Genomic DNA, 534,713 nt, shown 5'->3' with positions numbered 1-534,713 from the left:
TCGATATGGGCGACTGGTACTGCATCAAACTGAAGATATCTTATAAATATCTATACTGTACACTTTTAAAAACACTTGAAACTAACGGGTAGCCGAGCTCCATGAAATTGTTCCAGGTCTGTTTTAGCACCATGATGATCCCCATCTGCATGCACAGGTCAATGAGACAGCCACTGGGGTGGCACTGCAGCAACAGAGAGAGAGAGAGAGAAAGAGAGAGAGAGAGAGAGAGAGGATCAAATCAAACTGTAGCCCTTGGTAATAATTGTACTTTTAAAATGCAAGCAAAATTGAATGTCTCAGTTGAAACGCTGTCAGGTTTTGTAAGTATTACCCACAGTGACTCAAATTCAGCTCGATTTTGTTCAGGCCCTGCACGCCCACACACGTGTTTTTCCATTACTCCGGCTGGTTAGACCTTTAGTTCGGTTCAGCTTGTACACAGTCCTGATGTCTTGTCTACACGTATGAGGATATTTTTGAAAATGGACATTTAAAAGAAAATCTGCCTAAAACGACCTTTTGTTTAAAAACTGTCTCCGTACACACGAGAATGCGATCAATGATTCCAAATGCCGGGCGAGTAGGTGAAGATAAAGTCTACATCAAAGATGCATTAAATACCAAAGAGGAACACCGTGAGCATGCATAGTGAGGAGAAATAATAGTAGCTAATAATTTATTTAGAGTCCTTTGACACCTTTCTGGCACATGGACAAGCAGTGCTAGTAAGACCTAAACAAACTGGGAGTCCAGCATTGTTGCTGTTGATTCAGGCACGTGATCATTACACAAAGCAACAGTGGGCATGTGCAGAGAGTAGAGGTTTTCCAAAAATATCCATACACATGTGGACAAGGCCTGAGGTCTAATCAGGCAACATAAGTGAAAACAGCTATGGGGGCGACCTATGGATGTGGAACAGAACTGGTAATAGCGTTGGCCTTCAATGGAGTGGCTGTGTGTAGAGTGGGAGAATACTGTAAATCAACAACACACTCAAAAGTCAAGTGCTTTTGTGCACAGTGACTACCTGAGTATATGTAAGTATGTCACTTTTCCACACACTACATACTCAAACCCTGCTTAGAATCACTTTGTAGTCTGCAGTTAGGACACTACAGCTCAGTAAAAAGTCTGCTGACGTACTGGTTGTCATTTCCATTGTTTTATATTCCACTGCAGGGCTGCACATTAACTGTTCTGCACACAGCACTGGTTTTACATGGTTGAGTGTTTTGTAGCGCAGGCCACAAAACTGTAGTACAAGCAGGACATTAATGTTGCACAAAGGGCACCATCCAACCCTTAAGAAACATTTTCAGACAAACGTTTTCTTTGTTTGACACAACACATGACACATGAATCTGTAAAGTGGTTTTGTTCTCTTATTACTGACTCAGCAAAATGAGATCATGCGAACCAGTTTACAGTATCTGCTGTCAGAAATACATGTCTGGCATTTGTGACAAAACAAAGAAAATTCGACAAGTTAGAATGATTTTAATTGTGGATAGACCAGTTTTTTCAAAGCATGTGCGACATATTACTCGCGCTGTAGAGCTCTGAACTGGTAGATTTTTAAGAGTACGTTATCTTGTGTTTGATTCAGAGTTTATTTTGCAATCCAGAAACTTTTGTTTTTATTCCTGTTGCAATTTCTTCCCTCCAACATTATTTTCCAGCCTTATGCTGTACAGCATTACATGGCCATCAAAGGGTGACTGAGGCCGCACTTGCACTGTACATGTCACATTACAGAGGATGTTCCCTATCCATTTCAGCAGCCATGGGAACAAGTGGGAGCACATTAGCTCAGCACCTAAAAGTGCCAGCTCAGGCCTTTTATCCCCTTAGACCACTTCATTGTGTGTGTTATTTCCCTGCATGTTCCCATAAGTATAGCTGCCAGCAATGCTTATTGCTGGTAGGGCTTAAATGTCTTGTGGTTGGGCACATAGTAATAGCTTAGCGTCTAATTTAGAAACACTTAGATCCATAATGCTTTTCTGTTACTCCCCCATGGGAAAGCAGAGTAATGACTTACTTCCTCCAGTTTCCAGCGATTGATGAGGCGTAGATATGCACCAGGCCGGCCTGTAAATCTGTCAAGCAAAAAACAATCATTTTTAAAGTGAACTACATCAGGTAGCAGCTTTGACATCATTCAACATCAGCAGACTTTGCGCTGCTCATAGAGGTGTGTTTAGTCACATTACACTACATTACAAACCAAAAGCCCTGTTGAAAAATGGAGATACGGTGTGATAAAAAATGAAAAACACATCTATCCAGATCAGCTTCTGACTAGACTTCATGCTCATGGTTGTAAATGTTTTGGACTTGGGTGTTAAGAAGTGATCTTCTCTAGATTTTTAAAATCAACCGTATTGAGAGATTACACTTGAGTGGTTTACCCACTGTAAGCACTGAGAAAACTGGGTCCATTGCAGAGGTGGTGTGTCCATTTAGAATGTGGCATCTGTCTCTATCCTATGACATCAGCTCAGTTTTGTGACTGAAATTTCATTTTTAAGCACATCATGTGGCACAGTGGCCTACAGCTACTTCAAGAGTCAATGTCACATTTCTCTCATGGTACTAAAAATTATGGTATCATTATATATAACATGTATCACTGCTATACCTAAAGCCTCCAGCGTGGCTGTGGGTAGCCTGCAGAAGTGATTTTAATGTGCCATATTTCTCCTGATGGCCTTGTGATCTTTCTGACGAACGACAGAACTGTTTCCTGCTTGCTACACTGTATCACTTCTGCGTGAAAACAGATCATTTCTGTAGTAGCACCTTGTTCTACACGACATCCTCACCTTCCCAAAAAGAAGGCGATGTAAAAAGTTGAACTGTTGAGATTGACAAACTGAAAAAGGAACATCTTGAGGGTAAAGCTGTTCTCCCACTCTGACTCTGTCCTCGGCTGTTCTGTGGAGGCGCAGACAGAAACGAGGAATGGTGAGGTAACTGCAAGCTTATGGATGAAAAAGAGCTGGATCACAGTCACCTGACCCCAATACTGTATGCTCAGTGGTGAGCCAACGTCAATGCACAGTAGCAATTAAATCTGCATTAAAAACACCTTTTTGGCCTCAAGAATATTAGATCTGCTGGTGAAGTCAACTTACCTAAGTTAGTGAGAAGAAGAGCAACTTTTTCATAGAGCTACAAAAAAAAAAAACAATGTTGGAGGAGTTGAATTGATTGTAGAAGTATCATCGCTTAACAAAAGCCTATAAAAAGCATAAATTTAGTCTTTACATGTACAAATGGCAAAAACATTTTGTCTTGTTGTGTCTTAGTTGTTATCATGAACACTGAATGCAACTTTCCATGAACCACTTCATCTCTGCACCGCTGTTTCGATGGGCGGCAGACACTCACCACGTTGAGGAGCATGATGATGCAGAAGTTGATGCAGACTGCCGTTCCCGTGGTCGCCACCTGAGAGTTGTTCCTGATGAGAGCCCAGCCGAAGGCGGCAAAGGTGCTGACGGTGATCACGCGGTAAATGACGATGCCAAACACGGCGGCAATCACCACCAGGATCTGTGACAGGCGAAAGTACTATTACTAACAATAACAAGTAGAAACTTCACATCGCGCTCTATGCTAACAAAATAAACCACATGACAGATTACTAATAAAAAGGAAGTAACAAGACTGATGGGTAAATACAAAGACGAGAGCACCTGCTCTTCACCCCAGACACTCACCATGAAGAAGATCCCGGATGCTGAGACGATGAGGCGACTGTACTTGTCAGTGAAGGCCTGGTAAGGCTCAGGCTTTCCAGATATGGGGTTCATCCTCTCCTTCTTGGAGTATTTGGCCTCAAACTGGGGACGTATTTCGTCCTGAAAGACAAAGGACAGGACATGAGAAGAATCTAGCGTTTCTCAATTAGGCTATTGGGTACTTCTACACATACAGACAGTGTGGAAGAAATTATGTATTCCACTTGCGCAAGTGTGAAAGAAAATTTAAAAGGGAAAGTAGATACCCCGGCACCATGCAAAACCTTTAAATTATACAACTGCATGGCCAAAATACTGTGAGTATTAAGTGTGCAATTAGCCTACCATATTTTATTTCTGTGTACAATTACTGTATTGAGGTGCAGACCAAGAACTTCCCCAACCACTGACTGACAACAAACCCATATAATACTAACATTTTTGGTCTAAACACCCGTGATGTACTGTATTTGCATTAATATAATTATTTTTTCCTGAATGGTGATGATTTTTGGTTACATGCTTTTTTGGGTTTAGCATCCAACGAAGCATGTTGGGGCTGACAACGTTGTCACTGACACCATTTGCTTATAACCAAGTGATTTTGTGCAGTTAGCCACTTTTATGCCTGGATAGAGTCAGAGCGTTTGCCATCTCTGTCTTGTCTTCTGTTCTGTACAAAGCAGACTCTGACTCTGAGTCACTTTCACGCCCACAAACAGCAAAAGAACATGTCTAGCAGTTTGAGTGTGATTGACGGACAAGGCTTGGAGGCTGATATGCAAGACAGGCAAGAACACTGCAAACCCACCCAAATAGCTGACAAAACGTAGTGTTAAAATTGTACATTGTCAGTGAGTCATTAACCAATTTGAGGCAGACTCCCTTAATGCAGGCTTTCAGTGAAACAACCTTACCATTTTAAATATATGCCTGCAGACTCGCAACTGAAAAAAGGCACAAGTAGGTAAAAAATTCTCAGGGCCAGAGCTGCTGTGAGGGCAGAAATACTGTCACAGTCTGAGTTGAATTTTCTTTGAGCAAAGCCAAAGAGCAAGAAAGTTAGATAATGCAAAGTGCAAAACGGCAAAGAAAAAACTTTAAATAGGAATATTAATGGCCACAAGTTTGTCTTTTCACTCTCTAAAATCCTGCCATTCATCATATCTGAAAGGGAGCAGATTATCTACAGATACAGAAATGACCACACAGAGCAAGTGCCTCACCTCCTCTTCCTCCCAGTCAATGAGGTCCCAGTCGTATGCGAGGACAGCTCTACGCCTTTTCCAGAACTCCAAGAAGACCGTTGCTGAAAGACATGAATGAAACAGCATCAGATGTTTGCATATCACCAAAGGTTTAATACTATATTAAATATCTGGTCAGACTTTCAGGTTAGAACCTGTTCCTCCTACATCTCCTGCCACATCTCCACCCTCCAGAGGGTTCTGGCCTATGTCTCTGGCTTCCAGAGGGGTTCCGTCTGAGTCGCCGGCCTCCATCATAGAGGTCCTGCCTTCACTGTTAGTTGCCGCCTGCTCAGCTTTCAGGCAGTCCTCCAGAGCAACCCTCCTGTCTGGCCTCCCTGTCCAGCCTCCTGGTCACCCTCTATACCTGCTCCACCTTTCACTTCTGTGCCAGGGTTTCCACCTGAGATCTCTGGCTCCGCCTCTGTTCTGCCCCCAGCCTTACCCCTGCTTCCACTCCCTCGCCTGTTAAAGCCTGCAGCTCTGCTCATCAAGCTCCCCTGGACACCACTCAGTCTCCTCAGTCTCTGTGCCATTTCATGCACTTTGCTCTGGCCCCTTCCTCCCATCCCTTCATCTTGTCTGCCCTGCTTCCATGCTTCGAACCCCAGCTCAGCCCACCAACTCTCCACGGCTCCACGGTTCATATTCCCATCCTGTTTACTCATTTTTAAATATCTCAAATATCATACCAGTCTCTGTGTGTCTGTGTGTCAATTGGGTTCACCAGTCACAACACTCTTAAAGAATATATGACTTATCAGAAAGCAGCAAAGGAGGCAAGACCAGCACATTTTTTAAACATAATACCCAAAAATACCCATGACCTTATTTAAGGTAATCAACTGTGTTCTCAATTGACCAGCTAGCAGAGATCCTGAGCCTGGTAATGACTGGACAATACTAAAATACTGCTAATTTTATTGGGAATATAGACAGCATCCGGTCCTCACGCATGACTCCTGGTGACTGGTGCAGAATGTTGGTGTCTGAATTTTAACAGGTAGCAAGAAGTATGAACACGTCTTCTGTGTTCGTTGACTTGTAGTGGCTGCCTGTTATGTTCCATGTTGACGTTAAAATTCTACTGATCACTTTTAAATCAAGGAGTTATTGACCGCCATGTGCCTAGATGCAGCTCTGCTGGCCGCTCCTCAACCAAACATGACTGGGCCTTTGCTGTTAGAGTCCCCAGACTCTGCCTACATCATTACCATCTTTTCAATTCCTTCTTAAAACTTTCTTTTACAGGACATTTATGGATATTTAATATGCTGCTGGGTTTTATCATCTAGCCATTTCTTTTTTTTTTTTGAGTTCATGTATAGAGGTTCACCCTTAAATATCTGGATGCAGCTAAATGTCAGTGAGCTACCCTTTTGCATCTTTTGGTTTATGGAGTTGTGGCTCTGACAATAGCGCCACCAGCTTTGAGGAACCAAAAAAATCCAGTCTCATGTCAAAACGTCAACACTCTAATCTGAATTACTAGTTATATAATTCTGTTTTTAAGAGCCCGGTACTTGTCCCACGTGATTGGCTCAGTCCTGAGTGACAAGCGAAAGAAGTGGAAACAGATTGTTTGATGCCAAGATAATCAAACTGTGTTGAAATTGGGAAAGCAAAGCAAAGTGACACTGAAGTGTTTTTGAACTGCCATTTACAATGAATAATCACATTCACTATCATAACCACATGGAGGTCACTCCCAGACACAGTGTTCAGCCATGGAGGGTAGAACAAAGTCCTGTGTATAGCTTACTTATTGCACCAGCCTCTCCACTGAACACTGAATCAGTATTTCTGTAGAGGATCCACTCACTGGTTGGAAGCGTTCATACTAAGAATTTTAAACAAATGTAGTGTATTTTCTCTCTCGTGACCACATCCCTGTTGACTGTAGAGTAACATGTTTTGAATGTGGAGGCTCAGCTGGTGGAGAAGGGCACTGCTTCCCATGTGAAGCCAGCAGGGGAGCACACTTCTGAGGAACCTTAATGAAGGGATTTGAGCCGATTCTTCGCTGCAGTTGAACCCAAAAATATATTCATTTGGACAGCAGCAGCAGCAGCAGCATCCGACACCGAGAAGCAGTGACTTTAAGGTCAGTGCGCGACTCTAACTTCTGTTAGACTTCTCTTTAAACTGGATAGAAACTGGAATATTTTACAGTGTTTGCAGACATCAGACTGTTCTCTGGCAGGTCTGTGCAGCTGTGAAAACAGCTTCATCCTCCACATTACTCCTCAGAGAGTTTAACAGTCTTCACAGGTACCCTGTGCAAAAGTTTAACATCAGTCCGACATGTTTTTAGCCACATGTATTAGTTTATGTGATGATCTGTACTTATGTAATGCCTTATGTGTGTTATATTTTACTGTACGCACTTATTTGAACAAACTCAGATCTTTCTCAGGTTTTTTATGCACCCATACAGATTTTCTTTTATCCTTTTCATGTCCTTGGTCTTAAAGGTCTTTCAGTCGTTTTCTATAGCTTTTACAGTCATTATCCGACGTTAATTCAAATACAGGTCCTTTCAACCTTACATCTCAAAGGCTGCATGACAACATGTTTGCATTGTGCTCAGAGCTCTGTAACTTATTAAAGGTTGTTAAAGTTAGTTCGGACATGAGATAAGAGAGAAACTCAGATAAATAAAGTCAGCAATTGGACTTTTAACTCTAGAATAATCATTTAATATCACACTGATGTTATTAAATGGTCTATAAAACAGCATCTCACTAAAATCTTGTAATACCTTGAATGTTTTTCCACTTTTTTCACCACACACAACAAATAATTTGTCACTTAAAAAGTGGTTTTAAAGTTTAAAACACACTGCAAAGCTCTATCAACACTTGAAGTCTTAAATAATGTATATACATGAAGGAAATGTTGCTCTCATCACTTGAAGAAGTAAAGGCAGAAAATAATCAAATCTACCATTATCGACACGTTCTGAAACATTCGTTTTCACTGGCTCACTGCTGTTTTCCCCCTTTTCACATGGCCTTGTTTCTCAACATTAGCCTCTTTTCTGTGTTTTTAGACGGTAAATCATTCATTTTACTTCAGTGTTTCAGTTGACCAGTTCATTTATTCGTCAGTTACCACCAGCTACAGACCACCATCTGTGGAGCTGTATTTGAGTCTTGCTTGCCCTGTGCAGGTTCCAGTTAGTTGTGGCTGAGAAACAAGATGGCAGATGGCAGTTTGTTGTCGTGTTGCTGGTTTAATTTGCTGATTTTTTTTGATTCTTCAGCTTGAAGTTGTTCAGCTCCCAATTTTTGTTTCATTAATGTTGCTCACAAATGGCACCTTTTTGTGTGGAATCTCAAATTCATCAAACCCAAACAAAACATAAAACAGATATGATCCTTTTATGCAGAAGACAACTTAAATCTTTAATAGAAGCTGATGCCTCTGCTTGGCTGCACAGGAGACGCTCCTGGATCTGACTGATGGGATTTCTCCAGAACCAAAACCTGACTCTGGGTTTCTCTCAGCCAGAGGTCACCCACTGGGAGTCAGCACCGCACCTATCATCAGCTGGTACTGTAAGATTTCCAATCAAAGTCCCACCAGTAAAACCAGCTTTAAAATATCAAGGATCTAGTCTGTCAGAATGATATGATTCTTCTCAAACAAATCTTTGTCAAACCTAATCTTTATATCTAATTTAACCTTTTTCCTCTATTTTGCCTTGACTTAATATTTGTCCTAATATATCTGCAAGTCACCATAAAACATTTATATGTGTGAAACCGATAGAGTTTCCACTGCGATAGGGACATTGTCTGAATATGTCTGAGAGTTTGAATTATTAACACACACTAATGCAACAGGAGCTGCACTGCTTTCATTAGCAGGCATATGGCAGTGTGAGCGCTGCAGCACTGCCTGTCTATGAATTAAATCATTTTATCATCTCCTCACTTTTGATGTATGTATTCTAAATTTTGGCTACATTACATTTAAACTCCCATAAAGGTTTCAAGGTATCTGATGGCAGCTTAAAAGCACAAATTCCTTTAGTTTAAATACAAATGTCCTTGCAGTGTTTGTGCCTGGCTACAAAAGCTAAGCTACAAAACCACAGCCAATCTCATACCCGCCCTCTCCTCTTTACCCTCAACAGTTAACAACACCATAATCACGCTGGGCGTGTTGACCTTTGCCCTCCAGCTGTGTTTGGCTCTGTTCGTCATGCTGAGATGCTGGAAATTTGACAACAGAGTACAAGAGGCTCTCAAAAACCCAGAAACTGTTAACAAACTCATTGGTGAGCATTTGGTTTGCTGACATAGTTTCCAGTAGTTTGTACAGGATAGAAAAGCTGTATTTTATAAGAATATTGTGCTGTGTATCTTTTTCTTCAGTGGTGATTGATGGTTAATTTTCCTTTCTTTTGCATTCCTCAGGTCCCTCATCCTTCCACCTAAACATTTATAAACCGACCATCGATCAGCTATGTGACGATGATAGTGCTGCTGCTTCATCACCTGCTGTGTCTACAGCAGCTGAACAACATGAACCCATCTCAAACTCTCTGTTTGCACCGTCCATACCCTGGGACCTCGTTCAGTCCTGACAGGCTGATTTTTAACAATGAACAACCTGTATGCAATGCTATAATTTGTATCTATTTTTAACTGTAGCAATAATAGTTCTGTTCTTAGAGATTTTTTAAAACATTTTTCAATAATAAAAAATTTAATTAAAACTGCGCTGATCAATATTATATATGAACCCAATTCAACAAATAACCTCAGTGCATTTTAGTGTCTTTCAGCTCAGTGCAACTCTAATGTTCAGTTAGGTTCAGTCTCACCGCTCTCATCAGCGTCACTTCCAACAGCAGAAGACAACTGTTTTCAGTAATACAGCTCTAGTAAACACACTGTGAGCACCACACAGCAGACAAAGTTAGCCATTAGCTTTCCCTTAGCAGCAGGTGGAGACCAAAACAGAGCTAAAAGGAGAGAGAACAGTGGACATGCAGTCACCAGGCGGACAGAAACATGGCTCCAAATAAATGCCATTTGCTCTGTGTTTGCTGGGAGTGTAAATAGGCAACACATTAGCTATATGAACTTAAAGTATATCAAAAGTGTATTCTGGAATGAGCAACATTTGTGCTGACCTGAACTGTTCAACTTACCCCAAACAGCCATGAATACAGCAAAGAAAACAGTCGCCCCATTGTCGAAGAGATGGGTGACCTGAGAGGAAGAAAGGAACACTGAAGTTCACAGTTTAGATTTATCTTCAACAAATGCAGTTTAGCTTCAATCCTTGACCACCAGGTTTCTGAAAAAGACACATTATGGCCCCAGAGCTGGCCTACATTCACTGTTAATCTGCATATTCTCCATGAGTACAATAACAAAGTGCACAACAGCTGTCAGGAACATTTTGTCCCTTGCGGTGGTGACAATACCTTGGCATAGATGCAGCTGTCTGACAGTCTCAGGTAGGGGCAGTACTGGTCACAGATGGGGCACATGATGATGTCAGTGGCCTGGCAGATTTCTTTACTGGAGAAAAAGATTTAGGCCATCAAGCTCTGGTAAAGTTGGCATTGTAATGTCCAGCAACAGTGAGTGCCTTAAGTTAACATATAAAAATAAAAAATTGATGCAAATTTGAGCTTTCTGAAACAAAAAGTGTGTGTGAACATGTGTGTGTTGTAAAGACAGCAGATTTGTACTTACACGTTAATCCCGCACTGTTAGCTTACAATGGACAATTTCACATTCGGCTGCCTAATACCAAATTAGCTTAGTGTGAGAAAAGTGACTTGACTTTTCCAATGCACAGAGTGTCTGATCTGTACTTCTTAAGCTGGGGTTAATAACATTGGAGAAAGCAGCCAAATGAAGCTAGATTTTGAAAGCATGCAACTCAAAATCCTAAGCCTTAACTCAGTCTTTCAGTCTGAATCAGCTACCCAGCCTGACAGTTAGTGCTTTCTGCTGTGGGGCTTTGCTGTGCTGCTGGGTTAGCTGCTGAACCAGTCTGCTGGGGGTGTGTGATGGAGGACAGGTGCCAAGCTAGCATGTTGTGTTGGGAAAATTTGGCTGCACTGTCTCTGCCATTCGTGTGCCCCTGGCTCATTGTAGCTTTAGTAACATATATGCCCAGCCTTGTGCAGTGAGTGCACACAGGCAGGCGGGTAGACAGGCATGTAGGCCATCTAATCATTTCATTCAGGCCAGTGGAAATGATTGGATGGCCTACAGCTGACAGCTGCTGGATGGCCTTTTCTCTATCAGAGCATTTGATTTATTGAATGACTGCTGGGGTATAAAGACAACTTCAACAACTACAATAAGTAGTTTCTATGCTTCTTACCCACTCTGGCTTTAAGTTTGTGCAGCACAAACAACAATTGGAAGCAGATAAGGTTTGTTCTTCCAGAGAAACTGAGTTTTTTGTTTTTTTTTAAAAAAGCTTCAAATGCAATACAACTCTCTAGAGACACTTATTTTGCATCATAAAAAAGACGAGGTGTGTTTACCTGACCTGGCAGTGCTCCAGAGTGAAGACGCCGTACAGGAATACAAAGAGGCCAACCAGAGCGGCAGGAAACAGCATCCCCGTGTACCAGCCGAGCCAGGCGAAGTACAGACCAATCTTCTCCCCAAAATACCTCCTGAAACAGCAGAGCACAAGAGCAGCAAGTGTGAGGCATTCTTTGAGGGATAAAAATAAACTGTATTTGGTAAAACAACAGATTTATATCCTTGTGTCTTACGACAGTTTCAAGAAAAGTGGTGGACAGTTGCAGCCTGTTGCATCAAACTATTTCAAGTCAGTTTTTCCACTGTGTTGGGATAAAGCAACTAAATCTAAATGAAGGTAATGTAATATTATCCAATTACTACCTGTGATGATGTTTTTGATTTTAAATGTGACATTGAAGCACCTTTAAATGTCTGAATGTAGTTACCTGATGAGGTCCAGCGGTTGGTATTTATACCAAACCCCCCACCAGGCCCAACACTCATACAGCAGGTGCCGGTGGTTCTCTGCTCCGTGTGTTCGGATGGAGTTTTTGCTGTGGTATCTACCCTATTAAAGTCAAGGCACACACACACACACACACACACACACACACACACACACACACACACACACACACACAGACAGGGAGAAACATCATCCATGCATGTGTTGCTGTAGTATCAGTACATGGAATCCATGACCACAGAAAGCAGGTGAGAGAATTTATTAAATGAGTGGCTTTCGGCCAAAGATCAGCCAAATTACCTCATGGAGAGGGAAAGCTGCCTCATATGAAGTATTGCTCAAAAGACGATTAAGCCCTGGAATCAAAAACAGAGAATCATGAAAGAAAGCTGTCTGTCAAACGTTTCAACATTTTCAAAAGGTTTGAATTAAAAATTGTCACCGTAAGCACAACAGCATGCCTTGTAGACATTTGTAAAACCTTTTGTATCCTGTTGCATTATGACTTAACTGTTGTCCTTTTTCCCGATGGAAATTTGAGAAAACTAGCGAGCTGTGCTAAATGGATAATCACGACCCCAAACCATGAGAAGTAACGTGAGGAGCTATGTTAAATTCAACGCTATAGCCGTTAAAATCATGGATAAAGGTTTAAGGGTTGTTTGCTTTGTGAACTTGCACAGATAGACAGAGAGGGTTATTAAACGATCCAAAAGGATAAGACAAAATCAGACTTCTGCACTAACTGCAAAACTTATAGGTTTAGTGGGACACAGAGAGACTTTAAAATCCAGTGATGTGCAAGCAATGAATGTATTTCTTCCACTTACTTTCTGCACCTCTTCCCAAGTTAGCACCATGTCCTTTGATTTCAAATATTTCTACAGTAGAATTTGTCATAACACCCACGGAACAACTCACCCATCTTATTTTTACCCTCTTCATATTTGACCCGCTGGAGGATATGGTGCACGATGCGACTTCTGGTGGCATTGTTGAAAAAAGTGTCTCGATTGTGGATGATGAAACTGCAGTGAAACGAAGCAGTTATTATAAATCTGCCTGGATGGTTTGCATGTGTGTAAGCCTAACTGTGGGTGCGTGCGTGTCGTGTGTCAGTTTGTTTGAGACAGGCAACAGAGAGAGTATAAAGTGGCCAAAACTAGTACTAAAAAGAGAAAATGAAAAATGAACCAGGCATCACCACAAGATAAACTTCAAGTCATTTCTCTGGTTTTTAAAGGGCAGTTCAGTAAAAACTCACTGATGAATCCTTGATCGACTGAATGGGGCGGTAAAGCTCTCGTTCTCCTCCAGGTCTGGCAGAGTGTCATTGTCGAACTTCATGGGCTTGCGGGGAAGCCACCCACGAAATTTATTGATGCGCTTCTCCATCCTGCAAGTGAAGTTTCTATTAAAGCTGCCAGAGCAGAGTTTCGCTTTGTCAGCCAATCTGATGCTGCGTCTTTGACTGAACACTCACCTGCTCATGAACTTGTGCCGTCGATGCATGAAAAATATTTTCCTCCTGCAAAATGTATGGTATTGGGAATAATTAACTTAGTACTTAGTGCAGTTCTGTAATGAAGCAGATAATACAAATGAACGGTACTACAACCCTGATTCCAAAAAAGTTGCGACACTGCGCAAAACATGAATTAAATATCGAATGCAATGATGCACAAATTGTTTTCAACATATGTTCAACTTCATGTTCTGAAAATAAAATTCCCTCCCATTCTTGCTTGATAGACAACAAATTTGCTCAGCAGTCCGGGGTCTCATCTTGGAACACTAACCTCACATCCATCCCATCCATCTCATATTTTGTGCTTCATAACATAACACATTTTCAGTGGGAGACAGGTCTGGACCACCAGCAGGCCAGTCCAGTACCTGCAGTCTTTTACCACACTAAGCAAGGACATCCTGGGAAAAGACGTCATCTGTATGTATCTTTCATCATTAATGTTGCCTTCGCAGATGTGCAAGATAATCATGCTGTGGGCACTAACACACACCCCCCCATACACACCCCCATACCATCACAGATGCTGGCTTTTGAACTACAATCACGATACTGTTACCAATGAACCAAGCAGGTGTCTTTTGCTGGTCCTGTCCCAACTTTGTGAAACGCGTTGCTGGCATCAAATTCAGAATAAGCATATATTTACAACAATCAATGAAACTAATGAGGTAAAACATTAACGATTTTACACAGTGGCCCAACTTTTTTGGAATCGGGGTTGTGCTACTACTGATGCTGCCACACCAGCAATGCACCAATAAAAGCAGTGAAGAAGAAAGCTACAAGCTTGAAACTTGAACGTAAACAATCTCAAAGCATCAGCTTTGCAGATGCTTTATGAGGAAGGACATGCATTTAACACATTGTTTAGACCTTTGGTGGGACACACTGAATGTAAACATAACTTTTGTTTGTTTACAAGAAACTCCAGAGGGCACCTTTAAGTTTATTTTCCCTTTATAAGATATTTTCAGGAGTGTAAACCTGTCTCACCTAAACGGCATGCGAATGTTCATGAGCTCTGCATAGCGACAGAGAACATCCCATGGTGCATGAAGCTTCAGAAAAATGACGTCACTGTTTGTCACAGAGGCCTGGGAAGAAAACAAAGACATGACAGTTTCATCTCAGCAAGAAAATAAGATAAGAGTTGAAAGAGGGAGGACTACAAAATATCATCTCAGTTCAGGCAGCAGCATCTCACATCTTTCAGCATCAATATGTTTGTGAGGTTCAGCTGTTTTCCTCACCTGTACCGCCTTACAAAGTCTGAGTCAGTCTAAAGGTACATGAATCAGGAGCTAACTGGAAAGAGGCCTAAAAATAGCAAGATGACTCCATGCAAGAAACACACACAAGTGGGCTGTTGAAGGAGACAAGAATCATTGTCTCCCCCTGCATGTTCTATATAATGATGACCTTGATGCCACCGCATCGGCAGAACACACACACACACACACACACACACACACACACACACACACACACACACACACACACACACACACACACACACACACACAAATCACAAACATCCACACTTTCCACTCTTCCAAGGAAGACTTTTTGCTAAATAAGAAGCAGCAGGGGAGAAAATTGCCATCAGCAGATTTGTTTTGACTCTATGAGTGGTGGCTCACCAATGAATGCCACAACAGCACTCAGCTTTCAGACCTTGTAAGACTGGGCACAAAGGCTCAGAGCATTTTAAAATTCAGCAATCTGGCCAGTGAGATTACATGAATTATAGGACTAGGCATTAAATTGCTTCTTCACACAAATTGGTATTGATGTCGCTCATGTTGCACACTATGAATGCAGCTGCAGGTTTGCCAAAGTAATCACAACAAGGCTAATTTTCTGTCAGCACAGGAACCGACGAAGCTTCTTGTGGACTTGCAATCATCGGTTTTCAAAGAAGTGGCTATTTTTGCTTGGCAACTCCAACAGAAGGTGAAAATCCCTCTCCCTCCACAGAGATGGAGACCTAATGTGATCATAACAGCCATTCCTCAGGTGAAGTTGTGTGATTATAGCTTCTGCCCTGCTGAGGTGCCCTTGAGTGAGACACCTAATCCCTATCAGCTGAGGGAGTACTGCTCTGTGGCTAAACCTGACCTCAGGCCTCTCTTAAGTGAAGGGCAAGAAAAGACACTAATTGATTCATTGATTGAGAAACACCAACCAAGTTGCTGTGCATCTCCTGGATATGTCTGCATCTGTCTGCTAACACATTTGCTTCATCAACTTGGTAAAAATGGGTCATAAAATGTATTAATACAAGTTTAACTGCTCATATCTGGAACTGAATATATGGCCAGATTTAGCTGGACCCTCAACATTATGAAATAAATGACGAGTGTAACTGTTCTTTACCTCCTTTTCCATCTGTAAGCCCTCTGCACGGACGTTCCGCTCAAATATCTCCCTCTTTTCTGACTGCGAACTGGACTTCCTGTAAACCAGGATGTAGTCAATCCGGCTCTTTCCATCGCTGAAGCAAAGGCCACAGGACTTACCCCTCCCCTGACAACAGACAGAAAGACAGACACCAGAGAGAGAATCAGGAAAGAAGTGTAACTGGCCACTGAGAGGGGGAGTCTGACTTGTCATCCATCGGTTATCATGGATTAATGAACCCAGCTGTTACCTTTACACACACCATTCTATAAACAACTCCTGTCCAAAAACTGGCTTATATCTTGAGCTGAAATGAACGGAGCAGAAATGTAGTTCCATCACTGACCTCTGGGAGGCCACCATCGGACTTTGTGTTGTCATCAAGAATGCTGCTGTGAGTACCCGCATTCAGCAAGGTGGAGTTGTCGTCTCTGGACGGACTGCTGATGCCGTCTGACCTTTCATTCTCAAGCAGCACATTAACATCCTTTACACCTGGAGGGAAGATGAGCAGAGTGTATAAATAATATTAGAGCAGAGTACAGTGAATGCTAGTCACCAGTCTAGCACCAGCTGAATGAATATTTACACATACAACAGACATAAAGCAAGATTAGCATTTTAATTTGTGTTTCTGGCCAACTGATGAACTCAAGTCAAGTTTTACCTCCTTTAGCTCTATTTTGGTCTCAGCCAAGCTCTAAGACAAATATCTGTCTCTTTAGCTGCTTAATGATTCACTTTGTTCACCACCTAGTCAGCAGGCAAGAGACCGAAACGCAGTGTGAAAGTGGCATGCCATAAAAAGCAAAATAATTTACTGAAAGTAACTAATTCTCTCTCTCTGTCCCTCTCTCTGGTAGTTGAGGGGAGCACCAGAGTTAGCTATGCACATTATATAACTGGTTTGTAAGTCACACATAGTGTTATTCACATTTATCAGCATGGAGATTCTCCACAAGTGAGAGCTATTAGCTGTCAAGTATCTTTTGCTTGCACTCATTAGAGAGGAAGCAAAGGACCAGCTGCACAAGTGTGGGTTTACTGTTATTACTTGTATATAAAGGCTGATAACAGTATGTGTTTGCTGCCACTTTCTGAATTTAAGGAATTATCTTCCTCAACTTCCCTAATACAGAGGATGACCAGCTAACAGACCTGGAAGTTGTGTGAGATGAGAGAGAAGTGCTGCTGCTCACTGTGGTAACATTGGTTGTAGGGGTCACAGATTTGTAATCTAAGCACAAATATTCCACAACTTTATGTATTGTAATCATCGCTATCAGCGCAACCACATCCAGCACAACACTGCTGAACTGAATAGCTTCCATGCTAGAACAAGGATACCCCTTTGATTACCTCACCTTGAACATTTCAACCATCCAAATACTGCAGCCAAGTTTATTGTGTCTACAGCTCAAGAGGTTCAGTGTACTATTGGTGCGTTCACATTACCCACTGCACTGTTACAAACAAATTTGAACAGATTAAGGTGTAAGAAGTGTGGAGAAATTTCAATCTCTGATGGTGCTGGGTCTCACCGAGGGGAGGCACATCGTCTTGAGTGCTGGAGTCTTGGGCTTCAACCGAGGATTCCTCCATCATGTCGGCCTTCCCACAGGATGAGAAGGTGAGAGGTCTGTGCGCTGCCTGGCAGCCTGAGGCAGAGGGCTGCAGCGGCACTCTGCGTCGGAGGGGGCTCTGCCACTGGGGCTCAGACCCATGTAGAAATAAACTCACACCTATAGGACACAGAGAACTTCTTTAGTCTCTCCTTGTCTGTGTGTGTGTGTGTCTAGACTGGGCGGTTCCCTGCAATTATGGCCCCTGCACTGATCAGCCACCACAGCTGCAGCCAATCCCAGATCTCCTCACCAGTCTTTGCCAGATTGTTGTGGTCACTCGCCTGGTAACACATCTCAGCCACTTTGCTCACCCTTATGCTTTGTAATGAGCTTTAGTGTTTGCCTTGTTTTTTTGAGTGACTAAGTCTGCTTTCCATATGTCTCAAGGATCATCACCTTGTGTCTCAAACCTGCAGCGTCTGCCCGTCTACTACCTGAAGAACCTGCTGACTCACTTCACCTGCCTGCTCTTTTCTGGATCTATAAAGAACTTCTCCAATTGGTCATTATCCATTATTGTGACAATAAATCCTTTTAGTGCTCAAACCTTCATTGCCTGTGCTCTGCACTCGGAGTTCAGCCATTTAGAAGCCTTCCTAACTTATGTAACTCTCTGTTACACTTATTGTCCCATCTGCAATGCATTTCTTGCTCATAGTGAAGACACAGAAGACAGAAAAGAGATTAGGATCAAGGATCAGACAGGACCTGACAGTGAAAAAGACCTCGCTGTGACTAATGTCAGCCAAGTATTGACTGTGTATTTACTCTTGATCAGACAACCTATCAACCACCACTGATATATTAAGGTAATTTTAGTCTCTGCATAAGTTCATTGTGATTAAGCTGTAAAAATTACTTTCTAACCTCTTTTGCACTCAAACGCAAACTGGCAACTACTCTGAGCAGACCATTAGTTAATCAGGGGACCTGTCGCCTTACAAGATTTGTTCTTTAAAGAAACAACTTCCAATATAGAAGAAGAAGAAGCAGAATTTAAGAATTAGAGGACTAGAATTCACCCACACATGGAAAGAGTCACATATTCATACCGATATAAGTATTAGACCATTATTAAACCCAAACTATTTTCACAGACACTATAATAACTGTTGGTTTTAATTGAAGGCCACTTCGACAGTTTAAACCTATACTAACTGATGTTTTTGGCCAATGTGGGGAAGCGTAACTAGATGTAAACACAACTTATAAAATATAAAACATATAAAATATATCTTATTACCTTGTAAAATTTGCAAATGGTGGCTTATTTCCATATCCAGGACACACAGAGCAACACTGATTTGAAGTTATGAGTCCAGTGTTCAATCTCCTCTAAAATACTTCATCATGCCGACCAGCTAGTGATTAACTTTGTCTATCTGTCCAGCAAGAAACAGCAGACAGACAGGGGGTGTAACAGAGTCCACCAAAAACAGCTGAATGCTGATGAGAGCTGTGAGAGTCAACCAAAACAAATCAGCGAAATACGCTAAAAAACTCTGTGTTCGTCACTACGAGCAACACCCTTCAGTTTTCACATCGTTATTTCACACATTGTTCATACAAAAATATTAGAGTGCGTTGAAAGAAAAAAATAACTTTTTCCTGGGTTGTTGCTATAGTAAAGAAAATGTACAAAAGGTAGAATGAAAAAAGAAGCAACAATATAGAGAATGAGATAATCTGAGAAAGAAAGATGTGTGAAAGTCAAAGAATGATGACCCACCAAAAAAAGACACCGAAAATGAGAGCTCACTAACTTTTATCTCTGTAATGAGGATTAACCTTGAAAGACCTTGAAAACACAGAAACCCTCCATGGAGACACACACACACACACACACACACACACACACACACACACACACACACACACACACACACACACTAATTGGGTCTATTTGTCAACCAGACTGTGTCCTTTGGGGAAAAGAAATTATTCAAAGCTTCGCAAAACAGCTTAAATCAACTCTATCTAAATAGGTCTGTATCTCTTACTTTCAGTTCTCTGGAGGGCGGGAAGACTCCAGTGGAGGTGGGTGGCTGTCTTAGAGGTCTGCATGCTGAATTTTCCTTTTGCGACATGAAAGGTGACTCAGCTAAAAATTTTCTGCTGAGCCGTAGTACCGGGGACAGAGATAGAGGCTGGGGAAGCATCTCGGCTCTTAATCAGCCGTTGATGCTTTGGAACATTGGAGCCTGTGGATGCAGCTAATAGAAACACGATAAATTTCTTCCCGGTGAAAAATCAGTACTCAGCGTCCTCGTCCTTTACTCAGAGTGGCGGCAAGCATTGCACCACGCTTAGGTATTCAAACAAGAGCCGCAGAGGGCGGAGAGGGCAGGCTGCCAAAACAATCCCATGAATCTGGACTTATCAAGAGATTAAGTTGATAACATCCACTTAAGAAACAGACCCTGGTGACTACAGACCTGAAGCAAGAAACTTATTCAGGGTGTTATTTTGCACTTCTTACACACATTTGAAACAACTATGGGGAATCAATAGCACTAGCTTGTGAAATTCACCTCTCCATATTCAATACACCGTTTCCTCAGCACCCACAGCACCCCAACGCTGCTCTCATTAAACTCAGAGAGAATTGCTTACTATAAATATTGGCTCTCAGAGGACCGACACACTACGTTTTAGCCTACATCACGCTGCTGTGTCGAGACCGGGGCAAGTCAAACAATGTATCCATCAAAGTTTAACAGCCCTATGGTATCTGTAACCCAAGCCACAACCGAGGTCACATGGTACTGAAGCTCACAGGCTGAAGTGTAACAGACTGTTCTCAGATCTCAGTTACATACGTTTCATTAGCTATTTGTTCAGGGATTGTCTTTTTGCCCCCATCCCCTCTCCTTCTTTACTCCGAGATAAAATTAAAAGATGAGCTAGTCACTACAAATGTAGCAACAACTTACAAGCCGTAGATAGAGAGTCCTTCAAATTGGATTTACAAGTGGGATCTATTGAATGAGCTCTGGTGATGTTAGCTCACTGAAACTCTGACATTCCAAGTTGCTTATGTCTGAAATCTTCAAAATGGCAGTGAGACCATTTGCCAGCACATTATCAAACATTTATGGGCACTACAGGCAGTGTTATTATCCTCTGGATCATTTACCTTTCATCATTTTTTGTTAAAAAGCTGTGAAAGTAACATTTGCCAAGATAAAGAAGGACTCCCCCTGATATATAAAATCTATACAGCACGCTTTCTTTGTGCCAACACGGAGCCTGTCCTGAAAACAAAAAGGGAAAATACACAAAAAAGCAAACTTCTTTCTTTCTTTCTTTCTTTCTTTCTTTCTTTGGGGCAGAGGATAACACACAAGAACCACACAATCGATCAACAGGCATGGATCAACATTAGAATTCATAGTGAATTCATAATTCATATAACAATTATAATATGATTATAATATAATTCATAATTCGACACATTTTGAGGTATCGGATCTGTGCCTCCTGAGAAGATCTGTATCTGATCTTAGAAATTATGAATCACTTTGCTGATTTAAATCATTCCTTTCCGTTCGGTTTATAAATTTGAAGCCTGTGGCTACAATACGTGATTCATTTATTCACTCTTTTATTGCAGTTCAGAAAGACCATCAGAGTAGTGAGTCTTCTCTCATAAAATGATCGAGCTGACCACTTTATGTCAGTATCAGTAGCCTGATTTCCCTTTCAGCTACAGTATATCATATAAAAAATTTAAACTCATCGACTCAGTAGTCTGGAATCAGCACCTCCAGTATATGGGGCAAGTAGCTCATAAAAATGTATGTGTGCAGAAGCAAGTAGGCTATGCCTTTTCTTTCAATGCGTCAGATACATCTAATATCTGATCCTGTTCATCTCCTGTTTAGGTTGCAGCTGGTGTTTCTGCCTCCTCAGTCAACAAAAGCTGATTGCAAATCTCCAGCACATCATCGAGTGTGGGATCAGGCAGTGTTAGGTCACTTTAGTACCTACATATGTTGTTAATGTTAGCTACATTTGGTATATTGGCTGTTTGGGGCGAATAAACATGGACTGCACAATTGGTCCAATGTGCATGAATGAAATGGGGTGAAACTTTGCTTACGTCTGAACAGGCCTTTAGACATTAATCCTGATGATGTCATCAAAGTTAACTTGGAGATTTTAGAGCTTTAGCCATACCAGTGACTCTAAGTTGGGACATCTTAACCTCTGTTGCACCAATTTTCACAATTTTTAAAAATGTTCTTCTCACAAGGACCCGACTTTAAGTGTGACACTAAATTACTGGAGCACGCATTGCTTCCCTGAAATTGTCAAGAGCAATTATACATTGATTTAGGACAAAAATTGGCAATGCTTGCAATTGCAATCTAAACAACATCAAATTATGTCGAATGTACTGTTAATTACTGAGAAGAGTAAGAGAACAAACCAGAAACCTGTCTGTATACTCAATACTTAATAGAAATGATTGCTATTTTGGGCATGAACTCACTTTTTGTCCAGTTTATCGTGAATATAGAGTGTGCCAAACGTTTTCACAAGGTTTAGTAGATGCAGAATTGTTGTCTGTGGTTTGGCTATAAAGAAAAGCACATTATCAGCATATAGCGAGGTGTTAGGGTTGGCCTTCTCTAATAATGGAGTTACCTCAGTGTATTGCTTTATACTTGTGGAAAGTGGGCTATTGCAATTAAACAAGGGGGCCTGGTTTTGAGATTAAAGCTATTTTACCTTTGTAAAATGTTGGCGGGAGCTCTGACTGGGGGACAGAATGATTCATGGAATCATGGAAAGGCTAAGTATTGCCTGGAACACTTTATAAAATTCTGTGCTGAAACCATCAGTTCCCACACACTTATTATCAGGCAGTTGGGTGATTACCTCATTTATCTCCTTTGCCTTCAAATAAATCACTGGCCTCCTCATTAGGAAGATTTATGCTTGTTAAAAATGAGTGTAAACTTTATGCCCTTTTACTGGATTGTTCAAACCTCGTGCACTCCAACTGCGCAATCCTACTGAGCCGTCTCTTTGTGCTGGTCTTGTATCATTCATCTTATTAACTATGTCACATGCAGCAGTCTCTGACATCCAATAACATTTCGGTGTTGTTATCCTTTCCCCTTTGCTCTTGCCCTCCCTCATCGCTCATCCAACAAGGACGAAAACAATAAATCAGGCACGTTCTTGTTGATCCTCTCACCCCCCATGCAACGTCATATTGCATGCTGGTCCAACCAAAATGTAGGCTAAGCCCCGCTCTTCCCCATTATTCCAAGGAATGATTGACTTACTTTTACTTTTATATGTGACAATAGTGTCTCTTACTTAAAGCTTACTTCTTAACCCTTAAAGCTTTTGTGAATCCAATATCAACTTTACCTTCCTTGATGATGTTATGAAAGATCCAATTATTGTCCAACACACCTGTTGTCCACTGCCCTGGACAGGTACCTTTCAGCTGACTCTGGTGCCTTCTGTATTCATCATCATAGGCTTGGAGAAGTTATTCTTCCCTAGCAGTGACAAAAGCTGTGGGCCTTTCTCTGTTTTTTCTGAAATGCCAATAATCCAGATATTGTTCGGTCTGGATCAGGCCTCCACATTGCATGTCCTCTCTCAGAGTCTTCTGTACTCTGAAGCTAGCTCAGAGCAGTGTGCCTCTAAGCTAGCGATTCGGCTCTTTGGTTTGCTCAGCATCACTGCTACAGTAACTTTTTTTTATAACTTAAACTGACTCAAGCTGAAGTACGTGAGTCAATTCAAAGATTTGATGATAAAATTGTTTGTAGGGTTGAGTACCCAGAAAAACCAGTCACTCAGTGATTACAAGAAACGGAACAACATATTCTCTTCTGAAGCACCTCAAACACTGGCAGACAAAAACAGGCAAGCAAGAATGGGAACAGGTCAGAGTCATGTAGTGCCCCCGGTAATGCAGTTTATTTAGGAATCACCCAGAGAACCTGACATGGAAAGGGCACAAAGAGTAGTGTCAGCTTGTGAGAAGTCCTGGTGCACAAGAAAAAGTCCCACCATAGAGTAAAATGTAGTAGTGCTGGTGCTGCGTACCTCATTCATTTTATCCCTTTTAGCTTGAGACAAAAAGATCCTCAGCTAAAAAGCAAAACAAATAACTACATGGTTCTTCGCATAACACAACCCAACCTGGAGATGACAGCTCGTACTGACAGGAGAATAAAAGATTGCAGGGGGCAAGAGAAGAAGAATGAGAGGTGGGCATGTGCGATGTGTTGCCAAGGGATCAGCTGGCAGTTGCTTGTGAGGAGTAATCATTCATTTCATCTGGATGCACCCATCACGCCTCAGGGTGGACGGGGGTTGCATGTTCCCTCTAATGGGAAGTAGTGGGGATTATGCGCCTGCCAACCTGCTACTGGTCCCTGGACCGCACGGCTGCAGCACATACACGCTTACACACAAACGCGCACTCCTCACAGAGGCATGACCCATTTCTGTGTATTACAAGTGGTGCATCATGGAGGATGAAGAAGTAGAGTGTATGAAAAAATGTACATTTACAATCAAGAGAAGGGGGAACAGCTCAGAGAGAAAATGAGAGCGTGTGTGAAGGTCAAATGCTTGCATGGCCACAGGGAACTGCGTGAAAAAGGTGAAGCAGCGTAAAGAGGACTGTGAGTAGGACACAGGTAACACATGAGAGAGAGCACTGCAGCAAAAAAACATCCACTCTGGAGAACAAGCTGCCTTTGCTTCAAGACAACTTGACAACACTCACCGTGTGAAGGTGGAGAGAGGCAGAGAGGCTGCTTCACCCCTCAGAGGTAAAGAGAGGGAGGGGGGGCTTCCCAGCAGCCGCAGCAGACGCCAAAACAGCCAGAAGACTCTTCCCCATACACACACACATGAACACACGCCGCGGTCACCCCTCCTCCCCCCCCAGCCCCAGCGTGCAAATGACCTCGCTGAGGAAAACAAACACGACGCCCCACGAGGGAAACCAGCATCCCCACTTTTTACTCCTTACTCCTCATCACTGCATCTGTCGATCCAACATAGCTATGCACACAAGCACTCACGCATCTGTCTGTCTGTCTGTCTGTCTGTCTGTCTGTCTGTCTGTCTGTCTGTCTGTCTGTCTGTCTGTCTGTCATAGCGTAGATGCCAAGACCAGGCAGCAGAGCTCAAAAAAGCTGTCAAAGATCTTCTCTGGAGACAAAAAAACACAAGCATGAGCAGGATGTTTACAGTGAGAGAAGAGGCGAGAGAGAGAGAGGGAGAGAGAGGAGGTGCGTGCCACTCTTCAGCATTCTTAATCAGCCTCCCCTGACAGCCAATCAGAGGTCAAGCTGCTCTGGCAGTAGCCAATCGGAAAAAAGGGCTGGCTGTGTCAGTGTTGCTGCCGACCGAAACAATGACAGTTGGCACTAATGGCTGTGTCAGTGTGATCCTCTGATGGAGACTCAAGGGCACACACACACACACACACACACACACACACACACACACACACACACACACACTCAAATCTACCATAAAACAATAGCAAAATCCCCAAATATAAGTTGAAAGATTTATTGGCTTGTTCGAGCAAAACGATGCCAAATGACATTCTGCAGGTTTTACAACAGCGTGGCTTCACAGTAAAAGACCCTGGACTGTGTTAAATGAAAAAGGATGTAACACAGGGGTTGATGCACCTTGTCGTTTGAACTTTAAATATAACATCTTTGTACTTAGGTCAAAAGGAATTAGTAAATTTGCACTCTGAATTTAATTTCCATCTTACCGAGCATCTCATTTTGGAATCAGGCTGGTATAAAAAGCCACTGATAGCAACTCAGCCACAGGACGACACCTCCAGACTGTTTGAACACTTATGTACACTACACATTATTTCTGCTACTGGCACCACTGACAATATGAGGCACTTTGACCAGTTGGAGATGTTCTGAAAAGTATTTTACTCACTTAAATGTCAGTCTGCTGCTCCAGTAAAATGAGGGTCTGAATTGTACTGAACTTGACGTACTTGTGCTGCTGTCGCAGAGCGTCTCCTGACTGGCACTGAAGGTGGGCAGCGGGCTGATGGACAGCGACGCCGGGCAGGACACCGGCTCAAGATGTTCGCTGATAGGCGGGACGGCGGAGGCCTCAGAGTGAACGCAGTCCGGACTGGGGAGATTTTGGCTCGGGAAAGGACTCTTCCAGTGGGAGAACCCAATGGCCACTTGACCCCCGAGGTCAAACCCTGCCAAAAATGAGAATCCAGAAAGAAAAAATATATTTACAACTTTAACATGGAGTTTTTTTCTTTTTTCTTTTCCTTTTTTTTTTGTCTTTATTAGGCACAAAATACTCAAAATGCTCTTTGCAATGCTGGTAGACAGGTGAACTGTTAACAGTCATACCTATCACAGCAATCTCCTCAGCAATGTTGCCCTCTAGTGGTGGAAGATGTCAAGATCATTTAAACATCAAATAACTTTTGTCAGGCATTACCCAGCATTTTATTTAGAGCTGCAAGCAAAGTGTATATTGACAGCAGGAGGCGCTCAACAACTGACCAACTGTCCTGTCACTCATGTTGCAACTTCTACAAAATAATCATAATCATATTTTGGATGACAACACATACAGACTACAAAGGAAAAGCATATTCTTAACTACAATCATGTTTTTGTTCCAATGTTTCTGATTCAGACTTTCACTCCCACAGGGAAAAGTACAAAAACAGTAGATCTGATACCACAGACTGGAAGATGTATCAAATCAAATACACATTATAAAGTTTATAATACAGTCAGTTATACAGAAACAAAGAGCAACACATATTGTTTTAATTTCATTCAATCTTCACCTAATCAGGCATCAGTCTCTGAGATTATGTTCTATTATTCTGATTGTTTTAATTGATTTATATTAAAATGATTCCTGGAAAACAGCCAGTTTTCAAGCAGAGGTTTGGCTCAGTTACGATGGGGAGCACTTACTCGATATCAGGGAATTAAGTTCCTCAGCATTCTTCTGATATAAGAAGAGAGAGCTGCTTCCCCTCTCTGCTGCTCTCTGCTTCATGAGGACCCCCACAGACTGCTGAACCAGCTCGGCTCGCCTCCGGCCTTCGATTTTGTCTTCAGCCGGATTCTCTCTCAGTTTCACGAGGCCTCTGAGACTGGGGCTGGCAGGTGTCTGAGCTCAGTGTCTCTGGCAGCCTCAACATGGCCGTAAATTTTGTTTTTCTTCTTCCAAACAAATGAGGGTTAACTGATGGTAATCACCGCTTTCTTTCAGTGGTTTTTCAACATGGTGCTTGCTGGTAATTATTCCACTGACAACTTAGGTTTTGCATGTTTCAGTTCATTTCGACCATGTACAATCAGCTCCACCGTCCTCGTGTTTGCCTGCTGATGACGGCCACGTGAGGCAGCTGAAAGCTCCAGAAAATGTCGAGTATGGTGTACCTAGATTTTTGAGCACAGGTCGATCTTTGTCTTTCTTGGTCACAGCTTTGTTCTCTGGTTCTGTTGGGTCACACACATTTTTAATACTTGAGAATGCTGCATGAGTGAATTTCTTTCAGCATCCACTCGAAGTGAATCCATTTTTTAGCATCTTTTAAATAATTAGTAAAGCCAACAGTATAAAGCAACTAAAATAAAAAAGGCCCTGAGACTTAATTAACATTAGTCTACTTTTAATTAGATCAAATGCAGTACTCTAATGAATTAAAAAAGTACTTCTCAGTCTGGGGTTCACGGTCTGCCAATGGCCTCTTCTTCACTAAACGTGAGGTCGGTTGTTACTGTGATTGTCACTGGAGTGCCATGAGCAGCTAACTTTATTCCTTTTCCTTCATGAGAAATCAGCTGCACATTGTCCACATTTCTGCACAACTATGAACTATTCATGCACATTCATAATGAGGTAGAGGTAATAAAATTTGCTTTGCTTCCTTTTTCCTAATATACATTTTATTCTCAACACAGGCAGAGGAACAAATTCTAATGTCATTGCTTTAGTGAAACAAATAAAAGTTGATACATATTAAAATATCTTGAGCATGAACACAGAGCATCAGAAATGTGTAAGTATGAATGTGGTGCAACGGTAAACTAGTTTTTATAGATCCTTGTCAATCGATGTTTTTAACAAATGAACAAACATATTAAATATTGAAGGCACAGAAGTACTGCACTTTATATATTAAATATTCAAAATAATTTGAAACTATTTTCCATACTGTTAGCTTGTTTAGCTAAACCCAATTAAGGTCAAGTTTAGTTAAATATTTGCTTTTCCACTCACCCTAAATTTTCAATGCTTTTAAATAAATAATGACTTTTTGTGAAATTCACTTTCATGCTGAGAGTTATATGATGAGGTCGATACCACTCTGTGTGCTTTAGGTTTGGCACAAGAGCTAAGAGGCAGTTAGCCGAGCAGTTTGTCATTTTACTGTGCATTTCTCCTCACGTTCAGATTAAACAAACAAGACGTAGCATGTTTATTAGCAAGCTTTAGAAATGCTGATTATAACAACACCATAAAAAAGAAATACTAATATGTATTCACAACACGGTCAGTGATTATTGACTGTATACATTATCTGAATGCAGCACAGTCTGTTCTTCTTGTGCTGACTTCCCACACACTGTCGTTATGTAACGCACCAGGAACAGGTAGGACTAGGGAACAGTCTCAGCCCCCGACCTCCTGGTTTCCGGTGAAACACGAAGCCCAGCAGATTTCAAAGGTACATCAGCAGTGAACAAACACAGCCCGATCAATAGCGGAGTAGTGGAACGCCTGGCAGGCTCCTCACACAGCACATTCAGCTGGAGGATATATTCTGAGGAGGGGGGACAAAGTGAATCCAAGCTATGTATCCTCAGATCAGCTGTTTTACAGCCTCAAAATCTCTAAAAGAATAAAGGGGTTTTCACATGATGGAGCGCGACCACGTTAGGCTGGGCATCCCTGAAATAATGTTCGTGTTTAAGTCAGCACCTGCAACAACTAGAACACAGAGAAAGTTCTTATTTTCCCTGAGGGGAATTGGTCTTGTACAACACCTTTTGGCAAGATCTGACTGCTGCTTGGGAATCCTAAAAAAGGGGATATTGTTTAGAGTGGGAAGGTTTTTAAACAAAATAATCAAGAAGCATTGTACGACAGCAATATTTTACATACTTTAAAGGATCAGTGTGTCAGATTTAGGGGAATCTATTGGCAGAAATGTAATATAATATTCATGTTGCATCACAATGTTTCTACAGAATGGAGAAACACTGGCTCCAGAGCGCACAGAGTTTCGCAAGTTCTCTTACGCTCTTGGAAAGAGAGGGGTGAGGTGAAGGGTATTCAGTTGGTTATAATGTGCAATCTCACCTTTAGATGCCACTAAATCACACACACTGGATCTTTAATTTAATCTTTAGTAACTTATATACTCATTTTTTGATGTCCAGGTTATTTTTTTTTTGGCTCATTTCTTTGACAGATGTATTGGTGTGTTTACAATGTCAATGGGGTGAAATTCATTGGAAATTTGTTCTTTACATTGTGGTTTACTAAACCTGACACTGCGTCCAAGATCACATGTACATTACATCTAAAACAGGCATGTCCAAACTGTTCCACAAAGGTCCGTGTGGCTGCAGGTTTTTCCTCCAACCAATCAAAAGGATGCAGTCTGACCAATCAGCTGTCTGAAGACTGAGCTCAGCTAATGAAATGAGTCAAGTCTGGTGTGCTGCTGCTTGGTTGGAAAGAAAACCTTCAGCCCCTCGGCCCTTTTAAAATGAGTTTGACATGCCTGATCTAAAATCTGCATAAATGCGAGTGGTTTGATAAAACCGGCCTGGCAACACAAGCAAACAATCCCATGATTGTCATCATCATTGAATTGTTGTTAAATCCTGGTGGTACACAGAAATGCAGGAAATTTAAGTACAATATAACAAATACAATTTGTTCAGGACAAAGTATTCAGGAGAAAGTAACACAATTCAAAATGGCCATTAACTGACAGTGGCTTTTCCTTTTCAAACAACATTAAGAACTGCATTGAGGCAACAATCCTCAACATCCCATGAAAGTCACCTGAAAAGGCAGGAGGGGCGGAGGTGGTAATCTACACCTGGCATGTATCCGAACGACCTCCAAAACTCATGGTGCGCGCAGCCTTTTCGGACATAGTGTGTTCTAAGCAATCTCTATGTCGCAGTCATCAGAAAAAAGTGCCCACGTGGCTCTCTGAGGAGAGTGAGGCCTAGATATGTAGCACTACTTCCTGACACCCTCAGAGGTAAGAAAACAAACGCAGGTGCAGGTATCTGGGCCACACGCTGCACTATGCAATGAGCAGTTTGAGCTGAGTGTGAGAAAGAGCTGCAGTGGAAGTACTTCAGGTGGATGGAGGGCTGGTGCTGGTGCTGGTGAGGTGGGAAAAGAAATTTAGAGTGTTAATTGTTGTTATGCTTCTAAGTCCAAGTGTGTTTTAACACTGAATGTGCTTCAGCAACCTAGCAGCAGTAGTGCTGCACAGAAGCACCTGAACAATGGAGCAAGTGGAGCAAATGCACTGTTGATTTTATTATTTGGGATGTGGCAGAGGGTAAAGGTATATAAACACAATTAACCAATCTTTTGGTTACTTAAAATTACTTAAAATCGGACAGCTAACCAACTGGCCATTTATAATTTACCCACATTTTATTTTACTACTGCATCCTCTGTGTGATTTTGTGCAAAGACTCTTACAGAGTAACTTTCACTTAACTTCAACCAAGTGACAAATGGGGACAACAATTTTTGAAATCTATCCAGTATTGAGCTGCAGCCGGCAGCCGTGAGGAAGGCCACAATCTAATCCCTCTAAGCAATTGTGCACTGTCAACAGTCTAAGTGCCTGACAACATTATGAAAAGCCTCCCTATAGAGCAGTGTTCCTCAATTCCGGTCCTCAGGCCCCCCTGCCCTGCACGTTTTAGACGTTTCCTGCTCCAACACACCTGATTCAGATGAGTTATCAGGCCACTGCAGTGCTTGATGACGAGCTGATCATTTGAATCAGGTGTGGTGGAGGAGGGAAACATCTAAAACATGCAGGGCAGTGAGGCCTGAGGATCGGAATTGAAAAACACTGCTATAGAGATAGATCATTTTGCTATGGTATGCTTCCAGTGAAGTAATTTGTATGACGTGTCATTTGAACGCGTTTGCAGACAGCTGTGTTTATACCTGTTCCAAATGGCTCTACTTAAATGAGAGCGGGGTAAGACGTGGGGGTAAAAGTGCCCATTTTTCAACAGTACAGCATTGTACTACTTTGTTCATGTGACAAGTGAAAGAAGTAGTTGTGTGAAGAATGAAACAATAGTATGCATACTGTCTCACCCTCAGCCAATCATTCCATGAAGTGGGCATGATTGGTGGACTGTTTCCAAAGGTTACAAATTGGTCTGACACAGTCGTCAATTCTAATGGTGGAGAGGAGGGTTTCAGACACAATCCGACAAGCACTGACCTCTTTAGCCTCAATTAGGAAAAGCAAGAGCAATGTCAATCCTCTGCAACATGGACTCATTGTTACTCCCCGTCTGACTTGGACAAGAATATTCTTCACAAAATGTGCTGTTTTAAAAGAGTTCTAAAGCACACCCTCTGGTTCATATATTTTCAGAAGAAAGAAGCTTTAGGTGGTAATAAAACTGACAATGAATTTGAGCATGTTCATAGCTTTCAAAATTCATCATCTCTGATGCCAAAACATCAAATATATTAGACAAAAAACATATGACATAAATTGAGGTCTGAGTTTGTGAATGTGTATAGCAGTGATCAGTCAGTGCTGTAGACGTTGCAGCACATTTGATTGTTTCACCCTTCACTGAATCCCTGCCTCAGTGTGAAGATTAGCTCTGTCTATCAGCTGCACTCGTGCAGTAAATTCCTACAACAATGAAGGAGGGTGGAATAAATGGAAGATTATCATCGATTAGGACTTTTAAGAACCTACAGTGATGCTGACTAGTATTTTCCTCTCAAACAAAGGCCAGGGCTTTTAAATCACAGGCAGCACACTAAGTCTTTTTTATGTCAGCGTGCGGGGCAAGACTATAGATCTTTTTCTTTGTAAAACCAAGAGGGTGAGTCTCAACGGTCCAAAGCTCTCCCTCAGCACTTCCTTAGTTTTTTTTATTTAGCACAGAGCGAAGAGAGGAACACCTGCATGCAGCAGCAGCATAGCCTGAGCTGAATCCAAAGTCTTAACTGTCACTGCATCCAGCTTACAGCCTCTCCCACTAACCAGGCTGTAATTTTCATCAAAAAAATGTCAAAAAAGCAAGGTCTGAATATCGTAAATGGCAGGAGGTTGCAGTTTTGTGATGGACAGGAAAATTAATTCAGACAGCTTTGTCAACAGCACACTATTTCCTGTCAACAACCCCTAACATGCAAACAGCGTTCGATGTCAGGGGAAATCTTTTCAGTCCCCCTACATTCAAAAATGGTTTTTTTTTCTTGCTCTGACAGTTAAATGTTTGAGCTTCACTGTGCAGAATGATGCATGTGCAGAGTTTGACACCAGAACTCTATTTTCATATTCATCTCCCGAAGGTGCAAAGTGTCTCTGTGCTCAGTGGAAATCTAATTTCAAGAAGCGAGCCTACAGTATGAGCATGATTTGTGACATCGCAAATAGATTGGAAGCCAACCCTGAAGCCTCCAGTGCACGAACACTGAGAACTGACTTTACAGAGAAGCTGGATTACTCTTGTGTCCAGCAGTTCAGCTTTGGAAATGAAAAATAATCACGTATTCATACAACCCCAAAGAGAATATGATGATTTGCAAAACCTTGAAACCCCATATTTTACTGAAAATAGCACAAAGATAATAATGTTGAAACTTCATTGTTTTTGAAAATTAGATCCGGATTTAGAATTTGATGTCAGCAACACCATTCAAAAAGACAGGACAGGGGCAACAAAAGATTGGAAAAGCTGTGAAACGCTGAAAGAAAACAGCTGGTGGTAGATCTCACAGCTGGCAACAGGTGAATAACATGACTGGGTATAAAAAGAGCCTCCCAGAGAGGCTGAGGCTCCGTTTACACTTAGGGAAAACGCATACGTTTTCATGCGGTTTGGCCTCTCGTTTACACGCAAACAGAGTTTTTTTCACAGAAAATGATCATTTTTAAAAACTCCGGCCGGTTCCGAAACATTCACAAGGTTCGTAAAATACTTGACGTCATGTGAGCGACCTATGTTTACACTAGCGCCCATAGGTTTGGCATAGTTATGATGCGCTCGATGGCGTATTTATCCCGGTTCATGTAAACAACAACATTTTTGAAAATTATGTTGTGTGCACGATGTTATTTTTGAAAACAGAGGGGCCAAAATATCCGTTTTCCAAAATACCCTGCTACGTGTAAACGTAGCCTAAGTGTGCTTAAATTTGGGGTTTCAGTGTTCTGCAAATCATCATCATGTTCCAACAGTTCTGGAAACAAGGTTGTACAGTCAATTCAGTTTTTAATGAGAAAGAAGGAGCAGATGATATTTTAAGGATTTTAACAAGATAAGTGAACTTTTTTTTGTGGAAAAACCTTACCAGACATCATATCAGTATTTTATATACATCTTAAATCTAACATGTCTACCTCTAGTAATACAATTCCACTATATGTATGTGTTTTGTGTCATGAGTTCCCCTAACACGTACACTATGATATCAGTGTATTAGCATATACAATACACATTTTTCTTAGTAGAGTTAAGAGTACTCCACCACTTTAGCACTGCACTCCAGTAAGACTGTCGCACACACAATGGACATTTAAAAAAAAAAATTAAAACTAATCCAGTAGAACCAGAGAAGCTGCTTTTTTGTCCCAACACATTCCCCTTCTTTGTCAACACCTGATGTCTATGTTGCCCACAATGCCCCCTAATTCATTAAAATCTTGCTTCAGAGTGCTACTAATTGTCAAAGGCTCCACAGGATGCCTTCAGTAATAACTGCTTCGTAATAACTGAATGAATCTGACTTTCCTCTTGAAACTCTAGCACCAGTGTTATTTTGACGCTGAAATATTGCAATGGTGCTGCAAGTCACTGCAAATAAACACAGCACAACACACAGCAACTGTACATATTTAGGCAATGATCCTTAAATCATTTCACCAGCACTATAATGGTCTGAACTGGACTTTCTTGATTGATCGAGCTGATCAAGGCGTGTTTGTCTCTTTTCCTGTGTGCTGACAGGCACTCAAAGATCAATGACTTTATATAAACTTTGTTCAATTGATATGGCCTAAAAAGCTGTCCCTGCTGAATGCATGCACGTTCTGCTTTCACACAAACAGATGGAGCAGGGAAACCACAACGTTTTACTCATACTGAGCTGCAATGGTAAGATATTTATTTGTGTCAATTATTGAACACAAACACATGTTCAAAAGAAAGTAAATACTAGTAAAATAAATAGCAAATAATATTACAATACACATCTTTACTTCTTTACTTAAGAGGTAGGTACAAAGTGTGACTGTCTACATTTAAGACAACAGCAAAATACACAAAGCATTTCTCTTCCATAAAGACGTCTTGAGCAAAATGCACTTACCAATGGTGATCTGACTGACGCAGCTGTAGAAGGTTCCTGAAGAGACATTGTAGCTGCTACTGCTGGGCTCACGGTCTGTGACAGATGGAGAGATCACACATAAAACACAGTGTGGTATCAGGTGGACTATTCTATCCAAAGAAACTTACAGTGCAACAAAGATGTGGACTTTTAGCACAGGCTAACAGGAATAGTTTTACTTACTGTTACCAGCTATTGCTTTTCTACTGGATGTGTAAGGCAAAAAAGTTTCTATGTAGTCATGCAGCCTATAGTCCTAAAGGTGTCCACTAAGCTGCTAAGCCGAGTGCTGTTCCTGGCGGCTTGAGAAAAGCAGTGTTACTGCCCTGCTCCACACACCGAGCTACAAAAGGGGAAAAATTCCTCGACCTTGAAAGACTTAAGGGAATAAAATCCATAAGTCGGACAGCTTTAGTGCCTAAGTCTACCAATTTACAGTATATGGAGAGGGAATGAAATCATCCACTGTGAAGGAAATTCATAACACTGGCAGTACGAATGAGCCATTCACCCTGAAAGAGTTACAGGAAGAAAACCCTCCTCTAACAATGACTGTGTCCAGGGAGTGATGCCTCAAACCCAGCAAGAGAGTGTTTGTTGATCTGCGTGCATCCTTGTCTGCACATCTGCAGTGCAGCCTTTACAACCCATAATCCTGTAATGGGTTATAATGTAACAATTTAGATGCACATAGCAGGTATTAATTGCAACAGCCAAAATTACATGCGTGCAAAATTATTATCACTTGGGTTCCATGGTAAAATAATAAAATAAGGCCTGATCTGGGAGTGAAGCTTATCAAGAGACAGACGTTAAAACACTAATCTGTCCCAGCAGAGGAAAAGACTGTCTGACACTGCAGTCACTGTTTGAAGGTACCACCTAACATCTGTGCAGCAGACTGAAGACAACATTTAACAACAGATGACATTTTTTTTAAAGTAGTATCCAGGAGTGAAATGGAGCTCAGCCAAAGTTCAGTCAGGTAGACTTTCTCCTTGCGCATACACTCTGTGTACAAGTCACCCTGCCCAGTTTCTCTAAGTTCAACAAACTCATCTATGTCCTCATCCAATCACAACACGACACACTCACGTCTAGCCAATCATCTGTAAGCTGTCAAACTTTAAATACCTCCTCTCCCTGTTATTCAGCCTCTCGTTAGCACCTTGATGTGCATGTGACACACCCACACTCCATCACCACCTCAACTGTGGATGCCTGACCACCTCCAACCAAACGCTCCAATCAGAAGTTTCCCTCTCATGAAGTCGTTCTAACCTCCAGCTCCATTCTCTTCACCACTGCCAGTGTTTATACTGCGGTGGAAGTTTCCTACATATTGGCAGCACCTAATCCATAGGGCTGCATCCCATAGTGATGTGCTTCCTGCTGGGGTCTAAGCACCAAAGTCTAATTCCCATATTCACACTAAATGTAATCTTACCTCAAAATTTGTCATTCTTTCTGTTCTTCCTATACGTCTCTCCCAATTGAAACAATCTTTTATCACTGTATAAACACCACAGGTTGATAGACACACTGTTGATCTGTTGATTCAGATGTTGTATTATGGGGAAGGGACAAAATGCAGGACCGCATAATGTAAATCATTAAATTTTAGGTTGAAGACTTGGGTTAAGGTTAGGGTCAGGGTTAGGGTTAGGCAAGTAGGGGTTATAGTTATGGTAAGTCTCCAGGAAATGAATGTAAGTATATGTAATATATGCTAAATGTATATACACACACACATACACACACACACAGAGCGCGTGCGCACGCACACACACACATGCACATGTGTGTTGTCTGTGCATGTACATTTACCATATATGGACATACAGAATGGCTTTGATGTCACTTTCTGTTCTACAGTCACGTCACTACCTCAGCAGAGACAGACTGAAGATTTACTTTATTGACCTTTGACCAGAGAACTACTCATTTCTAAGTGCTTCCAAAGGAACTGATACTGATTTTGTTTTTGTACGTCCCATAAAATGGGAGAGTTGAAGAGCAGCAATATGGAGTTGCCTCCGTTCACATCAGAGGCTTTCCAGGAGGAGGCCAGGCATCTCGATTTTCTAACAATTCAGTGAGTAAAGTTGAATTTATCAGACAAAACCTGCTGCAGCAGTAATGAATACACACACACACGCACACACATATATGCATATATACATGTATAAATTGTTAAATGTTTGTTTTGCTCACTCATTTCTAATCTTTTCTTCCAGGCAATGGATGTTACTGGCTCACGGCACATTTGATAATGACACAGCCGACGTGCTGGCCGACATGTGTCATGGCATTATAGACCAGGCCTGCAGCATTGTATTGGGTCATGTTGAACCGCAGGTTTACAGCTGGATGTATTCCATGAAGGGTGAAACACTACAGACGGAGCAGAACTATTGTAGAGTGACACCTGAGGATATTCAAGCCAGCCTGGGAAATTCACTTCACAGCCTTTTTCAAGAAATAATGGATGCCCCTCATGAGGCATCTGACATCTATGAAGGGCTGCTGGAGCTGGTTGCTGAAGAGGTGGCCAAGAAAGTGAACTACAAACTGGCTATTATCACGTGGGAGTCCACTTGTATCCCTGAATTGCTGAAATCTGTTGAGATTGAAACATCGTATCATCGAACTAAGCACATGGTTTACCTGCTCACCATGATATTATGTGAGTGCCTGAAAAGGCATGAGTCCTCTGAAGAAGTATATCCGGTCAGTACTTCATCCCAGGCGACCGATCCATACCATCTGTCCGAGGACGAGGACTCCAGAACAGAGAGCATCGAAAGCTCTCAGAGTTCAGACCTCCCCAGTACCAAAGAGGAGTCCTTGCACAGACAGGAGACCTTTCTTGCGGACTTCCTTAGTCAGCTGTTGGACCACATTGCCCACTCCACCAAGATGTCGATGCAGGACTTGGACTTTGAAGGAATTTTGAAAAGTCTGAGGAGGACTATGGGAGAAGTAAACTGCCCTTTCCCACAGACGTGTGGAACCCTCCACCACACCATCTTTAAGAATGTTTGTCAGGAGTTTGGATCCGCACAGCTGCTGCAGACTGCCATCATGTCTGACCATTTAGTGTTCGTGGAGGCAGTTGCCAGGGAATTAAAATCACAGCTGCGGAGGCTTTGCGGAAGAAAAAGCAAAAAAGTTACCCCGGCCTGTGAGGCTGACACATCAGTGTCCCACAGTGAAGTCGTCGAGCAGGGGAATGCCATCATCAGGATGTTCTCTGCTGTGGCCCGGACTGTGAAGAGGCCTTTCTGCTCCTGCATCAACGTTTGATCACAGTATCTCCTTTCATTTCACAGTCATTCTTTCTCTTCTTCTTTCTTTATTTCTTCACATTCACCTTGAATAACAATCACTGCTTTTCTCTTTCTTTTTCAAGATGAATGCCCTCTTTAAAAATGTGTAGTTTTGATTGAATCTTTGCCTTTTCTTTGTGGAGTTTGCACATTCTCCACATGCTGGTTTTCTCCAGGTGCCCTGGTTTCCTCCCGCATTGCAAATGCAGAATTTTCCAAACTGTATTTAAAAAAACTTTTTTCGCCATCTCTGCAATGACCAACAGCGATGTACTGTAACTTAAGACAATACATGCAAATAATCAAAACGCATGCAAATTAATTCATTACCTTCATCAATTTGAAAACAAATGTGCTGCAAAAGCACAAAAAATAATCACAACAGATATAAAAGTTGTCAAGTGACGATGAAATCTGCTGCCATCAGTGCATCAGTAGCGATTAAATAAAATTCAAATTAAATGAAAAATAAACAAAAAACTGAAGTTGCTTTTATATTGATGTCATGATCTAAATTAGGGCAGCATGGTAGCGCAGCAGGTAATGCGTGTGCCTCACAGCAAGAAGGTCGCCGGTTCGATCCCCGGGTCGGGCCTTTCTGTGTGAAGTTTGCATGTTCTTCCCGTGCATGCGTGGGTTCTCTCCGGGCACTCTGGCTTCCTCCCACAGACCAAAAACATGCTCATTAGGTTAACTGGTGACTCTCAATTGTCCTTAGGTGTGAGTGTGAGCGTGAATGGTTGTCTGTCCTTGTATGTTGCCCTGCAATCGACTGGCGACCGGTCCAGGGTGTACCCCGCCTTTCGCCCGTCGACAGCTGGGATAGGCTCCAGCAACTCCGAAAGGGATACTCAGTATAGAAAATGAATGAATGAATGAATCCAAATGACACCTGAGAGACAATATTAAATAAAAAACAATGTCTTGTAAAAGACATTGTAGAATGTACAGTTGTCATTTAAGAAGGCTTAGTCGCGTTATTTTCATGAAAGAGAAAGTCACAGCCTGAAGGAAACATGTAAGTTATTGTACAAACTGGGCCAAGAGACTCCGACAGAGTCAGTATGGAACTCATAATGTAAATCCACGGAACCACCGAGCATCTGATGGTACTTTATTAAAACAACAAGGACCTCTGGCACCACAGAAAGGTATGCCTCAATAATACAGCTGTGTCTGAAGTTGTGTTTGTTCAGCCAGAGCTGCTGTTTACTCTGCTCTCACCCTGCATGTGTTTTTGGATGTTCCTGTTCAGGTGCTGTATTTGCTTCAGCTGATTCAGTCCTCTCCAAACCTGCCATGACTTGGCTCAATTTGCTGGAAACACTGAATTGATGCAACAGTGTGAGGAAACAATAACTGAGGGTGGAGACTAAAGAACAACGGATTAACACAGTTAACAGAGAGAAGCAGAGGATTAGAAAGGCCAATAAATAATCAGTGTCAAGGCTTTTCGGTATCTTCATCTGCTGCTGGGTGGTCCTTACCTCCATGTTCAGGTCAAAGATCATACGTGTACAGACATTTACAGGCCTGGAATAAAGTCATTATTAGGACAAGGCCACTTTGGCCTTTGACAAATACTAATCTATTGGGGCACTGTGGCCAGTGAATGATAATTCGATAATATGAAGACAAAACATTATACAATAACAATCTGGAGTCAGTGTACTGACAGTAAACTGTGGAGTTTATTAAACAGTAACCTCAATGTTTCACTTTTCCGAAAAATGCTGGCAGATCAATTCTTTAAAATGTGAACTCATTATATTAATTGTTAGTGTGAGACTTTAATGATAACAAAGACTGCACATGGGCTAACAAGTCAGTCTGACCCTACGTTTACACGCAGCAGGGTATTTTGGAAAACGGATATTTTAGCCCCTCCGCTTCCAAAAATAACATCGTGCACACAACATCGTTTCCAAAATGTTGCCGTTTATATGAACCTGGATAAATACGCCGTTGAACACCATCATAACTATGCCAAACCTATGAGCGCAAGTGTAAACATAGGTCGCTCACATGACGTTAAGTATTTTCAGTCGTTGATCTTGAGGTTGTCAAACTGTCAGTGTCCTCCCCGTGTGGACTGCACAACACTTCCCAGTCAGTGGTGCCAAAGCAGTCCCCCAGTGCCATACTGGACTCCTCTGACCATCTTCTCACATACCTTATGGTTGGTGGTTGTTTATTCACCAAAAGTATGTATGCAGGGAGCAGATGAACCAGGTTGTGAACCGAACGGCCAAGCATGGGAGGGGTGAACCACTGTGAGCATCCTTAGTGTTTGCATACAGTAAGTCCAGTGTTCTGTTGTCTCTGGTGTGGCATTTAACATACTGGGTGAAGGTGGGGAGAGTGGAGGGCAGGGAAGCAGCACTGAAGTCTCCAGACATGGTTGCAATGTCTGCAGCTGTGAAACCACAGTGTGTAGGAGCTTGCATGCTGCTGCTGCATCAGCTGATGGGGGGATATACACCGTTATCGCGATGATATGCGTGAACTCTCTCAGGAGATAATATAGCCCAATACTAACAGCTAGCAGCTCAGTGTCTCTTCTTTTATGCTGATATGCCCTGGGTTACACCATCTGTTGTTCGCAAACATCATTATGTCACCACCTTTCCTCTTCCCGCTCTCAGTCGCTCTCCTGTCCGCTCTCAGAAGTTGAAAATTGTCTAATGTAACATGCGAGTCCCGCGTGAGCTCATTCAAACAAGTCTCTGTGAAGCTCCAAGTACTCTCTCTGCAGTCTGATTAGCGCTGTTAGCTCTTCCATCATATAAGAGAGAGATCTCATGTTCCCCATAATAACAGATGGTTTGGATGGTTGGCACCATCTTTTCTTCTCACAGCACTTCGCCTCAACTCTGCGTCCCCTCCTCCTTCTCCTTATCTCCTCCGATCTTTCCACTGGGAGTATGTTTGTATTGCACAGTGCTATCAGCTGTTCCCGTGTGTAAACAATGGATCCGTGGCTGAATGGATCACCCGGTGTTGTTTAAAGTAATCCAAGAAAGAGTAAAAAGCAAATCCCTAGTCTCAGCAGTTGTACTTGCATATGTATGCACAAGCCACCACGACTAGTGATGGAAGATGCACATGAAAGACACAAAAACAAACTACGACAAAGAAAAATGGCTGGAGCTGCTGTAACTAGCTGCCACTCATTGGGCACCATCTTGAGATGGATGCACCCGTATTTTACTCAGAAAACTTTTTGAAACAGTTCGCCTCTCATTCTTCACATCATTACTTATTACTATTGCAACATTGGTTTTGGCTTTGGTGCCCTCCATTTTGGCTTCATGCCTCAATACATTTGCATCTGTCAAAGGCAAAAGTGGTCTTGCCCTATAAATGACTTAACTCCAGGCTTGAGGTCACCATTAAAAATACAGGTTTTACAGGCTCCCTCCGCACACAGGACAACATCTGAATGAGAAGGTCTTTTTCTTTGGCACAGTTCAACACTGAGATCGGTGTATAAAAGGACAGTTGGCATAGCAAAACCTCTCCAAAGCATCCTTAATGTATGCTAAATTTGGCCTCTTTCACGTTTCTCTACAACTTTTCATCTACTCCAGATTAAACTGTTGATAAAAATAACTTGTAATGTGATCAAGTTTTTCACAAACCTCAATACTGATGTTCACGTACTTCACCATAATTGTTTGCAGAATGCAGGCTGCTTTCCTTTCAGCACCTTCAAAACTCATGTGTGCAATCGGCACATATGACACAGCAGCGGCATCTTTCATTATTACTGAAATATTCTTAGGCGGCATGAGGAGTTAATAGAAATGGCCATTCAATGCTTCCTACTATTTTCTTGTTTGTTTTTTACAGTGATGAAATTACATCACAGTATCATCAAAATAAAATGGATACCCTACTCAAAACATGATTCTCCCGCTTTTCACTACATTAACAAGGTAAGGCAACACATCTTCGGAAAGAAAAGGTCATCAAAAATGGAATTGCTCCAAATAGGAGGTATAGGCCTACATGTGTTCTGGGAGGAGTAACCTGATCATGTAGGTTAATTCGTCAATGTAACATAATTTAGTGCAGTCAACAAATATTCCAAATTCTAATTTATGTTCATATTGTTAAGAAATCCGTACATTCGATTGTGAAAATTATTATTCGAATGTGGAAAAAGAAGCATCACTGCCATGGTGGCTGCACTGACAGTAATGCATGACAATAACATGTGTAACGTCCGCTTTCAGTCCGCGATGCATGTGACGTGGCAAATCACTGCCATTCTGGACAATGAGAGCATTTCCACCAGGCGGGCAGCATTCCCTTTCAGAAGCATCCCAGAAGAAGTCTATTTTTGACAGACGATGCCTCAATGTGCACAGTGCATGTCCAAGCATGGATGTCATGGACATGCACTCAGTGGAAATCCCAGGTTACCTCTAATTTCCATGGGGGGCATAACATCCATGTTCTGTCTGCAACCCATATGATAGAGCTGATCGCTGCCATTCTAGTCAATGAGTGCAATTCCAGAGGGCATGTAGCGTCTCTGTTTCAGAAGCGTCCCAGAAGCTTATCTACGCTCTGCTCCACAGACACGCTGAGTCAACTTTTTATGGATAACATGCCAATGTGAACAGAGCAGAACAGATCAGAGTAAGTCAAACACAGGAAGGGTGATCAGAATCCAGTATTTTTTCAAAATAAAATACCCTGTGCCAACTGCCAATCTTACACCAGCAATCAACACAAATAAAACAGATAAAAAAGAAATCATTGAACTATGATGCCTACTTATGGTAGAAGCACAAAAATCAAGGGAAACTGACCAAATAAACACGATCTGAGCAAGTCAACAAAGCTCAGCTGGCAAAACGCTCTGCTTCTGAACTGCGACCAGTGGAGAAAGAAAGAACTTTGAAGTTTTTGTCATAAACCTATAGACTATTTTACTTACAACATTAATTCTTTACATTTTCTTTACATTTAAGCGTTCGTCTTGAGTTCTCCCAAGCAGTTCCTTGAGGCACAACACTCTCATTTCAGCCCACACTCATGAGTGAAACTAGGGTAACTGGCAACATAAACTAAGAATGCCATAATATGAGTCACACATATAATGAAAGCATAATATATCATATGAAAGTTAATGTCATTGTGTGTATTCCCCTGACCGCTTTTTCGCTTTTTCTAGTCCCACATACTGCATAGGATGCCTTTACCTGCGGATCCGGAGGAGAGGCGAGTCGCGATTGCGCGGCGAGGACTGCGCGGACTTCCCGGACAAACCCGCGCCACCTCGTCTTGACACTGCAAACATATGACCTGGTTCTCCTGGTTTTCTCCGACCTGTCTGCAGCCCATATGCTCGCCGCCAGCCTGTATCTTCACACCTTTGCTTATCTGACGGACCAGTCGCATGTCTGTCCCTGCCTCATGCTCCAGCATCCTCGTCACCGGCGGCGGTCACACCTATTACGCATGGCTTCGGCGTGTGAAGGCAACAACTTCTCCTGCACCTAAAGCATCCTCAACTCCACCCACTGCACTTGGATTCAAGCCCTGTTTAAAGAAGCCTGCTCCTCGGACCAGCTCACCTCCGCTCCATCGTGTCAGCCTCGCCGCTCGGCTCGTGTGCGGTTGATGTTGCAGTCTTTACGCACGACTGCAGGCGTGGCCGTTTCACGTGGTTGATGAGGTCAGTGTTAAGGTCCTGTAGGAATATTCGTGGTACCGAGATAAAATAATGTTCCTGTTAAGTACCACAGGGACTCTCTAAAGTCCCAAAAGGATTATTACCAGTCATACCAGTTTAATGAAAACGACACAAATTAGTTTTGAGTTGGTACAAGTTTGCCAGAAGACCTCAGAGAAAGATTAATTACACGCAGGGGTGGAAGTAATGAAAAACATTTACTGTCACTACTGTAACAAAGAAGAAGGTGCTGGTGTGTGCGCGCCTGCAGGAAGGCATTGCTCCAGAGAAGGTGACTCTGGAAAACACACATGCTGTAAGTGGAGACGTTCACTGGCCAACAGTCACGGCCGGGCCAATAGCAGTTCACAAACAATGCACAACAATGCAACAACGTTAAGGGGGACTTCGTTGTGGCTTATGGATGACCTTAGTATGATTGTATAGGCTATCAGCATAGTTTTAAAAAAGCTGCACGTACCTTGATGGTACCAAGTGACCCAAATCAAACACACACAGTGTTTTATGATCAACAGGCGCGAGCTGGGTCTGACTTTCTGACTGTGTGTACACAGTAACAGGAATATTTCTGTAATATAGCCCACTATTTAAAATGCACTTACCCAATGTAATTAGTTTTTAAGTATATTCTTTTTTTCTTACTGCATGTAAAGTGGCTCTTTAGAATTTTGGAAATAAGTTACAATTCAGATTTCATTAGTTCTAATCTCATAAATGTTTTAAAAAAAAGATCAATCATCATTTTCAGCATCTTGCACCCACGAGAAGTTATTCCCTGTTTGTTGGTTTTGGCATTTCTTTTGTTAGAACAATCAAAAGCACAACAAAAGTCTGGTATGTTCTACTATTTAAAACAGTCTTGAAGCAAAGTGGCAGCAGCAGACACATAGGCCATCTCTGTCTGATATTATGTATGGAAAGTGCATTATATCTGTGGTTGTCATCTGAAGAACTGTTATGTTTTATAGACAGAAATGTTCAGGTGCAGTTGTTATGTGGGGCACTTTTGGTAGATTACCAAGAAGACTTAAGTATTGCTTTTAGAACTTGTCTGCCATATGTTGAATAGTTAAATCACTTCTTTTCATATCTGTTTTAACTGCATTTATTGTTGATGTACAATCAGGAGTCTGCACAGGGTGTCTTATTTTGAAGTTATTTTTGAAGATTGACGTGCTGCCGGGATACATCTGCTCTGTGCAGATTGAGGTGTCATCTGTTAAAAATAGGCTTGCTGCACATTGCAATTCACTTATGGGATGCATGTAAAGCCTAGACAGAATGCATCTGCTGGAACTGGCACATTGTCTAGAATGGCAGCGATCAGGTCCATCGGATGCATTGTTGAAGCAAAGTGGGCAGAACGAACCCGCAAGAATTCAGGGTTAGTTCATTAAATCATGAATGTAGCCTAACTGTTCATTTAAAACAATTGAAAATTGTAGGCTAATTAGTCCTGTAAGGAATTTACTCATCCAATTTTCACATCCTGTTTTAAAACAACCTGTGAATTATCAACATACTAAATGAACATGAACAAATCCAATGAATGACAGCTCCTAGGTGTCCTTTTTGGTTCCAGAAGAGCCTCTTTGTGAAGGCCAAAAAAACATAGAAGGTCAACATGCCACCTTATGTTGCCTTGCAAGTTCTGGGACCAGTGCATTTTTTAATCCACACCCTGGTCATGTTAGTCATCTTGGACCAATCAAAATGACTCTTTCATGTAGCAACAGTGCAATAGCATGTTCGGTCAGTGGCTGCAAATATTTAAAAAGCCCAAGTTCTAATGCTTGATTGCTTATTTATGATGTCCCAATCTACCTGGCTTCACACACCACAAGCTGACATTAGCTAACAGACAGCGCAGCATTGCCTCAGCATTTCTCCTGAACCAACTTCAATGAGTAAACACAGATTTCATAAATTAAATCTTTTGTGTCCTGGATTTTATTGTTAGGCATTAGTATGCAGCCGCGCTTAGCTTGTTTCTTTAAATATAAAATGTTAAATGTAAAACATTCAGATAAGAGGAACGGATTCTGTGATCTCAGTGAGAATCACCGGTGTGTAATGCGGCGAAATGGCTAGCAAAGTGTTATTCTGACACAAATGCTGCTCTGTTATTCAATATTTGCTATACAGAAATACTTTGCATGAAGGTGCATGAGAAAAAAAATGCTGTGTGTAGAAGAAGTGTAAAATCAGAGTTTATTGTGAATTTGTCAGGCATCACGACAGTCCCTTACTAATTTCAGGCAAATAAAATTGATGCACCAACTGATTCCTTACTGGAATGTCTACCAGGAAAGGCAGGGAAACATGGTAAAGTGCAAGTCAAATTAAAACAAGTAAAAGATAAAGTACTGACTCCAAAAACAGTGTACAGTCTCTGGCTTCCAGCCTTGGCTCTGCATTACTGAGAGAGCGTTTGAGGAAGGAAACACTTCATTTGAGGAAGTCCCTTTGGCTCAAGGGAAATAGCCCAGATCTGTCGAGTAATAACTCAGCTACTGCAGATATCCACAATGTTCCACATTTACAAGCAGGGTGTAGACCAGACTCAGCAGAAGAAAGTCCGCTCTGCTGCCTGCTAATCAACCATCTTTAGTGTGTTCAGCTTTGAATAATATTACATCTAAACCTGCCATCTTTTCGGTTTTTGGAGGGTTAATGTGTGAGAGAGGTTTTAGTAAACTCTCTAATCACCTGGGAACCAGTGCAGCAAAAGGCGTTCTTTCCATTGCCAATGTCTGTACACATCAGCACACAGGCATTTATTTTAAAAAATCAATAATTTCACTGTTACTAGAGCATTTGTCACAATCCCTGATGCAGCTGGTCACAGATTAAGAACAAAAAAGGCATCAAAAAGTCAAGATCAATGGTGTGACAATGGAACAAAGAAAGGAGCCAAAGCAGCAGCTGCAGCAGAGAAGAAGCTGTCGGTGTGTCTGCAGCTGCAGGAGGGCAGAGCTCCAGAGAGGAGTCACTCGCTCAGCTGACTTTCTGGAAACATGCACAGCAGGGATGCACCCAGACCTGACTGAGCAGTTTATCAATTGTGCAAAAATACACAACAACGCAAGAAAATGAAGGATGACATCATTATAGGGTATGGTCAAGCTTAGTGTTATTGTGCCTCAGCATACTTTAAAAACATATCTACAAATTATCAACTTAATTAATCACTGATTTAATGCACCTCCCGGTGAGCATGCTGAGTGACCCAGATCAAGCACACCCACGATGATGATGAATAATAGGTGGATTCTGGGTGTGAGTCTGTGAAGTACAGTGTGTCAAAACAGTGCAGTCTCCGGCCTGGTAGCTTACCAGGTAGAGCATGTGGCTGGTTTAAAGGCCGAGTCCTCACTGCAGTAGCCTGAGTTCAATTCCTGCATGTCACCCCCTTGCTCCTACCTGTCTGTCTGTTGTTTGTCACTTTGGAAATAAAGCAGATATGAAAAAAGTCTCTCCTTTGCTAAAATATGTGTGTTTGTAGCTCCAGTTTCCAGTACATTGTTTATACATGTCTGTGTTGTCAGCTTCAATGATGCTTTATTCTACTGTTGATCCTTGATCCAGTTTCATTTATGTGACATAATGCTTGTTGCCCCCGCTGTGGTGTCATTTTTGCTGAATTGCCTTGTGTGCTTTATTCTAGTAAGGCCACACTGAGGACAGCGCACATAAAGTTGGACATTAAACAAACAAAAAAAAAAGATAGGATTTATTGCATGGTTTTAGTTTGGGGGCTGCACGGTGGCGCAGCAGGTAGTGCGCGTGCCTCACAGCAAGAAGGTTGCCGGTTCGACCCCCGGGTCAGGCGGGGCCTTTCTGTGTGAAGCTTGCATGTTCTTCCTGTGCATGCGTGGGTTCTCTCCGGGTACTCCAGCTTCCTCCCACAGACCAAAAACATGCTCATTAGGTTAATTGATGACTCTAAATTGTCCGTAGGTGGGATAGGCCCCAGCGTAGCTGGGATAGGCCCCAGCCCCCCGCAACCCCGAAAGGGATAGGCGGTATAGATAATGGATGGATGGATGGTTTTAGTTTGCACTAGATTGTACAAGTGTATCTAATATTCAAAATTTTAGTATCTTACTCATAGACTTTATGATTCCAATATCTTGAAAGTTAATGTTTCAAAGCTTATAAGCCTAAATTCATTCAAACCTAAAATTCAGCCCTCTGGCTTCACCTTTGCATCAAAGAGTTTTACCATGTATATTAACCACATTCCTGCTGGCAACATATGAAAGCAAATAAAGATTTGTAAAAAGATTTGAAAAGTATAAGCAACTGAATCTCTACTTGTTTTACTTCATTTCCCCCAAAATAAGGAGCTACGCAACTGCTTATGTGATCTTATGTTATGGTAGCAGTATTCAGCCTTCTATCTGTATGTACCACTGTATCATTATGCAATGCACACTTCCCACTTGCTTTTGGAAAGTTAGGGCCTTAGAACAGGTTAATATAAAGACCATTTTCATATTATTTTTAATTGCTTTTATTAGCAGATAGCAGGTATACTAGCCACGGCATCATGATTTCCTACAGACAGCCAGGTTTCTGCAGTCATGCAGCTGGTGACGATGAGGTTGGATGACATTTTCCTTAATCAGCTGCTGAAAATAGTCCAATAAATGCACAATGTACTCTCAAAGAGCTAATACCAAAAATACAGTATTGGACTCTGGCAATTACTTCCAATATGTGTAGGAAGCACTAGGTGGCACCACAGTTTAACAATTCAACACCTCGCCTGCCACCAGTCACCTGTCTGGAGACTCCACTGTCAGTCATTGGTTCGATCACTGCCAGGTAGCTGATCCTCAGGAGTTTGTAGCAACAGTTTTGATTTTGTCCACACTGCAGCCTTAGCTTTAATATGATATAATATAATATGAATCTTGAAATGCAGAAAAACCCTCTAACTGTGAAACTGTACAAATGTACAAACAGCGTCTAAACCAAAGTGAAACAGCAAAAGCAAATAAACAAAAAATATGGAATATGCAATACGTGTTCAAATGTGACACCTGTGTGACAAGAAGCCAATATAAAGGTAAGTGTGGGTTAGGTCCTCTCACTCAGACTTGATCATCATCCTGGTGGCCTTGACAGAGTAAGGAGCACCTGTTTTCCAGGTTTGCCAGTGGAGGCCTGAAGCCCAACCGATGTTGTCATCAGCAGGATGCCATGCGCCATTCAGACTGGCAGAGCCGCAGCGGCTGTACCACCAACCGCCGCTGTCTGACATGGTGCATGAAGTTTCAACAATGTCACCAAAGATGCACGGGCAGTCGTCATTGTCACGGTCAACGGTGCTGAAGCCGAAGCCGTTCTGGTCAATGCCTGGATAGGCACCGCGAATGGCATCACCTTTGGACAAAGTTGGAAACAAGTGATACCGTGATGCAAGATTGTGATCATTCATTTTCAAAGATCCTCTTGTTTTACATTTGACATAAAAACATTAAAAACAAGCTGCTGGATTGCTTCATGCCACAAAACAGATAGAGCATGCTGTTATTTTAGAGAAAACCTTTGAATTTGTGCTGACAGCAGAGGTGGAAGGGAAAAATCATTGTGACTGAAGAAGTAAAGATCTTCAAATGGAAGCTACATATTTCATGGGAAATGTCTGAAGAGCTATTAGCACTAACAGTATTACTGACAAGAGTAACAAGCCACCTATTAATGTAAGATAAGTAGTTCCCAGTTATTTTGATGATGATTTAAAACAAATCTGCACTTGAGCAGCTTTGATTTACATTGATTAGTACAAAAAACAGTGGAAAGGGAGCACAAGCAATGCAAAAAGCATAAGGGAAAAGGGAGACTGTGGAGAAGAGCTAAAAAAAAGCAGGCATTAGAAAAGAATTACCTGCATTTCCTTTGTATGTTCCGACATGCAGCTTGAAAGCTGCTTTCTCACTGCTCAGTCTAAAGTCTTGGTACTGGGCGAAAGCAGTGCCTCCTTCATGGTCCCACAGGTCGACTCTCATGGTCCACTTCTGGGTCTTGTTCTTGGTCAGATAGTAAACCTTCTTCAGACCGAGCCAGTGGTCCTCTGTGGGAATCAACAAAGGATTTACATTTTTCTGGCCAATTAACAGAAATAAATAAATAAAATTCTTCAGCATGTAGCTGTTTGTTTAGGTTTCACACTCTGAACACAACCGGCTTGACATTCTCTTTCATAAAAGCAAGTCACAACCTGCACAACTGTGAACAAGTGCTTACGTGTCAGGTCTCCAAAACCATTTTTATATGCTGCCCAGGTCCTGTTGAAGGGAACTTCTCCTCCAGTGCGTCTCTGAAACACCATCCAGCCTCCATCTGGTCGCATCTCACAGTAGACCTGAGCAGGTAGTCCAGTAAATATATGTTAAGAAGACCAGCTGCAGGGCTTTTCATACACAACCTTAAGACTGAGACATGTCTTCATGTCTTTGGAATTACATTCTAAATAAACAAGTGACATGCATGCTCAATGTTTTTTGTTCAAACATAACAGAAAAGTGCTGCACTTTAAGTTTAAGTAGCATAAGCTTGGGGTGGGTCACCGAGTGAACATTCAGCCAAAGCAAGAATCAGCTTGTCCAGGTTTAAGGTCTGTTATGGTACCATGAATGGGGTCTTGACTCCAGGAGGATGGATTATATAGACCCCACTGGATGCTTGTGGTGAGAGAGCCTTGATCTGTGTGCAGTCTGTGCCTGAGGTTTGCATGCAAGAGAAAACAAGAAGATGACTGACATATAGTGCCAAAGTTTGTACATTACATGAAACTGTAAGAATATCATAAGCATTAATAGAATTCATCGTACCTTGAGAATAAATTACTGCTGTCTGTTGTTCCTAGCAATACCACAGACACAGTTTTAAAATGAGACTTGATATAGTGTACATGAAATCAAATATATAGACATTACACATTGTTCTTGTAAGAGACATATTAAAGAAAAGGTTTATATAGTTTTCATTGTTACCATCTGTTCTGTGCAGCTCAGCAGAAATGCCAAGGTGAGTCCCAAATACCCAACCAGATTCTTCATTTTGTCCTGATTTTCAGAGTTTACAAGTGATCTGTTAGTTTTCATATGTAATATAAATGCATTTAAAAAAACCTTTTCTAAAGAAATGGAGTCTTTTAATCCACACTAAACAGTGTTCACTACAATGAAAGATAAATGGAAACTGCAGGTTACAGCTCTTCTTCCAAGGTGACATGCTTACAAATGGAAGATTTCTAGACTAAAGGCTAAAATACTTCCATTAAAAGCCAATAATGTATTTTTCCCACTTACCTGCATGTTGGATGAACCTTATATCTGCTCAAATTCCAAAGCAGTCACCACACCTTTCCCCACTGACCGAACTAACACACTGCCTTCAGGTTAACTTTATATACCGTCACTGCAGACCGAACAACACACCCAGTCATCTGACTTCCCATATTCCTCTGAAGTAACTTGCTTGTTTTACAAAATAAGTCACACCACTTTCACAACTATGACATTTTTACACTGCTATGCTTAAATAATCCATCAGTGTTTATAGTGTTTCTCAGTGTTTTATTTCCCTCTGGCTGCACCTCTTAAAGCAAACAACATTCCAACTTTGACTCAAAGACACTGTTTATCAAAACCTGATACAGTACATTTTTTACTCACATAGCGGAATAGCTTTCCATCTGCTTGACATTTTGGCAGCAGATTTGCACAGATACTTATGATGTGCAAATGATAAAGACTTTGGTGATGCCCTGACGTTTTCGCGCCATATTGAGGTTGACATGTGTAGTTTTGAGTGAAATATCTTGACAAGTATTGAGTAAGTTGCCATAAAATCTGGCATAGTCATTTGTGTTTCACATCGGCCTCAGTTGAGCCCTAATTATCATACGCTAACCTGTTAAACTATGATCACATGATAACATGAAAGTTCACAGCTGAAACCTTTTAAATAATTTTTTTGTTGTTGTTGTGTACATGTCTTCATTTATTGAAACTTAAAACTTAATTAAACAGCTTGAGTGAAATTCTGAGTTCTTGGTTTTTTCATTAACTGAATATAATGCCATTTAACAAATGCCAACATTCTAACATGTCCTGAGCGCAAAGTGTAACTATACCTGAGTACAGCCTTCACAGAGCTGCTAGCTTGGCTGCACCGTGGTAAGATGTTTGCCTCTTCATTGGCAGCATTTAATTAAATAGTCACTGTGTTTTCATTTAGTTCTTTTTGGTCAGGTTGGAAGATTACATGTGGCACAACATTTTGCTGTCAGAAACCGTGACAATTATGAATTTCCTTTTTTTCCAGTTCATCACATATTTTTCACCAGCATTGCTGCCACCCTCTGACAGCCAAAAACCCCAATTTTCTTAAATTAAACTCAATTCAATTACAATTACAATGAGTCATTGACAGATGCTTTTATCCAAAGCAACATACATATGAATTCACACACCGATGGTGCAGCATCGGGGGCAGCTTTGGGGTTCAGTATCTTGCCCAAGGTTACTTCGGCATGCGGTCTGCCGAGGCCAGGGAATGAACCACCAACCTCCTGAGCTACAGCCGCCCTGTAATTCATTCCGCATTAGCTGACAGAGACATGAGTTCTTGGAAATCCTCCACTTTACAAATAGTTACAGAGCAGTCATCCTCCTCCATCCCAAACCCAGGGTACAGGGCCTCTGTGAAGGTGCTATAGAAAGTGTGAAGGTGAGTGAGGGTCCCAGAGGAGACGCTGTAGAAGGACAGGGTGCCACCTGGCCAGTCCAGGTAGACCGCAACCCTGTGAGAGCCAGATGGAGGTGCTGGTATTTCCACATTCTGGTGGTCGTGCTGAGCGCTGTAGTGATCCTCAGAGCAGTACAGACTCCACGACTGGTCTGTGGAGCCAAACCCACAGAGGTGAGAGCTCGCCCTCCGGCGGATCCCCCTCACAGCCACGGCGATATCCACCCAGCGTCCACGCCACTCCACCTCCCAGTAGTGGCGTTGGGTGAGCCTTTGTTGACACAGCACCTGGGAGACACTCTCAAACCTGTCGGGGTGATCTGGGTACTGCTGTCGCTCTCTGACCCACGTCACCTGCTTTCCACTGTCGTACAGAAAGAGAGACTTGGCAGCTGTGTTTGTGTCCAACGTCAGTGTACACGCGTCTGTAGAAGACACACATATGACACAGATATTTCACTGTTCATATCAAGATCACACTTGATATAGACGTGCACATGTTATTAACATATTCACTGTTTATTAGTGATTCTAAAACATTTAGAAAAGCCCTACTTTGGGGGTTAAGGGGCTAGGGTTAGTAAGGGTTGGGATTAGGTTATTAAGATCGCAATTCATGTACTACTGCTTCTTCAGTTACTACCAATAAGTAGTAATTAGAAGGTTATTGAGGGAAAACTCTTCGTTAATGGCCGAGGAGTTGTAGAATATGGCCATGCAGAATAAGTCATTAATAAATGCTTTATAATAACTACTAAACAGCCAATATGCTCCTAACATGCATGCTAATAATTGACAAATTATATGTAATTTAGTACCAGTTAAGAACATGCCTGTATGTTAGGATCAGTGGCCTGCCCTTCCCTTTTTCCCAGTGTGCTGGCTCCCTTTTTTCTCTTTGTCTGTGTGGGTGTGTTCTGCAGGTGACAGGTGGCAGATGTGGCACTTGCTTTGCTTATTCATCTCCTGGCCTCACCTGATGCTAGTCACCAATCAAGACTCAAATGATTATAGTATTAATATTTAAGCTCTCCCTCCAGCATTCATCAAATCATCCGTGATGCGACGTGGTAACCTTCTATCAATGTCTCTGAACGAGCTTTGCCTTGCTTGCTGCTTGCCCGCTAATAAGCAACAAGTTAACGGTGAACATGTGTACCTTAGTCTAAAATGTTACCCTTAATAATCATGGAGTCCAAGGCCTTATTAACCCAATACTAGACCTCAGAGCAAAAATGAATTGGGTGCGACACATTGAGATGTGAGATTCCCCTCGCATGCTGTACTGGTCAAAGGGGACATTGGCAGCAGCCAGGGAAGAGCTTCAGGAGTCCATCTGTTAGGGCCCGTGCAGTTTGGTCAGCACCCAACTGAATCAATCCACAGAAGTTTGAAGTAAGTGTCCATTGTTGGACACAGACACGATGTAAACAATCTCCCGCTCACTTTTTATGATGTCCTCTGATCCATCAAAGAACAGCCCCCAAACATTCAATGGACTGCAACTTTGTTCTTAACTCCCCACTGAGACTTGTTCCCCCTTCACATGAAAGATATGCAGCTGCAACGTTCACTCCTAACTGCTTCAATAAAGCAAAATTCTCACATAGGAGGACGTGTGTGTTTAGCCTTATGAAATGTTAGCCATTTAGCCAGCGTGTGACTGGAAATTTCAGCTTGTGTAGCTTGTTTGTTAGCATTGGCGTGTGCCACATTCAATTGCTCCTTACTCTTTTCATGTTTATCAAATAATGGGTGCTTCTGTGAGCCTATACAGTAGAAAATGCACCTGTTTTGTCTGTTTGATTTAGATGGGAACATCAAATCTTGCACCACATTTCAGTGTGTTCATTGTTAGGGTCACGCCATGGCACATCTTGGAGCCAAAGTAGTTGCTTAATGCCTTTTGTTTTTTGGACATCTCTCAAAGGTTACTTCATTGGGTCAATTGTGTTGACAAGAAACGCATCTAGATGAGAAACGTGTATCGATGACCGTTGACAGGAGCTGCCTGGTACACAAAGGTATGTTTTGAAACAACTGACGTTATGCATTTCTGATTTTGGTAATGCATCTAACTTATTCCCACTTAAGAACTTCCCTGTATGTTAGGATCAGTGGCCTGCCCTTCCCTTTTTTCCTTTGTATGGGTGTGGGTGTGTTCTGCAGGTGACAGGTAGCAGATCTGCCCCACCCACTGGTCATCTCCTGACCTCACCTGATCCTAATCACCAATCAAGACTCACCTGATTCAACAGCATTTGAGCTATCCCTTCAGTATTAGTCAAATAATCCATTATGCAACATGGTAACCTTCTATTCAAGCCTCTGATTGAGTTCTGCCTTGCTTGCCTACCTGCTTATCCCTGCGTGTTTTGTGTCTGCCTATGGTTGTTCATCCACCACCTGCTCCACAGGATCAGCTGATTGTCGTCAATACCCTGTCTGGATTCCCTACCTGCCTGCCCACTCAACAATCAAGTTCTTTGTTGGATTGTCTGTTATAATCTGTTGCACAATTTCTCAAACTGATCATTAAAGATGATTGTTCACCACCTCTCTAACTGTCTCTGTGACTGAGTGCTGCATTTGAGTCCTAGTACTAGAAAGACATGACACCTGTGTTTATACAGTATGCACATATTCAAGACTGAATGCTGAAAGAAAGGAATTTAAAAATATAATACAGATACATTATTTTTAATATTAGCAATCATTTGTTCAAAGAGTCTAGTCGCTGAAATTCTTTTTGGCAGGCGTAAAGTTGTGACATTGCAGGCACAGAGCCTGATCCTAAGCCTTCTGCTTCCAAAAGCTTTTGTGTATCTTCAGATTGTTGCTGTTTTGTTAAAATGAAAGCGAATGAAAACAGTAGAAGAGAAATTACAGTCACTTACAGTTTTTCAGTGTTGATTTCAAGTAGCATTCTGCATTATTGTCCACACTGCAGACAAGAGAGTATATATACAAAAATAATCATTAACGGATACATTATGATGTTTTATAATACTTTATATCTTTTGCAACCATGTAATATATACTATAAAGGGAAATTAAAATGTCCACCTTAACAAAGCATGGTGTGGTGTAACTACTACTACTAAGGACACTAAATCATTAAATGTGCCAGACTGTCTTACCGTAAGTCTTCCAGTTGACAGAGTGGGTCGTTCCAGTGACGAGAGATCAGCTTCACTCCAGAGTCCTGCAGGTAGTTGTAGCTGAGGTCCAGCTGCCTCAGGTGAGAAGGATTGGAGCTCAGTGCTGAATCCAAATAAGTGCAGCCTTTCTGAGTGACTCCACAGAACGACAGCCTGTGTAAAGGCAGGGTATTCACATTTCATTCAAAACACATTTGTCTTTTTGTGTTATGTAGACATATTTAATAAAAAAAATCTTCCAAAAGTCATACTGAACTTCTCAAACCCTTACTTGTTACTTTTCAACTTTTCTACCTTAAATTAATATGTGTTTCTGTCTTTATTGTGCAGAAATTATTTGTATTTTTGTATAATTATGACTTTATTTATAAAGATTGTTACTTTGAACATAGAGCCATCTTACCTCAACATCTCCAGTTTACAGTCCGGACTTGCCAGTCCAGCAGAGAGCAGCTTCACTTCTAAGTCCTGCAGGTCGTTCCCGCTCAGATCAAGCTCCTTCAGGTGAGAGGTGTTAGAGCTGAGGACTGAGGCCAAATCAGCACAGCATTTCTGGAGATTACACTCATTTAACCTGCAGGTGAGGATGTGTTTTGTTCCAGTCAGTTATATGCTATATCAAATGGTACTCAACAAAGTTTAAAATGACCTTATTTTTGTTAGTGTTCTAGAGAAAATATCACAGCCTATTACTTCTAAACAAATTGAAAGTGCATGTAGAACTCATTACATTGATAGAAGAATCTATTATTTGTTGTGTCGATTGAAACTGTGTGACCCAACCTGAGCGTTTCTAGTTTACAGTGTGGGCTTCTCAGTCCATCACACAGCAGGTGTATATCTGGACCCTGCAGCTTGTTTCCACTCAGGTCCAGCTCTCTGAGGCTGGCAAAGTCCGAGCTGAGAGCTGAGCCAATGTGACTGCAGCATTTCTGTGTAAGGCCGCACCAGCTGAGCCTGACAGATGGAAGAAAATTTCAAATGAAGGTACAGCACACTGCATGTGACATAGTGACGATAAACACATGACCAGTTCTTGCTAAAAGACTTTTTTAGCACTGCTTTGTTCTTCTTTAACTCATACCATAACTCATATCAGTCTCTTTGCTGGTATGCGCGTCATGGTTTTTTCAGAGCTTTTTAGTTAAATACAGCTGCATCTGGAGATGAGGCTGAAGAAAGCAACTAAACCAACGAACTGAAAGAGTTAGATGATAATTCTTTTTGGTTTGTCCCTGTGATCAATCCCTTTCACATTTCGTCAGTTTATTTTCTTCATTGTTAATATAAAGATACAAATGGTGCAGTTGCATCAAATAATATTCTTTATATTAATAATCCATCAAATGACCAATTGTAATTTGAAAGGTTTGCCCTTAGTGACAATCTCACAGAGAATTTTTAGCCTTTTTTAACAGATTACTTTGATTTTATGATCTGCACAGTTATTGTTGGTTAAGTTTTGCCATTCACATCAGTCATTTTTGCAACAGTTAGCTGTTTTTACAAACAAGCTCTGATATGCACAACATACTGTACATTTTACCTAGCAAGCACTGACTGACAGACAGACAAATTTAGCAGCTAGCAAAAGAATGAAGATAGTCATCTGGCAAAGCTAAAGGTTAGAGTAAGGTAAGCAGTTTTATCAGGAGATGTGAAGATAAAAAAAAAAAAAAAAAAAAAAGGTAAAAAAAGCTGAAAGTCGAGTAAATATTAAGGTTTATTAGGTGACCAGAGACTCAACTCCAGTGGAATTTTAATGTTGCTTTATATCTGTGTCAGTTGGCTTGTTTTAGAATTCCTCTGCCCCTAGTGGTCAATATTTAATTAATTCACCTTTAAACAAGTATTCTAATATAAAAGAAACCATGAAATCAGGGCTCACCATCAAATGAAAATGTCATGTGTGAGATCCCTAACACACTGAAGGGACCATGACAAAATACTTTGCCTGTCAGAACACTGTCAGACCCTATACTTTAACAGGGTGACTAGGACAACCACAGTCAAGATCTTAATTTCAGAGGCTTACACTGACCTTAGCCTTTCCAGTCTACAGTGTGGACTACTCAGTGCAGCAGTAAGCAGGGATACACCAGAATCCTTCAGGCTGTTGTTGCTCAGGTCAAGAGTTTTCAGGTGAGATGTGCCTGAACTCAAAACTGTAGCCAAACTGGCACAGCAGCTCTCTTTGAGCTTGCACTGATTCAACCTGTAAAAGAGTATTCACCAAAAAACAACAGGGCTGTTTTCTTCAAAATATCAACTGTAATTAAATTCAAGTCACTTGGTTTAAGTTTCTCCACAAGAACAAGGTCTAACCTCACTGTTTCCAGTTTGCAGTGGTGGCTGCACAGTCCCACACACAGAGCCTTCAATCCTGCTTCCTGCAAGTCATTAGCACTCAGGTCCAATTCTTTGAGTTGGGTAGACTCTGTGCTGAGAGCAGCGGCCAGTGCTTCACAGCAATCTCCTTTCAGTTTACACTTATGTAACCTAAGAAAAAGAAGAAATAGAAGAATAGAATAGACAGTGATTTTATTGCCCTTAACTGAAATAGCAAGCGGATTCTGTGTAATTCAATAGCCATAATGAAAGCAAACAGCAGCAAACCACAACATGTAGTGGCTTGCACTGAATCATTACAGACCTTAAACTCTTTAGTTTGCAATGTGAACTCCCAAATCCAACAGAAAGCAATTTCACCCCTGAATCCCTCAGGCCGTTGTCACTCAGGTCCAGCTCTGTCAGGCGAGAAGAGGTTGAGCTCAGTGCAGAGGCTAACACTTCACAGCAGTTCTCAGTCAGGTTGCAGTGATTTAGCCTGGAAAAATAATAAATAACAGATTTCTGTTGATAAGAACGTGTTCAGGTCAGAGTCATAAAATAGCTGCAATGTTAAACTGATATTTCATTTGTCGGCAGCCTAGAGAGCAACTAAAACCAACATACAAGAGGAATACTGTTATCATGTGGGTAAACTCACAGGGCTCGTGTAGAGGAAGAAATGACAGTCAGCAGTTTCTCTACCCCTTCTTCTGATCTTATGTACTTCTTCAAATCAAACTCCTCCCCTGTTGCCTCTGTTGTCATCAGTTCAAATGTGAGAGCTGACCACTGGACTGGAGATAGGTTTTTGGCCACAAGCTTCCCAGAGCTCATAAAACTCTGAACCTCTTGCACCAAAGACTCCTCTTTTAGCTCACTCAGGCAGTGGAACAGATTGATCTTGGTCTCTGGTTCCTCTTTGATCTTTTCTTTGATAAACTGGATAGTTCTTGCCACATCCTCCTCTCCCTCTGCTTCCAAATGCAGTATTCTACCCAGGAGCTCCTGGTTCGACTTCAGCGACAGTCCCAGGAGAAAGCGAAGGAAGAGGTCCCAGTGGCCATCTTTACTCTCCAAGGCTTTTTCAATGGCAGTCTTGTGAAAACTGAACACACACTTGGGCAGCCATCTTGTAGATATCCTTTTCAGATATCCAAGAAGAACATTTTCCTTTCTTTGCATGTAGGCATGATGGACATACACAGCAGCCAGGAACTCCTGGATGGTTAAATGTACAAAGCTAAAAACTTCCCTCCTCCTTCTGCCCTCCATCATGAAGACCTCTGTGCAAACTCCTGAGTAGACAGTTGCCTCTTGAACATTCATGCCACACTCTTTCAAGTCAGCCTCGTAGAAGATCAGTTTGCCTTTCTCCAGTTGACGGAACGCCAGCTCTGCTAGCTTCAAAACAACATTGTTGCTCTCTATGGGGTAGTGCCCTTCTATCATCCGGTCTGTCTGGCAGAGGAGGAGATATGCATACATCTCAGTCAGGGTGTTGGGCATGCCTCCTGTCAAATTGCTCCGTAACATTTTCTTCATTACGGTGACTGTGATCCAGCAAAAAACTGGTATCTGACACATGATATAGAGGCTTCTTGAGGACTTCACATGGTTGATGACACTCATGGCAAGGTTATCATCATGCAAACGCCTCTTAAAGTATTCCTCCCTCTGTTCATTAGCAAATCCCCTGACCTCCGTCCACTGGTGGATGTGCTTTCGAGGGATCCGGCCAGCTGCTGCGGGTCTGGATGTGATCCAAATGAGGCCGTTGCCAAGTAGATCTCCTGTGATGAGGTTCGTGATCAGGACATCGAGCGAGGCCGGCTCCGTCTCATCTCTCAAGACCTTGTTGTGCTTGAAGTTCAAGGGGAGCAGGGTCTCGTCTAGGCCGTCAAAGATGAAGAGGACTTTGCATCCTGTTCCCAGCGTCTCAAGGGGTTTCATCTCAGGGAAGAACTGATGGAGCAGCTGCATCAGGCTGTAGTCCTTCTCACCTATATTGGGATTCAGTTCACGGAAAGGAAGTGGGAAGAGGAAAATGATGTCCTGATTCTCCTCTCCTTCTGCCCAGCTCAGGGTAAACTTCTGTGCACAGACAGTTTTACCCACTCCAGGTATACCTTGAGTGAGCACAGTTCGGATTCGCTTCTCTTGGTTTGGCTTGGGTTTGAAAATGTCACTAGCTTTAATGGAGGTTTCATCTGTCAATACATGGCTGGACCTCTGCTGTCTGACCTCATGCTCTTCATTGAAGCCTCCCCAGGCTCCTTCGATCACATGCAGCTCGGTGTAGATTTTGTTCAGGTAGATGGTATCTCCCTCATCTGCATTCCCCTCATAAATGTTTTGGCACTTTTCCTTCAGGGTAGATTTCAGTTTTTCTTGGATTGCATGGTGGTCAATTTCTGTTCAGAGAATATATAGAAAAACCTTCATTTCATTTCCATTTTGTACAGTTCAACCCTTAATCATGTGTCTGTATATGAATATATTGGTTTGAACTTGTCAACATGATTGTGTGTGTGAGTATCTTTTTATCTTCCTACCTTTGCCCACCTGATTGCTTAAACCTGATAATGAAACAAAGAGAAAAGATAACTGTAAAATGGCCACCCTTTTCTGTCTTACGAATGAAATAGTAAACTTTTGTATTTTAAACATGTTTTACCTTCATCATACTTCTTCTTTAGTGTTTCAGCCCACAATTTGAGTTTCATCCTCATCAGTATATCCACAGTGACCATGACAGCGTCGTCATATCCGTAAGTGTGCACCAAAAGATCCACAGTGCCCAGCCTGTCCACCCCATTGACCCGAGACTTTGGAATATGAGGGACTCCCTCGATGACTTTACTATGAAGGAACCACTGGAAAGTCCTCAGATCTTTATCAACCAGCTCTTCCAACGTGGCAAAGAGCAGCTCTGGGACAGAAGCCATACTTGTTCTCTGAGCTGCTCATGTGATCAACCAGTCCTGTCCTTCTGCGTGCATCCTCTGGCTGAGGCAGAGTTCAAATGAAGCAGCAGTTTCAGTTTTGAGTTGATATAAACTTGCGTGGCTGCCGTCAAATACCTCCTTCCTTCCTTCCTTCTGAGCTCACTGAGGATTTACTGGCATGCAGTTGGCATCAAGAGCACTGTCAGCGAACTCCCTTGTTTTACAATAAATGCACTGCGCCTGCCTCTCTTCTCAGCTTTTGATAAGTGTACATTTGTTTACATACCATACATGGTGAAACCAGTTGAACCAGTCCAATCAAGTGGGTGATAGGGGGGTATAGGGGAAGTTATGAAAAACTAAAAAGTGAGGTAAAACAACTGCGTGATTGAGAGAAGAGACAACTATACAGTTCGCTATACAACATGGTTTCACTTTATGTCACATCCACAGACAAGTTCTTGTTTTGGTAACCCAATAAACTAAAATAGAAAGAATGGCAATTTCTTCCCACAATGAGATGCAGAAGTATGATACTGCAGGACCTTTTGCAAATATGTTTAATGGGCTAGTATAGATATGCTGTAACAGGCTATTGTACAGTGTTTGTAATAAGTTGGCACAGCTCAGTGTTTACAGTCAGCAGTGCAAAGTCAATAGATACCGATGCACATGTACTTCCTTAAAACTTCCTTGAAGTGGTTTCATAGATAAGAAGAAGAATCATGAGAGAATAAGAAAGGCAGCTAACTAGCACTGTGGTTACAACAATAGCAGCCAATAAAATGTCTACAATAAAAGTACATGATCAATGCAATACAGTGGGCATTTCAATTCAAACAATCCACTCTATGTTCATATGTCAACTCGAGTGACATAATATTAAGTGGCATAATTATCTACTTCAATTAAAAGCTTGCAGTTAATACATTAACAATCATGACTGTTAGATAAGAACAGATCTCTGATGGATGAATGATTTTATATTTCTCTACAACAGGGATCAGTGACTAGGTTCAGCCGTGGCCCAGTTTTTTTCAATACTGTTCCTCAAGGGGGGTGGGGGCCACTGAATGAATTCAGTGGGTACTTTTTTAATTTCTATGAAATGGTTTATACTATTTGATTGTGTTCGTCAGCTGGTAAGTTCGTACAGTCTGGTGCAGGACGATGTTACAACGACCTAGTTATTAAGATTTACATGAGAATTATCTTTTACATAGTTACCTACAGTAGATTGGTGAAAAATCATGCAACAGTTTTGATGCTATGGAGATGAAAACTTTTGTCAGGAGCTAAATATTTTTGGACCCAGTTCAGGCCATGGACCACTATTTGCTTGTACCACTGCTCTATAACATAAAATGTTTAGGACAAAATAAGATGAAGACTGGAAAAAACAGAGTTTAACACTCAGCTAATCCATCTTATCATTGCTGTCTGGGTATGGTTTGATCACATTTGATTGACAATTGTCTGTCTAAACAACCACAAAATTCATGGCTTCACCTTTTCCTAGGTCCTGGCCATTTCAAATTGATGAGACAAGCACAAACAACACATCACAGTTTGTTAACACAACACATGATCTTTTATTTCAAACTTTCAGAAACTGTCAGAAACAAAATGCCAACAAACATGAAACATTATTAAAATTAATGTCAGTGTGTTCCTGGTGTTTCAGACCCAGACAGGTCATTAGGTGACTGGTCATCTGAGCCATCATACTTCATCAGCATTTACTGCTTGCATGTACTTAATAGCATAATTAGTTTATTTGTACTCAAATTTTGACTACGATGCTATCACTGCAATAAAAGCATTGTGATCACACAAACATTGATATATGACCATACCGATGAACACTGGAACACGCTGGGTTTCATGACAACCTCCCTTCAGGAAGCAGGAGAGAAAGTGAGGCAGGAGTGGGGAGGAGCACCAGTAGAAGTAGTAACAATACCGGCTCCTTGAATCTAGTTTGCTCTGAAGCCAGGCCTATGTGCTCCCCCCAGTGGATTCAGACCTCTCTCCTTTACTGTCTGGGAGGCTCTATGAGGATCAGGTGATACAAATTGTTTGTGCCCAGGCAGGAGGTTTCCTGTCATAGAGGACAGTCACTTCATCATTAGGTCCATTCAAAGCTTCCAGCCCAGTGGAATCAGAGTATGGCTTCTGCAGAACTTTGAGGACCCTGTTGACCTGCAGGACAAGATATAGATAAGATGACTATTATTAATCTTTGAGGCAAAAAATAAGATTTATATCATAAACAAACAAAAACAACATAACTCTTCACAAACTCCATTGAGACAATTCAGCCCATTGCTTAACAACAACAAAGAGTTTACCAACTTCTGTGCATCAGCACCACTGATGGCTGTTTGTCTCCACCTAGTGACCGACTCGGATTCATTGACTTACTGTATATTCACAACTTGGTTTGCTCTCTGACAGCAAACTAACAAGAATGCAACAAAATGAAAAGTCAAATGTCAAATTATAGTGTTGTAGATGCTATGAAAACTGAGCATGATAAACTCACAGCTACTCTCAAAAACCAGTCTTTCCAAATGTCCTGGAGGAAACCCTGAGATCAATACAGGAGCTCTGTGTTGCCTTTTAGACCACCTTTACTGGATCTAGATGGCCCAGTGGAGTTTCTGACAAAGACAGAAAAAACTGCTATAGCTCTGCTGACCTCAGAGAAGTCTCCCTTTTCTGCTGCCTGAATTGCATTCTGGGCGATGTAGTTTCTTAGGATGACACGGGGGTTGGTGCTGTTCATCACTCCGAGCCTCTCCTTTTTGATGAGAGACAAGTCACCTGTGTCATCGCACTCCCCGGCCAAACGCCTCCTGGTATTTTAGAACATAGAAGTTGTTTTAAAGAAACAGGAAATTTTGATTTGGAAATCTAATACACATTAATTTCTGAAAATCTAATCTATCTATCTAATGTATGCACATATAACATATGATGTGTATGTACAGTATGTGTATGTGTTGTATAAATAGAAATATATCTGAGGGGAACTGCAGTCCCACTTCTCCCTCACCTGTATCGACTAACCCAGCGTATCCAGTCATCACGCTGCTTTTTCTGAAGCTCATCCTGATCTGTCCCGAGCAGCTCCTTTAACCGTCCCATCCGTTCCAGCTGCTGGGACACGCCTGGTGTGTTTGCCACCACCCCAAACATGACTGGGTTGGTTTGTGCCATGGACAGAATCATTGCCAACTCTCTGTAAATAAAGATAATGCTCGAGGTAGGTGAGGAAAATCCTTGATGCGGACCACAAATTCACTGTAGCTCTAGCCTTACGGGATGTTACATGTAAAGCTGTGCGACTGCTGCTGTTTCAACATAAATTTTACCAAATGCTACAAAACACACATTAACTTACATATTGTCTTGGAAAGCTTTTTCCCCAAAATGCTAGCATACAAAAGGAAGAACAAATTAGACGGCAAAGGAGATTTGGTCATTTGAAAACAGATCTCTGCTCAGCAAAGATGCTATGCACATTCATTAGGAGTATATGGTGGGGCAGCTGGAGACTTTGTTCTTACTACAGCTGCTCTGTAAAGAAACACATCTCCAAAAACCACCATACACTCCCTCACCGGTCCTCCATAGTTGGCTTATTAGCCACCTTTAGCTCCTCAATAGAGGCACACTGCTCCAGGATGAGGTCCACTACTGGCTCCACTGTGGCCCTCTCACAGTGGCCCTCAGTCTCTTCAGGCCAGGGGACACGACTCAGCAGACGGAAGGTGTTGGTGAAATCTGCGCCTGGAAAGACATTATGTTACAGCAATATGACAAGACTGCAACAATTTCTTTTCTGACAACTTTCTCCCACAGTCCTCTGTACCAGTGTCGTGCATGAGGCGCAGCAGGTCTGATATGAGCTCGCTGTCCTCTGCCTCTTCTTTTCTCACAAGGCCCAGCTTTTTCCTCATGATAGACAGGTAGAAGGCTTCGTACGTGGGCGTGAATTCATCCAGGACAGCCCCTGCCTGAGCTGCATCCAGCTCAGAGCCCAACGCCTCCGCCAGGCGAGCCAGGTTCCAGCGGCACACAGATGGCTGGGCTTGGTAAGAGTAGCGTCCTCTTCTGTCCGAGGCGTTGCAAACGAAATCTGGATCAAATCTGACACACCGGTGGGAGAGTTTTCATATAGAAGAAGATACATCATGGCATCTTTCTTCTAGTGACAGATTGTGACACCAGCTTCCACTTTCAGGAGCCTACCTGTCCATGAAACCAAAGGGGCCATAATCCAGAGTCAGACCCAAGATGCTCATGTTGTCTGTGTTCAGGACGCCATGACAAAAGCCAACACACTGCCACTGGGCCACTAGCTTAGCGGTTCGCATCATCACCTGGGGAAAATAGCCAAATTTCATGATCAAAGTGCAAAAAATCCAGCATGACATGGATAAATCTAAAGGGAGACCTTAACCATTTCTCATTTTTGGGACTGAGCTCATGGCTGTATGACACTTACCTCTCTGAAAAAAGCCATATTCCTGTCTTTCCGGTTGCTATAAGTCTGCTGGATGCAAGGATAAAAAGTCTCAATGACATAATCCAGCAGATGGGCGCGAATGTCATGCCGCCCTGCACTGGGCCCCTGCAGGCCTGAGAAATCATCGCAGCCCAGAAATATCTCAAAAGATCCAAATCTAAAACAAAAGCAAGGGGGACTTCAGAGATAGCACGCTGAGCAACATTTTGTTATGCTGATAAAAGTCTGAAAACACTTTTGATATTTCCTGCCTAATGAAGGAAGGGGCGAGACGCAGGACGACTGAGCAGCGCTCGGGAACACGTCTGCCACTGTTGAGTGGATCTCTGCTGACATAGAGGTCAGAGGTCACGAGGGAGGCTGCACGGGTGCTGGGTATCCCCAAGGCAGCCATGGCCTCGCTGCACAGGAACTCTCTGATGCTGGAGCGAAGCACCTTCCTGCCATCGCCGTCTCTGAGGAAATTGCAAAGGTTTGGTTTTCACCTCTGACAAACATGACATGCAGCCACTTTCCTCTGATGGGAAATAGCTCTTTTTTAAATGAATTCATCAAACCTACACAAGGTGAAACATAACCTACCACAAGACAAAGACATATTATTATTATTATTATCATGCTATTTCTTCTGATGTGGGGCATTCCAATTCATTACATGTGATTTCACAACACTATTATTTCTTTGACTGCCACATGTGGCCCCAAATCCACCAATGACTATCCACTCCAAATTGGAGATTGTGATTGTTATTGTGAAATGAAGAGACTGGTGAGATGTACTGCACCAACTGTCTCAACTATTCATTCTACGATGTGTGTTTAAGAGACCAAATCATCTGGTTCCACTGAGCACACAGTTGTTGAGCTGTTAAGCAGCTCTCATTGGGTTACTGCATCCACGTGCCTCTGGAGAGCAAGGCTTATGAAAGAGTGGCTGTGTCACCTGCTGAGTCACTCTTATTCTCATCACGGGTCAGTAACTGGTCCCTGAGTGTGATAAACTGCTCCAAATCTGTCGTCCTAAAAAGTCAGTATGAATGCTGAACTGTCAGCACACATCAAAAATTACCTGGAGTAAGGTGTGACTCCTGCGCCTTTCACCTGAATCTCCCATCGCCCGTGGGTGCCAGACTCAACCTCCCCTAAGTACATCGCCGCTCCATCTCCCAGCTGGCCCGCAAACAGGCCAAACTGGTGCCCGCAGTAACAGTGAGCCGCCGGCTCTGAGCCCGGCAGCTGCCTGGAGCCGCTCAAATACTCCGGGGCCAAAGGATTACACAGCACGTCCTGGACGGTCAGGTCGAGCAGGGCCAGCGCTGACTGGGACAGAGCCACGAAGATCGGGCGTACCACAGGCTGGAGAGCCCGAATTCGTGAGAAACACGCAGCTGGGACCGTCCTGGAGCCGGGCTCATCGGAGTCATCCACCGGCAGCTTTTTTAGGGCGGTATTGTTGAAAGGTAAGCGCTCCAGAGCCGTGGACGCGCACTGAGAGGACTCCATTAAGACTGAGGTTTAATACGGTCCACTCCGTCATAATCAGGGCTGTGTGGTGGCGCTTTGTAATGCGTGCAATGTGCAGGGACATGGAACAGTCCAAGAGCTGTAACAAGTGGAAAAGCTGGGAATGAAATAGAAGAACACATACAGTCCGTAAATCAAAAAACACATACAAAACTACACCTCAAGACTTACAAACTTAAAAAAAAAAAGAAAAAAAAGAAAAGAAAGATCATAAAACATAAATAAACTGTATGGAACTTTAGAAAAAGCAAGTCAAAATCACAAAAGACGACATCAAACACACCTGAGAAAGTACTTCTCTATATTTGCTTTGAAGCAATTAAAAATGTTTCAGTCTTTAGCGGTGCAGGGCAAAGAATGTCCAGCAGGTGGCGGAAACAAATTCATCAGCCGGAAAATAAAAGGGCAAAATGGAGAAGAAGAAACCTCTAACAACAAATCAGTTCCAGCACGTAATATAACTGCTTGTTTTGGTTATGTATACATTTAATTGAAGTCGTTCTCTTATTTAGAGGAGACTTTTATTAGTTTTAGTTGGATTGCTCCATAAGCCCCTTCTTTATCATCCTGCAGCTATTGGTTAAGGCTAGTTAACTGTGGCTGGGCTGCTAGTTATCTGGCTAACAGCAGTTAGCACACATCGAATGAAATCCTCAACACCAATGTGAGAAGATGGACTCGGGTGTCTTCACAGCCCTTTCCAACGGTTTGTTTGCTTTGAAAAGACGAATCATTATGATAACATTTGTGGGAAAACTTCGAGTTAGCGATGGTCCAGCTAAAGTCGACTTTTATCAGTGCTTCTACAACCAAGTTAGCTTGGAAAGCTACCTTATTTGCGTATCCTCTGATAGAAAGTTACATGGACATGCGTTATTATGAGTCGTTAATCATAGCTCACTGGGTTTGAGCAACACTGTTGCTATTGAACATGCAGTTGGTGTTTCTCGTAAGGTTGCATTCAAAACACATCGCTGTTCATCGCTGTTTTCATGTTGTGAATAAGTAACGCTATGCATTATTTTATTAAAACCAGAATACTTGGATGGATTTTTAATTACCTTATTGTGTAATTGAAACAAATAAAAACAAATTCACCACGCTAGTCCCAGAAAATAACAGCATGTAGTTGTGAATAACAGCCCCAGTTTGACATCATCAATGTTCTGATGATTAACATGACATGTTGTTTTGTCTTGTGTGTGCAGACTGCATATCAGACTAGTTGAATTAGTTTACTGGACAGATAGGTCGGCTGCATTCCTTTTCCATCTGAGTACTCTTCTATTTTTCAGGTGACCCCTTACCTCTGGCATCGCTGCGCCTCCTCGTCCCACCTCTCCAGCTTATATCAGCCTCCATGTGGCAGGTTCTGAAACAACAAGATGTCATGAACTACTGGAAAGTAGCAGAGTATGTCTCTTTGGTGATGGACATGGTCCCAGAGCTGCTAATGCACAAGCACGGGATGCAGCTTAATCTGGGATTAAGAGCCAGGGTGGGTACCGGTGGAGGACACTGGGCATTCAAAGCTAATGTAACATTTCATTTTTTAAGATGGAAGCAACGATAGAAGGTTAAAGACATCTAATGATACGTGAGCTGAATTGCGAGTATCTTCATACAATGTTTGGTCTTTCTCATCATCAGTATATTCTCGAGTTGTGCCGAGTTGAACAGCTCCTGGAACCGGATCTCATCTTGTCTCATCTGGAGAAAATTAAACCGCGACATCCCAACCTGGTATGTGTAAGTGCCTTCAGAGTACATTGGTTGATTTTATTTCCCACACCAATTTGAAAAGTCCAGTCATTTCCACAGCTTTTCTGCATCTTCCATCACTGTGTGTTTTCTGTAAATCTTCACTATTACTGGCTGGCCAACAAACTTATCATAAGTCATGGAATTTTTGTGCTTATATTGCAGATGAAGGAATCAGGAGAGGACGTCGTGGTTCACTTTCTTGAGTTGATCCACACTCTGCTCAAAGATCCAGAGGAGAGACGAGACTTTTTCTTGGTGAGGCAGTTTCGACGACTCTTCTGTTGAGTCGAATTCAACTTTAAATGTTACTTGCCATTATAAGTTATAGTTTCTGTCAAGCTCGGTTCTTTCAGTTGTGCACATTCAGTTGACTGTGGAATTTCGCAGGTTGCGCAAAGTGTTCGGAAACATGTGGCAAAAAGTCAAAGACAACATCGTAGTATTTTTAAGTAACTGCAAAAATAGCAGAGACCTGACTTAAGTTTTGTATTTGTGATGCAGTGAAATTCTTTTTTCACAGTCTCTTTTTGTGTTTCACAGGAAGTCTTCCCCGCTGAGTATGGCCCTCAGTATGACAATGATTTGCAGATGCTGTTTTCGGAGTTCCTCTTTCGGCTGGCACAGCTCTTACCAGTACCTGACCTTGAGCAGGTGAGAGGTGTCATTTTATTCACATTTTGTTTCTCACCATGGAAGAATTACTCCTGTATTTTTTATATACATCTACAGTGATACTGCTGAATTCTGTGAACGAGGGAAAAACTTTGCATTACAGCCAGACAACAGCTGCGATTTGATGGTACAGGATGCCGCTCTTGTTCGAGTGGTCATTCTCGTCATGTGCCATGTGCTGGTCGAACAGCAACAAATAGCATATGATAGTAAAACAAGAGTGACACACACCACTGGTGTGCCAGTGGACAGTATTTGCTTGTGAAATAGGAATGATAAGCAATTTCTAAGTTGCACACATCATGGGAATATCATAATTATGGAATTGGTATGTGACAGTGAAAATCGGTGACATAGTGCCAGTAGAACAGCAGCAACATGCGAAAAACCAACAGTGACGTAGTCCACAGACTCAACATGACCTCACGTGTGGCTTACAGCCAGTCATTCTTGTATCTCTGCTTCGTTCCAGCCACAGGCTTGCTATGACATCACTAAAGACAGACCAGCAGAGTGCATGTCGCACAGCCAAGTGAAAGGTTAATTATTCAGTGACAGCACAGTCTAAAACTTAGGCCTCAGACCTCTCTGCACAGTTTATACATGACATCAAACAGCAGTGTATGCGTCCTGTATAACCACACCAATAATCCCACCAGCGGTTAATGACAAAACCAAAGTAGAACATAATGGCCTCTTGTTCAGTGACATTTGGTATCAGCTCACTGTTAATCAAATGCACATGTAACAGTTCATAAAGGGTCAGGAATCAGCAGCACTTTAAGAGCCATCCACGCATCCATCCATCCATTTTCTATGCCGCTTATCCCTTTCGGGGGCACGGGGGGGCTGGAGCCTATCCCAGCTGTCAACGGGCGAGAGGCGGGGTACACCCTGGACCGGTCGCCAGTCGATCACAGGGATGATGAGGCAACATATATACACAAACAACCGTTTACGCTCACACTCACACCTAAGGGCAATTAAGAGTCACCTAAAAAGTAACCTAATGAGCATGTTTTTGGTCTGTGGGAGGAGTACCCAGAGAGAACCCACGCATGCACGGGAAGAACATGCAAACTTCACACAGAAAGGCCCGGGAATCGAACCGGCGACCTTCTTGCTGTGAGGCACGGGCACTACCTGCTGCGCCACTGTGCAACCCCAAGAGCCATCCAATTGTTTGAAACAAACTGAAAAATACTAAAACTGGAGTGAGCGGTACCTTCACTGATCTCACTCACGTCCTATGTTAACATGTGGTACCAATTTATTTAACCTTTATTTAGACAGGTAATGTCACTGAGACATACAGTCTCATTCTCAAGAGAGACCTGATAAAACTTGGTGGCCACAGATCATCAGGCCATGGTCAATGAACCCTGGTGCAAAATGCGGCCAGGTGCAGTAGGACATCCTGGTATTTTTGGCATACTCTATTTGACACACAATGTATTGGGACATCCTAATACTTTTCTGATACAACAAATAGTATGGGTATTGGAAAGCAGCACTAGTCTCAGTTTTGCCTTTGCTGTAATTCAAATAAAGTAAAACAGGCATGTCATTGAACATTATTGGCTAGTAATATGTCTTACAGGTGTTTAATCTGCAAATCTGATGTCTTATTTGTTGAAGCTGAAATGTTTTGTGTTTTCATGTATGTCCCACAGACTGTTTCCTGGCTTGGAGCTGAATGCTCAGTGTTGGAGGAATGTGTGCATTCAGTCTCTGAGCCTGCAGACCTGAAACATTTGCTCCAGCACCACAGACACCTTGGGCATTTAGAGCAGCATGGTAAGTCATTTCCAATAACCGCATCTATTGCCTTTCATTGTTGACATGAACTTATGCCTCATTCTTTCCTTCTTTGTGCAGTTCCACCTACAAGCATGGGCGACAGCATCCACTCCTCCCTCTCTGCAGTGTCCCCCGGCAGAGTGACAAAACCTACAGAACAACCCAACCAGTCAGATCTGCCAGGCCTCAGCCATGACACACACACTGTGTCATTTGTGGATGACGTGGCAGTTGAAATCATCACGGTGACGGATTACGCAGAGGTTGAATTAGGCACGAGCACCGACATCGAGGTGGTGACGGGAGAAAACTGCTTTGGAGGAGCAGACACCAACACAGTGGCTGAAGATTCACTGATAATGCTTCCCCATGAGACAACCAGGGAAGGAGAAGTCGAACCAGGAGACGAAGCAACACAGGAAAAAGATGCAAGTGGTCCGACAGACATCATCCTTCCAGAGGCTAACAAGGACGACGTAGCGTCCTCCCAACAGATAATCTCAGTGGGACCTCATGACTGTCCAGACTGTGCGAAGAAATTTAAGTTTGCTTCCTCACTAATCGCCCACAGAGTCATCCACACCGGTGAACGCCCCCACCGGTGCAATGACTGTGGTCGCTGCTTCTCTTTCAGGCAGTCCCTCGACAGGCACAAACACACGCACAAAACCGGACGCAAATACAACTGCGCTGTCTGCGGGGAGACCTTTCACTCTTTGTCAGCCCGCACAGAGCACAAGCAGACGCACATGGAAGACGGTGTTTACGCCTGTCATCAGTGCAACCAGACATTCAACTGGGAGATGGCACTCGCAAGGCACCTGAAAAGTCACACTGACGATCACAACGCGCACGAGCCTACAGAGAGCCGTGAAGAAGGCCGGGAGGTGGTTGGAGGTGATGAAGGTGTCAGCGAGGCCACCGCTGCACCTGCTGAACCTGACAGCCGGGCGCGGGCGGAGGGTAACGGTGATCTGGAGAACGCAGAGGTTCAGAGCAGTGAGCGTCCCGCCGCTGAGCCCGAAGGCACGGCGTCTGAACTTGACAGCAGAGTCATTTCCCTGGTGAAGGTCCGCACGAGTGGGCGCAAACGCAAGCCGACCATGAAGATCCAGGTGATAAATTTACAGAAGAGCATGACCACTAAAAGAAGGAAGGAGATCACTGAGATGAACCCCGCAGAGCTGAAGCCTCTGCCTTTCAGTTGGTAAAGCCATCAGTCCTCATTAACACAAGTACAATGTTTGTTCTGTTCAGTTGGATGTATGGTGGCTGTGGTGGGACATCAGGCAGATAGAGCGCCTCATGTTTATTTTTCCTTTCTCTCTAACAGCGCAGAGCACTCTTATGGGTCATCCATGGTGTCGTCAAAGGACGGTGATGAGAGTGAGTGTTCATTTTCTTGCCATGATTACACAACCAGAGAGGTGTGAGAGTTTACAAGAGCACTACATTACATTGAAGAAAGCAGATGGAATTTTCCTTAAAAACAGAAAATGACTGTAAACACGTTTATTTCTGCTGTAAAGTTGGACATTTTGATATGGGCGTATGGGGAAAGCACATAATTAGTTTGCTTAGCACAATGTTGATTTCTTGCTCCACTCTCTAATGACTTTTGCTTTTCCATCAGGTTCTGTAACAGACGGCTCGTCGGCTGCTTTCTCCTGCCCTAAATGCTCCTTCCACCACTCCGAAGAAGCCCAGGTCCAGCAGCACATTAACAAAGTCCACTCTGTTGAGGCTGAGGATGACAAGCTGTCCCTTCAGCCCCACGCAGATGAAGAGGGACGTTTTACTTGTCCAGAATGTGAGAAGAGCTTCAAGTTCCAGTCCTTACTGAAAGCCCATCAGCGCATCCACACTGGTGAGCAGCCCTTCCTGTGTTCCCAGTGCGGGCGGCGGTTCTCCTTCAAACAGTCACTGGAGAGGCACAAGCTGACACACAAGTCTGGCCGCAAGTACGAGTGCCTGATCTGCGGGGAGTTCTTCAAGTCTCTGGTGGCTCAGAGGGAGCACAAGAGCACCCACATGGAGAACGGGGAGTACCTGTGTTCGGAGTGCGGTCGGGCGTTTGCCTGGAAGTCGGCGCTGGTAAGACACTTAAAGACCCACGGTGAGGATTCAGACAAGGTGGAGCGCTCTTATAAATGCCCTCGCTGTGACCTGTGCTTCAGCTGTGCCAGCTACCTCAACAGGCACCTCCAGACTCATCAAGAAGAAAGAGTGCACACCTGCAACTGTGGAAAGAGCTTCGCCTACCGGGCAGCTCTCACTGCCCATCAGCGCATCCATCAAAAGGAACGGCCGCATATTTGTGCGCAGTGTGGGAAAGGATTCCTCTACAAGGGCGGTTTGCTGAGCCACATGAAGATCCACTCCGAGGAAATGCCCTTTATGTGTTCCTTCTGCGGAAAGAGCTTCAAGAGGGAGCGCAACATGAAGAAGCACGAGCGCTGCCACACCAGGGAAAACGTTTTCAGCTGCTCGCAGTGCGACAAGAGTTTCGTCTATAAGGCGACGCTGATCAGACACGAGCTGACTCATTCAGGCGAGAGGCCGTACCTCTGCTCCGACTGCGGGAAGGGCTTCTTCTCCCACGCCGAGCTTCTGAAACATGAGCGTTTCCACACGGGCCATAAGCCCTTCCAGTGCCCCCACTGCGGCAAGAAGTTCACTCAGTCTTGCTACCTGACCATCCACCTGCGCTACCACACCGGAGTCCGGCCGTACTCCTGCACAGAGTGTGACAAGAGCTTCCTCAGTGCCAACCGCCTGAAAAGACACCAGCGAACACACTCGGGGGAAAAGCCCTATCTGTGTGTAGAATGTGGGAAAGGATTCAGGCAGTCATACAATCTGAAAATGCATCAACGAACACATATCATGAAGTTAATGTAGTGATGTGCCAGGTTATAGATTAGACTGGAACAAAAGGTAATGTAGATTTATTGCGACTTTATTTCCTATGCAATGTTCATCTAGTGTAGAAACTTCTAGCAAGAACTGGTTCATGTTGAATGTCCTACTGAATGCATTTGATGTACAGGTTGTGGTTCGATTAAAGCACACTGGGCCTTGAAAAGAATGTGTTTTTTAGCTCTTGGCTCAATAGCTTCAAATAATCAACAAGAGGTTTTACATAAAGTCAGGCTTTATTGTGAGCATCTTTCAGGACAGAAAATGTAACACTAGTTTGGAAAAGAGGCTTAACATTTTAGTGCTAGAACAAGTTGCTTTTTTTTTTCTTTTTTTTTTAATAACAGCAGTGTTTTCGTCTCAAACAGGAACACAAAAATATGACTGCAGGTTGTTTGGCATGAAGGCTTGTGTGTCAGCAGTAGTACAGACAGGAGCCACGCTGTGACACAGTTCTGCAGCCAGTCACGGGTCGTTGTTGAAAATCAGCTTAGACATCTTTGAATATTTAGTGTTGCTTCTTAACAGAATGTATGTGTACATCACTGGGTTTACAGACAAACTTCGGTTACATGAACGGGACAAGTGGGCGTAATGAATTGTCTTGTGGATAAAAACTGAAAACGATTGACTAGACAGCTAAACTACTGCTGAACCTAGTGAAAGAGTGAGATCGGGCAGCTTATCACCCCTGTGAAAGGTCAGTGTGAGATTGCCCTGCCCAAGCAGGCAGAGCCTCACTAACAGGACACGCGGGCGGGCATGATAGTTTCAGCCAAGTTGGAAGTACTGAGAAAACAGCGGAGGCTTTGCGAGGCAGCCGCCCTGCTGGCTGGGCTGAGCTACACGGCTATGTGCAGAGTGATGGGGCAGTGGTCGCTTCCCATCACCTTGTTGCGGATCTTGCTGTCGCACAGGCCTGGCAGCAGACTGGACGACAGCAAAAAGTAATCCAGCCTCCAGCCCACGTTCTTTTCGCGGCAGTTCATCATGTAGGTCCAGAAGGAGTAGGCGTTGGTCTGCTTGGGGTAGAGCTCGCGGAAGCTGTCGACGAAGCCCGCCTCCAGCAGCTGGGTGAAGCCCTCGCGCTCCTCGGGGGTGAAGCCTGCGCTTTTCTTGTTCCCCTTCGGGTTCTTCAGGTCGATCTCCTGATGCGCCACGTTCAGGTCGCCGCACAGCACCACGGGCTTCTGCATGTCCAGCTCGCTCAGGTATGACCGGAAGTCGACGTCCCAGGTTTTGCGGTAATCCAGGCGCACAAGGCCTCTGCTGGCGTTTGGCACATAAGCGGTCACCAGGAAGAAGCTGGGGAACTCGGCAGTGATGACGCGGCCCTCCTTGTCATGTTCTTCTTTGCCTGGAGTATTGGCAGAGGAAGTTCAGTTATATCAGTTCAATATCTTGAACTATTCCTGCAACCGCATTAAACGTGTAGATGAGTGTACTTGTAAATTTAAACTCAGATATTTAAATTTGAGCACACTTTTTTGTGCAATTTCCAAACGTTTGATGCATTCAAAGCTGCACTTTGCAAACTTATTCTATGAAATTACATCCAAGAATCTAAACTTATGAACCCCCCACTCACCAATGCCATAGGTGACTTTGATGGGTTCAGTCTTGCAGAGCATGGCTACACCACTGTAACCCTCCTTCTCATTTGACCCGGCCCAGAACTTGTGAGGGTACTCGGGCATTGAGGTGATTTCAGAAGGGAGAGCTTTCTCTGAACACTTTGTCTCCTGCAGGCACAGAACATCCGGAGCCTCTTCGCGCACCCACTGCAAGACAAACAGCAACAATTAAAACCACCCTCAAAACTGAACTTTGACAGATTTAAGTTGCTTCAGTTTCACTGCAAACTCACATCCAGGCCCTTCTTTTTCACCCAGGCCCTCAGCCCGTCCACGTTCCAGGAGGTGATCTTCATGTTGGCATCGCGTCCATCTTTGCTCATCATTTTGTCAGGAGGATCTTCGTACAGAATTGGGGCCTCCGGCTCTTTAGGCTTCTTTGCTTTCTTTGCAGAAGCTGTGAGGTGAAAGAAACATGCGTCATGAAAGTTTCACCCGTCTTAGTTTGGAAGATGAGCTCAGAAGTTGTTTGATATGTAGAGAACTGTGTTTTTGCGTGCTGCAGTACCAGAGCCTGTGTCGTTTTCCCCATCTGCGGCCGCCTCCTCTGTCTTCTTGCCTCTCTTCATACTTGAACTCACTCTGGCTGGAAACACAGCTCGCAGACACACAACACGCACACACAACAACACACGCGCCGCTGGAAGAGCAGAAGAGGAATCAATCAAATTTCAGTCACCTGTCACAGGAAATGGACAGCATCTGCTGTTTCTCATTTTATGTCACCGTAAATATGATTCAGTTTTTTCTTTGTACTGTTGGTCAGACAAAAGCTATGTGAAAATGTCACCTTTGGCTCTGGGAACTCATGACTGGCTTATTTTTACTATTTATATTCAGATTTAATATTTCAGAGTTTCAGACAATCCAAGAGTGATCAATCTGAGCAACAATATTTACTTCACATGAACACAGACAGTAACAGAGACAATATTAAGGACCTATTCATTTAAGTTACTGAAGACCTGTGATGTAGATATGGAAGGAGCCTGAAGACTACTATTAATAATACCGATATTTATGTGTAGTAACCCAAATATCGGCAGATATTTTTTATTTGAACACTTGGTATTGGCAATGCTGTAATTTTGTCCCTGTATGTTCAACAATACTAACTTGAGTATCTTGTACTGACACAAACTTGTAGCATCACATTGTTGCTTATCAGCGCTCGTATCGGCCAATCGAATATCGGCCGAAGGACGACAGTTCCCTCCTTCTCAAAAACAAGTGCAGCTCTGAGTACCTGTGTGTCCTCGTTTTACACAATACCACCGTTTCACGCGTACGTATGTATTTGAAGGATGAAATAAAATCTGTGACAAACAGGAAGCGACGCTAAGCGTTTTTGATCTCCATCGTCGCTGTGGAGGAGTATAACGGTACAGTGGGGCACACTACATGTAAATTAAGAATGTATTCGTGACCCACTGAATGTTAACTTAACATCATTCATGTAGGTGACAAAAGACCAACAACAGCACAAACTATTTGGTCATTTTTGCGTGTTACACAACACCAGGATTTATGGCAAGCTAGGCTAACGCTAGCTTCTCCACTGTGACAAAGAGCACGGAGCCAGCAGCAGACGGCCTGCACCGAGAATGAATGGAGTAACCAGCCAGCTACTAATTAGCTTTCCACAGAACCGATTTGGTTGATCAATAAATGCAAATGTTAAATAACGGTAGCTTCACTCAACCAGAAAGACAGTTTAAAAAAAGGAGATGCAAATTATCTTACTTGCACTTCCACAGCAGGATGTTAAGATCACTCCGTGCTGCTTCAGTCACTCCCCCAAAACACACTCACACATAGAGCAGAGCAAAGATTTGTGGGCACGTGCTCGCTGTACATGGCGACTGCCTCAATGTTTGCCTGATTAAAAATCAATAACAACAACAAAAAAAACCTCCGCATTTTTATTATTTATTTTGTAAACTGGCAGAAATAACATGTACTCGCTGTTGTAACGCATATTACATTAATCTGACATGCTGCTGACGTAAAAACATAATTAATACAAATTTTTTTGGTAAGGCCAACTGTACAGCAGTCAGTGTTTGGGACCCCGAGCTTCATGGAGCAGTTGGGCTGCAGAAGTTAGCTGAGGCGGAACAATTATTGGCTTTAAAGTTTCACTGGCACGAATTTGGATTAATGTAAACTACCTAAGGGAAGTAAAAAGGTATGTGTAAATAGTCTGTAATCCAAGAGAGCGTCAATTTAAGCAATTTAAGCAATACAGCATGCTGTCGCTGCTATGCTAGCAGCGACAGCATGCTGTATTTTTGTTTTCTTATTTATCTGTTCTCTGTATGCGTTAATAATGTAGTGTCTCCTTACGTGTCGCATTTTCCCTCTGTTTTAAATGTTAACGTGCAGTTTACAATTACAATTATTGTTACAAATGTGATATACATATCTCCAAAATCCCATGAAATCGACACGCCCATCCTCTCACTCATCTATGGAAGCCCATTTCTGCCCAAATGTTCAGAAGTTATAAGTAAAACCGAAATGGAAATGCAATTAAGCAATATTGGTTTAAAATTACGATATGCTAAGTCAAACTTACGAAATAATAAGTTAAACTTTTCACTCACACAGTTGAAGGTGGTGTGTTAAAATTTTTATAACTCAAGCCTTCATTTCACTTAATGCATATCAACAGCATCTTTCATTTGCCTGTCCTGCTCAAAATGCAGCTGAAATACCCTAGAAGACGTAATCAGGGTAGTTTTAAAGACTTTGAAATGCTCCCTCCGGAGCAAAAGAAGACATTTCAGGTTTCTACTTAGTCCTCACTGCACATTGCTTTTCTCTTTGCTTTCTCTCTTTCTTTCTTTAAGCTGCCATGACTGTAGTAATTGGATTTGAGGGCAGTGCCAATAAGATCGGCATAGGAATCATCAGGGATGGTGAAGTGCTTTCCAACCCCAGACGGACCTACATTACCCCTCCTGGTCAAGGCAAGCCACATTTCTCTAAAGCACTAATATCCCCTTCACTTAAGTTTAACAATCTTGCATGTGAAGTTGACAACATGTTATTTTACCCATCAGGGTTCATGCCAAGTGACACTGCCAGGCACCACCGTGCTGTCATACTGACTGTCCTCAAGGAGGCGCTGGAGCAAGCAGGGCTGAAGCCTGCAGACATCGACTGTGTGGCATACACCAAAGGTAACATCCAAAAGATCCTGGCTTTTCACGTTGGTTTACAAAGTGCAGATAAAATGAAAATGAGTGCTCCTAATACCCCCAATATTTGTGATAAAATGTGACCTCTCTGAAGTAAAGATAGAAAGAGGAACTTTAGAGTTATAGTTCAAACATTTCTCTGTTGTTTGGCAGCATGACATATGCATATGTGTTTAACCACTGTACAGTTACATCACAATTCTAGATATCATATTATACTATACACATTCTTTAAATTCAAACTTCATATCTTGACCAGAACTCAAAAAACAATTAGGAGTTTCAACAGTGCTTACCCTCATGACATTAGCTTGTACCCAGGCCATAACCTTTATTATTTCATGTCATTTTGTATTTTAAGTGCAAGTTTATTTGATAGAGATGCAGCTTAGCAATCATGTGATTATCCATAAAACCCTTTATATTCATCAGTGCCTTTAAGGCAACATCAAACTGACAGACGGATGCAATGTTGTCTCTCAAACAACAGTATAATGTCTTTTTATCACTCCAATGTGATAAACAGTCTCTCTTTAACCCTTGTTTTTCTTCTTCTTCTCTTTCAGGTCCTGGTATGGGTGCTCCCTTGGTGACGGTGGCTCTGGTGGCTCGTACAGTCGCACAGCTTTGGGGGAAGCCGCTCCTCGGTGTCAACCACTGCATTGGACACATTGAGATGGGCCGACTCATCACAAAAGCCGCGAACCCCACCGTGCTTTATGTCAGTGGAGGGAACACACAGGTTGGTGGCCTCAGTATTTCCTTTGGCACAGAGCTTCTGGACAGCACTTCCTGTTCATCAGCTGTCTGTGAAACAGTGTTGACAGAGCTGTAACATACACTGAGTTATAAGCTGATGTGGTACAAATGTAACAGTTGGACTCTTGTCGTCCTGTGCAGGTTATTGCATACTCAGAGCGGCGGTACAGAATATTTGGGGAGACCATCGACATCGCGGTCGGCAACTGTTTGGACAGGTTTGCTCGAGTTCTAAAGGTGTGTGCCGTTATGGTCCTCATTAGAGCGACTGTTCGCCTTTCACTGGATGTGATCGATGTGTGTGAAAACTTGTGTGGATCTGTTTCTCCACTCAGATTTCCAATGACCCCAGTCCAGGCTACAACATTGAGCAGATGGCCAAAAAGTGAGTGGAAGCTTCACTGGACTGCTGTGGAACGTGTTGTGTACTTCATGTTTGTTTTACGACTGATATTTTGACACTGCTTCGCTCATGTCCGTGCTGTCAGAGGGAGTCACTATGTGGAGCTGCCGTATACAGTTAAAGGAATGGACGTCTCATTTTCTGGGATTTTATCCTACATTGAGGTGAGTGGAACTATTTTTCTACAATAAGTGCTTTCATCTAAATAATGAAATTGCTAAAACTGACATTCAAGGCTACAGTTTGATGTCTGTGACTTCATTACTCTCTTGAGTCATGGACCCAATGGTTATTCTCTCTTTTCTCTTCCACAGGAAGTCTCTCATAAGATGCTGAGCTCTGGTCAGTGTGCAGCAGAGGACCTGTGTTTCTCCCTGCAGGTACTAACACTATCAGTCTGCTCATAGAGTCCTGCCTTACATGCTGGATCTGTGTAGCTCAGCTAGTTAAGATCAGTAAAAACAATGTTAATTTTGGAATAAATCAATTTATCATTTTAAAATGTCAAAAAATAGCATATCTTCATTTCTTTCGTTTCTCTTATTGTGGCCGACCAAGAGTCTAAAACCCAAAGATATTCAGTTTGCTGTCTTCTATGACAAAGAAGAGGATCAGTCAACGAATCAGCCAGCTGTTGCAGGTGTGATTACGATGTAATGTGCCCAGCACTGACACCTCCCTCCTTGCAGGAGACCCTGTTCTCCATGTTGGTGGAGATCACAGAGAGGGCCATGGCTCACTGCGGCTCTCAAGAGGTCCTCATTGTCGGCGGCGTTGGCTGTAAGTGAATGGAAACATTCTGTGGTATGTTTTGCTCTTGTGGGTCATGTTGGTTTGTGTAGTTTTCATCATCCAGAGCCCAAATGTCCAGATATCTTCCAGTAGCTACAATAGTACAGTTACAGTGTCACAGAAATGAAATGGATTGAAATCAGAGTTAGTCTATAGGCTGCTTCGTTTAAAGGACGAGGTTAGATATATTTTTTGTTGTGTTAAAGGGCAGGTGGGAGAAAATGTCCAAGAATTTACATTATTCAAATGGCAAAAAACACTTAATAAAATAACAGACATTTCATAACATAGAAAAAATATGTTTTTAGATTTACTTTTGGTGAAATGAAATGCTCCTGTTAAGCTGAACTGCTCTTGGCTCTTGTTTTCCTTCTCTTCGTGAGACTAAAAAGCATCAGAGCCACAATGAACCAGCGTTATTCTGCTGCTTGTTTGTGAACTTCACTTCCTTTCATAACTAGACTATGTGAACTAGTCTCCGTTAGGAATCATCAAACCAAAAAGAAGGCTTGTCTGAGTCCGTCCTGTAGAGACATGACCTCATGTCTCCTCTGCAGGTAACCTGCGTCTGCAGGAGATGATGGGGGTGATGTGTGAGGAGAGAGGAGCCAAGCTGTTTGCCACAGATGAACGGTAAACCAGTCGCTCTACACTTACTTTCATTGACATTAAAATGACAAGAGAGTCTGCTTCAGACTCAGAGCACAAACATAAATCAATCAGGACAGTGACACCCACCCCACCCTCCAATACACTTTCCTTAGGGTGGGTGTCCCATGATGGTATTTGAGAGACTTTTCCAGTTTGACAAGAGTACAGTTCTTTGTGGAAACACTTATTTCCACGCATGCTATGTTTTAGAAATTCATTATAATCAACAGCTTTTATTGTTGTTAAAGCTGAAGTATCGTTGGATGTTAACGTAGCATAAAGAGCATCACAGCATGCATTGTAAAACAGCAGGAACGTGTGAGTGAGCAGTAAATGGGCTGAACAGAAAAGTCAATTCACATGTGAGAAGCGTCAATAGAAACATTTGCAGTTCCTCAAACAGCCTGTCAGGAATATTGTGTTCCAGGTTCAGATAACACAGTGTTCATTTTGTACCGCAGATTCTGCATAGACAACGGAGCAATGATCGCTCAAGCTGGCTGGGAGATGTTCAGGTCCGGTCAGGTGACGGAGCTGGAGGACTCGTGGATTACACAAAGGTACGTTCACATCACCGTAAAGATTTTACTCTTAATCATCAAAGGTTGGGACCTTGGTATATAGAGATGTTCCCAGGATGTAGGAGAAGTTGAATATTGCTTCCTTGCTGTGCTGTCATACCTTGTTATGTGTCCATGTTGACATGAACATTTTCCTGTTGTAGGTACAGAACAGATGAGGTGGAGGTGACGTGGAGAGACTGACTGATGGACTGAGCAACGTCTTGGTGCTACAGATGCTGCTGCAGCAGGTCTGTTATGGTAGCTGGTTTAAAACTTCTGAAGACCTCTGAATTGACTCTGGAAAAATGAAATATTTTGCCTTTTCCTGCTCAGTTTAAAGCTGCATAAGCTAACTTCAGTCTTTAGCCACTGAAAATGCAGTAGCAGTGAGAGGTATATTCAGATTTCAGAGAATTGTGCTACCTGCTGAGTGAATTGTGGACTCCTACACAACATCATCTGGACAGTAATGGAAAGAAAATTTGGACAAGCTAAGCAATTCACAGTGAGATCAGCTGTCAGGTTGAACCACTGCTGATACTGAGCAACTTTTGTTTTTCTCTATTTCTACATTTAAGCTCTATTTAGTGCAGCGGTTCCCTCCATTACCAACAGTTTACTGGTGTCAGTTGAGAGAATCTGACCTGAAAATAAACAGAGATGGAACTTGTAGAGTTTATTCATTTTTATTAAGCAATACTGTTCACTTACATTCCTCCTCTTTCTCCAGTGTAAATTTTTTTATTCAATAAATTTTCTTTTCAAAATTCAACATACTGAACACGGTGATATCCCTTACGGAGTAACATTCAACCAATTAGGGAACCAAATAAAAAAAAAAAAAAAAGGAACACAGCATTAAGATCTGACAGGGGTCATGGGTGAACTCCACTGTGCCTTTGACTACACCCCTCTGTAAACTGAAGACACAGATACACACGTCCTCTGCATACATTAACCATAAAACTCAAGCAGGAACAAGACAGACATTCTTCTGTTTCTGATGGAGACGGGGGAAATAAATCACTCTGGTGAAGAAAAGATTGGACACAACAGACTTTTTTTTTTTAACAAAGTGCTTGATTGACCTCATCGATGAAGCAGCAGCCTCATGACTCAGAGAGCAACGGACTTCAGAGGCTGAAAGGTACACTATGCAGGAATTGTTGCCTGTAAACAACATTTAACTTGGCCCCTCCTTGGCTCAACAGCACCATGAGCTCACTGGAAGCTACTGCTGCTGCAAACTCAGAACCAATCCTGTATTATCTGACAGCAATTTAGCATCTGGGGGCAACAGCCAGTGTTGCAGGGGTTACGGAGTAGCCAGCAGATATCCAGATAACATCAGGGCCACAGCTTCCTCTTCCGTGCCGGCCATTGTTTACAGTCTGATAAGCAACTTGACATTTTGGCAAATCTCCGTAAACAGATAACCTCATATGAACGCAGTTACATTTTAGAAAAAGCTAAACCGTCGTCAGATGAAGGCCAATGGGTTCTGAGATTGCATTTCAGCCACTACGGTCTGCTTCTTTTGCTCTCCACATCTACTGTTCAGCGGAATGCAACCAAAGCCAGCTCAAGTGACTGGTCAATACTACTAAAATAGGATCTCTTGCCCAAAGATTCTGCATTTGAATCCTTTTGGGTGAGTCTACACTTTTGAAGAAAATCCTGCATAGTATGCCCTTAAGGTCAACACGGCAGCCTTCACCTCTGCCTCTTCCAGCCCAAGAGCCACTGAGGTGTCAGCCTTAATAAGCACCTTATTAACATGCAGCGATGTGAGCCAACGAACCACAGGCTGCCCGCTGAGTCATTCTGCTTGTGTTTTCTCTGTTTTAGTAATGATTGATCCTAATTTACAGAGGACACAAAAATGTTTGATAAAACTGCAGCTTTCAAAGGGGGGAATTTAAATTACAGCTCATCAGAGGTTGTTAAAAAGAAGGAAAGAAAAAAAAAGACCAGCTCTACACATACAAGCTAAAAATGGTCATGAGAGGCGATGAAAACAGATCTGATTAATTAAGGCAGGCTTTCTGTAAGGCGTTAAAAAAGTCCATTGCTGTAAGATCTCAAAGAAGTTAGTCCAAAGTGTCTCAGTGTGGCTTTGCGTGAAGACATCATCCTGAGTGCAGTGTGTGAACGGGACTCAAAAATGTGTCCATCTTTACTTTAATGTGCATGTAGGTGTGTGTTGTGTGTGTTTACATATGCTTTGGGTTTCTCACACTGCTAGGCTGGGTGCTCCTGGGTGTCTTTATACCAGACAACCTTTTTTGGAACTGCAAAACAAGAAAAGAACAAAACAGGGTCAAACATACAGAACAATATGTGTCAGAGATCAATAAGCTGATTAGTATTGAACAAGTAAACAACCTAAACTTAACGCGAAAGGACTCTCTGGACTCATTTGACAGAGCACAAGTCTTCAGTACATAATGCAGGGAGTGACAGTGCAACAACTAACCAAAGTCGTTTCAAAAATAGACATAACCACAAACTATTGTCATAACATGTTAACACTTCTCAGGAGCTGAAGCCTATTTCACAACATTCAGTACCCACCTTTTTTCTGTTTGTTACAGATAGCATTCCATTCTGAGGAAAGAGAAAAAAAGACACCGTTAGAGGCAATGTGCTGACATCACAATTTTCAAGAAAACAGAAACAATCAGGGCACACGGTCAACAAGGTTTCTCACAGCCCTCACCTCTACTGTGATAGTTCAAAGCCTCCACTAGATGGCGACAACTTAGCAGCAGCTTCCCGTTGCTTTCGTCCACCTCTGGGCGTATAGTGGGGGTGATGGAGGTAGCAACTGGAATAGGCGTTTCTTCGGGAAGCTGGACTGTGAGACCTGTGTCCAGCTCTAGGTCTGCTGGCTGTTCGGCGTCTGTGGGCTGAGGGGGGAGGGCGTTCACAGTGGGGCGAGTGCCAGAGCCCTCTGTGACAGGCCTCGCCTCGCTGATGAAACTGAGACCCCACTGGTTCTGTAGCAGCACGCCGATGGCGGGGCGGTCCTCCTCCAGCGCTCCACTTGCTGCTCCCGCCTTCACCTTGGAGGCGTAGCTAACGGCGGGCTGCAGCTTTGCGGGGCTGTCCTGCACTGGGAAGGCAGGTGGGGGCTTGAGCAGCGACAGACTGTCCTCCACCCACCTCTCCTTTTGGTTAGCCTTTTGTGGCCGCTCGCTTACTCGGCTGACCCCCTTCTGACTTTCCCTGCGGAGGCTGCGGCCTTTGTGCTGCTTGCGTTCTTTTTCCCTGCGGAAGCTGAAGGGATGCGTGTAACCGGGTCCGATCAGGTCGCCTTCAGGTGAAAGCTGTCGGGGCTGTTGGTCACCTCCAGAGATGCAGCCTCCACCCCCGCCTCCACAGTTGCCCGAGCCAGGAGACAGGCGGCGATTGCGAATGTGTGGCTCAGAGTTGGTGGCTGAAACAAGGACTGCTGGGTCACACAGGGTATCAGACTCACACACGGTGTTGTTGGCTTCCCATGTACCTGAAAGAGAGGTGTTGACATGTCGCTCAAATATCTGTTGTCAGATGCTGTTTGAATGCATTCATATCTATGCATCATATATCATATGAAACAGAATATTAACACTTGGGCTAAGCCTTAAGATACCCTCTTTAACTGTAAAAATCACATCACTGTCCTGCTCTGATTTAACAACAATCTTGTGTTAGTATGTCTGTTAGTGATTGATGAGCACACTGTGTCCAAACTAGGGACGCACACTGCCATTTGAAAACTGATGGTTATCATACCATGGACATTTACTTTTTTATAATATTGAATTCTAACATGTTACTAGTAATATATTTCAAGTTTCTATCAAATTTCATGTCTGTCAGAATATAAATTAAATCAAACAAAAGCCTTGTTTTCATTCCTTTAAATGTCATTAAAAATCAATAATAAAAATTGTGAAATACTGGGATATTTTCTGAGACAGTGGAGGCACACTACTACCTTCTATCAGAAAGCTTTGATGTGCTTCTTCCAAGCATGCACACGTCACAAAAAAATCATGGTAAGCAACAAATTTCCATTTTTCACGAGGCAAATGAATATATTTGTAAAGAAAGCAAGGCATACGAGTGGAGTTTGAATGTCAGCAGCCCACTTCTTGAACACAGGGTCTCGACAGATCAGTTTAGAAAGCATAGATTCACTGCAGTAAAGTTAGTTCTTGAGTTGGACATATGACAGAAATTCACTCTGGATCCAGCGGCAGGCTGTCCAGTTTCACCCAGTGTTGGCAACAAGTGGATGGTCAGCTCATCTCCAAGCCCAAGCTCTTAGCCACAGGGGTTTCAGCAGCACACCTATTTTACTAATGTGTAATCATTTTACTAAATATTTGAATAGAAAATAACTGCAGTTTTTTAATAGCTTCCTTGCCATGTGAGCCAGTAACTCCAATTGTACTAACACACTGGACACACCTCTTTTTTGTAGCTTCCTTATCATGTGACCCACCTGTTGTATCTGTTCATTGGTCACACTGGAAAGCTCTTCTCCTTCAACATTCTTATCCTCACGTTTGTCCTTTTCTTTTTCTGTTCTCAAGTTGTTACGTAAAAAGTGATATCGTGATTTTTTTTTTTTACTTTAACGCGCGCACACACCCTCTAAAGGTGTACACATGCATGCCGCACACGCTCTCCAGCCTTTGCCTCCTTTGTCTCACAAATTCCCGGAAAAAGGCCTGATTGGTTCATAAAGGATCTTTGCACTTGGCTGTGCCATATCAGCAAACATCAGGGGTGTATGACACATTTTCATCTGACTTCACTGTGCCAGTTGAGTTTGGGCAGAGTAACAGTTGCCTGTATTGCTGCCAAGTTGTGCAGAACAGAACAAGATGACTTGATGCTAAATGAAGAGAAGGGAACAGTTGGAGCAAAGCATCTCTGTTCTGCTGACAAAGAAAAATGATAAAATAGCCCGCAGAAATTGTCCAGTGAGTGTGTTGACTGTTGTAACACTGAAATAATTGGATGAATAATCAATCAATAGACAATTGCCACCATATCAACTTAATCAGTGTACTCATTCATTGAGCAAAAATGCCAAATCAATATTTAGCCTGAGCTTCTCAAAAGTGATAATCTGCTAATTTCCTCATATTCAAGTCATTGTAAATTTAGTATGTTTTGAATGTGTTCTGATTTGTTGATGACAAAATAGGAGACGTGAAAATTTCACTTTAGGCTCCCAAAACGTCACACTGCTTGACTGTTTGACATGTCTTAATCAAACAATAGTAACATATAAGTCTATATTTAGCTTACATTCATATGTACAGAAAATGTATAATTACTGGCTGTGACAGCTTTCAATACTCGTCACTATACATCTCACTGTTGCTAATCGTGTATCAATGTCATACAACAATCGGTGTGTCATTTAGTCACACTTGATGCCTCATTGTGTCAAAAGAATGGTTGGCTGACTAATTACTGGCGGGACAGTTAACTTACATTAGTTCCAGTTGAGCCATTTTTGTCCACATGGCACACGTCTGATAGATCTAGACATTACTGCTCATTGCCTCTAAAAGGGCACGTCTACTAGAAATACTTCCCTGGTGATAATAAGGATGAAACTTATAACAGGTGCTTTGTAGGCCGAACTTGACTGGTCGCTCGGGTTGGGGCGAAACACTCCATATGATTAAGAATAAATGCACATACCCGGCCTCAATGGCGTGCCCGCTCCTAAGCGCCACATTTTAAAAAAACTGATGAGGTAACGTTACTTTTTCAGTCCAGGCAGTCCGTGTCGACCACCGTGGTCGAAATTTCGAAAAACTAGCTAACTCTACAGACTCAGGCTATAAAGAGCAACTTGGCTGCTTTATTGACGTCTCTTCGGACATAACAACAAGCTGTGATTCATGTATGCGGTGTTGGCAGCTAACAAGACAGCAAAAAAGCTACGAGCCAGCACCGGTGTTAGCAAACTTTGATTAGCAGCGTCATGTTGCGGCGAAATAAACTCGACGGTTTTATCCATCTGCCGTTACAACATTGCCAATTTAATTCAACAATGACTCAAAAACAAGAGCTGTCGTAGAGGTAGTTGTTTATATTTTTAAACATATCCGAAATCAAGAGCTAACTAGCACGTTAGCCGAAGTCAAAGTTTCGTAATCCCCATTCATAGCGGCGAGCAGGCTATCGACACCGCTAGCATAGTTGCTAACACCGTCGGCAAGACAACAAAATAACACCACTGAAAGTGAAGAATTTCCGTCCGGTAAGTCAAAAAGTTGTACAAACTTACCTGTTTTGATATGCATGTCTTTTCGTTCAATGTGTCGCGGAAGCTAAACCGTTTAGTAACTTTTGTTTACAACGTTAAGATAACGACGGCTCGCTGGATGAGTCTTATGCAGCCACCCGGAAGCCCCACGAGAATGTGGGTGGAACAGGAAGTCCCTGTAGATAAGGGGTCCGGCGGGAAACTGGGGGGGAAATTTTATTATTCAACCTTTATTACGTTCGCGATAACCCACGTGATAACCACAATATTAGAGATCTCTTCGGTTGAAATCATTTTTTGCTTTAAAAGGCAGATTTTTGTTAAAGAGTCAAAAGGTAACACTATAAATACAACCATAATATTGTTACCATTAATGTAAAACAATTTCACAAACATCGAGACATTCGAACGAGTCTTAATATCTACATACAGGTACTGTACAGCAAATATTGTGTCTGTTCTTACACAGAGATGGGACAACCTCATTAAGGGCCTGTTAAGGTAACATTAATGTTACGTAACAATAAGAAATGCAAGCAAATTAATTTGGGAATGCTTGTTTAGGAAAGTAAATAACGCTCTACAAAATAAATAAATACCCCCCCCCCCCCCCCCCCCCAAAAAAAATCTAAATAAATAAAATAAAATAAAATAAAATAAAATAAAATAAAATAAAATAAAATAAAATAAAATAAAATAAAAATAAATAAATAAATCTGTTCTCTTTGAATTCAATGAATTAAAGTGGTTCCATACCTGTGTCAGGACCCCAGGGGGGACGAGATAATGAACAGAATAGGCACATAATAGTGCCACATAAACTGTAATAAGAGGCCTCCGCAAAACATTTACAGGGACGATTCAAAGCTTGGCACACTATGTGAACAAATGTGGTTCGTTTTGATCATTTTTGCTCATTATTGACTTCTAAAATATATGCTGGAAAATATCAAACTGCTCACTGCATCACTGTTTGTACTACATACCGTTTCTTTGTCCCACATTCACAAACTATTTATATGATGGATCCCACCAGCAACCATTAGATAATGCAATTTGATAACACAAAAGATCAGACCAGTCATCATGGAGCTATAGAGATGCTGATGTGTTCATCAGTTTTGAGTGGATTACACACATCCGGCTCTTAAACTCATTCCTCTCATTGTTTTCTTAAACATAAGGTCTCACATGGCAACCTCTAATAAGGTCAGATGAAGGCCTGGAATCAGTCACACAATGGAGAGGAAGCATGGAAAGCATGACAAGTTATCCACTGATTAATGAGCTGCTAACAATCTCAATAAAAGATATAATAAAAGCCCATCTTGGGTATCTGAGCAGTCCTGCTTCAGTCCCACAGGTTGATCTGTGGCACCATCTCTGGCCTTCTCTCCCTCTTTCACAGATCTTTGTGACCAATCTCCGCTCTGCATTTTATTCACTCACCTTTTCATAGCTTTATGTCTGATCGTTAGTATTTGGCTTCAGTCGTGTGCCTCTTCCTGCGGTCGGACCCCCATCAGGTCGAAAATTAAATCTGAGGTGCCCTCAAGCAATTCTGAGTGCACAAAGTTACAGCCAGTTTCTCATCAACTGGATAATTTTGGATCATTTTCATAATAATAATAATAATAATAATAATAATAATAATAATAATAATAATGCCTTCATGAAGGGTCACAAGTCAAAACGGCTGGGAAACTGACTAAGAGAACTTCATTACTCTGGTTGTAGAAAATGAATGGATAGATTAACATTTTCCATTACACACCTATTAGCTATAGAGGAAAATCCATCTTTGAAAAGACCCTCTGAGCACTTCCACAGTAGCACTGAACAGACCCTTAGTTCGTGCATGTGTGCATCTCTCCCAATGACATCTAGTTCTTGTCCAATGGAGGTGAACACACTTACTGTACTTGACTTTAAACAAAAGCATCTGCTAGACAAATTTATTCTGATGTATCTGTTTGAGTCATATCTTAATTATATTTTTAAGCAGTCATGATGCGAAACAGAAAAAAAAAATCAATTAATTAAAGAGGTTTTTTAAAATTTTTAAATACATATCAATAATCATGATCTTCTAAAAAGTCCCTCCTTATCTGTAAACTCAAAGACTAAATGATTCCACGACGACACTCTTGTCCACGTGTGTGCGCATGTGTCTCTTCAGCCTTGTCGACGTAGAGAAGCTCTTCTTACAGAACAGGCAGCTGTGTGGCTTCTCTCCGGTGTGCGTCCGGACGTGCATGTTGAGGTCGGAGGAGCACCTGAACCTCCTCTCGCAGTAGGAGCAGGGATAAGGCCTTTCTCCTGTGTGGATGCGTTTGTGGAGGAGGAGCTCACCAGAGGTGAGGAAGGTCTTCCCGCACTGTGAGCACTGGTGGGGTCGCTCCCCTGTGTGAGTCAGGTTATGCCGGACAAGCGAGGTCGACTTGGCGAACCTCTTCCCACACTGGGTGCATGCAAATGGACGCTCTCCTGTGTGCGTATTGAGGTGCTCGCTCTGAGCTCGCTTGGTTTTAAAGCTCTTGGGGCACTGCGGGCAGCTGAACGGCCTAAAGTTACTGTGGCTGCGCTGATGCCTCACCAGCTCTCCATGTGTGAGGAAGCTCTTCTCGCAGGTGGTGCAGAGGTACGGCCTCTCGCCTGTGTGGATTCGCTCGTGGCGTGTGAGGCTGGCCAGCTGGGTGAAGCTCTTCTCGCAGTAGGAGCACTGGAATGGCCGCTGGCCGTTGTGAGTCAGCAGGTGCCTGTTCAGGATCTGGAGCTGCGTGAAGCTCTTCCCACACTCTGCGCATGGGTACGGACGCTCCCTGGTGTGGATCTGCCGGTGCTTATTGAGAAGCCACACGTGTGTGAAGTTTTTCCCACACTCACACGCAAACGGCCGCTCACCGGTGTGTTTCATCTGGTGTCTCTTGAGGTCCGACGCCCGGCTGTAGATCTTCTCACACAGAGAGCATTTGTACTGACGCCTCACCACATGCCTCTGCCTGTGCCTCAGCCTCTCCAGGATGCTACCAAAGCTCTCGCCACATTTCTGGCATTTGTACTGACCGCCCTCTTTCTCTGATGTATCCTCTGCTACTACAACCTCTGTCGTCAGGTCGAGGGGGGGGTTGCAAGCCTGACCGCAGGCGGTCCGATCGAAATGCAGCTTGAGCAAGCCCATCTGTGTGAACCGTTTGCCACACTGGGAGCAGAGGAAGGGTCGCTCTCCGGTGTGAATGCGCTGATGCCTGGTCAGATCCCAGGAGTTCTTGAAGCTCTTCTTACATTCCTCGCAGGTGTATGGGCGCTCACCCGTGTGCGTCCGCTGGTGACGGGTCACGTCTGAGGCACGAGTGAATGTTTTGCCACACTCCTGGCACATGTGAGGGTCAGGCCTGTCGTGGATGGGGAAAGGCTTTGGGAACTCAGGACGCGGGGCCTTCTTCCTGGGGGCCTCAGTCGTCTCTGCGGCCCTCTGCAGTTTGCTGTACTGCTCAGGGTGACTGTGCTCAATGTGCTGCAGCAGGTAGGACTCCTGCATGTGGAAGAATGGACACTCAGAGCAGGCAAAGACCTGGGTGGACATCTCCACAGTGGTACCTATGCAAAACACAGAAAACATAAGGAGCTGTTCTATGTTTCCCTCAAATACAGGTGACGAGTTCAGATACCTGGTTGAGACTGTGGTTTAGTAGTCTATGTGCCTTCTTCTCCCATACGACCACAATAAGCAGGCTACGTTTGAAAACATGTCACTTTCATAAAGATCTCCATCCACACACACGCATACAAAAAAACCCACTAATTGTCTTCACTGAACACTCAACTGAACTTCAACAGACAGATATTGCTGAGATGTCTTTGTCCATGACTTAAGCTCATTGTGAAACAGTCCCATCTGTCAATACAAGGACACACAGAGGGAACATTTCCCGTCGAGTCTGCTCACATGAAATGACAGAGATGTTTGATAGGTTGGACAGGGGCAACACAGCTGGAAAACAGCAGTGAGTGAGAAGAACCAGTTCAATCAGAGCGTGGAGAGCAGCTTGTTGTTGTTGACTTTGTAGCTTTAATCGTTTAACTGAATATTTATACAGAAAACCTTCACAAAACTGCGACAATATTTGACGTCTCTCTGTTCTGAACAGAAGAAGACCTTTAAAGTCTTCTTATGCTGGCTGACATGTAGCAAAGTTTACGCTCATGTGCCTTCAACAGCTTCACATTTACTAACTGGTCTATTTTTACTGGTCTAATGATTTGGCCCCGATTGAAGTCGATGTGGGAAAGGGGCTGAAGTCATGGCCAATGCACTTTGTTTACCTTGTTTTCCAAGGTGCTCGAGGCATTTATGGTGTTGCAGGAGAGACCTCAGGTCATCGGGACTGGAGAGTGCTTGCAAGCAGTCCCTCAGTACAGAGGGGGCAGAGGTCAGCCATGAGACAGCCTGTTTATGGACAAATGCAAACATGTCAGCAAGAATGAGGCGCTTCTTATCCAAAGTGATCACATGTTCAGTTCAGAGTTAAATGTGACAAAGACAGATCTTATTTCACATTGCTCACATAATATTTCATCCATCATGACTCTTACTTACAATACAGCGACAACTGCTGCTATTCCTAAAAATCAGTTTTTTACGTCTTAGTCCACCCAATACTTTGGAAACATGTTTCAAGTAGCAGCTGCTGCAATGGGATGTCATCTCCTACCTGACTGAGGTCTGGTACTGGCAAGAGTTTCTCCAGTTTAGACAGAAACTCCCACACAAGCAGCTGCATGTCGGTGTCGTAGCTGAGACCATATTCTGTTGGAAAAACCTCCTGAGAAGCACAAAGGACACAGTTATTCAACAATCCAATTCTAAAAAAAATACAATTAGATGCACAAAAAGACTGTTTGGACTGACAGTTGGGTTACATGAAGCTGTCTTGCCTGGTAAAAATGCTGCCTCTCTGCTGGGTCTTTCAGCAGCGTTTGGATGAGCTCAACAAAAATGGCCTCCTCTGCATCCACCTCTGCATCTCCACTCTGAAAGACACTATCACTGTTACTGGGACCATCTCCAAACAACAGAAGCATATCAGTGCTCCGTCTGACCTGATTTTTTGTTTTGAGGGGGGGACGATTGTAGGTAAATGTGAAAATATGACTCCCACTTACCCCTGTGTATCCTGGTGGGCGGATTCGTTCCAGGTGAGGCTGTATACACAAAGCGTTGGCTGTTTCCTCATTTCTGCACAACTCAAGAAGAATCTGAAGAGAAAGATGTAGAAAGAAGAGCCAACATATCCACGAGGCATGACATTATTGTACAACTATGAACATTTTTTGGAACTTGGCCTCATATGAACCCCCTGACTCACTTTCGCTCTCAGTCGAAGGAGCAGCTTGCCTCGCTGCTTTGGACTGAGCAGGTCTGGAACTGTTGCCGTCACCAGCGTCACAAACTCGTCGAGCTTTTCATACTCAAGGACCTCTCTCCGCTGAGCCACCTGCCACATTGCTGCAGAGAGCAGCCGCAGAGGAGGGATCAGCAGCCTCAAGGAAGACAGGGGCAGGAATATACCTGCAAACATGGACACACAAACAAGTGTCCTCTGGTTACTTGCTAGTGTAACACTGCTTTGATTTGCAACAGAGCAAAAGCAAATATATGATACAAGTAACATTTACTGGTATGCAAGTTCTGGTGTGAATATTCATATCAACACCTTAGTTTAAATATGTTTTCAATATTAGTTTGATGAACCTCCTGCATCAGGACCTCACAGTGCATGTACTGGAGTGTTGTTAGGAAAATGTATTACAGTCAAAACATACAGATTACATAACAAACAGCACAGATAAGGTGTTAGCTGAAAGCTGTTGTTTTGCTGAAGATGCTAAAGCTAAAGCAGGTTCATAGCACAGTTCTCAGACATGTATTATCTCAGGTTAAACACCTCAGATGTATTATCTCACTTTCAATAATAATGCTGCCACACTAGCTTTGCTTTATCTTGCAAGTTACAACAAGTGTTGAAACTGTCGTGAAACTCCTACAATACATAACAACTTTTCTTAATTATTTATCTCATCTGTCACTTGCATATTTTGCAAGTTTAGCTTAGTTAGCTACTGTTCACAAGCATGCAGTAGGAAAATGGGCTTTCAAGAGACTGTTTTACAGCTCGTCCCATTCACAAAGTAAACTTAATCCTTTCATTTAGTCAAGAACAATGCACAAGTTCTTATATACAGTCAATGCTGCCATAACTCCACGTTTTACTGTGTTTAAATGAGTTAGCTACAAGCACTGCTGTTAGCTTGGGCTACGAGCTAACGACATTTTGCAACAGAGAGAACTTTAGCTAGTTGGCTGTGAGCTGCGACAAAATTATTAAACACTGCAATAAAACGGACCGGTGTTTTCCACTTGGTAAGAACCGCCCGTCGTTTCCATGATTCAGACAATGAAAAGTCACTTTTAAGTCACTTAAACTACCATAATGTTGCAAGCTATTTGTTATTAGCTCCTCCAAAGCGGAAACACGTGTAGTACAATGTTTCAAAATAAAAGCTGATACTATATAGAGCGCAAAGATTCGGTATTGGTTTGAAAAAGTCAAAAAGGAAATGCAAACTATTTTTTAAAGGTTTATTACATAAAAAGGTATTTAAGAAATAATAAATAAAGTATAGCATTGGCTAATCCCTCTGGACGGCAACATAGAATGTGACATTCATAAAGCATAGCCATTCAGAATTGATCAGGTGAACAGTGTATTGAGTTAATTTCATTTCAAATACTTAATTGCTATTAATTTCTGTAAGTGGGTAGGAATTTGTTGAGCTCCCTCAAAACAAGAACAATGAGACCCCATATCATCCAGTCTGGATGGTAGAACTGGATGAAATGCTGAGCTGTAATCAAAAAACAGAACCCTCTCACAAGGGACTCAAGGGCAGCACTGGATGGCTGACTGCAGAGCAGGCATGGGATCATCACGGATCACAAGAGTTGCTATAATGCACATTTACCTTAAATAAAATGGCACGTTTCTCTTGGCTGAACACTTGGAAACATTTGGGATAATGTAACTACACAATTGGACAAAATATGTAACATAGGTCTAATTATTTGGATACATTTTAATGTTACAATTTTCATTAGGTTTTATAAACAAATAGAGATCATCCTTTGGAAAAAGTCATTATTTGCAGTAATCTCCATGTGCAAGCTTTCGAAAGTTTAGTGTGCTGGAATGATACTGCTCGTCACATTGTTCTTCATACTGTGCAAGTAAAATCTTGTTTGTCTGCTGTCGTCACACCACGCCCATACAGGATCATCAGACGGCTTAATGGGACAAAACAATCCACTCTTCTCCTCAGGGCTTATTTTTTGAGCAGCATAACAAGCAGATTTCAGACATAAAACTAAACCACTTAAAGGTAAGAATGCTATTCAAATGATCTTTGTTATCTGTGGTTATTATATTCAAAACAATCAGCAGGTCTGCTCCACTCTGTAACATTTGCATTGATAACACTGGGAATGTTTTCTTAAAGGCTTTAAGGTTGGTACATTTTACAAGTCCTTAGGACACCATGGCCACTTTTCATTAGAAATACTTAAAATTAATCTCTTCTTGATCTCTTGTGTGAAGTGAATCCATCCATGCAGACAGGAGATTGAGGGAAGGTGCTCTGTGGTTCAAATCTCTGACATTGAAGGGGGACATAACATGTTCCAGGGACCAAGCAGAGGACACTTGGGATGTGACACCCAATGATGTGATGTTCAATTCAGTCAAAGCTGGTTAGTGCTCCTGACAGCAGGTCAGGACCAGCGCTCCATGTCTTCATCCTCCAGAATCCAGTGGACCACCCTTTAAGAAGAGTAACCACATTTAAGACAAACACTACATGAAGACAAAGGAAAAACAACCCGCAACGAATCCACAGACAAGAGCCAATTAAGGGAAGCTTACTGGAAACTTTCCACGACACACTGAATTACAACTTAGCTAAATGATTAGTAGATGACTTTATTAGTGGGAGGACTGATAAGATATTGGCAACCATCTAAGTAATACCTATTAATATGAAATCAAGGTGTTTGCGTTTACACTGTAATTACCTCTGTGGTGACCTCTGCTGTCACTTCTATCTACAGCTAATATTTGAACAATCAACCCGACAAAAAGAGCTACACAGGTTAGAGATTGGGGTGAGTGCTGAAGGAATTTCAGCTTTTGGGCTTCACCTGAAATATGATGTTGTTAACGACACACCTACAAGTGACATTTCAACTGCGTTTAGTAATCAATCACGTACGACACCGGTTTAGCTCAGAAGTTTAGCAACTTCCGTAGCCGCCCTCTGAGGAACGTTAGCTACAAACTTTTGAAATGTTTTACCTTTTTACGGGACTATAAAATACATGACGAGGAAAAAAACGATGTCAAAGACCACGAACACCCAAAAGTCAAACCAGTAGGAGTGTTTGGGTAAAGACAGCGAATCTCCTTTGCATTTATTCATTTTCAGGTCCTCCTCTGACTCCGTCACGGGAGTCGTTCCTGACCCCATCTTGGCTTGAAATACAGCCGCAAGCTTCCCGGAAGAGAACGCTCAACATGTCAAGCTGTCCTTCAAAATAAAACCCGTCCGTCGCTAGGTTTCTATAATGTTCATATCTTGTGATTATACTTTATTTCGTTAAAGGCAGGACGTTTGACACTTTCAGTTGCAGTGAAATCCACCCAGTCTTAAATTCTGTGAGAATATGTCATAACCTTTTTCGATTCCTTTGTATTTTTGTTTTAAACACTAGGTGTCACAAAGACATCACCAAAAGATTTTTGCCCTATTGGCTCTGGCAATCACTGCCTCACTATCTAATGCTGCCTTATCTTACATCAGTTCAATGCAGTTGTGGTCATGTATATGCAAGTAATTTTCTACAGTAAGTTTTCTACACAAAAAATACTTAGCTCACATTACATGATTGCCTACACTTTACATTGCTTTGAAGATCATTGGGACATTCACATTAAAAAAATCTTTTTGACCACAGCTGCTTCCTTGTCTACTTAAGGTAATAATGACAAACTATTGTTAAGTGCACTTCCTAATAACATATTTAATCTGATGATTTAATGCTGGCAGCTCCACTGTTTGACCTAACATCAGCTTCTTTCTCACAGGCCAAGTCCACATTCATTGCTCTCAAGGTGAAGAATAAGTTCAAGTAAGAGAACTGAAATTAAGTCATTTCAGTGTTTCCTTCAACCCTTACAAATATTAAACGCTTGCTTATATATTCAGACTCAGGTTGTTGTTTTGATGACTACCTTTACCTTTACTTGGCTACTTGTTAGAAAGTAATAGTTTGCCTTTTCCCTCCACACCACAAGGGACCCCCCCCCCCCCACACACACACACAGATTTAAGACAAAAATGTGCATGCTGTTTGCTCGTGTGACACCAAATACCATTTATTAGGGCTTTACAAAGACTACAAAATCCTCCAGATGAGTTAAATCACTGTCTCTGTCTATTTACATGATATGTTACATACAAATGTACAAAATATAAAACATTTAAGGACAAATGTTTCACCCAAAAAGAAGAAAACTTTCTCTCAAACCAGAGTAAATGCTATGGTTTTCAACTGAGATGTAACTGCAAAGTGTTAAGTGGAAAAAAGAAATTACCAGCTGATCATCAAGACTATGGTGTACACTGTTAACGGTGTCAAAGCTCTGCAAGCTCGGGAACTAATGGCCTACAACGGGAGTGTAGAGGAGCTGAGAGGGTGGATTGTTGGAGATATAAGCTCAGGTTTGATATATGGGTGTAACTGTAGGTAAGGAGCAACCCGTTACAATGGTAACCAGACCCTTATCATGCAACTGCACATCCTTGCAGACACAAGGCTGACCGAGTTGGCCAGATGTGCGACCAATCAGAGGCTTGGCTGCAGAGACACCTGTGAAGCTGAACACAGGTAGGATTGTAGAGGATAGGATTGTCCTGAGGTTGTGACAACATGACTTCTTGGTCTCTGGTGGGCTTTGACTGACCAGTAGCACCTGTTGGTTGTTGGTAAATGTATACAGTACGGTGTCAGGTCAGCTTCGGTGCCTCGGACAGCTGGCAAGCCTAACGTGGCGGTAAGCTTGGGTTAAAGTGTCCAGAGAGGAAGTGCTTCTAAGGAACCACAGGCATTCCTAAAGACGGAGAGGATCCAGAGAATATTATGGCAGCACGGGGGAATACCAGAAAGTGCCTATTTTTTGTTCTCAGTCTGTGATTTTAGTGACTTAAAAAACAGTTTCTTACTGTACACCGTATGCCTCCTGCATAGGCAAAACATCCAATCACCACAAGACACACACCTGTTTCTGACAGCGTGTTGAGTTTTTGCATTTCTTTTTTTTTCTCTCTGTTTTGAAAGTACAATAATTTACTCAGCGGGTTAAGCATATTGTAACATCAACAGGGCAGAATGCATCTTTGATTCACTGTGCATGACTTAAGTATTTACAACCCACCCCCACCTCAAAGTGTGCAAAACCAACCCACTCGTTAAACAAAGAGAGGACAATCAGAATTCAAAATGGCTTCCGTCCAATACACGCATACATAATGATAAAGGTCTCTTCTCAATGCATCCCCTTTAAAAAGCTTCAAAACGCGCTCGTCAGGCTAGAAAACCCAAAACAGTTTGGTTGTGCTCCTGTCAGTTCAAGTGAGCCCAGCTCAACTGGGCAAAAAACTACAACTAAAAAATAGCCCACCCCTTTTTAAATGTTTTACAATATTGGTCAGTTTTAAATTCAAATACAGCATCAACTCTTTTATACATTAACTGTCAGAAACAAGAAAGGGCGGTTTGGAGGAAGAGGGACAAAAAACAAAAGAGGCTGTTTTTCCGACTACAAGCAGCTTCTCTGATGTAGCAGGAAGCAGATCATCATCATCCGCCATCAACATGTCTTCTTCTCACTATAGCCAATGGGAGCACAGGATGCCTCCCAAACTTTTGCACATTTAAGGCAGTGAGAAAGCACCAGTATCATTGTTCCCTTATTCAGCTCGTGGGCTGATCTGGTTAACTTGCATTTGAAAGTACTTTGGATTCTTTTTTGGTACCCCACGGATCCCACATGGGTGCAGATGCTGAACAAGACTATCAAATGTCGGCTTGCATCATTCAGTATTACTGATATTTTGTCGATTGATCAAACAGTGTCGTAGCTCTGGTTTTTGTCTCTTGGAGTGAAGGCCTTCCTGTTTTTCTTTCTCAAGCCACTAGCTTGATTCTCCGTGCAGGTTAACCCAAATGTCACAGGAATTCAGCTATTTCCAGCTAACCGTTAGTGAATCCCTCCTCCTGTGCCTGTCAAGCTTTGCATTGTCACATCTGTGCGGTAGCAGTAACAGCAAATCTACCAGGCAGAATTCCTAGTCATTTTTGAACAAATAGGTTCTTCATTTCAGACAGAGCTTAATAAAAACAGGCCTCTAATTTGTAGCTGATGGGTGTCAGAATTATCAGATGAAATGACAACTGTTGCTGATGGATTTTATCAGCTGTAGCTACCTAGCTTATTAAGCTAACATTTAGCTCCATGAGTTAGTTGGAAATGCTGTCTCTGGTTTCCTGCTGCTTCATTTTAATATGATAATCTTGTCAGTGAGTCTTAAATATGTTCTTGATGGCAACATACATGATACAGTGCTGAAATACTGAGGCTAAAGCTGCATGTCGCAGGCAAACAATCAGCACCCTCGCCATGTGATGCTCCATATATAAGATATGGAAATAAAGAGAGAGCACTGTTCTTGTACTGTAGTGTAGAATATGTTAGTCCTTCTGTTGTAAGGATGAAAACAGAAATGAAACTGTGATCAGACTGATATATAATTCTAACATAACTCTGGCTGCTTAGCTAACATTAACATTAGCTAACGTTAGACATTATTTTACCTATTCCTGACACTTTTGCCCATGTTTTTGGTTATGGAAAGGCTAAAGAAGCCACTGCCCTCAAAGCTCTTTAAATACTGAGTATCTCTTAAACTTTCTGCTTTCAGATGTGGAGACATCCAAAACTTGACAGATGCGGTGAACCAAGTTAGAGTTACTAATGACTGGATAACCGCTGGAGGGTCAACGGTCAACTGATGCAGTTCTGTGATGACCCACAGGGGGCGCCTCCTGCTGTTCTCATGGTGCATCCTAAGCTAAAGAGTGACAACAGGCTGTGGAGTGTGGAAGGCCAAGAACAACTTAATCTAAGTTTACAACCATGGTCAGCTGTGGGTGTATGGCTGTGTTAGTGTGTGTGTACATTTGGCAGTAAATCAAAGGGAAACGTTGGCACTTGTCCATTTTTTCTTCACAGTAGCAATGTGGCTGAATGACACACAGACAATGCGCTTTCGTTGTGCTTGTTGTTGGCATGCAGGGCAGCGAGGAGCGGCTTGGCAGTGCCTGACACTGAGGAGGCTCAGAGCAGGAGACCAGCACCACGGGGGCTCAACTGACGACTTAGGAGGAGGGTTGTGAGCCGTGTGTGTGTTATGAAAAGGTAATTCTTGTGATCCTAGTTGGGCTGTAGAGGCTTTGCAAATGTCTCTCATTTGGTGCCATCATGGAGGTGCAGAGTTGTCCTTATATTCAGAAAAGGCAAAGACACCCAAATAAGGTGATATAGTGGTAAACAATGAGACGAAAATGTGCCCCTTAGCCCAACACTCTAAAATAGGAACTAGTGAGGATCCAGTTCAGTTAAACAGCTGGTTGTGGACTTTGTACCAAAGCACAAAATCAACCCGATGGATCTGTGGTGAATCTGATTTATGTGTTAAGAAAATCTGTTTACAGCCAGTTTTCTAAAAGCTGAGAGCCTCAATTTTGACCACCAGAGGGCGTTGCATCACCTGAAAACACCTCAGTATTTTCCTCTTACTACCCTCCCTCAATAGGTGGGGTCAGCGATCCCAGCGTGGTATAAGTAGTGCCTTGCTCAAGGACACTTTGACAGGCTGGATTGTTGGTCACATGGGGGCTTGACCCAATTAAAGCCTCTGATTAAAGTTGTCCTCCTGCTGCCTGTGTTTAAGTGCATTTGCATGCGTGTGTGTGTGTGTGTGTGTGTGTGTGTGTGTGTGTGTGAGAAGCACCTCTGTAAACAAGGAAAGACATAAACAATAGAACCTTGCCACTAACTGTAAACATCTGAGGATATATCCGGGATTTAAAAAAAAGAAAAATCCAGTTGTGTCATGTCAAACTCTTGGCTTTCTCTTTTTCCCGACGCTTTGTGGGACTCACGCCCGACGTTAAAATAACGGAGTGATCTGTGGCTCATCATGGCTGAGCACAAATGTGATTTGCTCCTTGAAAATCATCTTCAGAGGAACAACTGTCCCTTGTCAGACACGTCCCACCTCCACATATATGAAAAGTTGTATTCTAAAATGTTATACATCCACTAAAAAATGACTGGCTGACCTTATTATATAATGTGTTTAAAATATAATCGATCCAACTTGTATGACTGTTTATCATTCTGACCGCTGAGGACCAAGTTGGCTACTGCTCTTTAAAACATTTGATTTAATATTGCACCATTCTGATGTAAAAAATATGTGTTTTCTTTCAAATGGTGCGTATACCATTTTGGATAATAAAACTTTTCATATATCATACATCTGTGCATTATAGGGGCGTCTGCTAGCGGCCGAGGTTCAAAGGCTCCCAGGCGTTCTGAGGGTTTGGCGTCTCCCTGCGCAGCTCTCGGTCTCATAGCGCCGACTCCAGCGAAGAGTCCAGCTGGTCGTCATGGTGACTGGTGCTGTCACTGTCGCAGCTCTGCGTGCTGGAGTAGTTAGCTGCCTCCTGCAGTCGTAGCAGCATGTTCATCTGGAAATGCGGCACACAAACACATCACTAACAGAGACTGTGGGTAGTAAACAGAAGACATGCAGTATAAACATCAGATAATAAATGTCCAGATGTACTTTAGCTGTTAAAGGTGTCACTGCATCTGTTACTCACATTTTTGTTTGGTTTTATTAGTAGTTAGCAGTACTTTAGAAGGAGCACTTTAAATTGTCATTGTGTCAAATTGTCCTCTACAAATGAACTTGAGGTTATCCCAAATGCTACTGAAATGCTTAATAGCAATTAGCTGCATTCTTTGCGACACGCTGGTCACATTTTGCACATTTGCACTCTTATATAATTGAAATTGGTATGAATTTCCATCTCCCTGTTCGAGTTGTGATTTATTGTTAATGCTGCCGTTGATATGTTTCTCCTGTAGTCCCTCTGTGGACCCCTTGCTGCATAAAAAAGTTCCCCTAGTGGGACAATAAAGATGTCTGTGAGCATTGAAATGTGTCATAATAAAAGATAAAAGCCAGAGATAAAACTGAGATGTAATATTAAAGGAATAAATAAAATGGAAATAAAAATAACTAAGAAGGTGTCAGCAGTGTCCACAGATTTCCTGTAGTTGTAAGCCTGCAGCAAAGAGCAACCAACAAACCCTGACGAGGAGCCCTCAGAGACCTACTGGTGATATTGGGCACCAACAGAGAAGGGCAGGAATATTACCAGCCTACCATTATTAACAGCATTCAGGCAGTTATGTAAAGCAGACTATTTAATTTAGCATTCTTGAATGTCATCAGCACAGCAGTGATCAGATATACTTTTAAACACAAAACAGCTCTGAATGCAGTTACATCAATTAAGCATAATGTTTTTAACCTTTTGGTGTAATTTCTCTTTTCTGGTGTAAAACTTTCGAGTGGAAGGAAGTTCACCTTTTCTCTCTTTACACACATAAACTCCATAAACCCTTGTGTTTTGCTGTTCCTCATAGCTCTCGCTCTGACCTTCCTTCCTGCTCATATAAGCGAAAAAACACACAGCGAGCAGATCAACCACCATATCTAAAGCACCGATTACGATCATAAAAATATGTGAGTGTAATGACTCACAGACAGCGTCTTTATACTTAACGTGATAGAAAGCACTTTTAAAACCTTGTGCTAAATCACCACAATAAAACTGCAGAACTTTTCATCCCTGCAACAGAGCTAATGGTCTAAATAATGCAGAGGTGCTGCTGCATCTGGCGCATCGCAAGTGTTTCGAAAATGTGGCTTGGCACACCTGCGCTCAAACTGGTCTCGCCTGGACGGACATGGACACGCACACACACATACATGCATGCACACACACACTTGCTAAATCACGCCGGTTGTTTTTGGATGACTACCCTTTAATTGCTGTTGGACCGCAATAACCCACCAAATGGAGAATTCTCTCTCTTCTCTTCTCTTCTCTTCTCTTCTCTTCTCTTCTCTTCTCTTCTCTTCTCTTCTCTTCTCTTCTCTTCTCTTCTCTTCTCTTCTCTTCTCTTCTCTTCTCTGTCTCTCTCCCCCACCCCTGAACAGTTCATCCTCCTCTGTGTGTGTGTGTGTGTGTGTGTGTGTGTGTGTGTGCAGCTTGTATTCAGGAGCCAATACCACCTAACTACTTTACTAGCTTATCTTTTAATCTTTTTTTTTTTTTTTTTTCTTACTTGAGAAACAGCCAAGGTGACATTCACGCATGGTTTTTTGGAAACAAGCATCCATGAATTGAACAACTTTATGAGTGTGCACCATGTACTGTGTATGGATATATATCTGATTTATTGGATGAATGCTTTGGATCACAGTTCACATGTGGAGGACAGCATCGCATGTTCACCACTATGACTCCTTCATTTCTTACAGTGGGGGCTATTTTACTTAGCCTTTAAGTCCTTCCATATTTTGCTATGTTGTTATTTGTCTTAAATGCTATGGACTAGAATTGTTGTGTGTATGTCTCCCTCACCAGTGGGTCACCCTCGGTGTCACTCTGAGACACCTGCTTGGACGAGGCTCCCTCCTTGGATGAGCTGTAGCCGTCGTATCCCACGTCCTCCGGCCTCAGTTGAAGCAGTGACTGTCCGTCCTGCTGTAGAGAGGCGGCGTTCCATGGATACGTGTCGTTCACCCACTTGGACGGATCCTCCCACGCTGCTCTTTTGCCGTATAGCTGCAGGTGTGTCAAAGAGGGAAAGGAGGTGTGAATGATGGGGAGGGACAGACACAATAACCATCAGTATGTGTTCCAAGCTCCTCTGCTATATACATATATAATATTAAATAAATTCACATACAGTATGTGCATGTTATGACATGCCAGAGAATTAGACGAGGTGAAATAAAAATCAGTGTGGTGATTATCATTATCCTCTCAGTTTCATTACTCGTTTCATATCATTTTACCAGCTGTGCTGGTCGCAGTGCTGCATGAAGAAAATGTAAAAGTAAAAAGTCCCATTCAGTATTATATTATATTATATTATATTATATTATATTATATTATATTATATTATATTATATTATATTATATTATATTACATGTTCATTATTACTGATGCATTTACATGTAAGCAATATTGTGATGTGGTCAAGGTGGAGCTAATTTTATCAGCATTACATACTAGTTCAATCTGGAACCATGCATTATAATTTATGATGAAGAAAAGAAATGATCAAATGATTTTAATTTAAAACCGTAATCTGACAAGTAACTAGTAACTACAGCTGTAAAATAAATATAGTGGAGTAAAAAGAACAATGTTTCTTTGTGAAATGTAGTGGAGTAGAAGTACAAAGCAGTATGTCAGGATGTACCTGAAGCCCTTCTCTGACAGCCTCCAGCAGGTAGGGCACCAGGGAGTAGTTCCACAGGTCGGTGAACCAAACCCGAGAGCCTTCTACATCCATGGGACAGGACAGGAAGAGACGGGGGCCTGAAAAGAGCCCACATGATGAGTATTTGTTGGATTAAAGATGGAGGTCCAAAGACACGTAGAAGACTCAAGACGTGTTGCAAAACAGCATCAAACAGGGTTACTACACTCACTTCATTCACTGATAATAAAAGACTCAACAGACACCATAAAGCCTTTGGTATGGTGTGTGTGTGTGTGTGTGTGTGTGTGTGTGTGTGTGTGTGTGTGTGTGTGTGTGTGTGTGTGTGTGTGTGTGTGTGTGTGTGTGCCTGAGACTGACCTATGGTGACATCAGAGGAGCTGTGTGCCTCCAGGAAGCCGTTGAGGTGCTGCCAGGTCTTGGGGATCCAGTCAATGATCTTAATCAGGTCATTGCTGCGCATGTTCTTATTGATCTCCGTCTCGATCAGCTTCCGCCGCAGGAAACGGCCCAGGAAGCCTTTGACTGGCTCGGTGTGGTTGGTGCACAGCACCCACCTGCAAGAGGACACTTGGTCAATGGTGAAACAGACAGAGGAGCGAATAAATCAGCTCGACATTAAAGCAGATTTCTCATCAAAACAGCTCACATTAGAGCTGATGAGAGATTTTCAGTCATTTCTGCCATCAGAATAATGTGTTTTGGGCTTATTTCACTTAACTTTAATAGATTCGAATTAAATGAATGTCTGGCCCATGATGAGCTTTCCCTCATGACTTTTTATTTGCCAAACCATCAGCTAGTCAAACACGCCAAGCAGAAACGATCCTCACTCAGAACATGCATTATAGTCAATTCATTTTCATTTAACGAGGCTAATTATCCAAGAGATGTAATTACCGCCCTCCCTGTGGAAGAATGCCTTTAGTTTACAATCTGTGAGAAATAACATGTCGACGCAGCATTCACATTAAGACATTATCTGACAGGTGAGAGGATGCAAATCAAACCGGTCATTCAACATTTGTACAGAAAAAATATATTACCACAATATCAGTACTTTCAACGCCCAACACCGCTACATGTTCAGAGACATTTCTGCGTAAATTAAGGATGTGGTTATGGTGTGTGTCACAGACCTAAAGTTGTGGTGTAGCTCGAGGTTCGGAGAGGAGGACACTCCCTGGTTCATGGTCCCAATAACATAAGGGCTGGATGGAGACAAATACAACATCATGATTCACAGTCACAGCCGAGCTGCTGCACTAAAATGCTGATCTGCAAACTGCTGCATTGTGTTGCTGTGAAGCCAGTACGCTTTTCCAGGTGCATCATTTTGAAAAAAGTGATATTTTGACATTATAGTTATTTCAGGTTGGATTTTATAGATTTTTAACACAGTGCGTTCCTGACTCACCATTTGTGGTACTTGCAGTTGAGGAAGCCGTTGAATATGTCGCTGAGGGAGCCAATATGGTGGAGATTGTCCAGGATGACCACAGTGGGGAGCTCTGTGTCCGTCTCCTCAGAGTTACACTGCTCTGCCAGGTTGGACAGATACTGACGCAGGTCCTGGGGCAGAAGGCATGAGTGGCTTTTCATTTAGATGCAATATTCTGAATGTAAAGGGCCTGAGGTGGAGGTTTGATACAAATAGTTTACAGGAAGCAATATGATCTGAATTTTATTTCAGTTGTGTGACTCTGAGGCTTTTCTGTGGACAAACCTGTACTACAGAAAACTACAACTGGGTAAAATTACAATGCCTATGGCTGCTCTACATGAAAAAACATCCACTGGTGACGCATGTCACATTCTGGAGCTCATTATTTAAATGCTGGCATATTTTTCTGGTGCTGAAGGATGGTGAAACACAGCAGAGGGAAAAGTCAGGTTGTAGAATCCAAGAGCTGCAACTCTGTCCCAGCTCTCAGTAATCACACAGGGAGAGATGCATGCATGGGAGAGGAGGCAGAGAGAGCAATTTGGTGGATGTAATGAACCATTTCCATGATTTAAGAAAATAAATACTGACATCTCTACATGCACACATCATGAGGTTCTCCTCTCACAATCCCAGAGTGCCGCGTCTGAATCCCTCTTCCTACCTTGCTGGAATTCTGGTCAACGTTGAAGCTGGCCACGTTGTGCTCCGTCACCTCCTGCCCCATCTGGGAAATGATGTACTCCGCCAGCTTGGCGGCCAGGAAGGATTTGCCGGTGCCGCTGGGTCCTGAGAGGATGATACGGCGATGCTCCATCAACAGATTGAGGTATCGCTGGATGATGGGCTTCGGAATCAGCGTGTCAAACACCAGGCTGTCGATACTGTTCTCCTTCACACCTGCGAAGAGGAATGCAGGTTGACACAAGGAAGCAATGCATTTAAATACATTTCACTCAAGTTAATATATAGTTCATCCCAACCTGGATTCTACCTCAGCTGTAATCCTGAAATAGAAACTCCATGTTTCCTTGCTGCCATACCTTTGAGGTTGACCTTGATGACGTTGTTGTCGCCCACCAGGTAGCCGCAGGGCAGCAGCTCAGGCACTTCGGAGGCGTGCGAGCGAACCACCTCACCCATTCTGTAGCAGACAATGCTGTCTGAGCTGAGACCCAGGCTGGTCAGAGGGTCCACCCGAAACACATACTCCTGCAGGGGGACAGAGGAAAATGAAGAACTGCACTACTGCTGAAATAGAGGCTGTGGTTGTTGTTGTCCAACAAATCTCCAAACTGAAAGCGGAGCTCGTTGTGAGTGTTTGTGAATCTTAAACAATATGTCAGACATAAGTGGTTCGATTTCATGTGAAAGCAAAGTCCTTTCCACAAAAAACCCAAGCTAACTGATGGTGTAAACTTAAAACAAACTCTGCTGTTTAACAGATGATAACTGAACTGAACCTATGAGCAACGCTCTGTTTACCTTGAAGAGGCGTCGGATAACTCCATCCAGGACATCCCACTTGGTTTTCCCACTCACACCTATCGACCCAATCAGGTACTCCTGGCTTTGTGTGCCCTGAAGTTGTTAGACAGGTGCATTAAAAGAATAGTAGTCAGAATAAATAAATAGTATTTCAGTGGAAGCAACTGGAAGTTAAGAGAAATAACGTGACATCGTCGTCCACTAACCTTGGTGGTATTTGGCCCACTGGTGATAGTGACCACTATTCTCACATTCCGGCCCTCCTTGCGCAGATTGCCCTCGTAGCTGTCATCAAGCAGAATATCTGAAAACAAAACTTTCTCTTAGGAAACACAAGCAACTTTAATCTCTCAGAGCTTTGATTCATTAAAAACAAGCTCTCGCTCTGCCCGCTGGCAAATTATAGCTGGAAATGGACAAACAGACTCCCAAGTAAAAGATAGCTAATGGGTTTCTTTCATGTGATAATGACTTTTACATTTAATCAATGTTTTTCTAGTGAGTGCTCAGAATCATAATGAAGGACTGTGTCAGGAAGTGAAATGGAAGTAAAATCTAGCGGAGAGAGACAAAGAATTTTCAGAACAATAAGTCGAGATGGAAAATCATAACAGAAAGAGATTGATTAGCTGAGACGCTGCTATCATGACATCAATGGGACAAAAATCACAGAGTAACCAAGAGAAGAGACTTATGATTGTCATCAACCTGACACTGACACTAATATCACCTGACAGCAGCATGAAACCATGTATTTAAACCACTGAGCACAAATCAGACACCCAGGGTTTCTGAATATGAGTGACGAGTGGAAATAGTTGTGTAATCAATTGTTAATATAAAAATATTGATCATAGCAGCTTCAGCTATTTGAGACAACTACGAGCATAGAGAGCAAAATAAGAAAACACTCCAAAGCGGCAGCAAATAGAGCTCAGTCTGATGTGTCTGCAGCGGGTTCTGCTTTGCACCACCTTTAACCTTTGACAAGCACACCAGTGACAACTCCATCAAGTCTCTCCTCATTCTCTTTTTCCCAGATTCCATTTTGCAGAGGGAAGGGGGTACTCTGCATTCGACTGGCTTCCCTTAGCTAAGGGCTCTGCTTTGGGGTGATAACGGCCCTTTGGCCCTCTCGTCTTCCCACGCGTCACTGCTCTCGGCTCATCCCTCCGTCAATTAACGAGGGCCCGAGCCCTCGGAGAGAGCTGCGCCTTCTATGTTAATTACAGGACAAGGGAGAGGGACAAAACTCTTTCACTTCTCAAATGGAGCAGGCCGGCGGAGATTTCCAGCAAGCTCGTGTGTGTGTGTGTGTGTGTGTGTGTGTGTGTGTGTGTGTGTGTGTGTGTGTGTGTGTGTGTGTGTGTGTGTGTGTGTGTGTGTGTGTGGCAGGCTCCTGCTGTGTTGTGAGCCCCCGCAGCAGAGAGAGCAGCTATTTCATGATTTCAGGCGGCTCCTCTGGATCATTTCTCTCCACAAACACAATTCTCTCACATTCATTGAGGCAAGTATGAGAGAGCTAATCCAACTTGATGCCACAGGAAAAGAAAAAAAAAACAAAAAACTTGCTCTGAGAGTTGCTGCAGACCATAAAATGTGTCCTATGGCTTAACTAGACTTAAGAACATGGCATTTACAATGCCACTCTCGGAGGTTTAATTCTTATTAGATGAATGCACCTGCCTACGGTTTTGAAAGAAAAAAAGTTTGCCAGTGAAAGCATTCTGAGGAGTACAGTATTATTTTCAGTCTGCCAAGACATAAAGTCCATTTCACTCACACACTCGACGCTTCAGATCAACGCTGACGCTCAACTGACCTGACATGATGGTGTCAGTGATGTTGAGGTTATTGAGCGACAGCCCCAAGGACTGACGCGAGGAGGACGAGGACGTGCTGGAGGTCTCGGAGGGTGGCCGGGCCGTCTTGATGGGCGTGGCCGTCGGTGTGGCGTTGCCGCTGGACTTGAGACGATCGTTCTCCGCTTTCAGGGTCTCAATCTCATTCTGTTTGTTGAGAGGAGAATGAAAATGAGACAAAATCTAACAGAAACTGCATCCAGGACAAAGTAATAGTGTCCTCACAGCAGACAGTCATTCTCCTGCATTTAGGCTGGCCACTGGCCAATTCACTGTGACTGTGAATTAGTGTTATTGGAATTATGGGCTGTAAGCGGCTTTTTGATCTTCAAGGCTCTCTTTGTATTGAAGGGTAAGTCTCAGATAAGGAGCCTTACATGATCCCCAGATCTGAGAGGAGACTATAGGCTTCTACAGACAAGGCAATCCACATCTACAAAGACCCACTTAACTGAGACATTCATGGTGACGTCCTTTGAATGCGGTCTTCTTTTAAGAACGTGAAATGACGCAGCACCTCTGAACATTAGACTTTGAACTGATGGGTGGCGTCTCATTGCAATACATCAAGAGGAATTATATAAATAAAATCAAATTCATGTATTTGCAGAGAGGAAACTTCACTTTGTGTCTTTTTATTCAGCTTCATGGGCAAATAAACAATTTCATTCCACCTCCATTGATTTGAAAATGGAGAGACTCACAAGTCATTTATTCATTGCCAGCTTCACAGGTGATGCAGCTCGCTGGTTCACTGTGCTTTGTGACAGCTGAAAAGGTAGCTGGCTGTCACAGAATCCTATTTTCTCCATTTTTTTTGGTCTTTTTTTCCCTTGTATTACTCTTCCAAAAATGTAAGGAACAGTTTGACATCTTGGGAAACATGCTCACTACCTTTCTTGCTGACAGTTAGATGAGAAGACTGAAACTACCATCAAGTCTGAATGGAGTCAGCAGCTGGTTACCTTACTTTAGCGTAAACACTGAAAAGAGGGGGAAACAGCCAGCCTGGCTTTGCACAAAGGCAACAAAATCTACCTACTCACTACTGAGTCACACTAATTAACACATTATATCTTAGCAGAAGTGAAAAAACTACAGTTCAGGGGGTTGTGTGCTGGAGTTCCTCTGGCTCTTAGAGCGTATGGGGCTGTGAGATTTTCCTCACCACCTGAAGAGAATGAAGGAACAACAGAAACAATATCAAGAACTACAATTTAACAGCTTAACTGCAACAGTGTTGGGTGCAAACAGTATGAGAGGCTCTGTGTTAGTTTCAGCTAGTTTGCCTTCAGCCCTTCTGGTGCCCCCCAGTGCCGTGTCAGCCATCCACTAAATGCATTTAGTTACCTTCCTAACTGGTAGCTGTCATGCTCCAGTGCCTTCAGGGGAAAACACACCATCTTAGTCCAATTAAATTGGACAGACAGAGCAAAGTTGAGCCCATATGAAGCACAACCAAAAGTGTGTCCTTCTTCACAAGACTGATGGCAAGATATAAACGAGTTCTTCACCACCATGATCTCCTGACAACTGGGCAACTCTGCGAGCTGCTCCAGTCTGACCTGTGTGCAACGTTAAAAGGTGCCCAAGCCAGAGAGTGTGGTCTCACCTGCATGCGGTTCATGGCCTCTCGGATCTGATCCAAGTGGTGGGCGGAGCTTAGTGCCTCCAGGCGGATGTCCGTCAACTTGAGCTCCTTCTCTCTCAGCTCGTTCTTCAGCTGGAGGACGATTTCAGCCTCGGCTTCGGTGCATTCGCACAGCCTGCAACCGGGATTACACACAGGGAGGAGGAGGAGGAGGGGAGGGGGTCATCTCGAGGGTTATACCAAACACACACAATCTAGAGAGAAAAAACACACACTTAAAGGGAACAAGAGAGCTGAAGTTCAGTGGGAAGCAGGAGTCAGTGGTGAAAACTGCGAAGGCAGTTACAACATGGAGGTGAATGAGGAAGTGCGACATTTGGGACAGCGAATCCTTCCCGTTCACAATTCTCCAACATTTTTTCTGCAGAGCAATCTGATGACATGTTGCAGTTATGGTTCCCACAATGCTTTGCTAGCACAATGAACAACCAGTAGAACAACTACAGTATCAAAGTTGTAGTTATATTGAAGGCCTCCTTCAGTGTGGGACATACAGTGAGTGCTGTGGTTGCATTCATGATTCAGTTATTTTCATAATAAACAGGCAGAGATCTAACATAACAACTAGAGTTAGATGCAATGCTATTTCGCTAATTCAAAGACACAACAAAAATCTCTCACACTTGTGAAGTTCACTGTGTGAAATTCAAAAACTGACACGTCCACATGCTCTGCCCCTTTACTTAGTCTCCTGCTGCTTTTCATGAACTGGGCACATCAGAGGTCCTGGTCCAGGCAGTGAACCAGAGAGATCATCACCTCCAACATGCCGAGGTGTTCGTAGCATTGAGATGCAGAGGAAAGTCACACCAACACACCCCACTGCACACACACTCCCTGGGAGCATGCCACACAGAGCCTGTTACCGAGATCTGTGCTTGTAGACCACGTGACCGTTTTGCTTTTTCTTTGGCGTCCAAATGGGGGAGGACTTTCTATCGCAAACGCACTTGCTACAGCGGGTGGAGAGACGTTAAAGAGAAGGATGAGCAGAGAGGCCGGAAAAGAGGCGAAAGAACGGTGAGGTGAGGATTGAGAGACATTTGAGAAATCGAAACAAAAACATCAGAGTGGAAAGAATTTAGACTGAGAGAGGACAGAGGAGCTGCTGACTGTATCACCTGTGTGTATATGGAGAGTGAAGAGTGGATGCACATGTGAAAACTCACTCTGTGGTGGAGGGAGAAGAGCGCAGCGTGGCGATGCTGCCCTGCCTGTTGTCGTGCTGCAGTTTTGGTGAGGACGGCAGCGAGTCGGTCATCTCCTCCATCTCGTCGTGGGCCGACTGGGATTTAGTTTTCTTCTTGCTGAACGCCTGCTTGAAGGAGCTGCGCAACTGCAAGACAGATAATACAAATACACACGGGGCGGAGGCGTCAGTATCGCCACCCACCAACCACGACAGTCACAACATGTCAGTTCCTAAGAGGTAAGTTCTGGTGACATCACATCCTGCCAGATCAGGAAGTCACGCTGTCCTGTTTCCAAGCAATGGTCACTGTCTGGTTTAGGGAAAGAGGGAGGCAAAAGGCAAGGCTGTAAGTAGAGATGGAAATGAAAGACAGAAAGGGGGGCAGGCTTTTTAATGACTCTAAAAATTAGGGCTGAACAAGCAATCAAAATAAAAAAAAAGGGGGGGGGGTTGCTGTATCCATGCCGACGTTTCCAGAAAAGGGGAAGAAGAGGTTGCTCTGAGAGGGGAAGAAGGAGCAATAACGAATAAGCGAGCGGATGAGGGGAGGATGGGGAACAACCACAGCACACACAGAAGTCACTCTGGGAGCCACTGACCTGAGCCGGGATGGAATCAGCCACCTGAAGATGCAGAACACACCCAGCGTTAAGCGACACAGCACACACACACTCCTGCTCACTTGATGAGCGATTATAGCTAAATGCTGCTAACGCGTCTGATACAGTTATTGCTGTTGCACCGATGATGATAATGAAGATTGCTGTTGTGACTAAGATCAGAACACCCTAATCATCGATTTATCTCCACTGATAACTGTCTGATAGGGATCTTCACAGTCATGTTTAGCTCCAGATTATTGACACTCTATGACACGGGTGACTGTGACAGGGAGGTACATTATGATTGGTTGAAAGCGATGAGACGTCTTAAAGCTGCACTGATCAGTCTTACATGGCGGCTGCTCTGAAAGGTGGGTAAAAACTGAAAACTTGACAATGATGGCACAGATGTAAGCATGTAGTACAAGACGTTGTATGAAATCAACAGGACTCCAAACATAATGAACAGAACACACAAACAGAATGGACTCAGGTTTAAGTAAACAAAACATTTTACAATGCCGTCCAGTGCATTCTGGGAAAGGCTCCAACCTTTCCATTTACCCTGAACAGGCTAAGCAGCTATAGATAATAAATGTATGGGTGGAGTTTAGAACATATATCATTCTGACAGATTTCCACATATGTGACTAGCGTTGGTGCTAAAGGTTGAGCCTTCAATAGACAGTCCTCACAGTATAACACTGCATGATGTTTCCTCAGGTTTGCACTTATGAGTATATGCTGAATAATGCAACATTTTATAAGTCTCTGTGGGGACATTTCTGCCACTTCCCACAGTCCATATCCTGCCCGGGCTGCTTTAGCAGGTCAGATGTTTGCTGGCACACAGCCCCAGCCCGACTCTGCCTCTTCATTATTCCATCCTTCCGGTGACACTCTGTTATCATGATCTGCTGCTTTTCTGCTCACTATTTATCAGGAACCTCAGTCCAGGTCTATCCGTGTCTCCACCCATGTGTTTATCAAGGCAGAATTTATGCAAATGAATAATTAATTGCTGCTTAAATAAGGGATTGATTTGTATTCATGAGCCTGACTTGACTTTTTTTGGGGTCCCACTTAATGTAGCAGGCTAGGATGTCACTCTCTGTGGCGAACTTTTGGGCTGCATGCATTTGATTTCAAGGGCAGGCGTTTTGCATTGCAGCAGAGACTGAAAACTGGCTCTGGCTCCTCACTCTTTGGCTGAGAAGGAACTTCTAATATGTCATCTGTCTGGCTCAGGGGGCTGCAGCAAATAACAGCTCTCCAGCCAGGGACACTGAGCCGCTATTGCAGAGTGAAGCAAAGAACAGTGAAATCAGAGAGAAGGGCAGGGGGAGAAGAGAGAGCTCTGTGGTTGTGTATTGCATTTTTAGATAATTTGGCTGTTTTGCTTTGATTTGTGGGTATTTGTGGACACAGTCCTCAGTCGAAAGGGAAATAAGAGATCTGTACTGCATAACACAAATGTGCATGGCTTGACTGTAATCCCAGAGCAGGTGCAAGTACATCTTGGACACTTAAGCAAATTGGGTCATCAAAGAAACTAGAAGAAGTTCCAATAAACTTGTTGTAATATTTGGAGAAATAAAGATGTATCCCACGTCTTTTTAGAGCTTCAAACTTGACTAAACCCAGCGGAGAAGCCGAGGGATTAAAAGCACTTCTCAAGAGTACGTTGACAGCAGATGTTGATAGAAATGAGAGTGTTTCTCTTTTGCCCAGCCCACTTGACACAGAGATTCAACCACCACTTCTCTAACCTCTGGGCAGCTGATGCCCTGTTTTCAAGCTGAATGTCAGTATCCATGATGTTCGTGGCCACTCTGCTGCTTTCCAACCTAATTTACATGCTGTTGTGTATGAAATTTAAAGCGTGTTTTCAACAATAATTGCAGGATTGTTGACTCCTCTTCTTGACCCTCTGTTTGCCCTAACCACTGTATGCTACCTCAGCCACTCAGCTGACACCGTCTCAGCACTGCAGCCTAGCAACGGAGATATGATGGCAGGCTGTGATGCCATTAAAGACATGAATTAGATTTTAGAATTGTGCTGATGACCTGTGGGAATCCCAACATGCTCTGCCTTCAACCTCGAATGTGTCCAAACACAAAAACACTTTTAAAGTAAGAAAGCAAGTGGTGACTTGATCACAAGCTGGTTTGAAATTGGACCAACCAATTGTTCACAGACGCTTAGACAGCCGCGCAAACACCCACTTTAACACCAGTTTCACACAGGATGAGAGAAGGAAGACGAATGGAAGCACAAGTGAGAGCAATAAAAACCAGTTCGCCATTTGAGGTAAAACTGATCCCACTTCTTTTGATTTGGAGGTTGTGATCACATAAAGAGTTGCCGCAACCGAACTCCTGAGCCCTCCTGAGCTCATGGTTAGGCGAAGCTGTATGCAGGTGAGTACAGATTATTCAATGCGTTTACATTTTAGGCATTTCGCTGATATTGAAGCCCTTTCAGTGGGTGCAAAAGTATAATAAGCTTTATTTCATAGATCCATGAAAATGCCGTCATTCATGTAAAGACGACATTTAATCTTTTAATGCAGGCATATGGAGTATATCTGAAGCCACTGAATAATTCATATGTTTCTGAATTAGTCAGAGTCCTTTGAATCCACCTCCTAAACAATGACAAGAAAACTAAGTGTAAAATATAAGGCTTCTGATGTCTACTGCGGCTGAATGGAAAGGTCTGAGATGAAGATACTTGAGCTGCATAATCTGCAGGAACACTTTGAAATTGTTCAGTTATTTACAGCGTTTTTGTATTTGTGGGAGGGATTTGCAGATTGCCTTTTAGAGTTTGTGGCATTTCGTGCAGAAGAACAGTTGAGCAGTTCACATCCGGGAGGTTTATTTTTGCTCCGTTTTTGGACTCAAACTTTCTTTGCAGCTTCTGTCTCACTGTGCTGGCAGTTTCTTTAGTTTTGCCACCTACCCAGCTCTTCTTCTTCTTCTTTTTGTCTTCAGCGTCCTTGCCAAGACTGCCCATGCTGGAGTGACTGGCTGCGCTGTTGATGCTGGACATACTTTCGGACGAGTGCTGCCGTCTAATCCGCAGGTCTACAAATGACAGACAAAACGTAGATGAGAGATGAAATGTACCAAAATGGGTTGGCTGGTTTAACTTAATCTTTAAAGTTATAATCAGATGTTGAGTAGCTACAGTGTAAGAAATACAGTGCAGCTGCACTTATATTAATACAGAAGTAACCCAAAAACACCTGCAACCGTGAACTGATTTCATGTTGCACACACACACAGTTTTCCACACACATTTTAGATGAATGAATGAACTATATGAACTATACAGAGACATAATTAAAGACTATAAATACATCAGAATGGCTTTTGCTGATTCAAAAGCCATTCTGATGCTGAATACATTTTAAAAATGAATGCTTCAGTAACACTGGGGTCAGCTTGGCTTGAATAAGCAGCTATGATTAATCAGCCTTTCCAAAACTGACCTATACAACACAAACACTTCAAGTATTAGGGATTCAATTCCCCCTGGGACCAATCAGGCTAAAAATGGCCCCGCTGTTTCCAACACATTTGAGGCCTCCTCAGAACATCAGATGATTTGAATTTGATCCAGCATCCCCAGCTGGTCTCTTCATTACCTTTGTGCAGGTGGTCAGGGCCATTGAGCGCCACCTGGATGGCTGTCTGGGCGTCTGTGTTCTGGGTCTTCAGTGTTTCTATCGTCTCCCTCAGCTCAACCAACTCAGACTCCTGGGGGGAGACACGGTTTTTAAACAAGGATGATGCACCAAAAACTGCTCTTCCTTTGGCCGAACATGCGGAATCAACACAAGAGCTGCGTCACTGGAAACAAACTGTTAAATCTGGCACTGGCATGGCTTTTAGTGGAAGGAGATCAGAGACAAAAATAAAGGGAGGGGGTTTTTTTTGAAGAAGATAGGAGTCTCCCAGTGGGTTTGCCCCAACCCCAGCACCACCTGCTTAGAATAAAAAGCTCCACTCTGTTGGACCAACACGATCAGATAGAGAGAGTCTCCTATTCTGCCTTGCCCGAAAAACCACTAAGGGCTGCAGATAGGGTTTCTACTTTAATTAAAAGTTGGGACGGCCTTGTTTAACAAAGACATCCCACCAGATCCCAGTCTGCTTTAATTTATAGAGGATTAAAAATCTGCCAAGGCTTGTCAGCATTTTGTGCATGTGTGTGGATGTGCGAACAGAGGGAGGTATTCATAATGTGTGGTAGGGATATATCTTTGAACATATTGCTGCTGTGGTGTGATCAGTGCCTCCATACCGTTCAAGCTGTTTCAAAACCTCCTGTCGGTAAAAAAGTCGACTTCTAAGAAAATATAGGAAAAGAGACCTAAGAGTAGTTAAATGCTGGAGGATTTCTGGAGAATACTGTGGTTTGAAATGGGATTTTGGGCATAAGATCGATGGTATATGCTGAATCATTGCATGTCCATGCAGGGCTGGGCAATTTTACTTGCATGTAAAGTAAAAAGACTTGTAGTTTAAGCAAGTCATACAACTTTGGTTAAGGTTTAGAGTAAAGTTAGAAAAACATTCTGGCAACGACTAAAGCTAATGAGAAAAACTGTGTGTGAAAATGGAAACTTCAGTAGAAAATCTTTCACGAGTCAAGAACTGGAATTTGAAGATAGAAAATAGCCATTATAATCCGCAACTGCTGACCTCCACATTGTTACTTTCCACTGCGCTATTACAGTGTCAAGCCGCTGCCTGTTCCTAATCATTTCTCCTCCCTGTAATACCTTGGCCACGGAGCTCATATGCAGCATATTTCAAATCCAGGACTATGCTCTTGTACCTTTTGTTCAGCAGTCATGGTGAGGCTCTGCAGACGGCAGGTCATGTTACTCAGGCTCTTCTCGAAGGCTGCCACCAGGTGAGCCTGCAGACGGACAGAGACACAAATAAAATATTGCTTTATTCTCGTACAAATATGAAAACTAGAAAAACTTAACATCTCAAAACTGACTCCATGATGACTTTGGACTTGCTTAATGAAAATACAGAAATCAATATTCAGGTTGAATGTTTTGAAAAAAGGTCCTCTCTTGAAGAAAAGGCCTCTGCAAAGAATTAATGAGCTGGACTGCTTTTTGGTGACGATAGCTTTGAAGTTTTCTCGTGAGCCAAAGACGACTGAGGACCAAACAAGGCTGTGGAAAGTTTGTGTGCCTGCAAGTCTGATGTCAAAGAAGCAACAAATTAATGAATAAGCTGTCAATTCCTGAAGAGGTTCCCCATACCCGATAAAGACATGCTGCTGGGATATCCAGCTTAAAATAAATAGATAAAAAAAAAACAAAAAGCAAGCAGCCCGTCACTTTGAGTCACTCTCAGATTTCAAGGACAAGTTCACATCGAGCATGTTCAAAATGCTTTATCTGAACAGGGAATTTGTTAAAAGCGTTTTCTATTACTTCGCTGTCTTGTCTTTGCTGTGGATTTACCACCACACATTTGAGCGTGCTCCAAAAACGTCTTGCTTGACTAACACCGCCGTGAAAACACTCCGCACTGAAAGAAAGGAGCGGATATCACAGTGGCACACAGATCAAGACGGGCCGCCCTCCCTGACTTCATCTGCCACCTGAGCACACGGAGGCGACACGCTGAAGGATGGCAAATGTTTGGCGACGTCACGCCATCTGCTCCGCTGAACCTGTATGTGCGTCTGGATGTGTATCTGGATTTATTTGTGCATGTGTTTTTGAATGCATGTTTATGTCTGAATGTCTGGTGAAGCCTTATGTTCGTGGTTGTGTGTCCTTGTGCAAACCTGAATCGGTAAAATCTGTGCATGTGTGTGTGCTGCCAGCTCATCCTCCCCTTCTTAGCTAGAGACCCTGAGACACCTGTCAGGCCTGGTGTATCACAGAGAGGTGGGCAGCATGCCCAGACAGATCAGACAATCTCTGCTTAACATACAAACACACATTCAAACACACACATACACGCATTTGCATCATTATACTGTACTTTTGAGAACTTTCATTTACTAAATTTAACAGCATTTGTCCCCAAATGTGCTGTCTAGGTTTGGTCAAAATGAGAAAAATCCTCATCTTTCTATCCTCTGAGGACTTTATAGGACCTCGCAGATCTAGAAACACCCACCCACACACAGTAGCACCCTGTGCTGCCTCTTCTGCTCTGTGTCCCTGGCTGAATCAGCAAAGGTCTTGACCTTTAGAAATGCCAACTGTTCCAACCCAACTCTCCAGCTCCACATCTCTTTCCAACTCCACCTGTGAGCTCCGACTCAACACCCCTCTGCCCACCTGTCCGCCCTGTAGGAGGTGCTGATCAGACTCTAACACATCCCAAGGCTGACCCATCTGTCCTGCTGCTGGGTCCCGGCCCAGGCGGCCACGCTTAGCCCCCGAACCCCAGTTTTTCTGACCATCGTCCCGATCCTGGGGTGTAGGGTAGAGGTTGACGGTGGGCCAAACCAGCGAACTGGTGAAGAAGTCATCTGCGTTCAAGCTGTCAGAATCCACTGGTGAAAACATGGAAGACATCTCAAAGGGCTTGTGTGCCGGTGGATGACAGACAACGCACAACCATGACTACAGTTGCGTAAGCCTGCGTCCACTGCTGGGCTACACTGTTTAAATGCTCTAGGCGAAGGGGAGGGGACGGAATTAGGAAGGGAAGAGGATGGCGATGAGGAATATAGCCAAAACGAGGGAGGGAGGAAGAGAAGAATAAGAAGAACAGGGGGGGGTAGGGAGGGCTGAGCTGAAAGGGCGAGGCAGCAAGGTCAGTGTGACACAGTGAAGGGTGAGTAGAAAGAGGAGGGGGGCTGAGAGGGGAGGAGGGGAGCCTCTGTGAACTCTTAAACCCGATTTAATGTCAGTCCAGGCAGGAAAATGTATCCCCTTCACAGACTGGAAAAAAAAAACACTGACTGCGACAATATTTCACCAGTTCGGCAGCATTTGTTCCTCTTAATGCCTTTGACAGGATGTTGGTTTTACTAATGCTGAAACTAAACTGAAAACAAACATGCAGGAAATCAAACTGACGTCCGGTGAGTGCATTTAATCCAACATGACAGAGCAGCAGCAAATACGTTTCGAACGTGACAGTCATTTTCTGTGAGAGCATGCAGAGGGTGCTGAACATGTCTATAATACTTTAAGATCCAAATTCAATTGAGAAAGATAATAATAATTACGTATGCAGTGGCACAGCAAATGAGAGAGATCAAGATCAGATGACCTCAATCACTGAAGAATTTCCTCTGTGGCTCTGATGAAAATTCCGGAGATGAAATGGAAACGCATTCAGCCATCCTAAATTAAACACTTGGGACTATTCAGCACATCTTTCCCCCATAAAGCGCCCTCCCTCTCTAACCTTTAAATATACATTCTGACATCACCATGACTTCAACTTTGGTGAGTTTCATCGTTAACTTGAAGGATGTCGCTCTGTGGGTTGAGAGATTTTTTGACATTTGCACGTTCGAAACCTTTTCTGAAACCACAAGATAAGGTCAAAGATGCATTAAGTCGAATTTTTAGTACACACACCATTACATCCACGTATTAAAGAATAAATGGCAAAGAAATTAGCGTTACATAATATCTCATTAAGAGAGAGGTCTTCAAACTACAGCTCTCTTCCTGAGGAGTTGACATTTTGAAAATACCAGTTTTTCTCTGTGTTGGCAATAACAGCCTCACTTTGAGTGTTAAAGACAGAGCATTTAAAAGTACGTGTGCTTTCAAAGTGCATGTCTACATTCAATTGCATGGTTTAGCCAAACATCTACCAAAGTTCCTGCACAGATGCTTGTATTCCTACATGAGTTCAGGTTGAAATGATGCAGAAACGTCACGGTGAATGTCTAGTGTTGGACCGTGGGTGGAGAACATATGACACACTCCCCACTGGGAAGATAACAAGAAGCTTACAGCGCCAGCAACCCACCACGTACCATGCCGATACGGTGCAATGCAGCTCAAATGCAACAGACTTGTTATTCTTGTTTCTTATTTCCAAGCCTCCCCACGTCCTACCCACCGTCGACCCACTACTCACATGTGCTTTCCAGTTCCCCTGAGTGGGAGCTGGAAAGCACATATGGGTTTCTTCTGTGCACGTGTTTGCATATGGCTTGGCACACTATGAGACTGGTAGCCTTTTCCACTGCTGTTTTGATGTTCAGTGACCCTGTTACAAGCCAGTTGATAACAACAAATATGGTGAGACACTGGTCTTCTGAGACTGTGTCTTCTAGTTCTTTTTAAGTGACAAAAAAAAAAAAAAAAATAGCTATAGCTATGGCAGTTTAAGTTGTGAAACATAAAATGTGGGTGCGCATGACCCACTCCAGCTGAGAGGCAGCTAATGGATTTAATGGTGGACTAACAGAGTTGACACCAGCAACTGTGGTTTGTGCCTCTTTTAGTTCAAGACTCTAAATAGAGTTTTTCAACACTAAATTCATTTCACAGTGCTGTTGTACCACACTGGGGGCCGGGGTGGGGGAGTGGGGTGGGGTTGGGGTGGGGGAGCTAAATTATAGAACTTAGCCATGAAATTCGTTGTGGAATGTGCTGATCAAGCACAAACTGCTGGACTCATGATGGTGCATTTTTTCCAAAAATGCAGTAATACTCCCAAACACCTACCAGATTTTGCTGAATAAAATCGATGGAGTATTGAATGGAGAAATATTCCACTGAAACTGCACTGGAAATGCAAAGCTCCATGTGAAACTCACCGTCAAGTAATTTCACGTGTCAGAAACAAACCAAGAGTCGTTGGACTGCCTGCGTAACTGTTCCACAGAGTCACGTCTTCATCTTCCACTCAAGTTTTCCTGCAGTTTAGCCTTCACTTTCAGCTACGCACAACTTTGTGATCAAAGTGTTGGACCGAAGCAAAGACCCCGTCTGCCTCCACGCTCGATCAGGCACTTGGCATTGAGGATGGGGGGGGGGCTGAGCCGAGTCACACGCTGGAGTTTGTCGATCTATCTGCATCTCAGCACAAAGACAGCTCCGTCTGCGGGTTGGAGGTCTCTGTATCTCACTCTGCTTCACCCACGCATGACGCACTTGAGTCTAGATTCACTTATCCTCATCTCCCTGATCCCTTTCTACACCCGTCTACCTCCATTTGATTCTCCCTGCTTGGTTGAATTCGGGAGAGTCTCCTGTTCTCGCTGAAACCCCACCGGCTGAGACAAAAGCAAAGAGACAATCCTCTCTGTACTGTAGACACACAAACACGCAGAAGAAAACATCCCATCGAAGGAAAAGCGCACAAAAACACACACGGCAATAAAATCAAACAAGCAAAAGCCTAAACGCACACACGGTGGCTTCAAACACGGTGAAAAGGAATTAGTGGGCGTCTCAAAGATTTTTCTTCCTTCCAGAGCTTCGATAGGCAACACTTCCCATAAAACCTCTCTGACAGCAGGTTATCATGCAAATGAGCCGGCTGTTTTTTTGACGGCGTCGTCTGAAGTAAACAAACTCACATTGGCAGCCAGCTGAGACGTCAGGGTCGCCACCTTCTCCTGAGAGGCGTCCAGCTCCCGACGCAGCTTTCTGATTTGCTGTTTGGGGAAGAAAGTACAGAAGAGAGTTAACGCACTGTGATAAACAGAAAGAAAAATACTGAGGCGTTGAACTTTCAACTCCCATGTTGATAACTTTGATGTAAAAACTGTGTAGTTACATGGTACTACTGTGTAAAAAGACAGTGGGGTGAAGTGTGAACACAAAGTGTGGGGGATTACCGTGGAATTTTGGACTGTTTGGCCCTTGATTGAAAAGAGAAGAGTAAAAATTAACACTATGTTGCATGCCTCCATCAAACAGCATGTACTGATGTGGCTGGAGAGAAAGAGGTTATCACAAGCCACAGCACTGGTTTTCTCATGGTCAGACTTTGAGCAGCAGAGCCAGAGGTAGAGGTAAGTATTCCTCACCTGGGTCAAACAGTATCTGCAAATACCTGATAAGTACTAGATGTGTCGGTTTAACTGACACAAGTACAAGAAAGTACGGCCAATCACGAGAAAGGATTTGGTTTCTTGGTTTGTTCCAACAGCAGAATGTTTCAGATGTATGTTAATGTCAGTTTTTGGATACAATCCATGTGACAAAAAGCATGTTTCCCTCTTGTTTTTAAGACTCTTCATTGACAGTTTTGACATTTTCTGGGATTTAGATTTTTACTATTTAGAATTCCACTCAAATCCTATTCATGATTTCATTCGATTGTTGTTCTTCATCATCCATGCCAACGCTGCTTAGGAAAGTTGCTGCTGTGCCAACATAACAACACATGTCTCAAGCAAATGATGACAAATTCAAGTCATGTATAGGTCACCTGTCTCAGGATCTGAAAGCGGAAAGCATCAAATATGAGTCAGTTTTGAAGGAAAAAAGAACCAGAATTGGGTCACTTGTGGTGCTGCACAGTGCCTCTGGTCTGTGATTGTCAGTTTGCACTGTGTGAGCTGTCTCAAACTGCTAAACTCCACCCATCTGGCAGGGTTCAAACACCACAGTGTATTTGCTATTACTGTCTGATCCAAGCTTGAGCTTAAACCACAAATAAACAAGGACAGAAAAAAAGGGAAAAGGCAACAGAAATCAGAAAATCAAACGGTAAATCTGGTAAATCAAAGAAGAATCAGTGACAAACGGAACAGGATTGTTGAACAAAGCCAAACAAAAAGGGCAGGGCATGCATTACATATGTACAGTGTAGTTTAAGTTTTAAGAATGAGTAAATGATATAAGCTATGGCAGGTTGTGTGGTTATTTAGGATTAAGATGAAGTAAATGCAAAAGACCTACTGATCATAATAAAGCAATGCAACATGGGGTTAATCTGCTTGACATCATTTTTCCACCACTTTTCTGGAATTCATGTGCATTTTTGGCTCAAAACGATCAATAACAGGGCAGATTTAGCTGAGTGAATATCACTGTTTGCGCTTTGATTGACAGAGACAGACTTTCTGAATAGAGACACACAAACATAAAGACACACACACACAGAAAAACAGCCAGCAGTCACCTCAGGGGCAGCAAAGCGTGCATGTGGCATGGAGGTCGTCAGAATAAAAGCAGGTAACTGAAGCTAAATAACAAAGGCATTTTTTTTCCTTCCTCTCAGCTACTTTTAAAGTACTCATGAGCAAGGCACTTAACATCAGTGACAGTGCAATACTGCATCTCCACTGAGCAGCTTCAAGGTGTAAATGTCTCTAACTGTATGAATGTGAAGCAGGAAGGTGGTAAAGGGAAGCAGACATGCAGACAGATGGAATACAACCCGCTCTTACCTCCGAGTGAGCTTTCTCCTCCGTCTGTAAGGAAGAAGCATACATAATTAAAGAAAGAGCTACTGGCTCTGTGTGTGTCTTTTAGAAATGAAGTAGAATATACAGCATGGGAAGCATTTTAATGTCAATGAAGAGAAGCGATGATTTGGCCCTCTCATCTACAAAGAGAATTAAACCAAGTTTTAATTAAAACAAGATTCAAGCGACAGGAAAATATCACTGCCACTGAAGTGGATAAAATCCGCAGAAAAGAAAATGGGAAATGGTTTTGATAATCACAAAACAAACAAATTCATTTGACCTGAGGGAAAACTTTGCAAACTATCTCCTTCCTCCAGAGCCTTTCCTCTGCAACTTGCAAGTGCAATTGGAAACAGGTGGAAGTGGGTGGTAATCGATCTTTCTCCCTAAAACTAATCTGCTGCCTCACTGAAGGTGAAGATTGGAGCGTCGCCTGTGCTATTAGAAACCCAACACTTGTCCAGAGCTTTATCTGCCAAAGTTACGCAGGAATTATGCAGCGATGGAGAGTTAGATTCTGGTTCTGAGGAAACAGAAGGGACAAGGCAGATATATTGGAAGAGAGTGTGTGTGACATTTAATGTCACTCTGCATCACTGGGCAGAGCTGAAGGCTTTGATTTAACTCTGTGCTGTCTCATTAAAAAAATCTGCATGATTTCAGCCTTAAAATTACTCTTTTGCTGGTTAGATTAGCAATTTAAACCGGGTTTCAAAGCATTTGAGGATGCTGTTTGGTGCTGTAACAAAATCCTGCATTAACTGACTTTTTTGGCCACAATATTTATTTTCTTCACTTTTCAGAGAGGTGAAAATAGATACCTGCTCTGTCTGGAAACAACACTGATGTGACTGTGAGGCTCAACCACAACATTAAAGTTGCAGGTTGGAAAATAAGCTGAAAAGGGTTAAAACACTGCAGAGAGATGATTGGAACAACTTATCATTCTCTGTCTGTCGCATTACACGTAGCGATCTGATACATGTTTAATATAAGAATAGCGATTGGAGCAGCTTTAATGAGTTTGCGCCATGATTTTCTAGTACTGCCACTGTCTGAAGAGCTCAAAATAAATAAAAAATAAAAATACATTTGGAAGAAAGTTGGTAAATCCAGGAAGAAAGGTTGACCAACTACTTACCGCTGAATACAGGGAAGACGTGCTGGAGACCAGAGACAATGAAGAACCGTGGACTGTAAGCAGATATGGACAGGAATGAGGTTTAGAAAAATACTTCAATGTAAAAGGTTACGCTCCAGATCAAATGAATATATTCTCTAATGAATCCGGCCATGATCAAGTCATTTCAATTGCTTTCTTATTTATTCTTGATTACCCAGCTGACTGATTAGCGCTTGACAGCTATGGTAGCTCATTCACATGATATGAGCTGTGAACATTAAAAGAAGCCAGTGAAAAAAAAAACAGGATTTGGCCATTAAAAAGCTGACCTCTGTGTGGATGCAATCACTGTCTCTTACATCACCCTCGAAAAGATCAGAACGGAGCGAGCCATCAGCCACAGTATGAACGCACAGTGAGAGCCCATTAAATCTGGTATGAGAGTACTTGATGAGTGTGGGACCGAAAATGACTTCAAATGGCTTCTTAGCAGGGAGGTCATTTTAGGAAGACAGTTCAACGAGTGTGTCTCACAGTGTCTCCTACCTTCGTCAGTGCTGTCCCTGAAGGAGCCGGAGCGGCTGATGGCACGTGGCCGGTCCTCCAGGGAGGTTGCGCTGCCACCCAGTGGGTGACCCTCTCCGTACAGGTCAAAGGAGTCCTGGGCAGGGATGCTGTTGGAGCGGCTCATGCTGCTGCTGCCTGGTGGCAAGTTATACTGGCTGATGTTAGTGGGGCTCACTGCGCAGAGGGAAAAAAAACACCAAGATCAGTGCTATCTAAAGCCACGAAGAAGACAAAAACTGTAGAGAAAAGGTGATCACTTCTGAATTATCATAACATCAGAGAGACAGCACTACTTTAAAAAACACGCATATATAATACGGATAATAAAAGAGTTACATATTAATATTCCCAGCAGAATTTTAATGGATAGTAAACATTAAAACAGAAAGTTTGCCTTGTTGGATCAAGCTGACTTAGAAAATTTGCTGAACTCTGTTTTATTCTAAAATGCAAAATAGCTCATTTGTGAACACTGCACATGTGCGAGAAGTCAGTAAAAAAGGTCTGTCAGGGCTGCAGGTTTGGACCGTTTGGTTTTTGTTATCCCTATTGTTTTCTTTCCGTCTGTGATATTTGAATTCAGAATAACTATACGTATCAGAGATCTCAGAAGCATTCTGGATGATGAACATGTTGCTCATGGCTGATGGCCAGTTTTCTAGGCTTTATCTAAGACTCTTGGCTGTGAAAAATGATATCATCTTAACACTGCCAAGGAAAATTACTGAAAGCAAATACAAACACTGGATATTCACTACCTATGTACATACTATAACTCAGCTATATATTCCAGATGTGCTATAATTAGAATGTATTCCTCCAGACTTACGCAGGTTGGAGTAGTGGTATTTTCCACTGGTGGTGCAGGAAGCTCCAGGAGGAGACAGTGGGGACTGGCTACCTGTGTCCTGAAGGCCCCCTGTTGAATGGGACCTCAACCACTCCTTCCCTTCCTCATGGGACGCCTGGCGGGAGGACGGAGGGTACCTGAACACCACGAAAACACAGTAAACCTCAGGGCAAAGAGAGACACATTTGGAAGAAGTGAAGTTCTTTGATGATGAGTGCAGAGCTACTAATCCATCAATGTGAGCGAATGGTAAAAACCATGCAGCCCCTCCACACAGATGTTCACATGCATGCATCTGCACACATACACTCATATACTGCATACACGCACTGCTTTGGCTCAAAGCTGCCAAGCACACTGACACTGCCGTTCATCTCCTCTCTCTCCAGTTCTGAAGTGGCTCAGCAACAGAAGGCCCCCTTATCGCAGGCATGACAATCGGCCATATTTAATCCTCTGAGGATGATAATTGAGTTTGCACTCATCCCTTTTCAGCGCCATCTTCCTTCTAACGCCCCCATTACTACGCTTGTCACATCTGACCCTGCTCTAGTCCCCCATGCCTGTGCTTCGTATTCTCTCCACCAGGCATTGGGTGTCTAAGAGCATGTTGACGGGTGTGACACAGCAGCAGTCCTTCCCCACTAGAGCTGAAATGGAAGCAACTGAAAAAAATCCAAAGGGTCAGTGTGTGACTCAGTGTACTTAGTGCTTGCAAAATGCCTTTAAGCCGGACAACCATGCTTATTTACATGACTAAAGGGGGCAATTATTAGTCTTGTAGGAGATCTAAAGATCAGGCAAAAATGCTGTCTGGTTTAAGATGTGAACAAACAGTCAGAAGAAAACACTGTACCAAACTTCACATCCAACAGGCATAAAGTGTGGTATAAGATCAGATGCTTTAAAGCTCAACAAAGTGTGAGCACCATATGCCAATGAAATGAAAGAATGGCTTGAAACCAGCATGCCCCCTCCAACCCCTCTGCAGCAGTACTGTATAATTGGCTGGAGAGGTTGTTCCCTGCAGAGGTTGTGCCACTGTGATGAATGGGTTCTGGTATTTTTGTCTCAGTCCCCTTAGTCCCAGCTAAATTCAAAGTATCCATTCTACTTCTCCCCTTCTGCTAACAGAGCATATGTTACGAGGCGGTTTAGTCCATTTTGGGAGCAGAGGAAGAACTGCTTTGTCATGGCGGCTGTGTTTGCCGCATTTCTAGCCGTGCTCGAGATGAGAATCTGATAAGGATGCACAAAGAGTAGCAGACATTCAGACAGACAAATTCCTGCCTGACCATCTGAGGCATTTACTGCATTTCAATTTCTTGCCTAATTTAAAGAGTCACAATCTAATCTGACTTCAGGACGTGTGGCTGAAAAACCTGAGGCACGAGGAAGCTATCATCACTTCTGAGCCTCAGCATTTTGTGGAGGTAAAAAATTAAAAACCTGTGACTTCACCGGGGTTTGGGAAGACACCTCAGGTTAAGTCTTCTCTGCGTAATGCATTCTGCAAAACATTTTAATCCACAGATAGTCCAATTTGTGCAGATATTTGGTTATGCAGTATGAATGCAGCATGAGATACTCACAACATTTGACAATCTACAGATCAGTGGTTCCCAAGCTTTCCTGTCATATGAACTCAAGGCCCCATTCATCAAACACTAAGATATTTTAACTGTTTTTCCAACACTTAAAGCTAACAAATTTAGCTGTTTATACAATACATTTAGTTATATGTTGTTCCACATATCCTCAAGCAACTTGCAGAGATGCCCTTTGGGGTACGGGGACCCCTGGTTGGGAATCACTGGTGCAGATTGTGCCACACCATGCCACACATGCAACAACATGGAGAGTATACTTGATATCAGATGAATTATTTTCGTGCATTTGTACACTCATGATGTATGTGAGTGAGTGGGATGAAAGCAGCTGAGAATGGGATCTGGCTGCAGATGTGCTGTACCTCAGTCCCTTTTTGGGAAGCGTGTTTCTGTCAAGAGGCATGCTGTTAAAACACAGAGGATGAGTGAATTAGATGACCACCAGGAAACATTTGTTGTTGTGATACATGAGAAAAAGACTTTGGTCACATTTTACAAACTTGACTTTTGACACACACACACACACAAAGACATACACAATGGAGAAAACGACGACATTACTAATGCATCGCAGTACAACAGACAACAAATACAAAACACAGGCAATATTTAAATCAATTGTTTCATTTTTGAGACATACAGCTGAACTAGTAAGGGGAAATAAACTGGTGCCCTGTTTATTCTATATTCTGTGATGTATTGCATGCACAGTGTGTGGACAAAACAATGGAAACACCCTGATAAAGACGTCTCATGGGAATGAGTGTCTGAAATGATTTGAATTTATTGTGGTACTTTTTCTGGCATGACCCTGGACCCACAACTAATACTGTGTTAATGGTGATCCCAGAAGCACTAAGACTAGTACAAAGACTACCAGTGGAAAGGTTCAAGGGTTTGACTGGAAAACTATTTGTTATGAGCTGTATGTGGTGATATAATATGAGGAAACTGCCATTATGACTGCTTCATGCAGGTCCTGACCCAAATGAACTATGTAAATACACTAAGTACTGAATTTTTATTGCTTTTCTCAAAACCTCACAAGAAAAAGAAACCAAAGCTGTGAGCTGTATGAGTGATATTTTTCTCATTATCATTATCATTCTTTTTCCTGGACTTCCTTTGCATTGTATTTCTATATCTTGGGGTAGAGAGATATACTCTTTGTCTGTTCTCAAATGAAACAATGAATACGATTCAGCCCAATCGTATTCCCTGTTACTCACCCCTCAGACAGGGTGGACTTGACACTGCCGGTTCGTGTGACCTTGGGCCCGTGGTGGCCTAGTGGCAGATCAATGGACTCAGAGCTGGTGTGCAGACTGGTCATGCTTTGGCAGCTCAGTGTGTCCTTGCTGCCAGCTGACGAGCTACAGGCAGGCCAGGGCCGAGCGTTGGAGGGCAGGGAGAGGCCAGAGGCCGGGCTGGAGGCTGGGGAGTCAGTGCACAGGTCTGGGGTTTTACCGTACAGTGGGCTGCTGCCACCGCTCAGGCCGCCGGCGCTGCCCAGGCTCCCTGTGCCAGAGGAGGGCGAGTCCAGACTGGCCTGCCTCGCCAGCGTGCCGTGGGGGCTGCCCAGTATTGAGGGGCACTTGCCAGAGTCGGGCGTGCCCGGAGAGCTGGCCTTGCTGCTGGCTTTGGTGCCAAACAATCTGGGGGTAGAGAGGTGGGTGCAGTCATTTAGAAATGCTCAAATGAGCATCTGCAACCATACAGGAAAATGAAGGATTTTGGTATGCTTTGGGGTTTAGAAAGTGGGTTACATTGAGGTTATCTGATGTATATTACATATGAAATTCTACCACTGCATTGCTCACACGCATCAAGAAACTCAAGGATCAGTGCAGGAGAGTGAAAAGCAGTTACTAAAACATCCCCAATGTCTTCAGTGTAACACCAACTCTAAACTACAGATAAAAGACTGAGCACACTTCCCAACACATTTATCCCTCGCAGCAAACTTCACCTCATTTCAGCTGTGAATCCTCAGTAATTTACATCGACACATCTGCTTTCACAGCTTTGCCCGTTTCAACCTTGTGCCTTTAAATAACCTAATCCGTTAGGCCATTCAACTCTGTGCGCCTCCCACATATGCTCAGACAGCCTGCTACTCATATTGCGCCTGGCCCAGTCTGTCATCGCAACCACATAAAGCATATAGGTGACACTCCCTTGAGGAAAAAAAAAAGAAAAAGCTTGAGGACATGCAGATGAAATGCGTCGGCTTGACGGATCGGATGGGGCGGATGTTTGGACACGCCTGTCGAACGCATGCTTCTAATGAGTCGGGGATTGGCATGCCGAGAAACTCCTGTCTCCTGTCTGTTCTGATCAAGGCTGCTACGCTGGATTTGCCTGACCTGAATGAAAAGCCATCAGACCTTCATCTTGGGGGTAAAGATATGTCTCATCTGCAGTGACTTATCATCTACACCAGGGAACAATCTATGTAATGGCACCCCTCGGCTGTGCTGCTGAGTAAACTCACTCAATCAATTTTCCTATGAAGGCACTGAAATATGATTTATTAAGTGTCTTATATTCATTTTGTGCATCCAAATATATCTAAAATTGATAGAGATGTCAGGGTATTTTTTCTTGCCATGGTGAGACTTGGTGAGACTACAGATGACATCTTCAACAAACGGCCCTATGCGTTACAGGAGTCTGAGGAACAGCCTGCGTCAGGAAAACATCACAGAGCAGCACAGACATCAGTTCATCATAATGATTGAAAACACCCTTAAAATCAGAACAGATGTGTCGATGATATTGTCTGAATGTTCATGAAATAAGACCTAAACTTTGACCACACCTAAAGGCATGCCTGCTGGACTGTAAAAACACGTCGGTTACTGCTATCGAGGAGCTGGAACAGTATGTGATGAAATGCTTGATTTCACGTAGAAACACACACGGTGAAGGACAAAGACAGAGCAACAGTTGCAGGCATGTTCTGTGTGTCTGACCTGCGGAATGTTGGAGAAGCAATGTCAGGGTACTTGGAGCCCGGCTGCCTGAGGCCTGATTGGCCTGTTGAACTGGAGGTGGGGCTGGACTTGGGGGAGGTGGATAGTCCTGCTCCTGCATCCTGGTCTGACACCGCCACTTTCTCCTTGTCTGTCTGGTTAATGGTGATGGGGCTGGAGCGGTCTGAACCCATTTTCCCATCCCTGCGTTTGGCACCCGCTTGCGTCGCCGCCCCTCCAGCTGACTTGCCACTGACGTTTGAGTCGATGCTGCTGGAGCTGGAGCGATGCCCGCTGCGCCCTGCTGCCACCCCACTGGAGGATTTGGCCGGTCTGGGTAGAGAGCGGTACTGTAGGGTCACTTTGGAGCCACTGCAGCTGAGTAGAATGCCATCATCCTGGGGCTGTGAGCCATCCAGGCTGGTCTTACGCACACCACCGATGCCTGTGCCTTTGCCAAGGGCAGCTGAGGATTTGGGCGCCTTGCCCAGGGTGGCTGAGCCGCTGGTGAGCGTTGCACCACTGGAGGTGATTAGGGCACCGGTGGGACCAGGGATCTTCTTGTATCCAAAAGAACCAGTGGTTGGTGGGCGTGCAATGCCAGAGGGAGGTTTCTTACCTTCGTCTCCACTACTCTTGCCAGCATCTGAGGGTGAGCGCTGGATGCCAGCCGAACTCTTAGAAGGCACCTTGCCCTTCTCTGAGGCCTTAGCATCATCAGTTTTGCCTGTCAATTTGCATAAACACTTGTTAGCACGAATACAAAAACATTTCCCTCAGCAGAATCTTGGCTTAGCACTTGTTTTTATCACCTGTGGAGCCACAGAGCAGAAAAGCCAAATTAGTGTACATTTTGGCCAACAGCCAGGCGCACTGAAATCAATACTTATACACAACAAAGCTGCTGAACTTGCTGAGTGGACAAAAAATTCAAAAGCAAGTGCGAAGTCTCTAAGTACAGGTATCAGGGAAAAGAAAAGTCAATCCATCAGTTTTCAGGCTGCACCTCATATCTCCATTAAAAAGGTAACAGTGGCTGTTCACAGAGCTGGTCAAAATGCACTCTAATATACTATTTTAAAGAGTCAGTGCTTCTGTTATTCATGAGAACATAAAGAGTTCACATACGTTTATCTAAAAGGAAGTTTTAGACAAATTAAACACCTGGAGGTTTGGACATTAGGACATAAAGCACAGTCTTTCATCACCACTGGTGACTGTAAAAGAAAATTGGATCTTTAGAAGTTTTGTTTTATCGTTAATCCAATTCTGATACGCTTTCATCACAATTAAAGCACACATGAATGGTGCAATATTTAATTTATTAAAGCTCACATACAATAAAAAACTTTGCATATTTTGTTTCACTACCTGTATCATGATGTCAGAAACATATGTTTAAAGTGCTTCTTTGCATATGTGCGCCTTTTTCCAACCTTCAGTGTGTCAACTCTTCTTCACTGATGCATCTTGTTTCGATCGGTTACATTTTGGGGGCAACCCAATTGACCCCTCCTCACACTGAGTGTACTCCTGTATTTAATTTCTACCAATTATGCTGCTTCAAGATTAAAAAAATCTGTTGCATCACCTACCTGGTGTTTTGAGGGCAGCAGAGGTACCCTTGGACCTGGGTGGCGTGATGCCCACCTGGGCAGTCATGCCCCTCCTCCAAGAGCCTGTCTGGGACATTTGGGCCAGGGCAGCGGCCTTCTGACCGGCCTCCTCGTACTGGCCCTGGGCTTGAGAAGAAGAGGATGATGAGGAAGGCTTCCAGCGGGAGGAGCCGCTGCTGGGGTCCATGCTTGCGTCCAGCTCCTCCTCAACCTTCTTCAGGTCCTCGGCTCCGGCCCAGCTGCTGCTCACCTCCTGCTCTGCATGCTTGGACCTGCTTCCTCTCTGGGACTGGAGGGTGGTGGTGGTAGTGTGTCAAAGAAAGCACGGAAAGATATTAATAGATGGTACAACAGTGAAATCTGCATATGTCTTATATGTATGTGTCCTTGAACGCACCAGTGGGGGAATTTAAAAACTAGTTGTCATGTTGACAGTAAAAGAGAAATATTCATAGTCTGAAATGTGCTAAACCTCCAATATGATCGTTTAAGAAACATTATTGAAATGCTCACAGCCGCCACAGAGATTTAAGTTCATGCACAAACAGAGCAGCGGGGTGTCTCTGCGTGTGTGATGTCGTAGCTATCTTTGGAATCACCCATGTCCAGAGATCCTCTTTTGGGACGCATACAAAGACACCCACACAAACACACACAAAGCAGTGATAACTAGCCTACCTTGACAGATGGCCAGTCTCCCTAGCAACACCAGAGTCTCTTAAGAGCCCAGTCTGTTGAGTATTTCATGAGGGGCCAAGGATACTTGGCAGAAAACAGTGAAAGCCTGTGAGATGAGCTGAGCAGTGGCCTTCAGTCTGCAGTTAATTCCCTCAGCTGTGATTTCAGAGCTCACATACAGACTGGCCTTGATTTCATGCTAAAACAACATGCTTGTAGCTTAGCATTTGAAAAACACATTTAGTCAGATCAGGCAGTTAATCTTTTTTTCCCCATCTTCAAGTGCACAATTATTTTCTTAGTGATCAGCTTCTGTACTTGCTTGTATTTTCACTTTCCTTTTCATGCTCTGTGTTTAAGTGTTCCTGTGTTGAACTTTAATGAAGTTGAGGGACTCACGAGAGAGAGATAAAAAAAGAAATTGGCCAAGAAGATGACTTTATTCCCCCGTATGGGTCAAGCTACAAAAACACTACCTACATACATTTCCCATTGGGCAACTCAATAGCATCTTTCATTAATCCCTCCCTGCAATAAACCCATTTCTTGTTTGTAATGCAGGCTCAAGAGTCTCAAACCCAAACTGAGATGACTCTGTTGAGATCTTCAACAAACTTTAGAAAGCTCCCTCTTGAGCCAAACAAGACATTATACAAATATTTTCACAAGCAGAGCAAAGCTCCTCTCAGAGAGTAAACGCAACCTCATGTGTGAAATCAGTGGAGTGCCTTTGAATAAACTAAATATGATAGAAAATAAGTTCCAGCTTGGAAGGTAATCACTGTACAACCGGTACTGATTAACTCCACCTGCAAGCTGCTGTGGAGAAACCAAAAATCCCAGCTGACCCCGGGGGTGTCATCAGATCCCAGGTGCTGAGGAAGCTACTAAATGCTCGGTGTTTGAGTCCTTACCTGTGCTCCCTTGCTTTTGCGTGATGAGCTGACAGCAGAGTAGGCGGGTGTATTCAGATCATCAGTGCTGATGTTGTCTAATGTGTCGCTCAGGCCGCTGCTCACCGAGCTGCTGTCATCCCAACTAAACGAGGAGAAGAACAGAGAAGGAAGAGCGGAGGTTGGTCATGTCCACTTTTGATTTGTAGCTTTCTCTTCCGAGTCGTAAAAGTAGCAGTGGTAATAATTCGAACAGGAACAGTAGCCGTATTCTCCCGACCTTTCACAGCAGTGATCTGTGCTTTACTAACAAGCACCCTGTCTGCACCCATCTGTCATCATCATCTTCATGCTCTAATTAAAACTTTATTCCACATGTCACTGACTGATTGCGGAGAAACTGAGCTGGAGTGACGCACATGTATAATTTTCCCCGTCTCCGATCACCAGCTCGGCTAGCAGACTTGCAGATCATTTGTAATTGCCAAATTTGTCTCTTCAAACAGCTGTGCTTCTTTTCAGGGCCCCAATTGACTTGTGGGTATTTGAGTTCTTTTTTTTTTTTGAGGAGGAAAAAAAACCAAAAAAAAAGGCTCGGGCTCATTAATCGTTAAGCTTCTCATTAACTCTGTGTGTGGAGGAATAAAAGGATCTTCATTAGAACGCCATTATTTAGCTTTTGTGGAAGGCTGACAGACACCGAGAGCCCCCTAAAGGAGGAGCGTGTGGATCGAACAGCGGCCATTTCCACACACACGCTGTTTAATTACAACAGAATTACCACTCTGAGAACTCCTGCAATACGTTTCTGTAATCTGCAAACCCATTTTCAGCTATCAGACACAATAAATTACCTTCAACAGTAATATATTCGCTCTTCTCTTTCATTGTCCTTCCTCTCCCTCACACACACACACACACACACACACACACACACACACACACACACACACACACACACACACACGACATGACAGTGAACCAGCACTGCAGCTGTGACAACTCACATACAAATGTACAGTACATACACACACAGAGTGCTCACAGATAGTAATTGGTTTCCATGCCAACATGTCAAGTCTCATCTGTATGTCTTTGCCTTTTGGTCCGCATGTGTGTGCGTGCGTGTGTGAGAGAGCGAGAGAAAGGCCCCACCCCTAATTTGCATGACAAATCTGACCAAACATCTAGAGTTTCAATTAATTCTGGAAGGAAAAATGAGGAGAGAGGTGCCAATCAATACTAACAAAGTGACACAACCACACGCTGTGATCGGCATCGCACTGATGGATAACAAAGAGTTTTATACAAACAGCAGACAGATCCTACAGGGCTTTGATGTGACGTTTCAGTCTGACTGATCCCAAACACACCCTGCATTTGAAACGATTCTTTAACATAAGAATCTGAAACAACTTCCAGAAGCTAATTACACTTTCCTTTCAGCAAGTCAATTCAGGCGCACCATCTATAATTCATGGCAGACAAGGATGAAACCCGAAGGCAGGCTGAAAATGAGAGAATAATGAGTCATTTTTTAAAAGGCTCACTAAGGAGGAAGGGAGGGAAATGTGGGCGAGCTGGAGATGAGCGGACGTGTACAGGAGCTGTCTGCGGAAGATAATGGCGTTATTGATTTTCTTAAGTTTGCTCAAAAAAAATCGATAACCATAAGAGTTGTTATGCTTTAAACATACATGCCATTCATAAGCTATGCTTCATCATTTTATTAAATGGAGTGTTAACAGTCATGAATATGAAAAAAAAAAACCTTTTAACATGAAACAAACTGTCATAAGTGGTCTGTCTCTGTGGAGGTGTAAAGAGCTGCTGCAAGAGTCTACAAGCAAAAGTTAAGAGATATTCACCTGACAACTGTAAAATGAATGTAGTGCAGAGTAGACACCTTGCAACCCAGTTATCCACTGGTGCAGTGCAAAATTGATTTGCTCTTTGACAGATTTAAAATGAGCAGCATTTATCTTCTTGGCCAAAATCGGACCGACTCAAACTGCAGGCCTTGTTTTAAGATGCTGTATCATAGCTGTCTATAATAGGTTCAAATTATGCTGAATTTTAGGCTGAGGAAATAAAAACATCCCATTTCTCAGAGAAAAAGGCTTTTGTGTGGTCATGTGGCTGAAAAGAGGAAGGGAAAAGAGTGAAAACCATAAAAAAGAAAAGAATGGGAAAGGAAAACAGGTAATGGGTCTCTATGTGATTGAACATCATAAGTAGTCCCTCCTTAATCTGTCATTTCGAAATTTTCCTTCATTTCAAAGCCATTATTGGAAAAGCGCCCCAGAGATGGATGTTTGAAGCACGGAGTAGCTTGTCAAACAAAAAATAAATGGCATCCTCGCTGTCAATCTGAGCTTTGCCATCATGTATCTTCAGCTTTACTGCAGTCCTTCAATAAGAAAAGAGGCTGCTGTTGAGCCCAACGAGTGGAGCTCTGATATCAAACAGGAGGCGAGCAGAGTGTTGGAGGGAGTGTCTTTCTGTGCACATGAGGCTTTTGCAAACAAAGCCTGTGGAAATCGATGGCTTTGAAACATGTTTCCCTTCAATCATTTCCTCTCATCTGCACTTAAGTCTGTCTTTGCAGGAACCGTGGCTTTGATTTGAGCTGCATCATCTGACAGCAGCTGACTGATCCTGCCTCATTCTGAGAAGACAACAAGAAATTTGAGGAATATATCTGAGTGTCGAGGCTGAATGTACGCTTCGTGCTGAGCAGGGTCGTTCAGTTTTGGCGGTGACAGGTGCTGCCGGGTCACCTTGACAATGTGATTTAAAGTTAGCCCTCTGTTCAGCTTTACTTGCCTCAGAAGTGAAAGGGGAGTCGCAGTGCACTCTGCAGCTTCCTCTGAGACCAGCCCTCAGTGCATGACAGAAAACAGGGGCAGATGGAGCCAAATTCAATGCTCGCAACAAAATGAATGTTGAGAGTGACTTGGCTGCACTCAAAAACATAGGTTTTGCCTGCAAAACATCCAGAAAACCTCATGTAGAATGATATTTATTTGGTGCAAAAATATTGTTTCAAAGAGCCTAAAAGACATGAAAAAGATTGAGACGAAGAGAGGAAATTTGGAGAGATCAAAGACACAGATGGTCTTTTACGAGTGCTGATTGCTCCTTATGGCTAATTGCACATCTCAAATATCATTAAAAGCTTCTTTTAAAGTGAGAAAAGCATCACTTTTTCCACATCACTATTAATTTCCTCCAAACTGAGACAAATTGGACTTGATAAGATGAAGTGCTGCACATTTACTTGGATAATACAAAGGACGGAGGACGGTGAGACAGCAGTGAGAGGATGGTTAGGCGTGGAGTCTATCATCACAATATGAGAAAGCAGAGGCAGATGGCTCTGAAGAAGCTCAGTGACTTCCAATTCTTATCTAAACATGAGCATAATCTTGTGCAGTTTCCAGTGACGGCGACATATCGCTCTTTCCTCCAAGGGTGGTCTCGCTAACACAATATTGAAAATCTTCTTTCTGGAGAATTAGTCTGAACTGTGGGTAATATGATTAAAACTATTCTTGGGTAATTCTCACTAAATTAACATAATGAGTCACAGTGAATAGCTCTCGGAGTCATAATTACAAAGTAAAGATGCCCTTTGGTTTTTGCATTCACTTCTGGAAATCTAAGTATTTAAGCAAAATCACACTGATAAACAAACTGTTAGTACGCAAACAAAGGACAGATTATCATGAAGATCAATTTTTTCTGCGATAGACATATTCATTTTAATTCCCTCTCCATTTAGTAGTTCATTGTTAGCGGTGGGGTCTGCTCTGCTGTAAACGTGCACAAGGGATTCACAGGAAAACTATGCAGCGTGTAATCCAGCATCACTGTTGGTAATTTTATCTCATATTCACTCTCCTGCAGCCGCGTCAGAGCCATCTGATACTGCGAATACAAACCAAATGCTTCCGACTGATGCTAGTTCATATCAGACAGGTGGCTTTTATTGAAACATTCACAGGAAATGCAACATATTTGACTGAGGATGGAAGTTTACTGTGACCTGCTGGAAAAAAAGATGATAGTCTGACTTTGAAACAAGTGTTTGCTGCCCTGAAAACTCTGTTGCCTGTAGTAGTAAACCACGTGTGTTCCCATTAATAACCACAAGTACTGCAAAATCAACCAGGACTGAAAGAGTAGGGATTATTTTAGAGTTTTGGAGCATTCTACAGGTAAACAGGTTGAGCGGTAACAGGTGATAGTATCATGATTGGGTATGAAAGGGGCATCCTGGAGAGGCTCAGTTGCTCAGTTATATAAAGGATGTTACTACACGGGCTCCTTAACACTTCATAAACCTGCTGTCTGTAAACACAATTTGTTTGTAAATGATGGTATGGTTTTTATTTATGATTTACAGTGTTCCAACTTCACTGGATTGGGGTTATAGATTATTGCCACCAGCAGCTCCCTTTTCCAAAGTATAGGGAGTATCTTGAAACTCCAATTCCAAACTGGAGTGGGCTCAGAAAGTATTTCTAAAAGCCTCCACACACGGTGAGGTAATGGTTGAGTCATTTATATTGATCTGCATCCCCAAAAACTCTGCAGATAAGGCAGGGAAAACCTTGATTATTGCACCTCCAAGAGGAGCTGCTCAGTGAACAGTAATAGACGATGTTTTGTCTGTATGAATGGGGAGCTGGGGACTGGACTACTGAAGAACAGCATCTGTGCTCTGCGGGTTTTCCAGGGATAAAGGGTTGATAAAACAAAAAGAAAACAAAAATACTTCGACTGCATCTCCTGAGAGCCCACCTGACGGGCTGAATATTTCATCAGGCTGGATCAGCTCCGATGGGTCTGACAGAACAGAACTGTGGCTAACCAAGCTCCTCCCCTCAGACCTGCACACTCTTTCACATGCACGTCACCGCTCCTCCTGCTGCGGGGGGGGGCCGAATCCTTAAAAATGGCACAGCCGAACTCAATAACCCTACAGCGAGGGCGGGTGAGCCGGACTTTTGTGTCATAACTTCTTAAATTAACAATGAGCAACAATGTACAGAGCAGAATGCTCGAGAGGAGACTGCTGCGGAGGATATTGGCTTCTCTCCCATGTTTCATAAGGAGGAAATGGGCAGATGGCGCGAAGCAAGTCATAGTCTCCCCCTCAAAATCCATCAGAAAACACACTGTATTTCCCTTGTGATGGATCTGTTCAGTGGACAAACACAACTGCGATGCCTCAGACTGAAATGCCCTACATAGTGCAAGCGTTCATCAGTTAGCGTGTAGCAGGGGCAGCGTGGAATTGTATGATAAATAGTGCGATCAAAGGTATGACCTGTTTTTCAAAACCCTGGACCTGTTGGAGAAATCACTCCTCTTCTTTGTGGGATGCTGCCAAAGTGCCTTTAGCAAGGCATCCAAAAGGCAAGCAAAGCAAAAATAGCGCTGCTCCCTGGCCATAGGCAGCTACCAGGTGGGAAGATACCCCTCCACTGCAGAAAAGAGCAAATTAAATGAGAATGGAAATGGACATCTATCCTTCCAAATGTGTTTATTTCTTTGTGGAAATCCTTGATTTTTGCCTGCTGCCTTGCAGCATTTAGCTGCTCTCATGCTATGAATGCAATGCTGTGGCTTCAACCAACCATGCAAACGTTATCTCATGCAGTATTCAATACACTGGCTCTTGTTCCTTTCAGAGGAGAAAATGCCATTAGCAGCACGGACAAAGGATAACAGCGGTGATTACACTATATCATAGAAATAAATGAGCTTTTGATGAGTGGATTGATTAATATTTGGGGTAATTGAGTTGAAGTCAGTGAAGGTGGGATGTCTACAGATGAGAAAGGCAATGCAACGCTTACTCAGAGGACCTCTTACATAACAAAAGAGAGGAAAAAAAGAATGGCATTGAAACAGACTGGGACCGATTTGGATTCATGAATGGCTTGTGTCTCACACTGAAACAAGAATATCTAGCATTATTCTGAATATCTTAACTCCAACTAAAGGAACAATTCACGAAACAGTTGGCTGCCTTATAAAGACCATTAAAACCCACTGGTTAAATGCAAACTATATTGGCAACAAGATCAAAATTCAGGAAAGACATTGCTCTCATCTGACAGCAAATTAAAGTAACCAACTCTTTGTAGAGTGAAGAGAGAGGCTTAGCTGCTGCCTGATTGACAGTCAATGGGAGGTTGAATGGTGGACAGAAACGTTAGAAAAACCTCTGAACTAAAGCCCACACCAGTCTAATGAAAGTCAACTCAAATCCCTTCATTTTCACGTCATTATTTCTTTCCTAAAAGATGCTTTTATTTCTCTACAAGTATTTCTTGACCTGTTCACTGGGCAGCTTAGTACCTCCATTCATTTTCTATGGCCCTTAATCAATCGTTGAGTCTACAATGACTTTGCCTCACACACAAATAACACCACAGATGGTCAGACAATGTCCAAAACTTAAGTAAAGGCTTGTAAGTTGGTAAAAATACAAAAAGGCATCTAACAAATCACAAAGTCCAAACTTTCATGATATGTCACTGTTCTTTTCGTGTTTTCTGGATGCTTGCTTAAGGTGCCCAATAAATCACTAACTCATACTGACACACAGCAAGCTTAAGTGCTCAGAGAAGACAACAGAAAAGGCAACAAAGATGTCCTTTTCCAGACACCATGACGACTATCTGTCGCACACCAAACTTTGAAATGCACTGTTCCTCTCTCCTACACTGTATATACACACACATATAGAGCAGGGCTCTGCAATGTAAATGGAAAGCACTGATCCTTATTTGTCTGTACTGTAATCCGAGTTAATGCCACTGAGCTTTTGCAATTACACATGAGAAAACACCAAGACATCCTCGCAAATGACGTTCCTCTTCTTCTCCTGCTTTTTTGTCGGCTGCCAGGGCTGGCACTGGGCTCACCCTCTCCTTGACTCTGATGGAGAGCACAAAGAGACGACCTATCAGAGCAAACTCGACAGCCTGACTCAACTCCAACACACGGCGCAAAGCAGCATCAATCAGCTGTTTACGGGTTCCACGCAGAAGTTGTGTGTGGAGAATAGTTTGTAGCGTAGCTGTCAACTCACCTCTTGTGGGATGGACGCTGCCTGTTGTGCTGTCACAGAAGTGCTTTGCTTTGGTCTGTTTCCCTACCACGCCTGCTACCACAGGAGGAAAAACCCCACCTGGCAGAGAAGCTAGTGCAGAAGCTGTGAGAGACGACTGGGAGTCCAGAGAGGAAATGGGACGAGAGACAAAGGAAGAGAAGACTACCTCACTCTTCCACTTTCACCCCCTGCTGCTGCTGCTGCTGCCGCTGCTGGCTCCCCCTCCCCTCTGTTCGCCTCCCCTCCCCTCCTTGCCAGGATGGGCCTGTCAGCCCTTGGAGAGGCAATCAGACATGCCGTCAGCAGCGGGCTACCAGGGGTTAATTAAAGGAGGATGACAATGCAGAATCGAGCCAAATCAAGGAGGAAGCTGGACGAGAGCCGACTGTGCCTTGTCTTTGCCGAATGCCTCTGACTGGAAGTGATCTCATGCATAATACGTGAGACGCTCAGAGAAGCCGTCCATACACGCCCCGTGTTGGGACATTATTCATGACACTCAAGCACTGCAGCAAGAAGTAAAAGGTTGGGGCTGTTGGAGTTGTTTTAATTATCTTTATTTCTCCAGGGAGACTGACTAGCTGTCCAGTGTCACACCTTTGTTTGCTGAGGACAGTGAATGCCACACGGATATCCAGAAATCTCTTCAAAGAACAACAAACACTGCTTCTTCCTTTCCTTTCAATTATCTGTTCGCTGCTCACGCTAACCACCTGGTTCTTTTTAATCCAATCAAACTTTTGGCTCTGGAGTGACTGCGACTCAGGAGGTAGAGCGGGACATCCATTAAACCCAAGGTTGAACCCAGCCTCTCCTGTCTGTGTTTCAAAGTGTCCTTGAGCAAGACAGTGAAGCCAGAGTTGGCTCACAGTGTGCGAGTGTGAATGAGAGGCCGACTGTAAAGCGCTTTGCCCGTTAAGGTAAACAAAAAAACACAAAATGAATTAAATCTTTCTACCATGACGCTGGAAATGTCATTTTTTTTTCTCAGTGTAAAGCCAAAATAAACTAGATACAGGTTGAATCACTACTGTGGCATGAGACAGGGTGATAGAGAAGAGCAAAGCAGGCGTTTGCTGAAATAAAAAAGAACTATTTCAAGGTGTTGTGTCACAGGAGGAGAAAACTCTTTTTCTGCATGCTGAAGAAAAAAAGTAATCGGACTCGTCACTGACTGTGGAATCCAATTCAGCTCGGCACAACTCAATTAAAGAAAGGAACGGAGCGACCTTGGAGGGACGGCCTGCAAATGTGTCTGCTGCCGAGCACTGAGAGACAGCCGGATGTCAGCGCCGCCTGGCTGCGCTGCTAAAGACGTCCAGGCTCCCTACTGCAATGCAGTCGAAGACGACAACAAAATCTTTAGCTGTTCGGCAGCGAGGGCTTTCCAGCAAGCTAATGCAACCCGCCGGGGGTTTGTTCAAGTCTGTGGCAAACTGCTGGTAAATGTGCAAACAAACAGCCCACATAAGTGCTCACAACCCACCGCCAGACCATCCGCCAACCTCGTCCTCCTCCTGTGACCTGAAAGGAGACATCAGGACAAACAAATACACTGTACTGCACACAGCATGTGAGGAACAGACAACACTTCTTCACTTAATGTCTATCAAATCAAATTATTAAAATACATGAATTGGAAATAAGGCAATTAGAATTCAGTGGGATTAATGGCTTCAGAGAAAATAGCAAAAATGTACCGTTCCAGCTTCTCAAACATGAATATCAGGCTGTTTTCCTACTCTTCTCTTGTAAATTGAGCATCTCCGGCCGGACAAAACAAGCAACTTGAGCACGTGATCTTGGGTTGTTGGAAAATGAGGGAAAAACATGGGAAAACTGTCCAAACCCAACCGAGCAACATCTACTGCTCTGGCACAGGACATCCTTTTTTCTTTCTAGGATCATGACATCACCACTTGATTGACAGCAGCAGCACAGTCTGAATCCCACCAGTGAGTCCACAATCAATGAGCTCTCGTCATCTGTGTCTGCATATCTGTCCTGACACGTGACACCTGACACCTAAACAAAGGACCTATCAAGGCTTTTACCTCTTTTATTGGATCTTTTAGGCATTAACAACTGGAAGACAAATGAGGTTCTGAGGTTAGAAACAGATTTATGTGTGGAAATGGATTCTGTTGACATCTTCCTGGGGCCATTACAGGTCTTTGTTTCCTGATCAACAAAGAGAAACACAAACAATTATACTGTATGTTCTGTGCAGAGTCATAAATGTTCAACTGCCTTAATTACGCCATAACACTCGTCATTTAACAAGATTACGTTCTCATAATCCACAACAGAGTCAGCCTCCATGGCAGTAAAGTGAATTAGCAATGATAGGAGCTTTGTCGATTCTTATCTTCACAAACTCATTAGGCCTGTCAGATGATGAATGGAGTCGTAATCTCAGAAATATTCAACCCAATGAATTGATGTAGTCCCCCAAAGTCTATTTATCCTAAAATCTATTCTGCGTCAGCACTGTATGCAGACACTGTTGAACGCATCCTGCCTCGATCTATCAGCAGAACTGGAGACAAATCTTTCATGAACACTCTTATCTACAGTCACACTACTACCATAATACAAAACTGTAGTGTCCCCACAGCCAAGACCAGCTCAAGGCACCTCTGCCGGGTGGAAATAATCCAAAAATATGCCAGTAATAATTTCAAATGCTCCATTTGTTTTCAAAGTTATGAACAGAATGAGAACAAGCTGCTCTAACTAACATTAAAGGGATACAACAAGAGCTAAATATGCTTTCTTTTTTTATCACAACGCAAAAAAAAAAAAAAACCTATCCAGCCTTTTAAATGAATTCCCAATCCAAGTAAACTCTCAGGGGCACACGCTCTGCATCAACACTCAAATAAGCTGCAGCTTTCCCTCTGTAAACACTCGGCCTTTTAACTAGACAAACTTATTCGATTAAAAGTTTGGAATCACCAGAATACCAAGATAGATTGGAACCAGGGCGGTTAATGGAGGGAATCGTTCTCAGTCGTTTCTAATTCAGCGCTACATCACAGCGCTGTGAGGATCTGTTCTGTTCTTGTTTGCCTCTGACATGACATCACATTACTTCTACACTTCTGTATCTTTGTGGTCCAACAGCTTGATGCATTTAGGGAGCGCACAATAATCCTCCCACTAAAGACACATAATGTCTTTAAATCTCATAGCAGCCTTACAGAGTCACCTTACACCTCACCCCATACGACCCTTAAATCTTAAAGCAAGAATAAACATGACCCCCATATGGACATTAATTCACACGGGGTGTCGAACATTCCTCATGTGTGACCTATTCGACACATGCATTATGCACAAGGGAAGGATATAAACGTCTTATTCCCCTCTTATGTCACCTTTTGTGTCACTTCAGTATGAGTCATCATTGTGGCGTTGCTGTTTCCCATAAATCACACACAGTCAGACCCGACTCCTCTGAATGGCCGGGCCAATTTGCATGAACGAAAGATACAATGCATGTGAGATAGAGACAAGAAACATGGAGACAGAGAAGGGAACAACATGCAATAAAGATTCCTGACTGCATCCTGAACTTCTCTCTCTCTCTCTCTCTCTCTCTCTCTCTCTCTCTCTCTCTCTCTCTCTCTCTCTCTCTCTCTCTCTCTCTCAGCGCTGTCCATGGTTCTGAAAGAGACCTTGCATCTGGGAGTGCATGTCGAAAATATTATTACTGGAAGATAACAAGTTTGCTGAAATATTGATAGGGAGAATTCTATCCTCCCAGAATACTGGTAGGGACATGTCCTTACCGTCCATATGCAAACCGTCCCAGCAGGACAGTCTTCAATTTTTCTCTCACTAAATTTCATGTTAACCATGTTAGTTAACTGGTTTAGTTGTGATGGACAGTCAGACATCTGTTGCCATACACGTCAGGCCTCAGCGTCATCTGTTGTAATTCTGATTTATTTTTATTGGATCAAGGGAACTTTAATGTTTAAACTCCACTGCATAACATGACATTTTTATGCTTTGCTTCCATCTCTTATTAACGGTAAAGCGAGTTGTACTGACTCAGTTCTGTTATGTTATTTCAAGATTTTCGGGGGAGGGTGTTGCAGTTTTATTTTAAGCCAAATGGTGGGCCAAAGAGGATATTTATGACACTGGGGAGGAGTGCTTTTTTTAAAACTGAAACATAAGCTTTAGCCACCCTCCCCAGCCTAGCAACTTGTGTACAGTCCCTTAACTCACATAAAAAAAAGAGTGCTGGTATTGAGGCTGAAATGACCCCCGGGAAGTGATGTAGAACTTGAGCATATGGGACCTGTCATGAATCAGAGAGGAAGAAAGGCAGGTCTGACCTCATCCAGCGTCACCCCTTGAGCCTCGTCACCCTTGGGTCCAACCTGATCAGTGCAGGTGGATAGATCATCTACTGGGACATCTCCAGTGTGCCTGCTGCCATCTGTATGTGCACGTGTGTGTCTGTCGCTATGTTTCTGCAGTCATCACTAGCTGGAAGATGAACCTCGTGGCACCTTCAATCGAGCTGAATATCTTCAATATCTTAATATTTTGAATTGTTATTCAAGAGCGGCTGCTGCTTCCTCACGAAGAATTCACAAAGCGGTTCATTAGTCTCTCCTATGTTGTTTCAACACATCAGTATTCTAATACACATATGGACATTTATGTGTTAGTATGGTGAATAACAACACAGAATTTCAGTGTCAGGAAAAGATGCTTTACTTTCTTGCAGAGAGTTAAATGAGAAGATGGATACACAGACTGGAAAGAAGGGGACACAGGTAGCCCGGCTCTGTCAGCAGACAAGAAAACTCACCTAGCAGCACCTCTGAAACGCACTGATGCATAAGTGCTAAATTGAAATGGGAAGAATTTGCATTGGACTCCATTGGAGCTGCTACAGAAGCTCATTTCATTTCTGGCTTACACCAAAAGATATAATGAAGAGGCTGAAGGATTTCTAAAATATGGCGCAATTTACATGCAGCTGTTGCGATAATATCACAAAATGAATGCGGTTATAATCCTCCACTGACGCACTGAGGGCCACTGTCTTTCACCTGTCAGCCTCAGCAGATGCAGAACCTGCCCCTGACAGACAGAGCTGTGGTTCACAGTCAGAGGGGCATATGGCCCAAAGATCATCATGTTGAGAGAGAGCTGAAAGGTGCCTGAACAGAATATACTAACAGAGCACAAAGCGAAACGTTAATACAGAAAAAAATAAATAAAAATCAGGACACAGTCAACAAGCGTGATGTACATGAACATACAGTATGGAAGCTGAAATGTTGGTGAGTTTGTTCAAAAAAGGACTTTAGGGGAGCAATTTCAGTGTGCACAAACAAACCAAAACAGGATATTTTCACAAAGTGAAACTGAGGCTGTGTTAATATATTAGCCCATCTACACCAACCAAGGGAATGGCAGCCTAGAGCCTGCCCATAATGCCCGGTCTGAAAGCTCATACTTAACCAGTGAAACAACACCTGTGGACATCTGAGTCTTAGAGGGGAAAATCTAATTTTGTTCATTTGAGTGTGGATACCTTGGGCAGTGGGACAAGGTTTGTTCAAAACTCACATTCAGAAAAACAAAGTTGAGCAGGATGTCTTCTTATTTCATCACTGCCCATTCTGTAACTACTTGACTTCGCTTATGAATTCAGCGAGTACAGTAATTAATGAGGCTATAAAGCTTCCCCTGGAGGAAATTAAGAGAAATATTCAGATTAGTGATAAATAGAGAATAGCATCCAGGATGGAGGACACGGTTGAATCGGTGCCAGAGGATAAGAATGGAGGAAAACTCAGCTTCCACAAAAATGGAAACTTTTCCATGAGCTTCTCTGAATGAATAGAAATCTAATTAGCACGTGTTTGTGTGGGCCACACTTTTTTGAGAGGAAATCTATCTGCATGCAAGCACCTGCACGAGTGAGGACACACACGTTTACGTGAACACACACACAAAAGAGCCAGACACAGCTGGGTACTCAAATCGACAATGAAACATCCCCCCAATTACCATCACAGTTTGCTAAGTTTAGTCTGTGTGCCTCTTCATTAAGGTGGAGAGACTGAAAAAGACAAACGTCTGAGAGACAGAAAGAGAGACGGATAAATGCCAGAAAACTTCACAAAGCTAGAAAGCAGAAACGTCGAGGCGCTGCAGTTGCAGGTGCGACGTGAGAGAGGATATTTTCTTCCTAAGTGGCGCCCCTGGCAGAGATGAACTACACAGAAACTTATATAACGACTGACTTTGTCATTGATGGCAAAAACCTTCTCCTCCAAATCTCCTCGCTGCTTACGGCAGCACTGACGAGCCGTGCAGCTTCACCACGACTGTCACTGCTCTGCAGAGTGACAGCCGGGATCCTGCTGCTGGGGAACACACACACACGCAGAAATCCTCACACACGTGTGCACACACACACACAAAATGTAGCCCTGGACAAGCACACAAACAAGCTCTCTTTTTGTCGAGCGTGGACCACAACACAACACAACACAACACAACACAACACAACACAACACAACACAACGCACGCTCACGCACACGCACACAAACTCATCTCCAATCCCCCAAAGCTTCAGATAACAAAAAAACGCAGAGCCAGCTGCCATCGTCCAGCCCTCAGACAAGAGGGTGAGCGAGAGGGAGAGAGAGAGAGCGTTACACACACACACACACACACACACACACACACACACACACACACACACACACACACACACACACACACACACACACACACACACACACACACACACACACACAAGACACCAGGATGCTAAAAGCGAGGTCCTGTTACTTATTCATGTCTCTGCTGAGAACGGGAAGCCCGTCGGTGTCAAAACACTCTCCTTCGGCGTCTTTTCTTGACAGTAAAGACACGAGCATGCACTCATCTATGTTGCATGACAGGAGGGTATTTTTAGAGAGGGTCTATTAGCCGAGGCTGAATTCACCATTGTTTTCAAAATGGGCTGATCAGAGGAGGGATCTGAGCTTTCGTTGTTCAGGTGCTCTGGGGCAGATGATCAGTTTCAGGAACTTCTTTTGTATTCTCAGCACAAAGAAAAAACACTGACACTGACACTGTGTACTGTACTAAGCTTGTCACGCTTACTTTCATCAACACTGGTGGTAAAAAGCACAGGCTCTGTCCCCACAGTGATGAAGAAGGTACTCACATCTATCTTGACTTCTCATCTTTGTCCCCCACCTTCCAAGCAGACCGCCTCCAGACAAATAATGCATCACTTCCTGCACATCACAACACTTTCCCAAGTTACCTGGACGCCCACACAGCTGATCTGATCAAGAAATGGAGATTAGTGGTATCTAACACCACCTATAGTCACATCAAGTGCACATCACATGTAAGGTTTAGCACGGCGAACATAAGCCCACACTGTTCTCGCCCCAGATGGTCTCAGTCACCTGCTGGGCACCAGTTTTCGATCTGATGAGTCATTTACATGAATCTCCTCTGGGGCTGTGTTGGTTTGGGGTAAAGCTGCCATGGGTAGCAGCCAGGGGAGTTGTTACGGACAGAGAAAAGCGTGAAGCATAATGAGCCTCATGGGAGCTTAGTCTATGTACACAGAGCGACTCCTGCTTTCTGCCTTCCAAGAACTCTCTACCGAAGCCACTGTGGTGGGAGAAGAGGGGGAGGAGGGGTGTGTACTTTTGCTCGTGGGTCTTTATGCTTGACTGAGGCGGTGCATTGCAAAGTGTGTGTATGGCTGCATGTGTGTACTTTCTCAATTATTGCTCTGAAAATCCAAGAGGTGGATAAGAAGAGAAGGAAATAATTACCTTTACCGATAAACACCCCCCAATAATGACAAACAATTTGTTCCAAACTACGCCTCATATCCACCCCAAAACAGCTGAAACCTGCTGCTCTGTTCTAGCAATTTCAACCTCAATATACAGCGACACTATGTCCGGTCGCCAGAAGCTAAACAGCAAAGTAAACTTTCTGAAAACTTGAAAAACTTCAGTGACCACAACAGTTACGAAAAGGATGCTATATACTAGGTGTAAACAGTAACAGCCATTGTAAATGTTTCTGTTTAGAAGAAGAAGAAGAAGAAGAAGAAGAAGAAGAAGAAGAAGAAGAAGAAGAAGAAGAAGAAGAAGACAACCTTTATTAGTCACATTAACACACAACATGCAGAGTTGCATGTTGTGAATTTCTTCTCAGCATTTGACCCATCCTTGGTCCGTCCTTCCTCTGCGGCGGACCAGGAGCGGTGGGCTGCCAGCCGACCGGCGCCCGGGGACCCAACTGTCTGTTGTCACCATTGGTCAGGTGGTGATCTTGCATGTTTTTAGTGGGGGTTATTCAGGAGGAAACCCCAGGTGAACATGGGGTGAACATGCAAACTCCACACAGAAAGGCCCCTTTCCTCGAGCAGCAGGCACTGAAGGCACGGTGGAAGACACGCCACCAGCGCCCACAGCGGGAATCAAACCGGGACCTTCTAGCTGTGAGGCGACAGTGTTGCCACTATGCCACCTATGTATTTGCCCCTGCTCTTCTTGTTTTCATTTGTAAGCACTATTGCACTCTTGCTGCAGCCAATAAAAAAATGCAGAAAATACTCGACATCAGTGCCAAAAGTTTGATTTTGGTTTTTTAAGAGATTCTTTGGGGATTTTTCTTAGAAGTTCAACAATCATAAAGGCAAACATGTTGGAAACATACAGCAGCGAAGACCGAGCACTGTGCCCCTCCACGTTAAGAAGCTGCAGCTTCAGGTCTGCACTGCGCTGACATTTCATGCCGCAGAAGTTTTTTGAATTGTGATACTCTTGGGTGAATTTTCCCAGTAAAAAGTCCTTTGCTGTTCAATTCTTCCATGGCGTGTAGCCAGGTTTGTGCTTTGTGGTTGAAGTTTACGTCATGCTTTTTTCTTGATTAAAAATGTCTGACTCAGGAAGGAAATTTGCATTTAAATGAGGCATTTGATCATGAGTGCAACAAAAACATTAACCGCAACTTTTATCAGAAAATTACAAATACCACCAACTGAAGATACACTACACCAGCCTATTCAAGGGGGGGGCTTTTGTCCTACTGCACTATTCCTTGTATTCCTCCAACATTTTCTCTTAGATAAAGAAGACAAAATAAAGCAGAAATTGAGCAGACATGCAAGAAAGAATATGACTATGATGCAACTGAAAATGGCCACTACCTGTTCTGGTTAGTTTACAGTGACATGAAAGACATGGCTGACATCAGGGCAGGAGACACTAAACATTCTAGTTTTGACTTACCGACAATCTAAGAAGAAAAAAAATGCTTGGCTGGCATTTGTCTTTCCTTGAATGCCAGCATGTGCATCTGAGGAGATGAAAAGTTCCTCAAAGTCAGCGAACAGATTGTTTGAACTTGGGCAATATCCGCTATTCATTTCACTTAAAGCCAGGAGGGTTATGTGGAAAAGAAGACGAAGGCTTTGGGATGAAGAAGGAGCCAATCATGGAAGGCACATCCTGTCCTACGGAGGGGGCTAAAGCCAGGCAGAGGTGTGAAGCCCGATGAGCAATCGCTTCGGAAATGAATTTCCCCCCTGAGCTTTGTTGTATGTCAGCGGGAAGTGACAGCTCGGCTTCTGACAATCACACATGTCAGAGGGAGGCAGGGGGAAGCATTAAAGTTACGTGCACTTTTGTGTGTGTGTGTGTGTACATTCACATAGTTTTGAAAAGGGAAATGGAGGAAGGAAGGAATACAAGGTTCCAGAGTTCAGATTCTGATCCAATCGGGAGTAGTTTCTTGCCTGCAGGCATCTTAAGGGGAAGCAGCCATCAATATTTCCTCATCACCCCAGAGGCCCAAAGCGCTAACACAGACTTTATCTGAGAAAAGCTGCAATTTTTTGGATTTATGTCAAGGCAAGGTGAGAGACACTTTCGGCAAAATATTCAAATGCGGAGATAAAACACATGCGGGGTGAAGCTAAGACTCGGCAAATGGAAGAGGCAGTTCACAGGGTTCATATTTATTCTTATCCTATCCATGCCTTTGCCTCAGTGTCAAAATCTGACAGGCAGATCCGTGTGAGACTGACAGGGGCAGGTTAATCACCTGCTCTGAACCTCCGGTCAGGTCTAGCGTGATTTGATGCTCGGCCGATCACAGATATGATCGGACGCGCGCCCTGGCTGACTGGCTCGACTGACTGCTGTGACGCATGTGCTTTGAGAAGGAGCACGTAACCCAGACAAATCAGGATCGCTCGGGCTATGAAACAATTGGATTATACGTCTTAGACGGGGAGCAAAAACAAAGACGGGAAGAAAAACATCACCAGCGCGTCTGCGAGTTAGATTTACCCTCTTTAAATTTGCACATTCAACACACTTGCTTTTCCTTGCACCAAGACCTTAAGCTGAAGTCCCACCACGTAACAATCTTAAAATCTAACAACATAATGCGCCTTGATATTATTTCGAGTTATTATAATTTGCCGAGTGCTGCTGGGTTGGCTTAGAGTGTCTTTAACAGCACTTTACTGATCTAAAGCACGATAACAAAAGCCAACTAATTCTAGAGAGCCGTATCTGATTGCTTTTCAAGCCTCCCACTCCTCTAAACACTCTCACTCATTAAAGTCTTGGCAGAAGTTGAAGTTGCGACACTGGGAAATGTCACTGCATCAGTTGATTCCCAGCAGCCTCTCTGAGGGCCTGTCATCACAATCTTAGCTTGACAGCTTTAAATCGATAGCACGCCTCTCCTTTCCACCTCAGTTAGTCTTGGATGTCCCTGCAGTGGGGGCTGCCCTCTGAAGGACATCAACTTATTTCCTACTTTCTACTTAAGGCTTTTTATTTCTTTTTTTTTTTATTTTTTTTATGAGCAAATGAAACGTGTTTGGTGTGACGCAGATACTGTGTGTTTGCTCCATATCATCTTTCACAGGCTGAAAGCTACTTACATCTTTTCAGGACTGAATCATCTCCCCTCATAACCTTGTATCTTCAACTGGAAAAAAAAATACAACTCTGAATTCTTTTCTTATCTCCTATTTCTTCCTCTTACACCATGTGAATAAAGTCAAGCACTCTGGTGCTGACCCCAGTTCACCTTATGATTAGTTCTGTGCCAACATCAGTTGCATAAAAGCCACTTTTATAGAGATTAGTGGATATTCACAAAATCCTCTATGCAAGTGTAGGGACAAAATTTTCTGAGGGTGGCAATATAACAGTGTGCATGTCCTTATTACAAAAAAACAGGATGTACAGATGTAGATTTTTTTCCTTATTAGCATACCAAGTGTACCAGTTTGTTTAGATGAATCGCTAATGCTACTTGTCCTTGCTTGCATGCCACGACGTTCATGACACGATGAAAGCTTTCCCGAGCAGCTGTATCAACTCAATTCAGCTGACCCAGAGAGGATCTGCCTGTGGTAGCCTCAGAGTTGACACAACCTTTCTGCCATTCTCACCACAGCGCACCACTTTCCTCACGCACGTGCATCACCGGCGTGTCTGCTGGATTTGCCCTTGCAAGCATCCACCTGGCGTCCGCTAAAAGCCCAATTTGGATATTTAAAAATGTGCTTTCATGCATCCAGTGTGTCCTTGCATGAATATCAAAACTGCAGAACCTCAATGAGACGTGAGTATACCACACCCATATCAAACACATGTCAGTGAAGCAAGCAGCGCTGTATGATTGACAGGCTCCATCCTTACCTGTCTATGTCGCCCTGCACTTCTTTGCTCCCTCTCTGGGATGTTTCTCGAGAAGAAGCCACGTCTGAGGCTCTGCCCGCATTCCGTGCATACAGATGGAGGCCGCCGTCTGTAAGGTATCTGTGAGAGGAGAATCAATTAGAGGTGGTAGTTCAGTTTGGCATGCAGTATGCAGTGTTGAATCCATCACAGGCTGAAGCATATGGTCTCCTGTTGTGAAACATATGAGTATCAAGGATGGAGACAAAATAATAAGTATGCGTTACTTCTGAATTATTAGAAACTTCAAGACTTCTCACCACTCCTGGCACTAAAGTTGTGAACACTGCTTTCATCATTATGCTCAAACCATGTACACGGCTGTGACTGTTCTGCATGAGACTGCATGGGCAAGTGGGATGCCACAGGTTGAGGAGTATAAGGAGATGATTGCTGCTGGAACAGACTGGCTGCATAAGAGGAAGCTATTATTCCTGGAAACGGGACATGATGTTGTTCTTGTGTGGTCTCTGTGGCAACATGTGCAGCAGATGCAGTGACTGGATGATGTAAAACATGCAGCATATGTAATGAGCTCTGTCTCAATAGTTGGGTAAGATGCAACCTTATAAGCAAACCACACTAAACTGACAATTATGTTCAAGCTGCTAATTGAATTAGGTGTCTGCATGTTGGTTGGGTGACAAAGATTGCTGTAAGGGAAGCAGGATGGAACATGCCAAAACCTAAAGCAGCAGAGAGTGATGGAGGTAATGTCGAGGGACAGCTACCAAACAACAAAGTGCCTGGGTCGCAGTGACCTGAGGGCGATTAAGGGACAGGTGGTGTACAAAAGAGTGTCCCAATGACACCATTGTGCTCTCTAAAACTGGAAACAGGTTTTGACATGTAAGTGATCTTTTAGTCATACACAGAGCCTTCACCCACCACCCTGATCTGACAGGAGATCAAGTTTGTTGTTACTTGGTTTGCTTGTATTCTGTATAGATGCAAAAAAAAAAAAAACCTTTGTGGAGTGAAGGTCCTCAATCTCATCTGTGTTTTGTGAGTCTACGCTCCTGTTTCGTCCTCATGGTGAGGTGGATTGTGCCTCACAATACATAATTCAATTGTAACAAAGCCTTAAAAAAGCATCTGAGGAGAAGAAAAATCCACAATTTTGTGAACTCTCCAAAAAGGTACACATTTAAATGGGTTTGCAGATCTGTGTATGTGGCAGGGAGTAAGTGGTGGGATTTAAAGCCACTGCCAGAAAGCTATCAGACACGGCTGATAGGACATGGAGATCATTAGTGTTGAGCTAATTAAGCTCAGAATTCAGCTAATCACCTATCCCTCCCGACATGTTGTTACATTTGCTGTTCTGACATGTCTTTAATCCTATGGATGCTTTCCTCCATCACTCCTCCCTCAACTTCCCCTCATCGGCTTCGCTTTGCCTCCAGAAACCCTTTTTGGGAAATCTTAAGTGCATCAAGGCCAAGTGGGAGTGTGTGCTCGTGTGTGTAGACGGTGTTTTGAACACGCCCTTGCTCAAGGCATTTACTGCTATTGAACGAATGAAGGTCAGACGCCCACACACACGTTGTCGTGACAGCATGTGGGAGACACTGACTTATCTTTATCATTCAGGTCATCTGTCAGTGTATTGAGGTACCTTCAAGGTTAACGAAAATGTATCATTTGATCCTTCACGACACGACAAACCTATGATAGCCTCGGCGGCATCAGCAAGCTATTTGTATTAATGAACACAGAAAAATGGGTAACGCCTTGGTGGCTGTGAATACACAGGGAGTTTTTGGACTAAACCCAGTGTGCATTGTGACACTGAAAGGAAATATGTCACTTGTATTCATGATCCTTCAAAAAACAAATGACCTTTACAGTATTATTTTAAGTAATATAAATGATGTAGCAGGCCAATTATATTAAAGCTGATGTCTTCTGCTTCAGACAGTAAAGTTCACATGTCTCACAAAATGTCATGAACACAGCAGGTTTAAAAATGTGTAAGTAATGCATTCAACGTGTAAAAATAACTTCACAGCTTGGTATGATGATGCTAAATGTTTGTTTAGATTTACATTCTCTTCAATGCTATTCCTCTGAATGGCAGTTGGTGGCAGTAATGTGCCGAGAAACGTAACAATTCGACAACACAGAAGAAGAATGCTAGCAAGAAAATATGCATTTAAATAAGGCACAATTTAGATTTGTTCGGCCTCAAGAATACGCAAAATGCATTTTGGTGAGTAACAGCAAATGTAAACATGAATTTTTGTTTATTTAAAAGAAAACTTCACAGACAACCTTTAACACAAGGAGAAACTTTCAGGTATGATCAGCTGAGAAACACGATGCCTTGAGTTCTCATCTGGTCAGTTATATATGTGAATATGCCAGTAATCAATATGGTCAAATTATTGATTAGGACTTTAAAACAGGAACTCTGTATTAGTCAGTGCATCAGAGGAAGCTAACATGCTTAGCACTAGTAATCCTACCCGCTGAGGATCTCATCCATCCGGCTGTTCTTTCCTAGGATGTCCCCATCACTCATGTACCCTGCCACCTCCATCTGCTTCCCTCTTTCCAGCCCTCCTCCTCCCTTCTCCCCCTGCTCCGCCCCCCTCGCCCCTGCTGCTGCTGCTCGCCTCAGGGGGGCGCTGTGCACAAACCTGGAGGGGTCCGAGTGCCCAGTGTAGCGCCCTGTGGTGGTGCCAGCGCTTGTCGTGCTCGCCCTGGGCGCAGCGTAGCTGCTGGGCATTGAGGGGGCGTCGCCTGCCTGAAGACGCGGGGTTTGTGATTGGCCCAGACGCCAGGCCATGGGGGAGGAACGTGTGGTGAGGGCTGGTAGGCTCCGCCCATTGACCTCAGTGGTTACTGTGGTGTCGAAGGTTGTTTCTAATGTACTGTGGAGACAGAGGCATAGAGAGAGAAACAAGCGAATTAATCCTGACTCCCTGATACAGTGAAAACTGATAATTATCAATGTAATACTTTCTGACAGTGGCAAACCCTTCTTAAAGACTGTGTGTAGAGGGTCTTGGGAAAAGTGCCTCTAATGGACAAAAGACATCTTATCCTGTGCACTCCTGTGCGAAGGGTAAACCATTCAGGTGAAAGGATCAACCACATTTTAAGTAGAGAGCTGTCTGCATGAGTTGAGCGCCACTCCCTTCAAAATGACACACAACATTGTTATGGGTGCGTTTGTGTGTGCGTGTGACCTCTCTAAAGTGCTCTTTCTTCCAACTGTGTTAACTTGTGAAGATGAGGATATATGCCAGACCATCAGACCATCAGACCACCAGTATATCACATGGAGAGAGAGAGAGAGAGAGAGAGAGAGAGAGAGAGAGAGAGAGAGAGAGTTTTGAAATGCCACAGAATGTAAAATCTATCATGTCAAAGGCAGGTTTGACAATTGAATTAATTAATTTTAATTATATTTCAAGGAAGCAATACAAAAGCTACGCTGTGACTGATCAAGATCACACAATTTTTAGACAAGACTATTACAAACAGGTTTTCCAAATTGTTACATCACCAAGAGCAAATAAACAGTAGGATGAAAATGCATCCAGAGAAAGAGAGATCTTTGTGTGAAAGAGAGAGAAACGTGTGAGTGTGAGAATAAGTGAAATGCTAGCAAATAAAAGCAGCCAAGACAAGGAACGAAACCTGACGGAGGGAGACAAAGAGGACTGACTCACTGTCCTGACGATCCTCCATTAGCCCTGCAACAGCCACCGCAGCCTGTTTTTTCCTCTAAAGCTGTCAATGATCTGAACATGTCAGCTACTGTGCAACAACAAACTCTCACCTTTCAAAGGAGGCCTCGCCAGATTACTTTCTGCAAAACCTAATTGATTTTTTCAAATTAGCGACAGCATGATAGAGGTGTGAGTGAGTCAACAGGACACAAAGTAATATCCCCATGGCCACTCACACACCAAGCCCTTCAACTCGCTGTGTAGCAGCAGTGCTACCTAGCTTGAGCTCTCTCTGCTGGGAAAAAGAGTGCACTGCATTCACATGATGAGAGATGGAACAAACCTGCCATAGAGCCGCAAAGCTGCTCCGATCTGTTTCTTTAAGGATAAGTGCACTCTAGTCACAAATATCCCTGCGTAAACAAATAATGGTGGGTTGCATTATATATTGCCATGAAAACAAGACCAACACATATGGCAAAAGTGTGAACAGGATTAAGGCTTTACATGTGGCTGCTGGCACAGATAGTGACGCTGTAATAAACTGGCTATCTGGCTAAGGATATCACGTAAAGACACTCTGCCGCTGCCACATTTGCAGATGCAGTTAGTACAAAAAGCACGCAGTTTAGTTCATGTTTGCTGCAAAACTGCTGCAACATTGCTTTTGAAGAATTCTGCTTAGTTAAAACAATAATTTTAAGGGGAAAATGTATCTGGAGCTGAAGAGAGGGACAGCAGACGGATAAATGGGATGAGACACCCATTTGGTTTCCTGCCTCTGTATGCTGGCCTTTATTAGGAGACAAAAGCAGTGACATCTTAAAGCAGCGCCTCTCACATAGCAGTGAGAGAGGTGTGAGATCAGCTCTGTGTGTGTGTGTGTGTGTGTGTGTGTGTGTGTGTGTGTGTGTGTGTGTGTGTGTGTGTGATGAGTGAGAAAGGGCAGAACGCTGCACCCCTGTGATGCCAAGTGCCAACATCAGAGGGGCAGTGACGCCAGCCATATTCACAACACATCTGTATCAACACCTCCTGAGATGATCACACGCACACACACAGACGCCAAGTGCCAAGAAGCCAAATAAAACAAACAAATAAACAAACAAACAAACAACCCCCCCCCAGCTATTTATCTAACAAGCGATCACAGCCAAATATGGAAATACAGAAATCTATTTGCCACGGTATAGAAATCTAAATCATTTAACCGTTCGTACACAATGTAGCTCGCTAAATCAGCTTATCTTTATCTCCATGCAGCAGAGAGAAAAGACAGATAAACGGAGGGAGACTGTGTGTGTAGGTGTCGAGATAAATGAGCATACAGACCGAAGGATAGGGCTGAGCAGCAAGTACAGTACAGGAAAGGTGCTCAGATCTAACCTAACCTACCACATACGAACACACAGGCGATTTGAACACCAACATATCGCTGTCAAATTAACTGTGATCCATATAATTATCCCAAATCATTAGGTAGCCTCATAAGGGTCATTATTTCGCAAAATTATGAGCACTTTTCCCATAAACCCGGCTGCTTCTTGAGGATCTGGTACAAACAGAACCGAAACCAACAGAAATCCCAACAGAGGGAAACTATCTTGTGTTTAGCCAAGAGCTGAGCAGGAGAAGAATCCATGCTGACGGCAGGAGATTGGTTATTGCTGAGCAATGATAAATATAAATACACTGGAACTCTCTCTCTCGTTGTTGCTAATGAAGTCTGAGAGTTGTACAGATGATTGTAATTTTCGTGGAGGTTCATTCACTGATCTCGGTAAAGATGGAATTCAGCAGCACCACTTCAAAGGTTCTTAAAAGAAGGCTCTACACATTTAACTATTGCTGCTCAAGTCACCATCATCTCTTTATGGGATCTATATAACATACACTCAGCTATATATTCTCTTTGAGCAGGAAACTGAGACTTCTGGCACTGTAAGAATCATTATTGTGCATCATGACTGACAGGTGTACTGTTGGATGACTGTAATTATCACTTCTGCAGTGTTGACGCATTGCATTGTGGGGCTGTTTGCAGAGGTACATGCTATACGCTACACAGTGCACTACATGTACTGATGTACATGATTAGAGAGTGATTTTTCGGTGTATTAGTTTATATATGAATAATATATTATAAATGAATTTTAATCATTGAAAACTCAATTTTCCTTGTTTGGTTGAAGTCAACATTAACATCTATCATCTATCATCTATCATCTATCATTTTGTTAGCTGGAAATTGCAAATATCCAATGAGTTACAGGTTATCAGCTGTAGTTAGCCAACTGGTTTCATTTTTCACATTATTAAAATTTTTAAATTGTGCAAAAAATAAACATTGCAATTAAAACTATATTGAGATTGAGCTGGAGGCATGTACATACAAAGTAAAATCAAGAGAACTAACAGAGATAGGATTACTCTACAAGTGACAAGTATTATTGCTACGTAAGGCATTTACAGCTATCATCAGCAGGTGCCTTATTGTATAACCTTTATGTTAAATATATACAATTTGTAACTCAGTAACCCTAATAATGTTTGCTGGGTTACACAGTTACTGCTCTCCCGTGTTTGATGGAGGAAAGTCCTGGTATGTGATCTAACATTGCCCTGAACTGTCACTACCTTGTTCTGTGTACATGTGTCTATGTGCATCTGTGTGTATATGCTGGGCACTGTGCATGTGTGTGTGAGTGCGCAGCAGTGAGGCTGCCATTGGTACCGGCAGATGTTAAACCCCAGTAGGTTGAGAGCAATTCAGAGTAATTGCTCGCCACCATCACAGCGCAGATCTTCAATCTGCACCCTGAGAAAGCGTCCCCGCCCCGCTGCCAGCACAACCATCTTTCACACACATGCACAAACACTCCAGTCAGAACAGCCAAGTCACTTTCCATCTTCCATCAAAGGCTGAAAACTCATCTTGTCAAGAAGTGCCTCGTATTACCTTCCTCCAGCTGAATCACGTCACTCCTCCGCTCATTGTGACTGCTCTCACAAGAACACTGTCAGGGCCTGAAAAGCGTCTACGGCTTTGACCCTTCATTACTCTTAAGAACTTGTCATCTTGGCACTTTTGGATCTTTGCCTTTTCACTCCTACTGTACGGTGTTGAATTGTCAGTTAAATGAAATTAAAAAAAGAAAAGGGTTCTGTCTCGCTTCAAAATCCTGCACATGCACGCAAATAGGACCAACGGCTATCTCCACGCTTTCAAAGCAATGAATAATTTAGCCGGCCCAATTCTCTCTGTGTTCCAAATGTAAACACAAAATAAACAAACCCGGCCGGGTGAAGCTATTATGTTCAAAATGTCATCTGGCGGTTGCTGAATCCCCAAGAGCCTAGACAGGAATCCCTCAGGCCTCAGCAGACAGGGAGTCAAGAGTGGGGGAGATTTCCCTTTTCCGTTAGCTGTGGCAGGGTTTGTCCTTGAACATCACAGCATTTCTTCACACGTGGACCTGTTTCGTTTCCCTTCAAATGTCAATCAATACAACTCTTCATTGTCTGGATAAAGAAAAAACAGGGGAGGGAAATTAAATGATTCTGATCAATACAGATTGTGTGTGGAGGACCCAACACATTTGGATCTCTGAGGGATGTTGCGGATGCGAGCTGAGCTGCCACCATGGCTGCAGCATCCGTGTAGCAAGGTCAGCTCAATGAGAAAGGGACACGGTTTCAGGGCCCCATGAAACCGTAGCTTAACCGCACACATTTTCAACTGGGTCAGTGATCTTAGGTAACATTAGCTGCCACCAGCTTCCAGGAAAGCTGCGCCTCGCTGTGGACCGCTCACGATTTCTAGTCACTTTCGATCTAAATTTTCATGATGTGCATGGAATGTCTGGGCCTTTGTGGAGCAGGGGAATGTAGCAGAGAGAGCCAGCACATAATGATGCAAAACAAATGGCGGCAAGAGCAGATATTAGTGAGCTACATAATGACCGCAGTAGTATTTTATCTAACGTGGCGGCACGACTACAGGTGTGCTTTTATCCTGAACCAGGCTGGGTTTTCTTACCTGCATTAATGTCAAAAACCCAGATGTGTTACTATATTCAGAGTTGGTGTCAGAGGTTGTGTTTGCATGGAGCTGGCGTTCTGTACTTTGATACAATCATAAGACAGATGGGCAAAACATCTGTCTTGAATATATTCCTTGTCAGAAGTTGCCAAAATGTATGAAATGGCAATGGCACACACACATGTTGTTCTCACAGCTCATGTGACAAATAAAACAGCATCCAAATGCAACAGATGTCCTACATTTAAGAAAAATGTAAACAAATTTCAATTTTGTCAGTATTCCTGCGCAGCTATTCGGCTTTATGAGTGTCAAAAGAACAAGCGCACCCTCGATTTGAGGTGAATATCTCCACTGGCACAAATGGGCTCAGCACTAATGCTGTTGACATAATGACGATAAGTTGTTTTTCTATATGTGGAACATTTGAAGGAAGAGGAATGCATGGTGGCTGCTGCTGCGCTAATCGACTGCTGTTTCATGTTCTGAGGGCCTGAACACCCAGCCTGCATGAAAGGGCTGTAAACAGGTACAGAAGGAGAAACCCAAAGAGACAGCCCAGAGACAGACACGGTGATGAATATGACGGTCATGTCTGCTCGAGCGTAACAGTGATTAATTACTTAAGGTGCTTCAAAGCTTCATGGTGATTACAGCCATTTCTTAGCCAGGGGAGAGATTAGGACGGTCTGGCCGGGCTTTTGTCATGGACAGAATTAGTATGCATACTCTGAGGCTATCCTTACATTCAGAATACAAACATGTCCGACACAGGCGCACACTCAGGGGCCAACTTCCCTTTCATTCCATTAAATCGAACGCTTGAAAACTGCGCAGTAGCCCATATACTATTTCACTTGGCCTGCTGCCATTTTAGACCAGCGGTGACTGCTTCACTCCTCCTAATCACACACACATATGCACACCCGCCCTATATGATGCTAATGTGGAGGTATGATGATGCATTTTGCACACATTTCATGCTGTCTGATGCATGCGAATGAGTGCGGGACAAGTCAAACACCTCGCACCCCAACGTTGCGGGTCCCACTGGATTAAATGTGGTGGTAAGACAATGCCGCTTCTATCGATCGGGCCTCGGCTGAGACTCCTCTGAGGAAAAAAGAAGTAGAAAACAAACACACACATGCGGGCGCACAAGACTGCCATCTGTCATGGCTGTCGGCAGCCTGGCCACCATCTTCCTCTGCAAATGGGGCAAAACACACAAAATAATAGACTGAGGGAGAAGGAGAGAGACGAGCAGGGAGCCATTGCCTTGGGAGCCGACATAAACCAATAGCTATCATTTTGTCTTCGCCTGAGCCGCAGTCTCTACACTGCTACATTCTCCGAGTTGCCCGTGGCTCACAGATGGGACAGCGTTTTGAGGCACTGGTTGTCCATCAACTCCAGAATGTCATTACATGTGTGCCAGCTGCTGAGGAAGGTGACGCCTGTTTTTAATTAAATCCAGGAAATGTGGAGAAGATGGCACGGTAATAGAGGGAACGTCATTAATAGCTGGAGACATATCTCTCAGTTGGATCAGTGATAAACTGTGTACGGTGAGTCAGAGATATCAAAATCAGAACTGCTTTTATTCTCCAAGGACAAGGGACGGACAAGGGAAGTGACTCGGATAACTGCCGCAGAGACGTGAACCTGATCATTTTTGGTTATTTTCAGTGGTTTGCTCGTGACGTCTTCAAAGCGTGTCTCTTTTGTTTTGATTAAACACGCCTCAGCTTCAGACTTGCCACACATTACCTCAATGTGAAAACAGTCTTTCAAAGCGGGTCTGTATAGGCTGCAGCTCTGCGCTGAGATGATAAAACTCTGGTAACATTTCCCATAATCGCTTGTTCCTGTCCAGGGTCACAGAAACAGCAGCATTTACACCAGCACGCAACATTACCATATTTGTCTCTTAAAGCTGCTGCGGCCAATAATCTACAATGGATCAAATGTGTTTTTGAGTGATGTGAAAGGGGTCACTTGTAGAATCCTGCAGGGAATCATTACCAGACTTTCCCTCAGCTCTGTGGAGCGTTTCAACATTTTGGTTGTCCAGCCTGCAACTTTATCGCTTTGGTTCGCTCTCAACATCATCGGTGTTGTTTCCAGATGTAGCAGGCAGCTGTTTTCAGAGAAAAAGCTCTAAAAACATAGTGGAGTATTTAGCAGCTAAAGAGCTGCATGTGTCCCCGAGGAGGTTGCGGAAAGTGATGCAGAGCTAAAAAGAAAAAGAGAATATTGAACTTACATTCATCAGGACTCTAAACGCTATTATCATTTGCTGTTTGCTAATAATACGTCCGGCATACCCGCTTTGTAAGGCGAAACAAGATGTCTGTGTTGTGCTGGTCCCATGTCGCCAAAAAAAAGACACTAACAACAACAAATAAAGGTTAACTAGCTGACACTAATCACGTCAAACAACATTTACATAGCTGGTAGGTGCGTGACTTATTTGTGACATTCGCTGACTTTAATTTACAGCCCTCATTTGTTTTTAATTGAAAAGAGTGAAGCAAACTTTTCTTATCTTGTCGAGACAGAAAGCGAACTATAGCTGAGTCCTTCAAAACAGGTGTGGGAGTCTTAAAATAACCACTGGCAGCCCAATTAGTTTTCTCTGCATTTGATTTGAGTTTAAAACAGTGCCTGAGTGAAGTCGCACGATGCCCACCGTGAGCCAGGTGGGGGGTCGAAGTCTTTGAAGCCGACCGGGCGAAAATGTTGCTGGAGTGGTCAGACATAACACGCAGTGACAGTCATCTAATGCCAGCAAAAGTAGAAATAATTAAGTATATCACCAAAGAGGCAGATGGGAGCATTTTTACATTTGGGTTGTGAGTTATAAATGATCCTATTTGAGGTGTTATACTGTGGTCTCAGTTATATAATATGGTGGTTTAAAGCCAGACTGTGCAGAATAATTCACTTTAAGTCAATTGAAAGTGCTTTAAAACTTCATTCGGACTGTTGGAGCTGGCTGAAAACTCTTGAATCCATAAATAAACTGGCATTATGGAAGCAGACTGAACACGAAAGTGGCAGCATTGCACCATATTGTGAATGTGAGTGAATTACAGGGGCTGCTTATTTTTGCATGTGCTGTAGCTACTGCTTTGACAGTTTAGTGAGCTCATGACTGCAGGGTTGATGGATTGAATCCAGGAATGTCTGGGAAATGTAGACAAGGGATATGAATGGGAAATAATTGTCCTCTTATATCTCAAAGACAAGACATTGTCGGCACTGTCTATGACTTAATCAAAAGACACACTAGAGTAATTTACTATTACCTGTAGGTAACAAAGTAATGGGCAGTACCATGTGTGTGCCTACCTGTGGCTGATCTGTGTCCCCCGTAGACTGGACATGGTCTCTTCCAGGTTCTGCCGCAGGTCAGCGATGTTCTTCACCGTCCTCATGCGTCTTGTCTCAGGATCCTCTCCTGAAGACACACATTTGAAATGATTTACTGACATGTTTGGACCTGCACACACACACACACACACACACACACACACACACACACACACACACACACACACACACACACACACACACACACACACACACACACACACACACACACACACACACACACACACACACACACACACACACATGTACACAGAGCAGTCACCTCTACGTACAAACACACAATATAAGAAGTGAAGAGGACATGTGACATACAGCATTTTATTGGATGTCACTGGATGTCTCAGAATGGAAACCGAATGATGAGCAACCACTCTGACAGCCAGCATGGGTGCATGTCCCTGAATCCCATGTTGACAATTTGGGAGCTATACAATAAAGCGGCCTGTCAGGCTGCACCACATGCAGTCCTTTAGTTGAAAAAGCAGATGCATTATCTTACGCAGTACTGACATTTTTCCTTGAGGCCAAAGCAGAAATGTCGTGCCATGACACCACGCGCTCTGTCAGTTAGTTCGGGACGCAGTCGTGTGCCTGCGAAAGCAAACTCTGTCAGAGCTCCTGTGCTTCTCTGTCTGGCACGTTGGAAAACGCTGCCACTTCAGTCCACCGTCTTCCTACCGGGCCCTGCAGCCGCGTATGGCTCTGAGGGCTCGTCATATGTTTCGTGTTCTTCTTCGTGCTCTGTTGTCAGATGAAGTGCTTGATTCGGCCTCTTCTGAAAGAGCGCTGCTAATAAGCACAGGGTGGGTGACATTTCATAACTGCGAGCTGTGGGCGCGCCCCAAACTATCTGCTTGTCTGCTCCAATTAAACCTCTCTTTTAGCTCATCAAGCTAGCCTATATCTGCGGGCAGGTACCGCAGAATGGGTAATTAACAAGTGGCACGATACACAGAATGGCTGCTGGTCACAGTGCTCTCCAGTTTTGAGGCGCTCTCAGAAGAAAACTGTCTCCACAGTGGACGTGAATGAGCCAGCAGATCTCGTACCACAAGGCAACAATGCAGCGTGAGCACGAGAAGCTGTGCTCCGTCACCGTGTGCTGATTTCAGCGCTCCGAGCAGACATACTGACAGAAAGCTACTGTGATTACAGCGACTGGGGCAAATGGGAGCAGATGGGAGCAGTGGTAGGTTGGAGGTTTGAAAAGGCCCACAGCAACTCCTGCGGCGCAGCTCAGTGCCAGGAGGAGAAAAAGAGTTGAGGTGTTTATATGCTGGAAAATGAAGCAGGTTGGTTTGGAAAATAAGCAGAAAAGCTAAGCCGGTTTTCCCTGGATGACTATAGAAATCAATTTCTGAGTTGACCTCAAGGCATTTGGATAAACTCTCTAGCAAAACTGCACATTTCATTCAATGAAAAGCCACAGTGGGCAAAACTGGACTCGGCATTATATCATTGGCATTTCTACACTTCCTGTCTATTTCCCCCTCACTGCGAAAGATTATTGAATTTGAACAGACTGACACGACACTGCCAGTATGTAGCTGATCTTGCACACTGACACCAATCTTTCTGTTTTGGTGAATGCTGTGCAACAATGTGCATTGTTGAGTCACTTTGCTCACCAGGTACAATAAATGTGCAGAGAATTGCCTTGGTGACGCTGACACACCAGTTAACATGGCGTAAATGACATAGTTTAAAGATCTCGTAAAAAAATCCAATGTCGGCATCCAAAAAAATCTGTTTCAAAATTAAGTCAACATTTGACCTCATGTGCACTGTATCGTGCTGTGCCATGACCTCACAGGAAAAAGAGCGACTCAGTATAATTGGGGTCGTGCCTTGTCTTTGCAGAGCAAACAGATTGCAGATTGTGTGATGTTATGGTGGTGTCACGTGCCTCTGACCCCATGTCAGATGCCCACTCCGTGGTCAGTAATTACAAATTGATGAGGCGCATATGATCTGCTGAAAACCTGCTAGAAAAAAAGAATCCATGTAACTGCTGTGACAAAACTGCGCTCACAGCCAATGAACAGAAGCTTCTGTACTCTGGTCATTGGTGTCAATATGTCATTTTTTCAGCAGGTGTCGGAGATCCAGCCCAAGGAATTAATGGGAGATGGATCTCTGCTACCACAAACATAAAGCATCACTGCTATCCGAGTTTCTCTTTTTCTGTAATTCTTCTTCCCATTCTCATGTCTTCTCTCTCCTCACTGGGGCCCCTTCAAAAAAGATCCAATAACAACTCCATTATGAAATGACATGAGGAGATCTGGCCCTGAATTCTCCATCATGAACGGCTACTTTGTGCAACATTGAGAAGCAGCCCAAGGCGTGTGTGTGCGTTTATGGTTGTTATTGTGTGCGAGTGTGTGAGCAATTCACCGCGGTAGGAGAAGAGGTCTCACCTGCACAGTAGAGGAGGAGAGGCGAGCGGAATTTTCGGCAACAAAACAGCACCCCACAGGCAACACAACACTGTACACACTCATGCACGCACACACACACACATTGGAGCCTCGAATTAGAAAATGAATATTCATTCCAAAACGCAGTGCCCACAAGCAAATTCCCAGCTCAGCACCCTCTAGCAGATCAAACAGAGTAGTGGACATGTGTGGAGCTGAATTCACAACACCTTATATCCTAATGTGGTGGCTGCTTATGTGTGTTTCTAGCTTTGGACTTCAGTATCCAACACCACAGAGAGGTGACAAGGCACAAAGCCTTCATTGGGATTCAAGCTGCTGACCAGCTCTTGGCCCAGTGAGGCTGTGAAGCAGCCAAACTGAGGACAGGTCAGAGAGTGTGTGTATGAAGGAGTTGGGTGTGGGCATGGAAGGAGGGAAGGTGCAAACACACACACACAGTGGTGTAGAACAAACACCATTCGAAATAGAGTTGATGCAACAAAATGCAAATAACAGCCATTAGGGACTGACACACTTACACACACGCACACACATACTGTACAAGAGGGTGCTTTAGTGCCAGTTCACTCTCTCTCCCTCTCTTTCAATAATGCATGTTCACTGGTACTGATGCCCCTCGCTCCAGCTGAATACTGTTAGAAAACCATCCCAGTCATCTAATTAGAACACACACACATGCATGCCAACACACAAGCGTGCACAGGCAGACGCACAATGACACATAACTGTAAGCTAGCCTTGTTGCAGCATTTTGTCACAAATCAGTCTTAATGAAGCTTTGGCTGTCAGTCGATGGTGTGTCACTATGGCAGCTCACACACACACACACACACACACACACACACACACACACACACACACACACACACACACACACACACACACACACACACACACGCGCACACAGAGAGAGAGAGAGACAAATCTGCACGCAATTCTGTGGCCCTGTTGCTGAATGTGTTCCCTAACAGGCACTGCAGCACATTGAGAGCTTGTTAATACGTATCAACGACAACTACTCCCTGAGGCTAAAAGCGCAAACTGCCTCCACAGCAGCTGGACGCTTTGGAAGCCAACTTGGGGGTGAAAGAGTTCTTCAAAATGTAAATGGCTTCTCAAGTACCTGAACAGACCTCTAACACACGCATAGAAACACACACACACACACACACACACACACACACGCACACACACACACGCACACACACACTTGGAGGCATGCATGCAGAAGAAAAAAAAGCACCTGTATGCACAGAGTGTGGACAAGCATCCACACACATGCACTCACGCATACACACACACACACACACACATTGAAAGGTGTAATAATAAGGTATTGATCACGTTGGCTGTGTGACTCACAGGCAGCGAGGGAGGTGCGAGTAATAAAAGCTGGGCTTTTTCAGTGGGTGAGGTGTTGCTTTTCCATCATCTATATCTCAAGGTATTTCTTCTTTATGCTGCATCATGCCTCAACCTGCTTAAAGGAAATCAGCAATAATCTGCTCCTTGCCTGAGCTCGCCCTGCTGTGCATCTCTGCTTTATCTGCAGAGTCACAATAATCATCTCCGCTGTCACAACTCCCTATCAAACGGTCCATGTCATTGACTGAACCTTCCCCCTCACGTCCCTTCCCATCAAAGCCAGGTTTTACATGGGTGCTCATTCCAGAAGCACAAAGCATACTCCCATGGCAACCTATAGGTTAGATTCATTCGTTCACACACAGCAGAGTGCTTCATTGGCAGACTGTGACAGTGTGCAGTTGCAAGTGACAAAAAGGATATACACATGTGAAAGAGATCTTTTTATCTGCCGGTGTGCAGGAATTCAAACGACAGCTGCTTGTGTAGATCTTGTGGTGAGGACGTACTAACAGCTTCATGCACGAGGGGGGACGTGTGTGTGTGCTTTCACACAAATTTCTTTTAAATAATGTCTTAAAATGCTAATGGTGTGCTCTGAGAAATAGGTTTCCTCATTGCGAGGATTAAGAGAAATACCAGCTTATTGAAGGCGTTTTCTGCTCTGACATTCTCATGTTCTGCTGTTTGCTTTTTTTCAACTTCACCAAAACTTCACGCTAACATAAATTCTTTTACTTCCTGGACAAAGCTTGCAATTTGTGGTGTTGTCATAGTAATCCCTTCATGTGGAAAGAATGTAATTCCCGCAAATACTTGTGTCTATAGTACGTAAAGCTGTCCACATTCATGCTCGCTTCCTGCACTTCGCTGCCTGCGTTGACTTACGTGGGCGTGGTTGTGTGTGCAGCACCTGCTCCAGGTCACCTAGCATGGTGAGGATCACCTCCTTGTCCAGCTGAGCCGTTCCCTCACGTGGACCTCCCCCTGAGACCTCCTCCTCTGCCCAGTATCCTCCATCCTTTTCCTTGCCTCCCCGCTTCCCGCCACCCCTGCCTGCTGGCTCCTCGTCTGAACGCCCGCTGCTGCCCTCTTCATCCGTTCCCCCCTCCTCCCTGGATGGCCGCGCCGGCTCTGCCCGCGGGTGGCCGCTGTATGACGCCCGCTGTGGCCGCCCGCCTGCGCCTGTGCATCGCCAAGGGACTGGGATGAGGGAGTGTTCTGACTGAGAGAGCACCTTGGTGAGGGAGAGTGATAGTGATCGAGCTCTGGTGCCCCGCACACCTCCGCCCCTTGCGAGTGCCTCCTTCCTTGGGCTTCCCTGCAGGCTGCCTCCTGCCCGCTGCGTGGAGGATGAGTACACCGAAGAGTTCTGAGGTTGTGAAAGATGAGGCGGTGGCTCGTCGAGCTCAAAGGAGTACACCCGCTGCTCGCCATCGCTCAGCAGGGTCAGGTTTGTGAGCGAGCGCTGCTTGATCCGCAGGTTGAGGTTATCGGGGAGAGGCTGGGGAGGCCGTCGAGCCGGGCTGCCCCCCTGATACACCGAGAACTCCGCTCCCCTCTTCATCTCTGCTCACTGCTCCCCTCCCTTTTCTCGGCTTACCTTTTCGGCTCTGGCGGCTCAGTGAGTGAAACTCTGCGTGCAAGTGGATTTACCTGTCTCTTTTTCACATCTTGGCTGCGCTGTCACTGAGAGAGCAGATGGAGGGAAGGAGGAACTGGAGGACGGAGGAGGCAGAGAGATGCGTCCCCACGTCCCACGCCTCCCAACTGAGGTCCAGGCTTCAGAGGGCTGGAGGGAAAGCAAGCGCAGGGTGAAGAGCGGAGAGAAAGCCTCCCTCTCAGGCATGTAGGTAGGGTCCAGATCCATCCTCGAGCCAGCCCATAGTCAGACGTTGAGCAAGACACAAACACTGGTTTTCCACTCCTTCTCGTGTCCTCATGCTTTCTCTGTCTTCTTGGCTCCTTTTTCTTCCTCCACCACAGTCAGGGGTGTGGATGAACGAGTCGCTACATCTCCCTTCCCTCACCAACACGTTCTCTCTCTCTGCCTCCTGCGCTCTCACTCCCTTTATCTCTTCCCAGTGTCTTTTCATCCACTCTTATCTCTCTCCCTGCACCTTCTGTCTCTCCTTTAATTACCACCTCACTGCCACACTTCTCCTGCCTCCCCTCTGACTCTCTGACGGTCCCTCTCTCCTCGCAGCGGAGAATGAGCGGCTGCTGAAGCCGGCGAACAGGCTCACGTAGCTCTCGGTCTGCTTGTTCATTCCAGCATGCAGCCTGCAGCGCTCTCTCTCTCTCCCTCTCAGCCCTCCTTCTCTGTTTATTACCCTCTCTTATTCTTAATCCCTCTCATTCTCTCACTTTCTGTTCTCTTCCCTCCTCTCGCTCGCCGTTATCATTTCTCTCTCGTGCTATCCTCCCCTCTCTTTCTGCTGCTAGCTGTCCCTCACTGTGTGACAATGAGTTGTTTGGACAGTGCACCTGTAAGCTTGCAGCCTCTGCTGCACCAAGCTGGCCATCTGACTTAATTAAATGCTATCTTGAGGAGCTAAAATAGCGAGCCAACAGCTTATCATGGATCAACAATGAGACCACAGAACCAACATATCCCCATCAATCAATGCAGGCTTTATTAGCTCTGTTGCTGTTAGTCACAGCTGTCCTCCACACATTTTTAAATCCTGTTAGCAATAGCTAGAAGAGACTGGAAGCAGTTGCCTCTGAAACCATAATCAAGGTTATCCATTCACAGTCTGAGTGACCCTTCCACTATTACTCTGCAGTCTGCAACTATTAGTCTGCTATTGTTAAAAAAAAATGAACACAAATCAATGAAAGTACTTCAGAGCTTCCGCTGAACTGTTTTTACTTTCTGTGTCTAAAAACAGTTTCACAAAAGCTTAAATCAACATGAGAGGAAAGATTTTTATCTAGTTTTGCCGCTTTGATGTTTGCATATTGTCACTATTGACATTGGTTCAGCCTATATATGTAAAACAAGCAGCCTTGTCATGTGGTATTTGCGGTGTGCACACGCTTGAATTTCCTTCTCGGAGATTCATTTCTACTGAAAAAACCAAGGATGTGAGACGACCATGAAACGTGTGACAACAAAGCGCAAGTGTTTGAAATGGACCCCAAACAAAGGGAACGGTCAGCACTGCAGTCTAATTTTATCCTTCAAATGATGGGCTTCAGAAAAGCCGAGACCGAAGCAAAATGTCTGGAATGTCACTGCCGACCTGACAAACCAAACCTGTAATCACACGCTGTTGTTTGTGCACACTGCGCTTTGTAGGCACTTTGAACTTGACGTCTTATTTTTCATTGAGTGAGCGGTTTGCTTGATTCATCATCCAAGTTGACCTCTATTATTTCTGTTATTATAAGGATGCAGTTTCAGTCCTGATGATATCCACAAGAGGGATTTTCTGCTTAAAAATGCACTCAGAAGGATCCTCAGTAACTAAAGTCACTGACAAAAGAATCGCGCTTAAAAGAGATGACACAGTCCAGCAGATATCGACTGATCACTGTCAGGAAACTCACGCTGAGGCACTGAAGTCTTTATTTGCAACTGGAGAAATCCAACTGAAACAATGGGATTTCTCTGTCCTGGCGGTTTGCGTTTTGATGGTGTGTTGCCTGGTTTAACCTCTCATCCTGCTCCTTGTCAGGAATTTCAGTTTGTGGTTAGAAACTCCTTCAAACTGGTCAAGTGTCCCTCGATCCTGACCTCTGCGCTGCAGAGGCTCGATCGCACAGATGCCTGCTGACTGTAATTAAAGGACAATAAAGACGTTTGCAGTCTTCCCTCTTTGTAAACAAACAGTTTGTTGATTTAACCTAAACCAGTACTTTTCGGTTGTATAGGTGATGTGACAAAAGGATCATAGACTGAAATATACAGGATGAACAAAATACAGCAGCACGTTTCTGTTTCTCAGTGATTTCAGCCTCTTCTCCTCAACATCACCCCCCTTACTCAATAAACTGCCTGTTGCTTCAAAGCTTAAAACTTCTCTTTTACCCAATTTTCTTCCATCCATCCCTCCATCTGGATATGGGGCTTTGGATAAAAATATCCATCAAATGTCAAAGAGCGCTGTCAGAAAGCCGACACTGAAAACAAAACCCTGTGTGTTTGCAGTGACGATGACGTGTCATGTGACTTGTTGTGACGCTGCGCTGGGATTGTAACAGATGATGGCAACCCGCGGGGATGCAAACAAAGAGCCGCAGATGCTCCCTGTGTCCGGGTGTCAGCGCTGACCTTTTCCCTTCGCTATATGAAACCAGCACGAAACAGAGATCTCCCCAGAAAACACACACTGACGCACACACACTCCCAGAAAACACATGAACTACACTAGACCAACACATTGTTCTATTCACAGCAGCAGCCTTCAGAAACTCTCTTGTCCTGCAGCTGCCCTTTAACTATCGTCCACTGCAACGGGGCCTGCAGCCTGCTTTTTCCCCGTCAGGTAGAGCAGCTAATCCATACTGTAATACAAAAGTCTTAAAGCGAGCTACGCCACTGCTTCTACTTTCTAGAGGTAAATGCCTTGTCTGAACAAGTGTTCTCACATGTAGAGCAGCTCTGCAGCAGCAGACAGGTCAACATGGGGGAAATACAGATGCAGGGCAGCAGGTGAAGGTTAAATTCCTATATGAGCAATTTTACAAGAGACAAATGTTAGTGCACAGAGGCGTGTGCACATTCACAGCCACACAGAGAAATATCGCATATGCAGAGCCCACAGCGTTTGTGTTGACCCGCCGTACCTGATATCTCCTCCAGGCACTGTTTGGCTGTCTTGCTGTAGACCAGCTCTCCCTTGGTGGGGCTGAGGCAGGGGTCGGCTGGGGCCACCATGGTGCAGTCATTTTCTGAGAATGTCCTGGAGGCACGAAGAACAAACAATATACAGCAGTTATAAAGACAGGCTGAGATACTGGAGGAAGTCAAGCTGGACTATGTCCACTGCGCTGTTTCAGGACAGCCGGGGGGGGAGAGTTTAGACTGAAATCAGTTAAAGCTGCTCCAGTCATGTTCATTCATTCACTGTCTAGCAATGCTATGAATTGATGAAGCATAGAAATGGTTTTCTCTTACAATTCAACATCCATCCATCCATCCATTATTTATACCGCCTATCCCTTTCGGGGTTGTGGGGGGCTGGAGCCTATCCCAGCTACAATGGGCGAGAGGCGGGGTACACCCTGAACCGGTCGCCAGCCGATTCAAGGACAAACAAACATTCACACTCACACCTACGGACAATTTAGAGTCATCAATTAACCTAATGAGCATGTTTTTGGTCTGTGGGAGGAAGCCGGAGTACCCGGAGAGAACCCACGCATGCACGGGAAGAACATGCAAACTTCACACAGAAAGGCCCCGCCTGACCTGGGGATCGAACCGGCGACCTTCTTGTTGTGAGGCATGCGCGCTACCTGCTGCGCCACCGTGCAACCCTACAATTCAACATTCCAAAATGAATTTGAATCTATATCAGCTTTCAATTAATAAGTAAAGAAGTCCAGCAGTCAAGCCTACTCTGAAAGCTTAAAACAATCATCTTCTTTATAAAGTGTGGCTGTTGTGGCTACAATGTGGATTGCTTGTACTGTAATATGCACTGTTCAACATAATTTTTGTGCCTGATCTATCTCAAGAGGACATCCTCTGTCCTGTTGAAGTGCCGCCATTTGGTTGTTGCTGGAAAGACCAGCTGAGAGATTTTGGTGTTTGATTTGAAGCAGCAGCCAGGATCTCCCCTCCTTTGTCTGTTGTTTGTGTTTCTGCGATGTGAAACAGGAGAAGAGTTTGAATTCTTGAGTCCCTTTTTGGTCTCAGTCAAATATTCAACAGATGGACACCTCTAAAGGGAGGAGGGGACGGTCTCAGATGAGATGTTTTCTGCAAGTGTGCGTGTGTGTGAGTGTGCGCATGAAATATGTCGTGTGCCAAATTTCTTCCTCATCCTTGAGCTGCATCACGCTCCACTGTTTGTTTGCTGATCTGAAGAAACAAGGATAGAGTCCAATGCACTTCATGAGATAACAGCCCTACACTCAGGAAACACTGAAGCACGCATGTAAAAAAAAACAGACTGACAGGGACACAGACAAACACTGAGTTAAACACAGTGATACACAAATACAACGAAACGCATACTACACACACACACAATGAGAAGCACATAAACTAACACTTTCCACCACACACACGTGGAAATCCTGAAATACACACAGTAAATCTTGCATACACAAACACGGACGCAGCTACTGTATAGCATTCATGCCCTCCCATATACACAACACACACTCCAGGGACCACCATCACCACCACCTGCAGAGCTGCAGATAAAAATTGGCTCCCGTTTGCGGCAGCAGCATCAGCCTGTGACTTCAGCTCGTGTGAAAAAAGCATTTTCTTTTTTTTTTTTTTCTTCCTGCAAGCTTCCCTCACCTCAGTGGATTTACGAACGCAGAGACGACCACAGCTGCACGCAACAGTCTGGGACCAAAATATGAAAGCAGATCTGTGGGAAAAGGTTGCTGCTGCAGTAATAAAGGATTATTTACTCAAAATTCATTCTGATGCTTCTAAAGGGAAAGGGAACTTCACGAATAAGATTCAGGGAAGGCCCGTCTTCAATGTTTCTTTACTCCTGTTGTGAAAGCATTTCCATTTGTTGCTTCTAAACACGTGAACGTCACAGTGCCGCGCGTGCTGGCTAACTGATGGCTAAATGCGAAACACATCACTGTAGTAGCTCTATCATTCCTGATCTTGCGTCTGAACCTGGGTCAGCTCAGGCTACGATGAGCAGCGGAGGATAGAGCAATCAACATTGCAGAGTGTATGGAGGGGGGAACATAAATCAATCCTGCACACTAACTGCAGCAAATCCCACAACCGCACTGGTCTATTAAACTTGGCAACAACTTGAGGTGGGTGTAGACAGAGAAAAGGAATAAGACAAAGAAGCCTAATTGGGCTGAAAATGATGGTAAATAGCAGCACAGCAGGAGGCCTTTACACTTACTGTCTGCATGATGACGGCTTTGGGTGAGGCCTGCTGGGAGGAAGAAATGCAAAAAAAAACAAAAACACGCAGATCATAGTAACCAATAGGAGGAGTGCTGGATCAAAGAAATATTGAGCTGTTGAAATGAGTAGATCCACACACAAGGTAGATCCCATTAGAACGGTTTTAATGCTGTGACTAACGGGAGCTTTTTGGCATACAGATCTATGTGTTTCAGCTCTGCTGGTGAGGAAGAATATTTATAGTCAGAGAATGGGAGGTTGGAGATAGAGGCTACAGAAATAGGCCCACGAGGAAATATGTTGGCACAGAGGAAAAAGGTGGAGGGGAGGCATGAAACTGCACCATGCCTGAAAGACAAAAGCAAGGTGCCAACATAAGCAGGGGTTTCATACACTCTGCGGTTCAGTGTGGAGAGCAAGGCACTAACAGTGAAGACTGCCTTCAATGCATTATCATTTAATGTGTGGAAACAAGAGTCTAAGGCCCAGACACACCAGCATGTCAACGGGCACAATTTTGAGACTCATGGTCTTGAGTAAGTGCCTTGTCTCTTAAAAGCTAACAGTGTTTTTGGTGATGATTTTGAAAGACATCAGTGAGGTACAGTATGTTTGGAAGCAGCAGTAATGGTCGTTGCTTGCTTTGGTCAAATTTGGAGTTTCTAGCTGTAATCACAGATACAAATGGCAGCGGGTAATAAACTCAGTCCCAGTCTTGAAAACGTCCCTTCGGGAACCTGTGGGTGACATCACAGATGGCACACTCTACACACTCACTGTTTCTCGTTTACTTTTCATTGAGTGGGCTGTGTGCGCTTTTACAGTTTCACTTTTGGTTCCCTTCTTCATCACTGACTATCATTCACTATCTGCCCAGGACTGATAGCCGCAGCAGTTTTAACTTCCTAAATGTGTGGGATTAAAGTAATGCTAATGCTCGAAAGAAGCGCCACTGAATGTGGCACAGCTGACTGTGCACAACGGAGGAGGAAGACGAGAGAGGGAGAGAAGGGTTGAAGGATTAAGTCTTGTTTAATGGGATTCCTAACTCTCTTTCTCTCCGAGCACAAAGGCATCCCAGAGACTTTGGCGGCTCCTCCATTTTTTTCTCCTGGATTACCTCTGCTGTTGTAGGAGAAAATCGGCCCTGCTGGGCAGATTTACCCACTTCCTGCACCTCTGATGGCTGTAACGTCAGGGAACCACACGCCAGCTGCCTGCATCTAAACAACACCAGTTGAATGAAGAGGAGGGGAAAGGGTTCCTGAACGCTGCCAATGTCTGGATTCTCACATCAAAGATGTAACCCAGACAGTTAAATAATAGGCTTTGGCAAGCGGCAGGCAGTGGATGTTAATTTGTTCTCCACATGTTCTCCACATCTCTTCACAGTCATTACGACTGTGAAGAGATGTGGAGGCGAGGACAAGATGCACAGTGGGGATCGCCAGCTGATCACTGGGAGTGCTCCAGGATTTTCTTGGGGTGTGTGTGAGTGGATATATATATATATATATATATATATATATATATATATATATATATATATATATATATATATATATTGTGTGTGTGTGTGTCTGTGTGTGTGTGTGTGTGTGTGTGTGTGTGTCTGAATGTATGCAGGTATGACTTTGAGAAAAAGGGTCAGTATATTGACCTTTCTGTGGGAAAAGACTGCGTGGGAGAAATTCAAATAAACAACTTTGCTCATTTAAATGTATATTAAGCATTGTAGTGCCTGCGCTAAAGCACACACACACACACACACACACACACACACACACACACACACACACACACACACACACACACACACACACACACACACACACACGCACAGACAGTCATTTTCCATCACTTTTTGAGACATTACATAGACTTACACTCATTTCCTGGAGACTTACCTGAACCATGACTACAACCACTACTTGCCTAACATTAACCAAAGTATTCTCCCTAAAATACAATGATTAACGTTATGGGGATGTTAAATATATGTGTTTTGTCCCCATAAGGAAGGTGCCTACGATGTACACGTGTAAATGGATTTATTCCCCACAGCATGAGTAATAAACACACACCTGCGAACACACATGTCTCACCTGTACATGAAGGGGGCCACAGTGGCAGTATTGGGGTGGTTGTGCTGCTGCTGCTGAGGAAGTTGAACTACTCCGTTCCCTCCAATCGCTGCTCCTCCTCCTCCCCCAACTCCTCCTCCTCCACCTCCCAGCATCCCATTGGACCCAGACAGGGCTGAGGTGCTGGTGGAGGAGGTCATGCTGGTCCTTTTGCCCTCTGGGCCCCCAATGGAGCGCTGTATATAGAAGCTCCCACCCTGCCCTCCTTTGGTCAGCTTTGCCCTCTCCCCCTCTCCACCCCGCATGTTGCCGCTGCTGTTTAAGGCGGCCTGGCTTTGGCCCTGTGACTGACTCTGAGTTTTGGACATCGTGTTGGAGGGAGCTTTAAGTCCTGGCTTAGGGATGCCAGTGGAAGCCGAGGAGGTGCCGCCATCTTTCTTTCCAGATGATGGTTTCCCTCCTTTGGGGATGAGGCTGGCAATTTTGGAGGTCTTCTTGCTGGAGTCACCAAATGACTCGCGGTCCTCTTTGGGTGGAGAGCTGTCCTTAGAAGATTTTCCAGACCTGCTTTTGTCCTCCTTGTCTTTGGACATGGACCTACTGCCATTGGCAGATGCTTTTGAAAACGAAGAGGAGGGGGAGGAAGAAGAGGAAGTCTTGCTTGGAGCAGTGAGGGTCGATGCGGGGGTCTTGGTAGGCATCTGCTTGGCCGTAGCGCTGCTGCCGCTGCTGCACACAGATCCCGTGGGTGTCAATCCGTCCTCACCGTACTCCGACAGGTCATCCTCCTCCTGCAGAGCCATCTCTGCCACAGAAGGCGACGCTCGTGAAGCCGATCTCGGGTTAATCAGGCGAAACTTCTCCAGCATGGTTCTCTGGGACGCACCACCACCGGCCGACCCTACTTTTGACCCATCGCTTCCATGTGGAAGAAGTCCTTCAGAGGCCTGTGGTGAATGGGTGGGGGAGGGTGAGTGCGTGGGGCTTGCCAGCATGGACGAAGTGGCACTGTGCTTGAGGTTCATGGACTTGCTGCGCCAGGACTTGCCGGCGGTGGGCGAGGGGATGGCAGAGGCCAGCTGCTGCCCGCTGAGGCTGGTGGGGACTGTCCCACCCATACCGGTCCCATTCATCCCGCCGGGCGCTGGGACACCCCTCACCGCTTCTGAACCAGAGAAAAAGAGACATAACAGAGTGATCATCAAAAGTGCATACAAAAGGTTCAGAGCAATGATGGTGACAGACTTTTTACAATGTGCCTTTCTGGACTATTTTGGGCATTCTGGCCTATTATTCATATTCATATCAAGGAAACATTACATTTACATTTACATATTACAATTACATGGATCTCAGGCATGTCACCTGCATTATTTTGTCCACAAAGAATCACATGATTCGTAAAAGTTTGTTGCAATTTGCTTTAATTGTATCATTCATTCAAGTAAGACAGTAAGTAAGTAAGTAGTAGTATTCACTGTAGTGACTCTGACACACTAAGGATTTTCTAAGCAAACCAAAAACTTGAACCAAACACTAAAGTTCTGACTGTGGCAGACTTTCAGTTTCCTGGATTTAGTTCACATGAGAAACAACAATTTCGGAATACCCTACAGTCTTCCTCTACACACATTCAGCTCAAAAGTCAAGCAAAAATAGGAAACTCAGAGGTTTTCAGTGTTGTCTCAAGTAAAGAGAGAGAGAGAGAGAGAGAGAGAGAGAGAGAGAGAGAGAGAGAGAGAGAGAGAGAGCTTATTCCCAGCTGGCAGCATATCAACAGCAGGTTGGGTTAAAAGAAAAGATGTCACTGTTATTATTGCACCGATGTCTCGAAGGAGTTTCCACTCAAGTGAGTTGTAACTTCCTGTTCAGACTTCCACCTCCTGATTTACACTTCTATAGCATGTTTGTAGGTGGATAAGACTGGTTATAAGGGACAGGTCACCATGTTGTTACCATAACAACAAAAGAGATGACACCAGCTGTGCTAACATGGGTCACTCTGTCTTTGGTGGTTAATATGTTCTAGGAGACGGAGCTATTTTTACTTTAGTGCTTTGGTGAAGAAGTTTCCCTGAACCTTCCAACATTTCTGGAATTATTCTGGGATTGTATTATATGTTATACATGCAGATAGGGAGCGTAGCAGGAAGAAGAAAGCTTTTCCACAAGTGCGCGCTGCAACCTCAACTCAGAAAATGTCATCCATATTGAGGGTGCAGTGGGTGTAAAAATTGGTGTCTGCCTCTGATCCCTGGATTTCTCCCTGTATGATTGTTCAACAATGGAAAAAAATGGCAGCTCCAGAAGAAAGACCTACTGTAGCTCTTCGAGGGACTCAAAATCACTAAAACATTTCCTGCTATTAAACTGCTGCTGCAATATGCGGTCACCATGGCATCTACTATATGTAGATGCCATGCCACTTGTCTTTAAAAAATAAGACCATTTACAAGGCACATTGCATTTTAGGTTAGATATAAAGGTACATTCACACATATTTAGTGCAAATAAATGGATCAAAATAAGTCAGTGGCAGCAACACTCACTAACATAAAGTATAATTTCTGTATTACATGGAATGAATTACAAAAACGATGAAATATTCACAAATAATCACATAACAATGTCACATAATGTGATACAAACACTGTGCAAGTATTAATTAGGTAAACATTTCTTCAAAGTAATATTGTAGTGCTGTATATATGTCTACATATAATCTCTAGAGGTTTGCCCATTATGATTATTTTTTTTTTAATTCAAACCATTTCTATTTTGGCCACTTATCACATTCACTGGCATTTCTTCCATTATAGGCCTGAATGATGAGCTATGATGCATTGCAAAGCTGTTTACTTCCACCAGATTTTCAGTCAAATGGTGCTAGGAAAATATAACATGCTGAGCCAAGCCACACACACACACACACACACACACACACACACACACACACACACACACACACAGAGCACATAAACATCCATCATGCGTGTAAAATAAATGTTTTCATATCCGCCACTGCGCATTGACCTTTACACACACCCCACTTTTCCCGGCTGGTTGACACTCTGGCCATCAGCACTTCTTCTTTCCCTCCCTCCATGCCTCTCTCACACACACATGATCCATTACCTGACAGATAAGTATTGCATTCAAGGGAGATGGACACAACAGAGGACAGGGAGGCGCAGACAGACAGAAATGCATCTTCTGGATGTGAGTTGTGAGAAGGAGAAAGAGGCAGAATTAGAGATGAGGCTGGAATAAAGTGAGGAAGGCGACAGAATGACAGCATGAAGTTATGCATCATTAGACTGAGTGTCTGTCTGGATGTCAGTCAGCACAGCGAGCAGGGTTCAGCTGGCTGTGAGTCACCTCCAGTCTGCAGCTTAAAGCCCCTTCAGGAAGGAGGGGGGGAGGGGGTTCAGCTTCAGCTGTGGCCGGGGTCGAGAGACTTTAACCGGCTTACACTTCTGACAACATTCTCTAAAACCTTAAAACATGCCTGAAAATTCCTCAGTGCACTGTGTCAGATCCGGAGTGAAAAGTGCAATCTGTCAGGCTGTGGCAGAGACTTTTCTTTACATTGTGGTGTATAAAATGGAATCCAGCACCCAGCCGTAAAATGTGTAGGAACAGCCAGGGGATTTTATTCACCTCCATATGTCTTCATTCACGACAGGCAATCATTATTCGTTATTTCCTTACAGTTAACACAGGACTCATTAGGCTTGCAAGAGAGAAAATTCATGGCTATTTCCATGAAACTTACTACTCAAACATTTTTAGGATTGCATTTTATGTCCGTGGCCAATCGGCAGGTGCAAAACTACTGCTGCTAGAGCTGATGCTATCATGAATATCTTGGGGAAATCATTTCAGGACACAATCCAGCAAAACCAGCTACTAAAACGTACTGGTAATCAGTCATCAATTTATCAACTCAAACACACTCTACATATATGAATTTCTGCAGCTTTTAAGGTAAATCTCAAATCGTTGTCACATCAGTCCTCAGCTATTCTTATTTATCTGGAAGGATTTTGAAACCTGATCCTTATTTCAAACTCTTCTCTGTATTTAATTATTGATGACGCCATAAGAAATGTGCCATAAGAGCGTGTGCTTCCATTACATTGGACAGATGGTGTTAACTTAGTGGCACATGCATGTGTGGACGTGGATATGTGTGTTTACATCTATGCTTGTACATTTCTAATATTCAGCCATGCACAAAAGTGTACACATGTCTTCTCTGAATGTGCTGGTGAATGAGTTGTGTGAAAGTGTGTTTGTACAACAGCGGAGCATCTCCTTGTCTGTATCTGAACACCGTTTCTGCATATTTAAAAGGGCAATGAACATCCACCAGCTCTGCTGTTTTCCTGTAATGAGTTCGGAGTTTAGAAAGCTGAGATAAGTCAGAATAGAGAAGGTTCTGATCTCAGACCAGCAGAGGAGACAGCAGAGGTTAGTCCAAACCAACAGATCCTCACCAGATAAATTCACAAATCAGCTTGTATGTGGAAATGTGTGTGTATCTAGGCAGCCATCTGATGCTGATATGTATGGATGACAGAGCATCCATTCGTGTGTTTATGTGTGTGCGTGTGTGTGTTCTTTATATCACCCCTCATCTTTAGAGTGCAATGAATAAATGACAGTTTATGAATGTGTATGAAAGAGGTCACAAGCATTGTGTGCTTCTGAGTGTGTGTGTGTGTGTGTGTGTCTAGTCAATTAACCCCATCTTTAGAGGTCCCCTCCCTCCTGTCCACTTGTGCTTCCCCACCCCAGAGGCTGTTTCACAGCGCTACCACACTTTTCACCATGCAGTGACTTGCCGTTGCCATGGCAACAGACTTTTTTTTTTTCCCCTTGTCTTTTTTTTTGCCTCAGTGGACGAGGAATGAAATGTCACCTCTTCTGGGCGGTGGTGGACCCTCTGTTAACAAACATGCACATACATGCTGTTCGTCACTCCACGGCAGACGATGCACAGAGGATGACAGGCTGGATTGGAGCGAGGGGTGCTCACGTTTGAAGTGACACACACTCACGCGCGTGCACACAGATGCATCGACATGCACTCAGCTGGTCAGTAGCTAGTCGTGCAGTAGTGACCTTTTTTCCCTCATTCTAACTCCGCAGCGCTCAAAGTTGAACGCTTTTCAACTTCGGCTGCTCCCCTTCGCTACATCACTGTCAGACAGATAATACATTATCGCCCAGCTGGAGGAAGACAGTTTCACCGTTTCCTCCTCATCCTCATTCATAACAATAAGCAGAGCTATCACCTACTTCTTCCTCCCATTTTTTCTTATGACAAAAAACCCTGCCCTTTGATGCCTCAATTTAGTTGGCTGAAGCTAATTAAATAGTCGCATGGCAACAAGACTGATGCAATGCTCTTAGTGCCCTTTGAGCTCGTGTTCTCTTTGGTCGGAGCGTCACTGTGAGTGAGCAGGGAAACAAAACGACACTCGAACGGGTTCATCCCCATGAGGCCTTACATGGCTTAACATAGAAAAAAGTTACGGAAACAAACAAAAACATGACTCCCACCCATTTACATCATTAGAGGTATAACACACAGCTACATTGTGTACGTACGGTTAGCTGCCAAAATACACAACATGATATTGTCACCATGGATCTAATTGAATGGAGTAATTAAGCTTGATTTATTTGACCCCACCTTAAACAAAGTGTAAACTGAGCCTATGCGAACGCTGCGTGAAGCAGAGCAGAAACTGAACAGGAGGTAAAAGGACATTAGAATTGGATTGGGACTCACTGCATGGTTTTTCTCTTCTGCCAAGTCGCACAAAGATCCAGACTTTACTATCAGATCATACGGCAAAACCTGGATGTTTGACACCTGTCTAACTTTACTGTATGAAAGGAAGACTAAAGGAGAGAATGCATACCATGACAGCAGCGAATGAAACTGTACGAGAGGAAATAAACTAAAGAAGACATGTAGAAAATGGTTTGTGGCAGACACTTCCTGTATCCGTTTCTGCTCTCTTTGCGACCTGCTTTTGCCCAGAAGCTTCTGTCTGCATTGCTGACATTTCCCCACAATTGATTTTTCTCTTTCACTTTAGACCAAAACGCTGTTTCATCTCTCCTGCAGTGAAACTCCAAAACCTGGCGTCTTATCTCTACAAACTCAAGGGTTTGTTCTCTGGCAGGACTCAACCGCATTGTGTGAACAGTCTGAAAAAGGACGCGTGCTGACCATTTTCGCCAAACAACGGAAAGACACTGATCAACTGAATCTTTTTGAGGTTTGCTGAAGGAAGCCAAAACCAATGACTCATATTTTATATCAGCTTCTCCATAATCTTTCTCTTTGCTGTCTCTTTAGCTGATCACATGCTCCTTGTCCATGCGCCCTCTCACTCCCATGATCTGTCACCATGCCTTCCCTTTCCCTCTGGTTGATAAGTTTGAAGTTTCAGGAAGGTTGAGTGCACATCTTGCATGAACATTTAGGATTGAAAACGAGAGCGAAAGTCTGACTCCAAAGAGGAGTTTGCTGGAGGCTTTTTTTTTTTTTTGTTACTGCTGCCTGATGCCACTCACTGCATCACTCCTCCACCTCCATCACCTCCTACTGATCCTCTCTCAACTCCACAGACTGAATCCTGCAGTGTTTTTCCTCAGTCACTGGGCAGTGCTTTAAGATTAAATGCAAGATCTCAGTTGCTAGAAAACATTTTATGACTGCATACACTGTGAGCCATAGTAAAAGGTTGTCATTATATTGTCATCAAGCTGTTGGAATGGTCTTAATGACTGTGCGCAATGGGACAGGTTTTAATTATTATCATAGTATGAGCCAATAAGTCATGATGGATCCTCTAAATGAGCCAAGGGGAAATCTTAAAGCTCTTGCAAATACAGCGAGTGAGCCAACAGCACAGACATTAAGCAATTAAAACATTGTGAGCTGATACATTTACTCTTCGCCACAGGAAGAGGCTGTTGAAACAATATTTATCTGTGAATAATCAATTTTGTGCTAAATAAACTGCCATGCGCTCCAACTCTCAGCTCCTGTCAGATCCTTCTCTCAAAAACAGAATCGCCCTCATTAGCTTCATCATGCTTGACAGAGCAGCAGCCTGAATTTGCCCCTTCCATCATTTCTCAAATGGCTCTTGCCACGCTGTGAAAATTAGTCGTCGCCTCCGCTTAATGGCATCCATTACAACTCACTTGGAAGAAAGAACTGGGGATGATTCAGCAGACTGGTTAAGACTGGTAAAGTGAGGGACTGGGCTCCTCTGCAGCCCTTGGCTTGTCTGTCTGAGTCAGTGGTGCCATCAAGTGGTTGGGATGGAGAATGTAAAGTGGGTGCCCTTACCTGCCATCAACTCCTACCAACTCCATCTTTCTAACACAGTCTCAATCTCGGCTTCTGAAAGAGTCACAGTGTGTACTGTGGTACTAGAGACTACAACATGCCGTCCTTACCTCTGTCGTTGCCACTGGCATACTGAAGAGGCTTGCTCTTGTCGATGCTGTTGAAGCTCTGACTGCGACGGTTGAGGTTGGATGAGCCCGGGCTCCTGGAGGCCCCGCTGCCAGCAGCAGGTACTCTGGAGGGGCCTGGTAACCTGCGGGGGCAGATTGTGAAAGAGAAGGTTAGGATGTTAGGATAACATACTGGAATTTTAGTTCGAGAGGGAAAGTAGCCTTCAGATAGAGCTCCCTTGGGAGCAGAAAAATAGCCAAGTTCAAGGTCAGTGACAGACCATCATTTGTGACCAGGACATCATGATACTACTTTGTCTCCACCCTCCTGAGATTGAGCTCATTTCTACCTTTAGAGCAGCTTTGCCTCAGACATGGCTGTGAATAAATAAAGGCATTTTTTCTGTCCATGCTTTAAATGACAGCTCCATAATTTACTCTCACGCCCACATGTACATTCATATGTTCATATGTACATGATGTCTGCCGGCCATTTGGCAGTGTGTGTGTCAATCAGCCTAATATTCTTTGTGCACATTCATGACTGTATGCTCACGGCCTTCTCCAGGTTGCAGCAATTCTATTTGAAAAACCCATTTATTGGGTTACAAGTGATCAACGACAACAGTTTGGAAATTGCTTCTGCTACGGACAACGTAGCAAAACGTTTTTCCAGGACTTGGCTAGACCAAAATCCATCAATACACATCAATAAACACAACCTAAAAGTTTGGTCTCCTCTTGAACTGCAGCATCTGCAGATTAATTTCATACCCAATGTGTTATGAACCACTAAAGTAAGGCACAATACAAGATGGATAAATCCCTATTTTTGTCTGAACTGTAAACCTCTCTCTCTATATATATTCTTAACTTCAGACGGTCTCTAAGATTTCCTCCTTGTTAATACAATGAAGCATACGTTAGGCCTTGAGCTGCGCTGTATACTCTCATACAGTACAGACCACTAGTTGCCCACTATAAGTTGAAAGAGTCCTTCCATTGTGACGGCAATACTGAAGCTGGGCGTACGTGTCAGAGAGGAAGATAAACAGACATCAAGGGATAAGGGTAAGACGGTGTGTGTGTTCCCTTGAGGGTTGAGGAAGAAGGTTGAAAGAAGGAGGTGAACTTTGAGTTTTGGTGGAACTATGTGACAAAATATGAAAAGATGTAAAAGCTTGCTTCATGACAGGCTGATGGAGCTCTGTCAGCGCTGATTATTGCATAGTAAATAAATAAATGCAGTAGAAGTACATGAGAACAGATGCTGGATACCCTCTCCCTCATCCTCCTATATGTATAGTCACAATTCACTTCTTTGCCTTGACTGACACTGCATAGAGAAACAAATGCTTACACACGTCTCCCAAGGAGGTGTGTGTCTCTCGACTCCCTTACACACATATACACACTTTTGCATAATCTTTTTTCTCGAGAGAGAGTCAAAGCTGCCAGTGTCAAATGTTGATTTGCCATGCTGCAGCTGGAGGATTTGCACGACTCCCCTGAGAGCGCTAAAAGAATTATCTCATCAAAAACCTGTTGTTATTGTACAATAACTTTACATTTTTATGCACTTTGACAGATGCTCTCACCCATCTGTCTGCTGCTGAGTTATTTCAAAAACAGATTTGGCATCTGGTTCAGGGATAATGACAAGATTTACGACAACTTAGATGTATTTCTACCATTAATCTTAACTGTTGTGGTTTGATGTGGTTTTTATGAGCTGATTCCAAAGACTGCCTTTTACTTCACAGTCTGTGGTCCATACCTGGCCTAAAAGACTGTACATACATGTTTTTCTTCTTCAGAGTCTCTTTGCATTGCTTGTCTGCATGCTGTGACTAGAAAGCTTCTAGGCTCTAGGAGTAGAATCCAACCAAAATGCACGTCTGATTAAGGGATAAAAAGCGAAAACAGCGGCAAACTTCCCAAAGTCAGACAGACTAGAGGGAATTTAACAGAAAAACGTGGGATTAACGTGAGGTAATAATGAAAAATTGGGCACTGAGTGAAGGCCTTGCTTGCATCAGAAGACCATGGGAGTTTCCACCTCATAGCCTCATCTGTGTCACTATCAAGAAGGACAGAAAAAACCTGGCATACATTTTAACAACTTGATGTCTTTCTGTCTCCTGACCCGAAAACCGTTGTGACGTCCTTCAACAAAGATAATCGATTTGCTACGCTGAATACGTCACTCGCGTCTGTATCGCAGATGGAGCCGAGATGTCGGAGAGGAAAGTTTTTTAAAAGGATGGAATCCTGAAGTGGTCAAAACCCCCAATGGGAAAAAAAGATTTCATATGTTGCTAACACTCCCAGTTCATCTTTTAGCATTACTTCTGCAGGTCAGGGCTTGATTAGCAGAAGAAGGAAGCTCCACAAAGTGATATCAGTGAGGCAAATTATGCTGTAAACTGCAGGGCTAATCAAAATCACCACCCGCTGCATTTTCTGATGCAACAAGAAACACAGATAGCATGCAAAAACAAAATTCAGCACTTTTACTATTGCAGCAGAGGGACTTGAATGGTACTGTGTATAGCTGCAAAAAATCCAGTTTACTTAGGGTGTCTCCCTTGAAAAATAGAACAAGGCTCAGCGATTAAGCAACCTGCACAGCATGTAGTCAGAGCAGAACTGCCTAATAAGTCAGCCCACGTGCTGAACCATGCAAACTGTGTTTAATAGAAACAATTGTGCAAAAAGAAAATGCGCTTAAGTGCAAAAGAACTGACATCAAGAAGCAGTAAATGTACCAGTGCCTACACTCAGTTCCTTTGATTTCTTTTTTTAGATCCTAAAACCTCCGACTGTACATCTACAGCAGCTACGGCAAAAGACTTCAGATCCAGGCCTGAGTGCAGAGACTTGATGCTCTGCCTGAGTGATCACACTGAGCTGCAGCCAGAGGTGGTCCTCAGCCCAGAGCTGAGGCTGCCACTCACTGGGCTCAAACAGATGCACACTAGTACAGAGGCAGCCAAATAATAGAGAGAGAGAGAGAGAGAGAGAGAGAGAGAGAGAGAGAGAGAGAGAGAGAGAGAGAGAGAGAGAGAGCATAGAAGTGACAGGAAAAAGGAGGCTGAATTTTTGTGTTCAAATGAAATAGCTCACCACGAAACAGAAGTAAAAGCACCTAAAAACACATGCGCATTCACCGATAACAGTCGCTGTAGCCTTCAGCTCCGCCAGGTACAATCAACAAGGAAAGGAACTGAGGAGACCATACAAAAAAAACAAGGAATGAAAAGAACAAAAGAAAGAATAGAGAGTGAAAGGGAGATAGACGCAGATAGATAGAATTTGAGAAAAAAATACAGTAGCTGCAAACCCAGACAAGAGAAAATGAGAGATAAACAGTGGGAAAATGAGGCTGAGATTGAGGCAATTCAGATGGAAATCAGAGGGAGTCCCTTTTATCATAAGATTCTTTCATCTTCCAAAATACATGTTTGATAATGCATCAGCAAAATGGGGCTAGAGAGGGAAATGCGATTGTTTTAGGACAGATTCGGGGAAGTGGATCTGACGCAGAGAGGACCTCCAGCCTGATGGTGAGGTGAAGAAAACAGAGGCTGGACAAACACATTATTCAGCCTGTCACTCACCAGCTCTCCACACAAGTTCTTGCAGAGGAGGGAGTGGGATTCATGCTACCTTCAGGGCAGAGCCAGAGCCACCCCAGGCTCATTAAAATGGAAGACAGGACCACAAGGTAGCAGGTGGCCAACAGGGTGTCAAACATCCCCCCCTGCTGCAAGCATGATGAACTTTAAGGAGCATATCAAATTTTCAGCCCATTTAGAACAATAAACAGATTTATTTTACATCGTAGCAAGAAATCTAAGTGTATATGTCCCATCTGAAGACAGTCCTTGTTTTGTATTCACTTCAGACTCTTGAGTGGTGAATGCAGACTTGACGTTTACTCAAATTACAGTATACAAAAGTGTACCAGCAGAGCATACATGCTAAACACAGGTGACTCCAGGGGAAGTAAAGGCACCTAGGCCTGGCAGTGTGTTCACACCAGGCCAGTTTATTCAGACGTTTACATTCAGATATTCTCGTTTTCAAAGAGAACCACAGAGCGCTTAATTAGGAATAAGAAAGAAATGAGTACCAACAAGAGGAAGCAAGTCATTATGAGGCGTGCAGAAATGCATAAAAAGCTCTATATCGGCATCCACTAACAGTTACTCATCCTTGGAAAACCAAGCATAAAAAACTGAGGGCAACCACTTGTCTTGGACCTAAGCTCTTCCTTTATGCATACTTAACTGGTATGAACACCAAGGAACATAAATAACATCAAAGAAAGCACCTCCCGAATTAGGAAGCATGAATCTAAACAGACCAGAGACAAAAATGCAACACAGTGCATGGAAACCAGGGAAAAGCGCAGTTCTCGCTGTTGTGAAGTGGATCGTTCTTTTGGCTCTGGCTAATGAGCAGAATGTCTCATAAAGCGCATAAAAAATGGAAAAACTCCAGCACCTTGAGGGAAACGCTCTTCATTCAGCGCAGTATGTGAGACATCAATTGTTTTCCCATTTTAGAACTGCAAAAACTTTCTTGCTTGAGGGCTAGCAGAGGAGACAATTCATGGCGATTAAAAATAACTTCTCCGATGGCAAGAGAGCAATTAAACGTGATAATCAGGCTTGTGCGGCTGAGAATCAGGATGCAACAGAGGGATGCTCACACTCACTGACCGCCAACACAGGTTTTTCACTTTGTGTAAATGTGTGTGTCTTCATATGTGTGTATGAATTCGGCAGCTTCTTCTTCTGCACAGCAGCAGCAGTGAGGTTTGTGGTCAGCGATGTGAGAGGGCAGATTACCACCCATAGGGTCGGAGCTGCTGGCTGCAGCATTTTTGCCATTGCTCAGTGGCGGCTGGAGAGGAATTATTTGCCAACACGCTGGTTCCCACTGCCTTAGAGGCGGAACAAATGCTGCAAGCGTCAGACAACTGGACTCTGGGGTGTGTACATATAGTACTGGATGTACATAACAGTATCTAGCTGTTTTTGCTTGTATCTATACATTAAATGTGTACAGTGGGTGTACAGACCTGCGCTCATGCACACACCCGTATTTAAAAATGAAAGCCTATGTTTATGTTTATGGCATGGTAGGTCAAGTTGCCCTATGCGGATATATGGGTTTGATATGTCTACCAGTTCACACATGACACCTCAAGAGCAGTTGAAGCCTGTGGTTCCCTGACTGCTAAGCTACAGTCTCGAGAACTTGGCAATACAAAGAGTGTCATTATAACACTTATGTAGCTTATTTAGCAGCAGCTTCATTGCCAAGATGTGTAAAAGGGCTGTTCCCAGAGGACACATCACACAGAGCAGCGCGTCTCGAGGACAGAGATTAACAGAATTTAAGTGCAAAATAACTACTTGTTTGAAAACTTCACAGTGATCCTCAATTTCCTCTTTTTTTGGGACAAAATACTGGCTGATGTGTTAATGCACTGTAGTCTCCCTGCGGTCAGTGGTCGGTCAAATCATGCGGCATGACGTCTTTTTCTCTTTAGTCTCTGAAAGAGGGTGTTTTTTCATGGCCCCATTTCACTCTAATTATCAACTGAACACATTTACATTTACAATGGCAGTCTATTCAACTTGCAGAACAGATTTGTCACACTTTGGGCGTTGGAAACTGAAAGGGCACATTTAATTAGGCTGAATCACCTGCTAAAATGTAGTAAGAAATACTATAATGAACATTTACTATATTGAGAGAGACTGTCTTTTCACTGTGAGCTGCCATGAGGCACATCCTCAAGCAGGACAGTGAATCCCTATCAGCTGCTCTCTAGCTGACCCTAACCTTTGACCTTCCTGAGGTGGCACCAGAGTAACATAAGAACCTTAAAACATTAAGCAAAAAGGTCAAATGTATGAAGGCATGGGGTCATGCAAAAAAAGTGAGTTCTCAGCAGATAGAGCGACAGAGAGAGCCTGAGATTCAGATTAAGCAGCAAACAAAGACATACATATTTGCCATATTTACCTTGTGTTTTTCTTCTGTGGTGACCCTATTCCACTATGGCCCGGAGGACTTGCATATCGTGCTGTGAGACTGAGGAGAGAGCAGAGAAGACGACGGACAAACCTTTAACACAGTTAGAAGAGGAATGAGACCAGCGTCTTGCTGGAATTTTCTTAATCCATGCCTTAATACAATAATGCGAGTGAGAGGAGGCATTCAGATAGAAGAGAGAGAAAGAAGCAGCACAGTTCATACTGGAGCACGCCAGGGCACATTGCTTTGATTTTTCACATGATGGCTCACACATGTTTATTACCACACGCTTATGACTAAGCCAATAACATCTCTCAATCCATTTATAGGGCCGCTGAAATAAAACGCCCCGAAAAACTTTCACAATCAGTTTCGTGGTGGCATCGTTTGAAGAAAACCCCAAAACACACAACACACGAGGCGGAGGCGAAGGAAATGCCCACAGCACCAGTCACAGTTTACAACCCCACGCTCGCTGTTAGTCACTCACAGAGACGGGAATTAACGCGGCCTGCTACAGGCGGGCACTCCATTCATGGCTGACAGGAAGTAGTTAAGCTACTTGTAGAGTGCTTTATGAACAAAGAGATGCCTTTAATCATCATACACACGCCCTGTAAACAATGAAAAGTCGAAGGCCAGGTGGTGAGGTTGTTTATTCCTGTGTGTAAATGTTTTCAGTGTAATGTCCTGTGTGAACTGCATGACTCGCAACCATGTGAGCGTTTGTCACTTGTTGCCATAAACTCAATGAACAGAGCCTCCATTGAAAGTTAGCCCTCTATCATCTGGACATATTTTATGTTTTAACTAGTTGCTCTAAATGCCTGGGGAAAATATTGTTTGTGGCTGATTTAAGTGCTAAACAAGTGATGAACACCCGCTCAAAGCAACAGTAACATTTAAACTGCTGCCTATAAGGAGAGAGAGCATTCAGGCTAACTGTGCCTCAGCTAGCATAACGTTAGCATCAAAACATGGGACTTTTCTGCTATTTTTTCACTCCTTAAACAAAGAAAATTACATTTTTTCCAAGCAATTATGGACAAAACCACACATCACACACAAAGACAAAAAAAAGGGTAGAAATGTAACCAATATTGCAAGCGGTGTTGTGCCAGGCTCGGCTAATGGGTGCTGACATTAGCCAAGTTAGCTTTCTTAGAGGCACCTTAAAAGCTGCTGTTACAGAAATATGAGCACTATGGCCATTAAGGAAAATCGTGAAAACGACGACAGGAAAATGTTTGCACACAAAGATTCTATTCCAAACAAAACGCTGACTGTACTTTCCACCTCATAACACAGCATTAAATAACTTAAATAACTGTAATTCAGACATGCTTATTATATGATTCTCTCTTGATGGTTAACACATTACAAACAAATTACTTCACAGCACAAAGAAGCTAACTGTAGACTTTTCTTCATACCTTCCACAGGCTGACCAGAGATAGAAACTTTCCCATCAGTTCCTTTTGAGGTTGGAGGCACAGAGTCGCAGCACTTCAACTGTAACTGTCTAAAAACTGTCCTCTACAATGAGCAGAGCAGTTGAGCTTCAGCTGGAGGACAGACGAAGCAACAAACACCAGCAGTCTGTTTAGACCTCCTTCTTCCCCGTCAACGAGGAACAACTTGTCCTCTGTTTTGTGATTGTGGGCTGCTGGTTTGGCGTTGGTGAGTGAGTGGACAGAGACAATAAACTACCTATACTGGGTGGCTGAATGACGCACTGCAGTCAACACATCTTATTTTCTGCTCTGTCTGCATTTAGCATGCAGTTCTCCACTTTGCATGGATGCAAACAAATGCCAAAAGGTTCAAAATCAGACTTTTAATTTTCAGTGTTTCATGCAAAGTGAATTAAAGTCCAGCAGAAATAGATTACAACAGAACTGACACTAATGATTCTATTAAAGAAAAGACATGTTTCAGGTATAAGAAATTGGTTTTACAAGGAATAGGGTTCAGCACGAGTAGCCTACTGGCCGTGACTTTTATAAAAGATCTATTGCTGATGAATATTTTGGCAGCTTCTTAATCATGCATCATTTCGTCTTATAGAAGAGTACAATAAAAGGAGGACTGGTGCAGATTGGCAGTCAATATCTTGAATAAATTTCATCATTTTGTCAAATCAAACCGGCCATTGCAGGGCAACAGTGTGATATATGAGGCTTTGTGCAGAGAGGTCGAACTGTGAACGACAAGGATCTTTTAAGGAGGTGAGCAAAATTTTAATTAGCTGTCGAACTCTCTAAGAGTGTATCTTTAGGGTTCCAGTTCTCTCAAACACACACCATTTCTCATCTGCCTCTCAACACACACACACACACACACACACACACACACACACACACACACACACACACACAGTCTTTGTCTATTTACATCTCTCCCTCTGGACAGTTCAGCTCCCTTTTAAACCACCTGTGATGAAGTGCTGAGTCACTGTACATTTCTAATTGACCTTGCAGGTTTTCATGATGCGGTGTTATGCTAACGAGCTTCAGAGCAGACAGCAGAACGCAGGGGAAACAAGTTCAGGGCCACTTCGAGCATAAGTCATAGGCATCATATAATTAATGAACTATATGACACATGATACATCGGTTAATGATGTCTGGCAACTAGTATGTTCTCGTTAGCTTCCCAAACACCTCCACAACCCACACCACATTTCATCTCCCAGTAGTGTTTTGCGCTCTATTAAATAACCTAAATGGCACTTAGCACACGGAAAAGACAAGCTTAGACAGAGATTAATGGAGCCTGTCACACTCTAAAATGCCTTTTCAGCATTTCAATGGAAAAAAAGGGTCAATTTTGTGCATCACATTTCTCTAAAGGAAATAAGCTTTTGTCCTTTTGCTTTCCCTCTGTCTTCTCTTTTTTGTTCATCTTCAGAGTGGGAGTGCAGTGCAAAGCTGTTAGCAAGGAGGAGGAACAAGGGTGATGTTTAAAGGCACCAAAGGCAGCTGAAGTCTGAGAGAAGGTAATGGAAGCGCAGCTCATGGAGCAGCAGCAGCCCACATTTGTATATGACAGTAAAAAAAAAAAAAAAAAAAATCAGGGGTGCTGTGGTGCACGGTTTTCCACCACAAGACTCATCTTGGCTCCCTCCCCCCACCTCCACGTTTATAAAATGCAATGAAACATGAAGGCGATGGTATAGAGTACCCAGCCTGGAGTGCTTATCCAACCCACAGCGTTTAAGATCTTTCCAATGTGGAAAAAGACACCAGAACACATGAGGGCAGCATCAGGAGTAAGGAGTTGGGGTGGTGGTGGTGGTGGTGAAGAGGAGAAGCAGAGGGGGCTAAAGTCTGTCACTTTTGATCCAATACAACATACATCAGCGGTACCTCCGTCTAATAGTCCACAACACTGCGGTGCACATGCAAGCGATATTGGATGCCATCGCTGTCCTATTAAATGTGAGTAATATCAGTTTCAACGCAATTGTAGCCGCAGCGCTGAAGGCAGACACAAACTGATGGGATTTAGATCCAAGGTGGCGGGCGCTCAGGAACTGAAGCCACTGTGATGACAGCAGGTAATGAGATGTCAGCCGACATTCATGTTGGGGGGGGGGGGGGGGGGGTATCTGTATCTGTATCTGTTCAATGTGGCCCTTTCAAAGCCCAATCAGCACTCATGTTGCGATGCCACTTCTTGCATTGTTGCTTAGACACACACAAAGTCACGTATAAATTTGAGCCTGTGACAGCTCAGCAGCTTCTGTGTTGCACTGCAGGCACCTACAGGTGGATGTGGTGGAATATGGTCTTCGTGAATTTATGCTGCATTAATGGTGTACATGGAAGAATCTGTTGTACTAGTTGACGGTCTTGCCTTTATCTTGCACCTATTCTGTTGTATCAATATATCAACAAGTCCTCCCAGCATGACAACAAAAATAGGTTATTTGGGCCCCCTGTAGCCAACAATGAACCATAACATTCCTATTTTATGGGTTGGGTTAGGTGGTCTGACCAAGTTGGAGGGCAAACGTGTTTGAAGTTGTTCAGAGTGGCCAGACTGGGATAGCCTGAAGGTGAACGTAGTGCTGTACACATGAAAAGTGATGCAAACAGCACTGTCTTTAGAGTTAAAAAGACATGATTTGTATGCTCAACCATCCACCTCGACCTCCTTCAACCCAACTTGAGGCTTTGAGGTGTGATAACAGCAATACGCTGCTACCAGCTTCCTTCTCTGAGACATTATTTGCACGGCCATGTAGAAGAGGTCCCGGAACAACACACACAAAAAAAATCCTTGTAGTGTTTTCCCATTAGGACAGTCTTCAGTATCCAGTACAAAATTAAACATTGCCACACAAACACATTCCTAAAATGTATCAGGCAGACTGTCATTGAACTAAACATGCAAACACTTGCTCTTGGTGATGAAGCAAACACAGATAATTAGTTCAAAACACATGCAGCATAAAATTGGGCTTTTAATATGTAGCACTCCACTTATCTAACAAGCTGTTTGCCAGACTAATTAATGACTTCAACTAATACTTCTCACTGACAGTATCCTCTAACAGAGATCATATCTATGTATTAACAGCCTAAAATAAAGATCCAAACTGCAAAGCCGTCATGTATGACAGTCTAGATTTAGAAACCGGACAAGCAGAACCAAACCATTTACCAGTTCATGATGCCACTGACACTAATCCATCCTCCTCCTATCAGCATGTGCTCTCCAGAAAGATTCAGACTGCTGCCTTGATGTTACCACACACGCACTGCACAAGCTAAACTGTACCTAGGAGACGAGTCGGGCTTGGCCAGGCTGTTGGCTCTCCCGTAAGGCAAACGGCTCTTCCTGTCGCGAGACACGGCGGTAGGCAGGCGTGAGGAGCGCCAGAGCAGGGGGTCAACTTGTTCGCCCCGGGACATGGTGAGTTAAAGAGGGAGGGTTTGCTGTGCCCTGTCAGACCCGGACCCCCCTGCCTTCTAGAGCACTGAAAACCTCCCGTGGCTCCGAGCTGTCGTGATATGTCCAATGGGGAGTTTCCCTCAGACACACACACTCTCTCACACACACATCCCATCCCTCGCCCCACAGACACCAGTTAGGCCAGCAGGTGCTGTCTATAGAAAGCTCCCCATTCCACTGTAGATGTGCAACAGGGCAAATGCGTGAGCGTGTGCGAGTGCGTGTGTCTGCGATAATCTGTGAGACAGATAATTTGATCATTTAAAAAGCTTAACATTTTTAATTTAAAACATCCATTCTTCTGGCTTATCTTTTATTTTATGGAGTTACTCAGACATGCTAAATCTTCAGGGTCGGCTGGAGCTTGCAGAAATTCATCACTGTGGAAAATTAGATTCAGGAAAGTTTTTTTTTTATGAATACATTTAATTACATTTCAGTGTTTCCAAAGATGGGTGAAAGGGAAAAGCATACCGGCCGGGCATGACGCCTCAAACAAAACATTACAGATCTTTAATATGGTTTCAAGCTGACATGCTGCAATATGAAAAGTGCAGAGAAAGCAACCTTACACAACCGACTATCATCACTTTGAGCAGGTTACAGGCCAATTTACATACAGCGGATTCCTCAAATAAACTCAAATCTACAGAGTCTGGGTGGGACAGGCAAATGCAGGCAGACTTCTTTTTATTTGCTCTTCACCACTATAAGGTTGGAAAAATCATCTTTCTTTCCACAATATCTGACAGCATCATATATATTCTGTATCAGCTTGCTCCAGCTTCTCTTTAAAGCTATATAATCTTTACACTAAGTGAGCCAAAGCTGAGATCACATGTTTTTATCAGTCCATCAAACTGAAATATTCTAGATGTCTTGTGCGTCCTCTTAAGCACATTTCCCCAAGAGTCAGCCTGACATGTTTTGATCGTCTCATTTGGAAATGCTGTGATCTCGGCGGGTTTAAATGATTTTTGACTGCACAGCGTGAGTTCATAACGACCGACCCACCAGCGAGTCGGCTGCATTGAAGAGGTAAATGCATTTCAGAATCAGGAGGTTTTAGGGTGAATTCTTCCTTTACAGATACAAGAAGTGCAGCAGTATTAACTTCATTTCAAAAAAAGACGTTTGATGTTGTTTTCCTCCATTCTGCTGGCAACACATGGTGGAGCATGGGATGCAACACTCAGTGGAATTTGGTTCAACTGCAGCACGTAGTCAGAAATCATCCTCGCCTGACGTTTGACTCGCACGCTCATGATTATTCTGCCTCCACTACACACACACCATAAACCACCAGCAGTCAGAGTTCAAAACAAGTCACACTTTTCCCACTTCAAGTGATTTATATAGATAATGCCTTATCATTGTCAACTATGCCAAATCACTCCATACCTCCAGTTTGCTCTTCATACATATAACATATGAGCAACATTTTTCCTCCTTTCCCTGAAATGATCAAATTCATTCTCCACACTTTTCTGGACTTCCTTAAGCCACAGAGAGGTTGAGTAGCCCGGACAGCCCCAATAACTCCCAGATTAATGGCTTACTTTATCACTGACAGACCTGGAGCGATCCTCTGACCTCCACCGTGGCCTTCAGCATTCAGATGTGATTAACTTATCAGCCCAGGGGAGTGAGATGTTAGAACCATGGACAGCAAGGGCAGAGGATCTATTTGGAAATGAACTGATGCACTTCACACAGATGGATTTTAAGGAAGGCCTTCACTGTGAATTTAGATGTTTTCCTTCTTTTTGGTGAAGAAACCTCAAACATCTATCAACCAACTTGTCTTCACACACTTTGTACTTCCTGATGGTGAAAAGTGCTACTTCTGGAATGGTTTTGTGTGTGTGTTGGTTTGACACGCTTGCCAGGCTGGACTGATGCAGCCGTGTGCTTCGAACTTCATTGTTTGGTGTGTATGTATGAGAGCGTTCTCCACCTGTTGTGGAGGGAGGCAGGAGTGTGGGAATGGGAGGCAGCTGTGCCCCTAATAACCCCACCACACACACACACACACACACACACACACACACACACACACACACACACACACACACACACACACACACACACACACACACGCGATACGCTGACCATATCGCTACCAACTCCTAACTCGTCCAAACAGAGTGACGCTAAAGCACTCGACAATATCATCTTACTCACATATCCTTCTCCTCAAGTGCTGAGACTGACTGCTCTTATTGCGCTGGTTTTACGCACACACACTGCCACAGAATCACACACACACACACACACACACACACACACACACACACACACACACACACACACACACACACACACACAGCACTGCCAAACAGAGCAGCCGTGCAGTAACTTGATCTGGTCAGGGCGAATGCTGCTCATGTGTGGCATTTCAGGCCTTCCTTTAGATGCTCTTCTAAGGCCTGCTCTGTCTATTTACATCACACACATGCTTTTATTGCCTCTTACTGCTGAGCTGCCTGTACGCCAGCAGTTCTGCTGTTTAATGCATGTCTTCATATTGTACAGCACTTTGTAAATAAACACAAACCTCTATGTTGTAAACCTACAACTACTAAACAGACAGTTTAACAAAAGGATACAAATCGATTGAGAACCAGTGATACAGTCCTTTTTTTTTTCTTTGTCAAATCCTGGCACCTAATGTGCATTACCCACAATGCAACTCAACTGCAGACAGTTCAGGTGGAGATAATGGGTGCGATATGCTAGTAGCAACTAATGTGACCACAAGCCATTAGCCTCAATCAGAGATGAACAATGAGCTACAGAGGTCTAGTAAGCTAACTTCTTTTCAGACCTAACCGACGCTGACTCGAGTGACATCACTTGAGGCAATTTATCAGACTTAACATCAAGAGAGGGTGGTATCACTCTTCTGTCTTGTCCCTCAAGCAGAAAGTGAAAAAGCGTATTTTCCACACAATTAAAGACTAAGACTCCATTAAAAATGTAAATCTAACGTAACTGCTCCCCTCTGCAGTCAGCCAGCTTGACTCTTCCCTGTCAAAACTTCCTTATGGAGCTGATGCAGCAAAAGCCCTAATGAGAAACATTTTCTGTGAAGACTGTTATTCATTTTCAACACCACTGAGAGGCGGTCATATCCATCAAATTCCTGTTTACAAAAGCTCTAACTGGACCTAATTAAGCATCCTAAAGCAATAAATCAGTCGACCTCTATTCCAGCATGGATCCTAAAAAAATAATTGGTCCACTAATTCAAACCAGTGACATTAGCTTGCTTCTGTGACCTCGAGGCTACCTCCGCCACAAATGAGACCCAAAATCAAACTACTGAAATACAACGATGTGGTGTGCAACGTACCTGGACTGCATGTCTTGTGTCTTGAGGCTGCTGGCGGACGGCGTGGTGCTGCTGGTCTGCTGGCTGAGCTCCACCAGGGACTGATAATACTGCTGCTGTTGCTGCTGCTGCTGCTTGTAGCGGGACAGTATGAAAAAGAGACCCAGGATGCTCTTCAGGTTGCCATTCCTGATCTCTGGAGGGACAAAACGGAAGAAAAATGTGATGCTGTGGTGTTATCCCACCATCATGTGAATTCAGGATGCATCCATATGTTACTGCTGTGAATGATGAGATGCAGCTTTACCCTGCAGTAGAACCAATACATTTTCTGGGAATAAAGTCAGTTTTGCAAGTGAAAATAGTGCACTTTTATTTTTCATTTGTTTAGAACCAGTGCAGTGCCCTGTGAGGATAAATCTGAATATTTTCCAGATCATTTATTGTATCTTTCAAACACTGTAAAGTGAACATATGGTGACTTAAAAAAAAATAAAAAAACACTTGAGGATAGAACTCAAGTGCAGCTGTTGTGCAGCAAGCATAAGAGTTTAATAAGTGTAATTATACACTGGCTTTAACTGGAGTAGATATTGATATACAGCATATAATGTGCAGAGTCACAGCATTTCCCATTTAAGAGTCACTTAATTGTATTCAGCATGAAGTAACACTTACTCTGTATAGGAATAATATAGGCCTCCGCTCACAAGAAGAAGCAGTTGTCACAGATCCAGACTAAATCATCTGCTCACATACATGAGCTAACACACAGCTGCTTCATTTAGGAGCGAAGCTCAGCATGGGAACTTCTGGACCGGTGTTTAGCTGGCAGAAGTCTGGTGTGAGGGTAAGTCTGAGGCCAAACAGCCAAAAATAATACAAAAGGAACTACAATTACAGTTCTGCTTTCGCCATGAAATGAGGAACTGATGGTGTATTTTCAGGTGCTGTTGGTATAGTTGTGGCAGAAGTGATACATTTCTGTGTATTGAAAACTGTGAAATTATTTAAAGGGATCTGCACGAGAAATGTGTGGGAATCAAAAAGATTCTATTCCTGCTTTGGGTATTAGATCTGCAAGAAACTGCAGCCCTGCAGATAAAGTCACCTTGCTGAGTTGGCAACAGCAAGACAGCTCCTAATCAATGAGTAACTTTGTCTGGAGCGTTAATCTCATCCTCAACAGTTCCTCAGTTCATCTCGGACAAAACTTAAACAAATGCATCTCTCGCAGGCTCCTTCACACACGGCCGAGAGGAGATTCTGCAGCCACAGAGGAGGAAGAATTGATCACTGTGGCTAACGCACCCATTTGTGAAATTGACTTTTCATATCAAACCCTCAGCGAGAGCTGGCACACAGACGCGCAGAAAGGATGGCAGTGGCTGACGCAGGGCTTTTCACTCCATTTTTCAGTCTGGTCAGGCTCAAACATTCTCCCCAGCCATCCATGGCTATGATGTTTGGAGACTGTGAAAGCTGGAGAAGATTAATCTCGTGGGGGTGTTTTCCATTTTCTAACACCCAGAAGTGGTAATTTATACTGGGCCTTAGAGAGAATCTGAACAGCAGCGTTTTCTGTGCTTTAGGGAGAAACAATGTTGCGGATTCAGCCGACCGAAGAGCCACTGTGCGCTCAAACTTGTGGCAACTGGTAAAAGTAATGGAACTGATAATGATGAGCACACGAGGAAGAATAATACTTCATCAACAAGGTCAGGGGCATATTTTAAGCCTTACTCAAGGAAACTTTAGCAAGGTGTGGGCTTGCACCAAGGCTGCATTACCAGCTGGACAATTCGGCAACTGTCCATGGGCCAGAGATCCAGGATCACTGCTTTTTGTGGTTTTATTTGAGATGTTGTTCAAAATTATGTGCCACAAAAGGAAAGTATCAACTGATGTGATAAGGGCCTTAAGGTGGATCCCGCTGTCACCTGAGCTTGCCTTGTCTTGATGGCCCAACATCTAGTTTCTTCATGATTTCCATGTTGAGCTTAAATGCAGCGAAATTCAACAGGACTTTTATGTTTTTGGGTAAATTAGTGCACAGCAAATCTTGGGCTTGGGAGTGTTGTAGCTTGGAAAAATTTGACATATTGTACAAAGTCTGGGAGGAACAGGGTGTTAATGAGGACAAGTATGTCATTTCCAGCCATGACTTGTACGTGAAGGATCTTGAACTAATGGTGCAGTGATTAGAGGATGGTCCCCTTTGTGGAACTTGGTTTAAACATAATTATTATACATGTACATGGTCTGACTTTGATATTTCTTCAGTGTTTAATTCAGTATGTATATTTACATCTTTGTCTTTTTTCACCAATACTTTCCTTCACTGCAATGTCATTTTTTAAATCTTACTCTACTGTATGTTGTCTTGTTAGAAGTCTTAAGTGTAAAATGCACAGAATGAGACTGGAGGCTTCCCAGCAGCAGTAGAACAATATGCACATTAGTACTTCCACTGAGCTATCAAATATTAAACATTTGCCCATATGCAGTTTTGTTAGATGTCTAATCATGAATGAATGAAAGGAAAAGTTGGAGTAAGGAGAATCTGGTCCTGATATCATCTCATGCAAGACGGTTCAACCCTGACACGACCTGTTCTAACATCACTCCATCCATTACCTTGTCGTCAGTCTTACAGATGTAATCCGTTTAGACTAGGGCTGTCAGTTTAACGCGTTAATTAGATTAATTAATTACGCTTCAAATTAACGCGCTATAAAAATTAACGCAATTAATCATGAGTGGCAAGTCAATGCGCAAGCATTTTAAATTTGGCCCTTTGAGTGACCCGTAGGCTGCAGTGGCAGGTCGCATCCTACCTGCGCCACTAGTCAAAAGCAGGGTGACAACAGACATGGATGCGACACCGGAGAGCGAGGCAAGCCTACTTGGACCCTTGAATGGCAAGTTTATTTATAAAAAGAACAAAGACGGGACTCTTAACAAGAACGCAGTGATTTGTACCTTGTGTAAAAAAGAATTTTCCTATCACCGTAGCAGCTCCAGCCTGAATTAGCATTTAAACGCTAAACATGTAGTTGCTGCTAGTGCCGCTAGTGCTACCGTGAGCTCACTCCACCAACCCACACTTGCTGAGTTAGGAAAACGAATGAGCAGAGCCACGACAGAAAAACTGACAAACTCAATCGCAAAGTGGGTTGCTGCTGATTGCAGGCCGATTTCGATCGTGGAAGACGAGGGCCTAAAAGAGGCGTTTCAGATAGCGTCATCTGACTCTAATTTCCAGCTACCGTCGAGAACTACAGTGATGAAAAGAATTCACCAGCTGTAATGTGAATGTCAGTGAATTGTAATGTCCTAGAATTCAAATTCTTTATTTGGGGACCTTTAGCAGATACGAGATTAAAATGCGATTAATTAGATTAATTAATTACAAATCCTGTAATTAATTAGATTAATTTTTTTAATCGCCTGACAGCACTAGTTTAGACTTGTTTGTCGAAGCGATGTTGCACTTTGGCTCTTTCGCATAAGAACAACAGGGTGGATAGTTATATTACTTCGCCACCTAAGACCTGAGGTCATATTCCATGTCCCAATATGTGGTCAGGCAACTGAAGTACTTGTCGAAGGTTTGATAAAGATCATCTCTATGCACAGATATCTGGCAACTTTTAGACAGGGCTGTTGTCCGCCAACTGCTGCGTTATCTTGTAAGAATTGTTGTGATTCTGTATGATGTTCAGAAAAGAATTATCCGTGCTTGTAAAATAGAATATATACATGCATGAAAAAGGTCTGTCAGATGTTGCTACTGTGCAGCAAAAAGTGCCCAAACTTCAAGCACTGTTAGCGGCAACACTGACAAAGCAGCATCTAACTGCCTTTTAATGCCAAAATGAGGTAGGAGAGATATGAGCACTTTGGATATTTTATGCTTGACCATCAATTGTCTGCAGAAATCTTATTGTAGAGCTCTCAGAAGGCAGCAGCTTTTGCTCCCTTGTTGCACCATTTTCAAGTTACTGAGAGTTTTGGGAGAAGTTGTGAGAGAGACAAGGCTGGATTCTGTGAGGCAGCAATAGGACATTGGGAAAGCTCCCATAAGACTTTTTGTTAGCAATACACTGCCTTCTCATCCACTGAAAGCAGAAGGCTCTTGCTGCTATGGAGCGGTGTAGAGGCTCAGTGTTTGTGCTTGGCTCACGCTCAATGAAAATGTGCCTTTGCTTCTGGAGGTCTTTTAAGTGGTTGACATGGTTTTATTCTTTCTGTTTTTTTTTTTCTTTCTTATTTGGAGAGGTTAGTTCATGAGTCACAGAGGACTTTGGAGGAAGTGAAGGAAAGGTTCGAGTCAGGCTGGGTAATACAAAGAAGAAGACAAATACTGTGTGAGCATTTAAGGACAATATATTCTGTCTTTACCTACTTCATCAGCCTTTCTTCAGTTTAACCCCCAGACGATACATGTCCAGCCAGGGTCCCCCACAGCTGGTTATGTCTTTGCTTCTGCTGTTGCCCTCGGCTTCTTTGTGGACGTTTGGTTTTAATTAATTCCATTCCAAATTAATTTTTCAAATATCTATTGTTCCACAGTTATGTTTTGTTTACACACAGTCAGCCATTTTTTTTGCAACCAGAAATGATAGGCAATATACTTAAACTTTAACTTAAAGACTTACCCTCACCCTAGGCCTCACCTTCTGGCCGGAGAACAAGGGTATACCCCTTGATGACCTAGCACAGACGAGTGTTAAAGTGGACTAATGAAATCAGACCTATTTTAAAAACATTGGCACCCACAGAGATCAAGCACCAGAGACTTTATTGCGGTGAGCAGGTCATACTGTAGGCTGCTCAGCTGCAGAGACCCTGCAGTGGAAAGAGGCTTTAATGACCTGTTGTATGGACCCCTCACTGTAAGCCATTATCAACTGCAGGAAATGTGTGTTTTGGAGCTTTACACCTATTTTTTAAAGCTGGGGCCGGTAGACAGACCTTCCTGTGGATAATTATCACATTTCAAGCAGTAAAACCTTTCTTGTTGTTGGATTCAATGGCATTTTTGTACTAAAGGGTCAAGTGTGAGTTTGAGTTTGAGTAGGTGGAGCTTTTTTCTTTATAACAACACTAAGAGTCTACAACCACACAAATGGCTCTTGTGCTGAGCAGTGCTTGGAGCTAAACACATGTTCACAGTGACAACACTAACATGCTGTTGGTGGTGGTACTGGATGTAATGTTAAGGGATCACTGCAACATAACAGGAACATGCATGTCTGTGGCAAATTTTCGGCCAATTCATCCAGTAGATATTGAGGTATTTCTCTGGATAAGGGAAAACTTCGATGTTCTGGTATAGTGGTAGATGAAAAGCCAGCGGACAGTTGTTGGGATGTACGGTTTAAAATGGTAAAACAATTTGGTTAAAAGTATGACACCCTGCTTCTCACTCAAAGCCAAACATAAGGTCAGTAGCTTCTTGATCCTTCCCTCTCAGATTCTTATGATCTGGATCTAGTCACAAGCCCTTTGGTACAAATGTGCCCAGGTCACCATCCTATGTGTCTGCAGCATTCTTTCCATTTCTCGCATTGAAAAACATGCTTTGACTTGACTTTTCATTATGGCCTATAAATGTCTGAGGGGGAACCATAATTCCTCAACAAGATGAGTTTTTCCGGAACTTCGGTTTACAACCTCCCACCAGAGAGATGCAAGGGGACTGCTGGAGAGGTTATTACAATAAGTAGACTCTCTCAGGAAAAAAAGACCCTGCGTCTGTATGCGCATCAAACATTCCACTTTATTGTATTCCCACACCTTGTAAAAAGATAATAAAGACGACACGTCAGCCAACAGAATCTGGAGATTCCTGGGCGGATTCAATTAGGCATGAGAGGGTAGACATGGCCAGCTAATTTGAACAAACACGCAGCACATGCAGAGTAAGTCTTCAGAATAAGGCTGACAAAGGCAGAGAGTGAAGTAGAGAGAGACAGACTGAAGGAAGTGATGAAATGCAGCAGCAACAGTGATGGGCAGAGTAACCCAATAGCCCATATATTTACAGACCCACTTTGAAATTCCAGGCCCAGTGAGTCACTTTGCTGTTTTTAGTGCTGCAGTGGAGGGGGGCACAGAATTTAGAGCTGTCGGTCAGTGTGTCAGGCTGTCAGACTATTTCTGCTGCTGGAGAGGTCAAGGGCGCGCTCACCTCTTTAATGTTTAAATGGGAGCAGAAACAACATGGGGTCTGGGCAAACATAGGTCCTAAATAACAGCTGGAGACATTTTCTGCTGGAATAATTAAGACATGTCTGTAGGTATGGGACTCTATAGAATAGAATAGAAATACACAATATGTGTCAGAACATCCATGTCTGTTTTCTATGTAATCCTGCACACTGGCAGCATCAAGATACACCACTGACTTCTCTACTTCTCAGGGCTGACAAATGGGAACGTTCCAGAAATGCAGCAGTTCTTTCACATTTTGCCCGTGTCCAATGAAAATAATGCATGTCCAACTTCAGTGATTTTGAATTTTCCAGATTAACTGAGGTACTAAGTGAAAATTGTCCTATTTATTCTTACTTGTACTACTCCTAAGATAAATAAACCCTTTAAAACTGATTTGCGGGCATGGTTTTGACAGGACAGCAACCATTTAATACACATGAACTGTGTTCACTTACACTGTGAAATTATTTCATTTGCTCAGGTGAATCTCAACTTAAGGTGCAATATGTTAATCTTTCAATCAGGTGTATTATTACTCCTATGTGCAATATCAATACTCCAGTCAGGAGTACTATCATCCAATCAGTACCTGTTGTCCATATTTTTATATTCCTCGTTTATATTGTTTGTTTAATATTTAATGTCTTTTTTTACTGATGCCCTATATTCCTGCATTTCCACTTTGCTGCTGTAATACCTGAAATTTCTCCACTGTGGGACTAATAAAGGTATATCTTAACAGATTGACATGCTAGCTACTGTACGTTAAACACCTCTGAACGTATGGCATGTCAGGTGTGTGCTACAGGTGTTGTGGGTTGCGTAAATGCCATACACTACATCTGGTCTCTTTTCCTTAACACTTCACAGAAGCTCAATGCATGCGCTAAAAAAAACCTGACTGCAGCTGATTGACAAACTTTGAGGGAATCTTGGGTTCCTCCTGCAGAGTAAATATCAAATGTAAAGCAAAATCATGACACATAGGAACAGATCTGGATTTTCAACCCCGGCCTTGTGAGACAATTTTTAGCTTATCATTTCATTTGGCCAGCAGTCATTCAGTACAGAGCACTGCTGTAGTAATGGCTGTCATATAAGCCATGTACTGTATACCCTGATGGTCGGGGGGCGAATCCCCCTCGGGAGTTTTTATCCCCCCACAATCCCCTTTGATGCCCTAATGATTGCCTACACTGCCATACTGAAAGCTTGAGATGGAGAAAATGTGCACACTGCCATGATACCAATGTGGTAAACTCTATTACTGTGAAGTATAATAGCATGTCTTGGAAATAGGTTTTAACCAGTTTTTCTGAGGATATTTGGTGCTGTGAAGAAATGGAAAGCTACCCACAGAGGGCTGGGTGGTGCTGGAGCCAAATGAATTTTCCAGGTCTAGAGATTAGAAATACAACAGGGAGATCCCTCCTCTGCTGCTCCACTGACTCAATTAAGAGTTTAATCAGGTCTTGAACTGAGTATTGTTGATTCTTCTTACCTTCTGCTGAGAGCCCTTGTACATTCACTCCTCTGGCGTCCAGGAAACTGAGGCAGGCGTCCACATTCTCGATCTGTGGAGAAGACGGCAGACATTCAGCACAAAGGACAGACGCAGCATGAATGTGACAATACTTAACATTCAGTGAGCCTAAATGTTTCAGGCCAGAGGGCTCGGAGGACGAGGACGATCAGCGTTATTACGCATAAAGCACATCATTGTGTGGTTATTATCCGACCCCCACTCGACCCTGGCACCCGTCTGCGTGACATACTGACCGCAGTGTATCTCCACCTACACAGCGTGGGGTGCAGCCTGCCTCAGCATGTCTCACACACGCCATATACATCCACAATGGCAGCAATGGCTACATGCAGATACCAGAGATAAATAAACAGTGAATTCACATCCACGCAGACAGAAACAAACAGGGGAAACAATGTACACACACGCACATTGGCACATAAACAGTGTGTGTGGGTCAGTGAGGCCCTTTCACAGCAGAGCAACAACTGTCACCCCTGCAAACTGGTATCAGTTTCACAACGACACACTGAGGTTGCAGTTATTAGGGGGAATTTTGCATTCCTTGACAGCGGCTAACGGGTGGCTGCATTAGCATGGTGGCTAGCCGCCAGCGGCCCTCAGGAGGTCTGCTATGATGAAGTCAAAGGTCGGAGCGCTCTGATTCAGCGCAGTGTGCCAAGGCCACACAAAGGGCAGGCCGGGCAGTCAGTCTGACGTCCAGCAGGCAATGATGATTCATGAGCTGTGACCCCCTTCAGCTCTCTCAAGCTCTCCCCCTCTCTTTCTTTTTAATGCTCTCTCGCTCATTGTTCCTGTATCTCTTTATTAGCGAGAGGGAGACTTTGTAGAACAAGAATAATGAGTCATATCTGCACACAAGCCATTTGGCGCTTGCTGATTCTTCTCTACTCCCACTGAGCTTAAATATATTGTCCTCCATGTCTTAATAATGTGTATTTCTGTGACATATTCAGCTGAGAGAACTAGACCTCTCTTAATGTACAGAAAACTGGAGAACACGGGCAATTATGTTACATTTGTTTTATCTTCTTCTTGTAGTTGTGACAAGCTTCAATGTAACCGACTTTCTCATTGAAATCACAAACTATTTGTTTCATGTTTGCACTATATCAGGATACTAATCAATCAAAAGTCCTTTTCACCGAACCATTTTACTATGACGACAATTAATTTGACACAATTTTCTCCTGTTCAACATGAGAAATGTCGGAGAAATGACATGCACGTCATTTCAGTAAAAACGTCTGCGCAGAAGTTGATGCAGTTATCTCCCACGCGTGCCATCTCACCATGCAGACTGTCTACATTTGAATTGCCGTTGCCTTGAGATTTCTGGCGCCCAGCAGCAATGATGTTTAGCTCTGACCTTGTTGAGACAATACAAACTCTCCTCTCAGGGAAAGGTTGAGTCAGAGCCTACAGGTGGATGCTGGGGTGGAGGTGGAGCTTTTTGAAAAACAACGTCTGCACAAACAAATGACGTCCTGCTGATTCGCATCACAGAAGGCGTCTGTGTCTCCTTCTGCAGGGCGCCCACAAACGGCGTATTTTGCGGCATAATTTGGAGGACTTGAGCAGGTGACAGCATAGCTTTCCTGTGCAGACATGGCAGAGATGGCTGCTCGAGCGCTTCCCTTCATTGATAAGGACACTGACCGATGAGACTTTGAACACAATTTAACTAGTTTTTCTAACCAATTTATGGGGAAGGATGTCTGACTACACGTGCTCCCTCTCAGCAGCAGCAGTCGTTGAAGGAGAGCACCTCCTTCCCTGTCACTTTCTCTCCACAGACTGATATGTTTACACTGGTTGTATCAACAGGGAGTCCTGTGGGACAAGAAGTCACACACAGAGCTTCTCCATCTGCCTGACACAACTCACATCCTCCCACTTCCCATCGCCACATACAGTCCTGCAGCGGGCGCCCTCACATGTGGGCTTCCAGGTTTTCTTCACACATGCTGCGTGCACACAGTGACACATGTGTGCCCGGCTCTGGGCTGTTTGATTATCCCACACACTCTCAGAAGTTTGTGTGTGGAGCGACATGTGCTGAGCAGCGTTTGGGAACGCTCATTCTTTTAGTCTTAATTGAACTGACCACAAGGACGATGTGGGATGTAGCGGTTCTCCAAAATAAACACCCTTTAGGAACGGATGATGTGTAATCAGCAATATTTGCATGATAACCGCCTTTTTTTAAACTCAGTTAGGCTCATTCAATTTCAAGTATTTACAGCAAAAAGCTTGGGAGGCCTTGCATCTGTTCCACAGGCAGCGTGTGTGTGTTTGTGTGTGTTTGAAGGCTGGTTTAATAGCTGATAAAGTCAAAAAGGAGTGAACTCATAAACACACAGTAAATCTCTTTAGCTGGACAGATTTGGGCCTTTAAATGCTTTTTAAAGGACGGGCATCACAGACAGAGACCCGTACCTTCCTCCTGTCTTCAAGTAACACTCCAGCCAGAATTTCTGAGGTTTTTGACCAAGCCGCTGTTTGTTTTTAATCAGCCTTAACTCTAAAATGACGTAAACAAGTGGAATAATGATTGAAGGCGTTGATGACGGCTGGGGCACTAATGTTCCGCAGGGTTCTGGCGATGTTTAACTGCTAGTTTGGTGGGCGGTTTGGCTTTGTGGCATCCTGTAACAGCTTCTCAAGAAACCGACATCATTTATTTTTCCGATGCAGGCTGGCATCAGACGGAGCCGCATAAGCCATTAAAAGCAATTTGGAAAGGGGCATTTTGATGAAGCTCACTTCGCCCAATCATGGAGTACTTAGAGCAGGAAAAAGGGAGCGCGTTTTGAAGAGTGACAGGAGGGCACATGTGCAACACATACTGCGGGTAAGAAACTGGCCGCAATAGCCTGGAAGAATAATGAGGGCGAGCTGTTAAGTTTCTGTGATAATCAGTTTCAATTAAGCTATGTTTCATTTACAGAGCCACAGTACAAATCAAAATATCACGTTCCGACTGACACAGGCAGGGAGCAGAGAGGAGCTTTTACAATGGCTGGGTGACACGAGGCCTGCAGACTACAAAACCCAACTGGCTAATTCAACCCGTCTTCCAGGCAGGGAGAGTTGTCAATAAGCTGCAGAAACACCACATAAGAGGGTCGTGTGACGAGATTTCCAAGGTCAAGAATGAACCTTCTTTGGGTTAGAACTGAGTCACACCAGCGTTTTTGCTTGTTGTACCTGCTTCAAAAACATTTTTGGCAACAAATATCAAATGCACACGATGCAGATTTCGATCTTTGAGTGTTTTTTCTTCTATTTCAAGTTTTCATTAATTACCAAACTAAAAACTGAAAAAATCTGAATTTGTTGATTGATTGATTTTTGTACCATGGAGAAATGAATAGAAGCCAATTTCTGCCTGAAACATGAGGAAAAACATTCAAAAATCTAATATCAGACCTTGTTTTAAGTGTATATGTGAACTTGCTATTACATGTAAAATCACCGGTATGATCCTCCGTTTTAAGATGATATCCCACATTAACTTTTTTGAGGAAATGACAACACAAATACACATAAAACTGAGCAGCTGTAAACTGGTTAGCTGTAGTTCTAGTAGGATTTATGTTGAACTTTTAACATTTTCTGCCTTCCATTTAAGCCCTACTGTCCTTTAGTACTTGTCAAACTGCATGGAAACACATCACATGTAATAGTGTCCTTTGGGAAAATGTGATTTTTCCCTTAACTTGTGGGAAGATTTAGGTAAATCTCTACAGCAAAGTTACAGCACTTCTTCCGTGTATTATGATACTCTTTCCACGACTGGTAAAAAGTGAGACTTGGTAAGACACAAAATGAGACACTGCCTACATCTGCGTGTTTGAAGCTTAATTTCCTCACGTGCCTCCTTGCCTGTGAAAGTGTGCTGGGGCACTTTGGGCCTCTCAAAAGGCATCAAGTGACTGATGTATGATGGCTGGAATTGGAAAGTGTTACTCCTTAGTTGCAACTGTCAAGTACAAATGGGCCAACACCTTAATTAGCACTTCCTACAGGACAGAAAACAACCTCCTTCAAGGCAGGACTGGAAAACCAGGCGTTAGCGCTTTACAGCACACGAGCGCAGCTCAATAATTGAAGGGTTTTACCCCAAAATGCTACATATCCACTGGAAAATACATGCCACCTTAAATCCCTAAGTCAGTATTTCAAAAACACAGATGACTCAAGCTCCACAAACAGAGCTATTTTGTGAGTAAGTCTGATGCAGTTGACTGAGAGTTTTTCCTTCCAATTGCTTTTATTTTCAGACGAGTAATTGTTTTGCGAATGCTGTCCGTGTTTATTCATATATTTTATACCCACATGCACATTGTGCTCAAACCTAGTCCTGGTGGTTGGAACCTGAATCACCAGCGGGGTCGAGGACAGTCATCCCAGGCCGCAGGTTATGTGTGTTCCCCAAGGAAACCAAACCAGCGAAGAGCTGACTGGCTTCGGTAGCATCTCTTTAGACTTCTTTTTTTTGCTTAAGGCAGAAATCAAAGTCCGGCGATGAGTCAGGGGAATCCAAATAAATCACATCAAAATCCTTTACATACGAACCACTGTGTCATCGTTTTAAGCCTCTCTGCCGGCACATCAAAATCAATACCATCTAAAGCTAACAAAAATGAGTTTTGCCTCACAAACTTTCTTCCATTCAGTGCACGTGGCAGAATGTTGAGCAGATGAATACACACTTTTTGCACCCATTAATTCCTCTTGCCGCTTGAAACCTAATGAAGCAGAGCTCATCACTCATGCTGAGGCAACACATAACTGGGATGTTTTTTATAGCCAGTATATACTGGACGATATTAATCATTGCCGTTGAGCTGAGCTGCTTTGAAAGCCAAACATTTACATGCAGACAAAGCCAAATCCCTCTGCTGTTGAGTTGTATCCCAAAGGTTTTGAAAACAGGAGAGGAGTATTTGTGGATTTCTTCCCATGAATAGCAAAGAGCAGAAGGACATGGCAGCTCAGAGCCATTCACTACACTGTTAGAATCTGAAGCCAGCCGCTCCTCTCATTGTCTTTCACCTCTCCATCAACTCATCTCTTCAGACCGGGGGTCTGACACCGGTGCTTCCACCGGTCTCGTCAAAAACACTCCATTGATTCCTCTTCACCCTGCCCTATCACTCTCAGTGCGTCCAGCGCAGACAGCTGCTGACAGACGATGAATCAAAACGGATCAAATGGGACAGAGCTTTAGAGCAGCTGATGGGCAGAGGGGAGGCTGGGTTAAAGGATCCTGTCTCATAATCCAGGGATCATCACTCATCATGTCAAAATCCAAAGTAAAGAAACTTTTGCTTGGCTGAAGAAATGTTTTATGCAGTATTGATCACGATGGCAGTCTCCATAATCCCTAGCCCTGACTGAAATCTTGGCTGATAGCTGAGGATACGCCTTTCCTAAAATCTTTGAAAAAGGTTATTGCTCATTTTTACAAGCACCCTCTGTTGCAAACCTCACACTGAACCTCATGCATCCAGACTGAGCTGGCCAGCTCGGGCTCACAAAGTCGGTGTTTGTATTCACAGCAGCCTAAATGTTATGAAACTGTACACCATAAAACTTGTTCGAACACAAGAAAACCAAACTAAAATCACTCAATTCAAGTAGCTGAGGCTACAGAGACCAAACAAGCTCCGAGCTGATTTTTATCACATCGTGCCTCACATTCATGTAAATAAACAATCATTTTCTTGAAGAATTTCAGTGGCTGTGACGTTTCTAGTACTTTCAGAAACTGGTGCATGAGCTCAGTCAGCATATAAACACAAATGATGTATCAGCAACAGGATCTGCGTGGCAACACAACCCTATATCCATGGACGTGTCAATTATATATGGTGGTTCAATTTCGAATGTCTACAGCATCAAATAACTTGGAAGGCCTCCATGTGGCTTTGTGCATCTGCTGCAGAAGCAGTGTGTGTGTGTGTGTGTGTGTGTGTGTGTGTGTGTGTGTGTGTGTGTGTGTGTGTCCACATGTGTGTGGATGAGTTGCAGAGAGACAGAGACAAAGACTAACAAGTCACCTCATTCATCTGTGGGTTAATCACTTAACATCTCACTGTTGCTTCTGTTGATGATGGCGTCTCAAAAAAAAAAGGCAAAATCCTACATTTCCCATCATGCACGCATTCATTATACCCTCCTAAAGTCTTTCAAACTTGGCCACAGAAGACAGGATATAACTATTTTTACAGGCCGTGTCATCTTTTCCTGGTCAAATCGGTGGTGTCCCTTTAAGGTAAAATATCAAACAACAGGAAAACCTGGAAAAAGAGGCTGAGGTGCAGCTAGAACCTCATCTCAGCTGATGACTTTGCAGGAGGGTTCTTATCAATCTTTATCCCAGAGCAAATTAAAGAAAGCAGCAGAGGAGGATGAAGGAGCGGAGGCTGTTTTTCAGGGGCGAGAGGACCGCGATAAGCATTTCTTGATGGCTTTTAAGTTCCAGCATGACTCGACTGTCTTCTGCCTCTTGTCACATGCACGCTGTTACAGTCATGATCTGCATGAGGAAACATCCTTAACGTGATGGAGAGCATTTCTGTTGACAGCCGACAAATTCGCCTGTCACTCCTCTGTGAGGCCGTTTCTCCCAAAAGGGTCAGAGAGGGTAAGCTGCTGACTCTTAAGGCATCTGTTTGCATAACCTGCTGACCAGCTTGGATCCACGGTGTGAAATACCTCCACCTTTTGGTGCTACTATCCTCGATAAAAACAAAGCCTTCAACAGCATTTCTATATGTGTTTGTATTGTATGTTAATGTACACATCAGGGTTTTGAAAAATGTTGTGCAGACTAATAATATCTGGTTTTCTGCTTCTGAATTTGGAATGCTGGCTGAAGAGGAGACACTTCTGGAGCTACAATTGTGCATTCATCCCACAAGAGGGAGGCTGCATGTGAGGAAACATTAGTGAAATGGCCTGATGTTGTCGGCTCAACAAAAGCTGATGGAATGGGTTATGAGAAGTCAGGGTGGGAGATTTCTGCTAAAGCTTTTTGCAGTGCACACATAAAACGTTAAATATTCAGCTTATTCAATGAGGATTATTGGCTGCTTCAATCATAACGTACTGACTGAACTTGCTCTGAGCCACTGGAAATCAGGACAACGAAGCAGGGGGTGATGTAGGTAGAGTCATGTGATATATGACAGACTGTCACATTAATCCTTTGTCTGGTGTCTTAGTGCTGAACAGGGACCTATGTAATGTAACTTCTGCTGCATTAGTCTTTAGGCCGCCGCAGTCACTGAGCATTTTCAGTGTCTCTGGCTGTGGTCTCTCACTCTCTGTGGGTGACCGGTAAAACAGTGCTGTAGATTTTACAGCAGCTTTTCCCAGATGTTAAATGTCAGATGCAGTTTCCTCTGCTGCAATGGTCAATCGGCAGTGATAAATCAGGTGCAGCAGCTGTTTGTATGAATTTTCAGTCCCCTCTCCCATATTTTGTGCTTCTGTATAGTATTGCCAGTAGCATGTAATGGTTTCCTCCATTTTACCTGGACAAAACCTGTGTTATTTAAGTAAGGACAAACACAATTTGGCCATTTAGAACCTCAAAAAGCCTGTTCAATGCTTTTTGGGTCAGGGTAAATCACATGAAAGCATGGAGGGTGCGATCCATTGTGGAGCCACTACACCAAAATCACTTCACAGCCCAGCTCTGTTTCTGGCTGTTTCTCAGCCTGAGATGTCAAATATTCACCATATTCACCGACATCAGGTGCGCTCACTTTCAGGAATTCCTCTGCTCACAGCAAGAGACGAATCAAAGCAGCTTTTACAAAGCAGCGAGTTATGCCCAGGACACACTGCCTACCTGAACAGCGTGTGCGCACCGCTGAACCAGCTGCTTTTCATTTCATTTCCCATGTTAACAGGTTAGAGGAGCCACACAGCCCTCGTGAGCAGTGCGTCATCCGGAGATTTGTTGTGTCGCCTATTTTTTTCTGCTTGTGTGCAGTTCTCAAGAAAAATAGTCATATTGACGTCATGAGAGCAATATGACACCGTTCACTACTGTCTGAGTGTCTATATCTGTAGATTACGCCTCAGATATTTTAAAAATCAGGGTAAGGACGGGATTTTTCTGGTGTGCTTACTCTCTCTGGATGAGGGTAAACAAAAATCACATCATCATCATTACTGACGGCCATTATCAAAGGCAAGCTCAGTGTAGAAAGACAGCAGCAAAACTGTCTGTCTAGACATCAGATGTGTCTGAGCTGCTGCAGCTCAGCGACAGGTGGAGGGAGCCGGTGTTCCTGGGTGTTAGTGCTGTATCCAGACAAAGCTGGACTTCATCTTCTGCCTCCTTTGTTCCTTTAGTTTAATATAAAGCTGGCGTGATCAACAAGAGCCTTCTGTTTGTACTTCCCGGCTGTATGACGGGGCTGACTGAAGGTTTGACAGCTTTCAGAGGAGTCAACATCGCTCAGGAGTGTTAAAAATAAATCAAAACCAAAGTCAAGAGCTTTGACTTTTTAAACACACAAAACGCAGCTGTTGTCTTCACTTCATGAGGCGTTGCAAACTACAAGCCTCTTTTTGTTCAGGCAGTGAGGAATCAGAGTGATGCTCTGCGACCGCTTGCCGCCGTGACACTTGGCATGTCACGCTGTGGGTGGCTGAGGAGGATGCCAGGCGGGTCGGGGTGACTGAGGGCACAGAGGCGGGGGAGGGAAGTTAATGGCACAAGCCGAGGTGGCCTGGTTGTGAATAGCCTGCTGATGGGTTGCTATCATGGATGGCAACCGGAAGAAGAAAGAGAATTCAGTTTTCCTTGCATATGCCACATTCTTACGTAGGTGCAAAGGACAGAGGCAATTTGAAAAGATTAATCAATTTATGTCCGGTTCAGGGTGTACCCCGCCTCTCGCTCGCTGACAGCTGGGTTAGGCTCCAGCCCCCCCGCAACCCTGAAAAGGGATAGTCAGGTATAGACAATGGATGGATGGATGCAAAAATCAATTTATACTTTACTATGGAAACTGTAAGAGAAGGTTCAGAATAGCCCAGAGAGACTGCAGCTGGTGCGTCGCAGTTAAACAAACTGAGCTGGATCAAAGGTTACCAGCGGCCATTTTAACAAGCCAGCTCTTTGCGCCCTTAACAGAACATCTGCCGATGTCGTTCGGTTATAATGAGTGATTAAAAGCTTCCAATTGAGCTACAAGTGAGCCTGTAATGAGCCCCTGGGTGCTCTGTTCGTGCTGCTCAACTGGCTAACATATGAGAGGGTCAACCTGTGCACCAGAACACACACCTCTTGCAATAAAAAAGACTGGCGCCTGCAGAAGAACAAAGAAAAAAGGAGATGGACCCCGAAGAAGCTTTGCAAGAGTCAGAAAATGAAGGGAGTGATGTTCACACAGTGCGAGAGCAGCGAGGAGTTTTAGCACAACAGCTGCTGAGGCACTTGAGCAGCCATACATTCAAAACTGGATCACACTCTAAGTCCTGGGTCCTGGTTTTAGACATGCCAGTTTGGGCATCACGCATTCATCATGTACCCCTTTCAACACCTATTGCACTAATAATGAAATGTCCTGATACAGGATACCTTGGACTGAATGCTGTGTTGAAAGCATGACAAACATGTGCTGGTCCAAATAACATGCAGGCATCGAAAATGATCTTTCAGCATGTAAATGAAATACGAAGCTGGGCAAACAAGCCAAAAAATGGCAGTCCTGGACCTCAAAATGCACAGAGGCCTCTGTAGAAGCTCCCACTTATATTAATCCTACATGGAGTGCGTTACAGGGTAAAACTCACACAAATTATGAAGGACAAGCTCCAGCATCTCTCAGCCAACAAGCAAGCGTGCCATTCTCTTTAACATCTGACCGTAAAAATGAGAGCAGCTCATGTTACTTCTGGTGGTGACATCTGAATGAAAAATAAAACATAAAAAATCCAATCATTCACAGAAGCGTCTCCAATCCACCTCTCCCACCTTTTTTGCTATCTGTCCATATCCTCAGTATGTTCCAAGACCTAAAATGTCTGTCAAAATAGAGCTAATTACACAGCTTGCATTTGTTGCTAGCATGGTTAGCTGTTTGCAACTGGCTTTTTAGCTAGTAAATGCTCCAGTATGTTCATCAGCTAGCTGCTAGCCTTCCCTGTCCATGCCGTGTGCAATGTCAGAGCTCTTTTGCTGAAATCAGCTGCTATGTATGAATATGACACTTAGTGCATTTCCTTTCCTGAGTGAATGTTTTGGACAGTTTTCAAGACTTAAAATCTGCTTTAAAAAGATTTTTTGTTGCTGCTTCAGCCTTTGACAAAAAGGATATTTTTCACTCCCCTTTACTGTCAGATTTTCCATCTGATGAAGGATTTGAACTTAAAACCTTCTGGTCAGCTCACCTCTCTACCCTCTCTACCTTCAAAGCATTCAGACTTCAAAGAAGAAGTGAGAATGAATTATACCCCCTGTTAGCTATAGTTTCAGATGTCGAAATTAGCCATCTGGCTCTGTCCTCTTTAAACCACTTGCTGCAGATTGCTGGGCATGCACAATGACATCAGGGATGTTTCAGAGGCCCAGAGTTCCCATCATCATTTGTCGGTGTAATTCCAGACCAACAGACCCTCATATTAGGTGAGTCGTCTGACAGCCAGGGCTGGTATACTCAAATTAACAACCTGAGGAACAGTGTCACTAGGATGACAGTTGGTTTACAGGAACCTGTGCCCGGGACTCAAATTAGGAACGTGATCAATTAGAAGCAGAGATAAATGTGCTGATGATGAAGCGTCAGCCTGGTGAAGAGTGGCTCGTGTCATTTGTCCTCTTGTCTGGCTGGTGTGCAGGCTGCCAACAGATGGGGACCAGATGAAACTGGTGAGCTTTTATAGTCTCAAAGAAACCCTCAGCTCAATTAGGCCTCAAAGGCAGTCAGTCCAAATGTGTTTCGAAGGCTAAAATACTGAACATGTATGACTTTTGTAGCATAAGTGGAAACGATGAATCGCTTTGCTGATTCAAATGGGTTTGTTAAGTTCAGTTAAGCTGAAAAATTCAGTCACCGACAATGTCACCATGCCAGCAGTCGATCAGTCATCTCACAACCGGTCTGGTCCTGACTAAAATATCTCAGCAGCTATTAGATGGACTGTCATGAAACTTCAGGATGAATCCTAATGACTTTGGTGAACCTTTAACTCTTCATCAAGTGCCATTGTCAGGTCTAATCTTCAATTCGACCGTTTTCCTGCTAACCTTCTCATGGTAATGTCATGTTGTGTTCCTCCATCGACACAATGACACATAAACTGATTTATCCTGATTTATGCAGTGCACTACAATTTGACAAACTCTATCACAAGTTCGCACAAACACTCCCTCAATCAACAGCCAACGAAATTACAGTGTCGAATTGGCTGGGAATAGCCGATCTAAATGTGATCCATGACGCACTTTAAAATCCAATACCGCAAATGAAAAGCAGCGAGGAAGGGTTGACTTTAAAAGTGGTGGGTTGTTTGATGTAATCTCTCCTATCCTGACCTGCACAGACTTCTGCTGACAGATGTTGCATCTCTGCATCTTCGCATTCAGATTTTGACAAGTGTTTGTTTTTCCCTGACAGCCTTTGCTGAGGTTGCTCGAAGCTAAACACACACGCACACACACACGCACAAACACCCAGAAAGTGAAACTGCACAGTCATCCGTATTGCAGGGAAGAGCTCTGTGGTTTGCTAATGATGTCTGTCTATAATGAGGAGGATTAGTGTTGCGAGGCTTTAATATTTTCTGCTGAATGGGCCTCTTCTGCCGTCCCCCGCCGGCTGTTCCTGTGTTTGAGCATGATATCTTCTGAGAAATGAAAAAAAAAAAAAAGACTCCATTCAAAAACCTGGGTGAGCATCTAATTCCTTTGGATGTCTGCACAATTACGGGAAACTGCACTGTCAGAGGGCGTGAGGTTTTACATGGCGGAGGGATTGCCGTGAGGTGAGTGAGACGTTCGAAGGCTTCACTGTGTGAGATCCTTAATCCACAGAATGTACTTAAAGGTTTACATCACATGCATTTAGCTGACGCTTTTATCCAAAATCCAGAAATACATTACGTAACCCAGAAGGGGTGAGAGATGTGAGTATGAATGTAACACTCTTCCTCCTCTGATGAACCTAAACTTCTCTCCCTGAACCTGCCTCACATCACTGTCTAGCCTCTGAATCGCATCCACGTTGTACATTTTCTGTCTCAGCTCTTATCTGAAAAACAGTGAAAAGGGATGCATTCAGCGCAGTGGAAAAAACAGAGGCAGGCTCAAATCAGTTGAAAGCCCTTCGTATCATGATCCTGTCATTCCTCGTTCTTGTCATCTTCACTGGCCTGCTCAGTGGTTGCAGATGATTCCTTGGTCGAGGGTACGCTTGTGCGGACAAGCCCCGCTCCCAATTTCAGGAACAAATTCCCAGCAATCATTAGTTCCTACACCAATAAATCCAACCAAAACTATTCCCCCAGAACACATCAACCGCAAGCTCTACTGGGAAAAAAACAGGCATCTTGCAATTTCGACCAGTCTGATGACTGGGAACTCAAATGTGAGCATTCCTGTTTGCGTTAACAATGCAGATGTTTCAAAGACCAACAGGAAATGCAAAAGAAAAATACTACTGCACAGTACAAAAGTAGAGGTCTGACATTTTGTAGATTGCTGCACATTTGTTCGAGTAATAGTAGGAAAACTGCTCTGCAGTATAAAAAAAGTAGTAAGTCCAGGGATTTTGGGGATCTAAGAGAGGATCAACAGGCTGGAAGTGCAACTTGAACTCCTCTTTATTGTATTTATTTCAGTCCAAGTCAAAGGAAAGTCGAGGGACAGCATTTTAAAAGCTGTGACATTTAAAACTTCAGTTTCACATCTGCAATCAAGTGACCAAAGTTTGACCTTTTTGTATTAATAGATACCTGCATGCTATGAGTGCAGGATTTTGTTATACACTGTAATGGTGTGGTGATCAAAGGTCAAACTCTTCTACATTTTGTTCTCAATGAGAGCAAATTAGAGCAAGTAGAGGAGGGAAAACTAGGAAAGGGTGGCTATTAATTCATAATTCAGCTGCTCTATGCCATGTTATCACTTGAGCCCCCTGAACAGTCAGGTGTGATGCCCTTTGGCCTCATAATTATAAAGGCGCCAGCTGAAGGCATGGAGTAGCCAGCAGGCTGAACAGGATATGCTGAGATTATGTAGTTTGACCCGATTTGGTATCGAAATTAATTGAATATGCTTTAAATGCTACCCTTCACTTCAGTGATGAATTTAAACGGGTGCATTTTTGTCCTCAAAGTAACTCTGGAAAGGACAAAAAGCAAGAGAAAAGAATTGGCGGCTGGTGGCAGATGTTTGTGCAAAGCCACAGCACATTTTTGTTGGCCATTACTCTTACTGATGGTCCAAACATTGGCCAAGCTTCTCAGTTGGATTTGCTCTGCAGGAAATGATAGTTCTTCAACAGACTTGTGGATCTCTCGCACTGTGAACACGGCTTTAGACAAAAAGAGTGCATTATGGATGTAGATTAGCTGAAAAGCTTGCGGATGCTAGTGCTGTTCTGGTTTCTGCTCCTCAGCTCCCAGCAGCTGCTCAGTTGGCCTCTGTCCACTGACCAGACCGGCAGCGACCCACCACTTAGAGAAACAGGCTTGTGACTGCAAGATCACCATTTCAAGTCCCGAATGAGGGAAAATCTGTGCAGAGGAAGTAAATCAGACTCATCTGCCCCTCTACTGACAGCTGCTGCTACTGTGATGCCTCTAGCCAAGACGTTTAAGCTCCAGGTGCTAGGTGACCAGTGGCAGGGTTCCAAAATTCACCGCTCGTGTTGTGAAAAGCTTGAAAATGGCTTGAGTTTTAGTCAGGATGAGGGAAGAGTTGTCAGTAAATAACTTAAGTTTCAGATTGATATCAGTGTTCAAACCCATGGGATAAAGAAGCCAAACAAAATACTTCTGCACTTGGAGAGTCATTTGTTCATATGTCATCGCCTCCATCTCTGAGGGTAGTTTGGTTCATTTGGTTCGGCCAAAAAATAATAATAATAATAATAATAAAGCCACATTATTGCCTTTTAGTTCTGCTCTGGTAAGACCTGTAACCACTGAGTCACATGGATGGATACGAAATTCAGTGATTGGAAGGTTTTGGCAGCCGTCATCCTGCATCGTCAGTGCTACAGTCCGTGACTGACAGCCAATCAGGCCACAGCTCATGATGCCTGATGTGTGTATTCATATTCTCTGGTGTCACAAAGAAATCATTATTAGTCGAGTTAACTAAACATCATTTTAGGAATAATTCTAACCAAATACACCCTTAAAAAAGGAAGGAAGGATTAGGGAAAATCCTGGCATTTGCGTGCAAATGCATAAATTTGTTACCATGGTTACCAAATGACTTTCATTAACATACATACAGATCGCCTATTAATTTCTTGACAGTTCATTTGCTTTGACTTTATGCTTGAATCAAATATTTCCATCATCATCATCATCATCATCATCTCAAGCAAAGCGCACTTAAACTACATGATACGTAAACTCTTATTCTTCTTCTCTAAACACAATGCAACTCACTCAGAAATCAAACTTCCATTAAAAGGGTTTGTTTCTGTCCTGCACCAGTTTCAGTCTCCAACGTGGTGCTGCTGACTACTCTCAAATATTCTGATGCATCTCTGTGCAAGAACATCTTCAGAGCTACGACTTCACTGTCCCTTCAACTTCTAGAAAGCTTGATTTTTTTTCCAAACAGTGGTTGTGCAAACTGGCTACATCTCTGTGGCAGTTATGTGTGTGTGTGTGTGTGTGTGTGTGTGTGTGTGTGTGTGTGTGTGTGTGTGTGTGTGTGTTGCGTGTGTGTGTCAGATGTTTCCTTCCCTTTGCGCCCACACTATAAGCAACCGTGCTTCCTCAGACTTCAGATTCCCAAGCTGGCCGGACCCTCTGTGGTCAGAGCAGGTGGTGGATCAATGGGCTTAGCAAGTGACTGAGACAAAGAGCTAGCCCCACACACACACACACACACACACACACACACACACACACACACACACGAGCGCGCGCACACGCACACACAGGTCGCTGGCATACTGAGCCACATGCTTGCAGTGCTGCTTGCAGCTCGCCCTTAGTGACCAGTGCGTCAGTCTGGACTCAGCTGTTTCTATCCAGGACCAGTATCACTTCATGTGACTGACTTAAATAAATGCACTGGACTTCATCTTTCCAGAAGTGGCTTTGACACACTGAACTCATGCAGTGACACTAGGGGTTACCAGGATTTAATGATTTTAATGTTTTCTTCCTTCCTACTTCTTTATTGTTGTTTTTTTACCAGAGTGCACAGTCTGCTTCCAATACAGCTGCACTCACCGTGGAGGAGAAAATAAAACAGCTGAATACTGTGCTGAACGTGCTGAACAGTTGTAAAATACACTGTGCTTCGTTCCAGTGATGACCCTTTTGAAAAGATTCTCTGATTTCCCTCAGACGTCCCCTGAGAGTTTAGCAAATCCACTGACTTCTTGACTAATTAGCATTGAAATACTGATTCATATTAGGACAAACCTTAGCCCTAACCCTAACCCTGTATATCTAAACCTAACCCTGTATATGTTGAATGCTTTACAGTAAGCTAAACATATACAAAAAACACAGCTTAACAAAAGGGCATAAAAACTGACACACACTGTCAGGACCAAACACACTGCTCGCTCACTGTGTCTTACTTAAAGTACGCCGAAGCAGCTAAACAGCTTTAGTCACTTTTAATGGCAGGAGGGCAGATGCCAGGGCAAACCAACACTGCATAAACACTTAGTCAACTCTAGTTAAAGTGAGGGGTAATTATCTCACAGTGACGACAATCAGCGGTTATACAGCCCGTCATCTCATTAACAGAGGGAAAAACGACACCGCCAACATCACTCAGCCGAATGGCAGCCAGATACACAGATGATTGAAAACGGCACAGTAAGTCAAATATGTTCGGGTCTGCGCGCCTCAGAGCTCTACCGTGTTTCTGGTCAAGTGGCCGTGAGGTTGCTGCTGTCATCGCCATCTTTCTGAATAGGAAAGATGGTTATGGTTTGTGATCAGAGTCAAAACTTTGTCTTTGGGAGATGATTCATTTCAGCTGTGGAGTATGAAATGTGACTTTGCACAGATACAGGGCTCAGTCTTCGCCTGGTCCAAAATCGGGTCCCTGCTCGCCACCGTGCACCTTCCCTGACCGTTCAAATGGAAATCAGTGAAAGGTGTTCGCGAAAGTGCTCCCACGGTCCCAGGGTGCATGGCAGGTGGTGGACGAAGCAGCCAGATCCTTTACTTCACTAAAAGTAACAATACAACAACGTACAAATGTACTTAAAAGTACATCTGGGCCAGGTCAGCGATCTTACTGTACAGGATTGTTAATAAAAAATGATGCAGCTGCTCAAGGTGTTCTGTAATTCTATGTCAAATATTAGATCATTTGACATCTACTGGCCTCAAACAGTTAATAAAAAAAAACCGTGAGAAGTTTCGAGGGGAAATGCTAACAACTCATAGATCTGAAACATGAGACGGTACCCCAGTCAGCCAAGCTAAAAGGTTGGGAGCCACTGGTTTAATGATGCACTGTATTTTAAAGCTTACTATAAATGCATATTATGCATTTTATTACCTAAATGTGAAAAGTAACTCGTCATGCCAGCTGTCAAACAAGTGTATAAACTGTAGTTTTAGCCTCTTGTCTTTATCAGGTGAATCAAAAGACATCATTTAGCACAAGTTAGACACAAGCTCTGTGGATGAGAGCATCACCTGAATGCAGTAAAATGTGATGCGATCGCTGCATTACTGTACTGGCTGCTTGTGATGAAGGACTTTAAGTTTGTTTTGCTGCTGCTCTCTCTTATTTTCTAAAACCACAAATTAAAAACTTTATTATATCATAACAGCAGAGCGGTTAAAAGTTAGCACTTAAGATAATCATTCCTCATAAACATAATTCTCGCTCATGCAGCAGCACATTAAAGGATGGATGAAGATGGCCATTAAAGTTAGGCTGGAACACTCACCATTTGCGACTGGCTCCTGGGGCTGCCATTGATATCCTCCACCTTCTCATTCGCTGCGTGAGAAAGGAAATGAAGATTTTTACTGTCGTCCCGTGCTCGACTTTAACATCCTGACGTCCACTGACTTTTGAGTTCAGGTGCACAAATCCAGCAGCAAACCTCTGCTGAGGTTCGCAGAGGAGAGTATGTGTGTGTGTGAGCATGCATGAGGGAGTGTGCGTGCGTGTGTGTGCTTGTGTGTGTGTTGAGGTGCAGAGCGACGCAGGAAAGGTCTGGGAAGCAAAGCTGCCTAATTCGTCAGCTGCCGCCAGAGAATTACTGACAGGCCAGCTTGGCCTCATTGTCTGTTCGGGTGAGCAGGGAGGGTAAAGTTTCAACCCAGCAGAGAGAGAGGGGGAGAGAGAGAGAGAGAGAGAGAGAGAGAGAGAGAGAGAGAGAGAGAGAGAGAGTTGGACAGAACAAGAGTGTTAGACGGGTTGAAAAAAAATTGAGACATTTAGGGAGCATATGTAATAGAGAATAACGTGTGTGTGTGTGTGTGAGAGAGAGAGAGAGAGAGAGAGAGAGAGTCCCAGAAAGAGAAAACTTCAGAACAGTGATGGAGACACAAAGCAAAAAAGAGAGAGAGCGAGCGAAGACGAAGATGTAAGAAGAAGAAAAAGAATGTGTGGGAGAAATGACACACAGACAAAATGGGTAAGAGCCAGCGCTGGAAAAGTTACAACAAAAATGTAATCAGTTACTCCTTATTCATCACTGGGTTCAACAAGCAGTCAGTTAGGAAGCATTTACTGTCCCGTCCTTGCAGGATTCACTCTTTAACACTGAACAAAACCAAAGCCAGGTAAAACCTTAATCTGGGTTTATAACAACTCCTTTCACAATAAAACAGTTGCTTCTCATTACCTTTCAAAACAACACGTCTGCCTCCCTGTCTGCAGTGTCAATGCATACGACTTACAAAAATGTTTAGAATTTGATTAAACAGCATTTGTTGACCGTTAAGGAAGGACGCTGGGGACGTAGCCCACTATCACAAATTTGCCTGACGGGGGCACTGAAAAGGTGAGCGTGAAAGTCCCTCTCTCCACTGAGCCATCCATACACTCTGTTCCTCCTTAACAGATCCTGCAAAGCATTAACGTCCACCTTCTGAGCCGCTACTGTTAGACGCCCGCGTTACACTTTCCAAATCAGTGTGGCACTGAACATGGCATGCATTCTGTCTGCAGCTGCCTATCCCTGCCAGGGTCAGTTCACATGGACTGTACGAGTCCACAAATGTGCCATCCCATCCCATGTGCTTCATATGTCTGTCTGAGCTAAACCCGTGTCCCACAGAGCAGCGACCCAGCCGACCAGAACCCCACAGGTGTTCTACTTTTTATGTCCAAACCCGACCAGTGCAGTTAACATAGGCACTGAACTAACAACTCGCCTGTCTACCCTGATTACACGTGTGTGGGCACCTTGTAAATGACCCTAAACAGGCTTTGCTTTATGTAGGCTATATATATACTGCATAATGGCATCAACAGTCTGACCATTGACGAGTGACCAAAGCAGGATCATTTCTAAATTTCTGCTGGAACCTGACCTCAGGCAGTCAGGGTATCCCATCATCGTATGCAGACACACAATGTTGAAAAAAAACCCAGCATGATTGATGTGCTGCTGTCTCTCTGCTAAGGACAGCCTTAGGCTTACAATCACTCGACAGCCAGCGAAGAGGACGCAACATGTAAATAAGACCGCTTTGGAGTCACTGGGAGGAGGATTTTTCTCTAGTTTGGGATTAGTTAGTGTAATGCAATAACTGCATTTTAATTGTAATCCCTTTCTCTTTGCTGAAAAGTGTAATCACATTACTGTAATGTGCCCAACGCTGGTACAAGCATGTCCAAGACGGCAGAAAAAGAGATTGGAGAGAGAAATGAAAGACACAAGAGCCGAGAGAGACAAAGACCCAGAAAAACTATGAGGGAGTGAGAGACGGAGAGAGACGAAGGGAAGCAGAGCGCCAGGAAGGAAGAGAGACGTTGAGACATAAAAGGGGAGAGAGAGACGGGAAGAGAAAGAGAAGTAAACTCTGTCTGGGATCCAATGGGAGACACAGGCCTCTGCACCCTGGGCGTCAGCGCCATAGATCTCTGCTGCTGCCGCTTGCCCAGCACCCAAAACAAGGGAGAGCTGCTGCGATTTGGCCCAAATACTGTATCAGACTGAGGAACAGCTTCCCTCCAACTCACCACAACAAAGACCAAACATAGAGCGTGCATGCGTGTGTGTGTGTGTGAGTGTGTGTGTGTGTGTGGGTGGTCGCTTCATCTACCAGACAGAATGAATTATAGACATACGCAGTGTTTCATTACTGCTGATAACACATGGATTTATTCGTCTCTGCTTTCTTAATATGTCTTTTAAACACTGAAAGTTATACCTGAAGTAAGACGTTATGCTGATCAGGGAACAGAACAGTCATGTCACGATAATTATGCAGATTACAGTTGAATGGACTAAAGGCCTGAACTGGATTACTTGAACATAAAGAGAAACAGAGAGCTGCAGAGGGAAGAGGAGACGGATAATAGGCTATACAGCAGCAGATAAGAGAAAAGATCAACGCAGGAGTGTGTGCGTGTGTGTGCGTGTGTGGATGCCTACCTATGATCTGGATGATCTGTGCCAGCAGGACTCCATCGGTGACGTCCTGGCTCAGGTCCTTGATGAGGCGCTGACAGCCAGACTTGGCCAGGTAGTGATTGGCCCAGTCTGTGTAAATCTGCAAGGACAGAACAAACATCCTGTAAGTGTGCGTGTGTGTACGTGTGTGTGAGAGACCAACTGTGAGTTTGTACAGGTTTTACAGCTTTTGGTGCAGCAGGCTGGCCATTTAGTTCAACTTCTTCTTCAAGTGATGAGAATCTATACAGTATAGAAGAAAACAAAATGATCCGCAGCGGTGTTCACAGCGGATCGCTGACGACAGGAGCCCTAAAATATTAGCAGCATTACTCAAAGTTGGATATTGGATACTTTCGCAAGTAAACATGGCTAATGATTTTATGATCTGACAGAATCCTGAGCCGTGTTCTACTCCCACTGGCAACCCATAATCTCCTTCTGTCATCTGACGAGATCTAAATGTGAGAATGTGCGAGACGCAGAGATACACTTTCAATGGGACTGAGAGTTGTTTTTACTTATTCATTCCCTTCTTTCTTACATCTCCTTCTTCTTGTACTGACAGCTGTGATTTCTATGCTTCTGTAACACACCCAACAGTGCTGACCCAGACTGGAGGTGTGAGGGTCAGGAGGAGGATGTCGGAGGGATGGAGAAGAGGTAGGATGGTAGGTAAAGTGTAAACGAAGGAAAGCTGACTTCTTGGCTCTTCCCTCCAACGCTTCTTTAGCCTTACAGTCATATTCCGACCTTTGATCACACAAAACAAGCGCTGACTTCTTCTCCTTGCCACCCGTCCCAGACAGCACACTGCTCTGTCTCTCAGTCTTCTCAGCAGTGAAGAGCTAAACGTCCTGCCAGGGAGCGCCATCCAAACACTAAGCTCTCGGCTACTCAAACACAAATATTTCATCGAGCTCTGGTGCTTGGGATGGTGCACAGATCTGCACTGTTCGTGATCTTTCTCCATGGTATTCATGAATAACCTCAGCAAACACACTGACATTAGATAGACAGCCAACTTGGAGTATTTGACCACGAAGCAAACACAATCTTTTGACTTATTATGAAACAAGTCTTAATTAAGATGTTTGCTGCAACAGGTGGATTCACTTCCTCAACTATGTATGTCGACCCAGAAGAGCAGCACGTTGGATAATCTTTTGTATTGTCACCTAAACCTCTTAGCAGCCGCTTTGTCTTTCATCAGAGCCCATAAGCTGAGTAATAAGCAATGCTTTGTCCGTCAGGCGACAGACTGACCTCGACAGCTGCTGCGGTTTCTCTGGGCTCCGGAGACGAAAGATGTGAATCGCTTTTGGCCTCCAAGAGCTCGGCCCCCGCGAATGCAGACATGTACCGAAACAATCAGCTCCTTTTGTGTACGAATGGGTCGGTTTTCCACGCACAAACTTGAAGATGGAAGAAGCTATGAGGGGTGAAAGGATGCCGGTTCGAGCAGCCCAAGCTGCTTCATATATCATAAAACTTCACCCGTGCAGTTTTTTCATTCAATCACCAAAACCTTCCAAGATTTCATCCAGACTCTTCCCACTAAAAACCAGATGGCACCTGAGAAACGACACCGTGAACAAGAAAATAGATCCCGTTCCTCCGACTGTGCAGAGGGTGCGTTTGATATAAATTTCCACAGACAGCCATGGAGGAACGTCTTTCTTCCTGCTAGGCTTGAACTGATATTCTGGGACCAAAACGGAAAAAAAAAAAAAAACCTGTACCAGCCCATATAAAGACACTAACTGCTGCAGTGCTGCCTGAAACTTCTCGTTATCCCTGGATTTAAAAAGAAAAAAAAATACAGGATTGAGCAGCATGAAGGACTTTGAATGATGAAAATCCCCTCAGAAATGTAAGATCTTCCATAAGGGTGGGGGGTTAACCACTTAAAAAGAGTCCCCTCACGTCAGAAAGGAGAGCCAACTCAGATGTAAAGTTCATATTAAAGTATTTAAGATGTATTTTTCTTGTGGTTTCTGTGCTTTACGCCTTGTCAGTCAAACTGTGCGGTAGAACTTTACCATCTCTGTCTCTGGATTTTCTGCAGATGAACTTTCATTAACAAGACTTCTCAGCATCTCGAATGGTAGACATTTCCAAAGGAATTCCCTCATACAGCTTCTCATGATGAAATAATCCGGTTTTCCCCTCATTTACCTCACACACCGCTCTCAATTAAAAGCATTTCTCTCCTGCTATTTTCTTTTTCTTGGAAGCCAAACATTTGCTCCTTTAAAGACGCCGCCTCTCAGAGGTTGCATCTGTTGTGGTTTCCTTCCACGACTTTCTCCATGATGAGAAGTCGTAAAGCGCAAACTCGAAAAAATGAGAGCCAGTCATAGGGAAAACACACAGCCACTAAAACCTGCTTGCAAAAAGAGGCATACACACACATAAACGAGCATGGGGCTCACTTACACAGACACACAGAGAAACACACGCCGCAAATGCAAGCCACATCCCATCAGGGGGCAAGTAAACAAACAGGAGAGCAGGAGGATGGAGAAAGCGTGTGTGAAACAGAGACATTAAGAGTGTGTGCGCTGCTCCTGCTGACAACTACAGTCATGTCAGGCTGCAGGAAATTCCAGCAAGGCTAGAACACAAGCTGCTGGACAGTTCATCAGACACCTGGGATGAAGAGGAGGAGGAGGAGGAAGAGAAAGAGGAGGAGGGCTTGATCTGTGGCATTGTTTTAGCAGCCACCTCCCACTGCCATACATATCTCCCTTTATCTCCCTTTACCCTTAAAAGGGAGCAGGGCCAGAGGATTAAGGCCTCTGCAGGAGGAGGAACAGAGGCAGATACACCATCAGAGTAAAGTCTCAGCTCTGCTGCAGGTTTCCAGGCTGGTTTCAATCCAAATGAAGCTCAATTTTTAAGGTGATTTCCAGAAGAAAGCAAAAGGAAATGCAAATGAATGTGTTTCCATAGTGTGGAATGGAAACATTAGGAGTGGGGTGCATTGAGATGATACAGCTGTAAAGTCTCTAGTCAAGTGCTGTTTAACTTTTGCAGAAGTAGAGGACGCAACTTTTTCCAATTTTCAGCATTTCCACACAGGAAAATTGAAAATGCACACGAAAGCAGCTGCCATTACAAAGTATGTGCAGTACTGTTACTGCATGTAACCAGCTGCAGCAGGACATCGTGGTATTTTTGGCATACTGCTTTTGACATAGTATGTATTGGGACATCCTAAATCTTTTTTCTGGCTCAATAAAAAGTGTGGCAGTACAGGTATTGGAACGCAGCACAGACACCTAGCGGAGAGCGCGATACCCAGCGGATGAATTCAATTTGCTGTGAATTTGTGGCTAAAACAGCCAGCTGCCTCTGCATCTGCTGCAGCTCCTGCAGGGATATAATTCCAACAAACACACATCTTCAGATCTATACACTATCCAGCCTGGAGGTCAAACAGTATTTGCATTTGATCTGGACAGTCTTTTTCATGCTGCATTGGATTAGCGGCGTTTACCACAGTGAGACAATTCAGCTTCACACTGGCTGACAATCACAGCAAAGCAAACTGAAGCATCTTTAAAAGCCTGCTCTGTGCAAACACTTGTTTCTGTTTGCAAACACTTGGTGCAAAGCCTCCACATATGAATCTACAATGGATCAAATGAGCCACAGGAGGTGTCTAATAATCAAACCGGACTCTGGCTTGGACTCCAACAAGTCTCATCCTCTTTGAAACCATCAAACATCACTCTGTTAACGATTTCTGCCTTTTTTCCGCGGTTTAGACAGAAGCTCCAGGATGCATTAAATGAGTCGAGTGAGCTGCAGGGAAATGGATTGCTAAGCAGTCTGGACATCTGATAAATCTGCGTAGGATGCCCCATCAAGGCTGAGCAGGTTTACTTTTCCACCAAACAAAATAGCTTGAGCGCTTTCAAATCTGCCTCTATGACAGTTTCATTCAAGCCCACAAAAACAACAGTGTTGATCATAAACGATCAAACAAAAATGTTCCTTCCAGCTTCTCAAGAAACAGCTTATTTTTACTCTCTCGTGCTGCAAGTCATTCAATTCCTGTTCCCTCTTCCTGAAAAGCCACGGTTGCTGGAGTGCCTTCATTTTGAAGAAGCCCGCATTTGTGTCGGCTCACAGTGATGCTGACTCACTTTCTATAGTCTGTTTTGGTCCAACTTGCCCACTTTGGAACAGCGTGTGCTCCAAAATTCTGTTTTAAACCGAAATATGTCAACTTGTGGAGGCAGAAGCCATCGTGTTGGCAAACACTGTTTTCGCACTTTGACAGGGACATAATTAAGTTTGTAGCCAAAACCCTTCTTTGGTTACTTTACGGCTGCATAAACTGAGCGTGTACGATTGATTCACATTTCTTTGTTTAACACAGAGATCAAACTGGACTAAAAATACTGCCAATAAAATCTGCCAAAATGTGTAAAGCACGGGGGTACCATTGTAAAACTTTAACTGTGAAACAGCTGCAGGAAGTGTCACCCGCCCAGAAAGCGCTGCTGTGTGTTGCTCAGTAAACCCTGTCTAGGTGGGCGCCAGCAGATCACTTTGAAAAATTACAAGGAATCGACAACAAACCTTCCTGTTTCTCATCCCAACTTCAAGCTGAGTTAGGAAAAGATAAAACTTGCTTTAAAATGTGGGCGCCCTGGTGTCTCACCTGGTGCAGCGCACACCATGTAGTCCCTTAGCTGCATGATAAACTCTCAGAAACATGCTGAAGGATTAGGCTGCAGCGTCCCAGGATCAAACCTGACCTGAGACCCCTGGTCGCCTCCTCTCTCCTCTCTCCTCTCTGACAAAGCGCACACATCAAAGAGACGTGTTTTCAGGAGCCTGCCTCCTGTCTGTGCGTGAGCGCCGACTCACTTCAGGACTCCTCAGAGTTCGCTCGGTCTGTCAGCCCCCCTGCGCTCGTTAGCCTCTCCTCTCTGAATCCCAATTGCTTTGGGAAGCAGAGCCTGCGCTACGACAGAGGCAAAACATCAGCAATAACGCCACCTTCAGTGGTGCTGACTGAGACCACTGACATCATAGAGACAAGCATGCTGGATGAGACAGCAGCACACACACACACACACGCACACATGCACGGACAATTTACAAATTCCCCAGCCACTCATACACAAGCAAACACATACTGAATCCCCCTCCCCTTGCCCACCCTCCTTCCTCTTTCTTTCTTTCGGCAGCCAGCATCAGTCAGCAGAAGTCCAGTCTCTGTGATGATGTTATCCTTATTGATGTCACATGAAGTATCTTTCGTCTCCTGCCCCCTCTTCCTCTTCCTCTCTACCTGCTCCTGCAGATCTCTCCACTCGGCGCTGGGGATCCCAGACGCTGCCAGCAAACAGCCGGCTCTCACCCCAGAGCAGATAGACTGCCTTCAACAGTCCTGATCACAATGCAGTGACTACAGCTACGCAGGTATTATTGGCTGAGGCTGCAGTGGAGCTGCTCAGCCTCCGGGGGGAGCCAGTTAAAAGGAGAGAGATGCTGGAGTGAGAGGAGATGGGGCAGAGAGGAAGTCAAACTCTGCAGGACTCTCTGTAGCTCTCATGTCTTTATTAACGCGCTTCCACTGAATGACTGTTAATGCATGGGCTCTTTAATCAGGGCATCATTCCAGCGCTGCCTGATAGGTTAAAAACTTAATTGCATTGAAGGAGTCTGAGCATCTATACAATCACTTGGAGGACATTCAGCTGTGTAATGCTGTTTGAAACAGGCGAGCCAGGAGAGACGTCTCCGCTGTGGCTGCACTGGCTCGAAAACCTCAACTTGGCACCGGCGCCGCTCCCGCATGGGTCCTAAATGTAATTAAACACAACATAAAGCTGCATTAACTAAACGAGCGATGAGCCTGTGGGATCGATGGAGCATCCTCCGTGTTTCTCTGCCTTGTATCCGTCTCTGGGTCATGAAAAAGCAGGAGTGATGGAGGGAAACAGGACTGGATGGCAGTAGATTATGGTAGAACAGAAAGATGCTATTTTCCTTATGAATGGAGAACAATTAACTACATGTCACTATCTATGTGTATAATGCAAAGTTGTAAAACCTGTGCACATTTCCTTTGTAAAAAAGTCTCTCCAGACATGTTGAAAACACTCTACTTTGAAAAATAATGTTTGTCTGATATGTTTGTCCACAAAAATGTTTAATAACCTTATAACAATGTTGGGATGTCACAAAATCATGCTTGTATGAGCACGTTTTAAACTGAGATGAAAGTGAAAACAGCCTTCTCAATTCAAACTCTGCATTCTGCACAGTGAAGGTCAGCACTCCAATGATGCGACACATTTTGAGTGGAGTGGGGACTTGAAGTAATAAGGCTGAGGTTGAATTTACATGCTGGAAAGGTAGATCAGTGATACTGCAGCTCCAGGCCTTGTGGCAACTTGTGATCTGGAACTGAAGGAAGACTGTGGTAATAACAATAATGTCTTGATCAGGCAGCTGAGTTTGACTAAGTTTGACTTTTCTGAAAGTAAAGCGAGTGGAGCTGTGCAGCTGTGCAGTCGAATAGCAAATTCTCGAGGAAGCAAAAGCATGGATCCATTTTTCCAGTGTCAGTAAAAGAGATGAACTGCACAATCCTGGAGACGTCCAACTGTGAGCATCTGCTGCTTTTCCCTGCAGTGTGTCCACTGAAGAGGAGGTCCAAATGAAAGATAACCGTGAGATTTGAACCATGAGAAATCCCTCGGGGGAAAGGCACAACTGTCAGTGTCCAACTGCACTATCGAAGCACCTGGAAGTCATTTCCACGATATAAACCTTTTTGGTTGAGTTTGATGCGTCTCTCCCTCTGAAACCATCATTATCTTGTCCTGGGAGTGGAACAGAGAGACCTCCTTCAAACCTGCCTAATCCAGAGGTAATAGCGGCGGGCAGCTTTCCAACGTGGCTTCGCTCCAATCTCGCAAACACCCAAGTGGGGGGTTTACGCCGACAACATACAAATGGCAGACTCAAAGTTTCCTTGCGGCTTGGCGCAAGTGAGGAGGGATCAAGAATACTAGCTTTATTTACGTGACAGCGCTCTCCACAACAGTTTTAACAGAAAGAAATGGGCCGCAATGTGGAGGATATGAATGGGATGATGGGGGGGGGGGGCACCTTTGTTGCCGTGCCAACGGTCAATCCCGACCTGAGTCTGAGTGTGTGCAGTTGGAGGATTCGGAGGTGAGAAGAGATCTGTCTGTTTACAAGAATGATAAAGCAGCTTTGCACGGCAGCTTTAAAACGCTAATCAAATGCAACAACAGCTGGAAAATAGAAGAAAGAACGACGGCGAATAATCTATTTATGCACATGAGACTAAAAATGAGGCTTACGGAAACACGTCAATTCAGTCTAATCCAAAAGAAAGCTCCTTTGACTCCACAGCCAAAGTCTTACTCAACATTTCCTGAGAGCCTGTTAGTGTGTTTGTTTGGCTTATTTTTTCCAAGGAAAACTGATGAAGCATGCATGCTGCGTTCAAGGTCCCGCTGCGGCGCTGAGCAGCTCCATCCAAGACGCTGGACAGACAGGTGCCTTGCTCATGGGTGCTTGAGTAGCCAGAGCGTGAGACAAAGGTGAATTGTGAAATGACTTCACTCCGATCAGCAGATAACAGATCAGCAGATAAGCGCACGCTGCTCGAAACTGAAACATTCAGTCATCATCTTCTTCTGCCACAATCCGCCAAGCCACTTTGTCGTCTCAGGGGAAATCCTGAGCAGAAAACGACATAATTGTAGAGCTGGGAGAAGTTTGGACACACAATCCATGCTGGATGCGCTCGCACGCGTCAGTCAGGGCTGATCTCTCGCAGAGCAGCAGCGACCGAAGGCCAGCGAGAGAACAGAGGGAGACAGGACGAGAGGATGGTCAGACAAAAAAAAAGAACAAAGGACAGAAATGAAAAACAGCTCGAAGACAAATGAGCACAATACAATTTGAAGACAGACAGCAGCAGGCAGATAAGAAGAAAAGGCAGACAGATGTGTTTGTTGACCAATTTGATAAACTGTCAGTGGTTACAAGGGCCAATTACTGGAAATTATTTGCCAAAGCAGCAAAATTTGAAGGTAGCACACAAGGGAACTATTCCATGTAGTAGCTTTCCATTATTTTTTGCCAGGAAAAATGCTCAAATATCTCATATCATTCTGTTTCATAGCGCCAGCCTGGCACATGAAGGACACAGCTAAATCATGGCTATCCACTAACTATAAAACACCAAGTATAATGTAACCCAATGACTGGGAATATCAGCATCAAACACATGAATTTCCTGCTGACCTCTAATCTGCACAGCGAAAATGGACGAAGCAGCTTTGCTGGACGAGAGAGTCTCTGCGCTGCACTAACAACAAACCGAGACGAGTCCAGCTCAGCGGCTGATTCATGTTTACGCGATGGAAATCCATCAGATGCTCTGAGGAAGCAAGAAGTCTTTTCACACGACCTCAGAACACACATCCTCAAACACAAACACCCTTCCGTCCTCTGCCAGCAGCCTCCACTCCAAACCCGAAGACAGAGGACTAGATTTACGCTGTCTCCAGGTCTAACAGGTCATTTGCTTTGCACAGCTATAAAACACAGAGGTGAAGTGCTGAAAACTAAATTTAAGTAGTAAAATATAAAAATAAGCCCGAGCAGAGAATCCTGCCATCCTGCAATTATGAAAACACTTAAAAGACGCTAATGGAACTTAGAGTATAGGTTTGCGAGAATACACTGTAAAAGATGGAGGACAAAATACACAGCGCTTGATCTCTGTGTAAAAATACACTGAAATAGAAAAAGCAGCGCGGTCAGGAGAAACTCCAGTTCCTCCTGTTACTTCCTCCCAGGCTCCCTCCTTTTACCTCTCATCTCTGTATGCTTCTAAAGTTGATTCACACAGTTTCGGGTTAAGCGCAGACTTTATGTTGCTTCAAGCAAATTTTGGGTCTATTTTGCATGAAACCGTGTCACCTTTACACCCACACCTTTAGGATTCAACACTCTAAAGTCAAATCAAGAGGGCACTTTAGTCCAGGCAGTGCTGCTTTGTCCTGGAAACAAACCTACATGCAACTACTGTGAAGAAGAGTATCCCTCTGCTGGGGCTCAGCAGGGAAAATACAACAATTAGGAGAGGAACTTAGAAGATATTTACTTAATTGATCTAATAACCAAATGAAACTCATACTATCCATACAGACATGCAGCATTGTATTATGAGACTTGAAGAATTATTATTTATTGAAAAGTACCAACATGTCTTGAGTAACAATATGACAATAAGAAAAGCAATCACACTAAAGCAGACTCTGATTCTTCTATAGCATTAACTGCCTTCAGTCCGAAATGTGCAACACAACCCAGCAGCTGATTTAAAGTTGTGTAAATGACAGAGATTATCTTTAAAGACAGAATTGTGAGATTCATAAAGTGTCTTCATATGATGGCTGCATTGGTAGTGTTTTACAGTCATGACAGTGATCACTTTGTCAGTCATTACATCATGAACTATCAATCATGAAGTGATATTTGCAAAGCTAAGTTCAAGCATGACTCATTCTGGAGGAATGAAGGAATGTGCTAATGTGCTGTTTTCATCACACTCTTGTTTTTAATCTTCAGTGTATTAAAGCGCCTCAGACATATTTTATCATACGTATAAACTTCAGTCATGTACTGTACGTTTTTTGAATTATTTCATTTTATAACTGCTATTTAATGTCCTCCCCTCTACGGTATGTTTTATTACTGAGATAAAAATACTTGAAATCCCATAAATAACGTCAACCAAAGCAGCATGTTCAAGCTATCATCCCTGCCCTTAAAGTACAGACACGTCGATCGCAGCAGACGCTGAAGTGGTCACTCACGCGCACATACACACACGCACAATCCATCCTCACAGCGACGTTTATGAGACTTTCGCACACTCAGACACAAGCAGTATCTCACCTTACCATGGTAACCACAGCATGTGAGGCAGCGTCTGGCTCGCTGGCGCTGTGGCGTGCGAGCCAGACGCTGCCACCATCGTGTTGGCGAAGGATGCACACACGCACGCGTACTGAGAGCCACACACATCACAAACACTTTGAGCCCTCTGAAGCGCTCGCATCCCTCTCGCTAATGTTTTTTTTTTTTTCCCAGGATGGCAACAGGAAGTCGTGTTGTTCATCCAATCATAGCGAACAGCCTTGATGTCAAACCCAGGAAGGTTAGAGTTAGGGTTGCTCTTGCTATGATTGGATGATTTCATGGCCATCTTAGGAAAAAAAAAACCTGTCTCACACCCATTCTATGTGTCACAAAAATATCATCCAAATCCAAAAACAAACAAACATCACATCAGATTCACATCAGCTCTGGCCAGTTAACATAGTGTGTGGAAAAAAGCCATCGAGCAGATATTTGTGTGACGTTCAGCCTCACAGAGGAGCCTCTAGCTCACAAGATGAGCTCCTTCCACAGGCTTACATCACTGTCCAGCATACTGCATCACCTCACTGTAGTGGTAACAGCTCTAATTGAAGGCCTGTGTTGAACGATAGGCAAAGTTTTCCTGCTTGGAGGCGGTGGATGGTGGCCTTAACAAGCGTCCTGGGGCTTCTGGCTGACACTCGTCTATTCCGGGATGCTGCAGGGCTCTGTAATCATTCCTTCAGACCTCTGCAGGCTCCACCCACTCCCAAAACACACAAATAAATCAGCAGAGGCAAACAGGCTACCGTGTCATTAACTGCCCCTGCTGCAGTGCAACGTGCTGCCAGAAATATACGGTTACAGATGCACACAATCGGATCCTTATCGTTCCCCCAGAAGGTTTGAATTATCCTCCGAGCTGATTCCAACAAAAACCAAATCAGGAAGACACGATCTGTGCTGGTGTGACTCACCGCTGGCCTGAACAGATTAGTCACACTTCCTCACACATCTGACTGGCTTACTGTTCATTAACTCAAGATGAGTCAGCTGCTGAGTTTCACTAGTTTTGGTTGGGTGACAGTAAAGACTGGGCTCAAATTTCGCCTGATTTGGAAGCATTTTCACACACAGCAACTGTTGCTTTTGCAAGATGAGCTGTGTCCTTCTCTGGACAATGATGTAACGATTTTATTTGCTGTGAAACAGTCTTTTTATGATATGCAAAGACAGGGAAACCACAGAGATAAGAACACATGGGGATTGTAATCAGGTCAAAAGTTTGCGGTAAGCACAGTGTGCTAAGCCCACAAAGCTATCAGCAGCTCAGTGCTAAGATCTTGATCAGGTATCAGCCCCACTGGATGTATCTGGCCTTTGTTGTTTGTGTAACAAGCCCATTTGTAAGCCCATTTATATGCAGTCCACAACACATGTCTGTTTGCTTTCAATCGGGACTGCCATCTGCTTGTTGAGAAACAAATTAATGTAGATCACTAGATTAATGGGTTTTTGATTGGGTGCTGTCCAGACTGCCAGGAGCCTCGGCCGGTTTTTATTAACAATCCTCTCAGAGGACGAGATCAGGACAGCGACACTGCGCCCAGTCGCTCAGTGAAGCGGTCAGACTGCTTAACTGCTGATTGTTGTGTACGCCGTTGACGCTCCGAATATGAGCAAAGTCTCATATAGTCTGCTGCAATAATAACACATGATGGTGCTTGAATGTGGGTGGATGTCATTTGTTTTGTTTCAAGCGGTTGGTTTTACTATGGGCAGAAGTTGTTTTGTGAAGACAGAGTGAAATCAGTTTTAGCCATTTCTTTCTTGCTCTATCAATTACCAGCAAGAGCATTCCACCTCTGTATAGTTGAGAAAACAGCATCTTTGTATCTTCTCTGGACTTGTGATTGGACGAAGGAAGGAAATCAAAGGAAGCAATGCCATAAAATGGAGTTAAATTTAATTTGCCTCATTTTTCAAGGACACAGAAGCTGAGAATATAAGAAAACTGAGGCTAATTATCAACAACGGCCCCTGGCCACAGCACCATTTGATCATACAGAATTAAAAAGCTATTCTACAAAAAATGCAGAACTCAGTTGGAAGATCCTGTTAAATCCACTATTTTTTCCATCCTTTAGACACCAAACACATCTCAACATCATCACTTGTTGATTCACTCTGAGGAAAATGTTTTCCACAAAGCGGCCAGCAGAGGGCTCCACCACACTAACCCTCAGCCTCTTCATCCGGCAGCAAGATGAACCGAATTTGCCTTTTGTGGAGCGGCCGGCTGCTGAAAAGCAGTCGGGGGTCGGTACGAATGAACTTAATGAGTCATTCAAGGATCATCTGTGAATCACTGTTTGAGAGTGAAAGCCAGAACGGCCGGCCACTTCAAACGCAGAATGGCTTTGGCTCTTTGAGTTGTAATGAGGCATATTTCCCTGTGTTCTCTGCAGCCATAACCTATAAACCAGATTCCCCATGTCCAGACCTCAAAGGAACAGATTAGTAAGTACTGACAGTCAGATCGCATGAAATGCCCCTTTATAGTTCTTTCAAACTCTCTTCAATGAATATACCATAGCAAGCAGGATACAAGTGATGGACATTAGATAAGGATTTTAGTTTATTCAATAAAATGTGTTTGGAACTTATGTAATTCCATCACTTTAACACATCGCTATCAGTTTACTAATCATGAGGACTGTGAGTTTGAATGGCTCATCAGCTGTCAGGTCAGAAAAAATAACTCTGATGATGTCACCTGGGGGCATGAAGTCTGAAAGATGTGGGCATTTACCACCCAGGCAAGGTCTAACAAAGACAATGTAGTGAGTTGCATTATGAGAAATATAAGGTCCAGCAGTTTTGACTCATACCAGGAACTAAAAGTCAAGCAACAATTATTATGCATACTTAATGATGTTGGTAATCCATGCAAATCAAACTGCATTATGAGCTTGCTTAAAAAGGCATTTTGTAACCACCATTATTTTGGGGGAAAAAGATTCTTAATCAACTCATGCCCACAGTTATTCTGAGTTTATGGCCACACCTGGTACATTATGGCCTGAAAGTAACCCAACAAGGCTACAAACTCACAGACTTACGTGTACGTTTACATTTGATTTTTTCCATCCGCTCTCACAGAGTCAGCTCTCTCGATACCACTGACCATATAATTCACTTTGCTGAGAGTCATCTGAGACCGCCTGCACCTCCTCACACCCATCTACAGTCATTACTTAATTAATATGCTAACATACTGTAGTTGAACTCTGTGTAGCCAATAAGAGGTGAGTGTTGAGTATGAAAGAATCAAGGGGAGGTTGGGGTCATGGCCTTCAGGGGTTGGGGACTCAATGAATGAACTCAATGAACCTCATTGACTGCTTAACAGTGCTGTCAACAGGGTCAAAGAGGTGGACTGACTTCCCTTCACTGGAGCTCTTCTTTCAATGTCAGTAATGCTAACACCCAGATGAGCTTTCAGTGGGCCAAATAAGCACATGCCTTCAGAACGCCTTGTTAATCCAAGTGTCTTCAAAGAGAAGTTTTACACATTAACTTCAGCATGAAGCAAGAATGCAACAACATACCGAAAGTACTGTATCCAGCAGAGATGGCATGTTGCCAGACTCCCACACAGAGGCACCACAACTGAAGCGGTCACCCACTAGTAAATAAACCCTCTCCCACTCAACTACCATCACATCATGGTTACCAGTCAGTGCTGGGTTGCCAGTTCTGTGTTGGCACCAGTAGAGGGACCTGCAGACCAGAAAAAATGGTCTTGATTATTAATTGTCTCATTCCATTGATCGTGCCATTTATCCCCCATTGTGTTTACTAAGGGTCTGCCAGCTCAGTCAATCCTGAGCCCTCTCTATTTATGCAGTGAGTTATCCTCAAAACTATAAGTCTGATGTTACCATGTGTGACAGCAACAGAATTAGCAGCTAATTGGAGGCTTATAGCGAGCTAATACCTGGGGTATGAGCAGTATAAATGCTGGATCCTTATCTTCACTATATCCTCAGCCTAAAGGCTGCCACACGGTTTCTGTGATGGGGATCGAGGTTCAATTAACCTTTCTTTGAACTGTAGGGGAATTGAAATTAAAGGAGATTTGGTAAGAAAGCAGCAACATAAAGACCCATATGATTGCTTCACTGCACGAGTGCATATGACAAATAAAGAAGCTGAAAGCTGAACTCAAAAACTGTTGGAAAGTGGAATTTTCCAAATCAACCATGCAAAGACAACACTCCTTACAGTAACTTCTCATCACCTATTAAAGGAAAATAACTCCAAAAACAAGATGACAACCATTGACCCCAGATTTCAACTTCAGCTCCAGACGGGGAGTTCCAGTAACAGTCAGCTCATGCAACCAGCCATCAAAGAGTTACACCAACACACTGTAAAAACACGAGATAAATAATGGTGCGGTTAGCTTGGCTGCTTGTACCCATCAGCCCTGACATTTACTGTAAATGTAGTGTGGATGTGCTACACATCTGGGGCCAGGGGTTTGTGACTCGGCCCTGAATCACAGGTGACTGCTGCTGAGTCACAGAGTCCACAGAGTCCACAGAGTGCTGTTTCACTCATCCTCTCCTTTCACTTGCGAACAGACTGCGAGTTGCTCATTCTTGCCTTGTGTGTCACTGTAGCCATCGGCCTTCTGTTTTCTTCTCCTGTCATTTCTTTCCTGCTTTCTGCCTGATTGCGCCGTGACATGGGTTGACTGTTGAAGAGATTTCCAATTGAGGCTATAAATCAACGACCACTTGTGCCTCTGCTATGGCGACTGCTGTTGCTACTGGGGCTGCAACTAACAACTATTTATATAAGAGATTAATCCTTTTATTATTATTACAAGTAATCAATTCAACATTTGGTGCAGAAAACAGTGAAAAAAGCAGGATCAATGCTTCATTATGTAACTTCAGTTTTATCTTTTGCTTCTATTCCTTTTTCCTCCTGACTCTCTGAACAGGCTAATATGCAGCTGCTACAACAGAGGTTACAGGTCATTCAGTCTGCGCTCTGTCAGGATTTCCTTCTTTTGCTTTTCTAAAAGAAGTGACCGGAGAAGCCACCTTAGCCAAGTGGGAAATAGCCTTGTCTTGACAGATACATGGAGACAGGACACAGCCAGAAACATGCTCTTACTGACATTGTGAACCCCACCGATGGCTGGAGACATGCAGCAACAGGAGGGTTCCCCCTCTGAAAATCACACACATATGCACACATGGCCTTCGCCCTTCACTCATTGAGTCACCGCACACAGCTATAAAAACAAAGCACAGACACACATACTCTCTGTGTGTATTTGTGTGTATTCAAGAGGAAGAGAAAATGAGGAAAACAAAGAAGGGCCTAAGAAGAGGGAAACAAGTGTGTGCGCATAAATGCGTGTGTTTGTGCTTTTTGAACAGTCATAGCAGTGGAAAAATATCATAATAAAATGTCTGTATGATATTTTGTATTTAAGCTTCATTAACTTCCCTGGAGTCAAGGTTATATTGTGTTACGCAGTAAAGTAACAGTAATAAGAAAGGTCTCCAGAGATCTGTGACTTGCGTGCTGCAGGCAAACACAAAGTAAAAGATGCCATTTTGAAAACATCTGTAGGAGCAGGATTGGGGACAAGCACCTGCCGTCAGACGGACTGCGGTGTCCTGCTGGGGGAGATACCCAAATGGAGGAAAACAAAAGGAAGCAGAGGGAAGCGTGCTTCTTGTGAGCGAACCTGCAGGACTTCCAGCCTCGGCGAAAAGAAAACACGAACAGCTATTTTTGACCCGAGTCAAGTTGACAAATGGCCCAGACTTTCCAATTCCCTGTGACTTTGTTCCTTACGCTCCTGAGTCTATTGTTTGGCCCTCACATGGGACAGAAAAAAAAAAAAATACACACTGCCTTTGCTTCAGGACACTTGCTGCACACTGCGAGGTTGAGGAGAGCCCTGCCAATTTACTTGCATGCGACTTCAAATGCATTCAGAGGAACTGAGTGTGCGAGGAGCGGCTTTGTACCCTGGAAGATAAACGCTATTTGAAGAGAGACTTGTTAAGATCAGTGACAGGACGGAACCTTTTATCCTCTCCTTCCCCTTTAGCCTCGTCTTGTCGGGAGAGGAATTTGAGACGTTGTGTTGAAGGGGAGGCTGAAGGCTGTTAAGAGAATATCATGTTTGAAAATCTCTGCGAGGCCTTCATCACAACTCTTTTAAAAGCTCTTTCTAAACAGAGCATTAACAGCACCCCTCCCCTCTGCTGCTGCCCTGTTAGAGATGGGCGCCTATTAGCTTCCCTAATTACCACAGATCTTCCATGGGGGGGGGCGATCTGCAGATGGGAGCCACGGGTGAGGGACGGTGTGATCAGGTTACACAAACCCAGCGGCTGACAACATTATTTATGACCCCTTCCTAATGGATTCAGAGTGACAGCAGTTTTAGTCCACTGGCGGGGTCAAAGGCAGAGACAACAGAGCGTTAATGCCCATGAGGGTGACAGACAGCTTTGTAACTGACCCCTCTCTGGTTAGGGCTGGGTAGAGGGAGGGGGACATGAAGGAAGAAGGGTCAGGGAAACTTTCCTTCTCTCCAAGGAGCGAGAGTGATGGAGAGAGATGTGTCTGGGGTGAGACAGCGAGTGTTTTTCCAGTCTATTTGCCCTGCGTCTAGACCCAGAGTCAATGGGACAGGCCCAATAAAAAGGCTGGATACTGCAGAGACTAGGTTAGACAGAGTCCAAAAATACTGATGAAAGGATGCTCTGTGGAGTGGCCGAGGACACTGAACTCCAGTGATCGCCATCGAGAAAACTCCCGCGTCCTGAATCTCTCCAGCAGCACCGCTTCTGATTCACTAGTGCTGCAGATAAAGTTGAATAGGTTTTATTGTAACGTCAGCCACTTTGTGCCAAAACCATTTTTGGTACCTGATCATAGCTGAAAAGGGGGAAGGACTTCTAACGTTTCTGCAGCAGCAACAGTTTCTGGCTTTGGAGGCTAACACAGTAAACACTCTCCCTCTCTTCCATTAGCTTCCATTAAACAGGGCAATTAGAAGTCTTCAGCAGCACAGAGAAGAAACTCCACAGTTTCCTAATTTCCTTTCCAAGGGATAAATACACAAATTAAGCATCAAGTTTGGGTGCTGAGGATCAAAGTCAACAATAAGAGTGTTTGATGTAGGCACGGATTGAAATGTGCATATTGAAAAGGAAGGGTAGTCTGTTTACTCTGAAGATGATTCATCTACATCGAGTCTTCGCCTGGCGTTTGATAGTCAGGAGCCAATGATCAAAAGGACGATGGGACTGCAGCTCCTGTTCGCTCACTTCAACTCACTTTTTCGTGAAGAACGGGGATGAGCAAGGGTTAGAGGTTCAACTCCCAGTTGGGCATGCACCCATTACGATACGAAGAAACAGAGCAAATAACCTCACAAGAGCCAAAGAACCACGTCAAAAGATGTTTCCTTCCATGTCAAGATATTACTCCACCCTCTTACTCCCATTGGTTAAACTACAAAAAAAAGCACTGTCATCAAAGCTCTGAAAGGCGAACAATGTAACGAAGAGAGAAATTGCAAGCACACACCTGCCAGGTCGCCGCTCGTCTAACTCAGAGTCAGCACAGTTGTGCTAAACACTGATTGATTTGTTTTCCCTTATTTAGCTGGAAAGAAACCCCCAAGAGGTGCACGGCTCCGAACAGACACCGACTAAGCAATCTGGCGTCACGCTCCCAGAGTGCACTGCGACACACACCAGCACACAGAATCCGGAGAGCCCAGGGGCTTTGGTGCTGTTGTAGATCGATTGTTTGCCTTGCAGGGAGAGCAAATTATAAAAAATGACTGCCTGTGTTTGTGTGATTGTAAAAATGGCGGCAGAGGTGTGGGTGGGGGAGCGTGTGGGCTGAATTTTCACTGCTTGATAGGGTTTTTTTTACTACTACAAACCTTTCTTAGATTGCAGAGTGCAGATTCACAATGTGCAGCAGCATCTTGTACTATATGCAGAATTCAACATCACCATGCAGCATAAAGTCTTAACAAACACGAGACCTTGAGGGAGAAACAAAAACCCTTCCCAGAAAAGACGAGACCTTGAAAAGCATGTGGATAAAGTCAACTTTTCCAACAGCCTGCGCTGCAAGCAGAGCCATTAGAAAAACCTTCTGCCCTGACACCTTTTCACTCCAAAACAACCTTTTCTGTTTGTCAGACCAGCTCAGCTTTGACACGTGGGTGGCAGGAGGAGCTGAGACATGAAGAGGCAAAAGTACAGCAGAAAGTGTGTGAAAGTCTTCGCTTTGCAGCTCTACCGTTTGTGTCTTAGCTTATGGATGCACACTGTTTCCTTACAAAACCTTCAAAGAGGAAGAGGTGAATACACTGAGGGATTCTGTCGCTACAGCCTTAATTGTTCTGTTCCAATAGTGGATAATGTTTGCACACTTTAGTTAGCTATTACTGAGCCAGTTTGCCGACTTTATGACTCTTTCCTAACTGTGCCACCGTGACATGTGTGGTGAAACATTTTCCCACTGCCCTGCATTTCAAGCTGTGGCTACAGTGACCATCACTGCAAAAGTGAGATAGTATCACTGTGAAAACTTTATGACTTAAAGTTTAATAGTAAAGTTTCAGTTTGAAGTTTTCACCTAGTAAAAACCTGGAACAATAGAAAAGACACAGGGCACAGCAGCCAGGCTTCACACAGCCTTATATTAGACAGACTTAAAAGCAACTCTGCTATCAACAGACACAAAGAATACACACTAGTTGTAAACATGCATGCTGACAGCAATATCAAAAATGAATAAAATGATATCAATTTCACAGCAGCCCACAAAAGCAACGCGAACAACAAAGGAAAATGAATGTGGAGGAAGGATGGATGGATGAAAGGGCAACAAATAAAAGTAGGATAGGGAAGCAATGAATCCTTTATCAACACTCTCATCTCCCTGGCCAGAGCAGAGGAGAGATGGTGATAAGCGAGTGTTAAGTATCTAGTCAAGTGCTGCTACCTGCGGAGAATAATAAGCGGGTGATCCAGCTGCATCTGCAGCCCGCTGGAACAAGAGTAATGCTGAGGCAACCAATAAGTGGCTGTTCTGAAGTAATAACCTGTCTCTTTGAGAAGCCTGCGGTTGAGCAGATAAAGTGTGCTATTCAGAAGCGCTTCAGGAGCAAAAAAATCATTATCTCAAGTTCATTATTCAGTTAAGTGAGAAATTTCCAGCTGATGCAAGTGATATCATTTTGTCTACTTTGAAGCAGAGTTGCTTACTGGTGTTTTAATCCAGGGGAAGCTTTCAAATAAAACGCAGTCTCGCAAAGACAGGAGTGAATTAGTTTATCAACAGAAGCTGCCACGTGGGAACATAATCTCCTCACAGGGTGGCTTTGATTTGGGGGCTGACCTTTTCACTAGAGTCCCAGCAGCGAAGCCACCACGTTCTGCTGTCAGTGGGGACACTCTTCAGTTTCTGCTTTCTTGGTTCAGGAGCATCCTTGATTGGCACGGAACAAAATGACTTGCAGGAGACTGGATTAGCCTTTCTGCCCCTCGTAGGGATATTTGCGAGTGGGCCGAGCGTTTACTGTCATTGCTCTGCGATTTTCAGAACTGGTTTCTTAATGTTTTTTCAGATTCTTGCCAAATCTAGATTTTCTATTTTATATTCTTTGTACAACCTCCAGCCTAGTCTACTTTTGGGCTGGATTTTCTCCGAGCCAGCATTCACACCATCTCCACCTCTGCCTGTTCTTCACTGATTGCTCCATCTTTCAGCTGTCAGGCTTGAAGGCGCATTAGCAACCAGGAAAACTGGACGGCCGCCAAAGGGCCCCAGATCTTCAGCATGAAAGCCCCAAATTCAGTGTGTGTCAGTTGGTTTGTAGTCTGACTCAGGGAAAATTTGTCTTGCAGTAAGCACAACTAAATCGGAGTATGAACAGGAATGATGTGAGCCTAAAATGCCTGAGTATGCTTGAACCAACCGGCTCATACTGAGTGTCGTCCAACCACGTCCACAAGCTAAAGCGTTCACAGCTGTTCCAAATGGCCACACTCAAAGCCAAGGAACAACAAATCAAACAAACAGGAGTAATCTGACGGTCTCTCCACAAAGCACACACACACTCACACACACACACACACACACACACACACACACACACACACACACACACACACACACACACACTGATGACTGATTATAGAAGTAGCTGTGTGAAGACTGAAAAAGAGCTTGAAAGAGAACTTGAAAACCTGCTTTCTCACGTGTGCACGCCTGGCCAATCACTGTGCGAAGGGGTGCGTAAGGCAGGTTGGGGTCAACCCACTTATGACCCTAAGGCAGTGGATAGGCAATGAAGCCATGAGACCAAGAATATAGCACTGTCTACAAACAAATCAAACTTCAAGTCAGCATTAAATCCAAGAAAATACATCGGTTCATCAGCCACGCATTTGATTGGCAGGTGATCCCCGGGAAATGCATCGCACACAACAACAACAAACTGAGCACTGAAGATGGGAGAGAGAGCAAAGCAGAGTTTGGAGGGTAACCACCTTGAAAAAACATCCTCAAATGAAACCTAAAAATGTTGGCAAACACAATTATTGTTATAGTTTGACAGCACGCAGTGGGAAGTGATGTGAAAAATGTTCCTAAAATATACTTTAGCTTAATATCCATGCTTTTGCAAAATGCAGCAAAGCCCTCTTTGATCTTGTACCATTACTCCCTCTCCCTTCTTCTCTGCTCTCAACCTCCACTCTGGCTGTTAATATTCTACCTCCCTCCTCCCTTATCTCCTCTGTCTCCTTCCTCTTCTTCCTCCACCTCTCATCCCCTCTCTCATTTGCACCCTCGTCATCTTATCTTCTCACACATTCATCTTTTACCATTGCGTCTTCACTTTAACCTCTCCTTTTCCTCACCTTTCCCTTTAAACGAGTGATCACAAAGCCATACGTGTGCCTGGTGGGAAATAGAGGGAGGAAGAGAAGTCTGGACTCGCGGATGAGACAGAGGGAGATGATGAGAGAATCAGGTGCTATGTCTGGATGACATAATGTGACTGAATAAGCAGTGGTTCACAGCCAGGTTCTGGTCTAAAAACTCAGCAATATACAATTCTCTGCCTCTCTGCCGCTATTTCTGTGTGTCACTGTCTCTCCTTCCTTTTGCCACCCTCTCTCATTCCTTACCCCCTCCTTTGTGTCTCCATTCAGGCTAATGCGAGTGAGCGACAAATCCTGAAAGGGAGACAGGAGGCAACAGGGTGCATTACTGATTTACCTACCTAATGTGGCCGCCCCCGAGGCCAGGCAGGCAACGCTTCTGGGAACAGATAGCAAGTCATTTTATTCATGTATGGATTGTCAATCGAGGCCCGAAGCCCACTCACTGCAGCTGTAGATCTGACATATAAATATACAGCATAACTGATGCCATTTCTTGGAGGCTATGATCCAAAGTGCTTTTCAGTGTGGAGGGTGGGGGTCCAGAGGAAATCAAACCCCCAACCCTGTAAATCAGCAAGCAGTTTGGATTTCTCAAAAGGAAAACCCCCCTTCCCATAAACCCCTGCTCAGTTTGCTTTGAGGAGACGTGTAAGAAGCAACGAGAAGCTGTCATAGCACTAAAAAATAGGTTCTGATCAGGTCAGCTCATGTGGAAATGTAGATCAGATGCTGCTGGAGAAAGATAAACCATTTGTGGATAATGTTAAAGCTTTTCAGTCCTTGTCTGCCAACAAAACAATGGATTCATTTATGCTACAGATAAAGCAGCAGCTTTAACCGTCGCACACAGCAGCTCGGTGGCTATTGCCTCTTTAATGCACATTTTACTGCTGTGTTTCAAGCCATGGCTTAGCATTAGACGAGTAGTAAGGATAGTGTTTGATCTGTCTGCCGAGGCCACTCGCTGTCTTCGGCGTGAACAGTGGCGCAATGTGTCTGCGGCTTCGAAAACGTGGGTGGAAATGGGACAGTGTGTGGGAGCGTGTGTGTGCGAGACCCGAGTTCCTGCAGTGTCTGGCTTCGCAGCAGTTAGTCCTAACAGCCATGGTGTGTGTGCCGGTCACTTGCAATTTAAAGTAAGTAGCTTCATAGCACTATAGTAGCACACAAGTAAGCTGATACTAACCTTCCACAGTAAAATCGCTGTCTTGTCGGGATCACAGTAGACTTGATCAATCCCAAATTAGAAATGGATTAGGCATACATTATAGGTTAATATACATATCAATTTTCCACTTCTTTCCTCACTCCAAGCTAAATTACTTGATTTTTTAAGGCTGTTTGGTTTTCAAGATCTTTTTTGTCCCTGTCCTTCTGTTCCTCCCTGTGCCTTTTCCATGCCATCCATCATCCACTGAGGTCACCACAACCTTTGGACTGAAATATTCTTGGCATTGCAAAATAAAAAAAAAAAAAATAAAGAAATCATTCATCAAGGCAGAAACTGAACTTGCTTTGATGGGAATACGAACGAAGGAAAAATCTGCTTTTGTGAAACTGTGATGATTTTTTCTTTCTTTTTTTTTTTTTTTTAAGAGTGGGCAACCCCCTAATTATCGCTAAAACCCAGAATGTTCCACATGGCTTTGAGGCCACGTGACGTCAAGTCGTCTCTCTCTTCAAAATGAGACTAAATCATCAAAAAACAGTGAGTCATTTTCACCAATAAAAACTGCTATCCCAAGGAAGGCTTTGTAAACGATACGCTCTGCTCGAATGGAGGGTTTTAAATGTGTGGGCCCCTGAAACCTTAGACCCCGGGCCACTTGGTTTTTGTGGTGCGTGTCAGTAATTCATCCCCCCAACAGGGAGAAAGTGATATTTTGCAGCCACAGGGGAATTGCCTCCATCACCACCAACCTCATCTTACTACCCTAATATCAGCGGTGGGAGAAGTATTCAGATCTTTAACTTGGGTAAAAGTATCACAACATGCATGTAAAAATACTCTATTACAAAGAAAAAGTCTTGAATTCTAAACCACCAGTTTGACAGTATTAGTAGTAGCAACTAAAGCTGTCAAATACATGGAGTGGAGTAAAAAGTACAATATTTCCCTGGAGGGGAACTTCAGTATAGTACCATGAAATGGAAATGCTCAAGAAAAATACAAATGTGTCAAGATTGTACTTAATTACGGTACTTGTAAAAGTTAAATTCCACATCTACCTGCTAAACAGAGGATCTTCAAAGAATGGAGGGGTGAGGGGTGCAGAGAAAGAGAGAGATGAAAAGACAAATGAAGTGAGTTTAATCAAATGAAGCAACTTTCCTTCAAAAGGCGTCTGGGCAAGATCAGTGTGTACGGCCAGCTGGTGCACGTGCACCGGCTAACACACTTAGTTCGGATTTTGAAATGTCTCCCTCCCCCCCTTGTTATTTTTCAGCAGGGTCAGTGGCTCTGATTGAAGTGGAATTGGATCCACGCTGCTCTGTCTGGAGACCAGTGCCCCCACTGGAAGTGACATCTGGTAGGACTGGTTTTACCCTTGAACGCCCTTTGCCTTCCTGACTCCCTACAGTCAGAAACTGGAATCACTACAAATATTACTAAAGTTTCTACTGCTTCTGCTATTGCCAGCATGTCTACTGCTACTACCACTACTATTTTGACCACACTTAGCTTTTTACAGATACAAAAGTTCATCATCAGTCTGCTTTGACACTCTGTGCGAATGTTCCCCACTTCTAAGCATCTGCACATCTGTATAAGTGGAGGAAAAATCTAATAAAAACATAACCAAGAACCTTTAATTAAAAAAACCTCGCAGCCAAACCAGCTCATACATTACCAAACAGCTCACATTCACACTGTAATTCTTCACATATGGGTCACAGCATCAATGCAGTGAGTAGCAGCTTACACTCATGCCAACATGTCAACAGCCTGCAACACATTAGGTACATCACACCTGTATGAGAAAACACTTCAGCGCGTCTCATTAGACGCAATCCACAGTGCAGGTAAACATGTCCTCTGTCATTGTGCTGCATTTCTCAGCATGCCTCTTAGTGCTGACATTACCGGGAATGTGCGTCACCTCCATTTCCTACAATACCTAACCAGTGATGGGGGTAGTTCCCACAGCCAGGGTGACCTCAGACGAGTCAGGAAAACACAGACTGACCTTCAGCAAACACAGCCAGCTATTTGGTGATCGCAAGTCTTATCAGTACCATCCTTATCTCAAGAACCTGTCCCTTTGACAACAAATGAACACACTCTTCTAATATTTAGAGTACAAATGCATGATCACACTCCTTAAATTGCACCTGTAGTGTAGGATTTAATCAATATGGGTTTTAGAAGGCTATTACTGCAAGTATTAGTACTATAACCCTGATTCCAAAAAAGTTGGAACACTGCGTAAAATATAAATATGTGGGTAGGTGATAGTTCATGATTGGGTATGAAAGGGGCATCCTTGAAAGGCTCAGTCATCCACAAGTGAGGATGGAGAGAGGTTCACCACTTTGAGGAACGCATGATTGTGTAAGGATATTACTGCATGGGCTCAGGAACATTTAATAAAACCATTGTCGGTAAACACAGTTTGTTCACAAATGACTGCAGTCTGTTTTTCTTTACCCTTTTACACAGTGTCTCAACTTCTTGGAATCGTGGTTGTAATACTTTTAAATTGAAGCTGATTGAATCCAGAGTCTTCCTGAAAAATGTGTTCTTAGAAAGTTAGGGAGGAATCTAAAACTGCATTAAGACCATGAAAGTACACTAAAATGGTCTAAGAAAGAGAAGAAAAGCCACTCACTCACAACTATGAATCCTTTTATTCTATATTTTAGAGATGGGATATCCTGCCTTGTAATATAAACACTGGATTGGATGGTAAAGGTATAACCATACTCACTTTTACCATGGAGGGAAGTCCGACATATCAAAGATTCTGATGCTGTATGGATAATAAGCTCAAATTTTCACTCCACTAAATGAAACCAGTCTTGCACAGTTGTTGCACAATCCCAGTCATCTCTACCAGAAAATCAGCTGTCTGTTTCCAATGGCTCAAGCTCACCGTCCATCACTCCAACACAATGAAGCTGTCCGTCAGAGGTTGGAGAAAAGCGTTTCTGAAAGCTTCCTTGAGTTGAGCCAGCATGCAGTCCTCAGGGGTTGACCTTCGCCCCCGACCATTTGTCAAACAAACTTGTAGTAGTGCATTTTTTTGGGACTGGAAAGGTGCCTCACCTTGCCCTGAGCCCCAGAGGAATGTGGCTGCCAGCATGCTGGAAGGTTGTGCAACAGTGAAGCACATCAAACACTGATATGGCCAATTACTCTCGTAAAGCCCTAAAGACAGAGGGAGAAAGAGAGTGCTGGGCTTTGCAACGTGGGCTTGGTGGCATTTTAGAGGCTAACGTGAAAAGTGATTTCCAGACATACTAGTTTTATGATCACTGACTGCATCGATCACAAATAATGAGGAATGCGGGAGAAAGAGGAAAAGAGGTTTTTTTAATACATTTCTCTACAAATTGCTCGACTTCTTTAAGGTTTATTGCTTTGCATTTATTTTTCCTGCCTACTCTTTTTCTCCTTGTTTGAAGAGCAATTTACTTGCCATGCTACAAAATGACCATAATATATCTGCAGGGAGCTGAAGGGACTGCTGATCGATACCAATGACTGTGATTTAGAAGCAAAGAAAGAGGCATGAAGAGAGTGTTGTGTCTCTGAACGCGGAGGCGTCACTTCAAATCCAGAGTGCTAGTCAAATCCAACTCAATGTTCAGTCGTAAACTACAGTCAGTCACAGAGGATTCACACCTTCCCTTGATCACGCCCTCATTTTGCTCTGATTGATTCGTTGCAAAGCATTATAGGTAAGAAAAAACAAAGGAGGGGGAGGTTCAGGAGGAAGAAAGGAAAGGCTATTTCTAAAGAAAATACACAGGAGGATTTCATTCAGGGTCCTTTTGGCCCTGCAGAAAGTATTCATTACTGGTCAACAAGAGAGGTTGAAAAGGTTTGACCACAATCACACTCACTTTGTTCCCTGAGAACAATGAGTGTATGCAAGTGTGTCAGGATGATGTGACAGGTGATTTTGGAAATTAGACTTACGCAATTACACATCACCTCAGACCATCACAACACAACAGACCTGTCAACAGCCCCCCGGTTTGGCAAAGACAAACTCCCAAATCTTTGGGTTGTTGACCCAGCATTTGCACTTGATGATGTAGTTTGATGAAAAGCATTCCGAACAGAAAAGCGCTCCTTGCCACCGATAGCTCTTTTCCAGGGTTTGTCACGAGGATCAAACCACCAGCTGGCCTGCGTGTGCGGTGACAGGAGGACGGAACTGCCTCGGGAAAAGCTGAGCTCGTGTCTGCGTATGACTGACGGAAGCCAGCAAACAAGCCCCCATGACCGCTGGTAAACACAATTAGCATGCCATAAAAGATGAATGGCGTGTCTGTGTAATTGTCAAAAGGAATTACGCGCCAAGAACAAGCTGGAGGAATTTCATCTTTGCAGAGGCAACGCTGTCGAACAAATTATGGTTTAACAATATTCATTCTGTTTTCTTTCCCTTTTTCGCATATAGAACAAAGCAGAGGCAAGGGTAAGCATGTTTGTTACACATCATTAACCACTGTATCATGTTACATTGCCACTAATGCTCTGAGACTAATCTGCTTTCCTCCAATGTCACTGATAAGCACCCTGTATCTCTTATCTCTTATCTTGACTCCTAAACAGGATCAAACATATGCCTCCGATCCTCTCTCATTAGGATATCAAAGTCTTCATGAAGGCCATTTATCTCTTTCCAACCAGACCCAGCTAATTGAATCCATAGCTCGATAGCGATCTAGAGAGTGTGTCACTGGATTAGTAGGGCCTGTCACCACGGTAACCCAGGAGGAGGAGAGCTGAAGACGGTTCCTTGGATTTGTTGCCTCTAAATGACTCTGCAGAGCATCCTCGCTCAATATCCGCCTGATAACGCTTCCTTCCTGAGGCGAGCGACTCCGCGCCGCAGTCCCTCATCTCTCTCAATCTGCGTCAAGCAGGAAATGAGACCAGATGTAAAACATGGCAGTTCACTGACTTGAGACCTCTTTGTCAGCAGGCCATTGTCAGCGTGTGTATATGATGAAAACAAGAAAACTTTTAATTTGGAAAAAAAAAGACAACCCTTGGGTTTCTCTGTTTCCTCGTGAAGCTTTCATATCCTCCTTTTATTCTGCTTTGCTTCCTTTATGTGCCAATCTTGACTCCCTCTCCCTCTGTTTGTCTTGTCTTCCATTGGTGTTTTCCTTCCTTTTATTTGCTTCTCTGTTCGAGATCGGTTGATGTTAAAGCAAAGCATCCGCCTCTCTGCGGCAGTTGCTGGCAGCCTTGGTTTCCCAGCGACCTTGAAATGTGGGGAGAGGAACTCTGACACAAAGTCGTGTGGCCTGCTGAGATCAGGACCTCGAAAAAAATCCGGCTGTTGCGGTGAGACGCAACACGACCGCTCTCGTACGTTTCTGATCCTGAGGCTGGGAGGCAGCCTTGTCTAGGGTGTTGGCCTTAACTGACCACGAGACCGATGTATGGTCAGAGACACTGTCAACATAAAGTGCCCCATGGTGAAAGAAATTACTTCATCCTTGTCCTCATTCTTCTTTGGTGGCAGTGTGTGAAAGACTCTTTTTCCTCGGGCTTTTGGCTTTGAAGTTTCTGTTGGTGGCTCTAATTCATTCTGCAATCATCCCGTAATTTCGTCTCTGTATTTCAAAGATATTAAACAGATGTCGGAAATGTAAGAGCCATAATTTCTTGTGCTCCACAGGATTGTTCATGGGATGTGCTACCAGACCCTGAGGATTCAGACGTCTTTCTTAAATCAGTTACATATTGGCTCACTGTTGTGTTGCAGCAAATTGATACCACATAGCAAAGAAGATGCACGTATGAGAATGTCACAGATTGATTGGGGGAAAGATATTTGAAGTCTTTTTTCTTACTTGCACTATTCGTGGTTGGTTGACTCTGGAGTTCTGATTGTTCAGGCAAAGCCACGAATCACAGAGAATACCCTGCAAACCATTAAGGCTCTGATCTTTACCAGTCCTCTCTCTTACCAATGTTTCCTTTCTCATGAACTCTGACAGTGTCAACTCCAGCTCCTCCCTGGGGCATCCTCCTCTCCATCCTCCTCCTCCTTTCTCTTGTGAGAAATGGGCTTTTGCACGCTCAGACAACAGTTGCAACACAGGAACTCCTGCTGGCAGAGGCAGTCCCTCCTGGATTTCATCTCGGTGCTGGTGAGAGCTTATTGGTCGAAGTGCATCATCGAGTGTACTTAACAGCTGAATTCAGAGGTCCGGAGGGGATGCAAGATAAGGAGAATCAGTAAAAGGTTGATTTGTAATCTTTAGTCTACAAAGACGTTTTAATGTAACATATGGAATGCATGTGTCATAGATACCCAATTACTGCTTACTTCCTTTTTTCAAACATGCATCAACTGTTGGATTGCATATTAAGCCAAAGCAAGTGCGCAGCAAGTGCCTTCAGTGATTCATCTTTAAATACTATCTACGCTCAGCTGCCGTGTCGAGCCACCAGGTGCAAAACCTGTCTTAACTGGGATAAGTACACAACAACAAGCCTGGTTTGCTCAGCGCTGAACTGGATACAAGCCTGTAAAATACATGAAAAGGCTACAGTGGGGAGGTGATTTGAAACGAGCCGGGCGGAGCTGGAGCGCTTCCAAACAGGTGCTACTGCGCTGCTGTCCCCACAGGAGGCTGTAGGTGAGGCAAACAGTGCGTGCGTGCATGCGTGCGTGCATGCGTGCGTGCGTGCGGGCGTGTAGTGGGGGCTGGAGGAAGGTTTTCATGGTTATTGTATTATCTTATCCTCTTGGGAACTAGTCCTGATCTTCTGCTTCCTGTTTAGGGGGAAGAAAACGGACAGAGTTGGAGAGATAAGTGTAGCCTAGTTAAAACAATTGTGTGTGCCTGTGTGTGTGTGTGTGTGTGTGTGTGTGTGTGTGTGTGTGTGTGTGTGTGTGTGTGTGTGTGTGAGAGAGGACAAGGACAAGTATTCTTATTCAGAGTGAAACGGAGTGAAGGCATGTATTGTTGAGTGGTATTATTACACGCTTTGTCCACAGAAGATCTATTTGAAACCAAATTTAAGGGGGAATCTGCTCAAGAAACATACGACAGATGGGGGCATTGAGGTGGTCTGAGGCGTCAGAAGCGGACTGACAGGAATGGATGAGTCATTTACAAGCGTTTTGCATTGGGTGCACAGGTGGGATTCTGAGGAACCCAAGCCGACCACTGGAGGAGACTTCAGAGGACCAGGCTCAGACAAGAGCATTGACATCGACAGCTTCCCAGGAACACACACGGCAAGCGATAAGCACAAATGTTCCACTCGCCTTTGAGGTTCAACAGGGTTCCTTTGCTGCCAGCATACTCGCACACCAACAATAACTCCAAGTGTTGGGACTGTCTTGGAGGTGTATCTTATTTTGTCTTCTAGCGCACACACAAGCACACAGGATAAATCCAAGTGACATGGCTGTCTTTGTGGAATATCTTATTTCGCCTGTTAGCGCACACACAGCTTCAACTGCTGCATTTGCTTTGTGGGGTATCTTATTTCGACTGTGAGCTCACACACACATGCACACGCTCCAAGATGTCTTAAAGGTATATGATTGTGTTTCATCTGCAACACTACAGGCCTGCACACAAGCATGCGCACACACGCACACAAACGCACACAAACTCACTCCAAAGGCTCACTTTGAGATACACCTCCAGACTCTTCTCGGAAAAAGACAAAAAGTCTTTTCTCAGTTCTGGGCTGAGAATGGCGGCCTGTAAACTCAGGTAGCATCACACTGTCACTTCAAACAGAGACGTTAGACAGCTTTCTGTCTGTCAGAGCATGCAGTGTTCAGACTGCAGTGACACAGCGCGTTTCTCTTTCTGAATTGTGCAAAAAAATCTCAATACTGGTGGAGACTTTTTTCACATGTGTATTTGAATGTGTCTGCATTGAAGCAACAGCAGTTTACGTTTCTTTCCTCATCTGATAACAGAGCGAGTTAGAAGGTTATCTTTCAGCCAGATCTGACTTGGATGCAGATGAACATTGCTCACTTCTAATTGTGTCTGTGTTCTCTCTGCGAGTCCAGACAGACGCTGGCTGGCCAGACAGGGTCCTCCCGACAGGCGAGTTACTCCTGTCGCTTCCTGCTGGGACGGGCCTCGACCTCAGAACATCAAAGCAGAGCCGAGCTTCTGTATCGCTGGGGCAAAGCCACTGAAGCGAATCCACCAGCTCCCAGACACACACACACATATATATATATATACACATACCGATACAGACACACACGCACAACCAGCTATATTTTGCCAGCATATCTTCACTGTTCAGGGGTGCTGGTAGCAGATGAAGGCAGCGGGAGTCACGCTCCTTTTCACAAGATGATGGAGCAGTGCTATCAGCAGCAAAGACCTGAAAAGTTCTACTGTAGCGCTGTGTGACTTTATTAAAGTACTAGTGCTCCTTCATGCAGAAGAAATCTTTGTGCTTAACTGGCTACTTTTCACTGCCTGCATGCTGTTTGCTTATCTGGAATAAGCAAATTCTATTCTCTCCAACTGGACAAGGAAATAGTCTGATAAGCAATTAGAGGCAAATTGTATTACAAAGCACTATTGGGCCCATACGTATGCAATCTCCAACTGCTGTTTGCATTTAAAAATCACAAAATAAAATGCTTGAAGACAAGTTTACGCAAGTGGTCGGACAGAAGTGCATGTTTAAAAAAAAATTGGTGTCCTTCATGATAACACTAGTCTGTGCCAATACATTAAAGCGACTGAAAGCAAAGGTGAGAAATGCTTCTGTGATCACAGAAAAGCCACAAAAAGTAGATCTGATCAAAGAGCTTAATAAAAGGGAAAAAAAAAAGTATTAAAAACAATGGAGAGGGAAGCAGAAAGTCCTTTTTCGTTACCAGTGGTGGAAGATTTAAGTGACGAGAGTGCAATTTCACAGAAAGAAAAACATGAAAACACTATATTAAACAGGAGACTTCTCCAGCCACGCAGTAACTTAGAACAAAATAGGCTGCTATTACCATGATGAAATGCTGAGCTTGTGAATCCCATAAGCTTGTGCAAATATCAACCACCAAACAGCACAGATATGGAGATGGGGGGAAAAACTAGCTTAATTATACATTTTCATTCCTTGCTGAGACAGTTTTAGGGAGTGTTTTGTTGCTACTGAAGCACTGACCAGAGAGGAGCTCAGGTCTTAGCGACTGCATCTCACCATCCAGCTGGTTATAAAAGCCTTACAATGATAAAGAATGATAAAATGTGCAGAAAAAAATAGTTGCAACAGCTTACCTCGAAATGAATAAGAGCAAAACAGGAAATACATAGAGGCCTTAACAAGCAATTCTATGACCTGTGTCCAAATCAACCAGTTGAAGTTTTATTTTTCATTAACAGAAAATTACGCTCGTCTCCATTTTCCCCACCCTTTCTCCCGCTAACATCAGCCAGCTAGTTTCTCATGGGCAACAAAGATTTCCTCTCCCTTCGGATAATACTGGTTTATTGCAACTTGGACTCTATTTTTGTCATTTTGGATACCGTTTCCATGAGTTGTAACACTGTACCTGCTAAAGTGGATGCTGAGATCTGGGAACATGGAAATGGTACAACTTAGTGCGATGGGCAAGAAAGATGAGCGGGAAGATGATTGGACAGGTTTCAAACATGCTGGCTGCAGAGCCACATGATCTAAACTGAAGGTAAAAGTGGACCTGGACACGCCTCAATACAGTAGTATACATTGAACCAGGATGTCAGTCTATATCCTTCAATGGATCTATAATGGTCAGTTTGGGTAATAATGCTATTTTTAATCTTTGTGTTCAGCTCTAAATAAGTCAGATTGTCCTGGTGGTTTGTTTCTTGGACTGACTGCTGCTGTTTCTTGCCCCATCACAGATCTTTTTATCGCGCTGCCGTGTTCTTAGATCTCAGTCATTACCTTGGTGAGTACAATGTTAGTATTATAAGGAATCATAGTCGAAACTATAAAAGTTAGACCCAAGTTGTAATAAAGTAGAATTACACTTTAACATAATTGGGTAATTTAACGTTTAAAAAAAGGCAAACGTTGACCCCCCCCACATGCTCTCCCACACTCTGGAGTGCAGTAACACCAATGCATGCACTCAACAGTTATGGCACTTCCCCTGTTGAAGTTTGATAGCTTCATTTCCATCTAAATCACACAACTTTGTGTGTGTGTCTTTATTGACTTAATGTCATGGATGGGTGAGAAATGATTTATTGCACAATAACCAGCTATTAATTCTTCATCTGGCCTCATCAGCTCATGTTTGTAAGGCAGTTAGCAATTTGTTACATGTTTTTACAGTGCTTTTTATTGAATCACATCTGCAAACCAATGTTCCTCATTGAGAACTGAGCTGAACTGTGAAGTGGATCAGACCTGGTCAGAAAGCCAAGTGAAAAGTTGGTTTCTCTCCATGCAAAATATCTGCTAACTGGCAATCAAAGCCCTCTTACATTCCCACTATAAAAATCGACCACCGAAACAATTATGACCGCATTTAAATTAGCCCCACTGCACCCTCCCTAAAAACACAGTCCATCAAGAAATGTGAGAGAGAGCTGTGGTCTGCATTTCCTCACTGTTTAATGAAATGCCTGGATACAGTCTGAAACAGCTCCAGCTTCTCAGAGAGAAACTAGAAAAGGCTATCACCCAGAGGTCACATTGCTTTGCACAATCTCCCCACATCAGTGATGCTTCCTCACAGATGCCAAGATGTATTCCCCAAATATTCCAATTAAAAATACACAAATCAATGCCCTTGTCTCCATCTTACTGTACAATAGGCCAGTGAAGAACTCCCTCCGCATTCTTGGATGGTCTGCAAAGTCACAGAGTGTCTGAATACGTGCCATATGCTTTATGACATGGACTCAAAAGTTATTCATCACTGTTGCTGTTTATTATGCTGCTACGAAACTGTTTCCAAGTAAGCACTGTGTGAAATGCGCCTCTGGCTGTGATGATAAAGTCCTTTGAGGTGCCGGATTTTCTTAGCTAACCTAAAAACTTCCACAACAAGGATGGAAGCAATGTCAGCAGAGATCATCCTCGCTGTAGTGTCCATGAAGGTGACAGGAAATTCTGCTCAGGTTCAGGGGTTACACACAAATTTGTGACTGGAAAAGTGTTGAAAATACAAACTTAGGTATGAAAAAGGAGACTAAGAATCTACAGCCATGTTAGCAGCTCCATGAGATTGCAAGCTAAGGTTAGCCAACAATGATAAGATGCTGTTGTTTAGCAGGTACCATGGTCTTATTTTACATGCTAACATTCGCTAATTAGCACATAGCACATTTGTTTACATTGACATTACATTGACATGTAATGTAAGGTCAACCTGCGGGAGGTGCTACAAGAAGAGTCAGGAGATCACCAGAGTCAGTAGCAATATGACATATCTCCACAACACCTAATGGCAATCCATCCAACAGCAGCAGAACAGCAACATGTGTTTTCATGTTGAAGAGCAGGCACTCTCACAAAGTCTACACATTGAGCTTGTGTGTTTACAGCATGTACTGAGTGTAAAGGCTCGATGCCAACCCTTAAGCAGACCACCCCTGCATCTGCCTCTCTCATTGTGATTGTCTCTCATGCTCGCTCACCCACTCTTTCGCCACTTCAGCCTTTCTGCTCCACGCTTCCAGCTCGAATGCCATGTTTTGTTGACTGAATTGAGCATGGCCTTAAGGCTGCTAATGATCCATATATCTGCCTTCCCAAACTCCCAGTGTCTTGTCTATGTGACTCAGTGTATTTCTTGGTGGAAATTCTGACTTCTTAAAACAAATAACACAATGGAGCAGCCCTCAAAGTGATGAATCCAAGTAGGAAACTTTCTCCACCCCAACTTTCCTCAAATCTCACGTCAACACCTGTAAGGGCAAAACAGTATTATTTATTACATGTTTATATTGCTAAAAGTAACTGTATTCCACACTGAGCAGTGCAGTAAAGCTAGCCAATGTTCCCAAGTATTACTGGCATAATATATTAGTGGTGGCGTCGGTTAAAGAAATTCTTACAGGCGTCTATGTTTCCCTGCTCGTATTTCTGAACTCGTCCAATAGAACATACAGAGGTTGCAATTACGAGCTAGTAGCTGATAATTTCCAGCTTCTGTCTCAAAGTGGAAGGCAACAAGGCCTCTCTAACAACTGAGTCTCAGTCAGGATGAGGGAGCAGCAACTGCTGGTCAGTGTTGTGGACAGACAGCAGGACAGATAACTTCAAGGGGATGTGTGCAGTGTTTAAGGCTCCACGCAGGGGTCTGGGGCCGGTGTAAACAGTCCCTATCAGCTGACCCTGGCCTGTGCACAGAGCAGGCGACCACCTTTGAGTTCTTTATGATCCTCTGAGCACTCTGAAGTTCCAGACATTTGGAAAAGCCCAATGTTTAGTGCTTTTTTGTCTCTCTGGTGTGACAGATAAATTCAGAAAACACTGCTGAAAGAGACAGGCTTTTGAATTTTTATGAGATTTACGACAAAAATACGTTGCAGCATAAAAAGTGCCTCTTGGGCCTTGATGTGTTTGCAGCGGGTTGTGAGGAAGATTGGACCTAAATCTGGATATTTGAAAATTTTTATTCATCCAGGGAAGGTTGACTTTGCATGCATGCAGCAGTTACTTCATACTCACAATGTTCCACACTTTCATGTCTGGGAAGCCTTCATCTGTTGGCTGATGAGTAGCTCCAGCTGAGGACTTAGAGGTCCAGTGCCTTGCTCAAGGGAACTTATGCAGACCTAAAAGCTTTTTCATTCAAATTCTCCATCCCATATTGAAACCACAGTGCTTCTGTGACCTCTGGACTGCCTTTTTCCCAAAGCTTCAGCGACTGAATGCGACTAGCTGTGGAAAGTGTGTGCATGTGTGTGATGATGGTTGTGTGGTGGAAACTGAAGGTGGAGTGGAGGACAAACAGAGAGAGAAGGAGAAAGACAGAAATCCGCTCTTTCACAGTAAAATCTCCAAGTTGAAAGCTACAGAGGAGGGTGTTGACCGGATGCCAGTGAGTACAAATGGAAGAAATGCCAACTCCTAACTGCCTCAGGGTGAGCGTGACTTATCGAAGACTGCAAAGAGTATTGATAGAGAGAAACGTGTGGACAGTCCGCTCTGCTGATGGAGACTTCATGTGATTTTTCCAGTGAGGACAGATGGAGGCTCGCCGCTAAAGAGAACTTACTGGGAAGCCTGTGCAGTCCTGACGCAAGAGGGGCATAATTCCACATGTCACAGAGCATCAATAAATATGTTAAAATATTTAAACAGATTTCCCCTAATTACACCCCTTCTGACCTCTGGATGTGATAGTGCCTCTGGGCCAACCACTTCAGGCTCGTGTTGAAACAACCGCAGATGTAATTCCTCACGTTAGGCGTCCAAGTTCACCCGGGACAGTATTATACTGCGTACCACTTGACAAGGATGGCAGTGCTCACCGGCTCTGCTGCCACCTCCAAGGCAAACATACTTTTACCCAGTGCGGCTAATGCTCCAGCCCAAAACATTAGCTGAAGTGTCTTATGCTGAGGACAGACAGAGTGCAGCCACTAAGTAAACTGGCTGCTGTCTCAGCTCGGTGTTTGAGCTTGGCACAATTGAGGACAGCGGTGGAAAATGTAGCCATAATTCCCTCCTAATGTTCCCCCCACCTCTTGATACACCGACTGTCTGCTGACAAAATGACTCATTTAGGCTCAAGTGTCTCTCTTTCCTCTTACCACCTTGTCTCTTCATGATGGTGACAACTGCAACTAATTTGAACACAACAATGTTAAACATTGCTGTTATCGTTGACTCCATTAAGATGTATTTATTCTGATGTTGTTTCAAGTATGAGTATATGGAAAAAAAGCAGGTTGGAACAAGCCCTGCAGATGGTGAAACACTATTTTACATACCTACTTTTAACACTTTGACATTTGATTTTGTCAAACTACACTGGAACACTACACTGGAACTAAATTTCACTTCCTCACTACAACTTCACTACAAATTTTTAATAATACATCTTTGATTGTCCAAGATTCTACACAGTAAGACAAAAAAGGACCAAGGCTGTGCAGTGGTTTGACTTCAGGAATACTGCTGTCGTAGACACCATACTGAAATGCACACACATTCAAACTGATCAGTTTTTCCTCCTGTCACTGACTTGAGTCATGTTCCCATTGCTCCATTTGGAACCATTACCCCTTCACAAGATGAAAAGCTTCTGGGTGCATGCAATGCGAGGCCTCTTGCTGCAGCCAAATATTGAAAATGTCAACTTCCTGGCAAGCACTGATCACCTTTAATCATCATATTGTAACAGCACTTTCCCCCTTCAGACGTGTGCAGAAAAATTGTAGTGTTAGAGAAGCCTTCATGGCTGTTTGCAGCGCCAATATTAATACAATTCATACAGTAAGACCTTCTGGGCACACTGTCATGTGTTGCTCTCTAGATAAAGCAAACAAATTCCCTGTGTAAGTCACTGCTAGGGTTTAGGGGTCTTGTTCTCACTGGGGCCACCCATGCTAACAATACAGTATGCTCCCATAGTGCTGCAAGGTGCTGCTTTGACATTTTCACAGGAACATCTGTGAAAATGTCAGATATTAAATGGGATAATCTCCAAATCCTCTGGAATGTTTGAGCCTAGCCTTTAGAAAGGTAACTGTGGTTCAAGTTAAGACTCTGTGGGGTTGTTTGAAGCAGTTATATGTGGGATAATATACAGCAAGGTGGTCATTATACTGTGACCGCTTTCACATTGGGGTTTTGACTCAACCACTTGGGGCTTATTTTGTAATAATGATTGCCTTACTGGACATTAGCCTGCTGATACACAGCCACTGAGTAAGGACACTGTTCATCTAATATGAAACTATTCTTTATTAACAGTTTTCTTGTCTGATAAAGTAAGTTACAATCCTCTCCCAAAACATAGCTTACCGGGATAGCAACACATGGGGCTAGCACCCATAGGCTACATTGTACAAGAAATATAACATAGACTTACATACACAGTACATACACTTATAGGAATCTGTTGAGTTTGCAGATGAAGCTAAGCGCTGTGATCAAGCATTTGGCCGTCCTGGCTTTCCAAAGTTTGATTGCATAACTTGCAGTTAATATAAAAACACACACACTAGAACCATTGGGCCATAAAATTCTTTTAGCAAGATGGTGTTGAGCATGCTAAGCTGTAAAAATGTCTACATGCTGCTATGCCAAAGGCAGAGGAACCCTCCCAAAATGGGGGTGAAGTGGGTTGGTATAAAGGGTAAACAACTCTGCTATTAAAGTGTTACAGCCGGGGCTTTCAGTGCCAAGTGCTACTCTGGAGTGGAGACCTGGGAAAACAAGGCTAACACATACCCACAAGGAAGGCAAAGGCGCATTCCTCTCTCTTTTTTACACACTCACAATCTACTCACAATTTATGCACACGTCGAATGCAAACAAAAAAGAGCTAATGCATGCTTTAATTTCACATAGATACTAACACAGAAACATGTATGTATGCATGCTAACTAGAAGCGTAGCGTGTATCAGTGGTAAAATTTGCAGTAGTTCCTGTCTGTTTGAAATATGTAAATTAGATATATTCTAATATATAATAGTATAAAATTACAGTGTGCTGAAATCTTTACACCTGAAATCTATGAAAAGTCAGTAACCAAACATGAAATGTACAACACAAGGACTGGAAATTTCTTCAGCACAGGAAAATAATCAGTACTTAAACTTCACCCTCAGGGAGCCACCTTTGGTTTGGAGTGGCCCTCCAAAAACATGTCTACAATGAGAAGCAGTACAGTAAAGCAACTCTATGATGGGATTCCACTGATTTGAAAAAATGTCTGCTTGGAGGGAAAGTCAAGCAGTCATTGAATGGTGAAAAGATAGTGGGGCATTGCAAGGTCAATCCAAAGGGGACAGGAAGAAATGCACTGCAGCTTTACAATCATACACCTTAGGCTTTCTATTTGCTGCCTATCTTCCATTTTGCCAGTACCAGTTAACTAAGTCAATCCTGCTGAACACTCACTGTTACTCAATGTAATCCAGCAAATTTCATTCTGAGAGGGAGAGAGGAAGTGACTGCTGGGTGGGAGTGTAGCAGCTGCTGGACTCACCCAGATATCAGTCATCGAGTGGAGGTTTGTTGGATGTGGGAGAGGACATTACCTTTCAACCAAAGGGCCCTCTCTCCCTCTCACTCTCTCATGTTTGTACAGGGGAAACGATGTATGGGACTGACCAGCAGACAGCCAGAAGGGGCCCTGAGATCAGCCCTTCCTCCTCCTGCTCATTCAACACACATGAGGAGCAGCACAGCGATCACAAGAAGAACTAAACAGCACAGTCAGCACAAAGAACGGACCCTACGGCCTTGGGCTGCGTAGCTGGTCTGCCTCAGACTTGCTGGTACACAACAGTGGGGTTGGCAATCCAGACAGCGGTGTGAGGCAGACATTTCACCAAACTACTTTGAATCATTTCCTCCAAAACCTCCAACTTTAAAATGTATATAGTTAGAATGTGAACTATGTGAGAGGAATGGAAAGAACAACATGTACATTTCTGAAAGAAGCTATTGATAGCCCACACAATTGCAAACAGAGCTACTCATATGATAAAGCAATGTTAATTCAGCAGCTGTTATTGGGTCATTACCAGGCAAAAAAAAAAAAAAACGTGTGAAAAGACTCAGTTTGACTCCTATAAACAAGAGCATATGTTTGGGTGGTTTTTTTTTTACACTGACCGCGGGGTTATGGCACACAGATGCCTCTCTACTGCTGAAGCTGTACAACAGATCCTGGACACGAGCGATGGTGATTGTAACTTATCCTCAGATGAAAGCGATGATGCTGCCATTTTGAGCTTCGACTCAATCCCACTGAGGATGTTTGTGATAAGTAAGCAAATCATATTCATTTGGCAACAAGTGTGTATATTCAGCGCAGTAACATATGTGGCTAACAGCAAATGTGAAATGTTCAAATTTAAAGCCATTGAATAGTTCTGCTACTCTAAAGACAAATGACTGGGAGCAGGTCACATCTTACAGTGTCTGCCAGTATGCAAGGCCAGTCTGGCTGAGAAAGACACTTCATCTTTCCTCCTCCTCTTATACTGTCTGTCCAATAGCTTGTCTCTCTCTGCCTCTACTCCTCGATGTGGTCTTGGCTATTATATAACACATATGGTATATTCTGTCGCCTGCACCGGAGGATCCTTACCCCCTAAACACTGTAACTCAAGCCTCCTCCCCAAGACTAATGGCCCCTGTCAGGCTCATGGAAATTAATATTAGCCAGCACAGATCTGACGACAGTAAGGAAAGAAGGGGCAGTGTTTGCTGGGTTAGGGTCTCCATACCTCCATAAAAAACTTCCCACACTTATCAAGACACTTCTGTGCGATTCACTCTGCATGGACAGATGGATGGATTGACTGGTAGGGGGCAAAAAAGGAATAGCCTTCACGTCAGGTCTCCAAAGATCCTTGTAATTTTCCAATATCCCAAGAAGGGTCACATAAAATTTTAAGTATCAATTTTGGCAGATCATGTTGAGGCAATTGAATCCTCCCCACTGACACAGAAGATGTGGACCTCATTGACAAAGCTTTCCTCAGCTTGGATTTTGCGGTCCAAAACATATTTCTGTTGGGTCGTCTTGACATGAAGCACCTGGCCCACAATGCACCCACCTCCCAATCCCCCAAGATCAAGCCTGGCATATGCTTTCAGACCTCCACCCTTGATCCACTTCCTCTCCTTCTTCTTCTGCTCTCACGCCCTTTCCCAACTTGAGTCAAATGGCTTGACTCCAACAGTAACCTACTGAGTAATATTTAGCCCCTTAAATCATGTTGGAAGGCAGTGTCCCTGACACAACCACCACTATTTCTTCTCTCTCTTCAGGCTCACACTTTCTCCCAATTTCCTTCCCACACATCTGAACCCCCACCTTTTAGGTAGCTTACCTTCAGCAGTTCTCTCCACAGGGCCAAGAGGAGGGAGCCAGATACAGAGAGCGATTAAGGTTTTAAACCTGAATGACGTGTCTGCATCTGCTTCCAATCCAGAGGCAAGTTAACTCCTACCATCCACATCTTCTTTGAATGAATACTGTATAATAAAAGACACAGTGTTGCCACTTACTCTCCCTTCTCTGAGTGACCATTCCATGCACTGGATGCTTTCAACCCTTTACTTCCTGGTTCTTCAAGGATGGAAGAGTCACACACTAACTTGGGTCACAGGCTCCTTGTGAAGTACCTTGCATCAGCCTCTCCACATGAATCATATCCTCTCGACTCACTCTAATTACACTCAAATCATCTGTTCTATCCCTTTCCTTGGCTGTACTCTCCTGTGCATTTTTTTCCGAGCACCTCCCCACTCTTACTAATATAATTAAATTAAGAAAAAGGAGCTGACCTGTTGATAGAGTTGGCCAATATCTACAAGGGAAGGGAATCTTGAATATTATCTTCCCTTTGCTTTGGACAGAAAGGCTTCAGGCTAAATTTTGTGCATCCCTTTGAGACATCTGCGTTGGAAAGTAGAGTATAGGGCAACACAAAAGCCTCTTGTCTTTCATTTCTGAAGGCTTTGACTTTGGTTGGACAAGCTACTGGCAAGTGGCCCCACAGCACGTGAACCCTGGTAGTTGCTACAAGGAACCTCTTGTCCTCTCATTAAGACGGCAGTAATGAGTCTCTTCAGCCCAAGATGGCCGACATCACTTCCTCATCATTTAGGGATTATGAGGGAAAATGTTTGCTCATTTGCCCAAGCTTTCTGGACCACCACACATGTTCCTTAAGGGCTACTGTATGACCTGAACCCTCGACCTATGAACCCATCACTGAAGCAATGACCTTCCAATGTTTACAGAAACAAAGATTCTCTGTGTGGGCAATTCACCTTTCCTTTACCATGTGTGCCATTACACCATTAAGAATATTATTTCAAGTTTCAAGAGGGCTATTCATCAATGGCAATAGAAAAGAAATTGTTCCTTGTTTGGCAGGAGGAAAATATCCAGATGAACAGACTTCCACCAGGTGTAAGATTTGTCAGTACCACTGTCCTAGTTGCAGATGCAATTCAACAAACAAATTGCTTGTTTAAGTGACAACAATCAAGGCGCATGGTTTGGAAGAGGAAATGAGCTTAGCTTCAAAAGGCCTCAGAGGATGCATCCACAGAAAACCCAGGGTAGTTAAAAGCAAGTATGAGCAGTCACATGGGAGCAACAACAACAGCAGCAGCAGCCAGTAAATAAAACCAAACTAAAATGTGTGTCAGGAGACTTATCCTGTGAGAAAACTTGCTCCGGCCCAAACAGCCGAGCTTTGTTGGCCATGTGGGGAGCCCAGCGGAGAGAGGAGGAGGAGAAAGACAGAGTGGAAGGGGAGGGTGGAATTAGACTTCAGCTCTCCATCTCTAGAGACACTGTCAAGGCCTGATAGTTTATGTTCAACACTCATTAATGGCACTTAATGCACTTTATGGGCAAGCTTAATACAGTGCAATGACAGAGGCAATAAGGTTGTGATGTTGAGGCGGAAATGACTTATTTTAATGGAGAGGTGCTTTGTACCTTGGTGGAAAACAGGCCCACCTGCGGCCCAGGGGAAGAGCACTGTGAGGACAGCAGAAGGGCAATAGAACAACCCTAAGAATGGAGTACAGTCGGCCACTGTGGGATAGATGTAGATCATTAAGACTCACATACGGCCAAATAATATAACGGGGTGCACTGAAAAATCATCAATCATTCCTTTCCTCAATCTGCCTGTTCCCATTCCAGGTCGCAGTGGGTCTGTGTGTAACCCAGCATGCAGTAGATTGTCATTAAGTGTGATCTATAATTATGCCTATGAGTGATTGAGTCTCTGCAACACATTTAACTTAAATGTCTATAAACTGGGAGAGGCAACACAAATGAACACGGTGTGAACACGTAGGGCTCGGAATTGACTCCAAGTTCTTGCTGTGAGACAGCAACGTTACAAACTCAACCACCAAGCCTCTTCCTGCTGAAAAACTGCTTTATAATTTATATTACTGTAAGAGACCTAATTTCATTTCATTTCATTTTTATTGACACAGACGCACAGACATAGACACGCACCCACAAGGCTCCAGTTGCTGCGCTGCAACATGCAGTTTCACACTCAATTTACTGTTATCAAAAGGCCATGGACACATCAAATGCTGCCACAATGCTCTACAGACAGGCCAGAGGCTGGAGGGGTCACGCACCACTGAGTGAGCCTATGACCTCATGACTACATTAGGATCACTGCGTCTGCCTCGATCTTTCCGCAACTGTAAACCTCTGAGAGCTGTCTCTCAGTGTGTCTGCAGCATCGCACCAACGCTGCCAGGATCGCACTGGAAAGGCCCAGTGACAGCTGTCTTGCATTTCAGAATAAAATCTCAGGTTTCAAAACATTCCACCATAAGTATATTTTTAATTCAGCTGAGGAAATAGTTCTTTACTGGATTGTATTTTTTTCTTTTTAAGATGTGTGTCATCTTGTTTGCCTCTGACTGGTTACCTGATGACCTTTTCTAAGACAATGTAAGGGTAAGGGGTTTGATCCAACTGGGGCCACCAAAGTTGCATATACACGTGCAAGGCCATTTGAATAGAATTCCTATCAAATACACATAATAAAATGTCTCAGAGGGCATTGCTGCACAGAGCAAACATACAGAAACATATGAGAAAGTGTAATGATTTCCATTTGGCATTTTATTGGGCCTTACATAAGCCATGCACAGACAAAATACAGAAAATAAGAGAAACCGACATGTCTGGATTGCAAAAAAAAAAAAAAGTGGAAAAATAATGAGAACATAGATGCTGGTTGTGGGTAATGATGAGTCTAAATGTGAGGGCTAACCGCTCCAAAAAAACATGTGTGCTCGCTCTGTTAAGCGCCCTGTAAAAGCTTGTGCCAAGGGAGGGTACAGCAACCAACCACCACCCAGTATCCCACCAGAACGAGCTTTTCATCCAGCCAGCTGCGTCTGAGGGTTGGTTTGTGTTTTCTATTTATTTATCAAAAACATCCAACAGTCAAGCCTCAAAAGCAACCCTTAGATGGTGGACTGATGCTGTTTTCAGCAGCTATCTGTTTCACATTCAAATTGTTACAATCATTCTCACCTGGGAACTACGACCTGCAGCTGCACCTCTTTACTGGGGACCTTCACAGGAGCTACTGATGATGGAGCTGCCAGTTGCAAACCTGAGCCGTCTCTCAGGCTTTCCCCACGTGGCCTGGGCTTCGAATACGTCCAAGCTGCAGCCATCCCAACAAAAACTCAGCTATTCTCCGTTTCTCTCCAGACAGGGGAAGCTGGCAGTATCACCATGGTGCTTATTATCAGAAGGTAGCGTAATTTTTACTTTCAGGGACTATGGTGCATAATCAGCAGCTAATTTGTGTTTTGACTCGCTTTTTCACTTCACTTTCTATAACCTGAAGCATATTCAGTGTTTCCCTTATCTACTCTAAATCGTGGAGAATAGTTTTTTCAAACAGCAGGAAATGCTACAAAGCATGGGGACATGAAATCTATGTGAAAGACAGTTCTGTTCCTTCCTGAAACCCTGAAAATCCTTTAGCTCATAGGCGCACTATTACTGTATTTTTAACTGCTTTTGCAACTTTCATATCCAACAGTCACTCCCAGGAGCACCCCTCTTCTTCCCAGGTGCCTCGAAAGTGCCAAGAAACAATGTAATCATGTAGCCGGTAAGTGACCTACTGCTGCTGCTGTGTAAGCCGTGAGTTAATACCACAGAGACCTCTCACTTGACTCATGACATCAGCAATCATTCCCCCTGCATGCCTAAATAAAACACATATCCACAGAGTGATGGCCCTTGATAGCATGTGTTATGGGATATGTGAGGATGTTTTGCTCCCTGTCCACGGCTGGTCGGGCGTCTTTGATGTGGCTTTCACAGATGTTTCCATGCAGTCGTCTAAGTCACGGTTAAACATGCTGCAGAGATAATGATGAAAAGGTGACTGACAAACGAGAGGAGAAGGTAAGGAAGAAGAGAAGAGGAGAATGACCTATTCGTTCAGCAGAGGAAAGGCTATCTGTGACAGCTGGAGAGACAGAACTGGGCCAGGTGTGTGTTAACTCTCTCCTGCTGCTTTTCTCATTATGGCTATCACCGAGGAGAGGAAGACAGAGAAGGAGGAGAGAAAGAGGAAGAAAGGTGGAGGAAAAGATGATGGGGGGAAAAAAGAATATGACAAAGGGCGGGGGCAGGGGGGTAAGGGGGTTAAGGTCAAAGTAAAATACCAGTAAGTGAGTTGGAGGGAGTGGAATACGAGAAAGGCTCCAGTTAGGAGAGACAGAAGGGCCAGGGAAGGACACAGAGAGGAATGCTGGGAATGGGAAAGAGGAGAAAGACAGTGACAGGAGACGGAGTGGAAAAAAGAAGTGCTGGGAAGATGTGAAAAGAAGGGATTGAGGGAGAATAAAGGAAAGAGAGAAGGGGACGCTAAGAAAACAGAGCAGAGAGTGCTGACAGACAGCTGAAGAGAGACAAATGAAGGAAATGTGAGGTGGAGGTAAGGATGGTCTGCCACCGCTGCACACTCAAACATCCTCTGCCTCTCTCTGCTGACTTTATCTCAACCTCCAGTGAGCATCAGCGCCTTTCACAATGCCTGATAAACTGACTTTTAATTGAACTGTTTTGGTTATTGCCACGTCATACTGTAACTCAGCACAGAGGGGGCCCCAGGGCAAAAATCGCCTGTGGGACCCTCAAACTCTTTACGCATTGAAGTATCTATGTACCATGTTACCGTGAAGAACCAATCTGGTATATGGCAGACTACACTCCTTTTTTAACTTCATTATTTTACATTCTAAAACAGATTCAACAAAAACTGAACATTCCAACCTTCACCAGCAGAGCATTTACTGCAGGACTGTTGCATTAAACTGTATTAGTTTAGTCTAATAAACTGTCTGCTCTGTGTTTACACAGTGGTGACCATGTAGCTTAGGTCCATCATGACGATCCTGCATGACTGCAAACAGCTCTAGGTTCGCAAAGTTACCAGATCATTTCTTTTCACTTCCATCAGGAAGTGAGAGCAAAACATCTGAATAAAGATAGAAAGATTAAAGGTTCTGCAGTATTTGGGCAAATGTGCAGTCATGAGATGGGACATCTGCAAAGGCATCAGCCTAAAAAGTTGTGCATCTAGTACGTGTGCATGCTTTTAAGTGTGTTGTCTTGGCATATTACCAACACTGTTTAGACAGACCGTCTTATAGTTGATACCCTTCTCCATCTATAGTCATATATCCTGCTAAAGCGTCTTTAACACACTGCAAACAGCAGGGTCAGAGAGATGTGCTTAACCTACAATATGTAAAAGTGCGTTTCTGTCTCTAATGCATGCTCCTTTCGCTTCGCCATGTTTGCCTTTCTTCTTTCATGGCATTAACGAGTGAGCGAACCGTCCCTCTCTTGGATCATTTAGCAAGCCTACCTTTGAACTAGCACAAGGCCTAGAGCAAGGGTGTGCATGCATGAGTGTGTGTGTGCATGCGCTCGTGCCATACCAGCCTCTGCATGAGAGCAGGGTTTAGTGTTTTTTTACACACATACACCAGCGTACACATTTTCCTGCATCCAATAAGTCCTGTGATGCCTCGCACACAAACAGAGTTAAAAGCATCGGACAGAAACCTCAGAATACGATGAGACAATAACAGGGCAGCGAGATGCTTTGCTTGCTTTAATCTCAGTTATTTGTTGAATTATGGAACCTCAGGCCAGAGAGAGTGTGGAGACTGCTAAGGCTGCTTGCTGTCCAAGAGCACGGCACTGTATTACTAAGAGCTCTAACTTCAGAGCTTAATTTTCAATTCAAGTGAAATATGAGGTCAGGATGGGTAACAAAGAAACTCCCATTAAAAAAGTGGCAATAATTGCTTATTCATACTTCTGATAAACAAGACTAACTCACTACTTGTTTTGCAGTCTTATTTTTCTTGGTGTTTTGGAGGGAACACTGTGACTGTACTTCCAGGGGAGGGTATTTTTAACCGGTGTGGCTGTACTGTAAACACCAGCCACTCTGTGTGTTCTCACTCCAAGATTTAAACACGGCGGCCGACAGCAGACTCCCCGCGGCACGAAAGGCAATGAAATACTGTGTACGAGACAAAAAGCCCTGGAGGAAGGAGAGAGAAGGAGCACTGGGAAGCACAATACTGTCTCAGATATTTTCCCCATTTTGACCCAGGGGTCATTCAGGAATCTCAGCAGTGTGGGGGAATGTTGCAGAAGTGGACGGACTAATGCAAGAAATGTGAGTGAGTCACATTAGTGGTAGTCGTTCAGCTGCAACATATGTTAACCTAATCTGATTTTTTACATTTCTGTGCTTAATTTGATAATCTTATGGTTCAAAATCATGTGTTAGACCAAAAATCACTGCCATGTTTCCAACTTGGATCAGGCCAAGCGAGCTGAGGTGGACTCCCCTGTTAACACATTATTTCTGATTGGCTGAACAGACCACAGACTGTTGACCTTCGCGCTGCAAATGCCACTAAAGTTGCAAGGGCAAACTATTGCAGTAACAAACTTGGCCTGCATCCTTTTGTTATGCATGTCAGCGGCTTCAGCCAAAGCAATTTTCATGCCAGCTCTCACGACATGCTCTTCTGAAGCTGTGGTTTCCTTTTCAACAATGCAATTTAGGATCAATGAGAGTCTAACAAGCGCCCCAGGCTCATCGCAGTGCGTTTTAAAGATCGCTGCATGCACCTCGATGGCTGGAAGAAGTGCAAATATAGCAGCGCTGCTTCTTCCTGCTCGTTAGCGTTCACACCTCCCTCACGACGACAACTTCTCTTCCAGATATGGTGTCCCTCACGCAGCGAGTCAGACCACCCATGACCAGAACACATTCAGACACCCCCTGACAACTCATCCTATCCACCCCCCCACCCCCCCACCCTTTTTTTTTTTCCTGCTGGAACAAGTTGGCCCCCTCTCGCTCTCCCTGTGTTCCCTCTGTTGTTTCAGCAGTGTCGGAGCCATTCGAAGGGGCAGGAATGAGAGCTGAGCCAGAAAGAGCTTGGACCACTGAAGTGCTGGATAAAACCCTGAATGCATCGCTGTTCAAACTGTGGTCAGCTATGCAGATGCAGTGTCACTGCAAAGGAGCTAACCAATGGAAATGTTGATTATAAGTGACTGTGATGGCAGCGCTAAGTGCATATTTTTCTCATGTATACAAATATATGAAGTCTGTTTAGCGTTACATAAAAGGGAAGCAGTGAATTTGTAAATATTGCAGCATCAGTCTGTATGGACGGCATGATCAAGGCCTGCAAATACAAATCTATGTAGGTTTATTTTTGTTGTTTCATTTCAATTTTGTCAAAATTACATATCACATAACCTGGATAACAGGGAGAGATGCCACTTTAAAGCTTGTAAACGGCTTGATTGCTTGATGGAGTGTTTGCAGTAATTCAAAGACTGTGTGCATGCAAATGCAGCCGCTGTAGTGTGAAAGCCTTGCATGCAGACACAGGCAGAAAAAACTCAAGAGAATGTGTGAAAGTGATAAAAAAGAAAAAGGGAGAGAATGAGGACAAGTGAAACTCAGGCCCACCCAGAGAAAGAGAAAAGGGGAAGCGGAGGTTTGTTTACATTCTACTCACTCACTCAAACTCACTGGACCCTGACATTATTCCCTGGGGGAGTCCACCTCGCTTTCCTTCTTTGAACCCACCCATGTTGTTGCAGAGAGCAGGCCAGAACAGGAGATGCATCAAACAAAAAAAATATACAACTACAGACTCTGATTATTCTCCAGTCCTCAGCGTCTACAACACACACACACGCAGAATCAACAGGATGTTTTTTGTCCTCTAAGTGGGTGAGTGTGTCTGGCACTTGTCCGCACTTCCGGCAAACATTTGTGTACTTATTCTGGAGGAGTTACATTCCGGGATGAGATTTCACTGACAACAGAGGCCAGAGAAGACAGCAGCCTACAAATGGTCATGACTGGTGTATACAGCGAGCTGCATTTCTGAGATAAAGACACATCCATGTCGTCCAGCATGAGTCGCACCAGGGACAGGCATGTCACAGCAGACTGACAGCAGAGGATCACTTCAGAATTCATCGTGTGCATTGATGCTGCATTCAGCTACTTAAAGAGCCTAACTGCAGGCCATGCAGTTGTAAAGTCATTTTATTTTAATGCATCTGTCTAAAGAAATGTTACGAGACCTGTAACTGGGCACGACTTGACTTTCCCAAACATTTTTCTCTCGGGGACGGAGTGAGTAAGTGTGCAATAAAAACCGGGGACTTATGTGGTGACTCTAAACGCTAAACTCATTGGTGTTTTGAGGCTGACCTGACCTGAGTCTTCATCACGCTGGTGAACTCCAGTAATTGGCTGTATTCTCAGGGTCAAGACCAAAAACGGCCTGGAGATTAGAGGAGCGAGCTCATCACTGGAATGTCATTATTCTGAATGTGACATTTGTGAAGCAGGTTATTAAATGAATTTAACTCAATGGATCTTTAGATCAGTCCCATAGACACACACAAACACACACCTTTTTTTCAAGGATGAGTAAAGCTGAATCCAATCACCTTCATTTTTTTTCTTCTATACTGTAGATTGAATAAAAAGGTGTGATGCAAACAAATTAGCCACTGAACGAGTTCCTGCGCTGTGTGATTTGGACATCTGCCAAAACTCCTGATGCACAAGATAATTCCCTATCAGTGATGGTGGCGCTGACACTTCATTAAAGCCCAGTCGACTCAGAAAAGCGGTTCATTCCAGCTCGTCATCCCGCGCTGCCCGAGGCAGTGACTGATGTGAAGTGTCAGCGGAGAGTACAACAGGAAGAGCAAAAGTCTCGCCTTGTTCTCATCTCCATCGCGGAGGGGAAATGCTCAGACGGGAGCCCTCGGAAGACCGCAGGTGTTGCACAACGCCACCGAAGACGCTGGCCACCTGCCTATGTTTATGAGAGCTGTGTAACACGAACATCAGTCATGTTAGTTAGCCGGGGACACACAGGCAGCAGCACACAGACGCAGCTTAAACAAAGCCAAGTGATTAGCTGAACCACTTCAGCATGATGTGATTGTGATGCCATCAGGAGGAGTTTCAGGGAAGTATTAGAATCTACAGGGTGTTGATTTCACATTAGCAGATTTAAAAACACACAAAGATGACCATCTACAATAATTCAACAAGATATGTTGTCACTTAGAGCATATGCAAGGAGCTAAATCCCTCATGGCGATGGTTAGATTAAAGTTTAAATAGTCAATTTAAGCAAAGGAGGCAATGTGCTGATGGAGATGCTTCATTTTTGGTTGCAACATCACCGTCACAGTGTCCAAAACTCCAACAGCTGTGCTTCATGATCAGTGCAAACATGAAGCAGCTACAAACATGTAAGGCAACAAACACCTGTGCACAGAGAGAAAAATTCAGACACAACTTGTGGACACTTGTATAATACTAGGCGCAGTCTATTGTGCAGCACTGCAGATCCACGAGGGATTATCAGTCACACAATACACACAGACAGTATTAATACAGCTGCAATTAGCTGTAAGTAATTCTGAATGATGCCCGAAATTAATCTTGTCTGGGCATCCTGATTGTGCCCCTCACACACCACAAGAAGGCCCAGTGGAACCCTGCATCGCTTTGTGCAGCATTCAGTGAGGCACGGTTACATCTGTTAAATGTGAAACCTCTCCACCCAAACACAGCGGAGGGCTCGCAGTGTCAGGCTGAACTGCAGACTGAATTTGTTTCAGCGGAGCTTAACGTTCACTTGGACACCCTCCTCAGCTTCGCTCAAAACAACGTCGGGCCTGCTGTCTTCTGCAAACACCTTACCAAAGAAAAAACAAATCCCTTCGTCCTCTCCGCTTAGTTCTTAACTCTGCTTATTTATATTTCCTGCACTTGTGTCATGATCACTCTGCATGCTCAAGGAGTCTCAGTCTTATTTCACTGTTATGTTGACTTCATGTTGTTCAGCATGACTGGCACAAGAAAACAACACAGGCGTCATTATAAATGGGTCATGGGTCAAAAACTCCTTTGATTAACTTCCTTAATGATCAAAGAGGTGCGGTTTTCCATCACTGCAAACTAACTGAAATCTCAAAATTAAAAAAAAAAACAAAAAACTAACTTTAGCAAACATCACCCAGGTTAGGATGTTTAACCTCAGGCAAACAAGCCCATACACGCTGGCACCATTGTACATACGGGGGGCTGCATGTGCGCTAACAAGCACGCAGTCACGGCCATGCACTGCACATGTGCACACAATCCTTCGCTTGATCCCGCTTGATAATAGGACTCAAAACCAAACAAGGAGTGTTGGTTAATGTGAAGGAGTAATGACAGCGTTTACTCCACCTTCTCTCCCTTTTTTCCTCTGAAAGCCTCGAGAGTAAAGCTCTTAAGGGACTACACAACACAATTAGACAGACTAATTACCCCCTCCATACCTCCAATTCCTCACCCACACCGACAGGCTGGGGCAGGCAGGAGAGCTCTGCCTGCCTACAAGCTTCCCAAGGACAGTGACGAAAGTAATGATGCACTGCATTTCTCCATGCTCCATCCATAGGAGCAGCAGAACAAGGCTCCAATCTTGCAAAGCACCACCAGTAAGAAATGAAAGGGTCAGAGCTACAGTGCACTTGCAGCAAGCGCTCGGAGATGACAGCAAATGAAGTCAGAAAAGCTGAGGAGGTAGGTGTGGGGAAGCGTGCATGAAGGGTTTCATTTTCAGAATATAATGTGAGATGAATGCTGACACAAGTCAGATCAGCCTTCAGCTTCATCTTCCTCAAACTCTGCTAAAAAAAACTCTAAGTTGTGTTAACAAGCTGAAAGTCAAGCTGAAGTTGTCAGTTAAGCAGCAGGTTAATGATGTATAACTCCCACCTACACACACACACACACCCACCCTCGAAGTCACCCTGCAGGCGATTTGGAATCAGCCACGGACACGCTGGGAGGATTTAGAAACAGGGCAGTGCTGACCCGCACTTTGATGTTTCCTGCCCACGTTTCCTCCAGGTCACGAGGAAAAATCAGCAGCTTTGTTCAGTATCAAAAGTCTGAGAGCCAGAACAAGAATCGGGGTCAGGAAGTCTTTTCATTTTTTGTGTCTCTGTTGGGAAGTCCTGTAACGGCAGAAAGAGGCAGCGTGGGGCAGAGGGGAGGTGGAGAAATCAACCAGCCAAACAGGAAAGTTTCAGTTTGTTCAGTCTGACAGTTCTGGATGTGGGACGGGCTGAGGCGCTGCTGAAACTATTTGGCGGGGAGTTTTGAAAACCTCCTTCCTCCTCAGGACGGAGCAACCCCGCCTTCTCTGTTGCAGCCTGAGAAACTGAGCCAGACGTTTCTGCAAAAAGGAAAGGACTTGGCACAGCCTGAGTTTGGTATGGTGAACCACTTAATGCTCGTCTATTAAAGCATCTGCAACATTTTGATGCTCTTGGAGGTATTAGGAATATGCTCTGGGAATGAGGGGGCACGCCGGTAATCTATCCGAAATATTACCCTGCATGAGAGACAGAATGGGGGGACAACCAGGGGGAAAGAGTGTATTCATGTTCACTTAATCTTTGGGGCTTCTCAGGTAGCACCCATTACCTTTGTATTAGCTTTCCTCCCCACAGAAGAGCAGACCTGGTTCACTTCCCAGGTAAAGGTCTAAACAGTCTAGACTAAATACTTCAAAACACACGAACCCCTAAACTCTCCTGTCTGGCCACTAACACACACACACACACACACACACACACACACACACACACACACACACACAGTGATTAGTAAATTATGCACAAACTGAATGGGCAGCAGGATGAGGTAATACACTGACAGTGATACATTACTCATCTAGTTCCCCTCTTAGCTGATGATAAAAAACACAGCGACGTCATCCCCCCGTAGCATACATGACTCATCAGCGTGTGCTCGAAGTCTGCTTCGGACAGACACCTGCTCACGCCACGGCGGGGAAAGCGAGTGTGACAGACACTGAGAGAAAGAGAGGGAACCTGACAAGGCTGACACCGCTGGCTGTCTCATGCCTGACACCTGTGGAGTGTCACTGCCTGCTCTGTATACAGATCCACTGAACAGATACACAGCTAGAGTCTGTCCATCTCCACTAACCTTGCAGATCTTGCTCTCCTCTGTCTCAGCTCTGGACTTCCCTTCAGGCGTCCTCTCCTGCTGGTACTCAGACTTGATTGACAGCTGGCAGGAGAGCCCCGGGGCGCCCTCACCTGCCCTGAGCTCCTGCTGCCGGGCCATGTAGCCCTGCGAGGTGGCCGCTCTGACTGCACTGGGGATGGGGAGAGCAGTATGCACTGGCTTGTTGCCCACCGCGGAGGGTTGCCTGAGCTTGGAGGCTACGCCAACCACCGGCATGGTACTTCCCAAGCACAAAAATAATAACACAGGAGTGTGAGAGGAGGTCCAAAAAGTACCGTGAGGAAAGGGAAAGAAATCTGCAGTGACTCCTAGTAATGTCTGGCACAGGGGAGGAAGGAAAAACAAAACAAAATAAAAAAAAAAAAAGAAAAGAAAAAGAAAAAAACAGCAGTTGCCTCTCAGACTGAGAGGAAAGCAACTGCCCTCATTCTGTAGCCTACAGCAAGCAGGACTCACAGAAACTGAGAGAGCTTCTCCTTCCTCCCTTTCACTCCCTCCTCCTTCTCCTCCCACAAGCAACACTCCTCCCTCCCGCTGCCTCTCTCCCTCTCTCTCTCCCTCTCTCTCTCTCTCTCTCCCTCTCTCTCAGAAGTGTACCACAAAGTCAGCCTGAACAGTTCAAGGGGGGGTGAACTCCTCTGGAAGGTATAACCAGCACTCGGCAAAACCGTGATTACTGAGACCTGGCTGAGTGTGTACGTGCCTGTGTGTGTGTGTGTGTGTGTGTGTGTGTGTGTGTGTGTGTGTGTGTGTGTGTGTGTGTGTGTGTGTGTGCGTGTGTGTGTTCAGCGCTCTCCAACACAACTGTCAAAACAGCTCTCTTTCTCTCTCCCTCTCTCCTCACGCTAAGACTGAACACTAGAAATAGACGCTCTCTCTCCGTCTACATCTGGAGCTGCCCCTCCCTTTGATGAGAGAAATAGTAAAAACGTGAGAGGGGAAAAAAGCCTGAAGAGTTCCACATAATAAGGAAATCTAAAAAAGACTATTTGAGCATTGAAACACAACCCTTATTTCAAAAAAGTTGGAACACTGTGGAAGGCATAAATAAAAACAGAATTCAGTCACTTGCAAACAAACTGTGTTTACTGACAACAGTGTTCCTCATGCGTTCACAAAGTGGTGAACCTCACCCCGTCCTCGCCTTTCCAGGATGCCCCTTTCATACCCAATCATGACACTATCACCTGTTACCAATCAACCTGTTTACCTGTGGAATGTTCCAAACAGGTGTTTTTGGAGCATTCCACAGCTTTTCCAGTCTTTAGTTGCTCCTGACCCAACTGAAACGTTGGGCTGCATTAAAGTCAGAATAAGCAGATATTTATAAAAATCAATCAAGTTGATGGGGTCAAACATTGAATATATTGTCTTTGCACTGTTTTTAATTAAGTATATGTCAAAAAGAATTAGCAAATGATCACATGCTGCTCACAGTGTCCCAACTTTTTTTTGGATTTGGGGTTATAATAAAAGCAGAATTTCAGCATGAACAGCTGTTGGAAGCAGTTGGAGCTGTCTTCGTGAGAAAAACACTTTTTTTTTTTTCTTTTTTTTTTTAACGTACTTTCAATCAGGTGCCAGAAAGCAAGTTTTGCTGTTGCTCAACTGGTTTCTACTGCAGATCTTACTGTTGCAGTTGCTCTGTGCCTTGGATTGGAGTGTCTTACAGCAACTCATTCTTGGCCACACTCACTCGTTTCTTTTCTCTTTTTACTCTTCCTGAATGGAAACAAAACATTTTAAAAATAGCCTCATTGAGTCCAAATATATACAAAAACACAGTCAAATTTTCTAAGTATTAGTAATGACTAATTATATTATGCATGCACCCATTCTTCAGCATTTCAAAGTATGAAACCCTCCCACTTCAGCAGGTTATTTAACAGGAATATGGCAGCAGTGGCTCCATCCAATACACACTAATGAATCCTGGAACCTTTGAAAATGGACAAGCCTCAATACGCTTCAAGCAAAGTGCTTGTTGGGTTGTCTGCGAGCGTTTCAAACAACTTTCTCCCTTCAGATCTGCTTTTCCTTCTTACCGCAGTTATTTGTGTCACTTCTCATGTGTACAGCTGACCATAGCACCGTGAATGCCTTTAAGCAGAAATTGTTTAAGAGTGTGTCCTGTTATGCCCCAGACATTCATTCCACGATGCCCCTCCCTATGATTCTGCCATCTGTGTGTGTTTGTGTATGGCTGTTTGGAATAGATATAACAACTTTCAAGACAGAGTCAGTGACCTACCTTACTGACTTCTTGGATTAGTAGATTTCTTTGTACAGGATTTAATCCTTTGTTTGAGCATTTAGAAAGCCATGATTGGTGTATATTATCCCTTATGTAACTCCAAAAATCTCTACTTGTTATTGAAAGACGGGAGATGCTTACTAGTACTAAGCCTTCTTCAAGGATTACAAATGGGACAGAACATGTTATATATGGTTGTACACAACCCCAGGAATACTGCTGCTATGGATAATGTCTTCTATTCAGTGTTTGGTTGCTTGGTGAGACAGATGAGCCGTACTGTATTTGGACTGCATTAAGCAGACACAATATGACATGTAGCTACTTTTTTTCCTTGTCTAACTTGTCTATGTGAGACATAAAAGGGAGTGAAAGTTTTATATGGAAAGGCTCCATCTGGTTCAGCTTACAGCGGCGAGGAGATGTGCTAGAATCAGAGGAGCAGTGTCACGGCCGCCAAACGGAAACTTTGCAATGCGGCAGAGTCCAGTAAAAAGTGAGGGGAAGGAGGAAGACCAAACACAGGGCTCCTTACCACAAACACCTAAAACGCCTCCTCCATCAGGCCTACAGCCTCCGTGTACCCCCTTGTTGCTTTGGAGCTGAGGCTGAACTACGACTTTTAAGGTGAGATGTCAAAACCCTTGAAGAAATCAGTTAAGTATGACATGATTACTTTACACACCGCTGCTTCCTCTTCTACTCGTTTTCATACTGCCTCAATGCCTTGGACAGTCAATTGCCTTAATATGGACCCTGCTTCCCCCAGCCCAGAATAGCACCGGCTTCTCCAACATGTTTTCAATCAGGCACCAGGGGCTATCATGACAAGCCTAAAACAACAGGATACCACGTGAATGAATGGCGCAAGTCCAACGTCGACTTCTGCTGCCTGCTGAGCCGCACGAATTGGAGCACACTTGGCCGGCATCCAACTTCCGAGGACCGTCTGGAACTGTCCGGAAACCCGTCTCTGACGAGGTCCCATCCTGGAGGTGCTGAGTTGGAACAAGCTTACACCAAACCTCAGAGAGATCTTAAGAAAACCTCTCACTTTCCCCTGTTTTTGGTTGGTTTCGAGAGATAATCACCTTACTCTGCAAAATAATTGCCCAGTGGGAACGAGCGTGTCTGTGCTATGTGAAGGTAAAAAGCCAGACGCTGTAATACAGCGCTGAAAGTTCCTCGAGCAACAACAGTGAAACGTTCCAAAGTCAACATCGGCTAAGCGGATTTCAGGTTCACTTCCGTCCACACAAATCAATTTGGGCAGGTCAGCACCCTCGTGTTCGGCCACCATGGCTGATCAGTTCTCTAAAAATAGTCTAACGGCCAACTGTGTCATGGTTGAAATGTGTGTAGGACAGGGTGAAGTGCGGAATGGAACGAATATCAATGGGTGGAAGATATTGACAAAAGGAGATTAAGTGGTCAAAGCGTATGCTGAATTCAGAGTAATACTGGGTAATATTTCAAAATCTGTGGGTGTCAGACAGAAAAGCAATCAGGAGGGCTGTAGCTGAGACCACCTCGGTTAAGTCCAGGTCCATTTCAAGACCGGGTCCAATCGAATTTCAAAACGGAGTCTGAATAATTGCTCACAGCCAAGACAAGGAAGAGATTAAATCATTCGGTAATCCCTACAGCAAGTGGAACAAGACTAAAACAGGAAAAAGAAAATATACGTCTGTTGAAATGTAAAATGAATTATTGTGAGCAAAGATGTTGCCCAACATATTTAGATTAATACAACCAATCCCTTCAACTTCACAACTCATGACTCAGAATCCATACGAACAATGAGGCCCAAAAGTGATGAAAAGCAGAAGCAGCTTCATGAACATTAGGTTCTTACTCATCTTCTTCTCGGTATAGGAAAATAACTGCCTGTGTATGTCGAATGACATTATTCACACATGGTCTTTGCTAAGTTTGTTGCTTTATTTTTCAAATGTTTTCCCTTTCCTGCTGCCTGGCACAAGCTGATGATGTAAAGCAGAGCCTGAGACCAAACTACAGCAGCCATACAGCCATATTCATCTCTTTCACAAGAACTGCAGACAACCTGCTGTTAAAAAGCCTTATTTTGGCACAGGCATGAAAAAGGCCTCACTGCACTTCAATTTAAGCTCCTGTGACTATTCCTGCGGAGGCTGCTCTACAAAGCGTCCCTATTCTAGGTTTCCGACAAAACCACCACTAAATATCTGGTGGAGAGGGAACACATTCCAGTCAGGGGAGGCGGAAGGTGGAGGTGGCGGTCAAGGAGCCAGGGATGAAAGCCAGGAGGATGACTGTCCCGACCGTCTGCGCACACCGCGAGCTGCAGCTGAAAGCGGCGTTGTGTTCTTCACCCAAACTTGCTAAGGGCTGCTCCCCACAGGCAGCTTCTGACACAATAATTCAGCGCTGTGTGTAATTGGGTCCTCCTTCAAAATAATACTCTTATCTGCGCTTTAACCTACAGCTTCAGTTGTCTGACTGCGGGCGCTAAAATATGTATCCCGCAAAATGTATTCCTCCTCGCTGAGTTTCAATTCAGTGATGTTCCTGTCAACGTTCTGTGGTTTGGTTGCTGTTGAAAAACAAAACAAATCTAATAGCAGTTCAGTCTCGTAGAATAACAGACATTTCTGGGTCATGGAATCAATAATGTCATGTGTTTATTATCTATTCCATGCAGTGGGTGGATGGTAACCTGTACCGGTTGATGTGTGTGGTTTATATGAAAGATACCGCCCTGGGTCACATGACGTCAGTGCTGAGGTTGTGCTGTGGCTGTGAAAACAAACACGCTGGGGTATTAGAGATAAGAGGGGTCAAACGCCTTCCACCCTCCCAGCATGTACACACACACACACGATCACACACGATCACACGCGGAGTCTAAACACATCCCCCAGGGAGGCTGGCTAGATAGTCACGCACCTGGCCCTGTCAGCGCTCTGAATGCTATCAGTCAACCGCATGTCAGACGACATGGAAAATAAAACAAACACATGCTTACGCTGGCACATGCACAACAAAGAGACGGCTGAGCGTACAGAGGCATGTACAGCGGATCAGTGAACACAGGCATGTGCCATTAACACACATCAAGCGTGACCAGGGAGGACGTAAACACACGCTGGCTTTCATCCTCTGTTTCAGGAATCGCAGACAGATTCCTGCTCCTCAGTCAGCCTTTCTCCGTCGTCAACGACCCGTGCGAGACAAAATGTACCTTGGTTTCACATTACAAGTCCAGCATTCAGAAAATTCACTTGCATCAGTTGTAAAATGTACTTATGGATTTATATTCACCAACTCTATCATCACATCACTCTTCCTCAATCACTCAGTCAACGACCTGCATGCTTGCTCTTGCGTTCCCGTCCTAACTTATTCATTCTCTCACCCTTTCACAGAGATATTTTCTCTCTCGGCTGCTCCACCTTCCTCTTAAGCAATGATATCAAAGTCCCATAGCTCATGTTGCAAGTCAAGTGATCCACCACCTCTGGGGTCAGAGCCTGGATCCAGAATTATAGCAAGAACATTCAGGGATGTCAAGAGAGTTGTTGACACGGGTTTTAATTTCCATCGCATCGTGTCGGAGGAGGGAAACGAAAACACATCATTTCTGCACTCTGACACGAGGATAAAAGGATGGTACAAAGGGGGATAACAGAGGAGATGGTGATGACAATACATCATTTTAATGCAGCCTCTCCTCCATGCTTACAACTACTCTTAACTGCTCTGCACTTTTTCAACGACAGGGTTCTATTATGGTGAGAAATTCTAAGAAAGCCATTTTGGATGACACTTTAAGCAGGAAAGTACCCCTCAAAGTTCGCCCTTACACATTATGACAACTGCTATGCGTCCTGTTAAACACGACCAATCCAGCTCACCCTTCCATCACCAAACCATCGCTTAAGAGTCTCCACTGTCAAAGCTTTCCTCACTTCCCCTCAGTAAAAAACACTGCACTTTTACGCTTGGCAAATTGAAAGGCCAATGACTTCCAGTCCTCGCGGCGTAAATCAATCCCATTTATGACCATCACATTCCTTTCCCTTGCGATTGGCTACGGTCTTCCCCACATCCATCCCGCATCTCCATGTTTCCCTTCTTGTGAAAGACTTGTGTCCAAGGCGAATCTTGGATTTCACAGCTGGAGTTGATAAAGTCCTGAAGTGCTGAATGGGACTCTTCCCTGAAAAACAACAAGCAGTAGAGGGGATGTAGAGTTGTCCCAAAGCTGTGCTGGAGCGCTGCAGGAAGAGCCTGCTGTCCAATAGAGGGTGCTACCAAACACAGACTTAGGGAAAAAAACAAACTTCTCCAATAAAAACTGGGCTTGATGACATAATTAAGTCATGTTTTTGCCTAATGTTCACTTCGCGGTTACTGCATCTTGTCATGGTATATCAGAGCAGCAGTAATGGAACAAATGACTGGCAGTGTAACTCCACACTGCTTAAAGAAGTGGCAGCTAGAAATGGACACCAACAACTAATTAAAATACAATCCAATTTTGTGTGAATGGAAAAGGAACAAATGACTGAGACAGCGTGGCACCATCCTCCGCTGCTTCAGTGTCATCCCAGGCCAAACACAATACCAAACCGATAGTGCAGGGGCGTTGCAGCACTTATTACAACTGTTAGTGAATTGCATTTTTGCATGACAGGTGGAGCACAGCAGTTATCACATCACGGTTGGAATTGTAGGAGGATGTTTATGTCCAGCGTGGCTACAGGCAGAGATCCCAACAACAACAGAAAAGTGAGTCACAAGTGTCTTTTGCGATGAGCAATGATGCCGAGGCATATCTTTGGATATCGTTCCCCCCTTGTGAACAAAAGAACTGCAAGACTGACACCAAACCAGAGTCCAAATTTTCACTTTCATACTGGTTTTGGTCCAGTTGTGACACTTAGATAGAACATGGAAACCTGATTATTAAGCCTGTCGAAACTTGATTCGAACAGTATCCAGGTGTCTGAAAGACTCTGTAGTACAGTATCTCAGCTACTATAATTTCTGTACCAAGTGACTCACGTTTCATCCATAATCACAGCGGGAGTCTTTCCTAAGCTGCATCCAGTGTTAACAGTATGTGGCTTTTTTTGTTAGGTGGCTTATACGTTTTCAACTGCTCGTAATCATTATCTACAATATACATGTTTTCAAAGGTCTGCGGGGAGATGCAGCTGAAAATATGGACAGACAGCTGGAAAGTGCATTCATCTGTGACAATATAGACCAGCTCTGCCTAAAATGTTGGTTGCCAATAGAACATGACTCATTAATCAATCACCACAAACAACTACTGGTCCTGTGGGAAACACAACAAACACCTGGTTATTATTCCACACTTCCAGTCTACAAGCTCTCCATCAGGGCATCGAGCTCAACCTGCCCCCAAGTGTTTCTGCACACGCGCATCGTGACATGCTGCAAACTCCACCGAAGAACCAATCGAAAGATGATGCTGAATCAGCCATCACATGGAGACAAGACAAACTCAGCTCAAGGGTCACGGCCATTCAGCTCTCCAGGAGCCTGCAGGAAACTCTGCATCACTCCTCTCACCACCTCACCATCTTGACTCCACTGGGGACACACTGATCACGCTGATGGCAAGAGTGATGGCAAGTTTTATTGTGAAGGTCTTTATTGTGAAGAAATGGTCGAGCCGGTTCAATGCAGAACTTTGCTCCTGTGATGAGAGAAAAGGACTCTCAAGAATTCTTATTACATTCAACACCTTCATAATATCGACAAAGAGAGCCTGTTTGAACCTCATAAGCTCTATTCAAACAACAGACAAGTGTTCTTTATCCCCTGAGTAACCTGATTAAGCCTCATTACTTTCAAATGTGTGCTAAGACACACACAGCTTTTAACCTCCATCCCCTGGGCTGTAAATAGGAAAAGCTTGTTGTTTGCTCATCTGATAAACACATACTGGTGTCATCTGTGGCTGGCCTGGGGTTGCTTTGACTCTCCCTCATTAGCAGTGAGGCTCATATAACGTCCGCTTCAACGCCGCCTGAGAGCGCCGTCTGATTAAAGAAGAGGGTTAATAGCTGCCCGACTGCCTTCAGCTGTACCTCTCGAAGCTTGTCAACAGGTCCAGATGTGAGTGTGCGTCTATGCGTTCTCATGTAATATAGAACATACAGAACTGTGTCCGCTTACATGAAAAGACAACCACACTGACATTGCATGATAGCGCACACACATATGCACATCAAACAAGCAGACTGAAGCAGCCTGCGTTCACTGTACAACGTCTCATTATGTTTAATGTCTACTGAACAGCACTAGCTTGTTAAAGCTGCCTTTAAACACAGCCTCCGGCACTGTACTGTACACGCTCACTGTCTTGTAAACTACACACAGCCGTTACATAAGTTAGAAGAAAAAGCAGCTGGTGGGCGCCTCTGCTCTCTTGTGATTTATGATGCGATGAGGAGGGGGAGAGGAGAGCGAGGACAGTCGTCTAATTGGTACACTCTGACCCACGGAGCAACAATTCACAGGTTTTCTGAAAGATCCAGATCCGCCTCCACAGCTGAGCCGGCATGAGCAGGAAGTGTGTCCATCTATGAGTGTATACGTGCGTGACAAGACAGTGGGACCTCCTCTCCTCTGACAGACGTGTCGGCTGTACATCCTGTTGACTGGGACGATGTTGAAGCAGATGGGGCCCCCTGCTCCTTAAATTGCAAAATAATGATTTCGTGAAAAGCTACTTCATTCCCCAAACATGGGATATGCAAAGTTAATATGATAACTATGGGGTTTTATTTGGGGTTTTTTGGTCTAAATGCTGTTTCAGAGAATCAAATTCTGCTGGAAACCAAATATTTATATAATATGAGAATTTTAGTGGTGATGTTTTGACGTTTTGGGGTTTATATGCAGTGTTTCCTCTAGGATTTTGTTCTAACTGCTGAAATGAATGAGGTTTATTTTATACCACCAGAAGATGGGTAGCAAATCCACTCGCACGAGAAGGGCTTCAGACACATATTTGCACACAGCTGTAGATGTCGAGTTAAGTTTAATAAAATGCTTCAAGCTCCACCCAGACAGCCTATGTCCTGTGGTTAGTCTTGCCTGTCCTAATGGCTCTCCTGTCCTTCTACTCTGCCTCTTTCTCCTTTAGTCTAATAATGGAATGCATGAAGTAAAGGACTTGATCAAGCAACCCACAAGAATGAAATCAAACAACTACTAAACAACTGGCCATTTTCACATTTCACATACAGCAACATACCCATCTTTCCTCCTTAACTTAATCCAACTAAAGATTTGCAAAAATCCCGATAGTTCAAATGTGTACAGTATGTTTGTGTGCAAAAAGCAGTTTGTGATTAAAACGATCTCTGCATTAACAGAGCGAGTCTCTAAATCTCTGCTGCTCCTCTTTGCTGCTGATCTTCCTTCCCCTGCTGTCTCCATCAATCAGTGAGATGCTACCAAAGCCTTGGAGGCAATACAGTGTAATGTGTGTGTGTGTGTGTGTGTGTGTGTGTGTGTGTGTGTGTGTGTGTGTGTGTGTGTGTGTGTGTGTGTGTGTGTGTGTGTGTGTGTGTGTGCATCTCACAGAGAGAGACACACAAGCACACACACTTCGGAGAGCAAATAAGTGAGAGAAAGAATGAGGATCAGAAAAAAGCAAGAAGCTGTTTGTCTGTGCATTTGTGTGTGTGTTTGTATAAGTAGCAGTAAAAGAGAAGCCAGAAGCCGAACAGACGTGTGTGTGTGTGTGTGTGTGTGTGTGTGTGTGTGTGTGTGTGTGTGTGTGTGTGTGTGTATGAGAGAGACACACACACACACAGATAATGACAGACACAGAGAGAACAAGTGAGTAGCTTCAACGTGAACAGAAAATGAGGGGTTAAAAAAAGAGATAGTGGTCTGTAAAGAGTGTTTACTCCTGTGGATGTGTATGAGGGTGTGTGTGTGTGTGTGACTAAGGGTGGTCCAGCGTGTGTGTTTACACTCCTTTTTTGTGTTTTCAGTGCGTCTGATGACAGCGGCTGAAAGCTTAATGGTGCTCTGTCTTGCATGGACCCTGCTTATTACAGGATTCTTTTCCAGGCAAACAGCAACATACGTGCACACGCACACACACACACACACACACACACACACACACACACACACACACACACACACACACACACACACACACACACACACACACACACACACACACACTTCTGGACCAGGTTAACTGATAAAATGTGTGTGAGGGACCAGTATGCAAAGCAGAGTCAAGTCAAGAAGGTTACTATTGATTATACACAGTGACAGATTTAAAATTCAGCCTGCGACATAAATCCACTTTTTAAATTGCAGTTATTTGGAGTTTTATGATATTGCAAGTTTTGTGTACTGCAGCAAATTGCCTAAATATTGGAGATGTCACATTTAACAGTCCAGGACAGGCTTATGGTTAATGATCTTTCAGTCTGTGGTCTAAAACTGAGCAAAGAAAATGTCAAACTATTAATATGAGGAGAAGGAAGTCCTTGCAGATGCACAGAGAGCTGAAATAAAGGCTACGTGTGTTGACCATGGGGTGAATACGGTCTGAGGAGTTGAGCACTCGTGACCTAGAGCAAGCAGTGTGAGCCAAACCTACAGATTAGTCATTCTGAAGATGTTATATTTGGCGTGTGTGCAGCAATCTGGGACTAGTATGGACTGGACACAAATGAGCTGACCTGAAAGGCTGAAAGGCTGAAAGGCCAAAAGGCCAAAAGGTGGAAGAGGTGAGGATTTGACTGGAAGATGGGGTCTACTTGAGAAAGTTTTTGGTTGGATGGGGAGAGAAACTGACCAAAAGTAGTTGTTTTATATCCTCTCTTCAAGGCACTTAAAGTTCCCATGAAATCAACATAGATTTTTTTTATTAAATACACACACACACACACACACACACACACACACACACACACACACACACACATATAAATAGTTTATCTATCTCGATAGATAGATAGATAGATAGATAGATAGATAGATAGATAGATAGATAGATAGATAGATAGATAGATAGATAGATAGATAGATAGATAGATAGATAGATAGATAGATAGATAGATAGATAGATCCAAGCATCATCTGCATACTCTTAATTCTTTATGAGTGTTGGCTGCGGTGTTAGCAGGAAGCTGTTGACATAAGACTTAATGTCAGCTGTTAGGTTTGTGTTGCCCAGGCAACAGGTGGGAGATACTAATTTCACTCGTCAGTCTAGTCTCTACAGATTAATTTGTTTCTTTTTCGAAGCGAAATCACAACTACACAGCCAGACACATGCACGCACATGTAATCACCTTTTACACACAAGGACATAAAGCCTCTGTGTGTCCAGGCCACCAGTCATTAGAGGTCTGAAGGTTACAGAAGCAGAAGGTTCGACTGACTGGGGAGGAAAAAGAAGAAGGAAGTATTTTAACGTCCCTTATCAAACACAGTTAAAAGAACGACAGATGGTAGTTCTTTACCATTCTCCCTTGAGACTGTGTGTAACTGAGTGTTAAACAGGAATTTTCTGGAAATGAGCATTCTTGTTTTGATAACCTACACTGGATTATAAATGAACAACAACGTCTTTCATTTAAAGGGTATTTTTAGTCCACTTTATTTACTACTTTATTAGTGATGACCTCATGAGCTGAAGCAAAGTCTGGATCAGCTACTGTTAGTATCACTATTGCTATTTTATAATATTATATACATTATAACAGAAAGATGTATCTTCTTTTCCAACTTTGACAGCCTTACAGAAGACCACTGTGCTGTTTTCATCTGTCATTTACTAGCCTGTCCTCTAAAGATTTCAATATTTAAAATAATTGTGCAAATTATCTAATTTCTGCTTTATTAAGCCTTAAAGTTCTGCTTACTGACCCACACATAACAGGTCCTCACAAAGTATTGCATTTTGGCTTGAGTTTGGGCCATTTCTGGGCCATTTTTGGGCTTGGCTGTGATTCAGGTTTGGTTACTTTCAAACATAATTTCCATCTCTGACTGTGCCAATTGTAGATACACAATGCCCAGTGAGAAGAGGGAAAGAGACTGACTGTGGCCACTGTGTTGCATTAGTCTGGTGAACCATCAGTCGGTAAGAAATGAAATAAAAGAAAAATATAGCTTCAGGTCTTGGATCAGATTTGGGTTTCAAATTTGGCAGGACCAGTCAGGTTGGGTGGTAAATACTCTGGTACGAGTCGGGTTTGTGTCTCAGTTTACTCTACATCAACTCAACTGAGCCCCTATTAATTTCAGGACCTGGTGTGTTGACACAGGTTTTGTAGCTCAAAAGACAGAGCATAAAACCAAAAGCTTGATGGATTGACATAACATTAAGTCATCCTTGGTTAGAGCGTTGGTTCATATCTGGGCCAATGGTGCTACAAAGTCATAAGTTCATAGTATTTATTTTTATTTCTTCTTCAGCCTCAATGACGGGCACAACTTGTTCTCAAACTGCTTCCTGTATTCTTTATGTTATGTCACAATAGCGACAAAGCTTCTGCTGAAGGTCCATCTACATGACAGGGAAGCATGTTATGGTAACAATGCCTGACAGTCACAGGTAATATACATATGTCATATAATAGGCTAAGTTTTCTACAAAGTGATGTACAGTGAAAACACAAAAGCACAAGAGCACTGAGCCACCTATAACTGGCATGACTACGTCAGCAAAGCGTAGGTCTGAATGTGTCATTGACCAGATGTTAACGGTGGCACGGTGGAACAAGTGGTAACACTGTCGCCTCAGAGCTAGAAGGTCCCGGTTCGAATCCTGCTGTGTGTGCTGGTGGCGTGTCCTCCACCATGCCTTCAGTGCCTGTTGCTTGAGGAAAAAAGGGGCCTTTCTGTGTGGAGTTTGCATGTTCTCCTCCTTCATGACCCCCACTAAAAACATGCAAGAAGATCACCATCTGACCAACGGTGACGAACAGAGTTGGGTCCACAGGGGCCGCTGTCGGCTGGCAGCCCACCGCTCCTGGTCTGCCGTGGAGGAAGGACGGACCAAAGATAGGAAGCGGAAGCATGGCATGTGTGCATGTAGTGTGTGCAACTAACTATGTGTGATAAAGTACATTTAAAAAAAAAAAAAAAAAAAAGAATTTGCATGACGATGCCAGTAATTAGTCATACGCAACCAAGTCTGAGGATCATGAAATGGTTTTCTAAACTCTGTGGTGGGGTAGCTGTGGAGCAGTAGCAGTGGAGAAGCAATTTAGTCAAAGTGATATAGCAGTGGAGAACTCATGATTTAGCAGTAGAGTAGCAGCTGGCGCTACAATGTCCCAACACTCACGTCCTGAACGCTACTGTGGATAACCATTGGCAAGAGGCAGCACCGACACTTTTCCTTTACACAGATCCGGCAGCCACTTACATGTAAAAGTCATTTGCAGTACAGTTACTGGTACCATGATGTGATTAAAGGGCTAAATTGACTTTGAAATCATACCCCGGAGTAACACAGACTTTATTTTTGTCTTGTAGCAGTGGAAGTAAATCAAATCGAGGAGGAAAGAGCAAGTTGCAGAGCTGCCAAAAACTTCTAATTCCTTCCTACTTCCCTTCATTGGCTCCTTGCCTCCAGACAAACAGTCGAAACAGAAATCGCCATGTGCAGATCTGTCGGTTTGGCTCCGATGGAGTTTAGACGTTGATTAACCTCGGAGTTAAGCGGTTCTTTTCAGGGAGGACGTATCTGAGGGTGTACTCAGCTGGCTCACATCCAATCTCAGGTTGTGATTGGCAAGAATACACCAGTGCAATTAAATGAACACAAACAGACTTTGGTCAGTTTCCAGTCATCGATACATAAACACACACTGAAAAACTTATCACATTTCACTGTAAGCTAAGTTGGCTCGACTATTGTCTGTTCTTAGCTGCTTTTATTTAGATCTTAATTCAAAATCATGCTTTAGGTCAGATAAAGAGAAGATGAAAGGAAGACGGATTTGCTCAAACAAACCTCAGCTTCTCAGAGGTGACAGTGGTCACTGGTATATCACCACCACGTGTTACGTCGTAGCTTTCAACATTTTTTGATTATCCGACTGACAGCAGCAGTAATTCACCGATATCTTTACCTCACCTTGACCCTTAGCGGATGTGACCAGCATTTTCCCTCTCTTATCTAAACTTTTGATGAGTTGGAGATAGATGTCAAAGAGCCTACACACAGGCATGCTCACAAATCACTTTAACTGGTCACTATGCTCGTTCAGTGCAGTGAGGATGAAGCTTTGGCCTCTCTGTGGCCGCATTCAGACTTTATTACAGAGCTGAACATGTGGCTAAGTGCTGAGAGCCTCTAGCATGAAACCCATTTCTCCTGCTCAAATCGCTCTGATGAAAACCAAACAGGGCCTGAGAGAGGCCAACGGCCAGCCGTCCAACCGGCCAGTCAGTCAGTAAACCCCCCTCAACCCCTGCTACCCACCCCTCACCACCACATGCACATTGTCCAATTAAGGTCTTCTACTCCCTGCTCTGTGCCCAGTCAGACTGCCACAGGCTGCCAAGCCTCAAACAGTCTGGTCAGGGGAGTAAATCTCGCTCTCTGGGCCTGACAGGCCATGGTGGGTGATGCTGCCCGCTCTGACACTTCATCATCAGTGGGTGGGCACTGGCGCGTGGGCACAAGGCTATAAAAGGCCTGGAGGAGTCAGATCTATGGCCCCCTTACCCCTCCTACCACTGTGTTTGGACCAACTGCCAGTTTGACGAGAGTGTGTGGATGTGTTTGAGTGTGTGTGTCCTGAGGCAGGGTGGCTAGACTTTACACTTGCTGCAGGATTGTGAGCAGTATTATAACATATTGCAGACACTGCCAGTGAACCATAACACTGAGCCGTAACTTCATTTTAAATGAAATGTCGCTCTGCTGTGAAAATGGCAATGCCTAATGGGCTAGTAAATTTGTTGCTGCATAATATAACTGGGACAGGGCTGGTCTTGAACTTTTTGCTGAGTTCCATGGGTAAAGCGATGCTGCGAAGAGAGGCAGGAAACAGCACAACACCGGGAAGTCAACTCGACAACGCATTTTGATGAAAGTTTATTTGTAGTTAACTGGTGAACGAGGTGGGGAATAGTGCAAGCTTGACATTCTGAGAAATATGCACTTGCTGTCTTGCCAAAAATTATATGTGAGATTGGTGCCACTCTCATATCTGTCGATTGAATTTGAAGCTGCAGTCAGCAAGAATAAAAGAATAATGCAGCTACTTGCCAACAGATTTTTTTTCACATTATTATGTATCATTCTTCACCTTTAGATGTCTCAACACTAACAGCTGACTGTTCCATGTGTTATTTGTGCATTTATTCTATATTGCAGTGCCAATAACCTCCATGCTGACAGCAGTGAAAACAGCACTAGAAAAAGTGTTGCTCACTTGCAGAGTGATTGATATCACAGTGACCTGAGGGAAGAAATCACTCTTCCATTCTTTCAACAGACCTAATACACATGCTATCTCAGCATCAGTGGACCAGGGCCCAGTCAAAGTGCACGATTTGCAAATCACTTTGCAGCCATATAGAAAATTAGCCTGTCTGAAGAGCTAGACGATGATGATTGAGTGACCTGATGAGGTCAGGTTAGCCTGCTGATCATTGCACACACTGATGAACAACTTTGCTCTTTTGAACTAGGAGTATATCTCAACTTGATTTTGTAGCCAATATGAAAAGATCTGGTCAAGTTTATACAGGTTGAGTCAAAAAGACACAAGCTCGTGGTTTGTAGCATCTGATGTAAGTTTTATGCCCCGACCTGTGTAGGATTCTAAAGCTTTGGTTTGACCACAACATTGGCTCCAGATATGAGCGTTCAATGAGACCAAAAGAAGTCAGTCTGAAGCCTGACACACACTCTGCGTTATCTCATCCCGTCACTGTTAATTTTTGAGATGCTGTCAGATACAGCATTGATCTCCATCTGCCTTTTCTGGTTTGTAGAGTTTCCTAAAACCCTCTGAGAAACCAGAAACGAGCTAGAGCTGCCAAGTCCGGCCTGGAGCAGAAACACAGGATGAAAGCCAGCCACAGGCTTGTTCCTCTAACTTCTCGGCTACCGCTGTCTTTTTGTATTCATCAAGGGAAACAGTGGTGCGCTGCAGGAAAGACTTTTCCAGAAGTGACAGTGGTTACTGGTAAGTCACAGTCGGGTGCTACAGTTTCCTGCAGTCACTGTAATTAGATCAACAACAGAGATGACAAGTATTCACGTGTATGGATGCACACAGAGATATTAGGATCAGATTATTTTCCATCAATAACATTCGTGCCCTAACCTTAACTACAGGCTTGGGTTCCACATGGCCCGAGGATGTCATTACTGGGCTGCGAGCTGTCCCTAGCCAAAGCCTGGTGGTGATTTTATCTTTAATAAGCAGGGACATGGTGGAACAGGTTCTTCTCTCAGGTTTTTCTCGAAATGTCAAAGTTAAGAGAGGGCAGTGGTGAAAGTGCAGGCTGTGGGGAGGAGACTTTGTTAAGAGGAAGCAGTGGAACGAACTGGCGGTCGAGCCCAGTGGCTGCTCTGCTCCGGTGCTGAGCTCCATTTTTCCACCCAAACAAATAACGTCACAACACCTGTCAGAACAAATAGCACAGAGCTGAGAGAGAGCAGTGTGGCTTAATATAGTACATACACTTTAGGCATCTACTCTGCACACTTAATAAAGGAGAAATGGAGCAAGTCAGTGGGGCATAAACAGTGTAGGTCCTCTAGAAAAGGAAAGAAAATAAGATGCAAATCAGGTACGGTTCAAAATGGGGTGAGACAACTTGTACCTGTTTATTCTGTGAAGGGCCAAATGAGCGGTCCAATTCACACATCTAGTGCAGATCACAGGGCTGACACGTAGACCATTTACACTTTTAAGGTCTCAAAGGCACCCAGGCCAGAGTCAGCCAGTGGATTCTTGCAGTGCTAACCATGCTAACATTACTATCAGAAACCCCGTTCTTCCACTGTCAAGCAGAGTTACCTTCATCATACCTTCACAGAGACAGACAAATGCATTTGATACAACTAATAGGTCTTTTCTACTGCGGGAATTCAACAACCTGCAACTTCCGATAACTTCAACTTTCTAGAGCCTGAAGGGCTTTGCTTCTTTTTCCTTGCATTTCCACTGTGTTTTACTAACCAGACTGTTTTGGAAATACGGCATTACAAAAGGTGGCAGCTGGAACAAATGATTGTCGTGTGCTGATGGGCGAGAACGGCTGTAGGACCTGAAAAAATGCAGTGAGTGTGGCAAACATTGATTTTCTGTCACTTTTACGTTAAAATCTTTTCAAATGTTACTGTGATCTAATTAATGGAGGGGCTCCACTGACAGCAGGAGCTCGACAGAATAAATCATACAGTTAAGAAAACTGGTACTGGGCCAGCTCCCTTCATGCTGCCCAGCTCTCGAGTGCAGAAAGGCCAGCTGCCAGTCCCACTCTGCTCAGCTTGGTGCTCGATTCTGACCTGGATCAAAGATACAGGTGAAGAATCTGGCTACATCTTAATGAATGTATGTGTGCGATGCTAAGTTCCAGAAGAACATTGCCTATACAGCCTATACAGTGAAAAGAAAGCTACATTTGAGAAAGATTTTGCATGCAACATTGTATAAAACGCAAATTATTGTTCAATTGTTGGAAACTGAACTGGCAGTGCTCTAATGATCCTTTATTCTTCAACAGCTTTCTGCTGCTTCAAGTGAATGGGAACCTTATTTAATTGTGCTTTTGCCAGGACATGTGAAATACTTGAAATTCAAGCAATGGAAATGCAGCTTGTGAGCCTGGCAGACTGTAAGGAGATAAAGTGAAGCCCAGGCTCAGCGTTGGTACGGAGAGTCTGAGTTGGTGATGAGCAGCTCTGTAGATTATTGAGTTCTCTGGAGTGGAATAAAGTGCTTCACATGGTAGTTTATGAAATTGAACATCCTCAGGGCTGAGTCATGGTTAGGCCTGACTGACTGTTCAATGGCTTGTAAAGAAAGTTTGTGAGTGACTGTGAGGATTTCTGAGGAGAGATTTCGTGAGTCTCTATTTGTATGGAGGTTCACATGTATTTATGTCTATATTTGTGCGAGTATAAGGACTGTTTGTCTCGTGTGGGGGCACTTACCAGTTCATAACCTTTCATGGCTTTATAATGGACTCTGTACTGCCACGGAAAGGAAAACTGGAGCTAAATCTAAGCAGTGGTGGAGAAAGAGAGTCACATCCTCCCATAATTCACAAAGAAAGATCTGCTGTATTACCCACTTTGAAACCCAGGATAAACATTCATCACCAGACCTTTGTCAAATTTAATATAATCTGTCTTCAGCATAAAGAGCAGATTGGAGTTTTACCTCTGCAAATATTTCTCAGAGCCAGAGCTGCTGTTGGAGCGGATGGTTGGGTGCAGCCTGGAGCACAACAGGAGATTGAGTTTGCTCTGCCCCCTCTCTCATTAGATATAAGCAACTTAATGAGCTCACCCTCTGGTGATGATCTAAAAAAAAGGCCTGAAGGATGGCATAACATTCCACTATGGAAAGTAAGCACAGGCCACAGCATCCTGACCGCCCAGCTGGAGAGTGCTCCCACAACTACTGGACTGTGAAATTACCACAAACATGACAAGAGAAAAAACAGAGAAACGCATATTTCCCTGCCTCTATATTGAGGGCCAGGAATGTCAATTTCACAAACAATCCCCCCACCCGCCCGCCCGCCCGCCCGCCCAGATTCTGCAGTGCAGAGATTGGAGCATTAGCTTTTCTGTGGTTTCTGCACAGGGAGAGAAAACAAATAAACTCCCTGCCCTTGAAAATTGAGTTAGAGAGGCCAATTAGAAAACACAACTCAAGCTTGATGGAGATACCAGGAGCAGAAAAGTGAGGCAGGAAGGTGTGAGGGAATATCTGGCAGAGTCAGAAGCTGTCAATCAGAATTAAAAAAACAGAGGGCGATGAACAAATTCAGCGGCTCGATAATGCAGTTTGTCACTAAGCAGAGCTTTGTGGAATAAACTGTGGAGTTGAAAACTTACACGCCAGCTGTAATTACATGCACATAAGGATTTTTATTCCCTCTTCTGGGGGTTTTTAAATGTTGTTGTTTTTTCTTCGTGCTCCAAGACATATTCTTTGCACGCCCACTTGAGTGTGAGGTCACGCGGTGAGAGAGGCCAGGTCTGGCTGAGCGTTCGCTGTGGGGATGGTGGGAAACCATCTCTCTCCTCATGGCTAATACCCACTGGAGCCACTGTGCACAGCCACTGTGAAATGGGCCTAACAGCCCAGATGAGGGCGGAGAGGGGGGCATGTGGATAAGAAGAGTGAATGCTATTGGCCTGAAGCAGCAGGCGATAGGCTTCTGAATATTTGCAATAATGGGTTTGGAGCACACCTACTCATTACAGTAATAGCCAGCTCTTAAAGGCTGACGTATGGACAAATGGCTGTGGTGAACAGCGCCGGGACCGGTGAAGGTCACAGAGTACGTTCGCGAGATCAAGGAATGTTCTGCGTGTCCCGGTATAACCTCTTTATTCAGTAGCAGGCTTTCTGGTTTCCTTCCGTTCATCTATTTCATTCGTCACATAGAATAATTTCACAAATTACCTACTTTACAGGGATTATGTTGCCATTAATTTCATTTACCTGAGCAGGTTGAGCCTGGCAGCATGTCTACAGTCATATATAGGGATGAAATCAGCTTCTTTTCGTCTTGTCTTCCATCTCACTCATCATTGCTGTGATACCACAGAGGGTGATCTTTACAAAGATGATGGATATAACAATGGTGCAGCTAAGCCAAGGCACAGCTGAGTACTCAAATCCTCAAAAACACGGTTAAGAATGCACATGTTGATATTTGTCATGAGCACTGTATATACACAGACATAAGGATTTTAAAAAAGAACAAAACAAGGCTCTAATTAGCTTCCTGGTTTCACCACAAATCAACATGGAAACCTATTCACCCCAGTTGTAATTAGGACTATAAAAAACAATTATTTCTATCATGAATTTATCTGCTCCATGATTCCAAAACAATACTCTAGAGGTGACCTCATCACATATCTCGTTGTGTCTGACCAATGATCCAAAACACCAAAACATTCAATCTACTGTCATGAACTGTCAAATATTTGGCATTTTTGTTTGAAAAATGGTGTGAATGATGAATCAATTAAGGTTGCAAAAAGGTTGCAGATTAATTTTTTGTTGATCAGCTGAAGGATTATTGAATGAGGCTTTGCAGCTCTAGACTTCTGGTTAATCATCAAAATTGTCATCAATTACTTTTCTGTCAACAGCTTATGAATGAGCAGTTTAAGAATTAGTTGTGATGCATCTTGAATGAGTCTGTGTCTGGCTGAAATAACCTTTTCCCAAATCTTTATAAGACAAAAACAGTCCTTTAAAGTTTGAAGTTCATTTGTAAAACGTTAAAGCTGTAGCAAGAAAAGTGAGAAAACAAACATAAAGTGGAAGGAAGGCGATCAATCATTTGGCTCATGATCTCATGTGCTTAATGTGGCAATAACAGTGAAAAATGCTCCACCTAGAGCTGCTCTACATGGTAGCAGGAAACATGGAAACTTTCGCACAAGAGTTCAAAATCTTCAACAAAGAAATGACAAGTGGAGCGCAAGCTCAGCAGGGTTGAAATAACTGTCAGTGCAGCAGTGCACTGGGCTGCATGGAAAAACACATCTCTCTCGGGTCCACGTTAGCGGCTCTCAGTGGCCTGCCGAGGTGTCGCGGAAAAGTGAGAGCTGCTGCTCGGGGCTCGAAGCCAGGGGCCGTCCAGTGGGACCCGCAGTGAAGTCACACATCAAAGCAGTGCTGCCGTAAGCTGCTTCTTTTAAGTCACTGTATGCATAGACCGTCCTTCTTCTCCCTGAACTGCGTGGTTTCTGCTCTACTGCCTTTCTTCTTTTCTCACTTCTTTTCCCTCGCTTTCTCAGTGACCCAGAGAGAGGAGAACATAAGGTCAGAAAAAGACGCTTCAGCAGAGCACAGCAGCACATCAGTGAAGTGCTGTTTTGTGTGTGCATCTGTGCATGTGTCCATCTTTGGTCTTAACAAGCCAAGAGGCCTTTCGTGGTGTTCTGACTCTTGCTTGGATAGGACTAAAGTCCAGTGTTGTGCCTGAACGCATTCATTGAATGACAGCTCATGAACTTGTTCATATTTTGGGCGAACGTGAATTGAACGTACTGTATTACTGCCTGATGAACGCTACTGTGAACTCGTTCATTCTGGTGTCTGTGAACGGCACGCTCTCTCAGTTTAACTTCGTTCAGTAGGGTGCCAGATTTCTATAGAGCCTTCCAGGCGAAACCCGGCTAAAACACACTGCAAACAGGCCTTAATACTGTATGAGTGGAAAAAACACCCAATCTGGCAACACCAGCCACCAGTGTCGCATTGCCGCTTGCATCATCAAAACAAAAAGCAGGATGGAGGCGACAAGGCAGCCAAGAGGCATTGTGTGGTCATTTAAACCAGTTTTATGTCAAGGTCGATGAGGATGGGAAAAATTCTTAGTTAGAGTGTTAAAATGATAAAATAATTGCTGTCTGTGGTTCTATATGGGCTGTGGCAATAATTTTGAAAATGAATAGCTCGCAGCAACATATGGAAAAAAAGAACTATGAACTAGTTCATTTTTGGAACGGTGAACTTAGGTCCAATTTTTGAATCATGATCTATAAACTGAACTAGTTCATTTTAAAATTTGTGAACTGAACTTTGAACTAGTTCATGTTGAAAGTAGTGCTGTCAAAAATATTGCGCTATTAACGCATTAATGCAAACGCATATGTCTTTTTTTAGACCTATATGTCTCTTCTTTGTCTACGGTGGCCACCGCTAGTAACATAGGAAAAACTACAGGATCCAATTGTAAACCGGAAACAAAGCAATAGGCACGCCCCACGCACGTGTTTGGTCTTGCCTGCTTGCTAGCTGTGAAAGAGTAGGCTGGCGGCTTGTGTGGATGTCAATTGCGAAACACAGAAATGGATGCAAACAAGATTCTGAATGGAAAGTTTAGTTTCAAAAAGTTGCCCGATGAGTCGACTGACAAGATCAAAGTTATCTGTGTGTATTGTCGGTGTGAACTGAATTATCACCGTAGCACATCCCGTCTGAAATACCACTTGATAGCTAAACACACAGCGAATGCGAATTCTCCACCGCCTCCTTGTCAAAACCAGGCGACAATGGATGGCTTTCGACAGAGGAGTATGGATGCTATTATGTTCAAAGGAAACTTAAGGAAGGAAACTTTGAGCCATGGTAAATTCAAGGGACATTAAAATAGATAAAAATGTGCGATTAATTTGCGATTAATCGCAAATTAACTATGACATTCATGAGGTTAATCGCAATTCACTATTTTAATCGATTGACAGCACTAGTAGAAAGTGAACTTTCCCAACACTGCTAAATTCAATATGGTGGATCATCATTCAGACCATCGTTGGACATTACAACTCATTCAAACTGGACAAAGGAAACTCGAGGTCAAATTAGTTTCTAGTCTAGTAAAATTTAGACCAGTAAGACCAGTAACTATGTAAGTAAGTATGAATTAGCCAAAAAGACCACAGAGGAAGACAGGAAGTTGAGCTGAGGTCTATTCTAAACCGAGTTATTCATAAGAAAAATTATTCTATATATGTTTAAACTGGAGTCAGAAACCTTGTATGTGCACACATACTGTATGCGGCCAATGATGATAAATCTGACTCTAAAAAAATCACAAAATGAAAGAAAAATGACAGAAATAAAATGAAAAACTGTTCTAACTGATATTTCCCTTAACATCCCAGAAGGGGGCAGGGGTTGCAGACAGACTCAGCTTTGGTGATGAGGAGGGAGTAAAAGGATTAGTCTCAACTGGATGCTTTTGCATCAGCATGGAATTCATTATCATCGAAGCTACTCTCATGAAGCAAAAAAAAAGACATCATATATGTCATTTATCCTACAGCATGTCTAACAGTGATTATAGCCCATGTTGTGGTTCACTGGCTAGAACTTATTTCTAATCTAGTCGTAGGATTGTATGCGTGTGTGTGTGTATGTGTGTATGTGTGTGTGTGTGTGTGTGTGTGTGTGTGTGTGTGTGTCAGCAAGAATCTACAGTAATGAGGCAAAAGCAAATTAGGGAGTAATTTTGATGCCTTGCTGCACTCTCCTCCTTTCCTCCTTAATTTACATTTCTATCACATACAAAGAAAAATATGTTTCTTTTTCCCACACCCTCCAAGCAGAGTAATTACCATTGACTGGGAGGGGACGGGGTACGTGAGTGACCTCTCTGCAGTGGTGCAGAGTGGGGCAGCATTTCACCGTCTCTGTCTGTCTGTCAGGCAGCTGATGTGTGTTCTGTTATCTCACTGTGGATGGTTAAAGGACAACAGGGCCACATTTTAAATGCATAAATCACTCAGCCATAAAACTCATTACTGCATGCACAAGGAGAGTGTGTGTGTGTGTGTGTGTGTGTGTGTGTGTGTGTGTGTGTGTGTGTGTGTGTGTGTGTGTGCGTGCGTGTGTGTGTGTGTGTGTGTGTGTGAGCTTACTGTAAAAGCGTGTGTTGTGGTGGTTTGGCCCCTGACTCTGGATTCTTCCCTAAGATTAGAATATGTTCTTTGACAGGAAAATTAGCAGCCTGAGTTAATTGATGGAAATAATATAGAAATTCAAATCTACATTGCGTCAATGGTGGATTGATTCTGTCGTTCCCAGAGGGGCGATTAACATGTAAGTTAAACTCTGGCTGATAAGCTCCAAGTCAAACAGTCCTGTGTGGACACAGATACATGCATACAGTATAGAGTGAAACAGCCACAAAACAGACAATTCATACAACAAAATGACTAAATTACTTTGCAGTTGCTGCCACCTCTGTCTTGATTCTTAAATTCAGGGGTCACAAGCAGGGTTTACATTTGACATCAACAAAAATACACCCGTAAACGCTTTTAAATGATAGACAGTTCACTTTTTCTCCTCAGCAAATCTGTCAGAGCAGGAGACAAAGCTTTAAGTGATTTTTCTTGTTCTTTGGCTCCGTCTAGGACGCTCTGCTCTGAGTATCTTATAATGACCAGTTGGCCAACTTGTATATGATTCTGATTATGGTGCTTGGACGCCGCTCTGTGTTTTGCTGTTTATCCCAGCCAAACCTGTGTGTGCCAGCTCAAATAATGTCCATTCTGGTTGAATAACACAGCATGAGAAAGTCCAGCATTTCAGCTTGGTAATGACTGATGTGTCTCCTGCGGCTCTTTTTTTTCCCTCTTCCTTTGGATCTCGTCCTTCTTAAATGTAAATTTTTACATTTTGAGTGTTCAACTGACAGGCTTCCTCAGAGCGCCTTGCAATAATTAGATGCTACTGAATTAAAGGAGAATCGTGGTTTATTACAACGTGCGTCTTAGTTTTGTATTTTTGTCAACCTTTTCCATAAATTTAGCCAGCCAATTCATATGGAGTGGATTAACTATAATCTATCTATATAATATATGTCAACATATATACTAAAGGCTAATAACATGTAAAATATATAATATCTAAAGGTTTGATCTCATCACTCCACAAAATGAAACACCTCGCTCAGAACAGCAGAGAGGGGACGAACAATTATTTTTTCAAAATGTTATATCAAAGAAATTCCTGCATGGTGACATCACTATGGGTGGAGGTTGGGCTTTTGAGATGCTATATGTTCAGCCGCACTGGTAGCAGCAGCAGCAAGTGACAGACTAGCTTTCAGGCGAGCAGTGTGGCAGCAGGCATGTGACCAAAGAGTGAGCAGAGCGCTGACGGTTAAGTGTCATAATTAAAAACGTGCATTTGCTATTTTTTGCAGTGGACTGGACTTTTAAAGGTAAAATCAAAAGAGCACATCTTAAAGATCAGCAATAATCCCATAATGCAAAAAAAACTGCGTGTGCTACAGCCTTTAGGCCCATTTATACCCTCCGTAAATAACGGATACGGACGCTTTCGTCTGTATCCAGAGGCTGTTTCATCCGTCAGTTTGTCCGTCGGCTCTGAGCTTAGCCATCCGGAGCTCTCGACGAAACCACTCGAAACCACCGGAAGTCGTGAGGGCAGTGTAGAGTCAAAATGAGCAAAATGAGTCAAACTAAAAACCGACGAAGAAGAGAACCGGCTCTACGTCAAAAAAAAGATTCGTCTAATCTTTTTTTCCTATTTCTCAGTACTGTCATTATAATAACCTCCTATACTGACGCCATTACTGATGCCGGTATATGCTGACAGAAGCGTTGACAAGGCATCGGCTGCCATGACAACGGCTCTGTAATTTATGACTCAACATTGTCCCCTAGAGGACACACTGACAAAACACTGAAAACAGACGGAGGTATGAAGGCCCCCTACGGAGGCAACGTGTGGGACGGACGGACGGATTTCGTCCGGATCCGGAGGGTATAAATGGGCCTTTACTGTTCCACTGGCCCACCTGCGACGTGGAAGAATTTATTGTAGCTATTGATACAAACGCTACATCCATGTTTATTCTCAAATTGCATGCCATTAGAAAGCTAAGATTCTCATAAATTGATTGATGCAAAATAGTTTATACAGTCACAACAGGAGGTGCAATTAAATGCAAACAGCTGACAGGCAACCATTTTTAAAATTGACGCAACATTAAAGCAACTTGCTGATTATGTTTCTCAGTGATCCGCAGCTCGATAATGATCCACTGCAGTAACAGTATTTAGTCCAAAACATGACAGTAATCCACAGAAAGATGTTTTCTCCTTTCAAATTAGCAGGCAATGTGCTCATCTTCTGCTTGTCTTCTGAGTTTTCCATCGTTACAACTTCTGGAATCATGTACATCAAGCGCCATCTCAAGTTACTCTGCGGAGGCTCAGGTTTCAAATGCCAGCCCACTTGACCAATCACGATCTACCACATAAACCCTATCAACCAGAGAAGTCAGTAAGTCTGAGTTGGCGTTTGTCTGCAACCGATGTTGTAGATGACTGATACTTCAAGTAGCCAATGAAATTCTGAACACGCCCACAAGCCACTTCAGTATATAGCAAAAATCTAGGTAAAGATACCTTAAATATGAATAGAGATGATGTAGATAAATATATTTTTTTGAGTTTGCCTCGATACACCTTAGAGAAAAACATATGAAAATATTCAGTGCCTGTGGTTTTGCTATCAGCCTTTTTTTACTGGAGTAGAGTAAGGCTTCATGCTGCAGTCCAATTATGTTTTCAAACCAGTAAGTCCCAGATACAGTCATCTGCAAGCATCTATTTGCAAAAAATACTCCAAAGGATAAAAAACCTTAAACGTCAGCTCAAAAGAGACCAAAACCATGGATGTACTCCAAATGGTTCAAGAACAGCTTTCAAATTACACTGTGTATGCCTGGTGTTTCAGGCAAACTTTTACTGGACAGGTAAAGGTGAAAACTGTCTGACTGCTCATGATTCTTGCCAATCCAGGCTTCTTTTCAACAATGTCCTCACTTTCCCAAATCTCAGCAATTAACTTGGGGAGTGCAATACAATCATTACTGACAGGGTTGATAGCCAAAACTATGAAAATTAAGCAGGTTGTAAAAAAAAAACAAAAAAAACAACACATTTATCCATTAAGATCAGAGCTAATTTGAATAAATAACCTCACTAAATCACCAGCATATTCCAAAGCAGCCAGGTAAATAGGGGTAAAATGACTCACTTCAGCTCTTCGAGACCAATGTGGAAAAAATGAGACTTAACAGAGAGGTAAAAAGTTTTTCAAGGTAAGGAGCAAATTAAGGCAAGCACAGGAGGAGAATGTGGAGGGGAGAGATATGATTCAGCAGTGAGAGGGTGATGTGAGAGGCTGCATAAAGTTTTCAGCTGTTCCCTCAGACACACATGCACACACACACACACACACACACACACACACACACACACACACACACACACACACACACACACACACACACACACACACACACACACACACACACACCAAAGCTGGTCTACCAATCAAGCAAGGTTGGGAGATACCGCACACATGCAGCTCTCTCACAGGCTTCCAGCATCATATTAACACATGAGTGAGGCTTTTTTTTTTCAGCAATCCCAAAAATAACACATTGCATAACACGTTCTCTCCTTCCTGCTCTTTTTCTCTAATATTTTGCTTGCAGTCTCCCTCACTCTGGCTCTTTATCCACTTCTCTCTGATACAGAGACTGTAGGTAGGATGTGTCGTTTCCTGCCTTTAGGTGAAATTTGGAAGCACTACTTCTTTGTGTTGGGCCAAGCTGGAGAGGACGGTTATGGAGGACAAAGTGTTGGCTAGACTGGATGTGATGACGTGAAGGAGAAAGAGAGGCCAGTGGATATACACTGGAAACAGTAAACTTCAGTTATACTTAGCAGTAAAGACAGTACTGAAGATTATCTAAGCATATCCACTGACGAAAAACTCAAAAAGACATTGAATACATAAAAACAGAGTTACTACCACATGGCCATTGGGACTGATAGAGACAAATCAATCTTAATAAGACAGACTGTCAGTTTTGTCTCCAAGAGGTGGACAGAACACGTCCTGCTACACTGCAACCAGAAGAATTAAGTTCTTTACCAAAACAAAACTCAATGCCAAGAATTCCCCAATTCCACAGTTTCATACCAAGCAAAATTAAACATGTTCTTGGAAAGAATACCCTGACAGCAGCAAAGTATGACCTTGCTTGTCACAGCTGGAGGACTGCACAAAAAACCTGGACATCACTTTTTAAAGTTCTCAAATAGCTGCTTCTTTACACATCCAGCAGACACAAAGCAACATCACCATGTAGTATCTGGAGTTGTGTTTCCGCTCTCCTTTTAGCTTTGTATTGGTCTCCACCAACAGCTGAGAAAAAGCTGTTTAGCTGCTCAATGCTAACTTTGTTTAGCATTTGCTTTGGAAATGGAACCAAAGTGCTTGGTTTATCTGAGATTTTTTTTGCTGACAGCATGTGCCTGTTGCTCATGAACATAAGACTGCTGAGAGCTGTGAGACTCAACCAAAACAGCTAAGTTGTGCTGAAAACAATGAGCTGAAAGATGCTCAAATGCTTCGTAGAGCTGAGAGGAAATTAGGTGTGTTGGGTAATAGTTATCGGTGGGTTCATCTCTGCAAGCAACCCCTGTCACATTACACATAGTCACTTGATCAGGTGTGACTATGGAAATATTTATAAGTGTAGCTTTAATTATTTGTTTCTAAAATATAGAGTATATTGTACATTGAACATAAAGTTATATAGAGCATAAATAGCAAATCAGTTTTTTTTTCTTATATTCCAAATAATTATACTTACATTTAAACTTTGAGCAAGCTGCTTTGGCATTGCTGCACTCAACTGCATTGTTGAGAGATGCTTCTACAATGTCTTCAGGGCCAAAGAGGAAAGAGTGTGTATGTGTTGTGCTTGTATCATCGAGTGTGTATTGATTGCCTCCATGTTTGTTTTAGGCAAACAGTGCAAGTGTGTGGCTTTAAAGTAAGTGTGTTGGGAGTGAGGAGTAGTCACACCACCGGCACTGACTAGCACAGAGGACGTCAGACTGATACATACAAGAGAGGTGAAAATTAAAAATGAAAGTGATAATAAATAGAGAGAGAAAGAGAGGTTAATGGACAAGTCAATGGGGCTTCACAGAGCCAATACAGTCACTTCAGTGAGAGAGAGTTGATGGGGATTTATCAGTGTAACACTTGAGGGAGAGTGAGAAGAACTGAGAGAGAGGCTGATATAGTAAGACTGACAGTCTTTAGCATTATAGCACAGTGAGAGTGAGCATGAGTCACATCCTGAGAGAGTGGGCCAGGATGTACAGCAGGATAAGCCCAGCTAAACTTAGCTGAGCCTCCTGTCTGTCAGAGTGTGGTACTTTTTGGGGGGAAATAAACCTTGATGTTACATTTACTAAAAGAAAAGGGGAACTGAGACAGCAGATGGGGTGATGGGGTGCAGAAGCAGCTACGCTCAATGAAGTGACAAAGACAGAAGGCCAGAGAGACAGAGTGCTACAGAGCAGAGGTTGGACGCCTCTGGCACCCACAGAAATAATGAATACAAAATTGAATGCGAGAGGTGAACACATGCCACTCAACAACACCTCACGTACACAAAATAAACTGGAACAATCATCCCACTTGCAACCATTGGGAGGTGTTAGCGTATTGATCTGACAGGCCTAAGGAGAGGGCTGAGAAGAGGATTAGGCAAAGGTAGGTGTATGACTGGGAAACGCTGATAGCTGTAAGTGATTCATGGCGCATTTCACCACTGATAAAACACAAGCTGCTCTCTCTCACCAGCACACAGCTGTTGGGGACTTACTTCCCTCCTTATCTGTCAGTGACCTGATAGGGAAATCAAAGGGGCGACTCAAGGTTGAACCGTTGTTTCCTCTCTTCGCCCCTCATCAGCTCCCTTCACCTAAACCCTGTTTCTCTTTCCCCCTCCGCCCCACGACAAGATCACTGTTTCAGTGGGGTTTAATTTTTAACCGCGAAATAGCTTTACCCTTTTGCCTGGTGGGTGGTTTTCATTTGTTTCCATCTGTTTTATGTGGCTTTCACTGAAATTACAAAGATCCCCCAGAAATCACATTCCTCTCTTTGAGCCAGCAGAAGTCCTGCACTCTCTATACTCTGTTTTTCATTTATTGATTTCAGTTTTCACGTTGTTTTCTTTTCCATTCACTTCTGTGAATGCTTCCAAGGTGCTGACTCGGGCTCTTTGACTCCTATCATAACCGCTAATGTCAGTGATCGTATACACGGCCCCCGCTGCACTGACTGTAAATTAATCTGGAGAGAAGCTTAGCAGCTAAAATGCAAAGAGAAAATGTTTCTACCTGGCGCTCTCTCTTCATCTCCTCAGCTTGTTCTATCTGTCACCGACTGCGGCTGTTTGAGAAAAGACACAACATTGAAAGCCGACTCGCTGGCTCTCAGCAATTTCTTAAGGCTGGATGATTGGGGCACAACCCGCTCATCAATCACCGAGCCTCGGTCGGAGACATTCCTGCTGTAAATATTAGGTGATTCAATATTACGCTGCCCTCATTATCTGCTATTAGGCTGGGGAAGGAACACACAAACTCTGACTCTGTGGCCCCCAAATCCTGCTCTAGATGAGGAACTAATCACTCCACTACATCGTCTGAACATTTTCAACACAAGTGAGGGCAGCTAACCGCCAAAGCCGCACCGGAATGAAAAGGAACAAGTAATGGGCAAAGCCATTTGAGTTTGATAGTTGCTTTCAGCTGTTCTTATGCCGTTGCACCATCCAGAGGCACTGGAATCATTATAGATGAGTAGACACGTTCTCTCCATATTTCAAATAACTGCATTTGTATGAGAACCGATTCGCTGCAGTTTACCCTCAGTTCCCTTTGTGCTCAACTTTCCGAGCAAAAGGATCTGTTGGCTATCATATCTACACCTTTAAATACATAAACGCTTGCTCTTTGCACTTTTGCCTGTAGTTCTTTGTCTACTCTCCCAGCACTTTTCTCTTTGAAGACTTATAATTACAGGTATCTCAGATCATTTGGCGCCACTTGAGAACAAAAAGGCATTATTCAACGGACAAATTGCAACAAATTAAAGGTGTGAATGCTCCAGATGTGCTTGGTATGAAACACACTCCCACACTGCAAACATCTTTCAGTCGAGATGAGTTCAGATTAGGTTTTATTAATGCACAGAGGAGTGGCAGAGGCAGCTGTGAGATAGAATACAGAGAAACTAATTGCAAATATGAGCGATACAGATGATACAAATGCAAAGAAACAAACCACAGAGTTGTACTTGGGTGCTGGTGTAGTGTGAATGACTTGCAATACGCTTGAGTTTGAAAGACTTATGCAACATGATGTAGCCTGCAGCCACCACACTCACACACACACTGAAGAGGACATGTTTATGTTCATGGCAGTGTAATGACTTTGCTGGCCCCCCAGTGCTTTCTGAATGGAGCAATCCTCACTCATTAATATTCATGACAAATTCTGGCTGATCGCACCCCCACTGTGCACGTATGTGTGTCTGTGTGTGTATGCACCAGAGAGAGGGGTAAATGCACCCACACATGTAGAAATGATTTCTTGCTGCACCGTTGCTGAAGCGCTGCTCCACCTCTGAGGGGATATAATATTCAGCATTTCATTTGAGTGCCGGTGAGGCAGAAGCAGGCATCGGGGGCTTGCAGTGATGTTGTAGGATGGTTGCAGGATCAGTGCTGCACGGGGTCAGGGTGAGGGATTAATGCAACTAGTGTGGTTTCACACACAAACACAAACACGCATGACCTATTACTCTCCAAACTTGCTGCGTGCTTCCTCTCCAACAATACATCAGATTAATGAGAAGACCTTGAGAACATGTAGCTGATTGTATTTTTATTATGTTTGGACTTAGGAGACTTGCTACAGGAAGGAGTGTATAGCTATTTCCATACAATAGCACAGTGGAGCACTGAATCAGACTCACTGTAAGCAAAAGGAAGCGGGAGATCCAAGCAAAATAAACACAATCTCATTCATGGCTTCTTGCATGCATTCCTGGACAGTGAACTTGCACAGGTTGCACACATGAGCGGACTGTCTCGTCTATACACCGCAGCACTCATTTTCATCCCATTAAAATCCAAGCGCAGTTAGACGGATAATAACAATAAAAAATTAAATAGAACAGGCATTCCAGGAAAAACAGCATTCAGCTGACTGATTGGGAAACCCTCAAGCAAGCAGATAAGCTCAGAAAAGGCTATTCCAAATTCACACAACAGTAAAGCTGCAATGGAAATAGCCACAATCAACACACATCATCAGTTTTTAACCATCGTCACATGCATTCTGTTTCTCAGGTCAAGCATCATGTGATCCAGCCTACCTGCTTGGCGTGCAGATCTGCCTTGGAGGGCATGTTCGGGCTGGCAGCAGGGGTCACGGGGGCACTACGGCTGCCCCCGGTCAACACTGAGCGCACAGATGCCAGCCACTTCATGATGGTGAGGCAGGGGAGGGATTTCACTCTGACATGCCCCAGAAAAAGTGTCCAGAAGGGGATACAAGAGTCAAATGGAGCCTGGAGGTGGATGGGGAGAAGTTTGTGGAGAGGCGTACGTCCAGGCGTGTACTTCAGGGTTTTTGTTCGTCAGCGGGTTTCTGTCTGAGATGCTTCAGAGAAGCTTGAGCGAGGGGTGTGACCAGTCTGCAGCCACCTAATCGCAGTCCATTCAGTCCCACTGGTCACCCTGACGCACACACATTTGCACACATACATACTGTTAAACAGTGACACAGATCCTACAGGCATGCGTGCACACTCCCACATACAAACACACACTAATCCTACAAGGATACATACACACGCCACCCCCCTCCCACACACTACCCTAGTGACACACAATCCTCCCCCCCATCACTCCATCACCATCTGTCACTTTCCTCTTTTCTCCCTGCTCTCCAGCCACATTACTTTAGCCCTGACTTCATTCTATTCCCCCAACAACACGCGCACACACACACACACACACACACACACACACACACACACACACACACACACACACACACACACACACACACACACACACACACACACACACACACACACACACACACACACACACACACACACACACACACACACTTCCTGCTGTGTCCCATGGCCACCAGACACAGCAGAGATGGATGGCTGGCATTAGTCCTTCATTAGTGCTTCATATGAGATGTACATCCCTTTGTGGTGGAATGAGTGATGGACAGATGGAGGGACTGATGGATGCACAAAGAATTACTGCTGATCAATTTATGGTTGGATGGAAGGATTTATACACACACACACAATCTACAGTGTAGATTTATATATGGTGGGATGACTTGGATATATGCATGTGTACGTAAAGTGCAGTAGATCTGTACATGGGAGAGAAGAATGGATATATGGGGTGGTGACCTGTGACCCCGGATGTCAACACGGTGGAACATCCCGTCAGCTGTAATTGAATAAATAACAGATTAATGAAGTTGAATGATGTTTTGTTTCCTGGAATTGCATAGCTCTGGCCGTCTTCACATATTAATCCTTCAAAATGCTCTGATCCCAAATTGAGGTGTATCTTGTGTTATGCCACTGATGCTTCAGTGGTATATGTCGATTCTGATGGAATGTCACTGCTCTGGATTGGTATGCTGCTGCCTTTTTACTTCAAAAAGGTCACTCTGCTCCACTGACAAACACAACCTTCTATCAGATACCTGCAGATACCGATTTCCATTCCTCAGGGAATGCCAGGGAAGTCAGAAACTCTCTTACACATTGGCTTTTCACAAACAGGGATAAAAATTTATGTAAAAATTGAGAATAAAATCTACTTTTCACTGCTTGTGCAGGTACTTCTGCTTCCTTAGATGCATGCTAGTATAGAGCAAGCTATAAACAAAACAAGCGGAGATACTCTGAGCAAAACACTGCATCATAAATTCACTGTGGTCAAAGCCTCCAAACAGTACCTTTAATCTATCACACTGGCAAAATGCAAAAGAAGATCAGCATCCATACAGCCAAACTGGCCAAGCTAGTTTTTTGGCCATACTCACACATGCCACTGAGGATATGAATCAAGACACTAATTTGTCCCATTACAGCTGTAACAGCAGAGGAGTTGTTTCTCATGACACTGAGGATGGCCGCATCAGTGATGTGGCTCTCAAAAAGTAACCACGATAATGGTTTAAAATGTTCTTAAATGTTTTATACAACACTAAAAAATGCATGTCTGCAGTGCATGCTGATCTCCTGCCTAGGAGCACATATGTACAAGGACAGAAAGAGGAGAAAATAAGAAAAATCGCTGTCTGGTTTACATAAGATTTAGTGTTGGAAGCAATGAGAATAATCAGAACAAATGGAATGCATGTATGACCGATTGCATGGAATTAACTATACACTTACTGAAGTCCATATGAGTGGGCTTTTATGAAAACCACACTCTGATCCCACAAGTCAGACTACGTGTTTTTGAAGTGACAATCAGAATAGCAGCACATGGTAACAAATATCAGCCCCCACAGGGCTTTACAAGGAGCTGGGCGGCGTTACTGCTGGCTTGAAGACACCCCTCCAGACGAGATATTGAGGGGGGAAATTGTGTGACTGTGTGCAACCAATTGTACATGTGTGTTAATGTGCATCCAGCTCTGCCTCACGCCCTGGCTGCAAGGGACATGGCCATATGTGGAGGCCAGGCGTCCATCTCTGCTGGTGTCTGTGTGATACTGGCGAGGATATGGCCAAAGCTTCGACTTAATTCATCTCTTAATCCTCCGTCTCAGTGTGGCGTCGCATATGGCATGATGCGGCTGGGGTGTGATGGAAACGTTGCAATTGACCGCACCTTCAGTCTCGAGATAAAGGCTTGTGAAACACGAAGGAGAAGTAATACATTGAGGCCGATCCGGAGATCTGAAGTGACAAGCATAGCCTACTTTTGACGACTGGTGAAACTGACTGAGTGTGTGTATGTGCATCTTTGTGTGTGTGCGCATGTGTCTATCTCCAAACAAGGAACTCTGCCTTTGGGGAGACAGCCACTCTGTCTAATCTCCGAGTGTGAGACATTTCCAGTAACAAACACTGAATCATGCAAAACGTGTCACTGAGCTAGTGTGCTCTCTGCTTTCATGCCTTGATTCATAATGAAACTAACCTGTTGCTGTAATGAGTCCAATATTAAACTGGGAAGGATACAATTAAACTTCAGATGAAGCAAAACCCAACAATGGCTCTGACATAAGTACAGCCGGAGGCAGAGCAAGCACAACAAGCGGTGTGTCTGTTCCAGTGGGCGGTGGAACGGGGAATTGAAGCTGTGTCAGTTGTGGTTTGTGAATGAAAATGTTTTAATAATAAATGCAGACTAAAAAGTGCACATGTTGCACATTCATAAGATTATGTCACAGGTTCTTCAACACCAACAATGAAAGACCTAGTTCTAATTATGATTGCTTCCGAAAAACATGTAGAGCATTCTGTGTCTCAGTTTTAGGGCAGCTTGTATGCAGCCTGAGAGTCAAAACATAGGGCAGAAACTATAGGTGAGACCTTTGTTTAGGAATAGAAAAGGAATGGAAACTTTTCTATAAAGAACGCTATTTTTGAACAAATTTTCCACTTTTTATGGAATTATTATTATTGTATCATTTGCCAAGTGTAAATCACAATTTTTTCCCCAAGAATCATTCAGAGGATGGTCACGGTCAGATGGTCAGATGAAAGTCAGAAGTCCAATCTCTTCTTCTTAAGCTTATTTCTGTAATAAGGGACTCGATTAATATTCTTATCAACTCAGAGCTTCTCTTATCAGGATTATGACAGCTGGACATTTAAGAGGACATTTTTAAGAGAGAAAACCAATTGAAAACTGGGGTTGGGGTCTGCAAATATAGGATTTAGAATCGTGAAGAGGACATTATGTCCTTGACAGAGTCAGTGGGAAGAACAGCTCTGCAGTGTTGCTGCAATTCAAAACTGAAATCAAAGCACTACTTGGACTTATCTAAAGAGGTGATTGTATGGTCCGTTCACATGGAAGGAGCTTTAGCACAGCCTGCAGCTAAATTCTGTCTACAACAGACTGAAAGCTCCATTTCATCTTTTACAAAAACACTTTATCAACCACCACAAAGCCGGACTACAGAACAGAGAGCAACAACTTTGTTCCAAGCTTCCAGACATCAAGCTTCAGTGTAAACCACAGTCCCTGCCACAACGGGGGGTGAGGAGGATGATGGAGGGGGAAAAGATACTGAGGTAAAGACAGACACAAGCACACACGCAAGCAACAAATGGGTTTGAAAATCAATCTTTTATCAGGATGTTTTGGCAATAACGGCCTTTCATGTCAAGCCAATAAAGCAGATCTGACTGAAACTGAGACAGAACGATGCAGGAAAAGTGGAGGGAGGGACAAAGGGCGGAGTTACCACCATTTGAACAGCGAGCTTTGGAACTCCTCCACATTCCTTCCTGCTCCCACATCCCTCCCGTTTTCAGCGCTCACTCCGTGCTGAAATGCCCCAGTGGAGACGGCTGCTTTCATCCAGCTCCAAGCGGCCCGGGAGAAAATCAAGAGGGCTGTAAATGTCTCGGCGTGAGAGGGGCATTAAAACTAATTCCTTGAAGACAGAGGAGGGCTTTTCCAAAGCAGGCGGGACGGCACTCTGAACTCCACCCTCGGACACAGCAAAAAGAGACGGATGAACCGCATCTCTTGCTACAGCTGTGGTTCAAAGGCCTTCGGCTAATCCAAAATGTTGAAGTGAATTTAATTTTTAGGGAATCTTCCTTGCTCAACAGCCATGATTTTGCAGAATTTTGAAAGAAACCTGACACACTGCAGATGTGGACACTGTGTTTTCAGACTTGTAATCACAGCCTCAAATATGTAATATATCCCAGGACTGGGATTTATGTTCCTCCCAGATGACACGAGTAAAGTGGCCGTGGCACATAATGCACCCTCGATGCAGACTATTGCCATTAGTGCCTGTCAGGCTGAGATGCAGCCACATTGCTGCACTGTGGAGCTCAGAAGAAGCAAAAAGAACAAAGTCAGGAAATCCCACAGGGTGCTGGGATGTAGAGCGCAGTTAGTCTGCCTCAGAGCCCAGTTTCCCCTCTTGGGAGGTCTCTCTGCTTGCTTCCTTTGTTGATGCTACTTTCACTCTCAGTGTAATTTGGTAAGGTTACTCTTGTGGTGGCTGTGTGATACATTTAAGTCTATTCCATGGCAGTATGGATGTTGAAGACCAAAATTAGACTGCACAGACAAAAGTAAGGTCAAATGCTGCGGGTGCTGTTTCTCACTGCACCTGACATTTTCCTGAAATGAGCACACTCGTGTGTGTTTCTAGAAACATTCATCACCTGTGTACCATAGTTTGCATTGCAAGAGAAAACAGCATCTTGTTCTAACAGAGCTCATTTCCCAGTCCATTTAAAAGCCAATAAATCATGTCACCTGAAGTAAAACGCACCCGGTCGCATCCTCCACATGTTCCGACAAACACACCTTCTGTATATTTATGGCTGATGCGGAGTGATAAACAAGCCTCGGCTTCCTGAGCGGTGTGAGTGCTCGAAAGTAAGGCAGCACAGGTGGCACAAATTGGAGGATGACGTACAGCGGGGGTCAGGACAGGCCACTGTTTCACCGCACATGAATAAAGATAAGCTGAAGTCGAAGGCTCCAGCAGAATTTTCAAAAATAAGTTGTGACTTTGATGAGACGACTTCATTTTGAGCAAGAGGGCTGGTGTTGGTGCAGTGCAGCTTGGCTGGAGTTTGGATGGCCTTTCTTATCCTCTGCCAAAGGATCCAGGGGCCAGCAGGGACTTGAGATGCTTTTGGAGGGCTTTTTTTGTCCCAGCAACAGCTTTTTTGGAATGATGCAGATGTAAACAATTACGGAGCAAAACACTCATGATGGGGAGGAAACAGAGGGGGATTAGCTGGGTTTCATCTCCAGAGTTTTGGCATTAATTGACATATAAGCAAAAACAGAGATGCTTTGTTTAAAAAAAATAATAAGATGCAAGGAGCCCCTTCACATCCCCTCTTCAACATCACAGCCCACAGAATCTGGCTCGGTCAGAACGACACTGCTGCGCTGAGAGACCCCCCAACGAAAACAGCCAGAATCAGCGGTTTCTCTTCACATGGGGGATTTTGTCAATCAAAAGAGAAAAGAACTGAGGACTTCAGCTGAGAATGTCACACATGGAAAAATTTGCATTCATGGAAAAACACGACGGTTCCAGTAGCACAGGTCTGATGATTTCCCAGCTTGATCCAACAGTAAATCCTTCCGCCTTTTAACTGGATGAGAGGGACTGAAAGAAAGTCCCGCACTAAGGGAAAATGGAGAAGTGAAAAAGGAAAAAGTGTAAAACCAGAGGAAAGGAAAGAAGGAAAGGTAAGAAAGAAGGAGGAACTTTAAGGACAGATGGAAATGTTACCTCTGGTGATACAAGAGCAACTCAAAATATCCAGAAATCTGAATATCAAATGCAGCCAAGGCTTTCATATTTCACACTCTAATATTTACACAGTAATACACCTTTGGGATCGGTGCAAACCTGAAGGTTAGATAAACAGCCTTGCTGCCAGCAGGTTGCCAGTTAAACCAACAGAACACTGTGGTTGTACAGGGCAGCTCACTGCAGCTGTGAAAAAGAAGAAGGGCACTGCAGGATTTATACATACTTGTTCAACATTCCCTGAATACACAGAAATTATCAAAATACAAAAAACACAGATTTCTTTCATCTCCTTAAGTGGTTGCTGAGAACAACACTGTCCCAGAATAGATTCTGGGGAACGACTCCCCGCGCTGCTTGAATAATTTATCCCTACTTTTCCCTAGAATGAGGCTGGGAAGTTTCTGCCAAAAATAAAATCTCTAGTAAACACCAGCTCTTTCATATGTGCGCGTTTAAAAAAAGAGAATAAGTGGGCATTACAGGGTAGAAATGCTCCCCGGCATTTTGGCAACCAGACGTCTGGTTTATGACACGATAGGGGAAGGGAGGCGAGGAGGGAGGTCACAAGGTACAGTGGTGGACCACAGGCATCACAAGTGTGGCTCTGAAGTGCTTGAAACTGGATGTTTTGTACTCTAGGTGTGCGTTGGCAGGTGTTTCAAAAGCCTACAAGAGATGAGGGAAGCATGCCAGAATCATTTCGCATTCGCAGGCTGAGAGCTGGAGCTGCAGGCGACTCGATGAGCGGCAACAGAAAGATGTTCTGTCAAAACACATGATTAACAACACTGCTGCATTGTTTCACTGCCAAATTGGACTGGTGCCATGAGTCCCGTAATGCTCTGACAGTAAATCTTGTCCGATTGTGGCGGCAACACCTTGCTAAACAGGTCTGCCCTCTCGCTGCATTGCGGAAATGACCAAAAACAAATAAAAAAAATGCATTGCGAAACTGAGCTGGAGCGCAACAAACATACAACTGCCTCCTCTGTGACTGAAATGTGATAAGACTGGGAAACTGATGGAGTTTCAGGTTCAAAAGTTCAAATAGTTGTCTATCGTTGGAGAGCGTTTACCAAACTGAAGCATTCTACTGCACCAGTATCAAGAGTGCATCTGCTGTTGACCTCTGACCTAAGTGCACTTCTCATCCACAGTCTATCACTTCGCAAATAAATTAATTCTGGTCAAGTACAGTGTCTAAAGGTGGAGAGGCGGTGGAGGCATTTCAAGCTTGACTGGTTTTTCCATATAGTATCATACGGGGATTAGACAACCTATCCCTCCACCCTGCATCACAAGCTAATTAATCATAGTGCAGCCAGACAATTCAATTATTGTTCAGCTCGTCCCTTCATCTGCCTGGTTGTTCCACAAGCCTCTGTGTCCTTGTCTGATTGGTTGTTGGTTGGTGAAAAAGTTTATTTCTGTCTGAAAATAAAAATGAACGTTCAAACAATCACACATGAATGCAATTCTTGACACCCACAAAGAACCATATGTGATTTGTAGGAAGTTTGACCCGAGGCTCTTTCCATTGTGTCGCGGGTGAGAAAAATTACATGTTTTTTGGATCAGATAATGACTAAATATGCAGCTTCAAGCGTTAGTAATAAGTGACACCATGCGAGAAGCCAGCAACAGGGCAAAAAAATGCCAATGTAACACAAAGCAATGCAAAAAACAAAATGTAACACTTACAGATGGGGACCGAGAGAGGAAAACAGAACCATTGTCCTCTGAAGGCCCATTATCAGAGGGGAGGAAGCAATCATGCTGCACATTATTTAAAGTAAACGGACAGCAGTTTTTTATGTTTTTGCCAAATTTCAATGAAACTGTATTATGTAATTGCTCTCAAAAGGTTAAAAATGCTAAGTAGGGTAATTTCTCATCCTCAATGACCCCTTTATAGCAGGGAATATAGACCCCAACAGTCTGAAGAAAGAGCTCAGACTGAGGGACATTCTCAACTTTCTGTCCCAGCCATCAAGTGATATTTGATCACACAGGCTCTTTTCTGTAGCATCCTACCGCAAAGGCACACAGGTCTCATACTGGCAGGCACAATGTTTTTTCCATGGCACGGACACAAACAGACACCGATAGAGCCTCGTACACAAGCATGTGTGGTCCTTAGCTTGACTTCCTTTGTGTGTTGCTGTTTTCCTTCGAGGTAAAGCAGGCATCCGCAGGAGTGGATGAGTTTTTAAATGGCTCTGGTGACTCTGTGGGACAAACAAGCGGCAAGGTCCTGTCCCAGCACCCAAAACCTCAGACTGAGCTCCACACACGGCAGGAATTTGAGTCAATGAGAGAGTGTCTGAGTCAGCGCATGCATTTTGTTTTGGATATGACTCTCTGGTGTGTGTGTGTGTGTGTGTGTGTGTGTGTGTGTGTGTGTGTGTGTGTGTGTGTGTGTGTGTATCCTTTTGTTTTGTGTGCGAATGCACTCAAGCCATTGTTCCTGGACTGACCACTGAGATTACCCACTGTTGATAACACCACAACAGCAGAAATATATTATTTTTATTCCAAACATCATTTTTCAGTTTCCTCTGCTGACATGAGGAACAAAATCTTAACCATTTACTTAATTAGAGGGGTGAGCTTTCACTCACGCATTGTGTCTCTGAAACGTTCAGGCAGTTCTGAGCGCCGAGCAGCTGCCAATCGGTAATGAAGAACAAAAGCGGCACATCTGCTGTGGCTTTGGCGAGAGAGCACCAAGGCGGCCTCAAAGCAAACTCCAACCTTTTATAAGAACCATAAAAAGACCGCACTCAACGCTGGGATAGAAAACAAGAGGGGAAAAAAAATCATAATAATAATCTGGGTAAACAAAATCTGCTGGCTGCACAGAAACACGCTCAAATGGAAAGTCGACAGCGCTCAGAGGCAACTAGAGGACAACTATCGACGGGGCTAATCCATGGGAACGTACAACTCATAATTCTTCTAACTGAGGAAATTGGACACCATCATTATATCTGCCGTATCTGCAGTTCTAGAAAGGAGGAAAACATGCAAACTAGACAAAAGTCTTGGCCTTTGGAAGCTCCAACGTGTCAAACAGATACCATGGGATGAGCAAGTCCAAAGAATTACAGCACATGAGGTATTTTTTCTTGGAAATGTGGGTTTGGGCTGAGTTGGACAGCTGTGACATGATGCTATCCTTGGTGTGAGACCTCAAAGCAAACTCCAAGTCAAGACTGGACTTGACACATCAATAGTACTGGAAAAGACAGCTTCTTTAAAAAATAGTGGAGGGAGAGAAAGGATTGGAACAGACGGAGCTGAAGGCTCTCAGGAGACTAAAGCATTCAGGGTCAAACACAGCAAGAGTCAAACAGTCGGCCATGTCTTGAAGTCGATCCCAGTGTGCTTCAAACTGGACAGACTTGACAAGGACACAAACTTAGATCAAAACGACTTAAGTTACTACAACCTGCACAAATGTGGCAGCTGTGACAAGCATGTGTTGCTGCTTGGCAGTTTGTCTTATTCGTACTAAGATAGCTTAACATTTTAAACTGAGGTCAAATATTGGTATCGCAGCAAACCTGCTGCGGAAGCTTCCCAGCTGTGAGCTGGATCCATCAGCTCAACGCCGCAGTTTTTGGGCTGCTGATTGGAAAGCCATTAAAGCGCCATTTGCAGGGTAACGTCTGTGCAACAGGCAAGCTCCATCCATCACGTCCCGATGAAGACGTTCACAGGAAACACGTGGCGAATCTGCATTTTTCACTGTCAGCAGTCATCTGCTCGCGCAATGTGCACTGGCCTCCTTTGATACGCTCTCGTCTGCTGTGTCTAAGATGTGCTACCTGCTTTTTTGATCTCCTTGGTGGGTAGACAGACTGCTCTTAACCTTAGCCTGTTCTTTGCTATTATGGGTGTGAAGGTATTGGCTAGGCAGTACAAAGCAGCACACTCATACCAATAGTCACTGGAGAGAACATCCTCCATGGTTTTAAAGCTTTTCCTCAACAGCTCAACAATGATGCGTTTTCTTCGAAGTAGAGCGCGTACATGAGAACAAAAACAGTGTAAAAGCATGACTAATTGGACTTCATGGGAATTATCAACACAGTTGGAACTAATCTGCGACCAGGCTGTTTTGTTGAGAATAACTAGTGCATAAAGCACATTAGTAAATGCCATAACAAGTAAGTTCTAGCAATTATGTGCGACCAAAGAATTTGCTCCATCATATAAAAGTTAGGCCTTAGTAATTTGCCGAACAATCATGTTTGGCAGTTGAAAAAAGCACATGGCCTCACTGGGAAAACTACCACCACCCAAACAGCTCTTCTTGTTAAGACAGGGCACGTCGTGAAAGGTTTTGGTTTGGCAGTGCAGCAGGCGAGGCTGAGAGCTGGAAAGCAGAGCTGAATCCCGCCTCTGCCTCCATCCTCATGCTGCATTAGGGAACAACGGGCATGCAGCAGCAAATCCTATCCCCAAGTGGGAGCAGCTCTCCATCCCTCATCCCTGCTTAAAATGGGATGCCACAGTCCGTTCCCTCCCAAAATGACATGCTAATGCTGCACAAGGCTGAGCTGTTGTTGTTATCTGGTGTCACTAACAGCAGGTTATGCAGTATGCCAGGTTAGTCTGCTCACACAGACCTTGGAACTCGCAAGGGCTTCAGGGAAACAGCAGCGGGTGGTGAAGAGTTGCTTTCCACACCAAACCCTGATAACACAAATCATTTCTTCCTCCAGGTGTCCTAAATGACCAATGAGCAAGCACAGTGAAATGTTTACCTGCTGTAAAAACATTACATGACTGTGGAATCACAGGCTGTGTGTGTTGACTTTCAATAGTTCCAACCAAATTTAATTCCAAGCCTATCAAAACACGCTTTTATTTCAACTTAAGGTAATTTTCTTATTGAGCCAATGTTGCATTGCCAGTAATGAAAAAGTCTCCGACAGAAAACTGATAACACATCAGGACAAAGTCTATCTTCAGTTTGGAAATGGCTGCCTGTGGAAAGCTTCTTTGGGTTGTGGATGTATAAACTAGTTCTTTCAGCTGGACTTTTATTGCTCTTAGTTATAACAGCGACCCATGGCGTAAAAAAGCAACTCGTATTTTTTTGCATAAATTCAACTCTTACATCAACTTAACAACAACAACAAAAAAAATCATCTCATCAGGTTTGCAGTCTGCTTTGTTTCGTGCTTTCTTCACTAAATCTCATGTGACTGTGTTGGGTATAAATGGCCGTTCGCTGATCTACACTGTGTGACTGATTGCTGTATGACACACTCTGAGACACATCTATGGATTCGCTGGCAAACACAGATCAATTTGTCTGAATGAAAGTGAATGTCCCACTGCTGTTGTGGAGACCTCTCCACTGTCTGGGGCACGGACAGATATCTTGGTTGACAATAGCATTAATGTCAGTCGTCCCTGATCTGGAGAGGCACATTGTAACTGTCTATAAGAGAGTGGCTTTTCCTTGAATGCAAAGCAACCACGGCTCTGAGTCCAGGTCTTTGGAGAGCTTCAGATTTTGGCTGTGTTCATGACTGCACTTCAGTGTTTTGTGGATTGACACCAGTGATCAGAACTCGTGGTCTTTAGTCAGTGTGAGCTGTTCTTCTTTTTCTTTTTTTTTAATCAGCCCAGTGTGAAATTTGGCTCGCATGAAGTCAAAAATGTTTTTGCTAATATGCTACAACACATATTCCGAAAACATTTGGACACTGTGTAAAACGTAAATAAGAACAGAACGCAGTCATTTGCAAACAAACTGTTTATTGACAACAGTTTTATGAAGTGTTTCCGAGCCCATGAAGTAATATCCTTTACACGATCGTGTGTTTCCCAGAGTGGTGAACCAAAAATCAGTGAAGTAAAACATTAAATATATTGTCGTTGTACTGTTTTCAACTGAGTATATCCCAGGAAGACTAGTGAGATATCACATTCTGTTAATTTATATTTTACACAGCGTCCCAGCTGTTTGGGAATCAGGGTCGTGGTTGTTAACATGCTAACATCAGTGTACAGACCTATTTGAGAACCAGTATTACAGAAAAAAATGCCAGCCACAGGTAGAGGCTGGTATTCTCTCCTGAACCCTGGGTTTTTTCGGCCTATATTTATTTACATTTTGGCAAATTATACCATTAAAAGTACAACTATTAGCAGTTGTTTGTATGTATCTGGACAGCTCTCACTGGATTACTTTGATTCTGAAAAGAACAAGATTCTCAAGCAAGTTAAGGAAAGATTTTTTCCTTTGGTTTCTAAGCGGATTGACAGACCTTTAATTGGAAATAACAACATCCTCGGGAAATGTAAGCCGCGCTGAATATAAAAATATGTGTTTAGATTTGATTTATGGCAATTGCTACTTTTGACTCAAATTCACCTGACGCAGTATCTTTGCCTCACGTCTTTCCCTCTGGGCCTCCCCCTCTACGCTCCCATGAGTCCCCCAGGGAGGCTTTTGGCTTCTCTTCTGGGTCTGTCCTGTGGAATGTCCATGTCTACTACAGTCCATATCCTGTAATTTTCTAACGGTTAAAAAGCTGTCTGGGACGATGAGTTAAATTTACTGAGAAGCCTGGTGAATATTTGATTCTCTACCTCCCTCTGTTACGTTAATCCTGTCCGAATGGGGCTTTAGTAATTTTGCTTCTTGTCAAGATTCACTCACGGCTGCTTGTTGCTGTCATGGTGATGTTTGATGGGAGGATTGGAGGAGAAGGCTGTGACCCTGAGATGCCTTGAAAATGGCCCATCTGGGCTTCCTTTATGCCAAAAATCACACACACACTCATTTCCTCAAAAATACTTAACCCACACACTCAAACGCTACCTCAGCAAAACACAGAGTTGGGAAAGCCATCGAGGAGCCTAAATGTTTATGGTTCTCTTTGGCCACTGGCGTTTGACACACATCTGAGAGCTTCCGTCCGACGAAGGAGAATTTACATCAGCCCGCTTCCCCTCTGGTTTCCTCGGCCTCTGTCATCAAGGCTTCCGAGAGGAGAGGCCTTGCAGTCGTTATCTGTGGTTTGTTACTTGCTCATTTTGAGGGAGTATGTCACTGGGCTGCTTTGCTAATCTGCTGTTCGGACCCGGCTGGCTTTGGTCCTAATGAAGGGCTGTGAAAATGTCAACAAAACACTGACCAGAGTCCTTCCTGTCGGAGCTGGGTTGTGCAACAACAGAGAAAAGGGAGCTAAATGTTTGTTTCAGTTCTCTTTGAATTCCAGAAAGATGCTTTTTCATTAGTCCCTTGAGCACTTTCAGACCCAGAGCTCAGAAAAATCCCATAATTGAAGCGCTATAAATTTTTACAAGCGTGGGAATTAAGTTCAAAAGCTGGCTAACTTTGGCTTTTGAGGAAAACCATGCAACTGGCCCACATTTAAAATGTGTCACTGCTTGTCAACCTGCAGTCCTCTCAGGGAACCAGTTACGTAACAACAAGACTCACAAGCAATTATGTTAAACAGTGTGTTTGTCCTAACAAGCACAAAAAAGAGCCATCTCCACCTCACCATTAAATCAATCACAACACCAAAGCCCTATAAAGCAGCAAAGCCAAACACTGTGATTAGAGAAATTAATGGCATTTAAGGGATTATTAAGGGAGTGGGTGGTGGAATTAGTGGGGAAAGAATGGGGCATATTCTTTCATTACGTTTTCTCATTAGTGGCATCACCTCTTTTGTTTTTTTCTCCTGCTCCAAATCAAATGCATGTGTTCAAGCAAAACTAATCTCCTTAGCTGTCAGTGAAATCTCTTAGAAAGTGAGTCACTCCCCCTGTGAAAAAAAGTGGAAAATACAGAAAGTCTATATTTATTACAGTAACTAAGAACCCATGGAATCACTGTATTGTGCACGTATTATTTTTATTTTTAGTTGCATTTAAAACTATTGTTAAAATTTCACTTTGAAGAAACTCAGGACACTTTTCCATTTGTTGTGTGTGTTACAAAGCTATTGCAACACCAATAGTCCTGATGACATTAAGCATGACTCTGCTCTATTCAAGCCATGGCAGTGTGACTGAACAATACCAGGACCCTGAACCTGAACAGCTTTTCCTACTGTGACATGTCAACATCTCTTCTGTTCAAAGGCCAAATTGGCAAAACTTAGTCAGTGTTGCTCTTTAAGGTCAGAAGAAAATATAAGATAAGAGTGATTCATGTGAACAGAAATTTCTACAAACAGATATGCAGGTTGAGAATTTCCGGACAATCAACAAGATTTTCTTGCTTTATAGAGGACAGAAACTGGACTTGCAGTGTGAGGGAGTTGTGTATTTCAGTGTGCTTTTTAACACTGAGCTGCAATATTAAATCACCATGAAAGACTGTGGATGAGTTTAAGTAATAAGATGTTGTCAATTTGAAAAGTTAAAGCTGCTTTAATCAGTAATTCTATGTCAACAATGGAAATAAAAATGAGCTTTTAGCAGCTAAGAGCCAGACACTTCCCTCAGGAGCTTTTAGAGAGCAAACCACAGCTGAAAGACAGTGAGTGTTGGACTCACCAGGTGTGCAGATTACAGGTGAAAAACTCCACAGAGAACCTTTAAGTCAATTTGTTTTAGAGCATCACAGATCTATAAAGCCACCTTTACATTTTCAATTTTCGCCTTAAGTTTGATGTCAACACTGAGGCGATTGTGAGGCAGGGGCAACAGAGAATTCAGCTTCTCCACACACTACATTCCAACATTCTCTGTCACTTCTTATCAATCGTTTAGTCTCCTGAGTTTTACTGTGATCTGCTGCTTTCACACGCCATGCTTAGTGAAATTCTTTTCTCCGCTTTCAACCTATCCTGACAAGTCCTTCCTCCGCGGCAGACCAGAAGCGGTGGGCTGCCAGCCGACTGGCGCCCGGGGACCCACTTCCCTTTGTCACCATTGGTCAGGTGGTGATCTTCTTGCATGTTTTTAGTGGGTTTTTTTAAGGAGGATACTCCAGGTGAACACGGGGAGAACATGCAAACTCCACACAGAAAGGCCCCTTTCCTCGAGCAGGCACCGAAGGCATGGTGGAGGACACACCCCCGGCACCCACAGCGCCCCAGGCGGGAATCGAACCTGGGACCTTCTAGCTGTGAGGCGACAGTGTTACCACTATGTGGTTAGTTTTATGTTGTATTAGTTGCATTATATTGTCTGGGCATGATCAACATAAGGTTGCTGAAGCTGTTTTCCCATAATCTTACTTAAGAATCCAATTATGTCCATTTAGCCTGCGTCTCCAGCCATGTGAAGGAGAGGACAGTTGCAGGACAGGACAGTTTGGCTTTACCACTGTAAGCGATGCCCTTCAGCTGCCGTCTCGCAGACTCCGTGGTCAGCCTGGTGACACTGAGAGGCTCGCTGTTGTCAGTTCCTCTGACATTCTCTGTGATGCCGTCATCAGACAGCAGCATCACTCAGAGCGGCACGGGAGGAGCCTGTGATTCTGCAGTTTGCTCCTGAGCTCAGAGAAAAAACTGGCAGATTAACAGGATCAGGAAGGTGAGGGGGAACTGAGAGCTGTCTGAACAGGCTGTTTGATGAAGCAGAGCAAACAAACTGCTGCAGCTGCATGATCACTGATTAAAAAAAAAAAAAAAAAAAAGGTTCAGGGCTTTGACACCACACTTCAAAGCAGGGCTGCGTGATTATGACCGCAGCTTTCCTGGAAAATGTTTGGGTTGTAATTATTCACAATCCTCAACTTTCATCAGTTATTGAAACTACATTATTTAGCTCTCTGTGGCACCTACTATGTCTTCTCCTTATTAACTTTCAGGGTTCCAAGGGCTCTCTGCTGAAAAGAACCAGAAGCTTTAATGTTTGTGCAAGGATGTTTGTGTGTGTGTGTGTGTGTGTGTGTGTGTGTGTGTGTGTGTGTGTGTGTGTGTGTGTGTGTGTGTGTGTGTGTGTGTGTGCGTGTGTGTGTGTGTGTTTGTGGCATGCAAAGCGGAGCATACTGATAACAAATGATTTGAAAGTGCACAAAACAAATTCTGAGCTCCTCTTTGTCTGCCAGTCACCATTTGAGATCACAGAGTTGCCGATTCGTGGAAACAGAGGCAGATTTGAGCGCCCCACTTGCTGTCAATCATGACGCCACACCCCTTTGTTATAACAGCAAATGACGAATCAAAAACAGACTTATGTGAAAAATTCTCGCCTGAGCATTCATCATGATAAGAAAGACCAAAAATGTGAGTTTGGCCCATGTCCCATCTGCTACATGGATTGCTCAGGGATTATGACCTATACTGCAGCCTACCACCAGGGGGCGATTGAGATATTTTGGATTCTCTTTGAGGGAGCTGTCATCTTCATATACAGTTCATGGTGTCAACACATTTTGATTTTTAAGATACTCTTCTTTGTCTCCATCTGGTGTTTTTTTTTTTTTTTAAAAAAACACCACTATCCAAGTATTTCTTTTGAAAGTAGTAGAAAAGGTCCAACAGGATTCCAGGTCAAATTCAACAGGTGACACCCTGCTCTCACTTTGCGTTTGTGCTCAGTGGATTCAGGAAGCCGAAAGTGAGCATGAGCAGCTTTGATCATGACCGCCGTGAGAACCCCTGCTGCTGGCTCAAATGCACACAACTCCTCTTGTGTGTTCAAATCATCTGTAACTCTCATGATTCGGTCCTCCCTCACGCACAAACTCAGTTCCTGCGAATCAGTGCCCGTGCGCTCTCAGAGGTCGACTTGCAGCCTGAGTTGCATGGGAATTTGTGTCATGCTCTCTCAAATCTTTTGCTGTCACTCTGCTGTGCCTCCATGTCCTCAGCACATCATCGCTTAGGGCAACTGGCTGTTGCCCTAAGCTGCCTCAGTCTCAAAGAAAAACAAATCAGAGTAACAAGGTATTGGTTCAGGGGCTGAAAAAACACACAGGGACTTATACACAGATACACACACTCTAGCAGATACCTTACAAAACAAATAAGAGTTTGACATTGTCTCCACTCAGACAGGCAGATGATACACAACATACACATGCCGAAAATGTAAAACAAATTTACAGACAAAGATGGCAAATAAAGCCATGCAACTCTGTCCCTGTCTTTCTCTGTGTCTCACCCACACACACACACACACACACACATACACACACCAGGCTGTTTTACATTCAGGGCTCAACCAGTTGTTTGCACTGAGCCTGCTGTTCGTGAGCCAGAGCCAGGCTGCCACAAGCTTTCAGGGTAACAATGGCAGGCCGCACAGAGGGGTGACGGGGGAGATGTGAAGCCCCCCACCAGCCTGCAACTGCCCTGAGGTCTCTGGCATTATGTAATAAGTTGGAATCGAGGTCCAAAAGTCTATTTATTGATAGCCGAGGCCCTTTGAACAGGACCCATCAGGGGCCGAGAATCACCTAGTGACTGGTCAGAGAGATGAAAAATGATTCAGAGTACAGAGAGGTGTTTGGCCCTGCAGTCCTGGCTTCAGTAAAAAGAGGAAAGCCTGCAGCTCTGGCTCTTAACAACACTGAAAGAAATGGTTATTCTGGGGTTTACCTATTCCCAGTGTTCAAAGTCAGTAAGGGCTGGGAAACAGTGCAAGAGCTACACAAAGTTTGCTCGAGGCAGAAGAAAGTGAGAAACTCTCTCACTGAATTTCTTTCATTTCAAGGCAATGTCATAAAATTGCCTTGGCTTGTTTGACCAGCACTCCAAAACCCAGACATTTAGTTGAGGTTAAAGGCAGAAGATCAGCCAGTCCTGAGACTTTAGACGACATAAATAGGATGTGTTTGGCAGTTTTGCTCCAAACGTGACTTTAACAATTAACAATAAAAACCAACACAATGAGCTGAAAGATGCTAAAAAGCACCACAGAGCTGAGAGCTACTGCAGAGAGGAGGATAATCCTCCGTGCTCGCCACTATGAACGACCCCTATCATCTGTCATGGTGGCTGTTGTATTGTCCAACTCCTACAAACTCAAACTTTTTAACGAGGTGGAAGGTGGAGGTGAGATTCTGTCATATCAGCAGGATTACTGCAGCGCTGTCGCTGCTCTAAGAACATACGGTTTGACTATTTGAATTTAAGTGAGAGATGGGAGTTTTAATGGTATGATGGCTCTTGATTTCATTACATTCAAAAACTTCATAAGTCTCTGCCACACACACACACACACACGCACACGCACTTGGCCTGACCTACATACCGCACTGGCCACTCTTTGTTTGTCATGGCCAGCAGCGAGCTGTGACGCTCCAAATCAGCTCGCACTGCAGCACTCTGGCCTGTCTCATTCATAAAAAATATCACCCGAAACACTCACACGTGGAGCTCTTAAGTTACTGCACCTGACACACACCTGGACCGTCTTGCTGTAACACATCTCTGTTCATGACGAGATCCACAGCACCTCCCACACCATGTGTGTTCAGCTGTGAAGGTCTGAAGATGAAGCGCTGGGATAGCTGCATGGGAGAGGCTGCTGCTGATTGTGTCAAGTGAAGATCTGGTGGAAGATGTGCTCTGACCCAATTTAGATCCTCAGCCATGATTTTCCAAACTGTCAGCCTGTGCAGCCTTAGGAAAACATTCAGAAACATGACTTTCAAGAGCCAAATCACTAAATAACGAGCTGTATGAGGGACTACAGAGCAAACCTTTAACACTGTCTCTGCGTCGAGCAGCAGAATGACGCGCTGTGAGGAAACAGAATCTTCGCATTTTGTTTAATCTGGTTGACATACACATGCATTGTTTTAAGAGCTCTAAGAGCCAATCACTACGAAAGCATATGATAGAAGCAAATGTAATAGTCAAAGCTGTCATACTGACATATAAGGTGTATTGCTTGATTCACAATATCAACTCATGCATGGACTAGCATGCAGGAGCACATTCCACCTTGTTAAACAAACGTTAGCTGGTGGTAGGCTTACATCGTGTTTTTTCTCCAGGCTACAGCTCTCTAATGTTAACCAGCCAAGATGAAAAGGTCCTTTAATTCATCATTCACTCTTCTGTAGTTTCTTCATTTGTGATGCATTTGCAAAGAAACATGACGAAGCCTGTTAAACTTGACCAGCGTGTGCTGCATCTACAATGCCTGGAGGAAATGAAAGCTTGCTTAACTACGTTTTCACTGGCTGTTCGATGAGCTTGACCCCTGTCTGCACTGCAACTATTCCTCAGAATGAATGTTTCAAAACACAAACCTCTTGTGTTCATTCATCTGTTTTGCTTAATGTCATGCTAATTCTATCCATGGTACAGCCTAATACTTCAGAGCTTGATGTTTGGCTGACTGCTGCTGCATAATATTCTCAACATGTTGAAAGTCTTCATAAAGTCAGGCTGACATTTGATTCTGTGGTCAGTAGCTGACTGCCACTGCATGATCAGAAGTTACACAACCTTCAAACATGCCACAGTTTAGCCTTGCACGTGCGTGTATCATAGGTGCCCTCCAGTAAAATAGCACTACACCACTGGGACTACATGAGGAGTTTAATTCAAGGCTGCATGAGCAGCAGCCTGTTACAGCAGCTGTCATTCATTGTCAAGCTTTCTCAAAAACCAAAGAGCTGGATGTGGACTTCTGCAGGTGCAAACACTCTCCTCCTGCACCAGCGAACATCCAGGGAACAGTGAGATTCTGAAAGCCTACAAGTAGCTGGGTGTTCAGCTAAATAACAAACTGGACTGGACTGACAATACTAATGCACTACATAAGAAAGACCAGAGCAGACTGGATCTGCTGAGGACAGTCAGGTCTTTTGGAGTGCTGGGGGCACTGAGGACACTTTTTTGACTCTGTGGTGGCACCAGCCGTCTTCTATGGAGTGGACCGCTGAGGCAGCGGCATCTCTGCTGCTGTCAGGATTCATGCAGACTGAACACATGAATAGAAGCTTATACAGTGGATGAGTGATATTTGCCATCCCTTTGTTCTTAAAATCAATGTGCAAACTGCAAAGTATTCTGATCTTACAGTGAGACTTTTATCAACCACACACTAAAGAAAACCAAAGCATGATATTAACTTTCACTTTTTCCCTTTGAGCTCTTCAACCACTGACCTAATCGGATATTTATCGTCTCCTCTTTGGAAATTGGCTCCAGAAATGCAGCTGTGACTTTTGTCACATGTGCACCAGAAGAGGCCTGCAGCTCATTTAGCTCTTGACCCATATTTTTATGCTTCACGACGCTTTGATTCATTTCCATATGTGTTTTGGAAGGATTCTTGATGATATCAGATGAAAGACTTTGTTCCAAAATGCAACAATTGTGTGTAAACAATGAAAGCGATCCTGTCAAGGCTCCAAATGCACAGATGGATTTTATCATCAAGTATGTTACTATTAGGAAATTAACTACCAGCTGCTATTGTTGGAGAAGTTGTCACATTTTAAAGTGTTAGAATTTACTCTTAAAAAAAAATAAACTTTATTTTGACACATGGGAAACTGGCACGACTATCTTTATGCGTTTGAACGATGAAAGATTCTCCCTGAGGTCTTTTTTTTCCCATTTTTGGCTCAGACAGAGACAACAAAGGCCCTCTGTGCTTGTCAACACTGCATCTCTGTCCTGCCACACGCTGGTCATTAGACAACATTTAATTCCTTTAAAATCCATCCAAAAGACATGCAAAGAAAATAGAGATATACTGTGCTCTAATCCTCATGCTGCTATTAGCTTTGTGCAGGAAGAACTGAAATCACAGCATCTGTGACACAACACTAATCTGTTTGATCTGTGCACATGGGGGGTAACTGTCCCCCCACCCAGACTGACCACTGCCTCCTCTCTGCACCCCACCCTTTTGGCTACATGATGTCTGAGGTCAGGCTGGCAGTGTGTGTTGGCTGGAGATAAGTGTCCCGCCTCCACAGTATGAACTAACCTATGAGAGTGATCCATGACCTGCAGCGCAGCCCGGCCCTGTGGCTCACTGAGAGGGCTGTGACACCACTGCAGGCTTTAATCCCTGAACAGCAACACACACTCAAGCAACTGTAAGTCATTTGTCATATGTCACCTAATTCTTTCTAGTGTTCCAGTCTTAGTGCAATCCTATTTGTGTCATTTTGGCAGCTGGACAATGTCAAATTTAGGATTACCAATGCCATTTAAGCCAAATGCAGTTCAAGAATTAGAAAATTTGATCTTTTGTCCAATATTTAAGAAATACCACTATGTGGCAGCAACTGCAATTTCATGTAAATAGGGGAACAACTAGCACCTGTGCACACTTACTGTAAACACCAAAACAAACACACGTCACTGTAAAAAAAAAAAAAAAAAAAAAAAAAGATTACAGAGCTAAGGGAGCTGTGTTCCTGAGAAACAGCTTCCAGGCTGCTGGCCTGCTCCAGCTCAGCTTCCTCTAACACAGCCAGATAGCAAAGTCCCCCCCACCCGTCAAAAAGAAGAACACAAAAGAGAAAAAAAAAGCAAAAGCAGCCAGAAGTGCAGACGGAGAATATTTGTTCGATGGAGAGGAACAGTCGGGGAAATGAACTTCAGGCAGGTGAGGAGGAAGCGTCGGAAAAGAATTAATGCTTCGCCCTGAAGCTTAAAGGCCAGATAATGGAAGATGTGTGGAGCAGAGTCCACGTCTGATCGTAAAGTTTAGACGGGAGCGAAGGAGAATGGCGTGGCTAAGGCTCGTGGTTGTGTTGCAGATGTTGGTCTCACTTTGCTACTGCTGCATTTCGGCTTGGTTTTCAAGATAGTAACAAGTAACTTCACACTAAGAACATTTCCTTTTTCGTGAAGCCATAGAGTGAGGCCTTTACAGACCTTTAACTTTCCAAGAAAAATTCCAAGAAATGCCGTTCTCACAGTTCAAGGAACATGCAATATGATATGGTATAAAAAAAACTTAGAGACACATTATTTTCAGTGACATCACATCCAAGATATCAGCAAATTCTGATGCTCGTCAAACCTAAAGCCTGGAAATTGTACTTCACTCTCCTCATTTTCTCAACACGTCCAATCCGGGATCATCTGGATTATGCTATAAAAACCTATTCTGAATCAAATCAGATCTTGTATTTCTCCCGGCTTACATTGCCAATATCAGAAACAAGTCTGGGTGAGGAGATAATCCTTCATTCTCTGGGGTCCCGGACAGGCAGGCGGCGTCACCGACATGGATCGCTGCTCGCTGAGTGGCATGCACGAGGTGAGAGGGGAGGAAATCTGATAGGAAAGGGTTGTGACCTGTGCCCCGCACATACGCATGCACACACACACACACAGATGTGCATTTCCAGTGTATATATAGTTACTGAGGTTTATCTCCCAGCGACTTCATTCTGGCACACCTCACTGAATTAGCTTACAGTTCAAGGCTCATCCCATCCCTCTGGAGATAATAAACCTGAATTTCCAATTTAATTTCCTAGCTATCTTTGTTTTTTGTTTTTTTTGCTCTGTGATTTGTTCCTCCATGCATCTCTCTCTTTTTGTCCTGCTTCCAATCCAATTAACTAACTCAAAGTTCAGGCAGTGAATGCTAATAAATGTTGCTAAAAAGACAGACTAATTGGATTTTGATCAAAAACAAACAAGCTCTTGAGAAAACCGAGCTCATCATTTTTCACTCCGTTCATTCTGACCAGATCAGATCGGGATCAGAGACTCTGAGGCGTGCGTTTGCGCTGTGTGTTATCTCATCGGCTCAAACAGGATGAACACTGCACCGCGTCTCATTTCGACATGAGGCTGATAAAAATCAGCACACTGGTGGCACGCCAGTCCTCTCCGATGTGGCCACACAGACCCACTCCAATCTGTACACACAGGAAGCACGAGCAGCGGTGGTACATGACACACACGGATGCCTACACGCACCCTGAGGCAGCGGCTTTCGACAGAGGGCACCTTGAACGAAAACCTCACTGAGTCACTGTCTAGAAAGAAAAACAAACAACTCGTAAAACACACCAGCAATTTTCTGTTATTCACCTGAACGCAAATAAAAGTGTCATCGCGACAGTCGCACCTGCCCATTAAGCCTGTGCCTCACTCGTCTAATACAAGTGTTTAGCAATACAACAGATTGACCTTGCCTCCAAATCCAAAAAGGCAGTAATTATGCAAGGAAAACAGGAGCGCGGGCCTCCCCTCCAAGCCCCGCTGATGAACAGCGTCCGTGTCTGGCATAGTTCAGTGCCGATTGGATTTACAACAGTGTAATTGATGGGTGAGCTCCTACTGTGAGACAAACGTCAAGACAGGATTTCCTCCTGAGGTGCGAGCGTGAAGCTTCCCAGCATGCGAGGACGGAGAGAAGTTTTACAGAATAAGAGCCAAACCATCTGCTGGTGAAATGAGCGGAAGATTTGTGAGAGGTGAATCTCAGGTCCCCTTTCCTCTGAGCAGCTCTGCGATCGGAATACAGATGGAAGAGTTGAGTGAGAGAAGAGTGAACCAACTTGGTTTAATGGAGGACAATGGCTCCTTACAGTGTGAACAAAGAGTCTTTCACACACCTGAATGTGTGCATTAAGTTGAGATGAGATCATAAATTAGGAGATAGAGAAGAACACAGGTGAGGATTGAAGGACAAGGGGTTGGGATGAGGGGAAGGGGGCTTTATAGGGGCAATGAAGGAGAGAATGAAGAAAAAAGAGGGGGTTGTGTTTGCCTTAAGGGTTTCGTTGACACAATCCGATAGCAGCAGGCAAGGTAACTTGTGTGGACAGGGAGCACCCTGAGGGTCTGACATGTGTTCCCACTGAGAACACGGCATTCAGGTCAAAAAAATGCAGTGGAAAAAAACTAACAAACGGAGATGCACAGATAGCAGCTAATGCACTGTGCTGCCATCCTCCTGTAGGTGTTAGCCACACGCTAAGTGCAAACAGGGTTAAGAAGTTAGCTTTTTGCCCAGTTGATCTCAGTTTTACAGTTTTTTTGATCCTGTGGGCTGCATGGTTTCATTTTTTACTACTTTAGGTCATGTACTCTGTTGTTTTCAGATGAAGAAATTCTTCATTTTCCCTTGGCACTGCAGGCTGCTGCCTTGGAGTATGGGTTGTAAATTGTGGTCACCCACTTATTGACACTAAGAGAATGGTCAGTTCTTCCAATTGCAAGCTTGCACGCAAATTATAGCTGATGCTTGTGGCAGAACGCTTTTGAATTTTGTGCTTTAATGCAAGTTACGCAATGACAGACCACCCCAGTAATCCTAGGAATTACGTCCACATCGGACAATTCTGCCCCTCAACAATTTATGGCCAGCGCCAATGTTCAGTGCCTCTGCAGGAAGTAGTGTGCCCTGTATGGAACAGGACAGAATGTGAGGGGGCTCTATGGAGGTTTAACAAACCTTTCCTTAACCAGGTGTATGTTACTGAGTCCCTGGCCTGCCTTAGTTGGCCAGTAGTTGCCATGCTTAAATGACAAAAAAGACCACAGACTTGTGATTCCTGCTCTTCAATCAAGTGAATAAAACTCACTGTGAGGTTTGGTATGTTAGAGTGGTCTAACTTTTCAGTTTTCTGTTCCGAGCAACAATCAAATATTGTAAAGAATCGTGGTCCAGAAGGTTTTTATGAGACAGCAGCTCTGTTCCCATATACAAATTTGGTTTTAATGGAAAACATTAAAATTGTCAACAGTATTAAAGTGAAGTTTAAGCAAGAGAAATGCATGAAGGGGGACTTGTAAAACTGCAACTACTTTATGAATGAAGCTTTCTTGGACATTTCCCCCATTATGGGAATACCTGTCAGGATACGTTTCTAGGAGAGCTGCTGGTTTTCATTTTGTTAAAAGCAGTGGACAGATTCTTTCCGACAGGTTGTGGTCCACTGGGACGTCTTGCTCTCTCTCAGACGGCAAGCAGCCGATTTAGGCCTATCTAGGACTGTTTGTACTGTAGTTACCAATGGTTACGAGATGCCAACTCCTTGGAGGAGTAACAAGAATTGTTGAATTTGGGATTGGGATTGGGACATTTTTCTCTTTCTTCCTATGATTCATGTGCTGTGGCAGGTTTTTTACTGCCAAAGAGCAGAAAGATCTGGGGTAATTGTGATAACACTGCAGTCAATTCCAAGGTTGTCACTCCTCCAAACCTGGTGTCATGTCCCCTGTAGCCCTTGCGCAGTATTCTCAAAACACTCCCAAACAGATCAAAAATGGCTGCACTCTCTGACTGTCTGGGCCCCAGGCATGGTTAATCCAACAGTTCATTTCAAACAAAGCACAGAGGTTTTTCCAGACCTGCATTTGACCCCAGCGCTGGAGGTAAACATTAAGCCCAACTGCTGTCTGCTGACAAGCCCCAATAACCTGTGTGTCCGAAAGCAAAAGCTTTTTCAAGTCTAGGACAATCATGTGAAGGTGCAGAGCCCAGTTTGATAAAGATTTGGTCACAGAGGCTTTCTTCTGAGAGAATTTCTGTTCGTTAAAGGCTAATGTTGCTCATTTTTAAACAATGATCAACCTTGTCCCAAAGACTTCTTTAGTATTTTGTCCTTCAGATAAAACTGGAAAACAAACCTTAAGAAAGTTAGATGAGGTCATCAAGTGCACGGGTTGGTATAGTAAATGGATTTGGTTTAAAATTTGTTCAGGACTTTTTTCAAATGTACTTTGTCAAAAAAGGCCTCCCTAACACAAGACAGCACAAACAAAGGATTGTCTGTGACAGTGAGAAATGACAGAGTGCTGGTGTCAGGGGTTCCAGACATGACGTTCCCTACATGGCATAAGCATATTAGATCGTCTGCGCTAATTACATCAAGGTCAAAACAGTTGGGATCAAAGAGCACAGCAATCTCTCCAGTTCTCAGAAGACCAAAGCCCCTCTACCATCTTTGAAACACAATGACTCTCAGTCAGAAATGAAATAAGTCTGGAGACTGAAATGAAAGAACAAAGGAGAGAAATGCACAGAGGGAAGCAGAAAGCGTTATCAAGCATGCATTTTGTTCTGTGTGAAGAGTGACAGGATGACGCAGAACAAAGCGTAAGGAGGAGCGTGAGGAGAGAGGAGGAACTGAGACGGTTTCCATCCAACTGTCACGCAAATTTTACAGAAACTTTTCACATTTTCATTGTCACAGAAAAGAAAATCAAAATTGTTCTCATCCACCCGGAAGGAAAACACTATTAACGCTAAAGGAAATAAACTGGAATCCAAACATCTCAAAAGTAACAAAATCAACCTGAAAACATTGGAATAACAAATGTCCTGATGTACAATATTTTTACTGAGATTTAAAAACAGACACATTTATTGAAGTTTCAGATAAGCACCATAAAACAGCTCATATGGCGAAAAACAGTCTTGCAGCAGTGATGCTGGTTTTCCTGCAGAGGTGCAGTACAGGCTATCACAGACCTGGCAGAGCGCCGGCCTACCGTGTCGTGGGCGACCCTAACCTGACCCCGAGCAAAGACGGGGCTGCCACCGTCATGGCTGGGAGGGGAGGAGAGACCACAGGAGGCCACCGTGAGGGGAAGAGAGACGGATCAGGGCTTCATGTGAGGGGAAAACGAGAGAGCAGGGGCTGCTGGGTGGTAGAGCGAGGTAGAAACAGAGATGTAGAACAGGACGGCAGCCATGTCCAGTGAGAGTGAGGTGAACCAGAGCAGAACAAGTGTAGGTCAAAGCCAGACAGGGAAGCAAATCCTCTGTCGGTGTGAACACACTGCACTTTACGTAGCTATGATTGGTAAAACACACAAACACACACACACTCATACGCCGGTGCACAAACCCAGGGAGGTCACAGCCACTGAATAGAGCGACTGAATTGTGAGCGGCTGGCATTGCTCTTGGTGGGAGTTTAAAAAAAGTTTTTAAACTTGAGTAGAATAATAAAAGTTGCGAGTTAAACCTCTCAGGAGCATTATTCTTCTTGCCGTGGTATGAAAAATACCCTGAATGCCTGCGCTGCGGTGGAGGTTGAGTGAAACCGGATCGGGAGCTGAAGCAGCAGCTCAGCGGGGGTCGGTGTGTGGGTTCGGAAGCTGGGTCTTTAACGAGGTGTCGAACTGATCGGCTCGGCACCGGCCAAACTGATACACCCACCCTCCCAACCTCTGTGTGGTCTGAGCAGCACATGGGACAAACCGCCAGGGGCCATCAAACGGAGGCCGCGGTCCTGCCAAAGCTGCTCGCAGCCCATTATCGGCCTGGAATTAGAACATTTGTCTCCTGCCAAAGCCCTTTAATATCAACAGCCCATGTTTTACATGAAAGGATTTTGCTGACGCGCTTATTCACAGCAACTTTCTGAAAGATTCTGAGAGAAGCGTAAGAAGTTAGACTCAGAGGTGTAGTTATGACTCACACTGCCTGAAAACATATGCAGCACACTTCCTGTGAATTTCAGAAGAGAGAAGCAGAAAGTACTGCATAGTTTTAAAGGTGAGGGCTGTTTAGAGCGAGTAACCAGGCAAAGGATGATGTTAAAGGTGGCAGTCACATGGTCAACTAACTTCTCAACTGGCAATGGCTACGTCCAGCTATTTCTGTCACTTTCCGAAATTAACCAAGCAAGATTTGAAGTTCTTGCTTTCTTTCTTTCAGTCATTACACGACTATTTTGGCCACTTTTTGTGTTTTAAGCCTAAAATAGAGTATCGTAAATGTCATTTATCCCTTACTCGTCTGGAGTTACAGAGCAATAATTGCTTGTTGAGTTCATAGAAGATTGATGTAAAATAAATGCTACAAAAAACATTGAAAAAAAAACCAAGGTATAAATGCAGGATGATGGCTGCTACTTTAATTTCCGATACAGAAACTACGTTGTGTACTAGATACAGTATTGCTACTGTAGGAGGAGGAATATGCAGTAAAATATTACAGCACATTCTTGGCTTGAAGTAATCTAAAATATACTTCTTTTTTTTTTTGACATTTTGTAATCTGAAATTCATTCATTTTTTTCTACATAGTGGCCTCTTGAAGCTGGACTCCAGCGATCAGTGTTGGTCTTTCATAAATTTGGGGGACTTGGAAGAGACAGATCATAGAAGTAATGGTCAAACTCGCTCCAGCAGAGGCAGATATATTCTGACTTTTAGCCACTCGTGTGGGTCAAGCTTCAAAAATGTTCAATTTTACAATTCTCATAATGTAGCTTAATAGTGTCTAACTCAACAGGGAACACATGCTTTCTGTTAAAGATTTGAAATGCCCAAACCAAAGCCGAGGTAACCCCGATGACATTAAAAAGGTCATTTTTTCCCTCCAAAACCACATATGACGTTACATAACTGTCGTCACAGGCTGACAAGGCAGAGTCGACTGAACTTCATGTGTAAAATTGGTGGCGAGGCCCCTTTAAACCCCACAACCCGCAACTTGTGCTGTGCAGCCAAACATTCTTCTAACCTACAGGAGTGTGCCTTAGATTCTAGTGGAAATCCCAAAGTTTCCAAAGATACCAAATATATCACATTGAATTTTAGGGAATGACATCCAGACACAGTAAAAACAAGGAGAATGTTTCACCCAGGACTGACTTCATATAGCCTCCAGAAAGAGCCGGAATGAGCAGATACACAATATATATGGTCACACAGACCTTTGAGCAGCCACTGGGAGTAAATGAGAAGTATTTGTTAGTAATTTAGATGAAGTGACCATTGAAACGCATTTCTGAACCCCATGGAGCCTCGTCTAAACTTACCTGCAGGGACCCCAGACGTGTAATAGCCCCACCCATCAACAGATGGCAGTGTTCTGTCTGTGATGGTGAGGGGAAGCGAGGCAGCAGCAACGCAGCAGACCCCTGCAAAGAGGGAGGCTGCTGTAATCATGGATCTAACCTTGGGAGATGATAGTTAGGCTGATTGGGCGGAGCTGTGCCTTCTCCCCACAGAACTGAAGATTAACATCATTTTACATTTATATTACAGGCGTTTAAGCAGACACTTTCATCCTCTGTGACAAGTGTAGTAGGATTGGCTGCTAGTTCACTAGCTAAAGGAAGAAAAATGTGGAAGCCATCGCATGCAGACAACAGTTGGCTGATGAGCAAACTGTGCAAGTCATCTACTTTATGACTGCTGTCCGTTCCTCACATCTAATCCATTCATGAATAAAGGCAGCAAAAATGACCTCATTAACTTCTCCATGTGATGCTGATGGAAGAGAGAGGAGAAACAAGAGACGAGAGAGAAAAAAAAGAGGGGCGAAAGAGGAAAGAGGTGGGAGGACAGAGAGGTAGGGGCCAGGAGAGAAAAAGGATGGGGAAATAAGGTGGAAATGAGAGCAGAAGACAAAGAAAGAGACGGAGAGGGAAGGAGAGAGAGGATGCTGCAGACTGGGAGTGCTGGGGAAAAGGTCAGCTGCCTCTTCAGCACTTCTTTGATAAACTAAGGGAAACGGTGGCCTGGATAAATCCTCTTCTGTCTTATTTACTGAGATGTCGAGCATTTCATCGCTGGGTCTATAAATGGGCTCCTGTGGGGTGGAAACAGCTGGGCTGCAGAGAGAGTTGATGTACAGTCGTGTGTCGAGAGCTGGTGCAGCTACAACGCAGCAGTGCTTTCCATGTCAGGGGGGTTTCTGCAGGTACAAGGCAGATTTTATCTTAAAGATTTCCTAAATGGCGGCACGGTGGCGCAGCAGGTAGTGCGCGTGCCTCACAGCAAGAAGGTCGCCGGTTCGATCCCCGGGCGGGGCCTTTTTGTGTGAAGTTTGCATGTTCTTCCCGTGCATGTGTTGGTTCTCTCCGGACACTCCGGCTTCCTCCCACAGACCAAAAACATGCTCATTAGGTTAACTGGTGACTCTAAATTGCCCCTAGGTGTGAGTGTGAGTGTGAATGGTTGTTTGTCTCTATATGTTGCTCTGCAATCGGCTGGCGACCGGTTCAGGGTGTACCCCGCCTCTCGCCCATTGACAGCTGGGATAGGCTCCAGCCCCCCCCCGCAACCCCGAAAAGGGATAGGCAGTATAGATAATGGATGGATGGATGGATGGATTTCCTGAATGACACTTAAGTTTAATTTAAGTTAAACACTGACAGACCTTAACAGCTGGAACAGTGCATCCATGTTGACAAGAGTTTCCCCACTGTTACATCTTGTCCTTCGTGCAGAGGCACTGCAGAGGTGTCTTTGAGCAAGACACTGAACCCCTAACTGCTCGGAGCCTGATGATGTCGCACCCCTGTCATTCTTAGCATAAAGCTAAATTAAAACTCTGCAAAGGTAACAAAATCTACTTACAAGAACATCTAAAGCTCAATAATTAAAATGTTATACTTTGTTTGCTCTGTGCAGAAACTGAAGTGTAAGAATAAGTATTTGTGGTATAGGGGCTTATGTGTGGGACTCCCGGACGTCACAGCGCACTCTGGCCTGCCGCAATGACTTCCTGGAGTCCCACACATAAGCCCTGTCAAACCACAGGTTGTCGTCACCGTGAGGTAGATTTATTCAGAAGGAGTCGGAACTTTAAGGGACAATGCAAAAGATTTGCAATGATTCTTTTTACTTGTAGAAAGTTATACATTCTACAAATTTGCAGCAGTGATTCATTTTGTATACACCAATACATATCCGCCCTTTGTTCTTTCGAAGCATTTCAGCTCATTTGAATCAATTGCTGACCAGACTTCATTTCTCTGCACTCCCTTATCCTCCTTCACGACTCACTACCTCTCCTCCTGCTGCTCAAACCAACATTACCTCCCACTATCAGCAGCACCCACTCACCACATACTGAAGGATGATAGTAAATATTTGGGTTATTCAAGCAGTAACCACAGTCCAATCCCCACCAGTATGATAACATAATGCTGAAAAATGCTTATGATAGGGTCGTCTAGTGGCTCAGCCGCCCAGTGCCAAAACCACACACTCAAACCTTGGCACAAAGAAACATGGCTTACAGTAAGCTCTCAAAGAGCTTTTCTGCTGACGTTCCACTTCTGAACAATTTCACAACTATCAACTGTCATAAAAGGTGAGAAAGGGCTTGAGAAGGAGACGCTTCCTGCTTGTCTCTGCTGGGACTGCATATTAATAAGGATGGGAGTTCAGCTTATCGATCAAAACACTCTAGAAACCAAACAGGCCGGGGTCCGTGTTTCAGTAAATCAGTATGTTAAAGGTGTTGCATGAATCAGGGATCAAAGTGGAAAAAAGTTCCCTGATTGAAGATCTCTTATCTCCGCTTGTCTCAGTGCTTCAGGCAGTGAGACACAGGATGTGCAAAATGAAGCCTTTATGAAAAGGCCTTTGTGAAAAGGCTTCATTTTAAAGCGCCTCAACTGATCATCAACTGATCACCTAACGCATGTATTTGTTTCAAATGGAACAGAATCTGAGGAAACTCTCACACACACACTGAAGAACGACTGAAAACGAACGGTAGATGTGCTACTGATTGAATTTCACAAACTTAAAGTCTGTTAGAAATCAGACCTGATGATTATCTGAAGACATTTGAGTCTGGAAAACAAGTTATTGGGAAATATCACATGCCCTTTGCAAATATTGTCAATCCCAAGGTTTTGAAGCATTGAGTGACAAATTCAAGAAAGCAGCGTGTTCCCAAAATGAACTGAAACCCTTCATCACTCCTTCTCAGCCTTAGTTTTCCCGTTTCACTTGGGAGGGCGAGGAGGGTCAATATGAGTCAGCCTGGAGAGCGGTTATTGCTGAGGGACTGAACAAAATATATCATAATCACCTCGTTTTAAAAGAGAAGGAAATGCCTAATTTCAGCAGAATGGTAGAGAGCTGAAATTCCTCTGGGAAAGCAAAACCAGGGCAGCTACATTTGCCACCTATACCAACCAGAAACATCATGCCCAAAGATAGATGTCTCTTAACATCTTGACTGAATTGTTTTAACTGGGGAGCACGGACCTGCCATTAAGCCCTGCTGATCCCCCCGAACTCAAGAGGCTCAGAGTGACCTCACTTACTCCCAGTTCAGGAGGTCTGAAATGGGCTTAGCGCCTCCGCACAGCCAGGATAATGCCTGGAAGACTCTACAAGGTGGATGTGTGTGTGTGTGTGTGTGTGTGTGTGTGTGTGTGTGTGTGTGTGTGTGTGTGTGTGTGTGTGTGTGTGTGTGTGTGTGTGTGTGTGTGTGTGTGTGTGTGTGTTTGGTCTCCCAAGAAAGCTGCTGAGACATAGCACTGCAGTGATACAGCCACACATCTTAACATACAAACACACCAAACCCAGTATCATAAATATAACACATACAGTATACACACAGTGCTAATGAAAAGCAGTGGACGGGGTCAAAAGTAACTCTTTTATGTAATTAACCCCGAGAGGTGAGCTGGTGTAATGGACTTGCCTGAATGTGACTCGGGTTGCTAATGAGACTTTGTACTGCTCTCTAACAACCAGGTCACAACCAGCTGACTTCGCTGTCGTCGTGGCCATGCACAAGCCTGTAAATGGAAAGTATGAAAAACAGTCCGCTCCCCTCCTACAGGGAAGTGTCCCACTGCATGCTGGGTCAGAGATCAGAGGTCGCAATAGCCTGAGACCCACTCCATTACAGCCCGCCTTGAAACTGATGGCTAGATCCTCGTACGCTTCATTTGCCCTGAAGGTATCACAGCGACGGAGAATGAGGAGAAAAAGGACAGATAGAGTTAGAAGTAATAAAGAGTTTTCCAGTCGGTCAGATGTGAGCCTGCGGCTGCACCGCTGCTGCTCCTCCTCTGGCTGCTGTGGTCAGATGCTATTAAGGACACATAAGAGAGACGGATGGCCGCTGACAGGCTGAGGAAAGACCCAAGTGAATTTCTCTGGGTTTCTTTGACGTCTTGGTGTTTTAGGAAGGTGGTGGCGGTGGTGGGGGTTTACACGGGTAGAATTTACACTGTGGTCTCCGTCCGGATCCTGAGTTCATGACTCCCCCTCCCTTCTCAACAAGCGGGTCTTTGTGTTGCCTCTAATTTGACAGGCCCTGTGTTTTCCCCCTACTGTTTGGCCACGCTTTGGGCTTTTCTTTTTTTGCTGTTATTTCAGTAGTAGTGTTACGACAGAGAGCCAAGAAAACACATAGTTAACTTGTCAAGATTATGAGGCTTTCACAGCTACTATCAAGGAAAAAACGGCAGAAATTTGTGAAAAGTGCAGTTTGATTAAGATTGCAGAGAGCTGCCTGGTAAGAGGGAAGAGAAATTCAGTATGTATAATTTATAGCAGCTCCATGCCATTTGGAAAAAAAACTCAAGTAGCATACCAATTAAGTTATTTTCTCTGGTTTTTGAAGGCCCAGTGATTATTTGGGATAGAGGAGGTGCAGGGACGCCTGTTCTGGTTTGGCCCAGAGGCCAACGTCAGACCCGAAGCATGGAGATCCTCTCCTTTGGTCTTCGTAACCGCTGACATCTCGGGTTACTTTGTGTAGAGCTGCCTCGCTTCCTGCATCGCTTATTCTGAGACTCACTTTACCGTCTGTTTGTTTGTGTTTCTGGGTGTGTGTGACTTTGAGTTCGTTTGTGTGTCTTTAACTGAGCAAAGTGCTGAGACAGATGGACAACTTTCTGTCCAAACAAAGCTTAGCAACGAACGGCCATCAATTGGCATTTGCCATTCCAATGTCTGTTTAGCTTGAAAATGACAGTGATTGACAGTTATGGGCGCAATACCTGACACATCTGGACTATCCAGATGTGGTAAAACCCAACCGTATGCTACCCTTAACAAATCAAAGGCTTTAAAATGTTCTCAAGTGCTCCATCATGCTCTGGCAGGATTCTATACAATCATAATTTACATTTTAGTCATTCCTGCTCGGGATCAGTGTCACAATCCTCGACAATTGTGCGCTTGAAATGACTGTGAAAGAGAGGAAGTGCTATACAAATGAAAGAAATCACAGTCCAGTTGGAATGTCTGGATATTACAGGAAAGACGAGCTAAGTGGTGAAAGAACACAGAGGACAGTCTACTATTTAGAGCTGGACCATGGCCTGACAGCACATGGCACAGAGGCTACCTTAGCAGCTGTGTACACCCACATTCTGAATACAACACAAGCAGAGGGACACATATTCGCTTTCTGTTTTGAGTCCTGCTCAAGCTCCGACCTGCTTGCTTCCGTTTTTTCTGGAAAAAGACAGCCTTAGGGGAAAGCGACAGACTGCAGCCCCACGTGATGCTTGGCGCTATCGTTTGGCGACTGGCGCTGCCAATCTGGGCCCCAACACGGGACCCACCTTGAGAGAGAAGCCCCCTGCTGTGCAGCACAGATGGGATTCCATTGAGCTGGCACGCTCCTTAAGCTCATTGATTCATGTTGACCTCATATTTTTTTTACAATAGAAGGGGAATGAAACTAGAACTCATTCATAAGATCTTTCATATTGACAGCACATAAAACTGAAGCTCTACACGTTTTTTTTCTACAGCCAGAAATGAGAACAAATGCCTTGCTGAGACTACACCATCTTTGTTCTTTGATGAGCACACAGAACAAATGCAGGAGAACTTAGGACAGATGCATTTGAAGAAGCTAGTGTGCTGCAGCTACAGGTTTCTTATCGCTGCGGGGAGAATCGATTCCAGATCTACGTCACGTCATGTACAGGATGGAGGTTGTTTATTCACCTCTGATGCAGTTATTTTTGGGATGTGGATGTTTCACACACAAGGTGCCTGAGTTCATATTGCACCAAAGCTGCTGGGAGTCAAAACAGGATGAAGCTTCTCCCTTTCCAAAAGAACAGATGCCAAAAAAGAAACAGATGATGGGGGCGATACAAGGGGTGGAATCTGACGAAGAGGCGAGCTCTATAAATCAGAGATGGGCTCAGCTTGAAGTGATAACACAATGGGATGGGAAGGAGAAGGAACTGGAAACAAGAATTTCAAATTTCACCCCAACAGTGTCTTACAAAATGCTGGCTGATGAAGGCAGGGGTGATGACGGTACACAAAACTTGAGGTTACATATGTGGTGGTTAGTGTCCTCAGATTAACTGAGAGAGTCAGGCTAGAAAACAACATCAGCAGCTTGGTGAGATACTTGGTATGAACGAGCATGAATGTAAAGCAGAGGGACGCTGAATTGCATGCCCTCTCAGAAAATCCTTGTCGATAAATGAGCGTTAAGAAATGCATCAGTGTGTCCAGAAAACAAAGAACTGGCCAAACCTCTGTCCAGCAGCAACATCTGACCTTCTGTGAATGGTTAGCAAACACCCAAAATGCATTTGGATTCAATTTGCACAGCACCTGCTGTTTAAACACCACTGAAAGCTGTTTTTTTTTGAGGGATGAGGTGACTAATGAATCAAAGTGAGATTGAAATTCATGAGCGTCAGGCTGTTTTTGCACTGGCCGAACAGGGATGCATGATGCAGCCACATCACGCGCAAGCTCTGAAAAGAAAGGGTTGAATGGAGGAGGAGCTTTGAGATAATGTACTGCATAATCCCACAGCGCGTATATTCATCAGTATCCCTCAGTGAACTGCTGCTTCATTCCTGAGGAAGTCTGGAAAAATCACGCTTTTCCCAATTTCAGGTATTCAAAAATGAGGAATGGTGTATCAGGATATCATTTTACTCTAATTTGGTTTTGCTGTTTAAGATTTTCCTATGCAGTATGAACTACTGAAATGCAAAGTTCACTCTGAGATATTTAATCTGAGGAGGGGATAATAACTTATGTTTTGCGTTTTTTAGATCTTCTCAATGCCAGGTTTGCTGCAAAGATGAGAAAAAAGCCCAGGGTTCAACTGGTCACCAACAGAGTGTATCCATTATCGACGCCCACTTTGTCCGGCGAGACAGAAAATGAAGAATGACTGGTCATTTTACACATTTGAGGGGGAAAGGGGGCAAGGAGAAGTGGAAGGCTGGAGGCAGTGAGCTGCAGGAAACGCCCGACCGCAGCCCTGTCCTCCCCCTGATTTATCATCCTCTCCATTCTGCAGGGCTGTTAAGGGTAAGACAATATTTTCATATTGTTTTATTAAACACTATGTGGCCTTATTTATTGCTGTCTCCCCAGACAGCTATAGCATACCTGCAGCGGCAGTTTGCACAGCCCCTGACCGGACTGAAAAGGCCCATTGAAGCTCCATTAAATGAAATATGGAGCTGTCAGAGCATATGACCCCCCCCACCTAGGGACACCGCACTCAAATATGTGTGTGTGTCTTAGATAAACGGCCAAATTTGATTCTTAGCAATGCATTATACTGTATTTCTTTCCATGAGTGTGTCGTGTTAGGTTACAACTGGGATTTTTTTACCTGCAGAGTGTGCGTTTGTGTGTGTCGCTGCATGTCTTCTACAGATTTATGATATTGTTGTCTGTCTGTCTGTGTGTGTGTTAGACTCTCTGGTGGTTCAGTACTCCCAGCTACAGCTTTGTTTAGACCACTGCAGGCTACCAGGGGGCCAGTGGTTCTGGGCCTTTCTGAGCATCAACCAGGTAGGTCAGCATACATCATACACTCCTCATCTCTCATCCCTCATCTCCGCTGCCTCTGGATGACCACACAAAGGCATACAAATTAACATCCTGATGTGCTATGGCCAAAACAATCTGTGGCCACCCAGGACCATCATTTTCAAAACATCTGCTCATTGATGGAGACTAACATTCAGGAATATTGTACCTGCTTCTCTGCAGTCTGTTCAGATCATTTTGACCTTGTACAGGCTCAAGGGTGGCACTTGTTCTGGTACTTCAAAGACTAGGGATACACCAATTAGTGCCAATGCCGACCTGACTAAGCAAAACAGGTATAGGTCAGATGTGACTGATACACATTCATGGCGTTACAAAATTCAATCCTTCCTCTATCAGTAACAGTCACGCGGGTGAGCTGTTTTTAGTGGCACAGCAATCCATGGCCTCCTGTTACCTTGCATGATAATACATTCCATGAGGTGAGGTGTACAGATTTTTAATCAGGTAAACAGAAAACACAAGAATCAGATCAGGAGAAAATATCAGCAGATAACCTGAGCTGATATCAGGAGAGAAGCATCCCTGATAAAGATGACAATTCAAAGCTGCAGGAGAAACCCAAAATACCCCACTCTTTGAGAAATGAATTGCTCAAAACATTGTGTGAAGCACCATCACATCAAGTGAACTTTACCATATTATCACTATATATTTGCTGATGAATTAAATGAAAAGCCAACATAAAGCGTCTTATTAAGGTTTGAACCTCCAGAACAGCTTCAGTGCTCCCGGTCATAGATTCTCCAGGTCTGAAACTCAATGACAGGATGACCAGCGTCCCTTTGAACATTGTATTGGAGCATCTGCATTTGTCACAGCTAGCTGTTGTGACAGTCATTACTATACTGTGGCATAGCTAAAAAAGATTACAACTACTTTAATCAATCACTGATTTGATGCAGCACCTAGCAAGCATGCTACGTGATACAAATCAAACATCCCCTTGATGCTGCATGACCAACAGCTGCATGCTGGGTTTGGATAAATGCTAAAACGCTCACAGTGAATCCTCCAGTGGTGACATTGCTGAGGAACTCCTCTCTTCAGTGACGTGTGTGAGGACTTTCTGCTGTGTGTGCCAATTCCTGTCACAGCTGTGACTGCACAGCCTCATTCAGCTCAATGTGTTTCAAAACTGAGAGAGAGGACTGGTTATACTGGGACAGAGAGACTGAGAGGACTGGCTATACAGAGGCTGAGAGGACTGGTTATAATGGGATAAAGAGGCTGAGAGGAAACCCTCTTCCGTGTCACCCTCTAATGGAGACTTTGATGGTGTGGCTTGATCCTGAAAAAACAAGACTAAGACAGAGAACTTTAAATAACTCTGATGACCTCTGCCGCTATCAGCTCCAACTATCTCTGCACATCAAACCCGACAAATCCAATAATTGTTCGTGGCATCTTAGTCTAGTACTTTTTCTAACATGAACATCATCCCTTGACATGTCATCGACCATCGGCAAACCCTTAGACTCAGATGTCAGCCACGAGACCTGGGATCGAATCCCACAAAAGAATGAAACCAAGACGAGATGAGTGATTGGAACACAGTTCCAGCCCATAAAGATACAGTATACCATATCACATAACAGATGTCTGGTTTGGATTGACATCTGAATGTTTGAAAAATAAAAAAAGACACTGAGACTTAAAATGCCATGAGAACGCACAATGGAAACGTGTGGGTCCCAGTGGAAATTGAACCTCCAACCTTGGCAGAGTAAGTACCATTCTGTGGGTTTTGTAGATGGAAAAGACCAATTCCACCAATTTTTACAGCAGTCAACTGCACGAGAGTTATAGTGAGAGCAACATCACACATGTGAGAGGACCTACATGTCGGCAAGCTGAATCAACAGGAGTGTTCACTGTTGTTCTTATAGAGGGCTACAGTAGGGAGAAAAAATACAACTCTGTGTACAGTATATGTGTTCGAATGTGTGTCTCTGTGTGTGTGTCACAACTAGCAGATCTACCATTCATAGCCGCAGTGTGAGAGGCTTTAGAGAGCTCATATCAGATCAAAGAACAGGCAGTCAGTGGGGCTGTTACTCATACTTACTCATTAGATAGCTGGAGAAGAGGAGATGAAAAGGAAGGATGGAGGGAGAAAGAGGCTCTGGGTCACTGAGTTTACCAGTGAACACACATGCACATGCGTACACACACTCGCACGCTAAAACTAATCGTAGTCTCACCCAGTGTCTCTCTTGCAGACACACTCATGGTTAACAACACCTTCACACGCAGACACAAACTCCAAACCCCTGAGTCTATAATGTAAATGTCTGCAGACACACTGGGCAGATGGATGCGATGTGATGGTAAGGAAGGCCGAGAGAGCGACAGAGACTTGTAAGATGCGAAGGGGTTTGCTGGGGCTGAAGTGAGGAGTTTGTCTCACTTTGGTCCTGTCTCTACAGATGAAGAGACGCAGACAGCAGGGCAACCAGGGGAAGCAATGACCCTGTCAGAACTACTAACCCTCATCTGCTCAAAGGATGGAGAAAGGGCAGGGGGAAACACTTGTAAGTCGAGGATGAACTCCTCTCTGATACGGGGTTCTTCTGTCCTATAATGAGCGCATTTAAACATTTCAAGCCGTTTTTTTTTTTTTTTTACATTACAGCCAATGACAGCCTTTTCAATTACTGCTTCGATCTCTATTAGGACCAATGGGCACCCTGTGACAGAGTGAGGCATGGTCAGGACATAGACTCTGCTGGACTTGGAAAATGAGAATCAGCTTCTTTTTCCATCTATCTGCCCGCCTGTATGTCTGATGTCTGCCTTCTCTGTCCGTGTGTCTATCTATCACTGTAGCTCTCTCTCTTTCCTGCCCTCTCTGTCTGCTTGTGTCTTTTTCTTTTGCTCTAACACACATCCTCTACTCTGCACACAACTGCACACAAGTACAAACATAAATGCCACGGCGGCTCACCTTTATGCTGCCCCCAGGTGATGTGCACATGACATTTTGTCAAACTCAGAGCTGTAGAAAGCCATCATAAACTCCTTCTGACAGAAGCAGCCAGTCCCACGGCATAACATCCAACACAGTACCCTGAATCACACTGCAATTTTCTATCCTCTGCTAATCTGTCCAGCACTCTTCTGTGATTGTAGGAAGGGGCTGCAACGATGCATGCAGTCATGCAGCTTTATATATGTTGATGTTCAGTGGTGGAGGTGCAGGCACCAGAGGTGCTATCTCTTCCTCTATGATGGATTTCTCCTCAATGATTGTAACACTGACCGTGAAAAATGGCAGTTCTAGAAGCAGCCCTTTCTTTTCACTGATTTGAATTCAACTACGAACCAAGAATATTTACCTTGAGAGCAAACCTAGCCATCTGTCCGCGGGAATAAAACGTCTTCAGATTGAGCTGCACCTACAGGCTGCCATTTCTATATCTTTACATGGTAAGACAGTGTTAGGCAGAACCAACACCAGCTCCTGGATCCTTTCTAGCTGTGGAGCTAAAAATGGAAAGTCTGTCTTAATGGTGTCCCTAGACGAAAGGCCTTGGGGTCAAAATCAAGAGGGTTCTTCCACTGGGATACAAAAGTGTGCTGAGCAATTTAAGAAGCTGTCCTGCTCATAAGATATTGGAGATTTTATGTCTTAAAGTTGACATTTTGACCTTAGGGTGGTGATGGACCACCAAAAATGAAGGCTAAATTTAGCCTTTAGATAGTACAAGTAGAAACTTGGCGTACTGGTTTGGTGCACTGGAACAATCAGGGGTGACCAAAATCATCAAGCCAATACAAATCCGGGATACTGGTTTGGAGCATCTCTGGTACTGGCCAGACACAATGACTTCACTGACAGAATGACTGACTGTCCAACTGAATGGAGCAGCCAAAGTATTTAAAAGGAGCTCCAAAAACTCCCAGATCAACTGGAAACCTTTTCACTCTTGATGAGAGTCATTTAATTATCCTGTGTTTTATTTATGGCATCACATCAGTCTCAACATCAATGGATGCACACACAAGGATTCACAAATGTGAGGGAGCCATCTGATCAGCATCCCTGTTGAAAAAAATGCATTTGTGAATCAAGCCGCAAGGGAGTCTCAAAATATCTGTACATGAACATATGAACGTCCAAATATGCTTTTTGATAGTATAGTATAAATACTTTTAAATCCATATATTTTTGGATTTCTACTATATTATCTAAAACAAGTATCTGTGAACTTATGTTTTTGCATACAAATTTGTTTTACATTCATAATTTCTATTTTTGTGAGTACTGAAAAATATTCGTTAAAACAAATCCTGAAATATATGTGGGAATCCTTGTGTGCATTCATTAACATTGAGACTGACTGACTGTCTGACAGACACCTCGCAAGCAGATCAGTGGAACACTTGCTGACTGACTACTGTGGCACTATGTCTCACAGAGGACTGACTACTATGGATTTACTAATATATGTGACAAGGTAATTAAGAGTAAGAGCAGTTTATTCACTGCGGCATCCTGTTTTAACCTTGCCAAGCTCTGTTGCTAATGAACTGCACTGAGAAGACTAACGACTTCTCACTACTAGTCTTGGGAGCACTCCAAAAATCCACTTTCAAACTGCACTGCTTGCCCACGGTCTTGTTTCTAAACCGGCACAGTCTGAGATCAAGTTGAGCTGCCGGTTGGCTCCCAGGGTAAAGAAAAGAGAGGAATTCATCAGAGGACACGTTGGTGTGAGGACTCTCCCTGGATAATCAATGAGATTTGACTTGCAGGGGATGAAGTTACGGCTGATGAAGATGTGACAGTCAAGCCAGAGGAGGGATTTATGCTTATTGATTGGTGTGAGGTTCAGCTTGAGGTCAGCTTGTGGTACATGGGGAAAATCTGATAAAGGGAAGGCAGGATATAGCTACATGCCCCTCCGAGGCCCCCGATCAACTTGAAACAACACTCATATGAGCTATAGCCAGGCAGAGATGTTTCATCATACTGCTTTTAAAAAGGTATGTTTTATCAGTTCGGGCATACAGTTTTTCAGGCTTTAACTGCCTCAGTGTGGATGTCACTGAATGGACTTAAAGGCAAAAGAGACAAGGAGAATCTTGTTGATACCTTTATACTGTAGAGACTTACAGTGAGCTGATTTCATCCAGTGTTTATGTAAACTGCCTTGTAGTACCATTAGTACATGCATGGGAAACCCTCCTCTAACACTAGCATTCATGTACTGCTCTAAAAGTCAGCTAATCTTCAGGTAGAGCTCCAAAAGTGACACTCACTACATTTAATGTACACTAAAAATTACACTGGAAATAATTTGCAAAAGATAATGGCTTGATAGTTGGGTAATATGATGCGTCATAGCAGACAAGAGAATTATTCTTGGCACTACAAACAAATACAAGAAGGAAAACAGGGTATGGTTTGTGGATATTGGACGGCGGGTCGGCGACTCAGTGGTCAGCGCTATCACCCCACAGGGGTCGAGTGGCTGGGATTGTCTGTCACGTCTGTGAAGATTCTCATTCATCCAGGTCATGGTACTTCTAAGTGTTTTACAAAGGCAAACAGACAGTCCAGTTGCCTTGTAAAGTGCTTAACAGTCTGTAAGAGACAGAGGCAACCTGTCCGTGCAAAGCATGCAGGGACACGCTCCAGCCCACTGCAACCCCGCATGGGATAAGCCTGTATAGAAAACTGAAGGATGGACGCAAGACATCAGATTTTGCATTTACTTTTCTTTTCTCTAGGTGTGTTAATTGGGTTATTCATATACTGATTAAAAGCTTAATTAACTCATTCAGTCAGACATGACAATTTTCATAGGTGGAAAATGACTTCAATCCAATTATAATCAATTCATTAGTGTGCATGTAAACAAAATGACTGGATGTGTAATGCTTCAATTTCACTTTCTCACCAAGACACTAACGCACACAGGGTGGCCAGTGCAAATAGCAGCAACACCCAATCTGATACAATAACACTGTAACAAACAATACCTTTATGGACATTATAGTGTTCAGTTTGTTCAGACTTGGTTAAACTGTCTGATTCAAGTCTATGGCAGTTTTTAGGATCACCTTACCTAAAGCTATCCAATACAATAACACCCAGACGGATGCTTCAGCTGAAGCATCACCTCTAAGAAACAGCATCAACAAAATTTAGATAAAATAAGCTTCATGAAGATAATATACTGTATACAGTTGAGCTATTTTATTGAACTGTATTACACGCTGCTATTATTGTGTCCACCACCATTACATGTGAGATCAAATAGTCATTACACTTGCCACAGGATTGACTGCTGTGCTAGAAGCATGTAATTTTCCCCTAAGTGCCAAAGTAGGCCTATTTTCCAGGCGAGCTCCACTGAACATCATGAAAGGTCTCCTGATTACTCACATGGGTGACTTTCTGCCTCCAGCATGCTGCTGTGCTAAACATGACCCCTTCACCTCCTATTCACCATCAACATGTTTCACCTGCCAACTCCGCTCACAACCAGAAAATTCCCTCTTGCTGATCTCTGCTGCATGACTTGAACGAAATCTCTCGTGTTGTTTTGCTTTTCGTTGTTCAGCAGTGGTAGCAGGAAGAGGTAAAAGCACCTGAGGATAAACAGCTGAGGTAAACATGCGGCTCCATGACCCCCCACATATAAACCCCATTTCCCAAACCCTCCATTCCCCCCCCCCCGCCCCATCATGAATTTTAATCACCTTACAAGCATGACATTAACATTTTCGTACAGCGAGCAGCCGTCACATCCTCTCATGTGTGACCTGTGATCTATCCTGCTGGTGGTTAATTTGGGCTGGCAGAGGGTGGTCCCCTGCTGTGGGGTGGGGGTGAACAACAAGCCGTGAGACAGGTCCCTTGGCGCCCACCTGGAGATTTAACACTGAAGTGAAATACAGACGGAAAGCAGACGGTTAGCCCTGACGGACGTGCTTGAAATAACACGACCTGCGCCACACTCCAAACACCGTGGTGAAATAGACTGCGTCTCCAGCGGCATGCTAAAGACCGTAGCATCATACTCAGGCACAGCCGTGCGGCTCGACTGTGTAATCTGAAATGCCTCAAGAGCATCAAGTCAATTCTGCAAATGAGCTTATCTGGAGTTATTTATTGCAATGCCAGGCAAAAGAATGGACGGCAGCAAAGGTTCAGATGTATATTCCTCTCACAATATTCACACAAAGTGGAAGGATTACATGAGACCAAAGTCAAGAAAACAAAAAAAGAGCATGTAAAAGTCACAGAAATGGAAGGTGGGGATATAATTCAGCCCAGAGGATGAATTGAGGTACTGAGGTGAGTTTTTGACAAAAAGCTGCCAGTGGAGTAACAAGGTCACTTCCTTCAGGGCTTAAACAATTGAAGCCTCAGAGGAATACAAGCCAGGAAGCCGATTCATTGCTTCTGTATTAAAACTCATCTAAACTTTTCTTGCTCTGTGATAGAGGTCGGAAGTAACTGCTGCTCAAAACGCTCATGGGAACAAATGCCGACTGGTGGGTGATGATGAGCACAATTGAATGCAGATTATACTAATTGTGCCGCGGCGGGTTGGATTAATCACTGTTTCTGAGACTTGCGGTAAAAAGGTGAAAGCTGAAGGGCCTGCAGGTGATAATGAGCTGCAGGCAAATTGCTTCACTATTTCAGTTTCATCAGAATAACAATTACATTTTCTACCACGTGTAATAAATGAACAGGAGTTGTCTCAGTGACACTGGCAGGAGAGCAAACTGTAACAGCAGATCTAATACACACAAGGAAGGTCGAATGCAGTGCAACAGTTGATGTTTTGTGGAGTATTTGAGTTCCTGAAATGTCAAATGATTAATTTCATCATTCTCGTACAGAGTGTAGCTCCACAGATTAGTTTCACTGTGGGCAAAGTTTCAATATGGATCACAAACTGTGCGAGTAGCAACCATCTGGTGCACACAGTGTGCTTAACCTGCTTGTCAGTCTTCATTTTTCTTGAAAAAGTTCCCTGCAAGGTGTCTCACTGTAAGTTAAACCTGGACGTTCACTGGTGATAACTGTGTGATTGATGTTTAATCTGGTTACTCTGTGTGAACTAATGTGATTCCTCGCCTTTTTTCAGCATGTGCAGATTGTCCAGGTTGCTCATCGCATCTGTTGAGGCAAAAGTACCCGGCAAAATAACAGACGATTAAAAATGAAAGTAAAAATAGCCCTGCACTTCACTCTTTTTTTCTTTTTTGACTGAGGTGCTAAATAATCACAGCTGAATTTCACTAGTTTGCCAAGCGAACTATATGAATCAGTTCTGCATTCAAAAGACAGTTTTTGATCAGGAAACAACTGAGCAGCCTGTAGGAACATGAGAAAACGCTGACCAGTACAGAACACTGCATCAAGCAAAATCTACAACAAGCATATCAGTGTTAACAACTGACAGGTGGAGGATAAAGCAACTGGGGACAGAGAATGGAAAATGGCTCAGCGCGTTCAGCAAAGCCGCGCACCAGTTTCCAAAAATGAATGAAAGAGTGAAAGATTCGTGGCACGTGAGCTACACAATGGCTTGGACTGAAACCAATCACTAATGGCACAGCATGATTTGGCAATGTGCAATGAAAATTTGGAATTTCTTAGCTCACTAAAATTTGTCAAAGTTGGCAAAATAGCCCCTCAAACTGACACCATGGAGACAACAAGATACAAATCACAATTAAGTTTGACTTAAAAAAAAAACAAATATCTCAACCTCATGGTGGTGCTAGCTGAAGAGTTTAGGGATAAGAAGGATTCATGCTTGGGGGATCATGAATGTCTGCACAAAATTACAACTGCTTCAACAAATATTCAGATCGGTGGAGCAACAGGTGGCTTAACAGACCAGTGCTATTACTAGAACCATGCCACCAGCATAGCTAAAAAAAATCTTTCACTGGTCTGCACCTGTGCTTTTGATCTAGCAGAGACAAAAGCTCAGATGGAAATACTTTGGAGTCAGATGCTACCTGTTCATCTGCACTGTGGTTTGGCACAGACAAAAAGGAATAACCTGAATATATCCAATATCCTGAAAGGTTGCTTCACTTCAACAGAGACTGTCATCCTCAAGCTGCAGCATGAGGGCAGAGAAAAGATTCCTACTGACCTTGCAGATGTGACTTCAATTTATGCACCTTTGATCAAACTGGCAAAGTTTGAGTGTCAAGCTCCATGCTCACATGCCGAGGAACGAGAACGACGGCAATGTATCACCGGCTATCATGTCAATGTAGCATTTTATGAGGAGCATATGAGCCCTTTTATATCGGTGTGTAGAGAATACATTACTACTTTCATTCTGCAAGGTCGCTTCACCCATGAGCGGCACGACATCCACTGGCTGAAGCTGAACAGGTAGGCAGCATCACGCGTTATTAAACAACAGCAGCCTATCAGACCTTGCTGGAAAACCTTCTGACTTGACCAACACATCACAGAGATGCAGGTAACCGTTTATTAAGAGGACGGAAGATAAGACACTGAGGTAGAGAGATTCTCTTTATCTCTCTGGGGATTGACAGGGTAGTGCTGTGCTTCACAGAAACCACCGGCAGTATTAGCAGGAGGTGACGTGCGATCAACTCAGAGGCCCGAGCTCACTCCCAGAGTGGCCAACACCTGCCTAAACTGTTTTGAAATCTGAAATTCAAAGCATGCTGGTCTCTCCCCTCACAGAATGTGTCATGGAAAGCAGCCAAAAAGAGCATTTGCCCTAATGGATTCGTCTGAGGCATGTTTGGAGTGCAGGCAAGAGGGTATAGCTACAGGTGAGAGGCTGTATTATGAAATAATATTCTTTACCCTGAACTGATGGAAATGCATTAGCACAAGTGGAGGGGGGTATCTGTTTGCCATACTCTCCTTTTTCTAATCCCTGCTACATGGTGACTGGCTCTTCTTGATTCAGGGAGAGAGAGAAAACGAGAAGGGATGGATGGAATTTGTTGAAATTTCCCTGAAACCATTCAATGTGTCCAGAGTCTTAACTCATATAGTTCACATAGCAACTACAACAGTGCTATGCAGTAGAGCATCTCTCAACGCACAACACTTTGTGATGGATGTGATACAGGAGCAGAGAGCCATGGCAGCTTTCACTCCTGCCACTTAACAACAGGCACAGGCTCACCAAACCTGCGCAGAGGAAGATGGAAAAACGCTGGCTCGTCTTTCAAGTCTAGATCTCCGCTGGAACATGCAGATGGTACATGCAGAATTTGGTGTAAACAGCATGAATCCATGGATCTATCCTGTCTTGTGTCAAAGGATCAGTTTGCTGTTGGTGGTGTGATGGTGCTGGGGATATTTCCTTGGCACACTTAATACCAATTGAGCAGCGTTGCAATCATGCCAATCCCTTTATAGCCTCAGTCTACACATCTTCTAATGGCCACTTCTCCCACTGGCTCCCGCCACCCAGCTTGAGTGAGGCACCGCCACAGGAAATGAGTCAAGTTGAGATAAGACCTGCATCTTTTCTTGGCTGTGAGCAACTGATGGCGCAGTAGATGGACTTTTTGATGGACAGCACAGATTACAGCTAAAACATTGGGAAGATAACTTGGAAGAAATCACTGCTGAATATTATGGATCATTTAACCATGGTGCTGGCCATACATTTTTTGGTGTTTTTCTGTATATGTGTATGTTCTGTATATGTTTTTCTGTATATGTGTATACATTTGTGGATACCATCTATAGCAGTACATGTATTAGTTAAGGTGATCTGAAATGTATAATAACTAGAAAATATGTGCTATCCTTCTTAGATGCCATGTATGCATGCATTTGGTTCTGCTTTAGAACTTTTGCATACCCAGCAGATTAAAGAGCAAAAACCCAGTCCATTATTGGTCTATAATACATGACATGCTTTCGTGACTCAGGGGACAGTTCAGTCCAAACAAAAACAAAATAACACTCAAAGGTCAGTGCCCAGTGACATGACGTGATAGCACACAAGCGACAAATTGCGGAACGATCTAATCACCAGATGCCCTTTTAGGAGCAAAACAAAGCAGCGCAAACAGCAGGGATGGGTTGACTGACTCATTTAATATAAACTGCACAGCTGTCTGACACTGGCATTTTAAAACCCTGTGGGACCCGCTTCAGCTATATGACAGTGAGAGCAGCCTATGTGATGATTCATGTCTGGACATACTCGGACAAGCTTGAGAAACGTGGAGAAAGTTAAGTTTACTCTAACAGCTGCTAGTGAGGTGCCATTGAGCAAGGCAGCTTAGACTACAACAGTGGAAGACTGTATCAGCTCTATTCATCTGAAGGCATACAAAACCACGCTTCTTCCCTCTTCTGTTGCGGGAGAACAGATCGCTCTCTCAGGAGTCTGCCCGTCTCGTCAGATCTTACATTGGTTTCCTCAGTGTATCACTCCAGTCCTACTGTGCTCTGCAGAAAACTGACACCATGGTCTGTTATGAGGAAAAATGGCAAAGGCAGGAAATGCATATATTCATGATAAGAATGGTCTTTAGAAGCAATGGAGGTTATGACATTGTCAGTTGAATAGAATTGTTGAATAAAGAGAGAAACATATTCTACTAAGATCCTTTGCAGATTCCCTAAACAGCAGTCTACTTCAGCTAGTTGTTGACTGTCCATTATCATCACTGACTGTCTCGTATCTCCCTGTAATGAGCTTCTTTGGCCTGCTGTGCAGTCTCTTCATCAGTGCTACTAGGCCCTGTGTGAGGGGCCCTTATCTTGCCAGTCAGTTCGGCGTCGGATCTCTTCCCCACTCAAATTGAAGCCAGCTTGGCAGGTGTCTATATAATGAAAGACCAGGGGCTCATGCTGGGGAAGCAATGACTCATGAGGTTTCACTATTTGCATAATGAGCTGTGATTCGCGGATGGGAAAGTGAGAGAGGCCCCTCAAAGTGTCCAGAACAATGTAGCAGAAGAGCACAGGTGAGAGGAGGGTGAACAATGATAAGAGAGAGGGACACAGCAGTGTACCATTGCACACGACCAGCAGTAGATGGTAATTGGACTGAACAAGTGCCAAGCGTAATTTTAGTGGGAGAAGAAGACAAGCGTGGTGACGCTCGACGGTGGAGCTGCAGGACTGTTGAAACAACCTGACTGACAAGCCATTCGCAGATCCATTATCGTGCCTGTCAGTCTGTGAACGAGGCAGAGTGTCACTTCAGCACCTCTGTGACCTACAGCGATCCCGTCCCAGTGTCACAATCAGTTGGTTAATTGTCATTTTGGAGCTTCCCTGGTTAGACACCTTGTTTGTATGGGGTGGAAAGAGGAGTAAGAGAGTCTACTCAAGTGACAGCACACACTGCTGCTTTAAGGAAATTAAAGTTTGTAAAAGTTGTTGTCTCAAACCTCTTTTGATCCACTGGTAAAAAACCATTCTGCTACTGGCATTCTACATGCTTCCTGTTCTTTCTTGTAATTACTGCCAATTTCCAAAAAACATTTGGGAACAAACTGGTTTAGAGTTCCAAACACTGTGTGAATAACATTAATTTGAGCTGAAAGCAGGAAATCAAAAGAAATAAAATAAAGGTTGAATCAATTTCGTATATTTACGAGTGACTTTTTTTTTTTTTTTTTTTCGCAAGTTAAGTTTATCCTGATGAAGCCATCATGTGGCTTGGGGTTAGGGACTACATAAAGTCTGCATTACAGACTGGGGGCTTAGAGTTTGTAAGACACAGGCATTTAAAAGGCAGGGAGGGTTGAAGACTATCAAGTGTCTTTAGTTGTTCGTGTTTTTGGAGCATGACTTCAGACTAATGTTCAATCCACGTGTTATAGTTGAGACCATAATTATCATCAACCAAGTAAAACAAACAAAAAAATAAAAATAAAAAAAACACTTTAGCCTTCTAGCTGTAATTCAGAGTCAGATATTGGGTATTTCCCAGATCTCCCATTTGGTGAAAAGAACAACTGAAGTGTCAACAAACTGCAGTTACATCTAAATAAAATCCAATTTTAACCCTAAAACAATCAATTGAACTAATTTAAATGGAGCTATACACTGATTGCTTCGATCTGTTTTCACTTGTAAACAAACAGCTCCAACTATGTAGCTCATGTAGGCAATTAAAATGGTGTAACTACAAGGCTAACAGTGGAGGTCACCATACCACCATGAAGGCGTCAGCAACACTCTCAGGTCAGAATAATCGGAGGTTTTCTTGTTCTCTCCACTGTGACGACAGCAGGCGATCTCACTGATGAGCTCTTCCCTCTCCAGTGCATGAAGCGGTGCTTGTCAGTGGTGGGCATCTTTGGTTGGAACACACTCCTAACTGCAGACTCAGGATCTGTCCTGCTAAGGCCTTGCACTTGATTCTTCCAATGCAAACTTGAGATTCAGCACACTGAATGACCACAATAGATAACCATCACATTAGTGACGGCTGCAACTTTGCAGTTTATCCACCACATTCCAGTCGCATGCTGCACTTAATTAGCTGTGCTTCAGTGAGAAAGTGCAGGCACACAGAAATGAGAAATCTCCCCCATTTATTCAGCGTGAATCTTAATTGCCTGCTTGTTTAGAAATCATTAATGGCAGAGCCTCAGAGTACCACAACAGCCTGGCTCATGAGATTGTTCCCCTGCAGAACAACACAGAGACCCAAACTCTCTCCAAATTAATGAGGGGGTAGGCCAACGCTAACATTCTCTCCCTTGCTCATACTGATGATTTTTGTCATTAATCAATATTGACTGACTAACAAGGCAATTAATTTATCTCCATGAAAAATTAAATTCTCGTCTCCTTTCTTAACTTATTATGTGAAAAATAAAAATTAAAAAAAATCCCTGTTAACTTCACAATCACACAAGGATTTACTAATCCTCTAAATAGCTGAACAGCTGAGTTAGCTGGATCTATTTTTGGCAGAGAAACACAGCCACACAGCATAACAATTACATTGAAAGAGGGAGATTTTTTTCCCTTTCCAGACAAAGACCACTTGTAGACTGTGTGGGTGTAAACACACACACAGAGCTAGAACTATACACACATTAACAGGGTACACAGTCATTACCCCCTGGCAAAAACACATCTTCAGTGTAACAGAGTCACACATAAACATTTCCTTGTAGGTTGACCTTTTGTGGTGTTAGTTAAGGAGACTAACATGTGTTTACATGCACTGTTTGTTGTAATGGAATAAATATATGATGTTGTAACCACTTTGTATGTGAAGTAGACCCATCGTACAACTACCCAGGTGGTCTGTTTGTTTCGTGGGCAACTGCAGTAATCATTATATTACAAAGTAGACTATCTCAAAAACTAAAGAATTTATTAAAACTGAAATGATGTGTTGTACTCACCCTATCTATATGTCAGAAGTGTGTTTCACTATTGTTGAAAACTTTCAATGCACAGCATGTGGTGCTGTATGTGTGGGGCAGCAGCCTCAGGGAGTGTGAGGACGTATACTGTACTGTGTGCAGAAAGTGACTGTGAAAGCATGAGTCAAGAGTTGAGGTCGTATCTGCTCCTGAATTAGACTGAGTGTATATTAATACACTTAATTTCTCTGCATTGTGCTTTCATTCAGTGCTCAATGATCTGCACAATGAGATCCAGCAGGCTGCAGTGAGCTATGGGAGTGCAGCTTCCTCTTCGGCATAAAGACCTCTCTCTCGTTTCCTTTGGACACTGAGTGGAAAAAATGTCTCAAGCTCTTAATGTGATCCCTGTGTCAATCTCAGAACTTCCAAGAACACCACGAGGTCAACGAATTTGTGACATCCTCGCTCGATCAACAAGCAAGGTCACCCAACAACAAAGGAGCCACCAAATGAGAAATGAAATGGAAGACCGACTGGTGAATGGAGGCTGTCCTTTCAAGACAGCATCAGTCCATTCAGCAAGATCCCCATAAGGACATCTTTTTATGTTCAAGTGACAAAACCCTCGAGAGGCTGTAAGAGCGAGGACAGCAGCAAAGGAGGAAGTCCACATAGGCAAGAGGTTGGGGTGGATGGACAGAACAAAACGTGGGGTTAACGTCACTGTTTGTGTTCTCTTTCCTACAGATAATCAACGTTTTCTTTATTGTCACCGTGATAATTTGCTGATTTATTTGCATAAAGGCTTCACTGTCAGGGCATGGATCAACAGCATGTTTAATGCTTGAACTTAGAAGACCTTGCTAATTAAATGCTAATCATAAAACTGAATCCTACCCTCCTTTAAATTGTACTGCATTTTTTTTTATCACTTTCTAGCGTTTGTTTGGTTGAGTTATCTATAAACTTTTTTTTTATTCCACTTGATCTTTCTATTTATGCACATTTTCAATGCCTCTTTCGTCCAATAAAATTTCACTTATGCCACATTTCCACTAGCACGGCTGGACTCGACTCGACTCTACCCGGTTGTTTTGTGTTTCCATTAGGGATAGTACCTGGTACCCGATACTATTTTTAGTACCCACTCTGGCGAGGTTCCAAGCGAGTAGAAGCGATACAATATGTGTGACGTCAACAGCCTGTCGGCCACTGATTGGCCGGAGAGTGTCGTCACTGGTCTGCGACGTCCAACACCGGAAAAACAATCCCGCCCCCTCCATTGTAACGCCGGGCAACAGCAACCGCTGACTTTATTCTTTATTCTCACTCGAGGGAAATGGCTGCTCATAAAATATCACCGTGGTCCGTCGACGAGGTCCAGACTTTTCTGGGTTTGGTGGCAGATGAAAGAATTCAAAGGGAGCTAGACGGAGCTCGATGTCCTCCATTATTTGTCGGCTCTGTTTGCGTCGCGTACAAATTGACGTCATGGCAGTTTCGCGCAGCCGTGGTATGACGACCCCGCCTACGTTGAGGAGGTACTATGAAGTACTCAATTGTATTGGAAACTCAACCAAACCAAGTAGAGTAGAGTAGAATCGAGTCGAGAAGAGCTGGAAATGCGCCATTAATGTGCTGCTTTACAACTGTTTCCTGAGCTCTTTGTGACTCTGATAAGAAATAAGTAAAGAAAAAGAATGAATGGGACAAATGACATTTCAGAATGAACTCATTCAATTATACATTTTCACACAATCATCATGTCCCTGTGTGAATGTATGCCCTCTGTTCTCACTGTGACTTGGGCTTTCAGCCCTGATGAAGCATGTCTGGATCTGTGATTCTGCTGCCTGGCAGATGTGACTGCACATTTGAATATTTCTCAGCTCTCAGAAATGTGTACTCTACATCTCTCCTCCCACTTCTCGAGCAAACGACCACATGCACGGCAGCAGAGATCAGCAGAGAGATACCGCAGCTCGCTCTCCGTTGCGCTTTCTTTTTCTGTCTTTGTCTTCACATCGGCTCATCTTCCCTTCCACACTCGATGGGTGGGAGGCAGAGATGTTCAAACCATTAGTCTGTTCTTAGTCACGCTGTAAAATTGATTGCAAACGGAGAGGAATTAGCTGAAATTGAAATCATATCATCACAGCATTTATCTGGGAGACATTTCTATAGCTGAGGAAGCTAAATGTTCACTTTGGGAGATCTCTGTGATCCAGAATCAGAGGCTACACCAGGACACGCTGAGGAAATGTGGAAATATTATCCCTAATTTTTGGCAGTTGTTTAATCACAAAGAAGTTGACAAATTGCAATGGAAAGAGTCTTGCAAAGCTCCGGTGTGATTAATGGCTTAAAATGTTCACCTATTGAGCAAGCAAAGCCACGAGGCCTTTGAAAGTCTTTTGGCATTTGGTATGCAAAGCAGGAAGAGCCAAACACCTTTAATCATAGTGTTTGTACAGGAATATCCTAAGGAGGATGCAAACATGCCCAAAACTACAAAGATAAGGCCCAAGTTGTAATAAACCAGAATTTTCCTTCAAGAGGCATTGACGCAGACAGCCGCTCATGTTTTAAGATGTCATCAACATGACTTCTGCAAAAAGAGAAATGTTCCTCTCCATGTCTAAAAGGCACTGAAAAGCTACAACTCAACATTCACCAGGTTACTCGTCCCAATATGAAACCTACGTACTTTTTAACTCACATACTGTAGGGCAGCAGTCATCCCAGATAATACAAAGTGGCGTTTTGGAGCCATTTTGTGGACAGCGGCTGCAGCACAGACCTCACTGAACCCTTACAATCATACTGCAAACAGTGGGACAGGAGGGTGGGGGTGCAGCTTTATGCTGGACAAATGAGAACAAACTACAAAGAGACACAAAATAGATCAAGGATGGTCTCTCATATGGTGAACAGTACGGCTTCTTGTCGAGTAAATTGGATGCTCATTAAAGACAAAATCAATGGGGAAGGTCAAGGACAGTGCAGTGCAACTATTCCCCCAAAAATGACTTGGCTAGATTTTAATATCCCTCCCCAACTGTGTGTGTTTGAAAGAGAGAGTCTGGACACACATGATCCCACTCGCACACAAAAGCCACAAGATCAAGATTGCTGCTGCTCTTCCTGTGGTAATGCACGACCTCTAGGTGACTTGCACTGCAGACTAAGGAGAAGTTTGGGAAAAAGGAAGTAAAGCCTTTGACTTTAAAGGACCATGTGCAGAGCGGAGAACAGAGAGGAGGAAGAAGTGCGTGCTGAGGCAACAGTGATCCCCGCTGCCAAGGTGACACCACATCTCTCAGCAGCTCATTGTCCTGCTGAGCCTCCAAACCCAGTGACGAGGTGCCAGAACACGCCGGGCTCTCCCCTCACACTGACTGATGCTGGAGAGCTGCTCGACGTGTCAAATCCCCTATTTTTTATTTGTTACTTGACAGACAGTGAGAGAGCCATCTAATAGCAGCTCTTGTCATAAAAATAACTTCTCTTAGCAACCAATCCCAAAAGCAAACAGGAGCCATTTTTTTTCCAGTGATGGTCTGAGCTGCTGGAAAGCAATTTTCTTTTGGTCTAATGGCATCAAAATCAACACTTGCCATGATTGCCTGCTACAATAAGAATGGATTTATAGGATGGGCTACAGTTACCGAAAAGGTAAACCTTTCCTATAAGATACTGACAGAGACGCAGCAGGGATTTTCTAACTCCTGCAGATATCTTCAGTAATTCCCCACATGTTCCCCATGAAGCTACTGCACACAGACACAACGCTAAACCCAAACACTGCAGAAAACAGGGCAAGGGTTGCATCACCAGTGAGGATAGGAGTGCACAGCAGCAGAGTGAGCAATGGGAACGTGTAAAATAAAGCTTCCTGTTGAAACATTTGTTCTGACTTCGCCTCAGGAAAAAGTTTTCAAGATAACACGAGATAAACTCAGGAAAAAGTTTTCAAGATAACACGAGATAAATTTTCCACAACTTGGTTTTTGCAGCTTTTGTGCCCCCTACAACGCCGAGAAGTTTTAACTCTGACAATCTTGAATTCATTTTCAATTCACGTCCTCTGAAAAATTCATGACCTCACGTGACATGAGCAGCTGGATGTGTCTAAAGGATGCGGGGTTTATGAGGCAACACAAACGTTTTGTGTATTTAAGCCAAAAAATGAAGTCCAGGTATATTCACTATCTTGTAATGCATCTGACTCTACAACGTAATCTCATGAAGAGCCGCAGATATTTGCACACATTAGAAGGGACCCCCCCCACACACACTATAGTCAGAACTGAATGTGGTGCATGGACACACAATCTTGGGATTTTAAATATGAACACAGTCTGAAACCTCATGACCCAGAACCCATTTAGCAGTCACCATGAAAGTCTAAGCACTGCCATCACTGACACTGAAAGTCACGTCGAACGCTCAATGAACTTGAGCATGACCGACTTGTTTTAATAGTCTGAACACACACTGTTCCTGCGCACCTTGGTGGCCTTTTAAAATGTAATTAAGCGCCAAATTTATTCATTGACTTGAAGTTTGAAGAAATGCAAAGGACATACAAGGTTGAATGTGGAAGGTAAAGAACGAGCAAGGAGGGACGATGGGAGATAATTCTCAGAAGAACCGGAGACACTACAGGTGACGAGTGATTGAACGAGAGCTGAGACAGAGACAGAGAACTGTCTGTGTGTGTGTCTCTCTATTAGGACAGTGAGGAGTACAGCCTTGGATTATATAGAGCGAGGATTAACATGTCTCCACAGTGAAGGGATCAGTGTGAAATTGCAAAGGTGTGTCACTGCAAATTTCACTGCTGTCGGGCCGCCTCCTCTGGGGTGTGAAATTCTCACCAGATACCAGATGAAGTTTTCCACTGTGGCTGGCCGGTTTGTCTTTTTTTTTTTTACTGGCTGGATTGTTTGCATCTAGTGTGCATTGACTCTCACAAATGTTTGTAAAAACTCTGAAATTTTCAGTGTAGCAAGTAAGTCTACGCATTTGGTACAGATTTATGTATCACAATTAGTGCTGTCAAATCATTTTTAACAGCGTCATTTTTTTTATCGCAAGATTAACATTCTTTGTGACCTAGCGCACTTGTAGTTTTTTATAAGCTGTGGCCACTGCTAGTAATGTAAGAAAAACTACAGGATTCGATTGTAAACCGGAAACAAAACAATAGGCACGCCCCACGCACGTGTTTGGTCTTGCCTGCTTGCTAGCTGTGAAAGAGTAGGCTAAACACACGGCTAATGCAAATTCTCCATCGCGTCCTTGTCAAAACCAGGCGACAATAAATGGCTTTCGACGGAGGCATATGGATGCTATTATGTTTAAAGGAAACTTAAGAAAGGAAAGTTTAAGGCATGGTAAAATTAAGGAACATTTAGAATAGATACAAATGTGCGATTAATTCATGATTAATCGCGAGTTAACTATGACATTCATGAGATTAATCGCGATTAAATATTTTAATCGATTGACAGCACTAATCACAATCTGAACCAAAGGTTTTTTTGGTGGAAGCTTTAACAACATTTGTCTCTTTTTTGAGCTTGGAAGGCAGTATTTGCTTATTCTGATATATCTGTATCGATATATACTGATAAGTAACAAGAAATTGTACTCCAGAAACTACTAGACACAAACTAGGCTTTAACTAATTCAGAATGATGAATTTTTACTAAAGCGAAAGCTATCTGAAATGACTACAGGAAATGATGATTATGGAGACAGATGTGGACATTTCATATCCTGCAGCTACTCATGCTTAACATCATGAAACATACAGGTTGAGCTATTCCTATGTTCTTAACTGTTACAGTACGAACACCAGAAAAATTGCAGCAAGTTAAGGCGAAGAAAGAAAAGAATGCAATTTTTTACATGCGTCTGTCACGTGGAGGCACACATTCTTTGACTCTCAGGAGGACATGAAGGTTTTGTTTTCAGGCTGTGCTTTATTTCTAAGTGAACAGTTTGAGTCTAAACAAAGGAAACAGAAAAAAATGCACTAAGTAAACTTTTCCAGAGTCCAAATAAAGCTATTTGCAGGTGTGAGTTCATCCTACAAAATGTATTCACTGGTGAAAAAACAGCTTATCAGATCAAACTTTGTAACCCAGCATCCAGTGCAGCTGGGTCTTTTTGAAGGTTTGTTTACTCCCCCAGTCTTAATTTCCCCCCGTTTCATTTTCTCAGCTATCATTTGCTCTCTCTTTTTCGGAGCTGCCTTTTGCATTTGCCCTTGTAGAAGTCGAGTGGCTCTCTGTGCCTCTCTGCCAAAACACAGGTGACACAGCGGACGCCTGCAGGAGAAGGCTAATGAGGTGCCCTGCCAGTCCAAAACCTGCCGCCTCATCTGGCTCCTGCAGCAGGGGACTGCAGAGAAGGAAAGAGACCTGTCACAAACTGCTGGCATCTAAACATGCAACAGTAGGCTAGTTATACAAAGGCCATTGTGGAAGTCACTTAAGTTGTGGAAGTTATTTGTCGCACTTTTGTGACAACATTCTCGTCTATTAATGTCTTCTAAGGCTTGAGACTAATGTTTCTCTTTCAATGCATCTTATGACAAATACATTATTCTCTCAGTTACAGTACAATTCAGAGCAGCTGTCCAACACTAAACTCCAATAACAGCTACACCAATGTTACATTTTACTGGTAAGACTCACATTATAGTGCCTTTGTTCATTATCTTTTATGTGAAAACATCACATTCCCACAGTCAGAGCAATAAAAAGAATGTCTACAGTTAGGGCTGGGCGATAAAACGATGGCAATATGTCTCGCGATAGACACGTCATCAATATCAATAAAAAATGCGTTCGATAAAACATTCGATAATTTTTTTTCTTCATCGGAAGAAACCTGAAGTTGCGAAACGAGGTTGTTTGCATGAACAAAGGCACTCGCTCTCAGGTAACCGAGCAACATAGGGAGTAATCGCTAATCAGTGAGAGAGACACACTAACACGCCAATCATGTAACATTATCAAGTTCGGTTGCGCCATCTCGTTGTCTCGTGTTTGTTGCTGTTGTTGTGTGAGATGAGAAATAGAAAGTGAGCGCTGCAGCGAGCGAAGAAATTGTCGATAAAACAGGGAAAGTCAGCTCGCCACTATGGCATTGTTTTGGATTTTATAAGTCGGACCATAGTCAGGCCAATGTGGTCTGTAACTTATGCAAGACTGTCGTCCCCACCAAGACCCGTAATACCACAAACTTATTTAACCACTTTAGCGGCGCTCACTCTTTGGAGCGCAGCCGTGTTCGCCAAAGTCCGCCAACCGCAGCACCACCGCACAAGCAGCAGACCACCATGCAGAGGTATCTGCTTCAGTGCCTGATGACAAATCATCTAAAAGGCACGAAGACGTAACGGAGGCAGCGGCATATCATATAGCTAAAAACATGCTTCACTGAACACTGAGGAGAAGCCAGGTTATAAACATCTCTTACGCATGCTTTTTTTTTTTTTCTTTTTAAACACACTTGCAATAAAAATATAATTAAATAGTTCATGTATGTTTAGAGTAAGAAGAATGACTAAAGTTGTTCATATGTCTAGGCTGGTTTTATAGTTCAGTCAAATCCACCTCAGTTTCTGCTATGTTTCCAAAACACTGCACATATCTGAAAACATTTTATTTATTATTTATTCAGCAGAAGGTGAATCAGCTTGTGAACTTTCTGCACTAAACCTGCAGAAAAAAAGTTCTCAGGTTTCTCTCTGTTTACATTTTTACACTTTTTTTACATTTATTATTTGAGTGTTTTCCATGGTTGTATTGACATTTCCTTTCTGCCTTGATAGCTGAGAGGATTATAATCAGAGGAAGGTTAAATTTAAAATAAAATTTTTTAAATTGAATGTATTTTTCTCCTGGTCCTTATTTTAAATAGGTAATAAAAAATATCAATAATTAGCGATATCGACCAATATAAAACACTTATATCGCAATAGAGTTTTCAGCCATATCGCCCAGCCCTATCTACAGTTCACCAAAGAGCATCTCTCCTACCAGGCTGCTGAACATTCAATCAAACTGGATGGTAGTAGAGGAGGTTGCACAGGACCAGCATCTGGTTCAAAAGAGATGAGTTTAACGTCGGCTTCATGTAACCTTGATTTCGAGATTGTGGAACCACTTGTTTGAAGATTCAGGACCGACATTGGAAATTGAAAATGAGCTTTCAGCAGTATGTTGTGGCTTTCTACAATGGATGTAGTTGCCATGGAGATGATATTTTTTGTCTTGAAGGCTGATGGAAGAGTTCTCACTTTCTCCATGAAGGCCGTAAGATGCGGCTGATGGGTGCAGAAAGTTTCCGGTAAGGTGACATTGTGTTACACGGTGCTGCCTCTGTGTGTGTTTTGACAAAAGCCTGAAAAATCACATTTCAACCAAGTTCATCCAGATCTTAGCCTTACGTCTTGATGTCTTTTGACCTGCAAATCACCAAATCAGGGCGTACTGGCAAATGACAACCATGATCGAACAGCTAAGTGTGATGTTCGGAATCTTTCGGATGAATGTTTGTCTTGGCATGTGTCAGTCACCACGCTCTCTGACAGCAGGTGAGCGTTATTCACTCTTCCAGCTGACTGCAGGTCTGTCACCCGCCACAGGAGAGCATGCTGGGAAGTGGGTCATTGTCAACACCGTCTGTCTCCCACACATATGCTTCACCAGCGCCCTGTCTACCCCCAGGAAATGCACAACACCTCGACAAAGAACTAAGGCAGTGTCAAAGTGTGCAAACCTCGCTAAAAAAATCACTGATGTTGTTCTGCCGAGTCAAGGTGCAGCGAGATGACATGAGTGCCACTTCACCGTTGTCATGTTTCCCCGTGAGAGATTGCTCCAGCAGCAGGTGGAAACATTTCTGATGATCCAGAGGCTGGTGAATGAGGCCGGCCGGATGATGGTTCTCCAGCAAAGTCAATACTCGGGTGATGAGGCGAAACTGAGGTACTCGGTTAGAAGCAATCAGGGCAATTTCCAAGATGAAAAAACTTCCAGGATCAATGTGTGTGTTCTCTGCTGGGAGGCCTGGTTTACCCACATGGATGCAGAAGGAGCGTGCTGGATTAAAGGTGACAGCGTGGTCTTGCATGAGCAGGACTGTTGGATCAGAGCAAAGTGCTGGTAAATCGATAGTAATCAACAACCTGGCAACATTTTTGAGAGCTCTTGGTTAAAGCACTGCTGCAATGGTGTTTGACACTTTAACCTTGTGCCCTTAGGAAATAACATTTAACATCTGGGCGTCTGGCTGTCACTTTCCTGGGAGCAACTTACAAACAGAGAGTAAGCATGGGTTAGTTATCCTGCTAAATGGCACGTGAGGGTTTGTACAGTTGTAACCACTGTTCTTTTAGTGAGCAGAAGGATTCTGCATGCTGCAATTTGGATATAAAGAAGCACTGCCTTCTCCTCTAACAGGGGTCATTTCATGGCTTATTGCCTCACTTTTGTTTCCTCTTGCAGCCAGGAACATGAGCCATTTTCTTGGCTGACATAACACAATAACAAACAGCAGTAATGGTGCAGCAAATTAAATGAATTTGGAAACATCCTCGTCGTCAGTCAGGCAGTTTTTGCATTTCCTCTGAGCCGTGATGTTTACATCTCTATGCTCAACGAGGACAAAATAACAGAGATTTGCCACTGGATGGATAGTTTAATGGAAAGTTGACAAGTTTTTGCATAGGTGAGCCACATGGGAAACATTCAGAAACGTGTTGAATTGGACTATTCAGCACGCATTTTGTTCAGAGTCTGCTGAATAATGCAGTGCTGTGGTTGTTGAGCTGAGATTATTCTGTTGTTATTGTCACCACATGTGGTTGGTTCTGTTATACTGCCAAGCATTGTTTTTTTTGTGTGTGTTTGTGCACTGCTGACAAAGCAGTCAAAATGGGTCAGGAAAACTCCATTGTTCCTTCAGGAAACTTCACTGATAGAACTAACTTTAGTTTTCCTGGGTAGGAGTTGGTGCTGTTCACCATATGGGCTGTACTGTACAGGTGTAAGGCTTTATGATTAGTTAGAATTGGCCATCTGTTAGCACTGTGAAAGGTGTATATCTCTGTATTATCCCATTATTTTATTAAACTCATTCCCCAATGTGTTTCCTTTGATGTGGCTTGCACTCAGGGATCCGCCTTTATGTCGAAAATGATCCATTAAATCCTATCAAACAAGGCGTGAAAAAACAGGAACTATTTCCAGAATGTTCCTCACAGCAGGTTGTCTACAGTATGTGTCCTCTGCAGCCAACATGGGAAAGCCTCTGAAATATGCTCTTCCTCCTGTGTTTCCCATTTTACAGTCTGCCAAGCATTGCAGGATGGTATCTACATAGAGTTGACTGACCTGGGACAGACACAAAGGAAACTGACAGAGGATCCGTCTTCCATTCAGCAGCTACCCACTCTTATTTCCAAAATGGATTCTCTACATCTCCTGAAACACATCTGCTGTGGAAACCATTTGATAATAAAGTTCACCATTTTAGTTCAGCTTCATTCTTCTTGTTTGCCAGACACCATGACAGCGTTTTATTAATGCTGCTAGCTGAGTGGAGTGGAAAGACGTTTGTGGGCTAGTCTGCCAAGTTTTGTCGCCATCTTCCGTCAAAGACAGTAACAAAGAGTCATATGCTTTCCAAAAGTTTTTTTCTCGGGATGAAACTATACTTTCCGCGTGCACGAACGCGCCAGAGTACATGTGACGTAAATTAGGCATAGGCTCCGCACAGGCATCCTCATACCTCCAACCTGTTGTGCAAACAAGTTTGTGCGGCCACTGCGCTCCAAGCCACAGAATACATCTGTGCATGTGTCGAACGCATCCTCCAAGCAGATTATAAAAAGCAATATAAACCGGACTACTATGCATCCGTGGTCTCTGCAGCTGTCTGTTAGAGAGAATATTCAGACTTTGAATTTTCACCTTTTTTTCCACATTCCTTTGTCTCAATTTTTTCCTAATTTCTCAAAATATTCTTCAAGGAGCATCCATCTCCCGCAAGTCCTCTGCCTTATGAAAAGTTGCTACTCTGCTGAACTCTCAATGACACTTAATCACGCTCACTTATTAATCTCACCCTGTCTGTGCTGTCAGCATAATGCAGCGGTGGTTTCCTTTAAAAAGTGCAGCCCAGGATTTTCGCCTTTCTTTGCTTTTCTCTCGCATCTCTTTGAGAAACGAGTGATTACTAAAATGCAGCCAGATGTTGGATGTGTCTAAGGCACCATTCTCGCTCGGCTGAGGCAAAACTCTGCTCCAAGCCAACTGGCATGCCGTACTGCAGGGAAGTGGTTCAATTTAGTCTGAATAACCAGGCTTTAGTGGTAGATGAGCAGTGGTGGAGCAATCTCCGGGGTTGCCAATACACAGAGCAATTACTGTACACACATCTGTTGCTGTGGACTACCTGTCAGACTGGTGGATTTGTTAACTAGTAAACGAGCAGTTCTTGGTCCTGATCCTCAGGACACAGAGCTGGGGTTCAATAGGTTCTGCATTACCACATTATCTTCCCTTCATGTCTTCCCTGGTGAGCCCCCTACTGAAATTTGTGCTGCAAAAGTAGGGCGCCCCTCTGGTCCTCAGCAAGAGACTAAGGGCCAGGGATCAACTGAAGCTGAAATCAAGCAGACCCCAATGATCAATAAAGGGATGTGCTGCCTTAACAAACTTTTTTCACTTGGACTGGATGAAAGTATGGATGTCTGAACAGCTGAACACAACAACAGACCGTGCAGAGCCTCCAATATCACCCCCCCCCCCACCCCTTTAAGAGAACTGGATAATGACAGGATTACTGTTCTTACTTTATATAAAGAGAAACTCTTTGTCACTTTGTGAAGCAGGTGTCTGGTATTGAGACATGTTGGGGATTTGCATCTTGATTTGATGTAAGACTACGTCTAGAGGCAAGCATTCTACATGGAGTCAAACACATCCCCGGATGATTAATTAGGGACTGATGTATTTCTATGATTCATACCTGGGATACCAGGTTTCGCTGAAGGCAAAAATATGAGGGTTTTTTTTGTTTGTTTTTTGTTTTTTTTGCATTGTATTTGAAATAAAAGAACATCCACTTCAAGAAAATGAAGAGCACTTCTCAGTAAAATGAAAAGGCTTGAAGAACGGTTTGATCTAACTCCTAACTGTTTCACTGATTTTGGAGAGACAGTCCTTTTTTTGTTCAGTGTTTTAGTCCATGCTTTCAACTACTCTGAGCAAACTTTGTCATGGAAACTTCTGTTGATTTATACCTGGTGTAACTGTGAATTAGCGAGGTTCCAGGACCTGAGGCCGAGGACTGAGGCTATGAGCAAATTAAACCAGCTAAACATGAATCTACACTGTGATTCCAGCTAGCTTTCAAGAAGATCTTCACCCAGAATGAAACACCATTGAGAGGAGAATTCCTAAATCTCTTCTTCCTCCTCTTTTCTGTTCTGTTCTTCTACAAAATTGTGGTTGTGGAACAAAGGAGCTCACACACAGTTTCCCTCTTACCTCTACAGCTACACAGCCTGACGTGTCAATCTTGACTAAACTGAGAGCTGCAGCTCCTGCATCTCCGATCATGTCTGACGGAGCTTGAGTGAAACATTCACGGCTCCTAATCTGGCCATGAAAGGCATCAACGCTAACGTGAGATGCAGCTACTGTACAATGTACACGTTTACTGATGCAGCTGCACACACTTCTGACACAATATATCCACAGTATGGAAAACAGATGCAAGCTGAATGCAGGGTCAGAACAGTTACCCCTGGCATAATTAATTTTTAATCACGTGTAGGATAGTGAAAGTGGCAATGGTTCACCTCATTAAGTGATCATGAAGTTGAGGCCACAGTTCACAGGCCGTCTACACACTGTGCAAATAATAATGATGTTGAGAGTCGGCCAACATGGTGCAGGGCTTAAATTGGAAAAATCAAATCCAATTAAGGCTTTCAACGGAGGTGACATGTTCCCCTAGGTACCAGGGCAATGAGATCAAAACGATAATATCACAGAATAATAAACTTTAAACTATTCATATCAAGTTATTAATCTTCAATCCCTGTTTTTATATTCATTGTGTGACTCCTTTGTTGTAAAGCACTTTGAGCTGCAATTCTTGTACGATAGCTGCTATAAAAATAATGTTTCTATGATGATTATCATTATTATTATTAGACAGAAAGCAATGCACGTGATCTGATTATATCTGCCATGACAAACAGAAGAGGACCTGTTTTATGGCTTTCATGCTGCAACTGTTCCGTTGGATCAAGCTGATTATTAGTGATGTCTTAAACGTCTTTAAAACAGAATTCCTGCACTCATGTTCTCTTAAACCATTTCTTCACTCCTCACTGACATCACACAAGCTAACCTTTTCCCAGCCTCGTTTCTAGGATTTTACAGTGAAGACAAAAGCATCGTTTGACAACCCTGTGCTTCAGCTCCTGCAGCCTGCGCCTTCGTGAAAGGGAGTTAATGGAAAGTTTCCATTAGATACTTTGACCTCTGTACATCTTCTTTATTCACCAAAAACAAACTAAAAACATGACTTTCCTGCTGTTTTTATAAAAGCGCTGTACATGTAATTGGTCAAAACCAAAAACAGTTCACAGTCTGATTCGAAATGTTTCAGGAGATGATTTTTCACATCGCACAGTACATTTCCAGGACAAAGACAGCCAGACAAGTCATGGAGTCGAATTCCACTATAACCATGAACTGGTGAAATTCTCAAATTGCAAGAGTCAGAGATATTTCTGTCAAAACAGGTCTTCAGGAACTGCCTCCTAAATAAGCAGGTATAGAAACCCAGCACGTCAAAGAAAATCACATACTGGGGATGTTTTTTTCATTACAGTCAAAGCAAATCCTATACCACCATAGACCTTTGTTTTCATCCAGCTCCCCACTGACATGAAACCTAAACAGCAGTGCATGGACTCACTTCGCTCACTCAGTTCATATGCTCACCAGTATTATGTCCAAATAAATAAATCACCATATTCTTATGGGACATTAGGATGATTACCATCATCAAACAAGATCATCATCAAGAAAACTGGCGGCCTCTGGCAGCTTTATGCCACATTTTACATCGTGAGCCATTAGGTCAGAGTTTGCAGGAGGGTGGGATGTGGGCTCTCTCCTTCGAGAGCTAAAGGAAAAGACTTTCAGAGACTCTTGTATGGCATCTCTTAAGAAATGCTGTGTAACAACCAAATCCCTTGGAGCAGCGTTGGACTATGAGGTAATGCGGGCATTGTGGCATCTCAAAGAGATGTATCAGTGTGAGGATGACACCGATGCACCTTCGCTTTGGGCCGAAAAAGATGGAAACCCAAGAAAGAATGAATACAGTTTTGATGTGAATGGGACTGGATCTTCAAACACAGCATCCTGTTTATATAGCAAAATCAATATATGCAGGGTAACAACATCCTCTTGGTAGCATGAATGGATTAATGGAAAATGTGGTCTTACTGTAGTTTTGTAAAATCAAATCACAGAGTTGAAGCTGCTGGCATATGTAATAAATAATGATGATGAAAGTTTTGTTTACAGTAATGACTAGATACATAGATACATGATGATACTTAAACGTGTAGCATCCAGCCATATTAAAGACTGATGAGGCTTAAGGAGCTGCGCACTAGTCATGTTTCCATCCACATGTTGCACACATTTTAACCAAATAAAAAAAAAAATGTCAAAAAAAAAAAGAAGTGAATGAATAATGAAGGCGAGCTTCCATTAACTATTTAGTCAAAATTAGGAACTGGGCACATTGTGTTATGGATTTCAACAAAGCTTTTAACAGAACCCAATGATGCAGACCAGAGAGAAGGTAGGTAAAAGAACAAAAATCTATTAATAACGAAAAGCGCACTCAAAAGGAGTGGAGACAACAACAAATAACACAAAGCGCACTCTAACAGAGTGGAGATAACTAAGGGAGCTCCGTAACGACGGGTCTGAGGCAAGGCACACGTGGAAGTGGCACTATACCGATCACAGACGTTTTCACTCAGACATCCTCATACATAATCATTTACATAATTATTCAAAACATATTTTTCTATGGGGCTGCACGGTGGCACAGCAGGTAGTATGCGTGCCTCAGAGCAAGAAGGTCGCAGGTTCGATTCCCGGGTCGGGCATTTCTGTGTGAAGTTTGCATGTTCTTCCCGTGCATGCGTGGGTTCTCTCCGGGTACTCCGGCTTCCTCCCCCAGACCAAAAACATGCTCATTAGGTTGATTGGTGACTCTAAATTGCTCCTAAGTGTGAGTGTGAATGGTTGTGTGCTTGTGCCCTGCGATCGGCTGGCGACCGGCCCAGGGTGTACCCCGCCTCCCGCCCACCGACAGCCGAGATAGGCTCCGGCCCCCCCGCGACCCCGAAAGGGATAAGCGGCATGGAAACTGGATGGATGGATGAATATTTTTCTATTATCTTATATACTTGTTGTCTGTTGTTGTTTTTTACCTATTCACTTGAGGTGTCTCACCTGTAAGTGTTCATTTTCACTTTAATAATAATTATAATAATGTAATGTATGTAATTTAAGGCATAAGAGCCATGTCTAATTCAGACCAGCACAGACAGTTCACTGATGACTGTTGACTTTTCATGTTTAAAAATGTTTAAAGAATCAGTTTAATTGTTGTCAAATTAATTTAGCCAATAAACACGTTAACTAACTGTCAAACTGTGTGTGCTGCTACATCTTTCTTTGTGCTACTAAAATGTTTAACTTGCTAGCACCAGTGCTACCACCTTAAAAAGTAGGCGTACAGCCCTGTTCATATCATGATTTATTCACTCAGTCTGTTTGCATTGCACTTGCTTACTTATATACTAATTAAAAACACATGTGAAAACAGGTGGATGGAAGAGCACTGACTCACTCTCATGTGAACGAGCTGTCAAAACTGCAAAGATCTCATTACTGAGATCAGAGATCAGGGTCCTGGACGTGCCTGCGGTTATAGATATTAACCATCACTGAGACGATGTTGATTTGTTTTCAGGATTCGAACCATTTCCAGCAGAGTCCATGGTTAGCAGACACACCTCACTAATGTCCCCTGAAGATTAAATCAAAACCTTCTACCACTGTATGTCTTTCATGCTCTGTATCCCTCTCAGCTTTATTCATGTCTCAGTAAAACTGAACAAAGAAAGACTAACACCCTAATCTCTCTAAATCCATATAGGAACTTCCCAAGAACAGCTTAAGCAGACTCAGTGCCAATCAGTTTTGAAAACTCTTGTGCTTCTCTGTAATGATCTTTGATTAATTTACTGGATTCCTTATTCATTGCTACATTAGTTATTAGAATGCTAAATGTTTTGCTTTGGCCCTTCACCAACGTGGAGGCAATCGGCGGCATCATCTTGTGAAACAGACTCAAACAAAACTGCAGAGTGCCTCAGCCAAGAGGCCCACAAATAACACCAGAATTAGAGATGAGAAACATCGCTTTCTTCCAGACAGCATGTTTATCTGAAGGGACAGAGACAGCGTTTTCATCCAAGGCCAAGCTCCGGTCTCTGTGATCAGTCGGCCATGTTGCGGAGGAAATGCTTATTATGCGGTTGTGCGCGGGCCTTGTTTGTTGTGACCTTGAGGGCTCTTCCCATGGCACAGCGGGGCTCTGTGAGAGCAGTGACCACAGGAACCGCCCTGGGAAAGAAAAACGAGTGACCAAAACGCTGTCAAATGTGCATGTTCTCTCCCATCTACGGGTCCAGCCTACAAAAACAGCTTCCCGGTCTGACAGGATTTTGACACATTACATTGTGTCTCCATCTATCTGGCTACATCTTAATCTTCTCTCCCTTTCATCCCTTCTTGCTCATCTCAATTCTGCTCCACTTAGTTTTCTGCCACGAAACCACAAGATTTCTTTCTGCTTTCTCTATGCATGTCACCACAAAGCATTGCAAAGCCAATGGCATGTATATGCAAGCAACACCATCAATAGTTTAGTCACACTTATGTGCATGGACTATGCCACATAGTCAGCTCTGTTAGCCACTCCCTTCCTCCTTGCAAGTAAAGCAGCACACGTGGTTTGAAATAGATCCAGTCGCTTCACTGCAATCAGAAGGTCGACCAGAAATACTCCATCAATTTGAGGGCTGGTCGGGTTCTTCACACTGCTGCTGTATGCCTTTAATAGCCAAGACTCTCTGCAGCAGCTTGTCATGGACACACAGCTGTGCTGTTTGTGCAAACGTTAAACTCACCCACTTGAAGGCAACCAGCAGGGCCTGTTAGCTGACAACTGAACTAATATTTTAAAAGTAAATCTGATGTTTGGACACTCTGGTTGTTCAGCTGGCAAAGACAAGTATAGACCATACCATGCAAGACACAAAACAGCAAAAAAAGCAAGAGGCATACTGCAGTGATACGCAATCAGAATTGACAATTCATTTAAGCTCTTATGTTACCTCTTTAGACAACAAATGTTCACAGGATGTAAAGTAACTTTTGCTCTCCAAAAGATGCCATTACCTGAAATGTCAAGGCACAAAGGGGTAGTAGAAGAAAGGTCTCGCTTTCATAATGAATCTGCTGCCTTCACATCTCACAATGAGCCACTCGAGGTCAATATTAGAGCCATTCTTCACCTGTCAGCCCGTCAAATGGAAGCGATGCCTTTCTTTACCTTCCTGCCACGTCTCCAACGTGTTTATTCAATGTGCAGGTACGTGCATGTTCCAGCAGACGGCAGGGAAAAAAGACACAGTTTCTCATGTCAGGTGATACGTCAAGACCCAACAACAGAGGGTGAAGGAGCTCTCCTCTGACGATTTATTTTTCATCCAGATGTTGACGCAAGAATTAGACACTTCACAGTGTGAAGTTAAAAAAATGTCAGTCAGTGACTCAGAGTTTACCAGAGGATACAGGGACGATGTTTACAGCATATTTAGAGTGTTTGTTGGTGAGAGAGACTCTTTAAAGTACAGGAACAAGCTGGAAAGAAGTAAACTTTGTTACAATACTTACAACACTTGTAACTCTGTTACATTCAAGGGCTAGAATAGGAGCTCAATAGGAAGCACTCTCACCTCACAGCAATTAGATCCTGACTGTGAAAAAGGTTATTTTTCCTGATCATGTTTCATTTTGTTCCCCAAATTCCATGTTTCCATATTCAATATTAAAATATTCAAAACGTTTCCCCTCCACACATGAATTAAGGCACACATACAAATTGTCTATTGTGTGTGGAAAAAAAAAAAGCAAAACCACTACATTAAAATCCTTTAAAAATCCTTCAAATGGCACTCTCTCTTCATCTCTTATCAAGGTTGAAGTCCACTGCCAGTGATTGTAACTGCAGGAACAAAAAAGACATTTTTGACAAGAGGGGGGCTGTAAGACATTGCACATTATTTATCAAATCAATGTTCTGCAGGACAGCATCCGTTTGCTGCTTGAACATACTGGGTAAATGGGTCAGACAGAGGCTACTCTCATGCTCCAGTAATGCTCCTCCTGGTTCACAAAGCTTGACCAGAAACAGATGTAGTTTTTTCATCTTTCCCAACAGAATATCTGACATAAGGTCTTGTTACCGCTGCCACCATTTTTGGGGGGTATTTGTGTCTGTTTGTGTGTGTTTGTGTGTGTTCTTGTGCCCCGTGCGTATGTGTAAACAGGACCCCTCCCCTGGAAGAGGACGGCGATTTGGGGGAGGAGCCAGCCAGTGTCCAATCCCCTGCCGGCTTCAAGAGACGTCTCAGCCTGGCAGTCTGCGGCTGGCATCTTTGATGACCAGTCCTCACAGGAGAGATCCACTTAGTGTGTGACAGATTTGTCAGAATTGTATTTTGGTAGACTCGAATTAAGCTGAGCTTAGTTTTGATTTGTTAGCTTCAGTAGGCTTAGGGGTGCTTTTCCCTTGTATTTTGGTTCTCGTTTTGTTTCCATTTGAATAGTAGGCCTCATTTAGGAGGGTTTTGTTTTCCATTTTGTTTGGTGTGGGATTTAGGTAGCTCTCATTTTTTAGAGAGTTTTCTTTTGGTTATTATTATTTAAGCTCTTCCTTTTGAAGAGATCTCTTTTAGTTACAGTTAGTTAAACTCTCATTTTAGGAGAGTTCTCTTTTGGGTTTTGATTATTTCATTTGTTTGAAAAGCACCCACTCGCTCTTTTCGTTGTCTTGGCCTTTTGCCTTTTGTGATTTGAAACAATTTTGAATACTTTGATTTGAATAAATAACTTCTTTTCAACCACTTCCACCGGTTGTTTCTTGTTAGTTCCCTACCCCTAGCGAGCTGGGTCGTAACAGGTCTTCAACAAACTCACGTATTGTCGTATTATATTGACGTATTTTTGGAATTTCCCCTTGAGGGACGAATAAAGGAATATTGAATATTGTATCTGTTGATGTGGTTGCACTTCTGTGACGAGCTCTTGCTATGCATGCTGTCTCTCTCTCTCTCTCTCTGTCTCTCTCTCTGTCTCTCTCTCTCTATTTCTCTCTCTCCCCGAGAGGATCATAGGGCCCTTGGCTGAACCTGACAGTAGAACCCTTCTGTGAGGACATTCTCATCTAAAGGCAGTTTTCAGAGTTTCCCGAAATACTCACATCTGGGAGGACAATGTGACTCTCTTGTGTTCTCCTCTCATCTGTTTGTATTCTGCTTCTAGTACAGTGTATAATGACACAGGCTCCAGCCCCTTTGTCCCTGCACAGGATGAGTGGATGCTGAGAAAGCAGCAGTGGATGAATCACATTCAAAGAAGGCAATTTTGTGGTGTTGCAGGATGCAAGAACAACATCAGACCGACTCAGAAGTAAACATAAAAACTGAGCCAACAACCATGAAAGGATGGTCGGAGAAGTGATGATGCATGCAGAACTCTATGAAAATGTCTTTCAAGAAGTGATTTAAAAACCGACAAACTTTTGAGTAGGTCAGCATCAGCAGCATCCACCAGGTTCCATGCACTTAATCATGCTTAATTACGAGATGACTGAAGATGCAAGGGAGTGTGAGGATCTCTGGCACAGTGAGACGTCTTCATGTCTTCATCTGGCTAATTTTATGGAGTCATACTAGCCACCTTCCTCCCTCTGACATAATAAATCTACAGCAGGAGCTCTCAACCTCTCCTCAGGACTCTCCTTGCTAAAGACTGGCCAAAGCCGGTGAGTCATATTCAATTACTGCCATGGACTCAAACAACAACATAGCCTGATGTACACAAGGACAGCAGTGCTACTAGAGTGCTCACTAGAAATAACATCAGCCCCCACAGGATGACAGTGGCTGTAAAAGGAAAGAGAGCAGGGTGCCCTTGTGATTAAAAGGCTAAATCTGGAAGGAAATGGTGAATCTGTGGAAGAGACAGAGTAGTTCTCACCCCCTCCCTCCTGGCACTATAAAATACATGTTTAACATCAGAGGTTGGTCAGATCTAAATATGACAAACTGAACAGGAATACTTGGATACTTGAATAAAAATATGTCTGTGTTGTGTGCTGTTTTGGCTTGTTTCCTCCATTTAGAATAATGAACTGTGGTGCAGCAGTAGATATAATAACCTTGCAGTAACAGCTAAGTACCAGCAAACTGTTGCTCTATTGTGATCTACTGTTCCTTTTTTTCTTTTTTAAGTTTTTAGGAGCATTTAAGCACCTTGACAGCACTGTAGCATATTAACCACTTTGTCTAATTAAGTCCTGCTGATATGGAAATTAGGAATCCGTTACTTGACAGTTGCTGGGCAAGATGCAAGAAGTTGGAAGGAATGGCAAAAACACCTGGTAGTTTAATAAGTGGCTAAGACATACACCGTTTCCAAAGATAAGTGTTCATTCAGCAGAGCAGAGGAGGAAGTCACACCTCACAGATTATCTATCACCGCTTGTCTCCCAGTTCTGTCTCCATAAACATGTGTGATCCTCAATTAAATAACACATCACACAGACAAACTATGTTTAATAAGACCAGAGAAAGAGCAAAACATTGGCGCAGAATACAAAGCAGCTAGATTTTCCCTCACTGCATCCATGCGCAAATTAAACAAGCTCACCGCAGTGGGGATTATTCAGTCCCTGGTTATTTTGCTGTTGAATTCAAGCACTTACAAGTAACACCCAGAGGACATAACCTGTACGACTTGATGCACAGGACACCGGTGGAATAAATGTGATTCTGATACTGTGTTCCATCATGTAGCAGGTACAAGCCTGCATCAGTCATGAATGAGTGACTGTGTCTCACAACCCCGCGGCACTGTGGCCCCTCTTAGGACCCCGACTGTTGTGATAATCCTGTTATCTGACATTATAGGTGTTTGTGTGTTTGTGTGTGTGTGTGTGTGTGTGTGTGTGTCTAAATGTTGATGCAGACACACCGGAGCACCAGGATAATAATACAGTACACTTCACCTGCCTCCATGTGTGCCATGTTAACCCTCACAGCTACAGACGAGATCTAAGCAAATCCATTTGGATGCAATCCAAACACTTTCGCATGTATGCAGGTGCACTCACATGGGCACTGTTATCACTGACAGCCTGCGTCTTAGTGAGATCCCACCACGCACTCGAGGGGGGCATCATTACATGTCAACACACTGTGCATTGACCATGCATAATATATGAAACATATGCAAACTAAACCCAAGCACACAGGCTGGGAACAATACCAACTCAAAATCCAATCATTACGCAGTAGAACAAAGAAGAGCACACTGCAAAGACACTTCAAGACAAAATTCATTGTGATGTCAAGTGTTAGCTCCAACACTGCCACTGTTCCTGCTGGTGCTAGAGAAAACAGGTACATCAAAGGTACTTTTAAGGCAAGTTTTGAATAAAAGCATCAACCAAATGCTGTATTCTGCAAAGTTCTGATTTTATTTGTTAAGCCGAACAGTCCGACGCTGTCACATCACCTTTGTTTCATGACTGTCAGCATCGCAGGCCACACTCTGCACTCTGACTACAGTCAGAGACACAGCACAGGTCTCAAGGCATGAGATGATTACCATTTATATAGCTAACACTATCAGTTACAAAGCAGATCCCTTATTCACAGGTTGTTGCTCCTCTTGCATGGATGATGGGATTCCATTTGAACACCTTGCACCCTGTTTGTGGCCTCGTCGGCTTTTACGACAAGGTAATATTTCAAGATGTAGGACTGCGAAAGACCTCGTGTACAAAAGATTTCAGCTGTGGTTTGTCCAAGACATAAACATGCACACGGCATGCTGCCTGTAGGTGAGGGCAATCCATCTGAATCCACCATCTCACTGTAATCACGTCCAAAAGCTGCCGGATTTAAGACGGGGTCCTAATAGATAGAATGCCACTTGACTGTGGTGCCTGTACGATCAATGTGGAAACTTGAGTCTTGAGGGAGTGGCAGTCTCATCTCAGTAGCATGTGGCACATGATAAGGAGAGCATGCCATTAACTATGCCTGGGGGAATCACACTCTTGATGGTATGCCAGGATTTCTGAGGTTACCATTCGGTACTAGTTGGCACAGCCCAGTAGGGAGTTGTGTAAGTTACCGGGATGGAGTAAGGCAGCCCTCAGAGGGAGTGCATCTTGTTAAAGGCAAATTACTGTATATTCCAAACTGAGGTATTTCCCATAAATCTATCTGTTGTGGCTGTATGGGTCAACTTGTTGTTAATCACTCTTTGTATAGAAATTCAAAAAGATGAAGACTCGTGCAAAATCACATATATCAAGGCTAAGCTGTGCAAGCCTCCTACAGTCAACAAATTCATTTGCTGGTCAACATTTAAAATTTTAGGAAGTGCAATGTGTGTGACATCAGCAATACATAATAGCAGCTGCTTTTACATTTTCCATATTTTTGCTCAGACTGAGACAAGATTTTGAAACGATTCATGCAACAATCATGTTTACTTATGAAGCTGTAGAAGGACCCTAGACAATTCTAGCAGCAAAACAATGTTTTGGGGATGTACTGTATATACCTGGATTTGGGGTTTTACTTGCAAATTGAACGACATGAGCCAGGACATACTCTCTTGGCAATAAATTCCTTCTGATACAGGATTTGTGACAGACATGTTGAGTGTGTTTCTGGTTTTCTGAGCAACAGACTCTTAAATTATACCCCAAAATGCCACCAATGGAATACAATACAGTCATATGAAAAACAGCTCGAGGGTGTGCTTTAGGAACAAACAGCAGAGTCTGCATCTACTTATGATGTGTATTAGAATTCTAACCTCTAAAATATGCACGTTTCTATTTAATTTCTGCCGACTTGATGTAAATTTGGTAACTTGGGAAATTAACATGGTTTAACATGTTGAAACTAAATGATGGAACCTTTGTTTTGCATATTTAGACATATTTGTCTTTAATTCTCAGTCTGTTTATTCATATTTCAACGAGAGGCAACTTGTCAGTTGTAACAAAGCCACCAGAGAAATTTGTGGTAAGTAGCAAGTTACCCAAGTTCAAGTCATTTTCACCAAATTATGTAGACAATCAAAATTAAAAGTAAACAGTATACATTTCTTTTCAACTGTAAAAATATTACTGTCAACTCAGATGTAGATGTATCTGTGGGAATTATACAATCTAATACCTTCCATGAACTCACATAGGGCCGTTATGTCTCCAAAAAGACATTAAAGATGTGCTGTTGGTCTTGAAACTAAAATTATTCTATTAGAGTCTAAAACAGAGCACCACGAAGACAAGCCTGTATGTCTATACAGCTTTAAGAACTGCTTTGTGCAAGTAAGCGAATATCAGAAAGTCTGCAAGGATGTCAGAAATGTGATTCAGTGCGTCTGAAGCGATCAAACAATTATGATAAGGGCAAATGAGGATGTGTGATTTCCCCACCCAGCTGATTCAGGCTCCAGATAGCTTCATCCGGTGCACAGGCAGTGTCAGTGTAGCTGTAGCAATGTGGGGTGCAGACGGAGCTCGCCGGCCTCCCTGCAGTGTCATGGGGTTCACTTTTCTTCCTGCCTGCACTCTCATTCTCTTTCCTGACTCAGTTTTTCCACTTTTGCTCATGCCCTTCGTCTCTCAGGCGTCAGTCTTGTGTGGCATCTCGGTCTCTCTCTGTGCCTAATCTCGTTCTTTATCTTCCTCTCCCTCAATCTCTGTCTGACCTGGACATCACCGCTCTCATCGCTTTGCCTCTGAGGCTTGTTTCCGTGAATGTCACGCTTGTGACGCTGTCCTGTTTTGACATGTTTTCCCTCCAACTTTATTCAGTGGTCTAAACCCACTAATTCCTCATGGAATGAGCTGCTGATGCACCATCTCGAGCCAAGTATGTGTGTGTGTGTGTGTGTGTGTGTGTGTGTGTGTGTGTGTGTGTGTGTGTGTGAGAGAGAGAGAGAGAGAGATAGAGAGAGAGAGAGAGAGAGAGAGAGAGAGACAGAGAGAGAGAGAGAGAGAGAGAGAGAGAGAGAGAGTATGAGGGTTGAGGTGGAGGAGTTCTCTTTGGATGTCACCACACTCTTACCAATAGTACTGACATGTAGAAAGATTTGTATGAAGAAGTGTCAGTCTAGCAAGAATCTTTCTGTGGCTACTGTCATCTACGGAAAACATGGATGTTCTGCTAAACTAAGCAAGATTTTATCTAACAGGTCTGTAAGTTGGAAGCTCTGTCAGCAGCCCCAAGAGGCTACAGTGTTCATTACACCACACATGTTGCTGCATGGAGTACAATGTGCTGAAGTAAAAACCATTGATTCCTTTAAGTTGAAATAAAGGTCTACCATATCACGTTACTAAGTATGCTCAGCAATGTCCATACAGGATTCTGAGATCCATTGAATGGAACACCGACATTTTGAGAGCCTCTGCACTTTATGTCTTGGAACACTCCAATCACTCAGACTGAGACACAAACAGTGTGTTTCCCAATTCAACCTGAATACACACATTTTAACAGACAGAAATAATAAAGTATGCTAATGATATATGTAAAATGCATGCAACTCCTGAAAAACAGGGAGCTTTCCAGACAGACAGACTTGCTTTGCAGTTATGTGTCAAGACATTCAAATCAAATCAAAATCAAATCAAACTTTATTTATATAGCACTTAAAAACCCATCCCTCCCACCCTCCGTATGTACAAACACCCACCCTCAACTACATGCACACACACACAGACACACACACACACACACACACACACACACACATTCTTACTGCAGACAATAGCATGGGTAACAAGACATGGCACGGCACTAATGATTGAGGAGAATGCCACCTTTGGGGTCGTCCACACCGAGAGACATCAGGGACTGTGAGCACAGGGGGCACCCGCACCCGGGCCCACCCGAGCCCGACAGACTGGTGGACCCCACACAACCAGCCGGGCCAAGAGGGCCCGAGGACAGCACCCCCTGCAACAGATCAGATACATCTCTCAGTGTGGAGGACCTGCCGAGGAAACACTGGAATTAAAAATAAATAAATAAATAATAAATAAAATAAAAATTTAAAAGAAGAAAAGTTTATAATAAGTAAAGTAAATAAAATAGGGTAAAATAATACAACATATAAAACATGAACATTGAATGAAATAAGATGAGTAAAGGAAATAAACAGTAAATAAACTATAAATGAAAACTATAGATAAACTATAAATAAAATTAGTAAATAAACATGTCATTAAAACATACAATTAAAATGTGATAAGATAAGAAGCCTGATTAAAGGAATGAGATAAGTCAAACATATCAATTGAAAGCCTGATTAAAAAAGTGAGTCTTGAGCCTCTTTTTAAAAACATCTACGGTCTCTGCGGCCCTGAGGTTCTCGGCAGGCTGTTCCACAGTCGGGGGCCACAATGACTAAAAGCCGCCTCCCCGTGTGTTTTAGTTCTTACTTGTGATATGGTTAAGAGGACCTCAGGGTCCGCGAGGGTTGATATGGTAAAAGAAGGTCAGATAAATAAGAAGGCCCGAGACCATTAAGACATTTGAAAACTAATAGAAGAACCTTAAAATCTATCCTGAGACGCACGGGGAGCCAATGCAGCGATTTTAAAAATTCACCATAGTAACACCAATGACGATCCAGAAGGAAGTAAGCCCAGAGATAGGTTATCGCATGAAGAGCGCTCCCACCACTCCTGAAACCCCCTCCTCTTTATGTAAACAAGCAGGACCTTTGTGATTGATCTCAAAGGAGGAGACGTCAGCAGCGTTTTTTCGAGCTGGAATATAACTTTCGACCACAAAACAGCAAAGGTAAGACGAACTGTATGATTTAGCAAAGTTTTTTTCTGCTACTCTTCGGCTGCTCGCTCGCAGAGTTTTTGTCGCACAGTGAGGAAGCAGACATCTTTGTGATCATCACTCTCTGCTTTCATATGATACCAGGCTTGTGTGGTTTGCATGAAGTGGCGAAATAAAGTGGACGTACGCTATTTTCGTCTTTTTGTTACAAGACATGCTTGCGGCTATGGTGGTGGAGCAAATTGCTCATGTTAGCCTGGCAAAAAAAACGACAGACATGGCCCCTCTTTTTCTTCAGTTCTTCCGTGTCATCATGTTCTACTCATTCTGCAGCTTCGATTTCAGAACTGTCAATATCTGTCCCATCCATCTTCACCGTAATGTAACACCAGAGCACTACAGTTTACCCTCACCACGGCCCGCACCATGTCTGTTTAGAAGCGCAACATTGAAAACAGTCCCGTCTGAAACAGTGTCATACGGCGCAAAGACTGAGAAGACCAAAGTTATCTGTGTGTATTGTCGGTGTGAACTGAATTATCACCGTAGCACATCCAGTCTGAAATACCACTTGATGGTCAAACACACGGCTAATGCGAATTCTCCGCCGCCTCCTTGTCAAAACCAGGTGACAATGGATGGCTTTCGACAGAGGCGTATGGATGCTGTTATGTTCAGAGGAAACTTAAGAAAGGAAAGTTTAAGCCATGGTTTAACTGCACTATAGGCTGAGTCCTAGTTTACAATGATGTGCACTTTGTAACTTTATCTTGTATCACCCTGTTTTGATCCCTTAGAAAGGGTTGTTGAAGGGGCTTTTTTGTAACCAAGTATTTATTTTTTGTCATCTGTTTACTGACAGAGTTAAAATGTGTGAGATTTGATTCATTCAAATGTGAATTTCTGCTCAAAGTGAGAATGTTAGTGTGAAATATAACACTACACATTGTTTTCTGTAAAAAACATTTGCACAAAGCAAGCCTATCCACTTTTCCATGTTGATAACAGTATTAAAATGAATTAATGGGACATTTAGAATAGATAAAAATGTGCGATTAATTTGCGATTAATCACGAGTTAACTATGACAGTCACTGGCAGTGCTACTGTCTCCTAACAGCATGCATTCATGGTGCAGAACTGCAAATAGTTCCCAAATGCATTAAAAATTGAGTTTATGAAAGCTAATGTCAAATATTCAGCGTGAGCAGGAGTCGGTGGGAATTCAAGTTTTACAAGGTTTTGGCTCTCTTTGGCTTTTAGGGCCTCAGGTTTTTGTCATGTCAATAAGGAGAGTTTCACTCAGCTACAGTACAGATTAGCAGTCATGGCGCTTGAGGACTTTTAACAGGCAAAGTACATATTTAAGATCGAGTCCTCCAACTTAAACATGTCAAAGCTGAAAACCTTTGCTCTTCCCATGCTCTTGCCTCCCCTGCATCCTTTTCTGTTCTCACTGCCTGAACCACTAAGCTTGACAGGAATATTGCATACTAGAAGGGGGCAAATACTTTTTCACAGCACTAGTTCAGTTCACAGTTCGATTCAAAATTTTGAACTAAGTTCACCGTTACAATAATGAACTAGTTCATAGTTCTTTTTTTCCATATGTTGTTGCAAGCTATTATTTTTCTAAATTATTGCCACAGCCCATATAGAACCACAGACAGAAATTATTTTATGGGTTTTAACACTGTAACTAAGAATTTTTCCCATCCTCACCGACCTTGACATAAAACTCAAATGATCATACGACGCCTCCTTGCTGCCTTGTCACCATCCTGCTTTTGTTTTGATGATGCAAGCGGCGGTGTGACACTGGTGGCTGGTGTTACTAGATTGGGTGTTTTTTCCACTCAAATTAAGGCCTGTTTCTGGTGTGTTTTACCCAGGTTTTCGCCTGAAAGGCTCTATAGAAATCTGCCACCCTATTGAATGAAGTTAAACTGAGAGAGTGTGCCGTTCACAGACACCAAAATGAACGAGTTCACAGTAGCGTTCAGCAGGCGGTAATACAATACGTTCAGTTCACGTTCGCCCAAAATATGAACGAGTTCATGAGCTGTCATTGAATGAACGCGTTCAGGCACAACACTGCCACAAACCATTAATAGCGGCAGCAGACAGAATTGGTGGAGTAGGATGCAGGATATGCTCTCCATATGTTCAAGAGCATTCAGTGAACATTAACTGTCCTGTGGGTTTAGTGATCCCCCCAAAAATCAATATGACATCTTCCTTCATTATCCTTCATCCCTCCTTCAGAAGGCAAGAGAGCATATCTCCAGTTATAACTCACATCAAATAACCTCAGAGCACTTGTGCAGGATAAGTCAAAAGAGTACTATCAGACAGTGAATGAGCGTTGATCTCATGCATACAGGGTTCTGCTTTCCTTTACAAAAGGGCAACATGTTCATTTATGGGGGAAAAACATCAGCAGTCTTTTTTTCTGGTTAGTTTCAGCTCCCACAAATTCTTTCTCCATAACACTGTTAGGCTTATTAAACCCAGATGTGTTGCCCAGTTTGTAAAACTTTGAACAAAGAGCTCCACAGTGAATACTAAATCATGTGAAGATGTCCTGTTATTTTATATGTCTTTCACATTGCTGTAGTGGACCTGTAGGCCTCTCTTTAGTGCAGCAATGCTTCAGCTTCACCTCAGACACATTGATAGATTTTCAGGTTCAGGTTCTGCTCTGCACTGCAGGATCCTTATATCTGACCAAGTAATGTGTTGTAGGTAAAGAAAAAAAATCTATTTTATTTTAAAAAACAATGTAATTTTTGTGAATTCCTTCATATCACCGGTAGCAATTAACATGTAAAATTAACAACCATCTATATATTTGTAATATATGAATAGACATTAAAGAATGGGGGAATGGCTAAAATGAAATTAAAACATCTTAAATGTTGAAATCAAATGCAAAAAAAAAAAAATGAGCAGAACTTCCCCTATTGTGAATTTTTTAGGTAATGTATTAATTATAACCAATTCTATTTTGTACAATCACTCTAAAACCTCTACCACTTTAAGATACCTTTATATTTTCAAGTGAGATTGATAAATAACTTTATTTTTGATTGCAATTATGAACATAGTTTTTTTTTTCCTTTTATCTTGCAATTTATTAAATAAGGGCCCAGGTCCTATTTGCTTTACAACAGATATGACTGGGCCCTGTTAATGAAAATGCCTTCACGGCATGTACAACTTAAATTTGGAAACAAGTCCTGTGGACTGCTGAATTTTTTTTCATGAGGTTGGTGAACCGGCGCACCTGGAGAAAGCCTGTATGGAGAACACAGAGGGAAGCAGGGCTGGGGGTTGAAGCCTTACTTTCTTACAGTAAATACAATGCAGCCCTAACTCTCCTCTGGTTGATTCAGACATGGCTTAGATTGGACCAGCTGTACGTCCAGCACATCTCCTGTCAGCCCTTGTACCTTTCTGGTCAGTCCAGAAGCTTCTGTGGATGACAAGGGGGACTGATGGGCCTGCTGCTCCCCCTCCTTCCCTTCAGTGTCCAGCTGGACACACATTCCTGTCCTCCGCCTTTCTTTCCTTGACCTCGGCGTTTTCAGCCCTAACTGTCTCGTCTTGGACCTTGTCGTCCGGCCCTCCAGTGTCTTGTCTCAGGACAGCTATTCGTGGACATTCCTCATATCTGCCCTCAACACATTCAATATTCTGGAGCTCTTGGTGGAGCTTCTGAATTTTGTTCCAGAGATCAGAATTCTCTTGGCTGATGGTCTCTGCAGCAGACTTGATGTTTTTATGCTCCCTGTAAAGTGACTGTTGCTGCGTGAGCTTACTTTCATAAAACCGAAGCATCTCCCTGAGGGCAATGTTCTCATTCTGCAACACATTACACTGAGCTTCTTCCTGTTCCCATTTTTTAACCCAAGGTTTCACACTTCTGCATACAGATTTCAACTCCTGCTTTCTGCATTGGAGAAAGTCACATTGGTCCATGCGTCTGACATTAATGGCTTTCAGTGTTTCATACTCGGCCTTCATCCTTGATTCATCGTGAAGTTTTTTGGTCAAATCCTGATGCTGTCGTTGTAGGTCAGTGATGATGTGGCTCAAGGCTAGATTGTCCTCCTTCTTTGTTTTAATTTTCTTTTCCAAGTGATTTTGCCTGAAGATTTTCTGCCTGAGGTCATGAAACATGCCCTGGAGCCAATCCCTGTGCTTGCTCAAGACATTGTTTTGAGTCCTTATCACCTGATATTCATTCTCCAAGGCTTGATAGTCCTTGAATCGCTCGTGTATTCCTTGAATTTCTTGTTCAAGAATGTGGTTGTCTTGGATGATTTTTTGCGTTTCTTCTTGAGCAACCCTACATTTTCCCTCCAAGTCTCTTTGACGCTGGAGGTTAATATCCAAGTTGGTCTTTTTGTTGAAAAGATATTTGTTTGAATCTCTAGCTGCTTTTCTGTCAGCTTTTAGCTGTTTATATTTCTCTTCGAGATCTTGGCTATCAAGCTGTCGGGCATTCTCATGCCTGATATCTTCTGTTTCCTCAGCAGCAAGACAAATGTTGTCAAGAAGACTTTCTCTATCCTCTGTGCGTTTCCAAAACCTAAACATCTTGCTTTAGTTTATGTCTACTTCAATATACAACTGTAAATGACTTGTCAAGTGTCAATGTGATACTATGCTGGGCAGTGAAATTGTGCTAACCTTATATGTGTGTAGAACCGACTGGAACACAGCCCAGCAGGAACAAAGTTCTTTGATGTGCTTTGATGTTTGTTAAAAGAAGATCAAAGCCCCGCCCCAAATGTGGAAGATCAGACGGTGATGTCACAGTGACATCACATTCCTGCCACCATGGATTCAAAAAAAAACAAATAACCAAACCAAAACAAAACAAAACAAAAAAAGGAGATTGGAGGCTGCTAACTAACATTTAGAGATAACACTAGAAACAAAACAATAGTGACACTCCACACACGTGTTTGGTCTTGCCTGCTTGCTAGCTGTAAAAAAATAGGTAACTGTTTTGTGTGGATATCAAGTGCGAAATGCCAAAATGGATGCAAACAAGATTCTGAATGGAAAGTTTAGTTTCAGAAAGTTACCAGATTGGTCGACTGACAAGACCAAAGTTATCTGTGTGTATTGTAGGTGTGAATTATCACCGTAGCACATCCAGTCTGAAATACCACTTGATGGCCAAACACACGGCGAATGCGAATTCTCCGCCGCCTCCTTGTCAAAACCAGGTGACAATGGATGGCTTTCCACAGAGGCATATGGATGCTATTATGTCCAAAGGAAACTTAAGAAAGGAAAGTTTAAGCCATGGTTTAACTGCACTATAGCCTGAGTCCTAGTTTACAATGATGTGCACTTTGTATTTTATACTTTATTTTGTATCACCCTGTTTAGATCCCTTAGAAAGGGTTGTTGAAGCGGCTTTTTTGTAACCAAATATTTATTTTTTGTCATCTGTTTATTGACAGTGTTAAATTGTGTGAGATTTGATTTAGGAATGGTCCGATCCAGGCCAAATGACTGGATTGGATGTCGGATTTTTGTTTTTCAACCTGTCCGATCCGATACATAAACCCAAAACATCTCATATTCCTCAACTTCACTTTGCGCGACATGCCGTAAACACAGAGGAGCTGTTGCCGCGGTTGCCATGTGCCAATGTTTTGACCACGTGACCAGAGCATGACCAGGAAAGCTGCAGAGACATGTCTGCTGTGTGGAGTCATTTCACATTAACGGAGGAGAAAGGCAAAACAGCAGAGTGTAGCATTTGTAAAACGAGTGTCTCAAGGGGTGGCAGCAAAACCGGAAATTTCAACACGGCAAACTTGATAAAACATTTGCAGAAACGTCACGCAAAGGAGTACGGAGACTTTTTACAGGCGAGTGCAAAGAAAAGTGAACTGCGACAACCATCGTTGCAGGAAACACTACAGAAGAGTGTAAAACTCGCTCCAGAGAGCACCAAGGCCAAAACGATAACAGAGAAAGTTGTCGAGTTCATTTTACTGGATGACCAGCCGCTTTGTGTAGTGGAAAATGTGGGTTTTAGAGCTTTGTTATAACATTTGGAGCCGCGCTACCAGCTACCAAACCGACACTGCATCTCTGACACACTAATCCCACTGAAGTACAAACAGGTGAGCGAGTTCATCTCTAAATATTTGGAAAATGGAGTTTGCAATTAATCGGGAATTAACTATGAGATTAATCGCAATTAAATATTTTAATTGTATGACAGCACTACTTTCATCACAATACAATTACCTTATTTAGCTTCAGCTCAAATAAACACATTTAAGTGTGCAGTACCGCTTTAAGGCGTCTTTCTTGCTAAATTCAGTCCTACTGATTTATTTAGTTCAACATTTATTGCATGCTTTCATGGTGATCTATAGGTTGAAGAGCATGGCCTTTCACAGTTCTGCACAGTGTGGGGTACATCTGCATATGAACCTGCGAGGTAAATTATTTAGTCAACATATGCTACATGTTCTCACCAAGTGCCAGTGTATCCTCTGTTCTGACATCAGTGCAATGATACGATGGTAGGCTTCAAATACCCGTAATAAAAACTGATCCAGTATTAAATTATTCACTCATCTTTCACCAGCAAGCCCGCTGGAGCTTGAGAACAGTCCATCACATATGAAAGTCCCATAAGGGGGGAAAGTCAGTTAATTCTTACAAAATTTAGTGAGCGCTCTCTCCCAGCGGGCCAGCTTTAATGCATGGCTAATGCACGAAAACCATGCATATGCAAAACAAGCGCTTTGTTGGGATGTACTGGCTGAAATGGTTAAGATAATCCCCATTAAAGGTTTTGCCAGAGCACAGAAGAAGCTTTCAGGTGATTGGCTGATGAGAATACTTCCTGGAGATGCCTTAGCAACCCAGCTGCCACCCCTGCCTGACCATCCGCAACCAATCGCTACGAGCAAATTTTCCCTTGGGGTCAGGTGAGCAGTCCAGCCGTAATCACTGCTTGTTCATTCACGGGGATGAACATGTAAATGAGAAGTAGCATCCATCTGGGAAAAAAACAGAGAATAGGAGGTGGAGGAAAAGAGTGAGAGAGGCGTGGGAGGGAAAGAGGACGAGAGAGTTGGAGGGAGGGGAAGATAAAGAGTCCCAGGGCAATGGAAGGAGGCGCGCTGGCCAAACATGGATTTCTTTTGCTTGAATTTATAACTTTTGGTTTTTTAACTTTTGGATAGTTGGCACAAAGATCCAACATGTGATCTCCCTGTAGGTAATCACAGGGATAGATTACAAACGCTACACAGATCTGACTGCATGTTTACAACATTTCTTCGATGTTAAAGCCTTCCTGAACTTGATGTATTTGCATCTGGACTCCCATCAGCCAAGCTGTGCTATATTTACCATACAGTGTACGGAGTGGTATTGATCTTCTCGTCTAACCCTAGGCCCCTCCATTCAGATCAAAGTGAAAGGTGACAACTGGGTCACATTATAAATCATTGGAAAGAGAAATTACACTCTATATCTGTGCAAATGTTTGCTGTAAGTAGAGCACCTGGTTTGGCTGGTTTCAAGTATCAGGGCTAAAAGAGTGGCCTCAGAATGAGACTTTGGGGACATAACAAAACCCATCAAGTCAGGCAATTACAGCACACATCCCAGTGTAACCACAGAAAAAACACCAGGAGTATCAAAACCCTTCCAAGAAGCTCTTTTTGCTCCAAAACATTCGTCTTATAGCTGAAGGTTACAGTTCAGACGGAGAGGGAGCACATATCTTTTGGCATGACACACATCTTCAAACCAAAATGGTAGCCAAAGTGAGCCAAATCAATTCCCTTACCAGATGAATATTTGATGTCACTCTTTGCTCAGTTCCAATCTCAGCTTCAAGGGAGATTTTGCCTCCATTTTGAAGGCCTGACAAAGAACATGATGCTCAAATCATGGCCTTGTATATACTTATGTGATGTTTAGAAAGAGGCTGAACACTGAACAGTGGGCATGTTTAAATTAAGGGTGAATTACATTTTGATTTTTGGAGTGGTCACATGGATATTTTTCTTTATCAGATCTATGTTAGGTCTGTTAGCATTGCATTCATCCAAATCTGATCACAAATTCAAAAGCAGGAACACACCTTCCTCCTCGGTGCCTTTACTAAAAGGGCATTAAATGTTGTTGCTTGGCAGCACAAGCAGCAATGCATCTGTGTGGCTTTAAAGAGCACAAAAAATAAAAAGTGCATTCCCACATGGCACTTAGGTCTAAAAGGAGGAAAAAAAATAATAAAGTGCAATCATCTTTTTTATGAGATCTTAATAGTGCTACAAATGTCAAACCTGATGTATTACTGCACATTCGCTGCTCTCAGATGTTCCCTGAGCTTCACCTGGACAATCATTACGCTTATCAAAAGCACTTCATTAGAGGAATCAGGTCAGAGGAAGAGAGAGAGAGAGAGAGAGAGAGAGAGAGAGAGAGAGAGAGAGAGAGATGTGTCCTATGTTTGTGTCTCTGCATTTCAGTCTGTGTATGCATTTTAGTAGGTGTGTTTATCTCATTCTATGTGCGGGTGACCATACAGGAACAGAAATGGTTCTTATGGTTTGTGTCCTTGTTCTTCTAATCTAATCAATACTACCTACATGCATTAACAGGCATTTCTGCATTGGATGCAACTCAGTGTACAGAAAGCATGTGTTCATGTGTGGTTATGTGCTCTGCTAAATAGACTTTTCAATGACCAGAAAGGCAGAGGCTAATGCTGCTGTCCTCCATCGATCCAGCCACCGCCACCACACAAGAATCTGACCCGACCGAGGTCATAGCACTGCATTCAGAGCCAGACTCAAAACAACCTTCCGCTAAGCTGACCATTATCTGTCCAAGCTCTGCCCTCCATCGTGGAATGGCTGACCATTAGTGCACATGATATGGCTTTACAGAAAAACTATTTTTCCTGTTTTTACGGGTATTATCCCCTTCCTATTCCCAGGGTAGTTAACATAAAAGGGGGGGGGTTCTGCCCACAGCCATGCCACATGAGCCCAGATGAAAGACTGGAGACGCTGAGGGGGAGCAGACACCCCCCACCCCCCACCCCACGTCTTTATAAATAGCTATTAGGATATATGGAGCAAAGGAGCAACTGGGAATTCAGACAACAGTAACAGTTGGACCAACATGTTCTCCTTTTTGTAAAAAGAACAACAACATAGGAAATAAACAAACTTTCATCCCTTGGCTTCTACGTACATACAACTGGAAAACACCAAAAGCCATAGCTGATAGCTTTTGAAAGAGTAGTGCGCACGCACGCACACACACACACACACACACACACACACACACACACACACACACATTGTGTTTATATCACTTGTGGGGACATTACATAGAATTACATTCATTTCCTGGAGCCTTACCCTAACCCTAACCCTAACCGCCTTTATCTAAACCTAACCACTATTTACCTATTCCTAACCCTGTACCTATTCTAACCTTACCTAACCCGTAACCCTATCCTCAGTCTTCACCCTAAAATTTAATGATTTCCATTAAGGGGACCTGCATTTTGTCCCCCTAAGGGAGGTGAGTCCCCACAATGTAACTGTGTAAATAGATTTTTGTCCCCACAACGTGATAAATACCTGGTCTCACACACACAGACACACGCAGCAGGAGAAGATAAAAGAAGAGCGTTTTGTAGCAGAAAAGGTAAAAACAACATGCCGTAAACTTTTTGCCAACCTTCTTCTGGTCCTCCAGCTTTTGACTTGTCGACTTCTTGCCATGCTTGCTGGCTTCTGGTACATCCATCCCTGGTCCAAATAAAGAATAACTCCAGTAAAATCACAGGAAATAAGTCAAAGACAATCCAGGTGGCTACAGTTTGCCGACGAGGGCCTGTGTCCGGCTTACGCCTTCACCCGGACACAGGCGATCCATGGCAGGCGATGGTTTTTGTGGTTAAAGTAAAAAATGTCTCTGAGCAGTATCAGCACCAGGTTGTGGGGAACCGGACAAATGGCAAAAAGGTAGCAAAAGGCTACCGACAGAGCGCCATTATGATGACCAGAGCGAAGAGAACACTGAGGAGGATGCTCTGCCTGCAGGTTGTGTAGTTTTGCATGAAGATAACAGTTATGCTAGCCTCCTGGCTCCAGCACAGAGGCTTCCCTCCACATCTGGGGAGAGAAGAAAGATACAACATGCTATCATTCAAATGCACAAAGAGCCACAAAAAGAAGACGTATAGTTTGAGCTTCACAATTAATGAAAATCTCTCTGCCTCTCCAAAAAGTCAATATTCCCCTCAGTGCTGCACTGTACAAATGGCAGAGGTATCTGCATATCAAAGTGAATGTTGCCATGGTGCTCAGAGAGGAGGAGAGCCAAGGAGAAGCTTCTACTACATGCTGTTTGTTCTACGATGAGAGATTGTGTTTGATTGTTGTCTTTTTTTTGTCTTCAAACCTATTTTCCACCAAAATATAGCTGAGGAAGGACTGAGTCATGCTGAGGTCGGGTAAACTCGCACCCTGGGAAGGGTCCAAACATGGAAAGACCACAGGATCCATGGCTGCCCCCTCAGTGGACTCTATGAAGGTTCAACTTGTCAGTTTGGTTTATTTACATCCTGCATAACACAACATCTGCCATTCAAAATGTATTATACTGTCCTTATGTGGGAAGATTTGTGAATGAGGCCCCAAACATGCCAGTGTCTGTCATACTTTACCCAATGGTCTACTGTATGTAGGACCAATTCTATTCTATTCTACCAATTCTTGCAATTCTTTCACAGTAAACCCTTATCATTGTCGTTTCACTTCAGTAAAATATAGCCTTATGCTCTATACATTTATTTATCCATTTTTAATCAAAGTTATGATCACAGTATAATTACTGGAAGATTAACAGCTTCAATTCAACAGACAGACATGAGAGTAGTGGTTCCATGGTTTAGAATGAACATATTCACTATATGCCATGGGGCTGGCTTTGGTAAAAAATCTGTTGAATGCTTTACAACACAGACTAACGCTTTACGGAGTGAAGAAGAGGCCTAAGAGCAAAAAAATTGACTTGCTTGCAGATAGTAAAAGCAAATTAAATCTTGAAGAAAACCAGGTGGTGAGGCTGCACCAGTCTCTCAGCTTGTACTTAAAAGGGTGTATAATGTACTGCAGCTACTGCAAAACAGACCAATCACGCCACACTGCACAAATACAGTATGGAGGGCCATATATAGTTTCCCCCCACTGAAACACAATTGTACTGTCACTAAAATCAATACTCCCTGCCCTGCTATTCAGCCACTATCCATCCACAGAAGTTGGCCAATCAAACGGTCCAATAATCCCTAATGCACAGTGTGAGAAGTCATCTCAGGAAAACCTCCCAAGCCAACCACCAGCAGGTCATTAGGCAACCTGACTACATCTGCTCTCTGAACACTGGCCAGATCTGAACAGTTTTCTTTGCGACTAAACACTCACCCGGCTCCAGAGTGCCATGTAACGCTGCAACCCTGTCAGTTACTTAAGGGCAATCATGTCAAGTGCTGCCAGCTCAGAATCGGTTCTTAGGGGACATGATGAATGGAGCGTTGAAGCCCAGTGAGACTTCCACTGAAACCCAGAGTGTTAGCTGCTAGCAATAAGCTGTGAAAAGCACTCCTTTCAAGCACCATGGGGACGTCGTCCCACTACGTTATGTAGTAGCCTCAAACAACAAGCAGTGCACAGGGAATGTTGGCAGCAATAGGTGATGATAATAATGAAGCCAGTGCTCTCTTAAGACTAGAAACACCACAAATTTTGGCACAGGCAATAACACTGCATCCCAAAAAAATGCTAAAAAAGCACAGCTGTATTGCTTCTAGACTTCCCCATTTCCCTCAGCAATCAAATTTCATGGGGGGCTTTCTAAACTCATGCATACTGCATGAGTGCTAATTTCCCCTTTTTTCTTCTTGAATATTACAAAAGAAACAATGGAACCTCACAGGGAATAGCATGGCATAGCCTACTTTCTGTTTGCTGCAAGGAAGAGACTAGCTGGCACTTGCTGTCATAGAGTGACAAGATGGCCTCAAATGTAGGCCACTGGAGTCAGAGGTCACCCTCCATCTGCTTTTCCTGACAAGCAACAGCAGGTACAGAGCATTCTTTTCAAGGAAGCAAGGACGGACTGCAGAAAAAAAAAAGACTGTATTACATCTTCTACTGTTTGCAAAAGAAAAAAAAAACCCACTTCAACAGGGTATCCAACAAACATTTGTTGACAATATTTAGATTTCCAACACTTACTGTTTGGTTTGTCAAAAAAACAATGAATAGCACATGAAACACAGTCTGTTGTCAAACTATGAAAAGGTGGACATCTGACAAACTGAAAGCAATTTATGAAATACAATGACCACTATTGTCTTCCAACTGTCCGTCCACCTCAGTTCCTCTCCGACTGTCTCTCTGCCTCTCTCTAAGCATCGATGATGCAATCAGTGTTGCAATTACTTCCAACTGATAGCTGCTAGCTCTGTACCATAGTTGCTAGAAGCTAAGGCTAGCTTCAAATACTGACAGACTGCGTCACGGAGGTCCTAACTCTGCTTTTGAGGTGACAAACCTAAAACAAAATAATAGAATGTCCATAAAAGTTCAAGGGAAATTCCAACAACTCTGTTTTTTACTTGACAACTCAACAACATTGACTTCAAGCAATCAAATAAATCATTTATGAAGAAAAAGACTCACCATTATTTTAGTGTTTTTGAACAAAAAGGCAAAAAGAAACAACCAACTCATCAAACTTTGAACTGGTGATGTTTCAACCTCAACAAAACCATGACCTTTGACCGAGCGTCAGCAACATAACCAGCCAAGAGTTTTTCTAATGCTGTTTGGCCAACTGACAAAATTAAAATTAATTAGCTACAGCTGCGCAAATTACAAGTGGCAGCTGTTGTTTAAGCTGGTGAATTTTACAGTTAGCCTCCTACAGCTTGTCAAGAGATGGTAGGTTATGGCAAAATGAAAATATGTGTGCCTGCAGTCTCAAATAATGATATAAGTGGGTGAAAGTAACAATTAAGTTAAAGCAATTAATTGTAGCAGATTCAGTCTTCTCCTCTCTGTCTCACAACAGGCATTTTAGACTGATTTAAAGACAAATATGCAGACCTGATTTGTGACAGCTGACAAATGAGACGTGTTTTTCAGGAGCACAGTTCACTCTCAAGATTGAGGAGAAACAGCATTAATTTTTTGTTGCTGATTGCAATTAACATAAGTTCTACAAAGCTCACAACAATTTGGTCAAGAGTCATTTTTATGGCTGTGTGTAGTAACTTTGGCTGTCCAAATAAAACTCAGTGGCAGGGCACCAGAACCATTCATTCAGGCTCAAAAGACAAAATGTCCAACTAAACCTTCTGAAAAGATTGTAAATACAATAAAACAGGATGCTTTCAGTATCTTTGACAAACATGTTCTTGTATTTATTGTTTAAGAGAATATTAATGTGTCCTTTAATCCCCTTTGGTTGTAAAGAGTCTTATTGGAAGCAAAATCTCCATATTTATGAGCAGCAGCCCCGACAGTTTCATCACAGCCGGGTGTGTTGATCCCACCTTCAATCTCTGCAAGCTGGTCGACATTTCCCCACACCCAGTGGCCTTTCACCGGCATTTGGTATTCAACGGGTGTCTGTAACTCTCCAAGTGGTCAATAAAGTTTGATTCATGAGGCCTGGGCCGTAACTACACGCTGCTGCTTTAATTTGAGGAGATGTAAATGATGGCCATAGATCCAACTTGATTTCCTCAGGGAGCAGAAGGGTTGGGGGTGCGTGTGCCATAAATTATCACCTCAATAGGTCAGAGGTGAAACATAAACGCCCCGCCATCACATTAAAATACTATAATTCCATAAATCTCATTTTATCAGCAACATCGAGAATCACAGCCAATCAAAACACATCTGATATGGTCGCTTAAAATAATTTACATGTTGATACAATTTGCCACATCTTGGCGCGTCACACTGTTTTTAATTGGCAAATGTAGCATGACATGTGCTGTAATTTGTGTACACATCTCTCAATATTAAAGCAGCACAGCAGCAGTATAGTGCAGCTTCATTCCTACAACAAAAATAAATATTAAGAACAATAAAACCTAAAGTACTGTTTGTTGTTGCTTTTAAACATTTATGATATTTTCACAATATAGAGTGTGAACTCTCATATACATACAGAATCTGCATGGCTGCACTGAGCCAGTGTCCACTGTATGGTGATGACTCAAGAGAAACAGAGTAATGGGAATATTCTCAGCAATTAGGACATTTGTAATAGCCTTGCCATACTTCAGTGCTCCCCAATGGACCATTAATAATACTGATAAATCTAATAAATGCAATAGGGATCCACTGCTAGCTTCATAGCATTTAGGGGACTGAACTGACCACTTGGCAGTTCCCTTGTAAAAGCCACAGTACAGTTAAAATAAACTTTTACAAATTGGAGCAGAAACTAGAGTTTATTTAATATATGCTGATTTGTTTCTTATGTCTACTATTTAATATTCTGCACTTGTAATAGTCATCCAAAACAACTGAAGCAGTTAGCATAAATGAAACTATAGGCAACAGGATGACTGGCAGGACTATTACGGTCCAATGAGACAAGCAGCAAACAAATTATATAGAAAACATTTCTACACAAATGAATTGGGAAGTAACTGGAAGCTTCATGAAATACTAATAACTATACTGCAGCACATTTACAGCGCAGCAGAGCAATGGGAAACATATGTGAAAACAAAGAAAACAGATGTTACAGCTAATATTATATTCATATTCATATTCATATTCATATTAACATAAACAGGCCTGCAGCTGCCATAGAGTATAGAAAGTGTGTAGGTGTGCATGCAGTCCTAATGGAGGATAAATGTCTGATGGGTGTCTTCTACATTACTTTCCAGGCTCTGGACAGTTCGCCTCCAAAAGAGAGTAGTGTGTTTACATTTCTACATTCGCTGCATCAGCCAAAGTGAACAACTATACAGAGAACATGCAGCGCTGGCTGACCAACAAAATGCTTCCCTGTTATATTACTTTAAGCAGCCATTTTAAGCATGGGGAAGGCCATTAAGTACAAAGAGGGAAGCTAACCAGCCATAAAGATTAGAAACATTACAGTGTGTGCTGCACACAACATGCAGTAATACTTAATTAAGTTCCAACACTATTCTCCCATATGAGCGCTAGATATTTCCTTTGTTTCAGATACAAACACTCAAGTTCAAATCTACTCCAGGTGTTCTCTCATGCCTGTTGGGCTTTAATGGTGCAGCTCAGAGAAGCTTTAAGTCGCACCAATCCCTGTAGAACCAATTTGGCAAATAAGGTGCAGAAAAGCCTACAGCTAGAGCTCCCGAGTATCACGACAGGCACAGGTAAGCAACCACACCGCTGAGCGTCAGCAACACCTTTGAACGCTCATCAGCCTCATATCAGTCTGCAGTATAGCAAGATGAGCAGAGGAGAATTCAGACTAGTAAGGGGCAGAGAGCGACAGAGAGAAAACAGAGAGAAACGCAGGTGAGAGGAAGCGAAAGCCGAGGGAGCTAAACTGCCTGAGTGTAAAAACTAAGTGACAACAGCATGCGAGCGACAAAAACGGCTGGAAATGTATCATAAAAGCAAGACCGTGGTGTGTTGATACAGTTAAAATACATGTACAACTGAGCGAAAGCAACACAAACTCCAAATCCTGACGGCTCTCATGCAAATTTCTCCCTGATTTACAGAGCAAGAATTACTGGAGTGACAGGCGATGCAGGTAGCGATGTGTTTTAGCAATGTGTTTAATTGGTACTGAAGCATCAATCTACACAGAATGCGACCCTGGCTTTTTCTGTTGTCACGGTAACCGCTGAGAGAGGGCGGTAGCTTGACTGTGTGGAACTGTGTGTGTCTGTATGCAGGTATCCTGGCTCTCTTTACCAGGGTAATGACTATTGTGAAGGTGAAGACTGACACGAGAAGCAGCAGCTCATTAGAGCTCGAGGAATGCATGCTGCAGTTTCAGTTTTGGGCTGTTTGTTTTGTTCCACACACACTTGCCTGAGCCTGACATTTTCCTGGCACGTTGCTGTTTATTGTTTTCAGAGATGACACAGTGTGTGGCAGTGACAGCAAAATGATATTGTGACCCTCACAGCCGAAACAGCACCTGCAGCCCGGCCCCCTTGAGATGTGAAATCTCATACTGGAAGCACAATTCCTGTATTGAACAAAATAAAATATTAAACTGATGTGACGATAAAAGGTGAGAGAAAGGAAAATCTGAATTCTTAGCCTGCTAATAACCAGTGGATTACAGACATGCAAAGCAACACCTACTGCTAGCAAGCTAAAGCTAACGAAAAACAGAGCTGAAAGCGAGCAAATATGGTTTCTGTTTATTGTAACACCAGTCCCATGTAGCCAGTTCTTACTCCATAACACAGGGCTGTAATACTATGGGCAGGGCCTGGGTACTTTGACCTATGGCTAACCTGCATGCAACAAATGAAATTTTCTGCTTTTGCCATTTTAACATGAACTTTAGAATATGGCAGTGCCTGCACTTAGCAGGAAGATGTATTTACACATATTTTTAATCCTACTAAGAATTTAATATCAATTACTACCTCCTGTTTAAACTCACAATACATCCTGATGAAATGTAACTATGACACACACAATGCACTTTAAATCCAATTTAGTAAATGTGAACACAATTATAATAAGTGGGAAAAATAAACATAGAAACATTTTTTAAACACTCAGAAACATGTTCTTTTTGATTTGAAACCTTTCTCAGAAATTGCAATCATCTTTTACCTTATCTTGCTCATCCATTATAAACTCCTCTTAGTGCACATGACGATTTTCTCACTTATTCATAATAAAGCTTCTTACATCCCATCCTGAGTTCGTCTGAGCTGTAAACTCGAAGATTGTGAACTGACCACATTTCTCATATGTTCAATGCAAACAAACTACTCAAATTTCAACAAACTTGATCAACAGTGACAAAGATTGATTTATCTGCTTATTGCATTTTTTAATCTAACATCCTAATTTAACTGGTTTTTAAAGATATGCTTTTTAACACCGGGATTACTCACGTCTCTAGTTATTTACATATTTATGTGTCTAAAATGAAGTATTTTTTTTAGACTGGGCTACATTTTATTATGTTATCCTTTAGTTTATGGCTTGTCTGCCTCATAAAGGCCCAGTCACACCAGTGTTTAAAAATGGCAAAGTTAAGCTTCAAAATAAATTCATATCAATGTAACGGCCACTATCAGTGATTGGCTGGCTGAGGCAAAGCACGTCTGCTCAAATGTGTTGCGTTGATTTCAATTTCGATGGCGACAGTTTGCACTAGTCACAAATAGCAGTCTTGTCAGTGGTGACCTTTGAGGGGACTCACACTCTGCCTATACAGATGCCTTGCTGACTGTCCTGGCTGGCTAGTATGTTAGCATGCCAGCTACAGAATCTCACCGACTAGTTGTGTGAATCACCAAGACCCCATTTAGAACTGTATCAAAGTGGGATCTGTATCCGGATATGTTAACTGGATAATAAAGATCCAATCTTGCCTTCGTGTTTACACCTGGTGTTTTTAATGTGTTCTTGTTTCCCTCATTGAGATCACGTCTCTGTCCTCCAGCGCAAAACCTGCGTGAGTAATCTGAGGTGGCGGCAAATCATCCCCACACACACAAAAACGACAGTTTTGTAAGTTGCTGAGTCAGAGGAAATTTTGTGAAATGCTGTCAAGGAGAAATCCTTTAATATTTGTCCCTTCTTGTAAATTGGTGAAATGTAATAAATTTGTTTATTTCTTTATTTGTTTAAAAAAAATTGTGTCAGTTTTCTCCTTGTGTGTTGCAGTACCAGCAGACCACTATGGCTAGATAAATTATATGCCACATTAACAGCAGATCAACTGCACAGATGAGTGCAACACACACCGTCTGCACCGTCTTATTTCTGACTGTTTTCATTTACCCCCCCCCTTGCTGAACAATGAATCTTTGGTGATTTCACGGCACAGTATTGACGTATAATAAGTAATTTAAGCTGTCTCTTTCAGTCTTCTTGTTTTTTCACTCTCCAAATTTGAACAGCAACCTCCACTTAGGAAAAATGCTAGCGCGTTGTACCAATTATGTCTACAGATCGGAACACCATGCGAGCCAGACTACCTCCAGATGCGGTCACCCAATCCGATCACGTTCCAATCACAATGCATTTGTTAACATGCGTTTCCCTTATCCAGATAACGTGTCCGGATACAGACCACGTTTAAGACCAGGTCTAAATGGAGTCTACGTCATCAAAACCTCTCACCACCTATTTTGTGAGGACATGCAGATGAACTTTGCTCTGCTGTCCTGTAGACAATACCCCACTTTATTGTTAGACTCACTTCAGCAAGCGCTGAGCAGACCTAGCTCTTTTCATCATTCCTCGTTAGTGAGGAACATGCCTCTGAGCACTTTTGCACCACTTGCTTCTTCTTGCAATCCAAATGTCTGATCATAAACCACCTTAAGAAATCAATTGCTTTTCTACACTCATCTGACATCATACAGTGATGTCAAAGAACTCTCTAAGCTCTTCGATTCTTGGAAGAGATTTGGCACACTGTGGTTTCAAGGAAGTCACCTTACAGAAGACACTCAAAGTGAAAAGAGATGTCAGCAGGCCAACCAATTATTTGTGGCAGCTAAATTGTGAAATGCACACCCCCTTGTGGCCCTCTATGCTTTCAACTTGTCAAGTGACACATCAAGTCCAGCTCTGACAGCAGCGTGCCCTTCTACAAGCAGAACCAGGCAACTGACTTCTGGCTTTGGCTGTAAATCACACTAAACTATTTTCATTTCAATCCATTTTGGAAAACAGGCTGAATTTTGCAAAACGAATTCTGCACTCCTTTTAATTCTTTAAATGCACTCTGCTCAAAACTCGTCCACCTCTCAACACTCCTGAATAACTCCTAATTTCTAAATCAATCTACATCTGACCTCAACACATTTCTCTCTTAACTGAAATTCATTATCAGAGAGAAGAGTGCAATCCACTCAACTTCTTCATGTGACCCTCTCGGTCCAGAAATCCAAAATGCCTCCCCTCTCTCTACGTCCATTAATCACATTCTCTGACCAATCCACCTTTGCTACAAGAATCTGACATCAGTTTGGAGATAAATAATCTTTCTCCATCCCTCCCTGTGCCCTCTCCAGGCAATCTGTCGCCCTCGCTCTATCACTCTCTTCTTCTGATGCACCTCCAGAGTCTCTCACTCTGTGTTGCGTCGTCCCCGCTCTCTCTCCCTGGGCTCTTCTGACAAGGCCCCACAAATCAGCCACACACACATCCACACACATTACCACCCAATTACACTTAGATTACATTCATGTGCTTTCACCCAGCCAAGCCTCGTCTGCACGCGCCAAACCCATTCTCCACCGTCGGCGGTGCCTGCGCGGAGCACTGTGGAGGCGCGTAATCTTGTGATATTGTGTTGGGATTAACATCAAATCTCATTATGGCTGTGGTGGATCATAGGAGAGGGTGGAGGCGAGGTGTGGTGGGAGGGGGGTTACGTCTTTTTTTTTTTTTTAGGTTTTTAAAGCTGAGGATGGAGGGATGGAAAGAGATGAGATCAGGGCTGTGAAATCTCAATTACACATGATGGCATTTGGGATTGTTTGATTTATTATACACAAGAGTCTGTTGGCTAATTTGCCATGTGGGCCTACTGAACACACCCATGAGCACACCCACACACACACACACACACACACACACACACACACACACACACACACACACACACGGTGCAATCGACCAGTACAAACCCAACAGGGGTTAAGGGGTCAAAATGAGATGTGCTCCAGCGCCGCACAGTAAAAGACGACACAAATCAAACAGCTCCTCCTTCAGATCACCGCGCCTCGCCCCTCTACACCAAACACCTCTCCTCTGTTAGCATTTTCCCCAAGCTTGGCATGCCTGCAGTTCATAAACCTCTCTTTTATTACCAATAGATCCGTGAAGGTTGTAATTGCCTAAGTGATATATAGCCGGTGCAGGGACGCAGCTCAATTTCACTCAGTTTAAAATGCCGCCATGTCAAAGCGGCGTTGAGGGGAGTGCCTCGCCACGTTAAATAAGAAAAGATTGTCAGGCTAAACAACAAGAGGCAAAATCACATTTTTGATGCATTCGCCCCAATTCCCACAGGGGTGGATGTTGGATGGGAGTTGGAGGTAGATGGCGCACTGTGCACACACGCACACACACTAGTGCATTTTGTTTCATGCAGATGCACACGCTTGCTGTTATTCCCATGCCTGGTATTGCGAACATGCAGAACACACACGCTGTATGAAAACAAACATACATTCAAACGCATGCAGAAAACAAACGCTCACAATCCCACAGTTTGCCCCTCCCCCAGCGGTGCGGGGTACTGGGCCTCAGGAGCCTCACTAAATCACACTGAGGCCTCAGCAGAAATGAGGGATAACAGCACAACAGCGTTACAACCATTGATTGCTGAATGCATCATCTTTTTATATTCACAACAGGGTGGGGAGCGTTGGGGGTGGGAGGAGAGGGGTGGAGAGGTGGGGGCGATGAAGGCAGAGGTTGGGAAAATCTGTTCTAATTCCGCTAATATGATCAGGGGTGTTTTCACAGGCCAGCGGCAACGTTGGAGGGACGGAAGTGAGTGAAATTAAGTAAAGCACAACATCATTTCCAGGCTTCACATGATCCGCGAATAAAGCCTCCATATCTGTGTGTGACTCTATTACCTGAAAGAACACAGATCCCTCACAGTTCATGTGTTGCTCTATGGCATCTGTGTGTGTAAGTAACGGCTGGAAGCAGCAGTGACTGTTCAATTTGGTAAATCCATCACATGCTCTGGAGCCATGAAGAAGCCACAGCAGGAAGGTAATAAAAGAAACCAGACATTAAGTCCACTGTTGGTTCTTGTTAGCAGTCTGGAGATGGTGTTCACCACTACATGTAGGCTGTTACCAACATGAACGCTCACAGTGTTTGAGAAATTGAAACAATATGAATGCATTTACCATTAACCAGTGACGCTGTTTGCCTGTCACATCTTAAATATTACATGAAGCTTGTGAGGTTTTGTTTTTGTAATGTTTTGAATAGTATTGTTTACAGTTATATTATTACATTATTATTATGTGTTGCATTCACAGCCACAGTGATTAGTGCGTAAATTTCCAAAAATTAGTATTAAAAATAAATAAATTAAAAAAATACATAAGAAGCTCACAATCTCAATGCTAACAGGCTGATGTTTAGCAGCTATAACATTTACTGTACCCTTGTTCGCCATCTTAGTTTGGCGTGTTAATGCTCCATGCTAACATTTGTAAACTAAACTAACTAGTACATAAATAAGATCTGATGATGGTGCTATATATAACGCTATTATCACCAAAATGTTTACAATTCATGCTGAGGGGGACATAAGTGCTATAATAGTAACAGTGATGTTGTAATAGAGGTTCGGGTCTTTGTGGACTGAACCCGGGCCCGGAGTGGCTAATCCGGAGGACCGGGACAATTCCCGGGGGGCCGGTGTTCACTTTTTTCTTTTTTTTTGGCTGGTGTTCACTCATGGCACTGGGTTGATCATGTATTCTGCTACCGCTGCCCCTGGGCCGCCTTTGCCTCCATTGGCAGCGCTTTTTTCTTTCTTTTTTTTTTGCAGACGCACCCTGACGTAACACGTCCATGCACTCAGTCAGTGGTGTTTGAAAGATGGAAAATAGGAAGAGCAAGGGAGCGCGGGGAAGGCAAGAATTAAAAAGAGGAAAGCTCTGGAAACAGACGCAGCCAAATGTGCTAAAATTGGCAACTTTTTCAGTAAAACGAGCTCGCAGTTGGAAACGAGGACAATGAAACGGGCACGGCAAGATGTTGAACTTTGCCTGCAAACCACCATTCAAGTTAATTAATTATCACGTCAATGAATTGCGTAGCGTTGTGGCATTTAACAGAACATTATTTAGATTATAGTATGATGCAACGCCACATAACTGGGAAACTTTGTCTTGTAGCCCCTCAGAGTCAGAAGCAAGATCCAGCACCAAGCATCAGCCATGAGCCCACAGGTCCAGAGTGGGCAGGTAGGATTGCTCGTTGAGTGAATATTATTACAATTAATAGAATGAAGAGTATAGTGTAGACCTGCTCTATATGAAAAGTGCCCTGAGATGCTAGATGATTCAGCACTACGTTGATGAAACTGACCTGAATTGATCAGAAGGCTTTGTAAAAAGGGGAGATTTGTGCTGAGAATTATGACCATTTTTAAAATGTGATTTAGTGTGGGAAGCAGAGCCAGGAGCCAGTAGTGATGAGGGGATTGCTCCTGTCAGTATGGAAGGAACAGGTGAGCTGTTGTAACAGAGTGTGTGAACAGGCAAGCATTAGTTCCAATATAACCACTTTCTATGGCCAAACGAACACTAATTTTGAACAGAATATAGATTCAGATATTGTTGAAAAGGATGTGTTGTAAAGAATAATGTTGAGGTTGTGCACTCATGTTGATAGAAATCTACATTGTGAAGCAACCCTTACTTGCACTGAATTGGAAATATTTTAGAAAAATACACTGAATAACAAGGCTTTACATAACAGTGTGTTATTGTAGACTTAAAATGTAAGGTTAGAATTATATGATTTTAATAATAATAGGTCGTGATCTAAAGTGGGCCGGTCTGAGGCATGAAACTCCAGGGCTGAAAATGAGTCCAAATCCGGTCCTGACTGAACCAACGGACGCCTCGATAGCGATGATGCAACTCATGATGTCTCACATCTGTTGTGAACTCCAGTCAGAGGAACAGAATCATAATTGCATGACTAGTTTCATTTACCTCCTCACGCTAAAACTCCTTAACTTCATGTGAATATTGACATTCATATTAAAGAGTTTTTGAGTTGCAGATGGAAACAGCTTTTAGTGTGTTTGGCAACTTTGCAAAGTCATTTATTGTGATTTTCATATGCATTTTCATATGGCTTACCAACTTTGATGCTCTCCTAACATTTCAACTAGTTCTATCATCAAAAGAAAAAAAAAAATGTCCAATTTAGGTTTTTATTAGAAAATGTCAACTTTCTAACAGTAATTTGATGGTGGAAATGGTACACTAAACATCTGATTAGCACCAAAAGTAGTGAAGACAAATTGATACTATTTTTTTTTTTACTTTGACAGATTTACCTTAATGTTATAATCCTTAAGACTGTCATTACATTCATTTTTTCTGCAGTAGTTACTCACAACATTTACATTCTATAATTAGTCTGTGCAGGGTAGTATTCAGTGTTAGTGGAAGAGTCCATTCCTGCACAGGACTCTAATTGCCTCCACATGCACGGGGGATTCACAGGAGACCACGCATGCATGTTCTACAATATAACTGTAATTTTATCTAATTAAAAGAAGACACTGTGTTTGCCGGATTCAAGTGATTCTCCTTAAACTGAGTAGGCTCCTCCTCCTCCTCTGGTAGCTGGTTTCTGTCTGGGCTCGTGATTTCCCATCTTGTTTTCTGTATTTATTTTAATTTTCCTTAAACTTGAAAGTTTTAATTTTTGGCTAAATTGGACATCTAAAGACATATTTTATGGACAAACATTTAAAAGTTGTGGATGACCCTTGCGACCTCTGATATTTCACGGATACACTCTGCACTGGCCTACTGACAGAAAAAGCCTGCTTCGGCCTACCAACAGAAAAAGCCTGCTGGCAGCTAAAGCTAATTAGCACCAAGATGCCTCCTTTCTCCACAGATGACCTCTACAAACTTCTGCAGCAGGTTGCAGTGTTGGAAACTAAAGTCCAGTGTCTGGAAATAAATGCAGAAGTGAACGGTCTTTGTGGAAATGACAGCACTTTGCCACTGACTCAAAACAGCGGACTGGAGAATGCTAACATCCAGCTAATTAGCTCTGATACAGCTCCCTCGAAACTAAAGGGCTGTGTACCGGGCAATAAATCTGCCAGTATTAGTCCTCCCTGGAATGCTCTCGGGGCAAAGCCCAAGAGTAAATCAGCTGATATGGGGAGACGTCCAAAGGGTAGAACCCAGCGCCCAGAGATCTGTGATGCGACAGGTTGGCCTGCGTTATCATCCTCCTCAACACCTGTGCAGAGTAAGACACAGCCAGCTAGTGTGCAGTTACAAAATCGGTTTGCTCCACTACTGCAGGACCCTGGATCTCCAACTGAAAACCTGGATAACTTCTCGGACTCACAGAGAAGGGTAAGGCCTGACAGGAAGTCAGAAGCTAGAAAGCTACAAGGAAAGCTACTGACTGGTCCTGAGACTCTGGTTGTTGGTGATTCTGCTATTAAAGATGTGGGAAGAATGTACAGCAGAAACACAAAAGTGTTGTGCTTCCCTGATGATACAGTCTCCAACATGACCGACAAAATCCTCAGTATTGATGCAGAAATTCCAACTCTGAAATACCTTGTACTGCACACAGGGGCAAATGATATTGCGAAACGACAATCTGAAGTGCTCAAACGAGATTTAGATAAACTGCTAAATGCAGTGAGCTCTCTGAATGCTGAAGTCTTCTTCAGTGGGCCTTTACCACCAGTTAGAGGAGGAGAAGTAAGATTCAGCAGATTGTTGGCAGTAAACAGATGGCTTTCAACTGCATGTGATGTTCACTGATGCATTTTATTGACAATTTCAACTTTTTCTGGGACCGCAGACATTTTTTCAAAGGAGACGGACTTCCCCGAAACAAGTCAGGAGTAAAACTTTTTGCCTCCAACCTATCTTTCTTCCTGCGTCACTCTGTTCCCACTCCCAAGGACAAGAGACAAGAGGAATCCAAACAAAAGCAGCAAACATCAAAACATGAAGGAAACCAACTCTGCCCCCGCCTGTGTGCTCTAACCATAAGGAATGCCAGAGCAAAAAAGGGGATGCCTCATGTCCTCCACCAGAGGCCACTGCTCGTGAGGATTCACCGACTCCAACCACTAAAACTCCACTTAGGTCACCATCTCTAACTGCCCTTAATCTAGCTCATCATCTTCATTGGGTATCCCATCGCCCTCCTCCCCCCGGCTGCAGTTTACTGACCAAATGAACAAACTTGTCAGCGCTGGTATCAGGCTTACTCCTCTCCCATCTGGTATCCTGTCCCCCCAAATTCCACCCTGCCCCCCTACAACCACCCTTGATCTGAACCTACTCCAGTCCCCTTGTAAGAGCCCAGCACAGCCACCTATTTGTGTTGGTAACTGATGTGTTCTGGGTCCAGCTTTTAAGGCAAATGTTATGCCTGACTTTTGGGCCCATTGTGCTGGAAGCTTCATTGATTCGTGTCTCAATAGGTAGGAGAAGATCGGTCCATCTCTCCAGAAACATCACATCATCGAATTTAACATGTATTCGATGTCAGCCACAGTATGTTCTAAAACATGGGGATGTTGGACTTTTTAGCACATTTAACTTAGCTCTTTTAAATGTTAGGTCTTTGGCACGCAAATCATTCTTAATCAATGACTTTATCATCAAGCACAAGCTTGATTTTATGTTTTTTACTGAAACTTGGTTAGGACAAGATAATAGTGCAGCAGTTCTCAATGAGTCAGCCCCTCCAAATTTCAGTTTCATAAGTGAAGTAAGAATGCATAAGAGAGGAGGCGGAGTTGCCATTTTGTTTAATGATAGCATTGAATGCAAGAGAGTCTCTTACAGTCAGTTTGAATCTTTTGAATATGTTGCCATTCAATCAAAGTCTCCCTGTCGATCAGTCTTCGTAACCATCTACAAGCCCCCAAAATACAATGCAAAGTTTTCTGATGAGTTTGCCAATCTACTGTCTGTTGTTTGTATTGATTTTGACTGTGTTGTGTTAGTGGGTGACTTCAACATTCATGTTGATAATCTCAAAGATGGATGTGCTAAAGAACTTTTAAACATCCTGGATCATTTTGGCCTATCTCAGCACGTAACACATTCAACACATAACAAAGGGCATATATTAGATTTGGTTATCTCCAAAGGGCTTAATCTCTCTGAGGTTGTGGTGACGGATGTTGCTCTTTCTGATCATTACTGTGTGTCATTTAAAATGGCCACACCTGCTATTCGTAACAAAAGTGGAACAGAGGTAATCAAAAAGCGTTATATTAATGATAACACCTGTGCACACTTCACTCAGTCTTTTACACCATCACCAACACTGCCCTCAGCTTCAACTAATGTAAACAATTTCAGTTCCGAAGTTATGACTATTATTGACTCCATCACCCCAATTAAGACCAAAGTTTTGTCAGGAAAGAAAAAGGCACCTTGGAGAAACACCACACTGGTCAAAGTCCAGAAAAGAGTCTACAGACAGGCAGAGCACAGGTGGCGAAAACCCAAACTCCAGGTTCACTATGAGATTTACAAAAACAGTCTCCACACCTATAACCATGAACTAAAGAAGGCAAGGCAAGCATTCTTCTCAGAGATTATCAACAGAAACTGTAATAATGCCCGCACTTTGTTTTCTGTTGTGGATAGGCTGACTCACCCCACAGCATCAGTCCCTCCTGAACTGCTATCCAACAAGTCATGCAATGATTTTGCAGCCTTTTTTACAGATAAAATTTCAAGGATAAGACAAACAGCGTGCAGCTCAGGGAAAATGATAAGTCCATGTGTACCTTCTTGTTCTCCAGTTAATCTAGCACATTTTAACCTTCTAGATCATACAAGGCTGACAGAAACTGTATCACGGTTAAAATCCACAACATACTGCCTTAATACTCTGCCAACAAACTTTTTTAAAAATGTTTTTCATTGCATAGCTGTTGCAGATAATAAATAATTCTCTTCAGTCCGGTCAGTTTCCCCAGTAATAAAACCTCTCCTAAAAAAGACTAATCTGGATGCTTCAGTAATAAGTAACTACAGGCCAATATCAAATCTTCCCTTTCTAGGAAAAATTATTGAAAGGGTTGTTTTTCAACAAACGCATGCTTTCATGATGCAGAACAATCTCTTTAATGCATTTCAGTCTGGATTTCGTCCACACCACAGCATTGAGACTGTACCTATCAAAGTTTTAAATGACATACATCTGAATAATGATGCTTCCAAAACCTCAGTCTTAGTATTATTAGATCTCAGTGCTGCCATTGATACAGTTGATCAGGACATACTTCTTGACAGACTGGAAAAGTGGGTGGGACTTACTGGCACTGTACTACACTGGTTCAAATCCTATTTGATAGAGACTACTTTGTGTCATTCTGTGAGCATGTGTCTGAACAAAAAAAGATAATGTGTGGGGTGCCACAAGGGTCCAGTCTCGGAGCACTTCTTTTCAATATCTACATGTTGCCACTAGTTCAGATTATGGAGCATCGTAATATTTCTTATCATACTAACGCAGATGATACACAACTTTATATTTCTGTGTCATCACATGACTACAGTCCCTTACTTTCACTGAGTGAGTGTATTCATCAAATCAATGAGTGGATGTGCCAGAATTTTCTTCAGCTTAATGCAGATAAGACAGAAGTGAATGTATTTGGCCCCAAAAATGAAAGGTCAAAGATCAGTGCTCAACTTAACTCCATGTCACTGACAACAACAGATAAAGCCAGAAATCTTGGTGGAATTATTGATTCTGACCTGAATTTTAACAACCACTTTACCAAATTACCAAATCAGCCTACTACCACCTGAAAAATATAACCAGAATCAAGGGATGTCTGTCCAAAGAAGACATGGAAAAACTTGTTCATGCATTCATCTTCAGTAGGTTGGACTATTGCAATGGAGTCTTTACTGGCCTAAACAAAAAATTAATTAGGCAACTACAACTGATCCAAAATGCTCAGATCACTACATTGGCTTCATGTGAGTAAAAGAATAGACTTTAAAATCTTACTGTTCGTCTACAAAGCATTGAATGGTCTAGGACCAAAATATATTCTAGATTTATTAACTCCATATGAAGTATCCAGAGCTCTCAGGTCATCAGGGACAGGTCTGTTGTATGTTCCCAGAATCAGAACCAAACAAAGTGAAGCAGCTTTCGGTTATTATGCTCCTCACCTGTGGAACATTCTCCCTGCACACCTGAGGTCTGCACCAACTGTCAGCTCATTTAAATCAGGGTTGAAAACATTATTATTTGCTACAGCTTTTACTTATAGTAAATGTACTTGCTCAATGATTTTAATCATTCTAAATGCTAAATTATTGTCTTTTACTGGCTTCTGTTTTTAATTTTCCTTTATTGTATTTTATTTTTATTTTTCTATTTTCTTTGAATATCTTTCTTTCTTTCTTTGAAATGTATGATTTTAATGTATTTTTATGCTTCTGTAAAGCACTCTGAATTGCCTAGTGTATGAATTGTGCAATACAAATAAATTTGCCTTTGTCTTTAAACAGACATGACATAGCTGGTTAAGCTTTCTCTAATAAAGACACACCCTCTGGTCTTGTTGTGGGCTACCACAGTTTGTCACATCGACGTTTGGCACTGGCTAAAAATGAGAAGCCTTTGAACATTACCTAATTGTTTTCCACATTGCTGTATGTGTAAGAAAACAAAGGTGAAGGAGAAACAAGGTGTAATAAGGATTGCACTTGTGCCAGAGGTTTGAAAACCTGGGTTTTGAGCTAACAACGAACCACATCCGAAATGGAGCCCTTCATTACATTTTAATCACAGTCATGCTTTTTCAAAATTTAATGGAGATGAAAGAATAAAGAAATGCGCGAGTAGACTAAGAAGGTTTACTGTGTTTTTCTCTTTTCTGTTTGGGGTTTTACTAATTATTCAAGGACGGTTGTGTTGTGCGCTTCTTCATTGATGAATATACAGTGTAAGTAGACAAGCTAGCAAGGCCAACAAAAGGCAGCCTGCTGTTCAATACATGTGTCATATAAACACAATTCTGGGATCTGCATTTTCAAAACACACTTGCAAGTGCCACCAGTAACACAGGTGCTTTAAAACCCAGCAGGGCTGAAATCTTAAAGATTTTACCTAACTAGTAGTGCTGGACTGAGTCTGTCTATGCAGAAACACTGCATCTCATACAGCTCAGTCTCAGACCTGTGTGGTGCACATGCAGAATCTTAACACTGACAGAATGCCCTCCGGTGTGTCACACTCTGCCCACAATCATGTGTGGAGGGTGGGGTGAGGTGTGGTTATGGAGGAGAAGCAGGAGAGGACCCTTCAAGTCTCCAGCATTCCATTAGCCAGTCTGTGATGTACTGCTCCACTACATAGACCCACACACACACACAAACACACACGCACAGATTGGAGACCAGTTTCCCTGTCTCCTCCCAACACCCTCCCCCCACCCCACTGCCGCTCCTCTTCATCCTCCTCCGCCTTCACACACCTCACACCCTCCGTCACTCACCATCCATCACACAAGACCTCCACAGATGGGCCTGTGAACACACACACACACACACACACACACACACACACACACACACAAACCAACAACACACACATACCCATAAAGGCTCTAGACACTCTCTCTCCCCTACAGACAATCGCAGGATTGGTCAGACATCTGCACTCTCACGACAGCTCTCAGCTTAACACTGCCGCTCCTTCTCATTCATACACACACTCCACCCTACTTTCACACACACACATACACACACACACAATCCACCCCACAAACTCTTTCATCTGTGACTCTCGGTGGCTGACAAACCAAAAACCTCCACGGCTGAGCGGAAACCCAATTAGAACACAAAACCATCAGATCTACCTGAGAGACAGCGTCTCATTCTCGTGCTGGCTAAACAAAGTGACATACGGACTGGGGGATAGGTGTGGGATTGTGAAGGAAGCCGCCACTTGCTCACTTCCTGCAGTCTTTAAAGGCAGCTGCTAATTTCCCCGCGTTTCTGATCAATGCAGAAAAAGCGCAGCACTAATGAGCCTCGCTCCTTTACAAGAAACACCAGCACAGCACGCAGGATCAGTCTAATTAAAGAAAAAAGGAGGAAGGGCTGAGACAGAAAACTCCGGAAACTTATGTGTGACAGAAACGCACCAAGCACGTGGTTTTTTTCCGGGTTAATCAACAAGTTAGATACTGAAGAACAAGGCGGCAACAGGAATCATGAAGCATGGCTCACCTTTAAATTTCCAGCCATGCACTAGTTTAAAGGAGGATTCCACTCAAAAAGATATTCCAATCAGGATCCAGCTCATAATCTTGCAAATGTGACACATCCAGCGCTCCGCACATCACATAGCCAAAGACTTGCAGTCGGGAGACAAAAATCCTCCCTGAGAATTGCACCTTGTCAACCTCTTTTCCTCCTGAACGCTAACTCTTCCCTCCTGTAGCCTAAGGAGAGCCTCCTCCAGCGCCTGTGTGTGAGAGAGAGGAGGTGTAGTAGTAGTAGTAGTGGTAGTAGTAGTAGAATGAGGTGGGATGGATGGAGTCAGAGGGGAGGGGTGCTGGCGGCTCACATCATGAGAGAAGTCGTAATCTGCGCATCGGCGTGTTCTCAGCGAGGGAGTGGAGCCACCAGAGAAGAAGAAGGTGATAAAGAAAAAGAAAAGGAGGAGGAGGAGAGAGGCACGAAGGCAGGCAGTGGTGAATGAGAGGAGGATGCAAGCTCCCTCCCCTCACACTGCTGAGTCTCTCTCTCTCTCTCTCTCTCTCTCACACACACACACACACACACACACACACACACACACACACACACACACACACACACACACACTCCTACCCCCCGCCCTGCTACAGATTGCATTGCACTGATGAAATTTTAATGGTTCTTTTAGGAAGAATAATGAACATGTTAGTCCCTGGAGTTGTGTGTATGTGTGTAAAGGGGGGTGGGGGGGTTACACTACACACACCTACAGAGGCATGCAACAAACATGCATATGTGAAAAGACAGCACATGAGTGTGTTTTTTCTCTCTATCTTGTTCCCTATTTTACACACATTCACCGGTGCATACTCCCACTCACACATCGCAATCCTGCGCAGATTCACTTACATTCTTCCCCTTTCTTCATTTGCACACCACATACAGAAACACACACACACACACACAGACATACACATGCCATGCAGGCTTACACTCAACATCAAACACAGCCACTGACAGACACACTCACTCACTCACTCACTCACTCCCATCGCACAGGGAAGACCGGGTGGGGGAGCAAACACAGAGATCCAACCCATCCTCAAAATGCTCTCTTGGTGAGCATTCGCATCCACACACACACACACACACACACACACACACACACACACACACACAGAGGAGCGCACACTGGCACACATGAGCACACACCCCAATGAAGTGGAACAAAGAGCGCAGAGGCAGCGTGTGGAGGCACCAGTAGGAACACCATGATGGGAGAGGAGTGAGAGTGGCAGCAAACACACTATCTTCAAAGTACCTTCAGTCTACTACAGTATAGTAGAGTGGAGTGGAGTTGATTAGGGTAAAATAAATAAGAGAAGCAACGGAAGTAAGAAGAGAAAAATGTAATCACAAATGTATGTATGCGCCATCAATTACAACTAATCACATATTTGTACTTTGAATCACTTAGGATGCATTTAAAGTGGAAATTAAAGCAGCAAAATTATATTACGGGAGTGCCATTTTCAAACCTTGACCATAGAAATGGTCACAAGCAGCCAGATGTGAAATTCATTCAGTTAAATAAGTAAAATCATTGAGTTATGGTTGAAAAGCCAGAATTCAGTCTCTTCTGTTTTTACACAAATATTACTGATGTGAACACATTTTTAACAATCTGCTGATTATTTTCCTCATAAAAAATGATGCATTTACTCTATTCAATGTCAGAAAACAGTGAAAAATCATCAGAAGCATCAAATCTGTCTGGACAGGCTGAAACCAGAGACTGGACTTGCACTGGAGTTGCAAAACAGCTTCATAAATTGATCAATTAATCGATTTTTAAAATAGCTGCCAATTAATTTTCATGTCTATCAGTTAAACAATTAATTGACTCAACATCTCAGCTCTGCTGATTCTGTAGCATGCTTTAACTTGGCATTGCATACAGTGTCAAGTAATTGAAATTTTCATCCCGTGAGTAACTGTAAACCTTCAGCCTTAAGACATTTTCAGACAGCGAGCGATTGCCGCCGACACAGACATCTTTAGGTGGGTGGTACCTGCTCTCTGTCTGAAAGCTCCTGTATCTCACCTATGAGAGTTAGTGCCAGAGTTGAGTTAATATGCACCACGTCTTCGGCTAAATAGAGATCTTGTCTCTTATGTTAGGAGTCGCAGACTGGTGATGCAGCACCACTGCAGGATAAAGCACGACCTGAGAGGTGCAACCCAGGGCAAAAAAGCCCCTTTTCTTTAACAGGGTTTGCAACAGTATTTTGTAATGTGTCTTTTTTGTGTGGTGTATAGTGCACACAAAATACTAAAATAACCAGCCCTGAAGCTGCTTTCTATGATCTGCTACCAAAATATGTTGATTAGCTTATTGGGTTGCACCTGCTCTGGCTGAAATGATGATAGAGTGCACTCAAAATCAAAGGAAGCAAAGTGGGAGCAACATATTTTCCCACTGTTTTTATTTCCATGCATCTAACCAAGCATGAAGTCAAACAGTTAGATCATTAGCTGGCTGGCACATTTTAGGTTTGCAGTGGCTAATTGACATCTTTACACTTGACCGCAGCGCAGATTTCATGCAATGAAACAACAAGAAGCAGACTTAGTTTTGAAATACTCTGTCACATCAGTTACACCAGCTGACATGTGAACTGCCTGATCATGCACCTGAGGGGTTTAAATAGTGATCTTTGTCAAGAGGCACAGGGCCACACCTCAAATCTGAATCCCACCAGCAACAGAAATGGACCTGAAAACCTCAAGCATACAACAGAACAAAGAGTGAAGGGTCAAGGGAGATTAAAAGCGGTGAACCTACATCAAAACCAGGATTCCTCTGACTCCTTCACTGTTCCTCCACTGACCACGGATCAGTATTCATCACAGCAGTCAGGAGTGCTAGAAAGATCCTGAAAAGAGAGATGAAAACGGGTTTGTTACAACTTAACCTGGATTTTAGCTAGAAATAAATACAAATGTGATAATCACCCCAGTTTAGTCACATTTGAGTCTTTCAGTCTGGGTAGAATAAAAAACAGGATGGCTATCAGGGGACAGCAGTTTAAATTCCTCCGTCTTATACTGCAGATTCTAGAAGTGATTTGTTCCTCCACATCCACTTTTATGTCGACTGTTATGTCCTGCAGCTCACAGCAGTGCCCCAAACAATCCCACTGGAATTGTACCATAGTGTGACCGAAAGTTTACCCGATGCAGCGGGGCATTAAAGCCATTTTAAGCACAAAAACAGTTTCGTGAAAAGTTTCCCCCATCTGAAAAAAAAACCCCAATAAACTCTGAGTCAACTCTCCTTGGCTGTGGAAATTGTTCTTATCCCTCGTATTACCCACCAAGGTGCAGCATCCTACCTCTGTACCGTTCCCGAAAATCAATTACCTGTGAGGATTATACACCTCCATCCCCCAAAACAGTGGTGAAAAGAGAGAATCAGAATTTCAATCTCCAGTTCTGAGGCCACTTTCGCTCCCCTCCAACGCAGTAATTCCCAAGATGCCAAGGCCAAGTTTACAAGGAGTGCCAGAGAGATGAACTGTTCAGAGTGTGTTTCTTGGTCTCCCAGACACACAGAGCCACTTTAAAGTTTTGGGTTGTTTTTTTTTTTTTTTACTGAAACAACACCACACTTGAGAATCTGGTAGAAAACAATCCAGTTGAGTCTTTAAGGAGAGCGTTTGAGGTCTGTCAATAATGATGGGAACACCAGGGAGAGAAAGCTTGAAAGGCACTTAAGAGCCGAGCAGGGGTTTGACAGGAACAGCCATGATGTGTGACATGTGAGTCGTCCTCTATCCCGGGACACAAAAACAACAGCTTGCAAGGTTAGAGCCGTCGAGAGACTAGATATGCCTCACTGGAAGAGTTTCGTGCAGATTTACAATATTTGAAAAAGACATGACACCTTCTCTTGAAAATGTTATATGGCTTGATATTAAAAACAACATGATGCATTAAGGGTTGCAGGCGAGTTAAGCACAGGTTTGATGGGAACGCTCATGATGTACCGACTGACATGCAAGCACTCCTGTTCCTCCTGGGAGGCAAAAAAACAAAAACTGCTTAAAAAGGTGAGGACTGTCTAGAGAGAAAAATGTGTCACATTCAGGTGAGATACTGATTGTAAACAACAGGTAATAGTCTCCGTGGTGGGGGCTCTGCTCAGATGTCAAAAAGGATTGAATTCATGAGACACGCTGTCACAACATCAAACTGAGGGGACAGTACTGTGGAGAGTATGTAGGGTATAGTTAATTAGCTCTACAATGCAAAGTCACAGGTATGGCTCTTCAAAAACTATATTCATTTTATTCTTGACAGCAAACGCTACAGGTGATCCCTCACACCGCAACATGCCTGACAGACAGAGCTTGATCAGTGTGAAAAGAGCCAAATCCAATTAACAGCTTGTTGCTGGAAGTGACCTTTTCCTTCATTATCACCATTGGCCATCCCCCTGGCTTCTTGGTTTAGCGGCCATGATGGAGGACATGTAGAAAGACAGCAAATTGAAATCGGTTATGGGTGAGCTGAGGTGTGTGTTCACAGATAAGGGTTTCCATAGCTAAGAGAAATATGTGGGATCCTTTCTGCAGGCCGATTAATGACATGAGCAGCAGAGCAGTTCTCACTCTGCCTGTCGCTCTCTCTCTCCCTCGATGCGCAGGTGCAGTTTGGTTTTATACGACCCTGTTTATGAGGAACCGTAATGGGTGGGTGCAGCTCAAAACAAACGGGAGGCCAATTAAATGTAAGGGCTTCCTGGGCAAGCCACCAGTAAGAGGGCCAACAACTCATTTTATATACAGCTCTCGAAGGAGGGACACGATATTATTTCCCGAATGTAAACAAGGCTAATTTCTTCTTTTACTTCAAATGTTTTGTATGTATTTACATTTGGGGTGCGCAATGTGGATAAAATGCTCTGATATATACCATGATATGTATTTTTTGTGATATCAATATGTATGACAATCTGATAATTGAAAAAAACCTCTTAATCAAGCCAGTTGAATACTGTCATAATGATATAAAAATCCAGTATTGCCATAAAGCAGTCATACTCACTGAACTGAGCGGCATTACTCACAATGGCCTAACAAACTTATAGATATAATCATTAATGATAATTGATCATGAATTATTAAAGGGATAGTCAGCACAGTATAAACCACATGGGAAAATCTGTGACAGCTGACAAATTTCACAGTATACAGCAGCATATTGCCCAGCCCTGATTTGCAAATTGCTAAAACAAGAAATTGATCCAAAATCCCATGTCGAAGATCCACTAATGAGTTTTGTATGAACAATAGATTACACGACAATGTGAAATGCAAAAGAGGAACCCACATAGAGGTATCACCCAACCCTGCAGTGCGACGGAACGTCTCTTTCAGCTAAATGTTCACAGCACATTTACTGTGTAGTTCACTTCACCGCTTTCATCAACCGTGTTTCCAGCAGCAGCCAGTTTACAGACATTCCAGCAGCTCTCTGAGGCTCTGCGAGGCGATGCTTTGACTACAGCTGCAATACCATTAATCTGTAGGTATTTGGTCAGAAAGCAAAGTTTGGGAGAATTGAAAAGCTTTAAAAGCTGATAATGGTGCTAGAGGAAAAAGTGAAGGAGTCACCAAAGGTCATACAAGTCTTCTTCTTGGGACCACGGGTGTCTGTACCACTGGCACTGCCAACCCCAGAGCCATGCTGCCAGCTAAAAGCTATGATAAACTAGCTTCATGTGACCTGCCTGGCACTACCGTTACTGCATGTCTGCTGGATCTATAAATAGTCAACTGTATGCTTATTAACCTTAATAACTGTATAAAACAAGCGGGACTTTGCACAGCTTGTTTCAGAGTTCTTCTGCTCTTAAGTAGACAATGATTAATACAGATTTAAAGTGCAATGGTGAGGCAGTTATTTTGGCAGCCAAGTGGTGTAGTGAAGGCTGTTCTTGAAAGCTGTGAAGAAAATGACTGAATGTCCACCCTGCTGAGGTGTGTATGACGCTGAAACCTGTCATCTCCATGGAGAGGGGCTATTCAAAAACTAACCTTGGCACCACTCTGTGGGAAATGACGTTTTACAAATTACAAAAAGGAAGAAAGAAACAGATGCCACGCAAGCTTCAAAAGGGCTTAATGGACTTTACCAAAACAAAATAGTTAACAAACCCTAACACCAGGCAAGCAAAGGCACCACTTATCACACTAATGAAATCTTAACACCAGAACAGATATGTGTAAAACGGTGTAATAATATACTCGATATACTGTACGTTTCCCTTTGAATCTCTAGCTGGTGGAGATATGCGAGTAGTGAAGCCAAGACGCCCATATGGCTGTGGCATAAAACAGGTAGGATCATAACTCCAGGCAATTTAACACAGCAATCTAGATAAACAGAGTATAGTATACTGCCTGGAAAATCACAGGTACAGGCATCTTCACAGCCTTCCATTAACACTCATCAGGGCGGAAAAGCTGCCAAAGACAGATTTCATCCTCCAACAATTGCCAGGTTAACGTCTGTATTAGATTTCACAGATGATACAGATGCCATGCAAATGTGAATGCGTGTGCTAGTGGGTGTACTTGTGTCATTTAGTATTCAAAACACGATACACAAACCACGGCTTGTCACAGGGATCCCTCTCTGGAGTATGGGAGGATTGAAAGCAGAGAAACTTGAGAAATGACAACAGAATCCTTTGAAATTCGGCTTTTATCCATTCAATCTGACATGAAATTACCCCCATGGCTTCATTCATAGCATGGCTTTCTTCTTTCGAAAGACATGCATATTGCGTATTCATTTGCTTCCATGTGCTTGTTCCTCAACAATACTCAGTGCCCGACAAGTACACTCTCAGTAACTGAGGGTGCTCTTTCTTAATCAGCATCATGGTGACAGGACAGAAAGGCCTCTTGGGAGTTATCGCTGTAAAACAAGGGTCGCAGAGAGAGTCGTCACCCGCCGCTGTAGTCCATTCATTCTTTCTGAATGAGAACATGGCTGGGACATGACTAACCTCTGGTGTTGTTAATTAAGCACCATTAACATGCTTCACCCAGGCCCCAGCTGTTCCTGGGCAAGCATGAACATCCAGGAAGGCTCTCTGGGGGAACTGCAGCTAAGAGTGACAGCTTGTCTCAACATCCTGGCCGCCTGAGTGGATCTCCTCCATGCCACAGAGGCCTCCTACACTTTTTAATAGATTTCTTTATTTTATTTTCTCATGGGTTTGTGTATCAGGTGTACACATTTCTTTCATAGTCTAAACTCAGGATTAGGGTTTAGGGTTTAGGGTTATTGTCTCCAACATGTAAATCTCCAAATTAGTCTTCCATACATTTACATGTGACTTCCCAGACCTGTGCAGGATTCACCAGGCAGATTGGCACGATAACCAAGCACATTAATAAGCACATCATGTAGAGATATCTTGCATGATGAAGGCCAGCCACCCTGATAATGGGCAGACATGAGCAGCAAGCTCAGAGGGAGAGATTGACGACTGAGACAAACCATCCCAACCCCCTGTCCTCCACAACCCAGCCTGCCTCCCACCCTGTATTGTTACATCTCATTTTCTCTCGATCCATCTTGATGACATTGGTGAGCATACTCTCAGGTCGAGGTCAGGGGCGCACAATAGAATTAGCGTCTTGAGGACAATGGATTACTCCTCTTACTGTCAACAGTGTGGTGGTGGAGGGTTGTTCAGTGGGTTACTGTTTCACATTGTCAAATGAATCAGGTATTATGATTTTATTGCAATGGTAAACCTACAATACACTATTTCCTTTCCATCTTTGGGTGGATTTGTACAGATGCTATTGGTCTCCAGACAATCCCCTCTCCTGATTTTGGTGATCCCTAACATTTCATCCACCAACAGTTTTTCACGCACTCAGAAAAATTATTTAATCTCTAATAGACGGACCGGCACAAAATTTGGTTCAGATATTAATGGAATTAATTTGAATAACCTTGGAGAGAGATCTCATGTCAAAATTTTTATTTGTTCAATACTTCAATTTCTGATCAAATACCTGCAAAACTCAATACAGTACTTTACCATCAGCCTTAACTATACTGTGTTTTTACTGCTAATTAAGAAATGGTAGTGATGCTAAAACACAAGAATATAATGGTAAACACAGTAAACCTGATTATACCTGCTAAACAAAGAAATACTGATTCTGTTTAAGATCCAGTGTGTTTAAGCCAAAACTTCCAAGGCGGTCTGAAACTGTCTTTTCAGTGGGGTGTTTTGAAGTTGATTTAGGCTTTTGCTGACTGAAGCTGTAGGTTTACATTTTAAATTGTTAGAGATACAGTATATTTGAAAATTAAGCCATCAAAACTGCATAATACAAGGCCCTGAATGCAGCATTCATTTAATGTGTGCCTGGCAGCACACATTAAATGACTGCTCAGAGGATTTCCACTGGCTGTTTGTGGATGCACTGTGAGCTGGAGCTGCTAGGCGACAGTGCTGGAGTGGTTTCTTTCATATGCCTCTCTGTTGAACATACAATGCTACAAAGCAAGACGAAATACACTAAACTGGCTTACATTTGAGCCAGCACTATCCTGATTAACTTACTTACTGTACAGTGAGTGTAACTAGACGATGCATCGATGAGAGCAGCAGGAGGGAGCGCAAGAATCACAAGCATTGTGCGCCAACAACATGAGCAATGACAGGATTAAAGAATCCAGGGTGGAGAATGAGGATAAAGAAGTGCAAGAATGCAAAGAAATGGGGATTAACAGGCACTGTCCAGTGAGGAAAGAGAGGTGATTTGTGTTAATTTATTCTTTTGCAACACAACATCATAACAGAGGAAAATATGGGATCGGGAAGTGATTTATATGGGAAGGGAGATGTTCAGTAACAGTGGGGACGACTAGAACCTATTAAATGGTTGATCGGCCAGTCTGCTACAGGAGGGCTAATTCCCAGTGAGACCTGTATCCCGTACCTTCCATCTTCAACGGCCTCCATACCACCATTAGGCAAGGAGAATATTGTCAAGTATCCTTGTGAATAAATGAATACACATGAGGTAAATTGGCCCCCTTGGTGTGCAATTGTCCAGGGGAATGCAAGGTTAACATGATGCGACACTGAGGCAGAGAAAATCACATCGTTTGTGCTAATTCCTTCAATGCCAGTGTTAAACATTAGCAAAGAGATTAAATTATGAGCCAGATTATGCACTCCCTTTAGTTAATGAAGAGGAAAATGGAAAACTGCCTGTGCATTAAAGAGATCGCTTTTACAGTTAACTGGTAATGAAAGCTGGATTGGGTTACATACCAAAGATCCTTCGCTGAATGCATCATAACGCAATGGGGGGGGGGACAACAAGCAATTTCCTGTAAAACCAAATTGAGCCATGTATCTGAAAACCTGCCTTAATGACAGGGCGGAATCAAACAGCTAGTTAATGAGTCTGGTGTTGGAATATGGAGTAAAGTCAGAGAAGACAAAATCTTGACAAAAAACTAATTACACACAACTCATCATAGACATAATACAGATGGGCCCTCTCCAGTTCTCCCCTGGAGTCACAGAGAAACACCAATAAATAAGACAAGCTAATAAAAGCTACATCAACGGGATTAGCGCTATTATGAATAATTTAAGGGACATCTTAAATACCTTCTGGAGGAGAAGATCTTATTGGCCTGTCTCCCAGCCATTCAGGCTTTATATGTTTCTGCTGCTGAACATACAGACCTATCACACATGTAGTTGTGGCTCAGGAGGTAGAGCAGTTGTCCCCTTAGCAGAAGGTTGGTGGTTGATACCTGGCCTCGGCAGTCTACATGTCCAATAGTAGAGGCAAGAGACTGAGCCCCAAATTGCTCCCCATCGGCGAAAATACCATATAAAAACAGTCCATTAACCATTTATTTTAATTCTCTTCTGTGTATTTGCGAACAAAAAGCTTCTCGGGACTGATACTCTCCTCTGCTGTGAAGTTACACATGTAGATATTTAATTAAAATCTATTTAGGCATGCCTTAAATTGTTTTGTGTTTGCAGTTGAATTGGTTTCTGCTTTTATTGGAAACTTGTAATTTACTGGCCGGATTGTGATAAAACTATTCCAAATCAATATTTCCTGTCAAATGATGAATGCCTTAGCTTTGTGACAGGCAGGATTAAAGCGCACTGCGGTTGCTGTAATTGCAAAATGAGCTTCTTCAAAGCAATCAATCACCCTGCTGAAAGCTCATTTAGCTACAACGACCAGCTCGTGGAATCCCTTTCTTATCACAAATACAGTGAGCGCTTACAGAGGTAGCTACTGCTGAAAACCTTCCTCTAGCATTTAACCAGTCTATACACTACAATACCACCATAGGCACATCTTCTTCAGTCCTGCACCACAACGATAAAATTGTACATGTGTACTGGGCTGTGCATCATGCCTCAAAGCAACAGCAAGCAATAACTGCCACGTCACATCAATTGCATGATTCTGACATGCACTACACATGGATCCATTTCAATTTGGGCCTCAAGGCCCTTTGACATCCTTTATCATCAACACAGAGAGCCACTTGTCTTGGGAGATTGTGGAGCATTACCACATTGGCTGTCACTCAAGACACAAGAGCCAATCAATACAGGACAGTGTATTGCGTGGAAGCTGTATGAAATGTTTCATGACAGTCAGGCCGGATGAGGGAAAACTGGATGCTGGCTCCTGGGTGAGGGAGGCCAGGTTAGTGTGTTTGAACGCAGAAATTCAGCCAAAAAAGAAGAGGTGAGTGGGCATCCATGTCTTTTCCATGCCTTTTTCCACGTTGCATTTAAGGGAGTTGGTGCGTCTGTCCACCACTGTGGTCCAGAGTGATTTCACTCAACAACTATCTGATGGATTGTTGGTGCACGCCTCAACAGCTATTGGATGACATATAACAGGATAAAGTCTAATAACTTTGGTGGCAGTAAACTGTCATACAGCCCATGTCAAAATCTATATTTGTCCAGTCCTTTGGAATTTGGAATTGCAGAGCTACTGACATTTCCATCAGATTCAGCTGTGCTTTGTGCTTCTTTTTATTTGTAGCATGCTAACATGCAAACTACGGTGGTAAACATCTCCTGCTAAACATCAGATTGTTAACACTCACTGTGAGCATGTTAAAGCAGCATTCAGTGTAGCTGTAGCCTCCAGTCTTGCTGTTAGTTCAATTTTGTTTTGATTTCCAAGGAGAAATTTCATCATATTAAATGGATCTCTGGATTTCATCGAACAACATCATTCAATTATCAAATCAGAGTGCCAGAAAGCCTACACCGCTGACATAAGGCAAGACAGATTCTGATGTTTTCCATATGGCATCACTTGCATAATAAAGCAGCAGGAGCTGGAGCCGAAACTACCACAGAGAAATCAATATTCCCAAGCAAAACATCTCTGGCTCCCATGGGAGACCCTAGTCAATGAGCCAAAAATATCTGTAGGTGAAACTAAATAGGCAGCTGTTGTATGTTGCATTAAACTCATCAAAGGCTGCTTGAGCCCGGTTTAATAACAAGAAACACTGAGCTGAGAGAATGAGCAGCAGCTTGAGACAGAAATTATTGGGGACTGTACACAATAACCACAAAAAACAGCACCTGGTGACAGCTGAAGCACTAAAAAAAAATCAGAATTTAATGCTTGCATTTAAAAAAAAATGTAGCTTGACAGTACAGTGATCGTAAATTAAATCGGGATGCCGCTGTAAAATGGTGATGCCAGACATGTATCTCAGCATTACATGGAAAGGCACCTAATGTGTGTCAGTCTGCCTGTCATGCAAAATGAACAGCCCAGGGGTTGTTTGGTGCAAATTAAATTCCAACGAGGGATGAATGCACATTAAAAAAAAAAAAAAAAAGCTATCTAATTAAATTGCCATGCATGGTCATGTATCTCAAATTACATGCCAACACCATGCAAATGCAGAAAAACTAACACCAGATGCAGACTTCAAGCTCACGGCTGCTGGTGTGTTTGACAAAGACACCCCATGAACATGTTCACGCAGAATGAGATTAAAGCAAATATCCAGAAAAGTAATTTCATTTTCACGGCTTTGCCTTTGATTGAAACTAGTTTATCTCTTTCTGTGTATTGTACTGTAACACCCAACCCCACCTGCCTACATGATACAACACAAAATGTAATTTCTCCGGCAATTTTCGCATCCAAGTCATCGTTCTTTTCAACAGAGAGCAAGAGATCAAATTCCCCTTAACCTGCGGTAGAAAAGGGAAGGAGGGGAGGGGAAAAAAGGAGCGTTTCAAGAGTTGAATCAATGACATTCAGAAGCTGTGAACTTGTTGATGTGCTGGATCAGGGCTGATATTGAATTGAATTATGAGAGGCCACCCATTGCACACAGCTTTGATGTTGGGGGAGGCGGGTCGATGTCGAGGTGAAGGTGAGGAGGGACGAAGAAGGGGGGAGAACCATTACGTTCAGGTCGGAGGGGGAGGATGAGTGTTCCCGTCAGATGCAGCTGCTGGGCCTTTTAAATCTGACTCACAGAGGAGATGGAAAAAGACAACAAAGGCATGTGGTCAGAAGGCTGAAAACCAAGGAGAGATGAGTTTCCAACAGGGGAGGGAGAGAGAAGGGGATTGGAAGAGAGGATAATCACAGTCTGGGAAGGCAAAAGGCATCAAACACAGCACTGCAGGCAGAAATCACACCTGTAGTTTGTTTTTTCATTTGCTCTGAGATTTGTGGAGATTTGACATTTTGTATATTTCCTACATTGATGCTCACATATGTAGTGTGTACTCACATAAAATTGCATTAGAATCTTCACTTCTGTACATTTCGCCTGCCAAAGAACCAGTAGACACTACCACCATGCTACTAAACTAAATTCACCATCCATAGGCCACAATTATAACAAATTTAGGAGTAAGGAGTTTCTAAAACACAAGGATTCCCCTTTTAAGGGGATACAAGGATTTATGGTACAAGCATGGCCAGGTTCTGTTAGGGACAAGTGAGTTACAAATCCTGTATTTACACATACAAAGTACTCTAAAGCAGTGGTATCCATCATTTTGGCTCATGTGTTCTGTGTAAACTTTCCACAAGCTCTGACATCTGAACATGCAGCTCTCTTCTGGTGAGGTGGACAAGGCTACAGCTCACCAGTGCACCAGCTGTGTCAGGGCCATTCGATGGGTGAGAGAGGAAGGCATGGAGTCACTGTGTGTGAATTAATAAGGTCCAGTCTGAAACAGAGGTGTGACGCCTGGCGCAGTGTGTGCTCAGTGCCAGGGTTCACTCGTAAAACCAGCCAGCCTCCCAGGGCATCATTACAAGCTCCTACACACCTGCCGTGAAAGGAATCAGCTGTCATAAGGCGTGTGTGTGTGTGTGTGTGTGTGTGTGTGTGTGTGTGTGTGTGTGTGTGTGGCTGTGTGTGTGTGTGTGTTAGAATACAGAGATGATTTTACGTTGGGTGGTTTTACAATGTGTACTTCAGGAATTCGTTTCAACTTTTAATGACTTTAAATAAACAAATAATTGCAGAAAATTGCCTCTTCCAATGGGTATGGTGTTATGTCTTTGCTGCATCTCAGAAAATACCTCTTGTAGTTTACGCAGTTTGGTTACTAAAAAGAATTTCAAAGTGGATACAGATCTCCCCTGGCGCTGCAACAGAATGAATTAAGTAACAACAAAACAAGCAGCAGCTCTGAGATGAGCAGCTTCTGAGGCTCAACATACAAAACATAAATCAGATGCTTTAAGACCAACAACTATATCACGTATTATGACTGGAAGCGCTTCATTCAAGCTTATACTACACCAGGAGGCAGATTGCTTTTCAATAGTCGCAACTTTTTTTTCCCTTCTCCCGCTGCTATTACCTTGGAGAAAACATAAAATCCTTTCCAATGCTCTGCTAGTTCATCAAATTCTTCTACTATACACCACAAACGTTCAATGCTTAGGAGGAATTTTTGCTTTTTGCCAAAGAGCAACATGCATGCAACACAGACTTTTGATACCGCTCCCAAGTCTGTGTGCTAAATGTAAAACTTTAGCCAGAAGGTAATTGGCATGCACAAAGACAGGAAGCAGGCTGAAACAGTTAGCCTGTCTCTCTCCAAAGGAGGGCTGACGAAAATAGTTGCACCAACACCTCTAAACCTCAGAATGCAACACATATCTTGTTTGCTTACTCCATACACAAACAGAAATATGCCTAAATATGACAAATTGTGGTTTTATGGGTAGCTACCTCCTGGAACTATTCCCCCCACTTTCAGTCTTTATTCTGACCTACTCTAAGCTGATCGGCTCGTAGCCCCATACACCACAAACAGAGTGCTATCAACCTTCTCATATAACTCTCAACTAGAAAGGGAATAAACATATTTCTAAAAATGTCAAGCTTTCTCTGCACATTTGTTTGTGTTCTGCGATAAAAAACATCCGACACAAGCAGAGATTTACAGCTCTAAGAGCTTTACAGGCTGTTTCAAATGACGTGCTAGCATGCTAACAGTGTCTCTTTGGTATCAGTTTTCATGCACTAAAATATAGGCTACAGCCACAACGATCTTTTAAGCGTTGGACTCTAACAAAACACTCTTTTTGGAATATTGAAGTAGCACTGCTGAAGCATAGTTTTATATCAATTATTGACTTAGAATTAGAATTAGAGCTGCCTCAAAAGCTGAGTGAATGAGGATTCCTCATGGGATAACTTGAACTAGCCATGTGGTGGGATGAAAGCACAGGAACCCACCATACAAACTGTACCAGTCATAAAAAAAAGTAAGAATAACGTTTTTTTTCCCCAGATCTTTAAAACTATTTACAGAATGAGCCAAGGAAATCTGCTAATCTATCATTAGCATAGCTTGTTAGCTCGAGTAATTATTATTGTTTCTCATATAGTTGGAGGGCTTTGATACATGAAGGGAGAAAAGAAGAATAAGCAACAAGGAATCCACATCTGTTGAGCCAGACAAAACTAATGAAAAGATGCTTGCTTACTTGCCACAGTTCTCTAAACTTTCCGCCACCGCAAAAATTTATTTACCTTTCAGCTAGCAGCTGGTCTTCACTGTTTAATCCTGGATTAGCCTACACACCGAAACCACTGCATTAGCTGCCCCGTGTGCGTTCATGCTTCAAATCAGAGAATCAAATAACCATTTTTCATCATGCCATTTCTTTTAACTTTCAAGCAGCTGAAACGAGGGCCACATTTTGACTGTTTCTGAATCATCTGCCTTGTGCATTGAGCAAATATTCAGCAATTGAATATTCAAGAAATTAAAGATGGCTAACACGGACAAAACTACGGCAGTGCAGGAGATTAAAGCTTGGGAATGTGCATTAACACACTTTCAGATGTAAAACTGTTTCACATTCATTCACAGAATTCTTTAAACACACACAGCTCATTGTCGCCTCACACACGCTGATGCATCCAACATATGCCAATGCCTTGAGGTGACTCACACATGTGAGACCAAGTAATTTCCTTTCACCTCTGCATAATGTACACAGCGCCTTATAGATTTAGCAATTAAAGCAACCCTGTCAGGTGTATGTTGTCGTGTTAACTGCTCCACCAGCAGAATGGAAGCCATTTCTCACTACACTCTAAATCTCTAGACAAACCCAGAAACGCGCACGCTGCATGCTAAAGAGCTCTTTCAATATTCATGGAGAGTTGGTTTGCCGATGCCAGCGCAGTCAGACTCCCCGCTGAGTTTAGAGGGGTGGGGCTGCGATTCACAGAACCGGTGACTGAGGAGGGGGTGTTGTGCGCACGTGAGCGATCCCGATGACGGCATGTTTAAAAATAGTGGCATGCCATCATGCGGAGCAGGTCTCGGAGGGGGTGAACAGAGCAGTGTGTGGCACACTGCCTCTCATGTTGTGGATGGAGGTGCCAGTGCTCCCAGTAAAGAATGAGATGACTGACTGGAGAGAGGCTCAATGCATCGGTATTAACAATTTAAAATATGTATAGTAATCAGTATCTAGAGTCTTTTATATTTCAAGTTTGACTCGTTAGCATGTGGTTTATTAAAGTTTCTTCTTTATGTTCAATTGCCTTTGAAACAACACTAAGAATATGTCATATCATGAATGTTATGTAGGTGAAGGGTCGAGCGACAAAGTCTACAGACAGAGGAGGTCGTGATCGATGGATGGGATAACAAAACCTTGGACTCCAACATGGGAAACTTATGTTTACTTCCCATTTTCTATTGACAGTCAACATTTGCTCTTCTAAAGGATGACCATGATTGTTCTGTAACCTTAACCACGTGTTTATTATTGTAACCATGGCCACGAAAGTCCTCTAACCTTAACAAAGAAGTCATTTCAATCCAAACCACAATGTTTCCATAACCTTAACAAAGTATTTATTTCAACCCAAACCACAATCTTTCTCTAACCCTAAACAAGTGGTTTTTGTGCCTAAATCAAACCAAACCTTAACCAGAGCTTTGTCATATCATAAAACAGATTTATTTTTCAACAGTGATTTGTAAGACACGGATAGGGGTGTTCTAGAGGGCATTAGTGGTTGTTTCATGCATTTGATTGGGATTACATTCTTGAGGCCTCAGTGTGCTTCAAACTGAATGCTTCTTGGATCATCTAACAGTGTCTGACCTCCTCTTTCTAACAGCGGAACTAGTAGGGGCTTTGCGTAGTGGCCAGGTGTGCATAGCTGGAAAGGGTGGCAGGATTTCTCTCAAGAGCTCAGGCAACTATAACAGCAGGCTTTTTGTCTTGCCTTTGAGTATGGCCATTTGGTACATGGATGTATGATGATTCAACCACCTAGCTCGGTTGAACCATGGCTGAATCATTTCCTTCTGAACTGCATTTGTAGTGCAACACTGCCAATAATCTACCCCATACAAGCTTGCTGTGACCATGCCTTTAATCTGAATTTGTACAAATTAACCTGCCATTTAAATTACAAAAAATAACATCCAACAAAAACCCAGTGTGTTGGTCAAGCTTTGAGGACAACGCTAATATCATGCCAGGAAATTGCAGGCCACAGTGGCTGCTGGATCCAAGTATTTATGGATCATCCCCTGCCAAATAAGGAAGCAAACCTGCCAGCTTTATTCAAAACTAACAGTGTCTAGATGAGAACACGGCCTTTCAAAAAAATGCAGGACTTTAGGTAGAACACGATGTGTTGATGTTAAGGTGAAGACAGCTGAAATAAAATGTTTCATTAGATGTCTGGCTTCAGTTTTTGGACGGAAAAGAACAAAAGGCTGAATCTCTCTATCTCACTGACTGGAAATACAGTAATCAATATTGCAGTTCTCATTCCAAAATGGTTAAAAAATGTGGCTATTCACAGAGAAAATGATTGCTGGCTTTAATATCATTTAAGTTATCAGGTATATTAAACCCTTACCTCAGAAAATGTGAACATTTCAAAGGGTACCATTTGTCTTTAAAAACTGAGCGAAAAGAACATCCTCTTCCAAAATGGATACATTGCATTTTGGCAAGAAGCTTTCATTTGTCAATACTTCTCTGGAAATCTATGAGCAACAGAGCGTGGAATTGAGAACAGTGCCAGTGGGAGCGGGCGGCCAGTGCTGACCAGAAATGTAAATTGGCGGTCTGAAAGCACGGGCCAGGAGCCTTGTCAGCTGCACTCCTGCAAACAGTAATAACTCTCTACAATCACACCATAATGATATGCTTGGGGTCCTGTTAACTCTGCATGTAATAATGGTCTCACTTTTCCGTGTCTGTTAAAAGAAAGGATGGTAGCAGCAGTACTCAAGAGGCCTGGTGTGCGGTGGGGGCCTAGGGTGGCAACGGGGGTCGCACAGGATCATTATCCTCTCCATTAACATCCCAATTACACACCTTCAGTCCCATTAAGAGCAGGCAGATATGTGCTGTGACCTTTGTTTGAGACATTATTCTAACCACTGCCAAGCCCCTCCTCTGTAATTCAGAACCACAACCTTGAACCCCAACACTCTTACTCTCGCACTGACCGCTTTCCACCCCTCCTCCACCTCGCATGCTCCTCCAAGCCTCGCTACCTCCATAAGCCTAACAGTAGATGAAGTCTAAATTACTGTTCCACAGCATCACATCAATAAACAAATGTTGAAATTTGCTGCGTGTAGTCCATCCTGGCGGCTCTCTCCATTTAGGCAGGCTGAGGCAGTGGAGGGAAGTGAGTATTTGACACGAAACACTTGTCTCTACATTGGCAGAGTGCTTTGGCAGACCTGTTTATGCAATGAGAAGCTGGAAAAAATGGGCAAATGTTACTCCCTGTGAGCCCCGTTTCAGTGTACGAATGCAGATATTAATGACTAATGTTCTGCCAAAGTTTAACAACAGCTTAAGTTTGACTCATATCAGGACTAAGACTAAATGAAAAAAAAAAAAAAAAATCTGACAAAATGAATACTAAGTCATACTTCAGTTCCTGTTGATGCCTTTTTCTTAACGAAATGCCATTCTTTTGTCACACATTCTTTGGTGCCACAATGTTCGAAAGGCATCATTAAATTTGGTACAGCTTGTACTTGTAATGGCTGAGGGTTGTTTCTAACTTTCTGGAGGCCTTGTACAGAATGTGTTGGTTACATCAATCACCAGTGCGCTTCAAGAAGAGAAGTAGCTAGATCAATGAAAAAAAGCAATTTAAACCAACAGACAATGAGAGTAAATGGGAAACACCGGGGCTCCCCTACATCAACAAAACAGTATCTGTGTTACAACATCTGTCAAATGTGCAAAAAAGAGAAAATAGGTATTATCAAATATTCTTCATATTGTAATCCTGTTGAAATTCAAAATGTGTTACTATTTTTAAAATCTTTTTTGCATCACAACATACCAAGCCGCTTTAAACACTACACCAAATTTCAAAATTGTCACTTTTTGTTGCCTTACAGCCTGAACTAAACCGAGCTAAATAAACATAATGAATATCTTACTTTTGCTCCGTGAGCAATTATCTACCACTACCACTGCTCTCCTCCTCACCGACTTGCAGCTGATAGTCTAACCATAACTTTCATCAAGGTCAGTCAACAATACATCATTCATTGTCAGAGTCTAATGATGCCTTTGCACTCGATTTGCTCCGTATTATTAAGACAAAGCAATGATAGGAGAGCTGGGTTTTATGTGTTTAGAAAACACATAAACAGAAAGGCTGCTTAGCTACCAAGAAAGTAAAAAAAAACCCTGCCCCTGATGGTTTTGGGGCCCTTATGCGACTGCATAGTTGGCATACAGCAACAAACAGGTGGGCACACACACAGTTTTTCTTTACAAAAATGGATTGCCTGGTGCATTTGCTCCTGTCAGCTCGGAATAACCATTAGATAACATGGCTGAAATGGAGGTTTGTAATCATCTGACTGCTAATGTTTCAGTAATTAAGTTGGTCAGTAAAATGTTAGCATAACCATAAAAAAAAGACGGTCAGAGCGATAAAAATAAATAACAGGCTGTTGAAAAAAAAATCCTTTGAAGAGAAAACACTGCAGAGGTCAAATAAACTGCTCCGACTGTTTTTGATGTATACACATTCTGAGGCCTGAGGTGGCACATGTCTACAGTTTAGACAAGCTGCTTTGTGGCATAAACATTACTGGAAAATCTGGGCAGGGGAAGTGAATAATAAACTACTTGCTGCCTTAATTACTGTTGTCAAGGTGCCCCTCTGCAAAGCACTTAACCTCCAGTTGCTCTCGTGAGCTGCTCAGTGGCCAGGCAGTGAAAAACTGGGCAGGTCCCAGGTGAAAATGGGTGCAAATGTGAATACAAAACATGATGAAGCAGAGAGAGAGCACGAGCGCTCGTCCAGCATTCCCTGAATAAATAAAGATTAATGAAAACAATCTTTCCATTTCACTGCCCTCTTGCATCCATGTCTACCTCCACCCATCTTCCCTTTTGACACTCTTCTCTTCTTTGCGCCCCTCTCCATCAAAAATCTGCTTTACATGTATGAGGTGCGCACAGTGTGCACTGTGATGAAAGAGGCAGAAATATATAGCAGAGGGACATGAGCCTTGAGCACACCTATGGTACCACTGGATCATTCCCATAATTCAACACCACACCCCATTCCCCAGCAACCACCCCCCTCTGTTCTCTGCAACATGGTGCTTCAGCCATAATGCGGTGACAATAGAAGGAGATGGTTTATTTCATGTGCCATTTCCAACGGCACAGCAGTAATGAGGAACAACATTAACATTTTGCTGACACGTGTTTCTTTCCCCCTCCCTCGCTGAGCATTAGTTTCCACTTTGCTGCGTGGTGCTGCTGGTGTGCCGTGTTTCAGCGTAGTATACAGTAAGTCAAATATTACACACCCAACACACTCATTTCCTAAAGGCTGGAGTGTGGATGATGATATTTCCATTTAGAGCGTTATCATTTAAACTTTTGTTCAATTAATCGATGAATCATTTAGTCCCATCACATTTTCCAAGAGCCCACAGTGATTCTACAAAATGCTCGTCCCAATCCCAAAGCCACTGATATAGAATTTACAGTGATATCAAACAGAAGACAAAGCAAATCTTTACATCTGAGAAGCAAGAACGAGGGAATTGTACTTGTTTACATGTCGCTTATTATGTCTTTTGTCTTACTTCATAAATTAAAGGGTCACTTGACTGATTTTACACCTCAACATCAAGATAATCCTACTGATGTCATCAGGGTTAAAGGAACCCTATGGAGGGTTTCTCTTTTTGTAAACAAGCAAAGTTCTGTTTACATTCAATGTTTGTCGCCAAAATGCACTGTGTATATCAGTGAGGCCTAATAATTTCCTTTAATCTGAGAGCATTCATGGAGCAGATTTTTGGACTTTTGTTAACATTCATTTTTGCTGGCTAGCAGTCCCTTTCTTCCTTTGCCTTTGTTGGCACATTGCTACGTTTCGCAGCAACTTACTGCCACGAACAGTCAGTGGAATAGCTTATAACCATCTGAAAATATTGCCTCTCTGCGTACACACCTAAAAACTCCTAAAAACAAAACTCTTATAACATTACTCTTTAGCACTACTAGTGGCCAAAAACTCCAGAAGGTACCTTTAATTTGGATTGACCTTGAAGACTACAAGCCTTTAACACAAAGACATGGGCTATAGGGAGGGTCTCATTAAAGATGTTCAGCTGGATTATGGGAAGTGTAGGACCCAGAGTTCTTTTTATCTTAACAGTCCCATACTTCTTTTCAAAGCAGCAAAACAGCAGAAAAAAGATTCAATTGCTTGACAACCAGCACTCCCAAAGCCAAATATAATCTAAAAATTCAAACATCAGCAACAATATCATAGAGTTAGCAGAAAAGAGGAAGGAAAGGTAAGCCTTGTTAATATCAGCGCTATGCTCTACACCACCACAGGAGTGTCATTATTATTACCAGTCTCAAGAAAAGTGGCACTCTTGATACTGAGCAAGGCTGTGTCTGAATGGATGGTCTGGGAGGACAACAGAGGGGCTTTGGTATGAGAAAGCCCCTCTATGCCGTACCTCCCATAAAAAATAGATGAAACCAGGCAATCTTTGAAAGAGTAATTGGGTCCCTGGTGACTGCCTTGCACCACTTCAAATTCTACCAAAAATCAAACCAAGCAGACACCATAGAAGGCTTGTAGAACATAAAAAGAAAGTATAGTGGACGTGTGCAGCTGCAGCCTCGTTTAGGTGGTGGCTGGTGGTAAAGCTTTCTCATTTTTCCACACATTTGAGCACATTTCCTTGTCTTTGTCCGAGATTTGAAGAATCCATCAGCTCAAGCTGCTAATGGCTCAACAAAGTGATAGCCTCCTGACTGGTCTGAGAGCAGCTGCTTTGTGTGTTTGTGTGTGTGTGTGTTGACTGCCCACATGTGAGCTTTACTGATGTCACTGTGAATTCCATTTGAGTTGTTCTCCACACAAAAGAGGCTAAAGAAATCAATCAGATGCTCCACCTCTCGTTGGGGTTTAATTACTCTGACAGACAGCCATGCAAATCACTGAAATGCACACGCCCGCATTCTGACAAATGGAATCAACAGTAATGGCCTCCAAATGAGCAAATTAATGGATGTGAGCATCAATATCGGCGCTCATGGGCAAACTGCAGAAGATGTGTTTTTTTAGCGTTTGTGAGGGTGAAACAATATCACCAAACAAATATGTGATCATTAACTTTTTCCAAGGTCACTGGTGCTGAACAACTAGCAAAAATGCAATCATCTTTCATTAGATGGTGATTTATTAAAACGCTAACATTAGTGTTATGATAAGTATTACCATTCCTCCTTCCTCTAGACAGCCTGACAACATGTTCAGCTCCTTATTTGATGCTCCTGAAGGGCACATTAAGACCTTCCATCAGGTCTTTCATTATCAGGCCCAGGTGGTTTTGTCCTAATGGACGTCGCCCTCGGGCTGCTTTATTTGACAAATCTATAAACACATATCCTGTAGGCAGGGGATAAAACACTGTCAAGGATAATTGAGAAAAAAAAGGGTGGAGATGGTCTGGTCATTAGAGGGGGCATCCCTTAACACTTATCGTACAGTGTTGACCGTGGCAACAGCTGCTGTCTTGCAGTGTCTTACAGCAACTCATCTTACAACCCATGCAGACTGCTTTGGTGTCACTTGCTCAGGTTTACATGATAGTGAATGCTGTCACCACCCGAATACAATTGAGGTTAACAGATGTTTGTTTGTGGTGCTCACAGGATTTGAACAATGGTGGGGGAAAAAAATCATCTCTGTCCAGAAATTGTGTCCTGGGAACTGTACTGTTAACAGTTGACTGTGGACTGACTTTCTACTGTTGACAGATGTGAGTGAAACGACAGTACATCCGATGCTAGACAAGTGTTTTAGTGGTTTAGTTTTAGATGTTTGAATGCCTGTTTAAGTCAACAAAAATTAAGGGCATTTCAGTCTAGTTTTGGTCAGTGAAATTTTTGTCTCATTCATGCATTTTTTTTACTTTATGCCCTCTCGGCATCTGATTCCACAGTTGCCATCGCGTTTGAAGCGAACAGTCCTGGTCCGGATTAGCGTGAAAGGAGTAGCTAAAATGTCTGATAACATTAATGCAGCAAACATTACCAAACATGAAGTGAGAGATTTAAGACCTTTTAACCCCTTTATGTTAATCTGAGGCCAGTTGAACATGTCGGTCTCATGTCGGAGTAGGCACCCCGATTATTTTTTAAATAAAAGCTACAATTGAAAATCTGACGAGGTACGAGGACCTGTACCATTTAAGTGCCACTTTCAACATGACACAAGTCTGAACTGAACGCTGTCAGATTAATGTAAAGGCTGCAGTGGCAAGATTAGACACTCAGAGAGAGAGAGAGAGAGAGAGAGAGAGAGAGAGAGAGAGAGAGAGAGAGAGAGAGAGAGAGAGAGAGAGCTTATGTGTCTCATGTACCACTCTCTAACCCTGTATCACCGTAATAACTGATTTGCTCAATCATCACCTCTTGTGCACAAAGAATATAAAATTGGTGGAATAAACCACGAAACACAGGGAAACAGATGAAACAGTTAGTTTCAAGTCATATAGGAGATCCTTCCATCTATAAAAACTATTTTCACCTTGTAAAACCACAGTAATAACCAGACTGCCTTGTTCTCCCTATGTAGTTTAAATATGCATGGATGAATAAATAAATACAGAGGAATGAATGAATATGCAGCAAAACACTGTGCATCAAGCATGTGAGCTAACAGAGGTCCCAACTGAATGTTCTGTCAATCAGTGCTTGTCCACTGGATGGAAAATGATGGAATCGATGTGAAACTGTATCAGTGGATTCATATCAGAATGAAGCCGTGAGAGACATTAAAAGTCACCTTGATGAAGGCAGCAATGTCACAAACCCCATGACTTCAGTCCGTAATAATTCAGCCATCATTCCTAGCAACAGTAACAAGAAGGATGGCCAAGTTACATCAATGTCCCAGTTCATGGGTGACTTTATCCCATAAATTTGTTATAGTCATTTTTTTCAGCAACAAAATTGACAATTTAATGTCTGTTTTTCTTTTGTGCAAAATTGTTGATAACAATCTAGTAGCATGTCTGCCTTGTCTAGTGCTAATAAGACATCAGCTCATTCTGTAAACCTTTGGTGGAAATCAACTTGTGCAGTACTTTGGTCCCAGTATACAAGGACTACCCATCGTAGCCTGTTACTGTACACATGCTGCCATGTTCCTTGCTGAGGCTGGGGGAGGGAGTCTGAAACTGCTTTACTCAGGAACACCCTTTGTTTTCCTGCTGAGGGAGCAAACATCATTGCTTGAGGACTGGTGTCCAGATTGACAGCCATTGATCTCAGCACTGGCTTGGAGGTGGCTGAGAAGAGGTCTCTATACTGTAAGCTTCATTTTGCCCTTGAGAGGATAGTCAGAGGGCACAACTGGAAATGAAAGTGAGGCATAAAGTGCTGTGTAATGATTCTGTCCATTCCCATTTCCATCCAGGCCATCTGCCCAGCCCTGCCCACTCCACAGAGCCCCCACACAGTCCTCGGACTCTTCCACAAGATGCAGCACCCTGCTGGGAGTCAAGTGGACCCTGTCTGGAGGGGTGGTTAAGACAACTTGCACTCAAGATAGGCAAGTTCAAGTTGCGACAAATACTGTCCATTATGTAGAGGTCAGCGGTGGTAGATCCCGGGCATCTCAGACTCGCCCAGAAGGAAGTGGGATGGAGCGAGACAGCAAAGCGCGTTCAGCAACACAGTCTGCAGTGTAAGCTAAAGCCCCAGGACAGCTGTGCTGTGTGCTGGCTGCAGCTGACAAACATGTCAGGTCATTAGGGCAGTTTCATGCTTAATCAGGAAGAATACCAGAAATACACCAGCAGTAATGCGTCACACTGTGTAGGGAGCAATGTGGATGCTGAAATATCCTCTGCACACATTTTCCTCTTTCACTTAATCCTAAAAAACATCTAATTTCTTTGTTTTGTTTTGTTTTGTTTTTAAATATGATTATCATAAAGACTCAGCCCAGCAATGTCAGTGATTTGCATTTTGAATCAGCGGCAGTAGGGTGCAACTCTGCCAAACCTACCAGCCTGTACCACAGGCTGCTGCTATCCAACTAGTACACAGCTAAAGAGAGCGGATTGTGTTTTAAAATGGAGGAAATCGCTGGAAATATGACACCATTAATATGGCAAGTTTTGCCTCCGGCATGTACATTGTTTATTGTCCCAGAGCAGACGATCAGACTTTGAAGATGATGTTGCTCCAGTGGCGTTTCTCTGCACTGATCTGTCTGTTCTCTGCTGGTGAAGAAGTGAATCATTCAGGGAACTCAAACACCCGTAAACTCAGCTGCTGTATTAGTTCCCTTGTGTTTGCACTGAAAACAATGGATGTGGCAGGGGCAGGCTGCCTTTGCTTTTCCACGCACAAAAATATGTTTTATACAACTTTAAAATGACTTAAAATGTTGACATAATGTGACATTTTCATAGATAAATATTCATTTTGTTACTCTGTAATCAATCCATTTCATGACATCAGTGAGAAATAAAGATTTGGAAAAACATATAACATATATGCATTATTTCATCCTTGGTTTTGATATTTACTCAAAGTTCAAATGCTGAAGAGAGAGCGTTAGTGAATTAGCAGATGCTCTGAGGGAATAAGTGTCTACACTTTAAAATGGATCAATGCTGCTGTTCCACTTTGATACTTTGACCTCTGTGCTGTGAACCACAAAAAGCTAATTGTTCTCTGTGCTGTGAGTACACTTTTCTGCATTGATGTATACAACTGTGATCATTTAGTAGTTGTAGTTTAGTCGTATGCGGTCCTGTCAATCAATGTAGTGGTTGTAGTATCATAATGTAGCTCACTGATTGTCTTTAGCTTATTTAAGCAATGGAATACAATGTTATATCTTGGGCCTTTTACTGTATACGATGCATCAGTGTGTCATTGGCACAATTATTACTGTTGTTATTATACTAACTTGTTTATTTTGCAAGGAAAATGATGCGGCGTCTGCTGTTATGAATTCAGATCTTCATAAGCTCTGCGCAATCATCTGCCATCACTCAACCTTCACCAGCAGACAGTCAAACACGGAAGACGCCTCAGTACCGCCCACGATGTTTGATTGACGGCGGTTTTGATCAGCACTTCTGTAAAATGTGAGCTGGATTTCAAGAGAATTCTATTACCATCTCATCATCTCATCCAGCTCTTTAAGAATCCAAAGGGTGTTGCATATATGCATGATTTCCCAAACTGATAATCTACAGTTCGATCAATGATATTTAATGATATTCAGAGACGGTACTCTAGATTGGGCTTTCATGTTTGAAGTTTGCCTCTGGCAGTCTCTATGTTGAGTCCCTGTTGACTGACAGCAAACTACAGGTGGTGATTAGACCATGATGATGATGGATACCATGACTTATCCAGAGGCACCATACTGGCTTCTTAAACTATTTCAGGCTCTCTGCTCTTTGGAGGAGGAAGATCGAATAAAGGAACTCGGAGGGAACAAGAAGTGCATACCCTCATCTCTTTGAATGACTCTCACAGGCTTTTTTGGACTTAATCTGATGGATAATCCATTTTGACTTGACTTGGCTGTACAGAGGGGAAAAAAATCAATAACCACAGCAAAATGGGAAAATAATTGTGCAGCTCACCATCACATATGATCAGTTCACCTTGACACAACATGACTGGCTGGCAGAGACGAGAACGTGCTGGCTGAGAGAAAGCAATGCAGTGAAGGGACATCTGTAATAAACAAAGGTGTCCTCTCAGGAGTCAGTTAAGTGTCTGAGTCACCACCTCTGACTGCTGACATGTGACAGCAAGTAGGAAATATTCTGCTGACATTTAAGCAAACACGTCTTCAGTTTCACTATGACACAATAAAGCTGATGATGGTGATGAAAAGGAGAACATGAATGTTGCTAGAAATCAGTCCAATTCCACAAATGTCGACCTCATGGTGGACCCAGAGGAAAAAGCCAGACAGTCATCAGGGTTGGTAGGATTCATCAGTGCAAATTTTGGAATGGAAATCCATCCAATAATTCTTGGGACTGACAAACCAACCAAACAACCAACCAAACAACCAACCAACACTTCCATCCCTTGAGCTATCAGGCAAGCATCTCTAAAAACTATGAAAGCACATCAGTGAGCATCACAGTTCTGGGTGAAATGCTTCCTTATGACCAGGAAGAGGAAATTTCATCCCACAAACTGTTCAGGTGCTCAGTAAATAGGTATTCATCTGCAGCTGAGTCCCCAATACAAGAACACACCACACACTGAACTATCTAAACCACGCCAAATTACCGTGTCCAGCTGCTTCAAGAAATGACCTTTTTTAAAAATCAAACTATACATTTCTGTGTTATGGCTTCAGTGGGAGCCAGTGGACTTGTGTGTGTTATTACTCTTCTCTTGAATGGAAATTTTATTTGACAGGTTCCCTCCTTTTCTAATTAGGCTGGTTGTACAACAACGATGTGTCATACATGGAGCCAGAGGGTTATATTAAAGAAGGCCAAAAAGAATGATAATGGAATTACATTGCGAGTAAAATGACCATTTTGCTCCTTTAAAAAAAATGATACAGGATTGTTAAATTTGCCTCACATCTAACAAAGATGACTGTCATGTCTCGTGAGTGATATCTGGATTTTGTCAATAGTCAAAGTCTAATACACACAGCATGCAGTTTGAGACTGTATAATTTCTCTTTTGAATTGGACCCATCGTGAAGAAAAGGAAACATCCTCAGCTGAATAGCGAGTTGCTGAAAAGACAGACAATTGATTTTACTTTTGCACGTCATCTTGTCATGCCAACAAAGCCGAAAACATGTCTGCTGAGGAACAGGGTGGAACACAATCTGTACTTCAATATGACAAGGGAAATTGCTTTCAGTACAGCATGAAGGAAAGTAATGGGATATCTCTGTTGTTTACATGTATAGGGAACAATAATAAGACATCAAACAGCAAACAACACATGCATCAAACAGAATAAATAAAAAAAAGGTGGAAGATGATCAGGTAATATAAACAGTAAGTGGTAACATGAGTGAGAGCAGATACATAGTAAAATGTAATGTGAACTGCGACAAACTCAAATTATGACAAAGCTATACTTGGCGTGAAACGGCAGTCTGTTAGCGGTATTAGCGGTTGCTAACTTGTCGAAGCCAAGGCTAACTTGCCAAAACCAAAGCCTTGACAAGGAGCTTACAAACAACATGCACTTAACGTTTGCCCCAATTTACCACTCACCTGCAGCTATAGCTGTTGGGGTCAGTGTGGGGGATGTTAGATAGACCTGGCAAGTCAGAATTTAATAATGAGCCAACCTTTTAAGCATTCATTTTGGTCGATGTCAGGTGAAGATGTAACGTCCGTGTTGTCTCAAGTCTCAGGCATCCCTAAGCTGTGCAGTACCATGGAGCATGCAAACAACTCTGTTGAAAAAACTGTTGACCATCAGGATCCCAGACCTATTTCCTTTGCCCACATTAGCACTTCAGCGCTTGACTTGACGCCAGAAAAATCACCACATCATAAGTCTCTGTTGTCCAATTAGATGAGGCGGCCTTTTCTTCTGTCTGTAAACAATGATAATGAAGGAAGCAGTTGCTCATAATTGTTTCCACACAACCAGCGTGCTGTGTCACAACTGCAAAGGATTGTGAGCAAAGTTCTTATTTAGTTATCACTAACACAGCTAATGGCATGACTTATGCAAGCTCAAGAGACTGACAGCAGCTGTCTTTGCTGTTGCCTAGAGACAGCCGAGTGATGCTCCCGCATGTGCAGCCTCCTAAAACTCGAACAAAACTGGTGTTTTCAGACCAACAAACCAAGACAGAGCCCCAAAGACAGGCCAGTGAGAGGAAGGGCAGTGGTTGGAAAGCCTCATTCCAGCTGGACACATCTGGATGATTACTGTGGCTTCACCGTGCAAGGCATTGATGCATTTTACTCCAGTACTGGTCAGGTAGAAAACTGTAGTTGTACTGAGCATCCCCTTGATGTGATTGTGAATAACTCAAAGAAGAAGAAAGCGGCACTTCAAAGTGAGAAAAGCATCCTCCGTCACCATTCACACTCGCCTTATTACCATGCAGGTAATTTATAGGCGATTAACTGTATTGTGCGGCCATGAATCCAAGGTCGCTGTGGCTGTGACGTGAATGAGAATCTTATAGCGACACAGTGTGAAGGAAAGCGTGGAGGTAGACAGGTTCAGGGAGCACGTAGAGAGGCTGTTAAAGTGTGATAGGCTGGGCAGGAAAGGGCAAAGTGAAGTGAGAGATAGCAGCTGTGACGGCCAGGAGAAGAGAGGGAAAAGTAAAAGAACAGAACATTTGAGTCAACGCAGGGGAAAGTCATTCACCTGCTTTTCAACCAATATTTAAATATTAAAGACCTTACATAAGTCATGACAATGTGAAAAGCAAAAATTCTGAAAAAATAAACCTGAAAAATTGTTTATTCTTAAAGTTGGAACTAGCAGTTTGACAAACTAATCTAGACTCAAGGTCCATTTACCAGCATTTGCTGGGCTTCAACCACATCTCCTAGCCTCCATGCAACTGACATCATTTCATCCGCTGATGAAGATGATAATGATGTCTAATGGCGTCAGACATTGGTGCCAGTTCTATTGAAGCCTGTGGGAGACATATCGAGAAGCACGCTAAAACTCAACATTGAATTGTGCGCATTAGTTTATTTACTGATGGTCTCTAAATAGTGTCCAAGGATGATTGTTTGCATACTTTACAGCACTGAGGCTTGAAACTAAACCATAGCTATAAAAAAACAAAACAAAACAATACATTTCATTTCATTTTAATCCCACTTGTCTGGTACCCTGCTGTGGCTAATCTACCTAACGCCTAATCACCACATCCAAATCCCTAGATTATCTGACATAAGATAATTCAGTTAGGGTGTTATCACAGATTAGATAACTTACTCTGTTAGTAACCTCAGTCACACAAGTATAACAGCTCCAGTCATTTACAAATCAAGCAAAACATGAACGTAACTTGCATGGAAATAAATGAATCAGCACACAAGTCCAACTAAATGTACCTTGAAAACATGTGAAACATTAGCTGAATAACAACACACCAAAATAGCAGTGCCTCCATCATCCAGATTGATTACCCGTGAACCTGAGGGGAGAGATGAAGGGCTGGTGAGCCCATTCATCAGCTAGCTGAACCAAGAGCTTTCACCAAGGCAGTGCGGTGCCAGTGTGCCCTCACGTGCTCCACAGTGACCTAATGAACAAGATTATTTTGTCAAAATGAAACTTACAATCTGTAAAAAAGGGTTACTTTTGCTCAAATACACCTCACCTATTCTCACACACACTGAAGGACATGAACATGACTTCCTGTGAAACACCCCCCCAATGCCCTCTGTCTGCTCCTCTCCCCAGCTAATCAGCTATGAGCCCATAAAGGCTCATCCATGCGCAGCCGCACACCTGCTGCAATCTGTTGACTTTGAGCGAGATCTATCACCTGTCGCTCGTGGCGGAGAGAAAGGTGCGAGCCGGTCGCTTTGGAAGCCCAACAGTTCTGCATGGTTACGTTTCATTGTGCGCCCAAATGTGACCCACCAAGATTAGCCCACAGCAGAGGTGATAAATATTCTGATGGAGAGGTGGTTTGTAGGTGTCAGTCCTTTTCTCTGTTGAACTGATGTTGTACTTTTACTTCACCTTTTATAGATTTTTGGAAAGTTTTAAACTGATCCTTTTATCTGTCCTGGGTTAGTAGTCCCTGTTCTGTCTAATGGAAGGATCAGACAGGATGGACAGAGAGTGTAATGAGTTAACGATTTTGTGTGGTATTAGGCAAAGACGCTGCACAAGTATCTGTGATCTTTTTTGGTGAAGATGCCATTTATCAGTGCAGACATTTCTTTAAATATTCATTTTTACACAGATTTGTATCACTAGTACATCAACATGTAATCAAAATCTAAACATCTGCATTGGTTTGTTCATTGTTTTATTAAAATTAGCACTTAAATGAATGGTTCACTAATGTGTTCATTTGTTAGTTGAATGACAGACAAAATAACAATTTGGTAGCTGAGTCATTTGTTAATGCTTATTAAGCACAGATGCCACACATGAAGCATCTTAAGCACCTAATGTGGTGATTTGCAGCTTTCTCTGTTTCATACCTTTGTATATTGAATTCCATTGGAATGTTGATCAAATCAGTTCAGCAGTTCAGGAGCTGTAGCACAATTATGGCACATAAAAAAAAACGACTAAACCATCATTCTGTTATTAAAATTTGTGCCAACTGGGGTGAACTGTTGGCATCGGAGTCAGCCATGAACCACAATATGGACTGCAGTGTAAACCACAGCGTCCCCAGCCAGGGAGCTTTGTTGCATGATATTCTCCATCTCCTTTCGTCTCTCCCCTCACATATCTGACAAAATCATGAAAATGCTCAAAGGTAGAAAAATAAATGGCTGATTAATGCTTTCAGATTGCTGTGAGGAGCATTGAGTTTATTTTATGTGAAATTGTCCCAGTCTGTATATATCTGGGACTTAATTTAAGAATTTGTTTCTAAAAATTATTATTAATTAATTATTATTATTACTTAATTTCACTGTAACCTTCAAGAAAAAGACACAGGTGCATTATAAATCAATAATGGCTACTGTGAGTCTTTACTAGGTAAATAGAAGACTGTCTACATCTGCGAAGAACAGCAAATCACTTTGTATCAATACCTTCAACTGCTGGCTGAGCACATTATCTAAACACACTTGCAGCAATAATGCTGAAATCAGTAGCAATCTCCATGTAATGCTGTCATTTTTCTGCATAATTGGCAATTATAGCAAACAGAGGCAATCCTGTGAACAAACACCATCAGATGCCAGTGATCAGATTTTAAAGCTGTTACAGTGCTGCGCTCCATTGGTAATCAATGGAGGCTTAGAGGGATCAACTGATCTGCATGCAGATGTCCTCATCACGTGGTGGCAATATAAAGCTGGTAGACATACAAACTCTACAGCGTTCAATGGTGCTGGCTGAAACCACAGAGGTGACCCAGTGGGATCGATGGCATGTTGTACATCACCTTGGCTCAGAGGGGTTTGAAGTGAGTCAAGAAGCTTTGGATGCAGAGTCGTGATGGCAGTTGCGGGGTTGTTTGCTTGTTAGTTAAATCTGATCATATCTCAACCACACAGCAATCCTGTCTGGTAGAAATTGTGTCTGCATGCTGTTCATTTGCATCATAATGCTGCCTGAATTACATTTATCATCAACGTGATACAGAACCATTTTTAATTAACATATCTACCAGATTTGACTTAAATTCTACTTTTTAAAGTATATTTTGTGCTATTGTTGTCGCTCTCCAGTGTATTTGAGTACCACTTGAGTATAATTTAAGTGTACAGAGTTGGTATGTTTTACAAACTTTGAGTGGACTGAAGTACACCAGTTAAAGTCCTGATTCATGATCATTCAAAACACACTTGCAGTACGCTTGTATTATATCACCAATGTGTTGGAATTATACTAAAAATTAAAGTACAGCATGCTCATAGTGTATTACAAAGGTCTTAGAAATAAGTATACTCCTCATATATACGCTTTATTACTATTAAAAGTATTTGCAATTTAGTACTCTTTTTAAAAGTATACTTCAGTACAATTTAGAATACACTTAAATACAGTTTTTTTAGTACTTTGAAATACCATATTGTAGAATCAGTACATTCATCTTAATACAATTAAGTAGAATTTAATGACATCTGTTTAGAAGTACACTTTTTAAAAGTATATGTAAAACATACTTTAAATTAAGCACAAAAGAGCAAAAGTGTACTCATCATGACTTTTCTATGATTAAGTTATATTTCTAATCCACTAAAGTATACTACTTTTTGACCTGGGTGGCAAGCAGCAAAATCTTGATCCTGAATGCATCAGTAAAATGTTGTCCAGTCCGAGCAGGTAAAGGATAATCAGCTATTTTTATGCTTTTGTTTAGGCTCATGGTTATGGTTTTATGTAAACTTTATTGACCTGTAAATTTCCCAGTACAGTGCCCTAATTAGTACTGCATTAACCTCATTTCTAGGAGACAGAGTTGCACATACTGGTGACGTTTGTTGAGTTTTTCTGTGTTAAACTCAATAAGTGAAGATGTTTTGTGCCCAAATAAACTTCAACTTTGATTGTTGCTTGTTTAGACATGAATATTTAATGTTGTAGTAACATACTTCAGAGTGTTCTGGGGTTTTAACCAGGTTAATGACCAAGAAGCAGAACACTTCACTGGCACAAACAAAACATAAGTTGTGCAGGTGTGCTCAGGTGTCAGAGTCTACCCAGAGTTCTCTGCAGACGGATGAAGGGGGTCTGATGGACGAGACAGAGCTGAGGACCCTTCAGGAGCGCAGTGTTCCATTAGCCAGGCTGTGATGTACTGCTGGCCCTGCTCAATACACTCTCACACACACTCACTCTTTCTGAAACCACCATTCAAGCTTGCAGAGGAGCATGATGTACCTCTTCATTCAGCTTCTCCGTGCATGCTCATTCGGACAAAAAGTGAGAGGCAAACAGGAAAGCAAACAGGAAAAAACGTACTTCTCGCCTCATCACGTGCAATTTCTCAAAATGCTGGCTAGATATTTCTTTTCTTAGACTGTTTTCATCATGTTTCGTATTTCCTCAAATCGCTGACATTTTTTACTGTTTCAGAAGCATTTTTGTCACCTTATTCTGAAAATTGAGAGCTGTTGGATTTTCTCACATTTTTATTTGATACAACTGTGTTTACAGTCCCCTCCCCTGCTAGCAGCTGGAGTCCAGAGTCGTCCTTGAACACGTCTGACCTCGCACATCTCCTTCCTTCACAGGCAGCAAATCACCAAGGACAATCTCCGGCTCAACTGCCCTCCATACCGGAGAGGAGGGAAAACATTCTCCCAGGCAAAATATAATCGTCAATTCACTTATTCTCCAAGGACGGCCAAAGAAGCAGATAAGCTTTGTTGGTGCGAGGTGGCTGTTGGCTGCAGTTAGGGATGCAGCACACGCTTTTGTCTTCATGCACATAGCTACCAACACAGTTTTGGGCCTGAGGGAGCGAGTCAGAGAATGAATAAGAGAGGGAGAGAACAGTGAGTGTCAGGAGCAGAAACAGAGAGGATAAGAGATGATGAAAGTGTGACAAAAGAGATGGATGCCAACTTGGAGGCATGGAGAGAATAAGTGAGGGAGACAGAAAAGCAAGAGCAAGGAGGAGAAACTCAAGGAGAAATGGATTTGATGCCATCTTTGTTCCCACACCTCACAGCCTGTGATGACAGATGAAACTGATACACCTCTCACAGTAACTGTCTTCCACTCACTTTGGAGGAACCACCGCTGCAATCACAGAATAAATACAGCTCTGGTTAGCAGCCAAGCGCAGCTACACAAGAACAGCAGTGAGGTTTTGTTTACTATTCAGTAACATGAGCCATCCCCTCAATTAATTTAGCTGTCTGCTAAAAGCAGATCATATCAGACTGTTTGGTCAGAGTTCATTCAGCCAATGCTCTTTTTCACCAGCCTGTTTCGGATTCACACAGCTAGTCACATCTAAAAATGCTGCCTAATACAAATTAGCTGCACTGAAGTGGTTGCAAGGTTTGGTGCCATGCTTCAGGGGAAACTCAATAATGGCTGCAGAGGGAGGGGGGTCGTGCAAATTCAGCTTTTTCTCGCTGTTTATGGTCCAGTCAAAAAGGGCCAAACAGGTCAGACTAGTGCTAATACAAAAATAGACCGTGAGCGTGACATAGCTGGAAAACAGTGAGGCTTACTTCAGAAACTCTGAGTTATTATCGGAGTCTGCTTTTACATGTTATCAGATCATTACTGTCAGGAATCAGAGATGCAAATTAGCTCATCCTCTGTCTGCGAAAGCTAACATTAGCTCAAGCAGCTAAAGTGCAGAAATGGCTGCAGAATCATTTCAATTGTAAATTTTTCTGATTGTCAATTCCCAGACGATGTACCTGCAGCTATCTTGCTAATGGCTAACTTAAACTGGTCATTTCCAACAGTGCGAAAAGTTTGACTGGTCCTTTCATACAGGAGGACCTCAACATATCAGGGTTTTAAAATAGTTCAAAGAAAAGTTTGATCTTCTTCTGAGAAAAAGTATCTTGACTAATAGGTCTACTATGTGGACCATCATCACCATGCTGGACATTCTTTTATAGAGAAAAATCATCATTTTAATGACTTACTAATGACTTTCATCAATCATTCAGCCCATATGTGTGTATTTACTTTGAAGTTATCGAGCTGTCCACATGACTGTCATAATCACTGTAAAGCTCATCATCTGGGATTTTAATGCTTTAATGATGTGCTTCGATCCAGGATCAAGGAGACGGAAAGCATCTTCCTTTGTAGTGTTCTGGTCGATGGCCAGCATATGGGCACACAGGCATAACACGGTTTAAAAGGACGCATCTGACTTGCAACGAGAGGAAGGGAGGCTGAGGCAGGAAGGAAAAGCCAGACAGAGACAGAGAAAGCCAGACAGGCCGAAAGAAAAACAAAGCCAATTAAAAAGGAAGGTTTTGGAGACAAAAAGGGTAGGGGAGAGATGAGAAGGTTATACAGACTGACAGAGAGAGAGGGGAAGATAGAGACTGTGAGGAACAGCCAGGCAGAGGGAGAGGAAAATAAAGAAAAAAGGGGAAAAACAACACAGACAGATGCAACACGAGAAAGACGAAAGGGCGAAAAACGTTCAAACACTGAAAACAGAATCAGGGAGAGGTGAGTGAATCCGACAGACACTCAAAGGGTGGCAGTAGCCTTTGTAAGCAGAAGGTTTAAGGCAGTGACACTCCAACTGGTCAGTACTGGGCAGCTCCCAGTGGCCAGCAGTAAAAGACTGTGATTATACTGGGCAGCTCCCAAAGTGAATTTGTGATAGGGCGTGAATGTGAAGTAGGGCACTGCTGCATTAAAAAACACAGGCTCTCAGTGGACTTTCCTGAAGCTCAGTAACTCAAGCAAACAAGAAAACTGATAAATTGGACATTAACATAGAAGAAGATGCAAGCCGAAAGAGGGATAAGACTATAAAGAGGACGGCGGGATGTTAAAGCTGGGAGCCAGAGGGAGCCAGATGCAGCCGGAGAGGTGACAGCTGACCGTTTCCAGCTTGAGTCCAGACAAACCAAAGCGGCTCCAGTTTGGAAGAGATCCAGGAGGAAGCTGAGGCGATAATGAGACAGCCCTCGTTTCCTCTGTCCAGACTGACCAGCCAGAGGATGATGGGAGGAAGAGGACAGGAAGGATGGCTGCAGGGTCAGAATTGGCCAGCCAACATTCAAACAAGCAGGAAGGGAAGCGTCTGAGCAACCAGCTGTGATGGAAAACGCCTGCAGCAAGGAAAGCGAGGAGCGCAGCAACATATTGTATTATCTACAGAGAAATGACCATTCAGGGTTTTCTAGACAGCAGGAGAAGGCGGTTCAAGCCTGTGGCAGCTTCGCTGCTTTTTGACATGGAGTATTCATACTTCATACTCAGACAGCCAGCTCAGGTTAATTAACAGCCACCAAGGTAAGGTGTTGTTTTAGATTAACTCTTCTGCTCAGAAAGGCTGTTCAAAGCTGCTGGTTCTCATTGATGTGAACACAAAGGGAAAATCCTATGTTTTCAAGCACCAAAAGAATGTAAATGCAACTGTTAGAGTCTATCTCGGCCAACTTTCACTGCATAGAGCAATACAAAGAGCATGCTGGACAAACCCTGACAGTTCTGGTCAGCTGAGGAGCAGCTTGAGTGGAGCTGGAATCATCAGTAAGGGCATTTCTTTAGGCCCGTGTTGTTTCGTCTGGTTTGTTTTCCCTCTCGGTACGATTCATTTGGGCAGATGTGAACACTGCAATCATATTCGTGTGCAGACCACAGCAGCTATCCTTTAGAGGGAGTGGTCACAAACAAACTCTGGAGCGGTTTGTTTGTGTTGGGAGGGAACCTGATCTGACCTCAAGCTGATTAAACTACCTGTCATACTCGGCTAAATAGCGGGCGCAGTCAGGCGTGCTATCAATACAGCGACATGGATGAGCGAAATCAACTGCTAGAAGCCGCGAATGATAAGAGGCCTGACCTGGATCAGCAGCCAAGTATGGTGCCTTCTTGATATTTGGGCATATTCGATATAGGACCTTGTTCATGCTTTGACTTTGCCGTTCCTGCCCCAGACATATTTAATCAATGAGCAGAGCAAATCTTTTCGCCTGGCTTTAGTGCTGCAAAAGCACAAGTTTACAGACTCACCCACACATACAGTATTATACAGTAAATTCCAATTTACAGTAGCACCAGTAAAAGATAGTTAGGTAAAAAACAGCAAGTATATACAAAAGAGTTAAATAAAAATAGCATTATAAAAACTAAGCATTATATAAAAATAAGTGTTATCCAGTTAGAAATTGCATTTGCAGACTGTTATGTACAGGATGAATTGCACAGATTATTGCACCAGTTATTGCCCAGATTATTGTACAGATAATTTACAGATAAATTACAGATAAATGCACAGATTACTGCACCAGTTATTGCCCGGATTATTGCACAGGTAATTTACAGATGACATAAATTATCAAATTTGAGATGAAGAATTTAGAAAAGTCCACTAAAAATAAAACTGCAAATACAAAAAATATCGACTCGAAACATCTGTGATCTCAAATGAAAATGCAGAAGCTGGTCAAAGAGCACAAAAGCCAAAGTTCGAGCGAAACTGGGCTGATTTGTCTGATCAGACACTATTGTGTTGCAGAGGAGGAGGAGGAGGAGGAGGAGGAGGGGGGCTGAGGTGGGAGCTCAGTTGGTGCACTGCATCTGCAGGCAAGCAGTGTTCATGCTTGACTGGAGAAGTTGGATGACTTCACCATTTCCTCACGTTTTCTCGAGTAGGTGCATACACACACACACACACACACACACACACACACACACACACACACACACACACACACACACACACACACACACACACACACACACACACACACACACACACACACACACACACACACACACCTATCTTCCATGTGCGGAGGGTGACTTCACTTTCCCATCAGGTAGGATGACTTCATTTTGTCTCTATCTCCCATATTTTTCTCCCTCAACACATTTTCTCACTTGCTGCCTTTCTTTTTTTAAACAGGGGAAACAAAAACACTAATCTTTGACGATGTTTTGCCTTTAAAGGAAATGTCCAAAATTTTTAAGCCCCTCTTAAGACAGTACTGACATTCTCATATTTCCATTGCATTATTAGTTATTGCTGTAATTGCTCCCTCCGTCATAAAGCAATTTAATGTAAGTGATGGAGCTCTGCATAAAAATGCATTCTGAAGGCTGCGGTAGTCTGTTTGAGGCAAATCAGGATAGAACTTGAACGTTTTAAGTATGAAATTCTCTCTGTGCCTCAGCAGACAGTTTCCCTGCTGAGCTGCGACTGAGGGCAGCAGGACTTTGATACTAATATGATTGTCACTGACGACTGCACTGTGGAAGATTCCCAGCCGGTTTGCCTAACTCAGACTGCTCCACCTTATATTAGCTTTGGTTGAACTTTGGAATGATTTCTTACACAAAATAAGGACTGAGGATTTTTGTCATCAACTGTGAAATTGCCTTAGGAGGGGATTTCTACAGCCAGTACGATGAGCCAGGAGGACAGCAGGAAGCATTACAGGCACCAGAATCTCTTTCAATGGACATATGGGCATGTGAGTACATAGTATAGTAGTATAGTTAAACTAGTATGCATAGTATTATATCATGCTGAAAGCTGACCTCAGCTTAAAAACTAGCCATAGTTTTAGCAGGCTTTACAACACTCATAGCTCCAGAAATTATGAAATATTAGACAGCAGTAAATTCAATAAAGAAAATTTCTGTAGGTTTATGCATATAAGCAAATAACTGAGGTAACTAGGTACCATGATTATATATGAAAAAAATATGATGCCATTTTTAAGCAATGTAATATGAACATATTGCTCTTATATTACAGTCCCTACAATTGTTTGACATGAATAGAAAAATAACAATAATAGGATAAGACATCCTATATTAGCTTGGATCAGTTAGAGTGTATTATCAGTAATTAATCTGTCATGACAGTTAAACAGGTGACATGATTGCGTTTTGAGGTTTCAGTAACACTCACTGTGGATCCTCATCATGCACATTATCTTTATTAGGAGCTGAAAGAGAAAAGTGGACCGTTGTGAGGACACCGGTTTTGGCAGGGACGGCATGATTTCGCCTCTGCATCTTGTCAAAATAATTTCTCAATAAGCTGTCATTAAGCGCTCCCAAAACATCTCTCCTCTTGCCGAATGTCTACCTGCATGTTATCTCCTGGCAACTGCTGACAGGTTAGGACATATCAGCTCAGATAGGAGTGATTTCCCAAGTTAAGAAAGCTGATAAAACACTCTTCCTTCTGGTCCAAAAAACTCGGACCAAGAATATGTCACTGAGGATTTTTGGCCGGTTACGAGTGATTTCCTGCTCCTGATAAGTACGGGCTCTGATCTCCTCAGAAAACATGTGTTCTTGCTATCAAAGCAAATCTCTCAGAGAGGTACAGAGGTCAGGGTTAGCTGCACAACACTGTACTACACAATAGCTTACTACACCACACTGCAGCCTCTCTACATGTATCACAGTGTTTGCCTTGCAGTCAGTGATGAGTCTGTGTTGCCATTGCAGGTTTCTTGTGCAGTCAGGATTTCTGAGACTTTTTCTTCTTCGTTAATATGCAATGTTTGCCACCAATGCCACAGAGAGCGGCTAATGTAACAGAATCATATTAAGTCAATTAAAGGTGGAGTAATTATGTGCTACTTTTAATATCTAACCATCACGTTCTACATAAGCCAGTTGTCAAGGCAACAACTTACAGAGATACAAAGAAGGAGGGAGTCCCTGCCTTACACACACTTCTAAATGCTGAAGGCTATTGTGCTGTGTTTAGTGTTTCTGTTATTGTGTCCACCTCCACTTGTATAGTACCGTGGAGTATATAAATATCTTGATCTATAGGTGGTAAAACATGACACATAGAATACTTTGTGAATCATGGTTTTGTGCTCTTGCTGTTCCTAAAATTCGTTGGTCCTCGCAGGGATTAAGACAATAGTGGACAGAGCTGAGAGAAAATCGGCCTGCTGGTTATTAACTCACAATTCAGATAAGCAGAGATCACTGCTGCTGCTGCTGCTGCTGCTGCCAGCCGCGCTGAGAGGCAACAACACCAACACCTTGCCCACGAGATAAGGGAATTAGAGGGGACAAAGGCGACAGTTTTTGCACGGTTTGCCAACAGGAGCATATTGGAGCTGTGCGTGTCCCAGTCAGGCTGCACAGTTTCCCCCTCTGCACCACCACCATATGTAGAGAGACAGCAAGGCATGAACGCAGGAGGCTATAAAGACAACAGGCTGAACATGGAGCCGTGTGTGTGTTTTCCAGCCTCAATAAAACCGGTGTATTTCTCTAAGGGTGTGACATTTCAGCCAGCAGACCCTTCATGAAGCCAAAGCCCTGCATTTCTGCATCAGCTCGGCTGGTTCGCCTCACTGTGCCGGAGTGGACACAGGAGGACGGGCTCGCTTAATTAGACCAACCTCGACGCAGGCACACAATGATGAGAGGTGAGAGCACATGCACATCCGCAAAGGTCTATGTAAAGTGAAAGAGGTCTCAGTAGTGTTGACCCATATACACAGATGAAGATGAGATCTAAAACGTGTATCATGCTTTGATACACTGCTGTGATCAGAAACAGGGTTTTTTTGTGTCGCTTCAACATTTTTCAACCTTTCCAGCATCCTCTTATTCATTAATGTATGTTGCACTGTTTAGTCACTGCTTTCAGGCAGAATTTCCATAATGGAAACGGGGTTGGCATGCTGGTCTAGACTGGTCAGTCAATCCGTCTGGCTTTTCATGAACTATCTTTACAGTGGCTGGATTGCCATGAAATTTGGTACAGATATCCATAACGCCAAGACGATGACTCCTAATGACTGTGGTGATTTTTTCTCTAGCACCACCTGCAGGTCAGATTTTCAACCTGTCCAATACAGACCTACCTTCAACCTGCTGACATTCCCATCAGCCTCAGATGAAAGTAAAGATTGTGAACAAGACAGACCTGCTACACATCAGCATGCCCGCATTGCCATTGTGAACAGATTAGCATGCCGTGTTAGCATTCAGCTCAAAGCACCAATGTGCCTGTGTACAGCCTCATAGAGACGCTGGCATACGTGCAGTAACAACTTGATGGTCATACGCTCTGAAGCGACACGCTGTTCATTTAGACATCAAGTTAGATAAATAGTTTGTGATGACAAAATCACCTACATTAATTGATTAGACACTATTAAAAAACCCCATTACAGTGAGATTAAACATGAAAAAGGAGAAAAACTTCCACCTGAGGAAAGCAGCTACCTCATTAAACGCTAGGCATTGTTGCAAGGGGCAGGGCTAGATTGAAAAAACAGAAACCAAAAGAATTCTAAATCTAATTGTTGAATGAGGAAATATCAGCTTTTAAATTCTTCATTATGTCTCGACTCTGTACTCTCAAGCTCACCATTCATCATTTGCTGCTGAAATGACCCAGTCTTTCCTCAGGGATCAATAAAATTAATCTCATCGTGTGAAATTTCCCATCTCAAAGTATTGCTCTGCAGCGTCAAACAGCTGGAGGCATCTCGGCAGATGTTATCACACCCCAGTCGCGTAGCGTCACAGTGCGCCCGGTGTCCCTCCACCTCCCTTATAAAATAACAGGAGGCTCTGCATTGTTTGACCTCTGCACCTGCCTAGAGGGGGTCGCCTGCTTGATTTGTTGGGGGATGGTTCAGCCAAGCAGACAAAGCAATAAACTCAAGTGGTGACGAAGACGGTGCTGGTGGTATGTAGGACGAGTGAGAGGAAGAAGAGAAAAATAGTCAGTCCCTTAACAGCATCGGGGTCGAAGCATCAGAAGAGCTGAGGCCTGTGTGAATGGAAAGAATCTACGCAACCTTTTGTTAAGGACCCATACACAGACACACAAATATGTCTGTCAGCAGTCCCTTTTGGTTCTGGGTCATGTCTCCGTCTCTGGGTCCTGCTGGCTCCACACTCACCCTGGAGGCCTGATGTCCAATTAGATCATACAGTGCAGCAGGAAGCAAGCTGCTACCAAGGAACTGGAGCTAGCTCGAGAAAAAACAAAGGTTTCATTCCTCCAAGAAAACTGTGAAGCAGTTTGGAAGGAATGAACACGTCCACATATACGGCTGATGATTCTTATGTGACAAATGTGTTAACCACAAAAAATTCAAGCTTAAACAAGATCAAGTTGCTTTGCGTGAAATCACAGTGGAGAGTAAAGACTGTGACATCACTGGCAGATTACTGTTTATCATGCACACACACTTGTGTACACACACCGTTGTAGTCTAATATAGCGCAGTCCCCAACAGCCCACGGGTACAACGTAATGTTGCGTTCACAGTCCTTTAGTGACAGCAGAGCTTGGAGAGTTTAAGAGATGTATGCAGCAGTCCTCCATGAGGGAATTCATCAAGAAGGGAATAAAACAAAAAGGTTTAAATTCAAGGTTTCTGACCCACATTGTTGTTGATACACCTCACTGCTTTCACAACAGTAACAGAGACACCCAGCAACAAGAGGCGATCATTATCAATGATCAGTTATTTAAAATGAGCTAAATGAACCAGGGCCGTCCCTGTGCGTCGAAGGCCTTTCAGCACTATCTGTCTGCCTTTCAATCAAATCCAACTACAAATATTTTTCAGCTGTAACTTACTCAGATACAGTAGCTTCTCATTTTTATAGTTACACATTGGGTTCAAGTATTAGTATGTACAACAAGTATGTTGGCATGAAAATATTAGGGAAAATCGGCTTTATACATTAAGTGTACCATTTGGCTGCAACGAGTCATTACAAAATGAATCATGGTACCTACAGAGGTGTAAGTCGAACTTTCATTTTTTCCATAACTATCCACTGAATAGCTGTTCTGGTGCATTCAATCATAGAAAATGATCTTCATCAGTAGATGAAGTTTGCCCTGTTTTTGTTAATTGTAGATGTTCAAAACTCCTAACTTTTTGCTACTTTTTGGTTATCGCAATATAAACATGAGTTTATGAGAAAGCAATAAACACACTGGAGAACCTCTCAAAAATCAGCAATCGTGGTTCCTGACCTTTTTCTCTTGTGACCTAATGAAAGAGAAACATCTTCTTGTGATCACTTGCCACTTATGTCTATAAGTAGTTTAGCCAAAAAGTGATTTTACCCAGATGTAAAATTACCCAATTTTCAAAAAAACAGAAACGATTAGACAAAACAAATTCTGTCCGGAACATTATTTTCTTCTTTTTTTTCCAATCCTGTTAAACATCTTGTGACCCCTCATGTTTCTCTTCTGACCCACTAACAGATATTCCTTTCTTTCCACCTAGGATAATAAACTGGTTGGAAGCCAGTAATTCCTGCTACCTTCCATTGACAAACTCTGACGACACATATAGAATGTTTAACTCATTAGAGGCCTTTGTGTATTGTGAAAAAAAATAACCTCATTTAAAAGCCCATGCTCACAGTAGACACTATCAATTCTATTAACACTGCTGGTGCTCATGATTATAGAGAGCACATCATTTAGCACAATCAGCTGGTCACCAGGAAACACCTCCAATAGCCTTGGGTGGTCTGCTAAGTGCTCCACATCACGGCGATACTCTCCCTGAGCATTTGTATTCAAAACGCACTGTGTGTTCACTTCTTTCTCCATTGTCCGACAGCTTCATACATATTGCATGCGCCGGCGTCAGCCCTTTGCTGCAAAGGGGCTCGTCCTCTGCCAACAACAAAAGGACCATCAGAGGCATCCAGAGAGCAACATCCTTGTACAGTACATCAAACCAAAGTGAATACAATGCCTGTTGCTACGCCAGTCACAGAGCGAGGCGCCGCTTATGGATTCCAACGCTGACCTGCGGTGAGGGGAAAACATCTCAATTTGTAAACTCTGAGTTTCAAGAAAGGACGAGAGAAGGTGGCCTAATTGGAAATCTGACCAGATAATACCTGTGAAATGAATAGGTGTGTTGGAAATTAGGTGAAATCGGTGGGGGATTGTCATATTTGTCATGGATTAACACTGTTGTGAGGACGTAACACAAGAAAAGCTGTAAAAACACACTGAAGTCCACACACTAATGTAAAGAGTACGCGTACCTCTACACACATGGCTGCTCAAGCACAAAGATAATCGTTACAACACACTTGATTTATCCATTTTGCTTTTTTAATTTAATTACATTCAATAATGACTGAAGGCTTTGGACATTTGCCAGTAAATCAACCTGAGGATTCAGATCTTGCCAAAGCTGCCAAAGCATCTGAAGGTTTACAAGCTGATTATGGCGATAAGCACAACTGCTCTGAATAAACCCAAGCGGTGTCGTAAAATCGAGGCCACAAACAGAGCTTTCACTGGACGTAAATTCAAACAGAGGCCTCCCACATCTAAATTTCACCTTTTAAATCAGTGACAACGAAGCTGGCACAGGAGTGAAACGATTCCTTCCTGACGACCAACGACGAACGTCAACAGCATGTAGAATCGAAGAAACCATTCATTTCCAGCTTCCCCCCGAAGTGTTTTTTCTGAGGCAATGCAGGAAGAAATATGGGACCTATTCAACTTTCTAATCAAGGTGGGAAGGGCTGCTCTGAACGTGCAAATACTACTGAACCACGTTTACATCCGAGAATGATTCAAATACTGAGAGATCCGTCTTCTGTCTTCCACCTTCAAAATAACTAAGAGTGCAAAATGAAAACTAAATTTCGGCACTTCAGGGAAAGAATGACTGAAAAGAAAAATGGAGTTTTGAAACAGACTTTACTCAGAACACACGACAAAGGGCTGTCCTCTCTGTGCTGAAGTAAGTTCGCACTCAAACATAGACGTGCTGACAGTGTGGCTCTGCCCCTGGAGCATTTCCGAGCTCTGTGCTTGAAAAAAATGAGACCAGAAAAGCAATTTGAAGTCTTTGGATTGGTGGGAAAAAAACAACAACAAAAATGAAAAAAAAAAAAAAAGAAAGATCAAAGTTGCAGAGATGTGGTCGGTCTCAGAAGTGACCACAAGTGGAATAGGAGAAGTCACATCGGGACGTGCCAAACGATGAAGTCAGCCATTCCGGGATGTTGGCAGGAAAATGACCAATTAGAAGGCAAGGAGCCGTCATCGCTCTGCTCGACAGCGAATCACACGGAGGAGAGGGGAGGAAGTGTGCGTCTTTGATGGGCAGGTGACGAAAGATCGTTGCTGTTACTGGTCAGGAGACTAAACTAGTCGAGGCAGGTTGGGCGCAGCGTGAACTCTTGACTTCACACACTGAAAACCGCTGCAGTCCCAGATGGAAACAGCTCCTCTGAAGAGCATCTTAAAGTAGCTGCTCTCACTGAAGGAAATGGGCAAGTCTGATTGTTTTTTCTCCACAGCCTTCGTAAACCTTACTTTTACAGACTTGCATCATTTCATGACCCTAAATTATTGTAATTGACTTTTCTCTTTTTGTTACTGCTGCTGGCACGAGTAAAAGTAAGCCAAAGTTAGCTTCATTTAAACAATTCTCAATAGCAGAGTGTGGATAGTGCCTCCAGTTATAGTTACTATCACATAATAATGTCTATTATCGGAAAAGTGTCCAGGGTGTATCCTAAATCTCTCTAAATGCATGCTGGGAATTGGCTCCAGCCTACCCATTACCCACAACAAGAGGTCTTCATGGTTTAAATTCAGTCAGTAGTGTCCAGTGCTGTCACTGTAGGTCTGCTGCTGCTCTTTTTGACTTAGTAATTGTTGGTTGACAGCATGTTAGGTCTAAATATCCTTGGGTCCCTTTTGGATTGGGTCAACAAATCTGAATTTATGTCTGTGTGTGTTCTCAAGGGAACCGTTTCAGATCCGGTCGGAAGTCTATCCTATAACAGGATGAGTGGTTTAGAAAATGGATGTTATTCTCTATAAAACAATGTATTAATGAATCATCTAGAACAGTGCTTTGAGGTGAATGCTAATGTAAGCATGCTAACACGCTCACAATGACAATGCTAACATGCTTGTGTTTAGCAATTAGAATGTTTACAATGTTCACCATCTGAGTTCAGCATGTTAGCATGCTAACATTAGATAGCGTGTCAGCACTAAACACAAAGTATAGCCGATGCTAAGTAAAGTAAGCAATTAGGAGGTAGAAAAAACAAAGTATTAGAAAATTTAACATTCTAATGGATCAGCAAGGTTATTTCAGTTCATTCTGAGGTGCACACCAAATTCTATAGCAGTCCATCCAATAGTTGTTGAGCTACGTCATTAAAATCCACAAACATCGACCTCCTGGTGGTGCTAGAGAGTAAAGTCAGGAGATCAGCATGCTTTGGGGGCCATGAACATCTCGATCACATTTCATGGAAATCCATACAAAATATGTCAGTCTGGACCGTCTGACAGAGAGACACGAGCATGGTCACAAAATGCAAATACAAGCTTTAATTCCTATTATGCTAAAAGGGGGACTAGACGTTACAGATGCCACCTTTATTACAGTTATGACTGGGCATCAAAACAGACAGAACCCAGATGGACCGAGTCTGTTCCAGTCTGGGTCTGTTCGTGTTGGCAGTCAGGAAATAAAATCATGTGTCGTGCTGAACACTTGCCTCTGATCTGGTCACTGCCCAACATTCCTATTAAAATTACTATTATATCATTTTTAAGTGAAAAACTCTTTCTAACCAGTTGTTTTCATGAAGTTCACCTCCAGTGCTCTCTGTAGAGTTTACAGCCCTTGTTGCCCTTGTCGCCCATGTTCATCCATTCAAAATCTTTTTCTCCTTTTTTGCCTTTTTCTATGCAGCATAACTCAGCAGGGAAATTGGTCTGGGACAGGAGAAGGCAAGAATATGTGTTGTGGTGGGATGTGGGAGGTCGTCACGCTAATGTTTAAAGGTCACTGCAGTACTAGTTGCAGTTGTAACAGTAAAATCTTTAGCAAGGGTGGTAAAAATAACACCTCTAGTAGTAATTGGTCATCGTTATAGTAGTAGTAGTAGTAGTAGTAGTAGAATGATAAATGAGTCTGTGGTGCAGTGACAGTGCATGCAGCCGTTTCTCCCCATACAGGATGCAGAAAGCCACAATAATAAACAGGCAGTGACAGACATGGCAGGCATGATGAATGGATATCCATGGGCAGAATCTCTCAGCAACTCCTAAAGGCAACATGTGAACTTTCAATACAGTGCCTCACGGTGTACTGCTAGCAACATGGGGGTAGCAGATGTAGCCACTATATGAGTCCTACTTTATACCGTCTGCTGGCGGAAAACTGCTGGACTTCATCCTCAGGAGGAATAGTTGGGAAACATCTAAATTAGCTCTCTTCTCAGCTGTCTGACAGTGTAAGGGATGGACTGTGAAGTAGCCAGCTAAGGGAAACTCCAAGCTACGATTCACAGTGTCTATTTATAGAGTTTGACTGGTGATGTCTGCAGCAGTAATGTAAAACAAATACGCAAAAACAGTCCTGCATTGTAGAGCATGAAAGTTTATTTTTGACCTTGGAAATCTTACCTCAGCGGTGAAACGCTCTCACGTGGCTGTGATTTCGCGAGCTGTAGTCTTGAAGGACTGCCATTAATTCTGGTACAAGCATTCATGTGAAATCATAGTGGCTTTCATGTCATGCCATCAGAGGTATTTTGGTTTCTATCTAAAAAAAACTAACACCCTAAACTAATGGAGAACATACTAAACATAACCTTCTACACATCATCAGCATGTTAATATTGTAACTGTCAACACGTTACCATCGCTCTTCACACCCATGGTCCAATCCCACAGGTGTTTTCACTTCAGATCTCATCTGAGGACTGCGTGGGGGTCTACAAACTGTGTTCTTTAAAATGTTGTTTCTCTATGGTGAGCATCACAGCCTTACAAAGCCTGACTGGAGACTCTGAGGCCTTGTTCAGCCACCAGGTAATCAGATTTCTGACTGTCTGCCCTGTTTTAGCAAGTGATCAGATCAGATTTGTGTGTCCAGACATCACCAGCCTATCTGCATGGGTGGCTGCGGTAACGACGTATGCGTCAGTGACTATGCACACTGGCGACACAACTTTCCAGTGCATCATCTCCATTTCTCATTATCACACTGTGAAGTCAGAGTGCAGAACACTGTTGTTCTGTGTCCTCCATGCTGCTCCTAGCAGAGCGGAGGACTCTGCTCAGCCACTCTGATGCACCTCTATCTCTCTGAATCTGACATCATTGTTGTGTGTCATGTTGCAAATGATGCAAGACTGAGACACATCTGTAAAAATCCCAATGGAGTCACATTTCAAACCACCTCCAAATGTGGCTTGACTCCGATTTGCGTTGCATATGGTTCTTTTTCCTGTCCAGACTTTCTAAAATCAATGTGGACACAATGTGGATGTTCCAAAAAACGGACCTGAATGGCCACAATAGATCATACTACAACGTACAAAGCATACATTTATATAATTTTTTAAGTAGATATGGATATTATGTGTATTTCAGGAGAATGTATTTGTTTATGGTGAAAACTGGAATCACTTCGTCTTCCACAGTTTAACTATGGGCTGTAGATCTAATTTAACACTTACAGGTTGTTGTTGTTGTTGTTGTTCATATGCCTGTTTGGATTAAACACAGAGAAGAGAGCTGTCCAGCAGGTTGATGGAAATATATTCCCTCCTGCTGGCAATCCCACTGGCCTGCAATCAGACACTGGGCCAATCTACATTGTTGTTTACTCGGAACCAGAGCCAATCACTCAGCTGCTCATGGCAGTCATTGGCAGTCTAATAACTTCACCCTGTGTGGGGTATTTCAGGTGTCTTGCACACTTCCTCCAATCAAGTCTAAATCTGGTCCCTTAAATGTTCTTGTTTGTAAGTAATTTATCTGCTGTGGCTTGGAGCCAAAGTATAATGAACACACTAATCCATAGACATGCTTCTTCCCACTCTTCCCACTGTTGATAATAGAACGGTGTGATCACACATTTTGACTGATTTGAAAAGAAAAAGCCCTTAAATGTTTTGCTTCAGCTGTTACTGCAGTCGAATTCAAAAAAGAGATCGACTGACGCTGCAGAGTACAAAGCTTTAATTGCATATTAAACCTAAATTGGACCTGCATTTTTAAATGCTAATCATTGCCTGAACTTTCGCTGAAATCTTTAATTTTCGCTGCTTTTGTATTGTCTGGTTTTCATCTTTCGGCGCTTTTATAGCCCGATATCGTCTTCTTCATGTCTAGTTTTTATTTACTTAATAGAATTTGTTTTTATTGCTTGATATGCATTATCTCTGCCTTTATTGCTGTGTGTAAATGAGAGTTGCTAATCCTCACTGGACCACCAAGAATAAACAAAGATTATGGAAGAATGAATAACTGCACACAGTCTCACCACCCCTTCCAAACCCCCACACCACAGGTAAACCAAGGCCAGCTGGACCACCACAGAATTATCACCTGCAGTGTGGGGAAATCACTGTTGCTATGGAAACACCATTTAGGAATCCCATGATCCCAGGCACACATGCTGCCTTCAGCCTAATTTTCCCAAATTCATACTGGTCCATCCTCACGTTGGGTTATGAGTGCTGAAAAACATTAACACTGATTAACACTCAGTGTGCTGCCATTTGAATTAGTAGGATTATTATACTGAAGTGGGCTGCACCATCATTAACGCTGGCCGGTATAGTGATTTTAGCTCCCAGAACAAATGACTGCAGAACACAGTCTGCTGAATAAAGAATATTAGTAATATGAATATTATCAATCAACATTTAATTTGCATTATCAGATGAACCAAAATCCTGATTAGTCAAATGACAAAATGATGAAATGGAGTCAAGGTAGTTAAGATTACTGTTCACACTGTGAGCAAAATGTTCAACAGGTCATCCACAGCCGCCCCTTTGTAAAGCAATAGTTCAACATTGGGAAATACGTTTTTGCGTCTTCATGCTAAGCCAACATCTCCTTCGTCCGCAAATCTATATTTGACAGACAGGCGAGAGAGTGGTCTCAACTCTCCCATCTTACTCTCGGTAAGAAAGCAAATTAGTGCATTTCCCAAAATGACAAAATGGAGCTGCCAAGGTGGCAGCATGAAGACTGACTCCGGCTTTTGTTATTTATTTGTTACTTATTTTAACAATGGATCAAATGGTTTTGAGCAATATGAAAGGAGTCACTCATACTTACGAACCCATAGAGAATTATCACCTGATTCTGGAGTTCCCCTCTGACCTATGGAGTTTTTAGCCTCTTTCAGCTCATTGTTTGGGTTTTAGGGCCCACAACTTAACCGTTCTGACTCTCAGGCAGCTGGTTTTGCAAAAGAAGTTCAGATAAAGCAACAGTATACAACCTGCTCAGCACCAAAAGACAGTAGCCTGAGCATTTGTTTGAGACGCCGAGGGGCGTGGCAAAATATAAAGTACTTGATGCTCTGGGAATGAGAACAGGTTGAGCTGCCCACAATCTAGTAAGGAAACATCAGCCCCATCAGCCAAAATGCCTGCACCCTTCCTCTCTAGCAGACATAAATAAGCTCTTAGAAACACAGCAGTTACGACAAACCCTGCAACACAAACAGTAAAGCATGCAATTTGTTCAGAGAGCAAACCTTGCGACTTTGCCTTTGCTGTCTGAGGCCACCACGGTTACATAAAGCCAAAGCACATGCAGAGCGAAAGAGAGAAAAGATCACATGCTACAGTCATTAATGCATCATCTGTGATCAATCCAATAAGCTGTGTAGCCCTATGAACTCTTTGCTTCCCTCTGAGGTCGCCTGAGGACCCGGCGTCCACAAAAAAATGACTTGTTCCTCTGTGACACAGGCTCCAAGCCCCGCGTTATTGTCAGTTCATGTGTCCTGCAGTATGTAAACAATTATCTTGCTCTACAATTACTGCAGCGCTGGCAGTGAAATGGAAATGTGGATTACAAAGCGGGAGAAAAGCACAAAGGCAGACTTAATGAATGACTGGAATTGCTGAGTACACCAGTCAGAGTTGCATGGGGTTAAACAATTAGCTAATTAGCCTACTGGGTAACAGTGTGGTTGTATATGTTTATTCAGGGGACATTCAGAAGCATTTAAAAGCAGTGTGCTGATGCTGATGTGCTGAGTCAGTGTTAAGTCTGCAGTGATGCTAAAACAAGTGCAGCAGCTGGAAAACAGCACTGACTTAAGTGTCAGAGCAACCCAAGAGCTTGTTTCAAGACACTGAACACAGAGGCTCATACTCCGGGCTCATGTCGTCCGACACAGCTTCAGCGCAGCAAAATGGAGATACTGCTACAAACACAAGCTCCTCCAGCAGCAAGCGCAGCATGACAGTTCCCGTAAGTCTGCAGGGAAGAAAAAAGAAAACTGCTAGCATCGCATGCATGCGAGGGTGGGAAGCTGAGAGACGGGTGCGCAAGGGGTGGAGCAAATTCGTTTACATCCGAACTCATGCAATATGGAGGAGGTAATCATCACTGTGGCAATTTCAAAGTGGGTGCTTTTCAGAACAGCAGGAGAGGAGCGCATTAGCTGTTCATTAGCCAGCAGGCAGGGAGCCATGAGCACATTGATTAGGTCTGTGTGCAGCGCCAGAACTCATGTCTGTGGCCTGTGGACATTAGAGAACCGCGGTCTCTCTCACACCGAACTGCCAGTACTGCATGTTCACCTGATTCCTCACTGAGGACCCATGAGCCACATTCAGATACATGTTACGGATGTCTTATCTGACATTACTGCAATGACAAAACCAGTGGTTTGACCCATGAAGCGTTTCAGGGAGGCTAGCTTTGCTTAAATGACTATTCTTGTCTGTATGAAAGCGAGTCGTAACTTCACTGCGGTTCTGACAGCCGTTGCTGTACACAGTGACACAGAAAAACATCCTCTCTGCGGGCTTGCTGCCCTAACACAAACCCTTAGGTCTGTCAGATATGGGATATTGGTTTGTTCACTGATCACAGTCAGAGTGAGGTCTCTCTTTCACTGCTCCTAAGTGTTCCCTAAACTTCAAGGAAGAACTGGGACTCATTTGCGCCTGCTTAAATTAGCTTCTTTAATTTGCACATGCAATAAGGCAGTCCCACAAGCCTCTATGAACTTCAAGTCGCTTTGATTTTTAACTTCGCATGTTGCATTGCATCAAGCTGTTGACTCCGTTTGGCCTCAATTCAGATCAGACTGAGTAATTCTGCAATTATGTCAGTGTTGAGTGGTTATACTGTAATTCTCTTTAAGTAAAGATGCCCCCTTGGAATTTTCTTGTAAACAAACAAAAGTTAAATATATTTATTCAGTGTTTCACACCAAAATGCATTGTGTGTACTTGTGCTTGAGGCCTAAATATTAAATATCATGTATTGTTTACATGCATTTTACTAGTTTTACTAGCATGCAGGCCCCTTCACTGACCTTAGGCATTACTATTCATCACCCCGCTTTTTGTGCATTACCGCCACTAACTGTCAATCAGCAGAGTAGCTAGTGGCAGAAGTTTCTATCAGGTTATGTGTGCCTACGTGCACGTCCTTGAGTCTGCGTACAATACAAACAAAATGGGGACCCACTTATTAAAAATTCTGTTCCACACCATTACTGTTCAATGTGCTGCTTTATCGAACTACAATGTGAGGTCTGTCAGTGTCATTTGGGTGGTGCATTGTTTGTCGATATGGAATGCTCTTGTATTTTATTTATTATAGCGTCATGACGCATGCAAACACATGTGCTCAATGTGCTGTATGTTGCAAAGTACATTGAGCTTGTGCAATATAAATCAAATAGTCTTGCTTTCAACAAAGGTTAAACAAGAACTCATTGATTTTTTTCTCGCAACTCTGACCATAAAATCCACCAACATACTGGAAACACACGAGACCCAAAATGTATACACATTATCAACCTGCTGCTACAAAGTGGCTCCACCATATAATGTGTAACCAGCTGCTAATAAATTGTACAAAAGTTTAGCAACAGTGAAGCTATATATAATATATAGCTATATATAATATATCTATACTATATATCTATAATAGATTGTATTTCCTCCACCTTTGTCAGATTCTTTGTCTGTCAGTTAGCAAGAATATAACCATGAACCAAGGAATAATTAGTTTTGGTGTACAGTGCATACCAGCTTTGGCTATAGTGAGGGTGGTAATGTTTTCATATCCCCCCCCCCCCCCCCCCATTGTCCTCCAGTATTCAAAAACCAAACATGTTTAACGTGTCCTGTTCTGTATAAACTGCCATACTACCACACACTGAGCAATTGCAAACAAATTTAAAACGCCTTCGGTGTGCTTTCCATCTGAGAATTTTTTGATGAAATTCAACATTAACCTCCATAGGGGTTAGGGGCAAAAAGACAAAAACTCTGACACTGACAATGAGACTGAAGAGCATTTGCCATTGTGCTCAAGGACACTTCAGATGGACACATTTCTCCTGCCCCAAGCAATGGTCCTTCTCACTACAGCATGTGGCCTAATCTTAATCTGCCAGCACTGACAACCATGCTGTCTGATAACAGCCCCTGTGGAGAGGCAGGCAAAACACCCCCCACCTCCATCCACTCCAGACCTTGTAATCGCTCCATTCTTGAGCACCCACCCCCCATGAACCTCCTCTGGCAGTCACCGTCAGGTCTGTCTTACCGGGGCTCCTTTCGCTGACATAGGATGAGATTCACCCCGCTATCTTCCCTGTAATGCCGTGTCCTCCCACCACACTCCCACCTACAGTGCTGCTGCTGGGAGGGGATACGTGATAATCCTCAAAAGGTAAGAGGCACAACATGCAGTGAGGACTTTCTCAGTGAGCAGAAATGTAACCTCAAAGGTGCTCTCTCCACCCACTCAACATGTTGGTCACCCTCCTCCGACTCTGCATGACCTGAGAGGTGTACTCTTCAGACAAAATATGTGTACTTTTTTACCTCATAGCATGTTTATAAAAAGGTACTACTGATGACACTTGATGGGGAACGTGAGTATCAACTCTCCACTGTTTCCATCTGCAGAACTACAAAAAAGTGTCTCATTCCTCTGTCTCCTTGCAAAGCTTCAGTATTGTCCATTGGATTGTACCCCAGTAAATTCTTCACAGGTCTAACTGGTCCTGAGCCCTACCCAAGTCGGGCTGGGTCCAAATTATATGCAGTCAATCAGACCAGGTAAAGTCCTGCTGTACTGCTGCAGATCTTGGGTTGGGTCAAAATTAACCACAGGGAGCTGAGCAAACTCGCTATCAGCTGTGATCATATGGTGCATCATAATCATTATAAGAGAAAGCTGCAGTTTCCAGGCAAGGTAACAAGTATGAATAATAAAGTGCAGGCTAAAATTACAAGTACTGGCACCGTCTACAACCACAGCTGCTCGTTAACTGGTGGTACATGCTGCTGTCAGTGTTGGTGCTCTCTCCATTTGGGTCTGTTCAGCTTGAATCGGTCTAAATCATTCTCATGCTTGGTCTGTCTCTATTTTTTTAAATTTATCTGCACATCACATTCAGGTAGGTTTTGACCTATAAAGGCTTTTACAGTAATTGCCACATCTCAATCAGTGCTGCCACTTTCATCCTCTCTCTTACCTCTTCCTGTCCCTTTAACAGAGCATTTACACCAGTGCTGGCCGGTGTCCCAGAGGACTCCAGTGTTTGTTATCATGGCAGCACCCCCCCCCCCCCTCTTGCTTTGCTGACCTGACCTTCCACTGTCCATTTGTCTATGTGTGTGTGTGTCTGTGAGAGAAGGGCGGTGGCACAGATTATATGGCCCTCCAGGCAGCTGTAAAAGATGACTTATGGCACCATGGTGCTCAAAATGCAACAGTAGCTTCTCCCATGTGTCGAGTGGAGAGGGTTTGGTGTTGAGATGAGGGAGTGAATTGATCTGCTCAGAACTGGAGGGGGAAGAAAACCAAAGGAACGATAGCCGGTTTCTTTTCATGTACTGCAGAGGAGATTAGGGCTTAAACTCCGGCTAGCCGCATGGAAAAAAAAAAATCTCACTGGGCCAAGAAGGGGATTGAGGAGGAGAAAAAAGGGAGTCAAACAAGGCCGCTGCATGAAGCCCTTTTCTCGCTCACTTGTATTCCCCTGTGTAAAAATATGACAATCCAATTAGGACTTCGTTTCAGACAATCCTCGGCTGTTCAGAGTGTCAAACCTGAAAGGAAACAGAAGGGGGGGGGGCAAGGAGAGAGCCCTGACATTTCCTTTCTAGGCATATAGGCTGGAGTCAGCAGCGGCTGACAATTTAAACGCATGTTGGAGATTAGGTGTGTCACATCATATTGTTTGTGATGTATGATAGAACTTTAACTGTGATTAAAAAAAATCATATTGTGATAATGGAAATATTTTGACTTGTTAACAAACTTCATACCAACATAAATGTCTGCTTAAAGTCTAATCAGGTCATCTGCTTGTGTGTGCAGTTAAGAAAAGAGTAGAGAGGCAGAAAAGGAACTCACGAAAAAAATCTATTTTTAAGCATCAGAATTCTTATCACAATAGATGGCAGAAATCATTCAGAACAGTGTTGGAAACATCTTTGACTACAAGGTAGAATAATACAGCTTCAGTTCTTTCAATGAACCAAATTCGATGTGGTACTAGGGCTGGGCCAATAAAACGATAGCGATATGTCTCGCGATAGACACGTCATCAATATCAATATAAAATGCGTTCGATAAAACATTCGATAATTTTTTTCTTTTCCTCGTCGGAAGAAACCTGAAGTTGTGAAGCGAGGTTGGTTGCATGAACAAAGGCACTCACTCCCAGGTAACTGAGCAACGTAGGGAGCGATCGCTGATCAGTGAGAGAGACACGCTAACACACCAATCATGTAACAGTATAAACTTCAGTTGCGCCATCTCGTTGTCTCGTGTTTGATTCTCTGCGAGGAGTGAGATGAGAAATAGAAAGTGAGCTCTGCAGCGAGCGAAGAAATTGTCGATAAAACAGGGAAAGTCAGCTCGCCAGTGTGGAGTTTTTTGGATTTTATAAGTCGGACCGTAGTCAGACCAATGTGGTCTGTAACTTATGCAAGACTTTCGTCCCCACCAAGACCGGTAATACCACAAACTTATTTAACCACCTGAGCCGCGCTCACTCTTTGGAGCGGTGTTCGCCAACGTCCGCCAACCGCAGCACCACCGCACAAGCAGCTGACCACCATGCAGAGGTATCTGCTTCAGTGCCTGATGACAAATCATCTAAAAGGCACGAAGACATAACGGAGGCAGCGGCATATCATATAGCTAAAGACATGCTTCACTGAGCACTGTGGAGAAGCCAGGTTACAAACATCTCTTACATGTACTTTTTTTTTTTAAACACACTTGCAATAAAAATATAATTAAATAGTTCATGTATGTTTAGAGTAAGAAGAGTGACTAAAGTTGTTCATATGTCTAGGCTGGTTTTATAGTTCAGTCAGTGTTACTGTGCTGTCTATCATGTTTGTTTGTTTGTTTGTTTGTTTGTATGTTACAGATGTCAAGTCTACCTCAGTTTCTGCTATGTTTACCAAACACTGCACATATTTGAAAACATTTTATTCAGCAGAAGGTGAATCAGCTTGTGAACTTTCTGCACTAAACCTGCAGAAAAAAAGTTCTCAGGTTTCTCTCTGTTTACATTTTTACACTGTTATTTACATCTATTATTTGAGTGTTTTCCATGGTTGTGTAGACATTTCCTTTCTGCCTTGATAGCTGATGGGATTATAATCAGAGGAAGGTTAAATTTAAAATAAAAATGTTTAAATTGAATGTATTTTTCTCCTGGTCCTTATTTTAAATAGGTCATAAAAAAATATCAATAATTATCGATATCGACCGATATAAAGCACTTATATCGCAGTTTTCAGCCATATCACCCAGCCCTATGTGGTACCCAAGTGTAATTCAGCTATTGGTTAGATTGTCTGAGAACCTTTATGTAATATAAGCTAAACGATCAAGAGAAAGGAAAATGCCTTAAAATTCTCACTTTCTACAATATCTGTATGAGGAAATTGCAGTACAGTTAAAGCTAAGGAGCGATTGCAGATCTGGTTAAGGTATAACCCTTCTCTAAGGTGCATAGACAAGGGGACTAGTCTCAAGAGGTCAGAATCCTGATAACATTTGATTGATTAAAAATAACTGAATAATATAAATAATAATTATAAAACAAATTCATTGTGAGATCAACATTTTTCAGCTTGCGATCTTCATCAGGGTCATCGTTGTCCTTTCTGTACGAGCCAAGACGGTGCTGGGATGCAAATCCTGGTTTCCCGGATGAAAATCATTCAATGCTTCAACACACTTCTTCCAACCTCATTTCATAAAAAGCACACTCCCTCCTTCACTGGCACTGAGCACTGTCATTGGGTGTAGATCATGCGGTGTGGAATCACCCAAGGTTACCACTTTGTTCCCCAACAGCCATGTGTCCTCGAGAGAGATACCAAACCATCTTTGAGAAACAGCCCAGCGTATAAAAGCCACAGCTTCATGCATAAAATGTAAATGTAATCTCCAGAAAGTCTGTGCTTATCCACAAACACTTTGTCTCGCCCTGGGCTCCAGCATAATCTGTTTAAACCAACATGCACACACAGAGAGACGAGCCAAATTTAGGGAGCCTATTTGACAGCTTTTACCCCCTTTTTCAGCTGCTCCCATTATTTTTCCATTTTGACAGTCATCTGTGCACAGATGCAGGGTTGTGACAGCTGTGAAGCTACTGTAATCAACAGTTTTCCACAGAGTTCCAGCGCAATGAGACTAATCTATGAAAGCTCCAGTGTGGTATTGATGTTTCTTGGCAAGACTCCAGTCCCGCTCGCAGTGATCTGAAAGGGACTCTGACCAAAATATCGTGTGGGACGGAGCCAAGCCTCAACAGCACATGCGGCATTGGACGAGCCAAGAAAAGATTTTGCTGCTTTATCGAACAATCAACAGTTGAGACACACAGAAAACCCACAAACTTTGTCAAACAGCCATTGGCTTTCTTGTCCATAAAGGAGCTTTTCTGAGTAAAAATGTGCGGCAATCAGTGACAAACAATACATCCTCTTAAGCTTATACTGTTCGTCCAATAAGGAGACGTCACTCACTTTCCTTTACTTGTCATAAGGAGTTAAGTTAATGCTCAGCGAATCTGAAAAATGTGTTGAAACAAAGCCTGCTCTCGCTCTCTTATCACTCTCAACACCACCGTTTATCCCACATTTCTTCAACCACGAACAGACCGAGTCTATCTGCTGAGGAGAACATGTCAGGACCTCGGTCTTATTTGAGCTGCTTGTTTGAAGAAGAATCCAATCTCGGTCTGATCTGGCGGGACATCGGGCTCGACACCAGGCTGACTTTATGGGAGGCAGGCGCTGTGGCAGATAAAATCCTCCAGCACAGACCAGTCATTCATGGAACAGTTGAAACAAGGCTGGTCTATTCTCCCAACTCTTATCCCTTCTTCATCTATCCATTTTAAGCCTTTTCGGCCTGTTTTGTGATACTACTTGCGGGTCTCTCAAATTAGCTCCCGGCAAATTGTAGCCATTCGGTACCACGTCAGAGTTGAAACAATCCTCAGCTCCACTGCAATGATTTGTTTGTGCCCAAAAGCCTTCATCATTTGTGCTTCATCTGTATTCTGGCTTGACGTCTCCTCCAAATCCAGTCAGGCCATGTTGAGACTAATATGAACCACACTCATGTCCGTAAACACATGTGAGCCCATGAGCCAGTCAGATCAATGCTAATTCCAGCCACGCTCTCAGCAGGAATCCATCTGATGATTCTGCACGGAGGGGGGATGAGCCCTCTACCCTCCAACTTCACACATCTGATTAATGACCTATCGAAAGTGGGCGGCTCAGAGAAAGACATCCAACTGTGCGATAGGAGCCGTGTGGTTGGGGATCAGAGGTCAAGAGAGGCAACCAGAGGAGCTGCGTGTGGGGTCATGCTGGAAGCATCTTGTGATTTTAAAGTCGAAAGTGAGGCCATTACACTTAGCATCATGCATGTAGAAGTGAAAGCTCAAGGCCCTTCAGTGTTGCTGACAGCTAAAAGTGCAAGACACCAACTTTTCTATCAGTTTGCTGCTCTGTAGCTGAACTCAGCGTCCCAGTAGATGAGGGCAGGAGAAAATTCTAATTTTTGCACGTGGGACTCACACGCACACAAAAATGTTAGTTTTCAGCAGTGCTTATTTGCATTTGAGTTTTTCAGTTTAATGACCTTCTTGGGATAAACACTGACAAATTAGCATAGTGTTGTGATCAAGTGCAGGGGACTGTTTCTAATTCAGTTTGCGAACATTTCGGCTGTGATTTAATTTCCAAAATTCAAATCGGAACTGGAGTGGCTGTGGTTTTTGATAATGAGCCACCATTAAAGCCCATACACGGTGCTCTAATTGAACGGTTCCGTCATAGATTTCAGGTAATAAAACACTCATTCTTTGATGATTGTGCACAGTCATCACATAAAGAAGGCTGTCCGTGGGGGCACTAGTGATGCAAACTCTCTGTGACACAGAGAGGGTTAGACCCACCATCTAAGCTGGTTATTTCAACATGCTCTGATGACTGCATCGTAAACAAATTCTGCCTGCCTGCGGTGTGACATCTCCCCGGCTGTTTTCAAATCTAATCACTGATATTAAAAAGCCTAACTGGTGCCAAACTGGCAGTGCGCTGTGGAAGAGATGACAGGTCTCCTTCCCAATTTAGCCTCTATTTTTTGCACCAGCTGCAACTTCCTAACCACACGTACAACCTCCAACCCCAGCATCATACCCACCCACTATGAAAGACAACTCCCTGCCCTTCCACACCCCTCCACACCCAAACCCTATCCGGTAACTGCTACCATCGCCGTTTGTCTTGCGTGACACGTCTGGCAGTAATGCGGCTATCCGTCAGTGGCAGCGTGTCATGGCGTAAATCACTGGCAGCGCTCGATGAGCTCCAGACATTACGTCGGCCGAGCGTGGGGAGAAAGATTCAGAAGAGAGACAGACAGCGAGGAAAGGAAAGGAAAGAGTTGAAGGTAGAGAGAGGAGCAGAAAGATTATGAAGATTAGCAGTAACCATGGTGATTTTGCTCCATCTTTTCTGTCCAAACACCCCTCCCTCCATCCCTCCAAGTGTTTTAGCATCTATAAAGCACAGATACAGAGAGATCTAACACTACTGATTTTGGTCTTTGCCTGAAATATCTTCTAAACTTTGCAATAACTCAGCTAAAATCCAGGTTTGATCAGCTTCTCCCTCACCTTTTGGTTATGACCTTTTTCATGAGTCCTATCATACAGCACAGAGGCGTGTCCAAAACCTGATTTCAAGCCCTGACATTTATTAGTGCAACCTACAGCCTTGGTCATTGGCTCAGTGGTGTGCATAATAAAGGGCAAAACCATACTGAAGATGTTTTTTTATTACCGCAAAAAATCTGTAAATCTGGCCAGCGTGGTAAGGGAGCTCTCAGTCTGCATACATCAATCTCCAGAGGGAAACAGGATCAGAGAATGTTCTCCAAGCCTCAGCCGGGCGGATTTAATAATCGGTTGGTTTCCTGTATGTTTTCCAAGCCTCGCAGACACAGGACAAAACCATTTGCTTTGCAAAGGAGGACATTGGGATGTTGAAAGTGGTCCGTCACATTTCTGCATCCCATCTTCGATTCGCTGCCCATGCTTGACTGGCTTGTTTTAATGGCTTCTTAGGAAAAATGGGGTTTTTTCCTTCGCTGAAAAGATGTCCTTCCTTGAAAAAAAAAAATAATTCAAACTGCGGAAATCTAATTTGTTAGCAGATGTAGGAACACAACAATTATCTTTCTTGCATCTAAACTAAACAGTGCCTGGCCTAATTCTCCAGTCAACTGTCCTCATGTTGAGGGAATTAAATGTGTGTCATTTTAAAGACAGCTCTCCAGTGAAGGCCTGTAGCTCTGGGACAACATGTACATGCCGGCTCCACAAACAGGCAGATCCATTCACTGCAGGCTTGACATGTCTTCCTCACAAGCTCCTGCTCGCCTCACTATCTGTCTATCCGTCTGCCTGTCTGTCTGCTGTAGCACAGCATGTGTTATGATGAATGAGCCTCCTTCAATGGCAAGGGAGGCGCCCTTGTTCACAGTCACAGCCTTGAGCAAGTTATCACACTTGGGAGAGCTGCCCTCTCATCCCTCAAGGAGGAGAGGGCACACCTGTGCATGCACTCGTACGTATCCTCACACTTGCGCATATACTTGTACCACAGATCGGCTACCAGTAAGCTCACATACATACACACCCATACATACTCACTGACTTAAAACACAAATGTGCTCACATGCCCACAGCAGACTGGCATTATTAGCAGGCAGTGGCCAGCCTTCAGGGCTCTTGGCAGGCAGGCAGCAAATGGAGCCGTGTGTGTGTGTGTGTGTGTGTGTGTGTGTGTGTGTGTGTGTGTGTGTGTGTGTGTGTGTGTGTGTGTGTGTGTGTGTGTGTGTGTGTGTGTGTGTGTGTGTGTGTGTGGCCACTCCAAACTCCCACAGGCACAAAACCTGTATGGATTTTCAGTGGAAATGCAAGTATGATGGCTGATATGGCTTTATCGCTCCGTGTGATAAAAATGTGATGATAAGGCTAAAGGATTTCCTGTGTTATGTACTGTCCACGGATATGTTACATGTTTAACATATAGACAATCAAGGCCACAGTCTTCTCAGTTTATAACTAAATGTTTCACTTTGATCATTGGATTTGATATCAGTGTTTAGACCTCTGTGGTGCATTACTGACACACAAGCCTCCAATCTCAGAAGCAGAAGTGTGTCGAGAAATCCATTAAAAGCTCTTCCATGGACATTAGCAATATGTTTAGAGGAAAACCCACAAAGGACAGTAAGCGTCCTTGGGAAAAACTACAAGAGAATAAAGGAAATGCTGCGAAGCAAGCACGAATCAAATGCGCTTTTAATGGCTGCCTTGCAGTGTGTCACACGTCTAGATTACTATGGATGTTAAGCAAATCATTCGTAGGGGCTATATAGCTTCAGTGCTAAAAGGTAGAAGCAGAAGAGGCTCATGCACTAATTTAAGATGAGGCCAGACAAGAAGAATTAGGGGAAAAAGGTTTTGAACAGTCTGCGGATTTGTCAATTACGGGGAGGTGTGACAGTGGTAATTAGGCAGACTTTTTTAAAATGAAACATCCCAAAAATTCCTCAGAGAAAAGGAAGGCAAGGCTGAGACTAACTACACCACCGCTGAATCCCCAAATACTTGCCACAAGCTGCTACAGTATGCTTTGACAAAGGTTTTACTGTTAATGGGTAAAAAATGTGAGTCTTTTTGTGTTTCATGCTACATGGTGACAAATAGCTCAACAAGTCACATGGCTCACATCCTGCTTCAGTACATTTCCCATGACGATCCACAGGAAGACTTCATTTGATTGCAGCTGCAAATGCTAATAGAATGAAGTTTGAAAAAAAAATGTCTGCACACGGTAATGAACATGAAAAAAAATAGTGCATAAAGAAATGTATCATTGCAAAATTAATCCATTCTCCTTTTTTGTTATGCAGATCACACTTAATGCAATTAGAGCGCATTAATGCTTGCTCTTGGTGCACTGGCACACAATATCAGCGCTAAGTGATTCGCATTACTCATAATCCCATGACATGTCTGGAGCATGACGAGGTAACAAGCTCTGCTGCTGTGATGTCATCCCGTGCGCGGAAGCTCCACAGTCTGCAGGCCGCGATACCGCCAGGCTGCACTGCGCTCGCTGGCTCTCTCATCCGAGCATTGTATTTCATCAGGAAGAAGCGCTGAGGCTGAGCAATTATGGCAAAAATGATCATCACAATCATACAACTGGAAAATGTCCAATTAAGCAGTTATTAATTAAAATGATTCATCTTAATGATCTGAAGGAACAAATTCACCACACATCACTATTCCACAACAGTGCAACTCTAAATGCTTTAATTATGCACGTGTTGAGATTTAATGCTAATTAATTGTGAAAATCTAAATAGCATTTTACACACAATCAGTTTTCCTGGATTAAAGTTGATGCCGAGTGTTTTTACTTGAGCTGTTCAGAGAAATAAATCTGAAAAAAAAAAAAAATAGTGCTGATGTTTTTAATTTGCTTCAAAATGAAGTAAACACAACGGCTCAGCGTAGGAAGGAAATGCTTGTGTTTGGATGACTTCATGGTTTGGAAGAGGAGCCTACGACCAGAGGACCATATGTCAGAGGTTGATTTGGTGACACCGGCAAATGTAGATTAATACTACACATACCAGAATTTAGTGTGCAGCAAACCCTCTTTTTAAACAGCTACTTTGCCAGAAATACTGTCCACCGAAGAGTCATTGGTGTATCTGTTTACAGCGCAGCCAAACAAACTCTTCTTGTTTTAAAAAAGGGGTCAATAACGGGGTGAGCTTTCATATGGCTGTAGGAGAGTGAACAGTATACAGCGAGGCTGATTTGGATAACAAGTTACAATGAGCAACGCTGATAACATTCATGCTTCATTTCCTGTGAATCCATGGTGCACAGGTAGGAAATTCGACTGGCTTTTGCACAAAAATGCAGACAATAAGCAGTGCGAAAAATGAGATTTTACACTTTAAAGGAACAGCTCAGGATTATTTGTATTCTAGCCTTGAATTAGATGTTGATGTCAACTATAGATGAAACTATAGATAGGAGATGTTTAGCTTCCTGCCCAAAGATAAAAAAACGCAGCACCTGCCATGCTCACTCACTGAAATTTTACATCTTGTGCATCATGTTGTCTTGGCATCACCGTAAAGTTACCAGGCAACCAGTGGAGGCTCCAGGAGCAGCATCACTTACAGTACAAGGAGCCAGTAAACCTCTGTCCCCTTGCTAAGCTAAAAATCTCCTGGCTGTATCTTCAAATTCAGTGGACAGATATGCAAATGATATCGATCCTCTCATCTAACTCTCTGCAAGACTGCAAATAAGCATATTTCCCCAAATTGCCTTATTATGCCACTTTCACTCTTCCTTTGAGGCCTGTTTTCCTCCAGGATCCTTTGAAAGAATTGAACAGAATAGAAAATGTGATCCTCTGGTCGTGGGACATTTTGCCAAACTATGAGGTCACCCCATCACAAGATTACTTCCTTTGCTTCACAGTTGTGTTTATCTCAATCTGAAGCAAATTAAAAACATCGGCACTGTATTTATATCAGTGTCTAGCTCAAGTAAATGCACCCAGTGTCCGTTTTCTTCTAGGAAAGCACAAGTGACTTCATTAACCTTTTCATTTATCTAAATATGTGGAAATGTAAAAATGAGTGCGACCATTGTCTCACTGGCTTGTGCACTTCACACTCCTCTCAAAAAAAGAGCCATGAGTAAACTCACCATCAGGCACAGCCGCGGACACCCGAGCAGTGTTTTTCTCTGTGTGCCATCAGTGTTACCAGCCAACTCTCACAATCCAATCCAAAGAGATAGAGATGAAATCATTCTCATCGCAAATTACTCACTGGTAGCGATTACATCACCGTGTTTCATAACAACTTCCAGACTTACAAAAACCTTACCTTAGGGCTATGGAGCACCAGACGCTCTCTCTCTCTCAAACACACACACACACCATTGCCTTTCCTCATTACCATTTCATGACTCAGAGTAAATCCACGCACACCTTTCCCTCTGCCAGGTGTGAAAATCTACTTGAATGCGAAACCTGTTGCATTCCACATGGATCTCAAGGTTACAGTGAGCAGATGTTGGAAAACAGGAAAGAGGCAGAGCGATGCAAGAGAGACAGATGATAAGCAAAGAGTGTGTGGGAGATAATGCCTTACCATGCGGCCTTGGGTGATGGACTTTTTCTCCTCTGTCCACGGTCTTAAATTAATGAGCTGCAAAAAAAAGCAAGGCCTGCAGCGAGACTGATCTTCAGAGACTGGCCACATACAGCTCCACTGTGCAGTGTGGAGGATGCCTTTATCCAAAGCGCCTTACTGTGCCATGATCACTTTTTTCTTATTGGAGGGATCGAAAAATTATCAGACAGTGTTTGGCGGAGCCACTCCTCCCACTGATGTGAGGCCAGATAATGTGAACATTGCTCACATTTGTCTAATCTCTTGAAATTATGTGATAAAAATTTGTTAAAACCTGCATGTGTGGGGGTATTAAGAGGCAACATAACACCACATCTTAACACCCTATAAAGCTGATATGGTAAATATGTCAGAACATATTAGCCTATTTACACATCTAACAGACATAGAGTCACATTAGCATTTATTTATAGCCGTGTTTCTGGCTACCTTCTGAATGTCCAATATTCACTTTTTAGCTCTGGTTTTCCTGGAAGTCTTTAGTTCCTTAGCTGCTAAATACTACGCTGTGTTCACCGGCTAGCTGATAGTTGCTTTGTCTGATGTTGAACATGAGGCTTGTGGCACACAGAGAGCTGCCTGTTGAGGCCAAAAACAATACCATGACAGCAGTGAGACTGAACCAAAACAGTAAAGTTGTTGTCGGGACCAAATCAATGAATTCCAATAATTCTGTGGGGTTGTCATTAACAGCAGCACCTTGCAAATTAAACACACTCATTTGATCCATTGTTGATGTGAAAATATTGACCAGTGCAGCTTTAAACTATTCAGAAGGATGGAGAAAAAAAACAAGCATCTCAAGCTATTCTGACTTTTAGTGCCCAGCATGGGTTCAGAAATCAATGGAGCCTACACTTGCCATTGCACTTAAGAGCATCTTCCGTTAGACCCTCCCTGTCTGGAAAACATCTTTAAAAATCCATGCCTTCAGTTTGCAACACAGGCTTTCTGATCTAAACTTGTAGTCTCCACAACTGAGCGCTCGGCCAGAGCCACAGAGACTGTTCACAGGCCGAGTAGCACTAACCAAGACTAGTGAGCTGATGGTCAAGTGCAAAATTGGTGGAGTGCTTTAATAAGAAGTATCACACTGAACACAAGTACAGTCATTTAGAGAACAATATGAAAGAGCAGAGTGCAGATTCAAATTCTTCATATAATTTGAGTGCTGGCTTGCAAGATACACCCAATTAACAAATTTGACAGTAAAGTACAGTAGACCTTAAATAAAAGTGTTTTGTTGTTCCCAGGTTTACCAATTTAAAAACACACTGCCTTAAAGCACACACTTTCTGTGCGTTTCTAATACCTCGTTGGCCAACTTTTATGCCTACAGCTCACAAACTGACGGGGAAAATTATACTCTTGATGTGGCAGGTGTTTCCAGCTCTATAAAAGAGTGAAAAGTTCAACCGTTCCGCAATACACAGAACTGTGAAAACCGCAGCGTGAGCCACAGCGTCACTGTGACTGACAGGTGATAATGTCATCATTACTCACGTTTCATTGGAAAATCAGTACACATGAACCGTGGACGCTTTACGACGTTTCCTATAGCTTTGACGCACTTCAGGGGGAGAGAGCACATATTGAACCAGTCAGTTCTAATACACAAGGGGGCACTTTTAAGCAGCAAAAAGTATGTAGCCAATACTGGCCAAGCTCTCTGAGGGGTATTAGCATTAAAAACAAAGCTCTTAAGACTCTGTTGGTGGAACAGTACCTGTTTGAATGCTACGTTGGCTCTGCACCAACACCACAAGAGAGGAGAGGACTTGAACATAAAATTTGAAAGCAAAGCTGCCACTTTGGACCCCTCTGATCCCAAGGCCTTGGGTTGGACCGGCTGTTCAGAGGAGGTGGCTGCTGTCCACGTTTTTCCAGTGTGGAAAAAAAAAAAAAATGCAGCGAGATGAGTGAACGGAAACAAATTGCCTTCATCCCTCCACCTCTTCATGCCAACCATCCCCTACACACATCCAAGTAACCAGGCCGCTTGCAAATAGTGCTCAGAAAGGGCTGACGAGTGCTTTGCGGCCACCATTACAAACATCCTGTCACATATGGTGCTCAGCCGAACATGCCAACACACACTGTGGCTGGGCGAAATATGGCTGCAGACCTGGGGTCAGGACAAATTGCCTCGCTGGGTGTCTTTGCCAGATGAGGGCCGTGGCAAATCAGCAGAGATGTACAAAGGTGTGGGCGGGTGGTGTCGACAAATAAAAGTTCTGAGTCTGCTACTTTCAGCACAGACGAAGTGAGAAAGACGATACAGTATGTCAGAGCTGAAGGGAAGCAAAAAGACAATTAAAAGATGTGCTCTCTGTCTTTGTGACTCTGCAGCTTTTAGAAGAAAGAAGGAAACAGGTAAATTTTCTCTCCGTTTGTACAAAACAACTAAATGTTGCATTTTATTATATCAGCAATGAGCATATTAGTACAGTACAGGTAAAGGCTAAGATCCAACCCATAATGAGCATGTTAAAGCTGTGGGAGTCCAGCATAGTGTGAGTTCCACCATCTGTGCTACTGGGAACAATGGTGTGGAAGTTTGACATCAAAGCCTTGCAGCTCTTTTATTTTTAATTCCAAAACAAGAGGAACTGTTTGGAAAGATCTGAAAGATCTGAACCACCGCTTGTACCTTCAAACTGTTCAGCAGTTTCAGTTTCAATGAAATTGACGATGGGCTGGATACGGCAGCCACTACTGAACACAGTGCCAGGCTGAAGGAAAGAAGAAAAACAAAATGGCGATGCTTCACTGAATTTGAATCCAGTCTCAAATCTGAATCCTTTCGAATCCCCTCCTGAGCCGAAACTGACTTAGCATACTTTATCTATAATGAGCTACACTCTCCAAATATTGCAGTTCCATGTTCAAAATTATTGCAATGGAAAATTAAAAATGTTTATCTGATATGAGTAGAAGTTTAAATTAAAGATTCTGGCAACACTGACATAACTGTGGCAACAACTGACAGTTATGATCATTATCCAACTGATTTATTCTTTCCCGTGTTTGTTTTTTTAATCAAACAGCACACCTTGTACTGCTGTAGAGAGGGGCGATTCCTTGTTGAACAAATGATCTTTGGCCAAGTGCAATCACCAGCTTTCACAGAGCACGTTCCACTTTGGCCTGTTTTCCAGTTACATACAGAATTAACATTAATTAACTACAGCTGAACCTGCTACTGTCTGCATTAGTTATTTCATCAGGTAAAAACAGCAGTCAGTGCCAACGAATCGTTTCCCTAAATGCTCTGTACATTGCTCTTTGCTAATAGAAGCTCAGCAAATCTGGGTATTTTGCCAACATCCATAATGAAACTGTCTAGTGGAACCCAACCCAAGCCTAGGTTTTTCCATCATATTACTAACTGGGAATGGCACTTCTTGTGAAAAAGACTCATTTCCATCTGATTAGGCAGTATAAAGGCGTAAAGTTTAAGGAAATGGCCCCTTGAGTGGAAGATCACTTCAAATTCTCTCCTGAATGGAGCACCAGGATATCATAAAGGGTACAGACACCATCTTACAACTAAAAGGTCACATATCTGAGAGCTGCAACAGCCTGTATCCATGAACAACCTTATTAATTAGCTGAACCCCCATCAGCTTCTTCTCTGCAGATAACAGCATCTGTTAAATGCCATTAATGAAAAATTAAAATGTACATGAAAGCTGGACAAGTAGGCTTCTGCAAACCTGAGTGACAGTTGCTCTGACTATAATGTATTATGCATCAAAGAAGTGCCAATACCCCGTTGTTCTTCCACTGTGTTCAATAAGAGGTTAAAGAACAGGCGATGTCCCTGACAAGGCCTGCAGGGTCAGTGATCAAAGCCTTTACAACATGTTTTGGCACAGCAGCTTGACCTGCAAGCTTCGCTAGCTGCATGACCCCTCCACCCTTTTCCAAAATGGCCTGAGCTCTTGGGTGCACATACAGATCAATACTAATGAATATAGTATCCAGCTCGGTTGGAGGCTGAATAAAAGAAAAAAAGAGAGAAAAGGAGTGAATACAGAGGGGTCTGCAGTAAAAATCGAGGAGAGCTGAAGGTAAAATTAGTGAGTTTAAAGAGTGGAACATCACAGATTAGACAGTACACCACAAATCCACGTGATGATGATGATTCATGAAGAAGAGGAATGGCCAGGCAAATGTTGGGTCAGATATTCTACACCTCTGGCTATGCACATCCTTGGTAAACTGCATAAACACTGCAATTACATGGTTACTGCAAAGGCAATTTTCCAGGATAATTAGCAATCCTCTATATCAAAATGAGGGGGTTTCCTAAATGATGATCCACGTACAGTATGTTATTTCTATTTCTGGATTCTGGAACATGAAGAAGAACTTTCCAAAGATGGTTCAACCCATTACTGTATATCCCCAGGCTGTGGGTAAAGATTAGGTACTGGTTTCTAAGGCTATTGCGTCTTTGTTGGCATCCAGAAAGGAAATAAACTCAAATACAAGCCTGTTGACAGACAGTGACCGAGATGCCCAACGGATACCAAACAGCCAAGCCTGAAGAAATTCTCTTTTGAGTGAATTCCTCATGAAGTAACTGAACCTCTGAATAAACTATTGTCAATAAAAATTGGAACATTAATACTGGAAGGACACAATGCTGGTGTCTTCAAATGTGTTTTTAGCCTTGTTGGCTAAATTCACCTTCATTGTACTGGGATGGAGGCAGAAATTTCAGTGCAAGATATCTTAAAACCAAACCAAAGAAAACTAGTTTTTAACAATATGATAGAAAATGCTCTTTAAATTTCAGATAATCTAAGCCGATCCTGATGACCGCTTTGGGATCACTCATGGCTTGTTTTAGTGGATCAGCAAAATCAAAATCAGATCCCTCCTTTAGTGTCCTCTGTCGTGTTTGTCCCCCTCAGCCTGCTAGAGATGCAGCGCTATTCTCCTTTACCGCAGCCGACCTCTACACTGCAGCATTTTGCTCACATGCCAGTGAAAATTAGATCATGGAAACGTGAATTTGTCCTCACTCAACCGGTGAGTGAGTCCTGACACCCAGATTGGCAAAATAATGTTACACGCTACACTCCCACTCTAATTTCTTCTCATTAGTGAGGAGCAGTGTACAAAACATTTGGGCAGCAGCTTTTTGTTTTTAGCCGGGGTAGATTGTCACTTTCACCAGTTACTAAAACAATCATTGTCAGCAGCGGCCCTAATTAAGGTTGATTCTGTGAGTAACTTGATGGCAAGCCAGAATGAAACTCTGCTGTGTGGTTGAAGCGCTCTCTGCAAGCTGGTGTCTGCACTTAACCAAAGATCACTTGTGAGGGGGAGAACCACCACTCTGACACCTCAATTGCAAGTTATTTTTGAAGCTCCCACAACTCCAACAGAGTGAGAGGTCCTCTGCAGCTGAGCACGTCATGTCAATGTTCCTGTTAAACTTACTGATATCATGTCAACATTATGAGCTTCTAAACCTAATAGTTTTGAATCAGGACCTTCGGTATTCAGTAGCTTGTGGAAAATAAAGTAGTTCATTGTTGTCATTACTTCGGTGTTGAACTGAGTGCACTTAGCAATGAAAGCAGATCATTTTGGGCTCACCCCCTGAAGATGTCCGGGGCGAATTTACAAATTATTCAGTCTTCAAACACAAGCGGGACATTGTTAATGACACAGTACCGCTCGTGTCCGTCTGCTTTTGGATGTGAAGATATAGTGTGGTAATCTGAACCCAGCACGAATTATGAATCCTCAAACATGCAATCCACGACTACTAAAGCACATGATACTGTAAAATCTGAAGCATATGATACTGTAAAAGCAGAATGTTGGCCAGGAAACACAAGGGGGGTGATGGTGTAGGTAAGCTGCTCATTTTAAAGACCCCAAGTCAATTACTTGACAGCATGCTGCTCAGAATGAAGCAGAACATAAGGGTTTAACGCAGATGAATAAGTCATATTGCATTGATGGATCAAAGTCTTGTTGATTTTCACTTACACTTGAAGAAGAAGACAACTATCTGTTATGGCTGGACTGAATAAGGTTACGTTTTTATCACCTTTATTTCACTGGCATTCGGTGAGGTTTTGCAGCTGCAGCAGGTTCAACTTGATGTTCTGGACAGAAAAGCGCTCATAATGTGAATTCCTTTACATACATTACAGTGTTAGTGCACTCATTTACAAGTGAGATGCAACTGCAGCAACAGCTTGTTCACGACTGCCTAAAACCTGGACTCATCTATAAAATGAAAGATACAAATATAATGTACGTAAAAGACATGCAGGAGAAATTCATGACCCTGCATTTATAGTACTTTGCCCCTGCTGTTGCATCTTTATTGGCCTTTGCCTGGTTCTTACTGGCTCATCCTTGCGTGTGTTAGAGCAAGGGGAAAAAATCTGCCTGGCATCAAAAACTGCTCTGTGTGGTGACAGACTACTGTAATGGAAAGCCTCTCACTCAACCACCCGGCCTCAACAGCACCAAAAAAAAAAAAAAAAAAAAAAAAAAAAAAAGATTGAACTAAGAGGCAAGTGAGTGATTTCCAAAAACCACTAAAGACAGAACCACAGAGGCCTGCAGAGCCAAGAGGAGCTAAATGACATCAGCAACCAGCAGCATGAAGAGCTTTCCATGTTGCATTTACATTTTTATGTTTACATGGTCTGCATGACTCACAGCACGAGACGGCTCAGCTGCCACCTGATTGCCAGTCACATTCCTCTCCGTTGCATGCAAAAAATGCCATCACTGAAATATCTAAAATTAGGTTCCAGCTACCGTGTCTAACCAGTGCTTGGCGTGGCAATGGATTGATCTGTGCATTCAATAACTTCAACCATCCGTGCGGGTGTGTTTGGTCACGCGCTGAAAAATACTGGAGACACAGAGAGGAGGAAACTGACTGAAAGAGAGGAGGACATTCAGAGTCTGTAGTTTATATTAGTGGAGTTCGGGTTAGGGTTTTTGATGCATGTGCAGTAAAAGCACACACTTCAAAGCTCGAGATAACACAGAAAAGTCTGTGGTGTAATCCATGTCACAGATTCAGCGGAAAGTCTATTGGATGAGAACAGCAGTCAACACACTGCTTAGGCTTTCACAGGGCTGTACGTTAACTGTTCTGCACATAGCACTGATGCTGCAGAGGGTGTTACCATCTCTGAAAACACACATTCCCCTCCTGAATAATACTTGATAAAGATTCAAGACAGGAAGCACCCAAAGAGGACAATATCCAGCATTTAGAGAGCATTATCTAGACGCAAGAAAACACCCTTCAATAGAAATGGGAGCTGGAATGTTTGCGAAACTATCTCTTTGGAGGAAATGTGGAGAGTCTGCAATCCATTGACTTCTATTTCAGAGGTGCCCTCTCTTGGCTAACGCTTGGAGGGAGATATTTGACTTACTGCATAAAATATTTGGTTTTGAACTGCCAAGGGACCCACTGCTGGCCATCCTTGGGGCTAACCCAGAAGCAGTGATGAGCAGGAAAAAGATATACTTGCTGCAGACGCTTCTCGCAGTAGCCAAGAAAGCAATAACTGACCCTCCAATCTGCAGCACATGGCAGTCAGTGGTTAAAGGAATTTATAAAATGGAAAAAAGAACTTTAATGCTGTGACAGCAAAATACACAATTCACAGACCACTAGTACCTTGGCGAGAGGTGATGGGGGAGGCATGCTTGGGAGGCTTTGGTGTTTCACCAATTTGAAACCGACTGTTTCAAACAAAGATATGTTTGAAACAACTTCGTGGAAAACGTTCTTTGTATTAGAGATGCCCAAAACCAATCCAGATGATCAGGGTCGATCCAGGCATATTTTTAATGGTTTGGCGTTGACTGAAAAAAAGCAGATCAAAATCCGATCCTTTCTTTACTCGACTGGAACTGCGTTCGTCCACCTCAGCCTGCTGCTGTTCCACTGCGGCTTTCCTAAATGACGGCCAGCTCTATATGTGAGTGAAGGCTGGTGTGAGAATGTTAAAAATGATTTGGTCGCACCACTCATCAACTCTGTTCTGACACTCAGGTTGACAAAACCCAGGGATTCCCTCTTCCCTATTCATCATTATCAAAGCTCTGTGTACGAAACATTCAGCGGCTTCATTTTTAGCCGCCGGTGACGCTTTCAGGTCATATCAGCTGTCACTAATTAACACTAATAGCGTGAGTAACTTGATGGCAGGCCAAAAATAACCTTGGCTGTTGTGGATTTGTGTGTTTTCTGCCGCCAGTGCCTGTACCCTGCCAAAGAAAAAGAGTTTGTGCAAATGCACGGAGTGTTTCTACAGTCACAGCAGCTCCAACGGAGTGATATACCGTCTCTCGCAAATTGCATTATGACAGTTTCTGGAGTCGCATTCTCCTCATTAAACTTTCATTTGTACCATATCAATGACTTAAGCTTCTGAACTGTGGAGGTTTGAATTAGGACCTGCAGCATTTGGATCAAGCAGCTTGCGAAAAATAAGGTTACAGCTGTTACTTCAATGTGTCACATATATTTACATAAATGCCGATTAAATTTGTAAGTATTGGATTGGACCAGTATCAGGAGTCAATATTAAAGGGCTTGGATCAGGGACAACAAACTTGATCTGGACATAGCTAGTTGTTGCACGTTGGCTTTTACGCCAATGAAACAAAACAGATATTTTGTAACCTGTTGATTGGTGAGCTTTAGTGATGCTGGGAAGCAGATCTTTCAAACTTTGGATGGAGCCAGATCAGCTGTTTTTTCCCTGCATCCGTCCTTTATGCTAAGCTAGGATACTAATGTCCTGGTTGAAGCGTCAGATTCAATTTGGTTGTGATTTTCTGATACTAACTATTCCTTCTTACTGTTTGACCAGTAGTCCAAATTAAATTAAACATACAATGATATATTTGACAGTTTTTGCGTGACTTGTTTCAACACGAATCATAATTCCTACTTCACCGGTATTATAGAAAACAGTCATTAAATCTGGATTGCTACAGGATTCCTACCAGTATTCTTAGATAGAGGATGGTGACACCCTGATTCACCTGAAGCTGCTAAACAAGTCTTACTTTCATTTCGCTTCTGTCAGCAGGGGACAACACTGTATCTAAGAAGCAAGCATCAACCTGATATATTTAACCAGGTCACCAGACACAGAATGTCTAACCAGGTCAGTGTCTTGACAAATAGGACAGTAAAGGGAAGACAGAGACAGAAAAGGAGAAAGTCAGACAGGATTTTATCACCGTTGGAGGTCTGCTCCATTGTTTATTAACTCCCTGACCAAAGATGCGTATCAGCAGGCCAGATTTTTAAGTGCTGGCATGCGCCCACTTGGCAGAGGCTTTCTCTACATCACCCCGTCTCCCTCACTCGATTCTGTCTCCGCTGCCGTCAGTTAATGTGCGGTCTTATATGGTGGTTTACAGGCAAACCATGGCGTGTTAAGAAACCAGACAGCTCATAATTGCTTCATTATCTATTGTTAGAGGCAATTACAATAAAGGCATCAATCTAAAGATTTTGAGAAGGAAGCAGAGCAAAGTAATGCTCCTGATGCGTTTTGTAACCTAAAAGCTGGAGCACTCACTTCTAAGGCCACAAGTTTATACTAAAGTTTTTGAAAAAATGGTTTTCACATAACGTAAGATGACCTGTAGCAGCCATACTGGAGGTCCTCATCTCTTGGGTAACAACACCTAAACATTAATCTCATCTACTTCACTCCTTACAGATGAATCCCACTGCAGTTTAACAGCTTTCAATGCCAGCGTTCCCTCTGATTTACAACATGTGAAAATGAAAAGTTCTGTGGTTCAGCTTGCTTTGAAGAAAAATTCATTAAGAGCCACAAAATTTGACATCTTGGACTTCACGGCTCATTGGCTCTGACAGATTTCCTCAAAGGTTTGGTTTTTCTCTTCCAACAGCACCAACACAACCGCTGTATCATTACACATTACTACACTGAGCCAGAACAGCAATGGAACAGGATACCATCAATCGATCTCTAGAGTTGGTCTAATTTCTAAGCTGCTATTAGTTATTGTTACTGTACATTAATGGATGATTTGGGTGACAAGGAAAATTTGCAGCAAAAGATGACATGAGGTACAAAGACTGTCAATCAAGGTCTCCTGCTGTCCTTGAAAACCATTTAAAGCCGACAGTACATCTGACATCCCATGAATCAAATGGTGCAGACACATTTTTAACTCATCACACACAGATTGATGAGTGGCCACCAGTCCATAAGGCCATGACAGGACATGCATGGCTATTCCAGCAACCTCAAACCACATCAGGCAGCCAGTGAGGGCGCCTGTATCCAAAAATGACTGCATATGCATCCTGTCAATCCAATCGCTAACAAAGCAGGGGAGCCTAGCTGCAATGAGCATCTTCTGACGAGCGCAGCGTCTGGGACAATAATTGATGCTGAATCAGTAATTGGATGAGATGCTTTGCTGTGCGATACGTGCGCAAATGTGTGAATGTGTGTGTGTGTGTGTGTCAGTCGGAGATTAAAGGGTTTGCGGTGTCATCTCGGCCCAGAGGACATTAGCAGCGACGCCACCAAAATGAGAGGGGAAATGATAAACAAACTAGAGTTCATTCTGTATGCATGAGTTGCTGCCCATGGGCCTCAGAAATGCTGCATTTGTGCCATTTTCACTTAACTTTTGAGCAAATACAGCCACATTATCAAAGTGGACGGTTATATATAGCTTTTGATGACAACAGCAATATAAACTGTTGTGAAACCAATGTCACCAAAACATGTGCAGCTCTGTGAATAAAGTTATTGTGCTTTTTAGTGTATGGACTTTGCTAAGCACAGGTGGTAAGTAAACACAGGCAGTTACTGGATAACTTCAGTGTCATCGTTCAGAATTTGATATTTTCAATAGCGCTGCACTTCCACGAAGGTGATCTAACATTTCTTTTAGTTTGAAAATGTTGCAGATATGTTTGAGGTAATGCGCACACACTCCCCCACATGCATGCAAAGGCTAGTGGCAGAGGAAAAGAATGAGTTGCATGGACAGATCATGTTTTCATAAACATATCATTTTTTTTTTCTGAATTTCAAACAGAATTTGGGACAGTTGTGTATCGCTGTAGCCAAAACTCTGGCTTTGTAGCCGCTTCCTACCACACATCTCCCGACAGGAAAATAACACAATGTGACTTTGAATAATCATCTCCATTATTAAAAATGGGGCCTTTGCTGTGTTATATAAAGGCACTGCTTCTTGGTCCTGAAGCTCAGGAAGCGTAATTCTATATTTTGTACCCCACCTTTATTTCACGTGTGGTGGTGCACAGAAAACCTTGGTGTAACTGACCACAAACAAATCTCATCTGCCCTTTGACTTAATATGCATAATGTAGCCTGCCCATACAGTGTCAAACTAAAAATAAGGCCATTTTCCCATCAGTCCTTGTCCCATGGGTGAAAGTCTACACTTCATCTACCTCGATTAACTTTGCACTGAAAAAAGTGTAGCCTTCTTTACTGCAGAACATGCAATATTACAGACTGTGATGGTGTATGTGCTTGCAGATCAGTGATTTTTCATGTAGCCTCAAGCTGTTCACTTCTTAGCACAGATAAAGAGGTTTGCATCCTCTGGCATCTTCACCACAGCTCACACTTTGAAACATACATCGAAAGATTAACATGTGGCGTTGCTAACCTAAAGTGAACTCACACAACCCCACCCCCTTCGAAACCTCATGATTCATGTGAGCCACGTTCGGTTTACCCGCAGCGAACCCCGAGTGCTAACCCACCACTGCTTTGATGGTACGATTGATGCCATGCTGATTGTTGTACGAGGAGAAAAAGTGGTTGCCTTCCCTTTGTGTCAGCAACATTCCCTGGCCAGAGCTGCCGCCAAATCTTCCCCAAGACACGCATGCACACATACACCACTACTGGTTATGCAAGTGAAATCACACACACACACACACACACACACACACACACACACACACACACACACACACACACACACACACACACACACACACACACACACACACACACACACACACACACACACACAGCTAGTTGAACAGAAGTGAATCCAAACAATAATTTCATATACAAACTTGCATGTAGAAACAATACTAATCACAACCCAAAGCCTGAGCTCCAAGGACTCCTCAGGGGCACAGCGAGGATTTAATACTTTCATAATGACATGTTGCATTGTGCAACAGACAAATGCACTGAGAGCTGATTAGCACCTCCTGAAGTCTTCAGGCTTTGCTCCCTTCACATACTGAGAAAGATAGATGGCACGAGGAGGCAACTAGGTTAATGAAACGTCTTCATGGGCCTTTGAACGCCACCAACAACCACGTTAAAGATCCAAATGGAGATGTAATTCTAATTGGGACTGAAGCTCCTGGCTGACGTGTGATAAGAGCCTGTGATGTGGAGTAGTTGTGCCAAGAGAGAACAGCGCAGCGCTTCATGTTGAAGACGTGGGGCTTGCAGAGACAAAAAATGCAAATTAGCCGCCTTTATTTCCTGGAATAGGTATATAGATGGATATGTGTGTTAGAGAGTGAGCAGATAGCGAGACCCTAAGGGAGACACAGCGAACGTGCTGAATTCTACAATTGGTACATGTTCAGAATTAAAAAAAAATGTTTTAAAAGAAGGAAGATGTAGTCACAAGGGAAAAGTTTGGGTTGTTTAGTATGTGGCTGCAGATGGGATCCCACAAGTATGACTTCTTTATCAGTCCTCTTTACTCCACCAATCATTCCTTTAATTGAGGCGGAGGCTTTGCATGTGAATGCTGCAGGCGCCTGGCAAAAGACCATCTTCATCTCCCTGCAGTTAGCATGTAATGTGCCTGCTTCAGCACTTGCCTTTCCGCTACAACATCATTAAACCGCCATGCCATTCATCATTTCTGATTTGCTCCAGCAAAAGCCTGTCCGACGCATATCCAAGTCTCCTTTCTCAGTGTTTAATACACACCCATTTCAATGTCAAACTCCCCTTACAACAAGCAGGGAGATGAATGAGCTTGATGTAAGTAAGAAGCGAGCATGGATATTTCTCCTTAGCCTGCCACATTCAAACTGATTCATGATCAATCCTGTTGCAAATGCCATAAAAATGCAGATTTATGTCATTTGTGTGCTGTATATGCTTCACATTAACATATGAGCTTGAGCCAGGAGTGAAAAAGGTCCATTTAGTCCACTGATACACTTACTACACATAAGAGCAAATAGATGTTGGCTTTATTGTCTCTTCCTTAGCAGCTTCAAGCTCCCAGTCTATTTCCATCTTTTCTCTGAGCTATTTCACTGTAGCTTGTTCCTGCCACGTCGCTGGCATTTCGGCCATCCAAGTAAAGACCCTGTTGTCAGCCCTGCCAGTCAGAAGGAATGCAACATGCCCGTAGTCAGCACTATTACATCAGCTTCAGTCAGGGCTCAGCTGGTTTGGATCAAAACCACAGTTTGCCAGAGAATGATGGAAGCGTTTAGAGCATTTAATCGACACAGTGACACGTTAAACCCAAACAGAGCTAAATCTAAAAGTTACTGGTGAGGCTTGAATTAAAACAACGGCACCATGGTACTGCGATGGACAAAAAATTGGCACTTGAGGAAAAAGTAGTCGGAGTATAAAGAAGGAGCCACTCTCCCTCGCTTCAGCTACTCTTGCGGAGCTGACCGATAGTCGAAAAACATGTTTGCTCTCAACAGCTCCATATTCAGCAGACTGTCAATGTGTGGGATTGTGTGAATCTGAGGTGGGATGTTGCTGGCAAAGAAAATGAGCTCTCTGGCTTTCTACGGGGCAGCAAAGGTTAACAGACACACTGGCCGATGGAGGCTGTGACAGGACTGTGTCAGATGTCAACAAGGCGCTGGTGGAATCGCGGGATGTTGGGGCAATGGTGCGAAAGGTTAGTATCCACAAACAAGCAGATTGGACTACTCTGCATTAATCTCCATCTGAAGCCCTTTACATCGGGCATCCATTCCAGTCCATAGTGTCAATGCCAGGTCACTTTAAAGGAAATTCAGAGTCCCTCTCAACACATCCCTTTCACCATTATCTCCCTACCAAACAGCCCTGATCCAGAAAATCAGGTACATTCTCTGGGAAGCATATCTGCACTAAATTTCATGGCAATCTATCCAATGGGTGACAAACCACACAACACTGCATCCCTGGTGACAGTGTCAAAGTAATTTTCAACCGAGTTTTTATTTGCAAGACTCATTATGTTCAGCTCAAAGCAATTGTTCCCTCAAAAACCAATCTGGTGCTTTTGTACCAGAATCAAACAGCTTATTTCCCTGCAAATCATAGACGCTGTTGACCAAAGTTTTCAGGAAATGAGGCCCTGTTGCATCAAGCACCTTTCAGAAAATGCTGCCTGTGATATGGAGACAAATGAGCAACTGATGACGCTCTACATTTGTTTTGCAGAACTGATTCGAAACCCAAAAATAAGCCTTCACATGTCTCAACACCTGGAACAAATGGCATCCTTAGCATGAGCAGCGATGCTGTCAGCACACGTAGGTTCACCGACCGAATATCCACGAGGAAAAGATGCAATTGTAATTTGATTAATTTCAATATAAAGACATAAAAACTGAAGCAGCAACGACGCTGTCAAAAGTGCCTGAAGAGTCCAGTTTGACGGTTTTTCCCTGCCCTATTCCGTTCCACTGCGGCCTCACCTCCAGGAGGATCAGGTGAAAGTCCGAATATCAAGGAGTCCAAATCTTCATTTTCCACACCAACCTTACAATCTCTCACTGTACTGCAGAATTTATCCACAGCTCCCAGCTGCTCTGGGACACAGTGCCCTATCTGTCATGACAAGTTCATTCAGCATCCTCAAAGAGCAGCTTCACAGGCCATCAGTGTCATGAAGCTCTCTGCCCTGAACACTCGCTGGTGACAAATAATCCCCCTCCCATCCTCGCTTTGTGTCTATTCCCTATTCTCTATGTCTGGAGGCACAAGGCAGCCTCTGTGCATTGATTACACAGTACAGTAGCCTTTGTCTTCAATTCTGCTTTTTTACAGCAGCCTTTAATTCTGACTCTTTGGTGGTGTCAGAAAAGCTTTGCAGTCAACATTCACAAGCATTGTGCAAACCGACTGTAAAAGGTTAGCCCAGATTCCCTGCGACAGACAGCAATGCACAATCTGGCAGAAGAACGTTCAGCTATTGATTAGTCAGTTTTGAGATAAACTAATTATTAATCCATGAGAGCATCAAATGGTGTCCCTCCAGGTACTTCTTAGGGCCCGATTAATCAAACGAGACTCCCCCCTAAAATGACAATGGAGCTAATCGATGCTGATAGGAGAGCATGTCGCTGCTCTCCATCAAGGCCGTTAAACCCTTGTCAGTGGAGGTTTGTCCTAATTTAATCTGACACTTTAAATGAAATATCTTCAGCCGTCATTGATCTCGGTGAAACGCTACCCTCATGATCCAACACAGACATGACCCAAGGGCACAAGAAGAAGTTGTAAAATGAAAGCTGTGACATGAAAGAGAAGGAAGGAAGGGAAATGAGGAAAGAGGAGAGGAGAGGAGAGGAGAGGAGAGGAGAGGAGAGGAGAGGAGAGGAGAGGAGAGGAGAGGAGAGGAGACAGAAAGTTGTTAACAGCTAACAAAACCATGTGGCGAGGAATGTACAGGGAGCAAAGAGAGTTAGAAAAGTAGAAAAATAAAGAAGACAGATTTAATGAGGAAAAGGAAGAAACCGGGAGAGCGACAGGATTTGAGATTGACTGGAAGTACAATCAAAGTGGTCTGGAAGGTGCAGACGATGGGGAGAGACAGTGATAATGGAGAGGTAAATGGAGGGACCTAAGCTGGAGATGGGGGTCGAGTCCCTCAGGGTTCACCGCCGCCCCTGTCAGATTCGTGCACCACAGCTGACTGCTCGCAATCAACCTCAATGAACTGTTCAACCCCAGCACATACCTGCTCCACATCTCATCGCCTCAAAACTCATGTGAAGTACCCAGCTACTCATCTTTTAGTGCTGCCACAAAAGTGAATGACATCACTTCTCCGTGCATCAGAGAATATATGAAATGAAATCTTTCAATATAACGCAGGTGTGATATCCAGGTTCCACAAAAGACAAAAACGCTAAGCTGCCTAAAGACAAACATTGCATAAAGAACTTTGCATGAATGAAAATACTTTAAAACTAAGCAGACATTTGAAGCCAACTGAGCACTCTGACCTGCAGACTCACTTCTGTCAGTACCACAGAAAGTGTTGAGGTTCAATACCCGGCTTCAGTGCAAGGACAGAAATATCTGAAAGTAACTTGGTGACGTTTGAATCACTGCAAACAGAAAGCAGAAAACAGACAAAATGTCAAAGATTACAAGGCAAAAAGCAGCGCTGTAGAGAAGATGATCTTAGTCCATTCCACATCAACTCAGCAAGCAGCTCCGCTGGAGTTCAAAGCCAAGACCACATCCAAAGAGAGTTGAGACAAAGTCAAGACAGAAACCAGAGCAAATAAAATGTGATACAAAACCATGAAAGCCAGCAGAAAGAGCTTGTGCCTTTCTCAATGTAAAAAACGGACAGGGTTTCAGCCAGATCATAAACTAAAAATTCATTAAAAACCAAAATAAAAAGACCAAATAAAAAGAGCACTTTTTATTTGAAATTCAAACTGCTCGAATGTGGGGAAAAACTGAATGTTCGGCCTTGTCTGAATTTTATATTCAGTTTAGGCCGACAGTGTGCATGTACAGTAAGGTCATGTGCAGGGGACATTCAGAAAATGCACTGTCCTGTTCACCCACCGCATGCCCTATCGCCCAGTAACAGCAAACAAGGCTACTGTCAAAGGGTTTTGTTTTGTTTTCTGACATAAAAGCTAGCAAGCTGAGCTAAAGCTAACGGTAACATCAGACTGTCACATCAGTTAGACAGCAGCAGCACTGAAAATTTAACATGAGTTCTCCAGCTTAGTTAAAATGCATTACTGCATTCAAATGGATTCAGACAAATCACAATATTGCCAAGAGCAACATCCAAGAGCAGCAATTTTTTGATAAAGGTAAAATATAGAAATGCCCCAGTGTACAAATCACAAGGCTGTTTGATAGAGACCATGTTAAAAATGTCATTATTTTTTCAACCATTCCCATTCCCACAGAAATTGTGTTACATATCAAAATATCTGTGAAAATAACTGCATTATTCAGTCATGCAATTTGCTCAAATTTGACTTTGTAAAATTGAGAGCCATTGTCTAGAACTATCCTTAAGATGCCTCTGCAAAAAAAAAAAAAATTGATTAGTTGATCGACGGGAAATTAATCTGCAGCTATTTTGATCATAGCCAAATAGTTCAATCATTTTTCTGACAAAAATGGGAAATATTCTAGTTTCAAATGTGACAGCAGATCAAAAATCATTAGCTTTTGGACTGTTATGTCATAAAAAAAATAACATAACAAAATAATGTGTACAATTAATCATGATCAAATCATTCTTTAAATAGTGCTGAAAGACAGCATGGAAAGGTAGAACAGGTGGAGACAAAATGTATCTTAAAAAATGCGTGCAAGCAGAGAAAAAATGTGAATCTTGAAAAGATCATGTCCAAACACGCTGGACACCAAATACTGTGAAACTCACAGGAAACAGACCTGACTTGGAGACAACAAAACCTGGTCTTCAGAGCAGCATTCAGCACAGATAATGACTTCTCTCGGGCTAATCAAAGTGCTTACTTAAGCAGCTTCATTCACCCTCCCAGACTGCATCAACCCTCAACACGACTGAAGAGTCCTGGCATGCTATCACGCCTGCCTACAGGGTTGATAGTGAGCAAGGCTTAGACAAATCTCTCTGGTAGGGTTATTAGTATTCCCTGGGGGTGAAATCCTGAGCTCTCTCAATTCTGCAGCCTCTGGCTGAATGAATGGGGGGGTTAACACTATCAGAGGGACCACAGCCAGCTCTGGCCCCACACTGGTCCCGTGGGATGGGGCACCAGATGCCGCAGCATCTCACTTGTTACACAATCAAGGAAATAACTGGTGCGCCTGACTTGAGCATGTAATTCAGTTAGGGCGATAAAGAAGCTGTTATTATTCTCTAGAATAGTGGGACATGGTGAGGTCGACATGGTGAGGGCAACATTTTCATGCAGCAGAGAAGAAGAAAGAAGATCATGAAAGGAAGCTTAAGAACCATGACCATGGGCAACTCTTCAGAAAATCTGGATTGAAGCTATTCCAAGATGAAAAACACTAATTTCCTCAGACTTTTCAGTCAGTTGACAGTTACCTCATGATTTTTATTTTCTCCCTGAGGCATTACTGTTTTCCTACAGGCACTTGGATTTGCTATACTCGTAAGCATTCCATTTCAGAGTTTACTGTCTGATTACTATGGATTTTTTAGTTTTCATGACACTTTGCTTCATTATTTCCTTATCAGATGAATCTTTACAGCCTCATACAGACAAAAATCAATCCCGCAAGCCAGTGAATCTATTCAGCCATCAATCATTAAAAATGTCCCAGGCACTCATGAGAGCTGCCTGCGAGTGACATTGAGCAGATTAGGATGAGCCCAAATCCACATCTGTGTCTCGTAAAGACAAACCTCAGAAAGCAGTTCTCCCTAAGGTAAAATTTTAGTAAATGGTAAAAACCTGTAGGAGCATCCTCAGCCTGGACTGGAGGCATCTTGCAGACGTTTTAGATGGAGCAGAGGGCAGTGTGGTGGAGAGAGCTGGCAGTGCTGTCTGGAGGTCTGCAGCGCCACATGAAGTTTGTCATTGTGAAGGGAGGCAGAAACAAAAAAACAGGGAAGCAGCCCACACCAGGGTAAAACCCTCTTTGACTCAGTGTGCACCAGCTGTACTTCTATGCATAACAAGTTATTTTAATCATGATTCAACTAGTGTGGATAGAAGGATGCACCTCAGTAGGCAGCATCAAGTGATAAGAATGGTACAATTCCTGTTTGCCTTATCAGTCCCAGTCAGTCTGCATCTTTACTCAGAGCTGCACTAGTGACTGAGAACAATCTGTGAAGAACCCTTTCAGCATGGCTTCCGAAGTAACAGTCACTTTCCCGTGCATCACTAAAGCGCCTCGTTCATCTGACAGCACCTTCCAGAAGTGGTTTGTATATTTACACCCAACCTGCAGCCACACTCATTTGCAGCAGGTGCAGTCAATCTGGAACAATCCATACTGTGCGTTTTCTTTTGTTCACTCCCACCAGCCTCTCTGGGCGCTTTCCAAGCCAGCAACAAGGCACTAAGTGGCAAAATCCCACGTTTCTCTCGCTTCTCACGTTTCCAAATTGATGCTAAATTGTCTTACCTGGTGCCCAGCAGCTGAAGAGGGGAGGCTCTCTGTCTTTACCGCAGCTCTTTATTTATACAAGCAGACCTAGGCGGCTTTTTTAGAGGAAGCACAGCGTCGGGAAAAGCAGTTTTAGGTCTCCTTAAAGATGTTCCTGGAGAGCGCGGAGGCAGGCTGTCAGCCCGGGTATCTGCGGGTGAAAGAGCTGTGTTCAGGCTGAGAGAAAGCGGCGGCCGCCTGCAGACCTCGGAGCGCCAAGCCCGTCTGAGCGCTCAGCGGGGGAGTGCAGCTGCTCGGCCGGACACCAGGTGGCGGTGTGGCGCACCAAATCCCTCAGCGGTGAGCCGTGGAGAAGGAGCCCTTGTGCTGGAGGGTCTGTAGCACCAAAAATACTGGACGAACAATCAGGACAAGAGTCCTGGGAGTGGTTCAAAAGGGTCGCAAGCTCTCCCCTGTTCCCTCCACAATGCACCTTCTCAGGTGTGACCACCACATTTAATCTCCCTGGCTTAAATGCACACCTCAATTAGTGTGAAAATGTAAAATACATGCTTTTGCATGTGCATTAAAATGTGCTTAATGTATCAACAGTGCACAAGCACAGGGGTTGCAATTCCAAACTGACACATGGTTTGTATTTTCTAAGATGATTTTTAGATTTTCATTGTTTTAATGTGGCTTTGTTTCCTTTTGCTGTTTTAATGCAGTTCTTCACCTACAGCACAGCACTTGCTTCTGTTTCAAGGGTGTATACAAATAAACCTGCCATGCTTATTTTAGACTAAACAAAATAGCAAATGTATTCCTCCTTGCTGTTTTGGGTGGGGGCTTTCAGGCAGTATTTAGACTTTCATATTTGGATATGACATTTACAGAAAGCACATGAAAAAAAACTACAAGTTTAAAAAAAATTGGGACTGGTGAGGGGTGTGTTTGGGGTGGACTCATGGCATCAGTATTTGTAAAAATCCTGGCAAAACAGAAAAAAGGCAATCCTTTGCAGCATAAAGGGACGACAACTTGCATTTCATAGTGAAACTCTGTGTTGTGGAATGACAAATGAACCTTGAAGGTATATGTTCCATTAATACATTGTTAATACTGGAGCATCAGCGCGTAAAAGGCATTTTAGTGTTGCACTTGGTTGATAAAGTGCTGCTTTTAATAACTGTATGTGCTCCAGGGAACTGGTTTAACCTTTAACGATGCATTCTATTGTACAAGCTTGTGTTTCTTTGCAAAAACTGGGAAGAAACTAACAGTCGAATGCATGTTTCTTTCTACTGTAGTGGAGAAGCAGTAGTATGATATGAAAATATTAAGGATCTCAACACTGACACAAAACAAATATGAGCAAATAGTGTAAGAAAATCTTTTTGGGAGAAAAAAATAAATGCATAGCAGATATAGTCTGAAACATAAGATGTATTTCAATGTTTAAGTGTTGGTTGTTGTTGGAAAGCAATGCTAATGAGGTATTAGCAATGTTAATTAGTATTAACTTTATATATGTGGCTTACAGCCAGCAGCCAATCAGCAGTCAGATTGAGCCAATCAGAAGTCTGGTCACACCTGGCTAATGAAATACAATCCCACCTTGGCACAAGCAAACCCTATCAAAGAAAGAAACAGCCCTATTACCAGTGATTGACAACAACTTCGTCACTTTTATTTTGTTCTGCAGGGAAAGCACTTTGCCACCAGCCCGTCTGCTCTGAAAGCAAATTTGGCTGGAGGATGTAAAACAGGGCTGCACGGTGGCGCAGCAGGTAGTGCGGGTGCCTCACAGCAAGAAGGTTGCCGGTTCAATCCCCGGGTCAGGCGGGGCCTTTCTGTGTGAAGTTTGCATGTTCTTCCCGTGCATGCGTGGGTTCTCTCCGGGTACTCCGGCTTCCTCCCACAGACCAAAAACATGCTCATTAGGTTAATTGATGACTCTAAATTGTCCGTGAGTGTGAATGTTTGTCTGTCTTTGCATGTGGCCCTGCGACCGGTTCAGGGTGTACCCCGCCTCTCGCCCATTGTAGCTGGGATAGGCTCCAGCCCCCCGAAAGGGATAGGCGGTATAGATAATGGATGGATGTAAAACAGAACACAGTGAAACATTTCAGAGGCTTCGTCTAATAGGCTGATTAACAGCAACGCTTCCTCATTTTGTTCATAGAAAACGTGATTCAAGCCGCACCAGGTGTCTCTCAAAAAGCATCTGCAAATGACTAGTTGTGACAAAGTGGATGAAAACACACTCTCTGTCACCATTTTTTACTCATCTGACAGCTATGATCTGGTTTTCTTGCAAAGCCACAATTACTACTATTCTTACCACCCCAGATTTATTCCACATTCTATTTTATCATCAGTATTTCCCAGTGAAATGAAAACAAGTGCTGTTTCAGTTCAGTTATAGTTTATTGTTTCAGTCTTTTTTTCTCGAGGAGAGTAGAAGCTTTTTTGGATTTCACTCACCCATTCTTCTGCCTTTTCTTCTTCTAGATGTTTTCAGGCTGACCTATTCGCATCATGCTTTCCCAGGAGGGAAAACAAGGCAGCAACCAAACACTTCCTGCTTTTATGCTCTTGGTGATGTCATCAGCAGTGTCACAGGTTACACCAATGAAGTAAGTAGCAATGTACAGTAGGCGCTGCTGATCAAAGTGTACATATTTATATATTATATTTATACATATATGTCGATTCATGTGCCAGCATGTAAAAACAAATACATATTTTAAAAAAAGAAAAGAAACAAGGGAAAAAGCGAAAGGTTATGCTTTGTTGTTTCAGTATATCAGCAGGCCTCCGAGCTGATCGCAGCCATTCTTGACAATGCATGTGTTTCCGGCAGAAGTGCCATAACACGTTGGCGGCAGAGAATACACAAGTAGTCTATTTTTGAAGGATAAAACTGCACACAGCAGCAGGAGGTCAGACACAGGGACTGCATATCCCCCCAATCCATGAAGTCAAAAAAAATGTTCCTTATTATGTATAATTGTATCCAATTGTGGAGCTTTTCATGAAGTAGTTGAGCCACAGACAGAGCTAGAAAGCAGGTGCTCCACACCCAAAACAGCATGTGAGCAGAACAACTCATTTGAGAACATCCATCCATTTTCTATACCGCCTATCCCTTTCGGGGTTGCGGGGGGGCTGGAGCCTATCCCAGCTTCAACGGGCGAGAGGCGGGGTACACCCTGAGCCGGTCACCAGCCGATTGCAGGGCAACATGCAAAGACAGAGAACCATTCACACTCACACTCACACCTATGGACAATTTAGAGTCACCAATCATCCTAATGAGCATGTTTTTGGTCTGTGGGAGGAAGCCGGAGTACCCAGAGAGAACCCTGCCTGAGGTTTCTGCCTGTTAAAAGGAAGTTTTTCCTTGCTGAAGTCGCCAAGTGCTTGCTCATGAGGGAACTGTTGGGTCTCTGTGGATAAAAGAGCTTGGCCTGCACCTGCTCTATATGTAAAGTGTCCTGAAACAACTTTTGTTGTGATTTGGCACTATACAAATAAAACTGAATTGAACTGAATTGAATTGTTTTTGAAAATGGTGTTTTCTTTTGAAAAGATTTGAATGCAGAATCCCCCTGTGAAATGTGTGTTTTCATCCCAGTTTTGATACCAATTGTTTTCTATAAATCACACTTGTAAACATATACACTGTAAAAGAAGCAGTGAAAATATGAAATTGAAACACTGAGGACATGATGTATCGTTCAGTTGCAATGGACAGAGAAGACACATGGGAGCTAACGCTGGTGCTCACCAGGGTCACATGTCTGATGTATAATCTAACATGGTGTCAACAAAAGCTATTTAAGGAATACAGTCAAATACTGATTTCATGTTGAATTTTAGGATGGGTCAATATAAAGATCGCCACTCACCAAATAAAGGCATGTTGGAGGGGCTGTAGGTATAAGACATTGTGAAAGGGTTGAAGAGTGTCCAAACTAAGCAATATTCATTTACTGATTTATTTTTGTACAACCAAAATCAAATCCGATCACAGGCTGTTTCCATATCACAACTGGATTGAGGCAGTAGTAATTTAAATATCAGGAGTTGATGGAAAGGTGGAAGAGCCAATGAGCTGCACATTTGCAACCAGGAGTGTTGATAGAAGAGCCCACCTTCATTTTAACAAAATAATGTAAAAAAAAAAAATGGACAGAGACCCTATTGTAAACTGAAGAGAAACTTTATTTCATTACTATTAAAAAGGGCAGTTTGATAAGACATTCACAATTTGTTTTGAGTGCACATGGTTTCCATGGAAACCACCTTGATATATTCAAAGATGTGGACTTCAACAAGATTGGATTTTCTCACAGAGATCACACACAGGCTTCCACAAACCCTCATGCACACATCCCTCTCCTCCACACACACCTGCCTGACCTGCTCTCTCATGTCCTGACGAAGTCACACCACTAGAGGGAACAAACAAATTGGTGACGAATCCGTTCTGCCTACAGCTCTCGGCCCCAACCATTCAACTTAAAACACATGATACATAAAACATTAAAAAAAATACTATTAAAAAAGCACTAATATTTGAAGCTTGTCTGCCTTGGCTTTGTGCTGGCCCAATCCCGACAAATGTAACATTAATTAACTGATTAAATATTAGTCTGTTATCGCCAATAGTTCTGAACCTCTGACCTTGAATAAAAAATCAGATACAGTTTATTCCATAAACTGATGGAAAGGTTAAACACATTGTAGTAAATTGTTATGATGACAAAATGCTATTTTTATCATGCTCTCTTTCTCCCATGCTCAGCAAAAACACACAGGTACTGTTTTTCAGTGAAGCGTCTCTTGCAGCTAAGGTCCTCTCATTGTTATGATACCCTGGTTCTCTGTTTCTTAGGTCAAAAGTCTCTGAAGGACAGTCAGGCATTCTCCAAAAAAAAAGACCATTTAGCATATATATGTAGATAATCTAAATTTAGGTCATCTCTATTCATATTTTGGGTATCTATCGTTATATTTATATATATATCCTTAGTTTGAGGCCATTTATCATATTTATCATTTCAAACACTGCAATATCTCCTATTTGTACTGAATTCCTTGATTTGGCTGTAAATGACTCACTGAAGCAGCATATCCTTGTTTTCAGAATTTCACTGGCCAAATAAAGTGCCAGTCTTCGGCACAATCTGTTACAACTGGATCAGTCTTTATATGAAGGAGAGAATGAGACACCTCCGTTCAGCGCCAATTCTTGTTGGCTACGGTTGGCTGTGGACATGACATGGAAGATAGTACTTTCACACTGATCGAGTGAGGTGTCAATCAAAAAGTCTACATGCATTTTGAGACCAGCATGACGCCTACATGCTAGTTACAACAAAGAAAACGTGGACAATTAGCACATCTGAGATGATAAAACCATTTTCTGTGGGTGATTATATTGATCTGGACTAAATATTTTATTGGAATGGATCATCTGAACTTTTGCCAATATAACCAGACTGTTCTTGTTAGAGCATTATGAATTGTTGAATTAATATGAGACTTCATAAGTGAGTAAATCTCAAATTTAATTACATTTAATCGGTTGGTTGTTGGTGGCGCTGATTGTACCTGCTGTTGTGTGTATAGCATGAGTCCAAACTTAAACGTAGTGTCTATTTAGCACTCCAACTCTTAACTGGACAAGCCCTAATTAATCTCAAAACTTGTTCTGCTCTTTCAAATGTGTCGCTTCACACTATCACATCTGGACTCATTAGCTCTTGTGCTTGCTCTGTGGTTTGTCATTAACAACCCTGCACAGTCACAGCCCCTCTGTGTGACTTGAGTTGAAAAGATGAGTCACTTTTGTGCAACAAATAAACCATAAATACCAGACAAATACCCACAAAACTGACTACATGAAACATGGTACTAATCAGCTGACCCATTCATAACTCAGAATGAATGTGCTGACAGGTGGGGGGATACTGACCACTTTCCAACATGAATGAGCAGTTTTAACAGTGAATAATTTACTATTAAATTGTTAAGCTCATTAAGTCTGATCTCTTCTATGATATATGACACTCATTAAGATAAATAAAGGCAGTGGTCTGTTATCTGGGTATTCACGCTGCAGCCCATACGTCACTGTAAAGACTTAGTTGCAGCACTCAGCGTCCCCCCAAATTCCACCCCATCCCCGACAACCACCCTGTCCCCCTCCACCACCCCCTCCACGGCTTGATCTGAACCTACTCCAGTCCCCTTGTAAGAGCCCAGCACAGCCACCTATTTGTGTTGGTAACTGATGTGTTCTGGGTCCAGCTTTTAAGGCAAATGTTATGCCTGACTTTTCCAAGGAAAAACTAGGGCCCATTGTGTCAGAAGCTGCATAGTCACAATAGGTAGGAGGAGAAGATCGGTCCATCTCTCCAGAAACATCACATCATCGAATTTAATATATATCCCATGTCAACCACAGTATGTTCTAAAACATGGGGATGTTGGACTTTTTAGCACATTTAACTTAGCTCTTTTATATGTTAGGTCTTTGGCAGGCAAATCATTCTTAATCAATGACTTTATCATCAAGCACAAGCTTGATTTTATGTTTTTAACTGAAACTTGGTTAGGACAAGATAACGGTGCAGCAGTTCTCAATGAGTCAGCCCCTCCAAATTTCAGTTTCATAAGTGAAGTAAGAATGCATAAGAGAGGAGGCGGAGTCGCCATTTTGTTTAATGATAGCATTCAATGCAAGAGAGTCTCTTACAGTCAGTTTGAATCTTTTGAATATGTTGCCATTCAATCAAAGTCTCCCTGTCGATCAGTCTTCGTAACCATCTACAAACCCCCAAAATACAATGCAAAGTTTTCTGTTGAATTTGCCAATCTACTGTCTGTTGTTTATATTGGCACCTTGGAGAAACAATACACTGGTCAAAGTCCAGAAAAGAGTCTGCAGACAGGCAGAGCGCAGGTGGCGAAAAACCAAACTCCAGGTTCATTATGAAATTTACAAAAACAGTCTCCACACCTATAACCATGAACTAAAGAAGGCAAGGCAAGCATTCTTCTCAGAGATTATCAACAGAAACTGTAATAATGCCCGCACTTTGTTTTCTGTTGTGGATAGACTGACAAACCCCACAGCATCAGTCCCTCCTGAACTGCTATCTAACAAGTCATGCAATGATTTTGCAGCCTTTTTAACAGATAAAATTTCAAGGATAAGACAAACAGTGTGCAACTCCAGCTCAGGCAAAATGATAAGTCCATGTGTGCCTTCTTGTTCTGCAGTTAATCTAGCACATTTAACCTTCTAAATCATACAAGGCTGACAGAAACTGTATCACAGTTAAGATCCACAACATACTGCCTTAATACTCTGCCAACAAACTTTTTTAAAAATGTTTTTCATTGCATAGCTGTTGCAGATAATAAATAATTCTCTTCAGTCCGGTCAGTTTCCCCAGTAATAAAACCTCTCCTAAAAAAGACTAATCTGGATGCTTCAGTAATAAGTAACTACAGGCCAATATCAAATCTTCCCTTTCTAGGAAAAATTATTGAAAGGGTTGTTTTTCAACAAATGCATGTTTTCATGATGCAGAACAATCTCTTTAATGCATTTCAGTCTGGATTTCGTCCACACCACAGCATTGAGACTGTACCTATCAAAGTTTTAAATGACATACATCTGAATAATGATGCTTCCAAAACCTCAGTCTTAGTATTATTAGATCTCAGTGCTGCCTTTGATACAGTTGATCAGGACATACTTCCTGACAGACTGGAAAAGTGGGTGGGACTTACTGGCACTGTACTACACTGGTTCAAATTTAATTTGATAGAGACTACTTTGTGTCATTTGGTGAGCATGTGTCTGAACAAAAAAGATAATGTGTGGGGTGCCACAAGGGTCCATTCTCAGACCACTTCTTTTCAATATCTACATGTTGCCCCTAGCTCAGATTATTATGATATTTCTTATCATACTTATGCAGATGATACACAATTTATATTTCTGTGTCATCACATGACTACAGTCCCTTACTTTCACTGAGTGAGTGTATTCATCAAATCAATGAGTGGATGTGCCAGAATTTTCTTCAGCTTAATGCAGATAAGACAGAAGTGAATGTATTTGGCCCCAAAAATGAAAGGTCAAAGATCAGTGCTCAACTTAACTCCATGTCACTGACAACAACAGATAAAGCCAGAAATCTTGGTGGAATTATTGATTCAGACTTGAATTTTAACAACCATTTAAAGCTCATTACCAAATCAGCCCACTACCACCTGAAAAATATAACCAGAACTTAAGGAATGTCTGTCCAAAGAAGAGATGGAAAAACTTGTTCATGCATTCATTTTCAGTAGGTTGGGCTATTGCAATGGAGTCTTTACTGGCCTAAACAAAAAAAACAATGAGGCAACTACAGCTGAATCAAAATGCTGCTGCACGAGTCCTTACAAACACCAGAAAAATGGACCATATCAGTATCACACAGTGAGCTTCATGTGCAAAGCCAGCAGAGAGGGCTGAAAACAGTTAGACTGTTTCAACAGGACTGCATGCCTTCTCTCTGCGAGGCATGCCAGCTCGGCTGATGATGGTGACGACTGCCGCTCAGCTTACTCTACTCTTATCAGGCAAAATTTGTTTTTCATACTGGGAGTAGAATAAACACCATACCTTCCACATGGTCAGGATTTCAAGCTCCACTTTGACCCCCAGCCACATCTTTTAACCATAAAGGGGATATGTACCAGGCTGCTCAACCATTATTGGAGCACAGAGCGAAAAGGGATAATTCAATTCCTCCTGCCTAATTTGCTTATTGACATTCAATCACAATGTAGGCAATCGGACAACCAGAGCATTTATCAATACCTCAGGTCAAATGTATGAAACTCTGCGTACATTTACATGTACAAATCTGTGTACGCACAAAAGAGGAAACATGCATACGCAGTCTTTTTGTCAGATTTATAAATCGCCATGTACATCTGTTCCCACACCTGCACGAGCCTTCTGACCATGCCCACAATTTACTAGAAATGGCTTCAAACACACCCCCAGCTGCCTGGTTTGCATAGAAGGAGTCTGCATTTAGTTTAGTTTAGTTTAGTTTAGTTTAGTTTAGTTTAGTGTTTGAAATGGTAGAAGCATCTAAGAAGCAGATGAAGAAGTGCAATTCTAACAGCTGTAAACTTGAAATAATGGCTGATCAAATTGACAGAAGAAAACATGAAGCACTCTAAAGCCTTCCAGAGTTTACCAGCAAAGTAAAACAAGCTGAATGGCTTAAAGCACTGTCAGTTCTGAGCCACCTGGAGGTGGTAAAAAAAAGAAAGAGAAAAAAAAAAGCACATACAGAAACCTGCATCAAAAAGTACACTTTTTATGTGTATGCATGGTTTATACATGTGGCCCCAGGTGTAAATGCAAACATCAGCGATCAGATGGCATCGATCAGGTAACGTATCCAGACAAAGACTACACGTTTGTTTCAGTCTAAAATGGTGAAACATCCTGACTCCCTCAGGATCAATTTCCCTCTGTCCTCACCCTCTGCCATATCTCCATCAAGTAAACTCAAGCTTGTGTGTCAGTCATCAGTCCAAGGACCGATGCGCGATCGCTTCCTGATCTTCAGAGGTTTTATTTCAGACAGTCAGCAGAAAGCTCTGCTGCCTTTGAGCTTCATAAATGCTCGGGAAAATGATTCTTGTGTGGACACTACCGCACTACTTCATCAATTCAAGAGCTGAGCTGCTGAAAAGCTATTTGACTCAAACAGCGATGCTACCACCACGCCACTGACGAATGTAGTTAAACTAGTAAAACTGCTACGTGTAGCGTCACTGCTGCCCAAAACCACAACAGAAAAATGAGGAGGTGTTTTTATAATATCTGTTTTGGGTCTGGGAATTGCTTGTCTAACAAGATGTTTCAAATGTATCCACATGCATGTGAGCACCGTGTGACTCGGGTGTCACGTGTTAAGGTTGGGCAGCCAGTTTGGAAAGTCTTCTCAGCCTCAAAACAAGTACAAGTTGCCAACGTGACAAAGATGTGCTTGTACTGCAGGTAGCAACAGCTGAAAGCATGAAACCTGTGCTGCTGGGGGCATTGTAGGGGCTAGACATTGACCATAGACTGCAGCATCCCAACTTCGGTTGTGGCAGGGGACCTTTTTCCGCCTTTTTCCTGTCATCTGTCTACTGTAATACATAACACTTATGACTTAAAAATGTCTCCATTGAATCGTGCCTGCTCGAGGTTGATGCTGCTTTGATAGATTGCACCACTCACTTAGAATGAGAACTTTACATTTAGGGACCTTGTGTAAGTTCTTCCTTATTGGGTTCCACTTCTATTGGGTCCATGTTTCAGGTGCGCTCAATCCTTCTCATTCAGATTATCATTGAATAGTTTAGAAGATTGTTTTAAGTAAATGGTACTTTGATGCCACCTCACCAGTAACCCGTGGTTTGTTTGTTTGTCTCTTTCTCAGAAGGATTACAGAAAAACTACTGGCCTGATTCTCATGGAAGCATGTACCAAGGGCCAAGGATGAACCCATTACATTTTGGAGTGGATCTGAATCACAGGGCTGACACACAAACTGGTTTTCACGTTTGTTAACATTGCCAGATAGGGCATCTGGCCTCGGCCTGATAGATGCCATATGCCAATCCAGTCAATGGCAGTAAAGTTCAACAGTGACAAAACATTACCAATGGTAGGAGTAGAGTCCATGTCACAATCCACATTCACAGCATCCTTCACATGAGGTTGCTCAAACTTCATACAGAAAGCAGCTGTTATGGAGATCTTGGGGACAGTGTTTTCATGGGTACTGATTCTGGTGCAACTTTAACATCACCACAATTGTAACAACTATTTTTTTTCTCAAACTAAGGTGTGGCTATGGAAATGTACTTTCTGGTTGTGACAAATTTCCAATTTAGAAGTACATAATAGGAAAAAAAAGTTATGCACAACCAGATTTCGACATCTTTCTAATAGTTTTGGAAATATATCCAGACACATACTGTAGGTACAGTGATTGCGCTTGAAGATCTGCATATCACAGATGAGGGGACTACTGACCTTGGTGGAGGTCTCTGCTCTCCGAGTGCCCCTCTAGTTAGTAATGAAGTCATTTGGAAAACCACACCAGCTGATAAGTTTGGCTTGGACAGCAGTATTGTTGGCTGGATTCTACACTTCCTCACATGCTGGCAAAGAATGAGAGTAAATGGTCAATGTGCTAACCTGTCTGTAATGCCCACTTGCTGCAGCATGCATGAAAACCATCACATCTCTATGTTTACTGATCATAGATAGTGAGCCTGCTAAACAATGTTGTGGCATCATGAATCAGTTTTTACTGCTGAATGAGGACATGTGTATTGATTTTAGACATTGTCACCCCTCTCCTGATAAACTGATTGATGGCCTGGATATAAAAATGGTGGAGTCCTACAAGTATTTGGGAATTATACTTCACAATGTGTTACGGTTTGTGGCTGAGCAAAAGGCAAGGAGTGAACCCAATGATGCAGACTTTACAAAAAGCTAAGAGGAAACAGTCCAAGTGATTTATTGAACAAAAATAAGGGCAAACAAAATCCAACTACGTTCAAAAATCCAAAAACAAGAAAGCTACAGGGAAACAGGACACAGATCAAAAACCACAGATACCAGGGACTAGACTAGTAATTACTTAAAGGAAAGCCACATACAAGGGATGATGCCACAAAGACAAAGGGAAACACATTGACTTAGACTGAGAGGAGAACTAATCAGACACAGGTGAACACAATCAAACAATCATAAGGGTGGGAAAATACAGGAATTAAAGTAAACTTAGATGTATGAGGGATGGCAACCAAAATAAAACAGGAACTAACCACAAAATAGTCCACATCCTAACATACCAACAACATATTCAATTTAGGCCTAAATATGTTATTATTTATTACACCTTTTATATTATACCTGTTATTAGTAAAAGCAAAGATTAAAGTCAATTTTTGTGCAGATTTTTTCTTTTAATGCTCTCCTCTCCCAATAATCACCACACAACCCCCCACAGTTTTGTTCAGATCCTTTGGACAGGGTCACTGGCAGGAACCACTGGATCTAACAGAATATAAAGTAGCTAAAACGTTTCTGTGGAAACTTGTGATACGCTGAGTACATTTTGTTTATTTATTTTGTACTTTTACTCTAGAAAAGGACTTTAGTGTTTCTTGCAACAGTACCTGATATGTTTAAAAGGACTAAAAAAAGACTCTTAAAAGGACTCTACTAGATCCGTGTTTCTCAGACCCCATTTACACTTAGGGAAAACGCATATGTTTTTGTGCGGTTTGGCCTCTCGTTTACACGCAAACGGAGTTTTTCATTTTTAAAAACTCCGGCCAAAGTAGAGATTTCTGAAAACACCGGCTATTTGTCGGCGTGTAAACTGTTTAAACAGCGTTTTAGGTTCTGAAACATCACAACATGCGACTGAATACTTAACGTCATGTGAGCGACCTATGTTTACACTCACGGCCATAGGTTAGGCATAGTTATGATGCGCTTGATGGCATATTTAGCCGAGTTCCTGTTTTTGAAAACGATGTTGTGTGCACGATGTTATTTTTAAAAATGGAGGGGCCAAAAAATCCGTGTTCCAAAATACCCTGCTACGTGTAAACGTAGGCTGAATCCCAGTCCTCAACTCGTCATCAAGCTCTGCAGTTGTTTGATAATGAGCCACTCATTTGAATCAGGTGTGTTGGAGCAGGAAACATCTAAGACATGCAGGGCAGGGGGGGCCCAAGGACCGGAACTGAGAAACACTGTACTAGGTATTACCTTAATTAAGATATTCGTTGTGAAATTATCTCAACACTGTGATGATTTGCAGAGGCTTGAGGTGACAGTCTGACTGCACCGACAAGTTCTGATGTGTGATGGCTTCAGAAGTTAGTGTCCTAACCAACATTAAAAACCACAAGTGCATTTTCTGAAATGAAAGTGAAAGGTTGCAATAAATAAATTAAAAATTCCTACTTCCTCAAACAGCCTGTTGAACCAGCTTTGGCTATCCCTTCACTAAAACCCTCCTCCAAACAGTAACTCTCCAATCATTGTTAAATAACTGTAACCAGGCAACAGCAGGCCTGTCAAGGTTTATTTTTCTCGAGATGTTGATGTGGTGTTCGTGATGCTCTAAGGAGAGCAATACTCACTATCTCAAGAGTTTGGAGGGTGGTTTCATTTTTGTAGGAATGGATTACATTTTGTCTTCATATGCTCTAACATTGCAATCGTTATCATGTCTGGCTAACTGGCTTACAGCCCACAGTCCTAACCAAGCATTACATCCAAAAGCACTGGGCATGTTATTAGCTTTCTACATGATTTTGTAGGATTACTGGTTACATTAGAAAACTACCTGTTCAGGATACATCTACTGGTTGTGGATATGTCAATCTCGGAGCAAAGATGCAACTCAGAATTTAGAGTAATGATAGCAGTTCAAAATACAAACAATATAGATACGATACAAACAATATAGCATAAATCTGTACTAAATAAAGCTCGGTCAAGGGCATGCTCTCCATGGACCTTATGATTATGTTAAGTGGCCCAGTGATATTCGTGGGTATGGAAGTGGTGATAGCCATAATGCAGTATTTTTAAACTGCAGGACTGATATCTACTAGATATTATCTTAATTACATTATTAGTTGTGAGATTATCTTTAAACTGTGATGATTTGTAGAAGCTTGACAGTCTGACTGCACTGACAAGTCTTGATGTGTGATTTACAACATCCTCCCATCTCATCCGTGCTTTCCACCTCAGAGGACACCACCCTTCATCTGGTCCAAAATGGGAGGGCCTACCTGACAAAAGCAATTTTTGAAATGAAAGGTTACAGTAAATAAATAAAAATTTCCTACTTCCCCAAACAGCCTGTAGAACCAGATTTGGCTGTAATTAAGCACATGGTCCAGACCCATGGTTCCACAGTATAAAAGCAAGACAAACCAGGTGGGATGTAGGCAGCAGCTTCACACAGATACAGAGGTACATCCTGAGGTTCACTGCTGACAAACTCAGAGACAACATGAAAGCTGTCGCAGGCGTCTTGCTGGTGCTGTGTTACCTGGCTGTCAGTCAAGGTAGGTCACTTTTATAACAAAGTGAATTGTTCAAGCAGCATCAAATGAAATTATTGATATACATACGTGTTCCACTCACATTAATAATGATTTTCTCCTGACAACAGCCTGGAACTGCACTGATGGTCCACGGCTGCACAATGCCCTACAGATTGACGCGGGTCAGGGAAATGTTGTTGCAATAAACAAGTACTACCAAGTGTACTTCCTGATGAGAACACATTGGTACTATATGGGCAGTTCCGGATTCAAGCATTGCTCAGTTGGACCTGCAGGACTGTGGGCAGTTAGCACCACAGAAAAAGTCTTCAAATGGTCAGCTGGCTACTTTCGTCAGTCCGATGGTAAGCTTTATGATTGTTGTTCTTGTTAAGTTTAATGTATGAGAGACCTAGTGCAGTTAAGTGTTCCTACTAGGTAGAAGTTGTCTGAAATAACCATTTTCCACATTTTCAGTCCACACAGCTACTGTTTGCTGATTAAATGACGTATACCTCTGTGTTGGATTTGTCCTCAGATAAGTCTATTCGCCAGGTGGATGCTGGAGGTAATGGTCAGGTTGTGGGAGTTGATTCCTCTGACAACACCTACTGTCTGACAAGTACCGTGGCCTCAGCCTACAGTGGAGTGGGCAGCGTGAGCTGGCAGTCCCTGTCACGGAAAATGCGGTACTACAGCTGCAGCTCATACGGATGCTGGGGAGTTGACTCGAGTTATCAGGTCTACTTCACACAGGTTGGACACTGCAGTGCTTCTGAAATCTCATGTCTTTTAGCTCTTGGTGGTGTTGGTATTACTTTTAGGGCATATGAACCATACTCACTCACTGATCAATGACAACTCCATGTACGCTTCTTATGTCAGGGAATGAATGAAACCACCTGTGCCACCAGTGGCTGGATACTCCTGCCAGGGCTAAAGATGACGATGATTGAAGTGGGGACTGATGGAACTGTTTTTGGAGTGGGAATAGACGGCAAGATCTACCAAAGGTAAAGCAGTAACATTGGTAACACACTGGTCCTTTAATACTATGTCTTTTAGGGCATTTAATTTTGCTTGCATGTGCAATGCAAGCAAAGTACAAGTCAACATGATGTTAAAATGACAGTATCCATCCATCCAACTTCATTGCTTCCATGTGTGTTATAAGGCACAAGCTTAAAAGTGTGGCCACTAATTATTGCACTTACTCATTACATGAATATATGCACTGAAGAAATCAGGACCAAAACAGAATTTTCTGTAAAAAAAAATAATCTCAAAGGGAAACCTTCATGAACCTTATGCAAACTGCTCTAATGGAGTGGTTAAGATGATTGTTATATATATTTCTCTGGCTTCTTTCTCAACAGAATTGGCATCCAAAGTAGTTGGAAACTAGGCACAGACTGGTCCGTCATCGAAGCATGTCTGTCAGCCCGCCACGTCTCCTACGACCTGGGCAATCTTTGGGTCGTGACCACCTCTGGTTCAATCTTGAAGTGCACACAATAATGCTACCTGTACGGCAGGTGCTCATTGTGCACCACCGTCTGTTTGTTGTGGAAGAATCCGTTTTTTCGGGGAGTGGTGTTTTGGCTGTCATCTCTGTAATGCTCTATTCTTTCTTCAGGATACTCAGTACACAGTGCATATATGACTGGCATTTGATTTTTCTATCAATGTAAAAGCTACGGTATAACTATTCATTCATCTCCTTGTCATGAGGCTACTACTTATTTTGCCTACAGTGAAAATGAAGGCTTCTAGACAAAAATTGATTGAAATTTGTTTTTTAGATGAATCACATGACTCAATCAGAATGTAACAATAATGCTTTATGAATAAATCTCTTTTTAAAGATATGTACATCGCAGCAGAGTAGCCACAATGGTAAAGAAAATACTGTAAATTACATAGGGATTTTTGTTTTTTTTTATTTCAGTGTGTTGGCCTATTAACCTGGATCATTTTTAACAATCTCAAACATGTATAACCTCCACCTGATACTTGGCATCCTTTCTACTGTTTTAATAAATGATAATGGAAGCAATTTCATCTGACTCTTTTGTGAATGAGTGGGGAAAGGAAGAACAAAGAAAGCCTTTTCAACCATGTTAAAAATGTCCAGAAGAATTATAAGGCTCCTAAAACCTTGCATTTTTTTTAAGTTTCATAGTTGAACCATTTTCACTGAACGTGTCCATCAATGGTACAACAGTGTTTTGGGGGTCCCAGGCCATCTTCATAGATCTGAAACTTTGTCTTGATGTCAATCATTATACAAGGTTAGATCTGGAGCATGCACTGAGACATGAAGAGGCTAGTTGCACACAAGGTTTGATCAACCAAGGCTTGGTCAATTAACCATTTGCTAAACAATTGTCCAATCATAGCTTAGCAACTATATCTAAGTATATAGTTTCCTTCACATGCTAGAGTGGTGGAATTGGGGCTCAAGCAAGAGTGATGCTCAATATCTAATATCAAAGTGGCCATGTCCATAATTATGCATAACTTTAAGCCTTTATATAATTTAAACATGGAAGTTCTATACAACTCCAACCCCTGTATACTTGTCATAAATGTGGAAATTAGCTATAGAGACTCAAACCACTTTCTGTACCAAGCTGTAAACATGTAAACATTTATTCCTGCTGTGAAGTTGGGCATTTTGATATGGGGCTCTATTTTAAATTCCGCCACCGGCGTAGCGCAGGCGCGGCACAAAGTCAGGTCCGCTTCACCGATGGGGCGTGGCAGTGCAGACTTTGGTATTTTCGTGCACTGCGCTGCCGGCGCATCTACTCCCCCTTCTCATTCTCATCTCAGTCGGATTCAAGATGGCAACCTGATTAGACGCTTCTCTGTGAGCTTGTGGATTTCTGATGAGTCCCAAACGTTTTAAGTGACTTAAATGGACACAAAGTTTTTTGAGAAGTGACCCACTGCAATTGCATTTCATGCACAAATAGTAGGACTACTCTACTTCAAAAAAGAAAGAACAAAGTTTTTTCGACGTCGCATTTCAAAGTTTAGCTAGTGGCAATGGGACAAGTGCACGAACATGGCCAAAAAAGAGGAGGTCTGATAATGGACTTGGAGCCCGATAAATCCTTCCCAGGCTTATGCAAACCTCTTCCCCAGACCTCTCTCAAGAGCCCCAACCCAAAGAAGACCCACACCGAAGCTCATGTGGTGAGAGAGGATGCTGTGTCTATGGCGACATCTTAAAAGCTATTAATGGGCTGAACGACAGATTGTCCAAATTTGAACAAATGGTGAATAAAAACACGGCGGAAATTCTTGCTGTGCAGGAACATGTGAAAGGCCTTGAGATACAGAGTGAAGCGACAGATGACACCGTGAAGAAGCTAAATGACCGGATTGCTGCAATTCAGGAGAAACAAGAGGAGGCGGAGAGGTACAGCCGGCGGTGGAATCTCCATCTGCTGAATCTCCCAGAGCATAGTAACGAAGATGTGAGAAAGGAGGTGATGGTTGTGATCGCCCTAATCATCCCAGAGGAAAAAAACAAATTCGGGTTCATGATAGATACTGTGAGTTGGACACAGAGTTGGACACAGAGTTGGACAACGAGAGATGGAAACAGCCCACGCCCTATCATCATGCAGTTCACCATGCGCACCTTCTGACACAAAGTATGGAAGGCTTCCCTCAACTCCGATGTGATGAAGAAAAAGAATCTCAGGTTAGCAGAAGATCTCACCTACACTGAGAGACAGTGCAGAAACAAACTCTGGTCAATTGTCAAACAAGCCCGCAACAAAGGGAAAAAGACGAAATGGATTGGTCCGGCGGCCATCATCGACAGTGTAAGACATACTGCATAAGAGGACACTAATGGATCAATAAGGTGATCTAAACACCCTAAGTTCACCATGAATGCTACCTCATATTTACAAGATTTCTCAACTACCTCAGGCTTACGATGTAACTGTCCACAATCAGTAATAACTAATGTAAGCTCACAGAGACACTTGCTTAGGTTGAATATGATGTTTGAAATTCAAGATTCAAGATTCAAGATTCAAGAAGCTTTATTTATCCCGAGGGAAATTGCTGTGCAGCAGTTGCGATACAAAGTGTAGAAGTAGTACGAGTAAGAGGATAGATAAAACACACAACTAAATGCAACAAAGTGCAAGGCACAATTAGAATAATATAGCATGAATAAGGTGAAGAATAACGGAGTAACTAAACACACTGAAATGCAACACTGAATGCAACAAAAGACAGTTAACGTAGGTATATATAATATACAACAATACGCACTGCGACGGTAGTTGCATGAATTGAAATATAAACTGAAATATGAGAATTGAATATAAATGAAATATAACAAGTACAGTCTAAAATAACAAGTACAGTCTAAATAAAGTAGAATAAAATTAAGTGATAAAGTGATGTGATGAGCAAGAATTAAAGTGAGTGAGTGATTGTTTAAAGTGATGCCAGTGATAAATATGGTAGTAGATAAAAATAAGAAATAAAAATAAAATACAGCAGCAATAAGACAGAATGTCATTATTCTCAATAATGAACCCAGTCTCTGAATAAAGTGACCGTGAAGATAATGGTAAGGTGACAGGTGACACAGAGTCTCTGCATTGGCTCAGGACACAGAGTCTCTACAGTCCCTCTTGCGGCCAGAGGTAGATGAGTTGAACAGACTGATGGCCATAGGAATGAAAGACTTCCTCTGGCGTTCAGTGTTACATGGGGGGGGAATGAGTCTGTTGCTGAAGTGCTTCTGCTCGAAGTTAGCACCTTGTGGAGAGGGTGAGCATTGTTATCCAGGATACTATGCAGTTTACATAGCATCCTCCTCTCAGACACCACTGCCAAGGAGTCCAATTGTACCCCCAAGACAGAGCCAGCCTTCCTTATGATCCTGCTGATCCTGTTGATCCTGCTGCCCCAGCACACAACACCATAGAAGATGGCACTGGCTACCACCGACTGGTAGAACAACCTCAGCATGATGTTACACACACTGAATGACCGGAGCCTCCTCAGGAAATAGAGTCGACTCTGGCCCTTCTTGTAGACAGCCTCAGTGTTCTTGGCCCAGTCCAGTTTATTGTCCAGGTGTACTCCGAGGTATTTGTAATCCTGCACAACATCCACAGGCACACTGTTGATGGAAATGGGTGTGGGGGCCGATTTCCTCCAGCGGAAATCCACCACCAGCTCCTTTGTCTTGGTGGTGTTGAGATGCAGATGGTTAGTCTTGCACCACTCGACGAAGGAGTCCACAACGCCCCTGTACTCCTCCTCCTTCCCCTCACTGACACAGCCAACAATTGCAGAATCGTCCGAAAACTTCTGCAGGTGGCAGGACTCAGAGAGGAAATACCTCAGGTTCATTGGGTAACATGTTCATAGTCACTAATAATTTCATTGAGTTTTCTGTGAAACTTATCTTACTTTAAAACGGTATTCCTACTAAGTCACCTCCTATCCACTGTATAACATGACTCCGATAATATGACTCATTTATGTTAAATTTAATGCATTTTACGCAGTGAGTAGTTAACAACCTACTTTTTACAGCGGTACAACCACTTGCTTGCTTGAGCAATTGGCTTACTTCATTTAAAAAAAAAAAAAGAAAAGAAAAAAGAGTCTGAAGAATTTGACTTAAGGTACTCAATATTTAGAGTTTTCCCTTTTGAGAGTATCTTCCTTAAGTGTTTATATCTGAGGACTTTACAAGTTCCTAGTTAGCTTAACAGACATCCAGTTCATTTTATTCTTTTTTTTACTTTCATGGCAGACTTACATTTTAGTTCCTTAAAAATAATATCCCTTAATGTCAGAGGTATCTGTGACAGCACCAAAAGAAAATCTGTTTATTTTCTGTAGACGGCAAAATGCTGACTTAAATCTTTTACAAGAGACTCATTCAAGTGATAATGATGTGAAATTCTGGAAAGCACAGTGGGGTGATCAATGCTATTTTTGTCATGCCTCTCAACAGTCAGCAGGTGTAGCCATTCTCCTTAACAAATTTAAAGGTAACATTATCGAGTAATTATCTTCAGGTGAGGGTAGATGGATTATTCTGGTTTTTCAAACTGGATGACACCTTCTTTATAGTCTGTAATTTGTATAATCATAACAACACTACTCAGGCAAAAACCATGTGTACGCAATTATGTAAGAAACTTGAAGCTCTTGAATTGAAACACAAGGGAGCACAGATGATTCTTGGAGGAGATTAAAATGATGCTCCGGACGATCTTATACATAGAGTACCAATAAGAACAATCCAACATTCAAGATTTAAAAGCACTGCATTTTTCTGTGAACAACTTTCAGTTAGAGATGTGTGGAGTTACTTAAATTCTGATATAAAAGAGTTTCCCTGGAGCAATGTAAATAGATCTTTGCAATCTAGAATTGACTTGTGGTTGATATCATCTTCATGTTTTCAATTTGTTTTGAAATCCTCTCATGATTTTGCTCCTTTATCTGATCACAAGTTGATTGCAATTCATTTAGTAGGCAACAAACAGAAAAAAAGAAATTTACGTGGTTTCTGGAAGCTAAATAATGATTGATTAAATGATGATACATTCTGTAATATAGTGAAAAAAAACAGCGGAACAGATATTTGGTGATACCAAAATAAATCACACACAGAAATGGGAATTTTTTAAATTCAAGGTAAAAGAGGTAGCAATAAGACAGTGTAAAGAAATAAAAAATAATAATAATGATACTTAAGAAATCAGTATCATGAACAAATTAAACACATTAATGAAGAAAGATAATCTATCAGACGATGAAGAAACTAAATTGAAAAGACTCAAGGAGGAAATAGACAATGCATATATTAACATGGCTAAAAGAGCTTTTATAAGGTCAAAAGCAAAATGGCTGGAACTCAGTGAAAGAAATTCTAGCTACTTTTTTGCTCTTCAGAAACAAAACCAAGAGAGAAACAATATCTCTGCACTTAAAAATTGATAATAACCTAATCACTAACCATTTGAACATCTCAAAATATGTTGGTTCATTTTACATCCATATATACAAGTCAAATTCTAATATCAATGATTGTGATAGATTTATTGACTCTGTAAAAAAAAATTACACCCACTATCTCAGAACACTTTAAAACTAATTGTGAACGATCCATCACAAAACCTGAAATCCAATCAATGAAAAAAGGCAAATCCCCAGGCAGCGATGGACTCTCTGTAGAATTTTATTTACATTTTTTGGGAAATCATTGTAAATCCTTTATTAGAATTATTTAAGGAATGCCTTGATAGAAAAGAAATGTCCACAAGTTCGAAACAGGGGGTTATAACCCTAATTCCTAAACCTAACAAAGATCACCTACTGATAGAAAACTGGAGACCTATTACACTTTTAAATATAAATTGTAAGATTATCTCATTGGTTTATGCTAAAAGATTAAAAAAAGATCTTGAAGAGATCATAGGTGAAACACAAACGGGATTTATGGCCAACCGTCACATCAGTTCAAACATAAGACTTGTTCTTGATTTAGTAGACTACTCTGAAAATATTGTTAGTGACTCCCTTATTGTTTTTCTTGATTTTTGTAAGGTTTTCGATATGGTTGACCATTATTTTTTATTCAAACCACTCCAAACTTTTGGTTTTGGTCCAAACTTTGTATCAACTGTTACTGACAGTTGCGTCAGACTATAACCAAACACTACCAAAAGATTCCCAGTCATGAGATCCGTCCGCCAGGGCTGTCCGATTTCGCCTTTTTTATTTTTGATTGTGGTTGAACTACTTTCATTAACAACCCAGCAATTGAAGGTTTATCTATTTTTGGCAGGGAAATCAGACTGACCCAACTAGCAGATGATACTGCATTATTCTTGAAAGACAAAAATCAGATTGAAAATGCTATTTCATTAATAGATGACTTCTCAGCTGCCTCTGGGTTAAAACTAAATAAATCTAAATGCGAAAATTTATGTTTGTATCAAACGAATGTTAAAACTTTATATGATATTCCTGTCAAAAGGTGTGTTAAATATCTTGGTATTCATGTCTTTGGGAATGTTATGGAGTGCCAACAAATTAATTTCCTCCCCAAAATGAAAAAAACAAAAACTATATTGTGCTTATGGCTTCAAAGAGACTTTCAATTTTAGGAAGTCCGCTTGACTAAAGCTGAAGGTGTTTCCAGGTTTGTGTACCCAGCCCTTTCTCTCAGTGTTTAAGATTCCACATGTAAGAATATTAATAACATGTTTATTGACTTTGTATGGAAGAATAAGCACCATCATCTGAGAAAAAAAAAAAAAAAACAACCTTGCTTTCTGGACCTAAAGATAAAGGTGGTTTTGATTTACTGGACTTCATGGACTTGAATTATACATTTAAGGTGAACTGGCTAAAAGAATGCTTAAAAGCTCCAGAATCATTATGGCATTTCATTCCACACAACATATTTGGGAATGTTGGAGGTCTTCAGTTCTTATTGTCATGTAATTATAGTATCTCAAGGTTACCACTTAAGTTGTCCGAATTTTATCAACAAGCATTGTTAGCATGGAAAATATGTTATTCACATAACTTTTCTCCACATAAATCCATCATCTGGAGCAACGAATGTATCACTAGAAAGAACAGGTCACTCTATTGACAGAATTGGATTGATAAAATATAATTTATGTAAAAGACTTTTTTAACTTTCATGGCCAACTACTAAGTTATAAAACATTTCTTACAGAAAAAGCATTCCCTATCAAATTTAAAGACTTCAGCTCAGTAATAAACTCCATTCATAACGGAATGATGGAGTTAATGAAAAGCTATAAAGAATGCCACAGCTGTTTCTGGTTGGCACAGCGACATTAATTGATTAGTTTGCATCCCTGTTTCACCTGTGTACATTCGGTCAGGGTGAGTGACCATTACGCGTGCCGAACGCGGCTGTGATGTGGTCAGATGAGATACTGATCAAAATATATAAATTTAGTTCTGACTGTATGTGCTGACTCATATAGTTGCATTGAATTGCGGCTGTTGCTAATTATTGATCGCAGTGTATTGCCAGACACTGTGGAAACCTGCCTGTGAGGTCTTGGTGACGTGAGCGCACGACTCCGCCGGTTTGCGAAAATCCACTTGCCGAGTAGTGCGCCGCTGGTGCACAAAGCTGACAAGGTCTGGGGTGGCGAGCTTTCAGCGCACTTTTACGCCCCGGCGTGGACCAAAATGGAACGAAAATCCAAATCAGCCGGCTGATTATGCCGACACCTCCCCCTACTGCACCGCAACGCCCATCCTGGCGCACCTCCATGTGCCTCGGTTTGCCAAAATACCAAGTGTGCTGTGCTCCTGCCTGCGCTGCTCAAAATAACACTGCGCGGGGTGCGCACCCTGCTCTGCGCCGGTGGCAGAAACGAAAAGAGAGCCTTTGGTGCAGTATTTGGTAACAGTATCATGGAGTGAGCTTCATGTGTAAAGTGAGCCAGCAGAGAGGGCTGAAAACAGTTAGACTGGTTCAGCAGGACTGCGTGCTTTCTCTCTGCGAGGCATGCCAGCTCGGCTGATGATGGTGACATCTGCCGCTCAGCGTACTCCACTCTTAGGTAAAATTTGTTTCTCATATTGGGACTATACACACCATACCTTCCACGTGGTCAGGGTTTCGGACTCCACTTTGACCCCCAGCCACATCTTTTAACCATAAAGGGGATATGTACCAGGCTGCTCAACTGTTATTGGAGCACAGAGCGAAAAGAACTAATTCAGTTCCTTCCTAAATAAGCAAATTAGGCTTATTTAGGCAAATAAGCCTAATTTGCTTATTGACATTCAATCACAATGTAGTCAATCGGACAACCAGTACATTTATCAATACCTCGGGTCAACTGTATGAAACTCTGCGTACATTTACATGTACAAATCTGTGTACGCACAAAAGAGGAAACATGCATACGCAGTCTTTTTGTCAGATTTATAAATCCCCATGTACATCTGTCCCCACACCTGCCCGAGCCTTCTGACCTTGCCCACAATTTACTAGAAATGGCTTCAAACACACCCCCAGCTGCCTGGTTTGCATGGAAAGAGCCTGCATTTAGTTTAGTTTAGTTTAGTTTAGTTTAGTTTAGTTTAGTTTTTGAAATGGCAGAAGCATCTAAGAAGCAGATGAAGTGCAATTCTAACAGCTGTAAACTTGAAATAATGGCTGATCAAATTGACAGAAGAAAACATGAAGCACTCTAAAGCCTTCCAGAGTTTACCAGCAAAGTAAAACAAGCTGAATGGCTTAAAGCAGTGTCAGTTCTGAGCCACCTGGAGGTGGTAAAAAAAAGAAAGAGAAAAAAAAAGGACATACAGAAACCTGCATGGAAAAGTACACTTTCCATGTGTATGCATGGTTTATACATGTGGCCCCAGGTGTAAATGCAAACATCAGCGATCAGATGGCATCGATCAGGTAACGTATCCAGACAAAGACTACACGTTTGTTTCAGTCTAAAATGGTGAAACATCCTGACTCCCTCAGGATCAATTTCCCTCTGTCCTCACCCTCTGCCATATCTCCATCAAGTAAACTCAAGCTTGTGTGTCAGTCCAAGAACCGATGCGTGATCGCTTCCTGATCTTCAGAGGTTTTATTTCAGACAGCAGCAGAAAGCTCTGCTGCCTTTGAGCTTCATAAATGCTCGGGAAAATGATTCTTGTGTGGACACTACTGCACTACTTGATCAATACAAGAGCTGAGCTGCTGAAAAGCTATTTGACTCATAAATAGCAACGCTACCACCACGCCACTGACGAATGTAGTTAAACTAGTAAAACTGCTACGTGTAGCGTCACTGCTGCCCAAAACTGCAATAAAAAAATGGTGAGAGGTTTTTAGAAACTGTTTTGGGTCTGGGAATTGCTGGTTCAACAAGATGTTTCAAATGTATCCACGTGCATGTGAGCACCGTGTGACTCGGGTGTCACGTGTTAAGGTCGGGCAGCCAGTTTGGGAAGTCTTCTCAGCCTCAAAACAAGTACAAGTTGCCAACGTGACAAAGATGTGCTTGTACTGCAGGCAGCAACAGCTGAAAGCATGAAACCTGTGCTGCTGGGGGCATTGTAGGGGCTAGACATTGACCATAGACTGCAGCATCCCAACTTCGGTTGTGGCAGGGGACCTTTTTCCGCCTTTTTCCTGTCATCTCTCTACTGTAATACATAACACTTATGACTTAAAAATGTCTGCATTGAATCGTGCCTGCTCGAGGTTGATGCTGCTTTAATAGATTGCACCACTCACTTAGAATGAGAACTTTACATTTAGGGACCTTGTGTAAGTTCTTCCTTATTGGGTTCCACTTCTATTGGGTCCATGTTTCAGGTACGCTCCATCCTTCTCATTCAGATTATCATTGAATAGTTTAGAAGATTGTTTTAAGTAAATGGTACTTTGATGCCACCTCACCAGTAACCCGTTGTGGTTTGTTTGTTTGTCTCTTTCTCAGAAGGATTACAGAAAAACTACTGGCCTGATTCTCATGGAAGCATGTACCAAGGGCCAAGGATGAACCCATTATATTTCGGAGCGTATCTGAATCACAGGGCTGACACACAAAACATTGCCAATGGTAGGAGTAGAGTCCATGTCACAATCCACATTCACAGCATCAGTGACAGTGGTTTCATGGGTAAACTGGTGCAACTTTAACATCACCACAATTGTAACAACTATTTTTTTTCTCAAACTAAGGTGTGGCTATGGAAATGTGTTTCTGGTTGTGACAAATTTCCAATTTAGAAGTACATAATACGAAAAAAAAAGTTATGCACAACCAGATTTCGACATCATTCTAATAGTTTTGGAAATATATCCAGACACATATTGTAGGTATAATGATTGCACTTGAAGATTTGCATATCACAGATGAGGGGACTACTGACCTTGGTGGAGGTCTCTGCTCTCCGAGTGCCCCTCTAGTTAGTAATGAAGTCATTTGGAAAACCACACCGGCTGATAAGTTTGGCTTGGACAGCAGTATTGTTGGCTGGATTCTACACTTCCTCATGTGCTGGCAAGGAATGAGAGTAAATGGTCATCACATCTCTACATTTGCTGATCATACAGTCATAGTGAGCCTGCTTAACAGTGATAAAATTTCCCATAGGTCAGTTATTGACTGTTTTTCAGAGTGGCGTCATGAATCAGTTTTTAGTGCTGAGTGAGGACATGTTCACTGATTTTAGACATTGTCACCCCTCCTACAAGTCCTACAAGTATTTGGGAACTATACTTCACAATGTGTTAGAGTTTGCGGCAAAGCAAAGGCAAGGAGTGAACCCAATGATGCAGACTTTATAAAAAGCTCAGAGGAAACAGTCCACATGATTTATTTAACAAAAATAAGGGCAAACAAAATCCAACTACATTCAAAAGTCCAAAAACAAGAAAGCTACAGGAAAATGGGGTGATATCCATCCAGAGGCCATCAGCGGACGCAATATCCCTCTGGAGGTCTGCAGCCAGACCCGGCTCCAGAAACAAATTAAAGGGGGGGCATTACATTTTTTCAGGGGGGCACACTTTTTCAAACTACTTCAGGCTGAACAAAGGCTCTGTGACCACTCCTACAGTGCTGAGAAATATTTTTTTCTCTCACTAAAAAGGGACAGTTCATTCCAAAATCTAAAAAACAAACAAACAACGATAGTGTCGTGCTGTCCATTTATTCAACTCAAATGTCAGGCATTTCTGGAAACATAAGCACTGAAGTCAACAGCAACACTGAAATAAACATTCAAACTAGGAGAGGTAGCTACAGCAGCTAGGGAGCACAAGGAGCAGAACAAAGCAGTGTAACTCATCTGCCTTTAAGTAACATAAGTTACTGTATCTGTGAGGTGTGTGTGTGTGTGTGTGTGTGTGTGTGTGTGTGTGTGTGTGTGTGTGTATGGGGGGGTGTTTAAAAACTTTTAGTAGAGTGGCAGGCGGCGTTTGTGGAGTGCGTGAAACCTTCTTAATACATTGTCCTTCCACTCATTCCTAAATTTTCGAGTCAAGTCCTCAAGTCCTTCTCAAATGCCAGCTGGATCAGATTTGCCTTGCGTTGATGCAGCATAGTTAGGCGATGCTCGGTGAAGACATTTTTAAGAGTTGAAAATGAATTTTCACAGGACGCGGTGCTGGCTCCAAAGGTCAGAACTTGTTGTTGTTGTTGTCGTTGTTAATGTCATCACTCACACTTCTTCCATGCAGATGAGTTACACTGCTTTGTTCTGCTCCTTGTGCTCCCTAGCTGCTGTAGCTACCTCTCCTAGCATGAATGTTTACTTCAGTGTTGCTGTTGACTTCAGTGCTTATGTTTCCAATAGAAAAGGTCAATGGTCCTGCTTCCTGCTCGCCCCTGTTCACGTTGTCATTTCTCTTTTTTTGGAAATAATTTTGGATATCCATAGCGGTGATGCTAACTTTTTTTTTTTCATTGCGGCAATCCTAACTAACGACGGTGTCCATGAATGAATGAGACAGTGACCCCCCCCCCCCCCCGTCTGTAATTGGCTAGAAAGTTGACTTCATTCGTTGGTTGGATTGGTTGAATTGTATGATCGACAAAATGAGATAGGAATAAGAGAAAGTTGGCCACTCCGAGTTAAAAAACAAAAACCCAAATAAAATAAACAGCTTCCAGTCAAGGGCGGGCACGGCTGACTCTGTGGGCGGGCACGGACCCCCAATGCCCGCCCATGCCGCCGGGTCTGTCTGCAGCAAATGCAATACAAAAAGTTTCATGTGCTCACTTTCCCTTTCTTTCTCTCTCAAGGTCAAACACAAAAATGTAGTCGGTAAGGTGGTTAATGTTTGCACCTCCTTAAGTGGCACTGCTCAGGAGACCCTGCAGGAGCTTCCCAAGCTCAGACTTCACAAGCTGAAAGCAATAGGTTCAAACACTCCTTTCTACCCTCTGCTATGCCCCTGCTAGACACGAGGAAGAAAAGGGAGTTATTTGCATAATGTTTTAACTTATTTTCATTTTTTTATCCTTCTATCAGATTGTTTTGTTTTGTTTTTGTTTTTGTTTTTTTTGTTTTTTTGACTGTGTCTTTGTTTCTTGGTGTTAGGGCTGCATTTATGTTCCCTGTGTTTTATGTCTGCTAAATGTATGTATAACCAATTGCCCCACTGCGGACAAATAAAGTTATAGATTCATTGATTACTCATATAGAATAAAAAGTCTTAGATTAAAAAAAACAGACATTTCACTTTTAATAACCATAATCTTGATCGCCCTGTTTTGCTTCAGACTTGTGTTGTGCGTTTCTGCAATGAATGTGTTTACTCTAGCAGTTGTAGTAGTAGCCAACAGTTCAACATTTTGGAAAATACACCTATTCAATCTCAGTTCCATGACAAGACTGATACCCCTGTCATGTCTGTATGGTAAATCTGTAATTGGCAGAATGGGTCGCTAAAGTGTTTCTGCAGAAACTTGTGACATGTGAAGTATATTTTGTTTATTTACTTTGTACTTTAAGTAAAGGACGTTGTTTTCCAACAGTACCTGATGCATGCATTTAAAAGGATAATCTACCAGATATTATCTTAATTAGGTTGTTAGTTGTGGGATTATGTCAACACTGATGATTTGCAGAGGCTTGAGGTGACAGTCTGACTGCACCGACAAGTTCTGATGTGTGATGGCTTCAGAAGTTAGTGTCCTAACCAACATTAAAAACCACAAGTGCATTTTCTGAAATGAAAATGAAAGGTTACAGTAAATAAATTAAAAATTCCTACTTCCTCAAACAGCCAGTTCAACAAGCTTTGGCTACCCCTTCACTAAAACCCTCCTCTGAACAGTAACTCTCCAATCATTGCTAAATAACTGTAACCAGGCAACAGCAGGCCTGTCAAGGTTTATTTTTCTCGAGATGTTGATGTGGTGTTCGTGATGCTCCAAGGAGAGCGATACTCACTATCTCAAGAGTTTGGAGGGTGGTTTCATTTTTGTAGGAATGGATTACATTTTGTCTTTATGTGCTCTAACATTGCAATCGTTAGCATGTCTGGCTAACTGGCTTACAGCCCACAGTCCTAACCAAGCATTACATCCAAAAGCACTGGGCATGTTATTAGCTTTCTACATGATTTTGTAGGATCACTGGTTGCATTAGAAAACTACCTGTTCAGGACACATCTACTGTTATGGATATGTCAATCTCGGAGCCAAGATGCAACTCAGAATTTAGAGTAATGATAGCAGTTCAGCACTGCTCTTTGTTTGTACTCTCGAACTTCAGTCTGAAGCAGCTCCAGCCAAATTTGCATTAGATACCATTACATTTGCTGAATTCACATCCAATGTTCTTCATATCCTCAGATCCTATAAAAGTGAAGCACAATGTTTGAAAATACAAACAATATAGATACGATACAAACAATATAGCATAAATCTGTACTAAATAAAGCTCGGTCAAGGGCATGCTCTCCATGGACCTCATGGTAATGTTAAGTGGCCCAATGATATTTGTGGGTATGGGAGTGGTGATAGCCGTAAGTATTATGGCAGTAGTTTCAAAATGCAGGATTGATATCTACTAGATATATCTTAATTAAGTTATTAGTTGTGAGATTATCTTAAAGCTGTGATGATGTGTGATGGCTTCAGAAGTTAATGTCCAAAACAACATTTACAACATCCTCCCATCTCATCCGTGCTTTCCACCTCAGAGGACACCACCCTTCATCTGGTCCAAAATGGGAGGGCCTACCTGACAAAAGCCATCAAAACCACAAGTGCATTTTTGAAATGAAAGGTTACAGTAAATAAATAAAAATTTCCTACTTCCCCAAACAGCCTGTAGAACCAGATTTGGCTGTAATTAAGCGCATGGTCCAGGCCCATGGTTCCACAGTATAAAAGCAAGACAAACCAGGTGGGATGTAGGCAGCAGCTTCACACAGATACAGAGGTACATCCTGAGGTTCACTGCTGACAAACTCAGAGACAACATGAAAGCTGTCGCAGGCGTCTTGCTGGTGCTGTGTTACCTGGCTATCAGTCAAGGTAGGTCACTTTTATTACAAAATGAATTGTTCAAGCATCATCAAGTGAAATTAGATTTGACTGTTTATCTTTAAATGGATAGACATACGTGTTCCACTCACATTAATAATGATTTTCTCCTGACAACAGCCTGGAAATGCACTGATGGTCCACGGCTGCACAATGCCCTACAGATTGACGCGGGTCAGGGAAAAGTCGTTGCAATCAACAAGTACTACCATGTGTATTTCCTGACGGGAAAATATTGGCACTATATGGGCAGTTCCGGATTCAAGCATTGCTCAGTTGGACCTGCAGGACTGTGGGCAGTTAGCACCAAAGACAAAGTCTTCAAATGGTCAGCTGGCTACTTTCGTCAGTACGGTGGTAAGCCTTATTTTTGTTGTTCTTGTTAAGTTTACTGTGAGAGACCTAGTGCAGTTAAGTGTTCCTACTAGGTAGAAGTTGTCTGAAATACACATTTTCAGAACATACAGCTACTGTTTGCTGATTAAATGACGTATACCTCTG

General features: G+C 43.1%; 12 protein-coding genes across 27 annotated transcripts in view; 4 read left to right on the top strand and 8 right to left on the bottom strand.

Annotated features, from left to right (window-relative positions):
• The window catches only part of LOC139350572 (anoctamin-4-like), a 22,385-nt gene extending 4,756 nt beyond the window's left edge, over positions 1 to 17,629 (bottom strand). Inside the window, exons 1-19 of the mRNA XM_070992048.1 lie at positions 17,447 to 17,629; positions 16,252 to 16,400; positions 15,882 to 16,031; positions 14,499 to 14,599; positions 13,458 to 13,502; positions 13,239 to 13,370; positions 12,896 to 13,002; positions 12,275 to 12,330; positions 11,955 to 12,076; positions 11,523 to 11,657; positions 10,443 to 10,539; positions 10,164 to 10,224; positions 4,979 to 5,061; positions 3,732 to 3,872; positions 3,400 to 3,564; positions 3,144 to 3,180; positions 2,832 to 2,943; positions 2,048 to 2,105; positions 87 to 184 (exon numbers count right to left, since the gene is read on the bottom strand). Coding sequence (XP_070848149.1) covers positions 87 to 184; positions 2,048 to 2,105; positions 2,832 to 2,943; positions 3,144 to 3,180; positions 3,400 to 3,564; positions 3,732 to 3,872; positions 4,979 to 5,061; positions 10,164 to 10,224; positions 10,443 to 10,539; positions 11,523 to 11,657; positions 11,955 to 12,076; positions 12,275 to 12,330; positions 12,896 to 13,002; positions 13,239 to 13,370; positions 13,458 to 13,502; positions 14,499 to 14,599; positions 15,882 to 16,031; positions 16,252 to 16,400; positions 17,447 to 17,510 — 1,913 coding nt within the window. The 5' untranslated portion in view covers positions 17,511 to 17,629. The remainder of the gene's footprint in view (positions 1 to 86; positions 185 to 2,047; positions 2,106 to 2,831; positions 2,944 to 3,143; positions 3,181 to 3,399; positions 3,565 to 3,731; positions 3,873 to 4,978; positions 5,062 to 10,163; positions 10,225 to 10,442; positions 10,540 to 11,522; positions 11,658 to 11,954; positions 12,077 to 12,274; positions 12,331 to 12,895; positions 13,003 to 13,238; positions 13,371 to 13,457; positions 13,503 to 14,498; positions 14,600 to 15,881; positions 16,032 to 16,251; positions 16,401 to 17,446) is intronic.
• A 30,682-nt stretch (positions 17,630 to 48,311) lies between these two features.
• Positions 48,312 to 50,610, bottom strand: LOC139350307 (angiopoietin-related protein 5-like). Its single transcript, XM_070991553.1, has 7 exons — positions 50,539 to 50,610; positions 50,221 to 50,292; positions 50,059 to 50,089; positions 49,856 to 49,947; positions 49,472 to 49,589; positions 49,113 to 49,298; positions 48,312 to 48,607 (listed from the first exon to the last, which is right to left on the bottom strand). Exons 1-7 carry the CDS (start codon positions 50,542 to 50,544, stop codon positions 48,312 to 48,314), a joined length of 801 nt encoding a protein of 266 aa, XP_070847654.1. The 5' UTR covers positions 50,545 to 50,610.
• A 1,183-nt stretch (positions 50,611 to 51,793) lies between these two features.
• Positions 51,794 to 61,297, bottom strand: LOC139350308 (NACHT, LRR and PYD domains-containing protein 12-like). The gene is made up of 11 exons (XM_070991554.1): positions 60,146 to 61,297; positions 60,024 to 60,047; positions 58,130 to 59,882; positions 57,794 to 57,967; positions 57,466 to 57,639; positions 57,182 to 57,355; positions 55,924 to 56,097; positions 55,544 to 55,714; positions 55,120 to 55,293; positions 54,877 to 54,923; positions 51,794 to 52,404 (listed from the first exon to the last, which is right to left on the bottom strand). Exons 1-11 carry the CDS (start codon positions 60,414 to 60,416, stop codon positions 51,827 to 51,829), a joined length of 3,714 nt encoding a protein of 1,237 aa, XP_070847655.1. The 5' UTR covers positions 60,417 to 61,297; the 3' UTR covers positions 51,794 to 51,826.
• Positions 61,298 to 61,990: 693 nt separating this feature from the next.
• selenoo2 (selenoprotein O2) lies at positions 61,991 to 66,530 on the bottom strand. Of its 3 annotated transcripts, none has more exons than XM_070991547.1 (10): positions 66,020 to 66,530; positions 65,202 to 65,405; positions 64,930 to 65,107; positions 64,674 to 64,804; positions 64,294 to 64,571; positions 64,072 to 64,211; positions 63,823 to 63,854; positions 63,475 to 63,660; positions 63,118 to 63,274; positions 61,991 to 62,618 (listed from the first exon to the last, which is right to left on the bottom strand). In XM_070991547.1, the coding sequence occupies exons 1-10, from the start codon at positions 66,451 to 66,453 to the stop codon at positions 62,469 to 62,471; spliced, it is 1,890 nt and encodes a 629-aa protein (XP_070847648.1). In that variant the 5' UTR covers positions 66,454 to 66,530; the 3' UTR covers positions 61,991 to 62,468. The 3 variants fall into 3 exon arrangements, with proteins under 3 accessions (XP_070847648.1, XP_070847649.1, XP_070847650.1); XM_070991549.1 differs by having other exon boundaries at positions 62,478 to 62,618; XM_070991548.1 differs by lacking the exon at positions 63,823 to 63,854 and having other exon boundaries at positions 64,043 to 64,211.
• Positions 66,531 to 66,866: 336 nt separating this feature from the next.
• LOC139350303 (zinc finger protein 11-like) lies at positions 66,867 to 73,962 on the top strand. Of its 2 annotated transcripts, none has more exons than XM_070991546.1 (9): positions 66,867 to 67,180; positions 67,770 to 67,972; positions 68,125 to 68,217; positions 68,401 to 68,493; positions 68,779 to 68,889; positions 70,584 to 70,707; positions 70,789 to 71,917; positions 72,044 to 72,096; positions 72,344 to 73,962. In XM_070991546.1, exons 1-9 carry the CDS (start codon positions 67,147 to 67,149, stop codon positions 73,609 to 73,611), a joined length of 3,108 nt encoding a protein of 1,035 aa, XP_070847647.1. In that variant the 5' UTR covers positions 66,867 to 67,146; the 3' UTR covers positions 73,612 to 73,962. The 2 variants fall into 2 exon arrangements, with proteins under 2 accessions (XP_070847647.1, XP_070847646.1); XM_070991545.1 differs by having other exon boundaries at positions 66,874 to 67,180; positions 68,125 to 68,223.
• apex1 (APEX nuclease (multifunctional DNA repair enzyme) 1) lies at positions 73,853 to 77,073 on the bottom strand. 2 transcript variants are annotated; one of them, XM_070991551.1, is made up of 5 exons: positions 77,007 to 77,073; positions 75,772 to 75,903; positions 75,497 to 75,660; positions 75,218 to 75,410; positions 73,853 to 74,986 (listed from the first exon to the last, which is right to left on the bottom strand). In XM_070991551.1, exons 2-5 carry the CDS (start codon positions 75,830 to 75,832, stop codon positions 74,472 to 74,474), a joined length of 933 nt encoding a protein of 310 aa, XP_070847652.1. In that variant the 5' UTR covers positions 75,833 to 75,903; positions 77,007 to 77,073; the 3' UTR covers positions 73,853 to 74,471. The 2 variants fall into 2 exon arrangements, with proteins under 2 accessions (XP_070847652.1, XP_070847653.1); XM_070991552.1 differs by lacking the exon at positions 77,007 to 77,073 and adding an exon at positions 76,882 to 77,002.
• A 236-nt stretch (positions 77,074 to 77,309) lies between these two features.
• osgep (O-sialoglycoprotein endopeptidase) lies at positions 77,310 to 84,360 on the top strand. Of its 2 annotated transcripts, XM_070992196.1 has the most exons (13): positions 77,310 to 77,451; positions 78,116 to 78,235; positions 78,329 to 78,448; positions 79,033 to 79,208; positions 79,367 to 79,462; positions 79,561 to 79,610; positions 79,714 to 79,792; positions 79,943 to 80,008; positions 80,318 to 80,408; positions 80,978 to 81,053; positions 81,533 to 81,631; positions 81,796 to 81,882; positions 84,229 to 84,360. In XM_070992196.1, the coding sequence occupies exons 2-12, from the start codon at positions 78,121 to 78,123 to the stop codon at positions 81,833 to 81,835; spliced, it is 1,008 nt and encodes a 335-aa protein (XP_070848297.1). In that variant the 5' UTR covers positions 77,310 to 77,451; positions 78,116 to 78,120; the 3' UTR covers positions 81,836 to 81,882; positions 84,229 to 84,360. The 2 variants fall into 2 exon arrangements, with proteins under 2 accessions (XP_070848297.1, XP_070848296.1); XM_070992195.1 differs by lacking the exon at positions 84,229 to 84,360 and having other exon boundaries at positions 81,796 to 82,512.
• LOC139350675 (uncharacterized) lies at positions 82,298 to 88,072 on the bottom strand. Its single transcript, XM_070992197.1, has 4 exons — positions 87,936 to 88,072; positions 84,354 to 85,142; positions 84,209 to 84,241; positions 82,298 to 83,925 (listed from the first exon to the last, which is right to left on the bottom strand). The coding sequence occupies exons 1-4, from the start codon at positions 87,949 to 87,951 to the stop codon at positions 83,876 to 83,878; spliced, it is 888 nt and encodes a 295-aa protein (XP_070848298.1). The 5' UTR covers positions 87,952 to 88,072; the 3' UTR covers positions 82,298 to 83,875.
• Positions 88,073 to 89,856: 1,784 nt separating this feature from the next.
• Positions 89,857 to 94,439, bottom strand: LOC139350648 (zinc finger protein ZFP2-like). Its single transcript, XM_070992148.1, has 7 exons — positions 94,323 to 94,439; positions 93,284 to 93,486; positions 93,081 to 93,173; positions 92,853 to 92,948; positions 92,630 to 92,740; positions 92,241 to 92,364; positions 89,857 to 91,514 (listed from the first exon to the last, which is right to left on the bottom strand). Exons 1-7 carry the CDS (start codon positions 94,360 to 94,362, stop codon positions 90,031 to 90,033), a joined length of 2,151 nt encoding a protein of 716 aa, XP_070848249.1. The 5' UTR covers positions 94,363 to 94,439; the 3' UTR covers positions 89,857 to 90,030.
• Positions 94,440 to 97,372: 2,933 nt separating this feature from the next.
• nav3 (neuron navigator 3) lies at positions 97,373 to 398,982 on the bottom strand. Of its 11 annotated transcripts, none has more exons than XM_070992307.1 (40): positions 398,785 to 398,982; positions 227,025 to 227,142; positions 224,361 to 224,413; positions 207,175 to 207,247; positions 199,473 to 199,647; positions 191,147 to 191,215; positions 185,105 to 185,247; positions 177,638 to 178,781; positions 173,258 to 173,373; positions 164,613 to 164,721; positions 156,005 to 156,412; positions 153,498 to 153,617; positions 134,645 to 134,768; positions 133,032 to 133,341; positions 131,437 to 132,163; positions 129,691 to 130,116; positions 128,824 to 128,865; positions 126,831 to 126,988; positions 125,981 to 126,175; positions 125,453 to 125,505; positions 124,291 to 124,314; positions 122,731 to 122,754; positions 122,470 to 122,547; positions 117,772 to 117,855; positions 116,576 to 116,687; positions 115,888 to 116,012; positions 112,918 to 112,941; positions 112,296 to 112,462; positions 111,088 to 111,241; positions 109,436 to 109,622; positions 107,820 to 107,917; positions 107,611 to 107,706; positions 107,169 to 107,337; positions 106,790 to 107,025; positions 106,099 to 106,253; positions 105,821 to 105,892; positions 105,042 to 105,238; positions 104,661 to 104,779; positions 103,813 to 104,016; positions 97,373 to 101,841 (listed from the first exon to the last, which is right to left on the bottom strand). In XM_070992307.1, exons 1-40 carry the CDS (start codon positions 398,851 to 398,853, stop codon positions 101,722 to 101,724), a joined length of 7,077 nt encoding a protein of 2,358 aa, XP_070848408.1. In that variant the 5' UTR covers positions 398,854 to 398,982; the 3' UTR covers positions 97,373 to 101,721. The 11 variants fall into 11 exon arrangements, with proteins under 11 accessions (XP_070848408.1, XP_070848401.1, XP_070848407.1 ...); XM_070992300.1 differs by lacking the exon at positions 398,785 to 398,982 and adding an exon at positions 279,483 to 279,854; XM_070992306.1 differs by lacking the exon at positions 398,785 to 398,982 and adding an exon at positions 279,483 to 279,854 and having other exon boundaries at positions 156,179 to 156,412.
• Positions 398,983 to 518,059: 119,077 nt separating this feature from the next.
• Positions 518,060 to 520,013, top strand: LOC139350739 (fish-egg lectin-like). The gene is made up of 5 exons (XM_070992314.1): positions 518,060 to 518,160; positions 518,268 to 518,504; positions 518,678 to 518,895; positions 519,025 to 519,152; positions 519,516 to 520,013. The coding sequence occupies exons 1-5, from the start codon at positions 518,106 to 518,108 to the stop codon at positions 519,655 to 519,657; spliced, it is 780 nt and encodes a 259-aa protein (XP_070848415.1). The 5' UTR covers positions 518,060 to 518,105; the 3' UTR covers positions 519,658 to 520,013.
• Positions 520,014 to 534,103: 14,090 nt separating this feature from the next.
• The window catches only part of LOC139350720 (fish-egg lectin-like), a 2,184-nt gene continuing 1,574 nt past the window's right edge, over positions 534,104 to 534,713 (top strand). The window contains exons 1-2 of the mRNA XM_070992266.1: positions 534,104 to 534,203; positions 534,333 to 534,569. Of these exons, the coding sequence (XP_070848367.1) occupies positions 534,149 to 534,203; positions 534,333 to 534,569 (292 nt within the window). The 5' untranslated portion in view covers positions 534,104 to 534,148. The remainder of the gene's footprint in view (positions 534,204 to 534,332; positions 534,570 to 534,713) is intronic.

The sequence above is a fragment of the Chaetodon trifascialis genome, chromosome 22 (genome assembly GCF_039877785.1).
Source record: "Chaetodon trifascialis isolate fChaTrf1 chromosome 22, fChaTrf1.hap1, whole genome shotgun sequence".
Classification (NCBI taxonomy): domain Eukaryota; kingdom Metazoa; phylum Chordata; class Actinopteri; order Chaetodontiformes; family Chaetodontidae; genus Chaetodon; species Chaetodon trifascialis.
Note: the sequence above shows the minus strand (reverse complement) of the source record. Positions and strands in the feature narration are given on the sequence as shown.

Excerpts from the sequence above, each read along its gene's own strand:
- LOC139350307 (XM_070991553.1), bottom strand. Across the intron at positions 50,090-50,220 it reads TGAGCTGCACAGAACAGATG|GAACAACAGACAGCAGTAAT; the intron begins GTAACAATGAAA and ends TGGTATTGCTAG. Across the intron at positions 49,948-50,058 it reads AGCAGTAATTTATTCTCAAG|GCACAGACTGCACACAGATC; the intron begins GTACGATGAATT and ends TGCAAACCTCAG.
- LOC139350308 (XM_070991554.1), bottom strand. The coding sequence starts at position 60,416 with ATGGCTTCTGTCCCAGAGCTGCTCTTTGCCACGTTGGAAGAGCTGGTT. Across the intron at positions 56,098-57,181 it reads TGTAGACTGGAAAGGCTAAG|GCTCAGCTGGTGCGGCCTTA; the intron begins GTCAGTGTAAGC and ends TCCATCTGTCAG. Across the intron at positions 55,715-55,923 it reads TGTAAACTAGAAACGCTCAG|GTTAAATGAGTGTAATCTCC; the intron begins GTTGGGTCACAC and ends CCTCACCTGCAG.
- selenoo2 (XM_070991549.1), bottom strand. The coding sequence starts at position 66,453 with ATGGAGTCCTCTCAGTGCGCGTCCACGGCTCTGGAGCGCTTACCTTTC. Across the intron at positions 65,406-66,019 it reads GGAGTCACACCTTACTCCAG|AGACGGCGATGGCAGGAAGG; the intron begins GTAATTTTTGAT and ends CAATTTCCTCAG. Across the intron at positions 63,275-63,474 it reads CGCTGGGTTAGTCGATACAG|GAGGCGTTTGGCCGGGGAGT; the intron begins GTGAGGGAGAAG and ends CTAAAATACCAG.
- LOC139350303 (XM_070991545.1), top strand. The coding sequence starts at position 67,147 with ATGGACTCGGGTGTCTTCACAGCCCTTTCCAACG. Across the intron at positions 67,181-67,769 it reads CTTCACAGCCCTTTCCAACG|GTGACCCCTTACCTCTGGCA; the intron begins GTTTGTTTGCTT and ends TCTATTTTTCAG. Across the intron at positions 71,918-72,043 it reads AAGCCTCTGCCTTTCAGTTG|CGCAGAGCACTCTTATGGGT; the intron begins GTAAAGCCATCA and ends TCTCTCTAACAG.
- apex1 (XM_070991551.1), bottom strand. The coding sequence starts at position 75,832 with ATGAAGAGAGGCAAGAAGACAGAGGAGGCGGCCGCAGATGGGGAAAAC. Across the intron at positions 75,661-75,771 it reads GGAAAACGACACAGGCTCTG|CTTCTGCAAAGAAAGCAAAG; the intron begins GTACTGCAGCAC and ends TTCACCTCACAG. Across the intron at positions 75,411-75,496 it reads TGAAAAAGAAGGGCCTGGAT|TGGGTGCGCGAAGAGGCTCC; the intron begins GTGAGTTTGCAG and ends TTTGTCTTGCAG.
- osgep (XM_070992196.1), top strand. The coding sequence starts at position 78,121 with ATGACTGTAGTAATTGGATTTGAGGGCAGTGCCAATAAGATCGGCATA. Across the intron at positions 79,611-79,713 it reads ATTGAGCAGATGGCCAAAAA|AGGGAGTCACTATGTGGAGC; the intron begins GTGAGTGGAAGC and ends CCGTGCTGTCAG. Across the intron at positions 79,793-79,942 it reads GGATTTTATCCTACATTGAG|GAAGTCTCTCATAAGATGCT; the intron begins GTGAGTGGAACT and ends TCTCTTCCACAG.
- LOC139350675 (XM_070992197.1), bottom strand. Across the intron at positions 84,242-84,353 it reads TTTGAACTATCACAGTAGAG|AATGGAATGCTATCTGTAAC; the intron begins GTGAGGGCTGTG and ends CTCTTTCCTCAG. Across the intron at positions 83,926-84,208 it reads CTGTAACAAACAGAAAAAAG|TTCCAAAAAAGGTTGTCTGG; the intron begins GTGGGTACTGAA and ends CTTGTTTTGCAG.
- LOC139350648 (XM_070992148.1), bottom strand. The coding sequence starts at position 94,362 with ATGGAAACGACGGGCGGTTCTTACCAAGTGGAAAACACCG. Across the intron at positions 93,174-93,283 it reads TCCTTCGACTGAGAGCGAAA|ATTCTTCTTGAGTTGTGCAG; the intron begins GTGAGTCAGGGG and ends CTTTCTCTTCAG. Across the intron at positions 91,515-92,240 it reads CGAGCACCTTGGAAAACAAG|GTACCACTGTGGAGATGTCC; the intron begins GTAAACAAAGTG and ends TGTTTTGCATAG.
- nav3 (XM_070992300.1), bottom strand. The coding sequence starts at position 279,740 with ATGCCGGTGGTTGGCGTAGCCTCCAAGCTCAGGCAACCCTCCGCGGTG. Across the intron at positions 191,216-199,472 it reads ACACAAGACATGCAGTCCAG|TCTCACAGCACGATATGCAA; the intron begins GTACGTTGCACA and ends CTCTCTCCTCAG. Across the intron at positions 106,254-106,789 it reads TTGACCAGAATTCCAGCAAG|GACCTGCGTCAGTATCTGTC; the intron begins GTAGGAAGAGGG and ends CTTCTGCCCCAG.
- LOC139350739 (XM_070992314.1), top strand. The coding sequence starts at position 518,106 with ATGAAAGCTGTCGCAGGCGTCTTGCTGGTGCTGTGTTACCTGGCTGTC. Across the intron at positions 518,505-518,677 it reads CTACTTTCGTCAGTCCGATG|ATAAGTCTATTCGCCAGGTG; the intron begins GTAAGCTTTATG and ends ATTTGTCCTCAG. Across the intron at positions 519,153-519,515 it reads GACGGCAAGATCTACCAAAG|AATTGGCATCCAAAGTAGTT; the intron begins GTAAAGCAGTAA and ends CTTTCTCAACAG.